The 576716-nt window shown below is 39.4% G+C and overlaps 8 protein-coding genes and 1 long non-coding RNA gene across 21 annotated transcripts; 3 read left to right on the top strand and 6 right to left on the bottom strand.

Moving 5' to 3' along the window:
- Positions 1-18623: 18623 nt before the first annotated feature.
- On the top strand, positions 18624-34125 carry TMEM14A (transmembrane protein 14A). 2 transcript variants are annotated; one of them, XM_044004587.1, is made up of 5 exons: positions 18624-18778; positions 26107-26192; positions 29697-29798; positions 31741-31828; positions 33506-34125. In XM_044004587.1, exons 2-5 carry the CDS (start codon positions 26117-26119, stop codon positions 33543-33545), a joined length of 306 nt encoding a protein of 101 aa, XP_043860522.1. In that variant the 5' UTR covers positions 18624-18778; positions 26107-26116; the 3' UTR covers positions 33546-34125. The 2 variants fall into 2 exon arrangements, with proteins under 2 accessions (XP_043860522.1, XP_043860523.1); XM_044004588.1 differs by lacking the exon at positions 18624-18778 and adding an exon at positions 19904-20012.
- Positions 34126-41539: 7414 nt separating this feature from the next.
- On the bottom strand, positions 41540-56469 carry LOC122752505 (glutathione S-transferase-like). The gene is made up of 6 exons (XM_043999312.1): positions 56273-56469; positions 52343-52394; positions 49314-49446; positions 47793-47934; positions 43422-43553; positions 41540-41853 (listed from the first exon to the last, which is right to left on the bottom strand). Exons 1-6 carry the CDS (start codon positions 56357-56359, stop codon positions 41683-41685), a joined length of 717 nt encoding a protein of 238 aa, XP_043855247.1. The 5' UTR covers positions 56360-56469; the 3' UTR covers positions 41540-41682.
- A 55855-nt stretch (positions 56470-112324) lies between these two features.
- Positions 112325-125262, bottom strand: LOC122725830 (glutathione S-transferase 3-like). Its single transcript, XM_043963156.1, has 6 exons — positions 125094-125262; positions 123100-123151; positions 120210-120342; positions 117240-117381; positions 113831-113961; positions 112325-112489 (listed from the first exon to the last, which is right to left on the bottom strand). Exons 1-5 carry the CDS (start codon positions 125178-125180, stop codon positions 113878-113880), a joined length of 498 nt encoding a protein of 165 aa, XP_043819091.1. The 5' UTR covers positions 125181-125262; the 3' UTR covers positions 112325-112489; positions 113831-113877.
- A 12982-nt stretch (positions 125263-138244) lies between these two features.
- LOC122755498 (glutathione S-transferase A4-like) lies at positions 138245-182467 on the bottom strand. 4 transcript variants are annotated; one of them, XM_044004048.1, is made up of 8 exons: positions 182458-182467; positions 179387-179424; positions 160019-160125; positions 157600-157651; positions 145843-145975; positions 144092-144233; positions 141139-141270; positions 138245-139165 (listed from the first exon to the last, which is right to left on the bottom strand). In XM_044004048.1, exons 3-8 carry the CDS (start codon positions 160103-160105, stop codon positions 139043-139045), a joined length of 669 nt encoding a protein of 222 aa, XP_043859983.1. In that variant the 5' UTR covers positions 160106-160125; positions 179387-179424; positions 182458-182467; the 3' UTR covers positions 138245-139042. The 4 variants fall into 4 exon arrangements, with proteins under 4 accessions (XP_043859983.1, XP_043859982.1, XP_043859984.1 ...); XM_044004047.1 differs by lacking the exon at positions 182458-182467 and adding an exon at positions 177420-177518 and having other exon boundaries at positions 179387-179549; XM_044004049.1 differs by lacking the exons at positions 179387-179424; positions 182458-182467 and adding an exon at positions 177465-177487.
- Positions 182468-193529: 11062 nt separating this feature from the next.
- On the bottom strand, positions 193530-213673 carry LOC122755556 (glutathione S-transferase-like). 2 transcript variants are annotated; one of them, XM_044004155.1, is made up of 7 exons: positions 213548-213673; positions 209359-209463; positions 202834-202885; positions 200049-200178; positions 199309-199450; positions 196117-196248; positions 193530-194372 (listed from the first exon to the last, which is right to left on the bottom strand). In XM_044004155.1, the coding sequence occupies exons 2-7, from the start codon at positions 209443-209445 to the stop codon at positions 194253-194255; spliced, it is 663 nt and encodes a 220-aa protein (XP_043860090.1). In that variant the 5' UTR covers positions 209446-209463; positions 213548-213673; the 3' UTR covers positions 193530-194252. The 2 variants fall into 2 exon arrangements, with proteins under 2 accessions (XP_043860090.1, XP_043860092.1); XM_044004157.1 differs by lacking the exon at positions 202834-202885.
- Positions 213674-216174: 2501 nt separating this feature from the next.
- On the top strand, positions 216175-239574 carry LOC122725340. Its single transcript, XR_006352726.1, has 4 exons — positions 216175-216277; positions 233104-233175; positions 236981-237103; positions 239463-239574. It is a non-coding gene; the product is annotated as an uncharacterized LOC122725340 (long non-coding RNA).
- Positions 227529-325300, bottom strand: CILK1 (ciliogenesis associated kinase 1). Of its 7 annotated transcripts, XM_043962408.1 has the most exons (17): positions 325162-325300; positions 324363-324433; positions 298286-298421; positions 296995-297028; positions 296108-296380; positions 287608-287662; positions 275458-275579; positions 273207-273286; positions 256833-256965; positions 255608-255779; positions 251462-251629; positions 244522-244842; positions 239422-239612; positions 238878-239026; positions 236999-237127; positions 229030-229152; positions 227529-228018 (listed from the first exon to the last, which is right to left on the bottom strand). In XM_043962408.1, the coding sequence occupies exons 5-17, from the start codon at positions 296206-296208 to the stop codon at positions 227864-227866; spliced, it is 1899 nt and encodes a 632-aa protein (XP_043818343.1). In that variant the 5' UTR covers positions 296209-296380; positions 296995-297028; positions 298286-298421; positions 324363-324433; positions 325162-325300; the 3' UTR covers positions 227529-227863. The 7 variants fall into 7 exon arrangements, with proteins under 7 accessions (XP_043818343.1, XP_043818340.1, XP_043818341.1 ...); XM_043962405.1 differs by lacking the exon at positions 298286-298421; XM_043962406.1 differs by lacking the exons at positions 298286-298421; positions 325162-325300 and adding an exon at positions 324828-325072.
- Positions 325301-339478: 14178 nt separating this feature from the next.
- On the top strand, positions 339479-375882 carry FBXO9 (F-box protein 9). 2 transcript variants are annotated; one of them, XR_006356420.1, is made up of 14 exons: positions 339479-340641; positions 345489-345575; positions 346458-346616; positions 347828-347885; positions 359606-359705; positions 365591-365721; positions 366641-366755; positions 368003-368121; positions 368362-368452; positions 369380-369475; positions 369613-369706; positions 373452-373603; positions 374273-374368; positions 375297-375882. XR_006356420.1 is itself a non-coding variant. In XM_044004881.1 (13 exons), exons 1-13 carry the CDS (start codon positions 340639-340641, stop codon positions 375403-375405), a joined length of 1314 nt encoding a protein of 437 aa, XP_043860816.1. In that variant the 5' UTR covers positions 340410-340638; the 3' UTR covers positions 375406-375882. The 2 variants fall into 2 exon arrangements, 1 of the variants encoding a protein (XP_043860816.1); XM_044004881.1 differs by lacking the exon at positions 374273-374368 and having other exon boundaries at positions 340410-340641.
- A 39323-nt stretch (positions 375883-415205) lies between these two features.
- On the bottom strand, positions 415206-441034 carry GCM1 (glial cells missing transcription factor 1). The gene is made up of 5 exons (XM_043999423.1): positions 440954-441034; positions 421299-421551; positions 419768-419880; positions 416888-417025; positions 415206-415949 (listed from the first exon to the last, which is right to left on the bottom strand). Exons 1-5 carry the CDS (start codon positions 441032-441034, stop codon positions 415206-415208), a joined length of 1329 nt encoding a protein of 442 aa, XP_043855358.1.
- Between the last annotated feature and the right edge of the window lie 135682 nt (positions 441035-576716).

Genomic DNA, 576716 nt, shown 5'->3' on the forward strand with positions numbered 1-576716 from the left:
CTTGGCACATAGTAGATACTTAATTCATGCCTGCTGATTGATTGAGATTCTTATTATGATGTCTGAACATGTGGTATTCCTAATTTCCGTTATATAAAATTGGTTTAAAAAATTGTGCGTTTCTGACACAAAGTTTTAAAAAGATGTGATTAAATTCACTTTAGTTATTGATTCACAGAGTGATAGAATGGATAGAAACCTGCAAGTCAGGAAGATTTGTGTTTAATCAACAAGTGTTTATCAAGCAGTTACTATGTGCTAGGCACTGTATTAAGTTCTGGGGATACGGAGAAAAAGCAAAAATAGTCTCTACCCTCAAGGTGCTAATATTCTAATAGGGGAAAAAACACATATATAAGTTGTTCAGTCATTCAGTTGTGTCTAACTCCCCGTGACTCTATGGACCACTGCAGGCTTGTCTATTCTCCACCATCTCTCTAAGTCTGTCTAAGTTCATGTTTATTGTTTCCATGACACTATCTATCCATATCATCCTCTGCCATCCCTTTTTCCTTTTGCCTTCATTCTTTTTTTTGTTTTGTTTTGTTTGTTTTTTGTTTGTTTTTTTTGGTGAGGCAATGGGGTTAAGTGACTTGCCAAGGGTCACACAGCTAGTAAGTATCAAGTGTCTGAGGCGGAATTTGAACTCAGGTCCTCTTGAATCCAGGACCAGTGCTCTATCTACTGCGCCATCTAGCTGATCCAGGATCTTTTTTAATGAGAAATTATATGCAAGATGCTGTTAACATGGACTATGGAATGACTATACTAATCCATCAGAATTACACAATAACTAACAAATTAGAAGGGCTTCTAGAACCCAAAACTTCTTGATAAACCAGTAATCCTTTGTGAGTGAACTCTAGCTGAATTTGGAGATGCCTGTAAAGATCAGAAACCATAAAATCAGCCTTGACCAGCTCAAGGGCAACCTTGAACAGCTTATTGTGTCTACAGAAGTCTTTTCCCTTAACACCCCACTCCCTGCCTGCCCAAAAACCTCTAGAAACCATATTATCTCACTCTTTTTCCACTACCCTTGAGCACCTGAGAAGTCTCTTTCTCTCTCTGCTCCCTTTCAAGTTTTCTGTTGCAAGCTCTTCTCAGACAATAAAAGCTTTTTTTTAAAAGTGAGGCAATTGGGGTTAAGTGACTTGCCCAGGGTCACACAGCTAGTAAATGTCAAGCATCTGAGGCCGGATTTGAACTCAGGTACTCCTGAATCTAGGGCCAGTGCTTTATCCACTGCACCACCTAGCTGCCCAATAAAAGCTTTTCTAATCTGGGATCAGATTTTCATTTAGGGTCCCTCTTTTGGGTCCTGGGGTCTTCCTTTAATGCATACATGGAAGGCTACCTTAGAGGGGAACACATTGACAGCAGAAGGGAACCAGCAAGACCTCTTGCAGCAGGCAGCATGTGAAGCAAATCTTTAAAGAAACCAGGAATTCTAAGAGACAGAGATGAGATGATTGTGTATTACAAGCTTAGAAGCAGTCAGAGGAAAGGTACAATGATGGAAAGTGAAGTAGTATGAGTGAGGATGAACAAACAGGCCAGTGTGGGTGGACCACAGAGGTTGTGGGTAGGGCTCTTTCCCCTGTACCAAACCATCTATTCTTTTATAGCTTCTTTTGTTCTTATCCATGTCCTTCCATAGTTCCTACAAATAAAATCTACCAAATGGGCCTTCTTCTGATTCTTTTAATGTCACATGGGTCCCAATGGTTTATGTGTGCTTCTGTGGCTGTTGCTGATTACCTGAGGCTATTTTCTGGATTTGGAAACTTCTGTGGTGAGTTGAGCCATACATACAATCGCAGTGTTAAAGATAGAGTACAGCCACCTCTTTTTACAAATGAGGAAACTGAGGCTCAGAGAACATACCAAGCAAGGGAGGTTATGAAATTTTTCTGGTAGGTGACATTTTACTTCTCTAACTAATAACTAACCAGTGAAAATAAGCTTCTAGGATTGGGCAGGGGTTCTTAACCTGGGATCTGGGTACTGGGTTTTTAAAAACAGGATAACTCTGTTTCAGTATAACTAGTTTTCTTTGCAATACTATGTATTTTATTTTAGGCATGCAAAAACATTATTTGGAAATGGGGTCCATGGGCTTCATCAGACTTCTAAAGGGGTCCATAACACAGAAACGGTTAAGAGCCCCAGTAGAATTCAGTATATAGAGTCAGTAATTAGAAAACAAAACTGGTTGCTGAATTCGATGATTTCTATTGAAATTTAAGGCCCCCCCCCAAAAAAAAAAACCTACTACAATTCAACTATTTGACACCTTAAACAAGATCCTCCTATAAATCACAGCCTCTTTTTCCTAGAGGTTATCTGATACTAGTGGGATCACACAGAAAGCTACTTTTATTTGCTAATGTGGCCTAGCTCTGTCTGAGTTGTCTCTTTTGATAGAAAAAGTATACATTCTTTAAGAACTGCTCAGACGGGGCAGCTAGGTGGCGCAGTGGATAAAGCACCGGCCCTGGATTCAGGAGTACCTGAGTCCAAATCTGGCCTCAGACACTTAACACTTACTAGCTGTGTGAACCTGGGCAAGTCACTTAACCCCAATTGCCTCACTAAAAAAAAAAAAAAAGAACGGCTCAGACACAAAGCCCCTCCTGATATGATTGGAATAGTCCCACCCAATGAATAGAGAGTGAATTGAAGAGGGCTTTGTCAGTGGGGAGATAAAGTGGGAGCATTTAGGGGAGAAATGGCCAATCCTAATATCCAGAACCTACAAGGATGTCTGTCAGCTTTGGGATGAGGTGAGGAAAATGGTCACTTTCTAAGACTTGACAGAAATATTGTTGATATCATTTGTAATATTGCCTGCCATTCCCCTTAATGATCCTAGTATTTTCAGAGTTCCAGTAATATACTTGCACTTCTACTTTTAAGATGTTTTTGATTAGATTGAGCTGTCCTACCCTGGGACCTTTCCCTGTAAACAAAGCAAGCTTGAGGGGGACCAGTGTCAAAAGTAGCTTCTCATGTCCTTAACCCCTCCTGTTGGGATTTGTGTGATGAAGGGCAAAACAGACAGAATGAAGTGAATTATTTTCCTTACTGGGATTGTGGAGGATGGCTGGCATTTCACCAGCAGGCCTAATGTGACGCTCCCCCTTTTCTCCTGAAAGTATAAGAATCTTCCGTGGATAGCAAATTTGCTCTCCTGTTATCTTGATTAAAGACTCCTTATTCCTCTTCTTGAAAGGAAAATTCTTCATTTGAGCTTTCACCCTGATTAACAAAGCAAAATGCAGGACAAAGAACATTTAAATGATTTTATTATAAGTATGTCAAGGAAGCAACACATTGACAGAGCTAATCTGTGAAGATCAGCAATGGCTTTGAGGTGGGGACAGCTTTTATAGGTAACTTTAAGACAACCCAAATAGGTCCACCTCAGCAAAAACAGGCTAGGCCCTTGAATCTCAATTCCTCTCCAAGGTAGCTAGAATGTGATAATTTGCAGATAGGAATAGGCGACAAAGAACAAGTAATACAAAAGGCTTCATATTTAAAGTCTCCTTCCCTACTACTTTCAACACTCCACTTATGAGTTTGATTTATTTCAGAACTTGACAGGCTCTAGACAAAAGTATCCTCAAATGCCAACCAGTCCAACCTCATTCCTTTTTTCAGATGAAGACATTGAGATTAAGTAATTTAGCAAAGGTCACACAGATAGGACACATCTAAGGTCAGAGTCAAATCCAGGATCTTTGATTCCACAGGCCCTATATCACACTACCTTGCATATGTAGCCCAGAAGAGGAGAAGGTAGGAGTTGAGTCCACTGAGCAGTTAATGTCACAGAGGTTCTGCTCTTTAGCTGAATCTTGTTATTCACTGTGGAGATAATCTCAAAAAGGGTAAATCCCTGATCTGACATCTCATTAATAGAGATATTAATTCTGCTATAAGTAAACTGAAATTGGAACATCTGGCTAGACTACAAGAAGAACTCTAGGGCATAGCAGTACCACATTTACCCAAAGAAAATAATGGGTCACCCTAATGGCCAAGTAAGAAGGCAGGGGAGACAACTAAAAGAAGCCACCAGATGGCATTAGCAGAGTGAAGAAACCACTGAGAACAGTGAAGAGGATTATAATGTTGCTGTTCAGGCATGTCTGAACATTTGGGGTTTTTTGGCAAAGATATTGGAATGTTTTTCCATTTCCTTCTCTAGCTCATTTTTACAAATGAGGCAACCGAGACAAATGGGGTTACATGTCTGAGGCCGGTTTTGAATTTGTGTCATTTGAAATTATATGGGGGGTGCCTATCTCTGTCCCAAGTTTTAGGGAACTTAGCTGAGGTTTCTAATATATTGCTACTTATAAATTAGAGGTTTTAGCATCAGTTTGGGGCATTAAGCATTTATTAAAGCAAAATAAATATTAGTAAAGAGAGGGCACGTGGCTCAGAAAGTTCAGAAAGGAGGGAGAGTAAGGCCACGTGGCTGCTCCTTCTGCAAGGCTAGCCAAGACAGCTCAGCATGGCCACTTCCTCTGAGCTGCCAGGTCAAGAGAGAGTCAGAGAGCATAAACTTCCTGTGGGTCTGGAGGAGAGGCAGCTCTTACACACTGCTTCAAGCTAATTGGCTAGCATCATTCAAATCTATTGGTTTACTGGACTTGAGGGTGGTCTGGAGCAGTATGTGCCAAGGTCAGAGTCCAGAGGACAGACCCTCTGAAGAGAAAGGCTTTCAGGTAGGTGTGGTTTTAATTTCTATTGCCTCTATTCACAGTCCCAGGTCCAACTTGACTGACTCTGGGCTGGTCTTAAAAGATCAGGCAGTTAGGCGCTCGAGTGAGGGAGTCTCTGGGATCCCTCAAACCCATTATTTTCTCACAAACTCAAGTTTTCCTGACTCCAAGGCCAGCACTCTATCCACTGTGTCACCTAGCTGCCCCAGATATTGACTCTATCTATCAATCATCTATCTATCTATCTATCTATCTATCTATCTATCTATCTATCTATCTATCTATCTATCTATCTATCTATCTATCTATCTATCTCCCTTTTAATCCTGCTTTAATTGCAACTAAAATAGAGAGAGTGAAGAATTCAGTAAGACAGAATAGGTTTGGGGGGCAGCTAGATGGCGCAGTGGATAAAGCACTGGCCCTGGATTCAGGAGTACCTGAGTTCAAATCTGACCTCAGACACTTAACACTGACTAGCTGTGTGACCTTGGGCAAGTCTCTTAATCCCAATTGCCTCACCAAAAAAAAAAAAAAAATTAAAAAAAAGAAAGAATAGGTTTGTCTGAGTAGATTCAAATGGCACTGTATTTTGGGACAAACTATAGAAGATGGGAAAATGATCTCTGCTGCTCCAAGTAAGGAATTTTCCTCTCAACTTCAAAGAGTGTGCTTTTGGGCCTTAAAGGTGTCATTTCATTTCAACAAGTGGTTCATTTGTCCTGAAGATTCAAAGACAGCTCAAAATCCTTCTGAGTAGCTTCTTGCTGATACTATAGATGAGCTGTTTGTTGTAATTGCCATTTTCTGTCATTATTCTCTGAGTGCAAGATGGCATATTCCTTTGGTGCCGTGTTTCGAATCACCTAACCCAGCCGCTCAGACATCCCTGCTGAGGATGATCACATTCCTAAGGTACTGCAGGTATTCACCTTTTCCAAGCAGCCCCTTCACTAATGTTCTCAGTTAGACTGGGGATCTGGCTATCCATCCCAGTCGCCATTGGAGACTCCTAACAATGAATATTTAGGATTTCTTTGCTTCAGTTCCCTCATCTGTAAAATGAAGTTAAATAATATCTGGAGTATTCACTTCACATGTCCGCTATGAGGCTCAGATAAGATAGTGTAGACAAAGCACTTTGCCAACCCCAGAACATTATATAAATGAGAGGAATATGATTCTTGCAGCAATGGCTGTAGAAAAGAACACCCATCAAATGGTGGACTTCTTTAACGCAGGGTCAGGAGGAAAGGAGATTGTTTAGAACTTTAAATGTAGCCAAAAAAAATTTTTTTTAATTAAAATACACCCTAGGTTTATGGGGTGAATGTTTTGTGAACTATTATTCTTTCTATCCCATTTTGCTAAAAGCTAATTGAATCTACTGACTGATTATTGATGGGGGACACATTGATGGAGTGCTTGTGAACTATAGTGTTAAAAGTGCAAAAACATAAATTTACCTTCAGGACTTTAGGTAGCAGACATCTTCTGAGGGCTCGACCTGTGAGTGTGAGTACAAGTTGAAGGGGAATCTCAGAAGGGTGGCTACAGATAATATTGGCTGTTATTATATAGAGCTTCAAAGTTAGCCAAGCACTTTACATACATTATCCATCAAACAATATTTGTAAAGTGCTCAGTGCAGAGCCTGACACATAGTAGGTGCTTAAGAAATGCTTATTGCCTTCCCCTTTATCTCATTTGACATTCATAACAACCCCATGAGGTAGGTATTTCAAATATTAGAAGTCCTAGGCTACTTCTGGCCAGTCATATATGACTCAGGGCTGAAGGACTTGGCCATTTGGATATGACAAAGCAATCCCCTTGTTGGCTACCGAAAAAGAAGAGCGAGTAACTTCATCATCCCTAATGTACCATAGTGCTAAACCAGGACACGTGGTTTATCTGGAAGCAGGCCTGCAAGTTCTGTACACGCTCTATTGCATTCTCATTTACAGAGGAGCAAAAAGAGACTTAGGTCAAGTGATTTGTCCTGGGTTACTTGGACCTAGTAAGTAGCTGAGGTGACATTCAACCCAGGTCTTCTTGACTCCAAGTCCAATTCCCTATCTTATGCTATATTATTCATGCAGAGGAGTGACCAAATCGCATTTATACAGTGTTTAAGGTTTGCAAAGCACTTTATAAGTATTATCTTATTTTATCTGTACAACTCTGGGAGTAAAGTACTACTATTATTATTATTCTTCTCATTTCATAGATATAAAAACAGGCAAACAGACTGTAACTTGCTTAGGGGTCACACAGTTAGGATCTGAGACTGGCTTAAAAAAGGAGTCAGACCTCAGTTAATGGATAACTTACAAGTAGGATGCTGGGTTTTTGTACCCACATAAATCAGTACCCATAACCAGAACAGAGGGACCTAGGCAGAGGAGACCTGAAGACTATAACAATGATAAAATGACAAGGGCATAGAAATTCTAATGAAAAATGGAGATATTTTGAAACTAGCCATGGGAATCAGAAAGAGACATGTGCAGAAAAGGCCAAATTTGTCCCCAGATTCACCTTATGACATGTAAACCCCCAAAACACACCTCCACTGAAAAAGGTACCTGCCTCGGAAGTTCGCTTAGGACCCCAGGAACTCCAAATTAGGATAAGCCCTCCCCTGAAACACCCCAAGGTGGAGAATATTAAAATGAGAAGGACAGGCCCTCCCCTGTACCTCCCCAAGGTGGAGATTATTATAATGAGACTGATAATCAATTTATCCATACTATAAATATAACTGTCTTTCCTTTTACTATTCCAGAGAGATACCTTTCCACTATTCTGGTTCTCTCCCTGTGGTCACTCACAGTATTGCAATAAAACTTGGGAAACTGAGTCACTGAGTCTTGTAATTCTTTTGGGATGAATCACGATCAATTTGACCCTAAATTCCATCCCACATCAATATTACATAATTATTATAATATATATTGTTATAAATGCTTATTGATTGGGTAGAATCAATACAAATTCTAAACTGTGTTTACATATTCATGTAAATGTTTATGTATGTGTATACATATACATATGTAGAGAGATAGCTATAGACACCTATCTATGTATATATATATATATATATATAGACATATTTGCAACAAAATTCAACTCTGCCCACCTCATTCCTCCCTGTGTCCCAGAAAACCAAAAGGCAGAAAGAAGCTTGCTCTGAGCTGCATCCCACCACTGTATTGTGGTAGTGCTCTTTGTGCTTCTACAGAGCTCAGTCAGAGAACTGAGGCAACAGAGGTAACTGGGGCAAGGCACCAGCATATGTGTATTGTTCCACTAGTCCATTAGGAAAGGGTACAAATAACCAGCCAGTTCTGTGCCCCTAGAAATCATCTGAGGCAGAAACTGAGGTCAGTGAAATGTGAATTCCCCAGTGAGAGAGGAGGCTAATACAACTCTGAGGTCCAGCCCCCAGGGAAACCATCGTCAAGGAAAAAGGAGTCAGAAATTGTGCAAGAAGGAAAGGATATAAGGAAAAAAGACAAATGACCAAAGATCTCAGCATAATCAGATAAGCCAATAGGGAGGATACTGATAGCAGAAGGGGATATGCCCTCCAAATCAGATAAGTGAGTCCAGATATCTATGAACAAATATTTCAAGACAAAGAAAAATTATTTAACATCTGATGAGTCAGACCTTATAGATTCTCAAAAGCACATGGAACCACAGAAACATTCCTGAATGATTTAAAATAGAAATTAGAATTGTGGAAGCAGATCTTATGTCCCGCACAGCAGAAATTATTGGCATATTAGAAAAACTTCAATCTAACCTGTCTGTAAAGCTCCTTGAAGAAACAAAAGTAAGAACAACTGATTAGGAATGCAAAAGGATGATCTGAAAGAAGAGAAGCAAAAAGCAATAACAGCAAAGGAAAACAAGCAAAACATTGATCTTGAAGACAGGATGTGTAGAGGTCATTTAAGGATTATTGGTGTCCCAGAAGAATAAGACAAGTCAAAAAATCAAAACACCATAATGCAAGAAATAATATAAGAAAACTGTCCAGATTGTCTCCAGAAGACATTATATATGTGTGTGTGTGTATATATATATATATATATATATATATATATATGGTTTTTTTTTTAAACTTAATGATGTAGATTTAATGTCAAAAGACCTATGTCCCTATCTTGGCTCAGCTTCTTGTGGTCTGTGTAACCTTAGGCGAATCATTTAACCTCTCTAGGCCTCAGTTTACTCATCTGTAAAATGAGAGTAGACTAAATAACATCTAAGATCTTTTCTAGCTTTAAATCTATGATTCCACAATTTTATGATGCTATGACATACAATTTTGTAGAAGTATGTCTTATAAACTATTGTCTATGAAACAGTTCAAACTCTTTAGCCAGGCCTTCAAGGCCCTCACTAATTACTATGATTTTACCCTTCGGCCTTATCTCTCAGTATTCTCCACATACTCTATGGTCCAGCCAAATGGAAGTAGTCACTGAACAGGACCTACAATATTTCCCAACTCTGTGCCTCTTCTTATACTGCTCTCCATTTCTCCATCTGGTAGTGTCTTCTCTTCCTAGCTACCTTATCTTTAACTATCTTTATTTAGTTTATATTTATTCTCTATATAAATATGCAGCAGGGTATGGTTAGGGCTTTCTTGACTGCTCCTGGCTGACCATTTATGCTAGCTCAGTGGTTGTATGTGGACAAGAGCCATACACAATGAAAAGGTATGGATGGGTTACAGTCTGTACTGTTGAAAGAAATACTGATCTCAATGGATTATTCATCACAAAGTGTCTCCCTTCAATTTTGTACCACTCCCTGTGCTTACTAATGTTTGTTGAACTGAATTGAACTAGATGATAAGATCCTTAAAGGCATTAACTATGTCTTCCATTTCTTTGTTTTTTAAGAATGTTCATCACAGTCTTGCACATAGTAGGGACCTGATCAATCAATGTCTGTGGATTCATGTATTGATTGACTGTCTACTTGGAACATATATAAGAACCATCCCTCCTCAAGGCAGGGCATATGATTATGGCTGCAAGTTCTGGTATAGAAATAAACATTTTTCTGGAAAATAATATTTTTAAATTTTAATACTTAAAATTGTAACTGTTTTCCCATTTATTACTTAAGTTTTATTTAAGTGGCTCTTTTGTTCTCACTTCTTTCAAAGAACATACCTAAGTTTTGTTACAGTGTTTTGATGGACAGATTACAAGCCTCAGTCCTGCTCATGGGTGTTAAAACAGAGGTCTCAGTGCCACCTGCTGTCTCGTCCAGTGAAAAGAAAGCAAGAAAGTCAACAACCGGCTTCATATATTCTACTGAACTGGAAATTCAATTGGCATTTTGGTTTTACTTTGTTAAAATTAATCTTCTGCTTTGTAATCACTGTGTATTTCTTCTTCTTCTTAATAATTTTTTTTGTCTTCTTTTTGAATTTTCTCATTTAAATTCTGTTTAAGTATGTTATCAGCAATTTGCCTCTGGGTTCAGAACCTTTTGTTTGTGTTTTTCCCTTTGTTCTCCATTGCTTCATCCAAATTCTGTATTTATTAAAGGCACTCATTATATGGAATATTTTTGTTCACTGACTTGAATCTTTCTCCCAAGTTCTAACTTTCAATTACACTCTAGTTTCCTTTGTCCAACTCCACACTGGGCCAGTCTCCATTTGGATGTCTGGTAATCAACTCAAACTCAACAATGACTCAACTAATAAATAAAAAATGTTTGTTGCGTAAAGCATTTGGGTAGGCAAAGAAGGAGTTATATTTGCTTTCAAGACAGTTATGGTATAGTTGAAAGACAAGATATGAACATGTAAAAAAGTGAATAATGCCATAATAGTGAAATCACAGTTCACAGAACCACTGGCCATTTAGTCCAACCCAAAGATAAACAGGAATGCCTTTACAAAAGCTCAATACAGAAATGCAAAAGGTGCCATTTAAATGTATGTGATCAATTGCTAAGAAATAGTACAATGAATTCTATGAGAGTTCAGAAGAGAGTTATCACTGTTGGATAGAGTGATCTGAGAGGATTCCATGGGAAGAAAATACTTTTCTTTTTTTCTTTTTTAAGTTGGGGACTTTTGTTTTTGTATCATAATAATTTTGTATTATATACCTCTTAATCTCTACCCTGCTATATATCTGCTTTAATAAGGCAGCTGGGTGGCCCGCTAGATAGAGCATTAGACTTGGAGTTTTCAAATCTAGCCTCAGACCATTACTAACTGTGTGATCCTGGGCAAGTCATTTAACCTATGTCTGCCTCTGCTTTCTCATCTGAAAAAGGGGATAATAATACAATCTACCTCCCAATGTTATTGTGAGAATAAAATGAATAACATTTATAAAGTGGGTTACAAACTTGAAAGCTCTATGTAAATGCTAGTAGTTATTATATATATATATATATATATATATATATATATATATATATATATATATATATATTTAAGTTCAGGAAAACCAACATATCAGACACATCTGATATGTTCCAATATCGTATACTGATATCCTCCCGCTTCTATAAGGAAAGGAGAGAGATGCATTTTCTCAACTTTTCGTTGGGGCTTAAGTTTGATCATTGTAATTATATAACATTCTATTTCATTTTGTTGTTTTTTCATTTTCTATTTTGGACTCATTTTATATATCATTTTCCTGCTTCTATTTATTTTACTGTGTATCAGTTCATGTATGTCTTGCCATGCTTCTCTGAATTCTTCATACACAATTTGTTTAGCCATTCCTCAAGTGATGGACAACTACTTTGCTTCTAGTTCTTGGCTACGATTAAAAAGTGAAGCCATTTTGAATATTTTGGAGCAAATGGGACCTTTCTGTTTTGACTTCCCTGGGAAATATGACTGTGGAATCTCTAGGCCAAAGGATATATACACCTTTTTTCTTTCCTTAAAGCATAATTCCACATTGCTTTCCAGATTTATTGGATCGATGCAGTCTATGATTCTATGAACTCAGAACTCCACCAATGTGGATTAGTGTGCCTGCAATTCTTTCAACATAGTCATCTTTGCCAATTTGCTGGATATGAAATGAAGGCTCAGATCTGTTTTAATTTGCATTTCACTTACTATTAGTGGTTTAAAGCAGTCTTTCATGTGGTTGTTAATAGTTTGCAATACTTTTGAGAATAATTGGTTTCATATCCTTTGACCACATTTCCACCAGGGAATGTCCCTTGAGGTCTTATATATTTGATTTCCTTTCCTAGATGCCAGATCTTTGTCAGATATATTTGTGGCAAAGGTTTTTCCTATTCAATAGCTTCCCTTTTTACCCTCACTCTATTGATTTTGTTAGGGCAAAAGCTTTTCAACTTCATATAATCAAAATTATCTGATTTATCTTTTGTGATTTCCTCTGTCCTTAGCTTAAGTAAGAATTCTCCCTTTAGCCATTATCCATTGTTGTGAAAAATACCTGAATCTATTTTCCTCCAATTTTTAAAAAATGATATGACACTCTATATTTAAGCTAATTTGTTTTTTAAAGAAATGTGTAGAACATGGAGAGGTAGATATGAGGAAAATAGACTTCTGTCACAACTGCCATCCTAACAAAAAGGAAATGCCTCAGTAAGGATATGTGAGATAAGAAATTGATAGTCAAGTCTTGGAACCTGTTGTGTTTTTTCCCCTCCCTTCTTCCTTCTTTCCTACCTTTCTCTCTTCCTCCTTTTCTCTCTTCTTTCTTTTTTCTTTTTCTTTGTCCTTCTTTCCCTTCTTCCTTCCTACCTTTCTCCCTCCCTCCCTTCCTTCCTTCCCTCTTTCCTTCCTTCCCTTTGTCCTTTCCTTCCTTCCTTTTGTCCTTCCTTCCCTCTTTTCTTCCTTCCTTCCTTCCTTCCTTCCTTCCTTCCTTCCTTCCTTCCTTCCTATACTTTATAGTTATCCAAGGAAATCTTAGGAATATAGGCTACAGGTGAGTTTAGGCAAAGAAAAGTCTTAAGTGATCTAACTTGATTTTGTCTCACACAATGATCAGACTTCACATAATCTCAGAGTTTAAACAGACTGCAGAGGTTAGAGAGACCTGTATGTGATTAAGAAGCACTTCTACAAGAAGACAAATAGTCTCCAGTGAGGAGAGCACCCAGTACCTTCCAAAGCAACCTGCTTCCACTTTGAGACAGATCCAGATGCTAGTTATTCTTTATAGTAAGCCTAAATTTGCTTCTTTGCAATACCTACCTACTGCTTCTATTCCTGTTCAAGTATAACAAATATAATCCTTCTGTATGAGAGCCCTTCATTTACTTGAAAATAGCTATCTTGAGACACTTCTTTTGAACCCTGGAATATACCCTTGGTGATATCACAGCCTCAGATCCTGTGTCATGAGATCCTCAAACCTCTAGACAGACATGACTAGTGGCTCCCTAAGATAACACTATCTCAAGAGACACAGATATTAAACAGAGCCCTGGGCCTGGAGTCAGGAACACATCTTCTTAAATTCAAATCTGGCCTCAGACATTTACTAGCTGAGTGAAACTGGGCAAGTCATTTAACCCTGTTTGCCTCAGTTTCTTCTCCTGTCAAATGAGCTGGAGAAGAAAATGGCAAACCACTCTAGTATTTCTGCCAAAATAATTCCAAACGTGGTCACAAAGAGTCAAACACATCTGAAAATGACTAAACAATAATGACTAGGTATCTCATATGGCCTTAGAAAGCTATAGTCATATCACTGATCAAAAGAATCAGGGATTCTGCACATTCTGGTTATGGTTACATTCAAGAACATGCCCCTGGCTCTTGGGATCTTTCTGTCTGCAGTGTAAGCTCCACACAATGCCTGGAAAGCATATCAAATGTCACATGCTTTTATTTGAATTCAATTCAGCATTTATTAATCCTACTATACTATATACATGCATATATACTATATATAACTATATTATACTATATATGTGTGACTTTACTATTGTAAGGGGCTAAAATTCTAGCTAGTCTGTCTAAAATATCTAATGAGTGGTCACCAATAAATTATAAGCTTTAGCAAGAGTATTTAAGTGTTTAAGTATTTATTAAAGAGTATTAGGATCAGAGAGAAAGGTAAAAATTTAACTATTTCTAAGAGATCCCATCATCCAACCTGCCATGGTGAGGTCAGGAGCAAAAAGGACAATGCTTCCTTCTTCCTCACAGAAGCCTCCTCTGAAACTGGGAACATCCCATCACACAAACACACATCTCCAAGCTAATTGGCTGGTAGCTTTGATAGTACCCACAAGCAAACGTCACTTCCTGCCACCAAGGAAAAGCCACATGGCTTACCCTCAGATGCCTTCTCCTCATGGCGGAGCTTTCCTACAGTAACTCTCCAGCACGTGGTGTCACTCCAATTGTTACACTATAAACAAATATATACTACACACATGCTATATATGTATATATGTGTATGCATATATATACTATATGTTGCAGATAGAAAATGATGAAAGACAATCTCTGTTGTTAGATAATAATCTAGTATTGAAAATGAGCTAGATATGAAAATAAATATGATACAAAATAGTATAAAAAAGAGATATGGACAAAATAATCTTATAAAAAATTGAGGAAGGAAAGACCACTTTTTTGTTTCTTTTTATTTATTTTTGTTTTTTGTTTTGTGGGTCAATGAGGGTTAAGTGACTTGCCCAGGGTCACATAGCTAGTAAGTGTCAAGTGTCTGAGGTTGGATTTGAACTCAGGTCCTCCTGAATCCAGGGCCCGTGCTTTATCCACTGTGCCACCTAGCTGCCCCCAGAAAGACCACATTTTAGAGGAATAAGGGAAGGTTTCATAGAGGAGTTGGCATCTGAGCTAGGCCTAGAGTAGAGAAGGGTATGTATTTCAGTCCTTAGGGACAATCTGCACAAATGACAAGAGACCCTATCAAGATCAAAACATTTTTTCCTTACAATTTGGCCTGTAGAATTAAGGGTGGGGGGACAGTGTGAAAAGGAGGCAAGAAAGTTAGGTCAGAGCCAGATTACAGAGGGTTTTTAAAATGCTAGATTAAGGAGGTTTTTTTTATCTTCTTCTTAAGGCAGCAAGGAGTCACTGAAGGTTTTTAATCAGGGAAGTGACATAATCAGAATTGTGTATTACAAAGATTATTTGAGTGAATAAATGACTACCATTCAATGGCAGAGGCAGAGTGGTTGTTATGGAAAGAACATTGGATTTGGAATAAGACTTAAATGTGAGTGCCATTCATTCCATTACTAGACAAGTCAGTTTCCTCTCTCAGCATGAGTTTTCTCAACTGTATGTAAGGGGCTAAAATTCTAGCTAGTCTGTCTAAAATATCTAATGAGTGGTTGCCAATAAATTATAAGCTTTAGCAAGAATTAGACTTTTAAGCATTTATTAAGGAGAATAGGAATTTGGTGAAGAAAGAAAGGCCTAGATTCATCTATCTATCAAAAGGAGAGCGCATCTTTAGCTCCGCTCTCCACCAGAGTCCTCACGAAAGAGATAGAGAGCGCCAGCCTCGCCCCCTCTTCCTCCCACCAGCAAATGTCACTTCCTGATGCCAAAGAAAAGCCACATGTCTTGCCCTCAGGTGCCTTCTCCTCATGGCAGAGCTTTCCTACAGTAAGTCTCCAGCAAGTGGTATCATTCCAATCGTTACATATATAAGATGGGGGGCTGGGAGGGAGTAAGGGGGCAGGGACAATAATGAGAATCATCATCAGGGCTGTGGTGAAGAAGCATTACATAGATGAGTTGTTAAGAGTTTTAATTCACTGTTGTTGGAACTGATCCAACCATTCTGGAGAGCAATCTGGAATTATGCCCAGAGTTATAAAACTGTGTATACCCTTTGACCCAGCAATACTACTACTAGGTCTTGTTATGGGCCCAGAGCACCCCAGAAGTTTTCTGGAGTACATCAAAGAACCTTCTCCTTGAGAAACTAATCCAAAGGACAGACACACGTAAACAGATAAGTGGAACCAGATCAGACTGAGCTAGCTTCAGGACTTCCACCCTTCATTCTAGTCTCCCTCAACCCTAGGGAGATAAGATTAGGTGTGGCTGCTGCCTTTGTGTCCTGAGGAGGTGGCTTGAGAGATCTGCAGTCACCCCTCACCCAACTCCCCCAGCCACCACCAGTGGGGGATGGTCCTCCCTCACTAAGGGAACTTTCCACAGTCAGATGATCACCCCCATCAATCCTCTATAAAAGTATGTACCTGTCTCCTGCTTGAGGAGATTGGTATCTCAGAGCCACGCTCTGCGCCATGCCTTTCTCCCCATGAGAAATCCAATGATTTCTTTCATGGTTTCCCTTCCCTTTCCTTGCCCTAAATAAACTACTATCTTATTCTAACTGCTTTTGTGTGCAAGAGGGTGTAATTCTTTTTTTTTTCTTTTTTTTTTTTTTTTTTAGTGAGGCAATTGGGGTTAAGTGACTTGCCCAGGGTCACACAGCTAGTGTTAAGTGTCTGAGGTCAGATTTGAACTCAGGTACTCCTGACTCCAGGGGCGGTGCTACACTGCGCCATCTAGCTGCCCCAGGTGTAATTCTTTAAAGAGGAATTCCTAAGGCCCCCAAACCCCTAACCTTATCCCAAACCCCTTACCTCATTTTCCCCATAACAGTCTGTTTCCCAAGATGATTAGGAAAAAAGGAAAAGAACCTATATGTTCTAAAACATTTATAGCAGTTCTCTTTGTGGCAGAAAAGAACTGGAAATTGAGAGGATGGTAATTAGTTGCAGAATGGCTGAACAAGTTGTGGCATATAATTGTGACCAAATTTTACAGCACTCTAAGAAATGATGAGCTTGATGATCTTAGAAAAACATAGATTTGCACATGAAGAAGAGCAAAATGAGCAAAACCAAGAAAATGTTGTATACAGTAACAATACTCTTCTAAGAACAACCCTGAGTGACTTAGTCATTTTGACTATTATAAATATTCAGTCTAACTATAAGTATTAAGGAAGAAGCTATCTGCATCCTGAGAAATGGGGGGAGGGGGGCGGAGAAATAGGTGGTGGGGGTCCTTAGGTATTCCTCTGTAAAGAATTACAATTCTCGCACACAGTCCAATTAGAATAAAATGGTCTTTTATTTGGGCACTTAGACCCAGAGGGAAGTCCAGGACTTAGCCTCAATGGCTTAGAAACATTCTGGAGAACAGAAGGAATCTAGATGCAGATTGAACCATACTATTTCTACATTTTTTGTTTTCCTTTTTTGAGGTTTTTCCCTTTTGCTCTGATTCTTCTCTCATAGCATGACTAATGCAGAAATATGTTTAATGTGATTGTACATATATAACCTATATCAGATTGCTTGCTGTCTTGGGGAGGCGGAGGGAGGAGAGGGAGGGAGAAAAATTTGAAACCAGAAATCTTATAAAAACAAATGTTGTGGGGCAGCTAGGTGGCAGTGGATAAAGCACTGGCCTTGGATTCAGGAGGACCTGAGCTCAAATCCAGCCTCAGACACTTGACACTTAACTAGCTGTGTGACCCTGGGCAAGTCACTTAACCTTCATTGCCCTGCAAAAAGAAAAAACAACACAAAAGCAAAAACAAATGTTGAAATCTATCTCTACATGTAACTAGAAAATAATAAAAGAAAAAAAATTTTAAAAAAGCCAGGGCTTTTATAGAAAACAGATGGGGTGACCACCTGACAATGGAAAGTTCCTTTTGGGGGGTGGGGTGGGAAAAGATTCCTGAGAGTCAGGGGGATTTTCTTTTTTTGGAATTATAGTCCTGACCTATGGAGTTATCTCCATCTCCTGGCTCAGGTAGTAGCCACACCTAACTGACCTTTGTGCTATACAATTTTATCTCCTCTTCTTAGGTGTGTCTGTCCTGATTTCTAGTTGGCCAGTTTAAACTTTAATAGTCCCTTGATGTCCTAAGCCCCATGTCAGAAAGAACTGATAAACAGATGTATAGAATGGGTTTATATACATACATTATCTATATGTGTATATACATACACACATATATGTGTGTGTGTGTATACGTATGTGTGCCTAATGGTGGGGGGGGGGGAGAAAAAAGGGGAAAGTTACATAAGTTTTTTTTTATATATTTAAAAGGAAGAGCAAGTTGCACAAAATAGATTTGCAGTTTCATGCACAATCATCTTTTTTCTATAACATGTTATGGAAATGCTTGTTTTATTTCTTAAGTTCGGAATAAAATAAATTTTTTTTGAAGTTTTGTTGTTTCTTTTAGCTATGCGTCCCAGCCTGGGGGAAGGGTTTAAATCCCCATTTCAATCGCCCTGTGACCTCTCTGATCCTCAGTTTCCCCATCTGCAAATCAAGTGAGCTCAATCAGCTAAAGGCCCTGGATCTAGGGTCCTAGGCCAATAGGAGGGCAGACACCGCAGCATAAAGCTTAGAACCAGGACGTGGGGTTCCCGCAAATTACATTACACAGCATTTCCATACAACCCTCCTGAACTTTTGGCCAGCCCCAGTGCGTCGCCAGCAGGTGGCGCCGCCCCGGACCGCAAGCTCCGAGGCCCGGAGTCGTAAGGCCCGGCCCGGCTGCGGGGCTGAGGGTCCGGTATGGTAGGATGCGCTGGAGCCTGGGAGAGGATCGTGAGCACGCGGCTGCCCGTAGAGACAGAAGGCGGCCCGGGACGTTTCACAAATAGAACCGTGGCCCAGGAGGTTTGGGTGCCCCGCCCCCAACACACACAGACACTGACACCTTGCCCCTGGGGCTCGGCCTGCTCTCGGGCGGGGCAGCCGCGATTGGACCCGAACGCGGGAAGGGAGGAGAGGGAGGAGAGGAGGAGAGGAGGAGAGGAGGAGAGGAGGAGAGGAGGAGAGGAGGAGAGGAGGAGAGGAGGAGAGGAGGAGAGGAGAAGAGGAGGAGAGGAGAAGAGGAGAGGAGGAGAGAGCGAAAACGAGCATGCGCAGAAACCAGGGCGGCGCGTCCAGAGGAGGAGGGGAGAAGGAAGGGAGAAGGAGAGTTCAGGGGGTACTGGAGGCGGGGACGGCTCCTGGGCGCAAGGTAAGCAAGTGACCCACAGGAAACCTGAGCTGGCGACTTTTCTCTTCTCCAGCCCTCTTGCTGTCCGTTTAAGGGGGCCCGTCCCACCTGCCGGCGTGGGACGGGAGGGGAAAACTGACCAGTTCCACTTATTATTCCCTCACCTGGGGATGCAGCCCTTGACCCCCTGTTGATGAACATGGGTGAAGGCTGGGGTGCGCTAAGCACAGAGCAGCGACCCCTCACTTTTCCCCGAGGAGCCAACGAGGCAGTTGACCCTTGCAACGGACCCAGGCTTTGGACCTTCGGACGATCGCCAGGGTCCGCGGGCGCAGCCCGGGAGCTGCTGGACACCCAGTCCGGTGTCCGGGGAGGAGACCCCCGATTTACCCCTTTCTTGCAGCTCTAGCTGCACCCTCCCTTCCGGGAGCAGACCTCCGCAGGCTAATTTCCCTCTGCCAAGTTGTTACACACCCCAAACTGCGTGGGATGGTTGTGGACAGGGTAAAGGGCATTGAGAAAAAAACCAACAACAACAAAACTTCATTCGTTAGTGAATGCGTGTTCTCCGGGGTAAGGGAATACTTTCCAGTTTTAGGGACAGTTTCCCTTCCAATTAATTTCCCCTTCCAATATAAATGCAGGATCGTCTCACTGGAAAGCGCTTGCTGCTGCTTTCTGAGTTACAAAAGCGCCTTTGAGTAACTTGGGGTCATATGTGGCACCGTGATGCACTCCGACCACTTCCTCCTTAAAAGCAGTCTGCTGGGCAGTTCAGGTGCAGCCGGGCGACCCCTGAGCAGAAAGGGGAGGGAGGACCAAAGAAAATGGATGCTTCTCTTTGTGGGGCTAAATAAATAATAGATAAATAAATAAACAGTAAGTTCAGGGGTCTTGACTTCTCAGTATCTCAGAATGGGGCATTCCTGATAATAATAGCGTTTCCAAAGCGATTTTAAGATTTGCAAAATGCTTTATATGCAAGCTTAAAGCTGCATTAAGAATTTGGGGAAGCTGTATTTTTCCATTTGAGCCTCACGACAACTCTGAAGTAGGTGCTATTATTATTCCCATTTTTACAGATGAGGAAACTGAGGCCGAAAGAGGTTAAGTGACTTGCTTGGGGTCATACAACTAGTGAGTGAGAGTCTGATGTAGGATTTTAATTCCATCACTCTAAGCCTGGTAGCTGCCATTCACTTCACTTGAAAGCCAGAGAAGTCAGATCTTGCTGAGCAAGTGAACTGGACTCTGGGTAGGTGGGGTTTTTTTTTTTTACAGCATTTCTTCAAGTTTAGCTCTCAGATCCAGCATTAAAACAGGAACTTACTTAGAGGACTGAACTGGCCATATGAATGTTAATTAAAGATGAGAATGTTGAAGGTTCCTGATTTTAATCCTTCCCAGGCTCCCAGTTAATGTTGACATATCATGCACCTCTCCTGGGTTCAGTTGCTTGAATAATAATGGCCTTGAATATGCTGAGCTTGACAGTTTTGTGGAGGAATGAGAATGTCAGTATAATTGGTAAATTGCTTTCTGTTCCCTGGAGAAAGGTAGTAAATGATGGCAGAAATCATGCCTTAATTATCTGTATATCTCCCTAGCACATAAGGTCAGTGCTTTATATATTGTGGGTGTCTAATAAATGGCTATTATGGAAAGAGCCCTGTGGACCAGGGGTCAAGATTCAATCCTAGTGTCTAATCCTGTTTCTCTACTTACTCATCGTTTGTTCTAAATGATCCCTAATCCAATTTATGATAATAATAATAATAATAATAGCTAACATTTATAATAGTGCTTTAAGGTTTGCAAAGACTTTCTTTATCCCCACCAATGAACTGAAATAAATCTTTCCAACATCATCAGTGACTTAATTTGTCAAACTTGATGGCCTTTTCTTAGTTCTAATTCTAGTTCTAATTCTTGTGGCACTTGACTGCTTTTTTCTGTATTTTCTCTTTTTCTCTTGGCTGTTGTAATACTGCCTTTTCCTGGTTCTTCTTTCTGAAAATCCCTTAGTCTCCTTCATGGTTTTATCTTTTCTCTCTCATAGTACAAATATGAATGTCACCCACAGCTCTCTCCTTGCCCCATTTATTTCTCATCTTTGATGAGACCATCCAATGTGGCTTCAATTATCTTCTTTTTTTTTTTTTTTTATGCGAGGCAATTGGGGTTAAGTGACTTGCCCAGGGTCACACAGCTAGTAAGTGTTATGTGTCTGAGGCCGGATTTGAACTCAGGTACTCCTGATTCCAGGGCCAGTGCTCTATCCTCAATTATCTTCTTAATGCAGATAACTCCCAAATCTCTAACTCTGGGTCCATCCTCTCCCTTGAAGTCTAGTTTTGTATTTCCAATGGTCTGTTGTCTCTCTCCACTTAGATATTAAATGTCAAATATAATTAAATTAGAACTCCTCCTCAGCTTACCAGTTTTTCTCATAGGCACCAGCTTTCTTCTTGTGTCGAAGCTCAGAACGTTATAATTGTCTTTGGTGTTTTTCCTCTCCCTAAATTTTACTAACAAGAGTGGCCTTCCTATAGCAGGTAAAAGTTAAGTCTGAGGGAGAACTTGTAAGCACACCAAGCTTCAACCTTATGGGAGGCCTTTGAAACTTTTTTTTGGTAGAGTTTGATAGCTGGAGATGATGGGGTTTGGATTGTGAACACAATTACCCTTTGCTGAGAGGGTAGTTATGTTGAAGTTGGAAAAGGGGACAAACATTTTTAAAGTTCCTTAAAAGAGCTTCTGTAAAAGGTAGACTGGATTGGTGCCTTCATGCAAGTAGACCATTTCAGAGTTGGAAGAGACTGTGTAATGCAACCCAGAAGTGGGTGCTGTGTAGTTTATATCTATGCCCAGTATTAATGACCCCTTTAATCTCCATTTAGGATCTTATGGGGATAGAGGCAGAAGGAAGGGCAGATGTGGAGAGTGATAAAAGATCCAGAAGCTTTCTAAGTGTTGTAAGACATTTGGAAAAGTTTAGGAGTAAGCATAGGGCAGCTGGGTGGTTCAGTAGATAGAGAGCCAGGCCTGGAGTCAGGAAGACTTATCTTCCTCAGTTCAAATCTGGCCTCAGTCACCCTCTAGCTATGTGACCCTGGGCAAGTCACTTAACCCTATGTGCCTAATTTTCCTCATTTTTATTATTATTTTTAAAAATTTTTATTTATTTATTTAGAATTTTCTCCGTTACATGTAAAAACAAATTTTCACATCGATTAAAAAAAAAAAACTTTGTGTTCCAAATTCTCTTCCTCCCTCCCTCTCCACCCCTTCCTAAGAACTCAAGCAATTCAATATAAGTTATACATGTGCAGTCATGCCAAACATCTCCACCTTAGTCAGGTTGTGCAAGAAAATAGACAAAATAACTTCAGAAAGAGGAACTTAAAAAAATTGCACTTCTGTCTAAATTCAGATACCATCAGTTCTTTCTCTGTAGATGGATTGCTTTTTTCATAAGTCCTTCTGATATCATCCTGCTTATCATTTCTTTCTCAGTTACTATTGCTAACTTACCCTCCATCCTATTCCCTTCCCTTGATATTTACTCTATTTTCTATCTTCTTTCACCCTATCCTCAAAAGTGTTTTGATTCTTATTGCTCCCTCCCCCAATCTGCCCTCCCTTTCTTCACCTCTCCCCCCTTATCCCCTTCCCCTCCCCTCCCACTTTTCTTCAGGGCAAGATATATTACTGTACCCACTTGAGTGTGTATGTTTTTTGTATTTTGTTTTTATGGGGCCATGAGGGTTAAGTGACTTGCCCAAGGTCACACAGCTAGTAAGTGTCAAGTGTCTGAAGCTAGATTTGAACTCAGATACTCCTGAATCCAGGGCCGGTGCTTTATCCACTGCGCCATCTAGCCGCCCCTTGAGTGTGTATGTTATTCCCTCTTTGAGCCAATTCTGATGAGATTAAGGTTCACTCACTCCCCCACTCCTTCCCCATCTTCCCCTCCACTCCATAAGCTTTTTCTTGCTGCTTTTATGTGAGCTACTTTACCCCATTCCACATCTCCCTTTCCCTTTCTCCCAGTGCATTCCTCTCACCCCTTTATTTTAAAGATGTAATCATGGGGCAGCTAGGTGACACAGTGGACAAAATACTATCCCTGGACCCAAGAGAACCTGAGCCCAAATCCAGCCCCAGACATAAGCCACCCCACCCTGACTGCCCCCCCAAAAAAAACATGATAAAAAATAAATGCTTTACAGATGTCATCCCTTCATATTCAATTCACACCTGTGCCCTCTGTCTAAATTTATTTCCGTCATCTGCCCTAATACTGAGAAAGTTCTTATGAGTTAGACATATCATCTCCCATGTAGGAATGTAAATAGTTTAACCTTTTAACATCCCTCATGATTTCTTTTTCCTATTTACCTTTTTATGCTTCTCTAGGGTCTTGTATTTGAAAGTCATATTTTCTATTCAGTTCAAGTCTTTTTATCACAAATGCCTGAAAGTCTTCTTTTTCGTTGAAGTCACATTTTTCCCCCAGAAAGTTTATACTCAGTTTTGCTGGGTAGGTGATTCTTGGTTGTAATCCCAGTTCCTTTGTCCTCCAGAATGTCATATTTCATGCCTTCTGATCCTTTAATGTAGAAGCTGCTAGATCTTGTGTTATCCTGACTGGGGCTCCACAGTACTTGAATAGTTTCTTTCTAGCTGCTTCAATATTTTCTCCTTGACCTGGGAGCTCCGGAATTTGGCTTTATATTCCTGGAAGTTTTCCTTTTAGGATCTCTTTCAGAAGGTGATTGGTGGGCTCTTTCTATTTCTATTTTACCTTCTGTTTCTAGAATATCAGGGCAATTTTCCCTGACAATTTCTTGGAAGATGCTTTCTAAGCTCTTTTTTTGATCAGGTAATCCAATAATTTCAAATTATCTCTCCTGGATCTGTTTTCCAGATCAGCTGTTTTTCCAAGAAGATATTTCACATTGCCCTCTATTTTTTTCATTCATTTGGATTTGCTTTATTCTATCTTAGTTTCTGATAGTCATTAGCTTCTATTTGCTCAGTCCTAATTTTTAAGCAATGATTTTCTTCAGAGAGCTTTTGTACCTATTTTTACATTTGGCCAATTTGGCTTTTCAAGCCGTTGACTTTTTTTTCCATGACCCTCCTTCATCACTCTCATTTCTCTTTCCATTTTTTCCTCTACCCATCTTACTTTATCTTCAAAGTCCTTTTTGAGCATCTTTATGTCCTGAGACCAATTCATATTTTCCTCAGAAGCTTTGAGTGTAGGAGTTTTGATTTTGTTACCTTCTTCTAAGGGTATATTTTGATCTACCTTGTCACCAAAGAAACTTTCAATGGTCTACATGCATCCTTTTCTTTCTGCTCATTATCCTAGCCTATTTCTTGGCTTTTAACTCCTTAAAGTGGGGCACTGCTTCCAGGACACACTGTCCCAAGCTTCAGGGGCTCCCAGGTGGTACTATTTAAGGAGAGGCTCATTCTCAGCTCGCCTGCCCCGTAAGTCAATTTTCCTCATTTTTAAAATGAGCTGGAGAAGGAAATGGCAAACCAGTCTTGTATCTTTGTCAAGAAAACACCAAATGGGATCAAGAAGAGTCAGACACAACTGAAAAATGAGTGAGCAACAACAGGAGTAACCTAAAGAGTTTTAATTTTTTTATTAATATATTTTGGGTTTTTGTTACCTTCATTTCCCAAAATGTTCTTCCTTACCCAGAGAGCCATTCCTTATAACAAAGGATTTTTTAAAAAGGGTTCAGCAAAACTAATCAATGTATTAAACAAGTTTGATATCATGTGTAATGTTCCATATCTATAACTTCCCTTTTTCTGCAAAGATAACAGGAGGCAAGGTAGCATGGAAGAATCATCCCTATATCTCTTTTTGGGAGGATAGATTTGGTTATAATTATACAGCATTCGGTCCTCCCTTCCTTCTTTCTTTCCTTCCCTCCTTTTTCATTTAATTTTGCATTGTTACAGTCATTGTGCATGTGATTTTCTTGGTTTAGCTTATACTTCATTTTGCACCACTTCATCCAATCTAAAAGTTCAAACCCAATTTGTCCCAATCAGGGGAAACTTACTTTCCAGCTCAGTAACACCCCCTATTTACCTGGTCCTGAGATTTCTGGTACCCTCAACTCTGTAGAATAGCCAAGAGGCCTGGATGGAGAAGCAGAACATCAAAGATGACAGACTGTGAGGTGATTGGTTTGTTTGTGGACCAGGATAAAGTAGCTCTTGTGTTAGCCCGTGATGTCCTTCAAAGCCATGCACCACTAGGGCCAAAGCTGTAAAGCACTGGGCAACAGAGAGGAAAAAAAATCCTATTAGGGAAGCAGTCGATTAGCAGAAGTAGTAGCAGAAATGAAAAAACAAAACAAAACAAAACAAAAAACCACTGTGGAGAGTGAGAAGGGAGAGCAGACAGCTGAGGTAGTTGTAGGAGAGGAAATGGAAGAAATGACATTTAGAACAAAGCTATTTGGGGGAACTCGCTCTAGGAGCCAGCAATCTTCCCTGCTTCCATAGGTCCTTAATGGGTATCATTATGTTAGGGCCCCATACAGATTTTGATATTCATAACAATCGCTTGGAGCCATTCAGGAAAAGTTGAAGTGATTCACTGTGGTGTTTCTTCCACCAAAGTCCCCTGATGATACCTCCTTTTGGCACGTAGGTGGCCCTGGGCTCCCAAAGGCTATGTGCCAGTGGAGCACAAGGTTTGGCAAGCCCTACCAAGCTTGAGAGGCCTCAAGTACAGCCCTGGAGACAGACTGTGTGCCCATCTTCTGAGGACCATCCTAGCCAAGTCTGGAGAGGCTCCTCACCCTAAAGTCGGCTACTGGATGATCAGTTTTTTGTTGTTTTTTTCAACCACATTAACTCATGAAGACTTTCTATCAAGACACAGAAGGGCTTACAATCTGCATTGGTAGAGGGAGTGACCACACCAATGAAATCATGGATTCTTGAGGGAAGCTCTGCTTATTAAGGCAGAGGAATGTGGAATTCATTTTGTAGAGCTTTTTTATAAGCAAGAAGTTTTAGGTTCTGGGAATCCTGACTCTTAAATAATTCATTCCTGGACGTTGCCAGAGAAGAGAGGTCTCATTTCGTGTGTTGTAGGAAAGGGAATGAGAAGGAAAGGAAGAGTTGAACTTAAGCATTTGCTTACACTTTTCTTTTTTCAGTAAATAGGCATAAGAGAAATTATTGATTTTATTATTGTGTGTCTTTTTATTTTATTAATCATTTTATGTGTCTGATTCATATTTTCCTGTTTAAAAAAAATCTTTTTAAAGTTTAATCTTATTCAGTCCTCTTTTCTGTTTCCTTAGACGTGTAACCATGAGTATTGACTGGATTGGTTTTGGATATGCTAGCATAGTAGCATTTGGAGGCATTTTGGGATATCATCGCAAAGGTAAATTCTAAATTTTAAATCTAAAGGCAATTTAGGAATCAAAGTTTTGCTAAAATGATATGAGGACCTGTGAACGAGACAAAAAATTTAGAAACTTCTCAGTTTTAATGCCATCTTTAATACTAAACTCCTTTTAAGTTCTCTATTTAGCAGTTATAGATTTGATTTTTTTTCATACTAAGACTGTCAGCTAAGTGTATAAAGTGTATAAAGCTTTTAGCCTGGAGTCAGGAACATCTGAATTCAAATCTGGCTTAGATACTTACTAGCTATGTGACTCTGGGTAAGTCACTTAAGCCCTTTTTTTTTTTTTGGTGGGGCTATGAGGGTTAAACGACTTGCCCAGGGTCACACAGCTAGTAAGTGTCAAGTGTCTGAGGCCAGATTTGAACTCAGGTCCTCCTGAATCCAGGGCTGGTGCTCTATCCACTGTGCCACCTAGCTGCTCCCCCACCCCCCCTAACCTTTTTTGCCTCACTTCCTTTTCTGTAAAATGGGGAAACATTGGAGAATGAAATTGCAAACTACTCCAGTATCTTTGCCAAGAAAATCCTTTGGACAGGTCCAGATAGGAAACTTAATGAGTTAATGTTGGCATAACATATTGATAAGAGAAAGTACTTCAATACCAATTTAGAGATTATCTTGTTGCTAGAGTCCAAAAGAAAGGAAAATTCAACTCACTGGAAAATTTGAGGTGGCAGACACCTAGTAATAGAATCTTATTTTTAATATTATTATATAATTATGGGAAGAATCATTATGGGGTAGTAGAGTTAGAATCTGACCTGAAGTCAGAAGACCAAGGTTCAAATCTAGCCTTTGTCACTTTGTCCAACTTGAGCAAGTTGGAATCTGACTTGGAGTCAGAAAACCAAGGTTCAAATCTAGCCTTTGTCACGTAGACCTTGGGCAAGTTACTAAACTTCTCTGAAGGTCTTGGGTAACTCTAAGACATAATTCCCCCAGTGATCAGATCACAGGCACATAACCAAGCAAGGCAAATTGTCTTGAAGAAATTTATAGGCAAAATGCTTCTTACTTTTCTTATTGCTTCTCACTTTTTTTTTTTTTTGGTGAGGCAATTAGGGTGAAGTGACTTGCCCAGGGTCACACAGCTAGTAAGTGTCAAGTGTCTGAGGCCAGATTTGAACTCAGGCCCTCCTGAATCCAGGGCCGGTGCTCTATCCACTGCGCCACCTAACTGCCCCTCACTCTTTTTTTTAGAAATGAAAATTTAGGTCTTTTTTTTTTTTTCAGGAAGTTTTTACATTTCTGACAATTTGGTAAGTGATAGAGTTTTGAGTTAAGACAAAGTAGCTTGGGCTAGATGTAAAAACTTGCTAATTTTTTGAGATCTCAAAAGACTAAGGCAGAAAAGCCATCTGAATTCTCTAATTTAGGTACTTCTGCCCTGGAGGCTAGGGGAATAGATGAAAACAAATGATCCATTAGGACTCCTTTGTGCCCTGTAGGTTTATGATTAAAGTTCTTTTTTTTCTCCTGTTTTAGGTGTATTTGTTAGAAAAATGAAAAAGCCTATGTGACCCCTATAAATGATTGCACAGACTTGGAAACTTCAGAGATATTAATCTGTTTTGAACTTCAAAGGAATCAAATCCTTTGCCTGGCCTAGTGAATAGAATGCTGAAATTAGAAGGAAGGAAGAATGTGCCAAGCACTTTATAAATATTCTCTCATTTGATCCTCACAACAATCTTGGGATGTAGGTGCTATTATTCTCATTTTACAGTTGAGGAAACAGGTTAATAGGTTAAATGACTTGCCCAAGGTCATACAGCAGTTAAATTTTTTTGAGGCTGGATTTGAACTCAGGTCTTCCTGACTCCAGACCCATGTTGGGTGCCCTTGACTTAGCATCAGGAAGGATTGGATTTGAATCTTGCTTTAGACACATATTAGCTGTTTAACATTGACTTGACCTCTCTGACCTTCAGTTTTTCTCATTCTCCATAAAACCAAGGTGATAATAGCACCTACCTTATCCAGTTATTATGAGGCTCCCATGAGAAATTGTATGTAAAGTGATTTGCAAAACTTAACATCACTAATGAATTTTGTTTGTGCAAATACATTTTTCCCCAGTCAGCAAAGTTTCTAAGTCATCTCAATTGTAGAACAGAAAAGACACTTGAGAGCAGCTAGGTGGCGCCATATTTCTTATAGTGCTGGGCCTGGAGTTCAAATCTGGCCCCAGTCACTTACTAACTGTATGACCCTGGGCAATCACTTAACCTTGTTTGCCTCAGTTTACTCATTTGTAAAATAAGCTGGAGAAGGAACTGACAAACCACTAAGAAAACCCCAAATGGGGTTACCAAGAGTCAGACACAACAACAAAAAGATACCTGAACGTTTAACTCTTTTTTTCTCTTTCAAGTCAGATTATGAGAACCATTTATTGCCGAACTTCTTTCTTTCTTTTCAATTCTTTGTTAACAAATGAGGACTCCCTGGGGAAGGAAGTGGAGTGAGATATATTCATAAATGAAAAGGATGTAAAAACAAAAGCTGTCAATAAACACTTAGCTTTGAATGATCCTAAGTAGACCTTGTCTACTTCTGAGGTTCCTTTCAGCTACTAGCACCCGACCTCCTCCAAATTATGCTGTTTTCTTCATGTAGAGTGTTTTTTACTTATGTGTATAAGTAAGCCCAGGTATAGGCTTCTTTTTGGTTTTTTTGGGGTTTTTTTGCGGGGCAATGAGGGCTAAGTGACTTGCCCAGGGTCACACAGCTAGTAAGTGTCAAGTGTCTGAGGTCAAATTTGAACTCAGGTCCTCCTGAATCCAGGGCCAGTGCTTTATCCACTGCGCCACCTAGCTGCCTCCATGTATATATAGGCTTCTTGAGGGGAGGAAGTACTTTGGCTTTTTTTTTTCCTTTGCCAGAGTCTTAGACATATTGAATTGTTGTTGTTCATCCTTCATTCTCAAAGAGGGCGAAGCCTTGACTTGCTCATGAACTGGATTTAAGTGAGGCAGAGCTGTGCCAAGTTACCAGCCTCACTCCTCCAGAGTTAGCACAGTCCGGTGGCAGGACAAAAGTCAAGATGACTAGGTGTGGCCCAAGAAGCAAGAAGGATGTAATGGACAGAAATGTTAAATGCATACTCACAGATGAATTGTTTTTTAGTGTTAACTTTGAAAGAAAGTTTATTATTCTTCAAATGTTTTAAATCCTCTATAGAAGTCCTAGACTTATGCCTTGGGGTGGTAGGAGAAGGTGACCCCAGTGGTTGTCCTGGAACACAGAGTTTTACCATGCTGAAGAAAGGGCTTGAGCATAGGACTGGAGGCAGATTGTGTGTCTTGTCATCTGAGGTCCACGAGAAAGTACTTTGGAGGGGTTGTGATTTGTCTCCATGGAGAGAGAGGCAACCCACGCCAATATCACTTTGTGAAATAGGTGACACCATCATGTTTCATATTTCTTTGATGTGTGTTTCTCTTGCTGACCCTCTACCCTCTTTTGTTGTTTTAGGAAGCATTGTATCTTTGGTTGCTGGTCTTTTCTTTGGCTTGTTGTCGGGTTATGGAGCCTACCGTGTGTCCCGTGACCCCCGAGATATCAAAGTGTCACTATGTGAGTATTGTCTAGACTGAGAAAAGAGAGTGTTTAAAAAAAATCAAGGACTCTCACTATAGCTCGCAAATCAGGAGAACAGTTCTATGAGACCAGGAGGCAACATGGTACAACTGGGTCCCAATGAGTACAAATAATGAATCTCATGAAACAGTCTCAGGTATTCAAATTTCCACTATTCCAAATTGTAATGATCTAAAATAATGGTCATTGGTTCCAACCCAATGGAAACATGCAGTTTGAATTTGAATAATGTGACTTCATGTGATTTATTGTTTACACTAATTGAGACCTAGCTGAATGGCAGAAAACACAGGCTTTGGGGTCAGAGAACTGGGGTTCAAGTCCCAGTTCTGATGCTTCATAGCTGGGTGATGTTGGGCAAGTGATTTAAACTCTTTGGGTTTCATTTTTTTCATATAAAAAATGAGGGGATTATACCAGATGACCTCTGAGGTCCCTTTCAGCTCTATATCTGTGACCCTAACAAAGGACACTGCATCTTAGTAACTCCAACTCACCTAAGTTCAAGTTCAAGGTGATTACTGGGGTATAAGTGGAAAGCACATTGGATTTGGAATCATCAAGAAGATGTGAGTTTGCATCTTCCCTGTCACTCTGGGCCAGTCACTTAATTTCTCAAGATCTCAGCTTCCTCATTTATAAAATGAAGTTAATGTTATTTGCACCATCTACTGCCTAGGACTGTTGTGAAGACAGCACTTTTGAAAACTTTCAAATGCTGTGGAATATGAGTATTGTTGCCTTGGCTGTTGGGAGGATACCTGGGGAGAAGTCAGCTTTGACCGCTTGTCATTTGAATGGCAGTTTTTTCAGGCATAATTTTTGGATCGTGCTGTGCCTTAAATAATTTGAAAAAGCATGGGTTGATCATTGCTAAGTGTTTTCCTGGCATGCTAACGAGAAGCATGACCACAGGTGAAACAATTATGGGCCTGTATGGCCCAGTTTAATCATGGACATCCTATCAGAGAAGAATTGGGAAACCAAGTGAATTAATATTATTCTCGTGTATCAATTTGATTTTTATAAAAAGCACCTGAAATTGTTCATGAACTGAAACACAGATTTATCTTTTTGGGAAGAGAAGGCAGTAATGACATATTTGCTTCTGGGATGGGGAAAAGAAGGGAGTTGGGGATGAGTATGGTTGGTTTTTTTTTTTTTTAAGAGGGGTTGTCAATGGTGTCACAAGTAAATTAGTGAAAAAAAAAGCTAAAATATCCTTGCAATGAGGTAGTTCTTCTAAAACACACTTTTTACATGCCATGTAAGCAGTTTGCATCCCAAGGTTTCTGTTATTTACAGGCACATTATTTGGCAAATTGTGTTGCTTTTTCTTAGAAGCTATTTTTCAAGTATGCTATTATAATGCCATAAACACTGCATGAAGCCTCCTGTAGATGTGAGTTGCTAAAAGACTGGCCTGCAAAGGGTATAATACTTGGCTCTTGGGCATGTGGAATCCTTTTAATTAGGCAGCTAGGTTATTTATTCTCCAAGCATTGAATTCTCCCAGGTGTTATGACATTATAAAAGTCAGTATTCTTTCCTTCCAGGTTGAAATTATTAATTAGAACTTCTTTTTCATGATATACCATTCTCCTTAAATCCTTAAATCCTTGTAACTTCTTTTTTTTTCGGGGGAGGGAGAGTTAGGTCAAGGTCCCTTTCTTGTGGTCACAAATGTCCCATGAAACTCTTTTAGCTTTTTCCTGTACTACTCCTGTTTAGCTCTTTGAAAATAAGTGTTCTCCTAAGTATTGTGTCTTTGGGGAGTAGAGAAATTCAAAAGTTTGGACAAAAACTAAAACTTGTGTCTTATAGGAGGGTGAGAATTTTGGACAAATGAGATGATGTCCGTATTTTTTCATGTGTATTCATGTTGTAACTTTAGCTCATGGAGTGCTTTGTTTTACAGTCACGACCTTTTTTCTGGCCATGATCATGGGCATGAGGTTCAAGAGATCTAAGAAACTCATGCCAGCAGGGATTGTGGCTGGCCTAAGGTAAGGAAATCTTTCTATCTTTAGTTTACTTTGTAGAGATTCAGAAGGGATAGGGTTTGGGGCACGCAGAAGTTTTAAATTTTTGTAAATAAAGTAATCCAAGGCTGGAATCAGAATGACCTGGATTCCAGTCCCACATTAGCCACATTCTAGCTGTGTGATCCTGGACAAATCACTTAATCTCTCCTTGCCCTAGGCAACTCTGTAAGACTATAGGTTACACACAAGTTGTCTGTGCATTGGAGGGGAAATTTCCATTCTGGGAAATTTATAAGTTACCAAATGTAATTTTCATAACAGCCTAGAAATCTCATCTTGCTTAATTTAGATCTGGCCTCAGATACTTACTAGCTGTGTGGCCTTGGGCAGGTCACTTAACCCTCTTTGCCTCACTTTCAATATCAGTAAATAAGCTGGAGAAGGAATGGCAAACCACTTCAGTATCTTAAAAAAAAAAAAAAAGGATCAGGGGCAGTTAGGTGGTGCAGTGGATAAAGCACCGGCCCTGGATTCAGTAGGACCTGAGTTCAAATCCGGTCTCAGACACTTGACACTTACTAGCTGTGTGACCCTGGGCAAGTCACTTAACCCCCATTGCCCTGCAAAAAAAAAAAATAATAATAATAATAAAATAAGGATCAAATGAGGTCATATATGTAAAAGGCACTTTGCAGACCTAAAGCAACTGATGCATGCCAATTCTTATTATTTGTTGATATGAACATGCATGAACATTTTACAGAATCATAAATGTTATGAATGAAATGAAAATGACCCACAGTTTTCACAAGTGAGGATCAAATTCTATCCTTCTATATTCAGCATCCTAAGAATAATATCTTGGGCCTAATACTTACTTTAGTATTCTAGGCTATAGCTGGCCATTAATAATAAAGATCATAGGCTGACTTTTGTAAGACATATGAGAGAGGCTGCAATGGTGTAGTAAACAGAGGGTCAGCATGGGCCAGTAAGACCTGGGTTCAAGTCCTAGCTCTGACATATGATGGCAGTGTGACCCTAGATAACTTACTTCACTCCTTAGTATCTCAGTCTGCTTCCTAAAACTCTAAGATAAGGGGCCCATTTGTATCTAAACCCAGGAATTTCCTTTCAACAATTAAATTACAGGTCTTGAATTTAAAAAAAAAAAAAAAGGCAGGCAAATATAGCCAGGTATTCTTTCTCTTCACAGTCACAAATGGAAAGAACTTTGCCTTTGGGAGTCAAGTTCCACTTGTGATGATTACTAGCTGTGTGACCTCAGTCAACTCAGTTAACTTTCTTGAGCCTCAGTTTCCTCATCTGTAAAATGAGCCGGAGAAGGAAATGGCAAACCACTCCAGTATCTTTGCCAGGAAAACCCCAGATGGGGTCATGAAGAGTTGGGCATGACTAAAAAACACTCTGCACATACACACATACATACACACGTGTATGTATGTATTTATATATGTATAGGTCCTATATTATTATATAACCCACATGTATAATATAGCATATACTACTCATATATTATGTATAACACAAATATAGCTATCATATCTTATATATCAGGTCTGGCGCCCTATCTATCCACTGTGCGTGCCCCTTAGCGGCCTCCAGACTGACTTTTTTGTCTAAATGCTTTATATCAATTATTTGCCCTTATACTTGATTTCTTTTCTTTTAAAACAGCCTCTTGATGATTCTGAGACTCGTCTTGATGCTCACATGAGAATCCTCAGCTGCCAAGGACATAATTCCCATCCTTCTACTACAGCAGACTAAATATATTCTTTGTACTTGAAAGATAAGTTTCAGCAAGAAATGTCAAGCTTCTGTAAGAAAAAAACAAACAACTAACAAACTGACACATCTCATCTTAGCCTTAGTTTGCAAGCTTTTTGTTTTTTTAACCAAAAAAATTTTTTTGAGTGTTTTCTAGTTGACAAACATCATTTCGTAACGAATCGTGTCTCATTAACCCTCATTTTCTCTTCTTTTATTTACGATAGAAGGTGCAAAACCATTGTCCATAGTTAAAAATTTTAAAAGTCTTTTGTATTTGTTTACTGAAAACTCCAAATACTGATGTCACTGACCAAAAGTTTACATGAAAATAAAACTTGTCTGATAATAGTATGCCTTATGTGTGGTTTAACTAAAATACTAACCGATTGACCTAGTCTTTGTCTTGCAAGCTGCATAGGAAATACTTTTGTTCTGAATTTTAAATTTTATTCTACCCTCTGCACACACTTGATGTAGGAGCAGAGTGTAACTAGTATTCTAATAAAAAGTTCTTCTATTTTAAATCTGTTTCTAATGTCATTATTTTGTGAGATATGTTTTAATTTAATTTATGACAGGAGTTCTGTTAAACAAGAGAAAAAATAACAACTATGCCTTACATACAATAAAGGGCAGCTAGGTGATTCAGTGGCTACAGTGCTGGGCTTGAAGTCAGGAAGATTCATCATCTTGAGTTGAAATCTCACCTCAGACACTTACTAGCTACTTGACCCTGGGTAAATCACTTAATCCCGACTTTCTCAGTCTCCTCATCTGTCAAATGAGATGGAGAAGGAAATGGCAAATTCCTCAGTGTCTTTGATAAATAGAGTCTCAGAGATTCGGCCAAGACTGAAATGACTGAGCAACAACAACACATACAATATAACATTTGATCCCCCTGTGAGAGAGGAATTATCATTTACATTTTACAGAGGAGAAAAATGAGGCTGAGAGGGCCTAAGTAACCAATCTGGTGTCATAGAACTGTCAAGTGTTAGAGACAGAAATTAAACCCCAAAACTTGAAATCTAATGTATTCTCTATCGGGTCATGCTGAATATTTAAGCCAAAAGTTTCCTCCATTTCTTCAGAAGCCTTTTTTTTCTGTGAATTGGTAAAGATGAAGGAAAGTGGCCTTACCTTAGTTTCTATTTTATTTTGGGATATAAAAAATCACCTTAAACCTCAAATGCTTCTTTGTTAGTGTACTTGACCAGGGGTCAGAAGAACTGAGGCCTACTCCTGGTTTGCTACTAACCAGCTGTGTGACCTTTGGGCAGTCATGCATGCTCAGTTTCTCAGTCTCAGTTTCCTGATCTGTAAAGCAAAGAGGGTTAGACTAGGTCATCTTTAAGATCCTTCCCATCTCTGAGATTCTTTGATTCTAAACAAGTCTCTTGGAATCTCCTGTGGAAGAAGAAAAGTTTTTTTGTTTGTTTTAGTATAGATGGTAACTCGACTTTTGAGAGGTCTTTTATTCTGTTGTACATTGCATAGACCTACCAGTGGATAGAGGGCTGTGTGTGTATAGACGCTTTGGGGCTCAGACTGATTTTTTTAAAAATTCATAATAAAGGAATTCTAAATTCCAGCTAAAAGTTAGTGGATGTATTTTTTTTCCCATTCAAGTTCATGAACCCCTTGAATTCTTTCCATAAACTCCCTGGGGGTCTGTGGATGACAGGTTAAGGACCTATGATCTAGGGGACAGCTAGATGGTGCCATGGATAAAGCACTAGCCCTGGATTCAGGAGGACCTGAGTTCAAATCCAGCCTCAGACACTTGAAACTTACTAGCTGTGTGACCCTGGGCAAGTCATTTAACCCTCATTGCCCCTCCCCCCCCCAAGAACCTATGATCTAGAATCTAAAGCAATTTTTAGTTTGCATAAAAAATTTCTGTAAATCTGCATCTTTAGTGATTTTATGGAAGAGAATATTAAATGTTGTTTGGTAAAATTCAATTTAAGCTGACAAAACCCAGGGAGGAATTATATATGCAACATGTTAACAAAGAAGTACAATGTTCTAGTAAAAAGAGTGATGATTTAGAAATCAGAAGTCCTGGGTTCAAATTCCAGTTCTGCCCCTTATTATCTGTGTAACTTAAACTTTTCTGGGGTCTCAGTTTCCCCATCTGAAAAATGAGGGGGTTGGACCAGATGACCTCAAAGTTCTTTTCTAAATCAATATTTGTGAAGTAAATGTGTGTTTTCAACGGCAAAGCGTGAGAGTTGGGAGATATTTTTGTAGTACTGTTTTGAGACGACAAAGACAAATTGGGCTTACAGGGACAAAAGCCCCCAAATTGTGCTTACCCATTTTGTGTTACAGAGTTTTTACACAAAAGGTTCCAGGAGCCCCATTCAATACTGTTAGGCTGTTCCCATACCAGATGACAAATAATACAATGGAAAAACACATTGGATCAGTAGTCACAGAGGGTCCATTTACAACCTGTATAACCTTGTACAAATCATTTAACCTCTCTGGGCCTCAGTTTCCTCATTTGTAAAATAAGAGAGTTGCATTAGATGGCCTTGGAGATCCCCTCATTCTTCTCCCAACCCCATTTTTTGGAGTATATGGGGACTTTTTCTTACCAGTGTTTTCCTTGGGGTAACAAGCATAGTAATAGAATTTCTGGTTCAAAGGGTATGGACATTGTAGTCACTTTATTTGCATAATTCTGAGTTGTTTTCCAAAATGGTTGTACCGTTTCACAACTTGGAGATCCCTTTTAGCTCTGTGGTGCAGTGGATAGAGAGCTGGGCCTGTCCAGCCTCAGCAGTGTGATCCTGAACAAGTCACTTAAACTGTTGGCCCCAGTTTCCTCACCTGGAAAATGGGGCTAATAATAGTACCTGCTTCTCAGGGTTGTTGTAGGGATCAAATGAGATAATATTTGTAAAGCTCTTAGCATAATGCCTGGTACAAGTTGTTGCTATTCAGTCATTTCAGCCGTGTCTGACCCTTCGTGAACCCATTTGGAAATTTCTTGACAAAACTACTGGAATAGTTTGCCATTTCCTTCTCCAGCAGAGTTAAGTGACTTTCTGAGGATCACACAGCTAGTAAGTGTCTGAGGCCAGATTTGAACTCAGGAAGATGAGTGTGCCTGACTTCAGTTCCAGCACTCTATCTACTGTGCTATCCTAGTGACCCATGGTACATAGTAGGCACTATATGAATGTTAGCTGCTATTATTATTATTATTAATCTCTTAATGGACAAGGTTAGTCTATATCTGAGTTGTAAGGTCTGAGATGTTCTCCTTCAGTGTCCCTAGCTCCCCTTTTCTGTTTTCTTGGTGTACCTCTTCCCCACTGAGAGAAATATGTTTCTCAAATAAGAGGGGGCAGAGTTTACATGGGTTGGTGGTGATGAATAAAATTAACTGAATCTCTTTTTGGACATATACTGAATGCTCATTAATTTATTGCCCACTTTGGGGGCTATAGAAGAAGTAGCAGTCATGGTCCCTGGCTCCAAACACAACACACACACACACACACACACACACATCATGGATAATACCAGACAGCATGGTACACACGGTAAGTGACATTAAATTCTTTTTAGAATTTAATGGGTAGAGTGGTTAAAGAGGGCTTTATGGTAGCCTTAGCAGGACCACAAAGAACAGGTAGGATATGCTCAGGTACAGACTGGACAAGGTGACTTACAAGGTCCCTTCCAACTCTGAAATTCTATGATTCCAACATCCAGAGCCCTCATACTGGTAGAGAGGGAGTGGGGTATAGTGGAAAGTGTGCTGGACCTGGGTTTGATTATTGGCTTTGTAGCTTATTACCAGTGTGACCCTGAACCCCAGGTTAAAAGCCCCCGATCTGGGGGGCAGCTAGGTGGCGCAGTGGATAGAACATTGGCCCTGGAGTAAGGAGGACCTGAGTTCAAATGTGGCCTCAGACACTTGACACTTACTAGCTGTGTGACCCTAGGCAAGTCACTTAACCCTCATTGCCCCTCAAAAAAAAAAAGCCCCCATCTGGAAATCGAAATCAGGTAGGCAATCAACAAGCCCTTATTAAGCTCCTACTATGAGCCAAGCACTATGCTAAGCTCTCATGATACAAATAAAGGCAAAACCAAACCAAAACCCAGCCCTTACAGTCTAATGGAAGTGACCGCATGATGATGTGTACAAGATAAATTGGAAATCATCTACAGAAAAAAGGCAGGGGCATTAAGAGGGATCAGGAAAGGTTCCTAGAGAAGTTAAGATTTTAACTGGAACTTTGTGGAGGGAAAGAGTTCGGGCACAGGGACCAGCCAGTGAAAATGCCTGCAGTCAGGAGATGGAGTCTTCTGTGCAAAAGAAAACAGCTTTTGGTTTGCCTAAAAATTTTCCAGACCTTTGCACCTTTATGATTTTATGTTTTTGAGAAGAGAACATTAAAATGGGGCAGCTAGGTGGCACAGTAGATAAAGCACCGGCCCTGGATTTCAGGAGGACCTGACTTCAAATTTGGCCTCAAACACTTAATACTTACTAGCTGTGTGATCCTGGGCAAGTCACTTAACTCTCATTTGCCCAGCCCCCCAAAAAATAATAAAACAAAACAAAAACAAAAACGAGAACATTAAAACTCATTGCTGAAATTCAATTTAAGCTGACAAAAGGTTGGGGGAATTATATAAAACAGCATGAAAACAAGGAGTCAGAGGTCCTGGGTTCAAAACCCAGTTCTGTCATTTACCACTGGTGTGACTTTGGTTAAGCCATTTAAGCCCTTCTGAGCCTCAATTTCTTCTGTAAATGAGGGGGTTCATTTACCTTGATAACCAAAAAGATCCCCTGTAGCTCTACATTTGTGATCGCTATCTGTCTCTTAGGCTTCGGCTACCTATTATCTATGTTTGCTGTTGTTCAGTTATTTCAGTCGTGTCTGATTCTTCGTGCTCCCCGCCTCCCCACCCCCCAATTTGGGGTTTTCTTGGCAAAGATACTGTACCGTTTTGTCATTTTCTTCTCCATTTCATTTTACAGATGAGGAAACTGAAGCAAACAGGGTCAAATGACTTGCCCAGGGTCACACAGTTAGTGTCTGAGGCCAGATTTGAACTCAGGTCTGGAGGTCCAGCACTCTATCCACTTAGCCACCTAGTTGCCCCATCATCTATGCTTAATTTTCTGAATAATTACATATCAATAGGGATAAGTTTAAATCTATGGGCTACCTCCATTCATATTTTAGTCTTTCGTCCCTAATTATTGAAAGGCCTTTTAAAATTATTATTAAAGGAATTCCAGTCAGATTAGAGAGGTGTCATAGTTAGGGAAACTTTCCCACTTCCAGTGAAATCACATTATTCATCAGGCTAGCTATGGAGGTTAACTCCATTTAGGCTTTTTAGGGTACCCAAAAAGGGTGGGGAAAGATGAAATGGGTACTGATTTCTCCCCAGTCAGATCTTTCTAATCTTCTTTGAGGAAGTTTAGAAATCTGCCCAGCTGTAGCTGCTAATGATCAATTATTTCCCAGGAGTCATAGAAGCTAAAAAGGATGTATACCATTTTCTCCACTTTTCTGGCTTCAAATCTATAACCTGGACTGAGCCATGCCTGAAGTCGACTTGACCAGCCGTCTCCTAGACCCTTCTCCAGACTTATCTCCTCCCTTCTAGCTGAGTTTGTGGTCGTTCAGTTATGTCTGACTCTTGGGGTTTTCTTGGCAAAGATAGAGTGGTTTGCCATTTCCTTCTCCAGCTCATTTTACAGATGAGGAAACTGAGGCAAACAGGGTTAAGTGACTTGCCCAGTAAGAATGTGAGGTGGAATTTAATAAATAATAGGCACTTAGTAAATGCTTGTTGATTATGCTCCATGAGGACAGGAACAGGTGCTTGTTCCCTTCTTCCTCCCTTCTCTACCCCCCATCTTACCTAGGCTAGATGTGCATCAGTCCCTCATGAACCTATTTATCGTCGGTGGTTTTCTTTTTTCTTCCTTTATATCACCACCACTTCCCACTTTCTTCATCCACCCCCACTAGAATTCCCCCTCAGAACAAAGTGTACTCAAGTGAAACAAATCAAACATATTGGTTATAGGCAGGGTGGAACAGTAGATAGAGCCTTGGGCCCAGAGTCAGGAATACCAATGTCTAAATTCTGTCTCTGACACTGACTGGCTGTGTGACCCTGGGCAAACCACCTAAGCTCTTTAGCAATTCTATTGGCTTCCCACCCCCACGCCCCCATCATGGACTGAGAACTGCACTGATGGAATGAATCACCACACTGAAGAAATCACAAAACCTTTATATTTTCAGAGATTTGAAACTTAAAGAGAAAAATGAAAATAATTTTTCAAAACTGGCTCTACTGAATTGGCTAACTACAACCTTCCCCTAGAGTTTGAATGAAGAGACCAAATACTTAAGAATCTATGATTCCATTCTCTTTCTCATTCTGTAGGTCAGTGGAATAAGGTTTCATTAACTTGTAGCTTGCCACATCCTGGTCATTGGATTTTTATTTTCTTCAGGAGCACAAAAGGCGTTTGTTGTTGTTGTTGTTGTTGTTGTTTTTGTTGTTGTTTTTCATTGGTTGCCTATTCATGTGGCCAGAAAAACCGAGGGACAATATTACAAAACAATAAAAAATTATTTTCAGAGTCTCCAACATGTAAGGCACTGTGTTTATAGCAGGGGAAATCCAGAGTGTCTTGGGGAAAAAGGAATAGGATATTTTGTTTAATTTAAATTTCTGGTTACCTGAGCGCTAAAAATCCTTTCTGGGTTTTTTTTGTTTTGTTTTGTTTTTGGTGAGGCAAATGGGGTTAAGTGACTTGCCCAGGATCACACAGCTAGTAAGTATCAAGTGTCTGAGGCCGGATTTGAATTCAGTTCCTCCTGAATCCAGGGCTGGTGCTCTATCCACTGCGCCACCTAGCTGCCCCAGTTTTCTTTTAATTGAAAATCTTTCTAAAATATCAACAGATTTTTTTTCCTGCCTAAATCCTGTGGAGTCTAGATAACTGAACATTTCTTCCAAAGAAGGATGCTGAAGAGTATCAGGACAGGTGTAAAAGGTCTTGCATGTAAAAGGAACCTAATGCATCATTTAGTAGGGTTTTTGTGTGTGTGTGTTTCTGTTGTTGTTTGTGGGACAATGAGGGTTAAGTGACTTGCCCAGGGTCACACAGCTAGTATGTGTCAAGTGTCTGAGACTGGACTTGAACTCAGGTCCTCCTGAATCCAGGGCTGGTGCTTTATCCACTGTGCCACCTAGCTGCCCCCATTTAGTAGGTTTTTTTTTTAATTAAAGAAACCTTTAGTATCATCTTATTTTCATATGATTTTCAGTTTTATTCTGTTTTTTTGTTTTGTTTTTGTTTTTGTTTTTTGTTTTTGTGGGGCAATGGGGGTTAAGTGACTTGCCCAGGGTCACACAGCTAGTAAGTATCAAGTGTCTGAGGCCGGATTTGAACCCAGGTATTCCTGAATCCAGGGCCGGTGCTTTATCCACTGCACCACCTAGCTGCCCCCTCAGTTTTATTCTAAAAGTTTCTACTTTCCAGGAAAATGTAGATTAATTGAAGGGGAGATAGAGTAACAGGTGAAAAATGTTGAATTTGGAACCAGGAGGGGCATCTAGGTGGTTCAGTGGGTAAAGCAATGGCCCTGGAGTCAGGAGGACATGAATTCAAATCCACCCTCAGATACTTACTATCTGTGTGACCCTGGGAAAGTCACTTAACCCCAAATGCTTCAAGAAAGAATTTGGAAACAGGAGAACTGAATTTGAATCCTGACTCTACCACCTATTCCCTTGCATGAGTCACTTAACCTCTCTTGTTCCCAATTTCCACATTGGTAAAATGAAGAGGCTAGACTCAGTGGACCTCTCAGCTCTCTTTTGGCTCCAAATATGTTATAGAAATGAAAAAAAAATCCATGATTCTATGACTTCTGAGTAAGATGAAGTTTTATAATAAGCAATGTAAAGATTAGGTTATCAGATTTATAACAAACTGTATAGGGAGGCATCGTATTTGCTAGTTATTGAACCTAGGAATGCTGAAGGAACACGTAGCATTTCTGTGGGCATGACTAAAATTCAGCTACTATGGTAGTTGAGTGTTTTAAAAAGATTCCTTTTTCGAGCTTGAATATCTTCTTAACCTCTTCAAGACCTGCATCATCAAGTGGTGGCTTTCTTGGACTACCAGGCTGAAGAAATTTCTGGATCCTTGGGAGCTTGCTGACTCTAGCTTTAAACTCCTAAAACAAAAAAAGACATCACCTGTAAATGAAGCAATTAGCCTTGCACATTGGAGCAGGGCCCCAGGGGTGCTCTTGCCAAGACCCTTGGAAGCTTTTTCATCTTTCGTAGGGTGGGGTAACTGTGGCAAGCATTTTTGCCCTGTGGGTAGTGATGTTTAAAAGTCCTCTGGGGTAGACTTGGCTCTTCTCAGCCGTGCAATGATCCAAAACAGTTTCAAAGTACTCATCACAGAAAATGTTCTCCACATCCAGAAAAAAGAACTGTGGATCCTGAATGCAGATTGAACCATACTGTTTCTACTTTTTGGCTGGTTTTTTTCTTCTTTGAGGTTTTTCCCTTGTGTTCTCATTCTTCTTTCACAATATGACTAATGTAGAAATATGTTTAATGTGATTGTACATATATAACCCATATCAGATTGCTTTTCATCTTGGGGAGGGGGGAAGGAAGGGAGAGGGGAGAAAAATTTGGAACTAAAAATCCTATGAAAACAAATGTTGAAAACTATCTTTACATGTAACTGGAAAATAATAAAATACTTTTAAAAAGAAAATAAAAGTCCTCAGGAACTCCCTGCTCTGCAAATGTGTAAGACCTGTTTTTCAGTTATATAATATAATATATGAAGAAACAGTCATTTTATCAAAATGTACTAAGGTTTATTTCCTCAATTGCTGGACAGCTTTGAGCTCTGGGCTTGCCATGGGCTTAATGCCTACCATATATTTTTAAAATTTAATTTAATTTTTAATTTTTTCCCCAATTACATGTAAAGATATTTTTTTGAGTTCCAGGTTTTTCTTTCACCCCCCCTTCCCTCCCCCTTCCCAAGACCAGCAAGCAATTTGATATTGGTTATGCATTACAATCATGTTAAACATATTTCCACATTAATCATGTTGTAAGAGAAGAATCAAAACAAAAGGGGAAAAATCCTCAAGAAAGAATAAACAAGAAAAATAACAAAAAAAGCAACAACAAAAGTAAAAATAGTATGCTTCAATCTGCATTCAGACTCCATAGTTCTTTTTCTGAATGTGGAGAGCATTTTCCACCATTAGTCTTTTGTCTTGAATCATTGTATTGCTGAGAAGAGGTAAGTCTATCACAGGTGATCACCACACAATGTTGTTGATACTGTGTACAATGTTCTCTTGGTTCTGCTGTAATGCCTACCAAGTTAAAAGACATTCCATTAAGTTCAGAGAGCTCATAATCAGAAGGGTGGACAACAAATTTTTGTTTTGGGCCACAGCGACTTAGGAGACTAAGGATTTGTGTCCTTGAAGGAAGGGTCCACAGAGGAAATTCTAGATCTTTTAAACAAACATGTATTCATCACTTACTATGTGCTAGGCACTGTTCTAAGCTCTGGAGATACAAAGAAAAAGCGAAAACTATCCCTGGATTCAAAGAGCTTACATTCTAATGGGAAAGGAACATGTACATCAATAGATATATGTAATATATAGTGTATGTGTAATATGCACATATAATATATGTTATATAAACACACATGTGTGTATGCATATGTGTGTGTGCTGAATGCTTTTGATGGAATTACCTGCAATTTAGGGAATGCCAAGAGAACACCAGGCTTGCATTCTTCTACCATTAAGATGAGTTCAAGTAGATGTATATCTGCCCAGCTCAGCTGGTTGCCAACAAGGTAATTTTTCCCATGGTCTTTTAATACCTGTAGAATCAGTGACAAGGAGAGAAGAGAGAGAATTTGTGAGAATATAGCACATATTACTGGAAGACAGTGTATTATTTGAAGACAGGACATTTTCTCTGGCTGTCCCCCATGCCTGGAACACTCTTCTTCCTCTGCTCCAACAGCTGACCTCCCTAATTTCCTCTAAGTCCCAACTAAAAGTCCCATCTTCTACAGGAAGCCCTCCCCAAACCCTCTTAATTCCAGTGCTTTCTCTTTTAATTATTTCCTATTTATCCTATAGGCAGCTAGGTGGAGCAGCAGATAGAGCCAGGTCTGGAATCAGGAAGACCTGAGTTCAAATATAACCACATACTCTTACTATCTATGTGACTCTGAGCAAATCACTTAAACCTGTTTGCCTCAGTTTCCTCATCTGTAAAATGAGCTAGAGAAGGAAATAGTAAACCACTCCAGTATCTCTGCCAAGAAAACCCCAAATAGGGTCATGAAGAGTTGCACATGACTGAACAACAAAATTTATGCTGTACACAGCTTGCTTTGTATGTATTTATTTGCATGGATGTACTTCTTTAGATTGTAAACTCCTTGAGGGCAGGGACCATCTTTTGCCTCTTTTTTTTTTTTAAGTGAGGCAATTGGGGTTAAATGACTTGCCCAGGGTCACACAGCTAGTAAGTGTTAAGTGTCTGAGGCCCGATTTGAACCCAGGTACTCCTGACTACAGGGCCGGTGCTCTATCCACTGCACCACCTAGCTGCCCCTTTTGCTTCTTTTTGTATTCCTAGCACTTAGCACAGTGCCTGGCATATGGTAGGTGTTTAATAAATGTTTATTGACTCACAAGGTAGTACTCACTGTGCATGGTCAATCCATGCTTCAAGGGGTTCTTCCCCAATGGGCCTTGGAATTTTTCCTGAGAAGATCTTAATTTAGGTTTATGATATCCCTATTGTAGGGGAAGGTCTAAATCCCTTGATTACGGTATCTTTTTCAAGCTTGATCAGGTACTTCAGTTCATCTACTCTAAAACCTTTGGACATTAAGGTTTCAGACTGTCTAAGCTGCACAAGGCAGTTAAGTGGTAAAGTGAATAGAAAACTGAAGTCTGAAGTCAAGAAGACCAGAGTTCAAATTCAGCCTTTGACACTAGCTCTGTGAACATGAACAACTCACTTAGCCTCTGTATGCCTCAATTTCTTCAACTGAAAAATGGGGGTAATAATAGTACCTAACTCCCAAGTTTATTGTATCAAATGAAGCACTTAACACAGTGTCTGACACCTGGGTGCCGCTTAATAAATGCTTCCTTCTCTTCCTTCCTTCCTTCCTTCCTTCCTTCCTTCCTTCCTTCCTTCCTTCCTTCCTTCCTTCCTTCCTTCCTTCCTTCCTTCCTTCCTTCCTTCCTTCCTTCCTTCCATCCTTCCTGCTTTAGAGGGAAGCTTAGGAACTGGTGTTCAAGTAATCTCTTCATTCTGATCAAATCAGGAATTACTAAATGAGCAATACTTTCTCACAAATTAAAGAAAACAGGATGTTATCTCTTTCCTCACACCTATTAGTGATCACCTTACATTAACCCAAATCCTTTATAATATTCTTCAATATTTTTATAGTGGCCTGACTGTTATGGTCAGATTCTATTACTAGAATTAAAAATCCTCTTGGAGGATTATCTAAATATCTAAAGTCCCTAACATTTTGTTCAAATTCTGTTTAAAACTGTATGCAGCAAAGCACTAGTACCAATGCAAAAAAAAATGCATACTAATATGTAGCAATGAAAACTAAATAACACACACACACACACAAACAACATACAATATGGCAGGCATTAGCAATAAATTCAGGGTCACATTCAATTCAACAACTGTATAATCAATAATACAGAACTCCAAGCAGAACTTAACAACAGTCACTAACTTTGTAGGCAATAACCCACAGGCAATTACGTTGCATGATACATTTGGAATCCTATAGGAGACACTGAATCAATCATAAAAATGAATCAAGGGGCAGCTAGGTGGCGCAGTGGATAGAGCACCGGCCCTGGAGTCGGGAGTACCCGAGTTCAAATCCGGCCTCAGACACTTAACACTAACTAGCTGTGTGACCCTGGGCAAGTCACTTAACCCCAATTGCCTCAAAAAAAAAAAAAAAAAAAAAAGAATCAAAAGAGAGCAAAACCCTAGAAACCCTGGACTGGAGGGGGGAAAACACTTCCAGTGAAGAAAAGAGGAAGGAAATTGAGTTTTAAAAAATAATAATAATTACTTTTTCTTCTTTTTTTTTTTTTTGCGGGGCAATTGGGGTTAAGTGACTTGCCCAGGGTCACACAGCTAGTAAGTGTCAAGTGTCTGAGGCCGGATTTGAACTCAGGTACTCCTGAATCCAGGGCCAGTGCTCTATCCACTGCACCACCTAGCTGCCCAGTAATTACTTTTTAATTAAATGAAAGACATTTTAGCCAAAAGGAATATTTTTAAGCTCAAGGAAACTCACAAAACTTCAAAAATAAAATTTAGAAATCCCAAGGACAAGCTAAGGTCTTTTCTAGCTATTCCAATCAATGAAACACATGACATCTCCTAAACCCAGTTTACAATATAATCTGATCCCCCCCTTTTATTGGCCATTATCCTTTACCTATGTTAGGAGCCCCATGGGATCCTCTTTTGACCACACCTGTAGGTTGTGTTGACAATCTGTCCTTGCAGAGGTGTAAATTATCAAGACAACAATGTTTCTAAAATCCTTCATTAACACTTTAAAAAAAAAGGACTATACCTCCAAATATTTCTAAATAGATATTCTTCTATAATGGATTCTATGAATTACCTGTCACCACCCATCCAAACTGCCTAACCCATGGATAGATATCTTTTCCACTGTGTCAGAGAACAAGACAATTTGGGTAGTGGCACAACAAACTTCTGTTTTAACCATTGTTTACCAGACCCATAAACACTCATTAAATGTCTCCTCCATGCAAGGCAGTGTGTATGGTGATGGCCAAAACCAATGTAGTCTCTACCGTCCAGGAGCTTGTAACCTACCAGGAGGAGAATACTCAAATGTATACAGACAAGTGTAATGTAAGCTGGGTGTGACACACTGAGGCACAAATGATTCATTTCATGGACCCTCAGGATCACGGGATTTAGTTGTGGAAGGAACCTGGAGACCGTCTGCTTCAACTCATTTATTTTACAGATGAGGAAATGGAGACCCACTGGGGTTCCAGTGATTAGCCTAAGGTACACAACTAGAAGATAGTAGCACTGTTGTTATTTTTTTTCCTATAACATGATGCTGCCTCCTCTGACTTAATAAAACTATGACCTAATACCTTATAGTCTAATAATTTAATAAAGAAATATTGTGGATGAAATGCAGAAGAGGAATATGGCATAGTGAAAAGAGCCCTAAAGGATGAAAGACTTTGATTTTCCTTCCTAGCATTGCCACCTGCTGTGACTTTGGACAGGTCACTGCACTCCCCAAGCTTCCATTTGCTCATCCATAAAGTGGGAGTGTAACTCGCACTGTTCACCTAAGGGGTTGTTAGGAAGAGCAAGTACATTGGGTTTTTTTTTTGTGGGGTAATGAGGGTTAAGTGACTTGCCCAGGGTCACACAGCTAGTAAGTGTCAGGTGTCTGAGGTAGGATTTGAACTCAGGTCCTCCTGAATCCAGGGCTGGTACTTTATCCACTGTTCCACCTAGTTACCCCCAAGATCAAGTAAATTAATGCTTATAAAGTATCTTTCTTATCTAGTTCCAGCTCTTTATGAATTCATAGAATCATAGATTATAGAGCTGAAGTGAACTTAGGGGTTGTTAAGTCCTACTCCCTTATTTTACAGATGAAGAAACTGAGGCCCAGAGAAGACAAGTGACTGGCCTAGGGTCACACAGCTGGAAAGTGTCTGAAGCAGGATTTGGACCTCAGTCTTCCTGACTCTAAGCCCAACAATCTATCTGCTATATGTTGCTGCCTTATTTTGTAAAGTTTAGGAAACTGATGTCCAGGGTAGTTAAATCATCTGCCCATGGTTCCATAAGTTAAAAAAAATGTCAGAGGTGGGATCTGAACTCGGATCCTCTGTCTAAGTGAAGAGCCAGTGGTCTTCCCCTTGTACCATGGGACCTCCAATGTTTTTGCATTGTCACATACTTGTTCAGATTGAAGTCGAGCGGGTGTTTGTAATTTCAGTGAATGTGCATGTGGATCACACACCGCCTCGGTGTTCCATACCTTCTCATACACTGGGAGGAACCTTTTGGTGGCCTTCTCTGTCATGAAGCTAAGATTCTTCTCCTTTTCTTCAGGTGCAGACAATGGCAAGAACATAATTATGTCATACAGCTCTCTCATTCCTTCCACATACATGTCAATGCTGGAAAAGGAAAGAGGCACCGATAAAAAACAGGATTACTAACTTATTGTTATTATTGAGAGACTCCAATCAAAGGTTCTGCAAGCTTTAAAGTTCTTTTTTTACGTGTCATTATTATCAAATACAAGAGCAAATAAAATATTGTATGTGAAAATGCTTTCTTAAAAATATAAAATTTTTTAGTCATCTCTGACTCTTCATGATCCAATTTGGGGTTTTCTGGCCAGGGATACTGGAGTGGTTTGCCATTTCCTTCTTCAGTTCATTTTACAGATGAGGAAACTGAGGCAAACAGGGTTAAGTAACTTGCCCAGGGTCACACAGCTCATAAGTGTCTGAGGCCAGATTTGAACTCAGGAAGAGGACTCCAGATCCAGCACTCTATCCATTGTGCCAGCTAGCTACCCACCCCAGCACATAGTAGGCATTTAATAAATACTTGATCAATTCATCCAATGTGAGTTGCATGGCCTCTCTGTGATGCATTAATAGACATAGAAGCTAATTTTTAAGACATCCTCACTTTCACTGAGTTAAAAGTGAATTTATATATTGTTTTTGAACTCATGCTTTTACATATCATAAAAAATTATTTTTAAATTATGGCTACTGTTTTTTGAGAGCCAAAAGCCAGTATTTGTCCTCTTCTGAACAAGTCATGTATGTACCTGTGAGTAGGCCAGTCCATTACATATAAACTTTAACACATTAGTAGAAAAGTACTCCTAGCATGCCCATAAACTTAACATTGAGTTCTATAAATGTTCCATTAGACTGTAAGCTCTTTGGTACTGTCTTTTGCTTCTTTTTGTATCTTCTGCATTTAGCACAGTGCCTGACACATAGTAGGCATTTAATTGATATTAATTGGTTGATGAGCAGCCAATTTATTCTATATTATTTTATATTATCCTAATATAAATATATAATATAATATATTTATATCATATTAAATTTAATATACTTATATCCTATTATTCTATATTATTTTATAGTCAACACTCTACTAAGCAGTTAGAGATTTAATTTTCTCCTTTGACTGTCTACTACTTTGTTAATATCATCTAATAGATATATCTACATCAGAGTGTCTTGGACTTAAGTCATGTGGGAAAGGAAGTTAAAAATTTTACATATTTACTTTCATAACATGCTGATAAGAACATTCTTGCTTTGTCCATTATGTAAAAGGAGATATTTTCTTAACATAATTTCAGTGAAAAGCAGGGAAAATAACGTTCAAGTTTTGCCTTTGACCTCTACTTGTTGGTGTGACCCTGGGCAAATGATTTATCAGAAGCCATTGTTAAGAAGAAATACCCTTCAATAAAACAGGGTGGCTTCTATGTTTTATTATAAACATGCAATGATTACTGTACAGGGCTTGTTCCTTCAGGTCCTTCCCATATAAGTTGTATTTTGCAGCCATATATCTTAGGATGGCCCGGGTTTGTATTATCGTCATTCCATCCATTTCAACCATGGGCACTTGTTGATACATTAGTTTTCCACCTAAAAAAACACAAAAAAACAAGAGAGAAGTCAATTCACTGGCCCACTCCCCCTCATTGGAGTTTGGTCATAGAATCTAGAGCCAGTTGTGGAGCCAGAAGGGACTTCTGTGGTTATCTGGTTCAACTTTCTCATTTTACAGTAGGGGAAATTGAGGCCCAAGAAGGGTGAGGGACTTTTTCAAGGTCACATGGCTAAGTATTAGAAGCAGGATTTGGATCCATGAGCTCTGGTTTTAGAACCAATGTTCTGAGGCAACTAGTGGATAAAGCACCAGCTCTGGATTCAGGAGGACCTGTGTTCAAATGTGACCTCAGGCACTTGACACTTGGTACCAGTGTGACCCTGGGCAAGTCACTTAACCCTCATTGCCCCGCTAAATAAATAAATTAATGGATGAATAAATAAGTAAACAAATAAATAAAATAATCGAATAAATGAAAACTGTATGTATAAATAAATAAAAATAAAATAGAACCAATGATCTTTCCACTAAATCAAAATGACACTGTTTTCCACAGGGGGAATGAGGGGGTTGTTTTTATTCTAGAGGCACTGCTTCCCAACCTGCAAATGGGGTTGTGCTTGCTGCCAAATAAGGTTGTTCAAAACATTATGAGTGACTGACTTACTCCCTTCCATTTATTCAGTGACCCAGAGGCGCTGCCCTCCTTGTTCCTCAAACAAAAACCTTCACTCTCTAGATTCTGGGTTTTTTGACTGTGTGTCCCCCATGTCTAGAATGCTCTCCATCCTCATCTCTATCTCCCCATCTTTCCTGGCCTCCTTCAAGTCCCAGCCAAAATCCCACCTTCTATAAGAAGCATTTCCCCATCCCCCACCTTACTGCTTGTGTCTTCCCTCTGTGGGTTATCTGCAATTTTTCCTGGATCTATCTTATTTGTTCATAGTCATTTGCTTGTTGTCTTCCCCGTTAGACCCTGAGCTTCTCTGGAGCAAGGGCTATTAGTTTTTGTTTTTTTTCCCCATTGTATCTACTCTTATTTTTATTTTATCTTACTCTGAACTTAAGAAATAAAACAAGCATTTCCATAACATAGAAGAGAAAAAAGGCAAAAACATCTTTTTTTATAATAATCCTTTTTTCTCTTCTATGTTATGGAAATGCTTGATGCAATGCCTGGCACATAGTAGGTGCTTAATAAATGCTTCTTTTGACTGACTGAAAGCTACTGCTACGATGCCATCCATTAACAACAGTAGTTTTGAGAACCTACTATGTGCACTTCAGTGTGCTAGGTACTTTGGGTGGTATGGCTGAATATAGGAAGGATTTCTAAAGATTTATCTGTCATCTCCTCGGGGTAAGGGACCTCCCTGTGTGGGAACTTCCACCACTCACCCAAATGACAACTCTATCTATGGCCTGCTCTATACACTGTCTGCGTAATTTATGATTCTTGCCCTAAAGGATTTTGCCTTCAAATCTTCTCTGCAAACTGTTACCTGCTCCCTCCCACCTCTGGCCTCAAATACAAATGCTTTTTTTTTTGCATCCAAATCCCTTCATGGTCTGGTCCCAGCCCGCCCTTCCCCGCCTCATGGCACAGGACTCTTCTTCGCACACCCTGCCTCCCAGACAAACTGGCTTACTTGCTTTTCTGCACACACAACATCACCCCTCCTGTCTCCTCACCTTTGTATGGGCTGAACTTCCATCCCCTGGAACTCACTCCCTCCTCACCTTTCCCCATCCCTCCAGCGGCTAGCACCCACTTTCTTCTGAAGGTTACTTTACCCCTGAAATTATTTTGTCTTTGAGCCTACTCTATATTTACTTATACACGTAGCTAGCCGGTGAATAGTGCCAGATTTAGAGTCCAAACCTTGCCTCAGACATCTGCTAGCTGTGTAAACCTTGGGCTAGTCACTAAAGCTCTCAACCTACCTGATGACAACACCTACCTCCCAAAGTCGTTGTGAGGATCAACAGAAGTAATATTTGGAAAATACTTTGGAAATATATGAATGGTATGATGATGATGGTGTTTATGCATGATATTTCCCCCTAAAGAATTCATTCAGGGAAGGGACTATGTCATTTTTTCCTCTTTGTATCCCCAGTGCCTTAGTTAGCACCTGGTGCATAGTAATTGCTTCATAAATGTTTGTTGATCAATTGATTGATCCACACTCCCCTCCCCCTCCCCTTTCTTCAGCTCCCACTGCCGTACCCTAGGCCAGGGTCTTATCACCTCCTACCTAGATTCTTTTCAATGTTTCTAACTGGTCTCCATGTCTTTGTCTATTCCAAATAAGACCTTCATATCTAGTCTTCCTGAAACACAGCAATTATCAAGATGCTTCTTTGCCCCCACACAAAAAAAGCCCCTCCAATGACTCCCACTTGTCTACTCTTTTTTTTTTTTTTTTGGTGAGGCAATTGGGGTTAAGTGACTTGCCCAGGGTCACACAGCTAGTAAGTGTTAAGTGTCTGAGTCCGGATTTGAACTCAGGTCCTCCTGAATCCAAGGCCTGTGCACTATCCACTGCGCTACCTAGCTGCCCCTAACTTGTCCACTCTTTCCTCATCTTCAAGCTCCTCCACGACCTGTTCCAACCTAACCTTTCCAGTCTTAAATCCCATCACTTTTCCTTCCACCACCATCCCTTTCCAGAAGGTAAAGGCCCTTTGTTTCAGGAGAAAAAAGCTTTACTCTCCTCCCTGATGTGGTTGTTTTAAAATTCAAACCCTCCCTCTGAGATACAGGGGAGCACACTTGTGTACTGTCCCGTGTAACTCCCCATCCCCCTAACAGTTCTCAAACTTTTTCACAACTATAGAATTGGAGATTTTAGGGCTTCAAGGTTTCTCAGAGACTTTCCGTCGGTCTTCATGGACTAGCACGATTCAACAGCAAGGCTTTGAACTCACACTTAATTAAATTCTGAAGTTCTTCAGCTGTTGTGAAAAGCACTTCTTCATACTAGAAAGGAAAAGGACATAGGAGGGTATCAGAGCAATGAAATCATAAAATGTGGGGGCAGTTAGGTGGTGCAATGGATAAAGCACTGGCTTTGGATTCAGGAGGACCTGAGTTCAAATCTGGCCTCAGACACCTGACACTTACTAGCTGTGTGACCCTGGGTAAGTCACTTAACTCTCATTGCCCAGCAAAAAAAAACCCCAAAACAAAAACAAACAAAAAAATCATAAAATGTTAGTACTGACAGGGACCTTAGAGATTACCTAAGGCAACTAGGTGGTATAATGGATAGAGTACAAGATTGGGAATCACAAAGACCTGAGTTCAAATCCTGATTTAGGTATTTACTAGCTGGGAGACTCTGGGGAAGTAATTTAACTTCTCTGGGTCTCAATTCTCTGATCCGCAAAACTGGGGACCTTGGGCTAAATAATATCTAAGGCCTCTTCCAGCTCTGCATCAATGATTCTGATGCTTTTGTCTAACAGTTCTCAAACTTTTTGGTCCCAGAACCCCATTATATTATTATTATTATTATTATTATTATTATTATTATTATTATTATTATTATTTTGGGGAGGCAATTGGGGTTAAGTGACTTGCCCAGGGTCACACAGCTAGTAAGTGTTAAGTGTCTGATCCAGATTTGAACTCAGGTCCTCCTAACTCCAGAGCTGGTGCTCTATCCACTGTGCCACCTAGCTGCCCCAATTTTATTTAATTTTTTTGGTGAGGCAATTGGCTTTAAATGACTTGCCCAGGGTCACACAGCTTGTAAGTGTCAAGTGTCTGAGGCCAGAATTGAACTCAGGTCCTCCTGACTCCAGGACTGGTACTCTATCCACTGCGCCACCTAGCTGCCCCTATGTTCTTAAATATAATATTATTGAGGACCTACCCCCAAAAGCTTCTGTTTATGTTGGTTCTATCTATCAATATTTGCCATATTAGTAAATAAAATGGATGAATTTTAAATATATTTATTAATTCATGAAAAAAAAAAACCTCGGGGCAGCTGAGTGGTACAGTGGATAGAGCGCCGGCCCTGGAGTCAGGAGTACTTGAGTTCAAGTCCGGCCTCAGATACTTAACACTTACTTGGCTGTGTGACCCTGGGCAAGTCTCTTAACCCCAATTGCCTCACTTAAAAAAACTAAAAAAAAACCCCAAAACCTCATTACATATTACTATGAATAATTTATTTTAATGAAAAATGACTGTTTTCCAAAACAAAAAAATTAGTGAGAAGAGTGGAATTATTTTGCACATTTTTGCAAATCTCTTTAATGTCTAATCTAATAGATGTTAGCTAGATTCTTTCATCTGCTTCTGCATTCAGTCTGTTGTAATATGTTGTTCTGGATGAGAGGTATAGCTAGCTAGCTAGCTAGCTAGCTGGATGGATGGATGGATGGATGGATGGACAGACATAGATATACAAAATCCAGTTCCACACAGATATGTAATTGGAAAAGGAAGGCATATTTTAATGGGTTAATAACATCTTAGTATTATTATCAAAATAGCTTTGATCTCAAGGTCCCCCTGAAAGGATCTTGAGGAACTTCAGATTTTACTCTGAGAACTACTGTTCTAGTCTACCCTCCCTTTCCCCACTTTTTTTTTTTTGAAATTAAAAGATGAGTCTTAGAGAAAGATTACTAGCCTATCATTTCTTAGAGGGTAACAATTTGTAATTTTTTCATTTTTGTTTCTCTCCAGTACTGGGCAGAGTATACTGTATGAGTTGATACAACAGATTTGTGATTCTGGCAATCACGTTATGATTTAACATGTAAATTCTGTTACCTGAAGCACATAGAGGTTGAGACTTTCCCAGGTTCATACAACTAATAAGTACCAGGGGCATGATTTGGCTTCAGGTCTTCATAACTCCAGGCCCAACATTTTGTCACTATAGTCACTACAGGCTACCTTTATCTGCTCTTTGGGAATAGAGAGGAAGGAGTTATCTAGACCTGTAATTTCATAGCTATAGGACAAAAGTATCAAACAGGCTACCTACAAAACCCCCACGTGCATCCCCAATCAGATTAAAATGTAATTGGGGAATGTTTACAAATAAAATTAGTTGCATAGGATTTAGTGCTATTTGAGTATAGCACCACTATTGGAGGGAACTTGCTGAGGAAGCCCTGTCTACCAGGGTAAATCAGTGACTGCTCTGCAACATCTACTCTTAGAGTCAAAAGACCTGGGTTCAAAATCTACCTGTAGGGGGCAGCTAGCTGGCACAGTGAATAGAGCAACAGCCCTGGATTCAGGAGTACCTGAGTTCAAATCCAGCCTCAGACACTTGACACTTGTGACCCTGGGCAAGTCACTTAACCCCAAATGACACCCCTCCCCAAAACCAAATCTACCTGTAGCTTACTGCTTAAATGACCTTGGGCAAGTCACTTAACTTTTCTGTGCCTCAGTTTCCTCATCAATGAAATGTGGGGGGTGGAGAGGCACAAACTAGATGGTCTGAATATCCCTTCCAATTCTATTTCTAATTCCATCATCCTATGACTTACCCAAGGTCACACAGCTAATTTGTGGCCAAGCCATGAGTATAATCTGAGTCTCCTGACTCCCAAACCAGTGTTTTTCACTATGCCACACTGCATAATTAATATCATGACCATTATTAATAACTGCAATTACTTCTTATAGATTGAGACCATCTGTTTATAAGGTAACTAAATGGAGTGGTGCATAGAATAAATGAAATAGTTTTCTTTTCAATCCTGTGACAGAGTGGGGTTCTATGGTCAACAAAACTGAATTCCCTCAGATCCTAGGACACAGGAAGAGCTGGAAGGGACATTGGGGATTATCTCATCCAATCCCCTCATTTGACAGGAGAGGGAACTGAACCCAAGAGGTGAAGTGATTTTCCAATATCAGTTAGGAATGGGGGAAATCATTCATCACCACCTGAAAGATTATTACAATTTTTTCTAGCATATCCACTTAAATTATTAATATTTTAAAATTTAGAAACTTCACGAAGATTTTATGAAGCCTTGTATATAATGAATCTGAATCTTCCCTACTCCCTACGCAAGAAAAAGGAAGCTGACAAAAATGAAGATTGCTAAAATCCCTTTAGAAACTAACACAACTTCTATTCCTTGGTATTTTTTTCAATTTTCCTAAATGTTGGGCTTTTAAATGAACAACACTAAACAATAATAGCCAGGCAGTTAATGAAATAAATAGGCACCAGTATCATTCTTTGTGTTAAAGGATATTAAAGGGGCAACTAGGTAGAGCAGTGGATAAAGCACTAGCCCTCGATTCAGGAGGACCTGAGTTCAAATCAGGCCTCAGACACTTGACACTTAACTAGCCATGTGACTCTGGGAAAGTCACATAACCATCATTGCCCTGCAAATAATAATAAAGTATATTTTTAAAAATTTTAAGGAGCCATTATTGGTATATATCACAGAATATTAAAGCTGGAAGGGTGTTTCAGAGATAATCTAATGCCAGCCCCCCATTTTAGAAGTGATGAAACTGAGATTCAGAGATGCGAGCTAGCTTGCCAAAGGACATAGAGGTAATAAATAGTAGTGCCTCGACTTGAACCTGAGTCTGCTGAATCCAAGTCCAGTGATCTTTCCACTAGGCTCTGATTCTACTTTCAGAAGGACTCCATCAACACTTAACTACCAAAATAAACTTGTCCTTCAAATTCCTCCTATGGCTTAGTTCACTATTTAAAAAAAAAAAAGAAAAGATGGTCACCACAATGATTAGACCCCTTTTTTGGAGGGAGTCATTCAGTGAGCCCATATGACTTCTCCACTAGTAAATATTCACTTAGTCTGAAGAAAGAGAATAAATCTAAGAAATTCAACATCTACCTCCACACCAGCAGCTGCCAGGAGCCAACGCACTGATTCCATTCTGCCTCTTCCATTGAAGTAATAAAGTTTGGGCTTCCCAGCCATGATTTTCAATTCCTGGTTTTCTGAAAAAACAACAGAGAACAATCTGACTATGACTTGAATATCCAAGCCGTCCTTGTGATCTTCACTCCACTGGGAGTATAGGAGAAAAGTTCAAACACCACAAGCCAATGATTCAGAGGGCAGGGAGGGGAGGGAGAAGAGGGAGGAGAATCCTGTGAAGGGCAGGAGTCAGACCTCCCATTTTCTTCCAAAGACAGGCTGAAGGCAGCTGGGCATGGATCTAGTAAACCGATGGAAATGTATTTGGGACTTTGCTGAGTAGTAACTGATCAGCTTAACCTGGTCCACAGAGGACACTGGAAATATAAAGATGGGGGACAGCTAGACCCAAGTCTGGGTATCATGGAGCCATATCATTCCCATTTTAATTCCATATAACTTCCATTTTTACTCCAGGTGTTTATTTGGGGGTGATCCTGGTTATGCAGGATCTATCAAAACCCAGGAACCATAAATCAAATACAAAAGCTTTCGTTTAGGATGAATACCAAAATAAAGCATAAAGTGCTTTGATTTATGTAGTGAGCTCCTTGGAAAGGAAATTCTCTCTACCAATAGCACATCTGTCATTGTCCTGGGGTTTTTAGTCTGAAAGTTGCCTGGGACACAGAGAGGTTAAGCAACTTGCCCAGGGTCACACAGCCAGTAGGAGTCAGAGGCAGAATTAGAACCCAGGTCTTCTGGAGGCTAAAGTGGCTTTTCTATCTATATATAAAACACCTCTTTTCCTCTCCACTGTAGACATCCACACCAAGAAAATATATGTTTTTACCTTGCCATAAGGGGTCGTTTCAAATTGACAAGGGAAATAACCCAATATAATTTCCCATGTATTCCAATGAGAATGGGAATATTAACTATGCGATTCACAAGATCCCAGGGTTATGGCTCAGCTGGAATACTGCTGATGGTTCACTTGCCAGACAATTGTCTATTCCCTGCTGATGTTCTATCTTATTTCTAAAGTTACTGGAGTTTACATCTGGGACTGCAGCTGGGGTTCCTTCTTCTTCAAAAGAAGTATTAACACTCTTTTGTGAGATTGTCCAGCCAACAGGCCTGGGATTAATAGAATTTTTAGCTCTTTTAGCTTAACAATCTTCAACATCCTCCTGCAAAGGAATTTTCCAAGCCTTCCTGATATTTTGGGTGAGGAGAGTAAATTTCTTTTAGTTCCTATTAAGAATTTTGTAGATAAATGTCAAGTGATCCAATAGTAGATTTATTGTAAAACAGATTGTTTTAAATGTTACCTTATGATCTATCCACAACATTGAGCATAGTACCCTGCACACAAGAGAAACAATAAATATTTGTTGAAATGGAAAAAAATTGAACTTTAAATTATATCAAAACTTTAAAAACCTTCAAGGAGACACTTAGGAACATTATGTGATGTGCAAACAAAGCTAGCAACCTCATCCCTGCATTCCTGTCCTTGAACTCAAGACCCTGAACTTCTTGGTTGCTGTTGTTGAGTCATTTCAGCTATGTCTGTTTATCCATTACATAATTTGGATTTTTCTTGGCAGAGATACTAGAATAGTCTGCCATTTCCTTCTCCTGCTTATTTCACAGATGAGGAACTGAGGTAAATAGTGTTAATTGTGCCCAGAGTCACATGACTAATAAATGTCTGAAGTCAGATTTGAACTCAGGTCCTTCTGACTCCAGAGTCCCTAACCCCCTCCCTCCCTCCACCCCTGTACTCTATTCATTTTTACCACATATCTGCCCTCCTATCTTCCTTTACATAACTTAATTATCTATTATTCAATATATTTGATTAAGCAGAAGAGTGGAGACCCAGAGCATTGTCTTTGCCAAAGTCACTCCTGAACAGTAGCCTTAACTCTGAAATTCCCCTATCTTATTGCAATCTATTGTCATTGACTTCTGTTTTTCATATAAAATTTGAGAACTTGTACAGAAAAAGTGAATAAAGGAACCGTATGTAATTTCTTTCTTTCTTTCTTTCTTTCTTTCTTTCTTTCTTTCTTTCTTTCTTTCTTTCTTTCTTTCTTTCTTTCTTTCTTTCTTTCTTTCTTTCTTTCTTTCTTTCTTTCTTTCTTTCTTCTTTTAAAGTGAGGCAATTGGGGTTAAGTGACTTGCCCAGGGTCACACAGCTAGTAAGTGTTAAGTGTCTGAGGCCGGATTTGAACTCAGGTATTTCTGACTCCAGGGCCGGTGCTCTATCCACTGCGCCACCTAGCTGCCCCTCATGTTCATTTTAAGAAATTGTTGTAGAGGTTTTTATACCATATAACGAGGACAAGGGGCAGCTAGGTGGTGCAGTAGATAAAGCACTGGCCCTGGATTCAGGAGGACCTGAGTTCAAATCCAGCCCCAGACACTTGACACTTACTAGCTGTGTGACCCTGGGCAAGTCACTTAGCCCTCATTGCCCCATGCCCAAAAACCAAACAAAAACAACAGCAACAAAAAACAACCAACAAGGACAAGTCTTTGGCATCACAAATAGATACTATCTGTGATGTCAGCACTATTTTCAGCAGTAGAGTTGAACATTTCTAGGAAATTCCTCAGTTCTATTTAGCAATCAAAAACAAAGAGCATCCAACAAAAGACATCAGAAAATCAAAGCAAAGGTTTCATTTGTACAAAAGAGGTTTTTCCAGTGATACTTTTTGGGGGGGGTGGGCAGGGGTAATGATAATTAAGTGACTTGCCCAGGGTAACACAGCTAGTAAGTGTCAAGTGTCTGAGGCCGGCTCCCAAATCCAGGGCCAGTGCTTTCTCCACTGCATCACCTAGCTGCCCCATATTCTTAAAATGGAATTGCCCATTCACTGACATCTAAATTTCCTGAAGAAAGAAGACTGAGTATATGGTATGTGTACATTAAGCCTTATAGACTGACCAACCAAACAATAGCTCTAAGGAAATAAAAGAAAATTAATCCAAAATGTGTTATACACTCAATGTGTTGTGCACTCAATTTCAGCATTTCACTCAGTATAGGAATCCCCTTGTAGCCTCACTGACAAAAAGGTCATTCAACCTTTGAAAACTTCTAGTGTTGGGAAAGTCACTGTTTCAGAAAACAGTCTAATCTATTGTTGGACAGATAAAATTGCTAGAATCTTCTTTCTTACATTGAGTCAAAATTGCCCTCAAAGAACTTCTAGGTATAGTACTGGTTTTGTCCTGTCTACACAGAAATTTTTTTCTTCTCCCACATGATGGATCTTCAAAGATTTGGAGATGACTCTCATGTCCACATGGGGTTTCTTTTCTCCAACAAACATAGTATAGTGACATGATTCAGCCAGTTTCCCAACATAAATAATATATGGTCCATCACAATTGGTATTAGGGATTTGGCCTCATTGATACGGTAGCATGGTTCCGGGGAAAGAATGCTGAATTTGGAGTCAGAGGACCTGGTTCAAACCTTGCCTTTGCCACCCATGTGGGGCAAGTCATTTAACCTCATTGGTTTCAATTTCCTCATTTGATAAAGGAGGGTATTAATTCATATTTATTGGATGCAGAAAATTCAGACAAGAACCCATTGGTCAGGGAGGATTTGGAACAAGTGTTGTTTTGAGTCATATGTGACTGAATATGTAATAGTTTTGTGACCCCATTTGGAGTTTTCCTGGCAAAGATACTGGAGTGGTTTATCATTTCCTTCTCCAGCTCAACTTTACAGATGAGGAAACTGAGACAAACAGGGTTAAGTGACTTGTCGAGGGTCCCACAGCTAGTAAGTGTTTGAGGCCAGATTTGAACTCAAGTATTACTGAGGCCTGTGGTTGTTGAGCAGTCACTGCTTTAAAATCTTTGAAAGATTTTTATTGAAAATGTCCTAGGGGCAGCTAGGTTGCGCAATGGTTAGAGCACTGGCCCTAGATTCAGGAGTACCTGAGTTCAAATCTGGCATCAGATACTTAATACTTACTAGCTGTGTGACCCTGGGCAAGTGACTTAACCCCACAATTGCCTCACCAAAAAAAAAAAAATGTCCTAGAGAAGGGCAATTATCCTGGTTTAAGAAAAAAGGGAAAGTCTGTGAACTATAATAAGCTTATTATAATATAAATAATATAATCAATTATATTCTATATAATTCCATATTACAATATAATATATTGTTTCAACATGATAAAATATATTATTAATGTAATTATACTCCAATGCTGTTGATAGAATTATTATATAATTATAATATAAACAAAGCCAATGAGCTTAACTTCTAATTCTTGATGAAGTTATAGAATATATCATTAAAAGGCTGATTAAAGGGTGAACATTTAAGATAAGGAGTGGCAATAACAGAGATCCAACATGGCTTTATCAAGAAGAGGTCATGCCAGAAATCTTATTTTCTTTTTACTTAAACTGGTACAGCTAGAAAATTCCATACATATAATTTACCTGCTTTTCAACTAAGCATTTGACAAAAGTTTTTCATGCTACCTTTGTGGATGAGCTAGCAATTAATGGATTTGGATCTGGTTAAATGACAGAAAGTGTTGTCATTCGTGATCCAAGTTCAACTTGCAGGAGGTCATGATAGTTATCTTCAAGCACCTGAAAGACTGTCACATCAAAGAGATCTTGAATTTAGTCTCCTTGGCTCCAGAGGACAGAACTTGGAATAACTTTTAGGTTGCTCTGAGAAATTTCAGCTCAGTGTACATAAGAAAATCCTCCTCCTAATCACTCAGGCTCATGATCCCAGGGTCATCCTTGACTTTATTTGCACTCGTCCCACACGTCCAATCCATTGCTGAATCTCATCATTTCTACCTTTGCTACATCTGTTGTATATGCCTCCTCCTCTCTGTTTATGCAACCACAGCCCTAGTTGAGGCCTTCTTCATCTCCTGCCTAAGCGAGTGCCTTCCCTGTGTTGATTATCTTCAGTTTATTTCATATATAACTTCTTTGTGCATAGTTGTTTTTATGTTGTCTCCCCATTACACTGTGAATTCCTTGAGAGCAGGGACTTTGCCTTTCTTTGTTCAGCCCTTTCTGACTCTTCATGGTCCCATTTGGGGTTTCTTGGCAAAGATACTGGAGTAGTTTGCCATTTCCTTCTCTAACTCATTTTATAGATGGAGGAAACTGAGGCAAGCATGGTTGAGTTACTTGACCAAGGTCACACAGCTAGTAAATATCTGAGGCAGGATTTGAACTCCAGTCTCTCTGACTCTAGGCCCAGCACTCTATCTACTGAGCCACCTTGCTGCCCACCTTTCTTTGCAGTGCTTAGGACAATACCTGGCACCTGGTGCTTAATAAATGCTTATTAACTGAGCAACTGAATGACCTTCTAACTGATCTCCTTATCTTCAATCTCTTTGTGTTTCAACCCACACACAGTTATCACAATGAGTTTTCTAAAGTATAAGTCTAACCAGTAAGTATCAGATGCAGAATTTGAATCCAGGTCTTCCTATCTTCAAGGCCCAGACCTCCAACCATTATACTACATTGCCTCTTGCTTATTTTATACTAATCTATTAGAATCCATTATAGTACCATCTGTTCTACAAATTAAACTATCATGCTTAATTTTTGAGATATAGAAAAAATAATTTAATTTAGCTATGGAAATCTATCTGCTATTTTTAAGTTTGAATATTAGTATAATTTAAATAATATTATTACTAGCTTCAAGGGTATGTTGGTAAATATTTAGTAACAACTGCGGAGAGATGTGGCCATGATACACTTTTTATATTTAATCAGCCGTATTAACACTTACCATTATTAATATTATCTCCATTGCTTTCTTAATTCTATACAATCAATAAAACAATAAACCAAACCCTGATTTATAACGTTTGCCAATTTCCAAGGTGCAAACACTCACACTGAAAATTTAACAATTGGCTCTCTCGAAGACTCAGAGCTGGCTGGCTCCAACTCATCCCTGATTTAGATTAGTGGGTTAGTTTGGCAGTTTAGGTGGCACAATAGATAGTGTGATAGGCCTGAAGAGGGAAAGACCCAAGTTCAAATCCAGCCTCAGATATTTACTAGTTCTGTGAGCCTCTATCTGCCTCACTTCATTCATCTGTAAAATGGAGATAATAATATCATTTACCTCCCAGGCTTGTTGTGAGGATTAAATGAGAACATAATTGTAAAGTGCTTAACAGAGTGCCTGGGAAATAGCAGGTGCTTTATGAAGCTTAACTATTATTATTAATCCCATCATTTCTTATTTAACTCAAATTATACTTCCAGACAGTCAGAAAGTGAAGCTATACCTCTTTAAAAATCTTTCAGGTAAGCCATTTAAGGAGAAGAGGCACCTTTCTCAAAAGAGTTGAAATGGAAAGAATGTTAAAGTCAGGACACTTGGCTTTTAGTGTCATTTCCCCCCACTAATTATCTATGTGACTTGATTTCTCATGTACAAAATGGGGGCTTGGACTCTAAGGTTCCTTCCTGCTCTATTAGTCACTTCTCAGGACCTGGTATATAGTAACATAATTTTAGAATTGGAAGGGATCTTAGAAGCCATTGAGTCCAACACCTTCATTATGTGTTTTTGTTTTTGTTTTGTAGGGCAATGAGGGATAAGTGACTTGCCCAGGATCACACAGCTAGTAAGTGTCAAGTATCTGAGGCTGGATTTGAACTCAGGTCCTCCTGAATTCAGGGCTGCTGCTTTATCTACTTTGCCACCTTGCTGCCACTACCTTCATTTTACCAATGGGGAAACTGAGGCTCAGAGAGGGGAAGTAACTTGCCCGGGGTCATGCAGGTACTAAATATCTGAGCTAGGTCTTCCTGACTCCAAGTTCAATGTACTAATCACTTGGCCATGAATAAATGTTTTTTTTGATTGATTGGCAACAGATCTCTATTGCACTATGAAATGCTCTTTGCGTGAACTTTGGCTTGGAGCTGAAGACAATCCATCTTGCAAAACAGTATTTGAACCCAAATTTGTATTTCATCACTGACATTCTAGTTCTATCTGTCAGTGCCTGGTACTTGGCACACAGAGACATAATTTTAGAACTGGAAGGGGCTCTGCTGACTAGCCTAAAATACTTTTCTCCCCCACTTTTAAGATAAGAACTTCTCAGAAAGAATTTGTTCCAGTTTATAGTAACCAGATGTAAACACCACCTTTTTGTGAACATCACTCAATGTGGAGGTATCTTGGTTTTGGATACAACATCTGATCTTGCGCTGAACTGTGTTCTTTTTTCCACGCAATTACTATATTTAAAAGGCAAGACCTAAACCCAAGTCAACCTAGCTTCAAGGCCAGTTTCTTTTATTCTTTCTTGGGAGTTTGATCTTGTTCCAGGTCACTACCACTTGGTAAAATATAATACCAGAGAAGAGTGTGCTGGAGCCAGCTATAACCTGGTATGAGTTTTTATACCTCAGGAATCAGCAGGTGCTAATAATCTGGTCTTGATTCATTGTTTTGTTGATTCTCTAGGCTTAAGAAAGTGTTAATAATTCAGATTAAACTTAAAAGTGTTTGTTTACTGGGGCAGCTAGATGGCGCAGTGGATAGAGCACCGGCCCTGGATTCAGGAGTACCTGAGTTCAAATCCGGCCTCAGACACTTAACACTTACTAGCTGTGTGACTCTGGGCAAGTCACTTAACCCCAATTGCCCCGCAAAAAAAAAAAAAAAATTAACTAAATAAAATAAAAAAAAATAAAAAAAAAGTGTTTGTTTACTGAAGCTGTTAAATATTTACCAACACTCCCCTGTTACCAGATAGTGATAATGTCACATTAAACCTTTGATCACTTCCCATCTCTGATTCCTTATCATGGCATGGAGGTGACACAGGTTTCTTTTATTTTTTCATTTTAAAAAATTTTATTCATTCATTCATTTATGTATTCGTTTATTTATTTATTTATTGGCACAGGTCTCTTGAATACCAATGCCATTGGTGCACAAATTCTGGAAGCTTCCTTAGAACTTGAAAAGTGTGGAGTACTGGTAGAGGGATGGACTTTGTGTTGATTTCCCATATATTGGACTAGCTAAGTTGAAAGTGTTCATCAGTAAGGCTACAGGGTGATGGATTTTTTTTTAGCTGTATCAACTCTCAAGGACCATCAATCAATCAAGATGCATTTACTTAGCATTAAATATGAGTCAGGCACTGTCCTGAGTGCTGGAGAGCCAAAGACAAAGCAAAAAAAAAAAATACTTCCTAATGGAGGAGCAACTTATAAATCAAGTAGACGAATGATAACCTTTGAGAGGATGACACTAGCAGGAGGTAAGACCAGGACAGTGTCCTGGAAGAGATACTGCTTGAACTGAGACTTAAAAGGAAGCCAGGGATTTCAAGAGTCAGAGTTCAGGAGGAAAAACATTCGAAGCTTGGTGAACACCCAGTACAAAGACCTAATGATGGAACATGGAGTGCTGGCTTGGAATATCTACAAGAGATTTGGGGGGGGGGGTTGTTTGTTTGTTTGTTTTAATCATAAAGGTATTTTATTATTTCCAGTTACATGTAAAGATAGTTTTCAACATTTGTTTTCATAAGATTTTTAGTTCCAAATTTTTCTCCATCCTTCCCCTCCCTCCCCCCTCCCCAAGACAGAAAGCAATCCAATATAGGTTGTATATGTACAATCACAGTAAACATTTATGCATTAATCATGTTGTGAAAGAAGAATCAAAACACAAGGGAAAAACCAAAACAACCAAAAAGTAGAAAGAGTATGGTTCAATCTGCATTCAGAAGCCACAGTTCCTTTTTCTGGACATGGAGAATATTTTCCATAGTGAGTTCTTTGGAATTGTCTACAAGAGATTTTGTAGAGAAAAGTTATAAGATATATAAAATTTGGAAATTGATTAGATTTGTAGAGTGAGTGAGAGGAGTCTAGGATGATGCTGAAGCTTTGAACCTATGTGGTTTGAAGGATGGTGGCACCCTTAATGATAATAGGGAAGTTCAGAAATGGGAAAAGTTTAGGGAGGAAAATAATGTGTTCTTTTTTTTTTCTTGACATTTGAGTTTGAGATGTCTACAGTATGTACAGTCTGAATATCTAACAGGCAATTGGTGAAATGGAACTGGAGCTCAGGGAAAAAAAGCAGAAGGGCTGGATAGATGTATAGATAGGGCTGGATAGATAAATAGATATAAAATAATCTTAATTGTATAATTGATTATAATTGTACACATGGGAGTTGATGAGATCACTGAGAATAGAGAGAAAAGAGAAGAGGGCCCAGAACAGAGCCTTGGGGGACACACTTAGCTAGTCGTTGTTAGCCCTTCGTTCTGGAAGAGGACCTTGACTTTGGGTGATGTCATGACTTGTACTGAATTGACTTTAAGTGAGGGGGGGTTGTGCAAAGTCATTAGCCTCACTCTCTCCTCCAGAGCCATCTGGGTCCAGTGGCAAGATATACATCAGGACGACTGGAGATGGCTCTGGATGTTTAAGGCAATTGGGGTTAAGTCACACAGCTAGTAAGTGACTGAAGTGAGATTTGAACTCAGGTCCTCAAAACTTCAGGGCCAGTGCTCTATCCACCTAGCTGTCCCAACCCCACCTCCAGCTAGTGGCCATCACTTGGATGAAGATCCAGTAAAAGAGACTGAGAAGGAGCAGTCTGTTAGGTAGAAGGAGAACCAAGAGATAGCAGAGTCCTGAAAAACCCCAAATAAGAGAGTATCCAAGGGGAGAAGATGGTCAGCAGTGTTAAGTGTCGCAGAGAGGTCAAGAAATATGAAGATCAAGAAAAGGGACAATTGGTCCGGTAATTAAGACAACACTGGTAACTTTGGAAGGAGTAGTTTTGACTGAGTGAAGAGATTAGAAAGCCAGATCAAAGATGGCTTCTGGGGGGGCAGCTAGGTGGAGCAATGGATAGAGCACCAACCCTGGAGTCAGGAGGACCTGAGTTCAAATCCAGCCTCAGACACTTGACACTTACTAGCTGTGGTGACCCTGGGCAAGTCACTTAACCCCAGTTGCCTCACCAAAAAAAAAAAAAAAAAGATGGCTTCTGGGAGAGTGGAGGGGAAGTGGAGGCAATGAGTGTACATTTTTTTTTTCAAGGAACTTAAGCTGCAAAGGGGAGCTGTTTGGGGGTGATAGCTTGTGGATACACAAGAATGGAAGAGACTCAATTTGTTTTTAGACAGCAGAAAAGAAGTCAGTAGATCAGGGCTGATGATTTAAAACAGCGCCAATGATGGTAGGAGCACTCTGAGAAAATGAGAGTAGATGGGATCAAGGGAGCAGGTAGAGGAGATATTGCAATGTGTCTGGAATGGGACATTGAAGGGATAAGGCTAAAGGGAATAGGACAGCTAAGGTTGGGGGCATGAGTGGCTGTTATTCTTTGGCAGTGATAGGTTTATTATGACAAAGAGTAGAAGGTGGTAGTAGTATGCTAATCATTGGGAATGAGCCCATGGACAATAAGAGTGAAGTCGGCAGGTGAGTAGATGAGGTTCAAAGTCTATGATTTGGGTCAGCACAACCCTCAAATGCCCAGCCTTCTGTGTTGCTGTAAATTGGAGCAAACTCAGTAGTGTGGGAGTCCTGGTCTCATTGAGAGATTAGGAAGCCGCATAATGAGGCAAGAGATGGATTGCCCTAGATTACAAACCAGTGGAACACTATGTGGTTGTGTTGTGCCCTTGGGCCATGTTGGGAGCCTATCAAAGAGATCAAGGTGATTTGTCCTATTTGATATTTCTTCCTTACTTCTACCTCATTAGAATAAGGATGGTTTTAAAATTTAAAGTAATTGATTTATAGTTTACTGACCCCTACAAAAGTCAATGAAGGCCCAGGAGGATACAATGAAGCATAACATCCCCCCCTCACAACAGAAAGGTGGGGGACTACTACGAAAGAATAGTATATACATTGTCATACAAGTTTTCTTTATCATCAAACAACAAATTAGGCTGTTGCCACAAAAATAAAAACAAATTAAATGAGCATATAGATAGATAGATAGATAGATAGATAGATAGATAGATAGATAGATAGATAGATAGATAGATAGATATACATACACACACACATACACATACATACATACACACATACACACACAAACATATATATATATAAAATCCTTTAAAATTAAGGCATACAACTAAACCATCTCTCAGGTACCTTCCAGCTCTATGAGTATAATTATCCTTTTCACCTTGTGATTTTCCCCATTTCATTTTCAATATATATATTGGGTTGCTATAAGAAATTAAATAGAATTTTGATGGAGTTTTGTAGAAGCCACAGATGATATGCAAAGGCCCTTGGACTGCACAGAAAAAGTTTAGAACCTCGGAAATGCATAAAATATGTGTAAAATATTGTATAACATCAGCATATTTTATCTTTTAATACCATAATAATTCAGACCTCTCTGTATGAAGGGAGAGCCAAAACATTTTATGAAGATTTTCCAGGGGAGGTGGGGGCTGGGGGGGGGGGGTAAGTGGCCAGAGCCAAGATGGCTGAGAGAAGCCAGGAAGTTGCCTAATTTCTCCCAAGTTTCCCTCAAAAACAACATTAAATCAAGCCTCTAAATGGATTCTGGAACCATAGAACCTACAAAAATGACAGAAACACAACCTTCCAATTTGAGATAATTTAGAAGACTTCGGGAAAGGTCAGTTTCACTTGGGTGAAAGGGGAGCACAGTGCAGCTCAGCACAGCATGGAGGGGGTCTGGACAAGTCAGCAGGAGGCTCTTGGCCACAGAAAAGATCAGCAGCTGAAGCCCCTTGGTCCTGGCTCAGAAGACTGGTGGTATAGCAGGCCAGTTGTGAGACCTGCCAGCCCTGGCTGAGAGGGCAGACTGCCAGCTAGAGAAGCAACCACAGGACAGGGATGACTTGGCCAAGCCATCCTAGTGCAGGGAGGAAGCCCAGGGTAGTGAGGAATCCAAAAGCCACAGAGGCCTCAGAGCAGAAAGCCAGCAACCAGGCCCCTATCCCCCAGCACAAGAAGCTTGCAACAGTGGCCCCTGTGCCCCAGGAACTGACCTCAACTTTATAAGTAAAAACATAGGCTACGACATGAGTAAGAAACAGAAAAGGGCCCTTACCACTGAGAGTTTCTATGGCAACAGGGAAGACAAAAAACACAAATTCAGATGAGGATAATACTGTCAAAATACCTATATGTGAAGCCTCAAAGGGGAAGATGAATTGGTCTTAAGACCAAAAAGCCTTCTTGGAAGAACTCAAAAAGGATCTTAAAAATCAAATGAGGGGCAGCTAGATGGTGCAGTGGATAGAGCACTGGCCCTGGAGTCAGGAGTATCTGAGTTCGAATCCGGCCTCAGACACTTAACACTTACTAGCTGTGTGACCCTGGGCAAGTCACTTAACCCCAATTGCCTCACTAAAAAAAAAAAAATCAAATAAGAGAGGCAGAAGAAAAAATGGGGAAAGAAATGAGAGAAATTAGAGTTATACAAGAAAATTATGAAAAAAGAGTTAACAGCTTGAAAAGGAAGCACAAAAATTGACTGAAGAAGATTTTCCAGATCATGGGGTGCCATGCTCCTAGCCCCCATGATGAGGAAGGGATAGTTGTATATGAGTATGGGCTTTTGTGTTTATCTGTTCTCTTTTTTTAGAAGTATCTCTGTTTCTCTTTGATTCTGAATGTATGTGAGATTTAAAATTGGATACAAGAGCATTAAACTCCCCTTTAACCTTTCCCTTATATATATCTCCCAGACCAGTAAGTGAAAGAAGCCTCTGAGCTTTAGTTAGAGCTTTTATTGTTTGGGAATTACTTAGCCAACAAAACAAGGTGATGTTGATTAGAGGGATAGGAAAGTAGAAATACAAATAAATAGTCTTAGATCTAAGCTTAGTCTATATTCCGTATAGAAGTCACCAAAAACCCAAGGCCACCTCTAAGGTTGAGAACCATGTCAAGCACGTGCTGTTACGGAGGACCAGGCCGAGTCGAACCTGAGTCAGCGTCTGTCTGAGCAAGCCAGCGGGCGAGGAGAGTGAAAAAGAGACATCACTTCTGTTCTCTCCTTGCCTTTAAGCTCGCACCCCGGAAGTGGAGTGCTTAGCAGATGGAAGTGGAGTGCTTAGCAGACGCACGGGCAGTTTGTCATGGTCTCCTCCCTGAAAGGGTGGTCCTTCAAAAAACTGGCATCTTTCACTTATCACTAACCGACTGTTAAAAACTTTCACTTTTTACCACATGTATGTTGCCAGTTATTCTCAGTGAAAAAAAAAGTTTCTATCATGTAAACCTTCCCCCACATCCTCCCACCACCTTAGCCTGACCTGTGGAAGCATGTGCAAAAGCTGATGGCAGGTGGTACAGGGGATAGAGTGCTGGGCCTTGAGTCAGGAAGACCTCACATCCAAATCTGGTCTCAGAAGCTTAATAGCTGTATGACCTTGGGCAAAGCCCTGAATCTTTGTTTGCCTCCATTTTCTCAACTGCAAAATGGAGATAATAACATGTGGTTGTTGTAAGGATCAAATAAGATAATATTTCTAAAAAATTTAGCACAGTGCCCAGTACATGGTAGGCTCTTTTCCCCCTCTCATTATTAAAGCTTTGTTTGCATAGTCTTTCTTTTTCCTTTTCTTTTGTTTCTTTCTCCTTTTTTTGTAACAAATATTTATTTTATTTTTTCCAGTTACATGTAAAGGTAGTTTTCAACATTCATTTTCATAAGATTTAGAGTTCCAAATTTTTCTCCCTCCCTCCCTTTCCTCCCCCCTCCACAAGACAGCAACCAATCTGATATAGGTTATATATGAACGATCCACAAGTACAGACAAGTATTGTCTCTGTTCAATCAATACCAGTTCTTTCTCTAAAGGTGGATAGTATGCTTCATCATTAGCCCTTTGGGATTGTCTTGGATCATTGCATTGCTGAGAGTAGTCAAGTCATTCATAATTGCTCATAGAACAATACTACTGTCACTGTGTACAATGTCCTCCCAGTGCTGCTCACATCACTATACATCAGTTCATATGTCTTTCCAGGTTTTTCTGAAAATCATCCTTCTTGTAATTTCTTATAGCACAATAATATTCCATTACAATCATACACCACCACTTGTTCAGTCATTTCCCAATTGATGGACATTCCTTTGATTTCCAATTCTTAGCCACCACAAAGAGTTGCTATAAATATTTTTTGCATAATTTTTCCCCTTTTCTCTTTTTCACAATTACTATTGTTAACTGTTTCCCTCCATCCTATTCCTTTCCCCATGGTATTTACTCTATTATCTATCTTCTTTCACTCTGTCCCTCCTCAAAGGGCATTTGCTTCTGACTGCTCCTTCCTCCAATCTGCCCTCCCTTCGTTTGCCCCTCCCTCCTTATCCCCTTCCCCACCTATTTTCCTGCAGGGTTAGATAGATTATTCCACCCAATTAAGTGCGTATATTATTCTCTCCTTGAGCCAACTCTGATGAGATTATGGTCTTTGAGCCTATTCTGATGTGTGAAAAATTCATTTACTGCCCTGCTCCTCCACCATCTCTCCCCCCACTCCATAAGCCCTTTCCTGTTTCTTTCATGTAGAATGAAATGGGTGAACCCCATTCTACCTCTCCCCTTCCTTCTCCCCTATTCCTCTCACCCCTCAATTTTACCCTAAAAATGTCATCATGGGCAGCTAGAAGACACAGTAGACAAAACACCCACCCTGGACCCAGGAGGACCCCAGCCCAAATCTGGCCTCAGACACAAGACACTCACCCACTGCATGACCTCAGTCATGTCACCCAACTCCAACCACCCCACAGAGAGATAAACAAAAAATTAATACTTTGCAAATATCATCCCTTCATAATCAATTCTCACCTGTGCCCTCTGTCTAAATTTATTTCTATCATCTGCCCTAATACTAAGAAAGTTCTTTTGAATTAGATGTATCATCTTCCCATGTAGGAATGTAAACAGTTTAACCTTTTAACATCCCTCTTAATTTCTTTTTCCTGTTTGCCTTTTTATGGTTCTCTAGGGTCTTGTATTTGAAAGTCAAATTTTCCATTCAGTTCAGGTCTTTTCATCACAAATACCTGAAAGTCTTCTTTTTCATCTAAGTTCTATTTTTTCCTCTGAAATATTACACTCAGTTTTGCTGGATAGGTGATTCTTGGTTGTAATCCCAATTCCTTTGCCCTCCAGAATGTCATATTCTATGTCCTCTAGTCCTTTAATGTAGAAACTGTTAGATCTTGTGCTAATCTGACTGGGGCTCCATAGTACTTGAATTGTTTCTTTTTGGCAACTTACAATATTATCTCCTTGACCTGGGAGCTCTAGAATTTGGCTATAATATTTCTGGGAGTTTTCCTTTTGAGATCTCTTTCAGGAGGTGATTGGTGGATTCTTTCAATTTCTATTTAATCTTCTGCTTCTAAAATATCAGGGCAATTTTCCGTGACAATTTCCTGGAAGATGATCTCTAAGCTCTTTCCTTGATCATGGTTTTCAGGTATTTCAATAATTTTCAAATTGTCTCTCCTGGATCTATTTTCCAGGTCAGCTGTTTTTCCAGGAGATATTTCACATTGCCCTCTATTTTTATGTATTTATTTGGATTTCTTTTACTGTGTCTTGATTTCTCATAAAGTCATTACCTTCTATTTGTTCAATCCTAATTTTTTAAGCAATGATTTTCTTCAGAGAGCTTTTGTACCTCCTTTTCCATTTGGCCAATTTGGTTTTTCAAGCTGTTGACTTTTTTTTTCATGACCCTCTTGCATCACTTTCATTTCTCTTTCCATTTTTTCCTCTACCTCTCTTACTTTATCTTCAAAGTCCCTTTTGAGCACCTCTATGGCCTGAGACCAATTCATATTTTTCTTGGAAGCTTTGGATGTAGGAGCCCTGACATTGCTATCCTCTTCTGAGGATGCACCTCGATCTTCCTTGTCACTAAAGAACTTTCTATGGTCCTCACCTTCCTCTGTCTGCTCATCTTGCCTGTCTTTTACTTGACTTTTAGCTCCTTAAAGTGGGGCACTGTTTCCAGGCTGCACTGTCCCAAGCTTCAGGGGGTCCCAGGTAGTATGATTTAAGGAGGGCCGGTTCTTGACTCACCTGGCCTGTTCCCTGGTCTGTAGATAACCCCAGGCCAACTTGCTAATTAACTATACAGCAAAACTTTGTGTGCTGTGGTTGTTAGCTGCTACAAGCCAGTGCCCCTCCCCCACCTGGACCACTGCTACTCAAGCCTACTTCCTGGTTCCCAGAAGTGGTGAAAAACCCAAGTTCTGCCTCAGTACCATCAGAGACTCCTGTAATCTCCCCTCTGCCAACTGCTTAGCCCTCTCACCAGACTGTGAGCTTAGTTCCAGATGACACTGATGCTGCAGCTGATTCAGAGGCTCTGGGGGGTCTCTTTTCCTCTCTTGGCCTGCCTGGGACTGGATCTGTGTCTGTGTGACAGTGGGGTTGTGTTCCACTCCTGTCTTGGAACAGCAGCCCCCTCTTCTGACCTTCTAAGGCGTTTTTGGTTGGAAAATTTTCTCAGCACATTCTTTCGTGAGTTTTCTGTTCCAGGAATTGTCCTATGGCATTATATACACACACATACATACATATATACATACATGCATGCATACATTTTAATTTCAACATTTATATTTCTAGTATTTAGTACAGACTGTCACATAGTAGGTACTTAATGTTATTCTTTGTCCGTCATTTTCATAGAAAACCACTGTATTTAAGTGAGGTAGAGCTGCACAAAATCATCAGACCTACTCTCTCTTCCTGAATCAGCCAAGTCCAGTGGAAAGACAAAAGTCAAGATGACTGATGATGGCCCAGTGGATGACCTTGATGTCTTTGATGTCTGGCCAAGCTCTAAGCATGCCACCCTGCCTGCTTCAGCTTTTTTCATGGCCATTGTAACAAATTACTCTCATCCACCCATTCCACAAGAGAAAGTCTTCACATATTTGGGATAGACATGCCCCTAACTAATGGACAGATTTGAGGCTTGGCTGCCAAAACAATTTAAAAGGGTGTGGCTGCTATGCTTGCACAGCTTTTTGGAGCCACAGGTAAGAGTTGGGTGAATCAGGTGGACACCAAAGGTGAATGGACTGCCCTGAAAAGGGCTCAACAGACCATCACACCAGGGGTGCTAGTCTCCTGAACATTCCATATATGCCAGGTACTTAATAAATATGTTTTGACTGATCCAACTCATTAGCATGAATATGAGTTGGAATAAAGTTTCTCAAAATGTATATATAGGCTGCATTTGTATTTCCATCATTTAGTACATACTGGCACATAGTAAGCACTTAATAAATGCATGCTGAATTGAAAACCTTTCCAGTTTGGTAGGACCTGCTAGACATTGAATTCTACTGACAGGGCTTTTGACAGCCCAGGATCACCTCGATGCCACTAAAAGGCATCACAAGAGAACTTAGGTAAAGGAATGCATTGTATTAATGTGATTTATAATTATCTAATATAGTTTGGCAAATAATATAGGATCTTAAAACTAGAAAGAACTTTAGTCAAATCCCTTCATTTTACAGATGAAAATTAAGGTGCATAGAAGTGAGGGAGTTTCCCCCCCAAAATCCCACAAGGCAAAGCTTGAATTAGCACCCAGTGTTTTGGGTGCTAGGTTAGTACCCAGTGACTTCTAGTCCAGTGTTCTTCCTACTATACCACTGCTGGTGAGAGCAGTCTATGAAGGAAAATTTAAAGGAAGTATAGCTGTGTGCAGAACAGGGAGTATATGGTGTTTACTTGGGACTTTTCAAGTTGACTTCAAATTCTGAATATTCTCTCTTTGCATTCTTGACCAGTTTCAGTCTGTGCTATGGAGGCAATAAAGTTGTCTTGTGGTAATTTACTGTCTGTTGAAAATTCTGCTTAAGCTCATGCTCTGGGGACCCACACATTTTAGTGTTTGGACAGGAAAAGGACTCTCCCACCATTTCAACATTATTGATTAGTACCAGTACCTTGTCTCTGGTAGAAGGAGGGAGGATAACACTATGCTAATCTAAGGAGGAAGGTATTTGATTAAAAATGTTTTGCAAACACCAAGAGAAGCTATGAAAGAGAATGTGTGGATCTGTACTAATCCATTTCTAGTCCCAAAACAGAAGAATCCTGGCATTATATAATGGACAGCAAACATACCAGGTTTAGATAGCAGAAACTCCTTACCCTGTAGTCATACCCTATACACAACATAATTCTATTCTAATATGGAAAGGGGATTGGGTTAAGTTTATTTCATTTTTATTATATTTTTCATTACTACTACTATGACTTCTACAACTACTATGACAATGATGACAGCTACCACTACTACTACTACTACTACTATCACTACCACCACCACCACCACCACTACTATCACTACCATTTCTTCCTCCTCCTCCTCCTCCACCACCACCACCACCACCACCACCACTACTACTACTACTACCACTACTACTACTACTACTACTACTACTACTACTACTACTACTACTACCCACTACTACTAGCTGACATTTATTCAGCATTTTAAGGTTTACAAAACTCTTTACATAAATTATCTCATTTGATCCCTACAATAACTCTGAAAGGTAGGTACATTTATTATCCCTATTTTACAGTTGGAAACTGAAGCTGAGAAGGGTTAAGTGGGCAAGTCACTAAACTAATAAATGTCTGAGGTGATATTTTGAACCCAAGATTTCTTGATTCCATGCCCACTGCTCTATCCACTCTGTGGCTTAGTTACCTTTCATAGTCAATTTGTCAATTTTACTGACAAATAATTTTTTTTATTGAGGGAAAAAAGGTCTCTTTGAATAATGACTTGAGGCAAAACATGGTAGAGCTTCTCTTCTTTTTCCCCTCAATCAATGGATGAGGAAGGCATGCAAAAATTCAGCAGGATTACCAAAAAATCCTCCTCAACATGTTAAGTGTGGAACTTCCATTTAAACTTTGGTCACATCAAAAAAGAAAAAGGCATTCAGAAATTGCCATGAGCAGAAAATCTTTCACTACAGTTAAAATTTCATTTTTTAAAAATTAATAAAGTATTTTTTGTTACATGTAAAGATAGTTCTCAACCTTTGTTTATACAAGCTTTACAATTTCAGATTTTTCTCCCTCCCTCCCCCCCCCCCCCCCCTCCCCTAGACAGCAGGTAATCTATTATAGGTTTTATATATATATATATATATATATATATATATATATATATATATGCATATATATATACACACAGACACACATAATAACATTAATCCTATTTCTGCATTAGTCATGTTATAAGAGAAAAAAAATCAGAGCAATGATGGAAAACCTCAAAATAGAAAAAAAAAAAACAGCATCAAAAACAAAAGAAATAGTATGGTTCATTTAGCTTCTATACTCCGCAGTTCTTTTTTTTTTTTTTCCTGGATTTGGATATCCTCTTCCATCACGAGTTCCCTGGAACTCTTCTGTACCATTGCATTGGTGAGAAGAATACAGTCCATCACAGTAGATCAACACTCAATGTTGATGTTACTGTGTACAATGTTCTTCTAGTTCTGCTCATCTCACTCATCATCAGCTCATGCAAGACCCTCCAGGTTTCTCTGAACTCCTCCTGCTCATCGTTTCTTACAGCACAATAGTATTACATTGTGTTCATATACCACAACTTGTCCAGCCATCCCCCAATTGCTGGGCACCCCCTCAACTTCCAATTCCTTGCCACCACATAAAGAGCAGCTATAAATATTTTTGTACATGTGGGTCCCTTTCCCCCCTTCCATGATTTCTTTGGGAAAAAGACCCAAAAGTGGTATTGCTGGGTCAAAGGGTATGCACAGCTTTATCGCCCTTTGGGCATAATTCCAAATTGCTCTCCAGAATGGTTGGATCAGTTCACAGCTCCACCAACAATGGATTAGTGTTCCAATTTTCCCACAGCTTCTCCAACATTTTAAAATTTCATTTTCAAGAGAATAAAGGAACGTGATAGAAGCAAAAATTTAGAACTTCAAGGGACCTCAGAAGTCAAAAAATCAAATTGAATACTCTCATTTCTTGAGGCCTTAGGGAGAGTCACTTGCCCAACATTCCCAAACTAGTAAATAGTAGAATTAGGGTTCAAACCTAGATCCTCTCATTCCAAATCCAATGAGCTTTCTTCTCTCTCCCTTTTTTTTTCCAGAAAAAAAAATGTGAACAGCACACAATGCATTGAGTTTTTTTGGATAAACTCAATTTATGTTTTTTTCTTATTCTTTCTTTTAGTCTCTTCACTCTGGTATTGCCTTGCATTTACACTGCATGTCTTATAAGTACATATTTTATTTACCTCTCTTGTCTCCTCCCATTAGAAAGAGAGTTCCTTGAAACCAGAGATCATATTTTTTACTTTCTTTGTTTTCTGAGTCCTTATCCTTTTGCCTGACACATTGATAAATGCTTTAAAATGTTTGTTGACTGACTGCTAGGTTTTGTTTCTCAGGGGAAAAATTAATTCCCTCAGAAAGTATGAATTAAATAATATTTTCCTCTAAAGGTAACCCCTCATGAACGCTGGTGCTTCTAAAAGAGGAAGTTTTAGGTGCATTCAAAGGTCACCTTGTGAGAGAAATTAACTTGGTGGTATTAGCTGAATCCTCCTTGAAAACATGTTTATGAAGAAAAAATTTGACTTTGTTTTAAAGAAAAATATTAACTTTGTAAGCCTCCCAAATAGCCCTGAAATAAATTAGATTTTGGTACTGAACTAGTATTGGAATATGTATGTTATTTGTTATTTATTTATATGATCATATTTATATTTAATATGTAATACACATAATATTTATAAATCTTTTACATTTGCAACATATAATTATATTTATAAATATAAATATCATAATATTTATATTACTTATATGCTATTTTAATAGGCAACTAGTAGTCATACATTGAAACAAACTGATATTCTTTACCAGAAATGACAGCATGCCTGAAGGGCTGAATGAGTTGTCATATCTCCTACCTATGGACTGCACTATTGACGAGTGGGAAAAGTACCACAGAGCCTAGCATCAATTGTAGGTGATGGTACCTTTGAATGTGTAAAATCATACAACATAAAAAGTACCATCATAAGGCTGGAGATTTTTTTTTGTGAGGCAATTGGGGTTAAGTGACTTGCCCAGGGTCACACAGCTAGTAAGTGTCAAGTGTGTGAGGCCACATTTGAACTCAGGTCCTCCTGAATCCAGGGCCGGTGCTTTATCCACTATGCCACCTAGCTGCCCCAAGGCTGGAGATTTAAAGTGGATAGGGATCTTAGAGGTCATTGAGTCTAACTCTCTCCTTTTCCAGATGGGGAAACTGAAATCAGAGATGTGAAATGACTTGCCCAGTCATGCAACTAGTAAGTGTCTGGGATGGAATTTTTTTTTTTTTTTGGCAAGGCAATTGGGGTTGAGTGACTTGCCTAGGGTCACACAGCTAATAAGTATTAAATGTCTGAGGCTGGATTTGAACTCAGGTCCTCCTGACTCCAGGGCCAATGCTCTATCCACTGCACCACCTAGCTGCCCCGGGATGGAATTTTAACCCAGATCTTCCTGCCTCCAACTCTGGTGCCCTATTCATGCTGCCACTCAAGGTAGAGCATCTTTCTCTGCCAACTTTTGGACTAGGGACTTCTTTGTGTCTTGGGCAATGCAGGAAACTCTTTGGCAAACTCAGATTTTAAAGAAGCAAGCAGGGACAGCTAGGTGGCAAAGTGGATAGAGCACCAGCCCTGGATTCAGAAGGACCTGAGTTCAAATCTGGACTCAGACACTTGACACTTAACTAGCTGTGTGACCCTGGGCAAGTCATTTAACCCCAATTGCCTCATCAAAAAAAATTTTTTTTTTTTAAAGAAGCAAGCAGAGAAGATGAAATGCAAAGGTAGGTGACTGAGGGTAAGTAAGAAAAGCATGTACATTAGTACAGTACATTCTCTTACAAGAATAGTGTTGGAACACAAAAATTCAAAAGGGACCAAGACTGGCAAAAAATGCCAAGGACAACAAAAAAAAAAGGCTTGGGCCCAGTTGGTTTATTATTATTATTAATTCAATCTATAAAGAGGAAAGAGAAGAAGCAAAGAAGGCATAGAACTAATACTCAAGGGAATAAGACAATGAGAAAAAGTAGACCCACTAGCTCTTGGGGATAAGATAAAGAGACACTATCTTCTCAGTCAAGGGGAATGATCTCTGAACCTGAAAGGACAGAACAAAATGACTAATGGAGAGATAAAATCTAAGATATGTAGAGAGATAATAATAAAATATTTAGATGTCCTATAGTGAGTTCAAGTCATTTTTTGGAGCTTCAAATTTTCTCCCTCTCCTCCTCCCTTCCCTAAGACAATAAGCAATTTTACATAGACTTTATACGTGTAATCTTGTAAAACATATTTCCACATTAGTCATGTTGTGGGGGAAAACACACCAAGAGAAAAAAAAGACCACAAAAATTAGGAAAGTGAAAGTAGTATGCTTTGATCTGCATTTATATTCCACCACTTCTTTCTTTGGATGTGGCTAGCATTTTTTATTATGAGTCCTTTGGAAGTGTCTTGGATCATTGTATCACTGAGAAGAGCTAATTCATTCACAGTTGGTCATCACACAATGTTACTCTTACTATGTACAATGTTTCTCCTTGATCTGTTCACTTTGTATAAATTCATGTAAGCCTTTCCAGGTTTTTTTGAAATCTGCCTGCTTATAGCACAAAAGTATTCTATATAATGCATTCTTAAATGTATAAAATTAGCCTTGAAAAAGGAAGCCATAGTCATAGAGAACCAGCAATGGCTTCATCAGGAGTGGGTACTACCAGACTAACCTCATTATCTTTGCACTAGAGCTTATGATTAGGACTGTTTGAAGATAAAAATGAATTTTTTAACCTTCTTTTGGATTCTGGGTGTCCCATACTATGGAAACAGCTAAAGTTGCTTTATCTTTGACACATAACTTCTATTTCAGAGAGGTTTGAGTGGTCATGGGGATTAGAAGAAATGTTCAACCCATCATCTTATTGCTCACAGCACCCAGAACTTGAAGATATCAAGGAAATCATTAAGTAATTATAGTGGCCATTAAGATATAACTAGGGGGGGCACCTAAGTGGTGCAGTGGATAAAGCACCAGCCCTGGATTCAGGAGGACCTGAGTTCAAATCCAGCCTCAGACACTTGACACGAACTAGCTGTGTGACCCTGGTAAGTCACTTAACCCTCATTGCCCTCTCTTCCAAAAAAAAAAAGATATAACTAGGCCAGAATTTGTATATGCACCTGCTGCTCCTGATGGTGGTGTATTCCAGGAACCTTGACCCTTTTGTGCACGTTGTATGCCTATTTGTTTGCACAGTTTACTATGAAATGTTCATCTGACTTTATTGCTGACATTAATATGTTAAGGTATCAGCAATTATATGGGGATTCCTGTGATCCTTTCACATTTGTAAGGTGCCAATAATACCTCAGATACCATACAGTACTGTATTTGGTTTCTCTGGTCTGAAAAGACATGTTTAGCTAGTCCTCTGTTCTGAAAAATAAAAACAATGTGACCACCAGCTCAAAGTCTTTCTCATCTAGATTGTCAAGATAGTGGTCATTCAGTCAATTAATAGTCAGTAAACATATATTGAGCATGTGCTCTGTGCCAGGCACTGAGTGTACCAAGAAAATAAAAAAAAGGCAAAAGATTGTCCCTGCCCTTAAAGAGCTCACAATCTAATACGGGAAAACAACACATAAAAAGAACCTGAAAAGGGTCTGGGGAAGGATGTCCAGCCTAGGGGCATAATGAAGACCTGCAGGAGGGTATGAAAATGATGAGGTGACTGCACCGGGAGATCTTAGATGAAGATCTGGGAGGAGCTCTTCAAGGTCCACCTTCCACCATCTCCGATCAGAAGGAAGGAAGAAGGGAAGAGTTGCAGCGTAAGGGCATACAGAGGAGGTATGAGTTTCACAAGTTCATCTTGCAGTGATAGATGGAAGAGGGCCAAGGAGGCTGCTATCATCAGAGGACTGACTAGGAAGCAAAAGCCGTAATAGAAAATCCAGACTGAGTGCATAGGAGCCATAATACCAAGCCAGGTCAAGGTTTTGGAAACCAAGACATCAGAGGAAGTAGAACAAGGAGGCGTACAACTTTATTTTTATTTTTTAAAAATTTTTATTTTTTCATTTTTTCAGGGCAATGAGGGTTAGGTGACTTGCCCAGGGTCACACAGCTAGTAGGCATCAACTTTAAATCACCAAGATTGGATAAGACTGCCAATCTATATGTCCAAGATGCACATTTTGGCCTGGCTCCACTCCTTTCGGCTGAGTTCACAGAACTATGTACTTTACTGTAGTCTCATCCACAGTTATCTTCATTTTTCCCACAGTTGGAGATGTAAATTAGGACAATTGTACCATACCATTTTAGTGACTACTTTAGGCAAAACATCCTTCTGACTTAAAAAGGGATACAGAGAGGGCAGCTAGGTGGCGCAGTGGATAGAGCACTAGCCCTGGATTCAGGAGGACCTAAGTTCAAATCCGGCCTCAGACACTTGACACTTACTAGCTGTGTGACCCTGGGCAAGTCACTTAACCCCAATTGCCTCACCAAAAAAAAGGGGGGGGAGATACAGAAATAAATAAGATGCAAAAATAAATAAGATTTAAAGGAACTTCACTCTGGAAGAAATGATAAAACACACAAAAATAAGCATGACATTAAGAGATCACTTAAGCAGTGCATAAGAAATAGAAATACAGTGCTATGAGAGTTCAGAAAGAGTGATCAATCAATCACTCAACAAAATTAATTAAATGCTTAGCATGGGCCAGACATTGTGCAAGGCACCAGGGCTTCAAAGACAAAAGCAAAACTGTGTTTGCCTTGCCTTCTGTTGAAAAGAAATCACACACACACACACACACACACACACACACACACACACACACACACACACACACCACAGGATGTTCCAGAAGTCTTAGTAGAATTTTTGTTTAAAACTTCTTCATGAAAACTTTTGGGATACACTATATAAGTATATCAAAATACAAAGTAATTTGGGAGGAGTCACTATCTGCTGAGGGGATCAAAAAAGACCCAGTTTAGGACTTTGAAGAAAATGAGGGATCCTAAGAAGTAGAGACAGAAGGGGGTACATTCCAGGCACTAAGGACAGTCTGTGCAAATATATCAATAGAGGAGATAGTATGTCAATGAGGCACAAAGAGGAGGCTAGTTTGCTGAACTATAGAAGGAGATTACTCAGGGAAGTTCCCTACCACAGTGAAATTTCTGGTCCAATTTAAAAAAAAGTACAGATTCTGGAATCTAAGAGGAAGGACAAACTATCCTAGATCATTATTTCCAGTCCTTTCAGTATCCTATGAGGGATGAAGCAGAGGGACCTTGGCAGCTCTTTATTGGAAAGCACCCACCTCTAATCTCGTAAAATTATTAGTCACCAGGAAAATTCAAAGATTACATTTTTTTTAGACTTTTTTTTTTTTTTAGTGAGGCAATTGGGGTTAAGTGACTTGCCCAGGGTCACACAGCTAGTGTTAAGTGTCTGAGGCCGGATTTGAACTCAGGTACTCCTGACTCCAGGGCCAGTGCTTTATCCACTGCGCCACCTAGCTGCCCCTAAAGATTACATTTGATTCTGGTTTGCAAAAACATTCTAGCATTCAAAATAGTGTCAGCCTAAGTCAGTAGACTTAGACTCATGTAACCTGTGAAGGAAACATCTGGACCAAAATCTAAAGATGTAGTGAAATATTTAAATACATCCTTAAGGTTGATGTTTCTGATAGATTCTAACAAGAGCATTTATCTCACAACAAGCAACAGAATCTAACGCAGTGAGCAAGGCTCTCTGCAATCTAACCAAAATTTACCTTTCCTAACCTCTACACTGCTGACCAAGTTTGGAGTTAGAAACACTGTGTTTGAATCTAGGCTTTGCTGTTTACTATCTTACGTACCTTTTGCCAAATTACTTGACCTCTCATTTAGTAAAAAGAGGGAGTCAGACTAATATATTTACTATAATCTAAATTTATATTAAATTACAATATATAATATATATTTTTGTGTCCAACATTTGTGTCTGACTCTTTGTGACATTATTTGGGGCTTTCTTAGCAAAGATACTGGAATGGTTTGTTATTTCCTTCTCCATATAATATATAAAATTATAATATATGCTAAATTACAACACATATATTATTTGTTATAATGTATACTAAACTATAGCATAATCATATATGCTACACATTATAGTATATTAAATATATAATATGCAATAAATATAGAAATTATAATATATATGAAATAAACTGTTTATTTACTAAATATACCTTTAATATTTACTATATATAAGTACCTATATATGTTGAGGCAGCTAGGTGGTACAGTGGATAGAGCACTGGCCCTGAAGTTGGGAAGACCTGAATTCATATCTGACCTCAGACACTTACTAGCTGTGTGACCCTGGGCGAGTCACTTAACCCCAATTACCTTAAGCATCCAGGGCCATTTCTAGTTATCCTGATATATTTCTTGCCACTGGACCCAGATGGCTCTGAAGGAGAGAATGAGTTTGGTGACCTTGCATAGCCTTCCCTCGTTTAAATACAATTCAGTGCAAGTCATGACATCATCCTGATGTCATGGTCCTTTTCAAGAATAAAGGACAAACAACAACAGCCTATATATGTACATATATGTATAATATAAGGTAATTTGAGGGGTATTTGTAGTTGGGGGATCAGAAAAGGCCTCATGTGGCACTCAATTTGAACTCTGAAGGAAGCTAAGGATCAGAAAGGGTGAAAGAAGGAGGGAATTAAAGGGTAAAGAGGGAGTTCATTCCAGGCATAGGGGACGACCTGTGCAAAGGCACAAAGACAGCAGATAGAATGCCATGCTAATAAGGATTAGCAAATATGCCATTTTTTCCTTCAAAAGTCTTCCTGTAAGGTAGAGTAAATCAGGTGGGACAATGTGCAATTAGAAAGTTAGAATGGAACTAGATTTTGAAGGACTTTGAATGCCTAATAGAGGAGTTTTTGTTTGATCCTAGAAAGAACAGGGACCCACTGGAATTTGTCCAACTAACTTGCCCAAGATCACACAGAGGCAGGATTTGAAAGCAGGTCTTCCCAACTTGAAGGCCAACAATCCCTCCACACAAATAAAAATTCTATTTAATTTTGTACCTTTGTCCACATACCCCATATTCAAAATTCTCCTCTCAATCAAGGAACAGTGATAATTATTTTACACTTTCTTTTAGAGATGGTGATTGGACCTTCCCATGTGGGTTTAAGGAAACAGCATATGTCTGGTCAAAGAAGTTGAACTTCCTGAGTGTAACTAAACTAGACCACTAAAGTCTGAGAAAAGATAACATTAATAAAGAGAAAGGAGGTAATGGCAATAAAGAAATAAACAACCAAAATGCATTTTCACACCAAGCCAGTCCTGAGCTCCCCTCTTCCCAAGTTTTCTGAAGGCAAGGACAAAAACCCTGAAATGATCATGTTGATTGCCCATGCCACTCCTTGCCTTTCAGATTGATGAGTTATGTATGAGTCATGCTTCTCCACTAAGAGAAGATGGCTAGAGGAGGAGATGGCTGGAATTCAGGTTACATAATTTGAGAAGGAAGAAACGAATGAACCAAGAAACCTTAATCTTTTTTTAAGGTAGGACATGGTAAAAGGTTTAACAATGTCAGGCAATCCTCAAACCACGGTCTGTTTAATTGTAGTTTAAAAAAATTTCAATTCTCAAGAGGCTCTGGGCTGTTTGTATTTAGTTAGGTCATGAAGGGGTTTAATGGTCAAAGCCTAGAGTCAGCTGTAGGCAAAACTCAATCATCCTTAAATGGTGCTCTCTCTGACATGTCATCACCCAAGTAATGGACCTCAGGCAGACATAAGTTTTGGGTTTGTTTTTTTTTCCCTAGAAGTTTTTCTTTAGAAGCTTTATGGCCTTAGTAGCTGTTGTTGTTGTTTGCTCTTTGTTCTCAAAGACAGCCAATGACATCCAGAGGGTGATGTCTTGACTTGCAAATAAATTGGATTTAAGTGAGGCAGAGTCATGCAAAGTCAGCACTTCATTCTCTCCTTCAGTCAGTGGAGTCTAGTGGCAAGAAATAGGTCAATACAATTGGCAATGGCCATTGATGCGGTGGGAGACCATGCCCTTTTTAAGCTAAGGTCAGTTTGTCTAAGGCAATACCCATTCAATAATTAAAGGCTAGGTAAGAATTGAAGCAAAATGATGGTCTAGTTTGCATTCACAAAAGTGGCTATATTGGGGACCAAATGCAAAAAATCAATCTTGCCAAGGAGGCTATCTGCATTCTGAATAAGAACAGAATCACCTTGAAAAATATCATTAGGGTCTTTCTTAAGTATCTGTGAAAATAGGGAAGAGAATAGAATCTTGTGACTGCCTCATAAAAGTATATTACAGCCTCTGATATGTGAAAGGGAATAGGCATTGGGTAGAGATAGAAAAGAGAGCAAAACCTAGATCGACGACCATAAAATAATACACATTTGGATAAATGCAAGATAATATGGTGGCTGGGTTTGGGGAGAACTGGGAAGATGGTAAAACTGTGGAATTTATATCCCTTAGGTCTTACACAAATAAATAAGGGCCTCTTCCAGGTTTCATGACAGGTAATATAGAAATATTACAAGGCTTAGTAGTTGGAATAATAATACCTTATTTCATAAGGCCTTATACCTTCCTCTGCTTCTAGGCATAGTGGGTACTGATGAACTAGGACAAAGGAATCATAACTGATACTGCTTTAAAATGTGGCCCTAGGGGCAGCTAGGTGGCGCAGTGGATAGAGCACCGGCCCTGAGTCAGGAGGACCTGAGTTCAAATCTGACCTTAGACACTTAACACTTACTAGCTGTGTGACCCTAGGCAAGTCACTTAATCTTCATTGCCCCACAAAAAAAAAAAATGCACTAAATTATTAACATGCTTGGGACCACAGACAGGGTGAGACTTGTTTAACGGTTGACTCATGTATATTAGAAGTATAGAAGGTGCAGATGGTTGCTTCAGAGCTGCCAAAATGACATATTGATTCTCTATCTGGAGCATGAGGAGAAACTCCATCTGGAGTACAACATAAAATGAGGTCATTTTAAAAAAGGAGAGGATTAACAGGAGGGGGAGAGCTGAGCAAAAAGGCATGCATGCTGGTTGGAAATAGGTCCTAGAGTAATAGAAAGAAGTTCAGTAACCCAGTGGGGAGCTAGCTTGTTAGTAATGCTATTGAGAGGATATCAAGGAAATCTTGGATATGGACAGTAGAGTAGCTAGCACTTGTGTCCACCAGGAAGGGAACTGTAAATTCATCAAGCAGGATGATTTCAGAAAAACCTGGAAAGACTTACATGAACTGATACAAATCGAAGGGAGCAGAACCAAGAGGACATTATACACAGTAACAGCAATAACTGTATGATGAACAAGGGTGAATGACTGAGCTATGAAGTGATTCAATACAGCAATACAGTGATTCAAGACAATCCCAAAGAACTCATGATGAAGCATGTTATCTTCCTCCAGAGAAAGAACTAATGTTGTCTGAATAGAGACTGAAGCATACTATTTTTTCACTTTCTTTTCTTTTCTTTTCCCTTCCTTCCTTCCTTCCTTCCTTTCCTTCTTTCTTTCTTCCTTTTGTTTTCTTGCAAAAATTGACTAATATGGAAATATTTTACATGTTCACACATATATAATCTATATCAGATTGCTTACTGTCTCTCAGAGAGGGGAGGGAAGGGAGGAAGGGATAGAATTTGGCACACAAAACTTTTTTAAAAAACCCAAAAATGTTAACTTTTTTTTCATGTAATTGGGGGAAATAATTTTAAAAAAATATGAAGTCATTTACTGAGTGTTTGACATATGGACCAGCTTGATCAACCTTCAAAAGCTGGGTATTGACAAAACTACTATCCTGTAGGCCGTCCTGGAAGGGAAAGTTTTGGGGAGTGGGAAGCGGCACCTCCTTTTAGAGAATGGTGAGGGAATCCTGTTTCCAAGTGACTTGATTTATTGAAGTAAAAATACATGGGGTGGCAGCTAGGTGGTGCAGTGGATAAAGCACCAGCCCTGAATTTAGGAGGACCTGAGTTCAAATCTGACCTCATATACTTGACACTTACTAGCTGTGTGATCCTGGGTAAGTCACTTAACCCTCCTTGCCCTGCAAAATAAAAAAAAAGTACATGCTACATTTGGGGGGAATAAGTTAATGAATACCATGTGACCTTGTTTCTGGCTCCAATTTGTGTTAGGGTTTTTTCCCCCCTATTTAGTTATTCTGTGGCTCTTGGATCAGATGAGTAGAAGTTTTGGAGTTGAAGAGTCACTTCTTTTTCCTCAGAGGCATCCTTTTTCTTATTCTGCTAAATTGGGTAATAAGTTTATTAAGTACTTGCTTTGTGCTAGGCACTGTATTAAGTGTTGGGTTGGGATACAAAGAAAGAAATAAAATAGTCCCTGTTCTCAAAAACCTCACATTCTAATTGGGGAAATAACATGCAAGCAATTATGTACAAAACAAGATATGTCCAGGACAAATTGGATATGATCTCAGAGGTAAGGGACCAAGATTAAGAAAGTCTGTAAAAGGCTTCTTTTTTTAAAAAAAATTTTTTTCATTATATGTAAAGACAATTTTTTAACATTTATTTTTTGTTTTATGCTCCAGATTTTCTCCCTGCCTCTCTCACCTACCCCTTTCCTGAAATGGTAAACAATTTGATATAGGTTATGCATGTTCAATCACGCAAAACATATTTCCATATTAGTCACATTGTGAAAGAAAATACAAACTAAAAGAAAAAAACACATAAAAAAAGTAAAAAATAATGTTCTTCAATCTGCAATCAGACTCCATCAGTTCTTTCTCTGGATATGGAGAGCATTTTCCATCATGATTCTTTTGGAATTGTCTTGGGGCAGCTAGGTGGCGCAATGGATAAAGCACCGGCCCTGCATTCAAGAGGACCTGAGTTCAAATTCGACCTCAGACACTTGACACTTACTAGCTGCGTGACCCTGGGCAAGTCACTTAATCCTTATTGCCCTGCCCTGTCCCCCCCCCAAAAAAAATGCAATTGTCTTGGATCACTGTACTGCTGAGAATAGCCATGTCTTTCACCTTACAATCTTATTGTTATTGTGTACATTGTTCTCCTGGTTCTTGTCTGTGAAAGACTTCTTCCAGAAGGTAAGATGTTAGCTGGGACTTGAAAGAAGCCACGGAAGTCAGGAGATGGATATTAGGAGTCATGAGGCAGGGCCAGTGAAAATCCATGGAGTCAGGGGATAGAGTGTCTTGTGGGAGGTGCAGCAAGGGTTGCAGAGTGTGTGGAGAGGGAATATTTGAGTGTGAGAATATTCAAAAGTTAGGAAGGGGCTAGATTTTGAGAAATTTAAAAACCAAACAGGATTTTATATTTGATCCTGAAGGTAATAAGGAGCCACTGGAGTTTACTGAATAAGGGTATGGAATAGTCAGACCTTTGATTTAGGAAGATTGCCCATTTGACAGCTGAGTAGACTCAAGTGGAGAGAGACTTGAGACAAGAATCCAGGGTAAGGTGATGAGGGTCTACATCAGAGCATTGGAAGTGACAGAGGAAAGAAGGTATAAGTGAGAAATGTAATGAAGGCAGCTGGCACGGTGGATTGAGTGCTGGCCCTGGAGGCAAGGATCTGAGTTCAAATTCAGTCTCAGACACTTACTAGCTGTGTGACCCTGAACAAATAACAACACTGTTTGCCTCAGTTCTTTCATCTGTAAAATGAGCATGAGAAGGAAATGGCAAACCACTTCAACATCTTTCCCAAGAAAACCCCAAGTGGGGGTCATGAAGACAGACATAACTAATTGACTAAACAACAACAATGAAGGGACAATCGACAGGATTTGGCAACTAACTGGATATGGGGTGGTGGGGAGAAATGGTGAGAAGAAAGTGAGGAGTGACAAGGATGACTAGTCTGCCGCTAATTATTGGAGACAATTAGTCTGCTACCTGATACAGACATTATGTAGCTGCTTCTGAATTTTGAGAGGAGACCTTGGACAAATGGGGCTGCTACCACATCCTCGGCATTGTAAACTGCTTCATCAGTGATAAAGTACCTTTCAAAAATTGTTCTTAGACATCTTAAATTGTATGTTGGTTGTTCATTCTCATTCTGCTTACAGTTATTAATCTTTCCCCAACCTGTTTACTTAGGACTGATCATTGAAATTGCATTGAGCAATTCCTTTTGAGCCTGATCAAGGTTCTAACCTTGTTGAGTTTCAATATTTGACCACCACGCCTCTTCTATTAGTCTTCTGCCTATCTTCATTGGGCAACATGCTATGTAAAACTTGTTTCATAGTTGCCAATATGGGATTATATAAATCCGTGACCATTGTTCATTCTTTCTAATTTCTTTGGTGCTTCCCTTTTTTCTTTTTTCTTTTTTTTTTTTTTGGATTATTTTTTATTTAAATAAAATTATTTTATTATTTTCCAGTTACATGTAGAAATAATTTTCAACATTTGTTTATATAAGATTTCCAATTTCAAATTTTTCTCCCTCCCTCCCCTCCCTCCCCCACCCTCCCCTAGACAGCAGGTTATTATACATAATAATATTATGGTGCTTCCCTAATATTAGAAAATTCTATAACCAAATTCACCTCAGTCCAAGGAATAGGAACTGTGATGAGGTCCCTGTCCACTCCAGGGAGTTGGGTGAAGAGAACCATAGTCACCAAGTCATTCCCTTTTATTATTTCATTTTCTTTTTTGTCTTTTTTTTTTGTGGGGCAATGAAGGTTAAGTGATTTGCCCAGGGTCACACAGCTAATAAGTGTCAAGTGTCTGATGTCAGATTTGAACTCAGGTCCTCCTGAATCCAGAGCTGGTGCTTTATCCACTATGCCACCTATCTGCCCCCATTATTTCATTTTCTTTTGTAAAAATATTATTATTATTATTTCATTTTCAAGGAGAAAATATTTATGATTGTTAATGTGACCTGTACCCAGGGAAAATGTCCAGAAAGAGAGTGAAGTAAAGATTTGGTGACAGGCACTAAAGACATTTTCCTTGTCTCCTTGGGTTCTTTGTAGAGTTGCAAAAGATCCATTCCTGATCCCTTCTCCCCAACTGGCAGAAAAGAAACAGGAGAACCAGACTGGCTAGAAGCACATTTTAATTTTAGCTCTTGGAATTGGATAGATTCATTAAGACTTCTGTTGCAGTCTCATAGCAGTTTCTACATGTTGATCAAAATAGACTTCTGACTCACCCTTTTTCATCTTTGAGCTGCAGGATTCAAGGATATTTCTAAAATGTTCTATTTTACCAAAATTAAAGGATTCTTCTTTTGGAAATTGCTTAGCAAGGTCAGTCCTGGTATAAAAACTCCATCTTATGAATAGGCAATTTCCAGTTGAAGAAATCAAAGCTATCTATTGACACATGAAAAAATGCTCTAGGGGGCAGCTAGGTGGCACAGTGGATAAAGCACCAGCCCTGGATTCAGGAGGACCTGAGTTCAAATCTGGCCTCAGACACTTGACACTTACTAGCTGTGTGACCCTGGGCAAGTCACTTAACCCTCATTGCCCCACAAAAAAAAAATGCTCTAAATCACTACTGATTAGAGAAATGCAAATTGAAACAACTCTGAGGTACCACCTCATACCTATCAGATTGGCTAATTTGATTTTTTTAAAAAAGAAAAATAATAAATGTTGGAGAAGCCATAGAAAAAATTGGAAAACCGATGGAGTTGGTGGAGCTGTGAACTGATCCAACCATTCTAAAGAGCAATTTGGAGCTATGCCCAAAAGGCTATAAAACTATGCATACCCTTTGACCCAGCAATACCACTATTAGGTCTTTATCCCAAAGAGATAATAAAAAAGGGAAAAGGACCCATATGTACAAAATATGTATAGCTGCTCTTTTTGTGGTGGCAAAGAATGGGAAATTGAATGGATGCCCATCAACTGGGGAATGGTTAAATAAGTTGTGGTATATGAATGTAATGGAATACTATTGTGCTGTAAGAAATGATGAGCAGGTGGATTTCAGAAAAACCTGGAAAGACTTACATGAACTGATGCTGAGTGAGATGAGCAGAACCAGGAGAACATTGTATACCATATCAACAACATTTTTTGATAATCGGACTTAACTCTTCTCAGCAATACAATGATCCAAGACAATTCCAAATGACTCATGATGGAAAATGCTCTCCAAATCCAGAAAAAAAGAACTGTGGAATCTGGATGCAGATTGAACATTATTGTTTCTACTTTTTTGTTTTTGTTTTTTCCTTCTTTTTAGGTTTTCCCCTTTGTTCTGATTCTTCTTTCACAATATGACCAATGCAGATATATGTTTAATGTGATTGTACATATATAAACTATATCAGATTGCTTGCTGTCTTGGGGAGTGGGGAAGGAAGGGAGGAAGGAGAAAATTTTGGAACTAGAAATCTTATAAAAACAAATGTTGAAAACTATCTCTACATGTAACTAGAAAATAATAAAATACTTTTATGATAAGAAACAAACAAAAACTCCATCTCTATAAGAATTCTTAAATTTTATATTGATAGTGAGTGAGTATACATGCAAAATGGGAGTCCTTTTTTTCAGAGACAGAGGTATGTCTTGTCTCTCATTTTGGAGATTTCTTTTTTAGTAGGGGAGTCCCTGGATCCAAAAAAAGTGACTAAACTGCACTTGGGAGTCCTTCAACCAAATGTTTAGACATCTCTGGCAAGTAAGAAGCTAAGCTAAACTTCAACCTGAATATGTAGTTTACTACTGTTCCACAACATTGATAGTGGCTCTACTCTAGCTTTTGCAGAAGTTTCTCGGGCTTTTCCGCCTGGACAAAACTCTTATCCTCTTTTAACCTTTACATCTAAATGTAAAACAAGTCCACATTCACTAACAAGCCCAAACTTTTCAAGTGGATCAAGAGCAGGGCATAGTTTAAGCTCCATTGATTGGTGTCACTAGTTCCAGTATTGGTCTGCCAAAATGCTAAGGAGGAGAAGGAAAATATCCCTATCCCTAGATCATGAGGTTGGATCACAATCCATTTCCCTAATCAGATCACAAATATGTTAGTACAGCTGAAATTAGTTTAGTCACAGATTGTGTAGATGACTGAGAGCAAAATATAGTCTTAGCCAGACTAAAATGTGATTGGGAAAGGTTTGATAAAACAAAATACAGTGCGACATAGATCATTTTAATTTGTGGGTTCTTTAAGTGAATATGCTGCTAGAAATAATCCGTTTAACATTTGACACCATTGACTAAGAGTGTTATACAAAGAACTGACATGGTTTAGGGCTCGTTATATGCAATACATAAGGTAGTCACAGATACAAACATGGAAAGAGACATGCACAAATATTTATTGTGCTTAACAGACTTGACCTTTCTCTTTTAAAATGGTCAGATTTTGTGAACCTATATCAGGATCCAGGAAGACTGGTTATATCTATTCTGGGGGGAAAAAAAAAATCTTTTTTTTTTTAAAGAGACCTATTACCTCTTACTTATTCTGTAGTTATTTTGAAAAAGAAAGGTATAGAGGAGCTAATGAATTTCAAAAAGTACTATTCTTACAAGAATCCATTCTTTAGTACATCAAGGAGCTATCATCTCATCCATCTGTGCTGTAGCTGAAAAAAAAATCATTGCCATGCAGCCAATCTAGGGATTAGCCTTTCTGAGTGCTGCTAGACTTATCCTTGGATAATTGGCATGCAGTTCATCCCTGGGACAATATTTGAAGCCTTTTTCATTTGTAAGACCTGTCAGAACTTGATTTCCTCTGCCATGGCCTTGGAAGACCCAAGATAACTTCACACCTCACAGAGGTAGCAGAGGTGGACTTTTGTGGAGATGACCTTGGATTCTTGAAAAATGCATTTCAGTATTAAAAAGATCTTAAGCAATAGAATGCATATTGAAAAAACTGTGAAGTATAGAATCATAGGCCTGAAACATAGTTTCTGTTCATTGTAACATGTTGTTTGGAACATAATAGACTTTACTCAAGCCCTTCATTTTAACTCTGTGTAAATCTTCATGTTTCAAGTGTGTTTCTTTTAAATAACATAGTTATCCCTTCTACATAACAAGGGTTAGGGGTATGGTGCCCCCATGAACTGGAAAATCTGCCTAAATTTTTTTGGCCCTTCCTTCATACCAGAGAAGAAGTCTGAATTTTTTCTTTTTCTTTTTCTTTTATGGGGTGTTTACAGTACCTTATTGTAAAATCTGGGCTAAGTATTTGGTCAATGGCTCTGTGTCATCTGCTGGCCTTCTTGAGTCATCTATTACTTCTGCAAAACTCCCCAAAAAATCTCATTAAAGTTCTTATGCTGACCTGAAATATATCAAAACTCTGATGGAGAAAATCGATGTGGAAGGGATAACTGTATTGCCAAATTCTGCCTTCTAGTCCATGCTGCTATCCTCTTCCATTTTGGTGGGTTAGTTCATCCCATTCACATTCTTAGTTATTATTAATTGTGTTTTCCCTCTTCCAGTTCTCTTGTACTTTTCTCTCTCTTTACTTTCACCTTCCTTTTTACAAATAAGAAAGTAGTAAAAGAGGGGGGAGCTTCTTTTCTTGTCATTTTATCAGTGAAACAATCCATTTTTTCTCTGTTGTAGTTCTCTTCTTACTCTACCCTGATCCAAGGTTTTTACTATTTCTACCTTTCTTTTTAATCCTCCCCCTCATGTCCTTCTTTCCAGTATTTGAGTTTGTTTTTATTATTACCTTTTCCCCTAGAAGCTCACTCCACACCAGGATTTGTCATAATGGAAGTACTTTACTTCAAACGCTGGGGTCTCTGTCTCTCTCAGATTTTCTTTCTGAATGGCCCATTCCTCCCAGAACCTTCAAAATAAGGAAAAGGTTCCGGCATCCATTTCTTCATTCCTCTACAGGATGCACTATTGACTCATCTCTACAGGACTTTTCCTACCACTCTCCCCCTTTCAGCTTCCTTTTATATGTTTATTTTCTCTATTAGAATTAAGCTCTTTGAGAGCAGAAACTTTCTTTCAGCCTATTTTTTTTTCTCTAGGATTTAGCACAGTGCCTGGAGCATTTCTTGTGTTTCTGTCATACCCTCTTCATGACCCCATTTTCTTGGCAAAGATACTAGAGTGGTTTGCCATTTCCTTTTCCAGCTCATTGTATAGATGAGGAAACTTAGGCAAACCAGATTAAGTGACTTAGCCAGGGTCACACAGCTAGGAAGTAGCTGAGGCTAGATTTGACTCACGAAGATGAGTCTTCCTGATTCTAAGCCCAGTGTCCTATCCATTGTGTCATCTAGTGTCTCTGCTTAGAACATAGTGAGCAATAAATAAATGCTTGTTGACTTGACTTGACTATGAAAAGTCCTTAAAGGCTAGTGTCCTAAGATTAGGCTTTGGGGTCTTGAGAACACAATGACAGTTTCCCCTTAATGGATGTTGCAGCTTATGGAATCTATTCATGGAAAAATACTAGCAATAATATATACTATTAATATAATATATAATTATTATAACATAATTAGTCATATAATAGTATAATTATATATAGTAGTTCAACTTTTTATTTTAGTAACATCAGAATAGGCACAGCACATGCAGTCCTAGCATCTAAACTAATCCAGTAAGCAATGACTAAACCTACAGTGACTGGAAGGTGAACCTTTACAACTAGCAAGTTTAAATCCATTCTCACATATGAACTTTGAATCCTTATTTATGAACTGAAAATATTGCTGGCTGATAAAAACTTGCTAAAATGTTACTACTCGATGTGCAAATCACTAAGGATGCCAATTCAACAAAGATAACCACATATTTGAGGATTGCAATGTATCAGACATTCATGGAAGAGGAGGAAAAGGAAACACAATTAAAGAAAACTCATACAACAAACATCTGAGAAACTGGGCACTTCACATCAGAGTGTTAGAAAGGGTTTCATTAATATCTTAAGACATGTATAATCAAATACCTTGGCGTGTTTTGATTTCAAATTGCTGATTTTGTTTTACTAACATCAGAAAGTTATGGCTACACATCCAACGCTGGGTCTGATTTATTTGATTTAAGAGTTTAATATGACCTAACATAAAAAGCTCACACTATCTCAATATAGGTCACACACACACAGTGACATTCAACATTTGAGTGCCAGTGATTTTGTATGGTCTTTTTGGTCAAGTTACTTTAAACTTTTTAAGAATCACTTTTAGGCTTAAAAAATATAAATTCTGTTAAAAGGTTCAATAAATATTACACAGAACTAGCAGCAAAAAGTAGCTGGAAATCTGTCATGGGAAAATAGTTCTCCCCCGCCCCCAAATATCATTCCCATGGTCCCAAATAAATTTAGAATCTAGTCCTTTATTGAATTTAACAATCTCCAATAGACAAATAAGATTGGCAGTTTAAGGACACACACATACAAGACATATAAATGTGTGTATATGTATATATGTACATATACATATAGATAGATAATTCTCTGAATGTGCAATAAAAGAAGCATTTTATAAAAAGTTATGGGCAATTTTTTTTGTTGTTCAGTCATTTTTCAGTCATGTCTGGCTCTTCATGACCCCTTTGGGGGTTTCTTGGCAAAGATACAGGAGTGGTTTGCTATTTCCTTCTCCAGATCATTTTACAGATGAGGAACTGAGGCAAACAGGGTTAAGTGACTTCCCAGTTAGTAAGGGTCTGAGGCCAGATTTGAACTTAGGGAGATGAGTCTTCCTGACTCCATGCCCAGCACTCTACCTACTGTACCACCTAGGTGACAGGCAAAATATACAAGGGACTAAAATTAGACTAAGTAAAATAGATCATAAACAAATGCCCTCAATAGTATTGAGGGCACCTACTTAATAAAAGTTTTAATAAGGCACAATACACTTTAAAATCCATTGCACTTCAGGAGATTTTTTTTTGAGGGACAATGGGGGTTAAGTGACTTGTCCAGGGTCACACAGCCAGTAAGTTTCAAGTGTCTGAGGCCGAACTTGAATTCAGGTCCTCCTGAATCCAGGTCCAGTGCTTTAGGAGATTTTTAATGTCTTCCTATGCTACTCAAAAAAAGATTGAGAGTTTTGATCATGGCACTCTGGCCACAAAGTTAGAGCAGAAATTTCAAGTGGTAGAGGTGTTTTAGTGGTGAACAATACTCATCTTTGGCCAGATTTAGCAGAAACACACTCTAAATACAATGGAAACCTATGCAACTAAAATTGCACAGATAGTGACACCTTGTCGAGTTATATACATATGTGTGTGTGTGCATTTATATCACTCTGTGATCTCAAAGATTTCAGTTTATTGCTCTTCTAAAGCCATTTTACAAAGTTTACAGCAAGCCAGTTTAACATTTCAGGGCAGCTTGAATAGAATAGTGTGAATCTTCATTAAAAATAAAATTTGGGGGGCAGCTAGATGGCGCAGTGGATAGAGCACCGGCTCTGGAGTCAGGAGGCTCTGAGTTCAAATCCGGCCTCAGACACTTAACACTTACTAGCTGTGTGACCCTGGGCAAGTCACTTAACCCCAATTGCCTCACTGAGAAAAAAAAAAGTTTGCTGTATAATTTTTCCTGTTCATGCTCTATTTAAAAAAAAAATACTTATTTTATTCTGAACTTAAGAAATAAGCAAGCATTTCCATAACACAATAGAGTAGAAAACAGATGATTGCACATGAAATTGTAGATCTATTATATACATATTGCTATTCCTTTTAAATAAATAATAAAGTTATCATGTTACTTTTTTTTAACATTAGCATGTATTGTTTTAGACCAAAATCAGCCAGACCCTTAAAGAGGACTGGTCACTGCTGTGGTTAGCCATTCCACCATTTCAAGTTTCATTTATGGATGGTATTTTAAAGGTCTAAATAGATGAATTCTCCTAAAAACAATTTCAAGTTATCATACCTTTAAAATTTTCCTGTAATATTCTGCCCACATTTGGCTAGCTCACATTAATGATCTGCCTAAATATTGAAAGAGGTATTGCTATATTTACTTGTATTAACTTCAAAAACAATGCTTTGAATATGTGCGTGTATTCATACAGCACCTCATCATAACTGGTGGTTGTTGTTCAGTAGTTTTAGTTGTGTCTGATTCTTCGTGACCCTAATTGGGGTTTTCTTGGCTTGAAATGTTTTGCCATTTCCTTCTCCAGCTCATTTTACAGATGAGGAAACTGAAGCAAACAGGGTTATATGACTTGCCCAGGGTCACACAGCTAGTATGTATCTGAGGCCAGATTTGAACTCAGGAAGGTGTCTTCCTGACTCTAGGTCTGGCACTCTAGCCACTGTGCCATCTAACTGTTCCATCATGACTGGAATGGCTTATTAAAGACTATCAGGTAGGTTCTCAGTACCTATCCTGGACAGAGTGAGCAAATCAGAACTTTAACTTAGTACAGTTGCCACATTAGAAACTAATTCCATTGATATGCTTTAAGATGTCTGTTTTTTGGTTTTGGTTTTGGTTTTCCAAACCTGCAAATATCAAAAGCCTTAATGCAGGCCACTGCCTAAGTTTTCCCTTGTAATATTTTTGGATGATTCCTGTTTAAGTTGTATCACACCTGTGTGCCAAGGTTTGATTTTAGACCAAGTTCAGTAAATGGATTTTGTCCAAACAATTGACATCTTGAGCATCACTGAGCCAACAGGATGTCAAAATAAAAGCTGTCTAAACAAATGATCCTCAGTCACAAAATTATAAATGAAGTTTGGGTGAGGGTGGGTGGGAGAAGAGTTAATCCAAACTACAGCAATGAAGTCTTCAAACCACTTTCTGAATAGAACTGCTGATTGCTCCTTTCATTTCTTCTCTAGGGCTTGGGCTTCTTTAAATAAACATTATAATGGAGAATCGAAGCCGGCAATGTACTGAGAGGTTTTTAAAGCTATACAAGGTATAGTCTGGCTAAGTGACATGTGGTTTCCATAGTGCCTGCTTCAGCTACCTTCTTGGCCATTGGAACAAATTGTTCTCAACTGCCCATTCTGCCAAGGGTTCATATGTTTGGAGTAGACATCCCCTTAACTAGAAGGGAGGGGGAGAAGGGGTGAAAGAAAGGAGGGAAAAAGGTACATATGAATATGTTTTATTATCTTAATAAGATAGTTGGTCAATTTAGTATAACTGATTCCATTTCGTTTTAAGCCTCCATTTGTGATTGAGTTGTCTTGAGTTAGTTGGTTTTCTATAAGTTGTATTTTAATGTTAATATATGTACCACTGAGGTATAATGTAATAAACAACATGTGTGTATTCTTTTTTTTTTTAATTGTTTGGTGGGGCAATGAGGGTTAAGTGACTTGCCTAGAGTCACACAGCTAGTAAGTGTCAAGTGTCTGAAGTCGGATTTGAACTCAGGTCCTCCTGAATCCAGGGCTGGTGCTTTATCTACTGTGCCACCTAGCTGCCCCATCATGTGTGTATTCTTTTTTTTTTTTTTAAGTGAGGCAATTGGAGTTAAGTGACTTGCCCAGGGTCACACAGCTAGTAAGTGTCAAGTGTCTGAAGCCAGATTTGAACTCAGGTACTCCTGACTCCAGGGCCGGTGCTCTATCCACTGTGCCATCTAGCTGCCCCCATATGTGTATTCTTAAAGGACAGCTGGTTAGTACAGTGGATAGAGTGCTGTGCCTGGAGTCAGGAAGACTCATCTTTCTGAGTTCAAATCTGGACTCAGATATTTACTGTCCAAGTGACCTTGAACAAGTCACTTAACCATGTTTACCTCAATTTCTTCATCTATAAAATGAGCTGGAGAAGAAAATGGCAAACCACTCTAGTATCTTTGCCATGAAAATCCAAGAGAGATGATTATTTCTCTCTTATATTAATAACTAATTATTGAATTAGGACTAAGGTTTTTCCCCTTCCTATTTCTTCATTCAGAAATCAGTCCCAGTAGGTTATCTAGCCAACCTTTGAAGGGCAGGGCTGATAAGATGAACACACCCAACTGAGAAAACTTAGATCTAATCAAAAAGTAAAGAAATACTAGGGGAAGTGGTGAGTTCTGGCCCATTATTTTAGTCAGACAGGCTTGGGTGACAGTGGATTCCCCTTCTGTTTAGATTGTCCTACACAGAGGGGAGGTCTGGCATAGATAAGTCTCTTTGTCTAAGACAGTGATCAGAGTCATGCCCCCCAGACCCTCATTAGAATAAGCCCCCCTCTCATTATAATATTCATTCCCTCATTACTTGCTAACCAATCAGAGCTGATTTCCACCCTCAAGAATACCTACTCTTCCAAGGGCATATAAGGCCTTGAGTGAGTTTCATGAAGGGTCTTTGGTTTAGGAGAGACATATGACCCATGATCACCCTTTTATTAATTATCCACTAGCAATAATTAATAAAATGATTATTAATTACCCGGAAACTATGTCTCTCAAACTTTTTATATGTTACAACTCCAAATGGGATCACAAAGCTGTTACATATTCAGTCAGACAGGAATAAAATAATTGAATAACAAGTTTATTCTTTTTTTTTTTTTGGCAGGGCAATGAGGGTTAAGTGACTAGCCCAGGGTCACACAGCTAGTAAGTGTCAAGTGTCTGAGGCCAGATTTTAACTCAGGTCCTCCTGAATCCAGGGCCAGTATTTTATCCACTGCACCACCTAGCTGCCCAACAAGTTTACTCTTTAGGAAAGTTTTAAAGTCTCCTATTTCATTGAATGCCCATCTTTTCCCCTGAAAGATATGATTAATTTTGCTGTGTAGTACATTCTTGGTTGTAATTCCAGTTCCTTTGCCTTCTGGAATATCATATTCTAATCCCTCCGGTGCTTTAATATTGAAGCTGCTAGGACCTGGGTAATTCTGATAGTTGTTCCTTGATATTTAAATTGTTTCTTTCTGATTGCTTGCAGTATTTTCTCCTTTACTTGATAATTTTGGAATTTAGCTACAATATTCCTTGGAGTTTTCCTTTTAGGGTCTCTTTCAGGAGATGATCAGTGGATTCTTTCAATGACTATTTTCTCCTCTGATTCTACAATTACAGGACAATTCTCCTTGGTAATTTCCTGGAATGTGGTGTCTAGACTCTTTTTCTGATCATGGCTTTCAGGTAGTCCAGTAAATCTCATATTATCTCTCCCAGATCTATTTTCCAGGTCAGTTGTTTTTCCAATAAGGTATTTCACATTTTCTTCTATTTTTTCATTCTTTTGATTCTGTTTGACTGATTCTTTGTGTCTCACAGAGTCATTAGCTTCCATCTGCCCAATTCTAATTTTTAAGGCATTATTTTCTTTAGTAAGCTTTTGCACCTCTTTTTCCATTTGACCAATTTTTTTTCCCTGTTTGGCTAATTGTATTTTTTAGGGAATTGTTCTCTTCAGTTAATTTTTGTGTTTCCTTCTCCAAGTTGTTGACTTTTTTCATAGTTTCTTGCATAACTCTTATTTCTCTAATTTCTTTTCCCATTTTTTTCTTCTATCTCTCTCATTTGATTTTTAAAATCCTTTTTTATCTCTTCAAGGAAGGCTTTTTGGTCTTAAGACCAATTCATATCCCCCCCTGAGGCTTCACATGTAGGCATTTTGACAGTATTATCCTCATCTGAATTTGTGTTTTTGTCTTCCCTGTTGCCATAGAAACTCTCAGTGGTAAGGGCCCTTTTCTGTTTCTTACTCATGTTGTGGCTTATGTTTTTACTTTTAAAGTAGAGGTCCGCTCCTGGGGCACAGGAGCCACTGTTGCAAGGTTGTTGTGCTGGTGGATAGGGGCCTGGTCACTGCCTTTCTGCTCTGAGGCTTCTGTGGCTTGGTAGGCCTGCTTCTTGTGCTGAGATGGCTTGGCCAAGTTGTGCCTGTCCTGTGGGTGGTTCGCTATCTGACTATCTAACCTCTCAATAGGGGATGGCAGTTCTCCCAACTAGCCTACTGTGCCACCGACCTGCTGATCCAGGACCAAGGGGCCTCAGTTGCTGGTCTTTGCTGTGGCCAAAAGCCTCCAACTGACTTGCCAAGACCCCCTCCACACTGCACTGCACTGAGCTGCGCTGCACTCCCCTTTCTCACAAGTGAGACTGCCCTTTCCTGAAGTCTTCTAAATTATCTCAAGTTGGAAGATTGTGGTTTTCTGTGTTTTTGTTTGTCCTTTAGGTTCAGAATCCATTTAGAGACTTGATTTAATGTTGTTTTTGAGGGAAGTTCAGGAAAGCTCAGGCAACTTCCTGGTTTCTCTCCACCATTATGGCTCCAACAAGTCTATTCTTAAAAATAGATGATAAACATTTGGGAGACCCTTCCTAATCTCCATTGGTCAGGCTACTAATGAGAAAACACCATTCACAACTATATCAGTAATTTTGAAGCAAACTACCAATCAAATTACGTAGTAAACAACTTTAGCCAAATAATGTAGAAAAGCCCACTTGAAATTCCAGTCATTAGCCTATTCCTAAGGAGGGCTGGCTCCTGCCTACTCCAGTCTTGAGACTGAAGCAAATTCAGTGGCTCCAGGGCAGTTTTGATTGTTTGACACTGATTTAGAGACTCACCAAGGAGGGATACATTTCTCCTTTGGCTAGGAAGAAGAGATCTCATCCAAGTCTATTAAAAAAAAAAGGAACCTACGGTTAGCTAGATGGTACAGTAGCTAAGGCACCAGCCCTTAGAATAAGAAGCACATGAGTTAAAATCTGGCCTTGCACACATGACGCTTACTAGCTGTGTGACCCTGGGCAAGTCACTTAACCCTGACTGCCTCAAAAATAGAAAGAAAAAAAAACAACTATAAAATGTGGGTAGTGGTTGTCCTCTGTTTTTAGAAAACATTGTAAGCTTTGATTAATAAAGCTTGATTTCATGCATTGAGAAGTGTAAATATGATTAGTATTCTGTTGCACTATTTAGCATATAGGAAGGAAAAAAATAAGAAAAGGAAAGGAAGCCTGGGATCAGGCCCATGAGTACAGGGTAGAGGTGAGAAGGAAAGTGTAAAAAGAAGGTAGGTCAGTGGGTTAAGGCTCTCAGTTCTCTCTCATCAGCCCCTAGACAGTCTGGAAATAGGAAGCTCAACTGCAGATGTTCATCAAGTAGGGAGAAAATACTACTAAATCATTATGTTCCTAACAACTGAAAGACTGTGAGTGCTTTCTGTACCTTGAGGCCAAGGCCCCTAACCCCAGGAGAGGCTTTGAGTACAAGCAAGACATAATTCCACCCTGAACAAGGATTACAACAGTTATGTAGAAAGAGATTGTAGGGACAGAATTGGGGGATAGAATCCTGCCTTGATCAGACAGATGGGGTGGGAGGTGGGGTAGATTAGGGTCAAGAGAGAGAAAAGACCAAAGTTCAAGTCTGGTTGGCTTAGAACATTAGAACTTGAAAAGAACTTATAGATCTAGATCAGGGCCCTCATTTTCCAAGGTATATAAGCACTAGCCAAGTATATAAGCTTTGATTAAGTACCTACTAAATATGCCAGTCAGGGCAGCTAGGTGGCACAGTGGATAGAGAGCTGGGCCTGATGCCACCTGCTGGAGACTTACTGTAGAAAAGCTCCGCCATGAGGTGAAGGTCTCTGAGGGCAAGGCCATGTGTCTTTTCTGTGGCATCAGGAAGAGACGTTTTGCTTGTAGGAGGAAGAAGGGGGGAGCCTGGCTCTCTGACTTGGGCTCTTTCCTGAGGGACTCTGGTGGAGAAGGGAGCTAGAAATGTACTCTCCCTTTAATAGATAGATGAATCTAGGCCTTTCCTTCTCTCTTTACCAAATTCTTATTCTCCTTAATAAATGCTTAAAAGTCTAACTCTTGCTAAAGCTTATAATTTATTGGCAGCCACTCATTAGATTTTAGACAGACTAGCTAGAATTTTAGCCTTTACAAGACCCTGGGCAAGTCACTTAACCCTGTTTGCCTCACTTTCCTCATTGGAAAAATGAGCTGGAGAAGGAAATAGCAAACTGATCCAGTATCTTTGCCAAGAAAACCCCAAATGGGGTCACAAAGAATCAGACACATGGGGCAGCTAGGTGGCACAGTGGATAGAGCACCAGCCCTGAATTCAGGAAGACCTGAGTTCAAATAGGGCCTCAGCCACTTGACACTTACTAGTTGTATGACCCTGGGCAAGTCACTTAACCCCCATTGCCCCAACCACAAAAAAAATTAATAATAATAATAATAATCAGACACAACAGAAAACAACTGAACAACAGCATGCCACTGTGCTAATCCTGGGGATACAAAAAGGTAAAAAGAGTCCCCTGTTCTCAAGGTGCTCACAATCTAATGGGGGAGGACAACATGAAAATAACTATAAAAACAAGATGAGAGAGAGAAAGATACACAGAAGGATAGAGATAAATATAGATACACACATATATGTATAATTTATGTGTATACACACACACACACACACACACACACACACAGATACATACACACATAGGATAAAATCAGAGATAATCAGCAGAGGGATTTAGCTAGGTACTTGAAGGAAGCCAGGAAATCCAGACAATAGAGATGATGGAGAGAATTCTAGGCATGAGGGATAGTCAGTGGAATGCATGAAGTCAGGGAATAGAGCATCTTATTCAAAGAACAGCTAGGAGGCCAATGCCACTGTATACCAAAGTCTATAAGGGGGCATAGGACTTAAGAAAACTGGAAAAGGCAGGAAACCAGGTTATAAAGAGTTATGAGCACCGTACAGAGGATTTTCTATTTGATCCTAGAGACAATTGGGGGACTGTTTTACCAAATAGTCAAGCCGACTGGCATTTAAGTGCCTACTATGTGCCAGGAAGACTAATTTGGCAGCCAAGTGGAACATGGAGAGGGGACAGACTTGAAGGCAAGGGTGAACAAGCAGGGCTTTTATTTTTTTTTTTTTGGTGAGGCAATTGGGGTTAAGTGACTTGCCCAGGGTCACACAGCAGGAAGTGTTAAGTGTCTGAGGTTGGATTTGAACTCAGGTCCTCCTGAATCCAGGGCCGGTGCTCTATTCCATACACCACCTAGCTGCCCCAACAAGCAGGCTTTTGCAATAGTCCAGGAATGAGGTTATGAGGGTCTACATCAGGGTAGTGAAAGTATTAGAGGAAAAAGAAGGGGGCATATATGAGAAATGCCAAAAAGGTAAAAATTCACAGGACTTGGCAACTGATTGGATATAGGGACTGAGAGAGAGAAGTCAAAGATAACACCTAACAACAAAAAAAAGATCACACCTAGGTTAAGGCTTGGGTAACTAGAAGAAGGATCTCAACGGTAATTGGGAAGTTTGTGAAGTGGGTTAGGGGGTTCAAGGGAACAATGAGGAGTTCATTTTGGGACATGTTGAGTAATGTGTTTGTGGGACATTCATTTTGAGATGTCCAATAGGCATTTGGGGGTTATAAGAGAGGTTAGGGCTAGATAAGTATATGGAGAATCAACAGCATAGAGAAGATAATTTAATCCATGGGAGCTGATGAGATCACCAAATAAAATAGTATAGAGGGAGACTAGAAGAAATAGAAACCTGGGGGTATCTAAGAAACTTAACTTTGGACAGTGTCAGAGGTCGAATTCAAACCCAGGTCCTCTTAATTCAAATCTAGCCTACTGTACCCCATTATTCTGGCTTTTTAAAATGTATTTTCTATTTTTAACTTAACAACCAAAATCAAACAAGAATTATACAGTATTCAAAGAACAAAAAAGAGGGTTGTATAAGAAAATATGAACTATTACACAATTTTTTTCAAAAAAATATGTATTAAATTAAACACAGTAGTGACTCACATATAATCAAGCCTATGGACTTGGTAGGACACTATAAAATGGACTGCTGCAGTGATATGTTTGTTTTTCTTTTCTTTTCTTTTTGTCTTTTAAAAACACTTATTTAAATCAGAAAGGTATATATTTTTGGTCTTTCAGTAACATGTAAAGATAAGTTTTCAACATTTGTTTTTATAAGATTTTGAGTTCCAAATTTTTTCTCCCACCCTCCCTTCCCTCCCCCTTCCCCGAGACAGAAAGCAATTTGATATAGGTTATAGATGTACAATCACACTAAACATATTTCTGCATTAGTCATGCTGCAAAAAAAGAATCAGAATAAAAGAGGGAAACATCAAAAACAAGTGGAGGGGCAGCTAGGTGACGCAGTGGATAGAGCACCGGCCCTGGAGTCAGGAGGACCTGAGTTCAAATCCGGCCTCACACACTTAAACACTTACTAGCTGTGTGACCTTGGGCAAGTCACTTAACCCCAATTGCCTCACTAAAAAAAACAAACAAAAAACAAGTGGAAATAGTATGGATTCGATATGCATCCAGATTCCACAGTTATTTTTTTTCTCTGCATGTGGAGAGCATTTTCCATCATGAGTTCTTTGGAATTGTCTTGGATCATTGTATTGCTGAGGAGAGTTAAGTCTATCACAGTTGATCGATATGTTTGTTTTTCTAAAAGCCTGGGTTCATACAGTCCCACAGATCTGAAGTTACCATTCCAGGTCAGGGAGAACTGAGTTAATCCTGGCTCCATTTTGATTGGATTGGGACATGCTAGTTTGGGGTGTTCTATAGCTAAAAGCTGGTAATCTGAGTGGCCTGGCAATAGCAAAGCAACATCCAGCTATTGCTCCCCAAGGCTGGACTTTCAGAATGACTCAGCACTGAAGTCCTCATTGCACATATGGGTCTTTTGTTCAAATAATCTCCTAAACTGGGAAGGCTGTAATCCTTTCACTATAATCCTTGGCCCTGGCACAGCTGGCCCAATCACATTCATGAAGGAAATCTGAGTGTAGGGTTGGTGTGCTTATGGTCTGGGCACATCAGGTGTATCTATTCTGGTGAATGCATTCCTTACAAATGGGGTTTTGCCCATCTGGAGTGTATCATTATGCAACTCTAGCAGCATAATTATAAGATAAAATAGAATTTCAACTTATTTTTTGATGTCCGTGAGAAACAAACTGAGATCATGATTTTGTGATAAATGGATTGGAGACAGTCCAGGGTCCAGTCAAGCTTGGGTCTACAATTACTTTTTTTTTTTAACAATTACTTTTAAACATACAGAGTTTAATGGGATCACAAAGTTGGAAGGGATCTCAAAAGCCATTTAGTTCAACCCCCTCATTATATAAAGAAACTGAGGCTGGGGAAAGATTTGTGACCTTTTCCAAGGTCATACATGTAGTAAGTGGCAGAGTAGGAATTTGAACCCAGGGACCTTCGTTTCCCCTCCATTTCTCTTTCCACTGCAACATGCTGGTAGTTGAAAAACAAAAAGCACCGTGGAATCTCTTCTTCACTCTACTTTTTAGTTAATTATGTGACTATAATGATGTAGTCTTCCTACCTGTCACCTTCTTACTACCTTTATTTAAAAACAGTCTTCAATATAGATTATTCCCATAACAATAATAGTAATGCTATAAAAGTAGGCAATGTGGTGTAGTGGATAGAGACTGGCCTCAGCTTGAGGAAGAACAGGATTCAAATCCTGCCTTTGACACATACTGGCTGCCTGAGCTGAGCAAATCATTTAACCTCTCAGTTAAATTGCCCCCAGACAAATCCTCTACAGCTATGAATTGCAAAAACAATTGCCAATCAGCCTTAGGTAAAGGGGTTCCTCCATCAGAAGTCCCCCCAATACCAATGAAATCACAGGTCCAAACCAAAAAACATGATCTATTGGGGCAGCTAGGGTGGGCACAGTGGATAGAGCACCAGCCCTGGATTCAGGAGGACCTGAGTTCAAATCTGGCCTCAACGACTTAACACACACTTACTAGCTGTGTGACCCTGGGCAAAGTCACTTACCCCAATTGCCTCACCAAAAAAAAAAAAATGGTCTATGACTCAAGAGTCATTGATGTTTTCTTGGCCACTTTTTTGGGGAGGAAGGGGGAGAAAAGAGAGAATAACAATAAATTTTGCTATCCTTCCTTTTTTAATTATTACAATTACCACCTTTGTTTCCTTAGCACTATTTAAGGTGCCTTGCATGTACGAGTCACTAAATACATTATCTAAAAGCTCAGAGGCCTCTCTCTGCACAGATGGACAATGATGGCAAGGGTGTTCATAACTGAATGCAATCCAACCTCCTCTGCAGGCTACTCATTCCAAGAAGCAAAGTTCTTGTAGCTGTTCTTTCTTAACAGCTGTTAAAGACAATAACTACACTGAACCTCATTCACAGAATCCAAAGTGAACATTCTGATGACCTCCCTGAGCTGAATCTTTAGGAAAAAAAATAATCCTCCACTGTATTCTAGTACTGGCCCATTTCAGCTCAAATTCATTGAATGTCATCAAGATGGCTTTCTTCTACAAAACATTTTTTACATAAAGGGAGAATTAAGTACTTGGAAAGATAGTCCTTGGTGATGGTTTGAATCGCACTAATAGAGTGAAAAGTACAATACTGCCTAAATTAATTTATAGATTTGAGTGTATACCAATCAATTCTACCAAAGGAATGACTTTACAGAACTGGATAAAATGCAATTCATTCAGAGGAACAAAAGGTAAAAAATTCAAGCAAACAGAGATACAACATTCACAAATCTCAAGCCGTATCATAAAGCTGTAGTCATTGTCAACGTGAAAATTAATAAAACAATCAATATAACAAAATTAAGGTCTTTAATCCAGGCGGAGGAGTTGTAACTTGTAATACTGCTGTAGCCAAATGGTGGGACTGAAAAGAGTTTATATAGGGTACAAACAACAAACAGAGCATGTGAAAAGGCTGCCCTTGGTTGATTACCCTTTGTTTCACCTGTTAAATGGGGGGGGGGTTGCTTTTTTTTGTTTGTTATATATACATAAACATATGTATGTATATGTGTGTACATATATACATACATACATATATACATATATGTATATCCAAAATCTCACCTCAGACACTTACTAGCTGTGTGACCCTGGGCAAGTCAACTCCAAGTGCCTTAAACATCCAGGACCATCTCCAGTTGTCCTGATATCTATCTTACTCTGGACCCATATGGCTCAGGAGGAGAGATCAAGGTTGGTGACAATGCACAGCCCTCCCTCACTTAAACCCAATTCAGTGCAAGTCATGATATCACCTTGATATCATGGTCCTCTTCAGAATGAAGGACTAACAAGAACAGCCAACTAACTACTTGGCAATAGCCTAAAGCAAGAGTGTTCATATACCCAGAACAAGTGCTTGAAACATACCCTTGATTAACTTGAGACCATGGTGGAGATCTTAGAATACAGGAAAGCTGGTGATAGGACAACTGGGGAAAGTGAGAAGGAAAGGAGAGTGTGTCAGGTCAGGAGAAGAGCTCACTTATGGTAGTAAGTGGCAGAGTAATAAAGTGTGGGGAATGAAGCAGGAGACATCTCATGTTCCCCTATTTTAACTAATTCTTTCTTGTTAACTAGGTGCCTAAGCTCAATTGTTTCTATAATATCAATGGGTTATAAATTTCAAAATTTCCAACCTTGAACAAAATCACACCACCCCTATCTCTACTACTGATTATAGGTAAAAAAATATAAAAGTTGATCTATCCATTCTAAGAAACTGACTCAAATGTCTATATACTATATTTGTGGGTTGCCTTTATCAGGCATTTGCCATTTTTTTCCTTTTTAAATAGTATTTTATTTTTTCCAATTACATGTAAAGGCAATTTTCCAACATTCATTTTTTGAAAGATTTGAGGTCCATATTTTTCTCCTTTCCTCCCTCCCTGCCCCCAAGACAACAAGCAATCTGATGTAGGTTATACATGTACAATCCATTTAAACATATTTACACATTAGTCATGTTGTGAAAGACAAACAGAACAAAAGGAAAAAAACACCAAAAAAAGAAAGTGAAAATACTATGCTTCAATTTGCATTCAGACCTCTATCAGCTCTTTGTCTGGATGTGGAGAGCATTTTCCATCAGGATTCTTTGGGAATTGTCTTGGATCATCTATTGCTGAGAAAGAGCTAATGCCATCATAGTTAATCATTGTACAGTGTTGTTACTGTGTACAATGTTCTTCGGTTCTGCTCACTTCACTCAGCATCAGTTCATGTAAGTTTTCCCAGGTTTTTCTAAAAGCTGCCCTGGTCTTCATTTCTTATAGCACAATAGTATTTTCATTACATTCATATGCCACCAATTTGTTCAGTCATTCCCCAATTGCTGGCCATCCCTTCAATTTTCCAATTCTTTGCCACCACAAAAAGCTGCTATAAATATATTTGGTACATGTATGTTCTTTCTTCTTTTTTATGATCTTTTTGAGATACAGACCTAGTAGTGGCATTGCTGGATCAAAGAGTATAGGTGTTTACTTTTTTAGGCTTTTGTTCCTAGTTATTGAAAGAAAGACCTTTTTCTGCTAAAGGAATTTCGGGTAACATTAAGCAGATAAGGAGGCATAATATGATGGTCATGAAAACTTTCCCACTGCCCCTGAAATATATGATTTATAAGACTACCTATGACTAAGGTACATGGAAAGGGTAGGGGCAGATGAAATGGGCATTGATCTTAATGTAGGAAAATCACACGTAGCCTCTGACCTTGTCTATCTCAAACAGACCCTGGCCTTGCTCTGTCTAGCTACGCTGCAGGCCTGTAATCTCTGCCTTCTGACCTTGTCTGTCTCAGACAGACTCTGGCCTTGAGGTACCCTAGCTGCAACAACAGCCCCCCACCCTTAACTACTGACATCATTCTTATGTATTCTTGTAATGATGACTAAACCACTAGGTGCCACTATGTACCCTTTGTTTGGTGAATAACAGACCTCCTTTGATAAACTTGCCACTATACCACGCCTACTCTTTTTGTATATAATCAGGTGGGCTACAAGACTTGGCACGCATTGATGAGGCTTGGAAATTCCCTTTGAGCCTGCATGTAATAAACTCTCTCTCCACCTCGAGTACCTGGCTGAGTATTTTCTGTGTCAATCGTGCTGTAACACTCTCCCCCCCAGCTAAATGTTCCACATCCTCCCTGGGGAAGTCTGTAATCTGCCCCAGCTGTAGCTGCTGAGATCCAACTAATTTCCAGGAGCTGGAGGAGGCAAAAGAAGAAATACACCATGGTCTCAACTCTTTCTGGCTTCAAATTTATAATCCAGGTGTAGCTCTTCCTGAAGTCCATGTAATCAGCCCTATCTTTCCCATACCCTTCTCCAGACTCATCACCTCCCTTCTAGCTGGATAGTCTTAGGCAAGTCACTTCCTTTTTCAGGGTATGTTTCCTTGTCTATAAAATGAGGGGGGTTGGGTAGGCGAGCCCTAAGAATCAAGGATTCTGTCACACCTCTGGCTTTAATCTTTTGACCCCATTATTTCATTAACCCAGCACAAACAAAACAAAACAAACAAAACAAAAAACAAACCCAGAACTTAGGGACAATGCAACAAGGCAAAAGAGAAAAGAAAAGAATTTAATTCCTACAGGGTGTAAGGCACTGGTATGAAATATTAAAAAATCCAGGTTGAATGTGCTTTTCACCCCACTCTGAAAAGTCTCTTCCCCCCACCCCACCCCCATTTGGAGTAGCCTCATAAAATCAAAATTGCTTTTTTTGTATCTATTGGGGTTGCATTTAGAGGGGAAAAAAGGTAGAGAATTATACATTCTAGAAAGAAAGAAAGAAAGAAAGAAAGAAAGAAAGAAAGAAAGAAAGAAAGAAAGAAAGAAAGAAAGAAAGAAAGAAAGCTGAGAGAATATTTATATTGGGAACCATCCCCCTCCAGCCATTATGTAAACAGTAATGTGAAGTGAAAGATTAAGTAAAATTAACTGTCACAGAAAAGATGGGGGGTCCTTAGTTATTCCTCTGGAAAGAATTACACTCTTGCACACAGTCCAATTAGGATTAAAAAGGTCTTTTATTTGGCGCTAGAGAAAGTGACCAACTCAAAGACTTAGCCTCAAGGGGAGGAAATGGCTTAGAAATATCTTCTAGAACAGAAGGAAGACAAAAGCTTTTATAGAGTAAAGATGGGGTGACCACCTAAAAAGGGAAAGTTCCTTTTTGGTGTGGGGTGGGGAAAGCTTGGATGCTTGTCATATTCCTGAGAGTCAGGGGATTTTTTTTTGAAATGATGGTCCTGACCTTTGGGGTGATCTCTGTCTCCTAGTTCCAGGGTCAGGTAGTAGCCACACCTAAGTGACTCTCCTGCTATAGAATTTTACCTTCCCTTACATCTAGGCGTGTCTGTCCTGATATCTAGTTGGCCAATCTAAATTTTAATAGTCCCTTTGGTTTTGCTTCTCACTGGAGAAACTTCTCCCAACTTATCCTAAGCCCCCATGTCATTAACTAAACAACTGTTTACCACCCTATCCACCACTATTACACTTATTTGGCCCTACAAGATTGGACTTTAATAAGTAATACTGAAAGGACATAATATACACACAAAAACTAGGTAACCCTCATGAAAACTTAGACTTCCCTTGACCTCTACTTCTAAATATTGGTAAGTTTCTTCTTACCTTGCTTTACAATAAATTCTAACAAAATAGTGCACAGACAATTATTTGTTTGGGAAAATGGTTTTCTCCTGAAACTGTCTCTTGAGTTATAAGTCAATGGCTATTTTAAAGGAGAATTTTCAAAGTTAATCTTGAGTTATTTTCCTTGAGAGATTAAAAGTAATCTTTTTTTTTTAACATGAGTAAAAACCATGATTGAGTAATATATCACAGAGGGAAATGAGGCATTTCTTTCATTGAAATTTCTGGTTAACTGAAAGCTAAACAGCCATTTTTTTTTTATTGAAAATTTCTCTACAATATTATCAGACCTACTTTCCTGCCTAAATCCCATGGAGTGAATATAACTGAATATTTTTTTCTTTTGTTGAGTACTGTTAAGAGCATCAGAAGAGGTGTAAAACATTTGAATCTATACTGAACCTAATGTATCATCTAGTAATTTTTTAAAATAAATTTTATTATTATCCTATTTGGTCATGATGTGTAACTTTCTCCCAACAGTAGGATGCAGAAAATTTGGGATTAATTGTAGCATAATAGAGGAACTAGTGTTAAATTTGGGAATGGGGGAATGTTGGGGAAGGGCACAAGCATTTCTTGAGTGTCTACTACATGCCAAACACTCTGCTAAACACTTTACAAATATTATCTCATTTGATCCTCACAACAACCTTGTGAGGTAAATGCTATTATCATACACATTTTATAGTTGACCTGAGCTTGAATCACTGCTCTACCTCTTAGTGTTTGTGTGATGTTGGAGTAAGTCACTTAACTGCCCTGGGCTTCAATTTCTGCTCTGGTAAAAAATACAGGGATAAAGGGGTGGGGAAAGGGAAGAGATTCATTAACCTTGAAGTCTCTTCTGGCTCTAAATTTAGTTGTTGGTAAATTTGAATAAAAATGAACATCATCTAGGATTCTTCGACCCTAAGTAATGTGGGGGTTCTACTTAAATGAAATTTTATAGTAAATCAATGTAAAGATTAGGTTTTCTGATTTACAGTAAAGGAATAATATGTACTAGGTATTGATACTAGCAAGACTGCAGGAATATATCTTAGTATTTCTGAGGGCATGACTGTGGATACAAGTACAATTAATTGTGCTCTTTAGAACTCTTGTATACAAGCATTTTTTTTTTTTTTAGTGAGGCAATTGGGGTTAAGTGACTTGCCCAGGGTCACACAGCTAGTAAGTGTTAAGTGTCTGAGGCCAGATTTGAACTCAGGTACTCCTGACTCCAGGGCCAGTGCTCTATCCACTGCGACACTAGCTGCCCCTCTTTAGAACTCTTGTAATATTCAGCTCATGTGTTTAAAAACCAAGTTTGAATCAATCTTGAAGAACTCCATTGAAGCTTTTATATTTTCAGGAACTGGTGGTGGCTTTCTTGGACTACCAGGCTGAAGGAATTTCTGGATCCTGGGAGCTTGCTGACTCTAGCTTTAAACTCCTAAAATGAAAAAAATTACATGACTTATAAATGAAGCAATTAGCCTTGCACACTGGAGCAGGGCCCAGGGTTGCTCTTGCCAAGACCCTTGGAAGCTATTTCATCCTGGGGGAGAGCCATGGTGAGCATTTTCAACCTGTGGGCACTGATGTTTGAAAGTTCTTAAGAACTCCCTGTTCTCCAAATGTGTAAGTCCTGCTTTTCAGTTATTTAATATATGAAGAAACAGCCTTCTCTTTTCAAAAATATACATCCCATGTAGGTTTATTCCCCCTTAATTGCTTATATAGATTAGCTCAAAGCTAAATTGGAAGTGGCAACTTGAGCACCAATTAGCCTTCATCCCCAAGAGCATGTGGGTTCATGTTATACTTCTAACACATACTAGCTGTGTGACTCTGAGCAAGTCACTTAACCTCCTATGTCACACACACACCCCCAACAGTGTTCTGTAGCTATAAGCTACAGAGTTAGCATTGATTTTCATGATGAGTTGAGTTTGCCCAATGCAATTTCCCTATACCAATGAATAACAACCTCAAGACCACTCCTGCCTACAATAAAAACAGCTACATAGGAAATCTGAAAGGAAAGCTTTAGCAAAATTGAATAGATTGTAAGCCCCTGAAAGGCAAAGACCATGACACTCATTTTTATATTTCTCTGCCTCTACTCCCAGAGATTAGCACAGTACTTTGTGCATACTAGGTGCTAAATATTGATTTATTAGTGAATAAATTAATAAATTTATCTCATTTAGGGCCTAATTCTAGCATGCCTTCCATTAAAATCATCCTCCGTTTGCTCAAAGTTTTGTGGAGGAGACTAATAATTCTCAAAAGCCCTATTAGTAAAATGAAAGTTTTAGGAGGTCCCACCAAGTGGGAAAGGCTGTGAGCTCTGGACCTGGTCCTGGGCAGCAACTCATGAAGGCCGGCTATGAAGGAGGCTTAGGAAGAAAAATAGAGTTAGAATCAGTAGAGAAAGGACCCACACAAAGGAAATCCAGATCTTTAAGTCAATTAATTAGCAAGTATGTATTAATCATTTATTGTGTTCTAGGTACTACACTAGAACTCTGGAGATACCAAGAAAAAAAAAATGGTCCCTGCTTCCATTTAAAGGTAAAGATAATAATGTAAATCAATGGGTAAGTACAAGATATAAGGTGACTTTTTTTTTTCAGGGAAATGAGGATTAAGTGACTTGCCCAGGGTCACACAGTTAGTGTTAAGCATCTGAGGGCAGATATGAACTCAGGTCCTTCTGAATCCAGGACCAGTGCTTTATCCACTGCACCACCTAGCTGCCCCATATGGTGACCATTTTTGATGGAATTACCTGCAGCTTAGGGAATGCAGAGAGAATTCCAGACTTGAGTTCTTCAGTCAGTAGGATGATTTCAAATAGCTGTACATCTGCCCAGCTGAACTGGTTGCCAACAAGATAATTTTTCCCATGGTCTTTAATGCCTGTAGGACCAGTGACAAGGAGAGAAGGAAAAGAATGTATGGGAATATAGGGCACATTATTTGTATTATAATGGAAAGAGCAAAAATATACAGAAGAAAACACCATGTAGTATGAGATACAGAGCAATTGTATTGCTACCTTGTTAGTTATTTAGGAAACAAGCATTTATCAAGCATGGCATAGATTAGATATAGTGCTAAGTGATGGGCACATAAAGAAAGGCAAAAAAAGGTCCTTCTATCAAGGATCTCAGTCTAATGGAGGAGACAACAGTGAAACCACCACACACAAACAAGCTATCGACACGATAAATTTAGGGTTGTCTCAGGAGAAAGGCATCAAATAAGGGGAGCTGGAAAAAAGGCTGTTTGCAAAAGTCTTTAGCTGGAACACAGAAGAAGCCAGGAGGCAGAGATGAGGGTGGAGAGAGTTTCTGGCATGGGAGGCAACCAGTGAAAATTCCCAAGAGTCAGGGAATGGTGAGTCTCCTGTTCAGAACAGCACGGAGGCCAGTCACTGAATCTCAGAATGGTTGAGGTGGAGGTCAGGAGAAATAAGGTGTGAGAAGATAGGAAAGGTAGGAAGGGGTAAGAGATTTAAAAGTCAAACAGAGAATTTTACATCTGATCCTGGAAGAAATAAGGATCTATGGGAGTTTTTTTGAATAGGAGAGGGACATGGTCAGACTAACACTTAAGGAAGATTATTTTGACAGCTGAGTGTAAGATGAACCGGAATGGAGTGACGACTCAGAGAGACCAACCAACTGGCTACTGTACTTGTCCAGGCATTAAGTACCTTATAAAAGTATACAGTATTACGAAAGAAATTTTTTCTAAACAAAGGATTTGGGTCAAGACTTAGGAAACCTGGATTTCTTTTTTGACTGTAGTACTCACTAGACTAGTACTCACTAGACACTTAGGCCTGAGACACCCCTGTTGTGGGTTAAGGTATAAACCCCTTGGTGTAATATCTTTTTCAAGTTTGATCAGACACTTAAGTTTGTTCACTCACTGCCCATTATATTTTCAGATTCACTCTGCCCATTATACTTTCAGATTTTCTCAGAAGGGTTATCGTGAGGATCAAATGAGATAATATTTGTAACGCTCTTAGCACAATGCCTGGAACATAGTGTCATATAAACGTTAGCTATTATTATTACTAGAATTCAAAATGCTCAGTGAGTTTCTCATGGTGTCACTGCACACCAAATGCTTAAACTCTTGATTTCCATTTGGCTTAAATTCTATTTTAAAATGTATTCAAGGGGCGGCTAGGTGGCACAGTGGATAAAGCACTGGCCCTGGATTCAGGAGTTCCTGAGTTCAAATGTGGCCTCAAACACTTGACACTTGCTAGCTGTGTGACCTTGGGTAAGTCACTTAACCCACATTGCCCTGCAAAAAAAAAAAAAAACCAAGCAAAAAAATGTATTCAAAAAAGCAATAATGCAAATGCAAACAAAAATATATGTAGTTTTGTGTGGTGATGATAAAACCAAGAAGCACAGATACACACACACAAGCAATAACATACAATAAGGCAGATGATAGCAATGAATTCAGGGCCACATTCAATTCAATGACTGTTTAATCAATAACACAGAACTCCAAGCAGTATTATTTAACAGCAGTTGCCTTGTAAGCAATAACCTACAGGCAGTCAGGTTGTATATTTGGAAGCCTACAGGAGGCACTAAGTTGGCCATAAAAGGGAATCTCAGTGGAGGAAAAAACCCAACAAATCCTAGATTGAGGGGAAGATATTTTTCAACTGAAAGAAAATATCCTTAAGCTTAAGGAAAGACACAAAACTTCAAAAATAAAATTTACAAATCCCGAGGACAAGATAAGGTCTCTTCTAGCTATGGCAATCAATGAAACACAAGACATCTCCTAGACCCAAGTTACAGCAGAATGATTCCCTTTTTTGGTCATTCTTCTTTATCCATATTATGAGCCCGGTGGGATCATTGTGGACCACATTCTTAGGTCATATTGACAACCTACTTTTAAGAGTTGTAGGTTATTGAGACAGTGAGGTTTCTAAAATGTTTTGCTAACAAAACACCTTTTTTCCCCACCAATGACCATAACCTCAAATATTTTTAAATAGATTTTCTCCTATGAATAATTCTGTGAATTATCTGTCACCATGAACTGAAACTGACAGACTCATGGATAAATATCCTCTCCACTGTGACAGAGTTCTAGGCAATTTGCATAACAAACACAAAATTTGTGTAACAAGTCTGGTACAACAGATTTTTTCTTTTTCAGACATTATTCAACATTAAATGCTTCTTACCTGCATGGTACCTATGTGGCACAGTGGATAGAGTACCAGGCCTGGACTGAGGAAGACTCATATTCCTGAGTTCAAATCTAGCCTTAGACACTAGCTGTATGACCCTGGGTAGGTCACCTCACTGTGTTTGCCTTAGTTTCTTTATCTATAAAATGAGCTGTAGAGGGAAATGGCGAACCATTCTAGTATCCTTGCCAAGAAAACCCCAAATGGTGTCATGGAGAGTCAGACATGACTGAATGATAATCCATGGCATTGTGTAAGGTAATAGGGATACAAAGGGAAAAAGTAATCTTATTTCTGCCATCCAGGAGCTTGTAAAAAACCATGAGAAGAATATTTCTATGTCCCTAGACAAATGTAATGCACAGTATATGTTCTTCTTTTTTTTAATCCTTTAATCATTCATTCATCTATTCATTTATTTATTTATTCATTCATTAAATTATTTATTTTTTGTTCGTTTATACAGTATATGTTCTTAAAGTACAATGAATAGTTGTGCAAAACATTCACTTCACTGACACACAGAATTATATGTAAGATTTAGTTGTGCAAGGAGCCTGGAGATCACCTAGCCCAACTACCTTATTTTTCAGGTCAACAAAACAAGCTCACTGAGGTTAAAGTGACTTGCCTAAGGTGTATCTTACATTTACCCAAGGTCTTCCTGACTCCAAGCCCAGCATTCTATCCACCATATGTTGCCACCTTACTTTGTGAAGTTTAGGAAACTGGAGTCCATGATAAGTAAGTGATATGCCCATATTTCCACAAGGAATAAGTGTCAGAGGCAGAATCTGAACTCAGATCATCTGTCTGCAGAGCCAATGATCTTTCTTCTGCACCATGGTGCCTCCAATGTTTCTGCATTGTCATGTATTTGCTAAGAATGAAGTAGAGAAGGTACTTATAATTTCAGTGACTCTACAGGCAGATCAGACACTACCTCATTATTCCATACCTTCTCATACACTGGGAAGAATCTTTCAGTGATTCTCTCAATGATGTAGTTGAAATTCTTTTGTTTTTCTTCAGGCAAAGAAAATGGAAAGTACAGAATCATTTCATTCAGATCCCTCATCCCTTCCACATACATGTCAATACTGAAAAAGAAAAAAATGACATAAATGAAAATATGATTACTAGGGGAAATGACTGAAGAAGCATTTAATAATATCTGACATAGAAAAAAGCTTTAAATTTTGCAAAGCACTTTGCCTACATTATTTCATTTGAGCCTTTCAATACTATAAGCTAGGTACTGCTGGTATTATTATCCTCATTTTAAAACTAAAGAAACTGAAGTTCAGACAATGACTTGTCTAGGGTCACACAGCTAGTATGTGTCAGCGGCAAGGTTTGAACCTAGTCTTCCTGTTATCATCATTGTTGTTTAGTCATTTCAGTTGTGTCCAGCTCTTTGGGGTTTTCTTGGCAGAAGTACTGGAGCGGGTTTACCATCCCCTTCTCCAGCATTTTTTTTTTTTTTAGTGAGGCAATTGGGGTTAAGTGACTTGCCCAGGATCACAAGTGTTAAGTGTCTGAGGCCAGATTTGAACAAAGGTACTCCTGACTCCAGGGCTAGTGCTCTATCCACTGTGCCACCTAGCTGCCCCTTCCAGCTTATTTTAAAGATGATGAAACAGGCAAACAGGGTTAAGTGACTTGCCCAGGGTCATTGTTCATATGTGTCTGAGGCCAGATTTGAGCTCAGGAAGATGAGTCTTCCTGACTCCAGGCCCAGCACTCTCTCCACTGTGCCACCTAGCCAGCCTGATTCCAGGTCTAGTATATATCCTAGATTTGTCGCTTGTCATCTGTGTGACCTTGGGTGAGTCACTTAAATTTTCTGTGCCATAGTTTCCCCATCTGTAAAAGGAAGTGTTTGGACTAGAAGACTCCTAAGGTCTCTTCCTGCTCTAAATCTATGATGATGCCATCTATTATTCCACACTTCACTTTATTCCTCCCTAAAAGGCAGGTCCCTCAGTGTCCCACTACCTAAAACCAAAGTGGTTTTTTTTTTTCCCTGAAAAGAATGCTTATTCCCCAGATATGTTAAGAAATACAGACCTCAAAAGATGTAAATTTCAGCACTTGATAAATGTAGAGAACACAATGCCCCAAGAAATATACAGTATTCGAACAAGCCAGGAAATGGTCAACTGGGCAAAGAAAGGCTAAAATTGACTCTACTAATTTAGTGGCAATAATGAAGTGACCTGGAAAGTAGGGACACTTCCTATAGGGGAGTCTCTACAGTTTTGAGGTTCCTTAGGGACTGCCCCAGGCAAAAGGAAGCCTGATTCCCTTCCCCTACCCACTTCCTCCTCATGTAGCTAGGCAGAATCAATGCCTACTGCTTGTTGCAATGGCTACTGGAGAGGGAATGTGTGCTGAGTTTCTGCAACAGGAGGATAGGTGCAAGGCCCAAGCCCATGGATTTCTTTGTATGACCTATGGAATATGAGGGCTCTAAGGTGGGTATTTAGTGAATGTATAGTGTAGACTTATTCATTGAGGAGAAGTAAAGAGCAGGGATCTTTAGCCTTTTATGTGTCATAAGCCACTTTGGTACTCTGGTTAAGCCTATGGACCCTTTCTCAGATTAATGCTTTGAATAGATAAAATAAAATACATAGAATTACAAAGGAAGTCAATTATGTTGAAGTACAGGTATAAAATTAAAGAAAACAACAACAAAAACTTCATGGACTCCAGGTTAAGAACCACTCATTATGGAGCCTTGGAATTAGGTGACCCATGTTCAGGTCCCTGTGTTTGGGTTACATCTCTGACACATACTGGTTGTATGACTCTAGACAAGTCACTAAAAGCAACTCTCTAAGATTCTAAGTCATAGTTGTTGCTGACTTGTATTGTTAGAAGGGATTTCCTTACCCAAATTCCCTCTGCCAATGAAATCATAGGTCAGGCCAAAATTGTAACATTCATGCCACCAGGGACTTGCCCAAAGACCTCTTGGAGAAGCTTTGAATACTTGCTATACCTTGAAGAACAGAGCTACCTACAGGAAAGGAATTAATTTAAAATTGTTGCCTCTCTTGAAACAGATCTATTGATTTCAAGAGCACTCATCACTGGCAATTCAAATTGAATAGGATAATTAACTCCTTTGAACCTCAGTTTCCTCATCTGTAAAATAAGGGGGTTGGACTCTTTCAACTCTACATCTATGATCTGATTATGTTGAACACTTTCTGCTTTTTCTCTAATCCAGAGATTTTTAACCTTCATGAACCCCATCAGCAATCTAGTTAAGCCTATATGTACCCTTTCTCAGAATCATATTTTTAATGCATAAAACAAAATACATAAGATTACAAAGGAAACCAACTAAATTGAAATACAGTTATTGAAATATTTAAATTAGCAAGATCACAAACCCCCAGGATAAGGACTCTTCCCATCTATCATATATATGTTAAGGACAAGATACAAGATTGGCAGCTAGGATCTCCTTTAGAATAGAAAAAAAAAGCTTGATTCAGGGCTTTAAAAACATCAAGCTCTGTTTTAAAGGACCATTTTCACTTGGTTCAGACAACTTTGCTACTCCCCAAATGATAGAGATACCCACTACAAGGCCAACCTCAGTCCAAGAGCATCTCAGAAGGGGAAAGGAAGTTAGAAAATTTTATGTATTCTTAACATGCTGCTAAAAGCATTATTGCTTTTATACAATAAAGAGCATAACTGTTTAAGACAATCCATTGGAAGACAGAGGTTGTAATGAATAAATAACAAGCCTTGGAGTCAGGCTCTCCCAGGTTCAAGTCTTGCCCTTGAACTCTACTGGCCAAATGACCCAGGACAAATCAGTTGCCAATCTCAATTATTAAGAAGAAATTTCCTAAAATGAACAAGGTGGTTTCTATGTTCTATTATTAGCATGCAATGGTTACTGTACAATGCTCTCTCCTTCAGGTCCTTTCCATACAAGTTGTATTTTGCAGCTATGTATTTCAGGATAGCTCTGGATTGTACAATATACATTCCATCCATTTCTACCATTGGCACTTGTTGATACATTAGCTTTCCACCTAAAAACAGAAAGAGAAGTCAAGTCAGTAGCTTATTCCCCTTCACTTTATTTATTTATTTATTTATTTATTTTGGTGAGTCAGTTGAGGTTAAGTGGCTTTCCCAGGGTCACACAGCTAGTAAGTATTAAGTGTCTTAGGCCGGATTTGAACTCAGGTCCTCCTGATTCCAGGGCTGGTGTTTTATCTACTGGGCCACCTAGCTGCCCCACTCCCCTTCACTTTTACATATAACATATTAATACTCTGTTTAATTGTGGTAAATGATAAGTAAACTATATGATGGACATTCTTCAGTTTTTGGAGCAGTTAACAGACAAACCTCAGAATGTTTAACAAGATGGCCATAAGTTTTTCACTATAGGCTCTTTTTTTTTTTTTTTTTTGCATAAGCAGCTATCCTGAAGGCAGGAACTATATTTGTGATTTTACAGAAATAAAGTAGTACCACAGAATACTGTATTTCTGCTTTGAGTAGTTATGATTAAATCTTTAATCAGTTTTTCAATTATATTCTCTCCCTTTTATAAAAAAATTAAGTGGCCATTTATAGATTTGCTGATGTACATTGTGTTTTGTTAGTTTGTTTTTTATACTGACAATGTTTAAACCTATGGATTTAATGACTAAGAAGTAGAAGGAAATCCCTGAAAATAAGTTGGGGACTCATATGAGAGCAAACTATCCCAAAACTTTTGATTTACTAGATGCTTATTATGTTAGTAAATAAAGATTTAATCTGATTATTTTCTGTTTAACTTTTATAAGTAAGATATGTAGAAATGGGTGGTTTTCATTAAGTAAAATTTATTTGCAGAATTTAAAACTAAGTCCTTTTGGTACCATAAGAGGGTAATGCTGTGCTTGTATCAGTAACAGATCGGATTTATTTCTCTAGAGACTTGTTGTAATTATATGACTTACTAACATTTGTCAAAGTATGGGCTTTATTGTCACTTTAAAAACCTATTAGGGGGGGCAGCTAGATGGCGCAGTGGTTAAAGCACCGGCCCTGGACTCAGGAGTACCTGAGTTCAAATCCGGCCTCAGACACTTGACATTTACTAGCTGTGTGACCGTGGGCAAGTCACTTAACCCCCGTTGCCTAAAAAAACAAACAAACAAACAAAAAAAACCTATTAGGGGGCAGCTAGGTGGTGCAGTGGATAAGACACCAGCCCTGGATTCAGGAGGAGTTCAAGTCTGGCCTCAGATGCTTGACACTTACTAGCTGTGTGACCTTGGGCAAGTCACTTAACCTTCATTGCCCCACCCCCTCCAAAAAAAATTATTAAAGAATTACCATAAAACAAAAAAAAATGCATACTCTTTTTTTTTTTTTTGCGGGGCAATGGGGGTTAAGTGACTTGCCCAGGGTCACACAGCTAGTAAGTGTCAAGTGTCTGAGGCCAGATTTGAACTCAGGTCCTCCTGACCCCAGGGCCGGTGCTCTATCCACTGTGCCACCTAGCCACCCCCCCCCTGCCAAATATTGGATTTTAAACCTGAGTTATACCATAATCCTGACTTTGTTACTTGTGACTATATGACCTTGGTAATCTCAATTAACTTCCCTGAGCCTCAGTTTCCTCATTTGTAAAATGTGAAGACTATACTAGATGAATGTGCCTATGACTTTTGCAATAACCTCCCAACAGGAACCTCTTGACCATTCCTTCCAACATACCATAAGAAAGAGATTTTTCTGAAATATAGATTTGATCATGTTCTTGCATGAAAAAGACTGATTGGTCCCTACTGTCTCCTGAATAAATTCCAAACTACCTCCTCCCCCAGTCCCAATCTAGATACCAATGGACTTTTCCAAACTCATTTCTTACTTGTTGTTTAGTCATTTTTTAGTCATGGCCAACTCTTTGTGATCCCTTTTGGGGTTTTCTTGATAAAGATAGTGGAGTGGCTTGCCATTTCCTTCTCCACTCATTTTATAGATGAGGAAACAGACTCAGGGTTAAGTGACTTGCTCAGGGTCACATAGTTAGTGTGTGTCTGAGGCCAGATTTGAACTCAGAAAAGGGAGTCTACCTAACTCTAGGCATGGCACTCTATTGTTCCACCTAGTAAAGTCAAACACATACAGAAAGGGATCCCTGTGGTCTACATATTGACTTAGAAAACCACAAATTAAAGTCATTTGTATTGTATTTTTTATTTATTTTCTTAAATATTTCCCAATTACTTTTTTTTTTTTGGTGAGGCAATTGGGGTTAAGTGACTTGCCCAGGATCACACAGCTAGTAAGTGTCAAGTGTCTGAGGCTGAATTTGAACTCAGGTCCTCCTGACTCCAGGTCCAGTGCTCTATCCACTGCACCACCTAGCTGCCCCCCAATTACATTCTAATCTATTTTCTGCCAGGAATTTGACACCTCTTCACTACACTAACCCATGATTTACTTCCCAAACCCTACCCAGACTTTTGTGCCTTATTCCTGAAATGCTCTTCCCTATTATCTCCTCCTACTATTGACATCCTACCCATCAGGGAAGATCCAACTCCAACACCACTTCCTCCCTATGGTCTTCTATGAAACTTCCTCATATCACACAGTACCTTGTACTCCTCTTATGAACCATTTTAGTGAGGAGGAAATTGAGACTGGAAATTTAGTGACTTGCTCAGGATCACACAGCACAAAGACCACACAGCCAGTGTTTGAGGAAAGATTTGAAGGCAATGGTAGTTAATCTAATCTTCATGGACCAGAACAACTCAACAGCAAGGCTTTGAACTCACCCTTAATTAAATTCTCAAAATCTTCAGGTGTTTCTAAAAATACTTCTTCATACTAGAAAGAAGGACATAGGAGGATATCAGAGCAATGGAATCATAAAATATTAGCATTGGGAGGGAACTTAGAGATCACTATAGGTAACTAGATGGTATAATGGGTAGAGCACAAGAGGAGAAGTCAGAATGACCTGAATTCAAATCCTGACTTAGGTACATATTTATGACATGGATAACCCTGGGCTAGTCATTTAACTTCTCTGGGCTTCAGTTTTCTCATCTGCCAACGTGAGATGTTTGGAATAAACAACCTCCAAGATTACTTCCAGTTCTGAATCTATGATTCTATGATGTTCTCATCCAACATTTCTCAGACTTTTTATTCTCAGAATCCCCTTTTGCATTCTTTTGTTTGTTTGTTTGTTTGTTGGGATTTTTTTTTTGCAGGGCAATGAGGGTTAAGTGACTTGCCCAGGGTCACACAGCTAGTGTCAAGTGTCTGAGGTCAGATTTTAATTCAGGTCCTCCTGAATCCAGGGCTGGTGCTTTATCCACTGTGCCACCTAGCTGCACCCGCCTTTGCATTCTTAATGTAACATTTTTTAGGGGAAGCAATCAGGGTTAAGTGACTTACCCAAGGTCATACAGCCAGTAGCTGTCTGAGGTCAGATTTGAACTCAGGTGTTCCTGACTGCAAGGTCAGCGCTCTACTACCTAGCTGCCTTAATGTAATATTTTTGAGGACCCATCCAAAGAGCTTGTGTTTATGTGGGTTCTATTGATATTTTCAACATTGACATTAAAATAGGTAAATTTTAATATACTTTAATTTAATTCATTTAAAATAACAATAATATCCTATTACAAATTAACCTGTGTGTCCATACAGGGTCCCCTTAAAACCTATGCAGGGCTTTATACCTGCCCTAGGTTGTAGGTACAATAGAAAGAACCTTTCAGTATTTAAAAAGAAGTTTGTTCAAGTTTACAGTAACCACAGTATACATCTGTTCACAACATATAGTATTTTCAATCCTGTGACAGAGTGGGGTCCTATGGTTAACAGAACTGAGATACCTCAGATTCTAGGATGCAGGCAGAGCTAGAAAGGAGATTGGAGATGATCTTGTCTAATGTCATTTGACAGGAGAGGAAAATGAACGCCAGAGAGGTGAAGTGATTTACCAACATCAGTGAGGAAGGAAAAGATCATTCATTACCAACTGAAAAATCTTTATAAAATTTTCTAGCATATCAGTCTAAATTATTAATGTTTAAAAGTTTAGAAACTTCACACAGACTTAAGGAAGGCCTTGTATACAAGAAACCTGAACCTTCCCCAATCCTGAGCAAATTCTTTTTTTTTAAAGTCCACAACAATGAAGATTGCTTAAATCTCTTTAGAAACTAACACAACCTCTGTTCCTTGGTATTTTGCAATTCTCCAAAATGTTGAGCTTTTAAATTAATAACAACACTAAACAATAATAGTCTATTAGTGAAATGAGTCAGAACTAGCATTGTTAAAGCATAGAAAACTTTTTTTAATGAGTCATTACAGTATAGGCAAAGATCACAGAATCATAGAATGTTAAAACTAGAGCTCTCAGAGAAAATCAAATCCACCTCTGCTATTTCACAAATGATGAAAGGGAATCTCAGAGATGCAAGGAAGTTTGCCTAAGGCCATATAGCTAGCTGGTAGTTTCACCAGGACTTAAACAGGCATCTGCTGAATCCAAGTCCAGTGATCTTTCCACTAGGCTCTGATTCTACTTTCAGAAGGACTCCATCAGCATTTAATTACCAAAATAAACTTGTCCTTCAAATTGTTCCTATGGCTTAGTTCACTATTTAAAAAAAAAAAGAAAAGATGGTCACCACAATGATTAGACCCCTTTTTTGGAGGGAGTCATTCAACGAGTCCATATGACTTCTCCACTAGTAAATATTCACTTAGTCTGAAGAAAGAGAATAAATCTAAGAAATTCAACATCTACCTCCACACCAGCAGCTGCCAGGAGCCAGCGCACTGATTCCATTCTGCCTCTTCCATTGAAGTAATAAAGTTTGGGCTTCCCAGCCATGATTTTCAATTCCTGGTTTTCTGAAAAAACAACAGAGAACAATCTGACTACGACCTGGGTATCCAAGCTGTCTTTCACTCCACTGAGAATATAGGAGGAAAGTTCAAACACCACAGGCCAATGATTCAGAGGGCAGGGAGGGGAGGGAGAAGAGGGAGGAGAATCCTGTGAAGGGCAGGAGTCAGACCTCCCATTTTCTCCCAAAGACAGGCTGAAGACAACTGGACATGGATCTAGTAAACCGATGGAAATGTATTTGGGACTTTGCTGAGTAGTAACTGATCAGCTTAACCTGATCCACAGAGGACACTGGAAATATAAAGATGGAACTTCTTTCCTTGTGTAAGGAATGCCTATCAGGATCATTTTTTTTTTTTTTTTTTAGTGAGGCAGTTGGGGTTAAGTGACTTGCCCAGGGTCACACAGCTAGTAAGTGTTAAGTGTCTGAGGCCGGATTTGAACTCAGGTACTCCTGACTCCAGGGCCAGTGCTCTATCCACTTCGCCATCTAGCTGCCCCTAGGATCATTTTTATTTTTATTTTTTGTGGGGCTATGGGGGTTGAGTGACTTGACCAGGGTCATACAGCTAGTAAGTATCAAATGTCTGAGGCCAGATTTGAACTCAGGTCCTCCTCAATCCTGGATGGGTGCTTTATCCACTGCGCCACCTAGCTGCCCCCATACCAAGATCATTTTTATCATAATATCAATGTCATCCAAGTCTGAGTATCATGGAGCCCATATCACTCCCATTTTGATCCCATATAACTTCCATTTTTACTCCAGGTGTTTATTTGGGGGTGATCCTGGTTATACAGATGCTGCAGCTCAAGCCATATGCAGGGAATTTACTAGCAAAACCCAGGAACCATTCATCAAATAGAAAAACTTTCATTTAAGATGAATACCAAAGGGGCAGCTAGATGGCGCAGTGGTTAAAGCACCGGCCCTGGAATCAGGAGGACCTCAGTTCAAATCCGGCCTCAGACACTTGACACTTACTAGCTGTGTGACCCTGGGCAAGTCACTTAACCCCCATTGCCTTAAAAAAAAAAAAGATGAATACCAAAATAAAACATAAAGTGCTTTGATTTATGTAGTAAGCTCCCTGGAGAGGAAATTCTCTCTACCTCTGTCATTGTCCTGGGGTTTTTAGTCTGAAAGTTGCCTGGGACACAAAGAGGTTAAGCAACTTTCCACACAGCCAGTAGGAGTCAGAGGTAGAATTAGAACCCAGGTCTTCCTGAGGCAAAAGCGAATTCTCTATCTATATATAACACCTCTTTTCCTCTCCGCTGTAGAAATCCATGCCAAGAAAATGAATGTTCTTACCTTGGTCTAAAGGTTCATTTCAAATTAACAAGGAAAATAACCCCAGACCTAAAGAGGTACAATTTTACACTGATTTCCATGCTGCCAATGAGAATAGGAACAACTGCAAGCTCCCAGGGTTGTGTCTCAGTAAGAATACCTCTAACAGTTCAATTCTCAGCAATTATCTGTGCCTCTCTGATGCTTTACCCTATTTCTAAAGTTGGAGTTTACATCTGGGGCTGGTACTCCTTCTTCAAAGGAAATGTTAGCACTCTTTTGTAAGAATGTGCAACCAACATTGCTGGAGTTAACACCATTTTCAGCTCTTTTGTTACTCAGGCCTACAGCCAGGCTCAGCCAGTAAACAAAAGGGATCCTCAACCTACTGTCAAAATTTTTTTTTTCCAATAATGTTCAACCTTCTCCTTCAAAGTAATTCTCCTAATCTCTTAGATATTTAAGTTGGGAAGAGTATATTTTTATCATGGTTTTGGCAGATGATATACAGGCCATTTAAAATTTATATTGACATGGGGCGGGGTGGGGGGGGGTGCGGGCAGCTAGGTGGTGCAGTGAATAAAGCATCGGCCCTGACTGCAGGAGGACCTGAGTTCAAATCTGACCTCAGACACTTGACACTTACTAGCTGTGTGACCCTGGGCAAGTCACTTAACCCCCATTGCCTTAAAAAAAAAAAGATGAATACCAAAATAAAACATAAAGTGCTTTGATTTATGTAGTAAGCTCCCTGGAGAGGAAATTCTCTCTACCTCTGTCATTGTCCTGGGGTTTTTAGTCTGAAAGTTGCCTGGGACACAAAGAGGTTAAGCAACTTTCCACACAGCCAGTAGGAGTCAGAGGTAGAATTAGAACCCAGGTCTTCCTGAGGCAAAAGCGAATTCTCTATCTATATATAACACCTCTTTTCCTCTCCGCTGTAGAAATCCATGCCAAGAAAATGAATGTTCTTACCTTGGTCTAAAGGTTCATTTCAAATTAACAAGGGAAATAACCCCAGACCTAAAGAGGTACAATTTTACACTGATTTCCATGCTGCCAATGAGAATAGGAACAACTGCAAGCTCCCAGGGTTGTGTCTCAGTAAGAATACCTCTAACAGTTCAATTCTCAGCAATTATCTGTGCCTCTCTGATGCTTTACCCTATTTCTAAAGTTGGAGTTTATATCTGGGGCTGGTACTCCTTCTTCAAAGGAAATGTTAGCACTCTTTTGTGAGAATGTGCAACCAACATTGCTGGAGTTAACACCATTTTCAGCTCTTTTGTTACTCAGGCCTACAGCCAGGCTCAGCCAGTAAACAAAAGGGATCCTCAACCTACTGTCAAAATTTTTTTTTTCCAATAATGTTCAACCTTCTCCTTCAAAGTAATTCTCCTAATCTCTTAGATATTTAAGTTGGGAAGAGTATATTTTTATCATGGTTTTGGCAGATGATATACAGGCCATTTAAAATTTATATTGACGTGGGGCGGGGTGGGGGGGGGTGCGGGCAGCTAGGTGGTGCAGTGAATAAAGCATCGGCCCTGACTGCAGAAGGACCTGAGTTCAAATCTGACCTCAGACACTTGACACTTACTAGCTGTGTGACCCTGGGCAAGTCACTTAACCCTCATTGCCCCACAAAAAAAGGGGGAAAAATTTATATTGACCCTTTGATAGCCCTCAAGGAGCCACTTAGCAACATAGGAAGGGGGAGGGCAGAGATGGCAACCTCATCCCTCCATTCCTGTCACTGCATCCAAACCCCTGTCTTCCTTTACCTATGACAATTATTTATTAGTCAAAACATTTGATTAAACAGAACATCAGAATCCCAGAGCATTGTACTACCAAAGTCACTTGTATGTATTCCAACCATTAGCCTTAACTCTGACATTCCTTCACCTGATCACAGTCTGTCACATTTTTACCTCTCCCTTTTCCTTGCAACCATGTTCTTCATTCTCACTTTAACCTTCAATCCTTCTACCCTTCTTTTCTTTCTCAGGTCATTACCCTGCACTAGCTACACTCTCCTTTTGCCATATTGACCTCTTGGTCAAGCAGTTCAGCTGTACACTGTCTAGGTCTCTTACTGCACTTAACCTATTGCCATTATAGCCCTGATAAGTTTTAGCCTTGGATTATTCCCACCATCCACTGCCTTCACTCCCACTCACATGCTCCTGAAGAAGCTGTAGAAAGTCATGAAACTATGCTGCCTGGGTCTACTATAAATTTTTGTTACACAATCTCAACTGGGACCTTACTGTATAGCTAGGTAATTTTTTTATATCTCCCCCAATTGATCTGATATCACTCACAGTAGGTTTTGTGGGGTTTGGGGGGGGGCGGGACAATGAGGGTTAAGTGACTTGCCCAGGTTCACACAGCTAGTAAGTGTCAAGTGTCTGAGGCTGGATTTGAACTCAGGTCCTCCTGAATCCAGGGCCAGTGCTTTATGTACTGTGCCACCTAGCTGCCCTACACAGTCAGTTTTTCAAACCTATTCATCATGCCTCAAACATCCCATGGCTCCCCTCCTTCCCTGATCAGCTGAGAATTTTCTCTCATAATTCACTGAAAAAATTGAGGTCACTCAAGGAGAGCTCCCTTTTGTTGCCACCTCCTCATCTCACATCTTTCAGATCCTTTCCACCAATATTTCCTCTACTCCTATATTATATGTAGAGACAGACCTTCTCCTCGAAAGGCAAACCCCGCTACATGCACAAGGGATCTCATTCTATCCTATCTTCTCCTGTAAATTGCCTCTCTCATCTCTACTCCTTCACTAATAATCTTCATTCTCTCTACTGGCCACTTGTCTACTGCCTATAAAACTAAAAAAGCATTTTACATTTTAAAGCTCTTTTTTTTTTTTTTTTTTGGTGAGGCAATTGGGGTTAAGTGACTTGTCCAGGGTCACATAGCTAGTAAGTGTTAAGTGTCTGAGGCTGAATTTGAACTCGGGTCCTCCTGACTCCAGGGTCAGTGCTCTATCCACTGAGCCATCTAGCTCCCCCAAACAAGACACTTCTTTTCTAGACTCTGTACATTTTCTATAGCTCACCCCCATGGCTGGAACACTCTCCATTCTTCACTCCAACTGCTGACCTCCCTGGCTTCCTTCCCTCAACTAAAATCCCATGTTCTATAGGAAGCCTTTCCCAACCTCTCTTAATTCCAGTTCCTTCCCTGTTGATTATTTCCTATTTTTTCCTGAATATAGTTTTTTTTAACTTTTTTTTTCTTTCTTTTTTTTTTTCAGTGAGGCAATTGGGGTTAAGTGACTTGCCCAGGGTCACACAGCTAGTAAGTATTAAGTGTCTGAGGCCGGATTTGAACTCAGGTACTCCTGACTCCAGGGCCGGTGCTCTATCCACTGCGCCACCTAGCTGCCCCTTTTTTTAACTTTAAAAAATTTTTATTTTTAGTTTTGAGTTCTAATTTTTATCCCTCCTTCCCTCCCTCCCCTCCCCACTCCCTGAGGTGGTAAGTAACAGATATAGGTTATTCATGTACGATTATGTAAAACATTACCATATTAGTCATTTTGTATAAGAAAACTTGAATAAAAGAAAAAAAATGAAAGAGAAAAAATAGCATGCTTCAGTCTGTGTTCCATCAATATCAGTTCTTTCTTTGAAGGTATAGCTTACTTTGTATACATTTGTTTCTATGTTGGCTCCCCCATTAGATTTTTTTCTTTTCTTTTCTTTCTTTTTTTGGCAGGGCAATGAGGGTTAAGTGATTTGTACAGGGTCACATAGTTAGTAAGTGTGAAGTGTCTGAGGCTGGATTTGAACTCAGGTCCTCCTGAATTCAGGGTCGGTGCTTTATCCACTGAACCACCTAGCTGCCTTTCCCACTCACCACCTATTAGATTTTAAGTTCTTTGAGGTCCTGGACTGTCTTTTGCCTTTTTTTTTTTATCCCCAGTGCTTAGCACAGTACATGGCACAAAATTTGTACTTAATAAATATTGGTTGATTGACTATTAGGAAAGAATCATAAATATTGTCAGCTTAGATTTCTTTATCATGAAACAATAACTTAAAGTGATACTACATACCAGATATCCTTCAAAGAAGAGTTCAAACAAATGAATATATAGATTTTTTTAAATGAAGGGATCCAGTTATACCATCTCTAAAGTCCCTTCTAGTTTTAACATTCTGAGTCTGATTCTAGTCTTTTGTGTTTAAACTTTCTCTTTTTAGAAATGTGTCCACAGCTTATGCTCCATTGGTTTGTGATTGCATGTATGTCGTTCATTGTTCTCCCTGATAACAAAAAACAAGTTTCTATCAGTTAAAGTCTCCCTCACAAACCCCTTAGTCTCAGTTGTGGAGACGTGCTCTGGCCGATGCATGACAAGTACTTGGTAAATGGACTTTTAAAAATATTGCAAGGAGGGGGCAGCTAGGTGGCACAGTGGATAGAGCACCGGCCCTGGATTCAGGAGTACCTGAGTTCAAATCCGGCCTCAGACACTTAACACTTACTAGCTGTGTGACCCTGGGCAAGTCACTTAACCCCAATTGCCTCACTAAAAAAAAGTATATATATTGCAAGGATTGATAGTTTTCTTGGTGTGAATACTTACTCCATCAATGCATAAATACCTAAACCTATATATTGAGAAGGTTTTAGTGAGCTGCTATGGCTGAAAAAGAGTTATTGCAGAATGGTTAACCTGGTGATGAATCTCTCTGAATTCAGTAAGATTGGTCCTTGGACCAATCCCTTAAACTCCTAGTTCATGCCCTTATCACTTTTTGCCTTAATTGTAATAGCTTTCCAGTTGGACTCCCTATCTCTATAATTCAATGTCCACCCACCTGCCAAATCTATATTCCTGAAATTCAGACACTCCCCTGCTCAAATATTCTAAAAACCCTGTGGAAGACACATAGCCAGCCATATCTGGAAACGGGACTTAATCAGGGTGAGTGGGTATTGGTATAAGGTTCCTCAAAGGTGTAAGGGCTAAAATTCTAGCTATACTGTCTAAAATATCTAATGAGTGGTTGCCAATAAATTATAAGCTTTAGCAAGAGTTAGACTTTTAAGCATTTATTAAGGAGAATAAGAATTTGGTAAAGAGAGAAAGAAAGGCCTAGATTCATCTATCTATTAAAGGGAGAGAGCATTCCTAGCTCCCTTATCCACCAGAGTCCTCTGGAAAGAGAGCGAGTCAGCGCGCCAGCCTCCCCCTTCCTCGTCCCAGAAGCCAACGTTACTTCCTGATGCCAAAGAAAGCCGCATGGTCCTGCCCTCAGAGGTCCTCTCCTCATGTTGGAGCTTTCCTACAGTAAGTCTCCAGCAGGTGGTGTCATTCCAATTGTTACAAAGGTTATATATAAACTATAAATGTAGCCAATATCCAGCTTTTAGTACAAACTGCCTTAATAAATATGTATTGACTGACCCAATTCATCAGTGTGAGTGTGAATGTGAGTGTGAGTTGGGATAAATATTCTCAGAATTTATATACAGGATGCATTTGTATTTCTAGCATTTAGTATAGACTGGCACTGAGTAAGTGTTTAATAAATGCATGCTGAATTGAAAGCCTTTCCAGTTTGGTAGGACCTGCCAGACTTTGAATTCTGCTAACAAAGCTTTTGACAACCCAGAATCACCTCCACACCACCAGGAGACATCACAAGAGAACTTTAGTAAAGAAATGCATTGTATTAATGTTAGCTTTAGTTATTTAACAGGATTTGGCAGAAAATATAAGATGTTAAAGCTGGAAGGAACTTTAGTCCAACCCCTTCAGTTTATATATGAGAATAGGTGTAGATAAGTAAAGGGGTTTTCCCAAATCCCACAAAACAAAGCTCAAATTAAGACCCAGGTCTTACTGACTTCTAGTCCAGTGTTCTTTCCACCACACCGCACTGGAGCAATCTAAGCAGAAAAATTAAAAGGGAGTATAGCTGTGTGCAGAACAGGCAGTTTATGATGTTTACTTGTGACTTTTCAAGTTGACCTTTTGAATTCTGAGTTTTTCTCCTTGCATTCTTGGCCAGTTCCAGTCTGTACCAAGGAGGCAATAAAGTTGTCTTGTGGTAATTTACTTTCTGTTGAAAATTCCACCCAAGCCCAACCCCTGGAGGCAAACCACAGTTCAGAGTTTGGACAGAAAGATGACTCTCCCACCATCACATGATTGATTAGGACTGGTGCCTCTCCACAGAAATATTCTCACCTCTTCAGGCCTTCATGACACTACTCTCATTTGGTTTCCTCTTATGCCACTCCTCAACATCCTTTGCCGCATTATCAACCATTTTTGGTTCTTTCACATGTACCCCAATGCTCTATCCAAAGCCCTCTTCTCCTCTCTCTATACTCTTTCTCTTGGAGACCTTCATCAGATAACATGGTTTCAAATATTGGCAGATCTATCTATCATCTGTCTATCTATCTATTTATCTTTCTATCTATCTGTCTGTCTGTCTGTCTGTCTACATATGTCTACATGTGGCAATACATATCTATCTATTTATCTATATTAATAGATAGATCTTCAGTCCCACATCACCTCTTACCTACTGAGCATTTTCCAACTGGATGCCCCCACAGGTATCTCAAACTCAATATGTACAGAACAAAATAGGTTATTGGCATTTATCTTTTTCTCCAAAATCTACCCATTTTCATAATTCTCTATTTCTGTTGAGGATATCATCAGTCTTCTAAATACGCAGGTTCATAAACTTGGTGTAATCACTTCCCAATGCCACCCACAATCCAATCAATTGCCAAGTCTTATTGCTTCTACCTCCACATCCTATCTCATGTTCATCCCTTTCTCTCTACTCACAGATCACCCCTCTAGGTCAGTCCTTCATCACCTCTCTCACCTGCAATATTCCAATAGCCTCTGAATTAGAATCCCTGTCTCTCAGTGCCTAGACAATTCTCTAAGACCAGTGGTTACAGATACTAACTGATCTGTTTATGTCCTGGAAGAGGAAAGTTTCTTTTTTTGTTTGTTTGTTTGTTTGTTTTGAGGAGGGAAGTTTCACAGTGAGTTCCCTACACCAATGAAAGCTCAAGTCCAATTTGAGAAAGAAAATAGGGGAGTGGAAAAGTACAGATATTGGAATCTAAGGTCTAAGACAAGTTATCCTAGAAGATTATTGACAATTTTTCCAGTTGCCTATTGGGAGATAAGGCAGAGGCACCTAGCAGTGTCCTTTGGTGGAAAGCATCCAAAACTTATCTCAGGCAAAATCATTATGTTAACAGTCAAAGACAAATATTGTATTTGACTCTGGCCTTCAAAAACATTCTAGTGTTCAAAATTGTTGCGTCATTCCAAATCAGCAGGTTTAGACTTGTGTAACCTGGTAGAAGAAACATCTAGACCAAAACCTGAGGATGTGGTAAAATATTGAAGTAACTTCTGAAGGCTAAAGTTTCCAGTAGATACTATCAACAGTATTTGTCTTGAGTCAAGCAGCAGGACTTACAGCAGTGAGCAAAGCCTTTTGAAATCTGACCAAAATTTATCTTTTCTGCCTTATTTTACACTTGCTCTGACCAAGTTTGAAGCCCTATGATTAAGTCCAGGCTCTGCTATTTACTATTTTATTAACAGTCTAAATCATGTAAGCTCTCCTGGCCTCAGTTTCCTCATTAGTAAAGTGAGGGAGTCAGAATAGATCATTGCTAAGGTTCCCTCCAGTTCTGAATCCTATGGTCTTGCGTGGCCCTTCAATAGCTTAATATATATTATAGCCAAGCTGGACTTTTCATTGTTCTCTGTTTTTTTGTTTTTTGTTTTTTTAGTGAGGCAACTGGGGTTAAGTGACTTGCCCAGGGTCACACAGCTAGTAAGTATTAAGTGTCTGAGGCCAGATTTGAACTCAGGTCCTCCTGACTCCAGGGCCGGTGCTCTATCTACTGTGCCACCTAGCTGCCCCCACTGTTCTCTGAATACAACCAGTGTTTTCCCTTCAAGTCTCCTGAAATGCCCTAACCATCCAGCTCCAATTCCTATCTATCCTTCAGGTCCCAACTCAAATACTATCTCTTGCAATCAATCAACTGGTATTTATTAAATTCCATTTAGATTTAGATATTTCCGCACAATTTTCTATTATTCCATAGATCATTTTCCCTTTTAACCTTTAAAAATGTCAACCCATGTGATTCCCCTTATTTTAACAAGTTCAATCTTATGGTTTATGTGTTGCTTAAGGGCACCAAATTTACCAACATGTATATGCATTTGGAAATTCAACCCCTCGGGGCATCCAGGTGGCACAATGGATAGAGCACCAGCCCTGAAGTCAGAAGGACCTGAGTTCAAATATAGCCTCAGACACTTAACACTTACTAGCTGTGTGACCCTGGGTAAGTCACTTAACCTCAATTGCCTCACCCAAAAAAAAAAAAAAGGAAAGGAAATTCAACCCCTTCCAAGGACAGAGGAAATGGGGAAACTGGGTTGTTGTTTTTTTGGAAAATAGCTTTCATAGTACATTCATAGGAATGAGGTAGGGCAAGATTAATATACAAGTTAATATTAATCTTTATAACAGGGCTAACTAATAGAATATAAATCCATCCTATAAATCAAATAAAAGCAACATAATCATCAATACATAGTGGATTAATGAATCCTAACTTAATTTAGCACTTAATTACTCAATTAAGTATTTAATTAATAAGCTAACTTAATTAATCTTAACTCCTGTTCTAATAGTGTTAACTAAATCAAACTTACTTCTATCCTATTTATCTTACTTACAATCACTGATACCCATAAATCACCATAAACTAAATAAATACTGATTAAATTTAATAGGGGTATCAAAATTATTCTAACAGGAAGATGAGTCTTCCAGACTTCAGGCCTGGCACTCTATGTACTGTGCCACTTAGGTGCCCTTATGCTACCTAATTTTTCCTATTTTTCCTAATTATTTTCCTAATTTACTAATTATTTTTTATTTTATTAGGACTATTTTGGGGCAGCTAGGTGGTGCAGTGGATAAAGCACCGGCCCTGGATTTAGGAGTACCTGAGTTCAAATCTGGCCTCAGACACTTCACACATACTAGCTGTGTGACCCTGGGCAAGTCACTTAACCCCCATTGCCCCACGCAAAAAAAAAAAAAAAAGGACTATTTTACTATTTTACTAATTATTCTTGCTAACTAGGTGGTAAGCCCAGTTGTTTCTGTACTACTAAAGAAATCATAGATTTAGAACTAGATGAGATCTTAGAGACCCCATCACTATGCCAGCGAGGAACTGAGGCTTATAAAGGTTATGTCACCTGCCCAAGGTCACATAGTAAGTGACAGAGATGGCCTTCAAACCCACATCCTCTGATTCCAAATACAGTCCTTTCACTGCACCTTCCTAGGCTCTCAACAGCTCTAAATTTAAGTGCCCAATCCCTACTTACTTATCAAGGGTTAGTGAAAATGCCACCTCCTCCAAGAAGTCTTCTCTCATTCCCTCATGGGAAAGCAATCTCTCCTTCCTCTGAGCTCTTCTAGGTATTTCTTTTTTTTTTTTTTTTAGTGAAGCAATTGGGGTTAAGTGACTTGCCCAGGGTCACACAGCTAGTAAGTGTTAAGTGTCTGAGGCCGGATTTGAACTCAGGTACTCCTGAATCCCGGGCCAGTGCTCTATCCACTGTGCCACCTAGCCGCCCCTTAGGTATTTCTATTGTATGGTGTTCGTGTTCTATTTTATTTCCTCCACCAGATCATAAACTCTATGAGGTTTACATGAAGTAGTGGAAGAAAAAAAGAAATAAAATAGTGGATTTAGAGTCTGGAGAGATTTGGTTTTGTGTCCCAGCTTTGACACTTGCAGGCTAGGTAACCTAACTTCTCCCTGTGCCTCAGTTTCCTTATTTGTAAAATGGGAATAACCACACATGCATTACCTACTTAATAGAGTTCTTATGAGACATGGGTTATGTAAACCTTACATATAAATGTGAATTGCCAATATTACTTTGTAAGGACCTCCTTACCTTTCTGTCTCCTGCAGTGCTCAGCCTGTGTCTTATACATAGTAGTCATTCAATAAGATTTTTTTTTGAGACTGCATCTCCCTAACTCACCCAGGCTGAAAGTGCAGTGACCACTCATGGGTCCAATGCCAATACTGGTTGGCACAGAAGCTTCTACCTGCTCCATTTTTTCTGCCCTATGAATCATCATGGCCATTGACTCACCATTTTAGTACCTGACTTAGGGTGGCACTGGGTCAACTTTAGTGCTATAGCAGCTCAGAATCCTGGAACTCCAGTGATTCACCAGCTTCGGTCTACCCAGCAGCAGAGTCTATAGGTGGGAGCCACCACACCTAGGTCAATAAAACACTTGTTGAATGAATTAATCTCTATAATGGTGAGAGTTCCTCAGCTGCCAAAAAATAAGGCTCCTTCCTTCTTCTTGTTCAGTCACATTCAAATCTTCATAACTCCATTTGGGGTTTTGTAGACAAAAATACAGGAATGACTTGCTATTTCCATCTCCAGCTCATTTTACAGATGAGGAAACTGAAGCAAACAGAGTTAAGTGACTTGCCCAGGATCACACAGCTAATAAGTGTCTGAGGCTGAATCTGAACTCAGGTAGATGAGTCTTCCTGATTCTAAGCTCAATGCTCTATCCACTGCACCATCTTAAGTTTTCTCAATGGCATCCTCCAGAAGTCCATAAACTGTGGTCCTCTTCTGGGTCAGGTGTAGTCCCTTTGATTCTCAGATATAGCACCCCCCCACACCCCGTTGCCACTTTTCTATCATTAGTAGTACAAAGAGTCTAAAGTGGATATCTTTCCCACATCACTTGCCATTCCTTCCCCCAGTGGAATGAATCCCAGTTCTGACCTCCGGGCATTGTTTTTTCCAATGACCTCAAAGCATCTGCCTCACATTTGCATAGAGTCTAGGTACCCCTACATGATAAAAGAATGATTAGGACATTCTCCAGAGGCTGTAATCAATAGGAAACTGTGGGTCCATAGAGATCAGTGAGGGGGCAGCTAGTTGGCACAGTGAATAAAGCACTGGCCCTGGATTCAGGAGGACCTGAGTTCAAATCTGGTCTCAAACACTTGACACTTACTGTGTGACCTTGGGCAAGTCACTTAACCCTCATTGCCCTGCTAAAAACAAAACAAAACAAACCCAAAACAACAACAACAAAAAAACCCCCGTAGAGATCAATAAATAACAATGGGAGCCTGGGAGGAGAAAGAGGGAATTTTATGAAAGCTAATAGATTTGAGTCAGGCTTTGGATCAATAAGAGTCCAGGTATGGCTCCGTAGCAGCTTATGTGTGAGTCCTGATGGCGATACCTGACAATTTATGGCTATGTTGGGATGGGCATTCTTGAAGGGTTGGGTTTTTCTCTAGGGCTGAATCTTTGAATTTTGAGGTGAGGGTAGCCTTTAAGGCAGTAGAGGTCCCAGACAATACAGAGAAGCTTTCAGATCTGGTGCCCAACCCACAAACAATCCTCTATCTGGGAAGCAAGCAAACAAGAATCCTAACAGATGCTTTATCTGAACAGCAGAGATCTCAACCCCCCCCCACCCCCTCACACCCCCCACCCCCCCCACCCCCGCCCCAGTAATCTTTGCATGGAAAAAGAGAGCACTTGGGGGAGGTGGCTGATGGGGTCGCTCAGGGAGGTCTCAGGGAGATGGAAAACTTGAAGAGTGATTGAAATTCACTATGCAAGTGAGTGCTTCCATATCATGTTTATTTTAAGTATGTTGTAGAACTTCATTCCAAATTAACAGCTGCTTAAAAAAAAAGAACAACAATATGCCAACATGGCATATATCATCAGACTTCATTGATGTATTGATGAGTTTTCCTAAATTGCTTTATTTTCCTTTCTTTTTTTTCTTCTTTATTTTAAGGGATAGTTCTCTTGGTGGAGAGAGAAAGGGTTTATTAGGAAATAAAGGTAATATAACAACAGCAATAAATTTTTTTAAAAAACACACCATGAGGGGCAGCTAGATGGCGCAGTGGATAGAGCACCGGCCCTGGAGTCAGGAGTACCTGAGTTCAAATCAGGCCTCAGACATTTGACACTTACTAGCTGTGTGACCCTGGGCAAGTCACTTAACCCCAATTGCCTCACTAAAAAAAAAAAAAAAACCACACCATACACCACAAAGATAGTTTTAAATTTAATCAGCTTTGCATTTGATTTCAACTTTTGCCTTTAAGTGGCATCATTAGTTTTATACTCATCTAACATTTTGTTTTTAGCACCTAGAGATGTGCTTCAGCTAATCACTACAATGCTGACTTTGTGCTATTGATAACAATATTGCTAAAATCTCTATACTCTCTACTTTATAGATTCCTTGATATGGAGTTCAAAGGGACCATAAGATCCACCCCTCTTCATTTTACAGATGAGGAAACTGAAGGGCAGGGACAAGTTGTAAGTGTCAGAGAGGCAGAATTTGAACCCGCATCTTCTGACTCATGAGCTGAATCTCTTTCCATTGCCCACTTGGCCCACCCTTGGCCTTTACATCTGGAGAATTGTCTTCACAGTAGCCACATAGTGGTCATCTGGTGGGGGTTTCCTCTGACTACCAGGCTGAAGGAATTTCTTAATTGTAGGAATGTTGCTGATTCTTGTTTTAAATGCCTAATTCAAGGGGAAAAAAAAAACATAATTAGGAGGTGAATTGCAAAACAATACTACTCACAAGGCAGATCAGAAATCTTCCCCAAAAGAGGACTGGCCCCTTGATCCTAGATATTGATAGAAATATTTGACCTATGTAGGTTTTTTTTGGGTTTTTTTTTAGTGAGGCAATTGGGGTTAAGTGACTTGCCCAGGGTCACACAGCTAGTAAAGTGTTAAGTGTCTGAGGCCGGATTTGAACTCAGGTACTCCTGACTCCAGGGCTAGTGCTCTATCCACTGCACCACCTAGCTGCCCCGACCTATATAGATTGAAACCATGTATAAGTAGAAAAAATAAGGAGCTTGTTAATGGAGATTAGTTTATCTGATTCAAAGGAATCACCACTCACAGATGCCAAGAAAAGAACAGGGCACAACAGAGGAGAGCTAAGTTTTGGTGCTGGGGGAGAGGAAGAGGGAAAAGTCGGAGAATAGTCAGTCAACAAGTACTTAGTAATGGGGCAGGTAGGTGGTGCAGTGGATTAAGCACCGGCCCTGGATACAGGAGGACCTGAGTTCAAACCTGGCCTCAGATACATGATACTTACCTAGCTGTGTGACCCTGGGCAAGTCACTTAACCCTCATTTCCCCAAAAGAAAAGAAATCTGCCCTACCCTCAAAGAGCTCACATTCTAATAGGGAAGATAATAGGTAGATAACTATGTACGTACAAGATATATAATAATAATAATCCTTTTTGTTGTTGTCATGTCCTAATCTTCATGACCCCATTTAGAGTTTTCTTGGCAAATATACTGGAGTGCTGTGACATTTCTTTTAGCAGCTTATTTTGCACAGGAGGAAACTGAGGCAGATTGGGTTAAGTGATTTGCCTAGGATTACACAACTAGTAAGTATCTGAGGCCAGATTTGAACCCAGGAAGAAGAGTCTTCCCCACTCCAGGCTCAGCAGTCTATCCACAGCACCACCTAGCTGCCCAATAACAATAGTTAACATTTATATAGGGCCTACTATATACCTGGTTCTTTAAAAATATTGTCTCTATTTTGCAGATGAGAAAACTGGAGGCAAACAGAGGTTAAGTGCCTTACCCAGGGTCACACAGCTAGTAAACACCTGAGATCAAATTTGAACTCAGGTCTTCCTGACTTCAGGTCCAGCTCTCTATCCCCTGTACCATGTAGCCACCCCAATATTCTACTCACAGAAGGTAATCTCAAAGGGAAAGCACTAGGGAGGGGAGGGGAGCTGAAGGGGACCCTTAAAGGCCACCTTCAGAAGGTCAGATTTGATATAAGTATTGGAGAAAGCCAGGGACCAGAGGGTAGCCAAGAAATAGAGTGGGGAAGGGGGATGGGGGGGAAGAAGACTATTCCGGGCCTGGGAGACAGCCAGGAGAAAGGCATAGAGCCTAGAGATAGAATAATATATGGTGGGTACTGCCAAGTAGTCTGCTATAACTGGAGAATAAATAGAATGTGCGGAGGAACAAGTCACTACCATGAAGGGAGCTATGAGATTGGCACCCTTGGCAGCCAATGGATAGCATGGAACACTTGGCAGGATGTAGAAAAGGGAGTGGCTGGGACGACTTTGGTAAGAGCAGCACTAAAGACAATTTTTGTAGAATTTTTTTTTTCAGAGGGTCAGTCCTTGCTTCCATTAAAGAAAAAAACAAGACAACACCCTTGCAAATAGCTAACCAGTCAAGCTAGAGGACCAAAGGACCTTTTCCCTATTCAGAAAACATCTCCAAATTAGAAATGTTAGGCAAGCAAAAGGACAAAAACAGAATAGAAGCATCCAACCGATCTCCTTTAATTTCTTTTGGGTACCGCATAGAGCCCTAGGGATTAACTTGGATACATCACTTCTCTTCCGATCTTTGTTCCTGCTCCTTTCTTTCAAGTGTGTGTGGAGAGATGGGTTTCCTCCCTTCTCCTTCCTCCCACCAAGCTTGACCATCTACCTGTAGCAGGGGGAATTTGGCGAGCACAGTAGCATTTAATTCTTCTGCCATTAAAATCGCTTCCAGCAGTTGTATGTCTGCCCAACTGAATTTGTTGCCAACTAGAAAATCCTGTCCATGGTTTTTCAAAATCTGTAAAGGGGGGGAAAAAAAACAAAAGGATATTGAATAAAAGTAAGTTCTATCTGATCTTGGTGTAGTACACACTAAAATATGCCACCACTTTCTCACTTGGATTATAGTCATTTGTGTACATTGCTTTGGACATTTGGGTAGCAATGAATAAAATGCTGGGCCTGGAGTCAGAAAGACTTATTTTCCTGAGTTCAAATCCAGCTTCAGATACTTACTAGCTTTGTGACCCTGGGTAAGTCACTTAACCCTGTTTAACTCAGTTTCCTCATCTTGTAAAAATGAGCTAGAGAAGGAAATGGTAAAACCACTCCAGCATTTCCTTGCCAGAAAAAACCCAAATGGGGTCACAAAGAATCAGACACAATTAAAAAGACTGAATTGAATTGAACTGTAAATTGCATGTGAGTCTTTGTAGACTGGGAACAGAACTGGATTCTTTGCTTGAGCTGGTTTTTTCATTCCACACTTAGACCAAGGTTTAATCTTCACAAAGTCCCTTCAGATAAGCTGCTTCATAGTCATACTGGGAGGGACCTCAGAAGCTTCCTAAATCCAACTCCTTTATTTAGAAGATAAGGAAATTGGGGCAGCTAGGTGGTGCAGTGGATAGAGCACCGGCCCTGGAGTCAGGAGTACCTGACTTCAAATCCAGCCTCAGACATTTGACAGGTACTACCTGTATGACCCTGGGCAAGTCACTTAACCCCAATTGTATCACCACCATTCCCCCAAAAAAAGAAGATAAGGAAATTGAGGTGGCAAGAATGATTAAGTAATTTATCCAAAGTCACCCAGGTAATAAGTGACAGAAGCAGGATTGGAACCCTAGGTCTCTGACTCCAAATTCCACACTCTCTTTCCACTGTAGTATTGTTGTTCTTTCTTTGTTTTCGAAGAGGACCAGTGACAGCATAGAGAGATCTTTTGACTTGCTGGTGAATTAGATTTAAGTAAGGCAGAGTTGCACAAATCCTCTCTCTTCCTGAGTCACCCAAGTTCAGTGACAGGACAAAAGTCAAGACAACTGGTGATGGCCCAAGATGCAGTACATCACCTTGTAGTCTTCAGTATCTGACCAAACTCTAAGCCCTCCAGAGCACCAGATTCAGTCACTTTCACGGTCATTGGAACAAATTTTTCTCATTCATCCATTCCACCAGGGGAAGTCTTCATATGCTTGGGGTAGACATCCCCACCAACTCACCTATGGGTTTGAGGTCTGTTGGTTACCCTCGACTGTACTGGTCACATATTGAGTTTCTAACTGGCTGACCCTAAAGTGTATGCTCTTGGCCAGGAAGCTCATTCAGCTAAAATCTGTATGGTAATCTTAGCATCCAGAGCAGGCAACATAAAACACTAACTCAAATCCACTTTTTAAGACTGTAATGATTGGAATGACACCACCTACTGGAGACTTACTATAGGAAAGCTCCACCATGAGGAGAATGCCTCAGAGGGCAAAGCCATGAGGCTTTTCCTTGGCGTCAGGAAGTGACATTTGCTCATGGGTGCTGTCTATCAAGGCTACCAGCCAATCAACTTGAGGAGCCTCCCATTTTCTGGGAGGGGACAGGAGGAAGGAAGGAGGGCCTACTTGGAGAGTTCGGTGGCTTTTTGGTTCCTGACTTCACCGTGGTGGGAGAGAGAGAGAGAGAGAGAGAGAGAGAGAGAGAGAGAGAGAGAGAGAGAGAGAGAGAGAGAGAGAGACACTCCAGAGGACTTCATAGGAAAATTGAGGAAAGATAGGAATGCCAGACTGTTGGAATTCTGTTCTCAATCTTTCTCTATCTTTCAATAAACCCTTAAAAACCTAAACTCGTTTTATCAGTGATTTTAGTCAGTTTCCCCCAAAACTGGGGGAACAGATTAGAACCCACATTTAGAATTTTAAATTACATAAGACAAATTCAGCTGGGTGAGGGAGAGGGACTCTAGGATACTATCCTATGGAATGGAGACAGAGACTCTGGGACAATGTGCCTCAGGGAGGAGTAAAGGGTAAGGCCGGACTGGAAAAAGTGAACTGAGAAGGTGTTCTTCTGGTATGCTGATGGAGAAGTGGGGGTAGCTGGAGAGTAGGTTTTTGTTATTGTGTCATTTCAGATATTTCCAACTCTTCATGACCCCATTTGGGGTTTTCTTGGCAAAGATACTGGAATGGTTTGCCCTTTCCTTCTCTAGCTCATTTTACAGATGGAATGGCAACTGAGCAAACTGGGTTAAGTGACTTGTCCAGAGACATACATTTAGCAAGTATCTGAAGCTGGATTTGAATTCAGGTCTTCCTGACTCCAGGCTTGGCACTCTATCCACTGCACCACCTAACTAGCCCTGAAATACAGTGTTACATACTTTTGAACTCCTAAACACAGTCAAATAGTTCTGTCTAAAATATTAAACTTTTTTCTTAGTATTATAACTATTCTTCACCCTCTAAGCTTTTCAATGGCCTTTGGACTTTGGCCATAAAGTTCTGGTCTGATAGAGCCTCCTTGTGAGACAACATACAAATAAATATTTTCTTCTCAGACAACCTTCAATTTAATCCAATCCAATTCAACAAATATTTCTAAGTGCACCCTCTATTCAAAGCTTTGTGCTAGATACAAAGACAGAGACAAAATAATCCTTGGTTCAAGTGCATTCTCCTGAACAGAGATAAGATGGGAAAAATAAGTGCAAATACCAAGTCTACCACACAGATCCAGAGATGGCCTGGGATCTGTCTGGAACAAAGAGTAGGTTCAAGACTAGGAAGAGAAAAGGAAATTTGTCATGTCAGAGAATGTGAAATCCTTGACTCTCAGAGATTTACTTGTTCAAAGACAGAGAAATATCGGCTTTTGGCTCTCTCCAGGGTAAGCTCAGTCTCCTTCTCTTTTTGCTCAGCCGGCTTGAAAGGAAGTATGGCAATCGAAAACATCAGGTCCATTGTGCCATCCGTATACATGTTAATCCTAAAATCAGAACATGTATTTATTACCTTGGGGAAGTCACTTCCCTCTGGGTCTCAATTACCTTGTCTCTAAAATGAAGGAACTAAAGTGGATGGAATCCCAAATTCCCGCCAGCTCTGAATCCTGAGATCCTAAGATTTTTCTGAGATAAATCATATATTAAGCTCCTCTAGATGATTTCATCTCAGTTTCCCTCTGTTTATTTGATCCTTACCTGGGGAACAGATTTTAATAGGGAGGCACAATATGGAATGTGAGAATATGGGGTGTGGCCTGTAGAGTAGAAGAGGGCTGTCACTAAGGCTAGAGAAAAGACCCAGAAAGGAGAAGAGGTAACAATGAAGAAAAATTGTGCCCATTTCTGAATTCTCCTTAGGACCAGTTTCCCAACTGGGAAATTACCAAAAGATATGAACAGACAGTTTTTAAGGAAAGAAATCCAAGTGATCAATAGCCATGTGAAAAAATGCTCCAAAACACAAATAAATCTAAGAAATGCAAATTAGAGCAATTTTTCGTTCACATCTATCAAGACTGACAAAGTTAATAAAAAAAAAAGAAAGAAAGAAAAGAAAGAAAAGGCAAAGGGCAAATATTGGAGGAGCTAATGGAAAATAGACACGGTAATCCTCTGTTGATGGAGCTATGATTGGTTCAACAATTCTGGAAAGCAGTTTGGAACTATGCCCCCAAAGTTACTATATTGTACATAGCCTTTGACCCAGTGATACCACTACTAGGCCTCTACCCAAAGAGATCAAAGAAAGACCCATATTTATATCAGCACTTTTTGTGATGACAAAGATTTGGAAACTAAGGGATTACACATTAATTAGGGAATGACAAAACAAATTATGGTATATGAATGTAATGGAGTACTCTTGTAAAGTAAGTAAAGATGAAAGAAATGGGTTCAGAGAATCCTGGGACAACATATGTGAACTGATTCACAGTGAGGTGAGCAAAACCAGAACAATTATTCAATAATGATAGCATTGTAAAGAAAACAATTTTGAATGACTTCAGAATTCTGATCAATGCATCAACCATGATTCCAGAAGAACAATGTAACGGAGATGTGAAAGTCTAAATATTCAGAATAACCCACATTTGGGGACATGGCCAATATAGGAATTTGTTTTGCTTGACTATGCATATTTGCTAGAAGGGTTTTGTTTTTCTTTTGGGGGTGGAAGATCGGGAGGGAGGAGGGAGGGAAAAAAAATGCTTTTTAATCCAAAAAACAAAATTAATTTAAAAAATTTCCTTAACCTCAGTCTAGTATAACTCTCATTACCTGACTGACCCTCATTCTCTCTCTCTCTTTTTTTTTTTTTGATGAGGCAATTGGGATTAAGTGACTTGCCCAGGGTCACACAGCTAGTAAGTGTTAAGTGTCTGAGGTCAAATTTGAACTCAGGTCCTCCTGACTCCAGGGCCAGTGCTCTCTATCCACTGTACCAACTAGCTGCCCCACCCTTCGTTCTCTTCTAATCAATCTACCCTCAGGTTGGTCTCTTTCCAAAGGTTCTAACATCAAAATAGGGAAACTATTATGGGGAACCTATGTTGTGCCAAAAATCAAGTAAGAACAAAGCTGATACTGTACAATGCTGTTTCTTTCAGGTCCTTCCCATACAAGTTGTATTTAGCAGCCAGGTAGCTAAGAATGGCTCGGGTTTGAGTGAGTTTCATTCCATCAATTTCGACCAAAGGCACTTGCTGAAAGAGGAGAAATCCATCTGTGGGATGAAAAGAGACAGGTTCATTCATTCTCCTTTCAGGACTATAAGAACTCTTAAAGAAATACAAAGCAAAAACAAATGTTTTTTCTGGCCTAAACATCACTAGTTGGGATTTTCCATAGAGTAAGAATCTGCTATAATTCTCTTAAGAAACACAGTTATTTCATCACCTTTCATTACCTGTAACTGGATGAATAAATACTGTAGTTAAAGAATTGTTATGCATGACTAATATGGAAACATGTTTTGTATGACTGTACATCTATAATCTATAACAAATTGCTTGCCTTCTCAATAAGAGGTGAGGGGCTCAAAATTTTTTTAAATGAATGTTAAAATTTGGTTTTACATGTAATTGGGGGGAAAATAAAATTTTAAAAAATAAACATTTCTTTTAAAAACTTCTAAAAAAATGTTGTAAAATTGGGTTTCTATTCATGGTAATTGTTACACCTCATTTAGAACAAGAATAACAACCTGACCAAGGGTAGGAGCCAGAAATCACCAATGTGTCCTCAGCAATGGAGGTTGTGATACTTTTTTCCCCAAAATTTTAATGACTGATTAATTTCTCAAGTAAAAAAAATAAGAGTTCCAGATCTGGAGTTAACTGGCCTAGCCTCTAGTCCTGCTCTGCCACTAACTGGCTGTGTGATCTTGGTCACATCTCTTAACTTGGGGTGTGTGAATTTGTTTTTAAAAATATTTTTTAAATTATGTTTCAATATAATTAGTTTCCTTTATGAATCTAGGTTTTTATTGTATGCATTTAAAAACATAATTCTGGGAAGAGGTCCATAGGCTTCACCAGAGAAGTCCACAAGGTCCATGACACACAAAAATCCCCATTTACAATCCTTGGTTTTCTTGTTGGTTTTCGGTCATTCAGTTATGTCCACCTCTTTGTGACCCCATGGATCATAGCACACCAGACCTCTCTGTCCTCCACTTATCTCTTGAAGTCTGTCCAAGAAGCCCTGGTTGAGACAATCTCTAAAACTGTCTCCAGATCTATCAGTTTATGAATTTGCAGCATGCAGAAAGTATACTGTCAGTCAAAAGGGTTTAAATCTTGCTTCTGATGTTTTATTGCCTGTGTGATCTGAAAAAGTCAATTAACCTCAGTTTCCTCATTTGTAAAATACCAGGGCTAAAACAGCTTCTAGGGTCCCTCCCAGATCTGTCTCTGATGCTGCCATAGCAAATGGATGTTTAAATGAGCGCCCTCTTGTGTCTCTACACAATAATCCCATTTTAGGCCTTTGAAAAGGCATCTTACTTTTAATGTATTGAGTATAATTCCATTTAACATGTTACATTTAAAATCAATATACTTAACAGTGGTCATACTTATATGTCTCATTCCAAATGTCAATTTAATTAAACATTTATGGGGCAGCTAGGTGGCGCAGTGGATAGAGCACCGGCCCTGGAGTCAGGAGTACCTGAGTTCAAATCCGACCTCACACACTTAACACTTACTAGCTATGTGACCCTGGTCAAGTTGCTTAACCCCAATTGCCTCACTAAAACAAACAAACAAACAAACCATTTATTAAATGACTACAATTTGCAAGGTCCTGTTCCAGGCAATGAGGAAACAGAGGGGAAAAAATAAATATTCTCTGATTACTAGGAGCTTAGTAGGAGGTTACAACATACATACAGATAAGTAAACTAAGTGATTAGGAGAAAATGAGGAGCTAGAAAAGGAGATGGTGAAGGCAGGAAGATCAGAGGCGGTGAAAAAGAAGACTTCTTTGGTGGTATCTCTGAATTCATTTCAACAAATGAAGTTCCTACAGGGTGGAAATGTGCCTTATGTTTAGAGGGAAAACCTCATAGGAGGAAAGTCCTGAGTGCAAATCCTGCCCCTGATGCATACTAGTTGTGTGACCTTGGAAAAAGTAACTTAATCTCTCAGCATGTCCCTTTAGAATAGGAATCCTTCATCTTTTTTGCATTGTGGACTCCTTTGGCAGTCTGGAGAAGCTATGAACCCTTTCTCAGAATAATGATTTTTAAATGCATAAAAATAAATACATGGGATTACAAAGGAATCCGTGGATGCTAAGTGGCACACTGGGCTTGGAATTAGGAAGACTCATCTTCATGAGTTCCAATGTAACCTCAGATTCTTACTAGCTGCATGAACCTGGGAAAGTCACTTAACTCTGTTTGCCTCGGTTTCTCTATCTGTAAAATGAGCTGGAGAAGGAAATGGCAAACCAATCTAGACCTTTGCTAAGAAAACCCCAAATGGCATCATGAAGAGTCAGACACAGCTGAAACGATTCAACAATAGCAACAAAACAAATCTTTTTTTTTGTTTTGTTTTGTTTTTTGGGGGGTTTTGGCAGGGCAATGAGGGTTAAATGACTTGCCCAGGGTCACACAGCTAGTAAGTGTCAAGTGTCTGAGGCTGAATTTGAACTCAGGTCCTCCTGAATCCAAGACCAGTGCTTTATCCACTGTGCCATCTAGCTGTCCCAACAAAACAAATCTTAAAAGTATTACATAAGTCTAGGTTTTTGGTGATGTTATCAGGGAGGTAGGGGTGTAAACCTGTCCATAAGCAATTGAAGAAAGAGGCTACCGAGAAAGGAGCAGTATACCTCACACTAACATGTATTTTATAAAGTGCTTTCGAATGCATTATCTCCCTTTGATTAGTCAACCCTATGAGGCAGGTAGCAATTATTATGCTTCAAATGAAGAGAGATCCTGTCTTGCCCAACATAAGACACCAGATACTGATCTGTTGGAAGTCAATCAACCTGCAGGAGGCAAGTAGGTTCAAACAATTGTCACACATTAATCCAATCGTCTATATTTTCATAGGATACAAAGGCTTATGCATAGATTTTCCGGATCAACTGTTTTAACAGAACTGACTCAGCAATTCATTAAGTTTTTCTTCCCCACTGAGCTAGCTGGACTCTTCTAGCTATCGATTATTAAATTGATCAATTATATGTCTGCCTCAGTTTCCTCATCTGTAAGATGAAGATTATAACAGCGCTTACCTCCCAGGCCCATTGTAAGGCACAAATGAAATTTTTTTAAAGTGCTTGGCACATGGTAGGTGTTTAAATGTTTGTTTCCTTCCACTTCCCCCTGCCCCCCTCCCAAGTTTCCTCAACTGTAAAATGAGACTGGATTAGATGACCTCCCAGGTCCTTTGAAGGTTTAGATCCATGATTCTATGAACCTGTACAATCCCAGGCAAGTCACTTCACTCATGTGCACCTCAGTTTCCTCATCTATAAAATGAGAAAGTTGGACTATACAGTCTCAACGGTCCCTTATGGCCCTAGATCTGTGACCCTAAGATCCTATCTACCTGAATGATCTTAGCAAGTCACAATAACCCAGCTGGACCTCAGATGCAATAACTATCTCATTTGATCCTCACAACAACCCTGGGAGGTAGGTGCTATCATTATTCCCATTTTACAGATGAAGAAACTGAGGCCCTTAAGTGAAACTTAAATGACTTTCCCAGGGTCATACAGCTAAGGAAGGTATCTGAAGCAGGATTTGAAATCAGATTTTCCCGACTCCATGCCTGGCTCAGGGGTTAGACCAGATGACCTCTGAGGCTCCATCCCACTCTACAATCTTATGCGTCTATGCACCTATTGCTCACTGAGACTCGCCTTCTTCTGAAGAAACCACGCCTTTGGTACCCGTTTCTCCTTCCATGAACATTTCCTGACACAAAGTGCCAGGAGGATGGGAAACCAAACTTGTCTCATGCTTCCCCTTTCAGAAAGATGCTCCCAGGGGCAGCTAGGTGGCGCAGTGGATAGAGCACTGGCCCTGAAGTCAGGAGGACCTGAGTTCAAATCCAGCTTCAGACACTTAACACTTACTAGCTGTGTGACCCTAGGCAAGTCACTTTAACCCCAATTGCCTCACCAAAAAAAAAAAAAGAAAGAAAGAAAGAAAGATGCTCCCTCTGCTCTCATCACTACAAACCATCTCTTCTTTCAAATTCTCTTTATGCTGTCCAGATCCTTATTCTTATCATCTGTGGGGGTCACTATCCCCACCCTACCCCATCCCCATCCAGATTCAAAGACTGTATCTGATTTGATCTTCTCTCATCTAGTCCCTCCCCGCTTCACACACTCTGGTATCCCAGTTCCACTCCCCATGGTTTGTCTCCAAACAACCTCAATCATAATCGAACCTCAGGATGCCCCCCAGGTGCCAGAATTATTAGTTATTGGCTTCCTATCCATTTATTTTACCAGGTACTGATAGTCGGCCAAGTTGGCAAATACGTGCTCCCAATGCTGTCATGCTCAGGTATAATGGCTTGACCTTTTGGCGTGTACCGGCTTGGTAAGCCTCACCTTCCCAAGGCACAGAGGCTTCACAATCAGACACAGCAACATCTGGCCCTTGACAGAACAGGAGACCAGCACCTCATTCAAGAAGCTCTTGAAATAAAGCAAAGAAAACATCCTGGTACTTGGTGCTCTCACCTGATGATGATGTATAATGTTTCTGTTTCTACAAATACCAAGTCTACTACACAGGTCCAGAGATGGCCTGGGATCAGGCATGAGTTGGGGGCAGGGAAGAATAGGCATGGGAAAGAGTGGGTGAAAAGACATGGTAGGTGAGCTGGCAAACCTCTCTCATCATTCCTATCAGCCCTCCAGTGCTAACCTTGAGATTTCACCAACCCCCAAGCACTGGGGAGCAATCCCCACATTCCTTTTCTCTCATTTCTTTCTCCTGCAGGGATTCCAGGACAGCAAGTTGTGAGAAGTATAGAGAGGCCTGGGCCAGGCAGAAAGAAGACCTTCACTTGGGAGCGGCTATCAGGCGGGAGGCGGGGGGTGGGGAGGAAGAATGGTACTAAATCTTGGTGTTCCTGACATCTGAAGGACTACCAGGGCTTTCAACACCCCAAGGCCAAAGCCCCTACTGCCAAGAGAAGCTTTGAGTACAAAAAAGACATAATTCAATCCTGAACAAGGATGGAGATCAAAATGACTTCATTAGGTAGATGGGGGTTGGAGATGCTATAGAATAGGGTTAGGAGAGAACAAAATACACAAAGAACAGGAAGAGGATTGTATACGAAATCATTAACTTCTATTACATATTTTCTGAAAGGTTTATTAATATTAATAATTGTTCATATTAATATTTATTATAATATTAAATGCAGTAATAACAAATTCGCCCTGTTTGCTTGTGTCCCTTTCTAAATTGTTTTGTGTTTACTTTGGGGTGGGAGAACGACATTTAATTTTTTACTGAATTTTTTTTATTGAGGCTCTTTTCTTTCTTTTAATATTTCTGTTGCTGCATACTGACTCTTCCTCATCTTTTCATATATACAGTTACTTTAGAGGCTCATAAACACAAACAAGCCCATGGATTTGTTAATGAGACATCATAAACAATGGGACACTGCTACAGCAATATGTTTGTTTTTCTGAAAGCCTGGGTCCCTGCAGTCCCACAGATCTGAAGTTACGTACCTTTCCAGGCCAGAGAGAACTGAGTTAATGAGAGCAATGAACTGTAGTACATTTTGGCTGATATTGATTTGATTGATTGTGCAGGTTTGGGATGTCTGATTGCTAAAAGCTGGTAATCTGAGTGGCCTGGCAATAGCAAAGCAACGTCCAGCTATTGCTCCCCAAGGCTGGACTTTCAGAGTGACTCAGCACTGAAGTCCTCGTTGCACATATGGGTCTTTTGTTCAAATAATCTCCTAAACTGGGAAGGCTGTAATCCTTTCACTATAATCTTTGGCCCTGGCACAGCTGGCCCAATCACATTCATGGAAGGAAATCTGAGTGTAGGGTTGGTGTGCTTATGGTCTGGGCACATCAGGGTGTATCTATTCTGGTGAATGCATTCCTTACAAATGGGGTCTGGGCACATCAGGGTGGATCTATTCTGGTGAATGCATTCCTTACAAATGGGGTTTGCCCATCTGGAGTGTGTCACTATGTTATTCTAGCAGCATAATTATAAGATAAAATAGAATTTCAGCTTCTTTTTTGATGTCCGTGAGAAACAAACTGAGATCATGATTTTGTGATAAATGGATTGGAGACAGTCCAGGGTCCAGTCAAGCTTGGGTCTACAATTACTCTTTGTGTATGAGGGTTTAATGAGATCACAGAGTTAGAAGTGATCTCAGGGGCCATTTAGTTCAACCCCCCATTCTACAGATAAGGAAACTGAGGCTGAGAGAGGTTAAATGGCTTTCCCAAGGTCACACAGGTAGTTAGTGGCAGGGTGGGATTTGAACCCAGGTCCCCTGCTTCTCCCTCCATCTCTCTTTCCACTGCAACATGCTTGGTAGTTGGCAAACAGAAAGCACAGCAGAATTTCTTCTTTGCTCTATTTTTCACTCAGTTATGTGAATGATGTAATGATGTAGTCTGCCTACCTGTCATCTGTTACCTTTATAAAAGATGTCCTCAATATAGATTATTCCCATAAAAATTTCTTAATAAAAAAATTAAAATAGGCAATGTATTGTAGTGGATAGAGAGCTGACCTCTGCTTATGTAAGACCCAGGTTCAAGTCCTGCCTTTAACACAAACTGACTGCCTAAACTGGGCAAATCATTTAACCTCTCAGGGCCCCAGGTAATTCTCTAAAGCTATGAATCTGTCAATCTGTCTTAGTAGAGGGGTTCCTTCACCTGGAGTTCCCCATATAGCAATGATATAATAGGTCTAGTCCTTCCCCCCCTCCCTGCCCCCCAAAAATTGGTCCATGACTGAAGAATCGCTGATGTTTTCTTGGATACTTTTTGGGAGGAGGAGAGAATAACAGTAAAGACTGAAGTATTTTCCAATACTTTGTCGTCCTCCTTTCTTTGTTATTATTATGATTATCATCTTTGTCTTCCCAGCACTTTGTAGGGTGCCTTGCATATAGGAGGAACTACATACATTAGCTACAAAGCTCAGAGGTATTGCCCATCTATCTGTACAGATGGGCAGTGATGTCCTCTAGCAAGGACAGTAATCCAACCTCCTCTGAAACTAAGCCTTCCAAGAAGCCAAGTTAGGGCATCTGTTCTTTCTCAACAGCTGCAAAAGACAATGACTAATTAGACCAGCAATTATTCCCATTCATCTCCCAACAAAATTTCTAAGCACCATCCCCAAGATACAGGACAGAATGGAACCCACAAGACTGAGGCTTTGTTTACCTCATGGGGTTACATATCAAGCAGAAAGTCACTTTTTATGTCAAGGTATTTACACATACAAGGTGGCTAAGTGGTGCAATGGATAGAGTGGAGTTAGGAAGACCTGAGTTCAAATATGGCCCCAGACACTTATTAGCTGTGTGATCTTGGGCAGGTCATTTAACCCTATTTGCATCAGTTTCTCCATCTATAAAATGAGCTGGAGAAGGAAATGACAAACCACCCAGGATCTTTGCAAAGAAAATCCCAAATGGGGTTATGAAGAGTCAGACAACTAAAAAATGAGTGAACAACATCAGACAGTGAAAGGCTGAATAAATTGTAGCACATGAATGCAATAGAATAATCTATTGTATCATACACAATGGCAAATATGAGAAATTCACAGAAATTTGAGTAGATTTATATGAACTGATGCAGAGATAACAAAACTACAGGAAAAGAATGCTAAAAGATAACTGAACTCTAAAGCAATGAGCAATCTTGACTCCAGAGGAGAGATGATGAAACATACCTCCTTTCTCCTGTGAGAGGTAGAAAGAGTATAAGATTTGGAATCAGAGGACCTAGGTTTGGATACTATCTCTGTCATTACCTATGTGATCACTTGCCCCCTCTCATCCTCAGCATTCTCACTGGTAATGGATCCCTATCAAAGATCTCAGGATCAAAAGACCAAAGACCAGGGATTGTTTTTAAAGTTAATAATTAAGGTATTCAAGGGGGCAGCTAGGTGGCGCAATGGATAGAGCACCGGCCCTGGATTCAGGAGTACCTGAGTTCAAATCCAGCCTCAGACACTTGACACTAGCTGTGTGACCCTGGGCAAGTCACTTAATGCCCATTGTCCCACAAAAAAAAAAAAAAAGGTTAATAATTAAGGTATTCAAGAAAAAAAGAGTTGACTTGGTTCAATAAACAAGCAGCCTGTGTTGGGATTTCTCTCAATTGCTTATCACCACCTCCAATTAGATAGCCAAAGGAAGGGCTGGCAAAGCTTTTGGGAAAGGGGACGGGTCGATACAAGGAAGAGCCAGAGAGAAGTGGGATGGTGACCACTGGCCTTTTATCTTACACAAAATCCCTTGCTTTAGACACTGAGCTCTTGGGTATAGCTAGAACACTGAATTTCGGGGAGAGGATCTTATGGAAAAGAAAAGAAAACAATATTTAGATAATAATAAGAGCTTTAAGGTTTTCAAAGCATTGTAATATATCTCATCCGATCATCACAATAATCCTGTAAGGTAGGTGCTATTATTGTGAGGAAATTGAGATTAGAGATTAAGCAACCTACAGTCATAGAGAGCTGACTAGGCAAAATTTGAACTCAGGTCCAAGTCCAACATTCCACCCACTGCACCATTGCCTTTTTGGGAAGTGCTTTTTGGACTCACAAATAATTAGGAGCATAAGTATACAAAAGCACCCAGGCATTAGGCCCTATGATGGTCCCATTCTTAAATTATAGACTGTTATCCCCTGAAGAGACCTGATACAGGGGTTGCATGGTCAAAAAATCTGATAAGGATGAAACAACACATACATGTAAATATCTGTACATATTTATAAATTTATACTACATGGAACTATAGGGTGCCACTAAGACTACTTTGAGGAGATAGTGTGGTACAGTGGAAAGAGCCCTGGTCTTCTGCAAGATGCAGAAATGATGAAGGACAAACTTCTCTGGTTTCTCCCTCTCTTACGTCCCAGCAAGTAAGGTTTAAAATCTGCCATCATACTGGAGAATTTAGGTGGTCATTTGCAGGCTGAAGTGTTTATGGCAATGTTCTCCAGATGGTAGGTAGCCTTTGCCTAGCTGTTGCCACTGCACCCTAAGGGCCACTGGGTGTTTCCATATGCCTTACCGATCCACTCTCCTATATGTGATCTCTCTCCCAATTAGAATGTGAGGTCTTTGTGGGAGCAGGGACTCTCTCACTAGATTATTTGTATCTTCAGTGCTTAGCACAGTGCTCAACACATAGTCTGTATTTAATACATGTTTTTCTAGTCCTTTACCTTAGCCTGGACCTAGAAGCTAAACATTTTTCTTGTCATGTTATAGAGACATGAAGAGCAGTAGGAAGGAGAGAGCGAGGGCGAGGGCAAGGGGGAAAGGGAGGGGAGGGAAGGGGAGAACAGGAAGAGGGAAAGGGAAAGGGAAAGAGAGAATTAGAGCAAAAGGGAAAGGGGGGTAAAGAGAGAGACAGGGAGGGCTGGAAAGGCATAGACAGAACAGAGACAGAGAGATACAGAAAGACACAGACTCCCTGATAATTCTTCATTTGGAACCAAAACAAATAGCCAGGAACAAAAGAGCCCCCCAAGTTGAGCTCATACTTGAATCTGGGACTCTGGATATGTACATATATATTTGGAATTAATGTTGTTCATTTAAGGTTTTCTGTTTTGTTTTCTTCCTTTTGAAAAGGAAAACGTCTTCTGTAATATCTGTATAGTGCAGGCTTGCAAGTTCTAAGTCAGTCTCAGAATACTGAGGGAGGGAAGAGGAGAAGAATTACTTCTTCCTAGGTTTCTTGAGGAAAGTTGCAAGTTAAAAAAGTGAGAAAGGACCATGTGACTCACACCTAAAGCCCTAAGCCTAAATCCCAGGCCATGAACCCACTATCCATTCTATAATATCTGGGTCAAGTATATCAGGTATCTCTCAGTGCATTCAGCAACCAAACACAAGAAAAAAATTTCTATGTGTTAACCCTCCAAGCAATCCGTTTTGCCTCATCACCCTAAGGTGTATTCAAAGGACGTACCCCAAGAAAGTTTCCTCTGCCCCCATAGTCAATACTTCATCTTCCACCTCTATGCCTGGAATGCTCTCTTCCTCAAACTCCTCAAGAGAACAGTGATGGGATAAGCCAATTCCCAGGCTGACTTACCCTCAGGATCATCATGCCTTCCTGCAGTAAAACGAGTTGGGACAAATACCTCATGGGGAATAACCATTGATCCTAGGCATGAGATTTACCGAAAGAGTACTGTGTGGGACAATTATGGATTTGAGTCAGATTAAACTCTGAGGATGGAGTATGAAGGATACCTAACCCCGCCCCCCCCCCCAATAGCTAGCCTCTTGCTTTGCCTAAAAGTTAATTGCTTGTGAAATTCTCACTGTCTCCTTTAAGTTTTATTGTTGAGATAATGGACTTGGGACAGTTCTGTAAACTTTGGGGATGGGGTCTGGGAGATATCCAGTCCCCCAGTAAGTTTTATTACTTGTCACAGTTCTACCAATTAGCACTAATTTACTTTACTTTTGCTTAGTTCCCACATGCCAGCTACACCTTAGTTTATGGCCTGTAATAAAAAAACTCCCCTCTCACATGTCAGAATCCCAGTCCTTGTAATGATAAATTGCAGTCAGACAAGGGAGTGATTTCTGCCTCCCTCTTTCTTTGACATTCCTCAGACTTGTACCTCTTCCCCTTTTCCCCTTTGTTCTTGGACATGTCTCCATACATGGATTACGAGCTGGGTACACACCTTGGATGAGACAGGATTGGATGTTAGATTGTGAGCTCATCCACCCTAGGTGTACGTGGGGACAGTCCTTTTCAAGATTACTATAAAAACCTAGAGGATTGGGCATATCTTTGCAAGACTTCAATGTGTAATTGGGTTTTGCCCGTCCTCATGAGGATGTAATAAATCTGTCTCTGCTTGACTTGGTGGTCTCCTCGAGTTATTTGGATAAACTGAAGCAGTTTGTCCCAAACAGTACAAACCCTGAGAGAATTCTATGTTGCCGGTTAGTAGATTCCATCTTTCCCCATCCCTGACCCTCTTGAACATTCTAACCTTAGAGTCAATGCTTTCTGCCAAGGCCTTGAGTCAGGAAGACCTGAGTTCAAATCAGGCCTCAGACACTAGCTGTGTGACCCTGGGCAAGTCACTTAATGTCTATCTACCTCAGTTTCTTCAACTGTAAAGGAAGGGTAATAAGAGCACCTACCTCCCAGCGTGGTTGTAAGAATCAGATGAGAGAATAATTGTAAAGTGCTTAGCACAGTGCCTGGCACAGAGTAAGGGCCATGTAAATGTTAGCTGCTATTATTATTGTTGTTGTTGTTACTGGGCGGGGGGGGGGGGGGGGGGGCAATGAGGCTTAAGTGTCTTGCCCAGGGTCACATAGCTAGTAAGTGTCAAGTGTCTGAGGCTGGATTTGAACTCAGGTCCTCCTGAATCCAGGGCTGGTCCTTTATCCACTGCACCACCTAGCTGCCCCCTATTGTTGTTGTTATTATAACTAAGACCATCATTTGCTGTACTTAATCATTTATGTTTGTGAAGTGAAATATCTTTTCTAAACATTTTAAGTGATTTGAGTTCTATGGTGATATTCTCTAAATATTCCTATTTCAAGCTCCATATATCAGCAAAATAATTTCAGCTTACCCTCCAGCAACTTCAGATATTGTTCTCTTGTTTCCAAAATCACTTCTTCAAACTAAAATAAATAAATAAATAAAGGGGCATTATTTTGTTTCCAAAGTCCTAGATAAAGACAAACTTACAATAGAATGAAGAAGTATATTATAATATTTAAAAACTCGTTTGGGAAACATAGAATCTCAAAATTGGACAGGACTTCAAGTGTTATCTATCTAGTCCAACCCAGACCGATGGTACAGGTATCTTTATGACATACTCCATAAGCGGTCTTTCAGCCTCTGGTTAATGACTTTCAGTGATAAGAAATGCTATACCTCCCAAAGATCTAGGTTAAAATTTCATTTATGACACCTACATGACCTTGGGTAAATCATTAAATCATCCTCACCCTCAGTTTCCTCATTTGTAAAATAAGAGAGTTGGGCTACTTGGCCTATGAGATTCTTTTTAGCTCTATGATACTGAGCCATTTCTCCTCCTTTGAAAAGTATTGCTAGATAGCAGTTCATCTGGCAAAGGTTTCCTGGACTGAAAATTTCAGTCAAAAATGTAATATGGTACTCACCCCCAAAAAAGTTGATTTGATCTTAGGTTGCATTAAGAGAGGCACATCACTCTTAACCTTGACCAAGCTGTATTACAGCCAAATTGGTCTAGTACCATTCTCCATATACAATATTCCATCTTCCACCTTCATGCCTGGAATGGGCCACCTTCCATGAGAAGCCTTTCCTAATTCTTCCTGCTATTAGTACTTCCCCTCCCCCTGCAAAATACTTTGTATATATTTTGAATTTTACTTATCTGCATTCACATTGTGCCCCCCCACACACACTCCCTCCCATCAGAATATAAACTCCTTTAAGATCAAAGTTTATTCTGTTTTTGATTTGGTAGGCCCAGCACCTGTTGACTGCTAGCAATTATAATAGTAAACTAAGGGCAGCTGGGTGGCACAGTGGATAGAGCACTGGCCCTGGATTCAGGAGTACCTGAGTTCAAATCCGGCCTCAGACACTTAACACTTACTGGCTGTGTGACCCTAGGCAAGTCACTTAACCCCAATTGCCTCACTAAAAAAAAAAAAATAGTAAACTAAAAACGATTTTATGTTAATGGATCTGTTAGTGATTATATTGCCAAGTTTAAAAATTAATTGTTGGGAAGCTGGGTGACACTTACTAGCTGTGCGACCCTAGGCAAGTCAGTTAACCCCAATTGCCTCACCAAAAAAAAAAAATTAATTGTTGTTGTTCATCTTTCGTTCTCAAAGAAAACCAATGACATCAGGAGGGGGATGTCTTGACTTGCAAATTAATTGGATTTAAGTGAGGCAGTGCTATGCAAAGTCATCAGCCTCACTCTCTGAGTCATGGGAGTGGAGTTTATGATATTGAATTGAACAAGAACATGGAATTTGAATGAAGAGTCTTTGTGAATTCACATGGGTGAGCTGTTTACAGTTGTCAGCATATATGAACATTTGCAGGAAGTTATCATGCTGTTTCAGTACAAATAAAGGGAGCTAAAGAAAAGGAAACTTCAGAGGGCCATAGTCAACCACCCAGAAAATCCCACCAAGGTGGAGACCTCACTGGGAGCTGAGCAAATGCCAGACTTTCTTTGTACTCGGGCACAAAGTCACTAAATAGATTAAAAAAAAAAAAAAAACCGATGCTGAGAAACAATGAACTCTGACCCACAGAAACTTGGCCAAAAGAAAAAAAAGGGAAAAGCTCCAGTTGACTTCAAATAAAGACACAAGAAAATAAGTTCTTCCATTAGCGGTTTCCATCAAAACCACAAAACTCTAAGGAGTGAATGACAAACAAGAAAATGTGATCACATTGCTTATTTGTTTACAGCCAGATGCCAAGTTGTTTTGACATACACAATCATGCTTTGTTCTCCCTTCTCTATGACACCACCAGAGCCTCCCTCTTCACCTCCCTACAATGTATGCTAACCAACATATATGGACAAATGGACACATTTATGGATGAAAATACAAGCATGTAGCATGTAGGGGGCATGAAGCAACACATCTCTAAAAATTGTAATTCTGTGTCTGTTGCTGATTCACCCTCTTCTCTTCCCTCCTCAGGGGTTTCTCTATGTCTTTGGCAGCTTCTTTTTCCATGATGAGTTGCTAATAAGACAGAGGGCAGGGCATGAGCTTTAGATCTAGGTACATAAATGATCAGGACATGTGGTGGGTACAGTAAGGACTGACTAGAGCAGAGGGAAATTCCAAAGAACCCCACCCTATTTTATTTTATTTTATTTTATTTTGCAAAAGAGGAGCCATTAGAAGCAGGTGTTCCAACAGAACCTCCGGGGGTGGCGGGGAGGGGCTTCTACTTTGTCATGGAATGCTGACTACTAAAAATGACGTCCAAGTTGCACCCTAGAAAGAACAAACCTCAACTCCAGCCGCCGCCAGGAGCCATCTAATGGATTCCATCCGACCTCTTCCATTGAAATAGTGGAGTCTGGGTTTCTCTGCCATGCCTTCAGATTATCAGTTGCCTGGGGAACAAAATAGAGAAATATGTTTTTGTTTTGTTTTGTTTTGGGGCAGGGCAATGAGGGTTAAGTGACTTGCCCAAGGTCACACAGCTAGTTGTTGTCAAGTGTCTGAGGCTGGATTTGAACTCAGGTCCTCCTGAATCCATGACCAGTGCTTTATCCACTGTGCCACCTAGCTGCCCCTGAGAAATACATTTTTAAAACAAAGTAGGAGTTGAATAGAGGGTATTTTTCACCTAGATACTCTGTTGTTTTAAACATCCATTTATGACTGAGTTATGAATGAGTTGTTGTTGTTGTTGTTGTTGTTGTTGTTGTTGTTGTTGTTGTTGAGTCTCTTCAGTCATTCCTGACTCTTCCTGACCCCATTTGGGGTTTTCTGGGCAAAGATACTAGAGTGGTTTGCCATTTCCTTCTCCAGTTCATTTCACAGATGAAGAAACTGAGGCAAACAGGGTGAAGTGACTTGCCTAGGGTCACACAGCTAAGAAGCATCTGAGGTCATATTTGAACTCAGGTCTTCAAACTCCAGGCCTTGTATTCTACCCACTGTACCACCTAGCTTCTCCTGTGGGTGATGCTGTCAGCCAATGTATTAAATTCAACAATAATATATAACAGCAACAATAATTATATAATAATATAATAAATATATAATTACAGAATAATTAAAGTAATCATCATGATAGTTAACATTTAGATAATGCTTGAGATTTTGCAAAGCATTTTACATATTTTGTCTCATTTGACCTCAAAAAGAACTGCAGTTATTTTATCATCATTTTACATGGGAAAAAATTGAGGCTTAGCGAGAGGTTAAATAACTTGCCCACAGTCATACATCTAGGAAGAAGTGTCTGGAGAAGGATTTGAACCTAGGTCTTCCCACTCAAAGGTCAGACTTCTTTCTAAGTCACATTTTCTCTTGTTCAACAAGTATTAAATGCCTATATTGTTGCTGTTTGTCCTTTGCTCTCAAAAAGGACCATGTCATGGGGTGATGTCATGACTAGCCTTAAATTGCATTTTAGTGAGGTTGGGTACACTCGCTCCTTTAGAGCCATCTGGGTCCAGTGGCAAGATACATATCAGGATGACTGGAGATGGAGATAGAGATGGCCCCAAATGTTTAAGGCAATTGGGGTTGTGATTTTTCCAGGGTCACATAACTAGGTGATATTTGAACTCAGGTGCTCTTGACTCTGGGGCCAATGTTCTATCCACCTAGTTGCTCCATCTATGTTGTATATTATCTTAGGAGCAGAGAATATAAACAAAAAAAATTAGTGTAGTTTCTGCCCTCAAGGAAAATGCAATCTAATAGCAGCTAGGTGGTGCTATTCTATTCTATTCTATTCTATTCTATTCTATTCTATTCTATTCCATTCCATTCCATTCCATTCCATTCCATTCCATTCCATTCCATTCCATTCCATTCCATTCCATTCCATTCCATTCTATTCTATTCTATTCTATTCTATTCTATTCTATTCTATTCTATTCTATTCTATTCTATTCTATTCTATTCTATAGTGCCTAGCCTGGAGTCAAGAAGACTCATCTTCCAAAGTTCAAATTTGGCTTCAGACTCTTACCAACTGTGTGACCATGGGTAAGTCATTTAACCATGTTTGCCTCAGTTTCCTCATTTATAAAACCACTCCTACATTTTTTCTGTGAACGTGCCAAATGAGTTTACAAAGAGTCAGACTACTGAAAACAACTGTAGAATAAAGCAGAAAGCAGTGGGGACAAAGGAGAAATCTAGACAAGGTGCTTGAGGAGAATTTGAGGGGGAAAGAGATTCTTTTCAATCACCTATCCATTTATTTATTTATTTGCACACCCACTTATTTATTTGTCAGTTTGTTTATTTGTTGATTTATTCATTCATTTATAACAATTGGAATGACGCCACCTGCTGGAGACTTACTGTAGAAGAGTTCTGCCCATGAAGTGAAGGTCTTTGAGGGCAAGACCAGGAGTCTTTTCTTGACGCGGGCTAGTGGGAGGAAGAAGGAAGAGACTGGCGCTCGCTCTCACTCTCTTTCCTGAGGACTCTGGTGGAGAGCGGAGCTAGAAATGTGCTCTCCCTTTAATAGATAGGAATCTAGGCCTTTCTCTCTCTTTACCAAATTCTTATTCTCCTTAATAAATGCTTAAAAGTCTAACTCTTGCTAAAGCTTATAATTTATTGGTGACCACTCATTAGATATTTTAGACAGTTTAGCTAGAATTTTAACCCTTAACACATTCATTCATTCATCTGTCTGTCCGTCTGTTTATTCCAATTCCCAGATAAATCTTTCTAGAAGATTTTCCAAATGGAAATAATTTGAGCTCTGGCTCTTAAGCACTTTAATAACATTCACTGAAATAGTGACCAGAATTTTTTCATAAAATTGATCCTTTTAAGTCACGAATATTCAGGATATTTCTGTTCCTGAAAGTAACTGCAACATGACCACACAAAAACTGAATTTGCAACAGGTCATTAATTAAAAACAAAATCATCCTGTACACCAAGGGAGCTTATTTTGTTGTTCCTTCTGGAATATATGTTGTTATTGTTACTCCTTTGTTCTTGAAGAGGACCATGACGTTGGGATTATGTCATGACTTTCACTGAAATGGATTTAAGTGAGGGAACACATGTGAAGTAAAAGAAAGAGCAACACTTCTGGTTTTGAGTACAGATTAGCAAAGAGGGGAAAACTGAAAAGGGAGAAACAGTTGAAAAGAAAGTAGAATAGAGGGCAGCTAGGTGGTGCAGTGGATAAATCACTGGCCCTGGATTCAGGAGGACCTGAGTTCAAATCCAGCCTCAGACATTTGACAACTACTAACTGTGTGACCCTGGGCAAGTCAATTAACCCTCATTGCCCCATGCAAAAAAAAAAAAAAGTAGAGTACAGAGTGATCAGGCATTCTTTCTTTCTTTTGTTTGTTTGTTTAGTCCTGCAATTTCTCCCCCCTTCCCCTGGTATGAGTCTGAGTCTCCCTATCTTCTCCAAGATGGAAGTGCAGTGACCACATGAGATTGATACCATTGCTTATCAAACAGAAGCTTTGGCCTGCTCTGTTTCTGGCCTTGTCTGGTTTTCCTCTTCTTAGGCAGCCTGATGGTTCCCCCACTCTTGGTGGCTCACCATATTGGTACTAGACTTGGACTTAGAGCAGGCACCCTATGAACTGTGATAAGTAAAACTAAATGTGTGGTCACCTTAAATTAGAAACTTTTAGCACCATCTTTGGGCATTAAGCATTTATCAAAGCAAAGGAAAGAGAGAACAAAAGTTTAAGAAGAAAGCTATCTAGCCTAGGGTTCAGCCTGGCCTCCTTTTTCTCCTTCCCTTCCACCACCATGAGGTTTCAGCCACGGAAAAAAGACAGAGCCAAGGAGCCAGCCTTACTTCCTATTTCCTGCTTCCCTCCCTTGGAAGAGGCTGTCCTTCAGCACCACCCAAATCCATTGGTTCCCTGGACTTTAGGGTGGTCTCGTTGTTGAGTTCAAAGTCCTCAGCTTCTGAGAATAATACCCTATTTAGGGCTGGCCAGATGTGGTTTCCATTTAATTAACTTTAAGTAGGTTCTCAGTCAGTCTCTCAGTCAGTCTCACTTAGTTCAATCAATTCTAAATCAATCTCCAGGTGGGGCCTTTGGGCATCTGACAAATCCCATTATTTTCTCACAGAACTTAACAACCACTGCAGCTCAAGTGATCCAGTCTCATTCTCCCTAGTAGTAGGGATTACAGGCATGGGCCATCATGCTTAGCTGGTCTACAGTTTTATAAGAAAGAAGGACAAGGACAAGGACAAGGACAAGAACTAGAACAAGGAGGTTATTTAGTTTATTTCAAGTCATGCCCAACTATAATGTGCAAAATTCCACTATAAGGAAAAGGGTTTGATTCCCGCACATCAATCAATCAATTAAAATGTGTCTAAGTGTGAGACTCATAACAGAGAAATATATAGGCCTTAGCATGCTAACCACTTTCTGACAGAGAGGTGATAGACTCATAATAAAGAGTGAGATAAACATTTTTGCATGTAGCAATTTTTTTTGACCATGCATATTTGTTATAAGGATTTTATTCCTTTTTCTTTCCAGTGGGGTGATGACAGGGAGCAGAAGGAAAAGAATATAAATAAATGCTTTTTGGTTGAAAAACCTTAATTTTTTTTAATTGCTAAGCATCTCCTAATCAATTAGAAAAGATGAGTAATTTCATGGAAAAGCTACAACGATTGGTTTGGGGATTTATGCCGAGCTAAAAGACTATGCATTTTGGAATCACAAGGCAAGCCTGTTTTCAAAGATTAGAGAGATGAGTTGGTTGCGGTGGTAAATCACCAAGGCAACAGGCATAGGATTCATTTGTCCAATCTACCTTTCTGTACAAAGTGGAAGGATCCACTGACTTTGTAATTCATGGGGACACTCAACCACAGAGGCTGATAGAGAGAGGAGCAGTAAAGGCTGAGGCAGTAGATCAGGTTAGATTGTAGTACATGTATAGAGTGACATGATATACACCCAAGAGATAAAATGGTATCCAATCAAAATCGATGTTTGATTTCTACTACTTGGTGGAAACAGTATGCTAATGGAGATTGAGTGCAAAGCTGGTCAAAGGGATTTGCTTCCAGAAGGCTCAAACTTGACTGGCTCAGGAAAATCTACTCACGTATGGACTGCAGAAGCAAAGCAAGGGAACACAGAACAAGAAATGCATTCAAAGGCAGGACCTTACCAAAAACAAACAAACAAAAAAAACCTCTTGGGGGCAGCTAGGTGACTTAGTAGATAAAGAACTGGCCCTGGATTCAGAAGGACCTGAGTTCAAATCCGGTCCCAGACACTTGACACTTACTAGTTGTGTGACCCTGGGCAAGTCACTTAACCTTCATTGCCCCGCAAAAAACAAACAAACAAAAAACTCCCCTAAAAACCCAAAAAACAAAAACCTCTTGAGAGATGGAATGATGGACAAAACTGTTCTTGGAAAGATAAGGGACCAAGGGAATGGAGACCATGATGACTCAATGTAAGTACACCATTAGCAAGGCACAACTGGGGGAGGCAGAACTATCCTGGGCTAAAACTGTGGCCTGGATGGATGTGAATAATGCTTACACCTGAGAGAAGCTGGTGTGGAAGTTTATTAGTGTGTATTTCAAGGACTGAGAAAAAGGAAGGAAGTCACTCAACCTCAAAAAATAATAAAAAAGACTTTGTCATCATTTCCTTATGGGTCTGCTGTCCTGGACAGTGCTCTCAATGGACTAGTATATTCCAATTATTTTAGATGACACATTTGGAAAAAACACACCTTTATGTCCTGTGAAATGTCTGGGACTTGGTAGACCAAATGATAGAAACTATATATACTAGTGAAGTTTCCTAAGGAAGTTGTTGGTGTAAGAAAGAAGGTAGATACCTTGGCTCTGGTACACCCAGATCCACCAACGCTTGTTGGAGCATCAACACTATTTGAAACCAATTCCAGCTCATTTCCATACACCTGTTAACTTGTGTGTCTCATGAACACCAAGGTTTTTTAGCAAAACTCTGTCTTTTTGAAGGTCTTGACAAGACTAATGAACACATCTCAGCAGACTCTGAGTAAAAAATGCCACTCATCCCTTGTACAAAGACTGTCTGCATCAGATGGTAAGAAAGTGACATTTCCAGTCAAGAAAACACTGGTCTGTAACCCAATAACCTCACTTTGAACTAAAGAGAATGATAGTTCAGACAGAGGGAGAAATCTGACCCCAGAGGCAAGACCTTTGCTGCCTAGATCTTTGCCTGTAGAAATTCCTAGTGTCCAAATGCAAATTCACAGAAGATAGAAATGTTAATAACCAGCCTTGGCCCTCAACAAGCTTAGAGTTTGGAATTCTGATCTATAGATGTGAGGAGGAGAAGGAGAATGTCAACCAACTCAAATACAGAGACAGAAAGATGAGCAGGTCACAAGAGAGCTAGGCCTATCCAACCTGTGAATAGACTAACTCTTGATGTTACAGGTGAAACTAGAGAAGTGTAGTCAAACTAATGTTTGCCCACATAACATATACCTTGCTTGCAAAGGTGTGGTAGAGTCAGCTCTAGAAGGAGAACCAATTGTTAAATTTTCAGTAACCTCAAAAATGGGCAAATACTACAAATCAGGACTTGGTTTTTTTCATTGTCTAGAAGTAAGAAAGTAATAGAGAAAATGTTAATAAAGCAGATTAAATTTAAAAGTGTCATGTACTTTTTTTTTCAAAGAACTGGTTTTCATTTACAATTACACCTCTGCTACCATGACTGTTTATTAATGTACATGTTAATTACTACATGTTCTGAGTTATGTGTATATTTATTTTGCTTTTTATGATTGTACTACTGTGATTCATGTATTTGGGCAACACCTGTATGTTAGCCATGCATTGCTTTGCTGTTCATTTATTTTTGCATATGCTAATGCTTATGTCTGATTGATATTGTTATTATTAATTTGGTTGGGGGGGTTATTTTTTATTTTTTTTGCTATTTCTATTTATTTGCCTGTGTAGGATGAGGATATGTGTGTTTAATATGTCCTGTATGTCACTTAGACAGTTAGCCATTGAAGGAGCCTGTTAAGCGATGCTTTACTGTGCTGTCTACTACATGTAATGTTTTTTCTTTTTAATATTTTTTATTTATTTCATTAAGTATTTCCCAATTACATGGAAACATTTTTAACATTCATTTCAAAAAATTTCAAGTTCCAAATTCTCTCCCTCTCTTCTGCCCTTCTTGCACTCCTTGAGAAGGCAAGCACTTTGATATCCCTTATACATGTGAAGTCGTGCAAACCATATTTCCATATTAGCCAGGTTATCAAAGAAAACATATACACAAAACAATGAAAATGCAGTTTAAAAAATATGCTTCAATTTGTACTCAGAGTTCATCACTTCTCTCTCTGGAGGTAGATACCATTTTTCATCATGGGTCCTTTGAAATTGTCTTGGATCGTTGTCTAGATCAGAGTAGCTAAGTCTTTCATAGTTGATCATCCTTATAATATTGCTGATACTATGTACAATGTTCTGATTTTTCTCACTTCACTTTACTGCATGTAATGTTAATGTGGATTTGGTATAAAAGGTACCATGGAGGTAATTGCCTGTGATGCTAGAAGTTTTTCTTATTATTTAAAGCATTCATGTTTGATGTTTCTGACATTTATTTGGGGATTTCAGGTATACCTCTATTGATTTTGCAAGAGACTACAAAATTTCTGGCCCTGGAAGGTGAAATGCAATCTGGCTTTTCCATTTCCCTGGTTATTGTCATGGAAACATGGTGATAGAGGTATTTCTCAGTGAGCTCTGCAGACTACACAGAGCTCCCCCCAACCCCACCTAGCAAGTCTGATGGTCTTAGTCCTGACCTTGAAAAGATTTTTGAGAAAAAAGTCAATAAGGTGGTTAGAGCAGGGATACATTTCCCTCGAGATTCCAACCTAAGTCATCTGAGCATGGGAAACAGTGATGGTATAAGCATAGGACTAAAGCAAAGAGAGACCTAAAAAATTTTGGAGAGGCCAGTGAGACAAAAGTCTCAATACCTTTGCTTTCCTCTTTACAGTCACTGACAAGGGAGGTTATCCTTTATCTAAACTAATTCCTGTGGCTTCCTTTCTTAACTTCTACCTTTCACCAGCCACAGAGGAAGAAGCCCAGAAGGAAGAAATGCCAATTTTGTTCTGTATCCATAGAAGCACCAAGCAGCCATATTTTAATTGAATTAGTCCCTGCCTGTTCATTTTGTTGTCTGTGTTATTTAAATGGTTGTTACATACAATTTATGTCCATCAACACAAACTGTTTGCAATTGTTATTAGGTTTGCAAAGAGATAAAGGGAAACAGCATCCCGTTTCTTCAAGGGAAAGATGACTGTTTTCCCCTCAGTGCAAGAGGGTAGAGCAGTGAGAAGCCTAAAAAAAGGAGTGTTTGTTATTTTCATAACCTTATAGAATGCATATGAATCCAAGCACTACCTTAGACAAAGAGAGAATTGGAAAGCTTTGACTGAACAGGCAACAGTTTTATTGAAGCCATGACTGGTAAATTATCTGTACTAGAGATGAAGCACTTCTGGCTTTGATCACTGAGAGTTCATTTTTCTTAACTACCTTTTCCATATTGGTTTGGTTTTGCTTTGGTTTTTGTTTTTGGTTTTTTGGGGGTTTTTTTTCGGGGCAATGAGGGCTAAGTGACTTGACCAGGGTCACAGGGCTAGTAAGTGTCAAGTGTCTGAGACCGGATTTGAACTCAGGTCCTCCTGAATCTAGGGCCAGTGCTTTATCCACAGCACCACCTAACTGCCCCTGCTCCATATTCATTAACTGCAAAAGTCAAGTTATATACTGTTATAGGAAAATTGAATGAGTTTATGCATGAATATCAAACCACCCAAATCCTTTAACTAGATGTGTGAAAGAAATAAGAATCAGGAAGAAAGAAAAGCAGAGGAAAGAAAAGGGATGCCTTCTATAGTCATATTTCTCTACTCTACAACCTAACCTTACCTTTCCTTACCTGGGAAAGAGAAAAAGTATCAGGTCTTTAATAAGTTACTTTTTCATCTTGGGTTAAACCTATTTTGGGGGTGGGGAGGGTGAGGCAATTGGGGTTAAGTGACTTGCCCAGGGTCACACAGCTAGTAAGTGTTAAGTGTCTGAGGCCAAATTTGAACTCAGGCCCTCCTAACTCCAGGGCTGGTGCTCTATCCACTGTGCCACCTAGCTGCCCAAATCAAGATCAAACCTATTTTTAAGGGAAGTCCCAACTCTTCTTCCTTCTTACCTCTCCTTATTATAGCTAAATTATGGGAGGTCCTTTCTAACTCTGAGATAGCCCCTTTCCTTGGGACAACCTCAAATATATTTTTAACTTGGGATGTTTTTTTTAAAAGTAGGCACAAACATACCACTCTACCAATTTTCAGATACGAATTGTCTCTCCCAGATTTCTTCTCTCATCTCCCACAAAAAATCATAAATTCATAGGACTACAGACTACAGACTAGATTGTACCTTAAAGATAATCTCATGCAAAATTTAATAAATCAATCCCTGTTATTAAAAAGCCTCATTTTAATTTCTAAATGATACCACCCTAAGAATTTTGGAGCTAAGATCTTTACCGTGGAAGCTGTCTTCCACCTTAGGACACTACCTTTTCCAAGATGCTCTGGATAAAAGGTTATAAGTTTCTATAAGACAGAGATCATGTCTCACACTTGTTTTGCATTTCCCTTACCTCCTAGCACAATTTTGGACAGAGTTCAGTAGATGCTTCTTTTTCAAAAAATAATTTTTTATTGGTATCTTTTTCCCCATCACCTAGGTTTCCCCTGTACCTTCTCCTCTTCCTTTCCTCCCCTTTCCAGAGAGAATTAACTTATAACAAAGGATTTTTTTTTTAAGTAGAAAAAAAACTTCAGGAAAATCATTCAATGCAACCAAAAAAAATCTGGCATCATATGCTTGACTTCTACAAAGGAACAAGAAAAAATGTCTTCTTATATATATCTTCTTTGGGGCCAAATTTTTTTCTTTATAATTTTTCAACATTCACTTTCTCTTTTTCATTTTCTTTTTTTTCTCAATTACATATAAACAAACGTTTTTTAACATTTAAAAAGTTTTTAATTCCATATTCTCTCCTTCCCTTCCTTCTTTCTCCTCTCCTTGAAAAGGCAAGCAATTTGATATGGATTATGCTTGTGCAGTCATGCAAAACATTTCCATATTAGTCATCAACATTTACTTTCAATTATTGTGTGGTTATTGTTCTTTCCCTGTACCTTGTTCTAGTCATTGTGTATCTAATTTTCCCAGTTCTGCTTACACTGCAAATGTTTCTTAAGCAATAATTCAAAACTAACCCCTTCAAGCCTCCAGCTAACCTCAAACCTTTCTAGTATCCCTTCTTTCTTCCTTGACCTCTATTTAGTTTCAGTGAATAGTGTCCCTTAAGCCTCAGTTAGGGAATGAGGAAGTCCATATTTACTTAAATTCATAGAATTGGGGCAGCTAGGTGGTGCAGTGGATAGAGCACCGGCCCTGGATTCAGGAGGACCTGTCCGGCTTTGGACACTTAACAGTTACTAGCTGTGTGACCCTGGGTAAGTCACTTAACCCCAATTGCCTCACAAAACAAAAATAAATAAATTCGTAGAATTTAGAGTTGGATGGAACTTTAGATTGTTTAGACTAGAGACATAGGTAGGAATCCTGACACTCGGGGCTCGGTGTCACTTTCAAATTGTGGTAATGGAGAAGACTTTGGAGAGTCCCTTAGACGGCAAGGAGATCAAATCAGTCACTACTTAAAGAAATTTAGTCAGGCTAGTCACTGGAATGGCAAAATAGTGAAGCTGGAACTTAAATACTTTAGCCACATAATGAGAAGACAGGACTCTGGGAAAGACCTTGATGTTGGAAAAGACTGAAGGCAAAAGGAAAAGGGGATGACAGAGGATGAGATGGATAGATAGTTTCACAGAAACAACAAACATGAACTTGCACAGACTTAGAGAGATAGTGGAGGATAAAAGTCTGGCATGCTTTGGTCCATGGAGTCACAAAGAGTCAGACACAACTGAACAACTAAACAAACAGCAACAATCCACTACTTATTCCAGGAACGCCCAGCAGCTGGGCTATCGTGCTTCTCAAACCGAATAACGTGCAGAAGAAGCACTTTCCCTATTCCTGAGCAGTCCATCCCCTATCCCAGAAGGGCCCAGGGCTCTGAAGTGCTTCCTTTCCATGAGTGGATAGAAGTTGGGGAATTACTTTCTTTCTTTTTTTTTTTTTAAGTGGGGCAATGAGGGTTAAGTGACTTGCCCAGGGTCACACAGCTAGTAAGTGTCAAGTGCCTGAAGTCGGATTTGAACTCAGGTCCTCCTGAATCCAGGGCCAGTGCCTTATCCACTGTACCACCTAACTGCCCCTGGGGAATTACTTTCAAGCCTACTTCTTGACCCTGGGCAGTCAAGGAGTTTAGCTGCCCTTCTGCCTAGGTGAGATGAGTTTGGCATGGAGGCCTGAGCACCAGCAACATAAGCAAAAGCACACCTATCTGCTCCAGGAGGTGAATCTAAGTTTCTGGTGGGATGCACATTGTCAGAGAATAGTAAGGTCATGGTGACAAGATGGCCTGGAACTGACACAGAGGTCTGGATCTCAGCTAGATAAGAAAAAATAACAGGGGGCAGATAGGTGGCACAGTGGATAGAGCACCAGCCTTGGATTCAGAAGGACCTGAGTTCAAATCCAGCCTCAGACACTTGAACACTTACTAGCTGTGTGATCCTGGGCAAGTCACTTAACCCTCATTGCCTCGCATAAATAAATAAAATAAAAAAAAAAAAAGATAGCAGAGTCAGGATTTGAATCTGGGACTTCTGACTCTAAATACAGTTCTCTTTCCACTACATCATATCCTTTCTACCCCTAAAATTATTCCTCCCTCTGGCTTTTCCATTTCTTTTAGTGGATCTGCTCTTTACCTGATTTGGCCTTTCCCTATTAGAAATTCCCCTTACTTCTCATATCCAATCAGTTACCATGTCCTTTGAAATCCTCTTCTACGATATCTCTGACGTTCTTCCTCTCCTCTCTATTTCCACTCCTACCACAGCACAATTCCTAGAATCATCAGCTTGGATCTAGAAGGAACCTCAAAGACCAGTCCAGCCTCCTGGTGTTATAGATGAGAAAGCTGAGGCCCATCGAAGTTGTGTCTTGCCCAAGATAATACTGCTTGGTAATGGCAAGGCCAGGATTTCAACCCAGAGACTCTAGCTCCAGTCATCACTCTTTCACCCTGCCTCCTCCTAAAATCAAATACAGCTGTCCTTTCCACATTCAGGGGCCCCATCTGGAAAATCCACACAAAATTTTTTGGCCCTCCCTTCATGCCAGAGAAGAAGTATGAATTAGTATGGTATTAAAAGATTAAATATCTTGATATTATACAGTACTATACATATCTCTTATGCATTTCTGAGTTTCTAAACTTTTTCTGTGTTGTCTGCTGGTCTTTGCATGTCTTCTTCAGCGACAAAACTCCCCCCAAATTCCCATTTAATTTCTTATGCCAACCCGAGATATATATCAAAACTAAGATGGGGTAAGTCAAATTGTAGAAGGGATAACTGTACTTAAAAACAGTGAAACCTAATTATTCTCATTGTGAGAGTAGAAAGGTGGCACAAATCAAAACAGCAGGTGCATCAGAAGCAGGCATTGTACCAGTGAGAAACAAACAAAGAAGGAAACAAAAGGAGTTGTGAGGGCTGCCCAGATCTCCAGAAAACAGCAAAGGGATTGGGAGTTCTGACTCTCCCTTTAAACTAAGGTTGAATGGTCCCAACTTTTCAAATCTGGCTTTGTGACACCGGCTTTTTGATAGTTATCAGGTGTGCCTTGATTTAAGTAAATCTGATACCTAGAGATTCTGAGCCACTCCCTCCCCTCCCCCACATGAAAGTAAGCTCTTCGGGGCTCATACACCTGAGAATGGCTTTGTTTGGCTTTTTTATTTTTATTTTTTTAGAATAGAGCAGCTTTACCTGAAACCTGATGTGCTGAGCTCACAGAGAACATAAATGCTATTCACACAATGCCCAAATGGGAGTTAACTGGAAAATAATGAGGGTGAATTGGTTGAGCTTGGATAGTCAGGGTGTGGTGTTCTGGGCAGATGAGAGTGAGGATAGATACCTAAACAATGCAACATGATGGAAAGACACTAGGCTAAGAGTCAGAAAGGCCAGGTTCAAGTCCCCACCCTTCCATTTTCTAACCATGTGACCAAGTCTGCAATTTCTCTGAGCCTCTTAAAAACCAATTACTTGCATGATCTACTTCACTGGGTTATTGAGAGGAAAATGCCTTATGTATTCTAAAGTGTCACATCCAAGCCGTTACAAGAAGAAAAGAGATGATATTTATCACAAAAATATAAGCCATTATAGGAAGAAAAGAGATAACAATAGGATTTATTTTTGGTTAGATATGAACAAATTGGGTCTCTAAGCAAACTTGTTGACCTTCCTCCAGGAGGTGATAAAAATTCACAATTAAAGATGATGAAGTCAAGACAGGAGTAGTGTCTTTGTACAAAAGAGTCAATGGATAATTGTGTGAAACCTATCTGCCTCTGGTAACACAGTACGTGCCAGAGACGAGAGCTAGCTCTGGCTGGTACAGCCAGACTAGTCCCTTTCTTCCCATAGATACTAACTGCCAAAATGACTAAGTCCATTAGTGCAGCCCCTGACAACAAAGGATTTCTACCTGTATGCATTCTTATCTAGCTCATTATCAATGGATTTATTCATAAGATACCTGGGTTCTGCTTACCCTAGGTTGGTGAATTTGAAAAAGGGTCCAGTTTCCTTTGCCTGTCTGAGTATAAAACAATATTAGCCTTTTTAGAGTAGAAGATCTTGTGAAATCCTGATTGTATCTCCACAGTATTTAAATTTTTTTTTATTGTTGTTTGTTGTTTTTTCTCCTTAACCTGGGAGTTTTGAAATTTGGCTTTGACGTTCCTATAAATTGTTCTCTTAAGATCTCTTTCAGGGAATAAACGGTAGATTTTTTTCTACTTCTATTTTACCTTCTTGTTCTAGAACTTCAGGGCAATTTTCCTTAATAATTTCTTATAGTATTGTATCCAAATTCTTTTTTTTTAATCATAACTAACAGGTGGGGTCACTTAGATCTAATCTGACTTTATGGGCAAAGCTGGTTTCCTAGAGCTACCTTTCTACTACTTCTAACTCTCAGAGATCAGAAAGGACTTCTTTGACTACAGTAGCTGATTAGCATAAGTATACTTACAGCTTTCTTGTGTGTATATGCCATTAACATTTTGTATGTTATAGGGTTTGGTTTTTTAAGGTCTTTCAGTAACATAAATAAGGAAGAAAAACAATCTCTTGGAGGTAGGTTCTAGTTACCTAGACTTTTATACATATACACACATACATATATACATTGTGTATGTATATATATGTGTGTGTGTATAGATAGATGTATCTGTATATATATATGCATATACATACACACACACATATATATATGCAAAAGCTAAAGGTCAAAGTGACTAGACCTTGGGGTGTGTGTGTGTGTGTGTGTGTATACATATCCACACACGCATACAAACACACATATATATCACGAGTTGTACCGTTTCCCCTCCTCCTGAATAATTTTTCTCTACATCCTTCATTTTTATATCAAGTTCATTTCTAAATTTAGCCCTCCTACACAGGAAGTTATCCCTTTTAACAAAGAATAAAAGAGGGGGGAAAAGCAGCTCAGGAAAACTGAGCAACCCATCAGCTGAGTCTGAGAGTGTATGCACTGCTCCATACCTAAAGTCTCCCACTTAAAAAATAAAATAAAGTCTCCTACTTGTGCAAAGAAGGGAGGAAGGTGTATTTTCTAATGTCTTCTTCAGGGACAAGCTCGGCCATTATAATTATACCTGTTGTCCCCTTTTTAACAGGAGCTGTCAATATTAGAACTAAACCTCACAATTCATAGTGGTACCTCCTGAAAGCAGGTAGGATCAAGTCACATTGACTGTAATTTGTCAGATAAGTGGGGCATTGGAGATTTTATTTTCTGAATATTTTTTGAATATTGATTCTGTGCTTAGGGATGTTCTAGGTGCTTTGGGGGATTCAGACAACTAGTTTGTAAGGTCCTTGTTCAGGACTTAAATCCAGTTCATTCCCAGCTAGATTCCAACACTGGTTATTCTACTATACCACCCTACTTCTTGTGATAGGTTGGGGTGGTGAAGTATTTGACCTAAGATAAAGTTTTCCAAAGTGTACCCTTCTGGAATCATCCACTAAAGCATTTATTTTTGTATTTGCAAACTTTGAGTCTAACCCCTTGCAAGGATTTGATGGCTGTGGGACTAGTGGGCATTTCACTAGCATTGTGGTTTGAGGTGTTTCAAGCTTTGTTGTTGTTCAGTCATTTTGGTCATATTTTTAGTCATATCCAACTCTTCATGACTTGGGGTTTTCTTGGCAAAGAGACTAGAGTGGTTTGCCATTTCCTCCTCTAGTTCATTTTACAGATGGGGAAACTGAGACAAACAGAATGAAGTGACTTGCCCAGCGTCACACAGCTAGTAAGTGTCTGAGACAGGATTTGAACTCAGGAAAATGAGTCTTCATGACTCCAGCCCTACTGCTCTAGCCACTGTACCACCTAGCTGCCCCATTTAATGTCTTAGTATTATTAACTTATTGATCATTATTTAACATTATTAATTTAATATTATTTTGTATTATTAACTAATTTGTATTATTAATTTATAAATTTATATTATTTTCCTAATGTTACATCCCTGGTAAAACTCCAACTTGATCATAGTGAATGATTTTTTTTATATATTGATGTAGTCTTTTTGTTCAGATTTTACTTTAAATTTTTTTAATCTATTCATTAGTGATATTTATTTTTCTTTGCTTTATAATTCCTTGGTTTAGGACTATATTTGTCTAGTATATAGGAAGTGCTTAATTCAACACTTTTCATTCATTCACTCTTTTTTTTTTTTTAAGACTTAGGTCTCTGCATTTCACTCAGGCTGGAAGTGTGGCTGCTACTGATGAACTCAAATCAATGGGCATGGGAGTTTTGATCGTCTCTGTTTCTTACATATCCCAATTCACCTCTCCTTAGGCAATGTGATCCAGGCCCCCTGCTCTCAAAAGGTCACCATACCGATGCCAGACTTAGCTCAGAAAGGTGTTTGGCATAGCCCAATGCAGCTCAGATAATATTTGTAGAGTGCTTACCACAGGACCTGGCACATAGTATGTACTTAATAAATGTTCATTCTTTCCCTCTCTCCTTCCCTCCCTTCCCCTAGAGTTCAAGAGATCCACCAGTCTCAACCTTCCCTATATTTGGGATTACAGATGTACACCACCACACTCAACTATTCATTCATTCATAACAAGAGGCTGTATATCACACGGTGGTGTGAGGGTAATCTACAGAATGACTGAAGTACTGGGGTGAATGAAGATCCACACAAAGCATGATTTGATATAGTGAATATCATTCTACTATGAAAAGGATACCACTGTAAAGACCCTGCAGACTGCTTAGGATTCTCCAGGCAGCTCTAGATTACTGGGCACCATATTTAGAAGGGAGAATGAGGCAAATGCAACTGTATGTGAGCATTCTGAAGCAATAGACCCTTCCGAATTTCCTAAAGAACTACCCCCAAGAGTAGAAATACATGGGGGCAGCTAGGTGGTGCAGTGGATAAAGCACAGGCCCTGGATTCAGGAGTACCTGAGTTCAAATCCAGCCTCACACACTTGACATTTGCTAGCTGTGTGACCCTGGGCAAGTCACTTAACCCTCATTGCCTCACCAAAACAAAACAAAACAACAAAAAAGCAAATAAAAAGAAATACATGGAAAATAACTGTTAGAATGTAAGCTCCTTGAGGGCAGGGACATGTTTTGCTTTTTATTTGCATCCCCAGTGCTAATCACAGAACCTGGCACATAGTTACAGCTTACTAACTATTTCTTAAATAAATGCTTGCTGGTAAAGCAGCTCTACTTTGGATAGTCAAACCGAACCCTAAAGAAATCGACCTTGACCTCCTTCCTGGTCAAGAGAGAATTTTGTCAGATCTGTCAAAACCACTATAATGGGACATCCCTCTACACAGGCATGTTATCAGGACAGCCCAGGCTCTTGGGCAAACTCTGAAACAGGATCGCAGCTATACTGGGAGTATATCATTAATAGAAAAAGTTGCCATTACTGTCAGGAGATAATAGTTGCTTTAGTAAGAAAAGAGAGAGTTGAACCCTATCTATCATAGGCTACGAAAACATTCCAGGAATTAGAAGGTGCCAAATAGGGAAAACCAACAGTTTGGGACAAACCCAGAGAGCTTTCACATGTAAAAAATGGGAAACTTGTCTACTTGTGGGCATGAATAGCTAAAGGCATTGACTTATCATTTAAGCAGTATGAAAAGTCCTGAGAACCTCATCAAGCTCTTAAATACAACCCAAGAGGAGGGTGAAAACATTTCCATATCTGAGGTCCAGAAGAAAGCGATAAAGCTTATCAAGCTTGCCCAAATGTACATGAGACCTTCGATACTGAACTGCCATTGTGAAAACTATGGCTGCCTGAAAAGCAAGACCAGACTCCCAAAATGCACTTACCCTTGACCTGTATAGGATGTCATAAATATATTGCTATCCACTCACAGAGTGTTCTTTAAGTGTTTCTTCTGTGATGTGTTCTTTTTCAAATTGCCTCAGCTGGAGGGAAATGAACAGAACCAAGAGAACATTGTACACAGAATCAATAACATTGTGTGATGATCAACTGTGATAGACTTAGCTCTTCTCAGCAATACAATGATCCAAGACAAAAGACTCATGGTGGAAAATGCTCTCCACATCCAGAAAAATAACTGTGGAATCTGAATGCAGATTGAAGTATACTATTTTCACTTTTGTTGTTGCTTTTTTGTTATTGTTCTTGTTTATTCTTTCTTGTGTTTTTTTTTCTTTTTGTTCTGATCCTTCTCTTACAGCATGACTAATGTGGAAATACGTTTAACATGATTGTAATGTATAACCTATATCATATTGCTTGCTAGTCTGGGGAGGAGGGAGAAAAATTTGGAGCTCAAAAAAATATCTTTACATGTAATTGAAAAATATATTTAAAATAAAATTAAAAAAAAACAAATTGTCTCAGCTCTAACACCACTTTATTAAGCTTTTCCCATTTCCCCCAACTGTTAGTGCCTCACCCACCCAAAACTTACCTTCTATTAATTCTATATATAGTCATATATGTACAGATTTTCTGCCTTATAGAATGTAAGCTCCTTGGGAGCAGAGGTTGCTTAACTTTTGTCTTTGTATCCCTAGAGGACAATCCATCCTCTGCCTCAAATGGTAAGCCCCAGGGGCAGAGTTCAGGGAATCCCTTTTTTATGTGATGTGATCCACCAACTACATATCATCTTTCTCTGATACCTCATTGTGACATGGAGGTTGTCCTGGACTTTCCAAGACATTTGGGGAGCACTAGTTCAGATGCCTCTTATTTGGGTTCAGACATGGCAAGATCCATATTGGATCTTTTGTCCGTGGACAATCTCAACTAAATCCAATGTATCTCATTACTAGTTTGGCCCCAGGGGGGTGAATTTTTCAATCCCAGAAACTCTTCCAAAACCATTCACCAAGTCTTAGAGGGGCTGCTATCTATGTACAGAGTGAGTTCCCATGTGGAAGGAAAGCACACCTCCTGGAAGTATTTGGTATAGGTATGATTATAAATTCCCACATCTTAAGACAGACCAGAACTTGGACAGCCACATGAACACTGTTCTCCTCAAAATCACAAGGTTGGGAAACTATACCCTTGTTTCAACAATGCTCATAGAATTCCTATTTTGGGAATTTTCCTTTAGGGTCAGTATATGGAAACTCAGAATCAGTTTCATTACTTTATACTCGCACCTCAATTTTTTAAACCCCAGATGGCATAACCCAGCCAAAAATAATGAGTTTATATAAGTAGGCGTGAAAGATTTCTTAACTTATTATTAAGAAAAGAAAAGGGACAGTCTTTTAATCTTATTTAACTTACTGCAGTTTTTATTTACCATGTGTGATCTCCCCAGGCTTCTTGGGAAAGGCAAACTCAGAAAACACAATCTCTCCAATGACTTTGAATTTAGTGGTGTCAGCCTCCTTCACCGCCACCGCCCCCCCCCTCCCCACCACACACACAAACTGCCCACATACCAAACTTAAACCAGGAAAAAATACAACAAACTTTGAGATAGTCTCAAATTGCTAACTTGGATTAAACTCCCCCAAAGTAAACACAGAATAGACCTGCTTATGTAAAACAATTTGCTTTGTGTTTCTTATCCATATCCCTGGACTGTCTCTGAACCAAATGAATAAGTATGTGTGGGTGGGTTATTTTCCCCTTATAGACAAGCATAGAAACAGTCAATTAGCATTTGAGGCATGAAGCCTAGAAACATGAAATTAATCCTGAACATAGCCCATTTGTTGAATTAAGCTGTAAAGATGGATTTTTTAAAATCTGCTCTGTTGACCAAACCTTAAGACCCTTCTATGAAAATACCACCACTAACCTTCTGTTCCTGAGTAGTCTCTCTCTCTCTCTCTCTCTCTGTGCTGTTCTTGACTGAATGAGAGCTTGGGACTTGTAGTTATATTTCAGAAGCCCCACCCTCCTAAAGGAGACTATACAGTATAACGAAGTAACATAGATATTTAGCAGGGCCCCTTTCTAGTTGCATACCTGAGATGTGCTTCCGGCTGTACTTAGTCATAGTGGAAAAAATCCTGGCTCTGAAGTCAGAGGACCTAGGTTCAAATCCTAGCTCTGACATTTATTACCTGTGTGACCTTGAACAAATCCCTTAACCTTCATGGGTCTCCGTTTCTTCATCTGTAAAATGAAAGGCTCAGATTAGATGATCTTTACTTAAATGAACTGATGCTAAGTGAAGTGAGCAGAACCAGGAGAACATTGTACAAAATGTTCTTATAGCTCCAGGTTGATGATTGAATGTAGAGTGAGACTATAACAATAGTCATCATTGCCTTTATACAGTACTTTAAGGAAGGAAACAAACATTTACTTAAATATCTACCATGTGCCAGGCACCATGATTAACACCTTGTAGATATTATTTCATTTGATCCTCACAACAACACTGGAAGATAGATAATATTATTGTCTTCATTTTACAGTGAAGGAAACTGAGGCAAACAGAAGTTGAGTGACTTGCCCAGGGTAACACAGCTAGTAAATGTCTGAAGCTGGATTTGAATTCAGTTCTACCTGACTCTAAGTCCATCATTCTATTCACTCCTTGCCCAACACTTTCCCCACAATGAAGTGAGAAGAAAAAGTATATTCCTGTTTTACAGATGAAAATATTGAGGGTCCCAAGAGCTATTTGACCAGGGTCATATATTTATCGTGACAAATTTATCATGACAAAGCTAGGACTCAAAACAAGATCTTCTACCTTCCATATGACCACCCAAGGGGACACATGGCTGCTGGTTTGGACGCAAAAGTGGTACAATCGGGGGCAGCTAGGTGGCACAGTGGCTAAAACACTGGCCCTGGATTCAGGAGTTCCTGAGTTCAAATCCGGCTTCAGACATTTGACAGGTACTAGCTGTGTGACCCTGGGCAAGTCACTTAACCCTCATTGCCCCGCAAAAAAACCAAAACAAACAAACAAACAAAAAAAAACAGTGGTACAATCTGGAAATATGGTGGCATATGATGGCCACAAAGTAGTGGTCTAACAGAATGTATTCACAATATAGAATCAAGAAACTTGCATTTCAGTCTTAGACCTGCCCTTTAACTAGCTAGATGGTACTTCACCCTGCTGAGCCTCAGTTTCCTTAACTATAAGAAAGTTGGGAGGGTTTCATTTGGTTTTGTTTTTTAACAAATCTATGGTTCCATTGCAACAAAGAAATCCCAGGAAGGAAACTCCTTTTACTGATGCAAATGAGATGAGCACCTGCTCTTTAATTTACAGCCTCAGAAAGTTACCCAGAGCACTGAGAGGTTGTTATCCAGGACCTCCGTCCAATCTGTAGGTGAGGCAGAATTTGAACCCAGGCTTTCTAACTCTACCACATTGCCCCTTTGGAACCATAAACTGTTGACTAAATATCTGCCATCATTGTGAATTTATGGATAACAGAACTCTATTGGATTGTGGTATTGATAAGAATGAGCATGGTTTGTATTAGATCCCTAAATTTTGAAATTGACATGATGTAGAACAAAAATGTCCCTTGGTGTTATAGGATATGGGTCTGACCCTCTGGGAATTCCATTCTCTTGATAAGGGTAGTATAAGAGTATAAGGAAACAAAATCTACGTATACTTCAAAAATTTCTCTTTATGCCATGATTCCTACAGCCTCTCCCTTCGAAGCTTTTTTTTTTTTTTTTTTTGCAAGGCAATGGGGGTTAAGTGACTTGCCCAGGGTCACACAGCTGGTAAGTGTCAAGTGTCTGAGGTCGGATTTGAACTCAGGTACTCCTGAATCCAGGGCCAGTGCTTTATCCACTGCGCCACCTAGCCGCCACCTAGCCGCCCCCCCCCCCCCTTTGAAGCCTGTTCACAGGAGGCCAAATGGGCTGAATGGAATTTCACTTCCTCTCCCTGCCCTTGTTCCCTTTGGTTTATAGCAAGCAAAGAATGGTCCAAAGAGAAAAGCAGACATAAAGGACTGCTTATTATCTTCCCAGAGAGTAATGAACTCAATGCCATAGAAAGACCCCCCCTACTCTGCCACTTTACACTTTGTAATTCTAAGCAAGTCATTGTAGCTCCCTGGGTTTCCTCCCTCAGTTTCCTTATCTGTCAAATCAGGGAGTTGGGCTCTAAACATCCAATGATCCCAATCCCCATGTAAATAGATCTACTCTAATATGGCTGGCTTTTTCTGTTCTTGAGGAGGATTCTTTTTTAAAAATAGAGATCTCGGGGCAGCTAGATGGCGCAGTGGATAGAGCGCCGGCCCTGGAGTCAGGAGTACCTGAGTTCAAACCCGGCCTCAGACACTTGACACTTACTGGCTGTGTGACCCTGGGCAAGTCACTTAACCCCAATTGCCTCACTAAAAAAAAAAAAAAAAAAAAAATAGAGATCTCAGTCTCTGAAACTGATACCTTCACAGTGTAACACTTAGGAGAGAGGTGTGCTGCTAAATGCTTAACAAACAGCTAGGGAATGGGTGGGAAATGTACCAAGGACAGACTTTTAAGCTTAATCTGCATTATTAACATTTTCTCCATCATTTTCTTAAGTCTAGACAATTAACAAAACATTAAATCAAGCCACAATTGGTAGTGTTTACTGATTTCCAAGGTATAAATGCTCATACTGAAAAATTAATGGAGAACTGAGCAGGCAGGAGCTAGCTTAGATATGCTACTGCCTGGGAGTATCCCTCAACTCTCAGGACTGGTTTCCCAGAAGACAATTACACCAAGCCGAGGGTAGGTACTCTGTTGTCATCCTCAAAATTAAAGCTCACAATAGTCCACTGAGGAGAGGCAGTATGGTATGGTGGAAAGAATACTGCCTTTGGCATGAGTGGACCTGTTTTCAAATGCTGCCTCTGTCTGCCTATGTGACCTTAGGCTAGTCACTCAAACCTCTCTGTGCCTCAGTGTCCTCATCTGTAAAATCAGGAGACCTGAACTAGGTAGCTTCCAAGGTCCCTTCACATCTTTGACACACTGATGGGTTATATACTTTAGAGCCTCAAATGGCTGCCTGGGACTGACATTCTCATGTTGAATCAGAGGGATAAAGAGGGGAGGAGACCCTACTAAGGATCTTCCATTGACTGTTGTCTATCTGTTCTGTCTAGTAGCTATGAATGAGAATCCTGTCCCAGCCATAAACTGGTTGTATGAACTTGGTTACATCAATTTAGCTCTTTGGGTCTCAGTTTCTTGATCTGTCAAATGGGGAATAATACTTCTTATACTTCCTGAATCACAGGGTTCTTGAGATGACGCACTATAGAAATTTGAGCTGGTTATTACTAGCAGGCTGAACACTAAGGTCTGAGGCATCCAGGAAAAGACAGTGGGGGTGGTATCCCTTCTCTATTAAGTTTTAGTTTGCACAAATATTTTCAGGGGCATGGAAACTATTTCTGTAGCTCAATTGTTATATAGTTTATGTACACTATCCTGTCCTGAGGACGTGAACATTAAAGAGAGAGAAAGCTTTTCTATGGGTATTTCTTGCCTACAGTACTATTGTATCAGAACTGCTGTTCTATGATTTCCTAACATAATGGGTGATTGTCTGTTGAAGAGTTGATATTATATCTTTTAAGTCCTGACATTTCACTCAGATAAGTCAGGATGAGACATTCCTGTATCCTAGGCAAAGTTCCCTGCTCCCCACTAGATTGTAGGTTTCTTGAAGGCAGGAATTGACATCTTTGTCTGTATACCCTCTATTCCTAATAGAGAGTCTGATACAAAGTAGGTACCTAATAAAGGTTTATGGTTAATTGATTGTTACTTTGTCGTTCAGTCTTTTCTGACTCTTTGTGACCCCATTAGGCATTTTCTTGGCAAAGCTACTGGAGTGGTTTGCCATTTCCTTCTCTAGCTCATTTTACAACTGAGAAAACAGAAGCAAAGAGGGTGAATTGACTTACCCAGGGTCACAAAGCTATTAAGTGTCTAAGGCTAGATCTCAACTCATGTCTTCCTGATTCCAGGTCCAGCATTCTATTCAATGGACCACCTAGCTGATTGTTACTACCCACCCTGTAAGCCATGTGACAACCTCACAAAATAATTACTCACAAGTCATTGAGAATAGAATTTGGGATGGTAAAATGTGTGCATTTCAAAAAATATTTAAATTCATTAGTCATATAAAATGCTCAAAAACATTAAAGATTAGAGAAATGCAGATTAAAACAACCTTGAGATATCATTTTATACCTACCAGATTGGCTAAAATGATGGAAGGGGAAAGTGACAAATGTTGGAGAGCATGTGGAAAAATGGAGACACTAACTCATTGTTAATGAAATTATGAAATGATCTAACCATTTTGGAGAGCAATCTGGAATTATGCCAAAAGAGTTATTAAACTACTTATGCTCTTTGACCTAGCAATTACCACTGCTTGATCTACGTCCAAAGATGATTAAGGAAAAAGGAAAAGATGTTCTAAAATATTTATAGCAGCTCTCTTTGTGGTGGCAAGGTACTGGAAATTGTGGAGATGCCCATGAATTGGAGAAAGGCTGAAACAGGTTGTGGTATATGATTATGATGGAATACTACTGCTCTATAAGAAATAATGAGCTCAATGATTTTAGAAAAACATGGAAAGACTTGCATGAAATAATGAAGAGTGAAATGAACAGAACCAAGAGAACATCGTATACAATATCACCGATATTGTTTTAAGAACAACTTTGAGCAAATTAGTTATTTTGTCTATTATAAATACCCAAATTAATTATAAAGGACATGTGAAAAAAGATGCTATTTGCATCCAGAGAAAGAACTGATAAATAGAAGTATGTATAAAATAATTTTTACAGATATGTGTATGTGTATCTATATAAATATACATAGATACACACATATGTAAAATTATCCTATACAATAACATATGTAAAATAATTTTGTATGTATATTAGTGTATAAGTGTGCATGTATACATAATACAATATATACATATACAGACATATATGTAAAATTATTCTATACATACTTTTATTTATACACACAAACCCACCTATTTGTGTCTAATGGTAGCCATCTCTAAGACAGGAGGCAGGAGGAAAGAAAATAATTTTTGGGGGGGTATATTTGAAAGGAATAGCAAGTTGTGCATATAGTAAATTTGTAGTTTCATGTACAATCATCTTTTTTCTTATACTATGTTATGGAAATGTTTGTTTTATCCCATAATTTTTTCTGTAAAGGGTAGTTAAAAAGACACCTCATTAGAACATTTCCCCACTTCATGTTGTGCCTTTCATTTAAAAATTTTAAAAAATACATCGTACTGATATATTTTGTTTTTCCAAAACCTCCGTTTCCTACTGTATCCTTTTCCCAAAAGTGACTTTCTACTTTTTTCTACCTTCAGTCCCAATTCTACATCTGATGGAGCAAAATCTAGATGTCAATGTGATCAAATAATATTTGTAAAAGCATTGAGTACATAGATGTTTAATAAATAGTTGTTCCTTCCCTCTCAGTTTGGTGTGGTGGGAAAGAGTACTTGCTCTAGAGTCAGAAGTTGTTGCTGTTCAGTAGTGTCTACCTCTTTGTGACCCAATGAACCATAGAATTCCAGGGTCTTCTAGCCTCTATCTCTCAAAGTCTCTCCAAGTTCAAGGCCTACCTAGCCTCATATATTCCTTCCCATTTGGGTTCCTGATTCTATTCATAGGGCTAGCTCTATGGAGCCCTCAAATGGTGATTATGGAGAGTTGCAAGTTGAATTGTAATGTCCACTAAATACTTCAAGAGTTCTCAAATGTTCATAGCTCATAGAATATGAGTGCTAGAAGGCATTTCTGAGGTCATCTTTAACCCCATCACTTTATATATGAGGCAACTGAGGCCCAGAAAGGTCAAACAAGAAGGAAGGAGAAGGAGGAGGAGGAGGAGAAAGAGGAGAACAAGCAAAGTTAGAACTTTACATGCATTATCTTATATGCCTCTCCCCCTTCTAGTAATCCTATGAGTTAGGTTGCCTAGGAATTATCAACACATCAAAGTTCTACTCAGATGTCTCACTGAGGCATGGAGATGAAGCCAGATTATTTTTTTGATCAACGTCATCTGCTTTCTTGAATGCTATGATTTATTCACAGATAACACATAAAGTCATATGACTTTTCCTGAATATACTACCTTGTAAGTCCCATTATTCCTACCAGACATCTTGGGTATGTTCTACCATAAATTTAAGTTATGCTGAAAACAGTTGCTTTTATTTCCATGACTATTCCTCTCTTGAAATTCCCTAGGCTATAAGTATCATCTCAGACATTCCAAACAAGACTCTATTTCAGTCAAAGATTATTGTCAACATTGGGCTGGTTGATTGGTTGGTTGTTGCCCTTTGTTCTCAAAGAGTACCAAAATGACACCACTACATTGGGGTCCAACTATGGTCAATCAGACCAATACAGGCTTGGAAGGCTCTACCACAGGTCAGGCACAAATAGTACATATGAACAATTGGGGTGATGTCTCTAAATTTATGTGTTTCATCTCAGGTTTCTGTTAAGCTACTGTAATTCTTCTTTGCTCATAGAGCTGAACACCTTCTTTGATGTGGTCATGCTATGCTGGGTAGTTGATGAAACCAGATTCTTGAAGGCTATGCTAGTAGAGCCCACAACTTGATGGGCTCTAGCAAGCTGGAAAAGCATCAAGTATGATCACAGAAACATAGCTTCTACTTGTGACCAAGGCCGTACCATCCTAAGATGTGGAACTGTCTCTTACCATACAACCCATCTTTTCTCTTTTATCCCAGCCATGAAAATAGCTGAGATCCATATTATAATGAGATCTAATTTTGCCGCAGAGATTTAGAACTTGAAGGAACCTTATAGAGAATCTATACCAAGCATAAGCTCCTTGAGGGGATGGGGGGGGGCACTATTTCACTTTTGTCTTTATAGCCCCAGCTTTTAGAACAGTGTCTGGCACTTAATAAATGCTTAGTCAGTCAATAAATATTTTTAACTACTAGGGACCAGAATCTGTGGTAAGACTTGGGTTACCAAATTAGGCAAAATTAGGCTCAAAGAGAGTATTTTATCCAATGACCAACAAACTGACTGATATATTCATGAAAGAATTGAACCACATCAATATTCCCACAATAAATGAAACTAGGAGAAAGTTTCAACTAAATGTAAAGATGGCTCAGGAGGAGAATAAAGTTAATGATGAAGACAACCTGCTAATAACTATGTACAAACAAGCCACAGACTGAATAATTTTGAAATAACTAATAAAGGGAACACACAAGTATTAAGAGGAATTGAGAACAATTTATCATAGAAGGTGGGATTTTTTTTTTTTTTTGGCAAGGCAATTGGGGTTAAGTGACTTGCCCAGGGTCACACAGCTAGTAAGTGTCAAGTGTCTGAGGCCAGATTTGAACTCAGGTCCTGTTGACTCTAGGGCCAGTGCTCCATCCATTGTGCTACCTAGCTGTCCCTGGATTTTTTTAATAGTATTTTTTCCCAATTACATGTCAAGACAATTTTTGGCTTCCTTTTTTTTTTTCAGATTTTGAGTTCCAGATTTTTCTCCCTCCTTCCTTCTCCTTCCCTCTTCTGAAAATGGCAGGCAATTTGATATAGATTATACATGTAATATCATGTAAAATATATTTCTATGTAAATCATAGTTGTGAAAGCAGAAACAAATCAAAAGAAAAGAACACAAAAAACCCTAAAGTAAGTGAAAATAGTATGTTTTGATCTTCATTCAGAGTCCATCAGTTCTTTATCTGGATGTGGATAGCATTTTGTGAGTCCTTTGTACTTGTCTTGAATCATTGTGTTGCTGAGAAGGGCTGTCATTCATAGTTGATTATAACACAATGTTGCTGATACTGTACAATATTTCCCTGGTTCCGCTCATTTCACTTTGCATCAGTCCGTACAAGTCTTTCCAGATTTTTCTTAAATCATTTCTTATTGCACAATAGTATTCCATTACATTCATATATCACAGCTTGTTCAGCCATTCCCTATTGACGAAAATCTTCTCAATTTCCAATATTTTATCACCATGAAAAGAGCTGCTATAAATATTTTGCACATGTAGGTCCTTTTCCCTTTTTTGTGATTTCTTTAGGACGCAGATCTAGTAGTGGTATTGCTGGATCAAAGGGTATACAGTTTGGTTGCTCTTTTGGTATAGTTCCAAATTGCTCTTCAGAATGGCTGGATCAGTTCAAAACTCTACCAATAGTGCATTAGTGTCCCAATTTTCTCACATCCTCTCCAACATTTCCTTTTTTGTCATATTAGCCAATATGATAGATGTGAGGTGGTACCTCAGAGTTATTTTAATTTGCATTTCTCTAATCAAAAGTGATTTAAATCAGTTGTTCATTTGCCTATAGATAGCTTTGATTTTTTCATCTGAAAACTGCCTCTTCATATCCTTTGACTATCAATTGGAGAATGGCTTGTATTCTTATAAATTTGGCTCAGTTCTCTATATATTTGAGAAGCAAGGCCCTTATCAGAGACATTTGCTGTAAAGATTGTTTCCCAGCTTTCTGCTTTTCTTCTAATCTTGGTTGCATTGGTTTTGTTTGTATATAAGCTTTTTATTTTAACATAATCAAAATTATCTATTTTACATTTCATAATGTTCTATATCTCTTATTTGGTCATGAATTCTTCTCTTCCCGATAGATCTGATGGGTCAAAATGGGCGTATGATTTAGACATAAAAGGTGACACTATAAGCTAATTAGAAGAGCAAGGAATAGTCTACCCATCAGATCTATCAGGAAGAGAAGAATTATGTTAAAATAAAAAGCTGACTGATGTATTCATGAAAGAACTGGACCATGTCAATACTCTCACAATAAATGAAACTAGAAGAAAGTTGCAATTAAATGGAAAGATGACTTAGGAGGAAAGAAAAAAAAAGTTAAAGACTTTGAACCTAAGCAGATGAATCAAAAGGATAGATAACAATAACAGAGAGGAATGTGGCTTCCACATCAGCTAAACAAGTCTAGATATCTGGGATTAAATATTTCAAGATAAAGCAAAATGAATCAATTTCCAAAGAGGCAGGGGACCCAAGAGAGTACAACACCAAAGTTGTATGATGCTGAGAAAATAAAAATAATTCCATTTTGTAATTCATTCTATTCTGTACCAACATTTGGTGTGTTTACATCGCGTTTCTTTATCTCAGAGTTAAGTTCAAAAGTCCTTAAGTTCAGAAGATCAGTCTTTTTGTAAATCAGGTTATTGTTGTTTGTCCTGTGTTCTCAAAGAGGACCATGACATTCTGTAAATCACTTTTATTTTTATGTCAAGGAGACCTGTCATCTCTCTACCACATTTGTCCTTTCAAGGATACAAGCGGACACAATCAATCAGCTTTTCCTAGCAACAAGGATGTAAGTCTCATCCCTCCCACCAACAGAAACATGCTGTTCTACTTTTATCCACTTTCCCTAAACAATAAGTCCTAAAACTCCACTTTAAGGTCTTTTGTCTTGCTGAGGAGCTAAAGACTTCTTTTACTGGTAACTACTAGCCTTACCAATAAATTGAACATGCTTAGAGCTTTGTTGCGTCCATTTGACTTAATTTCAATCACTACAATCCCAAGTAGTTTAAAAGAGAAATAAGAATTGCAAAAGCAATTTATGGCCTGCTCTGCCTAAATAATCAACAGAATAGAGTGTAAGATCAATTGTGAAGACTAGAGAAGAAAATATTGGAAGATTATGAACTCTTAAGTCAAGAAAAAACATGGGAGGCCCCCCAAAAAATATTCAGGAACGTTGTCATGAGGCCCAATAAGCTTTCACCCTTAAGGCATTTATAACTGAAACAAGCAGGACAATAAATAGATGAAAAGTGGACCTGATATGCCAACATTGCCTTCATGGCTATTGGAACAAATTGTTCTCATCCACCCATGCTGCTGGAGGAAGTCTTCACATGCTTGGGGTAGACATTTCCCTAACTCACCAATGGGTTTTGGGCCTGTGATTTACCCTTAACTTGGTTTAGCCCATCTGCCCAGAAGGTTTGCTACAGCTTCTTGAAGCCACAGGTAAAAGTTGGGTGAAAGGTAGACACCAAAGGTGAATAGGCAGCCCTGGAAAGGGCTAGGCAAGCCCTCACAGCAGAGGTGCTAGTCCTACTGAACACCCCGAAGGCAATTTAAGTAATTCGTTAACTCTCTTCTTTACTGAACATCAAGAACCTAGAAGAATAAAAATTACAAGTAAAATGGAATGAGCATAGGTTCATAGATCCTGAGTTGGAAGGGATATTAGAACTCAACCAGTCCAACCCTCTTATTTTACAGATGAGGAAACTAAGGTTCAGAGAAGTTAGGAGACCAGAGGAATTATCAAAGAATGTGGACAGTATCACATAGGATGAAAGGCATGAATCTCTTGAGCTCTGCATCTTTGTGCCTACACTTAGGAAATCCTATATCCACTGGAGTAGTGAAGCTTATTGTCACAACACATCTTGGAGAACTCTGCATTCCCAAAAATGTTTTCTATTAATTCTTTTTTATTTTTCTTGCAGGGCAATGAGGGTCACACAGCTAGTAAGTGTCAAGTGCCTGAGGCCAGATTTGAACTCAGGTCCTCCTGATTCTAGGGCTGGTGCTTTATCCACTGTGCCACCTAGCTGCCTCCTTCTTTTTATTCTTAATAGAGGTCTAAAGCAGAGGGAATCTCCCACTTGAGGAATCTCCAAGACCCTTCCAGGGGAGCCCTCAAAATCAAAACTATTTTCATAATGTGAGAAAATAATTATTAATAATGGATTTCTTGGAGGACCCAGAGATCAGATTCTCAGTCCTTTCTCTTCCCTCCCTCCCACCCCCACCCCAAAGTCTAGTTCTCCTTGAGAAACTTCATCAAATCTCCTTTGGGACAAACCCAAGGGAACAAAAGGAATGAAGATAGATTCTTTTGTCTAGATTAAGTGAAGGACTGATGGGATTAAACCATATTTAGATAATGGGTTTTGCCTTGAGCAACTGCAGTGAGGGTCTTTTGCATTCTTTTCCTGATATCATCTTAATGTACCACCTTCAAGCCATGTCAATCAATGGAATCAAATAATGCTAACCAATCAGCTTTGATCAATGTATAATGACCCACCTCTATCAAAAGAGGATAAAAAAGTCACAAGGTGGTCTTCTGGGGCATCTTCTTTGTTTCTCTTGGCTCTTGAGGACCACATGGTCTCTGTCTCTCTCTGTCTCTAGTTCTCTTGGGTCTCCTTGAGACCACATGCTGGCTCTCTAAGAGACATAATGGGTCTTTATGGGCTTTTCTCTGGCTTGTGCTAACTGGAATGCTGAACCTCTCTCCCTGCTTGAGACCATGAGAAATTAGGGAGATAAGTGGTCAATCCTTTACTGGAATATAATATTAATAAACTAATAATATCCTTACTCCAAACTGGTATCAATAGCAAGAGTAATGAATTTTCAAAAACAATAATAATGCTAAGATATTATTTGCCTATTAAATACTCCTCTCTTTTCCAACTATGTACCTGTATGAGGCTAGCTTTTCTTCATATACTTCAGCCAAAATAACATTACAACAGAAAGAATGCAAAAGTAGACATGAAGGGGGCGGCTAGGTGGCGCGGTGGATAAAGCACCGGCCCTGGATTCAGGAGTTCCTGAGTTCAAATACGGCCTCAGACACTTGATACTTACTGGCTGTGTGACCCTGGGCAAGTCACTTAACCCCCATTGCCCCGCCAAAAAAAAAAAAAAGTAGATATGAAAATTCAGCTGTCCTATTTAAGCTGTGGCATTAAAAAGACCTGAAAAGATATGTAAAACAAAGCCCCTCTTCTCACTGTTTTTTTGTTTCATAAATAGCAATTTTTATAAAACTGTTATTTACAATAACAGTAATGGATTTGTCATTTTTTTTAATGAAGTAGTATCTTAAAATTTTATCAGCTTTAATTTCTGATATAAATATTGATAGGTATAACCCACATAAACAAAAGCTCTCTGAGATCCTTAGTAATTTGGGGGGGGGGGGCAGTGAGGGTTAAGTGACTTGCCCAGGGTCACACAGTTAGTGTCAAGTGTCAGAGGCCAGATTTGAACTCTGGTCCTCCTGACTCCACTGCCAGTGCTTTATCCACTGTACCACCTAGCTGTCCTCAGTCCTTAATAATTTTTAAGAGAGTAAAGGGGTCTTAAAACCAAAACATTTGAGAACTGCTGGTCTAAATCAGGGCTTCTTAAACTTTTTCCACTCATAACCCCTTTTCGCCTGAAAAATTTTTGTGCAACCCCAGGTATACAGGTATATGAAATAGACATAAAAATCAAACTTTTACTGCCAAATTTTTTGTGACTCCCACATTCAATTACATGACCCCAGTTTAAGAAGCTTTGGTCTACTGGGGCAGCTAGGTGGCACAGTGGATAGAGCACCAGCCCTGGAGTCAGGAGAACCTCAGTTCAAATCCAACCTCAGACACTTGACACTTACTAGCTGTGTGACCCTGGGAAAGTCACTTAACCCCAATTGCCTCACCAAAAAAAAAGAAAAAACAAAAACAAAGAAGCTTTGATACAAATGACTAGGTTTTCAGTGACTTATCGTCCACCCCCATGAGGTTATATGGTCGTAGCTCTGTACCTGGATGGGACCTCAGAACAACCCCCTCATTTTATAGATGATGAAACTATGGAGATTAAGTGACTTGCCCAAGGTCACACAAGTAATGTGAGAGAGAGAATTTGAACCCAGGTCCACCAACACTAGATCCCCTGCTCTTTCCATTATACTGTGCTGATGGTAGAGTAAAAAGCCTAAGATGTAGGGAATCATGTTTCCACTATGTACTGCCCTTTAGCCTGGTGACATGTGCCCTACAGTAGTTCTTGGTGCATTGAATGAGTGAGTTTCGGGATGTCACCAGAGCCTGTAGGGGCAGGAGGAGAAAAATGGAGGTTCACAGGTTAATAGACTAAGAACTAGATAGAACCCTGGGAGTTATCTATCCAACATCCCCCTCCCCATTTTATAAAGAAAGAAACTGAAGATCAGAGATGTTAAATGACTTGCCTAGGCTCGATCATTTTGTAAGTTTCAGAAACCAGCCTCAAGCCTTCCTGACTCCAGACATTGTGTTTTATCCATTATTTCATTCTGCTGGACCAGAATAATCTTTGCTACTCTCCTCCACTAGGTAAGTGGTTATTGGACTGGATGAAAGCAACACATGGGAACAACGTGGGCAGGATGCTTCTACCTCATGATGGTAGAGGTTCCTTTCCTGGTTGACTTCTAGCAAATATGCCTTCCAGGGGCAGCTAGATGGTGTAGTGGATAAAGCACTGGCCCTGGATTCAGGAGGACCTGAGTTCGAATTCAGCTTCAGACACATGACACTTACTAGCTATGTGACCCTGGTCAAGTCACTTAACCCTCATTGCCCCACAAAAAAAAAAAAAAAAAAAAAAAATATATATATATATATATATATATATATATATATATATATATATATATGCCTTCCAGCTTGGGCTCATTTTTTCTCTGACTAGCTCTTTTTTTAAAAAAAAATGGGAATCACGTCCAGTGCCAATGATTGGTCTCTTGTTTTCTTGTAAATTTCGGCCCTGAGAGATAGGTATGGTGGAGACTAACCATATCCCCATCCTGAAACACACACACACCTATACACAGAGCATCTCCACAAGGGGAAAATTCTTCAAAAACTGCTATCTAGATCTTAGACAAATTTTGAAATACTCAAAAGCAGGAGGAAAATTATCAACATAACATTGGGAAGTTCACATGTTCCTAAACCTTACTCTGACCCCCCTTCCCCCCAAAGCAATGCCACCTTCTGAAGGACTTTGTCATTTAACATATCCTTACTAAACCAATAAACACAGACTAGCTGCCCATTTTCAGTTCCAAAGGCAAACCACAGATCTGTGCATAGAAAACCTTTATTTGAGTACATATCCGTTTTCTTTGTCATAATGCGGATGATTGTGACTTAGGTCAATAACATTAACTAACATTTTGCTGTTTGTTAGGCCCCAACAATCAGAGAAACACAACTTTTAATGCTATGTTCAGCACAAAAAGCATGGTGAGGAATTCATTCATTCAGCAAGCACTCAATGTTTTAGGTGCTAGAGCAGTTTAGATAAGGCCTCCCTCCTAAGGTCACTTCTGGAAGGTGAAGGGGCAATATAGCTAGTGGAGGTCTCCCTCAGGTCAGGGAATGGATGGGGAGAGTTAGGCCTAGGACATGTAAAACCCTGAAGCTTAGGGAGTGAACCAAAGGAACCTGAGAGGGCTTAGAGCAAGATAAGGGGGAGAAACCCAGAAGGCCAAGATATTAATGGTCTCATTCACCTAGATCAGTGCTTTAATTGTGGGCTCAAAGTTAAATTTTCAGAAAGGATATCCTAATCCTTTGATTACTCAGAAAAGGAGAGATTTCGGAGAGACTGCCCTTCCCTTGCCCCCTGTCCCCTTCCTGGGTTTGTTGGGCTACTCTGAAATGCTACTTTGGGCGGTAGCTACAACTAGAGAAGGCTCATAGAGGATCAGAACTGGCATGATTGGAGTCTGGCATTAAGGGTCCTACAATCATGGAGTAATCACATCCAGAATCTCTCTCTCCATGAGCAGATTTAATGTTTTACTAATAGAAGATCTTCAAAATCATTTCCACATACTTCGCATCGGGTATAGGCTTTCTCTGGCTGCCAGGGGCCAGGAATTTCTTAATTGTTGGAATATTACTCATCCGAGTTTTGAATGCCTAGGGGGAAAAGTTGAAAGGAAAGTCAATTGATGTAAAAAAATCTCATGACACAAAGTCCAAATGACAATGGGTGATACCCCTTCCCCAAATTCAAGTGTTGAAAGTTAAGATGGTCTTAATAAATAATCAAAACCTACGATTAATTGAGTGAACTAAAATCAGTTAAGTGACTTTCCCAAGATTACACAGGTAATAAATTGTGGAATCAAGATTAAGGCTTGTGACTCAACCCCTCTAAATTCTGGGGCCTTCATTCTATTAATTATTCCCTCTGTTTATTATTTCTTATTTATGCTGTATATAGATTGCTTGGTATATACTTGTTTGCATGTTGCCTTCCTCATGAGATTGCAAACTCTTTGAGGGCAGGATCTGTCTTTTGTCTTTTTTTGTATCCTCAGTGCTTAGCACAGTGCTTGGCATATAGTAAGCACTTAATAAATGTTTATTGCTTGATTATAATTATTTGTCTACTTTTATGGTACACTGTCTACTCTCCTTGGTGCAATGTGAGTCAAATATATGAAAATGTCAGTAAGTGTGAGGAATACAATGCCATCTATGGTTAACAACAAAATTGGCTTCTACAGTTTTCAACTCCATGTTTTGTCTGACCCTAGGACTCCTATTGAGGTTGTTGTCTCTATCAACACAGATTGGCAAGTGTTGGGTAACATAATCTTGGAGAGTTGCCTAAGGCACTGAGAGATTAAGTGAATTTGTCCAGGGAAACCCAGGCAGTTGGTGTCAGATATAAAATTCAAACCCTGGTCCTCTTGATTCCATGACTAGCTGTCAATTAATGACCCCATCTAGCTGCTTCTCAGGTAAACACACCCCTGTTTTGTTCCAACTCCCCCAGGTGCCAAGTAGCAGATAAAATTAAACCAGATGTTTACATTGACAAGAATCCAAGTTGCCCTCTCCCCACAGGAGTCATAACCACAGCAGGGGTAGGGTGTGGGAGTGGCCAGAGCTAATCTGTATACAGACATCAGTTTTTAATTTGAGGCTCTCCAGATTTAGAAAAAGAGAAACTCTCCAATATCTTAAGAATTGACTCTCATATTATCTCCTATGCTTCAACTTATACAGAATAGACTGACAAATTTATCTTTTATGAATGTTCCCTTGGGTCAACCTTCAAGAAAGAAAGTTTGGGTCCATGAGGCAGCTTGGGAGAAAAGTAGAGATAAAACTTCTTTAAGTAAAATAATCTTACCACTTTAAGAACTAGGTATTGGGAATTCAATTCTCAACATTTCTCTATCCTTACTTCAATTTACCCCAACTCCTCATTTTCCTTTATCTTTAAAGACCAAGTGTCCCTATCTCCCCCAGCCTGAAAGTATAGGGGCTACTCATAGGCCAATCACCTGTTCCATTTTTGTGCCCCACCCCAACCACCATGTTAACTCCTAATTTAGAGTGAATCGTCCATCCACATTGCCCACCACAGGACTCCAGAACTCAAGAGATTCAACAGCCTGTCTTTCAGGTAGTTGGGTTTACAAGTCTATGCCACCACACCTAGCCAACACCTCCATTTTCAGATGGGCAGTCTGAAGCCCAGAGGGGCAAGGTCATCATTATCCATAGTCACCTAGCTAGTAAGAGGCAGAATGAATCCAGGCCCTTCTAATTACAATCTTATTGACTAGATTTAAAATTGAAAACCAACTGATCATCAGATATTTAAGGAAGAAGTCCTAGGTCAAATCAAACTTGATGTTTTAATTACCTGGAGTAAAGGAAATCCAGAGAGTGCACTAAGGATTCTCTCTTCCACCATCAAAATAACTTCAAACAGTTGTACATCCGCCAAACTCAGCTGGTTACCCACAAGAAAATTTTGTCCGTGAGTCTTTAAAACCTGAACAGAAGCACAGGAGAATGTTGAGGATGCCTGTCACTTCACAGACAGAAGAGTGATGGACTGACTATAGCAGCAGAGTATATGGGAATGGGTGAGACTGTCCATTGCCTAGCTGAATGGTAAGTTAAGCCAGAATCCCTATACACCATGAAGGACCAAGAAGAGGAAGAAAGATTAACTATCAATTCCAATTCAAAATGAGGTTGTACCATTAAATTCCAGACTTTTTCTCCTCTCAAATGTCCTATGTTTAAAGGGATGGATCCATGTATTATAGGTCCACAGAATCATAGATTTAGAGCTGGTACAACCCTTTCATTTTACAGATGAGGAAGATGGGACCCAAAGTGGTTAAGTGACTTACTCAAGATCACACAGGTTGTGAAAGAGGCAAGATCTGAACCTATATCCTCTGACTATACCTAGTGTTCTTTCCACTGTATAATGCTGCTTCTTTGGAAATCAGTTTATCAAAAAAAAATATTTTTCACAAGAGAAAGAAGATTAGTGTGGAGGGACTTTGGGTGATTTCTAGGGATCCCATTGTTGACCCAATGCTATGTCCATGATGGTTCATTAATCAGGCTTAGGGTAGAAATTTTCTGGTATTCAGAACCAGAGAAAATGAACTGGCTTCAATGTAGGAGGGAATGCCTTCTCCAACCTTACTCCCTACCCTTCCATTTCCATGAAGGTTGGCCAGCTTACAATGCTATGATAAAGGACTTAGGAAGTGGCCAATGGCCAAAGCAGATGGATTCCCCATTACAATGAATCCTTAGTTTTCTATGCCTAATTTACTTACTTTATCTATTATCTATAACTTTTTTTTAATCCTCTATTACACAGCTGATCCCAGGAAGGAAGGAGGTGAAGAGTAGTCACCCAAGGAAGCAACGTGTCTAACAACATCTCCAACCCAATTATAACCATCTGAATTTTTGGTAAGTGTGGTACACTCTGTGACAATGGTGTGCTCCATTTGTACCTTATTATGTTTGATAGTCATTAGGTTACATGCCATTCCTAAAATCAGGAACCACCAGAGGATAGTAAGAATTTTGCCAGATGCAGAGTATAAGGCCTTCTCTACAGCTTACATTTTTCCCATTTCCTTTCTTTGATTTAAAGTATTTGTGTTCCTAATCAGTTCTGATCAAGAAGACCAGATAAAGAGACTGGGAAAGGAAAAGGCAAATAGATAACAGAAAGAACAAAGGAAAAAATAAAAAGTATCTTTCTTCATATCCCAGTTTTCTGTGGAGCTTTAACTAGGGGAAGGCGATCAGAATTTTGACCCAAGGGACCAATATTATTTATTTATTTTAAAAAAAAATTTTTTTTTTTTTCAAGGTACTAAATTTAAAGGGCCATGACAAAACATGCAGTCCTTCAGGAGCACTGAAACAACAGAGTCTAGTGTATCATTAATAAGAATCAGGTAAAACTGGAAAGTACCAGCTGCTATGTTGGCAGGGAAGGGGAAGGGAACAAGCATTCATGAAGCACCTACTATGGACTAGGCATTGTGGGCTAAGGATTTAACAAATGTTAGGGAACTCGATCCTCATTTGATAGTGCGTGTGCCCTCCTAATTCTTGTTCTTCCCTCTCCACCCATACTGGCAACTCTGTTCCAGAGCATCCATTCAACTGAGGGTACATCGTTTGTCCCAGTAGAAAGCTGCTTTGTCACAGGCCTAACTATTAGTCCATCTTTTTTTTTTTTTAGTCCATCATTTTTCCAGCACTCGGTCTTTGTAGGCAAAGTTACTGATGGTGTGGAACAGGGCATCATAAGATTATGGATTTAGAGTAGATGGTGACCTCAGAGGTCATCTGGTCCAATCCCCTTATTTTACAGATGAGGAAACTGAGGTCAGAGACATTAAGCCAGGTAATAAGTGAGTGAGGTAGGAGTATGCTGGCTTTGTAATTGCCTTTCAACTTTCTTGCTATTGCTCCTTTTGGAGAAGATTCACAATGTCAGGCTGTTAGGGAGATCTTAGCAGAGAATTTCTCTTACCAAAAACCTTCTCTGAAACTAATAGTCTCAGATAATTAGAAGCAGCTGGGTAACAGTGGATAGAGCATTAGGTGTGGGGTCAGGAAGACCTGAGTTCAAATTCAGCCTCAGATACTTCCAGGCAGTGTGACCCCAGGCAAGTACTTCATTCTCTGTATATCCGAGTTTCCTCCTCTGTAAAATGGAGATAAGAATAACACCTACCTCTCAAGGTTGTTGTGAGAATTAAAATGAGATAATTGTAAAGTACTTAGCACAGTGTCTAGCCCATAACAGGTACTTATAAACATTGTTGTTCAGTCATGAATGACTCTTTGTGAGCCCATGGGCCATATCATGCCAATATTGGCCCATGGCAAAGATACTGGAATGGTTTGCCATTTCCTTCTCCAGTAGATTAAGGTAAATAAAGGTTAAATGACTTGCACAGGGTCATACAGCTAGTAATTGTCTGAGGATAGATTTGAACTCAGGTCTCCCTGACTCCACACCTAATGCTCTATCCACTGAGCTATCTAGCTGTCTCCACATGAATGTTAACTAACAGTAATAATAATACTAGTAACAGCCTGGGGGTACTGTGAATTTAAGTGACTTGTCTAAAGTCACACAGTCCACATGCATCTGAGCTAGGATTTGAACATAGGTCTTCCTACCTCCAAGGCCATGCTGCCACCTTCTATGCTGCTCTAACTTTCAGTGGCCTGGCATGAGTTCTTAGCAATCTAAAATATGTTCTCCTGAGGTTAGTTTAAAAAACAACATGGGGCAGAGGAAAAATCATTTAGAAAACTTCCCTAGCTCCTGCTCCTCTCTTTTTCTTTTACTGGTTCCATCATTCTAAATGCATCAGATCCTCTGTCATTTACCTTTTTTTTTTTTTTTTAGGGAGGCAATTGGGGTTAAGTGACTTGCCTAGGGTCACACAGCTAGTAAGTGTCAAGTGTCTGAGGCCGAATTTGAACTCAGGTACTCCTGACTCCAGGGCCGGTGCTCTATCCACTGCGCCATCTAGCTGCCCCTGTCATTTACCTTTTCAAAGGCAGGGAAGTATCTCTCTTTGGTGATGTTAGTGATATCAGTGAGTTTTTTCTTCTGCTCTTCTTCTTGCAAGAAAGGATAGACAATGAGTAGTTCCATCAGATCCATTATTCCTTCTGAGTACATGTTAATCCTAAAAAAATTTCAAAATGTATACAGCTCAGTTAATGTTTCCTTGGGTTCCCCCACTAAGCATACTTGAACCGTGGCAGCAGGACTACCTGGAAGCTTGCTCACTCACTAAGGCTAAACCCTTTCAAAGGAAAGGTGCTCTGTGGAGTCAAATAATTCTTTTTTTTTTTAATTACCCCTGAAAAGTCTTGTCACAAATCAGGGATGGTAATTCATTCTCCATTCTCCCAGCCAGTCTCTGCTTCCCATATTCAAAAGAAGAAAAGTAACTAAAGACTTCTCCCAACATGTGTTGGAAGATCCCACTATCGAGGAGCTAGAAGGTTAAAAAAATAAAAGGAAGGCTGGGCTTCTTTGAACCCTAAACCTCTGCATTAAATTTTTGAAGACAAAAAACTCTTGAGAATCAAAAGCTGAGCAGGCAACTGATAGTTAAATTGATCCTGTTGATGCTCCAATCTTGGAGCATTTCTAGATGCTTAAACCAATATCATATAGAAAAATCAAGAGTCTATTTGTGGATGACAAATCTGTGGGACAGGGCCACCTTACTATTTGGCCAAGTCAACCCCCAAGCAAGCAAAGAACCATCACAGTACAGTGCTCTCTCCTTCATATCCTTCCCAAATAGATTGTATTTCTCAGCAATATAGTGGAGAATGGCTCTCGTCTGAACCAGCTTCATCCCGTCGATTTCAACCATTGGCACTTGTTGGAACAGCAGTACACCTGAGGACAAGAAGTATAGGCTTAGAAGTCAAAACGTGAGGCATCTAGCAATTCATACAAACTATAAGACTGGACTGTCATGCCCTGGGGCAGTGAACTGGCAAGAAAATTAAAAGAAGATATGGGCATATAGGAAGTATGAAGATCTTGTGCATGGAACCAATAAATAAAAGAAGTGTTGGTCTTGTCCATGATCTTTTTTAGTTCTTATGGAGAGGAAGAGAGAAACATTTATAGTATTAGTGTGTGGATAGGGAACTTAACAGAAACTGCTAGGCAGCACAGTGAATAAAGCCTTACACCTGGATTTAAGAAGACCCAAGTTCTAATCTGACCTCAGACATTTATTGGCTGTGTCAATTGGAAAGGCAGCCAAATTTCTATAGGTCTTAATTTCCCCCTCTGTAAATGGGGGATAATAGTAGCATCTATATCCCAGGGTTGTTGTGAAGGAAGAATGAGATATTTGTAAAACATTTTGCAAACCTTAAGGTACTATATAAATGCTAGTTATTAATATTTATATTATTATTATTATTAACTGGGTTAATGAAGCTAAAGCCACTGGCTCATTTGACCCTTGGCTAATGTCCAAGGTGCTTGCCAACCATTGTGTTTCACTAAAATCCCACCTTTCATAGGAAGCCTTCCCTGATTGCCATTTAGTCTACTGCCTGTCCCTGCTGATCATTTCCAATTTGCCCTGTATATATCTTATACATACATAGTTGTTCGTATATTCTTGTTTCCATTAGACTGAAAACTCCTTGAGAGCAGAGACCGTCTTTTGCTTTCCTTGGCTTCCTCAAAACTTAACACTATGTTTGGCACATATGTAGTTAGTACTTAATAAATGCTTATTGACTGACTATTTCCTGGTCACTGATCACCACATTTACTTACTCTAAGCTGACCATTTTGCAAAAAGGGAATCAAATGTGGGTAGATAAATACAAATCCATCATCCCCACTAGGTAAACCAAATATATACAAGCATTTTACCAAGGAGAGGTCAACTAAGGCAGCTTCATTTACAAAAGACACACAAAGGATCATGGGATATTAGAGCTGGAAGGGACCCTCAGAGATTAGCTTTCCAGTATTTCTTTTCACTGAACAGGAAACTGAGCCCCAGAATAGTGATGTAACATGTCAAAGGCCATGCATTCAGGGATTTAGTGGCAGAGTGAAGACCAGAATTCAGGTCTCCCAACTCTCAGATGAGTGCTCATTCCCTCATATTCTCCCATTTCTCATGTAGCAAAATATAATGGAATCTGTAGCTTTTAGGGAATGAGTAATAGAGGCATTCTTGGCCCCTAGAAAAGAGGGAGGGGAGGGGACCCCTGGTGTTTGTAAAATTCTTCAGAAATATGCCCTAGGGGGCAGCTAGGTGGCACAGTGGATAGAGCACTGGCCCTGAACTCAGGAGGACCTGAGTTCAAATCCGGCCTCAGACACTTAACACTTACTAGCTGTGTAACCCTGGGCAAATCACTTAACCCCAATTCCCTCACCAAAAACAAAAAACAAACAGAAATATGCCCTAACATCCAAACAGGGTTCCTGGTGATGAGTTATCAATGTTCCCTGTCTCTCCTCAAGTTACACTGTATTTAGATGTTTGAATGCTGAATCACTTAGTAATATGTAAGCTCTGTAAGGGTGAGAAGTATATTTTCATTTTTGACCTGGAATCTGCAGCACCTAGAATAGTGCCTAGCATACAGTAGGTGTTTAACAAATAAATTCATGTCAAATGAATAAATGCACAGGCTCTATTCAAGTTCACTAAAGTAAAAGAGGCATTTCAGTAACTTTATGTCTGCTTGGTATGTGACTTTGAGTTATGTTGTTGTTCAGTCAATTTCCTGTTCTTCATGACCGCATTTGGGGTTTTCTTGGCAAAGATACTGGAGCGGTTTTCCATTTCTTTCTCCAGCTCATTTTAACAGATGAGGAAACTGAGGCAAACAGGGTTAAATGGCTTGTCCAGGGTCACATAGCTAAATATGAACTCAGGTCTTCCTGACTCCAGGCCCAGAACTCTATCCACTGTGTCACCAATGGCCCCACTTTGGGCTATACCTCATTATTAATTTGTGTACTCCATTGGGGACAGACCAGATAGTTCATATTTATATTATCAATCATCTTGTAGTGTAGTTAGAGGCATTTTCCTTTTAAAAACTTGTTCTTGGGGCAGCTAGGTAGCACAGTGGATAGAGTACCGGCCCTGAAGTCAGGAGTACCTGAGTTCAAATCTGGCCTCAAGACACTTGACACTTACTAGCTGTGTGACCCTGGGCAAGTCACTTAACCCCAACTGCCTCACTAAAAAAAAAAAACAAAAACTTGTTCTTCCCATTCCAATTTTATTAAGATGGTATTTTTGATAGCTTCTTTCAGCTTAATATAAACTAAGGCAAGATCATAGATTTGGAGCTAGAAGGGACCTTACAGGTCACCTGATCCATTTTTACAAATGAGGACACTGAGACCCATAAAGGTTAACCGACTTGTTCAAAGTCACACAGGTAGTAAGTGTCAGGCAAGGCAAAGATTCAAAGACAGATACTCCAACTCCAAAGGCATCGTGCTTTCCACGGAATGATGACACCTTCCAGAGTTTCAATTACATTTTTTCATACTTACTTTCTTTTAACTTTTGTAATTGTTCTTTTGTTTCAAAAAATTTTTCTTCAAACTAAAACAAAAGCAGAGGTACAAAAATGATATTAGAAAATTTCATATTCACTTCAGGAGAGTGAACAAAGTTATTTTAAAAATCAATCAATCAGCAAGCACTTAGTAAGACATTGTGTTCAGCCTTGGAGATGCAAAGACAGGCCCAACTTGGCCTAGCTTCCAAACCCTCAAAGAGCTAATGTTCTATCAGGGGAGACAAAATGTATACATAAACATATAAATATATAATGCAGATCAATAAATAATATCTGCGTGTTAATATATACATATATAAAACATGCATATATATATACATACAAAGTGATTTTGAGGTGAAGAATTTGGGGGAAGAGGTGGCATTTGAAATAAGATTTGAAGAAAATTTGGGATTATGCAAAGCAGAAAGGAAAAGCAGTTGAATTCCAGGCATAAGGAACAGCCTGTGCAAAGGAAAAGAACAAGCATTTATTAAATGCCTACTATATACCAGGTGGGGCTTGTTAGCCTTGGCAGGCAACCTACCTAGGGGAAGGAAACCCTGATTTTAAACCTCCGGCTGCCTTGCGGCTATACCCATATATGGGAAAGGCTTTGGGAGTTAACCCCGAGGAAAAATCAGGAGTCGGAGTCCCTTAGGCAGTTGGATGTTGGACATCACATCCCTCTGGCAACTCCCGTGGTGGCATCAGTGCCAAACTGTATTGGCTCTGCCTCTCCTTTGAATCCACCAATGTCGAGGAGAGGAAAAACCTGCTGCATGGGCAACAGCTAGTTTTCCAGTTGATCTGCCCAGGCCTGCGCCCTGGAGAGGACACTCCGGCTACTCCTCATGGGGTAGATACAACACAGGATGAAGCAGCTACTCGTTATAAGTCACTCAGGAGCTGTGGCTCCCGTATCGGACTGCACAGCCACACTGTGGCCTGTGGCTCTTCAAGGCGCTGATCCATGGTCGTCCTCAACTGGTAGAGGCCTACTACTACTACTACTACTACTACTACTACTACTACTACTACTACTACTATATACCAGGCACCATGCTAAACCCTTCACAAATATTATCTCATTTGATCTTCACAAGAACCCTGGGAGTTTTTATACCCATTTGACAGTTGAGAAAACTAAGGCAGAGAGAGATCAAGTGATTTGTCTAGGGTCATGCAGCTAATAGGTATCTGGAAGTGGATTTGAACTCAGGCCTAGTGTTCTATCCACTGCACCATGTTAGCTACCTCTGAAGGGGGCTAGAGGTGGTGTGAGGGAAGAACAAGAAGAGTGGGTTGACTAAACCACAGAGGTAATAAAGGAAATTAATGCATGATAATAGTGGAAAAGTATACATAACTGATCATGAGGAAGGAGAGAAAATGTAAATCTTTGCATCTGAAAGAGTCATTGTAGAGATAATCTTTTGGGGTCCATTTCTTTCTAGAAAGAAGTAGGTAGGGATGGTTTGATGGCTCCTTCCATCCAAACTCTGACCCTGCCACTGTTAGTAGTATGTTTGCTAGGACAGACATAGGTTGAATTACTTGATGCTCTAAACTAGATTAACATTCCAGAAAAGTATTTAAGGAGAGATCAGGCAGTTGCTGTTGGGGTAGGCCTTTTTTTTTTTTTTTAAGACTCCAATGATTCCATCCTTTGAGAGGAAAGGCAACCTTCCCAGGCTAAACTGTTAAATCCATTGGGGTTGAAAGGAGAATGAAATAATAATAAAATAGAAGAGAAATATAGGCTCCAGACCCAATTCAACTTCAATAACAGGAAGGACAGAAGAACATCAAAGGTCTAGGGTTTTTGAGATGATCAAAAGAAGTAAAATATGGGAAATAATTTGAAAACCATAAAGAATTTGGAAGAAGTGTTGTCTGTGTTTAATTCAACTTTGCATTGTGGTTTAAAGGCATCTTATGATAAGAAAGGCACAGGAAAAATATTCTTTGTTATAAGGGATAGCTTGGGGGCAGGGAAGGGAAAGGATAAAGAGGGAAATTTAGACAATATACAAACAAAAGACATCAATAAAAATTTACTTTTTTAAAAAAAGAAAGGTGCAGGGTCTCTCTAGGTTATCCAAGATCTTCTCCAGTGATCTCAGTAAATCTGTTTATGTATGTATCCATACATCAAGCATGGAGCTAGTCAGGAAGACCTAAGTTCAAATCCGGTATCAGATACTTACTGTGTGACCCTGGCAAAGTCACTTCATTCTGTTTGCCTCAGTTTCCTCATCTGTTAAAATGAGTTGGAGAAGGAAATGGCAAACCATTCCAATATCTTTGCCAAGAAAACCCCAAATGGGATAACAAAGAGTTAAACACAACTGAAATGACTGAACAATAACAACAACTACATATGTATGTATGCACAGGTCTTATCTGTCATTTTCTGGTTTAATAAGTTCCATGGACTCCTTATTACATCTAGGATCATGGGGCCATTAGCTCTTCTCACAAAGTGGTCCTTTTGTAACTTTGTAGTCTTCCTGCATATTCCTTCCCCTCTACACACTCTATATTCCAGCCACATTCGCCTATTTGCTGTTCCTTGTATGCAATACTCCATCTCCTGTCTGCCTGTGTATCAACTCTTAGCTCATGCCTAGAATTCTCTTGCTCCTTATCCTCTGCTTCTTAGAATTTTCGGCTTCTTTCAAGACTTCCTTCAGTCTAGCAACCACCTAACACAGGAGGCATTTCATGTCCCCCTGCCCCAGCTCCCGACCGTACTGCCTGCATGCTTCCAATCCTGGTCTGTGTTTAGATCCTTAATGCCTCATGACCTCAAATGAACCTGTTACCCTGGAATTGCAACTGGCACTGGGTAATGGGCAATGAAGTTGCCAAATGACAAGTGATCCTGTGTTCAATGCCTAACACAGAGGTCCCCTGTAATCTCTTTCTGCCACGTGTTCCCCTTACTGTCCTTGTATACTGGGTGCTCCTGGTACCATACCACTGCCACCACCACCACCTCCAAGGTCCATAGCCTGTGCTGTCTGCATCTGGGAGTGCTCTGGCCCAGACCCCATCCTAGTGTCCACAGACCTATCTTCCTATATTCCAAAGCTGCTCTGGGCTGGAAAAATGACTGGTGGGCTTTTTGTTGACCTTTCTAATCGGAATTTGACTTGGCATTTTCTGGGATGATCTTGTAGGAGAGCTTTTGGGGGAAATTTGGCAGTTGTAATTCAACTCCCCCATCTTGGCTCCATGCCCTCAATTCATACTTAAGAACCTAAATGGGCACTAATGAGGACAAGTGTCCAAACTGTCCCCAGGAGAGGCTCATGGGAGGACTGCTGAGGACAAAGACCAATTTCACTGACCTCATCTCTGAAGCTCCATAAACTCTCCATCTGAACATGACCAGAAATCCTGCCCTTGCTTACAGCTGCTGGGGGAACAGTACTGGCTGGGACAGCTAAGTCACAAAAATCAGCTCCATACAGAGATTTTTGTTCTGGGCTGTATAGCATGATGGGAGGTCAGCCAAGTTCCTTGTTGACAGTAATAGACCACAGCATTCTCAGTTTCCACACTGCTGATGATGAGTGTGAAATCTCTCCCATACTCACTGCCACTGAACCCGGAGGGGACCCCCATCCTGTAGGTTAACTGGTAGATCAGGAGCTTGGGGACCAGTGGTGGCTTCTGTTGGTATGAATCAAATTCATCATTAACATCTAAACTGGTATTATAGTTGATGGTGACTTTCTCCTGGAGATCCAGAGAAGAAGGTTATAGACTGTCATCACAACATCCCACTGACATCTACATCTTAAAGAAAATAATCAGACAGCAACTACTTATGAAGTGCTCTCTATGAGCCACACATTTGTGCTAATCACATGGAAAGGAAAAAGATTCCATGACCTCAAACAATAATTCCCCATAGACCCGTCATCAATAAAGTTACATCTCTATGGGTAATAGCTTCAATAAGCTTATAACCTATGTCTAACTTGAGACAAGTCTCCATACCAATGGCACCCACACATATCACAGCCACTAACTGTGGCCCTCCTTCAACCTGCTGGATAGGTTGGTGGAGAAGGGGCTTGTTTTTAGAGTGCTTCCTGGCCAACGGAGGCTAAGAAGAAGGAATACACTGAAAAGATGTAAACAGAAACCAAAACAGAGAAATCAGGGCAAGTGCTGTGGATACAACACAGAGGAAGTTCATTGTGAAGCCTTAATTTATAAAACAGATCATTTGTAAGACTCCACCTCCCCGCTTTGCAGAGATGAGGGACTTTGGCTATGCAGCGAAGCATATAATATTAGACTGAGTTGATGTGCTGGCTTTTTTTGCTGAACTTATTTTTCCCCCTCTATTTTTTTTTTTTTTTTGCTATAAGGAATGGAACTAATACGGTGCATATTATCCACCTCCCAAAGAAAGAACTGATATTGATTGAACACAGACTGAAGCATGCTATTTTCACTTTAATTTTTTTCTTTTATTCAAGTTTTCTTATACAAAATGACTAATATGGTAATGTTTTACATATTTGTACATGTATGGCCTATATCTGATTGCTTACTGCCTCAGAAAGGGGGGAGGAGAGGGAAGGAAGAAGGGATAAAACTTGAAACTACAAACTTTAAATAAAAATGTTTATTTTTTTAAATTCATCCATAAATCATTATTCCATAAGAATTTTAGTCTTCTAGCAAAGTCCTAATCTGATGACTTATGTTGGCATGAAGGTTAACCTGAGTTTCTAAAGGCTGTGTCAGGCTACTTCAAGCTCAGTCAAGTCCCACTAAGCCAGAAAACCTTTGGTTGCACACTCAAAAGCAGACTGAATGTTTGTCATCCAAGGGCCTGCTAGTTAACCTCTGAATGACTCAACCCTGTAAGGCTGGCCACTGAGTGAGGAATTATAACTCACAAAAACGCTTTTTTAAGTTGCAGAGAGTTTCACTGTAACTAATACCACACTTGAGTAAGAGTTGGGGCTATAATACACCCCAGGAAAATCACAGATCGTTAAGGATTATTCCATTATTTTAATAGTAATACAGATCTGTTTTTGTAGGAGCTCTCAACTTAGATTGGCTAACTAGCTTGTGAAATACCCTTTATCATTTACTCTTTTTTTTTTTTTTGGTGAGGCAATTGGGGTTAAGTGATTTGCCCAGGGTCACACAGCTAGTAAGTGTTAAGTGTCTGAGGCTGCATTTGAACTCAGGTCCTCCTGAATCCAGGGCCGGTGCTTTAACCACTGCGCCATCTAGCTGCTCCCCCCCTCATTTACTCTTTAATGCCTAGACAGTGAAAACCTGAGACAAGACCAGAAGAAAGCAAAGTGGACAGTCATCTGGAAAGCAACCCACAAGAGGACACAAGGGACATTTTAAAATATTGCCTTTTTATAAATGTATATATTACTAATGTCAGAAAATTCTGCCTTTTGCAGCATGTAAGTATTGTTTTTTCTGACGAGCCAAAAAATACATATTAGTTACAGTGAAGGCTCAAAACCTCAGTTTCACAGAAAGTCTGATTTTCTTTTCTTTTTTTTTTTTAAATTTCAAAAACTTTAAATAAGTAGCACTTATTTTCTCTTTCTCCTACTTCCCCCCTCCATTGGAAATTTTTTTTCCAAAGGAAAAAGGAAAAGAAAATTCCCTATAACAAATATTCATAGTCAAGCAAAACAAATTCCCACTTTTTTTTTGAAGGGCAGCATGGTCTATTTATTTCAGAGATCTTTGATTTTAAGCAGTCAGTGAAAATGCTCACAAAAGTATCAACATATATTCATAATTCCCCCAAAATGTATGGGATTTATTCAAATCCTTCCCACAGACCACAAATACCTTGTCCTAGGGTCTAAACTAAAAAGCTTTGGGAGTTCAAGAAAAATAAAGTTTAGTTTAGGAAAACTAAAAGTCTTGAGAGCCACTGCTAAATGTTAATTTGTTCCTTGTACATAGGAAAGCTTTCTAAATACTTCAGTGACTGGAAACTGAGGGCCTTCAGCAAGTTATTAACCTTTCTGGGCCTTCATTTTCACATCTATAAGAAGGGATTGGATTGGAGCAGCTAGGTGGCGCAGTGAATAGAGCACCAGCCCTGGAGTCAGGAGGACCTGAGTTCAAATTCAGCCTCAGACACTTAACACTTACTAGCTGTGTGACTCTGGGCAAGTCACTTAACTCCAATTGCCTCACTAAAAAAAAAAAAAAAAGGGATTGGATTAAATGCCCCTCTGAAGTGCCTTTCAGCTCCAGACTGATGATCAAGTATCTCTAAAACTATAAAGAAAAAAACAATTGGAAAGTAAGATTGTGCTAAAAAAAAATCAATTTGCACAAGTCAACTTTTGGGGGAGACATTTCTGGGTTAAAGGGAAGGATTGGGTGTAATAACTAGGGGCATTTAGGCCACAGTTTGTTTCTCCCTAAGATGTCACAGAGTTTTGAGAGCAATGAAATCTCCTTAGAAAGTCCTACCCCCACCCCTCCAAATTAGACAAACCTCCACTCCAGCTGTTGCTAAGAGCCATCTGATGGTTTCCATTCTGCCCCTTCCATTAACGTAGTGGAGGATAGGTTTATTTGCCATTGTGATGTTTCAGGTTTTCTGAAAAAGACCAAAAAAAATTATGTGATACTCAGGTGGGACTGGATTTCACATTCCTAGTACAATTCTATGCATACCATTGGCACTAGAGTAAATATTTGAAATCTTGATCTGATTTGTATAGTATGTGGCATTTATAAGGAGATTGGTTCATTAGAACCAACCAACTGGGTTAGGCAGGGATGTGTCTGTAAAAGACAAGGCACATGCAGTGTTGGTGGAAAGAAAGAAAGACACACATATGATACAGAAAACCATAAGGAGTTGAGTTAATTTATTTCAACAAATATTGACTCAGCTGGCAGTTAGAATACAAAGGTGGTAATAGTAGATAGAGCCTGTAGTCAAAAACACCCGGATTCAAATCCAGTCTCAGATACTAGCTGTGTGATACTGGGCAAATCACTTAACCTCTGGTTGCCTTCATTTCCTCAGCTATAAAATGGGACTAATAACTTATAAATCAGGATTGTTGTGAAGTTATCTCAAATGAGATAATAGTTATAAAGTGCCTAGCACATAATAAGTACTATGTAAATATTAGCTATCATTACTATCCTGGTCTCATTTCTAGTGAGACTGAAATGTACTCGACTTTCCATCATTTTTCAAAAACACGATTTTTTCCCCCACAACCCCTAACCCCAAAGCAAGCCTGACAAATAAATGCCCCATTTCATTTTTTTTTACAATTATTAATTCAGGCAGTCCTCCCCCCTTCCTTTTCCTGTTGCTCCCTCTTCCCTACTTAAGATTATTATGTCCCTGAGAGGAACTTTATGATACCATAACTTAAAATTAACAGAGCAGAGAGAGTCAAACAAATCAACCCCCACCACTCCCTCAACACCCTGCCAGGTCATTCAGAACGGCTAGGTGATGATCAACTCAGAGAGGCCCCATATTCCAAGAAGATACAGAATTCAGATACTTATGGGTTAATTAAGTTTCTGTGGACAACCAAGGCCACTCAGCCTCTTTTTCTAACACTGCTTCTTTTTTTTTTTTTCCTAACACTGCTTCCACTGGGGGAAAAATAATTTTTGGATTGAAATTATCCTCTAAAAAAAAAAGATGTGTTATAGTCTATCAGCACAGCATATGATTATCAGAAGACTAGTTACAAACCAAAAGATTTGTATCCACTTACAAAATACATTTCTTATGTAAATATGGAAGGGTAGAAAGTTAACAAGTTACTGGTGCTCAGTCTTTACCACCACCACCACCACCCCCAAAAAGGGGGAAATTGTGGGGAGTTAAGGTGAACAGAGGGTAAAAGAAAAGAAAATTCATGTGCTCCTAAGCACAAAAGTGGTTTTTAGCTATAGCTGAAAGAATATCTTCAATACTTTAAAAGATTGGCAATTTTTTACCCCCCCATCCCCCAGATTAGTGGACAAAAGACTCCATGAATTGTATCTCCTTATTTTCCTCACCCCCAGTCATCTGATGACCAGCTTTCTGGAGATGAACCTTAGAGGTCTGATAAATTACTATTTAGGCATCCCAAATTAGTTAATCCTTCTGGGACACTGTGAGTTAATTAAGTTTTCATGGACTGGGCAGGCCTAGCCTTACCAACTAACCACTATTTCTAACACTTTCTATGGGAAAAATTTTTTTGGTTTAGAACCATTTTTATCTAAGGAAAAAAAAAAGATAGGGACGGTTAATCCGAACACTCTGATTCTTTAGAAGGAACATCTATCACTTTTATCGGGAAGAAAGAGTTTTCAGAACTCAAAACTTTCAATACATTGTCTTACCGGGAGGGAAGATGTAACACTGATTTCCAATAGTTTCCTAAAGACTATTTTGGCAACTTCGTGTTTTGAACTGTTGTCCAGCCCTCTGGGCCAAGAAAGACCTTCTCCAAAGAAATTGTTATTTATTTCCAGGGTAGGTCAGGACTCCTTCCCAAAGAAAGCTGAATCATCTGTCCCTTTGCAGCCCCAAAGAAGCCAAATTTAATGGCAGCCATTGCTACACCAGTAACACAATTTTTCAAAATCCTTTACAGGTACAGGCCTTTGAGGTCCTACCGTCACACCTATTTTGTTGATGGCAACACCTTGAAATTAAATGACTTGTCCCTGGAGTCAGGAGGACTTCAGTTCATATCCAACCTCAGACACTTAACACTTACTAGCTGTGTGACCCTGGGCAAGTCACTTAACCCCAATTGCCTCGCCAAAAAAGGAAAAAGAAAAAAAAAAGAAATTAAATGACTTGTCAAATAAGTGGACTTAACTAGAACTCGAATCCCTGCTCTCCGACACCTGGCATGGAGCCCTAAACTCCTTATACAAATTTTGGGTCTATTCCACAGCCTCCAATGCTGCTCCAAATCTCTTAAGCCCCTTGTCAATGTTTGTTGAATACACGGAAACTTCCATTTTAGTCATTCCAAGTCCCTACTCCCTTTGCAGCATCATAGTTGGTACTATCCGTTTGGGATCACCTTTCTTGCCAAAATGAGTACCTTCCAAGTGAAATGTAATCTCAAAACCAGGACGGGAAATGGCCAGCTCTTACCAAAGGCGGGGGGGGGGGGGGGGGGGGGGGGGGGGGGGAAGTGATCCAACAAGTGTTCATTTTCCGAAAATATTTTATGAGCCCAGAATAATTTTAAGGCAGTCTACTCCATTGAAAACAAAACAAAATGACCAAAAAACAAATTCTTACACCCAAAATAAGCCTCTAGAGAAGAGACAACACTGAATCCTCATTGGCACAATGCCAAGCGTAGGATAGAACGGGGCTTCTTAAACTTTTCCCACTCACGACCCCTTTTCGCCCGAGAAATTTTTACACGACCCCGGGTATATAGATATAAAAAATAGGTATACATGGCCTTTTACTATTGCCAAATTTTTCACGACCCCCCCACCCACCCACCCATTCAGTTACGCGTCCTCATGTGAGGTTGCGACCCACAGTTTAAGGAGCTAGGGGATAGAGGAACTCGGGACAACGTCCTAGAGCTTTTCTTCATCCTACTGCCCCTTTCGCTACCCCCCACCCCCAACTCTTTATCCCACTTTCCCGTGATTCTGTCACCTTTCCCGTGCCTCCTGCCCCGTTTCCTGCAAAATCCCATGTACTATGTGCCCTGACCCATGCTTCGTGCTCCCTGAGCCCTGTCCCATTCTTGCTTAAAAAAAAAAACAAACATTAAAATTTATTTATTTTGTTACATACTGTCTCCCCTCTCTCCCTCCTACCCCGCGCCCTTTGACGCAGATAAACATGTGTGTGTACGTCTATTTATCAGGTTCCCCCCCACCCCATAGCATCTTCCTTCATAGGTGCTTTGTCGTGGATTTGAGTATTTATAATACTCAGAATAGCTTAGTCGTTCACAGTTACTCTTCGAACAATATTGCTGTCATTGCATGCAATGTTCTCTTGGTCCTGCCCATTTCACGCTTCGTTATTTCACGCCGTCTTTCCATGTTTTTCTAAAAATCAACCAGCTCATCATTTCTCACAGCACAGTACTATTCCATCACAATCACATACTACAACTTGTTTAGCCATTCCTCAGTTGATGGACCTCCCCTCAGTTTCCAGTTTTTTGCCACCACCTTGTCCCAGTCTTCCGGACAGCAGCCCCCTGCATCCTGTCCCTCGTCCCTTGCCCCCATACCTCCTGCCCCCTTCCCAACGCCTTCTGACCCTTGCCTCCTGATTCTTGTTCTCGGTTCCCTGCGTCCAGAGCCCAGTTTCCCATCCCCTTTCTCATGCTCCCCGACCTGTCTCTTATCCCATTACTCCTGCCCCTCTAACACTGTCTCCTGCCCCCAGTCCCATGTCCCTCCTCGTCTTCTGCTCCATGCCACCTGCCCTCTGTCCCTACCCCCTCCTTCCACCCCCGTTCCCGGTCGCATGCTTCCTGCCTCTTCTCTCCTGTCCCAGTCTCAAAGAGAGTGGGAGGAGGTGAAGGTGGAACGTGGGCAAGGGGCCTGCGCTGCGAAGCAGAAACCCTCTAGAGGAAGTACAGCGATCCGAGCACCCGGTTAGCAGCAAAGGGACAGGGAGGGCGAGGCCTGGGAGCGCAATGACTTCTGCACATTCTCACCGTCTGTTGCTGGGGAAGAAGGTCTTTTGAGCAGGTGTCCAAAAGAGGTTTTGGGGAGCAAGCTGGGAAAAGCTGGCTGCTTGACTCACTCCGCGTGAGCTGTACTTAAGAGAAGTAGGCGAGGACTTTTGGGAGAAGTCTACCAATGGTAACTCTGGTGCTTTGCATGCTCCACCCAGCTGCAAGGTATTATGGGGAAGAGGAAAAGAGCCTAATTTTTAAAGCAATTCAACTGTAACCAATATCTTAAGAAGGCTAAGAAAAGAGTATTCTTAAGGAAACGATATGGATACGCCTTTTGATAACCTTGCATTTACTTTGCAAAGAGTCACCCCATGCATAAAGAAAACCCAATTATCAGCTCTATATACTGAACGCTCCCAAGAGGCTGTTGGATGTGAGGGCGATCTGGCTGCGACATCTGTCACCCCATTGATCGCCAGGGTTGATTCGGCTGATCTGGCTGGCTAGGCGGGTGTCCCCTTCCTCCCTCACCGCTCCATGTGCGTCCCTCCCGAAGCTGCGCGCTCGGTCGAAGAGGACGACCTTCCCCGATAGAGGCGGTACCGGTCTTCGGTCAAGGGTATACGAGTAGCTGCGCTCCCCTGCTAGAACAAGCTCCCAAGGTCCATTTGTAGGAGAACGTAGGGTAGTCAAGCTTCCAAGACTCCAGACACATCCAAATGAGGCGCTGCACGTGGCAGTCTGCCTTCCTTTTATTTACCTCAGAATCCAAAAACGGAGAATAATAGAGATGAAAATAAATAAAATATTCCAAAATCAAAAATTCATTTATTCAGGAACAATTGTAATTTCAAAGAATAAAGTCAAAATATTTACCCTATTTACTTCCCAACCATAAACATACATAGACCTTGTAATTCAATCTGCAATGACAGGGTTTTTTTTTTTTTGGGGGGGGGGGTTTTGAAGACAGAAAACATGGAACAAAGACATAGGGAGGCAGAGAGACGGAGAAGGAGGGGGGAGGAGCGGAGAGGGGGAGGTTGGTAGTGGAGAGAGACAGAGACAAAGCAGAGAGAATGAAACCCAGGTAAAAAGAATAAACAGAATTTCTATCATCGCTTCAAATTCTCAATGAAAACAAGAAAAACCTCAAAACAGAAGTTGATTTTGACCACAAGGAGGCAGATCTAAGGTTCTTTCAAAGCTACCCTAAATCTTTCAATAACATTGCTAGGCTCTAAATATTAAGCTCATTTAAGGCAGAGTATTAGAGGCTCGCTCTGTTATCCTATTTCCTTCCCTCTCAAGTTTTTAGTTCTTCCCCCAAAAGGACCCCATGAGTCCTTTTTAAACTTAATATCTACGCTATGTACTTGTACTCATTAGGCTACAGCTAGGATCGCTGTGCGCAGTTTTGAAAGCCACATTTTAAAAGGAATTTTATTTTCTAGAGAGAAGACCGAAGTTATCAAAGATAATGAGTCTCAAAGCCATAACATGAGAAAAGGTTGAATGGACTAGGGTGCTTTAACTCAGAAGGGGAAGATTTAGGGAGAACACGATCATTATTAGCTTTATTTGAAGAATTGTCCTGCAGAAAAGGAAATAAGCCTATAGTCTGTAGTTCTGAAGACTAAATTCCTAACTAATTCTGGACTTCTTTTCTCTGCTTATATCATATGAAGGAGTTTACTCGGGGACAATGAAAGGAAAGCCCCCCCCAAAATGGAAAAATACCTGTATTATCAGCCCGTGTTGAGCTTGTGGAGGGACTTTGTTTATAAAAAGACAGTCTTTGTGTGTGTATACATACTATATAAACAATATGTATGCACATAGACATAGACAATATATACTCTCTGTTTATGTGTATATGGTCAGGGCAGGCAAGGGAAGGTATCAATAAAACATTCATGGTTTCATATACATTCTTTTCCTGTTTTTCTTTGCTTGTGGAAATGTTCATATTTGTCAAGTTCATAATTTTTTTAAAAGGAAAATAATACAAAGATTAGCTTTTGTTTCAGGGGAAAGCTTGGAATTATCAAAAGAAATACAATAGTCCAAATGTAGTGGGGTTAACTCCTCTTTTGTTCAATTTTATTTTGCAATCAGGAAAAAACAACTTGATTTTGTAATAATGGCTCCCCTTTTGTTGATTGCAAAACAGAATAAACAAATCTGCACACAGGGCCTTCTTCCCCCCCTCCCTTTTAATATGCATTGATCAGACAGTCCAAAAGTCTAAAGGTACTAATTTATCATTGGAGAGGAAAATATTTAAACATAATATGCTCACCTTGAGAGTCAAATAAATATTATTAGGGATCCTTTCCTAGAACTTGTATTCAATTTCCTTTTTCTCCTGGTGTCTCATAAAACAACTTATTTAGCAAACATTTATTACATACCCAATCTGTGCAAAACATTGGGCACGGTGCTGGGTATACAAAGATAAATGATGCTTTTAATCTAGTAATGGAATAAGATGTAAACAATGCTAGTATGAGGTATTTTGTGTAAATCATGTAAGAGTATCTTAGTAGATCCCTTCCAGATGGCATCTGGAAGAGGCAATATGATGCAAGGGAAAGACCATGAACTCTGGAGTTGGGAAATCTAGGTTCAAACTCTATTTCTGTTTCTTATTAGTTATCTGACTTTGGGCAAGTCACTTAACTTCTCTCTCTGGCCTTGGTGTAAAATGAGAGGTTTATACTCTACAATCTCCAGGATCTCATCCAAGTCTAAGTCTATGGTCAGGTAAGACTTTGGGGAGAGGTTTGAACAAGGCTTTGTCAAATGAACAGAATTTTGAGAAATAGAGATTAGAGACATGTCTTAAGTCTTTTCTTGGCAGACCTACCCTAGTTCTTTTAAATGATTACTTCTGTGGCATGGGGCTCATATGAATGAGGGCACTGTGCCTAGAGTTAGACCAGAATTCAAATTTGACCTCAGACACTTATTAGTTGTGTGACCCTGGGCAAGTCACTTAACCCTTGCCTTCATAAAACTGGAGAAGGAAATGGCAAACCACTCCAGGGTCCTTGCCAAGAAAATCCCATGGATCCATGAGGTCGTGAACAGTCAGACATGACTGAACAACAACATGGTATATTTTTAAGACTCACTGTACTATTCACATACAGTCCCCCACCCCATTTTTCCCCAAGTATTATAATCTCTTTTAAATTATGCGACTCAAAGGCAAACACATTCTCTAAGACCAGGTGTTATTAAATTGGAGTGTATGGGAAGATTCCAAGACATCTGTGAACTTAGGTGCAGAAAAAAAATTGCATCTTTACTTTCACTAACCTTTAAGTGAAATTCCTTCAATTATTTAAAAATATTATTCTGAGAAGAGGTCTGTCCATAGGCTTCATCAGACTGCCAAAGGGGTCCATCATACCAAAAAAAGGTTAAAAATTCCTACTCTGGCCCAAGGCAAAGATTATTTCCTCCATCACTCTGGGTACTATATTTCTATCAAAGTAGCCAAAGACAGCATTCTTTTTTAGCAGTGCCCCACTCTACTCAAGTAAAAAAATGCAACCTCTAAAACATTCTTTTTCTGTGAATTTGCTCTCTAGTTATATCTCTCTCCCACCTTCTACTCATGCAATTGCCTTTTATGTTATTTAAATTATATTTATAAAATGTATTTATAAATTACATATATAAAATTTATATGTATAAAAGTTACTTAAATTTTATTTAAATATAGGACTTTGTCTATGTTATGTTTCATCTTAGTTTTAGTCCTGTTCTAACCTGTGTGAGGATTTTTGAATCCTAATTTCATTATCTAAGGCATTAGATATCCGGACTAACCTTTTTGCATCTGCAAACTTTAAAAAATGCCCCTGGGGGGCAGCTAGGTGGTGCAGTAGATAGAGAACTGGCCCTGGAGTCAGGAGTACCTGGGTTCAAATCCAGCCTCAGACACTTAATACTTACTAGCTGTGTGGCCCTGGGCAAGTCACTTAACTCCAATTGCCTCACTAAAAAAAAAAATGCCCCTGGGTTCTTGACCCAAGTAAATGATTAACACACAAATATAGATATAGATACATATGTTTGCATATATTTTGATCCTGAGTCCAAGGGTAGACGTTTTGGCAAGCCTTATCCAGTTTGATATCAATCCATTAGCTAACATTCTTTCAACAACAAACTAACTCAATTCAACCTTGATTAAATGGTCTCTATACATGTACATTACTGTTCCTAGGGACGGGGACAGATGCCAGGTTCAGATATGAAATCGTTCCTGCACTCACAGAGTTTAGAGTCTACTAGGGGGATATGACAGGACCATGGATGACTAGAAGATGGTCCATTGGAGAAGTGTAGAGAACAAAGTGCTATGTGAGAGAGGTCTATTGCCACACAAAGCTTAGTTAAAAGAACTGGGAGTGGTTAGCCTAAGAGAAGACAAGGCTCAGGAGTGACATGATACCTGGCTTCAAGTATTTGGAAGATGGAATAGACTTATTTTCCTTGGTCCTAGAGTGCAGCAGGTGGAATAATATTATTATATATGTATGTGTCCAGTCATATCCAGCTCTCTGTGATCCCATGGGTCACAGCACACCAATAGTGTCCATGAGGTTTTCTTGGCAAAGATACTGGAGTGGTTTGCCATTTCCTTCTCCAGTGGATTGAGACAAACAGAGGTTAAGTCACTTGTCATGGGTTGCACATCAGGATTTTAATTCAGGTCTTCCTGACTCCAGGCCCAGCACTTTATCCACTGAGTCATCTAGCTGCCCCTTTACAAATATCTTATTTTATGCTCTTAAAAACCCCGGGAGGTAGGTGCCATAATTATTACTCATTTTACAGATGAGGAAACTGAGGTAGACATAAGTTAAGTATACTGAGACAGCATAGGTTGAGTCTTTCTGGTTCCAGGCCTAGCACCTGGGTTGGGATGGGGGAAGAAGAATTTTAATTTAGAAAACTATCTGAGAAAGTGAGAGGGTAGATTGCTACACACCTTCCAGAAGCAAGATCAGGATTGATTTGATATGGTTCCAGAGCAGAAAAGCTGGAAAAGTAGCAGATATTAGGAAAGAAATGTTTGAGCTAAGATGCAATGCTGAGAGTGAAAGATTTTCCCGGTAATTCCTGTTTTCTCTCTCCTCTCCAACCAGAGGCATGGGAATCAGTAGCAGTGTGCTCTGGCATATTATCAGGAGGTGGGGAGGTGAAAAAGAAAGAGAAGGGGAATTCTTGTTATTTACTTTGTTATACTACTTAGAGGCAGCTGGGTGATGCAGTTGATAGAGTCACAGACCAGGAGTCAGGAAGACTCATCTTCCTGAGTTCAAATCTGCCCTCAGACACTCCTAGCTGGGGTGCAAATCACTTAACCCTGTTTGCCTCAGTTACTTTGTCTGTAAAATGAGCCAGAGAGGAAAATGACAAACTATTCCAGTATCTTTGCCAAGAAAATACCTAAAAAAGGGTCACGAAGATTCGGACTCGACTGAACAATGTTACTGTTATGGTCCTAGCATACCCTAGAAGTTCTCTGGGGTAAATCAAAGAACCTTCTCCTTGAAAAACGAAGCCAAAGGACAGACACACCTAACCAGTCTCCACCACCCCTCGGGGAGATAAGATTAGGTGTGGCTGCTGCCTTTGTGGCATGAGGAGGACAGAGATGGCTTGAGACATGCGAAGCTGCCCCTCACTCAACTTCCCCCAGTCACCACTAGTGGGGTATGGTCCTCCCCCAATTAGGGAACTTTCCACAGCCAGATCATCACCCCATCAGACCACCACCATCTGTCTTCTATAAAAGTATCTGCCTGTCTTCTGCTCTGGGAGATAAGTATCTCAGAGCCATGCCTCTGTGCCATGCCTTCTCCCCATGAGAAGTCCAAGGATTTCTCTCTTGGTTTCCTTTCTCTAGCACCCTAAATAAACTATTATTTTATTCTAATTGGATTTGTGTACAAAAGGGTGTAATTTTTTAAATTTTTTGCAGGGCAATGAGGGTTAAGTGACTTGCCCAGGGTCACACAGCTAGTAAGTGTCAAGTGTCTAAAGTCAAATTTGAACTCAGGTCCTCCTGAATCCAGGGCTAATGCTTTATCCACTGCGCCACCTAGCTGCCCCGTGTGTAATTCTTTAAAGAGGAATTCCTAAGAACCCCTACCCCTATGCTTATCCCAAACCCCAACCCTAATTTCCCCATAACATTACTATTTATATAAATACATTTGTTTTGACTTACTGCAACCTCTAGTTGGTCAGCTAAAAGGGAAATAGTAGAGGCTTGTGAGCTATGGTTTTACAGAAATTGCTTCAGACTCATTCTAGGTATACCTTCCAGGGGGCCAACTCCAAGGAAGAGCCAGACTACACAGAGTAGAATATATAAAAAATGTGCTTCCTGAACCAGATTTTTAAAAGGCTCTTACGTAGATGGAATTGATGCAAAGTCAGGTGAGCAGAACCAGGATAACATTGTACACAGTAACAGTAATATTATAATGATGATCAATTATGAAAAATTTAGCTACTCTTATCGAAACAAATAATCCAAGACAATTGCAAAGGACTCACAGTGAAAAATACAAACCACATCCAGAGAGAGAATTGATGAATTATGAGTGCAGACTGAAGCATACTTTTTTCACTAAATTTATTTTTCTTGCTTTTTATTTTTGCAACAAGGCTAATATGAAAATTTTTTTCATGACTTCACATGTATACTTGATATTATGTTGCTTGCCTTCTCAATGGATGAGGAAAGGGCTGGAGGGAAGGAGAGAATTTGGAACTCATTTTAAAAAAATAAATTCTAAAATAAAGTATATGTAAAATATTTTTTAATCTAGCTGATTAATCTTCCTAAAGTGCAGGTCTCCCATCTCTCACTCTCTCTCTCTCTCTCTCTCTCTCTCTCTCTCTCTCTCTCTCTCTCTCTCTCTCTCTCTCACACACACACACACACAAACACACACATACACACACACACACACACACACACACAGAGTCACCCACTCATATTCGTAAACTTCAATGGCTCCCCAAAGCCTCCAGAATCACTTAGCAAATTGTGTATTTGGCATTCAAAGCCCTTAAAAACCACCTCCCCTCCCCCTTCCAACTTTCTAGCTTCCTTACATCTTACCTTCATGTATTCTGAGATCTAGTGACATTGACCTCTTCCTTGTTCCTCACATAAGACATTCCTTCTCACTCTATCAATTCATAATTCACAGATAAACAAACCAAGGTTCATTTTAGTCATCATTTTTACTGGTTGTCCTTCCAAGCCTAGAATTCTCTCCCTACTTATCTCCATCTCTTGTGTTATAGACAAATAGAGTGGGGGTTTGTGGTAGGGGTTCTTAGGAATTTCTCTTTAAAGAATTACACCCTCTTGCACACAATTCCAATTAGAATAAAATAATAGTTTATTTAGGGTGCTAGAGAAAGGAAACCAAGAGAGAAATCCTTGGACTTCTCATGGGGAGAAGGCATGGCACAAAGGATTGGTGGTGGTCCGAGGCGATCCTTTGACTTTGTAAAGTTTCCCTATTGGGGGAGGACCAATCCACATTGGTAGTGGCTGGGGGAAGTTGGGTGAGGGGCGGCTCTGGATCTCTCAAGCCATCTCTCCCTCTTGCAAAGGCAGCAGCCACACCTAATCTTATCTCTGAGGGATGGGGGGAGACTGGTTAGGTGTGTCTGTCCTTTGGTTTAGTTTCTCTAGGAGAAGGTTCTTTGATTTAAGCCCATAACATCTTGGTTTCTGCTTACTTCAAATCGCAACTAAAATCCCAACTACCAACTACTACTACTACTAGTACTACTAGTACTTAGTAGTACTACTACTTCTTCCTCTTCTTCTTTTTGCAGTTTTATTTATTTCCTAAAATAATAAACATTTTTATAGTTTTGAGTTCCAATTTTTATCCCTTCTCCCCTCCCTCCCCTTTCCCCTCCCTGAGGAGGTAAGCAATCAGATATGGGTTATACATGTGCAATTATGTAAAACATTACCATATTAGTCATTTTATACAAGAAAACTTGAATAAAAGAAAAAAAAGAGTGAAAAATAGCATGCTTCTGTCTGTGTTCCATCAATATCAGTTCTTTCTTTGGAGATGGATAGTATGTTTCATCAATAGTCCTTTGGGATTGTCTTGGATCATTATATTGTGTATAGTTAAGTCATTCACAATTCTTCATCAAATACTATTGCTGTCTCTGTGCACAATGTTCTCTTGGTTCTGCTCACTTCACTATACATCAGTTCATACAAATCTTTCCAAGCCTTTCTGAAATCATCCTGCTTGTCATTTCTTAAAGCTGAGCAAGTCCTTTGATTTCCAATTCTTAGCCACCACAAAAAGAATTGCCATCAACATTTTTGTACAAATAGGTCTTTTTCTCTTTTGGGGGATATTTTTGGGATACAAACCTAACAGTGGTATTGCTGGATCAAAGGGTATGCACAGTTTTATAGCCCTTTAGCCATAGTTCCAAATCACTCTCTAGAATAGTTGGATCTTTTCACAACTCCACCAACAGTGGATCAGTGCCTCTACTTTCCCACATTCCCTCCAACATCTAATATTTTCCATTTTTGTTTCATTTGCCATTCTGATAGGTGTGAGGTGATATCTCAGAATGATGTAGGAGGCAAAAAAGGGTTAATAGAAAAATATAAGACCCAAGCTCTGATACAGATATTAGCTCTAAAAGGGAGTTAGATCCCAGTTAATGGATAACTTAGTATGTTAGGTTCTCATACCCATAGTGATCAACATCCATAACGGACCAGAACAGGTCAGGTCAAAATAACAATAAAGAAAAAAGACAACCTATAGAAATTCTAATGAAAAATGATTCTAATTTGAAACTAGCCGTGGGAATCAGAAAGAGACATGCGCAGAAAAGGCCAAATTTGTCCTCAGATTCACCTTATGACGTGTAAACCCCCAAAACACACCTCCACTGAAAAAGGTACCCGCCTCGGGCTTAGGACCCCCAGGAACTCCAAATTAGGATAAGCCCTCTGTTGTAACACCCCTAGGTGGAGGATATTATAATGAGTAGGACAGGCCCTCCCTTGTACCTCCCCAAGGAGGAGATTATTATAATGAGACTGATAATCAATTTATCCATACTATAAATATAACTGTCTTTCCTTTCCTTATTTGAGAGATACCTTTCCGATATTCTAGTTCTCTCCCTGTGGTCACCCACAGTATTGCAATAAAACTTGGGAAACTGAGTCACTGAGTCTTGTAATTCTTTTGGGATGACTCATAATCAATTTGACCCCAAATTCTAACCCACATCAAAAGTTGTTTTAATTTGCATTTCTCTGACTAATAGTGTTCTAGAGCATTTTTTCATAAGATTATAGATAGCTTTATTTGTCTGAAAACTGCCTGTTCATATCCTTTGACCATTTCTCAATTGGGGAATGACTTGTATTTTTATAAATTTGACTCCATTTTCTATGTAATTGAGAAATGAGACCTTTATCAGAGATATTTATTTAAAAAATTCCCAGTTTTCTGCTTCTCTTATAATCTTAGTTACATTAGTTTTGTTTGTGCAAAAACTTCTTAATTTTATATAATCAAAATGATCTATTTACCATTTTGTTTTGCTCTCTATATCTTCTTTGGTCCTAAATTCTTCCTCTGTCCATAAATAAATCTGACAGATAAATGTAAAATCCCACCTTCTACAAGAAACCTTTACAGATTCCTCTTAATGGTACTACCTGTTTTCTCTCTTGATTGTCCCCAATTTATCTTGTATATATCTTATTTGTCCATAGTTGTTTGAATGTTGTGTCTCCCCCACTGGACTGTGAGCTGCTTGAGAGCAGAGACTGTCTGTTACCTTTTTTTGTATTCCCCCGAGCTTAGCACAGTACCTGGCACATAGCAGGCAGTTACTGTTGACTGAATAAAAAGTCAAATTATAAAGCTCCCATATTGGAGGAAAAACATCTGTGGATTGTTGCAACTTTATTTTGTAAATGTGATGTGAGTCAATGTACTCAGTGTTGAAAACTAAATCTTATGAAAATGTACTCAGTGTCAAAGAGAATATTAAAACGATGGATAAACTTCACAGCAAGAGTACAATTATAGAGGGTAGCTAGGTGGGACAGTGGATAAAGCACCTGTCCTGGATTCAAGAGGACCTGAGTTCAAATGCAGCCTCAGTCAGACACTTGACACTTACTAGCTGTGTGAACCTGGGCAAGTCACTTAACCCTCAGTGCCCACCAAAAAAAAAAAAGAGTAGAATTATAAAATATCAACTTCAACCTTGACTGGTAGAAAGCAAATATAGAAACAAAACCCTCAAACCAACATTTCTTAAAAGCATAACTTTATTTGGGCCAGAAGGATTTTCTTTTCACAAAGTTAGAAGGTGTTTATGGCCATACAACACACTATTTGAACTAGGGTATTGGATTTTGTGGGCTTTCCCCACGAATGACATTTCCCCCTTCTTCTATTCCTTTGTTTCTTTATTTGCATTAAAAATATAATCTCACTCAATAGTTTTGCAAATCATCAGGTAATTAAATGGTATTACTGATTGGATAGCTGAGGTGAGGCTAGGACTCAACCCATCAAATCAGCCTTTTATCTCAAACTGATTAGCACAGGTTGCGCAGGGAAAAATGATAATCTGGAGCAATGTGTCGCTCACCCTTGACTGAGCCTCTACAACATTATCTACAAGAAGGTTCTCACAATAAACTTATACAAAAGTACAGTACGTTGAGTCGAAAAATTTTAACTCATCCTTAAAAACTCAAGAACATCTATTGGACACCCAAGTTGCTACAGTTTGCATCAAAGTATATAAAAGATTTACGTGTTAAAATGTTTTCTCATGAACATATTGCTTTTGGTCACATAGTGAGCAGCTGCCAACAGCCTGCATTCTTTCTTGGAAATGGCACGAAACAATGACTGACTGGTACAATTTCTATGAGGGAAATAGTTTGTTTAGAAAAGATGCACAGTGTGGGCACTCTCCTGACGTGATTTATATTTGAACTTTCAGACAAAGTGAGAATGACAAGTCACACAAAGTAAAAACTACATGTAAAGATAAATCAAGGGTCAGGTGCTTATAAGATAGAAGAGGAGAGAGATGGAATTGGTAATATGAGTAAAGGTTGTCTACACAATTTCCTCAAATAACCCCAGTGTATAAGGGTGGTAGGCTAATGAAAGAGAGCCTATGGCAAAAATAAATCATTCCCAATCTCTGCCCCGCCCCCATATGCCCACCCACGACCACTAATTTATCTTTCCAGTAAATCCAGTTTTTTCCAAATACTGGATTTTCTTAAAGCAGATCGCTGTTTCTAGACATATTTAGACATAGGACAAGAGCTTAATCTGTGGCCATTACCTGATAGCCCGCTGTGCTTTTTCCTTTAAAGTGATTGACTGAGGTATAGTCATAAATCAATACCATCAAGCTCATCCCTCTTTTTAATAGTCTTTTATCATAAATAAATATCGTTAAAACAAAAGCTAAAAATATGTGCAGCTCTTCATTTCTACTGAACAGAAATAGTCATCATTTGCCTCTGCTACACAGAGTTGGAATACACAGTTTGTCCTTTACCCATTTGGCAAACAAAAGAGCACTTTATAAATCTGCAGTGAGATGACGGAGTCACTCTAAATGCTAAATAACCATTGTTTTCCCTTCTAAGCAATAGCTCTCTCCTTCATAGGTGGGTAACTTCATTGGGCTTTGCCATGGAAAGCTATTGGGACTTCTGATGCACACGGCAAAAAAAGAAGAAGGGGTGGGAGTGGGGGGGGAGGGAGAAAACATTTCTTATAGGTTGGTCTTAAGAGAAAATACAAACGTTTTTATAGTCCTGTAATAAGAATTGGCTTTTGGAAAACATGCAAATCCAGTGTGTGGAATTAATGAGATTCAATGAATTCAACATAAATTAGAGCCTGATGGGGTTAAGATATGTATCTTAAGGTAGCTCAGGAGCACTGTTTACAATGTGAAAACAGCTTTCCCCACCAAGTCAGTATATGCTCATCTTCAGGTAAACTGAATTTTTTGTAACAATGTAGGCTAGAAAAGAAATATTCAGTAGCATACTAAAAAAGCCATTGCTGAAAACACATTTCATGTTGCTTTAAGAAATTGACTGGTAAAAAAAAATATTTTTAAAAAAATCGACTGGTTACACAATACAATAAAATGAATGAATGCAGCTGCAAAGTGTGCTTGCATATAGATATCGTTTCCTTTCTTAAATTTTGCTGCTAGATTGCCAGCAATAAACACAACAGTCCAAAGACCAAGCCCCAATCCACCATGTGCTTTAAAAAACTTTTTTTTTTTTTTGCTTCCCTTGGGTTCACTTAAAGGCATAGGGTTGACTGAAAGATGAATGACTTTGCAAATTTTTGAGCCAGGTAACTCTCAGGATATAAAATACTCCCAGTTTTAAATTAGGGACCTTTGAACATCATTAATCATTCTTTTGTGGCAAAACTTGATACAATGAAGCAACAATTTATAAGATGGGACCCTTGGCCTGGGGAGATGTGAAAAGGAGTTGCTTAGGTTTTGAATCTGAGTTCACTTAGTATTAAAATGTTAAATAGGTTCAAATGCATCAGAAAATTTGAACTCACTCTTGTAGACAATTCTTCCAAAGGCAGCATGAAGCTCGCCTTAGAACTGGGAAGAGCTTCATTTGAATTCTGCCCCACTAGCTGAGTGGCTGTGGGCAGGTGACTTAACGTCCAGGAGCCTCAGTCAACTCTGAGACTATAAACTGCAGATAAGTTGTTAGTCCGTATCTGAGTTTCTGCACTGGGAATTCTGTATGAGGATGAAGTCACAGATATGGACCCAAATAGCCATAAATATTTTTGTTTTAATTGGAAATAATTTTCCCTTTTGCCCTTAAGAAAACCCATCAAGGGAGAAGAAGAGTTCTACAGAGAAGGGCCAAGAACAGGTCTTAACCTTTTGTGTTTTCTGCTGACAAACCAGCTTTGTCAGTTTTTTATATTGCTGTAAACATTCCTCTCCCAGGAACAGTCTCTACCAGATAAATACAGTTTATCTTCCCTTTGCTTGAGAGAACTTAAAGGTTAAGTTCAAATGTGACACATTATTGACACTAGCATTACTGTAAACTTGGTTTCCTAGCAAATTAGAGAGAGCCCAAGTCCTTGCTGCTGATCAGACTGCCATGATATACCTGGCAAGGATGGTGCATTACATACTGTCTAGTCCTAAGTAGACCTAGAGATGTGCAATGTTTGTGAAATTCCACTTGGAATGATGGAGGGGGGGCGGGTAACTCCCTCAACAAGGTGAAACACCATTGGCTATGTCTGCAGGCACTCATTCTGGGGCAGTAACATAAACTCAAATGATCTATATTAGCCTTTAGATTAAACAGGCTTTTTTGCTCATCAAAAATTCAATTTTGCATGTGTGTGCACAGTTACTTATGGGACTACCTCTCCCCACAGGTTAATCTGTTTCAAAAAACAAACAGAAAGGGAAACTCGACGGTTTGTAACAGTGACCCCCGCCCCCCAAACCTCACTTTGCAATACCTTAGGGTGTCTCCAATAATTTCAAAAGATGCTAAAAATTTTTCAAAATGAAATTCAAGAAATGCTATAATACTTCTATGAGAGGGGAATCATAGTGCTACAAACTCAAACCAAGGAAAATAGGGCATCTGAAAAAGTTGGGAATCACTTTTACAGTATTAAAACCAAGCCAGTTTGTCAGAGCAGGCTAGATGTGCCTAATGTACCATATTTGCAACTTAACCGAGTCACAAATAGCCACAAGGCGGAGGTGAATGCCCCTGTATCACACAGCCCTAAATTGCACCTATATTGCAATACTGCATTAGTTTCACTGCATTTCTTTATTTGTATAAAATATTACCTGGACACCCCACCCCACCCAACCCCACCAAATAAAAGTCTTTTTTTTTAAAGTCCATTATAAAGGTTCCTGTATAAAATGCCAAAACGTAATCTCCTATATACAAAATGCTGCTGTTTAAGAAAATAATAGGACCTGGTTATAGAACAAAATAATTTTGTACAAAAAAGGTACAACATCTGATTCAAATGAATATTTTTTAAAAAACTAAAAAAAAAAGTAATATTGAAATATCTTGATTGCAGAAGATAACTATAACATGTTGGGGGAGGCCTTTGCTTGTCATTTTTCATGCTTATTGCAGGTGGGAAAGTTTGCTTCACCATAATTATCTGATGAAAAGTTTCCTGCTTTTCAGTGCAAAGTGCTTCATGTCTGTCATCGTCGGGATGCATATTTAGAAACCCAGTCAGTACGTCCATGGACTGGCTGGGCTGCAGGGGGACGAGGCAATAATCCTGGTGTACTTCTGGGTTGGGTATGGAAAAGGGGTCGATTATGATGAGGTCTCACAGACTTCAGGGAAGCATAACCTGCAAAAAATATATAATGATGACCATAAAAAAATGGAATCTGGTTTTATTTGGGCCTCTTTGTACTCAACAACATTTAGTCAGCACTTATAACATGCACAGCATTGTGGGAGGTGCCAGGGGTACACAGACACAACCAAAATGGATCCTAACGTCCAAGAGTTTGCATTCTACTTGGGGGGATGCAACATGAATGCAAATGACTAAATACAAAGTATATGCAGAGTACTTTCAAGAGGGAGAGAAAGGGAGGAAGCAAGCATTTATTAAATGGCTACCATAAGCTAGGCAAGAAATTGATTCAGGCTATTCACTGGAAGGTCAAATGCTGAAGCTTATAATTATATACTTTGGCCACATAGTGAGAAGATAAAAGTCATTAGAAAAAGACCCTGAAAGATTGGGAAAGGTTGAAGGCAAAAGGAAAAGGGGATGGCAGAGGATAAGATGGATAGATAATGTCACAGAAACAGTGAACATGAGCTTGGACAGAATGTGAGAGATAGTAGAGGACAGAAGAGCCTGGCAGAGTTCTGTCCACTGTGCACCAACCTGGCTAAGTGGAGAGGATTAGGAAGGAGCCCTTGAAAGAGGTAGCACTGGAGTTGAGCTTTGAAGGAAATCAAAGATTCCAGGATTCAAATGGGAGGAGGGAGTATATAAATTGCTCATAAAATAATCAATACATCTTTGACATATGTTTGCTCAAAGCAGTGTGTGGACAATTTTCTTTTGTATATGGAAAGGTAGGAAAGATGGTCAGGTCCTATCTTCCAAATATCCATTTCCATGCTGTCCTCTATGAAGTGCCCAACTCTACCGCCCTCCCTGACTGCCTCACACCTTCACTGCCTCTCTTCATCCAGCTTTCAGGGCTGGATGAAGTGCCCAGAAATTCTAGCAGACATCAAGCCTTCTCTATTGGGAAATGAGGCTTCTGGCTAGCTGTTGTGGGATGTATAAATGAACCACTGTGTGCACAATTAATGCATCGTGTCTAACTGAACTTACCAGGAGAAGGATCTGAAATAGGAGCTAGGTGCACCCTCTGTCCAGCAGAACCCACTTCTTTTTTCAGAAACGAAGGGAGATAGCTACCAGTCAGTCGACCAGACCCTGAATAGCCGGAAACAACTGGCAGACAATAAGGGGGAAGAAAGTCCATTAGTGAGGTGCCACATAAACCTCCCTGAGGGCCTCACATTCCATTGGGAGGAAACAACAAGCATACAATAAGTAAATAAAGATGCATATAAAGTAATTACAAGGGAGAGGAGGGAGGGTACTATTATTACTAATAGCTAACAGCGGCAAAGAACTTGCAATGCTGAGCACTTTACAATTACGAGCTCATTTGATCCTTGCAACAATCCTGAGAAGTAAGTGCTATTGTTTTGTTTTGTTGGGTTTTTTTACAGTTGAGGAAACAGGCAAACAAGGGTGAAGTGACTTGACCAGGAGCACACTGCTAGTAAGTGTTTGAATTTGAACTCAGGTCTTCCTGACTCCAGGCCCAGAACTCTATCCACTGTGGCACCTAGCTGCCCCATGGAGCTGGATGGATGTGGAAGGGTCTCATGTAGGAGATGGTGTTTGAGCTAAGCTTTGAAGGAAAATAGGGTTAGGATGGAGGACACTCAAAGCATGGGGCACAGCCTGTACAAAAGCACAGGTGGAAGATGAAATGTGATGTATGAAGGACCAGGAGAACATGGTTTAGAATAATATGTAGAATACAGAGCATGAGAAGGGGTGTACTGTAGAGTCTCATCATATACACATGTAACTTATTCAAATTCAATTACATGTACTCGGAAAAAAAAGAAAAAGAGAAACAACAGTTTTAATAGAGCCAGCAATTGTGAATAGTATTCACTCAGTGAGTGTCTGACAGGAGATACACACATGCCACTTTTTCATTAGTCTCAGTTCCCCCATGTCTCCAGGAGAGTGAAAATCGCCCTTAGTTGAGGGTCCTAGATTTGGTTCTAGAAAGGACCTTAGAGGCCCTTCATTTTACAGTTGAGGAAACTGAGGCACAAAGAGGTCAGGTCTCTGAGTGACTTGCTCCAGGTCACAAAGCTAATGAGTACCTAAGGCAGGATTCAAAGACCAGACTGTTTTCCTAGACACAAGTCCAGCACTCTATCTATCCTCTTCACCATTCTGCCCCCGCACAAAAACAGAAATGCTATGCAGGGGACTGGTTTTGCCTATACCACATTTCTCAGCCTCCTACCCTGAGGCTGCCCCACTTACCACAGAAAAGGGAAGATAGGGGAACTCAGTGGAGTGAGCTGGTGGTGGGACACCAAATGGATAAGTAGCAGTTGGCATTCAGCTCCACTTTATAGCTTGGCCTGACCAATCCATCCCTTAGAGACAAACTTTATCTGGAATTTACCAGCTTGCCAACTTCTCTGATTTCCAGCGTTGCACAGGCTGTTCCACATAGAGACCTCAGGCAGATGTGGATAAAGCCCAGGCCAAATGTGTACCCTCTCCCAGATTTTTAGTGCCAAGGGAAGTTTCGCCAGATCCTGCTGCAACCCCTACACTTTTCAAGTCGTGGGATCTTTTTTTGGAATAGGGAGGTCCTGCCCTCTCCCCACTCACCCACCCCCCATATAAAGCAAAAACAAAACAATTTTTTCTGGGACTCTGCAGGTTTCTCTATCAATATAAGAAAGGTGAAGTCGTGATAGAGGGAAGGGGAGAGGAGGAGAGAAGGATATTCCACAAGATAAAGCCACAAGGGATAATGAATGTTTGGATGAGGGGACCACAGGAGCTTCCCTTAAGGGCAAGCACTGTATTTCTGTATATATTTGTATTCCCAGAACTTAGAAAAATACTTGGCCCACAGTAAGCTAATAAATGCTTCCTGATTTGACTTGACACTGGAAAAATGGATCATAGGACCATAGGACCATAGACTTAAAACTAGAAGGGACAGGGGCAGCTAGGTGGCGCAGTGGATAAAGCACCACCCCTGGATTCAGGAGTACCTGAGTTCAAATCCGGCCTCAGACACTTGACACTTACTAGCCGTGTGACCCTGGGCAAGTCACTTAACCCCCATTGCCCAGCAAAAAAACAAAAACAACAACAACAAAAAACCTAGAAGGGACATAAGAGGACATCAAGTCCAACTACCTCATTTTACAGATGAGGAAACCGAGGCTCAGAGAGGTGAAGCCCAAGGACAGACACTTACTAGGTGTCTGAGGTAGGATTTCAGGTCTTCCTGACTCTAAATCTAACATCACTGAACTGTTGAACATTGAGAGTTACATAACAGGTACAAGGCTCGTCCTTATATCCAGAGTATATAGCTAGACCTTCTGGTTTCTAAGGATTGATGAGGTAGAGAACCACACGTGTCCCCAGGAAAGGGTTTGTCCAGTGATGGCCAGAGGAAGATAAAAGGTGATAAGTGATTGTTGTTGAAGCCCTTCTATGGGATACTTGGGCATTCATCTGCCACCCAGGCATGAACAAGGGAGAGGTCTATTGTCTTCCCTGCATGTGCATCCCGGATGTAATGAGGTTTGTTAAAACTACCACCATCCCCAGGCAATTGGTGGTACAGGCATGAGGGATGCCACCAAAAGTTACCCAAAAGCATTGCTAGAGATTATGGTGTTTCTAAGAAAAACAGACTTTAGAAGCACACATGGTAGTTTTATCTTAAATTCTATAAATGTTTCAGAGGTAAATAGAACTGAGATAATTTCCCACCCTGAAGATTGATAGAGGTAATAGTAAAAAAATTTCAAAGTAAATCTCTTTTTATAGTAAACTTATTATTATTGTCTATCTTAAAACAGAATCCTTATGACTCCCCCAGTTCAGAGACCCTCCCCCTCTGAACCTGTTAACTAACCTCTTTCATCTCAGATCAAGTTGGTGTTAGACACAATAACAACCAAAAAAAGTGCCAGAAAAATGTAAGGAAATCTGAGTTGCACTATGGTCTCAGAAATTTATTAGCTGTGTGATAATAAAGCAAATTTATGTTACCTCTGTTTACTAATCTTTAAAGAGGAAAATAATAATAGTACCCACACCTCCCAGGGTTGTAAGGATCAAACTGATATGATGATTGTAAAGTGCTTAACACAGTGGGAATGTGGCATATGGTAAGCACTATATAAATATTGACTGTTGTTATTAACTATTATTTCTTTAGTTGAATGCATTGCATACTAGATTGTAGATATGATTCGTATAAAATTACAAAGGCAATAAAGATTAATGATTTTCTATGTAGGATAATTTTGAAATGTAATTGGCTGAAATTATATCATCTGGTAATAAGTTTTATTTCATGTTTTAAATACATGATATTGAGTATGTTACTATTATATTTCTAAATTTTCTTATATCATGAAATGTTTAGGGAAACCATTCTATTAGAAATGCTGTTAGAGGGGGGCAGCTAGGTGGTACGGTAGATAAAGCACCAGCCTTGGATTCAGGAGGACCTGACTTCAAATCCGACCTCAGACACTTGACATTTACTAGCTGTGTGACCCTGGGCAAGTCACTTAACCCTCATTGTCCCAAAACAACAACAACAACAAAAAAAGAAAGAAAGAAAGAAAGAAAGAAAGAAAGAAAGAAAGAAAGAAAGAAAGAAAAGAGAAATGCTGTTAGACATTAACTTCCCTTTTAATCTGGATTATGAATTGATCTTTTAAAAGAATGTGATAAAAACAGATATTTGAAAACTGTTCAGTATTTAAGGGAGTATATTTTGTTTTAAGATAGACAATAATAATAAGTTTACTATAAGGAGATTTACTTTGAATTTTTTTTACTATTACCTCTAAAAATTATAAAAATGTATATGATGGTTTAAAGATGTAACTTCAGTATATTAATATGAATTAACTATTAGGTATTTGATGTATGTCTGAAACCCCAGAATGTAGTTAGCTCTAATTTATAAGTAAAGGATAAAAGAAATGTTAACTGTAAGGGAAACATAAGGAAAGATATTTAAGCCCTAAGTTGTAGTTATTAGTAGTTGTTGTTATTTGAGGGATTATAATTTATTATTGTTTTGACTTTTGATTACAGGGATGGTTGTCTGAAGTGTCATGAAGCCAATAACAGAAAATGATGTGTGCTGCAGTCTGAGAATTGCTAAAGGTAAATAGATGTTTGTGCCTGGAAAAATTTGGGGGATGACCTTGGCATGAATCCTCTTCACTCAGTTTCTTCATTGTGCTATTTCCTTTCTGAACAGGAAACTTCCCCACGTAGTTAATCCTGAGTCTTAGCTTTTGATATTCTGTGACAACATGACTGGTTGTTAAATATGACTTGTGCCTAGAATCACACAGATCTGAGAGTTTTTTTCCCTGTAGTGATATATGTCAGGTAAGTCTGTTCCCTTGAGAGGATGAGTCTTGACATTGTTATAACTATGTCTTTCCCTTTCCTTTCTAGCAAATTTCTCTAATAAGGGCAGGGTGAGCAGTAGAAGTCTTGTAAATACAATACTAAATCTACTAATTAATAGGCTGATACTTAAAAATCTCTGAGTTACTAAAATAGGATGCAAGCATGAAAAATCTTACAATTTTAATCTGTATTTGTGGTCAAATTATAATAGAGGGATGATATCCTACAAAATGGGGAATTAGACAAAGTAATGACAAAGATATAATGTAAAAGTTTTCCAATTAAGTGGAATGGTAAACTTTAAAAAAGCAACAAGATTATATTTTTTTTCTCTAAGAAGTATATGCAAATGTATATGATTGGCTTCTTGTATCTTGTATGAAAGTTCAGGTTTTGATTATGTTTTGTAATAAGTTTTCAAAATTAGATTAAGGGTTTTACATATAAAATCGTATTAATGATTATAAAGAAAATGAAACTATTTTTCCATTTTTAAAGTATCTGATAATTTTGTTTTGTTTTACTTTTTGGTTTTTTTGTGGAGCAATGAGGGTTAAGTGACTTGCCCAGGGTCGCATAGCTAGTAAGTGTCAAGTGTCTGAGGCCGAATTTGAACTCAGGTCCTCCTGAATCCAGGGCCTGTGCTTTTTATTCACTGTGCCACGTAGCTACCCCCAGTATCTGATAATTTTAAAAGACAGAAGAGTTCATTTTACAAGTTAGACACTCATGAATTTTTTTTTAAAGATTTTTATATCAGGTACAGGGTGTAAGTAAAGATAAAACAGCAAGTGGTATATAAAAAAAAACAAACCCTGAAATTTTCTGAAGTTTCACAATTACAGAACTAAATTTGAGAGACTGTGCTAAATTGCACTGTCTTATTACTAGCACATTTTAGCAGAATTATTTAGGAACCTCTACAGGTGATTTGGAACTACAGAAGCAGAGAAGAAAAGTCTATTCCAGAATGAACAAGAGAAGATATTCAAGGATCAGATGACTATATGGGACATCTGGGACTCAAAACGTGCTGATTATAAATGGACATTGGCAGTGGGTTACTAGGATACAAGAAGACTTGATGTTAATTTATATTTAAGTTCTCTTGGTTACCTTGGTGACATGTAAACCTACCCTTCTCAAAATTATCCATTATGAGGCCTCTAAGTAGCTTGATCTGTAACATGATTATGAATATGGGAGAAAAAATCTTATAGATTTGCTTTATAGATAAGTGATCCATGGGGGGGGGAGGGGGAGTGGTTTGTCCCCTCCCATATAAATCCAAAGGTGGAAATTGCTGTTATTTGTAGAAAGTAATGCTTGAGCTGAGTCTTCAAGGAAGTGAGGGATTCTCTGAGGAAGAGATGAGAGAGAGTGAAATTCAGGAATGAGAGATGTCTTGAAGTTGGAAAGATTGCTTAGGACTTTAAAAACCACGCAGAAGGGTTTATATTTTATCTTACAAGTAATAGGGAGGGGGCAGCTAGGTGGCACAGTGGATAAAGCACCAGCCCTGGATTCAGGAGTACCTGAGTTCAAATCTGGCCTCAGATACTTGACACTTACTAGCTGTGTGACCCTGGACAAGTCACTTAACTCCCATTGCCCCACAAAAAAAAAAAAAAAAGAAAGAAAATACAGGGGACAGCTAGGTGGCACAGTGGATAAAGCACTGGTGCTGGATTCAGGAGGACCTGAGTTCAAATGCAGCCTCAGACACTTGACACTTACTAGCTGTGTGACCCTGGGCAAGTCACTTAACCCTCATTGCCCCACCAAAAAAAAAAAAAAAAAAGAAGTAATAGGGAGCCCTTGGAATTTACTGAGTATGGAAGGGATGTGATGAGACCTGAGCTTTAGAAATATCACTTGGGCAGTTGTGTAGAGTATGGATTGGAACAGTAAGTCTTAAAAGAATGAGATCAATTAAGATTCCTTTGCAATAGTCTATACAAGACATGATAAAGCAGTCGAACTGAATTAAGGTGGTGGCTGTATGAATCCTGAGAAAGTATCAAATGTAAGAGATGTTATGAAGAAATGTCAAGATTCGGCAATTGATTGGATATGTGTTAAAATTAGGCTAAAAAGCAATGAAAGTGGCCATAACCTTTGACCCAGAGATCCTATTACCAGATAACCTAACCCCATCTCCCCGCAAGGAGGTCAAAGACAGAAACCTCTCACATACTCCAAAAGATTCATGGTAGCACTTAAAGCAACAAAGAACAAGAAAGAAAGTAGGTTCCCCTCAATAGGGAGAAATGCTAAATAAATTGTGGTATATGAATGAAACTGTGCTATAAGAAATGGTGAATGCAAAGAATTTGGAAACTTATATAGAAGACTTAAATAGAAAGATGCAGAGTAAAGTAAGAAGAACCAGGAAAACAACACACTCAGTGACTACATGGAAAGAACAAAAATAACAAAGAAACTGAACAATGTATAATTAGCATGATTGGCCCCAGGGAAGATATTAGAAAATTTACTTCCCAACTTTTTTTTTTTTCCAGAAGGAGGGGCCATAATCAGTCAGACTCAGCTGATATGTTTCTTAGTTTTGCTGAAATATTTTGTTTTTTTTTTTCCTCTTTCTGTTCTTATTCTTTGTTACAAAAATAGCTCACTAGATAGGGGAGGAATATACTTCACAATAAAAGTGATATAAAAACAAAAGAGAGAATTATAAAATGAAAAATAAAAAAATACATTTTAAAAAGAAGATGGTGTCTGAAAACAGGATTTGAATTTCCTGACTGTCACTTAAAATATAGGAATGGCAAACTTTTAGCAGTAATAGAAGATTGTGTTTAAGATAGAAATTCAGTCTTCTGGACCAAGGCTTAAATATTAGAAAGCAAGGCTCTTCAGTCAGAACAGAGTACACCTAACAAATGCTGATCAAAAAAGATATTTGCTCGGATCATGAAGGTATTATACTGGAAAACAGAAGGGAAATGAGAAAACTATTCCTGGATATCTGCCAAGCCAGATTCCACAAGAAAAAAAAAATAGAAGATACCAAGGAGGAATAAGATTGTATTAGTAGAGAACGCCAATAATTCATAGGAGGTGATACCCAAGAAAAGAGCCAGAAATAAAACTCATAGTCTCAAATATTTATACACATATGCATAAAATATGTGGAATACTATGACAAGGTTAACTACGAGTTTCCATTAATGGTAAGCAAATTCAACCTCATAGCTGGATGGCATTCATGACTGAAAAATTTCCCTGTAAGGGTAGACCTTAATCAAAAGGAGGAGTAGAATTTTATATTAAGAAGACATGTTCATGTGAGGAAATGTAGAAAATAAAAGAGGAAGCATGGGAGAGAACATTTGGGTGGGCAATCAACTTAAGGTAGAAAGAGAAGTAATATTATCGTGAGAGTTCCTACAGCCCACCCAAGAGAAGGAGAAAATAATGCTAAGTGCAAAACAGTAAAATGTGAAAGGGCAAAAAGAAGGGCACTGATTGTATTAAGTGCTTCTCATGAATTTGCTAAATCCAGTACAATTTGCTTGTTACTTTTCAGCATTTAATCATTACTCACCTGAATTCATTCTGCTGATTCCTGATACTGACCCCGAAGACTTTCCAGAGAGACTAGAACCAGACCATGAATTAGGTGGAAGAAAATCCTTGCCTGGATTTGGAAGTATACCATTTCTAATTGTTATTCCTAATAGGAAATAATTAAAAAGTATATTGTATATTTAGTCTTACATCAGGGTTCAGAAAAGCAGTAATATAAATCCTTAACAATTACACCTTTCCTATCAAACCAACCATGAAAACTGCCAAGTCTTTTTGATTTTTATCTCCACAATATTTCTTTTGATAAGTGTATATATTTTATACAAACACACACATACACTTTATGGGAAATATGGAAGAATGATATGCAAGATATGCCTATGCATATATCATTATGCATTCGAGCAGTGATCAGATTTGGATTCAGTAAATTTAGACAGAAAGTGAGAGTAAGAGACAGCCTACAATAGAGATAGGTTAAGTGATTTGCCAATGATCAATAGTTGATGTTATTGTTCAGTCATTTTTCAATCATGTCCAACTCTTAGTGACCCCGTTTGGGGTTTTCTTGGCAAAGATACTGGAGTGGTTTGCCATTCCCTTCTCCGGCTCATTTTACAGATGAAGAAATTGAGGCAAACAGGGTTAAGTGACTTGCCCAGGGTCACATAGCTAATAAGTGTCTGAGGCTGGATTTGAACTCAGGAAGATGAGTCTTCTTGACTTCAGGTCTGGCACTCTATCCACCACACCACCCAGCTATCCCTAGCTAATATGTGTCAAAGGCTGCACCTTTGAATATTCTTGGATCCAAGATTGGTCTCCCATGCATATTATCTTTCTCTCTGCCTTTGACTGTCTGCCTGACTCTCTGACTCAATATACTTACACCAAATTGGTAACCACTCAGACAAACCTATATTTGATCCATTTAACAGAAAAGTTTCTTAAGGTCAGTATATTATAATTCTCATGACTAATGTCTATTAGTAAGGCATTGATGTGGGGCAGTGAATAGAGTGCTTGGCCTGGAGTCAGGAAGACTTTCTGAGTCCAATTCTGACCTCAGATATTCACTAGCTGTGTGACCCTAGGCAAGTCACTTAACCCTGCTTGCCTCAGTTTCCTCATTTGTAAAATGAGTTGGAGAAGGAAATGACAAACTACTCCAGTATCTTTGCTAAGTAAATCCCAAATGGGGTCATGAAGAGTCAGGCATGACTGAAAAATGACTGAACAACAAAAATATCTATTACTATTTCCTAGCTGAAATATTCCTCAAGAGGCTGAGAAACAGGCAACTTGTGCTTGTATATTGGGAGACTGTTCTGAAGTTTTTTCTAAACAGACTAGAATATAGCTCTTTCCTTTATTCTGAGAATGTTATTCCAGACAGAGCTCCAGTTCCTCATTAGAAAACTGAATGTCAATAGCTACTTTTACACAGATTTATTTCATGTGTTCCCTTCTCCCCTGTTTCTTAAGCACAGATAGTCATCAACTCTTTTAAAAAACACAGTCCCACACTCTTATCATTATACCTAATCTAATAGCAGGAAAGTGGAAATTGAGTGGGTTTTCTGCTCACTGGATTTTAAAAGACAGGTCACAATGCTACACAAGTGGGTAGTTATGAGAACACTCTACAAGGTATCCATGTTCAAACTTCCCATCTTAGCTCAACTATGTGGCATAGAATGGGTACATGATTCATGGATTTCAACAACTATTCTTCTGGTGTTTTCATTAGTTCTTACATAATCCATTAAAGGTTTGCCTTGCCTTCTAAAGTACCTTTTGTTGGACAAGGAATGTCACTGATTTGTCATCAACCAATCAATCAATAGGCATCTATTAATTGCCTCTAATGTTAAAGGTAAATAATTTCTATTCACCAGGCAAGTATCTAGAGTGCTTCAAGTAATGCTGCTTGGCTACAGATCGCAGTGTTGGAGTGTCTTGTCGCTGATAGGAAGTATGGGTGGGTGCACTGTTGCCGGTACCTATGGGCTCTGAAGGCTTCAGGTCCAAAACACTTTCAAATCTGTAATGAGAGAACACGTTTTATTTTAGCACCAGAGTAAATGATCTTCGGGGAGGTGTGATTCTGTAATGGTCACTCTTTCCACAAGCCCCTGTACCACTCAATAGATGGCCTCAGCCAGCTGCTAGGATGGAACACTCATCCCCTTGTATTGTAGCCCAATGGCTGGCAATGAGCCTCTGAATTTAGTTAGGCTAGTAGGCTGGTCCTTTGCAAAAGAGAAATATCGTCCACTACCAGGCTTTTTCCTGGAAGTCTTTCCAACTAGAGAGAACCTACCAGAGCTTGTGTACCACATGCATAAACTCTGAGAAATGTTAATATAGACATGAAAATATTTAAATGAATATATAAATGATAACATAAATAAGGAAAAATGACCATATAAAACTTGCCTGCAGAGAGTTTCATCACTCTGTCTTTTCTTATTTTTTAGATCAGTCCTGGTGAGGGAAGGGCTGAAGTCAAGGTCATCCAAGTCATCCCAATCATCAGAATCCTTTGTTGACCTGGAAACAGGGCCCCACCTTCTCCTATTCTTTGGTTTAATTTCACCGTTTGGGTGCTCCATGCCAGCCAGAATTTTCTGTAAAAACACACACACACACACACACACACACACACACACAGGAAAAATAGATAACCCTCAGCATTAAAAGCACTCCTCTAGGATTCATTAGTGTTCCCCACCCACCCTCAAATTATTTTTCTTTATTTTATATTTGCTTATCTGAGCAGGTATTTTTTCCCCCTTCCCATTAGAACAATGTAGACTCCTTGGAGACCAGGGCTATTTTGTTCCTAGAACAATAAACCAAGAACAAGGTCTGATACATCGTAGTTGCCTAGTTAATGTCTGTTAATAATAATAAGTAGCACTCAGATAGCTCTTTTAAGTCTTCAAAGCATTTTATATGTATGATCTCGTTTGAGCCACACAACAATGCTGTAAGGTTGGTGCTATTATCTTCATTTTATAGATGAGAAAACTGAGGCTAAAAGAGATCAAGTGAAGTCCACAAGCATTTATTAAGCACCTACTATGTGCAGGGCAATATGCGACTTGGCCAAGGTTACATATCTAAGTGTCTGAGGCAGCATTTGAACTTAACTTCTGACTCAAAGTCTACCATGTAATCCACTGTATAACTGAGCTGCATAGTCACCACTTTATGCATCCTCTTGTCACCAAATCAAGGACACTGGTTGGAAAGGCCTGAAAGCTTATCTAGATCAACATTTTCATTTTACACCTGGGGGAACTTTAGTCCTAGGGAGGTCACACAGATGGTGGATGGTAGGATTTGAACTCAGATTTTTTGACTCCAAATCAAGTATCCTTTCCACTAAGCTATACTACTTCCCTAATAAAAACAGAACTGGGGCTATTGCATATAATTATCATCAGGAAGGGGAATATTTTGGAAGAGAATTCCTGGACTTATTAGCTTGATCTTGGATAATACAGATTATATCATTTCTCTACTATGGAAGACTGTAATTACATAAAAAATTAATTGGTTGAGGGCAGCTAGGTGGCACAGTGGATAAAGCATTGGCCCTGGATTCAGGAGGACCTGAGTTCAAAGCCAGCCTTGGACACTTGACACTTACTAGCTGTGTGACCCTGGGCAAGTCACTTAACCCCCATCGCCCCACCAAAAAAAAAAAAATCATTTGTAAAAATTAATTGGGGGCAGCTAGGTGGCACAGTGGATAGAGTACCGGACCTGGAGTCAGGAGGACCTGAGTTCAAATCCGGCCTCAGACACTTAACAGACCCTGGGCAAGTCACTTAACCACAATTGCCTCACTAAAAAAAAAAAAATAAAAAAAATAAATTAATTGGTAAAAAGTTAGAAATTACTCCATACATCTTTAGGAAGGCTAGTTTCTTATCTTGTCCTTATTTATTTTCAGATCATCATTTATACATACAAATATACATATACAGGGCATACAAATCTGGTGTAGAGACCCCATATGACCATTTTGTCATTTAATCATGAAAGAGAACACACAATATTCTCCCCATGCCCTAGAAAGACATTTCTTAAGATCTATTTGCTCCCAATGTCTTCCTTTATGTTTATTGTTGTTTTTCCAGTTGAGTCCAACTCTGCATGACCTATCTGGGGTTTTCTTGGCAAAGATAATGTAATGGTTTGCCATTTCCTTCCCCAGCTCATTTTACAGATAAGGAAACTGAGACAAAGGGGATTGTTATCTGCCCAGGATCACACTGCTAGTAAGTGTCTGAGGCCAAATTTGATCTCAGAGAGGTGAGTCTTTCTGACTCCAGGCCTGGACTCTTAGTTCCTTACTCCCCTTTGCCTCTGCTGCCCTCCCAGGTTAAGCTCATGACTTTTAAACTCACTACCATGGTGCTAATTCAAGCCTTACTGACATCACCTCCCTCAGCCTCCTTCCCCCTCTGATAGGAGGCCTGCAGGGCAGAGAACCAAACTCCTCCCAATGCCTTCCTTTATAGGAAGCAGAAACTAGACTCAATTCACTCAGTTTTACATCTGACATCCTGCCTGGTTTCAACGCCATGGAACACGATGCTCCCATGCCAGGCACCCCTATGTGACCAACCCCTCCTCCTTCTTGCTTCCTTTTCTATAGTGTCTCCCACTTTAGATTGCAAGCTCCTGGAGGGCTGGGGATGTCTTTCTATTAATTGTACCCCCAGCAGTTAGCACAGTGCCTAGAATATAGTAAGTGCTTAATAAATATTGATTGCTTTGGATTGCTATCTGTTAATTACTCAGAATCAAGTGCTTTTTAGTACAATCTTTTATTTTAACCAAAAGATTCATTTTTCATAGACAATGAAATATCATTTTTATATTGCTCAGAGAACGTAGTATTGATCAGAAATTGATCAGTAGACACCGAAGGACTGGCAGTATTAAAAGTTTCTTCTATCTACTTCATTAGGAAAAAACATCTCAAGTGAAACACTTTTTTTTAAAAAAGTGAAAGTGTTTTCTCTTTTTTTTTTTTTTTGTGTTTTCTCTTTTTAAAAGACATGTTGGGGCAGCTAGGTGGCACAGTAGATAGAGCACCGGCCCTGGGGTCAGGAGGACCTGAGTTCAAATCTGGCCTCAGACACTTGACACTTACTAGCTGTGTGACCCTGGGCGAGTCAGTTAACCCCTGTTGCTCTGCAAAAATAAAAAATAAATTAAAAAAATAATAAAGACATGCTGATGGTCCTTCAAGAAATGTCTTCAAAGACAAAAAGGTTTGCAAAAGTGGGATGAGGGATTAAAAACATCCTTTTTATGCATAAGAAGAATTCATCAGAATACTCCCATCTTTCAACATGCTTATGAGTTATTTGTGGAGTAGCCAAGAAATAAATGTTTACTGTGAAGTGTTTTCTAAATATCCTAATTCTTGTTAATCTCTTTCTTCTGTCTTCATCATAGCATTCTGGGTGTTTTCTGATATTATCTTGTGTTACATTTTCTCTTGTATAATAATAATGATGATGATAGCTAACATTTATATAGCACCTACTATGTGGCAGGCACTGTGCTAAGTGTTTTACAATTATTACCTCATTATTTCATATTATTTGATCCTCACTACAACTTTGGGAAGGGAGGAACCTAGTATGACCCTCATTTTACAGATGAGTAAACTGAGGCAAATTGAGGTGACGAAACTTTCCCAGGATCATACAGCTAGTAAATGTCTGAGGCTGGTTTGAAAGCAGGTCTTTCTGACTCTAGGCCCAGTGCTCTACCTACTGCCCCACCTAGCTGTATTCTCCTCTTGTCTCTTGTTTTCTCAAGCAGATCATAAAGCTCTCTAAAAGCAAGAAGCAAGTCTCCCAGTTCCTTTGTATTCTTTTCAGTGTTGAAAACAGTGCTCAACACATAGTAGGTTCTCAGTAAATAACCTGTATTGAATGAACAATAACTACTATGTATGAGTATTAAAAAATAAAATTACAGAATCAAAATTTTAGAGTTGGAAAGGAACTGTGAGGACCACTTGGGCCTACCCATACCTGGAAAATAAAGCCCTATACATTGTATCCAAGGGCTTGCCCAGTCTTTGTTTGAAGGCTTCCACTGAGGGGAACCCCACTATATCCTAAGTATGTTCACTTTACTTCTGGATAGCCCTCATTGTTTGGACATTCTTTCTTAGCTCAAGATGAAATTTTCCTCTTTGTTCAGTGGAGTTAAATAATTTAGCCACTATCACACAGTTAGTTTGGTGGTACAGCCAATAGACTGGAGGCCTGGAGTCAGGAAGACTCATCTTCCTGAATTCAAATCTGGCCTCAGATTCTTTCTAGCTCTATGACCCTGGGTAAATTTGCCTCAGTTTCCTCATCTGTAAAATGAAGTGGAGAAGGAAATGGCAAAACACTGCAATATCTTTGCCAAGAAAATCCCAAATGGGGTCACAAAGAGTCAGACACAACTGCAAACAACTAAACAACAACTGTTAAGGTCTTCTTCAGGCACTTAATAGCATCATGACATTAAGCAGGTCTCTCAGTCTCTGGGAATGTCTCCATTCTGAGTCTGATTTCCTTATCTATTAAATACCTGTAGGTTTATAGGATTTGTAAGCCTACTTCATAAGGCTGTGGTGATCAAAGGGGATGATGCAAATGAGTGCTTTGCAAACCTTAAGTTTGCAAAACTTAACCATAAGTGCTATCTAAATAAATGGTGGCTCACAATCTCAATCTAATGCCAGCCAATATTCTATTAATACCACATTGCCTCCTCTCATTGTCATTTTAAAAACAAAAGATACTAGCAGTTCCCCAATTATGAAATAACCATTTCATGGATGAATGAATGAATGAAATATGTTAAATCTGCCTTTTTTGCATGTCATAGTGGGTACAGAGGTTTGTATGTTGTCAGTAAACTCTGGGTTCAAATCCTGCCCAGGCACTTAATAGCTGTATGACCCTAGACAAGTTACTTAGCCTCCATTGTCCTTGGTTTCTTCATCTGTTAAATGGCAGGGTTGGCCTCTAAGATCCCTTCCAGTTATAAATTTATAATTCTGTAACTTCCATAACATTGCTCCTAATTCTGTTTTTCAGGAATAAGTATTTTACTACTGGTTTAAAGAATAGCACATACAATAGCAAAGAAAATGCTATCTTTTCTTTAACATTCATTCATTAACCAAAAATGCCAACAATAAGAAGGGGGACAACTAGGTGGTGCAGTGGAAAGAACACTGGGTTTGAAATCAGAAAGACTCATCTTTATGACTTCAAATCTGTCCTCACACACTTACTAGTTGTGTGACCCAGAGCAAGTCACTTCACTCTGTTTGCCTCAGTTTCCTCATCTGTAAAATGAGCTGAAGAAGGCAATGGCAAACCACTCCAGTATCTCTGCCAAGAAAACCCCCCAAAATGGGTCACAAAGAGTCAGACATGACTGAATGACTCAATAACAACAACAAAAGAAGAAATTTTAAAATGTTCACTTGAAGTCCCTTACATTCTGAGGAATCTTGTTGTGAAGGGCTGGGAAAAGCAATGGATTAGGCTGGTCCCCTTGATGCTGGCTCTCAGGACCTGTTGCTGAAGCTTCTGTTTTGTACGGGTATATGTGATGTTGTGGGGGCTGGCTGGGTTGGTGTGGTCGAGAAGAAAGCCGGGGGTGTGGTTTGGCAGGGGGGTTCGCGGGAGGGACAGGTTTAATATGGGGTGGTGGTCCCATCTTCTCCTGAAATTCTTTCTGTGGTTTTCCCATTTCCTGAAGGCTGTGGGGAGTGCTGCCCAGGGGATGTCCAACCTGAAAGTAGGGATATCGAAGTGCCTACAATCAACAAAGGAGACATAATTAGATAAGGGGCCATTCTTCCCAGGACCATGTTCAAAGTTTCTTCCCAAGTTCCTTAGGTGTTACTATATTATGATGAGGATGGTAACAGTAAGAACAACAGCTAGCATTTATATAGCACTTTAAGCCCTGAAAAGTGTTTTACACATATTTTTCATATATGGGCAGCTAGGTGGCACTGGGCCTGGAGTTAGGAAGATCTGAGTTCAAATCCAGCTTTAGACACTTACCAGCTGTGTGACCCTGGGCAAGTCCTTTCACCTGTTTGCCTCAGTTTCCTCATTTGTAAAATGGGGATAATAATAACAAAACCCACCTCCCAGGGTTATTCTGAGGATCAAATGAGCTTAGCACATAATAGAAGCTATGTAAATGTTAGCTATTATTATCATCTCGTTTAATTCTCACAATAATCCCGTGAGGCAGGCGTCAGTAAGAGTGATGGCAACAATAATAAGCATGGCTAGCACTTATAGCACTTTACAATTTTCAAAGTACTTTACACATATTCTTATACTCAATCCTCACAACAAGACTTCAAGGTAAGTTCTGTTATTATTATCTCCATTTTGCAGACGAGAAAATGAGGCAAAAGAGGCTAAGCAATGTGATGAGGGTCAACAAAAACAACAGGCAGACATTTATTTATGTTGTCTAGACCCGAGGTTCATAACCTAGTACCTATCAACTTAAAATATTTTAGATAACTATATTTCAGTATAATAGATTTCCCTTATAATCCTATGTTTTATATTATGCGTTTTATTTGTTTATTTATTTATTATTTTGTGTGTGTGTGTGAGAGGCAATTGGGGTTAAGTGACTTGCCCAGGGTCACACAGCTAGTTAAGTGTCAAATGTCTGAGGCTGGATTTGAACTCAGGTCTTCCTGAATCCAGGGCCGGTGCTCTATCCACTGCGCCACCTAGCTGACCCTATTATGCGTTTTAAAACATTATTCTGAGATGGGGTCCATAGGCTTCACTAGTCTGCCAAAAGGGATTCATGACAAAGAAAGGGTCAAGAACTGCTAGTCTAGATCTATAATTTCATCACTGTGGGAAACTCTTGGTGTGGAATTTCCCTCTGTGACAAAGAGTGGCAATTCATCTATAACTTACAGCCTTTTAAAAAAATAGTAATTTATTTATTTATTTTTAGTGAGGCAATGGGGGTTAAGTGACTTGCCCAGGGTCACACAGCTAGTAAGTGTTAAGTGTCTGAGGCCGGATTTGAACTCAGGTACTCCTGATTCCAGGGCTGGTGCTCTATCCACTGCACCACCTAGCTGCCCCGTAATTTATTTTTAAAACAATTTTAAACATTAATTTTTTAAAGTTTTGAGTTCCAAATTCTCTTCCTCCCCTCTTCCCTTTCCCCTCCTGGAGACAGTAAGCTATTTGATAGAGTATAACTTACAGTTTTGTTTTGTTTTGTTTGCGGGGCAATGGGGGTTAAGTGTCTTGCCCAGGGTCACACAGCTAGTAAGTGTCAAGTGTCTGAGCTGAATTTGAACTCAGATCCTCCTGAATCCAGGGCCAGTGCTTTATCCACTGTGCCACCTATCTGCCCATAACTTACAGTTTTAAGAGAGTTGCATGAGGTGCTGGGAGATAAGTGACTTACCCAGGGATATATAGCTAGTAAATGTCTGAGACAGGATTTGAACTTTGCCAGCTCCTTCACCGATGCTTACAAACTCCTTTAAAGTTGCAAGGTGCTTAATATACATTATTATTTCACCTGAGGCCCAGATGGGTACTACAGCTATTATTACCTCACTCCCCCGCATTTTACAGATGAGGACACTGAGGCTCAGAGAGGTTATGTGACACAAGTCACACAACTATAATCTAGAGGCAGGATTCAAACCAGTGTCTTTCTGACTCTAGGTCCATCACACCTCCCTATATACCATATGAGGCATAAATTATAAAACAGGTTTAGGGGCAGCTAGGTGGTACAGTAGATAAAGCACTGGCCCTGGATTCAGGAGGACCTGAGTTCAAATCCAGCCTCAGACACTGGATACTTACTAGCTGTGTGACCCTGGGCAAGTCACCTAACCCTCATTACCTCCTCCCCCCAAAACAACAACAACCAGGTTTAAAGAAACCAACAATGGCCAGGATTTATTTCAATGTAGTCAATTAAATGTTGCCTTTTCCTCCGTATGATCCAGACCATGAAGGAACCTGTGTTGATACCATCTCCATGGAGTTTTGTCCTTCTAAGATAACTAGAAAGTTCAAGAATAGCAATGTCCTGCTATTTAAGAATCTTGGCTTTTCTACATACTGATTATCAGTATTTTTGATAATGCCAATCATCAACAATTATTGATGTTATGATTGAAAAGCAGACCATATTGAGACTCTAGTTTTAAACTCTAATTCTTGTTTCATTAACGACTTCTTATGTGTTCTTTTTTCTTCTTTTGTTGTGTGTCATAGCTGTCTCTTGAGCCCTCTGAGCCTGTTTCCACATTTTGTGGTAGTGGGGGAAAAAATACAGTCCTCCTGCACAATGAAATGGTTCTAGAACTTTCTAAAGATGTGAACTGCTAAATAAATACCACAGAAAGACTTTTCAGCTCAGGTCCTCCAAGAGATGAGTTATACAGTGACATTATGGTCACTGAGAACCCTTGGGAAATTATTATGCAAAATCAGAATCACGGTACATTGGAAATGGAAGGGCCTTCAGAGGCCACAAAATCAAATCTCTACCTGGATAAAAATCTACAACAAATCTGGCAAGTGCTCACCTCATTTTTGCTCGAATGTCTCTAGGGAGTGGGAACTCACTACCCCTAGAAAACATTCTATTGTTTTTCAGGATTGCTCCGGTTTTTTAGTTTTTCATGATTACCAAGCTGAAATCTCTCTTCTTGTGGCTACCACCCATTGCTCCTAAATTCCACCCTTTCATATCAATCCAGATAACTAATCCCTCCCTCTTTCTCCTTTCTTTTTTTTCTCCTTTCTTCTTTCTTTTTGATCCCTTCAGATACCAAGGGACAGCTACCATACTTCCTCTTCTCCAGGCTAAGCATCAACAGTTACTTCAGTTGTTCCTCATATGGCATGATCTTCACACTGCTGACCATCCTGCTCAGTCTTCTCTGGATGCCCTCTCCAAAACGGTTTCTTCTAGAAAGCCCCATCTTGAAAGGGTCACAGATTTAGCTGAGAGGGATCTTAAGGGCCATCTAGATAGCTTAGGCTGATCTCTCAAGCTCCAGACTTTTACATTAGAATTGCTTTTTAAAATAGACACTGTTCTAAAAGTTACCACCCGTCCCCCATCTTATTAAACATAATATAATTGAACACAATTACCCTTTTCTATTTATGCTGCTTTGCCTCCCCCCCCCCCCTTATCTATTGCAAGGAGGAGAAGCTGATTTCATTTCTCTATCTCACTTACACTGCTTGTTGATGGACAGTCAAAGAGGAATATCTCCTCCCCATGACAAGAATCTGAGATAATATGTCTGGGTTATAACTAACTAAAAAATCCACAGCTTCATTGTTAAAAGGGAACACCCGGGGCGGCTAGGTGGTGCAGTGGATAAAGCACCGGCCCTGGATTCAGGAGTACCTGAGTTCAAGTCCGGCTTCAGACACTTAACACTTACTAGCTGTGTGACCCTGGGCAAGTCACTTAACCCCAATTGCCTCACTAAAAAAAAAAAAAAAATTAAAAAAAAAAAAAAGGGGAACACCCTTCAGACACAACATAACGACACAATTTTCCCTAAGTGGTCGTTAATGATTTACTTTGCACATCAGCATTCTAGGCCCAGCAACATTAAAAATTCTATCTTTATCCTCATGGATAGATGGAAAATCACATATAAGGGCTGCATCAATTTTTCATGAATCTCTCTTGTAAAAATATTTCATGTTTTGAGTAACAACCTGGTAGTACTGAAGGGAAGGAAGAGGGCAAAAAAATATTCCCCAATACAAATGCTACTTCTTTGAGGCAGATATGCCAATTCCCTCAAATTTTGCTATCCTTGAATAAACCCATGGCACAAAAATAAAGACAGAAAAACTTTCTTCGTCCATCTATGTCCTTTTTGAACCATCATTCCCATTATTTAACAAAACCCTTCCAGCTTTCTGTCTTCTGAAAATTTGACGTGAATGCTTTTTAAAAAATAGCCTTACAGCTAGGTGGCGCAGTGGATAGAGCACCGGCCCTGGAGTCGGGAGTACCTGAGTTCAAATCCGGCCTCAGACACTTAACACTTACTAGCTGTGTGACCCTGGGCAAGTCACTTAACCCCAATTGCCTCACTAAAAAAAAAAAAAATAGCCTTATCTGGGGCAGCTAGGTGGCACAGTGGATAAAGCACCAGCCCTGGATTTAGGAGGACCTGAGTTCAAATATGGCCTCAGATACTTAACACTTACTAGCTGTATGACCCTGGGCAAGTCACTTAATCCTCATTGCATAAATAAATAAACAAACAAATAAATGAATAGATAAATGAATAAACAAACAAACAAATAGATGAATGAAATAGCCTTATCTAAGTCACTGATTAAAAAAAAATCATTAGGACGGGCTGACAAGAGAGTCCTGTGGCATATTACTCTAGACTTCCCTTTACAAGGATTCATTAATGAGCATTCTTTGTATAGGGATACTCAGCTAGCTATACACCCATACTATTATCTAGCTCACATTTCTCCAAAGTGTCCAAATATTTTAAAAGACTCTGGCAAAGGCCATGTTGAAATCCAACCAAAAACAAGTTTACTGAAGTCTACTGATTAACCAATCAAGTAATCTTTTTGAAAAGGACAGAGAAGCAGTGTGACAGAGGGGATAGGAAGCCACTAGTGGAGTCAGGAAAACCTGGAGTCCTGTTCCATCTCTGACATATATTGGCTGTGTGATCCTGGGCATGTCACTTCATTACTCTGGGCCTCAGTTTCTTCATCTGTAAAATGAGGGGGTTGGTCTAGATCGCCTCTGGTCTGACTGCCTTGGCCTCTCCATGCCATAGGCAACCTTCTAACCTGTTAACTTGTAGACCCTTATCTTTCCCCCACACCCACCATCATTATTACTGCAAAAGGCACCATCATCCTCCCAATCCCTCAGGCTTGCCAGCCAGATGTTATCCTTAACTTCTCACTATCTCTCACATGCCATATTCAGTTGGTTGCCAAGGTCTATTGATTTCTCCTTTGCAACATCCCTCAAAGACGCCCCCTTTGCTCCTCTGACACAGCCACCATTCTGGGGCAGGCCCTTTATCACTTAACCTATGGATCACTGTTGATGGGTCTAACTTCCTTATCTGTCCCCACTCCAATCTATCCTCCATTCAGTTATCAAAATGATTTTCCTAAAGCGATGATCCAAACATGTCACTCCTCTACTCCATCAACTCTGGTGGCTCCCTATCACCTTCAGGATCAAATACAAAATTCTGTTTGAAATTCAAAGCCCTTCATAATATACTCCCCTCCCCTGCCCCTTTCTAATCTTCTTATATTTTTGTACATTTCCATCCAGTGACAGAGTTAGGGTCCAGCAGCTATCCTAATCAAGGATTATAAAACACAACATGCCAAGAAATCCTGGCTTTCAGAAATGATGAGTTACTTTATAATATTTTCCAAAGACAAAAATAAGATCTTTGAACATTATTATTATTTAATATATGACAATATAATATACCTCTATTTTCTGAGCAATCACAGCTCTTTTACTGTTATACATTAAAAAACTGGGGGTGGGCAGCTAGGTGGCACAGTAGATAGAGCACTGCCCCTGGATTCAGGAGTACCTGAGTTCAAATCTGGCCTCAGACACTTGACACTTACTAGCTGTGTGACCCTGGGCAAGTCACTTAACCCCAATTGCCTCACTGAAAAAAAACAAAAAAAACAAAAAAAAACTGGGGGGCAGCTAGGTTGCACAGTAGATAAAGCACTGGCCCTGGATTCAGGAGGACCTGAGTTAAAATCCAGTTTCAGACACTTGACACTTAACTAGCTGTGTGACCCTGAGCAAGTCACTTAACCTTCATTGCCTCACAAAACAAACAAAACCACACACACATATTAAAAAACCTTTCCTGTAATCACTGTAAACTTGTAAATAATGTTAAATGACATTTCACTTGTAAAAAGATATGGGCTTCAATACAACTTTCATTTCAAGCACCAATCAAAGCAATTCTAATTAGATTTGTAGAAATTGCTTTTCATATTAAAATACAACATTGTGCAATAAGAGATAGAGGGCCAGCCTTGGAGGCAGGAAGCCAAAGGTTCGAGTCCCCATTATGGCATAATAGCTGGGTAAACAATAGAGAACTTGATTAACCCTTCTGTGCCCCAGTTGAATTTAATCACAATCTCAATCAATGTAGATAGTTTTCATACGAGGGAAAGTTCTCTCCTCCCCCCACCCCCACCCTTGCCCCCTCACACCCTCATAATGATGATGGTAATGAAGCTACAGGTCTAGACCAAAAAAATAGTAAAAACAGTAAGAAAAAACTCTCCACATCAATGGTGAAATATGCCGTAAGAAAAGTATTGAGTAATAGAATATGAAAGAAAACCTGACTAGCTGTTGGTCGCTTTTTGGGATCCCATTGCAACATGTCTCTCATGAGCTGAATTGCCTCGCTGCTGGCATTTGGAATCAAGGTCTTCAAATTATTAGGGATGCACTGAGGCCAACGGAAGTTCATGGAACTAGAAAGTTGGTATCCTTCAGGCCAGTCATTCTGAAAGGAAAAAAGAAAATCTTGTTTAGCTGCTGACAAAAAAAGAGAGAGAAATTAAACATCAATAGGAAATAAAAACATAAGGGTTATTGCAGAGCAATGTCCTGATGGATCACACATCCTATATATGCCCACAATTTTAGCTAGAAGCTCCTCTCTAGCCTTGATAGATAGCCTCCAGGGACAACACAAGCACACATGAATGCCAAGATTATATAAGGATATAAACTTTTCATTTCTCAAGGAAGATAACTCCTGAAAATTAATAATGGCTAGTATTTCAGTAGCACTTTAAGGTTTAAGTGCTTTACACATATTATCTCATCTGCGACTGGAAACAGGGTGTGTAATAGAAAGAACACTGGCTCTGGAGGTGTATGGCTCAGGTTCAAGTCTCACTTCTGACCTTTGCTCTCTATGCAACCTTGGGCAAGTCACTTAGCTTCTCCCGGTCAGTTTCCTCATCTGTAAAATGAAGGGGTTGGATTAGGTGGTCTCTGAAGTCTCACCCAGATCTAGATCTATGATCATTTCTCTATTTTTTTGTTTCATTTTAACATAATAGTTATATGATAGAAACTCTTTTGGATGCCCTTCTAGAAAGAATGGGCAGCTAGGTAGCACAGTGGATAGAGTGTCAAGTCTGGAGTCAGAAAGACTCCTCTTCAAGAGTTCAAATATGACTTCAGACACTTACTAGCTGTGTGAGCCTGAGCAAGTCACTCAACCCTGTTTGCCTCTGTTTCCTCATCGGTAAAATGAGGTGGAGAAGGAAATGGCAAACCACTCTATTATCTCTGCCAAGAAAAAAATCCCCAAATGGAGTCATGGTGAGTCAGACTCTACTGAAACGACTGAACAAACTACAAAGCATGTAAACTTCCTAAAAGTAGGTACTCCTTCACTTTGTCTATAAAATCCCTATTCACTAGCAGGGTATCCAGGCATATAATGGGTGCCGGAGTCAATGTCTGTTGAGTGATTGTTACCAAAAGAATAGGACAAGCACCAGTCTTAAAGCCTACTTGGGTTCTAATAATACAATTCAACTAAATTTAAATACAGATTCAATTAAATTCAATAAATATTTATTAAGGGCAGGCATTATGTTAGGAGGATGGAACAAGCCAAAAAAACCCAACCTCTGCACACAAGGAACTACATCTTATAATGGGAGAATATAACATTTATTCATTGATTCAGGGGTTTCTAGGTGGAAGGGCCCCCGAGGGCCATCTGGTGGACATACCCTCCTTTAATAAAGGATGACTCTGAGTCCTAGAGAAGTTAAGTGAGTTACCCAAGGTTACACAAGTAGAAAGTGGTAAAGCTAAGATTTGAACCCGGTGCTTTGACTCCAAACCTAGCCCCACACAAATACCAGGTAATTGGAGGCTCTGGAGAACAGTATCAGTCTTTATTGTGAATAGCTATCATGCACTGGGCAACATGATTTGCCGGGCAGCAAGAGCAAAACCATTTAGAGGACTGTGGTTCTGAAGTATTATTCCATATAAATAATAAGTAAACATCTCTAGAGAAGTAGGACCAGAATGAGAATATAAGCAGGTGACAAAGATTCTCCTGTCCTCCACAGCTCCATAGTTCAGAATTACCCGTCATACTTCTCATTCTTCTATATTTTCTGAGAGCTGCTGCTAGCAGACTGCTGACAGCTTACATCTACTGACATCTCCCTGCTATCTGGGCTAGCTGCAAACAGACCAGTCTTTTGTAAAAAGTTGGTTCAGGGGGCAGCTAGGTGGCACAGTGGATAAAGCACCAGCCTTGGATTCAGGAGGACCTAAGACCTTTGACCTCAGACACTTGACACTTGCTAGCTGTGTGACTCTGGGCAAGTCACTTAACCCCCATTGCCCCACAAAAAATAAAATAAAATAAAAAATAAAATTGATGTCAAAAAGTTGGTTTAGTAATCTAAATATGAATGCTGGACACCCAGACTTCTATACAGCTTTGGTAACCTTTATCACCAATCCTGGGGGCTAAACAGTTGAGCAGAGGAAGCCTATATCTATGGACCAAGGCCTCCTCTCCATCCTCCCAAGTTGGGCTAACCAACCAGGCAGCAGAGGATGGAAGGAGGGAAGGAGCATGGAATGAATGGGACTACTTCCAGAAGAATTTGGAAACACTAGAACCATTTTATATGATTGAATGTAGTTTCTACATGAGAAGAGTCCAGGGAGCTTTCCCCCTCCCCTGATGCAGTTAAAAGTTTCCTGGGTCCCAAACTCAATGCAACCTCCTCAGAGGCAGCCAGAGACTGCTTTTGAACCTTTTTAGATTATTGCTAAGCATATCTTACTACTTGGCAATATCAGGTATAGGCAACAATATGAAAATCATAGCACAGGGCTTGGGAATATCTAGCAATTATTCATTTGCTCTTGTTCATTTATTTAGCAAATACTAACCAAGCATCCACCTTGGTTAAAGTGTCAAGTTAGGCACTTGTGGGAAGAGGATGATACTAAGGAGAAAAATACAGAATTTTATAGTTAAAGACCTTATAGTCTAGTTGGGATGTGAGGTACACACACACACACACACACACACACAGAAAACAACAATGTAAAAATCAAATATTAATGTGAAACAAAAATGTTAGAGTTATCACAAGCAATGTCCTTAAGAATCAAATAAGTTTTACAGAAAATAAGGGCAATGAGAGTTAGGAAGAAAGAAATCAAAATGAACCAGGTTATTATTGAAGGATGGCTTCACGAGGAGTTTGGGCCTTGAATTGGGTCTTAAAAGATGCATAAGGTTCAGATAGATAGAAAAGAGGTAGGAAAGCACTCTGGAAGTATGCAGGATGAATGGGAAAGAAGAAAGATTAAAGAAAGAAGGTAAGGGGAACAACCATTAATAATCACATACTACATGCCAGGCAACTGTGCTAAACGACTTACTGTTATCTTATTTGAGGCTCATAATAGCCCTAGAAGATAAGTGCTATTATTATCCCCATTTTACAGTTGAGGAAACCAAGTCAGACAGAGGTTAAAAGTGATTTGCCTGGGAGCAGGTAGGTGGTACAGTGGATAAGGCACCAGCCTTGGATTCAGGAGGGCCTGAGTTCAAATCTGGCCTCAGACCCTTGACACTTACTAGCTGTGTGACCCTGGGCAAGTCACTTAACCCTGACTGCCTCACTTTACATAGCTAGGAAGTATCTGAGGCTAGATTTGAATTCAGGTCTTCCTGATTCCAGGTCTAGCTCTCTGTCCACTGTGCTACTTGGCTACACCTAAAGTCAAAAAGATGAATCAGGAGATTATTGCAAAAAATATGGCAGAGTGATGAAAGCCTAGATGAACTGGGATGGAAATGGTTATAGAAAAGAAACAACGCTTTTAGGAGACATTATGAAGGAAGGACTATAAGACCTGGTGACTTATTAGGTGTGGAGGTTAGACAAATGGGAGGAGGTATGTTTGATTCCTAGACTTAATTTAAGTCTGAATAAAAAGGAGAACAACAGTACAATTACTGTGTTGGATAAAGAGAAATCAGGAAGAGGACCTGGTTTGTCTATAACGTTTAGTCAAAATTCCCTGAGTTGGAAGTGAGAGCATAGCATTAATGTGGAAATGTGCACTAAATGGTGCCACAGAAGAAAAACAAGTTAGAGGTAGAGATCGGAGTCACCTGGAGAAAGGGGAGAGTTGAGGCAACAATCCTAGGAAGGGATAAGCTCTTTGATGGCTAAGGACTGAAGTGTGGGGAACACTCAAAGGTAAGGGATAGCAGAGGAAGACAAGCAAGTAAAAGAAGCAGGAAAGTGATCAGAGAAATGGAACAGAAACCAGATTAAAGCTCTAGGAGTAAAGGGAGGAGGAAAATTTTAAAAGGATGGGATGGGTAACATTGTTAATGATGCAGAAAGTTAAGACAATGAGGCCCAAGGAAATCATAGCCTTTGGTCTGTGGACTTAGATCCCATCTTATTACCTTTTTTGGTGTTCCCAGCACTTGGCAAATTTTGAATATTGTATCAATTTCACTGGCACCTGGGAAGAGAGGCCGTAGTGTGTAAACTTCTGCCATGATGCATCCCACTGCCCAGACGTCAATAGGAGAGCTGTAGTTGGTAGACCTCAGGAGAACTTCTGGAGCCCGATACCTAGGGTAACAAAAATGGATTGCTATTTATTACTTTCCTTAATTGAAATTTAAATTAAATAATATGATTGATGCCAGCGAAAGAGTTTATAATTTCATTTTTTAATCAGGCTAAGTATGAAATATAGACCTGTCACAGTTTACAACTAGAGATGAATTAATGAAAAAGTACAAGATCCTAATACACTGGAACAAAGTTATTTGCATCATGTGAGATACACCTCGGACTGTGTTGAGCATCAGCATATTAGTACCAACACTAAGGAAAGAGATTTTTCTTATGTGGCTTTGTATAAAACATAGGGTGATACTATGTGTTTTGGGGGAACTATCTAGGGCTCTGTGGGAAAGTGGGACTCACTAGAATGTCAAAGAGTCACTTCAGCAGAAACTCCACATTTAGTTTTCTTCCAGGGTAGCTTATGGGCCACTTCAGTGCTATACATCTCTGTATCTGTTTATGAGATCGGATGAGTCTTTTACATCTTCTGAATTTTCCACGATGTGAAAAAGGCAGTCCCATACCCTATATGTATTTGCAAAGCTGAGTGCTTGTATGGGTAATGAGTAATTCCAAGTAAGTGTAATGAGCCGAAAAGAGAAGCTGACCCTCACAGCTCATAAAACTTAGCTCATGTGAACCCAGAGTCTTGGGAAAGTCCTGGGCTATAGGCTACACTGATACCTCAAGCTATGAGTGATCCCTCAAAATTTCTTTGCATTTATTTAAGAGAGGTCTGCAAAGCATATGATTGGTGTCATAGTCATTCTAGACAAATATCTCTATAGTTCAAGTGCCTTCAGGCAAAAAATGTTTTACCTAAAAAAAATTCTTTATATGTATGGATAAAGCAGGAAAAATGCTCTTCACAGAAAATATACAACATGAACCATGTATTCTGCATAATGTAATAATGTCTATTCAAAGTATTTCTCTTTGTAAAATGGTAATGATGCCACAGCATGAAAACCTTTAATGTTATCCTTGCAGTGATGGATCTTCATTTAAAGAAATATAACTTTATGCATTTGGGAGAGAACAAACAATATTCACCATCTTGTAGACACATAGTCTGTATAAGGTGGTCTTGATCGGATTTCTCTGGCTAATCCAAAGTCAGCTATTTTCACAAGTTCTGGTCCCATGCAAAGGAGGTTTTCAGGTTTTAAGTCTCTATGGAAGAAACCTAAGAAAAGAATAAAACATCAATCCACATGTAATTTATGTTAGTATTTCATATCTGTGTAACTTCTGCATTATGCGTACATATATACTCATATGTGTGTACAGGTGCACACACAGTGTGTATCCATGCATGTCTGTATATGTACACACAGTACATGCACATGTATGCATGAATTATATACATCATACAAACACATGTGTGCATATCCCAAAACTCATACTGCAGTTTGAAGCAAAAGCCTACTGGCAATCATAACTTCATTATATACCGTATATATAAATCAAGAATGTCATCGAATACCGTATGCATTGCCCCGCTGAGGGTGGGGTATTCTTTGGGGTTCTGAAAGAAAACACTTCATTCATTTTCCCTTAAAAGCTGAAATTCAAGTCTCATCCTCATCCTTAGTTTGCAAGGCAGAAAAATGCCTATTTTATATATCTCCACACAGCCTCAGGCTGAAGGAAAAGAATGTGCCCTTCCTCCCCAAGTTAAATCCAACAGGAATGTGAGATTTAAACCTGCTCCTGAGGAAGCCATCTGCCTCCAGGAAGCCGATAGGTCACACCAGGACTGAATATGGCATACCTACTCTGCTCTTCTGGCTACAGCTTAGCTGGTCCTTAAAGAAAGGAGAGTATTTAAGGATATGGGCTATTTTATAATGCTTTTGGTACACTCTGGCGTGGACTTATATAAGAGTTATATAACGTTTCATATTCTTAATTTGCTTTTATTGAAAAGGTAAAGCAATCACTGAGGTAAATCGAGAAGAATCCTAGTTCTGCCTGGGGTGGCCTAAGGCAGGTCCGTTCCGGGCCTCAGTTTCCTCACTTGTAATAATAGCTCAAATCTGCACTGTGCTTTCAGGTTTTGCTAAGCACTGTTTATGCCTATGATCCTCACAACAACTCAGTAACAAAACAGTGCTATCACTACTCCCATTCCACAGATGTGGAAATGAAGGCAAGCTGAGGTCAAGTGACTTGCCCAGGACCACACAGACAGTAAATGTCTAAGGCGGGATTCGAAGTGAGGTTCTGCAGATCGCAAGTCTAGAGTTCTGTCCACTTCTCCAAGCTGTGTTTTGGTATGAATTTAGTCCATTATGGCCACTCTAACAGTCTCTAATAGAGGCAGCTGGGGGCACCAAGTCCTGAGTTCTGGCCCCAGGCTCTCACTAGTTGTGTGACTCTGGGCAAGTTACTTAACCCTTCTGTCTCAGTTCTTCTATCTGTTAAATGGGGATATTAATGGCACCTATTTCCCAGGGTGGCATCAAATGTGAGAATCAAACGAAATATTATTTATAAAGTATTTAGCACAGAGCCTGGCACAGCTTATTCCTATTTTTTGCCTTCTAATGAGCCACCTGTACTTACTATCTATACTTCCTTACCATCCAGTCACTCCTCTACCCCTTCAATCTGTTATCCACTCCTTTGTTGTTATTATTTAGTTGTTTTTCAGACACATCCAATTCTTTGTGACCCCATTTAGGGTTTTCTCAGCAAAGATACTGGAGTGGTTTGCCATTTCCTTCTTCAGCTCATTTTACAGATAAGGAAACTGAGGCAAACAGGGTGAAGTGACTTGCCTGGGGTCACACAGCTATCCATTTACTGACACTCTGGAGTGGTAGGCCTTTTTCCTACTGACCAAATTCAGACAGTAATAGGCTGGGTAATATTTATGAATGGCCTTTTATACATTGCCAAGAAAAATAACTCTGACATGGATGAGAAAGTTTCAGTATGAAAATGTGCCTGGTTCATTACCAACATAACTAAATGAAGGTTAACAACGCCTACCAGAAATTATGAGAGACATATGTTCTAACAATTAGTATAATTGTTCCTAGACCCTTTGTCCTTCAGAATAACCCTGTTTCACGTGATGTCCCTGAAGGCCTGATTGTCCACTCTTCTCTTGGAATTAGCTAAAGAATGTGTAAAATCAAGAGAAGTTAAAGAACAATTCTTGATTGTTTATACTTTTTTTTTTTTTAAGAAACATTATGGTTCAATCTGCATCCATAAACCACAGTTCTTTTTTTCTGGATGTTGAGAACATTTCCAGATTTTTTATATTTCTGAGGGGACTCCCATAGGCCTTCACTCCTCTGTTATGAACCATACTGAAAAAGCAGGATGGACCAGTGATTGCTGGGCTAGGTATCAGGTAAACCTGCATTTGTGACCACACCTCAGGTATTTATTAGCAGGGTAACCCAGGGTAAGCCCCTTAACACCTCTTAGCTTCAGTGTCCTCATCTGTAAAATGGGAAGACTAATGAGAGTATGCACCTCAAAGGACTGTTGTGAGGATCAAATGAGATAACACATAAAGTACCCTGCAAACCTGTAGAGCCCTCTCTATATAAATATGAACTATTATTATCATCATTAGGGTCACCCAATTCCTACCTCTTCTTGGACAAGAATTCAGTCAACAGTCATTTGTTAAACACCTACCATGAACCAGGCACTGTGTACAAAGACAAAGCAAATAGTCCCTCCAGTTTATGGGGGAGACAACATGTACATATATGGTGATAACAAAGCACTAAGAAAACATGTAGAAAGTGACCTTGGAGAGAGTCCCAGGAATTCAAAGATATTTTCTTGTTGAGCCTTTAAACACCATTGTAAGTTAGCATATTGCCTGGCATATAGTAATAGCTTAATAAATGTCTATTGACTAACACCGTGAAAAGGAAATGCTAGATATCCTAATTTAACAGGTAGAGTGACACAATGAAAAATGCATTGAACTTAGATTGGGCAACTCTAGACCTGGGTAGGTTGTTCTAGGGTTAGGGTTGGGGTTACTAGCTATGTAACCTCAATCAAATACCTCAACATCTATACTAAACTATATCATAGGGTTGGTTTTTATTTGCAGGGGAGGGGATGGGGAATGATGAAATGAGGTAACATGGAAAAACATTGTAAATAGTAAGGCAGCTATGCAAATTAGGGCATAACTATTTAAAAATAAGGAAAAAATACAGTAAGATGACACAGAATATTGGGTTATATGTATAATGTTGTTAAATGCAAACATTTTTGCCTTTTAATTCTCTCAGCTAAATTTTAGGCTGAGGCTCTGATTCTTGCTTATCTTAGATTATCATGTCATTTTTCTTGCCCTCAGTCTTCTACTGATGCCTTGTGCTACCGCACATCCAAATTGTCCTCCTCACTACTGATGCCAATCTAGTCCCAGCTAAGGGAACCTACATCAAATTAACGAGCACACAATATCCCACTGCAGATCACCACTTCTGATTATCTATTGTGAGATACTTCCCATCTCCCTTTTGTCATGACCTCTCTTGCACTTCATTCAAGCCCATCCTCCAATCCCGCCCCGAAATGGAGTTCTTCATTGGCTAGAATGAGGGCTCTGGATTCACATAATCTCCTATGTAAGCAATTTTTTTCTCCTTAGAATTCATTTTAGGTCAACCACACATTAGGATGGGGGTGGAGAGGAAGCAATAATTAAAGAACACCATAAAAGTGACTGATGTATGGTAGACTTATGGGCTAAAATAGACATATGTTGAGTATGTATTTGGTCTCAATGTTACACAAATTCCTACAGGGCAGTAATTAATAAGAATTATGATAATGAATCATTGTGGTAAAATGGATAGAAATCCAGTTTCAGTATCAGGAAGAATCAGGTTCAAGTCAAGCCTTTTATGATACTAGCTGCATGACCCTGGACAAGAAACTTAACTTCTCTGTGCCTCAGGCAACTAAATCTTTAATTCTGTAAACTGTCAAAGAGGTGCTGATCTCACTAAGAATTCCTTATATTGGGGGCAGCTAGGTGGCACAATGGATAAAGCACCGGCCCTGGATTCAGTAGGACCTGAGTTCAAAATCTGGCCTCAGACACTTGACACTTAGTAACTGCATGACCCTCGGCAAGTCACTTAACCCTCATTACCCCGCCCCCCCAAAGAATAATCTTTAAATCCCCTTCTAGCATTAACAATCCATGTGATAATAATAATTTGCACAGTGCTTTACAATTCACAAAGCATTTGTATGTACTACCTTACTCACTCTTTCCAACAAACCAATGATGCAGATAGAGTTAATGATCATATATCCACTTTATAAATGAAGAAGCCAAGGCTCAGAGACACCAAGTGACTAACCTGAAGTCACACAGTGAGTAAGTGGCAAATCTAGAATGAACACTCTAGAAATCTGGGCTTCTGTCCAATGTCCTTTCCATTACACAATAGTGTATGTGCTTTTGTCCACCCCCATGCTTATAAATTTTAAAGAGCAGCAACTAGGTCCAAGATCTCTCCCTCAGTCCTATTCCCTGTTAAGGAAGAATTGCTAAATCATTCATGTGTTAATGACTGTAAGTGCAACACAGATGGGATGGATGAACTCTTTGGTTTCCTTTCCCAATGATGACTTGCCCTTTGATGATAGATCTGGAGCCGTAAGGGACCTCAGAAAGGAGCCATCAAATTCAATCCCCTCTTTTGGCAGACAAGGAAATCAAAACACAAACATTTTAAATAACTTGCCCAGCTAGATGAAGAGAAAGAACTGATAAACACACATATGTATAGAATAATTTGACATACGCACATACACACATGCACATACACACATATACACTCGTATTTGTGTCTAATGGTATCTATCTATAAGTTGGGGGAGAGGGAAGAAAAAAAAGAAAAAAGGAATGTACATGATAATTTTATAATATATTTAAATGGAATAGCAAATTGTACATAGTAGATTTACAGTTTCATGTGCAATCATTTTTTTACTATACTATTATGGAAATGCTTGTTTTATCCCATAAATTAAAAACGAACTAACCAAATAAACATTTTAAATGTCAAAGACAGGGTTTGATCTATATGACTTGAAATCCAGGGCTCTCTACTACACCATGCTGCTGTTGTTTTTTGTCCTTCATTTCCAAAGAGGACTAGTGACACCATGGGGTGATGTGCATGAATTTCGAGTCAGAGCTGCACAGTGTTGTCAAGTCTCACCCTCTCTTCCAGAATCATAGAAGGCCAATGGCAGGACCAGAGTCAAGAGGTCAGGCAATGACCCGTGGCCTTGGTGTCTCTGATGTCTGATGAAGTTTACATATTCCACAATGCCTGCTTCAGCGGCCTTCATGGCCACTGGAACAAGTTGTTCTCATCCGCCCATTCTGCCAGAGCCCCAACTCACCACAAGGTCTGAGGCCTGTCAATTACCTTCAACCTAGTTTAGCCCATCTGCTGAGATGGTTTTACAGAGGCATGGCCAATGTACATCCTACAGCTTCTTGGAGTCACAGGTGAGGGATGGGTGACAGGTGAACACCAAAGGTGGGTGAGCAGGGCTGAAAAGGGCTAGGCAGGCCTTAACACCAGAGGTGCTACAATAAAGGGCACATCAACATGACCCTGCTCATAATTACTTTAACTAGGGTCTTGTTTCTTTTTTGCCACTGACATGTTTTATGACCTTTGGGCGAGTGACTTAACCCCTCTTCAGTCTTCAGTTATAAAATCTATAAAATAAGGCAGCTAAGTGTTACAATGAATAGAGCTGCTTACAGCTCCAGGAGGTGAGGGGCAGTTGGATGGCACAGTGGATAGAGGGCCAGTCCTGAAGTCAGGGAGACTCATCTTCTTGAGTTTAAATTTAGCCTCAGATACTCACCAGCTGTGTGACCCTGGGCAAGTCACTTTACCTCATTTGCTGCACTTTCCTCATCTGTAAAATGAACTGGAGAAGGAAAAGGCAAACCACTCCAGCATCTTTGCCAAGAAAATTCCAAATGGGATCATAAAGAGTTGGAAAAGAACAACAACAACCAGGAGGTTAAGTGACTTGCCCCGAGCCTCGTTGTTCAGTCATTTCATGCTACTGTTTCTTGGACCCACAGGTGAGAGTCGAGTGTCAAGTGGACCTCAGAGGCAGATAAGGAGCCCTAAAAAGGGCTCACACCAAAGGTGCTAGTGCTTCTGGAATATCCCCTACACCTCTACATCATGTTACCTCTCGCATAGGCCTGCTTCCATCCTGGGAGAACAGATTCTAGAAAGCCACCCTCATCACTCGCTATCAGCTATTACTGCACAACAAAGCAAAGAGTCTTCCTGCTCTAAAAAGTGCCTGTCAGCTAGAAAATGTTGACCGGCATTAGTTTTCATTTCAGGATGCTGAAAACTAGAAGAATATGCCCTATCATCCTGGCAGGAAGTTAATAGATATAGTTATTCTATTTATGACCAGCAAGCAGAATGCCAGCCCAGAGAGAAGGATTCTCCCCACCTCCCCCCACACCCCCAGTGCCACATCAGGTAGGTGATGATGGTGGGAAAAGATATCCGCTGCAGAGCATATGGAAAAGAGATGTTGGTATTTCTATTTACAGAGCACACCTCACCTCCCTCCCCTTCTTTATGGAGGTGTATTTCCACAACTCTATTGCTCAATTCCCACCCACAATATCCTTGAGAGGAAACTATTCCCACTTTAAAGGGAAAAGAACTAAAGCACAGAAAAGACTTAAAGAGAGAAAATAGACTGAAAACCTTAAAGATCCCCTCATCAGGAAGATTTATCTTCCTGACTTCAGATCTGGCTTCAGACACTCACCAGCTGGGTGACCCTGAGCAAGTCACTTCACCCTATTGGCCTCAGTTTCTCAAATGCAAAACGAGCTGGGGAAGGAAATGGGAAAGCACCAAGAAATCCCCAAATGGGGTCACGAAGAGTCGGACAGGACAAAAAACAACTGACTAACCACAACAGTGCAATCAGCCCATTTTTCAGATGGAGGAAGCTGAGGTCCAAAGAGGTTAGTGAAGTGCCTCAAGGTCACAAGGGTGTGCAGTGCCAGAGCCAGCATCCAAATCATATGCCTCTCTCCACACGTCTTTCTCAAGGTCGCCCAACAAGTCCAGCGGGATAGGAATACCATAAAACAGTATCCCTTAAACCAGGTCATGCTTCCATGAGCAGTACCTTCAGGGCTCAATATAACCCAATCCTTTGGTCTGGCAGGCCGCGGCCATGAGGTCCAATCTACGTATCTAATGCCACTAACAGACACGTGCTCTGACATTTCTCAGTGGCCTTAAAGTAAGGCTAGGTTTTCATTTCCATTGGGGAAAAAAACACATCAGTGACATGAATTTACAACTATGGCAACTGGCTATAGAACATCTCTGCTCTCTCCAAGGAGGCTGTTCACCAGGGGCAGGTTGTACTTTCTCACACTGAGGAAGAGGTAACGAGGAAGCATGAGACCCAGGAGAGCGTGACTCCGTGAGCCGTTCTGATCTTGATTTTTCCACCGAGTGTCAACATAGCAATAAGGGATAAGAGGAATTACTATCAAATTGCATATAGGTTATAGGAAGGCAGCACGGAGCGGTGAAAAGAGGGCTGAATTTAGAGCCAGACCTGAGTTCCAATATGAGCTAACTAACTGACATGACCTTTGATGGTATGGTGGAGTGGCTACAGAGTCGTGGGACCTAAGTTCAAATCCCATTTCTGATGCTTGCTAGCCATGGAACTCTGAGCAGATCATTTCACTTTTGTAGACCTCAGTTTCCCCAGTTGTAAAAATAAAGGTGCTTGAACTAAGTGGTCTTTGAGGTCCCTAAGTCATTTTAGATCTCTAGGCCTTGGTTTACTCATCTATAAAATGAGGGCATTGGATTAAATGACTTCTAGGGTCTCTTACAACTCCAAATCTATGATTTAATTATTTGTGTTGTTGTTCAGTCATGTCTGACTCTTTGTGGCCCCATTTGGGGTTTTCTTGGCAAAGATACTGGAGCAGTTTGCTATTTCTTTCTCTAGCTCATTTTACTGATGAGGAAACTGAGGCAAACAAGGGTAAGTGACTTGCCCAGGGTCACATGGCCAATAAGTGTCTGAGGTCAGATTTGAATCTAGTTTGATGAGCCTTCCTGACTCTAGGCCAGGCACTTTATCCACTGGGCCATGCAGCTGCCCCTTAATGATTCTTACCAAAGACTAAATCAATATGGCCCCATGGAAGCCTTACCAATAGTTTTCAAAAGGTATCAGAACAGCAAAATTCACATCCATCCCATAGAGTGCCAGGCCTGGAGTCAGGAAGGCCTGAATTCAAATCTGGTCTCGGATACTTACTAGCTATATGACCCTGGGAATATTTAATCTTTCTTTGCCTCAGTTTCCTCACCTGTAAAATGGGGATGATTATAACAGGATCAAATGAGATCATATTTGGAAAGTGCCTAGCACATAGTAAGCATGATATACATGCTAGCTAGCAATATTATTTTTTTTATTATATCACTGCCTTTCTACAGGCGTGAAATATTTAACATGTTGTTACTTGGTGTCAATGTCACTTTTGTTAGTTGGTTTTGCTGAACTGCTTTGCTTTGTTATAAGGGAAGTTTCAGTGATTAGTGGGAGGGATATATTTAGAAATGACTTGTGTAAAAAAAACAAAAGTAATCAGTAAAACTTGGAAATGAATAATAAAATGAAATGAATATAGACATTCATACTGACCATGCATTCCTTTAAGTAACTCCTTATAGACACTACTACCAGTTAACATTTTTGGTCTGACGATTTGGAGCTGGAAAGGACCTCAGTGGACATTTAGTACAGATCTTTCATTTTAAAGATGAGAAAACCAAGGTCTAGAGAGGTCATTGAGGTCACACAGACACTCAATGGCAGGGCTGAGAATTTTAGCCCACATCTTTTGAATCCAAATCCAAACACAAATCCAATGCCCTTCCCTCTCTACCTTGTTCATATCTTCCCATTCCCTAATCCCCTTCTTCTAAACTTTTAAAACAAATCACAGAAGCTCCAAATGCACTCATTCCCCATCTTCCAGAGAGATGCTAGGTCAAGAACTGTTTTCCTCAAGTCACCTGTGGCTCGAAAAAACTCTTGTTTACACAAATCAGAACTATCCATCTTGGGCACTTAATCATTAAGTATCTCCTTGGAACATACCAGTATAGTTAGTTTCCCTTGGGAAAACCAGTATGTGGCTTCCTCTGCTCCTGCCCATAGTTTCCTTTTGGAATGTCATACTTAGATCTTTGCTACAAAAAAGATCCTAATATTTCATGAAAGCATTCAGGCTAATAATAACATTTGGAATGCAGGAGAAGCTTTATTTAGCCTAACCAAAAGTTAAAAATATAAAATGTTCACACCTAGGCCCTAAAACAGTCAAGACAACTCTCCTTTCCTCTCTAGTAGGTCTCCACCTTCCAGGGAGAGTTTTCTAAATGTATCCTACACCTATCTTAGGAATGGGACCTCACTGCAAGTAGGAAAACACTTAGAGTCTCTAGAGGGTCAGGGCACTTTGCCTAGAGCAGTTAGGTGGTGCAGTGGGTAGAGCACTGGCCCTGAAGTTGGGAGGAACCGAGTCCAACCCCAATTGCCTTAAATATCCGGGGCCATCTCCAGGTATCCTGATATATATCTTGGCACTTGACCCAGATGGCTCTGGAGAAGAGAGGGAGGTTGGTGACCTTGCCCAGCCCTCACTTAAATCCAATTCACTCTAAGTCATGGCATCACTTTGATGTCATGGTCCTCTGAAAATGAAGGACAAACAACAACTTTGCCTGGACCTGCAGAGTCCACGTAACTCAAAGTATAAAGGAAGGGCAAGATATAGGTTTGTTCCTCCAGATACAGGTTGTATCTCTAGCTGTTCCTTGGCCCCTACATCTTCCCACGTCTTGTAATCAAATGCAACTTCTCATCTGCCACTTGTTCATCAACACACGTGGGTCCTTCTAGACATTGCAGGTCTGCTTGGGTTTCTTTCTGGTCAGAGAATAAAGTCCAGATGGGTCCAACTGGCTCTGCTCTGCTTGATTTCTCAGACCTGGTTCTTTGGATCTCCTTGTCTCTTCTCCTTGTTAAAATTCCAAGTCCAAGCATGTAGTCTTTATGTATGAATTGGTTGCAAATCGAAAATCCTAATACAGTGTCAATGGGGCAACTAAGAATAAGGCAAGAAATCTATACCTGATTAAGAACATCATCAATGCTAGAAAAAATCCTCCTCAAAGGGACAGGAGGGCAAATTAACCTTTTTACATTTTGTATAGGGAATTTCACACCTGGACCCAAAACAATGTCACTGGCATCATCCACTACATTCACCCTCTGGTTAAATTTGTAGCCACTGAAAATTATAACAGGGTGCCTTTAGCTACAATGGCCTGTGGCCCCAATAGTGGTTACCTTCCCAGGGACTTAACAGCGAAAATGAGAATTGTCCTCCTTTCTCAAGACTTTCCCCAGTATCTTCTATCCCTCCAAAGAGTCCACAGCAACATGCAAAGTTCATTTGGAGGCAGCTATGTGGTGCAGCAGACAAGAGCATCCAACTTGGTATCAGAAAAGACCTGAATTCAAATTCTGTCTTACACAATGACTTACTTTGTGACCAGGGACAAGTCACTTGACATTTCTCAGACTCAGTTTCTTCAGCTGTAAAAATAAATGGTACTGGGCAGTGGTGCTGTGCTCGGAGTCAGGAAGACTAATTTTCCTGAGTTCAAATCTGGCCTCAGACCCTTAATAGCTGTGTGATCCTGGGCAAGTCACATAACCTCTTTGCCTCAGTCTCCTCATTTGTAAAATGAACTGGAGAAGGAAATAGCAAACTACTCCAGTAGCTTTGTCAAGAAAACCCCAAAATGGAATCATAAAGAGTTATACATGACAGAAAATGAATGAACAACGAAAATGGTTCTTCCCTACTAGGGTTGTTGTAAGGATCAAATGTTGTAATTTGCAGTGGCCTATAAATGCAAACTTTTTTTTGTTTTTTGTTTTTTTGCGGGGCAATGGGGGTTAAGTGACTTGCCCAGGGTCACACAGCTAGCAAGTGTCAAGTGTCTGAGGCCAGATTTTAACTCAGGTCCTCCTGAATCCAGGGCCGGTGCTTTATCCACTGCGCCACCTAGCCGCCGCCTATAAATGCAAACTTTAAAGTGCTATAGAAATGATAGTTATCATTCTCTTATTAGTAGCTTTGTTAGATTCCATAGGTACCCCCTTAAATCAAAGTCCTTGGTGAGGGTCCAGACCTCTCATAACTGAGTGTCCCTGGGGCTTAAACGTGCTCCCTACATATATTGCACAGAGCTCCTCCAAGCAAGTTTCTGTCAATACTTGGCCACTATTAGTCCTGAAATCCTAAACACAGACAGGAATCCAATTAAGGGTATCTCATTCTTACTCATGTCCATTAGTGTTTGTCGCTTGTGCTTCACAACAACAACAACAAAGGAAAAAAATCCTGGGAAACCAAATTTGTGTCCATTGATCGTGGCATGTGGATATAATTAAGCCCCCATGAGTATTTTTCCCTGTAACAATTAGTTTTCTGGTGCCTATCAGTTTTTGTTTTAGTCTGTTTTTGGCAGAGTGGAATGGAAGAAAGAGCAGTATACTTGAAGTCTGCTACTTACCACCTATGGGCAAATCATGTCACCTCTCTAAGCCTCAGTTTCCTCATTTGTAAAATGAGGAGGTTAGACTACATAGCCCCTAAGGTCCCTTCCAGCTGGAAATATGTGAGTAGAAGTCTTGGTTCCTATTAGCTGAGTGTCAAAATAAGTAAAATTTATGTCCAATAGTTTCCATAGTAATTCTATTTGGTCTACCTGCTTTTTGACATATATGTGTACACATACATACACACACACACATATACACACATTCTCTTATTTTAAAAAAATGGTTATTGATCTTTTATTTTTACATCACCTATATTTCCCACTGTATCTTTCCTCTCATTCCCTCCCAGAGAGCATCCTTTATAATGAAGAATAAAAAAAGAGGAAGAAAAAAGTTCAGAAAAAATAGTTAATAGATCAAAAGTCTAGTTTCATATACATTATTTCATACCCATGGTCCCCAACCTCTGCAAATAAGAGGAAAAGAGGCATCTTCCCATAATTCTTCTTTGGGGCCAAGCTCAGTCATTATAATTTGTTGCATTCAGTTTTACTGTTGCTGTTATTTTTTTTTTAATTTACATAGTTGTAGAATTCTGTATTTTATTGTTCTCCCAATTCTGCCTATTTCATTCATCATCAGGTTATCTGAGATACCCCAGGTTCCTCCTGTATCCATCATATTCATCATTTCTTGCAGTGCAGGAATATTCTATTAAATGTATATACCACACTTGGTTGAGTCATTCCCCAATCAATAAGACATCTACACTGACTTTGTTTCCCAGGGTGTGTTTGATCACACAGTCACATACCTACTTCTCCTTACTATACCACGAAGCAAGGGAGGGCCCAGAGAATTCAAAGAGAACATAACAGGGGTCTTGTAGCAGATCAGGAATGCTGGGAAGGCCAGGGAAGGCCGTCCCTCTCATTTGCACTACCATTTGAAGCAGAATGAATAGACTGTAGGCATGATGAAGAAGAGATTGTGGAATCAGATTTGGTGTGGAGACATGCATGCATTAATACGAATACAGCAATGCAGACGGATGGAAGAATAGCAAAATCTTGTTGTCCGCCTTATGCTCAATCCAAGGGATACATGCAAGAGTCCTACTCAAATTGACTTTCTTCTTCTCCCTTTGTTTTTAAAATAAAAAACAATTCAATTCTGTGATGCTACTCTGCTATAAGAGGAATTCAGAGAAATATCGGAAGAAACGGGCTTCTAGGTGGTGAGCGATGGGCCTGGAATCAGGAAGATCTAAGTTAAAATCCAGCCTCAGAAACTTACTAGCATTGCAATGTAGGGCAAGTCATTTCACTTCTGTTTGCCTCAGTTGCCTCAACTGTAAAACGGGGATAATAAAAGGGTCATTGCAAAGATCAAATGAGTTAATAATGGTAAAGCATTTACTACAGTCCCTGGCACATTAGTAGGAGTTATACAAACTCTGGCCACCATCATCATCATCATCATCACTTCTATCTGACAGTGAAATTAGCAGAGCTAAGGGGGAAAAGTTCCACAATGATACAATAATATAAATGAAAATAACAATAAATTAAATAAAATAATGTTTAATTATATTGACCAATTTTGTCTCCAAAGAAGAAATGAAGAAATGCAGCACCCTCACTTTTTTGGGGGGGAGATGAGGAATGTGGCTAAGGAACATTGTCAGAAGTGTTGTAGAGATTGCTTTTGCTGAATTATTTTTCTTAATTTCCAGGGAAGGTTCAATGGAAATGAGCAAGAAGGGGGTGTTACTCTTGAAATAAGGAAGTAATTATGATGCAAAAACAAAAGGCACAAATAAAACTTTAATAAATAGCGAGAATTCTCATGTAATTACAATCTTTAAAAAAACAAACTTGGCAGATTGCTTTTCCTTGTGATCTCTGCTAATACACAAAGACATGAACCATCTGTGATTTTATCAGGGCAGGGAACTATCCATGTAGGGAACTCCCTCCATCAAGCAGATTGTGAACAGTCTATGTCTTAGTAAATAAGTTGTTGGGAGTTGCCAAAAACTGTACTAAAGCTAAATGACTTGTCCAGGGTCACAAAGCAAGCTAGTTTCAGAAGTAGGACTCAAGTTTGGGTTGTCCTGTCTCCAAGCACAGCATTCTACCTGCAAGGATATGTTGCATCTTTTTTTTTTTCAGACAATGCTAAAAAAAATTATCTGAATTAGAGACATCTGTGTACCAGGACCTAGATGGAAAACTTCCTGTTTGTTTTACACCTGAGACCTTCCATGTGCCTGAAGCCAGCAAAGGATATGAAGAACAAGGTGGATGCTGATCAGCTGACCAAAGGAGGGCTAAAACATTATTGGATACAGATGTGCTAAAATACCTGGATGGCATTTCTTCCTCACCTCTACCTCCCAGAATCCATAGCTTTCTTCAAAGCTTAGATCAAGCACCACGTCCTACATGAGGCTTTTGTTAATGTCCTGAACTACTAATGCCATCTCACACAAAATTACCTTGCATCATGGGGCAGCTAGATGGCGCAGTGGATAGAGCACCGGCCCTGGAGTCAGGAGTACCTGAGTTCAAATCTGGCCTCAGACACTTAACACTTACTAGCTGTGTGACCCTGGGCAAGTCACTTAACCCCAATTGCCTCACTAAAAAAAAAAAAAAATTACCTTGCATTTATCTATATTTGTATTGGTACACGTTGATTTCTCAGACAGAATAAAAGTTCCTTGAGAACACAGACAGTTTCAATTTTGGCTCTGTATCAGCAGCACCTAGAACATTATAGGCACGTACTAAATGTTTCCTGATTGATGCGATGGACTATTACTAGGCTATAAGGAATGATGAATGAGAAAAATTCAGAGAAATGTGGGTAGATTCATATGAAATGATGTGGAATGAAAATAATCAGAATCAGGAGAACAACATGCACAATGAAGGTCCTGTAGAACAAATAATGAAATGTATTTCCCTATTTAGGCCACTAGGTGGCAAAGTAGATAGAGTACAGAGCCTGGAGTCAGAAAGACTCCTTAATTCAAATCTGGCCTCAGACCCAAATTAGCTGTGTGACCCTGGGCAAGTCACTTAACCATGTTTGCCTCAGTTTCCTCATCTGTAAAATGAGCTGGAGAAGGAGATGGCCAGCTACTCCAATATCTTTGCCAAGAAAACCCCAAGTAGGGTCATGAGGAATTAGACACAACTCAACAACAACAATACTAAGGTAGTTTAATGGTGTCAGGTGCAGTCAATATATCAGATGTCTTTTTTCCTTTTATTTTTCTTTGTCCCAAGAAAAGTTTTATTCTGGAGGGGGAATTTGAAATAGCTGTAATGTGAAAACAAGAAACATTAATAAAATGTATTTAAGAAAAGGCAACAAGGAAGAGAGGGGAAGGAGAGTGGAGGTGAAGGGAAGGAGAAGAAGAGAAGGGAAGAAAGGGGAAGCAAAAAGGCAATAAAGGAAGAGAAGGGGAAGAGGATAGGAGAAAGGATGAGGGAAGAAAGGAAGGGAAAGGGAGAGGAAAAAGAAGAGGGAGAGGGAAGACAGGGAGAAAAGGGAAAGGAGAAGGGGAGGGAAAAGAATAAGGAGAGAGGGGGAGAGCGAAAGGATAAGTGGAGAGGATGAGAGAAGAAATAAAGGGAGAAAGAAGAAAGGGATAGGGGAGAAGGAAGAAGGTAAAGGAGAAAGGAAGAGGGGGAGAAAGTGAAAGGGGCAGGAGAAAAGGAAGAGAGAAGAGGGAGAGTAGAGTCTTAAATAGGCTTAATGAAAAGTGGAAGCTTTCTCTGTAAACAAGTTAAAATATGTTCTTGGAATCAATATTTTAATAACATCACATGAGTTTTTTAAAAAATAATGCAGGGAGGCAAATAAGGTCTATTTTTATCATCTTTAGTCAGTAAGTAGGGGAAGGTTTTACTACCTAAGGCAAGAACAGACTGGGGACAATTAAAGATAGAATTGATAATTTTATTTTTTAGATTTATTCTAGTTCTGCTCCCTGCTGCTACTTAACAAACTGCTTGCAGCAAGTATTTCCATTCAGTGCTGATCTGAACATTTCAACCCGATCCCCTCACTGAGTGATAACAATCTGCCTACTGGGCAAGAACTCTGAGCCAAGTGGTGGGTAGAAGTGGAAAAGAGGCAACTCCAAGCTTGAAAAGCTTCCCACTAGGAAAGACTGCCCAGAAGGAAAATGGGTTGCCTCTGGAGAAAGTGGGTCCCCTCTCAATTGAGGTCTTCAAGCAAACTCTGGATGACCATTTCTTAAATTTGTTGTAAATTTGTTTCATTGTGGGTTAGATGAGATGGTCACAAGTTCCCTTTCCATCCTTGAGATTTTGTGATTTGTGGGTGCAAGAAATGCAATGACAATTTTGACTTTAAAATGAAGGGTGAAAAGAATTCCATTTTAGACGGACAAAAATGAAAGGATTCAGTGCTCCAAAACGCACACTTGAGCCTAAAGGACAGTGACTATGGCTTCCTCATAAACACACCATGTAGCCTTTGACTTGTAATAATTCTTGGATGCAGGAAAAACCACAGTGATGTTAAAGGCCATGTAAGCAAACAGGTACATGATAAGTAATTAGTAAGAAATCCGGGAATCAAGAAGGTGACAGCCTCAAAAGTCTATTGATAATGCTTTAGCCATCCAGGACCAGTGCTTTCCACATATGATGCCATGTAATGTCACTTCACTGTAAATAATTGCCTCAGATGACTTACCATGTTTGTGGATGAACGCAAGTCCCTGTAGTATCTGGTACATGATATTCCTAATAGCAGACTCAGGAAACAACTTGTTTCTGGATTAGAGAAAGAAAAATCAAGTTATAAATCTGGATTGACACATAAAAATGTGTTCTTTGTTCCTAAGTTCTTATGATAATAATAGGCAAGGAGTTAAGACAACAGTCATAAAATAGAAAGACACAAGAGGCCTTTCCAATAATATTAGCCAGTAAAAAAAAATGTCCACTGTCACTGCTATTATTTGCTGTAAGTCTAGGAATTCTGGCTATAGCAATAAGACAAGAATAAGAAAATGAAGAAAAAATATGTTATTTTATGCAGATGATATGATGATTTATCTAGAGAACCCCAGAGACTCAACTAAAATTAATTTAAATGATTAACTTTAGTAAAGTAGCAGGATATAAAATAAGTCTACAAAATAATCCTTTTGCAAATTACTAATAAAACCCAACAGAAAGAGATAGAAAAATAAATTCCATTCCAAATTAATACAGAATGCATAAAAAAATCTGGGTTACTTACCACTTACTGACACACTGAATAATTATATGAATACAACTACAAAGAACTTTTTATAGAAATAAAAGAAGGGGCAGCTAGGTGGCACAGTGGATAAAGCACCGGTCCTGGATTCAGGAAGACCTGAGTTCAAATTTGGCCTCAGACACTTGACACTTACTAGCTGTGTGACCCTGGGCAAGTCACTTAACCCCCATTGCCCCACAAAGAAAAAAGAAAGAAATAAAAGAAGACTTAAATAATTTAAATAGGAATTAATTGCTTTTGTTTGGGCCATGCCAGGATAATAAAAATGACAGTAATATCTAAACTACTTTACCAAAGGAATACTTTATGAAATGAAAAAATTATTTTAAAAATCCATCTAGAGGAACAAAAGATGAAGAATCTCAAGAGAAATAATGAAAAATGACTGGAAAGAAGAAAACCTAGAAGTGCCAGATTTCAAACTATACGATAAAATAGTAATCATCAAAACAATTTGATACTAGATAAAAGAAATTAGAAAAGTTATAGGGTTGCCAAAGAATAAAAGAAAAAGAAAAGAGTCATTAAAGCATGTTTTTAAAAATGCTCAGAAAAGACTTAGAAGGCCAGCTTTGAAAGTTACATGTTGTATTTATTGTTTACTTAAAAGGAATAGCAAGCTATTTATATATATATATATATATATATATATATATATATATATATATATATATATATATATATATAAAATAGAGATTCATGGTTTCACATTTTACTTTATATATAGAAAGACTAATTTTATTGGGTGTTTAAAATACTGAAAAATATTGTCCTTATTTTTGTTTTAAGTTCAGAATAAATTAAAATTTCTATATGGAAAATTTTATTGGTGGAATAAATTAGGTATAAAAGATTTATAAGTAATGGGAACATAGGAGCAAAGTGTTCACTAAGCCCAAAGGACACAAATTATTGGAATGAGGACTCACTATTCAACAAAACCAGCCAATAAAATTTTGGAAAGCAATTTGGGAGAAATTGTGGACAGCATCTCTCTTCTTCTAAAACAACTTCTACAACTTACACAATCTAGACATAAGAGGCCACCTCATAATCAAATTAGAAGAGAATGGAAGGAGATAACTTTCACCACTACAGATAGGTGAAGAATTAGGGACACATTAAAAAGTGCCTTGATGGCAGTAAGAGCTATTGTCTCCTAAAATCAGAATCACCCATAGCAGGTGTATTTCTTATTACTATCCTATAGGCATTTTAACAATAAATGAATTGAACAGAATTTGAGGGCACTTTTGAATGTATTTTGTCTCTAAGGAAATAAAGCTGTGCCTGCTCTCTTGGGAATAATGATACATTTGTGTGTTCAGTTGGATTAGATATGAATGTTCTGAATATCCACTAGTGAATGGTCAATTTAAAAGTTTTCAAGTGGACTTCTGTCATGGCATCTTGAGTCTTTTCCAGTATAATCTTGGTCTTATCTCAGCCTTTTAAATAACAGGAAGTTTCAAAAGCCCCAGCCTAAGTAGCTTGGCTATTAAAAGGGGGAAAGAAACATAAGATTTATAGTCTATATAAAGTACTTAGCATAATACCTGGAAAATAGGAGGTATTTAATAAATTTTGAGTGATTGATTATAGCCGAGCAAAAGCAGAAAGAAGGAAAGCATGCTTGTGAGCAATTCCTTTCTAAGACAAATTCCCCAAACTGTACCTTTCTTTCATTAGCTGATAAAGGTTTTCCTTCATGTATTCAAAGATAAAATAAAGATTATCATTTTCCCTGATGACTTCTTTCAATTTCACTACATTGGCATGGTTGAGCTTCTTTAAAGACTGGAAAAAAAAAGAAAAAGGAAAGATTTCAGTTAGAAAAATCAAGTCTTTTACCTTCTACTTATTAATAACATCTAACATTTAGAGGATGCTTTAAAGAGAGCACATCACACATATTACCTCATTTGAACTTTTGAGGTAGATAATACAGATGTTATCCCCATCTTACAAACAAGGAAATTGATGAAATTGGTGGGGGCAGGTGGGAGGGGAGGGCTAAAGCTGGTAGATCACTTGAGCTCAGGAGTTCTAAGCTGCAGTATGGCTGAGGATGTCTTGGTATTGGCACTAAATTGGGCACCAATATCCAAAGCCGACATGAGTGAGTGAGTGAGTGTGTGTGTGTGTGTGTGTGTGTGTGTGTGTGTGTGTGTGTGTGTGTGTGTGTGAAACCATGCTGCTTAAGGAGGGGCAAACATGCCCAGGTCAAAAACCGAATAGATTAAAGCTTCTGTGGATGATCAGTTTGAGGACCGAGCCCCTGACTGGCCACTGTACTTCTAGCCTAGGCAAAACAGGGAGACTCAATCTCAAAATAATAATAATTAAGAAATCTAAGGTTAAGAGAAGTGACTTGCCTGTGGTCACAGAAACCCATAGTCACACACCATAAGTATTGAAATCGGTGCTTCCTGACTTGAGTCCAATATGACTTGTTATCTAACTTAGGGGGGTTTTTTTTAACTTTTTTTGTGTGTCAGGGACACCTTGGACAGTCTGGTGAAGCGTATGGATCTCATCTCAGAATAATGTTTTTAAATGTATAAAATGAAATGAAATAAAATAAAATAAAATACATAGGATTATGAAGCAATTCAGTTATATTAAAATATAGTTATCAAAATGGTTTTTAAAACACGTTTCTGGAACCCAGGTTAAGAACCCTTGCTGTAATCCCATAGTCACAAAAACACTATTTATATCATTTGATTGGTATTATAAATGGAAATTTTATGAAAGAAATGTTTCTTTGAAATCATTAATAACCTTCTATGGAATAAAGATTTTGACAATCCACACTGTGAAGTACTTACTTGGTCCCTACCCATTACAAAGTGCCCATTATTATGTGCCAGACAATGCACCAAGCACCGCATTATGAGCTTACGTGACTGCTTCCAGATGTAGGAATCTGGAAATAACTAGAGAAGAACCAATAAAGAAAGCTGCCTTTTTTTTCCCTCCCAGCTGCAGATATGGCAGCTGCTTCCTGCTGAGATCATTAGCTAAGTGTTTGTATATACTTTGAAGTAGGAATGGCTGGATGAGGCCAAGGCAGATGGCCTGACTCTTAACTCTTCCTCCATCTTCCTACGTGTGTTTTATCCCATGCACTGTGCTGCCCTTTCTCAAGCTGTATGAGCTTCAGGCATGCAGGAAATACCCACAATTTTCAGGGAAGAAGAAAGGAGGGAGGGAGGAAAAGGAAGGAAAACCAAAGGAAGGAAAAAAAGGAGATAAAGAGCGACAAAGAGAGAGCTTTCCTGACTCTAGAGTGCCATGAGAGGAACTGTTTCCCTGAAAAAGCATCAAAGGCAGAAGAGACAGGCAAGAATGAATGAATGGACAAATTAATGAATGAATGAAAATGCATTTATTAAGTACTTACTATGTGCCAAGTGCTATGATAAGTACTGGGAATATAAATAGAAAAAAAAAGTGAGACAGTCCCCAATCTCAAGATGCTGATATTCTAGTCAGAAGAGAAAATATGTAAAAGAAAGTTTGGTTTCAGGATGGATAATAGAAAGACCCCCAAATCCCTGAGGTTTATAGCTAGGGCAGTTGACAAGCTCCAGGGCTCTTTCAGTTGCATCCATAGGTCTGATAATAATGATAGCCAGCACTGATATGGTGCTTTAAGGTTTCCAAAGAGCTTTGATGTGGGTTCCCTCATGTGACCCTCACAACAACTTTGGGGGGTTGGTGTTATGATTATTCCCATTTTACAGATGAGGAGAGTAAGGCCAAAAGAGGTTATGAGATTTGCCCAGGGTCACAAACCAGTATCTAAGGCAGGATTTGAATTCTTGTCTGCCTGACTCCAAGTTCAGTACTTGCCATTTTTATCTCCTTACATGACTCTCATGAGTATCAGGGATCTTGAGAGGCAGGGCAGATGGTAATGCCTGGAGGACTTTGGAGGCAATTGCAGGGCACAGATGGTAGGGCCTCATGATCTTCCATCTCATTGTTAGGGATAGAATTGATAGCGGCAGCTAGGTGGGGCAGTGGATAGAGCACTGGCCATGGATTCAGGAGGACCTGAGTTCAAATAGGGCCTCAGACACTTAACACTTACTAGCTGTGTGACCCTGGGCAAGTCACTTAACCCCAATTGCCTTACCAAAAAAAAATGGGGGGGGGGGAATAGAATTGATGACTGCCATCTAATTGAAACAAGTGTGATCAATTGAGCAGCTAAGACGGGTGCTAACTGGGGAGGGGGTCAAGAGGAGAAGGGGAAGGCACCCCTGTTGGTGGGCTGGTCCAAATGGGTTCTAGAGGAGGTCAAGCAATCAGCAATAGAATAGCCTAGAACACAGTGTATAGTTTTCTGCTTGCTTAGCCATTCTGTCTTTTTTTTTGGGGGGGGGGGCATTGCTTTTCCACCTTTAATATATAATATACAAAAAGGACAACCTCCTTGTAACGTGGACTTCTCTGAGTTGGCCCAGCCCAGCTGGGTCCTGATTTCTTCCCTCATATATGTTGTCAGTTGCTGAAGAGGCTACCCGCTCATGGGGCCTTGCACCCTGATGTTAACTCCCATTCCCCAGGAAGAAAGGGAACACAGCTGGGTGGGGTGCATGGGAAGGGTGTCAGAGGAGCAGGGAGCTCTAAGGCCCAGCTTTCAAACCTGTCCTAGGGGGCCGAGGTGAGCCCAGGCTCACCCTGAAAGTGTGTTTGCTCTTCATGTGCCCCCATTGCCGGGGGCGCCTCAGCCCATGCCATTCTATCTTTAGACCACCTGTATATTTAGTGATAAAGACTAAATCTAATTTTATTTTTATCAGTAGTAGCTCAGCAAAACAGCAACAGGCCAGACACACTACAGTCAGTAAAACACATCAGATAAATTAATTTTCTGTGTCCTTCTGAATCTGATCCTCTTTGAAGAAAGCCAAAAACAAAAGTGACCAAGGCTACCTGGGTAAATCCTTTTAACTCAAAGGACATCTTGTTTCTCATAGAAGAAGATCAACTGTATAAATAACAATGTTATGAAGTCCATCTGATTTTTTTTCATAGGTTATCACAGAATATCATGCTTGAAAGGGATCAGAGAGAATATCTGATTATCCAAACCCCTCATTTTCCAGATTAGGTAATAGAAGTCCAGATGGTAAAATGACTTCCCATGGTTTCCCAGTTAGTGACAGAGCCAGACTGGAACCCAGGACTCTTGATTCTTAGTCTCCAGTGCCTTAGTCTCCATGCCAGCTCTGTCTTTAGGGTTAAGAAAAGGGTGAAATTAAGAAGGTGTTTTTTTGTTTTTTTGTTTTCTTTTCCTGAAGAGGAAAATGCTGAAATAAATCAGACCTGAACACAGAAAGAAGCCCAGTAATGAGGGAGACCAGCAGGGTTCAGCACTTGGGTGGAGGTGGTGCTGGAAAATGAGGCGAAAAAAAGGTGGTTGGGGAACAAGAAAATTTCAAAAAGCAAAACCGCTTTCTTCTGAGGCCTGTTCCCTAAAAGACAAACTCTTGCCAAGGCACTTCCCTGGCAGTTCAGCCTTGTCCGCTAGGCCCAATCTGCCCCTCCCTGCTTGGAATGACATGAACTGGTTGGCTGACTCCCACCTCCTTCTCGGGTTGGGCTCCTTGTGCTTCATGGGTAACGGGCATAAACAATGGCTGACTTGCAGATGGCCACTCGCCCCTTCCCCGTTTCTACTCATTTTTTTCTGCCCATTGGCTTCAAGCAGATCACAGGCAGTAAACCTGCCGTCTCAGAATAGTGAGACAGCCCAGAGGAAAATTAATTCAGAGACAAATGAAGTCATGGACAGAGTTTTTCAAGCAGAGAATTCTAGTCAGGGAGTAGAGTAGCTCCAACTGTTGGCTTGAGAATGAACAGCATAAGCTAATACTGCTTGTTTAAGCTGAAGAGAAGGGTTCTCACAGAACTCTGTTTTTGAGAAGAATTAATGCTTGGGGCCAAGTTATGCCCTATTTTCATCTCCTGTTAAATACACACTCACGTGAACTCATACAACTCCCCTGAATAGTATTTCCAGGAAGGAGGTCTCTCCCCTTGGCAGACTGGAGTATATTGGGCATAGAACACAAAGTAGGAAACTCACATCTGGGCATGGGTCATTTGTTTTCAAATGGGGCTTCTTCTGAAAAAGGACCTTTGTAAAAACAATGGATCCAGTCCAATCTAGCAATTCTGGACTATTCAGATATTAGCTATCATTAATAACAAAAAGCTTTTATCTAGTAAGACACAGACCGAACCCATCAAAAAACATTTATTAAGAGGGGCAGCTAGGTGGCACAGTAGATAAAACACCGGCCCTGGATTCAGGAGGACCTGAGTTCAAATCTGGCCTCAGACACTTGACACTAGCTGTGTGACCCTGTGCAAGTCACTTAACCTTGTTTGCCTCAGTTTCTGCATCTATAAAACGAGCTGGAGAAGGAATGGCACACCATTCTAGTATCTTGGTCAAGAAAACCACAAATAAGGTCACAAAGAGTGAGACAGGACTGAAAATGATTGAACAATGTTCTAGAGTTCACATTAATATTATGCTACTTCCAGTTCAAAATATCTTCTCTGCCTATTTCCTGAGTCCCAGATTCTGCCAGCTCATTCAAATTCTGATTCAGCCATTGCCTTATGCTTGGCTTGTATGGCCGGATGCCTACACATTTGGGCTCTATAACACACCCATTTCTTTTAGTATGTTCTGGTTCTTACTTTGGCTTTACCTTCACACACTATGGACCTCCTTCCAATAGAAACTGGCCCCTTGGCTGCGACCTCTGGCCCGTTAGCACTTTATCTGCTCTGCCCTACTGGGCTGACCTGCTTCTTGCTTCTAGCCCCTTAGTAACGAGTGAAAACCTTACTTAAGTTATAAAAGCTCAGGTAAGGGGTGATGATCTTTAAAGTGGAGGCAACAGACCTGCAACTGAAAATTATGGCTCTTCTTGAGGGCCGAGATCTCAGGATCATAGATTTAAGGATGGAAAGAGTCATAGGGCATCTAGCCCAATCCCCTCCTTTTAAAGACGGTAGCTGAGACTCTAAGCTGAGGTTACACAGTAAATCACAGAGCAGGCCTTCCAACCCCAAATCCAACCCCCCTTTGGCAGACTGGTGAAGTCCATAGGCCCCTTCTCAGAATAACATTTTTAAATGTATAAAATAAAATAGAGAGAATTACAAAGGAAACTATCATATTGAAATAAAGATGTGATTTTTTTTTTCCTCATCTGAGTTCACAGACCCCAGGTTAGGAACCCCTAGATACTATAACAATGGGTGCTACCATTTTAGAAATCTTTGTATCTCCAGAATCTAATAGAGTATGGACCCACCCAACAGGTGCTTGATAAATGTTGAATGATGGTTGCAGAATGAATGAATAGTGCTTAATGCACACTGCCTTAGCTATTTCACAATTACTGAATTGAATTAATGCCACTGTTACTAAAGATATTTACACAAGCAATTTCTCCAAAGCCTCAACTATTTCCTCTTCCTCTACCAAGTTTGTACAAGTATGAAATCCTCTTCCCTATATCCTTCTGGGGACCTATTCTGGTTGCCTTAAGTAGCAATTCAATTCAATAAGCATTTGTTAAATATCTGCTACAAGCAAAGCACTGTGGTGAGCATTGTTGATGCATATGATAAACATGAAATTGCCTGGCTTTAAAGAACATATCATCTATTGGAGGCTCCAATATGTTTACAAATAAATAAGTAAAAGGTAATCTGAGGAGAGGGTGGGTGGGAATCTGGGAAGGGTTCATGGAGGTAGCATCTGAACTGATGCTCTGAGAGGCTGAGTTGAAGAGGGAATATGTTCCAGACACAGAGGTCAGCTCTAGGAAATGAATGAAGGAGGGAGAGGGAACATCAAGTTCAGGGAAGAGCTGAAAAACCAGTATGGCTAGAGTACCCCTAAGACCCTATTCTCCATTCTTCAGAACTTCTCAGCACCATCACTAGGTCTCTTCTCCCTGTCTGTGGTCACAGAAGAAGGGGTTTCCTCTTCCTCCTTATCAAGGTGGATTCCTCCACCTACGTGCTTGATCCTATTCCTTTCCAACATCTTTAGAAGTTACATCCTTTCTTCTCTCCTCCAGGTCTTCAGTCTCTCCCACTCCAATGGGTCCTTCCCATTTTCATTCAAACACACTCAGGTCCTTCATTTAAAAGCAAAAACAAATAAACAACAATAAGAAAACCCTTCTACCCTATACACGGACTATCAACTTTTTTTTTCCTCTTCACTGATAAACATGGAAATGGGAAAAGTTCATTTCACTCAATGCCTCTGCTTCCTCCTTACACAGACTTTCCTCATTTATTTGCAATATGGATTCTCCCTCCACCATTCTAATGAAATCATCCTCTCTACACCACCAACTACCAAATGTTCATGCTCATCTTCACTGAAGTCCCTGGAACCTTTTTGAGTCTTCCTAGTGGATATGCTCCTTCCTTGGCCTCTTAATAGCTCTACTTGCCTGAAGTCTTTTCCCACTCCATTACACCCTTTACAAGTTGGCCAAAGCGATTTTTTAAAAAGCATTGGTCTGCTCCTGTCATTCCCTACTCAGCAAACTCAAGTGTTTACTTATTGCCTCTAGCATTAAAAAGTACACACCTCTGTTTACCCTTTCAAAGCCTTTTAGAACCTGACCCCAATCTACTTTATACATTTTTCCAAGTTCAAGTTCCATCTCTGACCTGGCTATGTGACTCTGGGTGATACACTTAAGTCTCTCAACGCTTTGAGCAAATTATAAAACGATGTTCACATATGAGGTGCTTCATAAATGTTAGTTTATTGATATAAGTTGCAGAAAAGTTACTGACCCGCATTAGTGGAGGGAGTTTCCTTGGAGTTTCCCATGGAAATGAAATTATACATCTAGTCCCTATCCCAATCCTCATCCTTTACTCTAGGTCCAGCCCAAAGGGTTTTCTTGTTTGTCACACATGACGCTTCATCTTCTGTCTCCCTGCCTTTATACTGGTGATCTTCCATGCACTCCCTCCTCACCTCTGCCTCACAGAAGCCCTCATTTCCTTCAAGATAAAGCTCAAGCACTAATTTCTTTCTTTCTTTCTTTCTTTTTTTAGTGAGGCAATTGGGGTTAAGTGACTTGCTCAGGGTCACACAGCTAGTAAGTGTTAAGTGTCTGAGGCCGGATTTGAACTCAGGTACTCCTGACTCCAGGGCCAGTGCTCTATCCACTGCGCCACCTAGCTGCCCCTAAGCACTAATTTCTTGATGCTGGCAACTGCTAGTGCCTTCCCTCCCTAAATTGCTATGTACTTATTCATTCTCATTCTCTCTCTCTCTCTCTCTCTCTCTCTCTCTCTCTCTCTCTCTCTCTCTCTCTCCCTCTCTCCCCCCCCCTCCATTCATCTATCCATACACATACACATATGTGTATGTATAATATCTCCCCTGATGGAATGTTATCTCCTTGAATCCAGGAGCTGTTTCATTTTTGTCTGTTGTCCCCAGCACTTAATAAGTGTTTGGCACATAGTAGGCACTTTAATAAATGCTCTTTGATTAATTGGCTTCAGAGTCCCCACACTCTCCTTGCTTCATCTCTTTTCCCTTCACTTCCTCCACAGTCTTGCTTCCCAGGGCTCTGTCACCAGCTCTCTTCTATATGAACTCTTCCTCTTAACAATCTCATTCCCTCTCACATCTTCAACAACCACCATTAAACAAATGAATCTCAAATCCGTAACTCTAGCCCTGACCTCTTTTATGAGTTCCACCCCACATTCTCAACTGTCTATAGGTCACTTGGATGTCTCTTGGGCATCTCAAGCTCAACAAGTCTAAAACCAAATTCATTATCTCATCCCAAACTGTTCCTTCTTCTGACTTTACTCTGTGATACCACCATACACCCAATATAACATTTTCTTACCCTTGGTATTACCCTTGACACTTTCCTTTCCCCTACTTCTTGCACCCAATCAGTGACAAGGAGCTGTCAAAAGTATCTCAGCAATAATGTTTTTTCTTTGGCAAAAGGGAGGGTTCAATCTGGGGTGGGGCATGGAAACAAATAAAACAATTAAAAAAAAAATACTTCCATGGGGCAGCTAGGTGGCGCAGTTGATAAAGCACTGGCCCTGGATTCAGGAAGACCTGAGTTCAAATCCTGCCTCAGACACTTGATACTTACTAGCTGTGTGACCCTGGGCAAGTCACTTAACCTTCACTTCCCCGCAAGTAAATAAATAAACAAACAAATGAATGAATGAATAGATTAATGAATTAATTTTAAAAAGAAAAAATACTTCCATGCACTAGTAAATTAGAGAACTGCAAATTAAAGCATTCTGAGGTTACACTTCATACCATCAGACTGGAAAAAATGACAAATGGTTGAGAAGCTGCAGAAAAACAGTTCCACTAGTACACTGTTGGCAGAGCTGTTGGTACAACTGGTCCAGTGATTCCAAAAAACAACTGGAAACAGTGCCCCAAGAGTCACTAAACTATGCATACTCCTTGACCCAGCATTACCAACACTAGAATTGGACCCTAAGGAGATCAAAATAAGAGATAAAGGACCCATAATCATGAATACATTTATAGAAGTTCTTCTTGTAGTGGCAATGAACTGGGAACAAAGGGAGTGCCCAGCAACAGGGGAATGGTTAAATAAGCTGTAGTATGTGAATATAATGGAATACTATTTCCAATGAATTGTACTGTAAGAAATGATAAAAAGGAACCATTTCAGAGAAACCTAGGAAGACTTAGAGTGAAGTAAGCAGAACTGGGAGGATAATTTCTACGATCACAGCATTGTAAAGACAACTTTGAAAACTCTAAGAAATTTGATCAGTGCAATGACCAATCATGATTCCACAAGACTGATGATGAAGCTTTCTCTTTTCTCTCTACCTTCTTACAAAGAGGTGAAAGACTCACCTCAGTGGGGCAGAATGGGACACATTTTTTGGAGTCAGTCAATATGGGAATCTGTTTTGCTTGATTATGCACCTTTGCTATAAGGATTTGGTTTTTCTTTGTTTCTTTTGTTTGTTTGTTTTGTTTTTTTGTTTTTGTTTTTGTGAGGCAATTGGGGTTAAGTGACTTGCCCAGGGTCACACAGCTAGTGTTAAATGTCTGAGTCCGGATTTGAACTCAGGTCCTCCTGAATCCAGGGCCGGTGCTCTATCCACTGCGCCACCTAGCTGCCCCCTTTTTCTTTGTTTCTTACAAGTTGGGGTAAGTAGGATGGAAAGACAATAAATGCTTATTAACTAAAACTGAAAATAAAATGAAAAAAATCTCAGTGACATTGCTCATATTTATCCACCCCTTACTATTTCTATTGCCTCAGTTCTACTATAGGCCCTCATCACTACTCACTTGGGCTACCACAAAAGTGTTATAACAGATCTTTCCATCTCTATTCCCTTTTCCCTCCAGTTTATTCTTTATTATTCTATGAGAATAATGTTCTTTTACTCATAGCTCTGGACCATTCTTCTGTTCAAAAATGTTAAATGGTTTTCCTTTGGCCCACTATGACCAACTAAAGTAAGTTGAAAATCCTTTTGCCTTACACTCTAGGCTCTCCACAATTTAGCACCACACAAGCTTTCAAAGCTTGTTTCATTTCATTTCCTTCCATTAACGTTACTGTCTATTCAGTGTGAGCCACTTCCTCTTCCCATTCAATACACTCTACTACACTTTCCTGTCATTGTTTAGGCTGTTCCTACTTCTGAAATGTCTACCCCACTCTCCTTTTCCTGCTGAATTTCTCAAAAGCATGGTAATGGTAATTCCTTATATAGCAATTTGTTTTGTAAATTTCTAATTATCTGAGTTTGTGTCTTATCCCCCATTAGACTAAGTTATAGGAAGGCAATGGTCATGTTTTATCTATAGTTTGTATTTCACTAAGCATGATGTTCTCTATACATTGTAGGCATTGAATGAATGGATGAATCACAGAAATATCCTCACTCTGAGCACTATTCCATGAGCTAGGTAATTGAAGTAAGACCCTCCCACTTTCTAGCTCCTAGAGGTGGCTTCTGTAAACTTCAGGGTGGGAGTCTGGAGGGTATGTGAGGGGCAAACTTTCCAAGGTACAAAGTAGAACATGGTGCATGGAATACTGGGATATTGGTACATTGAGTGAATGGTGGCATCGTGGAGTAAAGTCAGAAGAAGGAGCAGGTTTGGGATGGAAGATAATGAGCCTGGTTTTGGACTTGTTTAGCTTGATTTGTCCAGGAGGCATCCAAGTGGAGAACATGGTGCAGTGAGGAAAGGGATGGGGGCCAGAGAGGGTAAAAAAAGAGAAATGACACAAGGTTTGTTTGCTTCCCTCCCCCTCTCATCTCATGTTTCCTCTTTCTCCTTGCTGCTTCTGACCAGCACTGGCAACTGGGACAGGGTAAAAGCTTCAATTCTAGACCCTCAGCTGTAGGTGGAGGTTGAGGGAGGGAAACAGCATAAAGAGACTTTCTTTTTGTCCTTGCTGCCTCCAATCAACCAGTGCAGGTGTGCATGTTCAGGGGTGGGGAGAGGATTAAAATGTCAAAATAGGAATCCTGTATGTGTTGTTGAGAAATAGCAAATATTTGAGAATTAATTCTGTCGTGCGAAGGAAGTTTCCACAGGCCCATTCTAACAAGGAAGGAGTTCCAGCGAAATTTCCTTTCAGTGAAGAAAAAATAAAATGTCCTTGGGGAATACCTGATTTCCACCTTGGTGAACTTTGTACTGACAATTTTTGATAACATAAGACTTTATCTTCTGGGTTTGATCTACCCCTCCTCCCACTGCTATGCTTTTAAGGAAAGGTTAGAGATATGCATAGAATGTTATGTTAAGGTCATCAAGGTGGAGGTATACTGTAAGCTAAGAAAGCTAAGAAATTGAACTAAAGAGTAATTTTCTTTTTTTTTTTGGTGAGGCAAATGGGGTTAAGTGACTTGCCCAAGGTCACACAGCTCATAAATGTCAAGTCTCTGCAGCCGCATTTGAACTCAGGTCCACCTGACTCCAGGGCTGGTGCTCTATCCACTGTGCCACCTAGCTGCCCCAAAGAGTAATTTTCAATATAAATCATGTAGCTTACATTAATGAGAAGCTATTTGGGCAAGAAAAAAAATGAGTTGCTAACTATTCTGATACAAAAAAGTGGCTGAATCAGGACATTCAATTAGAAAAAAGAAAACTAAAGGAAAGAAAGAGAACAGGAAAGCTATCTGGCTGTAATACCGAATTAAGAAAAGCCCCCCAAATAGGAAATGCTATTACAAAAAGTTTGATACATATTTATCTTGATTGTGGTTATAGGGCATCAATTTGGAGAAGAAAAAAGGTAAATGATTAGAGGAAGAGAGGAAAAACTGAAAAGAGATAATAAGAGTCTAACTGGAAAAAAGAAAAATCATCTTTACTCCTGCCAACAAATTTTCACAAATGTTAATACTGGAACTTAGCTTAAAGACTAGAGCTAGGCACTCCAATAATACAATGAACTGATATACTTGGTTTATTAAAAGCAAAATCTTTATATTGGGGTGAGTCTGTGTGTTCAGGGAGAATTCATTTATTATTGTAGATGATAGTATAATACTTCATAGTCATTATATTTATTAACAGCTTTGTATTGTCAAGGTTGGGGAAAGAGGGAGAGAAGAGGTAGTAATAACAATTAATAAATAGAAAATTGAAATTGTGTTTAAAACTACTAGTCATCTCTAACTCATATAAACAAACTGTTGAAAACTGGGATTAACACAAAAGATTTGCTCATGTATTAAAAAAAAATACCTTAACCTCCCGAAGATTCATGCATTCCTCCCAGGAATAAAACTTTCTTTTCATCCTAAGAAAGAAGAAAGGAACAAATTGTATATTTAATGAGAACAACTATCTATGCTTCATAAAAATCAAGGTTTTCACAAAAATTGCAGTTTTCACTAAAAACTGGACAAAGCTTACTATCCTTCCCAGGTTCTACCTCAATGAAATCTATAAAATGACCTCATCATTCTATATCATTCTAAATTGTGTTGCATCTTAGGGCCTACTAATTAATTCTACTCTATGCCATCAAGTATAGAAGGAGATCTAGTGTAGCACAGTATAATGAAGTGAGCAAGGCAGGAGATCTAGGTCCTAATTTCAGCTCTGTCACTAAGTAGCTCTCCAATTTGGGCAAAACATTTAAACCCCAAGAGCTTCAGCTTCCCCATCTAAAGAGCAATAGCTAGGAGGTGGCAAACATGACTTTGTCCAAGGACACCAATGCCAAAGGAGCACACTACCTTGTGTTTCATTCTATCCACTGGCACTGCACAGGGCCACAGGGGTCCTACCTATCTCCCATCTCAATGCTGTGGCCTACCCCTATACTGTCTGCTTATTCCTAGGAATTGCTGGGGACTGACTGTCTCTATGACTTCATTCAACCAAGGCAAATTGTTCTCCCTCTACCAACTGTATTTTCCCCTGGTGATAGAATTTCCAGTGATGGTTCTGCCCATCTGTCACATGAGGGGGATGACCTCTAAGTTCCCTTCCAGCTCTTAGCAGTAAAAAGTTTAGTAAATCTTTAACAAAATCATATAGTCAACACATATTGATATTCAAAATGCAAAACTTCAGAATAAAAAAAATCATATAGTCAAAATCACCTTAAAACTAATGTTTTCTTCACACCATCTCAATGAATAAGGTCAATGTTACCAGGCTAATATATGGGTTATAGGGGAAAAAGGATGCCCTCAGGGTCACATTCTATAGCATGGATCAAAGGATAGAAGGTAAGACCTACACATTACAGGCAGCTAGGTGGCACAGTGGATAGAGCACCAGGTTTGGAGATGGGAAGACCAGAGTTCAAATCCAGCCTCAGATACTTATTAGCTGGGTGACCCTGGGCAAGTCACTTACCCCTGTTTGCCTCAGTTTCCTCATGGCAAACCACTCCAATACTTTGCCAAGAAAACTTCAAAAGAGTCGGACACAACTGACCGACAACAGCAACAACAGCAACAACAACAAAAGGCAGTAGTCTGATGCAGATGACACTTCTGCCTTTCCCCCAGGAAGATAAGCTGGCTTACCTATACCATTGGAGGCAGTTATCTGATAACTGACACTGGGAGGTAACAGGAAGAGTGGGCCCATTCTCCACAAGTGTCGCTCCCCTGGACAATGGCTCCGGGACTCAGAATAGAAGCAGAGGGGTAAGGGGGAAAGAGGGGCCACTATTTCCAGGACTCTTGTGTTATGCACTTGTTAGATAATTTTATGTCTTGTAGTTAGCTCTCTGTGTGGACATTTAGATTGTCAGCTCTTAGAGGGTAGAGATTATATTTTATCCAAACTTTATACATCTTCCAGCATATACCTCATACTCTGCCCACAGAAAGTATTTAGCAAATGCTTTTTAAATTATATTGTACTGTTGTATTTGTTACATGATAAAAAGGCACTATTTTTGTAAAAAGAAATCAGATGTGGGACTTTCTACTTTATATGAAACTAAGCCTTTTTTCCCCCTTCTCCAATCTCTTAGCTTTCTTATGATCACAGATTTAGAATTGGAAGGCCATAAAATCCAACTCCCATTCCATTTTACAGATGAGGAAATTGAGGCACAGTGAGGTTAAGTTACTTGCCCAAAGTCACAAACTAACCACAATAGATAGAATTTGTATGGCACTTTACAAACATCACCTCGTTTTGTCCTTACAACAACCCTGGGAGGTAGGCTGTTTAATGATCCCCTTTTTACAGAAAAGGAAACTGAGGCAGGCAGGGATCAAATGACTTGACCAGAGTCACCAGGCTAGGAAGCATCTGAGGCTGAATTTCAACTGTGTTCTTCCTGACTCCAGATCCACTGTTCTAGCTAGCTACCTTAATAACGGCGAAGTTTCTGAGATTTGATTTAAACCCAGGCCCTCCAGACTCCAAGCTTATCTTACTAGTTTAATGGACAGTTATATTTCAAAAGCAAAATTGGATCTGGGGGCACAAACCTCTGATTCCTTCATTCTAAATCCTCTGTAGACAAGGAGAAAGGCAGTAGTTACACTACCAAGCCTGATCTCTAAAAACAGAATCTTAGAGCTCCTTTCATTGTTACTTCAAATGAAACAAATAAATACTTGTCAAACACTTTCTGTGTACAAGGAATAGTGATAGACACAATGGAGGATATGAAAACTGCGAACTACTTCAGGGTGTATGTTCACTGTCACTGAAATGCAATAAAAATAATCTACCCAGTAAACGTATAGATAAATGTACCAGTAAATCTACCCTGGGCAACTAGGTGAATAGAGCTCCAGGCCTGAGGTCAGGAAGACTCTTCCAGAGTTCAAATCCAGCCTCAGAAACTTATTAGCTGTGTGACCCTCGGCAAGTCATTTGGCCCTATTTGCCTCAGTTTCCTCATCAGTAAAATGAGCTAGAAAGGAAATGGCAAACCACTCCAGTATCTTTGCCAAGAAAACCCCAAATGGGGTCACAGAGAGTCAGGCATGACTGAAAACTACTTAACAGGAACAACAAACTACCTGTGTGACCTTGGTCACATCACTTATCCACTCCTTGGGCCTTAACTTAAGCCTCATCTGTAAAATGAGGAGATTGGATAAGATGGTCTCTGAGATGACTTCCAACTCTAAATTCTTGATCCTATGAGGATGATAAATGATGATGAGGTTGATAGATATTTCCATAGCCCTTTTATATACCATAGGCATTCTTTCCATTTTGCAGATGAAAAACACTGAGGTCCAAAGAAATTCATGGGGTTGTAAGATCACAGATATGGATCACTGATATAGAAGCCATTAACTTTAACTCCCTCATTTTGGAGACCAGGAAACTGAAGCCCAGGGGATTTGCCCAAGGTCATACAGTTAAATGTCTTTAAACAGGACTTCAACCCAAATGTTCCTTATAGCAAGTCTAGCATCCCAGCCACTGCATTTAAAAATCAAATTTTCTATTTTCCATCCTATAGAGTCAAGTCAGCAATGTTTTCGATCTAAGTCAAACAGGACAGTGATCATGATTCCAATTTTGATTGGAGACCACATTTTAATATAGATTGCTAAGTTGAGCAATGTTTGCTAACTTGACCCTCTAGGATAGAAAATAGAAAATTCAATTTTTATGGGGAGCAGCTAGGTGGCGCAGTGGATAGAGCACTGGCCCTGGATTCAGGAGGACCTGAGTTCAAATTTGACCTCAGACACTTGGCGCTTACTAGCTGTGTGACCCTGGGCAAGTCACTTAACCTTCATTGCCCTACAAAAAAAAAAGGAAAAGGAAAAGGAAAAGAAAAGAAAATTCAATTTTTAGATCCTCACATCTTAGTGTCAGTTTGACAAGATCATATTTTCTTCCTTGGTGGCGTCAGTACTATCATTTAGTTAGAGTATTTAATCATGGCTTATGTGAAATTTAAAAAAGGTTACATTTGCTTTTGGAATGAAATTCAGGCATTATTATACCTGAAGGAAAAATTCTTTTAAGTTAAAAAGAGGAATATCAAAACATGACTAGAAAAATGTTCACAATGTTGAGTGTACTCTAAAAATTGAAGGGCCATCATTATCTCCCTCAGTTTTACATCTCTTTATTTTTTTTTCCTCCTTCCTCAAATCCAAGGGTTCAGCCTTGTATTCAATAAGACTAAGGAATGGAGATATGTACTTAATAATGACAATAATAGCTATCATTTACATAATGTTTTAATGTTTTCAAAACACTTTACAAATATCTTATTTTATGCTCACAACAACCTTAGTAGGTAAATAGTATTATTTTCCCCACTTTACACATGAGGAAACTGAAGCAGACAGAGGTTAAGTGACATATAGCTAGGTAGTATCTGAGCTCAGATAAGGAAAGTGAGGCTCAGAACACAGCCCATAGTCATGTAGGTAGTGACAGAGTCAGGATTTGAACCCAGGTCCTCTGACTCCAAATGACCTTGCTTTTCCCACTGTACCTCCCAAAGTTGGCTCCCACCATCTCTGATCTATGGATCAAGGCAAATGATACAAAAGCAGAAAAGAGGAGGGGAAGATATGGAATGCTTTACTGAAGGATGTTATATTTTGGCCTTTCTCTCCTTCCAATTCCCTACTCTATCTCATTCACTCACTCATTCAATCATTCAACAAACATTTATTAATGTAAAACTAGGGGAAATAATAGTCCTTTAATTTTCTTAGTGATACTCCATCCTCAGAATTCTTCCTGCTGGCATACCAGTTCCTGGGTTTCATTTCAAATTTTGGATTCCCCCCACACACATACACACACACAAGCCATAATTAGACATTGTAACTAAATGACAGTCCTACCTACCAGTAACATACTCCTGTAAAGCTGACAATGAGGTGTGAAGATTTGAAAATCTCATTTTGTATTTTCCATGATACAGGGCTCCTGCTTGTGTATAAGGGCACCACCCTGAACAATGAGGGGGTCTACAAAAAAGTGAATAAGACAAGGTTCTCTGGCCTCTTGGGGCTCCTGAGAGTTCAAAGATCACTGTCCCTTAAAACATGAAATAAAGAAAGTCAAATATCTCAGAGGAGATTGACTCAAAGGGCAATGTCCCTAGGGTGGGGACCACAGAGATAAATATTAACCTCTCTCCTTCCCTCTCTTTTCTTGTATTCCCCATCAGCATTCTCATTATCACCAGCATCAAAAATGACTATTTTCGTTTCTTCTGAGGGCAAGTACAAAAGGGTGCAGTTGGTGGGCCTCAGGTCTGTTTATGAAGATATATTACACTGGTGCTCCAAAAATAGTTACAAAGCACACACTTAAGTAACCAGGGTTCATACCACCCCTCAATGGAACAAAGTCCCAGTATAGTTTCTTCCCTGATGAACCTGAAAGTCTTCTGTGGCCTCTGGAGTAAAGGAGTTTGAGGTCTACTCCAAAACAGCAGCTGGCTCTCATTTTGGATCAGCCAACAGAATTCCTAGTATGTCCAGTCACTAACTGAGAGGAGGGAGAAAGACAACTTACTTCAGTGGGGCCTGTGGAAGCCAAGGACAAGCCAGGTTTTCTCCAATGCTCTGTAACAAGCTAGAGGCCTACATACAGATCTAACTCAGGAGACTCCGTAATCAAAAACTAAACTCAGAGCTGGAATGGACCTGAGTTTAGATTCCATCTCTGATGCCTACTTACCTATGTGACTTTGGGCAAGTCACTCAATTGCCACATGCCTCAGTTTCCCTATCTGAAAAAATGAGAGGGTAGGAAGATATGCCTTTTGAGATCCTTTCAGCTCTAAATCTATGATCCTATAAACATTTTTTCTACTCCTAATCTGCCTTCTATGTTGTGGGGAAGAACAAAAGAATTCCAACAATTTAGCAGGAGTATCTTGCATTTTTACGGTCCTTCCATTTGTCAATCACTTTCATCAACATTATTTCAGTTGAACCTGTGTAACAAGACATTATCTGGGGGTTGTGACTTACCCAAAGTCACACAGCTAAAATGCTAGTTAATGGCAGAGTCAGAACATTTGTCTAAGTCATCTGACTCTTGTATTTAACACAGCACTTTTTGTAATTTACATAGAGTTTTAAGACTGGCAAAGTACATTTTATGTATTGTCTCATTCAAGCCTCCTCACAACAACACTGTGAGGAAGGTAGGCACCAAGGTAATTATTATGCCTGGGTTTCAGAAGAGACTCAAAAACTCATCCATGATCACACATTTAAATAACTGTTAGAGCAGTGATTTTCAAAGTGTGTGTATGTCACAGTATTAGGTGTACCACAGAATTTTGGATATTATTGAAAATAAGGAATTTTATAAATCATTTTATTGAATATACAATTTTTTTGAGGGGCAATGGGGGTTAAGTGACTTGCCCAGGGTCACATGGCTAGTAAGTGTCAAGTGTCTGAGGCGAGATTTGAACTCAGGTCCTCCTGAATCCAGGGCCAGTGCTTTATCCACTGCACCACCTAGCTGCCCTAAATATACAATTTTATTTGTGCAGCTAATATGTGTGGTGTTCAATTGTTTTCAGTTGTGTCTGTCTCTTTGTGATCCCATTTGAGGTTTTCTTGGCAAAGATACTAGTGTGGTTTGACATTTCCTTCTCCAGCTCATTTTACAGATAAGGAAACTGAGGCAAACAGGGTTAAGTGATTTGTCCAGGGTCACACAGCTAATAAGTGTCCGAGACCAGATTTGAATCCAGTTTGATGAGTTTTCCTCACTTCAGGCCTGGCACTGTGTTATCTACCTAGCTACCCTAATATTCATTTTCTTGCAGAAAATTTTTTAAAAGAAGAAGGTAAAAAAGAAATGTATTTGGGGCCAAAAGTCCTGTTGTAAATACCTGCCTCCCATAATAAAAGTAATGTTTTACATCTGCATGAAATTTTTTAAAATAGTGATTTTTAAATTTATCATGCCACATGACCATCATCAATTCTCTTTTTAGAGCAAAATTGTCCAAGATCATTCAAGTGGCTAGTGGCAAAGTTAGGACAGCCTAAGTCTCCTCCTGGCTCCTGGCTCTTTCTACTTTACTATGCTGCCTCAGTTACCTTATCTGTAGAATGGAGATCATACCTGCCCTACAAATGACTACCTTACCATCCTCACAGGGATCAAAGTAGAGTGTGTGGGTTGGAACCCTTTAAGAAATCAGAAGTCACTCAACAACATAAGATATCTTTTAAGTCTAACCCCACAAGCATTCCCAAATCAACTGTCACTTAATATAGAAAGGCACCACTAATGCTGAATCAGAGTGCTAACAGTGAGAGCAGCCTAAAAGAGGAATGCGCTCCCTCACTGTTGGTCTTCAAGCAAAGGCTCCATGACCACTTCTTGATTATGTTATGGAGGAGATTCCTAGTCAAGCACAGATTGGACAAGATGGTCTCTGAGATACTTTCCTTCTCTGACATTCTATGATTCTGTTTCTGTGGTCGAAGAGACACCTCCTATTTATGCTGTAGCCATCTTATATGATTGTTTGCATGGTGTGTCCCCCATTAGCATGTGAGTATCTTGAGAGCAGGGATTTTGTTTTTCCCTTTCTTTGCATCCCTATCCCTTAACACAGTGCCGGGAACATAGTAAATGATTAGTAAATGTTTACTGATCATTGACTGATTAATGTCAAAGATGGGAGAGAAAGAGGTATAGGATTAAATGTATTTTGCATGCCCAGTTGTGGGTTATAAGATTTAGAGCTGGGAAGAACATGGAAGAAAACCACTGAACCCTTATCAGTTTACAGATGAAGAAAAGGAGACCAAGATAGACTTAACTCTTCTCAGCAATACAATGATCCAAGACAATTCCAAAGGACTCATGATGGAAAATGCTCTCTACCTCCAGAAAAAAAGAACTGTGGAATCTGAATGCAGATTGAACCATACTAGTTCTACTTTTTCTTTTCTTTTTTGAGATTTTTCCCTTTTGTTCTGGTTTTTCTCTTACAACATGACTATTGTGGAAATATGTGTAATGTGATTGCACATATATAACCTATATCAGACTGCTTTCTGTCTTGGGGAGGGGGGAGGAAAGGGAGGGAGGGAGAAAAATTTGGAACTCAAAATCTTATAAAAACACACTGGGGGCAGCTAGGTGGCGCAGTGGATAGAGCACCAGCCCTGGAGTCAGGAGGACCTGAGTTCAAATCCAACCTCAGACACTTACAAGCTGTGTGACCCTGGGCAAGTCACTTAACCCCAATTGCCTCACCAAACAGAACAAAACAAAACAAAACAAAACAAAACAAAACAAAAAAACCACACTGCACTTGTATAACTTATATTGAATTGCTTGAGTTCTTAAGGAAGGGTGAGGAGGGAGGGAGGAAGAGAACTTGGAACACAAAATTTTAAAAAATCGATGTGAAAATTTGTTTTTACATGTAACAGGGAAAATTCTAAGTAAATAAAAATGTATTTATTAATAAAAAATGTTTAAAACTATCTTTACATGTAACTGGAAAAAAATAAAATACTATTAAGATTAGAAAAAAAATTTTTTTAAGAAAATAAAAGAAAAGGAGCCTAAGAGGAAGTAAAGGTCTTGCCCCAATTCACATGGCCACTAAGTAGCAGAACCAAGATTCAAACCTAGACCTGATTCCAAATTCAAGTGCTCTTTCCACTATACCATAACATCCTTGGTCAGAAAGTCAGAACTCCCACCCTGCATATATCAGGGTGGGAGCTAGCATTGACCTGGGGAGGGTGGGAGTCCTTGGCATTAGTAGGGAAGGTTTAAAACTTACTTTTTAATGGCAATCAGCTCTCCAGACTCAATACTTCTTCCTAGAAGGACAGAGCCATAGGTTCCATCACCCAGCTGTTTGATCGTCGTATATCTATGCATGGTGTGCCCCTTCTGGTTTTCTGCTCATCTCAATCTTGAGACTGCTCCTTCCTGTCATGGAAGCACTGCTCCTCAGAATGTAGCCAGACTTTTCGGTGACAGCACCAGCACAAGGTATTCGAGATGTGATGGTCTCTCAAATACATAGTTTCAAGGCTCAGTCTTCTGCCTGCTGTGAAAAAGGAAAGATGACGCTGAAGTCTATCACATTTTCAGGGATATAGGTTATGAGTCTTTTTTTTTTTTCAACAGGCAAATAAAGTCCTATTTTTCCATTTCTTACTAGAGATACTAAGATGTGGGGAAATAGTATGCATTTTTTTCACTGACTCAATAATGAATCGGCTCCAATTCAATGTTTTTCTGATGACTAACACATTCTGTGCAGGCCCAGCCTGTCAAATACACTAAGTGAGAATAGCTTTGTGAAAGGGAGCTAAGTTTATCAATGTAAACATACAAGCCCAGAAGGACTAAATTTAAAGTTCTCAGACAAGATTTTGAAAGAAATTACCCACACTGCACAAGCTATTTATGGGTGTATTTACAGGATAATTTTTACTATTAGATACTCACTAGCTAAGCAACAGACTAGAAATTTAAGGACCACAGCTAATCTGTTAGATGGCTCTGGCCAAGTTGTTATAATCTGTAAATTTAGGAGAATAAAGCATATCCCCAAAGTCCTAGTGCTGTTTTAAGCTTTAATAGCTATTTATTTAAGAGTTATTAATACAGAAATGTTTTTCATGACTGTGTATGTATAATGGGTATTGTATTTCTTACCTTCTCAATGGGTGGGGAGGGAGAGAATGTGGAACTGAAAATAAAAATAAAATGAAAAAAGTAATTCAGATAAAAAATAAAATCAACCAATCAAAAAGTTTTAATAAGTGACTAAGGCATGTCATAATAGCTACTAAGACCAAAAATCTTAGTGCAGTTTTAAGCTTTAATAATTATTTAATTGTAAATAATTATAAATTATAAGTATAAATAATAAATAAATAATTGTTTAATAATTATTAAAGCTTAAAACTTCTCTAAGAAAAAGAAAGAATTTAATAAGTACCTACTATGTGCCAGGTACTGCACTAAATGTCTTACATATATTATCTCATTTGATTTTCACAACACCTTAGGAGGTAGATGCTATTATCATCATTTTAGAACTAAGGCAGAAAGAGATTAAGTGATTTGTCCAGGGTCAGCTAGTAAGTATCTGAGTATTGAACTCAGGTCTTCCTGACTCTAGACTCAGAACTCTATCCACAGGGCCACCTAGCTGTCCCCAAAACTTCACGGACCCCCTGTGTAAAAGTCTCCCTAGAGGCAGTGGGCTTTGCCCTTGAAGTCTGAATTTACTAATTTAGGGTGACCTTACAAAAGTCATTTAACATCCATTAGGCTTAGTTCTCTCATTTGGGCATAATAGTACTTACACTACACTACCTACTGTGAGGAATGTATTTTGCAAACTTTAAGTTGTTATAAAAATGTGAGTTATTATGCCTAGAGAGATAGAAACAAGAGTAGTAATAATTCATTAAGATGGGCTGAGATACCATTTTGGAATCTGACATTATACTAGGAAAATTACTGAACTGTATGTATGTGTATGTATGTATATATATATACATATACACACATACATATATGTGTGTGTCTGTGTACACGCACATACAAACACATGCATATATATATATATACACATCTATATGTGTGTATACACAGACACACAGACACACACATACTTTGACCCAGAGATATCTCTACTGGGCTTTTACCCCAATGAGTTCAAAGATAGAGAGATAAGTTCCATATATTTTTTTAAAGCTGTGGCATCACTTTTTTTTTGGTAGTAACAAAGTAGAAGCAAAGAATGGTGAATGACTAAACACATAGTGGTATATGAATAGAATATTATTAGTCTGAGAGAAATTATACCTATGAAGAATTCACAGAAACTTGCAAAGAAGTCTATGTACTAATACCAAGCAAAGTAAGCAGATTCAGGAGAAAAATTCACACAATGACCACAATAATGAAAAGGAAAACAACACTAAAAGACAAGTACTCTGATCCCTTCAAAGAACCAATCTTGACTTCCCTTGACTAAGAGTAAAATGCATCTCCCTCTTCTTAAGAGAGGCTGTAGACTCCAGCAGTAGAGTAAGGTATATGTTCACAGGGAATATGCTGGCAACTGGCTCCTGGGAATATATTAAGACACATTTTTAAGTCTAATCTGCATTATTAATAATTTCTCCATCACTTTCTTTTATCTAGACAATTAACAAAACATGAAATCAAACCCTGATTTGTATCGTTTGCTGATTTCCAAGGTGTAGGTTTACATTACAAATTTAACAAAGAGCTCTATGAGCTGGCTCCCATATACCCCTGCATATATTAGGCAGGGACAATATATTGTTTTGGTTTTCCTTAACTAAACTATATTTGTTTGTAATAGGGAAGGATCCTATGAGGCAAAGTAATTTGGAAAATGAGTAATATATTAAAAAAAGCATCAAAAAAATTTTTTTAATGAGAAGGGAGGGGGCAGCTAGGTGACGCAGTGGATAGAGCACCGGCCCTGGAGTCAGAAGTACCTGAGTTCAAATCTGGCCCCAGACACTTAACACTTACTAGCTGTGTGACCCTGGGCAAGTCACTTAACTGCCTCACTAAAAAAAATAAAAAAAAAAATAATGAGAAGGGAGAGGACTAGAACTGGGTTTTTTGAAACTGTAAACTCCATGAGTGTCTTAGCTAAATTTTGTATACTCTTTGAGACTATAATAAATATTTGTTGAATTATTTAAATGTTGCTAAATAAATAGATGAATCAAAATCAACAGATAAAGCTGGAGCTGGTAACTCACTACCTTAAGGCTTTATGATTTCATCAAGATAAGAAACTCCACCTGTCTATGCAGATTATAATCTATCCATACTTTCTCATTCCGTATGACTTTTGTCCATGTTCTATAAATCCTCAACATGCTAAATGCACCAATTAGATAGAAATTCCATTTTTGCAAAGAAAGATTTAAGGATATACAAAAGACAAGTGAATATGACCATTGAGTAACCAGGATGAGGGGATGAAGTAAAGTATGAGGAAAAATGTACTCTACTTGTGCTTGTGGGTAGTGTTGAGTGTTATATAGGTCCCTGCAAGGATCAACAAAAACAGGCTTGGCCAGATCACAGAGCCTCAGTAACTCTGACAGGGAGTGGTAAAAATAAGGCTATATTAGGCACTTAGATGGTAAAGCATCCAAATTTTATTCTGCATCCTCATGGACAGACTATATAATTGGAAGAACCATAATGTCCTCCTAGAAAAATGTATTGAGTCTAGAGAGCTGGTTGCCATTAAAAAGTTGTCCCACACCTTCTGCACCGATGCCAAAAACTCACCTTCTCCAATGACATCCCAATACTTCTCTAATTCATGCACCTAGACTATGCTTGAGGAAAGCATTTGAATGAGATGCATGCCAACATATCTATGTAAGTGATACACACACACACACACACACACACACACACATACACACACACACACACACACATCAAAATAATAGGTAACTTTTGTAGGAGTTACTTATTGAGCCAGTGAGTTAACAGTCTTAAGAAACTAAGAATAATAATAATAATAACCTGACTAAAGTATGTGACATCATATGCCTAGATTTTTTTTGTCCCTATGCAACTAAGAGTGACCAAGGACTACCATATACTTTCTCACTTATTCTCCAACGAGGGAATCATTAAGAGTTGGACATCTGTGCCCTGTTTCACAATGTTGAAGCAAAGAAGATGAAGTGTTCTTGAGAGACCATTTGGTCCAGCCCTATGCCCTCAAGCAGGTGAATGTCCAAAGAAGGTAGGAGAGACAGTTGCCTAATCTCTTCTTGAAATTCTTCAGGAATCAGGGTCCTTTTGTCCTGGTATGAAAAGAAAAAAAAAAAACACCTTCCATATATCTAACCAAAATCTGCCAGTCTTTAATTTTAAGCTAATTTCATAGTTAGGGACATCTGTTCAGAGGCCTTCTCAAGACAATTTTTTGCTTACTTGAAACCCTTAATCAAATTGCCTTCTCTTTTCTAAGATAAACAGTTTTTCTTCAAAAGACCTGCTTTCCACCCCCATTGGTATCTTTGTCTTATTTGATGGGACTCTGGTTCTCTCACATCTTTTGGAAGTGCCAAAACCAGACACACTACTCTAATTATAGAGTCTGAATAATATACCTCATCATCCCTATTTCAGTTCATCTCAGTATCATATGAGATTTTTACACAATGATCCCACGTGGCTGATTCATATTCAGTCACTTATTAACTTAATTTTTTTTTATCCTTATCTCAGGTCACTTGTTCACCTACCAAACAACAGTAAAGTGGGTCAATATTTTCCTAGCTCATAAATGAAAGAGACCCTTGAGATAAAATTAAAAGTCTTACTGACAGCTTATACCCAATGTCTTTCCTTCATTTAGTACTCAAGTCTGGGTGGAAGAGGGGTAGATAACTAGCCTTTCTCTGTGTAAAATATGTGGGAGTTTTAGTGGTTTACAAGCTCATTAGGAGTCAAGAGTGTGACATGGCAGCCAAAAAAAAACTCCAATGCAATCCCAGCCTGTTATGAAAGGCACAATGTTCAGAATGAGGGAGATGGTGCGCTTTGCCCTGATTAGGCCACAGCTACAGTACTGTGGTTGGTTCTGAGCACCATATTTTAGAAAAGCCATTGGTAAAACAGGAAGGGATGCCATGGCTGGTGGCTAGGATGGTGAAAAGCCTGTAGATGATGGCATGCAGGGATTATTTGATGGGACTAGTAGTGCTTAAACCAATAAAGAGAAGACCCAGGGAAGTGACATATATTGTCTTCTAGTATTTGAAGGGCTGTTACATTGCGGGGTGAGGGGATTAAATTTGTTTTATTAGGCCTCAGAGGGTAAAAGTTATGTGTTATATTGGTTACCTTTGGACGGGAAATCATGCCATATAAGGAAGAAGCTGAAGGAGCTAGAGATGCTTACAATAGAGAAGACTTAGCAATGGGCATGCTAGACTTAGATAAGTATTATTTGAAAGAAAATTAAGTAGAATTAAGACTGTGCCCAGAGAGTGGCGCTAGAACAATGGGAGGCAACTAAAGAAAAGTAGAAAAATTTAACAACCACAACCGGCCAAAAGAGTCATGGGCTTCCTTGGAAGACAGTGAGTTTCCCATTGCTAGAGGAGTTCAAAGAGAAGCTAGATAACCATTTATCAAGGATGTTGTAGAGGGAATTCCTGTTTGTTAGGGGTCAGACTACACTGATGCTGATGACCTTTCCCAGTCTAAAGTTCTGTGACTTTGACTTACTCCTCCTATGTTATGTTCTTCTAAGTCTTAATCTTTTTTGTTCTCAACTTTCTAAGCTCTTAATCTTTTGTGTGTATATGTGAGTCATAGACCCACATGGCAATTTGCTAAAGCCTATGGAACTCGTTGGCACAGAGGATAGAGTGTTAGACCTGGAGTCAAGAAGACCTGAGTTCAAGTGTGTCCTCAGACATTTACTAGTTACTTATTTAGTATGACCCTTGGGCATTGTCTGCCTCAGTTTTCTCTTTGTAAACATGGGGATAATAATAGCACCTACCTCCCAGGGTTGTTGTGAGGATTAAATGAGACAATATTTGTAAAGAGCTTTACAAAATTTAAAGAGATATATAAGTGCTAGCTATGATTAGTTTAAAAATACATAAAATAGGGGCAGCTAGGTGGCACAGTGGATAGAGCACTGTCCCTGGATTCAGGACTACCTGAGTTCAAATCCGGCCTCAGACACTTAACACTTGCTGGCTGTGTGACCCTGGGCAGGTCACTTAACCCTAACTGCCTTACTAAAAAACAAAAAAACAAAAAAAACCATAAAATAAAATGCACAGAATTTCAAAGAGAGCCAATTATACTAAAAGAAAGATATAATTTTATTTTCCCATCCAAGTTCATGGCTAATGAAGTCTCTGCCAAGTTCAGAGTAAATATTCCAAATCTCTTTGTTACTTGTGTAATACTGGGTGGGCCAAAAGTCATGGAGGGGTCTAATGTTTTAATAACTTTTTGAAAATTATTTTTCTTTATTTCTCATATATATGGTACATGATGCTATAGTATTGTAAATTAAAAACAAAAAAATGAATAAGTTGTTAAATATTGAAACCCCCTCATGACTTCATGACTTTTGGCCCACCCTGTGGTAAGTTAGGTATCAAAGAGTTTTGTAATATTTACTCTGAACTTGGTGCAGTTAAAAAATCAGTTTAGAAAAAATGACAAATGCTATACAAAAAGGATGTTTAAATTTATTGCCTCCCCTTTGGTCCACAGACTTCAGGTTAAGAACTAAGTAATTAAGTTCTAAGTAACTGCATAGTGAGATGAATTGCACTAATTACTAGAGTCATTTTAAAAGACAAGAACATCATTTTTCTCTTTCGAAATAACTTCAGAAGCTTTCCTACACTTAATTTAATGAGAAGGCTAGTAACCTCTACCAATTCTTATTGGCCCCACAGCAAATGGACCCAAATGATTTCAACATATTCTGGTTTTCTGGGTATTTTAAATTATTTTGAGTTTGGCTTTCTCTTATCCTTTCATCACTGGGACCCAGTCCAGGAAAGCCTTGGTATCTGACCATTTCTTTAAGGGCTAAAGAAATAAAGCCATTAAAGATTTACCCTTTCACCATTCTTTCTTATTCCTACTTCCTCCATATTCATCAAGGCCAAAATTATCTGTGGCCGGCTCTTCAGCAAAATACAGCTGAAAAATTATTTTGTCAACCTTTTAGGTACTTTGCTAGTTCTATTTTGGGTTTTCCCCCTCCTGTCCTGAAACAATCGTGTTGTTTCTTTCTATTTAGCTTTAATGTTGGTCCAATGTCTAAAAACTCTTTTTTGTTAAGAAAAAATAAAGACAAAAGACAAAAATATCAGCTAGCTAAGACTCCTTTGCCACTTAATGCTTTTTTAACAGGTCTTCCTTATAATGAGTTAAACCAGGTAAAAGAAGTTCTCTTAAAAGTTAACTTTCTTGGGGCAGCTAGGTGGCACAGTGGATAAAGCACTGGCCCTGGATTCAGGAGGACCTGAGTTCAAATCTGACCTCAAATACTTACTTGACACTTACTAGCTGTGTGACCCTGGGCAAGTCACTTAACCCTCATTGTCCTGCAAAAAAAAAAAAAAAAACCCAAAAAACAAAAACAAAAAAATTAACTTTCTTGTATGAACTGAAGTGAGCAGGACCAAGAGAATATTGTGCACAGAGACAGCAATATTGTTTGATGAAAAACTGTGAATGACAACTATTCTCAGCAATACAATGATCCAAAACAATCCCAGAGGACTATTGATAAAACATACTATCCACCTCCATAGAAAGAACTGATACTGACTGAACACAGACTGAAGCACGCTATTTTTCACTTTCTTTCATTTTTTTTCTTTTATTCAAAATTTGCTGTACAAAATTACTAATATGGTAATGTTTTACATGATCACACATGTATAACCCGTGCTTGATTGCTTATTGTCTCATGGATGGGAGGGTGGGTTGGAAGGAGGGATAAAAATTGGAACTCAAAATTATAAATAAAAATGGTTATTATTTTTTTTTAAAGTTAACTTTCTTATCCTGGTTGACTTCTCTCCCAAATGTCCTTAAATTCAACCACTTTGCTTTAAGGTCTTCCCTCTCTTAGTTTCCTCTGGAAATTATTTCTTACTGGCAAGAATCAAATCAAGAGTATTTTACCTTGTTGAGTCTCATAAATCTCTGCTAGGAAGTGGTGCAAAAATATGGAAGAAGTCACGGCTAAGTGAACAAACTAGGGGAAGAAAGCATCTTTCAATCAGCACCGTTTTCTACACAGATTCAGGGAAACTGAAATGAAACAGTTAAATTCAATAATGTGCAGTTGCTCATCATTTTCTGTGGCTGTCCGGATTTGGTGATTCATGCCATAATCTGGGGAAGAAACCACAGATGGAATGAAGTTGCTACCAAGGACAAACAACATTGCACTGGAATAGGAAGAATGGCATTATGCCGAGTGGTCTGTATTTAGAGTCACAGGCCTTGGGTATGAGTCCCAACTCTGACACTAACTGCCAGTGTGACCCAAGGTGAGTTATTCAATACTACTAGACCCCAAATTCCTCAGGTACAAAAGGAGAGGATTGAACTAGATGATCTCAAAATCTAATCTCGTTTTTCTGTGATCCTTTGAACTCGCCAGTCAACAGTATACAAAGGGTATGTGGGTAGGTAAGATCATAGAATCAATCTAACCCCTTCATTTTGCAGTTAAGGAAACTGAGGCAGCAAGAGGTTAACTGACTTGCCCAATGGTATATGACAGTAACTATCAGAGGCAGGATATGAACCCAGGTCCTTGGACTCTAGTGTCAGTGATCTTTCCACTACTAGCTAGGTGAAAAAAATTAGTTTAATTAGAATGTAAATTCCTTGCAATGAGAGATTCTTTTTGTTTTTAAACTTTAGTGTCTAACAAAGCTCCTGGAACGTAGTGTTTAATAAATGCTTGTTAACTGATTGATTGAACAGCACATCTTCAGTTTATTCCAATCAACAGCATCTGGGACAATAAGTGCTCCTGACCCATTGCTTTACTTTTCCTTTGATCTCATTCTTCTCAGTCTATTTTTAGAATGCGTGATGATAGCAAAGCAGGGGCTTTGACTACTCACACATGAATTATGATACTGAACTTAGTTTCTGCCTGAGTTGTGGCAAGGAAATCAAAATATAACAGCTATTGGTAAATACTTTGTACCTCTTTGACATCTATGTAATGGAAGATGCCTACATCTATATCAGAACTACACAAGAAAGTATAAAAAAGATCAATGATATGGAAAAATATGATCCAAATTCATTACATACACAAAAAGAAAAGCAAGCTCTGCACCACAGAAATTCAAAGATACCTGTACAATCCTCTTGTGTTCTACTATTTAAATAAGGAAACTGTTTATTTGGTGTTTAAGTTCAGAGTAAAATAAAAGAAAGAGGGGATGGAAAGAATTTCAAAAGCTGAGACATTTACAGGTATCCTGTATTTTGAATGGCTTATCCAAATGTTGATTTATCCATCTTGTCTCTAACTCTAACCAGGGCTACAAATGTAGTAAAGAATTATACAGGACAAGCTGCATAAAGGGTGTCATCTGAGAGCTGCCTGATCCCCCACCTCAAAAAAAAAGAGCCAATCAAGTGAGGAGACCCAAGGATAACTGATAAATAATCAGGAGCCACACATAGTCAATAGTCAAGTTAACAATAATCAAGTTAATACGTTATTAACCATCTACTATACACCAGGCACTATGCTAAGTGCAGAGGATACAAAGAAAGTCCCAGTTCAAACACTTATTAGGTATGTGATCCTGGGGTAAGTCACTAAGTCTCATTGAGCCTCAGCTTTTTCATCAGTAAAATGGGAATAAGAGCACCTACTTCATAGGTCTGTTGTTAGGATAGAGTAAGATAACAGATTTAGAGCTTTGTAAAGCTTAAAGCTCTATATAACAGTAAGCCGTTATCATTATTCCACCTTAAGGTCACTATGTTTGCTTTTGTCCTATAAGTTAACATCCTCCCACTGAGTCCTTGGTTTATCAAGTGTCACCATATTTCTGGAGCAACATACGGTGAGGGATACATTGGCCAATTGCACAGGGCTTATACTATGTCTCTGTATTTTTTATTTGCTGTTGGGACTGAGCCTATTATTTAATTGGTATGGGGACTCCCATTATGGAAACCCCCTCTACCAATGCCCATCATAAACTCAGGATCTGGGGCAGCTAGGTGGAGCAGTGGATAGAGCACCAGCCCTGGAATCAGGAGTACCTGAGTTCAAATCCGGCCTCAGACGCTTGACACTTACTAGCTGTGTGACCCTGGGCAAGTCATTTAACCCCAATTGCCTCACCAAAAAAAAATAATAATAATAAAATAAAGTAATGAATAAATAAATAAATAAACAAACTCAGGACCTTAGCCATCAGGAACACTGAACAGTTAGGTTAGTTGCTCAGGGTCATGAATTAAGTGTCACAAGAGGACCGTAAAGCCAGGTCTTCCTGGCTTTGCGGTCAGCTTTCTATTTACTAAATAGCTTCATGATTTCTATATTTGAAACAATTTCCTTTCAAGTGGACTTCACTTTCACCTTCAATAAACAAATTCCTACTGAGCACAAGCCACAAGGGAGGTACAGTGCCAGGTTCTATAAAGCATACACATTAGTAGTATAAGGCACAGTTACTATCTGTAGCAACTTAAAAATCTAGTTGGGAAGTTGACATAAATGCAAATAACTACAGTATGTGACAACAGTGGGGAATGTAAAAGGGACTATGGGAAAGGGAGTGTGGGTAATGGAAAAAGCATTGGACTTGGATCCAGGAGAGATTATGTTCATATCCTAACTCTGACATTCTGTAGTTGTGTACAAGTAACTTTATTTCTTTGGCCTCAGGTTTCCCATCAGTAAAAAACAGCTAATAAGAAATATATAAGGGGCAGCTAGGTGGCGCAGTGGATAGAGCACTGGCCCTGGATTCAGGAGTACCTGAGTTCAAATCTGACCTCAGACACTTGACACTTAACTAGCTGTGTGACCCTGGGCAAGTCACTTAACCCCCATTGCCCAGCAAAAAAAAAAAAAAAAGAAATATATAAGCAGAAAAAAGGATAAGCTGGGGCAGCTAGGTGGCGCAGTGGATAGAGCACTGGCCCTGGATTCAGGAGGACCTGAGTTCAAATCCAACCTCAGACACTTAACACTTACTAGCTGTGTGACCCTGGGCAAGTCACTTAACCCCAATTGCTCCACTAAAAAATAAAAAAATTTTTTAAAAAAGGATAAGCTGCCCATTTAGCAAGAGCATAATATAAGCAATAGGCAGCCTTTGAATTCCACTGGTACCCAAGCAACTTTGAAAAGATCCAAAGACTGTTGTATGGACCACCATGCATGACCTACAGGTTGCAGATCACAATCATCCAAGATGTGATAGGCTGCCAGCTGCCTATACTTTAGAGTACTTACATCAGTGAGAACTTAGATGCATTGACATATCAAGTACCTCTCTCATAGGACTGGTGTGAGGAAAGAACTATAGACAGGAGAGCTGTTATTATTAAATGAGTGGCATAGACAATAGGTTCTACAGGCATTCAGAAGAGGGAGAGATTATTTCAATTGTCTGTTGATATCAATGAGAACACAGATGCATTGAAATATCAAGTACCTTAGACAATAGGAGGCACAGTTTAGAGAAGGGAGACATTATTTCAAGTATCCGTTGATATTTAAATATCAATTATCCATTCAACAACTACTTGTTACTATGCCAAGTGTTCTAATAGAGAAAGTTTTTCCCAACATCCTACTGCTCACTGAGACTTTTAAGACACCCTGCATTGCATTTACTTTTTTACAAATTCTATACATGCACTACTATACTAATTTTTATGTGCATTTTAAAGTTTGCATAAAGCAAGGGATTTAAAAGATGAGCTGGAATAAATAGAGTCAACAGGGTTTTGGGATAAGGGAGTAAGATGGTGTGAAATGAACTTTAGGAAAATAACTTTGGCAATTGTGCAGAAGATGGACTGGACAAGGGAAAGGCCTGAGACAGGGAGACCAATGAAAGCATGTTGCAATAGCCCAAGTGGTATCAAGGGTGAGTGGGAAATGAGAGAGAGAAAGGGGAAAATGCTAGAGATGTAACAGAGACAGAAACAAAATCTGGCAAATGATTAAATGTGGATGGTGACAGGCAGTAAGGAGAAGATGAAAGAGGCTGAGAAACTGAGTTCCTTTAAGAATGATCATCATTCCTCAACAGATGTAGGAAATTCAGATGAGGGGTAGTTTTAGAGAAGAAAGATAATACCATCTTCAAGGAAGAGCATGCCTACTAACCCAGTATTACACCCTCTGTCTCATCCAAAATGAAAAGGGTGAAGGGGCTGGCCAGGACTCTTATTCACAGGTCACTGTCCCAAAACCCAGAGCCTATACTCTGAGGCACCTGCCATAGACACAGGGTGATCTGGGGGGTAGAGGGGTAAGTATACTGGGGATGGGGGTGCAGAATTTTCCCGATGACAACTGTACAGCTTTTGCTATGGGTGCTAGTCGGGATAAAACTCCTCTCAAGGGCTGATGGCTACTCAGGAAAGGTTGGGGGTTTGCACAGTAGAGGGAGGGGGAAGAGTTGGGGAATGTTTCAACATTGTACAGTAATATATAAGGGTAAGGGTAGGGGCAGTTGTCTTACAGATGAATCTCATGATTGCTTATGACAAGGAAGATACATTTCCTTCAGGCCTAGACATAGCCCTCACTTTGAAGAGCTTTCCTTACCAAGGGCTCTTTACATCAGTGACTGATCATTTGGGACCAAGAAAGAGTTTATAGCAATACCAGCAATACTTTCCCAAGCTCCATCAATGACATCAAGACGCAGGAATTTCTTGGTGCATATACTGCCAGTGCTACTTGGGAAGTGAACGGGATGTAATGACTCCATCAGCCACCTTGGGAGTCAGCAGTTCCAGACCTGGCAGGACATCTAGATCCCTCTCCAACTCCATGTGTGATCTGGAATAAACTGCTCACCACAACCACTCCATGTTTAGTTTACCAATTTTTCAACTAAGCCAAATTATGTACCTAACAGGGTGCATTGCCAAAATTACTACTGGTAAAATGCTTTAAAATCCTAGGAAAGGTGTTTATAGAAGCGCTCATCATTATCATTCATGCTAAGCCCATTTGTTGGAAACAATGATGGTGAGGGAGAAAATGGCAATGCCCAATCAAGGCTGGCTTAACTTTTCGATTAAGCATCATTAGAAGCAAGCTGAAATTTGAAGCATTTCTGCCAGGTCTAATTTGTCAGCCTCTATGTAAAAATGAATCTCCTGTCATCCCACCATCTGTGGTCTATGCCAGAGGCTTTTAACCTTGAATCTAACTACTTGGTATAAAAAAATGTAGTTTTATCATTGTATTTCAATGTAACCAGCTTCCTTTTTTGTAATTCTGTATATTTTCTTTTATGCATCTAAAAACATTATTCCTAATAGGCTTCAATGGCCAAAGGGGTCCATGACATACAAATTGGCTAAGAACCTTTGATCTATAGGGAATAAAGGTATTACTGGGGAAGAGGTGAAACCTACTTTTTAATAGTAATCAACTCTCTAAACTCAATACTTCTCTCTAGGAGAGCAAAAGTCATATGTTCCAATGAACTTGATAGTCATATGTATGATACAAAGTTGTCTGTCCTTTTTTTCTCTCTATGGGAATTCTGTAAGCAGAGGGAAGACAAAAATCTATAGGGAATGCTGGTACCATGCAACCCATCACCACTGGGGAATAAAGGAGCCCCTGGGATTCATCATCATAAATTCTTAATTTCTTCCCTGTGTTTTCTGTGTTATTTTAGACACGGATCCTAACCTCTCTATACCCCCGATGTCTCATCTATAATCATGGTTTGGACAAGTCACTTGCCCTCCCCCTCTAAACTTCATTTTCATTATTTCCTTGTATTATAATCCCGACCTTTGCTATTCCATATGTAAATATTTTATCCAATTCTGTAAATATCCGTTTGATAATTACACTGATAAGCCATCATCATTTCCCCCTGGTGGTGACGGCCAAGCCATGAGTATTGATTATCTCTGCATTTATTGGGGTTTTCCTTTATTTCTGTGGAAATTGTTTTGTGGTTGTAGTTATGTAAATCTTGTACATTTCTTGGTAGGTTAACTCCCAGATTCCATTTGATGCAGTTTTTATTTATTTTAAATGTTATTTCTTAATTGTCTCAATTTTTTTGTGGATTCCCTAGGTTTCTAAAGCAAGAATTACATTATCATGAAATGGATAATTTGGCTTATTATGTGCTAATGCCTATTCCCTTCATTTCTTTTTCTTGTCTTATTGCAATGGCAGCATTTTTAGTAGTATATCAAACAATAATGGTGGATTATATCAAGCAATAATAATGGATATCCTTGCTTCACTCCTAATCTTACTGGGAAAGCTTTCAGTGGTTTATCCATTGCAAATAATACTAGCCTTTGGTTTCAGATAAATACTTTTGGTTATATGAAGTAAATACTCTCATTCCTATGCTGTTTTTAGTGTTTTAACTCAAAGAGTGCTGTAGGTTATCAATGAATTTTTCTGCATGTTGATATAATCATGTAGTCCTCTTATTAATATTACTTATTATGCCAATTTTTCCATCTTTCAATTTTTGGTATCAATCAATCAACATTAAGTGTCTACTATGTTCCAAGCACTGTGCTATGCACTAAGGATACAAAAAGAGGCAAAAGACAGTCCCTAACCCTCAAGGAGTTTACAATTCAACTTGGTAATAATTAAGAATAATTTAGTTATGTTGTTCAAAATTATCTACCAACGTTGATTTTTTTGTATTATTAGGTGTTACTAATATTAGTGTAAAGTTCATAAGATCACAGATTTAGAGGTGCAGGGGACCTTGGAAATCATATAGTCAAACCATTATCATTTTGCAATTTGGGAAACTGAACCACAGAGACGTTAAATACCTCACCCAAAATAGAACCCAAGTTCTCTGACTCTAAACCTGATGTCCTCAGCTTTATCTTTGCCTGGTTTAGAAATCAAAAACCTATGTGTTTTTTCTTCTTTTTTTTTGAGGTTTTTCCCTTGTGTTCTGACTCTTCTTTCACAATGTAACTAATGCAGAAATATTTTTAATGTGATTGTGTGTATATATACATATATATACATACATATACATATGTGTGTGTATATCTATATCTATATCAGATTGCTTTCTGTCTTGGGGAGGGGGGAGGGAGAAAAATTTGGAACTGAAAATCTTACGAAAACAAATGCTGAAAATTATCTTTACATGTAACTGGAAAATACTTTTATGGTAAAAAATACTAAAAAAAAAAAAGAAATAAAAACCCTAAATCATGAGTTCAGAGAACAGAAGATGAAACACCCATCTGCCAGAAAGGTGATGAACTTAAAATACAGTCTTTATTGAAGACATATATTTTTAGACATGGCCAATGTGGGAATTTTATTTTGCCAGACTATGCATATTTGTTATGAGAGTTGTTTGTTTTTTTTCAATTGTTCAAATGGAGGGAATAGTGGGAGGGAAAGATAATAAATGCTTATAAAAATAAATGAATGAATGATTGAATGTGTAAGAAAATAAATGATTTTTAAAAAATAAAGCAAGAGCATATTTTTCTCATAGAAAGATCATGGTAAAGAGTCTTCATTTCCAAAATTTTAAGAACAGTTTACCTAGCATAGTAATACTTTTTGATCCAGGGATCCTATTCTGAGGATTATATTGTATGGGTAGATAAGAAGAGAAAAAACCTATCTGCAGATAAAAAAATCACACATACTTTATGTGTAATAGCAAAAACTAAAGACAATCTATATGTCCATCAATTAGAGACGTCCTTCAACTGGCTGAACAAACAGCAGTATATTAATGTAATGGTACATTGCTATAACCTTAAAATGTGACAAACATAGAGAATACAAAAGAACACAGAAAAATTTAAATGAAATGATACAGGAAGGAGAACTGTAAGCACAACGTTCATATTGACAAAAAGTACATTACATAACAAGCTAAGTGCCCTCTACGTTAGACACTGGAAATACAAAACAAAAAATGAAACAGTTCCTACTCTCAAAAAAACTTACTTTCTAATAGAGGAAACAAGAATACTTTTAAGTACATATGATGCAAATACAAGGTAGTTAAGGAAAGAGAGTCCTGACAGTGGGAGGACCAGGAAAGGCTTCATGTGAAAAGGTAGTTCTACAAGTCATAAGCATCAGAGACAAGATCTTCTACTTCCAAAGTTAGTGCTGTTCCTACTGTGCCACATAGGTGACAGACACCAGAATAGCTTGTATAAAGAGCTGGCTTCTGAACTACTGTGAAAATCACGGTGTTTTAAAAAAGGACACAGGAAGAGAAAAGATATCAAATGGTCAACTAGGCCATCTTCCTGCCTTGAGGCCGAGCTATACTTAAATTGTAACAGACATATAAGCTTCTGCCCTGCTTGAAGTTAGCTCCAGAAAAGGGAATTCGATGTTAATCAAAACACTCATATCTCATTCTCTTGAATGGGATAAGTCCACTGTTAATTCTTACTGCAATTTGAATCCATTCCCGAATATTGAAACCCCAATGAAAACTGAACTTAGGCTCACTGGCATTGACAAATCATTTTAGCTCATAGATTGACCCTATATATAGCTCATATAAGACCTCTGGGAAAATAAAGTTAGATGGCAGTAATAAACTCCATATAATTCTGCATTTAAAAAACATCTAATAATTGAACATAATACAATTCATTCATGAAATATCTAAGGAGTGCCTACCATGTACAAGTTACTGTGCTAAGCCCCATGAAGGGATTTTTTTGTTGTTGTTTTGTCGATTAGTCATGTCTGACTATTCATGACCCCATTTTAGGGTTTTCTTGGCAAAGATACTGAAGTGGTTTGCCATTTCCTTCTCCAGCTCATTTTGCAGATGAAGAAACTGAGGCGAACAGGGTGAAGTGACTTGCCCAGGGTCACACAGGTATTATGTATCCAAGGCCAGATTTGAGCTCAGGTCCTCCTGACTCCAGGGCTGGCACTCTATCCACTGTACCACCTAGCTGCCTATGGAGGGATACATGAATGAACAAAATATGGTCCCTACCTTCAACAATCTCACATTCTAAAAGAAAAAGATACCTATGCATATATAGGTATCTTTTTCTTTTAGCATTATTATATATGATATAGAATATCAAATTATAGTATTATATATAATTATAAATAAAATCATCATAGAATATATAGTTATATATTCTATTATATAAAATATCCTATGATATATTATATTAAATATAGAATTATAATATATTACATATAATATAGAATTATTATATCTAATTATGTATGCATAAATTATTATAGAATATATGGTTATGTATTATTATATAATTATATAGAAGAATATATGCTATCTAGAATTATTATATATGCTGTCTAGAATTATTATATGTGCTGTCTAGAATATATCATATTGTATATCATATTTTATATTATATATTTTATAGAATTATTATAGTATTATAGCTAATTATATGTATATAATTTACAAATATAATATATAATTAGCTATATAATACAAAACAGAGTATGTTTAGTAACAATGAGAGGTAGAAAGTGCTATGGGAGTAAAGAGGGGCAAGTGATCACTGGATAAGTGGCAGAATGAAGAAGGGAAACAGGGAAGGATTAATGGAAAAGATGACATTTGAGCAGGACTCTGAAATATGGATGGGATTTCAACAGGAATATATCCCATTTCCTCCTTAACAACTTCATTCTTTTTGGGGGGAGGGGGAGGGCAATGGGGGTTAAATGACTTGCCCAGGGTCACACAGCTAGTAAGTGTCAAGTGTCTGAGGCCGAATTTGAACTCAGGTCCTTCTGAATCCAGAGCTGGTGCTTTATCCATTGTGCCACCTAGCTGCCCCTACAACCTCATTCTAATAGTTATCTCCTCTTTCGTGCACCTTCAGTTTCTGCCTATATTATAAAAGTTTTCCCCTGACCCTTCTATCCAATCCAGCTATTGACCTATTTCTTTTCCTTGGAGGGGAAGGATGGGGATTGTCTACATCAGATGTTTCCACTTTTCATTACCTCTCCTCAAACCCTTACAATGTGTCTTTTTACTCTATTGAAACTGTTCTTCCCAATGCCAACAATGATTTCCTAATTGCTAGATCCAGTGACCTTTTCTCAGGCCTCAACTTCCTTGATTTCTCTGCAGCTTTTGACACTACTGATGATTTCCTCCATCTTTACTTTTTAAAATATCACTCTCTTATTTGTCTATCATTATCTTATTTGTCCTTCTCTTGTGGACATTCCTATCCTTGTCCCTCTCTCATTCTCTCTCATGCAGAGTTTTGTTTTTCAACTCTTGTTATTACACTTGTCATGTAATATTGTAGGTTATAATTACCTGTGTTTCTGTCTACAATTCCATGAGAGCATGAACCATGACACCTTAGCTAAACTATGAGCCCTAAGCTTAATGTAGTACTCTTCAGATGTTAGATCCTTAATATATTAGGCCATCTTTTGTCTCAATTCTTGCCTAGCCCTTACTCAATGAATGGGTGTTGACTCAGACAAACTGAAACCTGGGAAATAACCTTGATTAGAAGGGTCAAGGTCATCTCCTGCATCACAGGCCATTGTCACTTGTCTTGACGTTTGTCTTGCCACTGGACTTCAATGACTGGAAGAGAGAGTGATGACTTTGCACAACTCTTCCTCACTTAAATCCAATTCACAAGCAAGTTAAAACATCACCCTTGTGATATTATTGGTCTCCTTTGAAAAGGAAGGATGGGGGCAGCTAGGTGGCGCAGTGGATAAAGCACCGGCCCTGGATTCAGGAGGACCTGAGTTTAAATCTGGCCTCAGACACTTGACACTAGCTGTGTGACCCTGGGCAAGTCACTTAACCCTCATTGCCCTGCCAAAAAAAAAGAAAGAAAAGGAAGAATGAACAACAACTTAATAATAAATGTTGAATGAATTAACAAATGAATAAAAGATTGAATGAGCAGATGGGTAGTCTACTCAAAGAGAATATCATGATCAAACATAACGATGTAAGTAAGTACCAGGACAGTTTGAGATAAGGCAGGAATGAGGTAGAATAGTGAAAACCTGGACACTGAGTTCCCCAGGGAGCATCTCCATGATTATCATCAATCCCTTCCCTCCTCTTGCCATGGCCTAGATCCCTCTTCTAGCTGTGATGCAGGTGTAATCTGCTCCCTCTGGAGATCTAGTCATAGCCTTTTCTCCCTTTTCTTTTCCTTCTTCCTTACCCATGCTCTGAGTGTCTCAAGTTAAAGCCCAAGACCTTCCTTGTGTGAGTTAAAATGTGCCAAATAAGGGTCTATTGCTTTTCAATATTATTGACTGATTTGAGTCTTCTGTGGCAATGTCTATGTCTCTAAGGTGCAATGGACCGTGACAACCTTTGATCTCCTTTCTAGCTTTAAATCTATGAGCCTAAAGAAGGAAGAGTAGATTTAAGAAGGAAATTATTCTATATTAATGATATTTAGCAGAGTATACAATTGCATTTTTTGAGTTATAGTCATCTTGGATGAGGGGAGTTAGGGAAAATGCCGTCTTTTTTTTTTTTTATACAATTGACATTCTTCATGACAGACTTCATCTCTCAGGTAGGATTCTCTGACCTAGGAGTCCCAGTTTTTTATTTCACACACACACACACACACACACACACACACACACACACACACACACTAAAGTAATCCTGTGATCACTGCAGTTGTTCTCAGCACCTCTTCTACCCTGGTTGTATTTTTCTTCATGTACAATAAAAGATAAAACTTAATCAGTTGTCCAGGTTCAAAATCATCAGAAACAAGGATAAGATTAAACTTTTTGTTTCCAAAAGCTGAGCTAACGATATGGAATTTACCCATGTATTTGTCTCCATGGTCCTTTTCACATTTACTTTGGACAAAAAAAAAAAAGTTTGGACTGCTTCTCTATTTTTTCCCATTCTGATTTAGAAGGATAAAGGCAATGTTAAGAAAGCGTGCTCGGGGCAGCTAGGTGGCGCAGTGGATAGAGCACCGGCCCTGGAATCAGGAGGACCTGAGTTCAAATCCAACCTCAGTCACTTAACACTTACTAGCTGTGACCCTGGGCAAGTCACTTAACCCCAATTGCCTCACTAAAAACAAACAAACAAACAAACAAGAAAGCCTGCTCTAAGTCATACAATCATAGGATTATACAGATCTAGGGCTGGAAAAAACCTAATCCCCTTATTTAACTGAGGAGAAAACTGAGTCCCCATCCCAGGGTGTTGAAGTTGACTTGCCCAAGGTCATGCAGGTAGTGTCAGAGGTAGTTTAACTTGCTTTGTCTTTGCCAAGGCAGAAAAGATCAAGTTAAAGCCACAGTCAACTATTTGCCACTGACTTGGGTAAAAAAAAAAAGGAAGAAAGAAAAGAATAAATGTGAATTGAATTGAAGGAGAAAAAAGTTAGTCAGTCTTCCATCTATGATGCCCTACTTTAAAAAAATAGTAATTTAATTTATAAAATAAAACAAGCATAGTAGAATAAAAAAGATGCTTGCATATGAAACTGCAAATCTATTCGGTACAACTTACTATTCCTTTTAAATAAATAATAAAGTTATTATGTAAATTTTTCCCTTTTCTTTCCTTTCCCCCTCCCCTGCAGATGGCTATCTCACTCTTTCCTTATCTTTCCTTCATTCCCTAGGCCACAGAGGAGAAGGCTATTTAGTACTCCTACTACTTAGTACCCACAATGCACCTCAAACCCCATGATGAGGAAACAGTACTAAATTAGGATAGCGATAGCTTCCTGGTCCTTCCCCAGACCAAAGGTCCAAATATCCCAAACCTGAAACTTGAAAAGAAAAGAAATCATATCTATAAACACAAATTTTGCTTACTTATAAGTCATCTCACTCACAAAAAAAATCTTACTTGGCATTTTGCTCTAAATACAAAAGAAGTGAAAAACACTTTCATGAGAGAAATACTAAGAGATTTGGATTCTAATTAACTTTGCCACTGGTTTTAATTGTAACTCTTAGTGACCCAAGAATAATGATGACTACAGAGTATGACAGAGGCCCAGAAATAGGTGATTTCTACCTAATTATAGGATTAAAATATGACAAAGTAGGAAGGTTGAATATGTGTAAAGGTGTGGGATAAAGACCATTTTACATTTTATATTGTGCCCATTTCAGACCCGGAGTGGTTCACACCATGAGAGCTTACATCCAGAATGACCTATTTTAAACAATAAAAGATGTGAAATTGGGAGTAGCCAGTCACTGGCTATATATATACTGCATGGTCCCTTTTGTAGATATGAAGTTCCTCCATCAGTCTGATGGAATTATAAGGCAGTTGTCCAGTGGTTGTCTAAAAAAACAGCCACATCCTTGGTGGTCTTTAAAGCCAGCTAGTTCCATGGACAGAACACTCTTTAAAGACTCTTGTCATAGTAGTCAACTTCAACTATGTAAAGAAGCAGGACCAGGAACCCTAGTAGAGTAACATGCCCTGCAGCTATACAGTGCTCAGGGGATCAGTGTGAGAAAACTACTATGAGAGGAAAGACATTAGGGTCTTGTGTCATATGTATTCCCTACTTATAGGTTTCTCTAGTATTGTATTCTATGTGCATGCCTACTCTTCTATCTCTGTTTTTATGAGAGAGAGCCTCAGGTTTACGGGGGAGTTGTTTTTATAGCTATTGTTCTTACTCTACCACCTTAGTAAATGCCTTTACTTTAAGCTAACAGTTTTAAATAACTGACTTGAAGATAAATGCATCAGTAGGGGCTTAAAAGTTATAGTTTCAGGAGTAAGCACCCACAGCACATCTGAAATCCACATCAGACATCCTCTGTGTGAATACAACTACAGAATTCTGAGTTAGGATGGTTATCCCAGGAGGTATCATCACTTCTATTAGATTCAAAGCCATGTATACATAGTATGTGTAATTCCTCAATTGTTTTAAAATGTTTTACTCTGATTAAAAATTCAGTTGTTTCCCAATAGTTAGCTTGTTATAATAGCTACACTGTCTAATGTATCCTTTTCTCATATTCAGGTTTTCCCTTGCAGGTTTTATGGCATAAGAGGATACTTTTTATAATTTGATTTGACATCTGGCATTTTTAACAAACTTTGATGGGGTAAGTGATGTTAGCTATTGGTTATCAGCATCTCCCAAGTAGGAAATGAGTTTGAACTCTACTCATTTCACAAAGAGATGTACCAGAAGAACTTTGGGACACAATTGTTTTGTCATACAGAATTACTACTACTCACAAAATTGCTTATATTACAATATTCAATAGCATATTAATTAGACTATTCAATATTATAATAGCTTTTCTGTTTTTTTCATTTAATTCTCTATTCCCTTATCTCCTTCCCTTCCCTCCCCCCCCCCATTATTCTGCTTTTCCCCTGGCAGACTTTGGAAACTATTTTGAAGGTTTCTTATAATGTACTTATTAGATGTGACATTGCTTTTATTTTCAAAAAATCAGCATGGTTTCTATGGCAGTGTTCTGAAATATAATTTACTGGACTACGACAGAACAAAATACATAGCTGAACAAAATGGCAATCTGGTCTTCATTCACCTGCTACATTTCACTCAATTATGCAAAGCCAATGAATGCAATGTAGGCAATCCCTGTTTTCTTTAATATATTTCAGAATAATTTTTTAAATGACTGGATGTTCAACAAACTGCCTACTATTGTGAGTTTAGCATACAGAAACACAAAAATTGCTAGGGCTGAGAGGGAATTTCCTTGGTGGAGTTGGGTTTTGATATATGCTTTCTTTAAGATAAGGTAGGACCAATTGAGTAAGAATATTTTATGGATCTCCAAGGCATTAGAAGTTGATATAGATATTTACTTTTTTAATATGGTCAAACAGGCAGCTGGATATTATACAATAATGCTTTCTCTTGTTGGCATTAAGCTCTATAATTGCTTACAGTAACCTTCAGGCCAGTCAGTCACATGTTATCAGGAGTTTAATGTAGGTCATGCCCCACCTTTAGGATGAATGCAGTGTGACTCATATAACATAATGCCACCCAGACCTTTTAACAGAAGTATGTGGCTATCATAAAAATAACTGTTACTAATCAACAAGTATTTATTAAATACAATCAAGTAGACCCAGCATAAGGTTAAACACTGTGGGGAACACAAAAGATTTATAAATCAGTCAATCAGCAAGCATTTATTAAGTGCCTAAAGACATAATCCCTGTCCTTAAGAAGCTTACAATTTATTTTGGAAGACTAAACATGAAAAAAAATAAAAAACATTAATAATCAAGTGGAAGATGGCATGACATTATACATCAATAACTGGTCTCAGACTCAAGAAAGTTCAAGTTCAGATTTCCTTCTCTGATACTTTGTGACCCTGGGCAAGTCACTTCATTTCTCACAGCCCTAAGCAAAACTATAAATTACAGACTAATAAAGATCCATATTGTTAGAGGGAGTTTCCTTATCAGGAATTCTCTATACCAGTGAAATCACAGATTTGGGTAAAACAAAACAAAACACCAAACATACGATTGTGTATATAATCAATCCTATGTGAAGCCAATTATAAAAATAAGCCCACAGGGGGCAGCTAGGTGGCACAGTGGATAGAGCACCAGCCCTGGGGTCAGGAGGACCTGAGTTCAAATCTGGCCTCAGACACACAAAAAAGAAAGAAAGAAAGAAAAATAAGCCCACAATGTTGACAGTGCCATACTGAGTACACTTCACAATTTGTACAAACACAAAAACAATGAACTATCCTGAGAAGAGCACAAGCTTTGGAATCAGAAAACCTGCTCTGATGCACACTGACTGGGCAAGTCATTTAAGTATAGTGTGACTCTGTTTGCTTTTCTGTAAAATGGGGGAGCTGGACTTGGTGGCTTCTAAGGTCCCTTCCAGTTCTAAATCTAAGCTCCAATGACCTCCTAATATATGGGAGAGTTAATAATCTTTATAGGGAAAGGAACTGCCCAAACCAGGGAAAATATGAACCTTTAAAGTCAGAAGATGTACAGCTATATTTCAGAGGCTTACTAAGTAACCAAGTATACTGCACTATAAAACAAAAACAATGCCTCCTTAAGATATAGGCACACCTTTATTTGCCCATTTCCACCCCTCCCCCAAACCACAATCAAGGGCCAGTTCTATAAAATCAAGTTTCTGAAATTCTCTTCATCCCCTTTTCCTGGAACACCTTCTGCTCCTCCAGCCAGTAGGTGAAAGAAGCAAGACACCATGTACAGGTTTACAAAGTAGTATGCACAGAGTTCTCATTGTACCTAGAAGCCTCCCAAGAAACCATTGTAGAACAGGAACCTGGGCACAGAATACTTCCTGTCCCTCCCTGCTCACCACCACCCCCAGCAAAAATGTGAGAGCATCAGTGAACGCTCTATGTCAGAGAAATCTCCAGGCCATACACAATAGAAGGGCTAAGTGAGGGGGTGGGGTGGGGACCAGGGCAGCCTTAAATTTAAAACAGCATTAGCATTCTTGACTAGTTTCAAGTGGGAAAAAAAAGGCAATGGATCTCCAGGAGCTGTGGCACAGCCACAAGCCAATGGAATATAGTAAGCTTTTTGAGGGCATGAACTTTGTTTTTATCTTTGTGTCTCAAGTGCTTAGCATAGTGCCAGGCACATAGTGGCCTATTAATAGATGCTTCTTGACTAAATCAAATTGACTAATTTTTATAGAGTGTTGAGTTCTGTGTTGGGCAAGGGCAATAAGGTATGTACAGGCTGATTCAGACTGGTCCCATGTCCTCAAGGAGTTTATTAACTAGAGCAGGAAACAAGATTAAGACACCTAAGACCACTCGCTAACACCACATACTAGGCAGAATTAAAAGCACTAAGTAATGTGGCAGAGAATATATACTCCATAGTAGTCAGGGAAAGAGATCAAAAAGGAAGGAGATAATCAGCAAAGTTTTCACAGAGAAGGTGGAATTTGAGCTAGACTTTAGAGAATAGGTAAGATCCTAGCTGAGAGGCCAACACTATGTCTACAATTCCATGTTGCTTTTCACTTGATTGCATTGTGTCTAATTTTTTTCCCCTTTAATTTCTTTTTTCAAGGCTGGTCTTCCAAAATAGACTGTAAACCCCTAAGATCATGGATCACATCTATATAAATATTTCACATGATATGGATTGTTGTTGTTTGTCAGGGTAATGTCATGACTTGCAGTGAATTGGATTTAAGTGAGGGAGGGTTGTGCAAAGTCACCAACCTCACTCTCTCCTCCAGAGCCATCTGGGGTGGTGTGGCAAGATAGATATCAGGACAACTGGAGATGGTCCCAGATGTTTAAGGCAATTGGGGTCATGTTTCACTCAGGGGCACACAGCTAAGTAAGTGTCTGAGGTGAGATTTGAACCCAAGTCCTCTGGACTCCAGGGTCAATGCTCTATCCACTGTGCCATCTAGCTGCCCCTATACTGTATGGATAAGCATTGGGGGAGAGAGGGCATTTCGCATGAAGGGAAAATGAGCAAAGATGTGGAGGTTAGAATGAGCACTGACAAAGAGGATACCAACCTGTCTGATTGAGAGGAGGGCATAATGAGGGGTTGGCTGTATACAGTGAGGCTAGATCATGGCATTTTTTGAATGCAAGGCAGGAGTTAACTACTTGACACAATCACTATAATTTGTTTCTGTTATGGAATCAATATAAGTACCTTACAATGAGAAAATGTACTCTACCAATGCAGATAGGCACCTGCTTTACAACTTAGTCTTAGAGCACTGTAGGTGACAGTGAGTGGTTAAGTGACTTGACCAGGGCTACCTAGCCAGCAAATATCAGAGGCAAGTCATACCCTCATCTTCCTAACTCCAAGGCCAATTCTTTATCTACTATACCGTAATATCATCAAGTAGGAAAGTACAAGATATTACATCTGTTGCCTTAGTGCCTTTGCACTAAATGGTTCCTCATATTTAGATACATTCCTTCCTAACCTCTGCATAATGGAAGTCCAAGCTTCCTTCAAAACTGGCCTGAGGGGCCACCATCCATATACTCCTTTCCTGATTCCTGCTACTTAGTTCTCTCTCTCTCTCTCTCTCTCTCAGTTTCAGAAGCCCTGCTCTATAAGACTTGGTGACTGACAGAATATAAGGGGATGAAAGAAAGGGATGAGTCAAAGATGACTCCAAGGTTTTGAGATCCATGCAGTTTCCATCTTTATTAGGCACTGCAGGAAGCAAAACAATTATAGCACCATAAGCTTGAATAGGGCAGCTAGATGGTGCAGTGGATAAAGCACCAGCGCTGGATTCAGGAGTACCTGAGTTCAAATCCGGCCTCAGACACTTGACACTTACTAGCTGTGTGACCCTGGGCAAGTCACTTAACCCTCATTGCCCCACAAAAAAAAAAAAAGAGCTCGAATAGATTAGATATTGACCTAATGTGTTGCTAAATTCTTCCACTTTTCTTTCTTTTTTTTTTTAAATATCCTTTGTTATAAAGGATAGTTCTTTAGGAAGGGGAGAGGGAGGGATACAGGGAAAAATCTAGGCAATACCAATAAAATCTATTTTTAAAAGACTGACTTGGATCAATATAAGACAAAAGGTATGACTGTATTTTCTGAAGTCCATCATTTAGCTAAAATCCTAGCTCACATATTATTTTGGGAAAGTCATTTAGCTTCCTTAGGCCAATGAAAGGTTTGGATTAGACCAGTTTTTCTCACCCTTTTTTGTATCAAGAACCCTTTTCTCTTTTAAAAATTATTGATCCATCAAAAAACAAACAAACAAAAAACAAGGGGCAGTTAGGTGGTGCAGTAGATAGAGCACCAGTCCTGGAGTCAGGAGGACCTGAGTTCAAATCTGACCTCAGACACTTAACACTTACTGGCTGTGTGACCTTGGGCAAGTCACTTAACCCCAATTGCCTCACCCCCCCCAAAATTATTGGTCACTTAAAGATATAGTATATAGTCTATGTATATTGATATTTATAGTATTAGAAATTAAAACTATTTAAAAATATTCAATGCATTTAAGAACTCTAAGAAATTCATTCTATGTTAACATAAATAACATTTTATGAAAAATAACTATTTTTAAAAACAAAAAAATTTAGCAAGAAGAACAGTACTGTTTTACATATTTTTTGCAAATTTCTTTTAATGTCATCAGGCTTAAGAGAAGACAGCTGGATTTTCATACCTGCTCCTGCATTAAATCTGTTTTACTATGTTGTTTTGGTTTAAGGCAGTGAGGTAGCACAGGGGATAGAGCACTAAGCCTGGCATGAGGAAGACTTAAGTTCAAATCTGTCCTCAGACAGAAGTTGTGTGATCTTGGACAAGCCACTTAACCTCTGTCTGCCTAAGTTTCCTCAACAGTATAATGGTGATAATAATAGCAACTACCTCCCAGAGTTGTTGGAAGGATCAAATGAGAAAATTTTTGTAAAGTGCTTATAATAGGCAAATAGAATCTTAGTATTATTATAAAAATAGTTTTAGACCCCACTTTGAAAACTGCTCAAGTAAGATCACCAAGGTTTACTAAGGCTTTAAATCCTACTTTTAAATCCACTCTTCTGTAGGTCTATTCAGCATACTTCCACTGACTTAATGGAGGAAGAGGTAGTGTGATATGGTGGAAAGAGCATTGGCTCTAGAATGAGAGGACCTAGATTTTATAACAAAATAAAGGCAAAAATTCTGAATGAACAGTAAAGAAAATATGAAAGGCTCTGATTCTCCTCTCCCTTAGTACTATAAATACATTTTTTTTTGTCCTGGGGAACGTAGGAGGTGAATTTAAGAAATCGTTTGCCCTCAGGAGGGCTGTGGTATACAGAATTAAAGCCACAATAAAATAAAAATAGAAGCAAAGGCTTTTCTTTAGGCATAGGTTCTCACAAATAAGAAAAGGAGGCATCTCAAACTGAATAGTAAAGTCATTCAGCCAATAAGCATTTTTAAGCACCTACTATATGCCCAGTGCTAAGAGCTGGGGAAACAAATAAAGGCAAAAGACAACTCAAAGTCTAATACATATGGGTGTCAAATAATTCCCAGCATGGTCAGCAGGCAAGGCCACACATGAGTTGTTGTAGGTGATTTAGGCACTAGCTTTGCAAAATTCAAGCATTTCAATGTGATCATCACAATACAATATAGTATCACTGGCTGTCCAGCAATCTAATTCATTGGAAGAGATGAGAATGACGGCTCTATAGGAAACTTCCGGTTAACCACTAGCAAGTGACCAAAATCAAAAATCCCAAACGGACATACCTTTGAGAAATCCAGCCCGGCATGCAGAGCTCAACAACTCAGAGCGGCAGTTGTCCCTCTGCAGAGTCCAGCTTTAGCAAAAGAAGAATGTGACTTAGTTTTAAGTCCGGCTAAACCAACTCCTCCCTAATCTACCCCAGCCACTTAAATTAAAAAAAAAAAGCCCTCATTTAAAAGACTCCGAGTTGAACTTTTAGAATATACATGGTAATATGAAGGCTAGGGCGGCTCCTGAAAACTCCAAGCATAACTGTTTCTTAACGTCCACCCTAGCTAAGGAGGACGGGAATAAAACCACCATCTGCAAAGCCGATAAAAATGGTTGCGACTAAGTATGTGAGGCTCGGTACTTAGACCTCCCCCGCTTTGTGGGGCAATCGGTGGCCTAACCGGGAAAATTCCATGTGCAGTTACTTGGGGCCCCCCTCCCCAAAAAAGGTTGAGATCATGAAAGTGCATCCCCACCGTTTAAGACTGAAACGAAAACATTCATCCAAATCTTCCGGTCTCCCAGGAAACAGAGTTTTGATGCCAGGGGTCATGCGAAGCCAACGCTCCCTTAATATACCTTTCCCTTCCTTTCCACTGGTGCCTAAGCATCTGCACAATCAGATCTACTAGACAGAGCGACAGTCCCCCTCAAAGAACACTTGCAGCCATCCCCAGTCTGGTAAATCCTCTTCTCCAAAGCCGACTGGAGGAGGCTGAGCCCCGGGCAATGGATAAACACAGTCTCGCAGCTCCCGGAGACAACCCTCCCCCTACCCCGCCGTGAAATAACTACCAACGTGGTACCAACCCTGCTAGGAGAGTCCGTGCGGTCCATCCTGGGGACTCTGGGAGGTTCTGAGACTGAATGGGCCTAGGCTGGCCAGCAAGCTCATGGTAAGGATCGCAAGAGAGAGAGCAGCTTTCCACCCACCAGGAGAAAAACAAACAAAAGCCAATGTGGCTTCTAATCAGGGACAACCAGTAGCATTCTCTGGCCAAAGTTACGCTGTAGCTCCCCTTGCTGGTTTTGGGTATTTCTGCACCCTCGTTCATTTTCTGGCATTGTAGCCTCTGGTTTTGCTTTGAAGAGGAGAGGGAGGAACTGGTTAGTGGTTAACCTCGAATAGAGGGGGAGAGATGGTAAAAATAAATACCTTCTTCTTGATCCTCCCAGACTTACACACAGAGACACAGATGTATACACACACACACACACACACACACACACACACACATAGAACATGCACACACATATTCAGCCAATAGTCTTTTTTTTAAGTGCTTTCTATGTAGCAAATACAGTGTTAAGTGCTGGAATACAAATAAAAATAGTGTTTACTCTCAAGGAGCTTACATTGTAATGGGGGAAGTCAGCTTATAAAAGGAAGCTGAAAGGGGGATGGGGGGGGCTCAGAGGGACAAAAGTCAGGAGTGAGAACATGGTAGAGAAAGTCCAGAGTGGAAGAACAAGACCTGGTTGGCCTGAGTAGCCTCCTTAAATGGAGATTTTGGGAGGAGGCAGCCAATCACAAGGAAAGGCACTAGGGGTGTAAATGGGTATATCTTTATTAATATTATATTTATTCTGCATATATTTTTGTGTATACTTGTTTCCCCCATTAGAATATATGTTCCTTGAGGGCAGCTAGGTGGTGCAGTGGATAAAGCACCGGCCCTGGATTCAAGAGGACCTTAGTTCAAATTTGACCTCGGACACATGACACTTACTAGCTATGTGACCCTGGGCAAGTCATTTAACCCTCATTGCCCCTCAAAAATAATAATAATAAAAAAGAATATATGTTCCTTGCACATAGGGATTATTTCTTTGTATCCCCAAGACAGTGCCTGGCACAAAATAGGTCCTTTAATCAATATTTGATTGATTTACTGCCAAACAATACAAAGTATTCTTATTTGTTGATACAAAAAAATGAAACAATCTCTTCTTGCAGGGAGCATATATTCTAATGGGGAGAAACAAGTACATATAAAAATATATACAGAATAAATACATTAATAAATACACTCATATATACCTCCCACTGCTGTACTACATTCTAATGGGGGGAGACAAGACCCTATAATATATGTCCAGCATAACACTTAACCCTCATTGCCCCCCCCAAAAAAATGTGTGTGTGTGTGTGTGTGTGTGTGTGTGTGTCCAGCATAAATGTAAAGTTTCAACTACACACAGTGCTGAGGGTTGAAAGCAGATAAAGTTTTTAATTTCAAAATTCTAACATTTAGCTACAGATTTAGTAGATCTTAAATCAGATAATCTGAGTTAAAATCCTGCCTCTGACTCCTCCTATTTGTGTGACTGACCATGGGCAAGTAACTTCACCTGTCTAGGCCTTGGTTTCCTCTATTCTAGAATGAGGGGATTGGATTAGAAGACCTCTGAAGTCCCTTAGCTCTAGATTAAAAATTTAGGTCTCTCAACTAGAACTCAAAAGTAAAAGCAGAGAACTAACTATATTTGGGGTTTTATTTATATGAACTAGAAGTTGAGAATCCTGATTTATGATGTTTTAGGACTCACTATTTAATAGGGATGTATTATAAATATAACATATATGGTTATAATCATAGCTAACATTTATATAGTGCCTCCTATCTGCCAGGCACTGTACTAAGCATTTAAAATAATATTATCTCCCATCTCTTTAGATCTTCACAACAACCCTAGGAGGTAAGCAATATTATTACCTACCTTTTATAACTGAGGAAACTGAGACAAACAGGTTGGTTAAGTGACTTGCCCAGGGTCACACAGCTAGTAAGTATCTAAGGCTGGATTTTAATATGTGTGTGCATATACAAATATACATACACATAGATACACATATGTTTATGTGTATACATATACATTTATGTATATATACATATTAAATGATTACTAGGTACAGGCATTTAAAATTTAAACATTTCCCTGGATTGTTTTTACAATGTGTAGATTCAAAGTGTGAAAATGAAACTAGACTCAGCTACAACAAAAATAAATTCATGTCTAGTTCCTTAAATGACATACCAGTAGTATAAACTCAGAAAAATAAGTTTGTCGTATGGTAAGGATCGCAAGAGAGAGAGCACATATAACACATATAACCTTAAAGGAGAGTACCTCTGCAGTGCCTGGCCTGGGAAGTTTCAATCACATTAATTCAGTTCAGTTGACATTTGTTAAACATTGTGCAAAGCAGGGAAGCTAGGTCTTTTCGTAGGGATATGTCTAGGAGTAATAGATTGGAAGAAGACCCTTTGCAAAAGTTTGCTTTGGGTCCCCAAATTTAAGAATATGAAATAGCTTAAAATAACCAAATTCTCTCCTCCCCTGTGTTGGTGGTTTTTTTGTTTGTTTGTTGGGTTTTATTCAGTAGGCAGTCTGTATTTTGATTGTAGTATTCCTTCCTGTTTTCTTTATCTATGAATTTAACTTTCCTAATTCACCATCCTTGTAGATGGGAGAATTTCAAAGAACCCCAGAAGCTTAAGTAAGAAGGGATCTTAGAAGCCAAATAAAAACTGAAGCATGAATCCACCTTGCTTTTGCTCACCATTTTTGTCAATCTGCCAATAAACATTTAAGGGTCTACTGTGTGCTAGATACTGTCCTGGATGTACACAAAGAAAGCTCAGGGCATTATTTAGGCCACTAGCATTGGACAGAAAATCAAGAATTATGAGTTACAGTAACTTTAATGAAATCATATTTTTAAAAATTATTAGTTCATTATAGTATTTCTAAAGCTTACCCTTGCCAGGCAAATTAAAAGCTGTATGCCCAGACTAGATTGGCCACAGTGAAATATTTTGACAAGCAGAAAGTTAAATGGACAGGACTGGTTCAGAGGGTTGCTCTGTAGCCCATATCCTGTTGGCAAACAAAACCTTTTTTATTCTAAGACACCCAAGTCATTGTTTCTTTATAAAGTCTCTGGTCCCTCCCCCTTATCATTTTAATTTCAAAACTGAATTTGTGACTTTTTAAAATGGGAAGGGGGGAGGAAAGAATGTTGGTTTCTTCGAGATGTGAGGCACTAAATTATAATTAAATATTCCAATTAAACTTTTGGCCTCTAATAGCTCAAGGGCCCTTTTTACTATGGGGATATTATCAAAGAAGAACCAGACACCTCAACTGACCCCAGAAATATAATGATCTTTCTTTGAAATAAAATTTTTGATCCTACTATCTCTATTCTCTTTGCCTTAATGAAATTTTAAAAAATGCACTATGTCAGTTGACCCAAATTGATCTTTTGAGATATTTTTAAATGCCAATTCCTCTAGGGTTAAAACACAACATTGAGAAGGCTGACGCCAGGGTTTGAATCCACAGGTAGGCCCTAGGTATACAAAACTCAGCATTTGTTATCTGTCTGTCCCCTTCTCAATGTCACCATCTTCCTTTTACAGTCCCCTTCAGCCCCATTTCCCAACTGATATATTTCCTAGCCCTACAAAAATAAAGTAAAATATTTGACATTTAAGCCCTACTTCCAGTTACTAATAGATTGTTTTTTTTCATGGAGCATGAGTTTTCTGCCTGTTCTGAAGTAGTTTCCAAAAGATTTAGCTTCCCAAAGTAAAAGAACATTTGAGTAGTGAAGAGCCTCAAAAGCAGATTTCACCCTAGCAGAAATGAAATAAATGCACTTGGCCTTTAAGAGACAGAGTATGAGCCGCCTCTGTGAGATCCAGCATGCAACGCTAATTTGTAAGACTACAAGTCCCAGCATACGTCACGGTTACCTTATTTAGATAAGAGGGAAGCAGTGCAAGTAGGGCTCTGTAGCAAGATGGGATTTGTAGTCAGATTATGCCTGAAACCATTGATAAAAAGTTGTTCTATTGTTGTGCACAGTAGCAGAAATATTGTTTGATGAAGAACTGTGAATGACTTAACTGTTCTCAGCAATACAATGATCTCAGACAAACGCAAAGGACTAATGATGAAGCATGCTATCTGCCTCCAAAGAAACAACTGATAAGGACTGAAGACAGACTGAAGCATGCTATTTTTCACTTTATTTCTTTCATTTTTTAAATTCAGGTTTTCTTGTACAAAATTACTGATACAGTAATGCTTTACATAATTGCACATGTGTAACCTATATCTGATTGCTTACCACCTCAGGGAGGGGGTGGGGGAGGGAGAGAAGGAAGAATAAAACTTTAAATAAAAATGTTTATTTTTTTAAGTTCTGAATATTTCTTCACCCATTTATGTATCTCTTCCAAGTAGTGGTTGCCCTCATACTCCAGCATCTGTCTGGACTGCTAAAAAGGACAATCCCTTGTTACACATTGTTATGACTGATACCTTCCCTATTAAACTGAGCACATTTACCCAAGAACTGAGTCACCTTAGAATTTCAGAGCCTATACTCCACAATTCCGGTTTTGGAAAAAAACAGCTGAGGAGAGAGTAAGGGAATGTGTTGTGATCATTTGGGGAGTAGATGTGCTAAATATATGCTACTTTCATCCATTTTTCCCCCAGAACACAACAATGTAGTAATATGTCAGCCCTGAATTTTATGTTACAAATCTTATGGGGAAAGAACACTTGCTTAAATGTATAAAAACAGAATCTTTATGGTTTGGGTATCAGAAGAATATGAAATGGAAAACTTGTCAATCCCATGAGGAACCTTACTTCATAACCAGTATTAAAGCTGAAAAAGAATGAGTAATTTCATCTAGAAGGCAGGAATGCTTTTTTTTTTTTGCCAGGCAATGAGTGTTAAGTGTCTTGCCCAGGGTCACACTGCTAGTAGGTGTCAAGTGTCTGAGGTCAGAATTTGAACTCGGGTCCTCCTGAATACAGGGCTGGTACATTATTTACAACACCACCTAGCTGCCCGGAAGGGGCACCTTTTTTACGTCATAGATCACTTTCACAGTCTGGTAAAGTCTACGAATCCCTTCTCAGAAAAACACTGGATTTGTTGTTGTTTTAATCATAATTGAAGGAAATGCTAAGTTTCAGTTAGAGGTTAATGAAAATATGTATTTTTTCCCATCCAAGTTCATGGAACCCCTGAAATCCATCAGAGAAAGGGATTCTTTGTGGGCTCCATGTTAAGAACCCCTGGGTTATAGGGGGGCCAGGCAGAAAGGGGAGAAAGGATAATGGGAAAGATCATTTGTCCTTGGAGATTTCCCAGCTAACAAATGTGATTTTCTTTTCAGGGTTCTTAAGACTACAACCTTTAAAAAAATCAAACAACTGCATTTAAAGATGGGGGTAGGGGAAGAATGTGAAGAAGAGTGAAGGCCACTTTACTGGGAAAGAGAGAGGAAATCCATATATAGAGATTTTCTCCATTTCTCTTGATCCCAATCCATTTTTTCCAACATAATTTCTCTAGTACTCCCCAACACTTGCTTTCTCATTAAGGTCTGAATATCTACTTAGTGGAAAGTCTCTAGTAATGAATAGTAATCTATACCTCAGTAGGAGAGAAAACACCAGTCTACAACACCATCATCCTCTATCCTTTTTTGCTCTTTGTCCAGTTCTGCAGGGTCAGAGCTATGTTTAACTATATTTAGAAAAACAAAGCAGATAAAAAGTATATGTTCCCCAGACCACAATTTCATCAAACTGATCTATCAGAATACCTATATCCATATCTATATTGGTATAACAAATGGACAACGAGATGGAATTATTTGGGGGGACTTGCGATCTGGATGGGGGGTAGCTCATCCAAAGAATTGGAGGCTTATTACTAATTTTTTTTTCCTTTTTGGTGGGGCATTGAGGGTTAAGTGACTTGCCCAGGGTCACACAGCTAGTAAGTATCAAGTGTCTGAGGTCAAATTTGAACTCAGGTCTTCCTGAATCAAGGGCTGACTCTTTATCTACTGCACCACCTAGCTGCCCCCCTTATCGCTAATCTTGTAAAATAAAAAGAGCTTTATTAGGAGAGAGGAATATGGGAATAAATCACTAAGGAGAACAGTCCAACTGGCAAAAGAGAAGAGCAGGTCTTTTGTATCTTTACAAAACAAAGAAAGGGAAGGGCATTATGAAGCACTGAGAAGGAAATGCTACAGGGAGGGGATTTTGGAATAATGGGGCATCAGCAAGATACAGCAGCATCCATCCATATCTTGCATATCATCTTGCAGACCTTGGTATAGCTTATCAGATTACCAGGGTTGTGCTTGGCAATATTCATTCCTGAAGTGGGAGACAGAGCTGCCCCTACCCTAGGGGGAGAATTCAAGGATTACTTGGGGGTTGGGATCTTTAGGTTTCTTGGGGTCCCACTGCACCAAAATTGAAGTAGAAGAGAATCAACTTGGTTTCATTTGAAAAATTACTCAGATCTTTCAGTAATCTGAAAATATTTCCTCCTTCAAAGAAACCTTTTTAACATAGTCTCCTGTTGACACAATATGAATATTAAGCATAGAAAAATCAAGGTTTGGAAGAGTTAAAATCACAACCCAAAGGCCAATGGAAAGATCATGGTGGACATAAGTGGCCTATGACAAACCATGATTTTCATAATAACAGTATTAACATAAATGACATAATTATAAATATGTGTGACATACTTATAAGGCCAGTCACATATCAAGCAATTATAGACCACAGTTTCATGGGCTGACATGTATGTAGTATGCTAGACAATTTACTGAGAACTGACTGATCCCCACCCACTCCCCATTCCCAGGCCAATGAATTGCCTGGGGCTAACCAATCTTTGTCAATTCCAGACTCTTGATTGACTTATGGATCTCCCCCAAACAAACTATCCCCTCCCAAAGATTCCCTACCTCACTCCCTGGACTTTAGGTTATTAAGTAAAAGGGTCCACTTACATTAAGTAGCTTCTATTTAGAATTAACTAGTTTCTATACTTAACTCAAGGGCAGTCTTATACTTCCTTTTGTTCTCTTACCCCATATAAACCCTGTCCTCAGTCCCCATCTTTGGGTATTCCTAGCATTCTTGCTTTTCGATACTCTGAGTTATAACTCCTCTGCCCTAATTAAAGACCTTATTTCTCCTATATTGATTGTTTCATTAATTTTGGGGCTAACAAGTGCTTTGTAGGAGCATACTTGGGCACACGTGAAATACAGAATAGCCTCTCTGGTATATCTTCTAAGGGAGATTGAGAGAATTTAGACAATAATTTCATAGAGTGACAGAACACAGAAGGGATTCGATCCCTCCCTATCTCCACACTATGAAAACACACATTTACCAAATTGCCAAGGGCTACTAAAGAAGAATCAACAAACATTTTTAAAGTGCTAATTATGTGCCAAAACTCTGATTGAGAGTGTGGATTCAGGGACATAATTGAAACCATTTTTTCAAGTTCAGAGACCTTATGCTCTTCAGGGGAGACAAAACATAGATATGACATTGGGAGATACAAATGTGATAGAATGTGATAGAATTGGGAGATACAAATGTGATAGAATGTGATTTTCATCAGAAAGAGCACTAAGAGATATGGAAGAATTAAGAGTGGCTTCATGTGGCATTGGATCTGAGTCTTATAGGAAAGTCGGGATTCTAGGAGGAGTAAGAAGGAAGTGCATGGAGAGGGGGATAGTCTGTGCAAGCCCATGGAGAGAAGAGATGGAGTGCCATGTATGTTGAGGTCTCTTTGGCTGGACATGGAGTGCATGATGGGAGTAATGTGTAATAAAAGCTAGAAAGGTAGATTGTGAAGGGCTTTACATTGCCAATGTTAAAATAAAAACCCCTGTGAACTACTAAAACAGAAGAAACCCCAGGTCTAAAAGGGGGACCTGGAATGAGCCAGAGTATTGACATGGGGCTTAGGACATGTTGAGGAATTAAGACACTATTAAAGTCTAGCTCCCCCTACTAAATATCAGGACTAACATACCTAAGAAGTCAGGGGAGATAAAATTCTATAGCAGCAAAGTCAATTAGGTATGGTTACTACCTGGGGCAGTGCCAGGAGACAGAGATAACTCCAGAAGTCAGGACCACCACCCCTCTCTCAAGCTTTTCCCACCCCAGCCCTAAAAAGGAACTTTTCATTGTCAGGTGTTCATCTCATCTATCCTCTATAAAAGCTTTTGCCTTCTGTTCTGGGAGGAGAATGTTTCTAAGCCATCTTCTTCAACTTCCCTCTAGGTCACTTTCTCTAGAGCATTTTATCCCAATTGGACTATGTGCATGACTTGTAATTCTTTACAGAGGAATACCTAAGGACCACTACCACCTATTTCCCCATGACAGTATGATCACAGTTTATGTAACCTCTGTGTTTTTTTGTTTTGTTCTGTTTTGTTTTTGGCAGGGCAATGAGGGTTAAGTGACTTGCCCAAGGTCACACAGCTAGTAAGTGTCAAGTGTCTGAGGCCGGATTTGAACAGAAGTCCTCCTGAATCCAGGGCCAGTGCTTTATCCACTGCGCCACCTAGCTGCCCCTATCACAGTTTATAAAGATTACAACTGTATTTATTGCCAGAGAAGAAAAGTTAGCAAGCTAGAGCAATGAGACAAAGTTCTTATCTGCTTAAAGAGGAGTAGGAAAAGGTGAGGTAAGTATACATACAAAGTGGGGGTAACAGAGAAGTTATCTATAAATACAATAAATCTGAAAACAGGAGCATTGATGCTCTTTAGATAAGTCAGAAAGCAAGATGTTAGCTTTAATCTCTGGGCTGATCAAGACTGGTTTCAGTAGTTGCAGCCATCTCCAAGTTCAGCTAAAGTTTACTTTGCAAAGGATCACTGGTATGTCAAGAAGCCCTGGCTATCAGAAGTCCTCCTGATTATTGGCTAGTTGTGTTATTACATTGTCTGATTCCCCTGTGAAAAAGGGAAGCTCTAGAATATTTAGTTGGGGACTACAAAGCATTACAGAGCTCATGTCCACACCAAACAGTTTAGATTTGCGTGTTTGTGTGTATATGTGTGTGTGTGTGTGTGTGTGTGTGTGTGTTTGTTAGTGGCTGTTGTTGTCATATGGAATCCAGCTCCATATGACCCCATGGACTTTTGTCTTAGGGGTTTTCTTGACAAAGATACTGGAGTGATTAGCCATTTCTTTCTTCAGTGTATCCGCATTTTACAGATGAGGAAGTGAGGCAAATAGGGGTTAAGTGACTTATCCAGGGTCACACAGCTAGTAAGTGTCTGAGGCTAGATTTGAATTTGTGATGATGGTGGTAGGAGGTGGTTAATAGGGAGCCAATGGAGTTTGTAATGTAGGGAAGTAACATGGTCAGACCTACATTTTAGGAAAATCACTTTGGGAACTGTGTAGAGGATTGATTGAAGTATGGGTGGGACTTGAGTCAGGGAGACCAATTAGGAGGTCTCCAAATGGCTACCTTACCTAGATATATTGTAATAATAATAATAATAATAATAATAATAATAATAATAATACTTTTGTAGCATTTACTATGACAGTATGCGAAATCACAGGTTACATCATAAGCAAATTGGAGAAGCAAGGAAGAAATTATCTTTCAGATTTATGGATATGGGAAGAGTTCATCACCAAACAGGATAGAAAAGATGAGAGAAGATAAAATGGATAATTTTGGTTAAATGAAATTAAAGAATTACAAATCCAATGCAGCTAAAATTAGAAGGTAAACATTTAAATGGGGGGAGAAGGGGAAATCTTTGAGGCACATTTTTCTGATTAAAGTCTAATTTTCAAAATATATTAAGAATTGAATCAGATTTCTAAGACTAAGAGCCATTTTTCTATTGATAAAAAGTCAAAGGATATTAATAGGCAGTTCTAAAGGGAAGAGATCCAAGATATCTATAGTCATATTTTTAAAAAATGCTCCAAATCACTAATAATTAGAAAAATACAAATCAAAGAAGCTTTGATATTCCACCTCACAACCATTAGATTGGCAAAGTTGACAAAAAAGGAAAATGATGAATGTTGAAAGGGATGTGGGAAAACAAACTCATTAATTCTTTGTTGGTAGAGGCATGAATTATTCAGCCATTCTGGAAAGAATTTTAGAACAATGCTCAAAAATTAGTAAGCTGTGTGTGCCCTCTGATACAGTGATATCACTATTAGGTCTATACCCCAAAGAAATCAAAGAAGAAAAATAGCAGCTTTAAAAAAAAAATTGTGTCAAAGAACTGAAAATTAAAGGGGGTCCTCATCAATTGGGAAATGTCTGAACAAGCTGTGGCATATGAATGTAAGGGAATACTGTCAAGCTGAATGAAACAAGTGGGATGTTTTCAGAGAAACCTAGGAAGATTTGTATAAAACCAATGCAGATGGAAGTGAGCAGAACAAGGAAAACTTTATACTATAACACAACATTATAAAAACAACTTTGAAAGACTGAAGAATTCTGATCAATACAATGATCAATCATGATTCCAGAGAACTGATGAAAAATGCTCTGCAACTCTGGACACTGAGTTAATGAACTAAATATGCTGAACACACAGTTTTTGATAAGGCCAGTATGTGAACTCTGTTTTGCTTGACCATTGTGATAAAATAATGGAATTTGGCAGAGCCCCCCAGGGCCCTGCCTGATTGATTTAGTATTGTTTGAATTGGGTGAGAATGAGAAATGGACTAAGTACCTATTTGGGGATGATTAGATATAGACCACACCTGGCCTGCCCTGAGTGCCGTGTTAGTGTACTACTGATGTCACTAGGGGACCACTCTCAGCCATGCAACTTGAAGGACCTCCCTTTTGGGGAAGGGAGAGAAAAAGTAGAAAAATGGAACACTAGATGAGAAAAGCTCTCTTTCCTGTTGGTAAGCTTCCAAGAGCGGACTGGAGAGGGACTGCACAACTGACTCCCATAGAAACAATGGATCCCAGGTGGTGAGTTAACAGAAACAAAGCCAGCTCTTCAAATTAGCTGAGCTGGAAGCAAATTTGGGGATTGAGTCAATCTTTGCTAGAGCCAGGGAGCTTATCCATTTTTCCCTTCCCCTATACCATTTTTCCCTTCCCCTATACCCTTGTCCCTGGCTTTATTAATTTTACCTTTGTTGTAAATTTTATTCCCATTAATAAAACCTAGTTTGTTTGTGGAAAAGAGGCTGTTAATCTCCTTTCTTATTAGCCTGGGAGAAATAACTAAAAAAGGCAGTTTGGAAGAGAGGAAACTTTGGACCTAGAGGTCCCTCATTATTTTCTGAACCCCAATATTACAGTGAGCCACCCAATTAACTCTCCCATAATAAATTTGGCCCTTATACCATGTATGCTTATTATGAAAGTTTTTGTTTCCTTTTTTTTTTCTTCAGCGGGAGAGGAGGTAGTAAAAATTAATTCAAAATAAAATAGCAACAAGAAAAGGCTATTGCAATAGGTTAGGAGAGAGATAATGAGAGCCTGAACTGGGGTGGTGGCTGATAAGTGTAAAGCAGAGGTGTCTAACTTGTGACACACAGGCTGCATGTGTCAGAACCAGATTAAAATTAATTGTGAAATGTTTTAAAAATTCAATAAAAATACAGTACAACATAGAAAATGTTAATTTGAGGTTTTCTAAGTTCAATTATGCAGTCCACAGGTATCCAGTTCTATCTGAGTTTGACACCACTGGTATAGAGAGTAGGATGGATGAAAGAGATGGTGAGAAAATAGACATGACAAGATTTAGCAACGCTTTGGATACGAGGGTTGAGAATGAGAAGTTGGGAATGATATGGATATTATGAACTCAAATGACTAGAAGGATAAAGGTGCCCTTGACAGAAATAAAGAAGTTAACAAGGGGGTAGGTTTGGGATAAAAGATAATGAATTCTTTTTAAAAATATGTTGAGTTCGAGATGCTTATAGAACATCCAGTTTGAAATGTCTCAAAGTTGTTGGTAATGTAGACTGAGTGCAAGAGAACATTTATGCCTGACCATGGTAGATGTGGTAGATGTGGTAGATGTGGTAGTAGTCATCTGCATAGAGAAGATAAGCCCATAAGAATTAATGAGGTCACCAAATGAGTATAGATAGAAAAGAAGGGGGCCAAGGTGACAGGACTAGAACACATCCAAGGTCAGAAGGTATGCTGATGATCCAACAGAGAGGCAAAGGAGAGTAAGAAGGAAAAAATTAGATTGGAAAGAAGATAACCAAGAGGAAGCAATGTTATCAAAACCTAAAAAGGGACCAGTATCATTGAGAAGGTGATCAACAGTGTCAGATGTTGCAGAGAGGTCAAGAGAAGTGTAAGGGGCTAAAATTCTAGCTAGTCTGTCTAAAATATCTAATGAGTGGTCACCAATAAATTATAAGCTTTAGCAAGAGTTAGACTTTTAAGCATTTATTAAGGAGAATAAGAATTTGGTAAAGAGAAAGAGAAAAGCCTAGATTCATCTATCTATCAAAGGGAGAGTGTATTTCTAGCTCTCACCAGTGTCCTGATGAAATAGAGAGCGCCAGCCTCGCCCCTTCTTCCTCATACAAGCAAACGTCACTTCCTGATGCCAAAGAACCAGATGTCTTGCCTTCAGATGCCTTCTCCTCATGGCGGAGCTTTGCTACAGTAAGTCTCCAGCAGGTGGCATCATTCTAATCTTTACAGAAGTGAAGACTTGATTAGACTTGGCAATCAAGAAATCACTGGTAGACAGTAGTTTCAGTTGAATGATGAATTGGGAAGCCAGATTATAGAGCCTGGCAAAAAGTGAGAGGAGAGGAAGGAAAGTCACAAGTATAGATTTCTTTTTCTAGGAATTTGGCTGTAAAAGGAAAAGCAAAGGAAGATGGTAGGGCTCAGTGAAGATTTCTTAAGAAGAATAAATATTTCACATCTAACTTAGGGAATAGTTTGATGCTCCTGTTGAAGAGTTATTCTAAAATAGAATCATAGTGTTGTAAGATTATAGATTCAGAGCTGGAAGGGACCTTAGAAATAATCAAACAACCCCATTTTACAGATAAGGAAACTGAGGCTTAGAGAGGTTCATATAGGTAGGCTGTAGGGGTTGGGTTATTAACACTGGAGTTGAACAATTTAGTTGGTTTCTCACATGGTTACTGTGATGGAGACCTTAAGGCTGACATATGTGGTTGTTTTGGTATTTTTTGGCGGGGCAATGAGGGTTAAATGACTTACCCAAGGTCACACAGCTAGTGTCAAGTGTCTGAAGCCGGATTTGAACTCAGGTCCTCCTGAATCCAGGGCCAGTGCTTTATCCACTGTACCACCTAGCTGCCCCCAAAGCTCACATACTGTTTTAAAATTTTATTTTTGTGTTAGAGTACTTAATAGTCAGGAAGGACCTGGGTTCAAATCTCATTTCTGACACTTAACTAGCTGTGTCACTTCAGGCAAGTCCCTTAATCTTTTGGGGTCTTAAGTCTATCATCTGAAAAAATCAGATACTCGTTTTTCAGTATGGTTGTAAAGCTCAAATGCAATGTTTTACACATTTTACTGTACAGTATAAAACCCAGCATAGGGATTCTGTCCATCAAAACAAGGAATGGTTTAGTAGAGAATAATAAGAGGGTAAGGAATTTGCTCAAGACCACATAGCTAGTGTCAGAGGCTGGATAAAAATTATATACATTCATGTAACCTATAAAGCTTGCAAATATCTTCCCATGTATTATTCATTTGATCCACACAACAAACATATGAGGTGGGTGCTAGTATTATTCCCATTTTAAATATGAGGCAACTACGATCCAATGAAAGGAAGGGTCCAGAGTCTACCATAAGTAAATGAGATGGAATTTGAACCCAGATCTTTTTCACTCCAGGCCCAGTAGTCTATCAACTATGCCAGGCTGCCTCTAAGGGTCTATTTAAATGTGAATTATTGTTATAAGTCGAGATCTCCTTCATGTTGTATTTCAAGTCCATGTCTCAGTTTAGGGTAATCACAGTGACCACTCTGTAAACAGCCTTCCTTTCCAACCTGCCTGAGTGCTAGACCCATAGACTTCCACATTCTACAGGGAGCTTTTCCTAATCCCTCCTTGCCTCGCCAACCAATAAAATCACCTTATATCAAATTTGTATATACCTATACATGTACATGTGATCGCCTCCATCCAACAGGAGATCCATGAAAATGAGGATTATTTGTTGTCTTTGTATTTCCAGCATCTAGCACAGTGCCTGGTATATAGCCGAGGATTAATAAATGATGGTTTATTGCTTGCCCGACAGCCACGTCCTGATCACATGACTGCTTGCCTAACTGAATGCCATATCTACAAACTTTCTGAGTGCTGGAAGGACTGCCAGAACTGCCTGCCTGACCCCTGTACAAAAAGGCTCATGGCCTGTCCTTGTTGGATTCATGGACTGCCTTCTGGACTATGGCTTCTACGTGCCTGAATGCTGGACACCCGAGTGCTAAACGCCCTGCCTCCCTGTATGCTGGGCGGATCGATGCCCTGCCTGCTTCAGGTTGGACGCTATGTCTTCCCTCCCAGCCTTCCTGAGTGTTGGACGCACTGCCTGCCTGTATGCTGGGCGTATCGACTCCCTGCCTGCCTCAGTACCGGTCGCATTGCCTCCCAGCCTGAGTGTTGAAGGCGCTGCCTGCCTGTATGCGAGGCGCACTGATTCCCTACCTGCCTGAGTGTTGCACGTACTGATTCCCTGCCTGCCAGCGTGTTGCACGCATTGCCTCCCTGCCAGCTTGGGTGCGGGGCGCACGGACGCGCTTAGCTTGCCAGGGACGCACGGCTGGACGTCCGCCGGCCCTGGTTGGCTCCTCCAGCCCGCACCTGTTCCTGCGGCTGCCCCTAAACACCCGACCGCGGCTGCCGCCTCGTGGGGGTCGAGCGAGAGGGAGGGGAGGAGGGAGATACTCTCGGGCCGCCCGCACTGGGCATGCTCAGAGAGCCCGGCACAGCTTTCGGCGGCTGTGTAGGCAGCTGGAGAGCAGAGCCGTGACCGCGAGCTGGCCCGACTGAGAGACGCCGCACCTCCCCGGCTAGGCCCCGCCGCGCCTCGGCCGGCCGTGGGCGTCCACCCAGCCAGGTCCCGCAGCCCGGCCGCCCACCCTCCCGCGCCGCCCCCGGCCCGCCCCAGCCCGGCCGGCCGCGCTCTGGCGCCCTGCTCCGGGAAGATGGCTGCCGTCCGCCGGGCCCGCAGTCACTGTCGCTGCCTGGTGCGCTTCTCCGACCGAGAACTCTGCTAAGCCAGGCGGGCCGGAGGAAGAAGAAGAGACCGAGCCGCGACACCGCGCCCCTGGCAGGGAGAGGGGCAGGGCCCGCCCGACGCGGGGAGCCAGCCCCCCGCTGCCGACCCCGCGGCCGCCGCCGCAGCAGCAGCCGCCGCAGCCAGCATGGTAATGTAACCCGAACGTGGCGGGGGGTCAAGGGAGGGGGCCCTCCCTCCTTCCCATGGCCCCCCTCTCCCCCAACTCGGGACCGGTGGGAGGGGGAACCCGCGCTCCGGGTCTGGCCAATGGCAGGAGCTGACTCAATGCATGTTGACTTAATGGGTGTGAGAAAAGTGGGCTGGCTCCCTCCCACCTACTACTCCTAGTCTGTCAGTCAACAAGCATTCTAGGAAGGAAAGAAACAGACATTTATTAAGCGCCTACTATGTGTCGGGCGCTTTACAACTCATTTGATCCTTGCTAACGACCCTGCGAGATAGGCGCTGCTATTATCTCCATTTTTCAGACGAGGAAACTGAGGCAGGCCAGTTAAATGAACTTGCCCGGAGTCACGCAGCTAGCCAATAAGGGGCTGGAGTTGGATTTGAACCAAGATTTGAACTGTTGGCACAGCCCTCCAGCCTCACTACCTTGGCGACCTGTGGATTCCCATCACACCCTTCCCTCATCCCCTCCTAAGTGACTATCCTGAAATTCCAAAGACTTCGGTTTTTCTTGAGGAACATTCAGCCTCCCTCCCCACCACACTTCCCAGTGACAGGTCAGGAATCACCTAAGGAAAGTGAGCCCATGGGAGAATTTTGGAAAGTAATTTTAGAGATAGGAGCATTTTGTTACTTTGGTCTTTTCTTGGAAACCAGATTAAATTTTTAGTTCCCTCTCTAGCTCATGGGCATACTCTGTTGCCTTTTTTGGAGTCGGGGGTTTCAGGGAGCCAACAGCTCCCTGTGGACAGGGCAGGAAGCCCTGGGAACAACACTAGCCTGGGCTGTGGATGGGAAGACTTTGGGTAGGCTGTTCTTGTTGATAGCCTGACCTTGTTGAGTTTTGTGGGAAGGCTTCTTATAGGCAAGAAAGTGTGGTCTGGTGGCATGGGTTGTGACCTTCCATATGGGCCACTTTTTAGCTAGGCTAAACAGCAGGGAACCTGGTAGTCCGGTGAAATTTATGGGCTCCGTTCTCAGAATAATATTTTCATATGCATAAAACAAAATGCATAGAATTACAAAAGAAGCCAATTACGTTGAAATAGTTACTGACTTTTTTTTTTAAACAAGTTGGTAGCTAATTTTATGTTTTAAGTTTATAGTTCTAGCAACCAGGGAATGGTCCCAAACTAAGTGTTGATTGCTAGTTAATAGCTCCTTCCAATTTTGGCCCTCTTTTTTCTATTTCTCCTAATTGTGCAAGGAAAAATACTCTGACTTGCTGTAAATGAATAAAGGGCTCCATTACCATTCTGTGAATGTAAATTATTCCTGATTGTTTCCCATATCATTTAAAATTATTTAAATTCGTTTGCAGATAGTGGGAATTTTATTAGATTACAAAGTTTTCAAAGCAGAATGCCTTCCCCAAGTCTTATCTTTTAGGGAAGGCTGTTGGGAGAATAGATGTATCAAAAGAAAGATAATATGAAAGTTAAATACAGAACTGTCACAAGATACCATCACAGGCCTTTAGGTTCCTTGAGTCGACCCGTCTGATGTTGTACCTACCATTTATACTTCATTTCGAGGTTTTTGGGGAGTGTGTTGAAGGGAATGGAATATAGAAGAATAGAAATTGGAGAGGATGGATGACTATTAGAATTTCTACTAGACTTGATAATGATGCAGGAGGTATTCAGGTCAGGCTTGAAGTTTTCTCTTTGAACCTTTCCAGAGGAAACTGTAGATCCTTCTTGACCTTAATTTGAATGTCTAAATGAAGTTGGGTACCAATGTCTAATAAAAACTTGCTAATTTCTTTCTCCTTATCCCACACTCAATTCTTTCTTTCTTTGAAAACTGAAAATTTTAACTTCTAAGCTTGGGACTTGATTCCTAGGACCAAAGCAAATTTGTTGAGTCCTGATTGTTTTTTTTTTTTAATTCCATAACAATTTACTATTTGAGTGAACACTGTTCCCTTCTTCATGATTATTTGTCTCAAAGCTCCTGAAAGTCTTAGCTCAAGACTTAAATGTTTACTATGTTAGTGAAAGGCTAGTTAAAGTCTGGCCACTGAAGATAAGAAAGAAAGCAAGAAGTCTTCTATAAATAGTTATTTGTAAAGTAATGTTGCAGGTTGAGAATACTACAAAAAAGTAGTGAAAATATGACTGATGCAAAATTATTTTCTTTGCATTTTCTATGCCATTATAAAAAACTCAAATCCAGCTAAAATGTACTAGAACTTTACTGTTTTTAGAACATTACATTAAACTTCAGTTGTGTATTTTTTCCTTGTAACCATAAAAGGAAGATACAAGGCAATTTCCTTGGTTGCCACAATTTTTATGTGACTTAGCACATTTAGTGTTGAGCAAATTCCTTTCCCATTTCTGTAGTAACTAATAACTTAACTTGTAGAGAATCTCCTAAGAGCTCAGTTTTATTGGTAGTTGTGGAAGAAAAGTCTGAGAGATACATTCTGATGTGAAAAAAACTTTGTTGGGCCGTTATTCACCAAAGCAACACCCAAATATTAATTGTTCTTTTTAGAGTTATTCCTGATAATAGCAGTCTGGCTTTACCCCACATTGAGCAAATCTAATATAGGGAAACCTGGATTGAAAAAATAAGCAGTAGTTAGTATTAACAAATTGTCACTTTACACAATAATTTGATATAGTACCATTAAAGAATCAATTTGCCAGTACATTTGAAAAATAATCCAGTTGGTAGAAGTTAGAATCTCACATATTTTTAGGAATATGCTCTTAGGGAAAACAAGCAATCTTTGTAATAATTCATTTATGTAGTGATTTAAGGTTTTGTTTTGTTTTTTTACAAGATGTTTTATTGCAACAATTCTATGTGGTAGACAATTCAAATATTCCCATTTTACAGTCGTAGAAACAAGGCTTAGAGAGCTTATGACTTGCCCATGGGCAATATCTAATAAGCTTTAGAGCCAGGATATGAACATAGGTGTTCTTACTCCCAGGTCCATCTGTCTTTCATACTACACTACCAGATACTTGAATAAAACATTCTAATTTGCTGACTCTCAAACTAAAGTAAATCAAACAAAAAAAATACCCTACTTAATGAACCTGGTCAACTTGGAACTTAGTCTAATTTTTTTTTTAATCTACTGAGAACAAAACAGACATACTATTTTCTGAGTCAAGTTCCTTGGAGTAACTCACAGAAAATTTGTCTAGATGTCAGGAACTTTTTCATTTTCATGAAACACTGCTAGTAATTAAAAAAACTTTTTTTTAGGACTTTGTGCATTCTAGACACTAACTCTTTGAGTTCTGTTTCTCTTTCAGCTGGATTCAAAACCTCATATTCTGGCTACCTGTTATTGTAATTTGTACAGTACACTATAAAGTACTCCCAATTAGGTATGCGTTAAGGAGCCAAATGAAAAAAATCAACTAAAGACATTTCTTTTCATCCTGTTCCTATTTGATCCAGAAACCAAAAGGCATGCTTTCCCTGTTTTTTCCCTTTCTCTTCCCTCCTTCCCTCCCTCCCTACTTTTTGTTACAAGGGTTGGCTTTTCTGTTTAGGGGAAGGAGAAGGAATGTATTTGAAAATTAAAGTTATGTAAAAAGAGACGCTTTCTCAAAATAGGAAAAGTTAGTAGTTCATAGCAGTGTGTAACGAAGGAGTAGGTTTCCCCATTTCTTGTCATTTGACATTCTTTGGGGAAAGATACATTTCTTTTTTTTCTAAATCCTTTGGAAAGTACAAAAACTGAAAAGGGAGTTAAAATAACATTACAAAACCAGATTATAATTAAATACAATTTCTAGATATTAAAGACCTTGGCCACTAGAGAGCCTCAGATGGGAAGTCATGGGAGAAAGGTGAAATTCAGAACAGTCAGTACTTGTTAACAAGTTAACAAGAGTATGGTGGAAGAGGAGGTGGAAACCCTTGCTGAAAATGAGATTGTGGAATTATTAGCGATGCATTAATTCTCAGGATCCTTATTCCTTATGAGCACAATCTAATAATTAACAAGTACTTATTAAGTACCTCCTTTGTCAGGCACTGTGCTGTTGGTGCAAAGACACAAATCAAATAATCCCTTAGTCAAGTTCCTCAAGGACCTTACATTCTATTGGGCTAAACAGAATATATGTTTATAGGGACAGGGATAGAGCATAGACCTGTGATTTCATTGAAGTGGGATCCCAGATTAGGAAGCTTCCTCTACCAATGCAGGGGATAACTCTGCAATTTCTTTTTGTAGAGGATTGCCTAGAGCTTGAGAGATTCTGATTTGCCTAGGGTCACATGGTAGAGGAGGAACTGAAACCCAGTTCTTCTTGCCTTGTGAGGCCATGATAGTTTGTGACATACAAGGTAATTGGGAATGAGGGAGAAGAGGCAGTAGCAGCTGCTGGTAAGATCAGGAAGGTCTTCTTGTCGAATGTGGTGAGAGAACTGATCTTTGAAGGAAAGTAAGGATTCAGAATATACTGTGTGTGCAATAGTAGGAGACCAGTTTGGCTGGAACAGAGAATGTGAAAGGGAGAAATGTATGGTAATTCTGGAAACATAGTAACAATAAGAATTATGATAGTTAACATTTTTATATCAGTTTAAGGTTTGCAAAGTGTTTTTTTTTTTTTACCAAATTTGTTGCCCAGTTTGAAGGTAGGTTGGAGCCCAATTCTGAAGGACTTTAAATGCTAGAGGAGCTTGAACAGAAAGTCACATGTTGATATTTGAAAATGAGTATGTTGTTACAGTTGGACTGGGATTTTTTTTGTGAAATTATTTTCAATAAGTCTGCCCAAACATGCTATGCTCAGATTCTTATTTGAAATGCCTGTGTTTTCCTCTCAGGCAGAAGCTGAAGAAGATGATTGTCGCTCTGATACCAAAAGAGCCGAAGATGATGAAAATACAAGTCCTGAAGAAGCTAACCTGCAGGTATGTCATTTATTCATTGGTTCATGCAGCAAAATTGAGTACCTTTTGTCAAATGCTAAGCACTGAGCAGTTACAAAGATGATTAAGGCACAATATTTGTCAAAGAGTTTATAATTCAATTACCATGCCTTTTTACATTGCACGCTTAATTCTTGTTTCATTGTCTTTGGAAATAATCACAGAATCTTACAGTTCGAAGGAGCTTTGAGATGATCAATTCCAGCTACTTGATTTTATAGGTGACTATTTTGAGGCCTCCATAAATGATATGAAATGACTGATCATAATTCTGAAAATCTGGTGCTCAGATTTTCAGTGAGGTTTCCTTTGTTTTTAATTGCAAATTTAAAAAATTGCATCACAGCTTGTATTATGGATTTTTTCCCCCTGTGGAAGTAAGGGTCGCCATGGTATAGCTTTATGTATATTATTAAAAATTTCAAATCAGGAAAAAAATTTTTATCATCCCAAAGAATTTTTACCAGTGTTTCTGTGTCAGAAAGATGTTGACTGATATATTTGGGTATCAGAAGGCTTCCATTATGTAGTCCTTATTCTGCAAGTTATTTTTACAAATCTTATTACAATTTTGGCTTATCTGTAGTACAATTTCTTTGGAGGATTGCACTCAATTATTTTGGGCCCTGACCAGTGTACTAATTTATTTACATAGTTTCTTTAAAGTTGTTTGAAACTGAAAATTATATAAATTTAGTAATTTGGCAGACATAATTATTGCCTTCTGGTATTGTAATATTAGACTTTAAAATACACATAGGTGCAACAGATTTCTTTAAAATATTACAGTTTCAAAGTTGTGCTGCTCACTTTTTTAAAAAATCTAAAATTATATTAATGATGAATTTAAACACTTTTTCTTAGGCACAACTCCAGATGTTTCGAGCTCAGTGGATGTTTGAACTTGCTCCTGGGGTAGGTTCCAGTGGTTTAGAAACTCGATCATCCAGGGGATCAACAAGAGGGCCTTTAGTAAAGGCCACAGATACCAAAGGAAAGCAAGACCAGGCAAAAGAAGAAAAGGTAGGGACCATGGGCCTTCTCTGTTTCAAGATCCTGACTGTTCAGACTGGTAATGGATAATCGCTTAGGTTTTCTGTGAATTTTGGGTATGTTCAACTAGACAAGCCTCACCTCCCTTGGAGTAAATCAGTTTCTTCAGTAAATGTGAATTTGGAAAGATCTTGTTGACCAAAGTGAAGTCAGTTTATCAATTTGTAACTTCTATGTCAGAATAACTTGATAGTTTATCAGATTAGCACCTTCCCAGGTTGAATTGATTAGTGCCAACATTGTATCCTTTGTTGTGCTCCTTTGTCTTTCCGTGACTACTTTCTTTCCATGGCACTACTTCCTATTTGCTTTTTATCATCGGGTCTTATTTTCAGTATCAAATAGGTCCCTAGGATATCTATTGATCTTGAGAGTATAGGGTATCTGAGAATTCTTAGTGTATTTTTAAAGCTTTAATAGCTTAAAGAATACACTAAGACTTCTGAAATACCTTGTATGAAGGTCCAATAAGCTAGTGCACCCAAGTACATCAATGTTGATTTGAAAAGAAAGAATTCATTTGTCTGTTCAAATATTAACTTGTTTTCCAAGAACATATATTTCATTTCTTTCTTGTGAGGAAGCCAAAACATAAAGTAGATCAAATTTAGGGTAATTTCTTTTCCTCTTTTTGCTCTATTATATCCCTATGAGGGATTGTTTTTTGAAAACCTTTAGCAAGAAATTAGTTCAAATTGTTTCAAATGAAGCAGTGAGGTATGGTGCAGTGGATAAAGCACAGGACTTGGAGTCAGGAAACCCTGAGTTTCAGGCAGCCTCAGATATTTACTATCTATATGACCACAATCAAGTCATGTAAACTTCTGTCTGCCTCAATTTCCTCATCTGTTAAATGGGGATGATAATAATAGTGTTGTTGTAAAGCTCAAATAGCTAAAGCATATGTAAAATGCTTTGCAAACCTTAAAACAACAATAGCTTTAAATGATTGCTATTATTATTGTTATAAAAGAAGCTGGCGTCATTGTCTTGTTATAATTTAAAAATTTTTTTCCATTTCTGTGAATTCTGCCCTTTGTATTGAAATAAATTTCCCTTAATAAAACTATACTTTAAATAATTTGTCAGTGTCATATTGAGTAAAAATTTATGTCTTTGGCTTTGTGGTATTTTTTTAAGTATTTTTTCTTTTTAAGTTAAATTCTTACATGTTTTTACAGGCTAGAGAACTGTTCCTGAAAGCAGTTGAAGAAGAACAAAATGGAGCTCTCTATGAAGGTAAAATGCCCTGTCCAGACGAATACTGTTTAAACACATAATTAAAACATTTCTCACTAGCAACTTTTTGTTTTTAGATGACTTTTGTCATAAGAATAAATTTGGTGAGATACAAAGCAGAGCAGGATTTGAAGTCAGGAAAACTTGGATTCAAGTCATATTTCTGACACATGACCACAGGCAAAGCAGTTAACCTTATGAAGCCTTACAAAGCTCTCTAGAACTCTTTTTTTTTGTTTTTTGGGTTTTTTTTGTGGGACAATGGGGGCTAAGTGACTTGCCCAGGGTCACACAGCTAGTAAGTGTCTAGTGTCTGAGGCCAGATTTGAACTCAGGTACTCTTGAATCCAGGGCTGGTGCTTTATCCACTGCGCCACCTAGCTGTCCCTCTCTAGAACTCTTACAGATAAATTGGAGGAAGGAGTTTCCACACTGGAAGTCTCCTATACCAGTGAAGCCTCAAGTCTAGACGTTCCCTCCCATTTCCTATTTGTTACATTTTATTTTAATTATTTTTTTTGCAGGGCCATGGGGGTTAAGTGACTTGCCCAGGGTCACATAGCTAGTAAGTGTCAAGTGTCTGAGGCTGGATTTGAACTCAGGTATGCCTGAATCCAGGACCAGTGCTTTATCCACTGCTCCACCTAGCTGCCCCTATTTGTTACATTTTTAAAAGCCACTTTCTTTTTTTTTTTTGTATTTTTATTGATATAGTGATTAAAAGTATTAGTGCCAGAACAAATTGATACCGGAACCAAAAAGTTTTGGAAACAGTGAGGGTTTAATGAAGGAACAAAAGGATAAGGCTTATAGAGGTCTCAGGTGGGAGGTAGACTGGGGATGGAACATCTCTTGATTGGATGGGGCTAGTTGCTGGGCCTTTGGGTATGGGATTGGGGGTGTGTCAGAACTATTTATTACCTGTAACAAAGAATAAAAGAGAAGGGGGGAAATGTTCATCAAAAGTAGCCAGTAAGGGGCAGCTAGGTGGCGCAGTGGATAAAGCAGTGGTCATGGATTCAGGAGGACCTGAGTTCAAATCTGGTCTCAGACACTTGACATTTACTAGCTTTGTGACCTTGGGCAAGTCACTTAACCCTCATTGCCCTGGAAAAAAAAAAGTAGCCAGTGTACAAGCCCAGTCTAACAATAAATGTAGTGTTCCACACCATTGTGCCCCATATTTGATCATGATAATTACAATATCTCGTTTTGGTTTTTTGCTTTACATTTACATGGTTGAAGTCACCATGTATATTTTCCTAGTTTTTCTTCTCCTTGGCTTTGATTCTCTGTATTCTGCATATTCGTTGTTTCTTATGGCATAATTATCCACTGCATTTGTGTAACTCAGTTTGTTTAGTCATTCTCTCATATACCTTGTTTCCCATTCTTTGCTACCATAAAAAGTACTACTATATATAATTTGGTGTATGTGGAATTTTTTGTTTTTTGTTTTTTGTCTGACCTCCTTGGGGTATGTATCTAGCAGTGGAATCTCTGAATTAAAGGGTATGCTGATTTTAGCCACTTTGTATAATTACAAATCCATTCCAAAATGGTTGGACCCATTCACAGCTTTAGTAACAGTGCATTACTAGGCTGGTCTTTCCATACCTCTTCCAACATCGACTTCCCATTTTTTTGTCATCTTTTTCAATTTGTTGGTGAGGTGAAATTTCAGGTGTGGGGTTTTTTGTTTGTTTTTTGTATTTTTCTTAGTATTGGTGGCTTGGAGCACTCATTTATATCTATATGGTTGTTAATAGTTTGCAATTCTTCTAGAAATAATTTTTGTTTGTATCTTTTTAGCACTTGTCTATTGAGAAATGGAAAATCCCAGGGGTTTTTTTGGGTTTTTTTGGGTTTTTTTTGGTGAGGCAATTGGGGTTAAGTAACTTGTCCAGAGTCACACAGCTAGTGTCAAGTGTCTTGAGGTTGGATTTGAACTCAGGTCCTCCTGAATCCAGGGCCAGTGCTATATCCATTGCACTACCTAGCTGCCCCTATCCCAGTTTTTTAATGTGGCTTTTTGAAGCTACATTTATTTTAAATAGATTTTAAAACCAGGAAAAGAATACTGAAATTAATAAGCTTCTCAGGGGCTGAAACGGCATATTTTTGTGAGAGGTGGTATAGTAGAAAGAGCAGTAGAACTGTGTTTAAATCCTGGCTCTCACACTTTGTAAATATATAGGCTTTAAAGCAGCAAAGACTCTTAGAGACTGTCTAGTCCAATTATTAACCTTTTTGGGGGGGTCATAGATCCATTTGAAGCAGTCTGGTAAAGCCTATGGATCCCTTCTCAGAATAATCTTTTTTTAAATAATAATAAACATTTTTATTTAAAGTTTTGAATTCCAAATTTTATCCTTCATTCCCTCCCCCCTCCCTGAGGCAGTAAGTAATCAGATATAGGTTATACATATGAAATTATGTAAAACATTATCATATTAGTCATGTTGTATGAGAATGTGAATAAAAGACAAAAAAGAAAGCACAAAATAGCATGCTTCAGTCTGTGTTCAATCAATATCAGTTATTTCTTTAGAGGTAGACAGTAAGCCTCATCATTAGACCTTTGGGATTATTTTGGATCATTTTATTGCTGAGAATAGTTAAGTCACAGTACTTCATCAAACAATATTGCTGTCTCTGCACAGTGTTCTCTTGGTTCTGCTCACTTCACTATTCATCAGCTCATACACGTCTTTACAGGCCTTTCTGTTTGTCATTTCTTATAGCACAATATCTTTTTAAATGTATCACATCAAATCCCTAGGATTACAAAAGAATATAGTCATTAAAGTACTAAGAAAGCAAGTTTATGGGCCCCGGGTAGGAGGTTTTGAGACACGAGTATTGAGTAGGTGAGCTGGGATTTAAACTGAGACACTTTAATTCCATATCTAGTGAGTGCCCTCTTTATAATATCATTATTTTCTTGTCTCTGACATTTAGTAGCCATGTGACCATGCTAAGTCGCATCACCTCTCAGTTCCCTTATGTATAGGAAATGGGAATAATAATAATAACAATAGCCACCACAATTCATAAATTGTAAGGAAGGTGCTTTGTAAAATATAAAGCATCAGAAACTTTCATTGTCATTATTGTGTTTCTTCACACAGGCTTTTCACCATGCCTGTAAGGCATATTCCTCCTCATTTCTGCTTCTCAGCATCCTTATTTTCCTTCAAGGATCACCTCAGGTGCCACTTCCCTTTTTTGGTTTTGGCTTTGTATCTCCAGCACCCTATGCCTTGCACCTTCATAAATAGTTGCTTCAGAAATAATTGTTGAATTTTAATATAATCCTCATTACTAGTACAAGAGGCATCATAATATATGAGATAGAGAGCTGGCTTCTAAGTCAAGAAGACCTGGGGTTCAAGTTTCATCTCCAAATTTACTGACCATGTGACCCTGGGCAAGTCCCTTATCTTCTCAGGAACATAGGCAGCTCTCTGAGATATAAGTTGCATAAAAGGTGAATATTTGCTTCAGTAAAGGAGGTTCTGAACTGGGAGCTCTTCACAGCAATCATGGCTTTGTTCTTTTTTTTTGGTGGGGCAAAGGGGTTTAAGTGATTTGCCCAGGGTCACACAGGTAGTAAGTGTCAAGTGTCTGAGGCTGGATTTGAACTCAGGTCCTCCTGAATCCAGGGCGGGTGCTTTATTCACTGCGCCACCTAGCTGTCATGACTTTGTTCTTTAAAAATATATATATAAATACTGATTGAATTTAGATCCTAAAACTAGTTATTTTATAGTGGGGTGACGACATGCTGTGGATGTACTTACTGAAGAGAAAAAGAGCAGCAACTTCAGTGCATGATAGTGATTCAATATATAATCAATCTTTTCCAAAGAATAGTAAATAGTTTGGGGTTTTTGCTTGCCTGTTTGTTTTTTTGCGTGGGGCAATGAGGGTTAAGTGATTTGCCCAGGGTCACACAGCTAGTGTCAAGTGTCTGAGGCCAGATTTGAACTCAGGTCCTCCTGAATCCAGGGCCGGTGCTTTATCTGCTACACCATGTAGCTGCCCCCTAGTAAATGTTTTTTGACTGACTGACACAAACTAAAATTGTGACACACATCAAACCCAATTTTCATTTTTCACAATAAAATATTGATTAAAAATTTCTAAGTAAAGACTTTAAAACATAATCACAATATTTAAGGAAGTAATAATTATTTAAGACCAAGAGTCCTAATAGATATGTGTTGAAAAAAGTTTTCAAAAGAAATGCAAACTGGGGCAGCTAGATGGCGCAGTGGATAGAGCACCGGCCCTGGATCCAGGAGGACCTGAGTTCAAATACGACCTCAGACACTTAACACTTACTAGCTGTGTGACCCTGGGCAAGTCACTTAACCCCAATTGCCTTACTAAAAACAAAAAAACAAACAAAAAAAAGAAATGCAAACTACCACTGGCCATATAAAAGCAATCTCTAAATCCCTTATAAATAAGAGACACATTTTTAGAATTCTGGGGTTTCACTCAAATCTATAATATGGCCAAGTTTTGTTTTGTTTTGTTTTGAACCCAAAACTAAGTCAGAATTAGAGGGCTTGTATGAAGACACCAATACGTTGTTGGTGAAATTGTTGGTTTGCCTGTTCTGGAAAACAAGTTGGAATTATGTGACAAAAGTAACTAAACTGTACCTTGGAGCTAGTGATTCCACTGTTAGGCATCTACTCCTGGGAGGTCAGAGACAGAAAGAAAATTCCAATATTTACCAGAATATTCATAGTTGTACTTAAAATAATTATTAAAGCCTTTTGTTGTTGTTTTTACATGTCATTTCCCATCCTCCAGACTGAACCTTTTTATGTAGCCAAGAAAAACAATTAACACACATTTATTAAGGGCTCTGTGCCAGGTATTGTGCTTGTGCTGAGAGCCAAGGATTACCTTCGAGGCCCCCCCCCCCAAAAAAAAGGCAAAACAGACCATGGCCTTGAGGAGCTCAAATTCTAATGAGAAGTAACATGCAATCAACAGTGTACTTACAAGATGGATACAGTGTAAACAAGAGGTCAGAGTAAAAGCACCAGCTGTGGGGGAGACCAGGCAGGGCCTCTTGGATAAGGTAGGTAGGATTTGAGCAGAGTCTTGATGGAAGCCAAGAAAACCAGGGGGCAAGGGCAAGACATAGCACTCCAGGCATGAGGGTCTGCCAGGGGAAAGATACAGAGTTAGGAGTGTTGTGGGGAAGAACAGCAAGGAGGCCAGTCACTAGATGGTAGAATTCATGGAGGATTGTAAAAGTGTAAGAAGACTAGAAAGGTAGGAAGGGATCAGGTGATGAAGAGATCTAAAAGCCAAATCCAGAGCTGGTGGAAAGAGGAACATAGGTCTGAGCTTTAGGAAGATGACTTGGGCAGCTGAGAGGAGGGACTGGAGTGGGGAGAAACGAGGCAGGAGGACCAACCAGGAGGCCCTTGCACTAGACCACCAGGCATAAGGTAAAGAGAACCTGGCTCAGGGTGGTGGTTGTAGGAGTGAGAAGGAGACATAGGAGTGAAATATGCCCATAGAAATGATGAGACTTGGCAACAGATTGGATATATGGGGTGTTCAGGTGAGAACTAGAGGATGACCACAAAGGTCTTGTGGAGTGACCACATCCAACCAGAGACAATGATCTGCTTTAGTAGTTCCCCACCTCTCTACCAGGAGGAGGGAAATGTGTTTCAGAATCTGTTTTCCAGGACCATCATTTATTTTTCAGTTACTCAGAGTTTATTTTCATTTATGTATTGTTCTTTTAGTTTTCATAGTTTATTTCACTCTGTATGGGAATGTTTTCCCCATGTTTCTCTGAATTCTTCATATTCTTAATTTCTTATTGTACTGTAATATTCCATTACATTCATATACAACAGTTTTTTCATCTGTTAACCATTTGATGGACACCTATATTATTTCCAGTTCTTTGTTATCATAAAATACCAATAGGAATATTTTTGTGTTTATTTTGTCTCTTACTTCCTTGAGGGGAGCAATGGGGCTCACTGAGTCAGAGGATGAACAGTTGGTTCATCTTTTCATGCACAATTCAAAATTTATAATCCAGAAACATTGAGCCAATTCACAGTTCCACCAACAGTGGATTAGTGTACCTGTCTTGACTATTGACTATTCCCATTTTTATCATCTTTTGTCAATTTACAGGTCATGAGGTACAACTTGAGAGTTGTTTTAATTTGTGTTTCTTTCACTGTTAGTCATCCTAGACTATGTTTTCACATGGTCATTCAGTTTGCCGTTCTTAATTTGAAAACTAGTTTTATGTGTTCAGAGAATTGGAAACAAAGTAGGAGTGAGGCTGGATACTGTGAGAAAATAATGGGTTTGGGGATGCCCAGAGGGGGGCCCCCCCATTAAGATTGATTGTATTGACTTTGCTGATTGACTCACTTGGAGTTAACTTGATTGGGACCATGCCTACCTGAAGGCCTGGCCTTCAGGGGGTGTGTTCTCTGAACTCTGAGCTCAGCATGTTCTGCTCATGGACCACCCTCAGGTCCAGTAAACCAATAGACTTGAATGATGCTAGCCAATTAGCTTTGAGCAGTGTGGGAGGGCTTCCTCTCCTCTGGACCCAGAGGAAGCTTCCCCTCTCAGTTAGGCTCTGGATGAGCTCTTGGAGGAAGACTTGGAGGAAGAAGCAGGCCAGGCTGGGCTCTAGGCTAGATAGGCCTTTTCTTAACTTTCTGAGCCAAGTGTTCTCTCTATACTAATATTTGGTATGCTTTAATAAATGCTTAATGCCCAAAACTGGTGCTAAAGCTTCTAATTTATAAATAACAAATATATTAGAAACCCCAGCTAATTTTCCCTAAACTTGGGACAGAAATAAGGTGACCACATATAATTTTAAATGCCCCATTATGGAATGGCAGAACACACTAGTTTATAAGTGTACTGGCAGATTATTGGGCAGTAAGAATTGAGGAATTTTAGGAATTCAGAGAAATGTGGAAAGATTTGCATGAATTGATGCAGAAAAATAAACAGAACCATAAAGAACAGTATACAAAATGACTACAGTAATTCAAATCGAAAGAATACTAAAAGGAAGTCAGCTTCTGTGTAATTATAATAAACAGTCTTGGACCTAGAGAAGATATGAGAAATAGAACTTAGTGTAGTAGACGGAGCACTGGATTTGAAGTTCATTAGACTTGAGTTTGAATCCTGCCTCAGGACTTCGGTAGGTAATGGGACCCTGGGTAGTTCACTTAACATGTTTGAGCCTCAGTTTCCTCAGCTATAAAATGTTGGAATTGGACTTGATGTCCTCTAAATTTTCTTCCAGTTCTAAATGTGTGATCCCTTAGTAGCTGTGTGACCCTAGGTAAGTGTCATTGTAACTTCTCTGAATCTCAGCTTCCTAATTTATAAAATGAAGGGTTGGATTTAATCACCTACAGCATGCCTTCCAACCCTAAATCTGATTCTTTGATTTCCCTCCTTATAACAGAGAGGTGGGAGATTAAAGGGGCAGAATGTTGCATTTATTGGTAGAATTATCATTGTGTTAGTTGTGAAAGAAAATCAATACTTTAAATTTCATTTTTTAAAAAAACATTTTTATTGATATAATTTTTTTTTGATATCATCAGTTTCTCCCACTGTCCTTTTCCTCCAAAAGGCCATCCCACATTACAAGAAAAAGGAGAGAAAAAAATCAGTAAAACTAATTTATACTATGAAAAAGTCCAAAATATATTAATATATTCAATGTACCATACTCATGTTCTTCTTCTTCTTCTTCTTTTTAGTTTAGTTTAGGTTTTTTTTTTTTTTTTGGTGAGGCCGTTGGGGTTAAGTGACTTTCCCAGGGTCACACAGCTAGTGTCAAGTGTCTGAGGCTGGATTTGAACTCAGGCCCTCCTGAATCCAGGGCCAGTGCTCTATCCACTGTGCCACCAACTGCCCCAATACCCATGTATTTCTGCACCTCTGCAAAGGAGTGGCCTTGTGGCAGAGGTGTTATGAAGATCAAATATGTATTGAGCACTTTGCTAACCATAAAGCTTTTTGGATGCCAGTTATCATTTTACTGTTGTTGTTAACTTAAATAATTATTCTTTATTAAATCACCAGGCCTCCAGTCTGCTGATGATTTCATTCCTTGAGCATTCTACTATACTTCTATTGATCTCAAGCAATATTTATACAGCAATACACAGTTTACACAGTTATTTTTTTGTTGGATTGTTGGGTTTTTTTTGTTTTTCTTACAAAAGGAAGTTCAGTTCTAATACTGAAAAAAACCAAATATTTAACAATTCAAATATTCTTTTTTTTTTTTTTTTTGCGGCAATTGGGGTTAAGTGACTTGCCCAGGGTCACACAGCTAGTAAGTGTTAAGTGACTGAGGCCAGATTTGAACTCAGGTACTCCTGACTCCAGGGCCGGTGCTCTATCCACTGCGCCACCTAGCTGCCCCAACAATTCAAATATTCAACAACCTGGCTGGTGGGTGGGGTGGGATTTTATGCATACACTTTAAAATTAAATTTGTATTATTAGCATTTTTTTTAAGTCTAAACAATCAACACAGTAAATCAAACCCTGAGTTGTAGCATTGCTGATTCCTAAGGGATAAAGGATCATACTGAAAATTTAACAAGGTTACAGCACACCTGCTAATCGGGAGTATCTTCTCATACCTCTTCTTTGGAGCCATTCTTATGCTTTGTAATTTTGCAACTGTACTCTGGCTCTGCCCCCTCTTTCCCTCTCCCATTCCCCCAATTGATTGTCTTCTATTTATAACATTAATCCTGAAATTTTACAGAATAGCTGACACTTTAGTATCATTTGCTTCCATGGTTATTTTTTGTCAGGTAGTTTTTCTTTGTTACAAGGGATGGTTTAATTCTAGGGGGTGAACTATATTTAAAAAAATATAAAACCAAAAGAAATCAGTAAAATTTATTTTAAAATTTGAAAGAAACTGTAAAAACAAAAAATGTGACCATAGCACTTTTGCAAATAGTAGCAAATATATAGTAGGATGAGTAGAAGAAAGATATGCTTTTTTCAGGGATAGTTACAAAAAATCTGTATGTTGAGATGAAGGGTGGAGGGTGGTTTTCTTGAACTCATCCCAACTATTGCTTTTGAAAAGACTTTGATAAGGAAGAACATTCCAGGCATGAGGGACAGCCAGTGAAAATTCTTGGAGTCAGGAGATGGAGCATCTTGTTTGAGGAGGCCAATATCACTGGATCCCAAGAGTACATGGGAGGGTGTAAAGTGTAAGAAAACTGGAAAGGGGCAGAAGGAGTAGGTTATGAAGATCTTTGAAGGCCAAATAGAGGATTTTTTATTTGATCCTGGAGGCAATAGGGAGCCACTGGAGTTTATTGAGTAGAATTGTGATGGTTAGACCTGTGCTTTAGGAAGACCACTTTGGCAGGTGAATGGAAGATGAATTGGAGAGACCAGAAGCAGGTAGATCCACCAGCAGGCTGTCTAAGGAGTTGAGGTCTGAGGTGAGAAGGATCTAGCCAGATTGGTAGATGTAGCAGAGGTGAAAATTGCAAGCTTTGGCAACAGATTGAATATGGGGGGTGACAGGGAAAAGAGTCCAGGGGTATGAACCTGGGACACTGGGAGGGTAATGATTTATCCCCATATAAGTTTTTGAAATGCATTGAATAATTAGGAATAGAAGAATGAGTATTTTAAAAAAGCCCTTCTGACTTCTACTACTCCCAGCAGCAGTCAGCTTGTGGCTGCTTTAATTTATCTCCTTTATGATAGTGAAAAAAGGTACATTACCCTTAGATAATTCTTACCTGACAGTAGTGCTGTCTTTCTGTTGATTATTTCCTTTTTATCCTGTATTATTTCTTGTTTCTACACAGTTGTCTGCATTTTCTCTCATTAGATTTTGAGCTTCTCAGGGCCAACCAGGCACTGACTTTTGGTCTTTCTTTTAATTTCCTGGCTTAGCCCATTGCCTGGCAGAATAAGCATTTAATAAATGTTTATTGACTAACTGACTGACTAGAAGGAATTGCTATTTCAAAGCTCCCAAAAAATCTGAAGTGGGGAAATACACAGGAGAAATTAGTGAAAAGATGGATTTCAAATCCAACAAATATTTACTGGGTGTCTCTTCTAAGTATGTCTATTGTGCTAGATGCATAGGGGTACTCAGTATAAAATAGCCTGGCCTCTACTCCCAAAGAATTTGCAATCTTGTAAGGAAGAACAAAATACTGTAAATATTTTAATAAGTATTACTATAAGTAAATACTTTAGGTTAAAAGTCCACATGATTTACCAGCTTTAGTAAGAAGAGGATATATGTTTATTAAGTTAACTTTATAGTAACCTTGATTACTGGGAACTGCCAGTAAAACAAAAGTAAATCATTCAGAATTGCTACATTCAGAAAAGGGGATTTTTAGTGTACTTAAATCATCAAATTAAACCACCATTAAGGTGGAGCAAATGGGAATGCACTAGGGGAGGGGGAAGGGGAGAGGTAGAATGGGGTGAAATCCTACCTGAAAGAAACAGGAAAGGGTTTATGGAGTGGGCGAAGAGATGGGGACGGAGCAGGGCAGTGAATGAACCTTACATTCAGCAGAATAAGCTCAAAGACCTTAATCTCATCAGAGTTTGCTCAAGGAGGGAATAATACACACACTCAGTAGGGTAGAGTAATCTGTCTAACCCTGCTGGAAAGTAGGAGGGGAAGGGGATAAGGAGGGAGGGGTAAAAGAAGGGAGGGCAGATTGGGGGAGAGGGCAGTCAGAAGCAAATCCCTTTTGAGGAGGGATAGGGAAAGAACATGGATAATAGAGTAAATATGGGAAAGGGAATAGGATGGAGGGAAACAATTAAAAACAGTAACTGACAAAAGAGAAAAGGAAAAAAAATTGTACAAAAAATAATCATAGGAACTTTTTGTGGTAGTAAGAATTGGAAATTGAAGGAATGTCCTTTAATTGGGGAATGACTAAACAAGCTGTGGTATATGATTATAATGGAATATTATTGTGCTATATAAAAAATGACAAGCAGGATGATTTCAGAAAAACCTAGAAAGACTCATATGAATTGATATATAGTGAAGTAAGCAGAACCAGGAGAACATTGTGCACAGTGACAGCATTATAGCTCTATGAGCAATCGTGAATGACTTAACTACTCTCAGCAATACAATGATCCAAGACAATCCCAAAGGACTAATAATGAGAAAGAACTGATATTGATTGAACACAGACTGAAGCATGCTATTTTGTGCTTTCTTTTTTTACTTGTCTTTTTATATAAAATGACTAATATGGTAATGTTTTACATAATTGCACATGTATAACCTACACTGATTGCTTGAAACCTTGGGGAGGGGGGATGGGAGGGAGGACGAAATTGAGGGAGGGATAGAATTTGGAACTCAAAACTTTAAATAAAGAACCAAGGGGGCAGCTAGGTGGCGCAGTGGATAAACCATCCGCCCTGGATTCAAGAGTACCTGAGTTCAAATCTGGCCTCAGACACTTGACACTTGTTAGCTGTGTGACCCTGGGCAAGTCACTTGACCCTCATTGCCCTGCAAAAAGGAAAAAAAAAAAGAAATAAAGAACCAAGGTCCTTTGGGGAAAAAAAAAAAGAAAGAAAAATAAGATGGAGCAAATGACAAAATATGTTTAACTAATTTCATTTTATTTTTCTTTTAGCCATCAAGTTTTATCGTAGGGCTATGCAGCTTGTACCTGATATAGAGTTCAAGATTACTTACACTCGGTCTCCAGATGTTGATGGTGTTGGAAATAGCTAGTGAGTATATAATTAGATCTACTCTATGGCATAATGACTGATAAACTTAATATTTTTGCCCAGTTGGCAAAATATATAATAACAGAAGGGTGGTAATTATGTACTTTCAACCAAATTATGTTTAGATCAACATTTTAGAATTTCTGAAGGAAGAAAGAAAATTTGGTAGTATAACATTGAAATAAAAATTCTAAACAGTTTATTTGACTTTGCCCAAAATTGGTGATTGAGAAATATTTTGTTGTTAAAAACAAGCTATCAAAAAGGATTAAACTGATTAACTTTTAAACTTTTAAAATCCCTTCATTTTAAATAGTACTCAATTTAATTAGGAAAAGATTGAAATATAATTAAACAGCCTTTAACAGTAATTTAATTTAAACTAATACAACCAGTTCACATTCTTCCTTCTACCTGGAATGCCCTTACTCCTGGCTCTACTTGTTCAATTCCTTTCATCCTTCCATCTAGAAGTGAACTTGACCTTTGACCTCCCATAGCATTTTTTTTTTGGTAGTGTAGATTTTATTATTCTTATTGGATCAAAAGATAGAAGAGTATAGAGTCAGATGCTGGAGAGCTGTATAGCAGAACTAAGCTCAGGGGACATTTTAACTCTTACCAATAAGAAAAAGCACAGCCTTAGCTTAGAAGCTAGAATGCTAGATTGGAAGCCATCGGTGGAGTGTACCAGCATGACAAAAGGTACCTGAGTACCACTTTTCATGATTATACTTCATTAGGATCATTTTCTGCCTATTCTTCATCCATTTAATATTCTGTACCTAAAAAGCCCTGGCTCCTCACTGCTGGTGAGTCAAATTCTACCTAAACTTGAAGGCTATCAAAAAAATCCAAAAAACCCCCCCAAAACCTTGAAGGTTACAGATAAAATTCTGAGTCCTCCATTAAACTGTCTTCAAGTATCCCATTCTTGTTGATGATAAAACTATAGCTATAGAATGAGAAGAAATCATTAGATTATATCAAGTTAAAATTATCAATTTTCAGATGGCAATACTGAGATACAAGAATTTTGTGACTTCACCAAGGTCACACAGGAAGTAAACATGTGAGGGAAGATTTGAAACCTGGTCCTCTGACTTTGTAAAAAAACAAAAACAAATACCACTTCTGACTTAAGAGTATTTTACTGAGATAACTTTCTCTCAAGTAGAACTCCCATAGCATTTTGTATTTTCACACTCAATCTTGTATCACAGTTGTGTATGTCTTATCTTTCTTACTAATTTTTAAGCTTCTAGAGGGCAGAGACTATGTATCATTCTTCTTTCAATTCTTTGACATTTGGCACAGTGCCTTTTCCACCTAGGACGTACTCAGTAATTATTTTCATTCTTAGTAAGTATGTAGTACTACTGCAATCCAAAGTCTTAGATATAGGTTCCAAAGGAAATTGAAATATCTTGCTTTAGGATGTCATCAAATCTCAAAGCATCACTATGCTGATTGTATGTGCTAGTGGACACTTCAGGCTGAAAAAATTTTGTACTTGAGCAGAGTGAAATGTACTGTATACAAAATAACAGCAATAGTGGGGGATGATCTGCTGGGAAGCATGTGGTTATTTTCAGCAAGGCAATGATCCAATATAACCATGAAGGACTTATGAAGATTGCAGCCCATCTGCAGAGAAAGAACTGATAGTATCTGAAAACAGATGGAAACACATTTTTAATTTTTTTTTCTTTTCCTCTTTGACAATTCCTTAATCTGAAGTTTTGGTTTTTTTGACTGTTTTCTCTCACAACTAGCTAACATGGGAATTTTTCCATGACTACTCATGTATAACTTATTTTGAATTGCTTGAGTTCTTGTGGGTGGGGGATGGGAATGGAGGGGGGAAGAGAAGTTGGAACACAAAGTTTTAAAAAATTGATGTTAAAATTTTGTTTTTACATATATTTTGGAAAATAAAATTCTATTAAAAAAAAAAGAAAAAAGAAATCACAGGTCAAGACCAAAACTTTTTTTTTTCAGTTTTAATCCATTTTTTTTTTTTATTGGTAGAAATTTTAAAGTACATCATGCCTTAGAACTTATGAGAGATGAGAGGCAGAGTTTTGTAATGGATAGAGTGCTGGGCTTGGAATAAGATGTGGGTTTAAGTTCTGCCTCAGACACTGGTTATGCAACTCTGGGCAAATCACTAACCTTCCCCCTGACTTGGTTCTTAATCTGTAAAATTCGGATAATGATAGCACCTACTTCAAATGCTTATGGTGAGATGTTTTGCTTTAAAAAAAAAAGAAGCTTAAATTTCAAAAGGCATCTTTTACTGGTATTAGAATGAGAGTAAAGAAACTCGAATGTGTGCAAAAAATATTAAGCAAAACATTAAATTGCCAGGTTTAAAATGAGAAATGAATATCAAACTCTAGATTTTAATCAGTGGAATAATTTTCCTCTTTGGACAATATATTGCCCATTACAAGCAGTGAACTTAATTTAAAAATATCTTCACTTGGTAAATCTGTAAAGCAAACCTGTAAAATGAAGGGATCAAACTAGATGTACTTTGAGGTACCTTTTAGCTCTGGATACCATAGTCTGTCCCCCCCATGCCACACCCACCCTACCCTTAGTTTGTAGCTGAAGAGAAGGAAAGACACTTCTACTCAAGTCTTAGCTTTTGAGTTGCCACAAGCTCTTTATATGTTTAGAAACATTTTCCAATATAAATACTAAGTTTCTAGAAACCATCTTAAATACCAAGTTTTAGAAAAACTGTATTTTGCTTAGATCACTTTATAAGCAAATCAGACTATTTACCCACTTGTCCTTTTAATGGTACTGTGTACAGCAGTGGTGTCATGGGGTAGCTAGATGGCGCAGTGGATAAAACACTGGCCCTGGATTCAGGAGAACCTGAGTTCAAATTCGACCTTAGACACTTGACACTTACTAGCTGTGTGACCCTGGGCAAGTCACTTAACCCCAATTGTTTCACCAAAAAAACCCCCACAAACCAAAAACCCAGTGGTGTCAGATTCAAATAGAAACGGGGGGGGGGGGAATGAACGACAATGACACATACTGACTTTGAAAACCACAAATTAACACTATTTGTGTTGTTTTTATTTATTTTGTTAAATATTTTTAAATAATTTTTTTGTTTATTAATCAGTATTTATTGAGTAGCTGCTAATGTCATATGAGCCATACAAAGAAGAATTAAGACACAATTCCTGCCATCATTGAGTTTATACTATAGTAGGGGTGGTAACATGAGTATAGATTTTATAATATAAGGTATAATAGGAAAGGGAAACAATTACATTACAATTCCCCCCACCCCACGGGACAGTGAGGGTTGAGTGACTTGCCCAGGGTCACCCAGCTAGTAAGTATCAAGTGTCTGAGGCTGAATTTGAACTCAGGTCCTCCTGAATCCAGGGCCAGTGCTTTATCCACTGCACCACCTAGCTGCCCCCTTACATTACAATTTTACGTGTGTACATTTTAAAAAAGATGATGACCATATAAATGAAGTCATCTTTCCTCACCTTCAATTGCTTAGCCTGAGGAATTCCTTCCATAATTTTGTTTTCCGTAAAAGCTTTTAAATAAAATCTGTTTCAAAAGTATTCTAACACTTAAAAATGAAGCAAGCATTTTGATCCCATTCTAATAAATTCTTTACTGATCTAGCACCTTGTTTCCTATTCATTTATCCAGTAATATTAGTGGCACAGTGAGAGAAACCATAAAGCTTAACCAAAGTATGAATGCAGTGGTCAAGATAACTGCTAAATTTAGCTACATAAGTGTTGTGAAGAACCTGGAATGTTCACAGTCAATAAAAGTGAGATTATTGGGTTCTACATACAGCCGCGTTTTTTCCTGAAGATGTCTGCCACTGATGCAATAGAGAACCTTCATTTTCCTCTCTTGGGAGTTTGAGGCTCTTTTCTAAGATCTGTTAAAGCTAAAATTCTAGCTAAACTGTCTAAAATATCTAATGAGTGGTCGCCAATAAATTATAAGCTTTAGCAAGAGTTAGACTTTTAAGCATTTATTAAGGAGAATAAGAATTTGGTAAAGAGAGAAGGCCTAGATTCCTATCTGTTAAAGGGAAAGTGCATTTCTAGCTCCCTTCTCCACCAGCGTCCTCAGGAAAAGAGCGAGACAGAGCGCCAGTCTCTTCCTTCTTCCTCCCACTAGCCAACGTCAGTTCCTGACTCCAAAGAAAAGACTCCTGGTCTTGCCCTCAAAGACCTTCACTTCATGGGTGGAACTCTTCTACAGTAAGTTTCCAGCAGGTGGCGTCATTCCAATCGGTACAGATCACTTGTAGAATTGAAAGCTATTTTGGGGAGTAAGCCTAGGTGGGAATTATCAGAATAGTTATTACAATAAGTGACTGGTAGAGACTTTGACTGTCCATCATATGCCCAAGATTTTGGTGAATCCTTTGGCAAAGTTTCCTGTGAAATCTGCTCTTTACACAGAGGTGATGTGCATTGTCTCTTTGGGGATGCACTTTCTGTCAATTTAGGAGATTTTGGAGAATGGACACGAATAAGTTCTTGGGCTTCCTTTTTAAGGGTTCAAATAATATTTTAATCTGACTCTCCAATGCGTTCAACACTTCTGTCAAATATACTCAAAACGTTTCCCAGATGTAAGTGGGGTCAGCTCTCCAACAGTAGCTTTTTAAAAAAAATCTTATATAGGGATATCTGCATCACATTACTTGTGGAAGATAGTTGTACTGAACATAATATAAAAATATTTTTCCTCCATCTTCCCTTTAAAACACTTTCAGTGCTATGAAAAGTATTTAAGATGATCTCTCTTAATGAAAGTTAAGTTCTCTGCTTTTTCTTATAAAATTGTTCAGAAAAAAGCACTTGTTTGCATAATAATTATATTTCATATTTATGTAGCACTTAGGTAAAGTGCCTTCCTCATAAAAATCCTTTAAGGTTGGTAGTGCAATTGTTGTTATCCTGGTTCCTAAACTTAACATGCCTTCCATTATCAAAAAGCCTTCTTAGCTCTCTAATTCTTAGCTTCTTCTGAACCTTTTGTTAAGTCTTTTTATCTTCAAAGCTAACTACATTAGGGAAAGAAGGACAGAATGTTGAAATTAATCTTTCTCTTTCCTAAAGCTCTGAATCACAAGGTTGTTTGTACTGATAGGTGCCTTAAAGGTCCTGCTTAAATTTTCCAGTTGACTCTATTCCTTTACTGAAGGTGGACTAAATTAGGACACATCCGTTAAGAAATTCTTAGAAGGTGAGCTTCCACCTGTGTATTGCATCTGCTCTACTATTCTTTCAAGAAGGATTTGATACATAAACCACATCAACCATATGATGCCACATAGTTATAAAACTTTTAATCTTTGAAGTTACCTTTTGTACTTATCTCATGAAACCTATGTAGTATTTAAAAATAAAACTACATGGGGCAGCTTGGTGGCGGGGGCAGCTAGGTGGCGCAGTGGATAGAGCACCGGCCCTGGAGTCAGGAGTACTTGAGTTCAAATCTGGCCTCAGACACTTAACACTTACTAGCTGTGTGATCCTGGGCAACTCACTTAACCCCAATTGGCTCACCAAAAATAAATAAACAAACAGACAAATAAACAAATTTTAAAAAAAGCTGCACTCCTCATTAAATCCTGATCAACTGTTGGCAAAACACTCCAAACCTCTTGGAATCAGAATGGACATTATTGAATTTCTTTTTTCTAAAGGCCAAGTATAGAACTATAGTTATTTCTTTGCAAATCGGGAAATCTGTCGCACCATTTCCTGTGTTGGGAGAGCTTGGAAAGGGCAATTTTCAATTTAAAAATATACGGATTGAAAGTGTTTATTTATTTCTTCCCTTTTCTCTTCTTCCTTTGCCCCTAGCATTGAGGATAATGATGATGATAGCAAAATGGCAGATTTATTGTCCTACTTCCAGCAGCAACTCACTTTTCAGGAATCCATGCTCAAACTTTGTCAGCCTGATCTCGACACCAGTCAAACGCACATTTCAGGTATGAAATCTTAGATGTTGTAATTTGACAAGAAATACTTGTTACTTAAGATCAGTTATAAGTGTATTAAGCTTATCAAATCTTCAGATTCTTTACTGGCTATATAGCAGTTGTTCTGGCTTGCAGTGTAGGAAAAAAAACTATTTCCTTAATATGTATTTTGACAATTAAAATTTTTTTTCTGGTTTAGGCAGAGAGAAGGTAAAAGTTGGTAAGTTAGGTGGTTGAGTCAAGATTGTATATTGTAATGGAGCTAAGAGACTTAGAAAAAATTCAAAGATTTTATAAGCCAGCAAAACATTTATAGGAATTTGGGGATAGTGTGAATGATTAAAAATGCTTATATTTTATTTACCTGAAGCAAATATGTTAAATTTACCCTGGGAATTTACAGACCCAAAAGACAATTGGAAATTTTCAAGCAAGTGCAAAAGATTTAATAAGACAGTATTTTGTTGCTATCAAGAGCAATATAGATTAGACATGGAGGCAGGTCTGTAATACTTATTCTTGTATTTAAGGAATTCCCTATATCTTCTGTGCTATCAGGCATTATAAGATATTTAGATAGGGGAGTGGCGAAAGTGGTGGTATGAAGAAAGGGTTTTGGATAATATATGAAGATATCTGCTTTCTTTATTGGAGCCTTATTTTCGTTCCAAACTTTAAACAAAAAGTTATTTCTTCCTTGAAGTAGATTGGGATGACAAGAAGCATCTTGCACAGAAATGTGGATTAGGCGAAGGCAAATATACGCAATTTGCTATACACAGAGAATATAATTTATCTATTTTTAGTTAAATAGAAACCACCGATTCATGGGCTTTATATGAAAACAGGAGTAAGATAGTGATAATGGTATATAAGAAAAACCTTTTTTAACAAGATGGCCGTTGTAATGATTGTTTTCTGTCTGCAGTTTTGCCAATGGAAGTCCTAATGTATATTTTCCGATGGGTGGTTTCTAGTGATTTGGATCTTCGGTCATTAGAACAGTTGTCTCTCGTGTGCAGAGGATTCTATATTTGTGCCAGGTATTAACTCTTTGAAATGAATTTAACTCAGTAGCCAAATGACATGGTTGAGGGAAGGCTATATCATTATTAGTTGTACAATTTGATAAAATGGTATACTCAGAACTTTAGCGTGGTTATAGTTTAAAAAGTACTGAATTTCACATTGGAAAACCCAGATTGGAATATTGAATCTATGTAAATCTGTATCTGTATGACTTTGAGCAAGCCTAAGCCTTAGTTTATCATCTATAAAATGGGTGGATTATAAAATGTCAAAGATCTCTTCCAGTTCCAAATCTTATGAACTAACAGTGTTCTGAATAAAGCTATAGTACAGTTTTCTGAAGAGATTTGTGTAACCTAATTATTCAGGAAGCTGAATGTAACTTAATCTGTTTTCATGCAGAATAGTGTGCTACTTTCAGTGGGTAGTTTTCATGCCAGCCAAACTAATTTAGGAAAGAAATCTTTTTGAGAAATCTTATTGCTACCATTATTTTTTATCATTCGGTACAGTCTTAAGTGATACATATAAATTAATTTAGTAAATCTTTGATAAGTAGTGGTTTGCATTTAGATCAGAGCAAACTGTGTGTGTGTGTGTTGGCGTATGGGGATGGGGTTTTATTAACTGTCTTAGTCTTAATATTTTGCTGCCTATTTGTGTCAAGCAAACATTTGGATGTTTTGACACCTGAAACTGGAAGAAATTTTCAGGGGTAAATTTTTGTTTTTTTTAGAATCTTAAGTATTTAGCCTATTTAAAATTTATATAAATTTCTTCATTTTATTATTTATAAAAAATTCTTGATTTCAGTGGATTTCTGTGACATCATTTAACCAGCATTAAGAACTTATTACTATATTGACATTTAATTTTTGAAGAACTTAGCATTCTTGTATTCCTTTAATTTTTTTCTTATAGAGAACAATATTGTAGGGGCACAATTAGAAAGGAGAAATTTTCATTAGAACAGGTTTTTTGTGTGTTATCTTATTGTGTAAAAGCAGTTAAAGCATAGTCCTTAGAGAAACATAATGGCTAAATAAAACTATAAAAGGAGTTTCAAAAATTAACATTTTAAATTATTGACTCCCGTGGCTGCAAGCTGTCATTTCAGTCAAAAAGTAGTAAATTTAAAGTTAGGTAAAGACTTATTTAATCCCTTTGCACTACTATAACTGATATATTTCTCTATGTCTCCAAGTAGTGGGACTTACTCCATTCAGTATAATGAAGTTGGACATGTGCTCTAATTACCTAGGGACCCTGAAATCTGGCGTTTAGCCTGCTTGAAAGTTTGGGGCAGAAGTTGTATTAAACTTGTTCCTTACACCTCCTGGAGAGAGATGTTTTTAGAACGGCCCCGTGTTCGGTTTGATGGTAAGTTAAGCTTTTAGAAGTCAGGAAGTATGGAAAAGTAGCATGAACCTTTATTAAATACCATGTATTTATTTGCTGAAATGGAATTATAACAGTCAGCATATTTAGTAGAAAATGTTTAGAGGACAAAAGTGGGGCTAGAGGGACATAAAGATTTCTCATCTTATACACAGTTGTGGTTTTTAAAGTATTTTTTTCTTTTTATGACCTTGCTTTTAAGAATCTGTTCTTTTTCTATAGGAGTTTATATCAGCAAAACAACATATATACGTCAAGGCGAACAGTCACTTGATGGTTTCTATCGGGCCTGGCACCAAGTGGAATATTACAGGTACAACTGTAGTAAACTGAGTGAGTGAAAAATTATACCTATCCAAGTATGATTCAGATAGGAAAATTGTACTTGTCCAGTGCAAATTCGTTTGGGTCTTTTTTCATCTTAGTTATCTGCTCAGACACAGCATGGCATTCATATACAAAATGTCCCTTCTGTCAGTATTATATTATTCAGAAGCTATACTCTAAGCACTTTAGTTAGAAGTCATATTTCAGTTTTTCTAGTTACACCAAAAGACATTCTGGACATTTACAATTCTCTTTGCTCAACTATTCAATATATGGATATAAACTTACCAGAATCTCTTTTACCATTATTGTACTAATTTACTACCACCACCACTAGTTTACCTGTTCAGATATCTTGTCATTCTTCTTCAATGTCTTATTCTTATAAATTTTTTTTTTTTACTGAGTCAGCAGTAAAACTTTCTTAGTATGGAAATATCTATTCTTAGGTTGACTAGCAGTGCTGCTTGACATGGATCTACCTATCAAAAATAACAACAGCTTTTTCATACTTAATATTCTTTCAGTGAGTGAAGCTCAAAATTTAAGTTTCTTCTTTTAAGAAAGATAAAAATAACTTCAATTTTTTTTTTATCATCAACTCCTAGGGCTGTCAGTCGTCTTTATTTTATGCTATTCAATCAGTTGTATTTAGACTGTGAGATACAAGTTTTATAGACACAGCATGATGTATAGAATTAACCTCAGTGTCCTACAGATTAGTATGTTTTAAATGTTTGGCTTCTTCAGATAGAATAATGCTTACCACCCACCTTGACACTTTCCTATCCCCATAGTACCTGAAGATCTTAACCTAGAAAGCATAGTTTGTTTAGCTTTTCCAGTTTTTATATATCGTAAACTTGTGTCAGTAGTGTTTTGGGGTTCTTTTTTCTCTTTTTCTCAAACACAGATATATGAGATTCTTTCCTGATGGTCAAGTTCTGGTGCTGACGACCCCGGAAGAGCCACAGTCCATTGTTCCCCGTTTACGAACTAAGAATAGCAGGTTTTTATTTGTTGAGTCCTTTCATCCAATCTACATGTTAGAGTTACTTGTTACAGAGTCCATCACTCATTGGTCTCCTTTCTCTTATGGCTTACATATATCTAAAAGATAACTAATGGGTTTTTCTCTTATTTTAGAACTGATGCAATCCTACTTGGTCATTATCGCTTGTCCCAGGACACAGACAATCAAACCAAAGTATTTGCTGTGATAACCAAGAAAAAAGAAGAAGTAAGTGTGTTAGTCTTGTCCTTTCCCAGTTTGTTCTGCGCTCACAGCCACCAAAGTGACTCCCTGAAGAACCTCCTTCAGTATTGCCTTGGACCTGAGACCTCCCTTCACACCAGATTCTTCCTCCACCCCCAACCCCACCAATCCTTTGTATTTACTTTGCTTGTATTGTGTGTAAAACGTATGCCTGCTTCTCCTTGATGGAACAGCTTCTTGAGGGCAGGACTATTTCACTTTTTCTTTCCATCATCAGGTTCTAGTCCAGTGCCTGGTTCAGAGTCAGTGCATAATAAATACTGGCTGATTGATCAGTCACACAAGAAAGAGTCAATTGTTTTCTTTCTTCAATTTAGTATTCATTAGTGCTGTCCCTTAAGAGACAAGAAATTACTGCCTCATTGGTGACAGGAACCATGCCATTAAAAAAAAAATAAGAATACCTCATAATTTGTATCTGAATAGAACTGGTTTTCTAGACTGCTAATTTTTAGGGCTTACTGTGAGTTTGGTAGTTTTAGGGCTAAAGCCAGTTGAGTGTCTGCACTTAGTCCAGTGCTAATGTGGTGGGCCTTTGGGAACCATGCTGCTGAGGGACAAGGGACAAACTGTCCCAGATCAGAAAAACAACAGGGGCAGTTAGGTGGCACAGTGGATAAAGCACCAGCCCTGGATTCAGGAGGACCTGAGTTCAAATTCAGCCTCAGACACTTGACACTTAACTAACTGTGTGACCCTGAGCAAGTCACTTAACCCTCATTGCCCCACCGCCCAAGAAAAGAAAAGAAAAACAACAGTTTAAAGATTCTATATCAGTATTGGAATTAGGTCTGTGACTGGTCCATGTACTTCCAGCCTGGGGGAGAGAGGAAGAGCCAATCTGAAAAAAAACAGAAATAGTAATAATGTGATCCTTTTATCCTGTCACACTACCACCCTCTGTCTCTCCTTCCTTTCATTGTCAAATTCCTAGGAAAAAACTGTCTTGACACATGTTACTTCACTTCCTCTTCTCTCAGTTCTCAACCCTTTTGCCTACCCTCATCATTCATTTGAAGCTGCCCTTTTTTAAGTTACCAAACATTTCTTGGCTCATAAAATCTTCTCATAATCTTCAACTTTCTTGACCTCCCTTTAGCATTCGACCCTCTCCTCCTAGAGAGTCTACTCTGCTTTCATGAGACTGCTCTCTTGGTCTCCTACCTGTCTGACCATTTCTCATTTTTCTTTGTTGATCATCCTTCCATATCGTGCCCCCTAGTTATAGGTATATCACAAAATTCTCTGGTGTGCCATTTTCTCTTCCTTTTGGTGATCTTTATCAGTCCCCATGGGCCCAATTATCTTTGTGCAGAGGAATGCTATGTATGTATGCAAGCATGCATTTATATGTATGTATATTTGTGTGTGTACATGTATATATGTAAGTGTGTATGTATGTGTGCATAATCTCCAGCCCTAGGCTCCTTAGTGCCATCTCTGAATCAACAATTGCTTATTGGACATTATAAAAAGGATGTCCTATGGGCATTTCAAACTCAGTATGTCCAAAACATAACTCGTTATCTTTATTCCCAACCATTTCTTTTTCTTACTTCCCTTTTTCTATTGAAGGTAACACTGTCTTTCCAGTTACACAGTTCTATAACCTTAGATATCCTTGACCTCTCACTGTTGCTTATCCCATATGCTCAATCATTTGCCAAATATTATTGATTTTGCCTCCACGACATCACTTGCATCTGTCCCCTTCTCTCTACTCACATAGTTGTCAACCTTGGTACAGGGCCTTCTCACTTGATGACTGCAATGTCCATAATTGGTCTCCCTACCTTCCAATCCATTCTCCATACATTTGTTAGTGATAGTTCTAAAATATAGGTAAGACCATTTCACTCTGCTTCTCAATAAACTCCAGTGGCTTCCCTAAAGCCTCTCGGCTCAATTACAAACTCCTCTGTCATTTAAAGTCTTTCACAACCTGGCTCAGCCCTCCCTTTCTAGCCTTATGGTACATTACTCCCCTCCACTGATGAGACTTCAGTACAGATGGACCTTGCTGTTCCTCATACCCCAAATTCCCTATTTTGTCTCCGTACTTTTATACAAACTGTGCCTAATGTCTGGGATCCACTCCTTCATCTTTGTCTCTTAATCTCAGCTATCTGGCAAAGCTCAGCTCATGTCATCTGTGTGAGGCCTTTCCTAATGCCTCTCTACCTACTTGTACTTCCTCTGCTAGTGTGTGTGTGTGTGTGTGAGGGTGACAGACAGACAAACAGACTTCCCCTTATAAATGTATGTACCTTTCAGGCAGGGGCTGTTGGATTTTTTCCCCCTTTATATTCCTAGCACTTAAATTCCAAACACATAGGCCCTTATTAAACATTTTTTTGACTTACTGCTTGATTGATTTGTCAAGGATACTTCTAGAGAATAATTTCTCTTCCCATTGAAAACAAGGTAGAAAAAGACCTTTTTATTTTTCTTCTCTTGGAAAAAAGAAAACAGTTTAAACAGGTGTGGTTTCTGGTGTCATGACATTCTTAGGTTTTTATTATCTCGACATTCTGTGAATGTTCACTTTCTGTACATTTCCACCCCTGCCCCCTTCTATATCTCAGGTAGTCATTTATGAGCTGATAGAAATAGTCACTTATTGTCTTTTAAGGGATTAAGTGGTTCCTAAATGCAATTGAGCATGTATGATTTGGTCCTGTAGCCCTATGCATCATGTAGTGAAATGCATAGGACAGGATTTGGTCTGTGTGACCATCTGCTGCTGCCCTCCCTGCCCCACCTTCAGCTGGCAGCTGGTGCTTGGGAAGGTGGCCACAGAGGTAGCAGAGATCGTGGCTGACTATGATTTTGACAGTATTACTCCTAGGGTAGTGTCATAGGAGACACCTGGACATTCTAAAAGTTCTCTTATGAACACTGTAAGGGGATATAAAACCATCTGTTTTTATCCCTAAAAAGAAATACAAATTTATAAATGTTTACATCGTAATGTGTTTTTGTTTGTTTTTTTTTTTTTAGTGAGGCAATTGGGGTTAAGTGACTTGCCCAGGGTCACACAGCTAGTAAGTGTTAAGTGTCTGAGGCTGGATTTGAACTCAGGTACTCCTGACTCCAGGGCCAGTGCTCTATCCACTGCACCACCTAGCTGCCCCTGTAATGTGTTTTTTAAACCCACTTGATGCAGTATTAATTTTGTTTTTAGTGGGTCCTACCATGAAACAATAAACAAACACATCTACCTTATTATTGCAAAAGATAAATTGCTCTTATTTTTCTTTTTCTTTACAAATTTTCACCTTGAAGGGAGATCCAAGTGTGTCTAAGTCCAGCAGTGGATTGAGAGTTGGAAAATCTGGGTATTAGAAACTATGGGGTATAATAGTAGAAGGCTGCCTTGTACCAGGAGCCTGGGGCCCAAGTTCTTTTCATGCTTCTTCCACTGACTGGTTTGCTAAATGTCATTCCCTTCCCTGAGCCTGTTTTCTCAGCTGAAAAACCCCCCAACAAACCCAAGCAAGTAACTGGGGTAATTCTACCCACCTTGTGTATTTCACAGAATTTTTGTGATGAAGTAAATGAGAGGTTAACTAAGAAAGTGCTTTGAAAAGGTGCAAACTGTAGACATATAGGATATTAATGATGTCTTTGTGACTTTGACTTAAAACACATAAAAATAATCATTGGAGTAGAGAAGGTTCTTAGGTCTTATTTACCTTTTCTTTTATAGAAACCAATTGACTACAAATATAGGTATTTTCGTCGAGTCCCTGTGCAAGAAACAGATCAGAGTTTTCATGTTGGTCTCCAGCTCTGTTCCAGTGGCCATCAGAGATTCAACAAGCTTGTCTGGATACATCATTCCTGCCACATTACTTACAAGTAAGCAAATGTCTTGAGTGTAGTAAGGATAGGTATACACAGTAAGGTTTTCATTTCTTCCCCAGGCTATCAGGTTTTGCATTCTTCATGGTAGATGAAATTCCTTGCAGAGTAGAATGATGGCACTCATTTACTGTGTATTGACTATATAAATTATACAAGAAAAAATGTGAATGCTGAACTATTTCCTTCTTTTCTCTTTTGTGCCTTTTAAACTTTGGTTCCCTTAATTCCACTGCCGTTTAGTTTTATTGTTATAGTAAGCAAAGCTTAGTTAGGAACATTATTCTTCTCAGAACATCAAGTAGTGCATTCTCAGACCAGATATAAGTGACTTTTGGGTTATCCACTCTTCTGAACTATGCATGCCCTAACTCCCTTTCATTAGTAGTCAACTGGAAAATATTTATTCAGCATCTACCTTGTCATCATCCCTCCTCTCAAACCCTACTCCTTGTGTCCTCGTAGTCTGGAAGTGATCCTGGGTTCTCAAATGTTACGCTAAGTAAGCACAAGCTGTGCTACCTCCTCCTAAGCTGGAAGGACTTTGAGTACCAGACCATTGACAGACTATGTCTGTCATCTGAGAATCAGCCTAGTAAGTTCAGAGAAACTCATCACCAGAAGGTTGGCCACCAGGTGATCATTTATTATCTTTTTTGGCCACAGCATTTCATGAAGACCATCTACTAAGGCATGCGAGGGGTGGTGATCTTCAACCAGGGAAGGAGTACCCCGCACCAGTGAAACTGCGGACCTTTTGAAGTATGTACCCGTTATTGTGCTACATACTAGCTAGCAAGAGAGATGGTAAAAATATGAGACATAACTGTAGGCTCTGCCCCTCAGCAGGCTTAATTGGGGAGACAGGATGTACCTGTATGAAACATGTAGTGAAAAAATAGTCTTAACATGCAAATGCTGTTAATTGTGTGGCATAAAAGCCAGTTTTTCTTTTTTAAGTTAGAGAAAGGAGAGATTAGTTTGCAGAGATAATCAAATTCTTTTATTTATGTTTGAGAGAACACTGGCATTTGACTTCTAATAAGATAACCTTTTCTTCTTAAAGTGTCTATTTTGAGAGGTAAAAGGTCTGGGTACTATTTATTCACACAGTTCTACCAGCATGGTTTGGGAGCTTTAAAAGATTTTTTTAAAATCATATCACTTTCAGATATATAAATAATATATTTTCTTCACCCATTGGGAAGTTCCTGTAGACATGAGAGACTATTTTCATTCCTTTCCAACCCTGGCCTTGGATGGGGGCACACATAGTTCAAAGCAGTAGATAATCCAGAATGCAGTTTTCCTACTGCTGTAGTCAGCTGAAGGGTCTCGAGCAGCGTAGAACCAAGCTCAGAAGTTAGTTGTACAAAACAGGTGGCAAGCAGCTGTAATTTGGTTCTGACAAACATGAAAGGCAGTCGGTCCCAGAAATAAGACAAATGTAGCCTTGGTGGCTTCCTTTTTTGCTGCTGGTCAGTTGGTTAGTTTCCTTATCTTTTTTTCTCCCTTTAACTATTTTTAAAAGAAAAAAGACTAGATTTGTTGTTTTCCTCCCTTTTACCTTGATACACTGTTGATCATACAAATTCTGAATGACTAAATCCTAAGTACTGTAAGAAATATAAAAGGATTTCAAGAGAATTTAAATTAATTAGAAATTAATATTTTGATCTTCTCTTTCTAGATCAACTGGTGAGACTGCCGTCACAGCTTTTGAAATTGACAAGATGTATACCCCCTTATTCTTTGCCAGAGTGAAGAGTTTTACTGCATTCTCAGAAAAACCTCTTTAAGAGTTTTACATCTTTCCTCTATAACTCTTGCATGGGTCTAAAGTGTAGAGCAAAAGAGCACTTAAGTTATGAATATGTATATATTTGGAACTTATTTTAAATTGTTGAGGTTCTTTTGAGAAAAGTATAAACTGATATTTTTATTTTGGGGTAGTTGATTTGCGAAAGTGTTTTGTTTTGAAATTAAGATTATGAGTTGTCTTAAGCATTTATGTTGTCAGAAACAATATGAACTGTTTTAATCATGTCATTTTTCAAGCAGGTCTATAAGCAGTTATCTTTAAAGCAAAACTTCATCTGCCTGATGACTATAATATTTACTTGAGTCAGGGATGGGCTCTACTGAAAAAGAATTTTGCTGCACATGCAACATATAGCATATGTGCTCTGAAGACTTAAAATGCAAAAAAACCAACAAAGCAAAACGTTGTTCTACATTTGTTTGAAACAAGAGATTCTAAATAAATGTTTCTTTCAAGAAAATGTACCTGGTTTGCCTTTTTTTTTCCTTTTGCGAGGCAATGAAGGTTAAGTGACTTGCCCAGGGTCACACAGCTAGTAAGTGTCAAGTGTCTGAGGCCGGATTTGAACTCAGGTACTCTTGAATCCAGGGCGGATGGTTTATCCACTGCGCCACCTAGCCGCCCCCTGGTTTGCCTTTTTAAAAAGTCATTATATTTACTCCAAAGCACAAAACATTAAGTGAACCAAAGGAAACTTGGAGCCATTTCTTCCATAGGTTAGAATAAACAGCTACACACTACACCCTGACTTTGGCTCACTGCCTCACACAAGCATAACGATTCCAAGGACTTGGCAAGAATGGGGATGGCTCAGTGCGGTTCCATTACTCCTGGAAAAGTAAATCAAAGGGTAGAACCTCCTGGCTGAGTCAGGACTCATCTTCATTCACGTTACCTTTCTTCAAACCTACCCCTCACCTGAATTTCCTTGTCTCTGTTGAAGGATGGTGATCATCCTTCAAGTAAGCCAGTTCCACAGCCTCTGTCATCTTCCACTCCTCATTGTCCCTCTCACCATCCACAGTTAATCACTTGCCAAATCTTTTTGTTTCTATTTGCATAACATCTCTAGCATATTTCCCCTTCTCTCTCTACTCATACAATCACCCTAATTGGTCTCCCTGCCTCAGGTCTCTCCCTTGCCCAGTCTATCCTCCATACAATTGGGGTGGAGAAGGGAGCAGAAATTTATTAGGAACCAACTTTATGCCAGGTGCACTGTGTGCTAAGCCCTTGACAGATCATTCATTTTAATAGTAAGCCATTCTTGTAGAGCTTATCTTCTTTCCATTATACCAACTTGCCTCACATTTACATGAGTGCTTGTTCATTTTCCTGAGGTTGCGGGGGATTTCTAATGTCCATAATTTGGTTGCAGTGTTAGAATGGTGTGGTGGAAAGAGTACTGGATTGGGAGTCAGGAAAGACCCATTCCATTCCCAGCTCTGCTACCTAAATGCCTAGAGCTAGGTACTCAGGTACTCCTGACTCCAGGGCCAGTGCTCTATCCACTGCGCCACCTAGCTCCCCCCCCCCTCAAAAAAAAAAACTTAACAATGGAACTGTCCCAATTTGTCCTTCCTGTCAACAGAAACATGACATGAAGCCCCCTTCTAGTTGTAAATCAAGTAGAGCTGAAAGGAAAATTCTTATGAGATATATGAAAACTTTTTTTTGTGCATAAGATGGACATCTTTTATTTATTTGTACGCCCACATATGAGAAACCTTTCAAATAACTCCATTTCATTGTCTTGGGACATAGGGGTGGAACCAGGACCCATGCCTTCATTGCTATAGGGAATTCCCAGTGAAGGAGAATTCCTTCCACCAGTGAAGGTCACACCTCTGAAATTTAGTCTACTTGGGACACTGAGAGATTAAGCTACTTGCTTAACCAATATGTGTCAGAGAGAGGACTTGAACCCAGGCCTTTGAGGCTTTGGGTCAAGTTCTATGTTCTGTGCCAAACTGCTTCTCAGGAACACAGGAACCTCATGTTGGAAGTTTGGGGAGAGAAGGCAACTTGGCTTTGGATGGGTGCTTTGTATTAGCTTTAAGAAGTGATGTGGTAAAAAAAAAAAAATGATGCGGTCATGGCCCAGAGAGAAGTGAGTAGCCAGGAAGGATTCTGAAGAAGATAGCAGTATGAATTAAATGGACCAGATATTTACAATATGACTTTATTAGTTTTATCTGAAAGGTCAGTTACCCAAACATCTGACATATTCATATGAGCCCACCAATACAAAGTCAAATATATTATCTGTCCTGCCCTTCTTCCCTCTGTCTTGGATAATTGAGAGCTGACAATAAGTAAACTCTGTTAATAGACATTGCCGGTGGATACCAAGTTTGTAAATAAAGCCTTCGTGGTAATTAAGCAAATTTTTTTTTGCTCATTTTCAGTCACCTTAATGCTAAAAACAGTAGCTTTTTTTTTCCTTTAATTCAATTTTATTTTTCCCACATCCATCATTGAGAAAACAAGAAAAACAAAACTCATTTGTTACAAATATGTATAGTCAAGCAAAACATTTCCACATTAGCCATGTTAAAAGGAATGCTTTGATTTGCCCTCTGAGTCTATCTTTTCTTTATCTGAAGTGGATAACATGTTTTATTGTGAATGTTCTGGAGTTGTCCTCAGTTAAGTCATTGAATTAATAAGAGTTCCTGAATCTTTCAAGTTTTGGTGTTGTACAAATCATTCTCCTAGTTCTGCTTGCTTCACTTTGAATCAGTTCATGTCAGTCTTCTCAGTTTCTCCCCTTCTGTCATTTCCTTTTTAAGGAATTGTTTTCTGCAGTCAATCTTTGTGCTTCCTTTTCCAAGCTGCTGATTCTTTTTTCATAGTTTTCTTGTTTTGCTTTCATTTCTCTTCCCATTTTTTCTTCTACCTCTCTCAATTGATTTTTTTTTTTTTTTTTTTAGTGAGGCAATTGGGGTTAAGTGACTTGCCGAGGGTCATGCAGTTACTAAGTGTCAAGTGTCTGAGGCCGGATTTGAACTCAGGTACTCCTGAATCCAGGGCCAGTGCTCTATCCACTGTGCCACCTAGCTGCCCCTCAATTGATTTTTTAAATCCTTTTTGAGCTCTTCCAGGAAGGCTTTTTGTTCTTGAGACCAATTCACCTTCCCTTGTGAGGCTTCACATGTAAGCAATTTGAGGGTATTGTCCTCATCTGAGTTTGTGTTGGCTTCTTCCCTATTGATACAGAAGCTCTCAATGGAGAGGGCTCTTCTTTGCTTCTTACTCATTATCGCAACGTATTTATTTCTTTTTTAAGTTGCGGTCTGCTCTGGGGGCACCAGGGTCCTTGTTTTGGGCTTCTTGTGCAGGGGTGTAGGTGCTGTGTGACCCACTTTTTACTCTGAGGTCTTTATAGTGTGTGCAATTCGCCCCCCTGCACTTCCTGACTGAGCATGCTATATCAGTTTGACTAGTTGCGCCTGTCCTGTTTGTGGCCCTACAGCTGGTACCTTGCCCTCTCGGCTGGTGCAGGTAGGTTTTTCCACTGTCCTACTAGGCCACCAGATTTTTGAGCCAGGTTCCAGGGGCCTCAGTTGTTCGGCTGTGGCCCGCAGATCCTGCTGCTGCTGACTTTCCCCGACCCCCTCAGCGCTGGGCTGCTGCCCTGCGCTGGGCCTCCCCTTTGCCGGAGTCAGACCGACCTTTTCCTGAAGTCTTCTAAATTATCTCTGGTTGGAAGACTGTGTCTTTCTGTCTCTTTGCAGGTCCTGTAGTTTCAGAATCCGTCCAGAGGCTTGATTTAATGTTCTTTTTGAGGGAACAGAAGGAGAGTTCAGGCAGCTTGCTGATTCCTCTCCGTCATCTTGGCTCCGCCTCCCCCCTTCTGTCATTTCTTAAAAATGGTAAAGATAGGTAGTTTTGACAGTTTTCTAATCTGTCTCATAGAAATTTTCTATCATTTGAAGTTTATTTCCAAATGGTTCTGAGAAATCAAGAAAACACACACTTTGAAGCTATGTATGAAATCAATCCCTCTTTTTTCCCCCTCAATCTTTTCCTATTCACATCCTACCAATCTTTCTAGGTAAAGCCCAGCTGAAAATCCCACCTCTACCAATGAAGTCTTTCCTGATCCCCCACTCCCTCCTGTGGTCTCTCAGCATCTGCTCCCATTTCCTTCATTCTAGTTCATGTTTTAATTGTCTACATATTGTATCTTTTATGAGGTAGTATTTTCCTTAAATTTTTTTCTTAATTTGTTAGCCTTTATTTTCTCCCTCTTGCACTTCCTCTTCCCACAATGAAAAAATAAAAGAAAACAAAACCCTTGCAACAAATGTTCATGGTAAAACAAAATCCCACACAATGTCTGAAAAATGTATGTCTCATTCTGCATCTTGAGTCCAACACTTCTCTTGTCAGGAGATGGGTGGCATGTTTCATCATTTGGTCCTATAGAATTGTGGCTGGTCATTGCATCCATTGGAATTCTTAAGTTTGAAGTTGTTTACAATATTGATATGTGCATTATTTTCCTGGTTTTATTCGTTTTATTCTGCATCAGTTCATGCAAGTCTTTCTAGTTTTGGTTTCTAGCTTGTTTTTTGTTGTTGTTTTTTTAAAATTGCCTTTGTGGTTTTTTGGTTTGTTTGTGGTTTTCTGTTGTTGTTGGGTTTTTTTGGAGACTGGGTGTCCTATTTCACCAAGGCTGGAAAGGAATCAATCACTCATGAGTGATGCTTTTGTGTGTGTGTGTGTGTGTGTGTGTGTGTAGGTCAATGAAGGTTAAGTGACTTGCCCAGGGTCAAGTGTCAAGTGTCTGGGGCTGAATTTGAACTCAGGCCCTCCTAAATCCAGGGCCAGTGCTTTATTCACTGAGCCACCTAGCTGCCCCCATGAGTGGTTTGGCTTGGGAACATCAACCTGCTCCATTTTTCTGACCTGAACTAGTTTACATGTCATTAGACCTTCTGCTCCCAGGGGCTCACCATATTGGTGCCAGACTTAGTACGGATACCCATACAACTTTAGCCCTGTTGCCCTTTCAAACTTTCACATTTTGCAAATCCAATGGCAAGGACTACATCCAGCTCTTTCTTATAGTACTCATATACCATAATTTCTTTTTTTTTTTAAAGTGAGGCAATTAGGGTTAAGTGATTTGCCCAGGGTCACACAGCTAGTAAGTGTTAAGTGTCTGAGGCCAGATTTGAACTCAGGTACTCCTGACTCCAGGGCCGGTGCTCTATCCGCTGCGCCACCTAGCTGCCCCATATACCATAATTTCTTAAGCCATTCATGAATTGATGGGCTTCCCCTTTAGTTTCCAGGTGTTTTGCCACTACCAAAAAGAGGTGCTGTCAGTAGTTCTGTATACAAGGTCCAGAGCTTCTGCCTGCCACCCAGCAGAGATGAGGATTTGGATCATAGCAAATGATGCCAGAAGCTGATCTTGATGCTGAGTGAGATGAGCAGAACCAGGAGAACAAGGTACACAGTAACAGCAACTGTGATGAACTAGGCTCTTTTCAGCACTGCAATGATCCAAAACAATTTCAAAGAACTTGTGATGGAAAATGTTCTCCACACCCAGAAAAAAGAACTGTGGATTCTGAATGCAGATTGAACCATACTGTTTCTACTTTTCGGCTGGTTTTTTTTTTCCTTTTTTGAGGTTTTCCCCTTGTGTTCTGATTCTTCTTTCACAATATGACTAATGAAGCAATGTTTGATGTGATTGTACATATATAACATATCAGATTGCTTTCCATTTTGGGGAGAGGGGAGGGAAGGGATGATGGGAGAAAAATTTGGAACTAAAAATCCTATGAAAACAAATGTTAAACTGTCTTTCCATGTAACTGGAAAATAATAAAATACTTTCATGATTTTAAAAAAGAAGCCGATCTTGAACATGTAGTGGCAAGGACACCAAATGGGATTAGGTTGCCCCAAGGATAAGATTATCTAGTGTACATCAACCAATATCCTTTTTTCAGAAAGGACTTGAAGTACAAAGTGTCCCCAACATCTTAATGAAGTTTTAAGCTACAATAAATGATAATGTAAGAGAAGACATCTATTCAGATACTAGAGGAGGTGACAAGAACAGTATTTAGCTTAGGGCAGGTCTTGATTAGTTGTATTATCTGTAAATTGAAATTTAAGTTCTTTGCTTAATGGCTTATGCTTCTATGCTTTGGATTTTAAAGACGCTTGCTAGGAATTATCCTATTAAGGAACAGTTCCTGAGGAGCTACAACCACTGGGGACAGTTTGGCTGTAATGTTACTATCCTTATAGCCCCAAATCCTCAAGGCTTTTTCTAGCTTTAGGGGAACTAGTGGTCAATAAAGAATAAGAACAAGGCAAGTTGGGATATCTGCCACCTCCATCCTCAGACTACCAGTCAATTATTTTTATAGCAAAGTGTTTTGGAAAGTGCTGGGTTTGGAATGAGAGGACTTGGGAACAAATGGTGGCCTCCCTTCTTACTATCTGTAAGACCTTATTCAAGTGATTTAACTTCTCTAGGTCTAAGTTTTCTTTTTAATTTATTTAATTAATCAGTCAATCAATTTATTTATTTATGGTGAGGCAATTGGGGTTAAGTGACTTGCCCAGGGTCACACAGCTAGTGTTAAGTGTCTGAGGTCTGGATTTGAACTCAGGTCCTCCTGACTCCAGAGCCAGTGCTCTATCCACTATACCACCTAGCTGCCCCAGGTCTCAGTTTTCTTATCTTTAAAATTAGATAATTGGACTAGTTGACCTCCAAACTTGCCCCCATCTCTAAATATGATAATATAACTTGTGGAGTTATTGTTTGTTGTTTAGTCATGGCTGACACTTTGTGACCCTATTTAGGGCTTTCTTGGCAAAGATACTGGAATGGTTTGCCATTTTCTTCCGCTTATTTTGTAGATGAGGAAACTGAGGCAAAACAGGGTTAAGCAAGTTGCCCAGGGTCACCCAGCTAGTAAGTGAGGCCAGATTTGAGTCTTCCTGACTCCAGGCTCAGCACTCTGTTCACTGAGCCACCTAGTTACCACACTTGGGGAGTTACTGGATATTAATAAAAATTAACTTAGACATCATTTACAAGTATAGCATCATAGAATATAAGCACTGGACAGGATCTTGGCACTGAATTAGAAACTTTTCATATTGAAAATAAGGAAACAAATCCAGAGAAGGCACAATGACTCGTGCAAGGTTACACAGATTAACATTACTGATAGAGGTAAAATAATAACCCAGGTCTTCTGACTCCCAGTTTCATGAGATTGAAATACTAAATTTTTAGTGGCCAGGTGCCAATGTCTATTGGTTGTGGCTCATATCCCAAGAAAACGTGGGAGAGCTGGAGTTCTTTCCAAAGACCCGTCAGGCTTTTGTTTCCTTGTACAGCATAATGTACACACAGGTAGTTTAAGAGGCCTTGAAAAAAAACCCATTTAAGACCATCAGAGCTTGGACGACTACTGGGTGGTTGCCACTAGGTGTCACTATAAACACAGGAATATTTTCATCACTGAGGCAATGTGGCAATGGATTAATCATTTAAAAATTTTTTCTTTCTTTTTAAACATAAAAACATCAGCAAACCTAAACATTTTCATACACAAAGAAGAATAGGAAAAAAGGTTTGTATGTTCATGCTTTTTCTTTTTTTTTCTTTTTTTTTTTGCGGGGCAATGGGGGTTAAGTGACTTGCCCAGGGTTACACAGTTAGTGTCAGGGTCTGAGGCTGGATTTGAACTCAGGTACTCCTGAATCTAGGGCTGGTGCTTTATCTACTGTGCAGCCTAGCTGCCCCCCCACCATGCTTTTTCTTGAATAAGAAAATGAAAGGCAAGAAATCCAAGAAATATTAACCTTTGATTCTATAAATTCTAAGATATGATGGAAATGGTGTTACCCCTTCTCCTTCCTTACACTCACTCAATATTTATTCATTCATTCAACAAATTATACATATACATATAAACACACACAATATATGTGTATATATATAGATGTGTGTCTATGTATGTATGTGTGTGTGTGTACACACACACACACACACACACACACACACACACATCTATCTATATATATATGTGATTTTTTTGTGGGGCAATGAAGGTTAAGTGACTTACCCAGGGTCACACGACTAGTAAGTGTCAAGTGTCTGCGGCCAGATTTGAACCCAGGTCTTCCTGAATCCAGGGCTGGTGCTTTATCCACTGCGCCACCTAGCTACCCCCCATTCGACAAATATTAAGAAGATACAATGTGGGCAGCTAGGTGGCACAGTGGATAGAGCACCAACTCTGGAGTCAGGAGGACCTGAGTTCAAATCTGGCCTCAGACACTTAACACGTAACTAGCTGTGTGACCCTGGGCACACTTAACCCCAAGTGCCTTACCAAAAAAAAAAAAAAAAGAAGAAGAAGAAGAAGATACAATGTAAAATTGATATAGTTTCAGAGATATAGAGCAGGAAAGGTTCTCGAAGCCATCTAGTCCAGGGCTTTTTAAACTTTTTCTACTGGCAACCCCTTTTCGCCCAAGACATTTTTATGTGACCCTGGGCATATAGACGTATAAAATAGGTATACAAATCAAACATTTACTGCCAGATGTTTTTGCAGTCCCTATATGGGGTCACCATCTACAGTTTAAGAAGCTTTGATCTGATTCAACCGCTTTATTTTACAGGTGAGGAAGTTGGGCTGTTGTGGGTGAAGTGACTTTCCTAAAGTCATTCATGAAATAAACAGCAGAAGCAAGGTTTGAGTTTGGATTCTTCAACTCTAGAGCACAGTGTTCATTCCATTCTACCACCATGACCCTCTCATGATACCTGATAAAGGCATAATATCTGACCTCAGGGAACTTACAGTCTAGTAGGGAAGATGGGATGTGCACAAATAATTATAATATAAAATTACCATTATGATAAGGGAAAGGGACTGAATCTGTGATTTCGTCGCAATAGGGAAATCCATAAAACAATATTGATATAGGTAAACATCTTCTCTATAACTCAGAGTTCTAGAGGGTAGGATAGGGCAAAGCTTCTTAAACTGTGTGTCTCTACCCCATATGGGGTCAAGTAACTGAATGAGGAGGTTGAGAAAAATTTAGCAACAGAAAAAGGTTATGTTTACCTATTTTATATACCTATTTACCCAGGGTCGAGGAAAAATTTCTTGATTCAAAAGGGGTCTCCCATGGGAGAAGTTTAAGAAGCCCTGGGGTAAAGGAATTGAAAGGTTAAAGGACTTGCCCAGGGTCCCATAGGCAGTTTGTGTCAGAGGTGGGACTTGAACTCATTGTCTTCCTCACTCTGGGGCCAACTCTTTATCCATTATGCCATGCTGCCTCTCATTATTAATTATTATTAACTGTAATACAAAATGCATATCAAGTGCATAAGAGAGGTGCAAGCAAAATGCTTTATAGGTAAGATGAAGGAGAAACCACTCCTAGCAGGGAGATCAAGGAAAACTTCATGAAGAAGGCAGTGTGGCCCTTGAAGAATGAATGGTTAATAATGACAAGAATGACACTTCAAAGATTCATTTCATATGTAGGGATTTAAGATCTGCAAAGGGCTTTATATACATTCTCATTTCATAAGCTTGGAATTGGAAGAGACCTCAAAGTTTATCTAAAACAAGCTGATATGTTACAGATTAGGGAACTAAGGTGATTTCATTTCCACAAAACCCCGTGAGATAGGTACTAAAGGTTTTTTTTTTAATCTTCACTTTATAGGTGAGGAAATTGAGGCCCAGAGAAATTAAGGTATTTGCCCATGATCACGTGAGCAGATCAGAGACAAGAGATGGAGAAGAGGACATAGAAATTCCAGGCACAGGGAATGAATGATGTAAGTAAAAACCCAGGCAAGAAAGACTAAGATATTAGAATACTTGGGGTATGGTAAAGGGGTGGGGGGTAAATAGTGTGAGTAAAGACTGGAAACCTAAATTGGAATTAGTTTGAAAAGGATTTTGAATTTATTATTTTATTCTATTTTGCAGGTCAATTGGGGTTAAGTGACTTACCCAGGGTCACACAGCTAGTAAGTGTCAAGTGTCTGAGGTCAGATTTGAACTCGGGTCCTCGAATCCAGGGCCTGTGCTTTATCCACTGCATCACCTAGATGCCCCTTTATTTTATTTTTAGTTCCAAATTCTCTCCCTCTCCTTTCCTCCTTCCCCACCTATTGAGAAGGTAAAAATAACCCAAAACCCCAAAGCCCATTACAAGTATGTATAGTCATATGAAACAAATTCCTGCATTAGCCAAGTCAAAAGAAAGAAAGAAGGGGGAAAATATGTTTTAATCTGTATTCTAAGTCCGTTAGCTCTCTATCTGGAGGCACAGAATGTTTTATCATGAGTCCTTTGGAATTGTGGCTGGTCGTTGCATTGATCATGGTTTGATCATGGTTTCTAAGTCTTTCAGTGTTCATTTTAGACTTTATTTAGTAGGCAAGGAAAGCCACTGAAGGTTTTCTGTGTGTAGATTTTTGTTTTTGTTTTTCCCCTAAAGTAAGTGATATAATCAGAGTTGTGCATTAGTAAACTTTATCTGATAGTATGTAAGATGAATGTGAGGAGTGAGAAACTAGAAGTAGTAGATGCTTGATAAATTCTTATTGAGTGACTGATTGATTGATTGATTGATGGTGGTGTGATAAGTAAGGATGTTTAAGGAACAAGTGGGAATCTCAGACTCTCTAAGACTTCTAGAGACCTGCTAGAAGGCGATATAGTAGAAAGAATATCGGAATGAGCCAGAAAACCTTCATATCCAGAGTCTGATGCTTAAAAGCTATGTAACCATGGTCAACTCTCATAACTTCTGAATCTCAACTTCCTCGTCTCTGAATTGGTGATGATAATATGATATATTATATATGTGTATATATACATATATATATATACACATACACACATGTATAAAATAATGCTCTTCCTACCTTACTCAGCTGTGAAGAATAAGTGTTCTAAGCAGAATGGAAATGGTTGCAACTAATGACAGCTAGCACTTGCATAGGTTTTAAGTCTTACAAAGCTTATTGTATTGTTAATCTAGGCTTCCAGTTGGAAAGCCAAGACATCACCCTCCTGATGTTACCGTTCCTCTCCAAGAACGAAAGACAAACAACAAAAATTTTGTAATCTAGGCTAGAAACAATGAGGTCCTGACCTTGCCTGTGCTTCTTGAAGAGAGGGACAGTTTCATTTCTGTATTTTTATGACTGTACTTAGCACAGTGTTTGATAAATGTTTAATTAATTGATGGTAGTGTGGCCAATTGGTAGTTAGGTGGCACAGTGCATATAGTGCTGGGCCTGGTGTCAGGTAGACTCATCTTACTGAGTTCAAATCTGACTTTATTATTATTAGCTGTATCACCCTAGGCAGGTCACATCACCCTGTTTACCTCAGTTCCTTGTCTGTGAAATGAGCTGGAGAAGGAAATGATAAACCACTCCAGTATCTTTGTCAAGAAAACCCCAAATGGGGTCATGAAGAATCAGATACTACTGAAATGACTGACCAACAGTGTGACCAATAAGGATGGTTAAGTAATAGCCTTTCTAGCCCTTCTCAATGTAGGATTCTTGTTGCTATCTTTTCTAGAAATTCTATATAGTTAATAGGATCACTGAAGTCACTAGAAACCTTTTAGCAATGAGTATCATCGCAGTGTTCAAATTTAGCTCTCTCTAGAATGTCTCAGTTACTTTGCAAAATTATTATCTTTTGCTTTGAAATGAAGTATAGGTGAGGAATGAGGGGTCGGAATGTCCTCATTCCTGGGATAGGTAAGTCATATGATTTTTATAATTTCTGTCTCTAGGTACTTCTGCTTCCCCAGTTCATTTAGTCTTGCAACTAATGAAGAAATGATAACCTACTATTTGTTAAATTCATTCAGGACTTCCAAATCATATCTTCCTTCCCCAGGTAAGTGAGAAACACTAGGGGGAGAATTTCAAAAGCAGAGGCCCTCTAGAGCACCACCCCGATATGAAAAGAAATCCCCTCTAAAACATACTCAACCAATGGTCATCTGGACTTTGCTCAGAGAACTCCTATGGGGAAGAGTCATTTCCCCCCCCCCACCTCCCCAGGGAGCCTATTTCCTCTTGAGATAGTTTAACTGTTTAGGAGAGGTAGAATGGTTTGATAGAAAATAGAGTCAGCCATGGAGTCAGGAAGACCTGAATTTAAATCCTGCTTCAGACACTTAGTGGCTGTGTGATCCTGGGTAAGTCTCCTTACTACTGTCTTCCTCGGTTTCCTCCTTTGTAAAACTGGGATAATAAAAGCACCTACCTCCCATCTTGATGATGTAATGAGATATTTGTGAAGCACTTTGCAAACTTTGAATCACTCTGTAAATGCTCACTCAAGCTAATTATAAGAGACCTTAGTCAAGTCACTTAACCTCTTAGTGGCCCAGACAACTCTCCAAGACCATAAGTCATAGAGAAAGTGCAGATCTGAATTGGTAGAGGGAGTTTCCTCACTGGGAATTCTCCATATCAATGAAATCATGGACTAAATCTTAGGAAGTTTTTCTTTACCTCGCAGTTAAAACTTGTATTTCTGTGATTTCTTCCTATTACTCTGAGGCCAAGCAGAATGTATCTTCCCCTTGGCAGCCCATGATCAATAAAGAACATCGATCCAGAATTGCAAAAGAAACTAGATGATACTACCACAAATGTGCTGATGCTTTGACATTGCAGTTGGAACACTAGATAGAAGTCCAGGCTTTTCCCCTGACCAGCTGGCTTTTCTGCACAGATTAACTTCTTAGTGATGGAAACTTTAGCCAGCCATAGTTTGTTCAGGCTCAAGGGAGCAAGGAAATTGAAAGTTGCCACATTAGGTATTTCATGATGCCCTAGAAGCCAATTTTATACAGAGTAACTTAGAGTGAAGGTTAAGTACTGTTTTCTCTAGCTATTTTCCCCTGGTCCTAATCATAGGGAAGGAAATTATGAAGGGGTACAGAAATAGGGGAATGAGGTTTGGAATGTTTTCCTTTTGAACAGTATATGATATCTAAGAGAATTGGAGGGGAGTTTTACTTTAACACAGTCCAGTAGGGATGGAAGGAAAAGGAAGGCATGGTGTCCAAGCGGTGGAGTCAGAGGATACTGTTCAAATCCTTGCTTTGCTGATTACTGCCTGTGTACTACTCTTGTATGCAAAAGAACGTATGTAAAGGAAGCATTATATAAATGTAAATTATTATTATTATTATTTTTTTTGGTGAGGCAATTGGGGTTAAGTGACTTGCCTAGGGTCACACAGCTAGTAAGTGTCAAGTGTCTGAGGTCAGATTTGAACTCAGGTCCTCCTGATTCCAGGGCTGGTGCTCTATCCACTGTGGCACCTAGCTGCTCCTAAATTATTCTTTTTTAAAAGTTTTTACTTCAAAATGAGTGGTTTTATTTGGAGTTTGTGGTTCCATATTGGCATAGTTCCTCCAGATTTGTGGAGGAAGGGAAGGGAAGGGAAGGGGAGGAAAGGCAAAGCAAGGCAAGGTAAAAGAAAGGAACAGAAGGAGAGGGATGGGAAGGGAAGGCAAAGGAGGCAAATCTTACTCTTTTAGAGCAGAGGGACCAAATGTGTTGCTACCAGGCCAAAACACTCCAGAGTGTAACTTGAACCAGATTCAAATGTAATTGTAATTTATTAACAAAATTAAAAAAAAATACAATAGAGCATAGACAATGTTAATATGTGGTTTTGTAAGTCAATGTGCAGTCTGTAGGGATCCTTCGGTGCAGTTTAGTGGCCCCCATATCTGAGTTTGCCGCCACTGCTCTGAAGATTCAAACTGGTCAAACATAAAGAGCTAACTAGGAACAGCAGCATCAGGTAGAAGTGGATTGGATTACCTGAAAGAACTCAATTGACAAAGAACATAGAAAGGAAGGGAGAGTATGGAAAACAAATGAACACATAAGTCAGTCTCCCGCTGGTAACCTGGGAGGAACAGTCCCATAGAGGTTTTATTTGGAGGAGTACAATAAGGGCCTAGAGATGCCATGAGAGTTACAAAACACTTGGTATCAGATGTGAAGAGAAGAAAAGGGCTCCTATTTAAAAGTTTGAAGGACTCTGTGAGCTTAAAGTAGTTTTCTCAAAATAGCCACTGAAATTTACATAGTACCTCAAAAGTTATAAAATGAGTTCTCCTCAAAAAACTTAGTGAGCACAACCTAATATGGAAATATGTTTTGTATGATTGCACATGTGTAACATATCAAATTGCTTACCATATCCACCTCCAGAGAGAGAATTAATAAAACTCTGATTGAAGATTGAAGCATGTTTTTTTTTTGTTTTGTTTTGTTTTGTTTTTGTGGGGCAATGAGGCTTAAGTGATTTGCCCAAGGTCACACAGATAGTGTCAAGTGTCTGATGCCAGATTTGAACTCAGGTCCTCCTGACTCCAGGGCCGGTGCTTTATCCACTACGCCACCTAGCTGCCCTAAAATTGCTTACCATATCAAGGAGAGGGGAGGTAAGAGAGGGAGGGAGAAAATTTGGAGCTAAAATTTTAAAAAATGAATGTCAAAAATTGTCTTTACATGTAATTGGGGAAAAAATATTATTTTTTTAAAAACCACCTTAGTGAGGTGGGTCATAAAGCATTCTTTTTCCATTTTATAAATGAGGGCCTTAGAGGCTAAAGTGACTTGCCTTGCCCATAGAGATACAGCCAGAACCAAATCTCAACTTCCAAATCCAGAATCTGATATACCATCCAGCCTCTCATCGTGGTTTGAGAATGGTCAGTTTAAACAAGGCTACCTCTCCTGGACAATGACACTGTTAACCTAGCCATATAGAAGCAGTATGGGGTAGTGAATGTAATATTGGAAACAGAGTATTGCTCAATCAATCAACGAAGACAAAAATGAAATGGTCTGTGCCCTCAAATTGCTTATATTCTATGACCTGAGTTCAAATCCAGCCTCTGACAATTATTAGCTATGTGACACCGGGCAAATGATTTAATTTCTCTGGGCCTCAGTTTCTTTAGTCGTAAAATGGCTATAATATTACCTGTAGCACCTAGGTGGTACAGTGGACAGAGTGCCAGGCCTGGAGTCAGGAAGACTCATCTTCCTGAGTTCAAATCTGACCTCAGGTGCTTACTAGCTCTGTGACACTGGGCGAGTCACTTTACCCTGTTTGCCTCAGTTTCCTCAGATGTAAAATGAGCTGGAGTAGGAAATGGCAAACCACTCCAGTATTTCTGCCAAGAGAACCCCAAATGGGGTCATGAAGAATTGAACATGGGGCAGCTAGGTGGCGCAGTGGATAAAGCACCGGCCCTGGTTTCAGGAGTACCTGAGTTCAAATCCGGCCTCAGACACTTGACACTTACTAGCTGTGTGACCCTGGGCAAGTCACTTAACCCCCATTGCCCTGCCAAAAAAAAAAAAAAAAAGAATTGAACATAAGCAAAACAACTGAACAACAACAGCAATGCCTACCTATACAGGGTTGCTGCCATCCTCCTAGATACAATAATACATGTAAGGTGCTTTGCCAACCTTAAAACACTATACAGATACATTTATTATTTTTGTTTGTTTGTTTGTTTTGTTTTTCCTTTTTTTTTTTTTTTTTAGTGAGGCAGTTGGGGTTAAGTGACTTGCCCAGGGTCACACTGTTTTGTTTTTGCAAGGCAATGAGGGTTAAGTGACTTGTCCAAAGTCACACAGCTATAAGTGTCAAGCGTCTGAGACCGGATTTGAACTCAGTTCCTCCTGAATCCAGGGCCATTGCTTTATCTACTGTGCCACCTAGCTGGCCCAGATACATTTATTATTAAGGAACTGTCTGACTATCCCTAAACGTGCGCACACATAGGTTTATATTTTATAGTAGAGGCAAAAATGCAAAGTATCCCTGAATCTAAATTCCTCTTGTGAATCTCAAATGGCTTTGACCTTGATGACATGTCTGAAAAGGCTTCAGATTCTGGGGAATTTGGTCTAAAGGCAAAGGGTGGGAAGAATATCTTGATTCTTCTCTAATGATAGAGGACAGAAGGTACCTTCTAGAAGATCCGTGGAGACTATTAATAGCATATCTCTCACCTTTCACCTCTCACTTCACCTCCCCCCTTACTGTCCAGGTATCTCACTCCCATTCTTCACCCCAAACAGTAGCCGTACAAGAATTAGAGGCATCCACATCGGCAGCAAGATGGGCCCTTTTCTGATTCCTGTTAGAAAAAAAAATCCCAGAGAACCTGAATAACAGGTGGAAATATGAAGAGCAGAAGATTTTGTGTTGGAAAGAAACATACTCAGGAACAGGTTTTTCTTCTTCCTTCTCTCAGAACTATCATTAAGACAGGCTTTTAGCAGGCAGCTGGGTCAACCACCAGAGTGTATTTTACTTACACTTTCAGGGGAGGAAAATGGTTCTGTCAAAACAGGGACAGCAATACTTGTGCTTGCCTGGTTGACAGGGTTGCCCTTTGTGTACCTTAAAGCCCTCCCCAGAATGGGGATTGTTGGTATTTTTGTTCTTCATTGCCAGGGCATATTTCCTTAATCCTTTTCTCTGACCCATTCATCCTCTCTGGACCTGGGATTCCTCTTCTGGTCCTGGTTTTATGGACAGCTTTTGTTTCTTTGATTGCATTAAGTTGTCCTAACACATCTAAAATCATTGCTGAGGAGTAATGTGGACTTTTAGCTATAGGGCCTGGTCCAGAGGTCCTAGATCACAGGATAGTAGCCCTTCTGAGAGCAGGAAGGGACCTCAGAGGTCAGTTAGTCCAGAACCATCATTTTATTTATTTATTTTACTTTTTTTTTTTTTTGGCAGAACCATCATTTTATAGATGAGGAAATAAGCCCAGAAAGATGAAATGAAATTTTTTGTTCAAGGTCATATGGGTAGTAAGTGGCAAATCTCATATTCAAACCTTTGTTGTCTGACTCCAGACTCTTTTTTCTATATCCCACTGCTGGCTCCTTCTGGTCTTTTTTTTTTTTTTAATATCCAAGGCTGCCATTTATTATCCAAGGCTGCCCTTAACACATCTCAGGGTTTGGGTTTTCCTCATTCCCCTTTGCTGAATTTTGATGAGGATGTGGAGTATCATTCGATGGCAGGCATTATCCAGGGTGGACAGAGGCAGGGAGATGGTGTGTTGGTAGGGGGAGGTACAGGATGGACAGAAGTTTGGACCAGCAAGTCAGTCAGTCAATAAACATTTATTAAGCACCTACTATGAGTCAGTCATGTTGCTAAGTATTGAGGATGCAAAGAAAGGTAAAAGATACTTTCCACTCTCAAGGAGTTCACAATCTAATCCATGAGAGAGTGCAGTAACACAAGGGGCTGCTAGGTGGCGAAGTGGATAGAGTGCCAGGCCTGGAGTCCCGGAAGACTCAAATTCCTGAGTTCAAATCCGGTCTCACACACTTACACTCCCCATTCTTCAATTTCTTCATCTGTAAAATGAGGAAAAGACTAGGTGGCCTGTAAGTTTTCTTCCAACTCTATTTCTAGAATCTGATGGTGGGATGGATGAGAATTACATTTACCAGACCTAATTTGTATAAGGGGCAGCTTGGTGGCATGGTGCACAGAGCACCAGCCCTGGAGTCAGGAGGACCTGAGTTTACATTTAGCCTCAGATACTTAATAACTGTGTGACTCTGAGCAAGTCACTTAATCCCCTTTGCCTCAGTTCCTCTTCTATAAAATAAACTGGAGAAGGAAATGGCAAACCATTCCAATATCTTTGCCAAGAAAACCTCAAATGGGGTCATGCAGAGTCAAACACATTTGAAAAATGACCCCAAAACAACAACAACAACGATTTGCATAAAGTTTCTCAAGATCTACGGAAAAGGGAAACAAATTGTTTCAAAATCCAATTAGGGGATAAAGCACTGGCCCTGGATTCAGGAGGACCTGAGTTCAAATCCGGCCTCAGACACTTGACACTTGCTAGCTGTGTGACCCTGGGCAAGTCACTTAACCCTCATTGCCCTGCAAAAAAAAAAATAGAAATTTGTTTGTTTTGGCAAGGCAATGAGGGGTTAAGTGACTTGCCCAGGGTCACACAGCTAGTAAGTGTCAAGTGTCTGAGGCCGGATTTGAACTCAGATACTACTGAATCCAAGGCTGGTTTTTTAATCCACTGCGCCACCTAGCTGCCCCCAGAAAATTATTTTTTTAAAATCCAATTAGGGTTTGCTTGTAGATAATTTCTTTATACCTTAACCTTGACTAACACTAACTAGCTCTGTAACTCTCTTCAGGTCTCAACATCCTTGTCTATCAAAAGAGGTGGCTGGACTATCCTTTCCATATTTTATTTTCTATATTATTCTGTGAGAGAAACAAGGAAAAGTAGTATGATGAAGTAGAAAGTGTAGGGGGCGGCTAGATAGCACAGTGGATAAAGCACCAGCTCTGGATTCAGAAGTACCTGAGTTCAAATCCAGCCTCAGACACTTGACTCTTACTAGCTGTGTGACCCTGGGCAAGTCACTTAACCCCCATTGCCCCGCAAAAAAAAAAAAAAAAAAAGAGTAGTGGCTATGGCCTCAGGACAGAGGTTCAAATATTAGCTCTGCTTTAAATAGGTGGGTGACTTTTTTGGGGGGGGAGGTGGGGCAATGAGGGTTAAATGACTTGTCCAGGGTCACACAGCTAGTACCTGTCAAGTGTCTGAGGCTGGATTTGAAATCAGGTCCTCCTGAATCCAAAACCAGTGCTTTATCCACTGCGCCACCTAGCTGCCCCTATGGGTAACTTTCTTTTTTTTTTTTTTTGCGGGGCAATAGGGGTTAAGTGACTTGCCCAGGGTCACACAGCTAGTCAAGTGTCTGAGGCCAGATTTGAACTCAGGTCCTGCTGAATCCAGGGCCGATGCTTTATCCACTGAGCCACCTAGCTGGTGCCCCCCCCCCCCCCCCCGTAGGTAACTTTTGACAAATAGCTCAATGGACATTAGAGTACAGCATTTGGAGTCAGAGGACCTGAGTTTAAGTTCTGGCTTTGCCTCTTACCTCTTGTGTGACCTTGGACAAATTACTTATTCTCTCTAAGCCTCAGTTTCCTCATCTGTCAAATCAGGATGTTGGACTGGAGAACCTCTATGTTTTTTTACAGGTCTAGATCAAGATTCCTTCCTGAGCTGTCCTTATCTATTAATGGTGGGGATTGGACTAGATGTTACCTACAACATTTTTTGTTATAATTCCACATTTCCAGCTCTATGTATCATCTAGAGACATGCTGAAACCAGCTTCAACTAGCTTAAGAGAGCTGATTGTTAAATTTTCAGTGTGACCATTTATACCTTAGAAACAGGCAAACAGTATAAAAAGATAAACACGAGTGGTAATTATTGTTATTACAAATGACTATATAAGGATAAACTGCCTTCATTCAAATGTAGGGAGATGATACATGTATCCCCTCAGATCTCTATCATTCCCAGTGGTCATGTTGTTCAGTCATTTTTCAGTCATGTCCATCTCTTCATGACCCCAAGATACTGGCATGTTTTGCTATTTCCTTCTCCAGTTCATTTTACAGTTGAGGAAACTGAGGCAAACAGGGTGAAGTGACTTGCCCAGGGTCATACAACTAAGTAACTGTCCGAAACCAGATTCGAACTCATGAAGATGAGTCCACCTGATTCCAAGCCTAGTGTTCTATCCACTGTGGCACTTAGCTGCCACCAGGGATTCACAATCCAATTACACAAAGCCTAGGAGTGGTTCTGTTGTGTCTTGATGACCTTAAGAAAAGATTGGGAAGAGAAGAGGAGAGGAGAGGAGAGGAATTTGGGGAAATAAGATTAGGGGAAATTATTTTACTTAGAGTGTTTAAGTAGACATTTATACAAATAAAGAGAAGGGAAAGGGGGGAAGGGGGAGGCAAGATTAATAGATAATACTTAAACCTCACTTTTACCTGAACTGGTCAAAAGAAAACCAAATACACACACACACTCACACTCACATACACTCTGGGTTAGGTACAAAAAAAAACATTTTACTCAACAGAGAAATAGGAGGAAAAGGGGAAAAGAGGGAAGAGGAGAAAGAATTAGAGAAAGTACTGATTAAAGGAGGGAATAGTCCTAATCAAAACAAACTAAGAATGTACAAAACTATAATTCTTTTTTGAGGTGATAAAGAATGGGGAATCTGAGGGGGGTGCCCATCAATTGGGCAAAGGGTGAACAGGTTATGGTATATAATTGTGATAGAATATTATGATGCAGAATACTTATTAGCATAATAGCCACCCAGGATTCCAGAGGACTTATGATGAAACCCACTACTCATCTCCTAATTGAACGGTGAAGGGCTGAGTATAGAATGAGACCAATTTTTATTTGGATATAACCATTGTGGAAAGTTTTTTTTATTAATTATACATGTTTTTTAATAGGTTTAGCTTTTCTTGTATTCTCAGTTGGAGGAGAGTAAGAAGGCAGATTCTGGCTGATTAAAACAAAATTTTAAAATATTAATTAGAATAAAATTAATAATTTGATTTAATTTTAAAATTAAATTAGAAAAATGCTTCAAATCAGGGCTTGATTTATTGTTTTGTTTATTGTCTAGGCTTAAGAAAGTGATGGAGAAAATGTTAATCGTGCACATTTAACTTCAAAGTGTGTTATGTGTCAATTGTTTTTTCTCCTTAGAGAGCTGGTTGTTAAACATTTGCCAGCATTCTTCTGGGGTCATCTCCTCTAGTGGCAAAGGAACTCTGAGGGGCACTTGTTTCAGTGAATGCTACCAATTTAGAACTTTAGCTGTATCTGCCCATTCCTCAAGATCCCCTGGGTCCCAAGCCCCTTTCTTCCCCTTAACCTCTCACTGACCCTTTCTCCTCAACACAACTACTCTAAGCATTTGTCTACAATGCTGACCAGGTGAGCTCCTACTCTTCTGTCTCCCTCTACCTACCACCTTAAGTGGCCAGGAGTACATTTTTTCTCTTTACCCATTGATCTCTTCCTTTGCCCCATTTTCACAAATAGAAAGAAGCTAGGAATATAGACCATGAGATAATACTACAGCTTTTAGGATATGTTGGCTGTCGTGGGTCCTCAAAATCTAACCCCTACCCCTCTTCCTTCCACCATAAATTGGTGACGATTGTCTGAGCTCTAGGGTTGCCATTAAGTACAAAGATTGAATCTCTAATAGGGGAACTCTATTAACAAACTTATGGGAGAAGTTTTTCAGGGGATTGGAGGTAGAGGCATTCATGGTCTCCTGAAATCCCAAATGACCCAATTTATTTGCTCCTAAAGCTTTCCCTGGTTATACTAATAGCGCCAAAATGACATCTAATTCCATTTAGGAAAAGTTAGTCCTTCATTATTCCAAAACTCTACCCATCTCTCCTAAACCTAGTCGGCTGTCTTGCAATAATTAGGGGGCTTAGTAGTTGTTTTTGAGTATCTGTGTAGGCATTTGTATCTCCTACTTTTGGTCACTACAATTCCAATAGCTCTGAATACTGCCTCCATTCAGCTCTGTCAGTGAGGCTTCTAGTGGAACCTCTGGATCTTTCTAACTGGGTGGGAGACAGGGCAGCCATTCCCCCCCACCCCAGGTGGAAGAGAGAAGGTGGAGGTGAGGGGGTAAGAGACAGACAGAGACAGACAGAGAAACAGAGAGAGACAAAAATAAAGGCTCAGAGGGAGACAGAGGCCCAGAGAGAGACAAAGAGATGCAAAGACAGAGAGACAGAAAGATAGATAGAGAAAGAGCAACAGAAATACAGAGAGAGACAGAGAAACACACAGAGAGACAAAGACAGGGGCCCAGAGGGAGACAGAGAGACCGACACAGAGAAAGATAGAGGCAGACAGAGACAGAGAGACATACGCAGATTGCCACCTTGTATACACACTGAGTTCAAACTCAGCAACTTCTGAGTTGTCAGTTCTGGCTCATACAGTATCAGTCCCTCAGTCACGTATGGCCAGAAACAGAATCCCCCTAAGTTTCCACATTGTCACTCGTCCTGGGACCAGGTAGGGAATACCTATATATGTTTCAAGGGCTGTTTCTCCACCCTTGGCCAATCCACCCCACATTGCATTAGGAAAAAAGTAGAATGTGCTGTGTGGAGAGTTAATGGATCTACTCTCACTTGAAGTCTTCAAACCAAGCCAGGATAGGCTGGGTGGTGGGAGGGCAAGGCAGGAATTCTTGTTCAGGGATGGGTTGAGGTAGACAGTGTCTAATGTCCCTTCTGACCCTGGGATTCTTTGATTTTGCCTTTGGTGACCTGGGACTGAGACCCTTGTTGGATCAATGAAAACGCACTAATTTCCACAGTTCCAAGATGTGCCCTACTGCTAGAAGGTATTTCCATCTTTATCCATTGGAAGAACAAATCTTTTTCATCTATTTTGTTGGGATAGAGGATTGAGCACTGGACCTGAGTTTGAATCCTGCCTCCAAAGGTTTACTTAGCTATGTGACCATGGGCAAGTCACTTAATCTCATTTTCCTCATCTGTAAAATGGGGTTAATGATAGTACTTACCTTACAGGGTTGTTTATGAGGATCAAATGAAATCATATATGTAAAGCACTTTATTATAAACCTTGATGTGTTATATAAACCAATTATTGTTATTTCCACCAAGGTACATACCTAACTGTTTTATGTGCAGTGATTTCTGTGAGTAAAGGAATGTATCAGTACTACATGGAAGCCCAGAATTGCTCTAGGGCTTCATGCTAATTGAAAAATTAGGATTCAGTTAATTGTAATTATGCTCCTTGAAGGTATTTTGGGAAGAAACACTTTTCACTCGAGCACTTCCTTGTAAAAAGCTAGTCAAAGCAGGCATGAAACATCCTATGTGTGGGTGATTAACAGAGATCTAATCTTAAATTAGCCTCAGTGGCTTGTTTTAGTGGCCAGTGTCTTCAGGAGTTTGTATGAGGCCTCCCACATTAGCACTTTCACCTCTTGGGAATTTAAAATAAAAGAAATTAAGTAAGTAATCCCTTGTATTCAATGATATATTTTTTGATTCTGAGCTAAACCAAAGAAAATGAATGTTTCTATCTACAAATTAGAATGGGAAAAATTATCTATGAAACTTCAAATCTCTTATTATGCACAGCTTGTTTTTCCTTTTAATAGCTAATAAATTCAACATGTAACTTTCAAAGCTGTCTCGGACTTATCCAGTGTATGGATGAGGATACGGGCCTAATTAAATTACAGGGGCCTGAACAATGTCTTTTCTTTTTTCCTTTTAATGGTTTATTGATGCTTTGTAAAGGGGTGTGTGTGTTGTTTTTTGTTTATTTTTGTTAAAAAAACAAACAAAGGATTATCATGTCCCAATTCCTCCCTCCTTTGAAAGAAGGAACCTCTTAATCAAAATATCAACCATATCTGATGACATATTCAGTTTTCTGCACCTGTAGTTCACCACCTTTCTAGTGAGAGAAGCCACTTTGTTTCTCCCACTAGAATTTGGAAGTGGTTATTTATACTTTTCAATTTTTTTTTTCCTAAACCTAAAAGCATTCTATGTCTTTAGAAGTAAACACATTTGTGGAAAGCAATTTTATGCTGTTGTAAAACACTTTTGCCAGGTTCAGATCATTCATATGATAATTATAACTGACATTCATGTTTCACTTTAACTTTCGCATACTTCAGACACTATTAACTCCTTTGCTCCAAAGAATGACCAACCGTGTTGAGGTAAGCACAGGCATCATCTTCACTTTGGAGATGAAGAAACTGAGGCACTGAAAGGTATCAGAAGTGGGAGAGTACTCAAGGCTTTCTGAACATTAGAGCCAGCAAGGATCTTACAGGTCATTTAGACCAAACTTCTCATTTTGCAGGTAAGGAAGATGGAGCCCAGATTTGCACCAAGTCAGTGACAGAGTCAGAACTCAAACCAGGGCCATTTGGCTCCCAGTCCTTTGATCTTTCTGCTATGCCACTAGGATAATCATTATCATTTGAAATGTTACAAGGACAGACAGAAAAAATAGCACAGCTATATTTTTCAAATGCTGCATCTTGTTGCTAAAGCTAAAATGAGATTCACCATTCCTGTCTTTGTTGATGCAACTTTTGGCATGAAACAGTTGCTGCTGGGTTGTTTCCCACTGAAAACCTGTCTAGTTTGGAGAATGGAAAATAGTTATATATGCGCATGTAGAAATTGGGCAATGATTCACATACATATGTACGCTCTGAGTGCTGTGGTTTATTGATACACTTGTTTTGATCTGAAAGGTATTTAGTGAGAGGGAGGCACCTGGGCATAGTCAAGAGAGAGCCAGCCTTGGAGACAAGAAGAAAGACCTGGATTCAAATACTTGTCTTTGATACTGATGTTGTTCAGTTGTTTCAGTCATGTCTGACTCTTCATGACTCCATTTGGGGTTTTCTTGCTTTTGTTTTTGTTTTTTGCAGGGCAATGGGGGTTAAGTGACTTGCCCAGGGTCACACAGCTAGTAAGTGTCAAGTGTCTGAGGCCAGATTTGAACTCAGGTCCTCCTGAATCCAGGGCCGGTGCTCTATCCACTGTGCCACCTAGCTGTCCCTGGGGTTTTCTTGATAAAGAGACTGTAGTGGTTTGCTATTTTCTTCTCCAGCTCATTTTACAGATGAGGAAACTAAGGCAAACAAGATGAAGTGACTTGCTCAGGGTCACACAGCTACTAAGTGTCTGAGGCCACATTTGAACTCAGATCTCCTTGATTCCACCACCTACCTGCCCTATCTCTGTTACACACTAGCTATAAGACCATAGGTCACACACTTAACCTTTCAGTATCCAAGTGTCTTAATGTACTTTGAAGTGTGGGATCCCAAAGTTCACTAAAAGGAAGGATGGAGCACCACAAGACCTAGGAGTTAGCAGAGAGAAAGTAAGGCACCAGTTTTATTGGGAAATATTCACAATAAGAAGGGCAGTTCAGTGGGTCAGGAAGCTACTGAAGTCTTTACACTCAGTAACTTAGATATTGAAGACTGATGAACATAGATAGAGGCAGTTTCTACACAAGGAGTTCCCTATATAATGAAATCATAACACCGGGCGGCAGCTAGGTGGCACAGTGGATATAGCACTGGCCCTGGATTCAGAAGGACCTGAGTTCAAATCCGGCCTCAGACATGTGACACTTACTAGCTGTGTGACCCTGGGCAAGTCACTTAACCTTCATTGCCCTGCCCCCCCCCCAAAAAAAAGACCAGCCCAAAGGTAATTAGTTGAAAAATGAATGACTGACTGAAAAGATTGTTTGTTTGTTTGGTTTTTTTTGCGGGGCGATGGGGGTTAAGTGACTTGCCCAGGGTCACACAGCTAGTAAGTGTCAAGTGTCTGAGGCCGGATTTGAACTCAGGTACTCCGGAATCCAGGACCGGTGCTTTATCCACTGTGCTATCTAGCCGCCCCCAACCCAATGAATAAATAAGTGAATGAATGAATGAAGCCCAAGACTGCTTAAGTTATTGACAAATAAATAGGGTAGATAATCACTTCTACAATCCTGGTCTAGAAAATATAGTGAGTGCCTGAAGTGGATGCTTCATAATTTTATGAGATTCAGTTTGGGTTGACTTCCTTTTTCTTTTTTTTTTCTTTTTTTCTTTTCTTTTTTTTTTTTTGGCGGGGCAATGGGGGTTAAGTGACTTGCCCAGGGTCACACAGCTAGTAAGTGTCAAGTGTCTGAGGCCGGATTTGAACTCAGGTACTCCTGAATCCAGGGCTGGTGCTTTATCTGACTTCCTTTTTCTAAGAGCTCTCCTTTGGTGTGATTGACCAATCAACAATCATTTATTAAGCTTTTACTATGTACCATGTGGCACAGTGGATAGAGTGCCAGGTCTGGAGTCATGAAGACTCATCTTCATCAGTTCAAACCTGGCCTCAGACACTTCCTAGCTGTGTGACCCTGGGCAAGTCACTTCACTCTGTCTCAGTTTCCTCATCTGTAAAATGAACTGGAGAAGGAAATGACAAACCACTGTAGTCTCTTTGCCAAGAAAACCCCAAATGGGGGTCACAAAATGTCCAGCATGACTGAAACAACTGAACAAACAATGGACCAGACACTGCCTGTGATAAAAGCTAGGGATACAAAGAAAAAGCAAAAAGAATACCTGCCTTCAAAGGGCTTACATTTAACAGATTATGGGGCAGGTTTTCCTTTTTTTTTTTTTTTTTTTTTTAGTGTGTCATCCCGATGAAAAAAGATGTTTTCTAGAGAGTTCTAATTGGATAGCCTCTTCTTCTGAAGCATCCAAATATATTCTGAAGGCTTCTGCCCAGCTGCCTGGCAAAACAGCTGGGCCTGGTGATTTTGACTGTTGTCAAACTTGGTGTAGTCAAGTGAGTCTACACCTTCCTTTTCTGTCACATTAGACAGAGGAGCTGGACTTTGCAAAGTGTTCTGGATTTGGAGTTAGAGTACCAGAGTTCAAATTTTGGCTTTACTGGGTACTACCTGTGTTGTTGTTCAGTCATCAGTTGTGTCTGACTCTTAGTGACCTTGTGGACCATACTGTCCATGGGATTTTCTTGGTAAAGATACTGGATACTGGGGGCAGCTAGATGGCGCAGTGGTTAAAGCACCGGCCCAGGATTCAGGAGTACCTGAGTTCAAATCTGGCCTCGGACACTTGACACTTACTAGCTTGTGTGACCATGGGCAAGTCACTTAACCCCCATTGCCTAAAAAAAAAAAAAAGATACTGGATACTTGCCATTTCCTTCTCCAATGGTTGAAGAAAAACAGAAGTTAAGTGACTCACCCAGGATCATACAGCTGGTAAGTATCTGAGGCTGGATTTGAACTCAGGTTTTCCTGACTCCCGGCCCAGCACTCTATCCAATGAGCCATGTAGCTGCCCTACTACCTATGTGACCTCTGGCAAATTGCTGAATCTCTGAGTGTCAGTTTCCTGATCTTTAAAATAAGGGAGTTTTACTAAATTACTTCTGAGATCCTTAAACCTGTGATCCTATGAATATCTCATAGGATTCCTTAGGTAGTATAAATAGACTGAACTTCAGTGATGTTGCTGGAGATGCCTTCCAAGTCTTGATGTGATGAGATCAGTGGACAAATTCTCCTATCAAAGGTCCTTGCTTGTCACTCTCATAGATGATAGGGCCACCAGGAAAAGGTCATGCCTTACTCATATACACATACACACATTTTAATATATGTACACATGTATAAATATACGCATATGTACTACATACAAGTGTAGTATATACATATACATGTATGCATATGTATGTGATGTGTGGGGGGAGGCTAGATGGATAGAGTCCCAAGCCTAGAGTGAGGAAGACTCCTTTTCATGAGTTCAAATCTAGCCTCAGACACTTACTAGCTGTGTGATCCTGGGCAAGTTACTTCACCCTGTTTGCCTTAGTTTCCTTATGTGTAAAATGAGCTGGAGAAGGAAATGGCAAGCCATTCTTGCATCTTTGTCAAGAAAACCCCAAATAGGGTCACAAAGAGTCAGACACAACTTAAACAACTGAATGATAAAAATTTTATTATTTATTAACTATTCATAATAACACTACATTAATAGTATATAGGCTTGTGGAGACAAGAGAGAAGGGCCTTGTGTTCTCCCTCTCTTGGTTGTAAATGATCTTTCCTTTCTTTCTTTTTTTTTTTCAGGGCACTGAGGGTTAAGTGACTTGCCCAGGGCCACACAGCTAGTGTCAAGTGTCTGAGGCTGGATTTGAACTCAGGTCCTCCTGAATCCAAGGCCAGTGCTTTATCCACTCCGCCACCTAGCTGCTCCTTTCTCCCTCTCTTGGAATGAGAGATTCCATCTTAAAACTAGTCTTCATTTCAATGTAAAATGAGCAGTCACATCCACCTCTCCATGTTTATGTGTGCTGCTCTTCCTGTTTCCCTGTTCTGCCAGTCATAGAACAAAACAAAGTGGCCTTCTTCTCCTCTTTCTGACTAATAATAATAAATAATAATAACAACTACTAACATTTATAAAGCACTTACTATATAAAGCCAAGCACTGTGGTAAGTACTTTATAATTATTATCCCACTTGGTTCATACAACAACCCTGGTAGGTAGGTGCTATCCATTTTATGGATGAGGAAATAGAGGCAAATAGAGATGAAGTGACTTGCCCAGGGTCACATAATGAGAAACTGTCTGGGGTTGAATTTGAACTCAGGGCTTCCTGGCTTAAAGGCCTCCAGGCCTACCTCCAAACTGACAGACTTCCATTATTTGCTTCAAACACTTTACAGATGGGTAGGAGATTGTTTGTATTCAGAGTTCTCTTTGTGGACAAAGGAAAGCTGTCAATTAATGGCTCTATCCCTGTCATGGTTTGTAATAGCAATAGAGCTTCTTTATCTGATCTGTATTCCAAATTTGTGGACCATGACAGGTTTAAAGGTGTTCTCTCATTTGACCTTCACAATCACCCCCGGAGGGAAGCATCATGATCATATGTTCACAGATTTGTCAAACCTGGAAGGGATCGTAGTGATCACCCAGGCCAACCCCCCCCCCCTTATTTTACAGGTGGAGTCAATGAGGCTCGGAGGAGTCATGTGATAGTATAAGTGAGTGTGCTCCCTCAGGGCAGGGGTGCTAACGTTACTCCTGCTGACCACCAACACGAATTGCTCAATCCTCTAGCTTTACTCAATCCTCATCCTTGCTTCCAGCAAGGCCTGACCTGGTCTCTCAAGACATCACTTTTTTTGTGAGATTGGGGCCAGAGATGTTGAGCTTCATTAATAGCCTTTGGCAAAGTTATGTAGCCCCATGCTGGGAATTTTTTTTCTCTCCAGAAAAAACAAACAAACAAAAAACCCCACATACTTTTAGTTACATATCTCATCTTTGCCAGGGTGATCAGACAGACCAGGGAAACCCAAGGCCAGGGCCAGCAGTAGATTCAAAGGGTTGTTTTGCTTACAATACAATTACCCAGTGATGCAGACAATGCCAGGCTTTGATGTGGGGGTAACTGGTTTTTGAGAAATGTGAAGAATTTGGAAAGAAGCTATCATTTACAGGTGCCCTTTTGACCTTCTATGGTACAAACCTGCTTCCTCGGCCAGGTTTAAACATTATGGTAGCTGGGGAAAGGATGTGCTAGAACCGGAGTCAGAGGTTCAATTCCTTTCTCTGCCCCTACACCGTAACCTTAGGCAAATCACAACCTCCCTGGGCCTCAGTTTCCTTATCTACAAAATCAAAGTGTTGGATTAGAAGGGACTCAGAGGTACCTTTTTGCCTCAGTAATCTATGATCTAAGAGTTCTTTGTTGTTGTGTGTTCAGTTAACTCTTCGTGATCCCATGTACATATCCATAGGGTTTTCTTGACAAAGATACTGGAGTACTTTGCCATTTCCTTCTTCCATGGATTAAGGCAAACAGAGCAAGTGACTTGCCTAGGGTCACACAGCTAGGAAGTGTCTGAAGTCATATTTGAACTCACGTCTTCCTTACTCCAGGTCCAGCACTCTATACACTGAGCCATGTAGTTGAAGTGAAGAGTTTTTTATTTCAATCTAATTTGTTGCATGCTTTGTTATATGGTAGGTAGAGAATGTATGGTGGATCTATAAAAAGCACTAAATTCCTAGTTAAAAGCCCAAGGTTCAAGTCCCATCTCTGATATTTACTGGGTTGATAAACCACTTAAGGGATGGAGCCAAGATGGTGGAGGACAATGACTCCTTGGAGCTCTCCCCCAGATCCCTCCAAATCCCTTTAAATAATGCCATAAGACAATTCCTGGAGCAGCAGAACCCACAAAAGGACAGGGTGACATCATTTTCCAGCCAAAGACAGCTTAGAAGGTCAGCAGGAAAGGTCTGTTGTACTGGGGTGAGAGTGGAGTGCAGATCCAGGCCACATAGCACAGACCTAGCCCCAGCCCCAGAGAATCAGGCCTCTAGACCCTTGGAATCAGTTGAGGTAGCAGCTACTTCTGGAACTCAGCTTGAGGACCAATGAGGGGGTTGAGTGGTTAGCCAGGGGGAGATTGCAGGGGTCTCTGTTGGTGCTGAGGTGGAACTCTGTTGTGTTGCCCATGCTTGGAACCTTAAATATGTATATGTATATATGTATGTATGTATGTATGTATGTATGTATGTATGTATATATATATATATATACACAAACACGCATACACATACACACACACACACACACATATATATATATATATATATATATATATATATATATATATATATAGAGAGAGAGAGAGAGAGAGAGAGAGAGAGAATAAGAATCAGCAAAGGGAGAAAAATGGAAGTACTTGGAATGCAAGTGACAGAATTTATTATCAATATGAGAAAGCATGGCCTCTACAATGACAGGGAACAAGGAGAAGGGGCCAAACACTTTTACAACTGTAGAAGCAGGGTCCTTTTAGACAGAACTGCAGGTTCTCTTTATCTAAGGATAGCAAAAAGTTGATCCAACAGTGAATGAAACCATCTGCTTTACCATATCCTTGAATAAGGGTTGGGGACTTTCTCATATCAGGCCACCAAGTGGTTGGGGGTGGGGGTGGGGATTTTCTTTCCTCTCCCCCCAACTTCTTCCTTATGTGACCTGTTAACAACTCACTTAACTTTTCTTGACCCTTTGTCCTGTCCTCACCTATAAAATGAGGAAGTTGAAGAAGCTGACCTCTAAGGTCCCTTTCAGCTCTACATCTGGTCATCCTACTCTTGCAGAGTTGTTAAGAAGAAAGCACTTTGGGTAACCAAAAAGGACTCTATCACTATGAGCTATTATCCAGTGGTAGAGAAATTTTCTTGGGGCCTTTCATAGTCCTTGATTTCTCCCACATATTTCAGCTAAGGAAAATGTGGCCTTAACAATATCACCCTTCAGTTGGGAAACAGATATTTCTTCTTTCCCTTTTAAAAGAAGTACAGTTATTCCTTCCATATCACAATGGTTAGGGGTATGGTGCCCCTTCAATCTGGAAAATCCTGTAAAATTTTTTCACTCTTCCTTCATGGTGGAGAAGGTCTGAATTATTATGGCATTAAAAATAAACTATGTTGATTTTACATAATACTATACATATATTTTGTGCATTTCTGAGTTTCTAAACTTTTTCTGTGTTATTACCTGGCCTTAATGTGTTGTCTGTGGCTTCTGCAAAACTCCAAAAAAATTCCCAAATTTCTGGAGGCACACCTTGCCTGGGGCTGGATCTGTGCCACATGTTGCGCTCCTCTCTCAGTCCAGTTCTACAGACCTTCCCTGTTGCCCTTTTAAGAAGTCTTTGGCTGGAAAATGGTTTTCCTATGGTTTTTTTTTGGTGGGTTCTGCTGCTCTAATAATTGTCTTATGGCATTATTTTGATGGTATGTGAACAGTTTGCATTGGGAGCTTCAAGGGTCACAGCCTTTTCTCCACCATCTTGGCTCTGCCTATCCAACCCTCCTATTTAATTTCTTATGCTGATGTGTTGCCTATCAAAACTGTGATGGGGAAAGTCTCACTGTGGAGGGGATAACTGTATAGTGGAGAAGCAAAGTGGTTTGTGTGTTGAGGAGTTAGGTTGGAATCTTCTCACAGGTTGGGACAAAGTATGATAGAGTTAGAAATGTAAGCAACCTCAGAAGACATCAAGTTCCATCATTGCAGTTCATAGCTGAGGAAATGGAGGACCAAAACAGTTAAATGATTTGTCCAAGGTCATACAGGGAGTATATGTGAAAGGACTCATATTTTTGAGGAGGTCGGGATCCTCTAAACTAGCATGGGTCAGAATTGGTTCAGTGGCTGAAGCCTAGGACCCCGGTTTCCCTTTGTGGTCAGAACTTCATGGTTGATTTCCTATATGACCATGAGCAAATCCCTGGGCCTTAATTTTTCTACAGAGATTGTGGATAGTATTTACATCTGGAGTCCATTTTCCTTAATAGAGATATTTTCAAAAAGTTGAATTGAATCGAAATGTAGCTCACTTAATCTAATGACATAATCACCTAAGTAGATTAATAGGCTTTGTTCTTGCCATTATTTACACATTGGATTATCCATCTTCCACCTCCATGCATTTGCACTGGTTATCCCCCATGCCAAGAATGCTCTCTCTCCTCCTCTCTGCCTCATAGAATATCTGTTTTCTTTAAAACTCAGCTCATTTCAACTCAAACTCACCTTTTAATTAAACTTTTCCTTGTTCCCCAGTGCCCTCTATCCTCAACCCCACCCCACTCAAAAAAACTTGAGTTTATTTTTTCTATCTTTAAAATTAATTTTATTTATTTTTGGTCCATCTTAAATTCTGAACTATCTCCCTCTCTCCCTTCCCACCCCATACTAGTGTGAGGGCCAAAATTTGATATACGGAGTGTCATTTGGGTGACTCGCCTTAATATTAGGGTCCCAGAAATATGAGGGACCTTTTAGGTTTACCCTCTCCTCTGAACTGCCCTTTTTAGATATTTCTCCCAGGCCAATAAGAAAGGAGCCTCTAAGCTTTAGTTCACAAAAGTATCAGATTTTATTACTTGGGAATTAATTAAACAACAAAGGTGAAACTAATAAAAATCAAAGATAAGGAAATAGGAAAATAGAAATACAGATGAATGCTCTTAACTCTAAACTTAACCTATGCAACCCCAGACTGTTTCCAATTAAGCCAGTTCAAAGGAATTTAGGGTTTTCTGTAATTAACTCACCGAACCTGAAAGTCTACAGTTGCTCCCGCCGCCAGAGACAGCTAACACGCCACCGCAAGGGGAGACGCCATATAGAGAGACCCAAGAGCAAGCTCGCATTCCGGAAACAGCCTAGTGTTCCGGAAGCAGCCTTCTGCCTCCCTTCAGGGAGCATTCAATCTTTCCTTCCCCAAAAGGGAAGGTCCTTCAAAAGCTGCCGATGGAGAGTTCTCCTTCTGACCTCAGTAGCATACGTAACCTCAGGGTGGGCCAGGTGTGGCCCCTCCTAGATGAGTTGGCTAAAACTGCAATGTTAATCTTTACCACAAATAATTTTTACCACGCTAGAGAAGGTCCCCATTTGACCCAGATTTATAAATATATGTTAAGCCACACTATGCATACTTTTATTTATCAGTTCTTCCTCTGAAGGTGGATAGCATCTTCCTTCATAGGTCCTTTGTAGTTGCTTTGAGTATTTTTAATACTCAAAATAACCTGGTCGCTCATAATTATTTTTTTGAACAATATCGTTATTGTATACAATGTTCTCTTAGTTCTGACCATTTCGCTTTTCATTATTTTATACAAGTCTTTTTTAAAAAAATCAACCAGCTCATCATTTTTTATTAGCACAGCCATGAGTTTATTTTGTCTCCACTTATATGTATACTTGTAGTCTTCCATGAAAGTATGTAAACACAAGGACTGTTTCATATTTATCTTTGTATACTAGTGCCTAGCACTTGGTAATAAAGATTTGTTGATTGACTGATTGGTTATAACCTTAAAATCTCAGTGGAATGCTACAGAATGATGAACACCCAATCTTGGTCTTTTAATCTTTAAGGATGAATGATTTTTCTCAATGTGGGAATGATGTACCACCTTAAAGAGCTCACAGTCTAGTCTGGGAAATAAGATGTATACAAATAACTTGAATACAAATTAGAATATAACAGACTTGGGGGGGGGTGCAGCTAGGTGGCACAGTGGATAAAGCACTGGCCCTGGATTCAGGAGGACCTGAATTCAAATCCAGCCTCAGACACTTGACACTTACTAGCTGTGTGACCCTGGGCAAGTTACTTAACCCTCATTGCCTTTCAAAAAAAAAAAAAAGAATATAACATACTGGCATAAGAGGTTTGAGGAACTTCTAGTTAAAAAGATTAGAGGAGTCTTTTTATGGGACCTTCCATAAAGAATAAGGGTAGAGAACCTCTTCAAGGAACAGAAAGGGTAAATGCTCTGAGGTAGGAGAGGAGGCAGCTAGGTGGTGCAGTGTATCGAGCATTGGGCTCAGAATCAGGAAGACTCATCTTCATGAGTTCAAATACAGCCTCAGACACTTACTAGTGGCGTGATCCTTTGCAAGTCACATAACCCTGTTTGCCTCTCATCTCTAAAATGAGCTGGAAAAGAAATAAATGGCAAGTCACTCAAGTATCTCTGCCAAGAAAACATCAAATTGGGTCACAAAGAGTTGGACATGACTGAAATAACTGAACCAAAAGGAGAGGGAAGAAAAAGATTAGGGAATGACAGGAAGTCCAATGTGTATGATACAATAGGAAGGTGAAATAAGGCCCAAAGAATGAGTTGTAGCCAGAGTGTTGATGACCTTTCATAGAGAAGGATGCTGGAGCCACCTCAAACTGACTAGCTAGATTATTAAATTTTCACTTTGGAAATCAGCAAAAGCTACAAATCAAGAGTTGAAGTATTGCTTTGTTGATTGTCAGACAAGAAGAATAAGAAGAATAATGAACTTATAAAGTACTTGTGAGAGTGACTCCCTTGCTTAATAACCTCCAGCAGTTCCCTATTACCTTTAGGATCAAATATATGTTCTTCTGTTTGGCATTTAAAACCCTTCACAATTAGGCTCTAATCCACATTTCTAGCCTTATTATATATTTCACCCCCTTCACACACTCTATGATCCAGCCTAATTGTCTTACTTGCTACTCTGCACACATGACATTTTGTCTCCCATCTCAATGACTGCACAGATTGTCCATTATGGTTGGAATGTACTCTTTTACTTCCCCTTAGACCCTCTAGTTTCCTTCAAAGCTCATCTCAAAGACCACCTCCAACATGAAGTCTTTCCTGATCCCCCCAACCACTAGTGTCTCCCCCTAAAAAGGTACTTTGTATTTATTTCATATAGTATATACCTATATAGGTACCTCTTATCTTTCTTTATGGTATGTGAGCTCCTGAAGGGCAGACACAATTTCATTTTTGTATTGGTTCATAGAAAGAGCTTAATAAAGGCTTTTTGACAGATCATAAGAACTTTGCTAGGTTTTTTGTTTTGGTTTTTTTTTGTTTGTTTGTTTGGTTTTTTTGCGGAGCAATGGGGGTTAAGTGACTTGCCCAGGGTCACACAGCTAGTAAGTGTCAAATGTCTGAGGCTGGATTTGAACTCAGGTCCTCCTGAATCCAGGGCCAGTGCTTTATCCACTGCACCACCTAGCCACACCCTAGAACTTTGCTAATTTTTGTTTTGTTTTGTTTTTGTTTGTTTGTTTTTTTGGTGAGGCAATTGGGGTTAAGTGACTTGCCCAGGGTCACACAGCTAGTAAGTGTCAAGTGTCTGAGGCGGGATTTGAACTCAGGTCCTCCTGACTCCAGGGCTGGTGCTCTATCCACTGCGCCACCTAGCTGCCCCTGAACTTTGCTAATTTTTAAGCCAGAAAAAGACCATAGAACTAGTTCCCACGTGGCTTCATTCTGTAACTTCAAGTCAAGACTTTTGCCATGTCATTGGACATTGATGACTTTGGAAGAGAGAACAAGGCTGAAGACTTCTCCAAGCTCTACCTCACGTCAAGACATCACCCTGTGCTGTCACTGGTTCTTTTCTAAATGAAGGATGAACAACAAAAATATTTCAAGTCATAATTAATAGTCCTAATGGTTTGTAAATCTCTCTGAATCTAAAAAAATATTTCTGACAGGAATGATCTGGATATTTACAATCTTCTAGTGCTTTGTATGGGGCAGCTAGGTGGCTCAGTAAATAGAGTGCCAGACCTAGAGTCAGGAAGACCTGACTTAAAATTCGACTTCAGATACTTATTAGCTATGTAACACTGTTCAAGTCACTTAACATTGTTTCCCTCAGTTTCCTCATTTGTAAAATGAGGTGGAGAAGGAAATGGCAAACCACTCCAGTATCTTTGCTAAGAAAACTACAAATGGAGTCATGAAGAGTTGGACACAATTGAAATGACTCAACAACAACAAAGCGTTTTGTATATAGTAAGTGCTTAATAAATACTTGTTAAATTGAGTCACTACATATATGCCACAAGGCTGATACTAGCCATGTATATATAGTCATAGTTGTAGAGCTAGAAGTGACCTTAAAGTTTATCTAATCCTACCCCTTCATTTAACTAAGTCCCATAGAGGTTAAGTGACTTGTCTAAGGTCTTATAGGTGGCTAAGTGACTAAGCCAGGATTTAAAATTAGACTTTCTAGAACTTTGCCACTGTATCATCTATCTACCTATTTACACATGTATGTATTGGTGCTCTTTCAATTACTTCTGCTTGATGTTTAGATTTTTCTTCTTTAAACTCCTTGGAACTTGGTACTATGTCTTCTTAAAGTAACCTGGACACAGTCATGCCCACTATTTATTGTTTTTAAAAAAGATTTCATGTTCTAGTAGTTTCTTGAAGACAGAGACCTTTTATTTATTTTTTATCTTTGTAACACCAACTCCTAGAAAACTGTCTGGAGTATATTGTTCTTGTTAAGTAGTTTTCAGTCATATCTGACTCTTTGTGACCCCACTTGGAGTTTTCCTGGCAAAGATTCAGATTGGTGTGTCATTTCCTTCTCCAGCTCATTTTACAGATGACAAAACTGAGGCAAATGGGGTTAAGTGCTTTGTCCAGGGTCACACGGCTAGTGTCTGAGGCCTTATTTGAACTCAGGTCCTCCTAACTCTAGGTCATCCACTGAGTCACATAGCTGCCTTATCTGGAGTATAGTAGGTGCTTAATAAATGTTTATTCAACTGAATTTATATTATATCTATGTAATGTTTATATTATGTTTTATATATTTATATCCTTTCCTGATAGAATGAATATAATGAACTCTCAGATCTAGATACTAATTCTAACCAGTTATGTTCATTAACCATCAAAATCACCTTGGAAATGATAACCAAGGGGGAAAAAGGATTTATTAGGTCCAACTAGCTCCAGCTTTTCACTATTCCTATGTCGCAGTTTTCCTTACAGTCACCATTTGGGGCTTTTGCCTCTAATTTGTGTCTTCATTCAAAATGTACGTATTTCTAAAATTCATAACTTCCACTGGGCTGAGAAATCTCAAAGGAGCTTGGATCTAGGGCCTGTCTAAACCTTCTCCTCATTTGTCAGGTCTCCCCTTCCCCAACTTTCTAGACTGAGGACCTGGCCTCATAATTCAATGAGAAGACTGCTACTGGAAGAGAGTTAATGTCATATTATTCAGAGAACTTCCCCCATTATCTGCTCCTTAACTCCTATATAAAATGAAGAGGTGGTCCTTCTCCCTATCAAAGCTAACCTCTCTACCACACACCCTTGATCCTACCCTCCCATTTCCATTGGATCACTGCCCTCATCATTCTCTCCTCTCTCTCATCTCTCCTCTTTCTCCCTCTCTCCCTCCCTCTCTCTCTCTCTTTCTCTCTCTCATACACACACACACACACACACACACACACACACACACACACACACACACCCCTTCAATTTCTCCCTACCTACTTGTTCCTTCCTTGCTGCCTACAAACATTCCCAAGTCATCTCCCTCATCTTAAAACACTCTCACTTGATCCAACCATCTCATATGGCTATCAACTTATATCATTCCCCCCCCTCCCCTTCTCATTTAAACTCCTCAAGAAAGCCATCTACACTAGGTGCTTGTACTTTTTCATCCCTCACTCAATCCAAAATCCTCTGTAATCTGGCTTCTGGCCTCATTATTCAATTGAAATTGCTATTTCCACTGTTATCAATGATCTCTTAATTGCCAAATTTCTTAGCCTTTTCTCAGTTCTCTTCCTCCTTAAGCTTTCTGTAGCATTTGACACTAGTGATCATCTTCTCTAGGTTTTTGTGATATTATTCTCCCCTGGTTCATCTCCCACTTAGCTGACCACTTTCCACTCGCTTTTTTCTAGATGTTTATCCATGTCATGATTGTTCCCCAAGACTCTGTCCTGGCTCCTCTTGTCCTCCTTCTAGACTATCTTACTTGTTGATCTCATCAGCTCTCTTTATGCATAAAGATTTATAGATTTCCCAAATCTATATATCCAAGCCCAGTCTCTTTCCTGAGAGTCAGTCCTGAATTATCAGCTGCCTTTCAAACCCCTAGAACTGATGTTCCATAGGAACCACAAACTCAACACATCCAAACCAGAACTCATTATTTTGACCCCATCAAACCTTCCCTCTTCTGAACTTTCCTGTTATTGTCTAGAGTGTCACTATCTATCCTTGTAATCACCCAGACTCTCAAATTCAATGTCATCTTCAACTCCAGAAATCAAATATCTTGCTAATTTTTTCTATCTTCCCAATATCTCTCCTATCTGTCCCCTTCTCTCTACTCATATAGCCACTACCCTAGTCAGAATCTCATCAGTTTCCCTTTTTAGAATGTAAGCTCCCTGATACCAAGGACTGCTTTTACCTTTCTTTGTATAGCCACACTCAACCAACTGCCTGGCAGATAGAAAATGCTTAATAAATACTTGTTGACTGTCTTGGTGTATTGACTGTCTTTTTTTTGGGGGGGAGGGGGTTCTTTTTATCCTCACTACTCAGAGCCCAACAGTGACCAACATGTAACAAGCCTTTGAAAAAGTCCTGACTGTGATAGTTTAACAAAATTATTATTATTATATAATTATGATCATATGTCATTGTATCCATTCTATCAATGTGTGCTTTGATGTGCTTATGATATTACGATATGGTTTACAATTATACTTATAATTTTGTTAAAATTATAATTTAAAAAAACACCTACTGACACCAATGTGGCTTCCAAATTCACAGAACAAAAAGCACTCAGGTACTTGGCAAGAAATTATTTGGGCCTTATTGAATTGAATGGAATTTAATTCATACAGCTATTATGAGCTCTATTCAACAGATGGGGAAACCAAGGCTGGGAAAGATGAAGGAATTTGATGCCCAGGATCACACAATTAGTAAGTGTCTGAGGCAGGAGTCAAGCCCAAGTCTTTTTAATTCCAAGTATAGTACTTTCTCTTCTACACCATATATAGGTAAATGTCAATGTGTAGGAAAGTGAGATTCAAAATATGTATGACCACAGTGATAAGCTAAGGAATCAACTTCATTAGGCTATGTTCTTTGATGTCCTGTTTCCATCAATGAGTTGGAATCCAGTTTCTTTATTTAATACTATACTTTTGGAGTCTATTTAGTATTTTTTAGCTCAGTGTGAAACAAAATTCTGTTTAACAAATCTCTAGGACAAGCAAGGACAAACAACAATATTTTATTATCTAAATGTAGGATAAGATACTGTTTTCAAAGTTTTGCATAATATAAAATCTCTACTCCCTGCCCCATCTGTTCCTTCATTCTCTCCCCCATGCCTCTTTCAAGCAGCCATTGACAGAAATGCTGAGTAATGGTGTTGGGTCTGAAGTACTGAATGTGTCAAGGACAAGGAGAAGTAATCAGATATGAGGAGCTAACAGGTGGATGTTACAAGTCTTGGTGTACAAAAAACAAAACAAAGCAAAACAGAGGGCATTTAACTCCTAGAACTGAGTTTAGGCCAACCTGGTAGATTCTGTTTCCCACTGGGGATGAGATATGCCTAAAAGAATATTGGAGGAAAGTAAGAACTGTCCATAGTTTCCTTTCTTAGCACAAATTATCTGTTTTTAGTTCTGTTCCCCAGAAATATCTGTTGAAGTTTCCCAAAGCAAGTTTTTGTTTGGTTATATTTTGGTGGGAGGTTTGGGGATAGGGAGGAGACAAGTGGAATCAGTCTCTGGCATCATCTTAAAGGATAGATGTTTAGACACGTTTCATTGTTGTCATGATCCAAATTCATGAATTTCACTTCTTCATCAAAGTCCCATTTGCCCCCTTTAGCTGGAAGTGAGTACTGGTGGTGGGGGGTGTAGCTGAGGAGAAAAGGGTCTTCCTGAGGGAAGTGGTACCTAGCAGTGGGGAAATAGCCATTAAAATCCATGTGCAGCTTCTCTTCATATAGGTCGCTACCAGACAGGGCTGAGGTAGGCCTGAATGGGTGGTAGCTAGCTTTGACAACTGACATCTCACTGGGCAGCTGCTGATTGCTGGCTTCCATGCAGCTCAGTGTTGGGGAGAGGTCACAAGGCCAACTGGTCAAAGGAAAAGGATAGCCAGGATAGTAACTGTCATGATGGGGAGGTCCCCCCAGACCTGTATTCCTATTCCAGTTCTGAAAATCTCCATAATCCGAGTAGACTGCAGGGAGAGATGGTTGAAGCAATTCTCCACTGGTGCAAATCCGACTCGCCGTCAGTTTGCATTTCTCATAGAATTTAGTGGGACCAGAGTCCTCCAAGGGCTCTACAAGCTGAGGGGCTCTTCCAAAATAATAACTCTTGGTCAGTGAAAGGCAATTATTCATTGACTTCTTCTGGGGCATGTTATCTATTAAATGCCCATTCAAACTGCTGGGCAATTGGAAGCCTTCCTGGTAAGACCAACTTAAAGGTAAACTTTCTTGACTTTGGGTTTCAGCGGGTAGGGACTAAAATGGAAAAGAAACAGCCATGTTAATAAGTTATGGAGATTTATATAACCCACCCCAAACAATGAGGAGTTACTCTGTACAAATAAGCAAACTGGCTCAGGATTATTTCTTTTTTTTTTTTTTTTTTTAGTGAGGCAATTAGGGTTAAGTGACTTGCCCAAGGTCACACAGCTAGTAAGCGTTAAGTGTCTGAGGCCGCATTTGAACTCAGGTCCTCCTGACTTCAGGGCCCATGCTTTATCCACTGTGCCACCTAGCTGGCCCACAGGATTATTTCTTATTGTTCTCATTCCTTGTGTGCTTAGGTCGTGAGCTATGCAAAAAAAAAAAAAAATGCTAATGATATGCCTAGTCAAGGGTTGGGATGTGAAGCAGAGGTTTGGGATGTTTCCGTTTCTATATGAAACTGTCCTCGTTCAGAACCAGCCAGATTCATAGATCATTAGAGTTAGAAGGAAATGTTGAGTGGTATTGGGGATGTGGTAGAAGAAAGCCTGGATCTGGTGTCAAAGACCCTAAATTTAATAATAATGAGGAGGATGCCAATGCCGATGCCAACAATGATGACAGCAATAGCATTTATGTAATGTTTTAAGGTTTGATCATCATCATCAAAATAATTGCTAACATTTATATAATGCTCACTATGTACCAGGCACTGTGCTAAACACTTTATAAATATCTCATTTGATCCTCACAACAACCCTAGGAGGTGGGTGCTATTTATAGGTTTATGAAGAGCTTTATATATGTTATCTCCTTTGATCAGCTTCCATTATTTGCACCCCCTGTGACCTTGGATGATAGAGTGTCAAGTTTGTTTTGCTACACAGATAAAACCTCAGAGGAATATTTCTGTGTATGGAAAGATGGAGGTTTGGGGCAAAGGGTTATGGTTGAAGGGGACAACTTGCTAACAAGGAGGAAGAAATTACCTTTGTCCCTGGGGTCTTCTTCAGCTTTGGAGAGGCAGTGGAAGAGGAAGAAGATGCCATGTTGGATTTCTGCATTGACCGTCTTGCTTCTGCCTCTAGTTTTGTTTCTGGTCTTGGATGGTCGTGTGCCCCTTTTGACTTAAAGAAAATGGTAAAGTCAGAGGGAAAGACCTTGGGTGTCCATGTTATATGAAAATCAGTTAAAGGAATGGGGGATATTTAGCCTGGAAAAAAGGAGACTCAAGGGATGTCTTGAAGTATCTGAAGGGTTGTTGCATGGATGGAGGAGGGATTAGACCGTTTCTATTCGATCCCATGGAACAGAACTGAGTAATAGATAGAAACTGCAAAGGCACAAATTTAGTCTTGATATCAGGAAAGACTTCCTAACAATTAGAATTGTTCCAAGGTGGGATTAACCGGTGGGTTCTCCCTACTTGGAGGTCTCCTAGCAAAGGCTGGATGGCCAGTTTTCAGGTATGTGATGGCAGGGATTCCCACTCTCAAATTCAGAGGTTCTGTGATAGTGATATCAATAACTGGTTTCCAGAAAAGGGAATTTTAAATCTTAGGTGCATGGTGTCTTCTTCAAGAGATCACAGATTGGTCATCAATTGGCTTTAGGATTGGAAATAGATAGAATCAGTGCCAGGGTTGGGTAAATGTGCATCATGGAGAGAGAGTGAGGGGGTTCAGAAAGCCAAATGAGGGGGTAGCTAGGTGGAGCAGTGGATAAAGCACAGGCTCTGGATTCAGGAGGACCTGAGTTCAAATCCAGCCTCAGATACTTGACACTTACTAGCTGTGTGACCCTGGGCAAGTCACTTAACTCTCATGGCCACACCAAAAACAAACAAACAAAAATAGAGAGGAGGACCAGAAGGCCAAATGAGCTGTCCTTTTCCTACAGTGTGTGAAGCTTCCATATGCTCAAAGTTTCCAATTCATGTAACCTGCCTATATGACTGGTTGGCACACCAAAGAGAGAAGGTTTTATGACTGCAGGATTTTGGATATTTCCCTCTTCCATACATTATCCTCACAAGCTAGAATTCATGTATAATTCCTTATGGAATAAAAAAATAATCAATTCAGTTTCTGAAAGGCATTGTGGCAGTGGTTAAAACCCTGCACTTGGCATAAGGATATCCAGAGTTCAAATCATATCTTCAATACTTGTTAGCAATGTGACCATGGACAAGTCTCTTACCCTCTCTGAGCCTCAGTTTCCTCATTTGTAAAATGAGGAGTAATGAGGCAATATATCTTAAAACTCTTTGCAGAGGGGGACAGCTAGGTGGCACAGTGGATAAAGCACTGGCCCTGGGTTCAGGAGGACCTGAGTTCAAATCTGGCCTCAGATACTTGACACTTACTAGCTGTGTGACCCTATGCAAGTCACTTAACCCTCACTGCCCCGCCAAAAAACTCCCCAAAACAAAAAAAACCCACGTTGTTGTCATGTCTGACTCTTCATGACCCCATTTTGGGGTTTTCTTGGCAGAAATACTGAAGTGGTTTGCCATTTCCTTATCTAGCTCATTTTATAGATGAAGAAACTGAGGCAAACAGGGTGAAGTGACTTGCCCAGGGTCACAGAGCTAGCAATTGTCTGAGGCCAGATTTGAACTTCGGTCTTCTTGACTCCAGGACTGGCCCTCTATCCACTATACCACCTAGCTGCCCTACATAAATGTTAAATATCATTATCTACCAATCCCAAGACAAAAATCAGATCCTTCCTCCTTTTTATCCCTCTGAGAAGAACCAAACAGCCCTTCTCTCTGAGGCATCCAATAGTCTTCTGTTGGTTCTCCTGAATCTTTTCAGTAAACTCACTTCTAAATCTAATTATTGCTTAGTCATTTCAAAGCTGATTGCTGATTGGTGACTCATCTACAGTTTTAAGTCTTAAAGACTTTCCTGGGGGCATAAAGAGGCACTCAGTCAATATATATCACAGAGAAGACTTGAGACTAGGACCTCCTGCAGAGCTGAGGGATGGGGGGACAGTGGGATAAACCCCTTCAGATTTCTTTAGCACATTACATGACAAAGGGTCTGAAGAATATGCTTATGTTTTTCCTAACTACCTCACTGGGCTGTTGTAAGGAACAAGTTTTAGAAATCTCATAGCAATATAGAACGGCAAACTTGTATTATTACTATGCAGATTAAACATCAGAAGAGTATTTCTGTATGATCCAGACTAGGCTGGCTTGCTATTGCCTCTCACCACAAGAATAATGTCTTATATTGATAGAGCCCTTTACATTTTTATAAACTTTTAAATATATATGTATATATAGAAAATATATATTATATTATACTGTATTATGTTGTTGTGTTGTTTTATATTATGTATATTATATATTACTATATCTTATTTGAGCCATGCAACAACCTGTGAGGTTAAAAAGGAAAGGATTATTGTGTCCACTTGACAGACAAGAAAACGGAGGGGATCCAGAGAATTAAGTGGCCTGCCCAAGGTCACACCGTTAGGAAATGACAGAACCCAGGCATTTTATTTTTATTTTTATTTTTTGGTGGGGCAATGAGGTTTAAGTGACTTGCCCAGGGTCACACAGCTAGTAAGTGTCAAGTGTCTGAGGTCAGATTTGAACTCAGGTCCTACCGAATCTAAGGCTGATGCTTTATACACTGCGCCACCTAGCTGCCCCAAACCCAGGCATTTGAAACCCAGGTTTTATGGTGCCAAGCCTGACTTATGTTCCATTATTCCACAGTTGCCATCCCCAACAGTACCTTAATTGTGTTTATTTAACAATCTAATTAAAACTCCCTGCTTTTAAAAAAATGTGTTGGTATTAAATTCCCTGGCCTGATCATGGTAGTTGTGTTTATTTTTAACCGGACCTGAAAAAAGATGAACCGTCCATCGTGCCTCCAGAAGTTGGTGACTGGGAAGCCCCCATGGCCACGGCAGGGAATGAGTTTCAAAGGCCCGTTACAGTTAGGACATCGCTTTCCTGCAAAAAGAAAAGTGAGGTGACTAAGCAGGGTGAAGCCAGGCTTGTGTACATCTGGTTCTGAGTCAGGTTTGTGCCCCTCCCTGTACTTCACTTTTCTACCCCAAAAGGCTGGAAATGTTTCAAAATGTTCTTAGATATCTAAAAGCCTCTGCCCCAGGGGTTGGCGATCCCTTGCTTACACTTTGATTATGTCATAGCCACACAGGAACTTCGATTTAGAGCTAGAAGGGGTTGACTCAGAGGTCAATTAGTTTTTACTTTCCTTTATTTTATTTACAGTTGTGGAAACTGAAGCTCAGAGGGACTTAAGTGATTTGCCCAAGGAGAGTAATATTTGAGTACTATTAACAGTAGTAAGTAGTAAGTTATAGCTGGGAACTTAGGTCCTCTGAGTCCAAATTCATTGAACTTTTTATTGTCTCTCATGAATGAGATTGAAATTATATGTAAGAAGCTACTTAGCTGTTATAATTTCAGAGGGTACCTAAGCATTCCCAAATACTTTCCCGCTTGCTCCCTGATTCTTGAAATTCTCTTAATAGAGAACAAAGCCTTTCATTCCACAATTAAAGATGTGTCTTAGAATTCAAATACCCCAAGAGAAGTAATACAGAGACTAAAAGCCACAGTGAGCTATAAGTGTTCTTGTGCCCTTTTTTGAGAGCAGATTTTAAGAGGGATCCAGCATGAGGACACTTGACTTGTTAGGAGGACAGTGCACCTTAGGGTTGGATGGAGCTAGGAACAGGGAGTCTTAGGGCTTCAACTTCCCTTTTCTTCATAATTTTGCCTATGGTGAGGCCTTTGCTGCCAATAGCCATGGCTGGTCAATGAGGTTGTTAAGAAGGTTTAATGCAATATGGCTGCCTTTGGGAAATAGGCATTAAAAATAAGTACAAAAACTCCTCTAACCCAAGAGGGTCCAGAATCATAGGATACAAGATCCAGAGAGATCTTGGAGATTGTTTAGGCCAAGGGTTCTTTTTTGTTTTTGTTTTTGTTTTTGCAGGGCAATGAGGGTTAAGTGACTTGCCCAGGGTCACACAGCTAGTAATTGTCAAGTGTCTGAGGTCAGATTTGAACTCAGGTTCTCCTGAATCCAGGGCTGGTGCTTTATCCACTGTGCCACCTAGCTGACCCCTAAAATAATGAGTTTAGACTACGTGACCTATACGGTTCCTTCCAGCTCAGAATCTATATATTCCTATGTTTTTGGACATGGAGGGCCTTTCAGTAGCCCATTAATCTCACCATTAATTCATGTATAGAGGAAAGGTCCCCTTTGGTTATTAAAAAAACATTTGGCGGTGAAGGCCCCAAAGATGGCATTCCTGCAAGGCTCCAAAATGGGTCAAGATGTAGTATTTGAACCAATGCCAGCTAGGGTGTGAGCGTGGGCAGGCCCCTGGACTCACTCTGTTGCTTCTGCCGGGCTTTGTCGCAGATGGCTGGTCTTAGATAGATTTTCTTCCCCTCCTCAGCAGAACAGTCCTGGCTACAAACGACCACTCCCAGGCAGGACTTCTTCAGGATGCGGGAGTTGTGATTGTTGGTGTTGCGCATAGCCCAGCTGCTCAAGTGCCTCTGCGCGTTCCTATCCTCTGAACTGTAGATGTGCTTCACGTAGGAATCTGGCCATTCCTGAAACCAGTCGGTTGTTTTCACATCCTGATAAGAACTCCAAGAATGTTAGTTAAAATAAAAGAAAACACACACACACACACACACACACACACACACACACACGCACACGCACACGCACACGCGCGCGCACACACACACACACACAACTAGAAAACAGAATCATCCATCACAGAAGGGACAGTGAGTCTGAAGCTTATGTTATTTTACTCAGGAATGGAGGGGTGAGATGGAGGAGACATTCTATGAATTAAGGACCATGAACCTATTTTAAAATAGAAAGGAATCTTTCCTTCCTTCCTCCCTCTCCCCCCACCTTGTGACTCTTCTATTTTGATCCTGTGAGTTGTAATAGCTGCTAGGACAGGATCACATCCACAAAATCTCAGAGTGGGTGGGTTCCTCAGACCACCTCATCTAACCTGTCTCTAAATAGGACTCCCCTCATCACCCCACCACCATGTCCCTGACAGACGAAGAGGAAGCCCATCTTCTCCTGGGGGAGCCCATTCCTTTTTAGGTTGCTCTGATTTTTAGGAAGTTTTTCTTTCCATGGAGATAAAATTTGCCTCCATGCAAGTTCCACTCCCTGTTCCTGGTTCTGTACTCTGAGGCTAAGCAGCACAAATGTAATCACTCTTCCACATGACAGTCCTTCAATTATCGGAAGACATCTCTCATGTCATGCAGTCTTTCTTCTATTTCTCTTGGGTAAATACTCCCAGTTTGTTCAAATGCTCCTCATATGGAGTGGCCTCCCATCCCCTCAACATCCTTAGTCACTTTCCTCTCTTCTCTGTGCTGACCACTTGGCCTTAATTAGGGAGGCAAAAACTCAGTGAGTTTACTTAGAAGAGGAGCCTCTGAGAGCCTTGAGCTCCCTTCCATTCTTCCAAAGACAGTTTCTTCCTTTCCTCCTGCTCTTCCAACATCACCACACTCAAAAACAGCAGAGATCAGAAGGGAAACTATGGCACAATTCATGAAAAACCAAGGCACAATGTAAAGGGGTTAGGGTTTGGATTTAGAAGACCTAATTTTGGGGTCCTGGCTCTGCCAACCTTCCCAGCTGTATGACCTCATCTTCCTCATCTCTAAGATGAGAGGGTAGGCTCCATGATCTCCAAAAGCCCCTTTCTGTTCTAATGTTTTGGAAATTCTGTGTAAGGTGCTAGACTGATTTTGACTGTAAATAGCTATTTACGCAAGGCTGGCAGCAATTCTTTGCCAATGAACACCTATTTTTCTAGAGGTGTTGCCTTTTAAAGTGAAGCGGAAATGGGTCACTTAACCTTTCTGTTCCCACTCCCATTCTAACCCTACCCCTCCCCACACACACACACTCCCTACTTAGGCCTTTCCCCAGCGTCCTATTTGGTAGGGATGCTTCTTCACGACTGGTGCATATTCATCTCTGTATTGCCTTGCACAGTGCTTCACACATAGTAGGGCCTCAATAAATGTTTTCTGAATTTCACAGGTGCTCAACTGAGACAATCTGGCCCATTCTGCATAGTGAGAAGCTGTCAGATGCCCCCCAGCTGGCAACCCTAGGCTGTGCCTACACTATACCAAGTATCTTGAGTGTTTGGCAATGTACAGACAAAACACACAGATGGTTGACTAGATTTCTCATTTTTTCATTAAAAAAAAAAAAGTAAGAATGAAGAAAATCTTGCTCAAGAATTTTGCTTTTCCACAAGGCAAGTCTGGTCTCCATTTGATCATCCCCTTGGGTCTGAGCATGAGAAGCATGAGACTGAGGAAAAATCTTCTCTCTAAAGTCCCTGGGATGTACTGGAAGAGGGAGAGACCCATGTCCTCCCTGGCAGTCCAAGCTAGGAGTTGAGGGAATCTAAATGAGAGAGAAAAGGCAGCATCCAGAAACCAATATGGTCTACTACTAAAGCAAATTCTGGGGCTTGATGGTAGGGAAAAAAAGAGTCAGGGTCAAAGTGTGTGTTGGAGGACAGCGCTAGAGGGTGACAAAAAGTTTTCTAGGGTTTATGCTCTAGCTGTGATTAGAATTCACATTCCACTGTTTTTAGTGGAAGCTTCAGATCACTATTTTTTTTTTTTTGAGGTAATTGAGGTTAGGTGACTTGCCCAGGGTCACACAGCTAGTAAGTGTCAAGTGTCTGAGGTCAGATTTGAACTCAGGTACTCCTGACTCCAGGGCTGGTGCTCTATCTACTGCGCCACCTAGCTGCCCCTTCAGATCACCTTTTGCATTAAAAGCCTATATCCATTTGGTTAGCACCATTCACTGTCAGACAGGAAATGAGTAAAATCACAGGACCAGCACCAGATGAGGAACTGTCGAATCTCAGAGCTAAATCAGGCCTCCGAGACCATCTCTTCAGACTCAGACTTAACAACAACAACAACAATCTAAAGGTTGAGGGGGCCAAATGTAAGATGTGAGGTTTTCGGAATTGCAAAGCTATGAGTGGGGAGAAATTTTGAGCTGAAAGTGGAAATTGAAGGAAGGTTCCTAAATATATGAGCCGGCAGGAGGATGATATAAAGTATATTGCTGGGAAGTTGCAAAAAATCAAATCAAAACACAGCTTGGAGCTTTTGGAGAGCCTGCATCATGAGAAAGAGAGGAGAACCCAGGTGAAACTGATAAAAATGAGATTCTTGGGATAAGAGGAAGTGGTCCTTGTCTGAGGAATGTCCATTACCATCTCATGTTTTGTTTTGTCTTTTTTTTTTTTAAATTCACAGCAAGAATGAAAATTTCCACTTCCTAAGCCTGGACAATGGAGAAAAGGCTGGGAAGGAAATTTTTGTGAGCAGTCAAGGGGATTACATCTGAGTTGGGGTTCAGGGAATGGACAAGAAAGGCAGTTTCAACTTGTAGCTGAATGATTGTACCTGGAGTTTAGGCAGAGAAGGATGTTGAGCTTTGTAAAATGAGAGAGAGGGATACTTATGCTTAGGTGTAGAAAGGGCAATTAGGTTAGTGAGGTGGTGCAGTGGATAGAGTCAGGAAGACTGATCTTCATGAGTTTAATTCTGGCCTCAGATAACTTATTAGCTGTGTGGCCCTAGGTGGGTCACTTAACCCTGTTTGCCTCAGTTTCCTCATCTGTAAAATTACCTGGAAAAGGAAATGGCAAACCCTTCCAGTATCTTTGCCAACAAAACCCCAAATGGGAACACAAAGAGTCAAACACAACCAGAAAAACAACTAAACAAAGAAAGGGCAGGGAATAGGGAGATGAGTATGGAAAATGGCAGTTAGAAGAACCCTCCTTTCTGTTATTTAATATCTTTGTTGCCTTGGACACATTATAGTTGTAGGATTCATTTCCTCATCTGTAAAATGAGGTTTAAACTAGATGACTTCTGAAGTCCTTTTTGACTCAAAATCAGAGACAGGGAGGAAGGATAGCATAGTGGGAAGAGAATCAGATTTGGATCAGAGCAACTGGGTTTGAATCCCAGCTCTGACATTTACTTGATATCTGACCTTGGGTCAGTCACTTAGGTCTCTTTGGAGCTTCAGTTTCCTCATTTGTAAAATAAAGGGGCCCTAAGGATACCTTCCAGATTGAAAAGAGACAGCTAACTAGGAGAGATTAGAATAGATCATTAACAGCCAGCAAGTTAATTGTGTGGTGTCAGACTGTGTCTCTGTAATTTATATAAACTACATATAAATATCCCGTACCATGAGATTATTTAGCACTACAATTAAAAAAAAATAAACTCCTGGGGCAGCTAGGTGGTGCAGTGGATAGAGCACCGGCCCTGGAGTCAGGAGTACCTGAGTTCAAATCTGGCCTCAGACACTTAACACTTACTAGCTGTGTGACCCTGGGCAAGTCACTTAACCCCAATTGCCTCACTAAAAACAAAAAAACAAAACAAAACAAACAAAAAAAATAACTCCTTTAGAACAGCTGCCTTTTCATTAGAATAGCAGACACAATGGAGGAGGGGTACTCTGAGGAAAGAGAAAGATAAAAAGACCATGAGTTAAAAGACTCAAATGTTTAGAAGAAAAATTCCCTTTATTCCCTCTGGGTGGCAGCAATGGAAAGTTACCAGAGAGAGTGGCAGTGAAAACTGGGCTGAGGAAGTCTTGTGAGGAGAAACTTCCTAACAGAGAGAGAAAGTCATCCCAAAGTAGACTGGGATACCTCTAGAGAAAGTGAATTCCCTATCCCTGAAAGTCATCCAGCCAAGGTTGCCTAGTTTCATGTTGGGGTATGGTAGAGGGGAATTAGAGCTTTCAGTCCAGTGAGGTGCCTTCCAGCTCTAAGTCTGTGATTCAGGGACTGCAGTGGCGCATGGATAGCATGCCAGGCCTGGAGTTAGAAAGACTGATCTTCATGAGTTCAATCTCAGCTTAGATACTTACTAGCTGTTGACAAATTGCTTAACCCTGTTTGCCTCAGTTGCTTCATCTGTAAAATGAGCTGGAGAAAGAAATGGCAAATCACTACAATATCTTTGCCAAGAAAACTCTAAATGGGGTCACAAAGAGCTGGACACAACTGAAAAATAACTGAACAAATTCAGTTTAGGCTTTCATCCAACTCATTATTGTTTAATATCTTTTATTTCCTGCCTTTGACCTGTCCTGGCTGTGTTACCCTGGATAAGTCATTTAATCTTTGAAGGTTCTAGGAAACTCTCTAAGACTATACATTCTTTAGAAAATTCTGGCCCTTTTTTTTTTTTTAAGTGAGGCAATTGGGGTTAAGTGACTTGCCCATGGTCACACAGCTAGTAAGTGTTAAGTGTCTGAGGCCGGATTTGAACTCAGGTACTCCTGACTCCAGGGCCGGTGCTCCATCCACTGTGCCACCTAGCCGCCCCAAATTCTGGCCTTTTTCATCTAGGAGTTTCTTCATCTGGGAGCACCCCATATCAATCAGGTCTAGTACCTATCTGTGTGCCCCCAAGCAGCTGGGCAACAAATACAGTGCATTGCCTAAGTATATCATGGAGGTACCATGATACAGGAGGAAATGGTTAATTCTAGAGTCAAGGGAACTAGATTAACAATCTGCCTCTGACCTTGGGTAAATCCCTTAACTTCTCTCAGACTGAGTTTCCTCATCTATAAAATAACGGGGTTCGACTAGGTGGCACCTGAAGGTCTCTTTCAGCTCTCAATCTATGGTGCACTGGAAAGAATACTAGGTTTTGAGTCAAAAGATCTGGGTTTGAATTCCAATTGTGACACTGTGTGACCTTGGGCAAGTATCCTTGCTTCTCAACACCTTAGTGTTTTTATTAGAAAATTAAGTGTTTGGACTCAGTGACCTTTGCAGTTCCTTTCAGCTCTGGATCTATGATACTACAAGGAATCAAGGAAGAAATTGTTAATCCCACTCTCTTCCAAAGAAGAGCAAATTGCTTGTGAGTACACCTCATAAGACAGAACCAAGATGTCAGAGAAAAGGCAGTAACTCACCAGAGCTCTTTCCCAAACCTCTATAAAAAACTTTGAATAATGCCTCAAAACAAATTCTGGAGCAGCAAAACTCATAAAGGGATAGGGTGAAACAATTTCCCAGCCCAAGATAACTTTAGAAGGTTTTTTTTTAAGGTCTGTTGCACCAGGGAAATACAGCCCATACTTTTCCTTCTCATTTTCTTTTATTCCCCTTCCTTTCAATCTTTCCCCCCATCTAAAATCCAAATTGGATCTCAGTTTTCTCTGAGACAGAAATTCTAAGCCTTCATAAGACAGGTAAGAAACCTTCATTCATTTTATTTTTAGAAATAACAATGCAGATTAAAAATATAAAAGAAGACAGTTTTCCCCTAATCATTAGAATAAGATGCTAAAAGTCACTAAATACATTAAAATTACCTAGGGAAAGATGATTACCATACAGATATTAGGATGGGTAATTAAATACTGTAGAGTCAGAAAAGAGAAGGTTAGAGAAAAGAGGGGAGACCAAAGAATAATGATTAATGGGTTGACAGCTCTGTAGAAGGGGTCTCTTAGCAGAGTGCCCCAGACACCTGTCCTTTTTGCAGGGCAATGAGGGTTAAGTGACTCACCCAGAGTCACACAGCTAGTAAGTGTCAAGTGTCTGAGGCCAGATTTGAACTCAGGTACTCCTGAATCCAGGGCCAGTGCTTTATCCACTGCGCTACCTAGCTGCCCCCCCACCTGTCCTAGTTCTTAATTTGTTCAACATTGCTATCAGAGACTTTGAGCACAATACATGTATCAGATCTATAGATTACACAAAATGTGGAGAGAAAGTTAATATGCTGCTAACAGAATCAAGAATCCACAAAGACCTTGAAGATCACAAGGACAGAGGTTGTCACTTTTTTTTTTTTTTTTACTGAGGCTATTGGGGTTAAGTGACTTGCCCAGGGTCACACAGCTAGTAAGTGTTAAGTGTCTGAGGCCAGCTTTGAACTCAGGTCCTCCTGACTCCAGGGCCGGTGCTCTATCCACTGCGCCACCTAGCTGCCCCCAAGGTTGTCACTTTTTATCCTTGTATCCCCAGTGCTTAGAATGCTGCCTTGCTAGATGCTTAATCAATGTTTGTTGGGGGTCTGGAGGAGAAGGGGGAAGAAATCCTAACAAGTCAGGATAAAGTGCTGAATCGATTAAGCTGAAATTTAATTTGAAATAAAAGTAAAGTCCTATACCTATGTTTGCACAAATAAAAGTTGAAAGAAAAGTGAGTAGATAGAGAGCATTTAATGTGAAAAAAAAGACTGGGATTTTAGAGAACTGCAAATTAAGTAGATGTTAATAATGTGATGAAGCGGTAAAAAATATGTCAATGCAATCTCTGTCTCTATCTCTGTTCCATCTCTGTTTCTCTCCGTCTAGACCTGTTATTTCACCATGAAGGGAAATCCTGTTGAGAAAACTTAATAGAACCAGATGGCGATGGGAGTTTTCTTCAATTCTATGATTCTATGAAACTTCCTCCACCTATATAGATCTGCAATTTATAATCTTAGATGGGAGGAGGCAAAAGGAGGGAATAAGTCTCTATTACACACCAGACATTGTACTAAATTCAGTCCTTAGAGCAGGGGTTATTAACCTGTATTAGTGTTTCAAGGACCCCTTTGGCAGTCTGATGAAGCCTGTGAATCCCTTCTCAGAACAATATTAAAAAACACACACACAATTGAAGAAAATGCTAAATTTCAATTAGATTCTGGCGGAAAATCTAGTAATTTCCCACATGCACCCCTCTCCTAATTCAAGTCCATGGACACTCTGGAATCTTTCCACAGACCCCTTAAGGAGGGAACCAAAAGGTAGACCCCCTGTCTTAGGTGGCACATGCTTGTAATCCTTGCTACAGGGAGGCAAAGACTTGAGCTCTGGAGTTCTGAATATCAGTGAGCTAAGCCAATCACATGTCTTCACTAAGTCCAGCATTGACATGGTGAACCCCTGGAAGGGGCACGAAGGGGTGTGCCACCAGATTGCCTAGAGGCACCTAGGTGGTACAGTGGATAGTGTGATGGACCTGGAGTCAAGAATATCTGAGTTCAAATCCAGACTCAGCTACTTACTAGCTATGTGATCCCAGGCAAGTTACTTAACTTCTGTTTGCCTCAGTTTCCTCATCTGTGAAATTGAAGTCACGGCTCTATAATTGACCTCCAGATAACTTTATCCATCTGATTATATATTGTTGAAAGTGAGACATATTTGGAATTTGGAAACCTGGAGATTTTCCCTTTTAAACAATAAACTTCTTAACTGAGAAGAAAAACAAAGTTACCTATAACTCCAGTTAGGAATTAAAAGAAACAAAGAATCTTTTTTTAAAAAAATTACTTTAGTTTGTAGAGATTGACAGAATAAGGAAAGAGAATGAATATTCTCTTTTTTCTTAACTGATGTCTTAAAGTTTGCTTTCTTTTTTAACCAGAGCAGTGGTTTTATCAGGTGAGGTAAGTAAGCGTTTATTATGAACCTAATACATGCCAGGCACTGAGCTCAATTCTGTGGATAAAAAAAAGAAAAGAAAAGAAAAAGAAAAGAAAAAAAAGGCCAAAAAAAAAAAAAAAGAAAAAGAAAACAAAAAATTCCGTTCTTGACCTCAGGGAGTCCAGTCTAATGAAGAGCTCACAGTCTAATAATTATAGTCTAATTAAAGAAAGGAGAGAGTTACAGGTAAGGAAACTCACTCTGCATTTTCTGATCTTGAAAGAGGGAGATAATAATCTTTCAAAATAAACTTTCAAAAGCCCTATTTAAAATAAATCTGATTTATAAAAATCCTAGTAATATAAAGAAATAACATATTGTAGCAAGACATTATTTGTTTGCCAAAGAGATTCACAGTAGGATCGTTTGTAATTCTCACAGTGCACTTCAAGTATTCAATTAACTAAAATTCCCAACAAATTTTCAGGAACATATCTATTCTATAAATTGAGGTTTACTGGTACCGTACTAATGCACAGACCCCTACACCATTAGGTTTATCTAGTCTGATTCCCTCAATTTAGAGATGAGGAAACTGGAATCCAGAGAAATAAGGTGATTTGCCCTGCAAACACTACTGTTTTTGTAGGACCTTGCCAACAGATTTTTTTTTTTTAAATAAAGGATGGAATTTCCTTTAGTCCACAACTGATTTTTCATGCTTTCTGCTAAGGCCAAAAACACAGTGAAACCGTTTTTTGTTTTGTTTTGTTTGCTAATTTCATCTTCAAGCCATCTCTGGCAGGACTGTGGCTGCAAACATTTGATTTCCCAATATCAATTTAGGGGAGACACTGACAGATGTATCCTGGTACTGCTCCACCCAGGCAGGGCCTGTGTCCCTCACAGGTAGTATGTCCATAGAAAATGGGTGGGGAGAAATAGAGAAAGGAGGGGTTGAAGAAGCCTCTGATTTTGCTCAGCTAGAACCAATTCAGACTAAGCCAGACTGCTTACTGCCCTTTCCCTATTGCCTACCTCACTGCCTTCTTCACCCCAGCCCTGAGGAACAAAGGACCCTAAGTGGGATTGGGAAGTAAGTGGAGAGGTTCCAAGGCCTTTTATCGCTCTACAACTTCCTTCACTCCCCCAACCCTAAGTGCATATATATCAATCAAGTCTTGAGGCCTTTGATTATAGACATGATCATGAGAGGACCTTGGGAGGTCAAGTGATTTGCCCTGGGAAACCCTACATAATTACATAATCATAACAATGCCTCAAATGACTCAAGTTCTTCATGGTTTACCATGTACTTTCCTCACAACCACTCTGTGTGTGTTATCATTGTCCCTACTTTATAGATGGGCAAATTGAGGCAAAGAAAGCCGAGTGTCTTGCCCAATATGTTATAACTATTCTAAGCATTGGATCTGTGATTCAAAGAGATCTGGACTAAGATTTAGAAGAAACAGGTTTAAATCTCCTCTTGCTAGGTATATGATGGTGATCCTATTTCTTCGTTTATAGAATAGAGGATAATATTTTTTACTACCTATGTCAAAGAGTTACTTTGAGAAAAACTTTGCAAAAGGTTATTTTATTTTATTTTATTTTATTGCTGAGGCAATTGGGGTTAAATGACTTGCCCAAGGTCACACAGCTAGTTAAGTGTCAAGTATCTGAGGCCAGATTTGACCTCAGGTCCTCCTGAATCCAGGGTTGGTGCTTTATCCACTGTGCCACCTAGCTGCCCGCTAAAGGGTTATACAAATATGAATAGTTATTAGGTCTGGGGGGAGTTTTTTTAATGTGGGTTTTGTTTTGTTTCAGGGTTTTTTTTGGTGTTTGGGGAGGTTTTTTTGGTTTTGACTTATGATTTTATTGTAGGGTACTCCTAGTAAGAAAATTCCCTCTCCCAGTATAGATTAGTATTTTCTTTACAATTTATGACCTCAGTAAGTTGCCTGGGTTAATGAGAAGTTTAGTGCCTTGCCATATAGACAACATATGTTGGAGGTAAGACAAATTCAGATCTGTCCTGACTTTGAGGCTGGCTAGCTATCCATTTCATCATATTGCTTCTCTGGTCATTATCATTTTTTGTAATTCTTTGACTCAAGGGGGCCTCCTTGGAATTTTCCATCTCCTTCTTTGGAGGGGGGGAATCCTTCATCCATAGCCGCCTACTTTAAATAGAAATGCTGATGTTGACATTGGGCAGCTTTCCTTTCTCTTCTCACTTCCAGGAAAATGATGGGCAAAGGGTGAAGAGTCATCAGAGTCTCTCAGTCATCAGGATGTAAACTTGTCATTGTCTTTAAATCACATAACAGTTTACTGAGTATCCAGAGTATGGTTTCACATGGGAGGTTGATTAGGCCTCATTTTTCTTACTGGCCTCTTTTCACTCAAGAGGGGCTAATTTTAGTAAAAATCTATTTCAGTGCTTTCGCCATTTTGGCAACATTCCCTTCAGATGTGGAATATAAGTACCAAAATTATGACTAGGACATTACTCACTGAGGATGTTGTAGGTACAAATTAGACTAGATGTCCTCTGAGGTCCCTCCTAATTCTGAATTCCTGTGATGAGATTCCTGGGGTTGGGGGGTGGGGGGAGATGGGGCAGATTCAACTCTCTCCACCAGTTTAGTCAATGAATTAATGGATAAGCCTTCTGGAGGAGGCCCAAGACTAGGGAGCGTAAGTAACTCACCTACAATCCTAAGGCCACAGAGGTCAGATATGAACCTAGGTCTTCCAAATCCAAGCCCAGTCCTCTCTCCTCCAGACAACACTTCCTTTTATAGGTAGTACAATCATTATTTGCCTTGTTTTTCAAACTCTTCAGTTTTCAGTTTAGTCTCTCTCTGGAGACACTGAGTTCAAACTTAGCCAATCATGTCACAAAGACCCTGCTCAGACCTTGGAATGCTGTTAGTTAATGGTTCTCCTTGTCTCTGTGGTCGGGGTTTAATTTGAAAACTGCCTAGTGGTTAGGAACAAAATGTTTCAGGCTGTTGGTTTATGAATATGTGCTCCCTGCTTTGTTACTGAGAGTCTGCACAATGGTGACAACAACCTTTCTGTTTAAAGCAGGTCGCTGTGGGTGTGGATGGAATTGTTTTTTTGTTTTTTAAACTCTGCTGAAAAAGACAAGTAAGGATAAGGAAAGACAGGGAGAAAAAAGGGGGAGAGAGTAGAGAAGGAAGGAGAAAGATAAAGGCAGCAATAGAGACAGAAACAGAGAGAGACAGAAACAGGATAGAGAAAGAAAGAGAGGGAGAAAAAGATAGATATTGAGACAAAGAGAGAGAGGTGGGAAGAAACAGAGACACAGAGAAAGACAGAGAAGAAAAGAGAGACAACAGAGACAGATACTAAGGCAGAAAGAATGAGAGGAAAAAGAGGAGAGAGAGAGGCAGGGGGAGAGGGAAAATGATGGAGGGAGGCTGAGAGGAGAAAGAGAAGAAAAATTTTTCTTTCCAGTTTTTCACCTTGGAGAATGAAATTTGGTCAGGGCTTCAAAGTCACTCCACCAAGTACCACACTCAAAGGTTATTGGATCTAAAAATGTGCAACAACCTGCCTAATTGAAGGCCTGTTTGTAATTTGAGTAAGAGAAAAACCAAACATGAGAGATTTGCCACTTAAGGCTGGGCAAACCATGAAGCAATTGCATTTGAACTTTGTCCATGCAAAAGTATTTTAAAGAGACTAGAAATGGAAAGCAAAATAGACACATTAAATTGGCTCAGGGAATAGGAGACGTTTCGTACAAAATAGACTTGAAAAAGTAAATGGACTGGGGCTTTGTGGGAGCTCCCTGGAGGTAAGCAGCAGAGAACTAGCCTTCCAAAAGACCTTGGCAGGTTGGACAGTAGGTCAGAAACAACCAGGCTCCTTCAAAGCTGGAAGGAAGTTCAGAATTCACCTAATTCAGTTCCCACATTTTGCAGATGAGAAAAGTGAGGCCAAGAGAGGGTTAGTGACTTGCCTCATAAAATCACCCAGGGAGTAATTAGCAGAGCCAAACCTTGGAATCAAGGTCCTCTGACTCCAAACCCAACACTCAGATCACTGAACCTTATTGGATTTAATAGAAACACATATGACTCGTTGCCAGGGGGAGAAAAATAATTTTTTTTCGGGGCAATGGGAGTTAAGTGACTTGCCCAAGGTCACACAGCTAGTAAGTGTCAAGTGTCTGAGGCCGGATTTGAACTCAGGAACTCCTGAATCCAGGGCCGGTGCTTTATCCACTGTGCCACCTGGCCGCCCCAGAAAAATAAATTATTAAAAAGAACAAACTTCTTCAGAATGTATGCTCTTCAAAGGCAGGGATTGTATCACTCATCCTATTTGTACCCTCAGAACCTAGCATGGCGCTGGGAACTTCATAATTGCTTATATTGATAGACTGTTGATTGTGTTTAACTGAGGTAGAACAAAGCCACAATTTTAACATGAGTATGTAAAGATGTTGAGGGCCGTTAGGTGGTGCAGTGGATAGAGTACCAGGCCTAGAGAAAGAAAGACTCATCTTCCTGAGTTCAAATCTGGCCTCAGACATTTACTAGCTGTGTGACCCTGGACAAGTCACTTCACCCTGTTTGCCTCAATTTCATCATCTATAAAATAAGCTGGAGAAGGAATTGGCAAACCACTTCAGTAACTTTGCCAAGAAAATCCCAAATGGGATCATGAAGAGTCAGATGTGACTGAAACATATGCTCATAAAAGATAAAAATCTTACAGGGCTGTGATACTTGTCACATCTTATTAATTTGTGCCTGGCCTTGTTGTTAGGTCTAGTGCAGCACCCAACCTAAACTTGTTTGAGGGATGTTATCACGCTCTGCCTTGGAAAGTTACATTTCTTATTTGTACTCATTGCTCTGATAAACTCAAGAGCGTTTAGCTCTTTCTTAGGATTTCAGCACTTTTCCTATAAACAGCAAAGTATTTGTTTTCAAACTCAAATTTTCTTTTGGAAGGAAACTTTAAAATTTTGCAAATTTGTATATATGAGAAAACTTTCAAGTTTTGCATACTCATGTTGGAACATAAATTCAAGTGCATTTTTTGAACATTGAATGATATTCTTAAGGACAAGTCTCACATTTGATCACTCTTGTGACATTCCAGGTGTTTTATCCTTCAAATCTCTGCCTCTCTGTTTCTCTCTCTGTCTCTTTTGTTCTCTCTCTGCAGTTTCGCTTTATTTATTTATTTATTTATTCATTCATTCTTTCATTCATTTATTTATTTCATTTATTCATTCATTTATTATTTATTTATGTGGCGTGATGAGGGTTAAGTGACTTGCCCAGGGTCACACAGCTAGTAAATGTCAAGTGCCAAGAAAACCCCAAATGGGGTCACAAAGAGTCTGATGTGACTTAAAAATTATTGAACAACAACAATAGTTCCTTCTGTATTTAAATCTATGATCCTATAATCCAGTAATAATTTACATTTCTATAATATTTCAAAGTTTAAAAAGTGTTGTCGTCACAGCAACCTGTGAAATATATAGTCCAATGATCACTTTACTTACTTTATTAGATAAGGAAAAGGAGACTCAGAGAGGTTACCTGTTTTGCCCAGATAAACTTACATGGATTATTGAGTTTCACAATTCTTTTTTTTTTTTTTTGAGGGGCAATGAGGGTTAAGTGACAGCTATTAAGTGTCATGTGTCTGAGGGCGGATTTGAACTCAGGTCCTCCTGACTCCAGGGCTAGTTCCAGGGCTAGTGCTTTATCTACTATACCACCTAGCTGCCCTTGGGAATCACAATTCTTTTTTTTTTTTTTGGGTGAGGCAATTGGGGTTAAGTGACTTGTCCAGGGTCACACAGCTAGTAAGTGTTTAGTAAGTGTTAAGTGTCTGAGGATGGATTTGAACTCAGGGCCTCCTGAATCCAGGGCCAGTGCTCTATCCACTGTGCCACCTAGCTTCCCTTGGATCACAATTCTTAATGCTGGAAAGGACTTCAGAGACCATCTAGTCCAACCTTTGTATTTTACACTTTTGGAGGTGACTTGGCCAAGGTCACAAAGATAATAAGTGTCACAGGCAGGATTTGAAGCCTCATTCCCAAGCCAGTGTGCTTTGTACTCTACTACATGGCATCTTCTTCCTTCCATTAAGAGCTATTCTCCTATTTGGGGCAGCTAGGTGGTGCAGTGGATAGAGCACTGGCCCTGAAGTTGGGAGGACCTGAGTTCAAACATCACCTCAGACACACTTACTACCTGTGTGACCCTGGGCAAGTCATTTAACCCCAACTGCCTTAAACATTTAGGGCCATCTCCAGTCATGCTGATCTATAACTTGCCACTGGACCCAGATGCCTCTGGAGGAAAGAGTGAGGCCGGTCACTTTGCACATTCCTCTTTCACTTGAATCCAATTAACTTCAAGTCCTTATATCACCCTGATGTCAAGGTCCTCTGAGAATGAAGGACAAACATTAACAACATTCTCCTATTCAGGCTAGTCTGAGAACAAGGCTTTTTAACGTTTTTTTTTGTTGTTGTTGTTTGTTTGTTTGTTTGTTTGTTTTTTGCAGGGCAATGAGGGTTAAGTGACTTGCCCAGGGTCATACAGCTAGTAAGTGTCAAGTGTCTGAGGCCAGATTTGAACTCAGGTCCTCCTGAATCCAGGGCTGGTGCTTTACCAATGCGCCATCTAGCTGCCCCCTTTTTTTCATGATGGATCCCTTAGCAGTCTGGTGAGGCAATATCTCTTGCATTACCTTTTTTTTTTTTTTTTTTTGGTGAGGCAATTGGGGTTAAGTGACTTGCCCAGGGTCACACAGCTAGTAAGTGTGAAGTGTCTGAGGTCGGATTTGAACTCAGGTCCTCCTGACTACAAGCCTGGTCTTCTATCCACTGCACCACCTAGCTGCCCCATGCATTACTTTTTTTTGTTTTGTTTTGTTTTGCAGGGCAATGGGGGTTAAGTGACTTGCCCAGGGTCACACAGCTAGTAAGTGTCAAGTGTCTGAGGCCTGATTTGAACTCAGGAACTCCTGAATCCAGGGCCGGTGCTTTATCCACTGCGCCACCTAGCTGCCCCCCATGCATTACTTTTTAATACATAATTTTAAATGCAAAACTCAGTAGTTTTAAATTCATAAAATAAAATGCATGCGATTACAAAGGAAACCAATTATGTTGAAATGTTGTTGTTCAGTCATTTCAGTCATTTCCCTCTCTTTGTGACTTCATTTCGGGTTTCCTTGGCAGAGATGCTGGAGTGGTTTGCCATTTCCTTCTCTAGTTCATTATACAGATGAGGAAATTGAGGCAAAGAAGGTTAAATGACTGGCTGGGCTCACCCACCTATACCTAAGTCCATATCTGAACTCTGGTCTTCCTGACTCCAGGCCCAGCACTCTATCAACTGTATCCCCTGGCTGCTCTATGTTGAAATATAGTTATTAAAGTTTTTAAAAAGGTGAATGGCCCCCAGGTTAAGAACTCTCACTCTAGATTAAGTCTTATCAGCCACTAGATCGACTATATGACTTCTGATTTTTTTTCCCATGACATTCTATGTCATCAGAATCTCATTCTTGTCCTCCTGGACAAACTTGTTCCCATTAAAACTGTATTGAGTCAAAAAAAAAAAAGAAAAGGCAGCAAGATGAATGTAATAGAAGCTCACAGTTTCACCTGTAATTCTCTTGTCCTGTTCTACTTTGTGTACTTTTCATGTTGTTCATTCAATTCATAATTGAAAAAGAAAAGAAAAAGCTTCATAGATCAAGGAGATTAGTAAAATTATGTATGTTTTCTACTGTGGAGTGGTAGAAATGGCCCCAAGCCCCAAGTTCAAAGACTTGGGTTAGAATTTTCCTCTTAGGTATGAGCTTGAGAAGGTCAAGTCACATTAACCACCCTGAGCCTCAGTTTCTTAATCTCTAGTAAGTAACCCTTTCTGCTAATTACAGTACAGGGTTGTTGTGAGGAGAAAAAGACCCTTACGAATTGTGAAACTCTCTAGGAATGTGGTTACCCTGAAACCTCACCTGAGGAAATATCACCATCTAATCCAACCTAAGAAAAATGACTTGATACTTACTTGAGGCAAAACCAAGAGTTAAAAAGTTGATTCTTCTAAAAGTAAGAGGGAAGTCAAAGTTACTCCATAGTTTAGGAATACATAACATGCTTTATGTTATGTGTAAAAATTCCAGAGATGTGGAGGCCTTCTCTGAATACTAACAATGGATATACATACACATACTATAGATAGTGGAAGCCTAGACCTATCTATCTACATATATAGATATGTGTCTGTATATATAGATATACATATGTATTTGTAAATATATATATATACATATACATACATATATTAGGGTAACCAGTTGGCACAGATGATAGAGTACCAGGCTTAGAATCAGGAAGACATATTCATAAGTTCAAATGTAGCCTCAGACACTTACTAGCTGTGTGACCCTAGGCAAGTCACTTAACCCTGTTTGCCTCAGTTTCCTCATCTGTAAAATGAGCTGGAGAAGGAATGGCAAACCACTTCAGTATCTTTGCCAGGAAAACCTGAAATGGGATATTTATCCATAGATAGTCAGACATGACTGAAAAAACTGAACAACACAAAATATTTACAATCTGCACTCAGTAATTGCGTAATAAGCATTTGTTGAATTGAATTGAGTTGAGTTGTGTGTAAATGAAACACCAACAACTGCTATAATAATCATCCTGTTAGCTATATAAAAAGGTAAATATAAATCCCACAAATATAGAAAATTACTGTACTTGCTTGGAGAAAAACTGAGCTGAGGATTTGTTGAATAGCCTTCAACCAAATGAAACTTTCACATGAAAAGAAGTGATCTCTTGTTCTCTATTATTCCTGATGTGTTAATAAGAAGATATGATTTTAAATGACAGTAGAAGAGATTGATGTTGGATGTGAAGATAAAAGAATGGCCTTACAGCAAAAATATTCTATTTATCATATATATTCATACATGTATATGTACATGAGTGGATATGTGGATATACACACTGGATAAGGAAATGGCAAAGCACTCCAGTGTCTTTGCCAAGAAAATCCCAAATGGGGTTATGAAAAGTTGGACACAATTGAAATGACTAAACAACAACATATATTGTGTATATAATGTATGTTGTATATATTATATAGCATATAAATATCATGTGCTTATATTGTATACATTATATGTATATATCGATATATATATATGTATACCATATACACAATATACATATATTCTTGCATGTATGGTATATTGTATACATAATATATATGGGTTTTTGGGGTGAGGCAATTGGGGTCAAGTAACTTGCCCAGGGTCACACAGCTAGTAAGTGTCTGAGGTCGGATTTGAACTCAGGTCCTCCTGAATCCAGGGCCAGTGCTCTATCCACTGTGCCACCTAGCTGCCCCTATATATGCATATTTTTAAATACACAATATGTGTATGTATAATTTCACCAATATAGGGACTTCTCAGAGAGAAATTTCCTCTACCTATGCAGACCAGCACCTATTCTTCAATGAATAGTGTGAGAAGATTGTCCTAGGGCACAGGGAGATGCCCAGGATTCCAGAGCCATCAGTATTTGTCAAAGGTAGGATTTCAACCCAAGTAGCCCTAACTTTGAAGCTAGCTTTCTAACCACTGCACCATGCCACTTGTTGCTAATTAATAATAAAATATCAACTTAACTTATTTGTGCAGTCCCCCCTTATGGCTAGATGACTATATTTGGACTAGCAGGGACCTCAGAGGGCATAGAGTCCAACCCCCTCATTTGACAGACAAACAAAAATATCAAGACAGACTTGGCTTTAGGAATTTGGACTTGAACCCAGAGCTTCCTGACTTTAAGGTCAGCCCTCTGCCCACTGTGCAATGCTGTCCCCCTCCCCCTGCTCCTACCCCCTGCCCCAAGACATGCTATTTTATATATGTCCAAGAAATCGTTACTTCTCCAAATGTACACTTGTATAGTGTTTTCTCCCTCATCCTGCATCATCTTACCTCCACAAACACAAAGCACTGATAATATCTGATATTTTCATAGAGCTGCAAAGTTTACAAACATTTCATTTGATACTTATAGCCACCTACTAGAGAAACAATGTGGATAAAGGGCCAGCCTTAGAGCTGGGAAGACATGGGTTCAAATGCTACTTTTGTTGCATCTTGGTTCTGTCTCCCTGAGCAAGTAACTTAATTTCTTTCAATGCCCCAGGCAACTTTCTAAGGCTATAAATTGTAGAAGTGCCCTCATCTCACTGGGAGGTAGGTGCTTATACCAGGGAAATGGGGGGTGGATAGGGAGAGGAAATAACCCTTTAAGGCATACACTATTGGGGAATACAATGACTGTCCCCATTTTACAGATAAGGAAAGTGGAAGCTCAGAGACCAAAGTCACAAAGTGACTTCCCCACGGTCACACAGCTAGTGTTCAGGGTGAGATTTAAACCCAGGTCTCTACTGACTCGTAAGTACTATGGTCTTTTCACTATACTACAATGACTTCTACTACTCAGTCAGTCTAAACATTTATTAAGCACTTCCTATGTGCCAGGGGGGCAGCTAGGTGGATAGAGTGGATAGAGTGCTGGGTTTGGAGTTAGGAAGTCCTCATTTTCCTGAGTTCAAATCTGACTTCAGACACTTACAGCTGGATGACCCTGGGCAAGTCACTTAACTCTGTTTGCCTCAGTTTCCTTATATGGAAAATGAGCTGAAGAAGGAAATGGCACATCATTCCTGTAATCTTTGCCAAGAAAACTCCAAATGGGATCACAGAGAGTCAGACTTGACCGAAAAACTACTAAACAACAAAAATGTTCCAGACACTATGCCAAGGTCTGGGGATACAAAAAAGGGCAAAAGATAGGCCCTGCTCTCAAGGCGCTAATAATCTACTGGGGGAGAAAATAAATATACAAATGTGTACAAACGAGCTATGTACAGTATAAATAAGAAATAATTTTTTTGGGGGGGCAGGGCAATTGGGGTTAAGTGACTTGCCCAGGGTCACACAGCTAGGAAGTGTTAAGTGTCTGAGGCCGGATTTGAACTCAGGTTCTCCTGAATCCAAGGCCGGTGCTCTATCCACTGCGCCACCTAGCTGCCCCTAAATAAGAAATAATTAAAAGAGAGAAGGTACTAACAATATTTATCTCTCTGACCAATTATCAGCAGGCACACTTCTAATTGACTCTGTTATGGAAAGGAAATGGTGTCCTTTGTCTTCAACCAAAGATTAATTGGAGAATCTGGTGGGCCAGAACCAAAGAGTCAGTTGGGTATTTTCTCCTCTAAGTTCGGCTATCTAAGGTCAGTCAAAGTATCCAGGATAAAAAGCCTAAGCTGGGACCTTTCTGGCTTTCTATCAGTTCTTACCAGGCTAATGGTCCAGATAAGAGAATCAAGCTCCACCCAAGAGTCTGAAAGGATCTCAGTTTCAAGTAGATTCTTAGAAACCAGCTTCCTAGAAAATGGTTTTAGTACATACCTGTGGCAGTTTCATGTCATTGATGTCCCAACTCATTGTTTCTCTGTTCTGAGAAACAAACTCCTCACGCTCCATAGTCATGTCCCCCACAACTTCAAGCCTGCTCAGATCTTTTCTGAAATATTGAAAGGATTTCTCTGCCTGAGCTTCAGATGAGGGCTAGCTCTCTCCACTCTCAAGCAGTTTGGACCAGGAGGCTGTTTCCTGACACTACAAGAAAAAAAAAAAAAGATAGTGAGGCTAACCATTAAAGATAAAAATCAGTGTTCATCTGCCAGAAAAACTTGTTCCATCAAAAGTTTTGAAAGTTCTAACAAACTCATGGCCAAAGCAATGGAAAATACTTAATGACCGAAAGTAATCTCACAGGGAGAAGGAAAAAAAACACCACAAAACAAAACCTTGATTATCATTAGCTTAACCATCCATTCTAGTACCCTGTTGGATTTTACTTTTATTCTTGATTTGAGAGCTGGAGAGAAAGGGGAGCTCAGTAAGATCCACTGGCACTTTTTGCTTACTATAGGACAGAACTTTTCCATAAATTGACCTGCTTTACAAAGTAGAATATAAGCTCTTTGAAGGCAAGGCCTATTTTTTTTCATTGTTGTTTTTTTATTCTCAATACCTAACATTCTGCCTTCCATACAGAAGGTGTTAAATAAATGCTTGTTAAATGTGGAATGGAATGTGGTTAGAACACATGGATTTAAAAACAGAAAGTCCTGAGTTCAAATTTGGCCTGAGACCCAGGGCAAGTCACTTAACTCTGTGTGCTTCAGTTTCCTCAAATGTAAAATAGTGATAATTGCATCACCTAACTCCTGTATCTTTGCCCCAGATGGGATCACAAGAGTCAGCCATGACATCAACAAGTGAACAACAGCAGTAACAACAAAAAAATCTTAGGTTGTTTAGAGGATCAAATGAGATAATATTTGTAAAGCACTTATATAGTACCTGGCATATAGTAGGTGCCATATAAATACTTATTTTCTCCCTTCCTCTCAGGCCCATGTGTAAGGTAAAACTGACCAAACTAAATATTCCAGAAATATATATATTTTTCTCTCTCTCCTTCTTTCTTTCTTCTATTATCATTTTCTTAAAGGCAAACAAAGCCACTCCCCCCCTCAAAATATAGACATTCTCTAAATCTGACTCTCCTAATCTGATTTCAGATTGATTTTTTTTTTTAGTGAGGCAATTGGGGTTAAGTGACTTGCCCACAGTCATACAGCTAGTAAGTGTTAAATGTCTGAGGCCAGATTTGAACTCAGGTACTCCTGACTCCAGGGCCAGTGCTCTATCCACTGCGCCACCTAGCTGCCTCTCAGATTGATTTTTTTTTTTAAATTTTACTTTTTGTCGGGCAATGAGGGTTAAGTGACCTGCCCAGGGTCACACAGCTAGTAAGTGTCAATTGTCTGAGTCTGGACTTGAACTCAGGTCCTCCTGAATCCAGGGCCAGTGCTTTATCCACTGTGCCACCTAGCTGCCCCTTCAGATTGATTTTTTTTTTTTTTTTTTTTTTTAGTGAGGCAATTGGGGTTAAGTGACTTGCCCAGGGTCACACAGCTAGTAAGTGTTAAGTGTCTGAGGCCGGATTTGAACTCAGGTACTCCTGACTCCAGGTCCGGTGCTTTATCTGCTGCGCCACCTAGCTGCCCCCCAGATTGATTTTTAAAAAGACATTAGAAAGTTTTACGCAAACAAAAAGCAAAGCTTTTTGAAAATAAAGTATACTGGCTGGTAAGGCAGGATCATCAATTCATAAAGAGGCAGGTCAGCTGGTTCAACCCTTTCATTTTATAGAAGAGGAAGTCAACCCTAGAGAAGTGGATCAGAGATTTAAAGCTGCAAGAGCTGTTAGAGATGGGTTAGTCCCTCATTTTACATCATTAAGTTATACAGGTGCAGGAAAGGTAGATCCAGCAGTAGCCATGAAGTCCCCTGAAGCCATACCCAGCATTCTTACTAGTCTTCCAGAAGGATTCCTAATTCTCTTCGCTCTGAGATGAGAGGGTCAAGCTAGAGGAACTTTAAGGCCCCTATAAGACATAATCATGGGCTCAGCTAGGCAGTGCCAAAAGCACTGGATTTGGAAAGAAGGCAGCGGAGGAGAGGAAGGGGAGCATTTATTAAGTACTTAATGTATGTTAGGAGGTCTGGGTTTCATTTTGCAGCTCTTTTTACTTTGTGACTTTGGGCAAGTTACTTTTCCAATCTGGGATTCAGTTTTCCCATCTGTTAAAAAAAAAGTGTGTTGGGCTAAATTAATTTTAATGTCCCTTTCTGGTTCTAAATCTACAATCCTAAAATACTTCTCAATGGGATTTAAAGACAATTTAAAGACAATGAAATGTGTAAAGCACTGAGATCCATTGATTAAAAGATACACATCTGTGACTTGGACGCCAAGTTTGAAAATCTATTTCACATGTATAGAAAAGACAGCTTGTTTTAACAAACAAATGAAGATCCATGGGCAGTTAGACAACATGCAAAACCTATTTAAAGCAAACAAACTGCCCTACTCAGGGCAGAAATAATGTCTTTGAGCTTTTCACATGAATTGCCACAAAATGGTAACCCTCTCTCTGCTATTGTTTAGGAAGTCATCACCACATCTGGGCAAGAGACAAGCCATTGAGGGAGGGGGGATTATGTGTAAAGAAATAATTTGAATATAGAGAAGTGAAGATAAATAGCAATTGTAGAAGACACATATCACCAATGTAGCCCCTTTGGTACACTCACACTTTCAACTCCAGTGCATCTGTACTTGATGAGACCAGCCTAAAATGTGAAGAGCAACAGTTGGTAAATGGAATTGAGTCAACTAAAACTTTTGCTTGAAGAAGATTAAAAACCATTTCTGTAATTCAGAAAGACGATGCTGGAGCTGCAGAAACACGGATATTTTAAGGAGAGGGAGGAAGGAATACAATATCCTATTCTGGAAAAGTCAAATGTTCTTTTCCTGATAGGGGATGTAGCCTTAATTCTAAAACTTCCCAATACTTCTCTGAAACTAAGGATAAGTACAATAAAGAATGGATTATATCATAGCATTGGAGAGAGAATAAAGAGTAAGAAGCCTCGTAATGCGCAGAAATTCAATGGATTACAATCCCTGAATTCTCAAAAGTTTCATTTTGAGTTACCTGGGATGTAAAAGTTTACTCAATTCAAAAAAATCCCTTCTGCAGAGTAATCCAAAATAAAATATCCCACATATTGGGTAACTATTTGAGTCCCTGATAATCTGTTTTCCTCTGGATTTCTGACTGGTTTGGGCTGCCTTACCTTTTTGACTCCTTAGGCGATGCAGACAATAGTGTGTTATCAATCCCAAAAAATCATTTCTAGTTCAGGTCACAGCAAGCTTTGGCTACTTTCTGAGTAGTGGCTGTACTCTATTCCAGGTCAGGGTACAGTATGCTAATGAGATCTGGCATCTAGCCAATCAAAATCCAGATGCACTGAGGCCGACATAGGTAAGGCAAATTTGTGAGCTAATGTATGAGCCCTCAAGTCCTTTACAGAATGCCAGCAACAAGATGGGTATTGTACTGAGTTGTCCAATATTTACCCGATTCCTGTTTAGAGTGTGTTTCGATGAACTTTAGTAAAGGAATGAAGGAGTCTTATATGGACAGATTGATGAGTGTTTCTGAAATTTAAAAGGTCAGATGCATAGTAGACTCACTGTTCAAAGCATAGTCTAGGTTTCATATTCTTTTCTTTCTTCTCTTCCTTCACATTTCTCACCCTATCTTTCACCTCCTGCCCCTCCCTCCCTCCTCTTTTTCCAATCTCTCTTTTTCTCCATTTATGTTTCTCTCTGTGTCTCTTTATATCTCTGCCTCTATCCCTGTCTCAGTTTCTCTGCCTGTCTCAGTCTCTCTTTGTCTCTTTGCATATCTCTCTCCCCTCTCTGAACCAGGGAGCACCAATATCCTTACTCCTCTGCTCTCAACAGTGATCTTACATCTGTGTTGTATGTTTAGAACCTTAGAAACAATGCATTTTCCCTCCAGAAGCTCTCAGCCACTGGCAATACTTTTAGCCTTCTAGGTAGTCTGTTTAGGAGGTCTTTAAGAGAGAATAACAACAACGTTGAGCAAAAATTCTCCCTCAGGTTTTTAACCCATGATTGAATTCCTTAGCTTAGTTTCTAAGGCCCTCTAAAATTTGGTCTGATTTTATCAACCATATTCCCATGCCCCTAGTCCCCCATCCCCACACACAAACCCTCCTTTTGAGTCAATCCATTCCTCTTTCAAATCCTGGAGTAAAAGTAGCAGCAGCAACTCATCTTGATATGTCACTCTAAGATTTCCAAAGCCCTTTCTTCACCACCATCTTGTGAATCAGACCATAGAAATAGGGTCATTTCCATTTCATAAACGAGGAAACAAGACTGAAAGAGATTGCATGACTTAGCCGATGTCTCATAGCTAGTAAGGGGCAGAACCAGAATTCCAACCCAGGTCACCTGAGAAGATGCTTAGATGGTGAAAAGGTAAGATGGAGAAAGAAGAGGAAGGGAAAGAAGTGGCAGGAGATGGATTTCTACAAAAGACTTCTCAGCTGAACCCCAACTTCTGTCTTTAGCAGAAATCTGTTAGACATTGAGATGAACTGAACAAATAAGCAAACAGTGTTATTCCCACCTTCCTTCTTCCCTTTTAACGAGGGAAGATTTTACTATAGATGAGATTTTCTTAGGAGCCCACAGTATGGCAAACAAAGTTTGCTGTGGGTTTTTTCCAGTCATTTTTCAGTCATATCTGAACCCCATTTGGAGTTTTCTTGACAAAAATACTGGAGTGGTTTGTCATTTCCTTTTCCAGCTCTTTCTACAGATGAGGAAACTGAGGCAGACAGGGTTAAGTGGCTTTCCCAGGGTCACACACTGGTTTCTGAGGTGAGACCTGGCTCTGGGCCCATCACTCTATCCACTGTGCCATTTGGCTGTGATAGTTACCATATAATGTATATAGTCAAGTCATGATGAGTATGGTTGCCAGAATATCAACACTGGATGAGGGATGGGAAGTGTTAGCTACCACCATAAACAAGACTGCAGAGACATGTTGAGTCATATAAAAGAGGAATGGTCACTCTGTGGCATTTTTCTCCCTTGATCTAACTCAGACCTCCCAGACTGATTACTTGGACAATCGATCATTCCATTCATCTCATCCCCTTGGGTTTAAGTACTTTCTATACTCCCTAATATTAACCTGGCCCTACCATTTAATCAATAGGACATAAGACACAAAGTCCTTTTAAGATAGATGCTTTTTTGGTATCCTGTATCCTTTCAGCAGTCAGGTGAAGTTCATAGACCCCTTCTCTGGATAATATTTGTGAAAAATGAAAAAAAAATGCTAACATTTAGAGGTTAGTGAAAATAAAGATGTAATATTTCTCATCTGAGGGGTCATAACCTGTTGGGGATTCACGAACCCTAGGTTAAGAACTCCTGTCTTAAGTAACTGGGCTGTGGCTGAATTGTTTGATCTACTCCAAAACTCCAGCGGGGTCTCCACATACTACAGAACATCCACAGATCCCTGAGGACCTAGCAAAAGACACATTTTCGATGCTGAAGGCAACACTTGGAGTCAACAGCCATGGCCCATACAGTACCTAGAGTGGGCCCTCCCCGTTCCCCAATTTTCAGATCTGTATTATCTCCTTCCTATCTCTCTCCCTCCTCCCTCTCATTGAGAAAGCAAGAAAAAACAAAACCCCTTTTACAAACACATATAGTCAAAGCAAAACAAAACAAATTCCCACATTGACCATGACAAAAAAAAAAAAAAAAACCACCACCGCCACTAACAACAACAAAAGTCTCAATCTGTGCTCTGAGTCCATCACCCTTCTATCAGGAGGCAGGTTGAATATTTGATCTTGGGTCCTCTGGAAGTATGGCTGGCCATTGTGTCAATCAGCATTCCTAAGTCATTTCTGGACTATTACAATAGCCTGAAATAAATATCCCCACCTCACATCTCTCCCTGTTTCAGTCTATTCTCCACTCTGCCGTCAAATGGAGTTTCCTAAAGGGTAGGTCTGGCAATGCCATCCTTCTAGCTTATAAATTCCGGTGATTTCCTATTACTCCAGGATCAAATGTGAAATCTTCTTTTTAGCTTTTAAGGCCCTTCATGAACTGACACCTTCCTACCTTTCCAGTCTTCTTACACCTTAGCCTCTTGGGTATTCCTGCTGTCCAGTGATACTGACCTTGCTCTTCTTCACTCAAGAAAACCCAACTACCAACTCTGTACTCTTTCATTGGCTGGAATTCCTCTTCCTTCTCATTATCTCCTTCTCCTGGATCCCTGCTGACTTCAAGTCCCATGTAATGGTCCACCTTCTACAAGAAGGCTACCCAGATGCCCTTAATGCTAGCACCTTCCCTTTATGACTCATATCTTGCTCGTACATACTGTGGTTTACACGCTGTGACTTCCATGGGAGGCAGCTTGGTGGTGCAGTAGATAGAGTGCAGGGCCTAGAGTCTTTGTGAGCTCAAATCTGACTTCAGACATTTACTAGCTGTGTGACCCTGGGCAGGTCATCAACCCTGTTTGCCTCAGTTTCCTCATCTGTAAAATGAGCTGGAGGAAATGGCAAACCACTCCAGTATCTCTGCCAAGAAAACCCCAAATGGGGTCACAAAGAGTCAGACAGAACTGAAACGACTGAACACCAACAAACTTCCATTAGACAGAGAGCTCCTTGAAGAGCAGGGACTGGTTTGTTTGGGGGTTTTGTTTGCTTGTTTGTTTGCCTTTCTTTGTATCTCAGTCTTTAACATAGTACCATGTTGCTCAGTCATTCATCCATGTCCAACTCTTCTTGATCCCATTTGGGCTTTTCTTTTCAAAAAAAAAATTTTTTTTTTTTCCTTTTGTGGTACAATGAGGGTTAAGTGACTTGCCCAGGATCACACAGCTAATAAGCGTCTAGTATCTGAGGCTGGATTTGAACTCAGGTCCTCCTGAATCCAGGGCCGGTGCTTTATCCAACTGTGCCACCTAGCTGCCCCCCCCCCCCAAATTTGGGGTTTTCTTGGCAAAGATACAGGAATGTTTTGTCATTTCCTTCTCCATTAGATTGAGGCAAACAGAGGTTAAGTGACTTGCCCAGGGTCACACAGCTAGTGAGTGTTTGAGGTCAAGTTTGAACTCAGGTCTTTCCGACTCTAGGCCCTATACTGTACCCCTGCGCCACCTAGCGGCCTCTACCTGGAAGTACCTGGAATATAACAGACACTTAAAATGTTTGTTGATTTGACTTAATCCAATCTACTTTGGAGTTACAGTTATGCCATTCCCACAGAATAGACAAAATTCCACAATGTGATAAAGAATACAGAGCTCAAGGTAAAAGTTTAACAGTTTGCTTCATCAAACAGAACAATAGTCACTTAACTTTCTGCGTATCCTTAAAGAATAATTTTTTTTTCTAAAGCTACTCAACCCCTCTTTGATTACTGCCTTTAAGAGTTCTCTATTGGGGCAGCTAGGTGGTGCAGTGGATAGAGCACCAGCCCTGGAGTGAGGAGTACCTGAGTTCAAATCCGGCCTCAGACACTTAACACTTACTAGCTGTGTGACCCTGGGCAAGTCACTTAACCCTAATTGCCTCACTAAAACAAAACAAAAACCAAACCAAAACAGTTCTCTATTAGTCGGTCCATACAAGCCTTATTTTCATTAAATGAAGTAATCAAAGACAACGCTTCTTCCTCTCAGGTGGATCTTTTCCCTAATCTCTTTGAGGCTTGGGGAAAGAATAAATTACAATCAGGTAGATCAATTAGGAGCCCCATGCCCTTGTCCAGTCACTGTCCTCATAGAAATGAAGGAGACAACACGCAAATTCCTTCCTGGGCTTTTTGGAGAGAAGGAATCTAGCAGAGTGTTGTTTCAGAATTGATAGGGGTTTTTTGTTGTTTTTTTGTTTTTCTGGAATTGATAGTTAAAGAAATACTGATAAGGTTTCTTTTTCTAAATACTCTTATGGGCTTCAGAGTAGGATTATTTTTAAATGCTTTCTTTTTTTCTTTTTTTTTTTTTTGGCAGGGCAATGAGGGTTAAGTGACTTGTCCAGGGTCACACAGCTAGTAAGAATGTCAAGTGTCTGAGGCCAGATTTGAACTCAGGTCCCTCTGAATCCAGGGCCAGTGCTTTATCCACTGCACCACCTAGCTGCCCCTAAATGCTCTCTTCCTACTTTCTATCTTTTTTTTCTTTTTTCTTTTTTGTGGGGCAATGAGGGTTAAGTGACTGGCTGCCCAGGGTCACACAGCTAGTAAGTGTCAAGTGTCTGAGGCCAGATTTGAACTCAGGTCCTTCTGAATCCAGGGCCCATGCTTTATCCACTGCACCACCTAGCTGCCCCTCCCCCATGCTTTTTTTTTTTTTTTAGTGAGGCAATTGGGGTTAAGTGACTTGCCCAGGGTCACACAGCTAGTAAGTATTAAGTGTCTGAAGCCGGATTTGAACTCAGGTACTCCTGACTCCAGGGCTGGTGCTCTATCCACTGTGCCACCTAGCTGCCCCCCAATGCTTTCTTTTTTTGGGTTTTTTTTTTTTTGCAGGGCAATGGGGGTTAAGTGACTTGCCCAGGGTCACACAGCTAGTAAGTGTCAAGTGTCTGAGGCCGGATTTGAACTCAGGTACTCCTGAATCCAGGGCCGGTGCTCTATCCACTGCGCCACCTAGCTGCCCCCCCCCAACGCTTTCTTAATATTCAAAAAGAGGGAGCCAGTTAAAAAGCACTTTACAAGTGTATGCTATTTGACAAGAACATAGGGAGCTTTGTCTGCTTCTACATTTTTCTCTAAATCCATGTTCCCATGAACTTACGATTCTGGACCAGATAGAGAAAAATAGCCCATAAATCCTCCGTTGTTCTGATAGTAGCTGAAGTCTTAATAATAATTGACATTTATGTAACTTTTTGAAGCTTGGAGGGTGGCAGAGTAGAAAATCAAAGCTCAGAGTCAGAAATAGCTGGGTTCTGGTCCTTCTGACTTATACTGACTGTGTAACTTAACCTCTCAGTGCTTCTAGGCAAATTCTCTTAAGACTAAACTGTAGATCAGGGTCTAACCTGTATTGGTAGAAGAAATTTCCTTGTGGAGGAATTCCCTATGCCAATGAAACTGAAGATCTAGACCAAAAAAAAAAATGTGAGTTTGTAAAATATGTTACCACTTAATCTCATTTGAGTCTCCCAACATCCCAGTAAGGTAGGTATTATATTATTCACATCCTTTTTCTTTTTTTCTTTTTCTTTTCTTTTTTTTTTTTTTTGCGGGGCAATTGGGGTTAAGTGACTTGCCTGGGGTCACACAGCTAGTAAGTGTTAAGTGTCTGAGGCCAGATTTGAATTCAGGTCCTCCTGAATCCAGGGCCAGTGCTCTATCCACTGCGCCACCTAGCTAACCCTAACATCCCCTTTTATAGTTGACAAAACTGAGGCTTATCCATGGTCACGTAGTCAAAGTCAGGATTAGAACTCAGGTCTTCCTGATTTCCAAGTCCAGCACTCCATCCACTTCATGCCTTCTTTTGTTCTGGATTAGTGGTCCAAGATATTTACTTGATGCAGAGTTAGCACAAACTTTCAAATTGTAAAACAAAAACAAAAACAAAACCTCCATATTTGGAAAGTGCAATAAAGTGAAGTATGACTATAGTTATTAATTTTACTGGTATATAATTAGGCAGAATAGTTTCTTCTTCATCTCTTGCGTCTAGTCCTGTTTATTAAAGAAAAATGGGGAGATAAAACTCTACCACAGTTATAAAACCTTGTGTGCCATCACCCACCAGGGCCAGTATCCCAATCCTGACATCCAGGCCTGATGGGCCAGTTGACAAGGATGTCAATGGTTACTAAAATGAATCTGTAGAAGATGTTTTACCTGGTCTGGATATGAAGAGGCAAAGACTAGAAGACTCGGTAAAGTTTATTTTACTTATAACTTTTTGTTGTACAATGCCCAGTCAATGTTTCAGAGATTTATGTATGGTTTTTTTTTTCATAAAAGTATTTTATTCTTTTCCAGTTACAGGTAGAGATAGTTTTCAACGTTTGTTTTTATAAGATTTCTAGTTTCAAATTTTTTTCCCTCCCCTCCCTCCCCCCTCCCCAAGGCAGCAAGCGATCCGATATAGGTTATATATGTATGATCACATTAAACATATTTCTGCATTAGTAATGCTGTAAAAGAAGAATCAGAACAAAAGGGAAAAACCTCAAAAGAAAGAAAAACAAAACAAGTAGAAATAGTATGGTTCAATCTGCATCTAGATTCCACAGTTCTTTTTTCTGGATTTGGAGAGCATTTTCCATCATGAGTCCTTTGGAACTATCTTGGTCCATTGTATTGCTGAAAAGAGTCAAGTCTATCAGAGTTGATCAACACACATTGTTGTTGATACTGTGTGCAATGTTCTCCTGGTTCTGATTTATGTATGTTTTAAGACCTGTTTGTTCATGGGACAATTGTAAATGTCAAGTGATAACCATCCTCATCTATTCCTGGGATTCTACCTCATGTTAATTAATTAAAATGAATGCAAGTTGTCCTCCAGGGTCAATGGCAGCATTAGCTATCTGTCAAGTTGAAGAGATGACAATTTGATAGGGAAGAGAGAATTCTTAGGACACATAGTAAGTCAGTGGGGAGTTCATTTGGATTCATGAAAAACACAAGTCGTGCCTTGCCTCCATGAAAGATCCACAGAGGTTTTTTGGAGGTATTACTACCACTTTACTCTCTAGGTTCTCTATCTTACCAATACTTCTTGTCAATTGACTGCAGTACCCTAAAGCTTTCCAGTGGACATGAGAGAGTGAAATGCATTTGGCACCCTGAAGAATTGGTTCTCCTCAACTTCTCTTTCAATGTACTGAAATCTGCATGGAATTAGTGATCTATCATTATCAAATGTCACCCCTGACCACCATGAGGGTCTTTGAAGTGATTATAATTGCTAACATTTACATAATAATCACTATATGTCAGGCACTATGCTAAGCACTTTAGAAATATTATCTCATTTGATTCTCACAACAACAGTAGAAGGTAGGTGCTCTTATTATTATTCTTAGTTTACAAATAAGCAAGCTGAAGCAGAGATTAAATGACTTGCCCATGATCACACAGCCATAAAATGCCTGAGGCTAGATTTTAACTCAAGTCTTCCTAATTTTAGGCCCAATGCTCTATTCATATTTGTTGTGCCATCAAGCTTCGTCACATGTTCGAGGATGATAATGGCTGCTAAGGAGAGAACAAGTGTCACTTTCCACTGCTTAATCTAGGAGCTCAATCTTGTCCAGAAACTTTCTGATGCTTTGTTATTATGGTTGTCCTCTGCCTCTGAAGTTTCCATACTGGTTCTCTGCTGAGCTGATGCTGCCATCTGCTGGAGCTACCACCTGCTCTGGCAGGGAATGGGGAGGAAGATGGCAGACAGGGGAATGTTATTGCTATTTTGTGAGATCGAGCTGGGTTGACACATCTTGGAGCAATCAACACATGTTCAGCTCAATAGTTAGAAAGACCAACATCGTATTTAAATGACCCCTTCAGATGGTGGTCAAGAATTTGCCTACCTGCTCGGCTCTCTTACTAAAAGAGCACTCCCTCAAGTATTGAGTAAGGTCCCCAGATAAATCAGAACAAATAAATTCCTTTCATCTTTTCCCCATTCTATAATACAGTCTGTGTGCCCCTAGCACAGTCTGTAACTTCTGGTGATTCTGTGGCCAGAAATAAAAATCTATACCACTTTTCACATGCCCTTTCGACTTCTATCCTGCCCCTTCCCAGTCCATAGAAACTGACTGGAAGCTTAGTTAAATCTCAGTGAAGCTTCATCCTGGATTCTTACTCTTCCTTAGCTCACACCCAATCAGTTGCCGATGTCCTGATATTTTCAATTTCCATAATATCCTTGGCTTTTGTTCCCATCTCTCTCTTTTGGTGGGGGGGAGGGGCAATGTGAGTTAAGTGACTTGCCCAGGGTCACACAGCTAGTAAGTGTTAAGCGTCTGAGCTGGATTTGAACTCAGGTCCTCCTGAATCCAGGGCCAGTGCTTTATCCACTGCTCCTCCTAGCTGCCCCCCATATCTCTATATAGCTTGTAGCAGGCCTCCTAATTGGTCTCTTCTCAAGTCTCCCTCCATTCAAACCTGTCCTTCACATAGATGCCTAAACTTCAGTCTGACCTTGCAAAAGCCTTATTCCCACATCTTGAATAGCTTTCTTTCTGGGATAAAATCTAAACTCCACCATTTAACTGTTAAAGCCCTTTATAACCTGCCCCAATCTATCTTTCTCACTGTACATCACTCTCCCTTCCATACTGTCATCCAATCTGGCCTTCTATTCTCACATGTCACTCCATCAGTTTGCGCTGGCTGTTTCCCCAGCCTAGAATGCTCTGCCTCCTTTTCCTCCTCCACTTCACCCCTCTCTTCCTTATATACATAAAGCCTTTCTTGATTTCCTTACTCCCATACAGTTAATGCCTTCTCTCCTTAATTGCCTTGAATTTATTATCTTTGCATTTATTCTGTATCTCCTTATATATGTGCTTGTTTCCCCATTAGAATGTGAGCTCCTTGAGAGTATGGATTATCTCAGTCTTTGTACTTGTTTCCCTTATGCATAGCACAGTGCCTGGGACATAGTAGGCACTTAATACATGCTTGTTGATTGATTCGTAACATTCAGTAAGAAGGGACAGAGCTTTGTACACTCAGGTCCCATTAGTGTGTGTAATGAAACCCTCTAAGTGGTCCCATGATTTGAATTCATGCTGTATATTTTCATTGGGCAGGAACCAATGACCTTATTTTACATAAATTTAACATCCCATAGTGCTAATTCAAATACACATGAGTACTTTGCTGGAATTCCTTATTCACACTAACCCAGACCCAGTTGTATTTATTTCCGCCACCATTCTGTTCCAGACCCTTATTGTTCTCATTTACCAGCATCCAGGTCACTTTTTCCATTCCAAATGCATTTAGAATTTGAGTCACAGTCTTCCTCTCCATTGCAAATCCTCCCTTTATCCTTGAATAGCCTAATTTTCCAGATCAACAATCTCTTCAACTCTCATAACCTTTATCTTTACTCCACCCCCACAGACAAATGGTACCTTAGACCTCACTAACATCTAAACCAGTTCCAGCCTCATGGTGGGCAACACCATCTTCTCAGTCACTCAGGCTTGCAACCTAGTAGTGATCCTGGATTCCTCACTATCTTTCTCTTTTTGTTGTTGTTGTTGTTTTTGGCTGGGCAGTGAGGGTTAAGTGACTTGCCCAGGGTCACACAACTAGTAAGTGTCAAGTGTCTGAGGCTGGATTTGAACTCAGGGTCTCCTGAATCCAGGGCCCATACTTTATCCACTGCGCCACCTAGCTGCCCCCCCTCACTATCTCTTTATGCACTATATTCAATCTGTTGCCAAGGCCTGTCCATTTTACCCTTGCAATATCTCTTAAACATCGCCACCCCCCTTTTCTGACACTGCTACCACTCTAGTGCAAGCCCTCATCACCTCATACCTGGATCATTGCAATAACTTGCTGGTGGGTCTGTATGCCTCCAATATCCCCCCACTCCAATCCATCCTCCATTCAGCTCCTAAAGTGATTTTCCTAAAGTGCAGGTCAGATCATGTCACACACACACACCTTACTCAATAAACCCCAGTTGCTCCCTATTATATCTGGGATCAAATACAAAATGTTCAGTCTGTCATTCATAACCTACCTTCTACATTTCCAGTCTTCTTACACCTTACTCTTCAATATGTACTCTTTGAGCTGGTGACACTGGCCTCCTGGTGATTCCATGAACAAGACCTTCCAGCTCTTGGCTCCAGGCATTTTCTCTAACTGTCCCCCATGCCTGCAAAGCTCTCCCCTCTCTGCTCAACAGCTGACCTCCTTGACTTCCTTCCAGGTCCAACTTTCATCCCATCTTCTTCAGGAAGCTTTCCCCAACTCCTTTTACTTCAAGTTCCTTCCCTCTGTTATCTCCTATTTATCCTATATATCTAGCATGCTTTGTATATATTTGTTTGCATGTTGTCTTCCCCATTAAATTGTAAGCTTTTTGAGGGCAGGGACTTTTTGCCTCTTTTTGTATCCCATATGCTTAGCACAGTTTAGTACCTGGCAGATAGTTACAGCTTGTAAATATTTATTTGTTGATTGATTGATCATCTTAAGCTTTGAAATTCTCCTCTCGGATCATAATCTACACCCCCCCCCTTCCTTTCGTCTCACTCTTCCCTCTTCCTCATCCTCACCGCAATCTCCAGCGCATCTATTTCTCTCTACTCTTTTTCTTCTCTTCAGCATCCTGAGGTTGTGAGGTTCCTGGAACTACTGTGCATCCTGCTCATATGCAAAGCTAGAGGAGACCTCTGAAAAATGTTTGCTTTCTCTATTTTAAGATATGAGAGGCAACTTGGTGATGTGGCTACGCAATTGACCTCCTATCCAGGAAGGATTAGGTTCAGGGCTTGCCTTTAACACGCACTGGCTTTGTATCCCTGGCCATTGGTGTCGAATTAAAATAGAAATGGGTTGTTGATCTGCAGGTAAAGATTCTTGGGGCTGTATGTTAGCTTAGCTTTAAAATGTAATAATTGTGTTTGTTCTATTATATTTATTGATTTTGTTAAATATTCCCCAATCATATTTTAATCTGGTTCAACCACACTTGGGAGTGTTGCCCAGTGAGTATTTGCCAACTCTAGGCCAGTAACACAGCCCTGAAGTGGGGACAGGATTAAAATGTAATTAAGAAATCTGACAAAATAAATAAAAATACAAAACTATATAGATAGTATTAATATGTGATTTTCTAGGTCAATATTCAGCCCACAGAGATTCTTATGTATGGTTTTGTTGTTGTTATTGTTGTTGTTTGAGTCCTATATGACTCTTGTGACTCCATTTAAGGTTTCCTTGCCAAGATAATGGAGGAGTTTGTTATTTCCTTCTCTAGCTCATTTCACAGATGAGAAAACTGAGGCAAACAGGTTTAAATGACTTGCTCAGGGTCAAATAGCTGGGAAATGTCTGAAGCTGATTTGAACTCAGGTCTTCTTGACTTTAGGCTGGGCATTCTATCCATTATGTCATATTGGTCCCATTTCCATTTGAGTTTGACATCATTGCCCAAGGCAACTCTTTTATGTTGTGTTTTTTTTGGGGGGGAAGAGGGGTAGTGGAAAGGTTACTGTCTAAGTTTATATATTAGAAAGAAGATGTTGACTGAGAATTTCCTTGCAGCAGGGCTCTCTACTAGTGAAATCATGGGTTCATTCCCTATCCCTATTTAGGTATAGATAGATGTCTAGATAGGTATGTATATGCATAAATTATTGATCTATTATATTATTAGAGACATTAGTATGGAAATAACTTGAAAGAATAGTTGAATTCTCCCTCGTGTGGGAACAACAACAGACATTTCTTTTCTTTTGTTTTTTTTGAGTTAATCATTTATATTGGTCAAAAATCTTGGGCTAAATAGTTTCTGCTAAATATTTATTTTGAGTTTTTTTTCAAAACTGATAAAGCATAACATTATAGGTTGTGAAGTAGTATTGTAGAGATGTTAAAGGTCATTGGATACAATCCCCTCATCTTACTGATGAGCAACAGACATTTCTATAATGCTTTATGCTTACAAAGAACTTTTTCACACATTCTCTTTCAGGTCAAGTCAACAAGTATTGATTAAGTATTTACTATATTTCAGGCAGGGCAGCTAGGTGGGGCAATGGATAGAGTGCTGGCCCTGGAGTCAGAAAGACTCATCTTCAAATCTGGCCTCAGACGCTTCCTAGTTGTGTGACCCTGGGCAAGTCACTTAACCCTTTTTTGTCTCAGTTTTCTCATCTGTTAAATGAGCTGGAGAAGTAAATGGCAAATCACCATAGAATCTTTGCAAAGAAAACCTCAAATGGTGTCATGAAAAGTCAAACACATTATTATCCCTATTTTGCAGATGAGGAACTGGAGGAGACAAAGGTTAAGTGACTTGTCCAAGGGTCATATAGGTAGTGTCTGAGGTCAGATTTGTACTCAGGTCTCCCTGATGCCCGGGGCTGGCACACCTACCCCCTGACCACCTAGCTGCCCTAATCTAGTCTTGGCTTCTCCCCTCTCTGGGCTTCTGATCAAAATTGTCTCTATTCTTCTATGTGTACTTAAGGGGGTGGGGGGTATAGGTAGGGGAGATCCTATGGAGCATTCATGGGCATGGGCTTGTTTCTGTTGGACCAGCACTCCCCCCTGCCCCCTTACTAAAGGTGTCAGGACTCAGAATCAGAGTCATTCTCATGGATGTTCCATAGGATGGCCCTTTGTACACCTGGAATGAACTCTCCCTCCACCATCCATGCACCCACCCCCTCCATACACAAGTAATTCTCTGCCTAATGAAATCCTTTTCTCCCTTAAAGGCCCAGCTTCACTGCTACCTCTTCCATTGTAGCTTCCCTGCTTCCCCTCTAGGTAGAACTGGTCCTTCCCTTCTTGAATCTCTCAGGCAATTTTGCTCCCCCTCCCCTATGTATCTTTCTCTAACTAACTATTTGGGTACATGCTTTACTCCTCCAGGACAGAAGTACTTAAAAGTGTTTTGTGTCATGGACCCTTTTGACAGTCTGGTGAAGCCTAGGTTATCCTTTTTGGAAGAAAATGCTAAATTTCAGTTACAGGCAAGTGAAAATAAAGATGGAATTTTTTTACTCATCCAGGTTCACCAGTCCTCTGAAATCTATCCATGGATTTCTTGAGGGAACTTCATATGAAGATCCCATAATATAGTAGATTTTGAAGTCCTTGGGGGCATTTAGCATCTTTCTATCCCCAAACCTTGCAGGACACCTAACACAGGGTAAGTACTTAACCAATATTGGATGAATGGAATTATCCTGGGTTATCTTATCTTATACTATCTGTGAGGCAGATAATGTTATGATTCCTATTTTACAAATGAGGAATTGAGCTCAGAGGAAACTTAAGAGAGATAAAATGATTTGCCCAATATCACAAGGCCAAATGGCAACACCAAAACTTGAACTCAGGGTCTTCTGATTCTAATTCCAATGTTCTTTTACGTAATGATGGGGGGTTTTTTTTTGGGGGGGTAGTATAGTGGTGTGGGGATAGTGAGCATGGTTACTTACCTGTTTCTATTTTCCCCTTATACCCCAACTATTGACTCATTGCCTAGGTAGGTTTCCTGGTATAAACAATCCTCTGCCCTGTAAAGTTGTCTCAAAGAATGTGTAATTTCTTTCTATCTTTTTAAGCTCCAAGTCCCCAGTCATATTCAGTGCTCTGGCAAAACCCCTTTGTGCTAGATCTACCTCTCTTTCTTCTCTGGTGATGTTTTCCCTTCATTACCTCCTTCCAATGGGTTATCTAGGTGGCACTGGCCCTGAAGTTGGGAGAACCTGAGTTCAAATCTCTCCTCCAACATATTCTACTAGCTGTGGCGATCCCTGGGCAAGTCACTTAACCCCAGTTGCCTTAAAACATCTATCCTATTGATCTATCAACAGACTGACTGACCTATCTACCTATATCTATCTATCTATCTATCTATCTATCTATCTATCTATCTATCTATCTATCTATCTATCTATCTATCTATCTATCTATCATCTATCTTTCTATCTAATCTATCTAATCTATCTAATCTATCTATCTAATCAATCTATCTTATCTATCTATCTAATCTATCTATCTATCTATCTATCTATCTATCTATCTATCTATCTATCTATCTATCTATCTCTATCTTGCCACTGGACCCAGATGGCTCTGGAGGAGAGAATGAGGTTGGTGACCTTGTACAGCCCCTCCTCAACTTAAATCCAGTTCACTGCTAGTCATGACATCACATGTTCAAAACAAAGGGACAAACAACAACGTCTATCAACAGCATTTCCAATAAGTACTCTCAGATTAGCAAATGTTTATATTTAACACTATTTATAAAGACAAAGTAAATATTGAAAACAAAAAAAAGGCAGCACTTTTCCCCACACTCAGTGGGAAGAGCTTCAAACACCCATGAGGAAGCTCAAGGGGAAAAAGGAGATTCAGAAGTACTTCCTTAGACTGTGTGAGTGGATAGATTGGGGCATTCAGCAGGACTTCTCAGAAGTTGTCACAATGGATCAGCCCACACATTCTCGATTTCCGCCCACTTCTGGCACCTTCCCCTGCCTTCTCTTTCTCCCTCTCAGCTCTGTGTGTTTCTTGCTACCTCCTCTTTTCTAGTTCCATTTATCTTTGCTGCAAGAGAAATTATAGCTCTTGATGCAAGAGCTGAGTCCATCTTCTTTTTTTGTTTTGTTTTGTTTTGTTTTTTGGTTTTTTGGTTTTTTTGCAGGGCAATGAGGGTTAAGTGACTTGCCCAGGGTCACACGGTTAGTAAGTGTCAAGTGTCTGAGGCTGGATTTGAACTCAGGTACTCCTGAATCCAGGGCTGGTGCTTTAACCACTGCGACATCTAGCTGCCCCCTGAAGTCAATCTTTCCTCATAATGATAGATGTTATTCGGTCCCATGCAAAGAGGCCCCCAAAACTAGAAAAGGGAAATTTTTTTCATGAACAAGCTAAAAGCAGCTCAGATATACTTAAAGCCATTTATAAATAATATCAACAGTGCTGATTATTTTTATTTCAATGCATGGTAGAGAAACTGAAGCAGAGAGTGCTTTAAGTGATATGTTCTATGATGTTATTTATATACTGCATTAGGAGGCAAGAGTTCTCGGGGGGGGGGGGGTTCCAATTGCCCACCACGCTGCCTGAATAGCTTTGGACGAATTTTCATGTCTCTGGGCTTCAGGTATTTCTTCAATAATAGCTAACCTCTGGAGGGTGAGTGGTTGAATCAGATACACTCCTGAGGTTCTTTCCAGCTCTGAAACAAAGGACTTAATGGCTTACCAGAGGTCCTCCATTGTCAATGGGAGGGCCAGGAATAGAATTCAAGAGCCTATGACTCTCTTGAACCTCTTTCATTACGGTATTTCTCCTTCTCTTAGCTTGCTACTTTAAATACATCATCAAAGCCTCCCTCCACCCTGCCCACTCCAACCAGCTGCCCTTTTCCTGTAAGACCTTAACATTTCCTCCAGAAAACTCAAGCCTCGGGGACTGAAAATTAATATATGGAAATTCAATTCGATTCCATTAAACAAATGCCACAAGTATTTACTGGATTCTTACACTGAACTCAGCCGATGTTTAAGAAGTCTGACGGTGGATGCAGACCATGGCTTGTCTGGGTTTGAAGTTTTACAATGTGCTTGTGAGGCTTTGAAAGTTCATTCTTGTGAAAGTTTCTCCAGAAGATTTTTTTTTTTTTTTTGCAGAGCAATGGGGGTTAAGTGACTTGCTCAGGGTCACACAGCTAGTAAGTGTCAAATGTCTGAGGCTGGATTTGAACTCAGGTACTCCTGAATCCAGGGCTGGTGCTTTATCCATTGCGCCACCTAGCTGCCCCCAGAAGATTTTTAAAAGCCAGAATTGGTGTAGCTAAAGGATTGGTGGGTTTGGGATTAGAGGATTTGAATTAGAGTCCTAGCTCTGCTACTTACTAACTGTGTCCTTAGGCAAGTCATTTAACTTCCCTGGGCCTCAGTTTCTTCATCTGTAAATTGGGAAACTAGAGTACCACAGTAGATTGAATGCTTACCTGGAGTCAGGAAGATCTGACTTCAAATCCAGTCCCAGACATTTACCACCTGTTTGTCCCTGGGCAAATCCCAGTAGATAGATCAATGGTCCTAGAATCAGGAAGACTCCTCTTCCTAAATTCAGATCTGGTCTCAGACACTTACTAACTGTGTGACCCTAAGCAAGTCATATAACATTGTTTTCCTCAGTTTCCTCATCTGAAAAAATGAGCCAGAGAAGGAAATGGCAAACCACTTCAGTGTCATTGCCAAGAAAACCCCAAATGAGATCAAGAAGAATCAGACACAACTGAAATGACTGAACAAGAACAAGAAAAATGGGGATAGTGATAGCACTTACCTCTTAGGATTGTTGTGAAGATAAAATGGATAATATTTGTAACATGCTTGGCACATAATAAGTGCTTAAATGATTATTTCCTTCCCAAAATGAAGAGGTTGGACTTAGATGGCCTCTAAATTCCCTTCCAGCTTTAAGTATATGATTTTGTGTTATGAAACTTTTCTCCACCTAAAGTAGTGGGGCACACAATACAGATATCTGGAGTGGGAGACCACCCTACCTGGAGACAGTAGGGCTGGATGGACACAACACATTTTGCCAATTCACAAGTTTATCTGCATAAGGATCCTAATATATATACACACACACACATATATATACACACACACATATATATATATACACACACATATATATACACACATATATACACACACACACACACATATATATATATAAATATATACACATATATATAGACACACACGCAATGAATATATAGCACAACTCTAGAAACTGATATTAAACTGGAGGCAAGAATCAGGTTGGATGAGAAGGCATGGGGGCTGACAGGGCTTGACTCCTCATCAGTACAGGAAGTACCCAATTTGATGAGATCAGAGATACACGGGGAGGGGGGGGGGGCGGGGTGCCAAAGCTAGATAAACTATCTACAGCATTACCCTGGTGAAATGAAGTTATTTTGTTATGACTTGTTCTTTTTTTTTTTTATGACTTGTTCTTAAAGAGAGCTTTTTTTTTTGTCAGGGCAATGAGGGTTAAGTGATTTGCCCAGAGTCACACAGCTAGTAAGTGTCAAGTCTCTGAGGCCAGATTTGAACTCAGGTCCTCCTGAATCCAGGGCCAGTGCATTATCCACTGTGCCATCTAGGTGCCCCCTTGTCATGTTCTTGATGAAGTCATGCCCAGTCTTTGAGATCATTATATTCTTTTTTTAAATGTTTAAATGTTTACTAATCTGTCATATTTTTTAGGGGCAGATAGGTTGCATAGTGGATAGAACACTGGGACTTGAGTCAGAAAGACTCATCTTCATGAGTTCAAATCTGGCCTCAGATATTTACTAGCTGTGTGACCCCAGGCAAGTCACTTGACCCTGTTTGTCTCAGTTTCCTCATCTATAAAATGAACTGGAAAAGGAAATGTCAAACCACTACAGTATCTTTGTCAAGAAAACTCCAAAAGAGGATACAAAGTGTTGGACATGACTGGACAATAACAAGTACTTATTGACTGCCTTATCTACTAAGTAATAGGTTGCAATCTGTGTAGATGGAGGAAGTTCCCACACTAGAAGTTCTCAGTCCTGCAGAAATCCCAACTCTTTCCATTGTTGTTCTTTATTAAAGGATACAACTTTTTTTTTTTTTACTCTTTTTTGGCCGGGCAATGGGGGTTAAGTGACTTGCCCAGGGTCACACAGCTAGTAAATGTCAAGTGTCTGAGGCTGGATTTGAACTCAGGTACTCCTGAATCCAGGGCCCATGCTTTATCCACTGTGCCACCTAGCTGCCCCAAGGATACAACTTTTGAAATTGGGTCTTATATATGCAAAAAAAAGTGCTGCCTCGAGTTCAAATTGTTGTTAAATCAGGTGAAGTTTATTTTCAGCGTGGACTTATTATCCCCTTCACACTGCTTTCCTCCTTTCTTTTTAGTCCCTCTTAATCTCTTCCCTCTTCCCCTTCAATAATACCCCCAAGTTCCACTTTCCCTCTCTAAGGTTGTGGGAAGTCAAGAGTTAACCGCCAACCTTAAGAATTAGCAGAGTCGGGGCAGCTAGGTGGTGCAGTGGATAGAGCACCAGCCCTGGAGTCAGGAGAACCTGAGTTCAAATCCGGCCTCAGACACTTAACACTTACTAGCTGTGTGACCCCGGGGCAAGTCACTTAACCCCAATTGCCTCACTAAAAAACAAACAAACAAAAAAATAATTAGCAGACTCTCTGGGAATCAATAATTAAACATGTATTGACCATTTACTATACATGCAAGATACTTCCATAGGCACTTGTGTGTATTTGGAGAAGGGGTGGGGAAGTAAAGACATAAATAAGACACAGTTCCTGACTTTAGGAAGCTAAGTAATAGTAATAATAACCACAATAACCCCTCACATTTACATAGTGCTATAAAGTTTTAGAAATACTGGGGGGGAGGGGTGCAGCTAGGTGGCACAGTGGATAGAGCACCAGCCCTGGATTCAGGAGAACCTGAGTTCAAATCTGGCCTCAGACACTTAACACTTACTAGCTGTGTGACTCTGGGCAAGTCACTTAACCCCAATTGCCTCACCAAAAAAACAAAGGAACAAAAAAAAAAAAAAAAAAAACAAGAAAAGAAAAGAAATACTGGGGGCAGCTAGGTGGCGTAGTGGATAAAGCACCAGCCCCTGGATTCAGGAAGACATGAGTTCAAATTTGGCCTCAGACACTTGACACTTTCTAGCTGTGTGACCCTGGGAAAGTCACTTACCCCTTGTTGCCCTACAAAAAAAAAAAGAGAGAGAGAGAAAAGAAAAAGAAAGAAAAGAAAAGAAAAACTTTATCATCTCACTTGATACTTAAAACAGCCCTATGAAAAAGGTGGTGAAAGAATTATTGTTCCCATTTTATAGATGAGCAAACAAAGGCTCAGGGAACAGAAGGGATTTTGACCAAGGTCAAAAATGACAGAAGGGGACTCCACTGGCGTCTTCTGGCTCTAAATAAAACATGATAAAGGAAACTGAGAATTAAAGACAAACAAACAAATATAGAATTTGGGTCAACGTTTTCAGTAGGTGCCCAGCTAGGAAGCTCTGTGTCCCTCAAATCCAGTTCAATTCAACACACATTTTAAAGTACCTGATATGTGCAAACCACCAGAGTCAGGAAAAAATACAAGAACAAAAAAATCCCTCAGGAATATTGAAGTGATAGGCCAGGCCACATCTGAGCATTAGGTTCAGTTTGGGGCACCACAGTTCAAGGACACGGATAAGCTGGGGGCATCCAGAGGAGGGTGGGCGGCTCCCTCCCTGACCTCTGCTGCCATCAGGGATTCCTTTCTTTTGGGTCTCAAAGGCTTTTTTGTGTCCCAAAGTTTAAGAGCTATGGATAGAGAACAAAACCCTGCTGGGCCTGGGACACAGAGACCCGTCTCTGAAGGTGAGGGAAGACCATGAAGAGACCCTAAAGAAGGGGGCAGGAGGGCCCCCAGGGCACACTGTAACCACTTCACCACCTTGCTCATCCTGTTTCCACTCATAGGAAGAAGAGAGCAGGCTGGGCATTGGGTGTGCTGGAGCCAGGGTCAGCTGTTGCAGCATCCTGCTGGTAGATGGCAGCAAAGTGCCACCCGCCGGTCACTGCTCCTCGGCCGGGCTCAGGCCCATTGGCATCCCTGTAGGAGCCGGTCAGCAAGAAGCCTCCCAGCCCAACGTGAGAGTCACCAATCACGGTGGTCCGGCTCCTTCATTCATTTAAAGATGGCACCAATGAAGTATTCAATACAACACTTCCTTTTCTGCAGAGTAACCTAGGCCTCCGAAGCAGCAGTTAATGCGATAAAGCAGCTGTAAGGTCATGGTGTGGTGGAAATAAAGATGTTGTTACAACGGACATACAATGGGGGAGAAAGTTCTTCCTGCAGAGACTTACGTGTAGAGGAAAGACAAGTCCAGTCCAAAATGAGGTATATATGTGTGCATGTATATGTATGTGTATATGCATGCACACATACATGTATGTGTGGATATATGTTTTAGGCATGTGTATATGCACATGCAGTCTACATATGCCTATTTGAATAAATGTAGTTACATTAATAAGTATATATGTAGCACACAGAGATTATGCCATGTATCACTAAGCAGTTATACAAACCAAAGCCAGGGAGAGAGGAATCCAGTCACTACATACACAGACACATACCCATGTGTACACAATGAATATGTGTGTATAGAGTATACATACATGTATATATAAACAATACATGTATATACAATGCAATGCATGTACATACACAATACACATGCTTATATGCTCACATATACATACACATGTGCCTGTGTGTGTGTGCAGTACAGTTCTTAGCTATACACAGATGTATATACATATTCACATACATAGATGCATGCAAACACATATAATTGCATATATGGATGATACACATAATAGATGTATGCATATAAAATATACAACATATATGTATATGCATATAAATACATATATAAATGAGTATTACATCTGTGTACATATTTGTGTTTATATATACATATGTATACTTGTATAATATCTACATTAATGTATAGATATGTATACACACATCTATATGTATACATGTACATACATCTATACATACATATACACCATAATGTGGTTAGCTATGAGATAAATTATAATAATTTATAATAATTTATATTCCAGACCTTTTTTATATTCTACTCAGAAATAGAATGTTATTCAAACTGAAATATAGTATGGTATAGCAGATAGAGTATTGGTCTGAAGAGGAATTAATAAGATGAGTTAAAATTCTGCTTTAGACACTAGCTATGTGACCACAAGTAAGTCACTTAATAGCTATGTGACTCAGTTTCCTTATCTGTAAAATGAGGAAGATTGGACTAGGTGACCTTTGAGGTCCCTTCCAGCTCCAGTTCTGTGATCCTAATAGAATATTTCTGTTTGGAAGTATAAGATTTTATGGGGGGGCCACTAGGTGGCACAATGGAGAAAGCACAGGCCCTGGATTCAGGAGGACCTGAGTTCAAATACGACCTCATACATGTGACACTTACTAGCTGTGTGAACCTGGGCAAATCACTTAACCCTCATTGCCACCCCCCCCCCCCAAAAAAGTAATTATAAGATTTTACACAAGGCTGGTAATAGTTTTGGCAAATTCTGCCCTGGTGGAGTATCATATGAAGTGTCCCCTTCTCACACTGATAAGTTCCTTCCCTAGGCCTCCATTTTGGGGATGGGTCCATGCCAGTCATGCCTCATTCTCCTCCCAACTGTTTTTCTGACTCTTCAGACTTTGCCACCCTGCCTCTAATGGGTACCTTCCCTATTTCCTTCCCTATACTTTTTGTTAGCTCCTTTTTGTGTGCTACCTCTTCTTTAGAATGTAAGCATCTTGAAGGCAAGAACTATATATATATTTTTTGCTTCTATTTCCAGCTCTCAGAACAGCACCTAGCAAATAAAAATTCCTTAATAAGTGCTTGTTGATGGCTTTCCTTATATGTGCCAAGCACTGTACTAAGTGGAGGGGTTACAAATAAAGCAAGCGAGACAGCCCTGCCCTCCAGGAGTTTATGTTCTAAGAGATGGGGGAGAAGAAAATACCTAAGGGGAGCTGGAAAGAGAGCATGATGAGGTTTGGATCTGGTGGCTCTTCCTGAGCAAGATCAGAGCCCACCATGGTTCCAGGGTAGGAACCCAAGCATCCTTTGGGGTTGGATGATGGCTGGGGTGGGGACAAGCAGGGTTTGACCAAGGTCATACAGCCCTTGCTTTGCAAAACTGATATCAATTGGTTAGGCATTTTGAGTGTTTTCTCCCCCAAGAATGAAGATAGATTTGCATTGGTCTCTTGATTAGTCAGTGCATAAAAGTAGAAAGAACCACAAAGGTTGGGATCAGTTGCCTCAACTGGACTGAATCCTGCCTCTTTCATTATGTGATTTTGGGTAATCAATTAATCTCTCTGGGCTTCAGTTACCTTGAGAAAACTGGACTAAGAGCCACTAAGAACTACTGCAGTTCTAAATCTAAGATCTCACTACTAGACAGGAATATGGAGAGGCTAACAAACAGTTAACCGGTGGTGGAGGTAGTATTTGAATCCAGACTCTTATGATTCCATATGTATTGATCTATGACTAACAGCACACTTACAGACATGTGTATTGTGAGATTTAAAATTGGATATTAGATCATAAATCTCCCCTACTTAACCCTTCCCTTAATTTATCTCCCAGACTAGTAAATGGAAGAAGCTTCTGGTTTTCTAGATAGAGCCTTTATTGTATATAAGGTGTTGTTGATTAGAAGGATAGGCTTAATCAGCAGTCAATCACTCTCACTTGATTTAATCAGTCTTGATTAATCTCCAGGTGGGTCTTTGAGTATCTGCTAAATCCCATTATTTCATCACATTCCCCCCTTTGTTTCTTCTAGGAACAGGTGTTCCTTGATGAAACCTTACACACTGCTTCAAGGTTATTGGTTGGCATCATCCAAATCCATTGTCTTTGAAGGTGTTCTCAAGTTGAGTTCATAGTCTAGTTTCTGAGAATTATACCTTCTTAAGGGATAGCCAGGTATGATCACAATCCAATTAACTTGATACAATCCAATTAACTTGAAGTAGGCTTAATCAGCAGTCAATCACTCTCACTTGATTTAATCAGTCTTGATTAATCTCCAGGTGGGTCTTTGAGTATCTGCTAAATCCCATTATTTCATCACAGTATGCACACAAACACGGAGTGGGGGTGTGTGAAGCTGAAGAAAAAAAGATAATTGGCCCACATAGGGATCAAGCTCTGCATTCTACACCATATCAATTGACATCATTTTAACACCTCCCTTTAAAAACAACAGCAAACCTTTTGAGGTGGAAGTCAAGATCTAAGACGTCTAATTTATGTTGGAGAAATATCAGTGAGCTGGGACAGAGGACATTGCTGAATGGATTGTGTTCACATAGGAACCACTGGGAATTTTTTAGTCGGGCATGGAAGGGTGTTACTCAATTCCATAGGATTATGAAATTGGCCTACCATCACCTGGGAAACTACCGTGGCTCCCTATAGCCCTTGTCAGAAAAGTTCCTATGTCCCTACATGTAAAGCACATTCAGAAATCTAGTTGGCAGGATTCATTTAATAGACACATTGAAGCAGTCAGGTTTGGGGGAAAAAGGCAGAGGAAAAAAAGCTTTTTTTTTTCAGTCAGTAGGAAAGTAAGTAAAGTTGGTGACATGGTAGACTTGCCATTAGGAAGAACCGAGTTCAAATTCTGTTTCAGATGCTTACTAGCCAGGTGACCCTCTGTGAGAGTACCTTAACTAGTCTCAGTTTCCTCATCTGTAAATGGTGCTAATAATAGCACAAGGTTGTTGTAAAGATAAACTATGTAAAGAGTTTTGCAGACCTTAAAATACTCTATGAATGCTAACTCATTATTCGACAAGGCTTGCAGTCAGCAAGACCTGAATTCAAATCCTGCATTAGACACTAGCTCTGTGACCATGGGCAAGCCACAAGGACTTTTTTGTGAGCCCCAAATGAGAGGTGAAATGTAAAGAGCTTTGTAAACTTTAGAGTGGTTTATATGTATGGGTTGCTACTCTGCCTCTTTTTATTATTAATGATAACAAGATTACCCCCTGAGAATCCAGGTCTACCGCAGTCTCTGGTTTAGGAGGAATGCAGACAGGATAGCAGAAAGAAAATGGGCCTGCACAGGGCAGCAGAGATAGCGTAAGAGGGTGGATGTGGTCCCAGATGCACTAGCAGGAAGCCATGGGCAGGGTGGTGTACATATTGACTTACCCTCTTGGAGGTGGTGTCTGAGGTTAGAACATAGGATTTAGTACATTCTGTAGCCTCTTGGGGCTAGATGCTCAGAGGCGGTTCCAAAAACATTTGCTAGCAAAGCTTTTGCCCATCTATCTCTTTTTATGCAAAGCAAAGTTCTGTGGAGAGGTGGGCAGCTGGCAGAGGAGGGTGCTTTTTTGCTGAGTAGCTCCGAAGACCTCAGACAAAAAGATATTAAAAAACAAACAAATTCTCAAAAGTGATGTAATTGTATACCCCTTAATGATTCTCTTCTCCCCAGTAAGGATCCCATCTCTTTCATCTTTGATCACTCCTTTGAGACCCCTTCACACCATAGCTAAGAGAAGGGATTCATTATTTAAGGATATAAGAGAGTAGATTATAACCAGAACTGTTCTGTTTATTCTGACTCTGTGACTGCACTTAGGGTTTTCTTGGCAAAGATAGTGGAGGGGTTTGCTATTTCCTCTCCAGCTCATTTTACAGATGAGGAAACTGGGGTGCACGGGGTGAAGTGACTTGCTTAGGGTCACACAGATAGTAAGTGTCTGAGGCCACATTTGAACTCAGGCCTTCTTTACTCTCTTATCCTGTTCTCTATCTCCTCAGCCTCCTAGCTCCCCTAGAGGACACCTTAGGACACCTACTCCAACCTCCTTTAAAGATGAGAAAACTGACATCCCAGAGAGATAGTGACTTAGTCAAGGTCAATCAAGGAATCAATCAATAAACATTTATTTATTAAGTGCCTACTATATGCCAAGCACTGTGCTAAGTGCTGGGGCTACAAAAAGAGATAAAGAGATAGTCCCTCCTCTCAAGGAGTTTACAATCTAATCAAGGAGACAGCATGCAAACAAATAATAATAAAGCAAGCTATCAACAGGATCAGTAGGAACTGTAATGAACTTGAACCCTGGGTCATCAATCAGAGATCTAAAGCTAAGGTAAAACCCAAAAGGAGTTGAGTGATTTGCTGAAAGTTGAAACAGGCAGGGAACATCAGAAGTGAAATTTCTTTTTTCTTTTCCTTTTTTAAAATTTTTAATGATGTTTGTTTTTACATTTACAGGATCGCTCCCACTTCGTGAGAGGCCTTCTGAACAAAGTAAAACTGTGAAGTAAAAATGATGATGGTGATGGTGATGGTGATAGCTAACATTTATATGGGACTTCCTTTGTGCCATGGGACAGCTAGGTGGCGCAGTTGGATAGAGCCCCAGGTTTGGAATCAGGAAGACTCATCTTCATGAGTTGAATCAAGCCTCTGAAACCTCTCTAAGGGCAAGTCACTTAACCCTGTTTGCCTCAGCTTGCTCATTCTGTCAAATGAACTACAAAAGGAAATGGCAAATCACTGCAGTAATCTGCCAAGAAAACCCCCAAAATGGGTCATGAAGAGTAGGATATGACAAACCAGCTCAACAACAAAACAGTGTGTGCTAAGCACTTCACAAATACTATCTCATTTGATAGAGTGACCTTATGTAGAAGTGTGTGCAAAATTCCACATCTGTGGCATACTTCCAGATATGTGGCACAGTAGATAGAGTGCTGGACCTAGAGTCAGGAAATCTCATCTTTCTGAATTCAAATCTCACACTATAGTTTGCTGTGACCCTGGATTTTCCTTTAAAATTTTTTGAAACTTATTTATTTTTTCTTTCTTCTTTTTAATCAAATTAATTCATTTTTATGAGTGGTTATTTCTCTTTTTATTAGCTAAAAGTATTTGGGAATAAAAAAAGTATTTAGAGATATAAATTTCCTCCTAATGACTGCTTTGGATGTACTTAATATTTTTGGAATATTACCTCATTGTTGTTATCTTTAAGGAAATTTTCTATTATTTCTGTGATTCTTTTTTTACCCAACAGCTCTTCAGGATTATTTAGTTCTTCCAGTTGATTTTCAATATTTTTCCCCATGGGTTTTTTATTTGATATAATTTATTACCATTATAGTCAGTAAATGATGTGTATAATATTTCTGTTTTCCTGCATTTTAGAGGGAGGTTTCCATGTCCTAAGACATGATCAATTTTTGTAAAAGTATCATGCACAGAAATATGTAACTCCTTTCTACTTCTATTTAATAATAGGCCAGAGGTCTAGCATATTGTAATTTTTCTAAAATTCTATTCTGTCCTTAACTTATTTTTATTTTTGTTAGATTTATTGAGGTCTTATACAAGAAAGTTGATACCTTTGTTATTATAGTTTTTATTGTCTATTTTTCTTTCTAATTAGTTTAGTTTTTCCTTAAGTTTTTTAAAAAGCTATGCCATTGGGTGAATTTATGTAAGTATTAAAATCAATTCATTTCTATGTGCCTTTAAGCAAAATGTAGTTTCCTTCTCTTATCTCTTTTAAATATTCTCTCTCTCTCTCTCTCTCTCTCTCTCTCTCTCTCTCTCTCTTTCTGCTATTGCGTTGTCATCATTGCTACCCCTGGGTTTTTTGTGTGTGTTCAGCTCAGGTATGATAGACTTTGCTTAAACTCCTTATTTTAACTCTACCTGTATCTTTGTTTCAAGTATGTTTATTGTAAACAGCATATTGTTGGATTTTACTTCTGAACATTTATGCTAACCTCTTCTGTTTTATAGGTGAGTTCATTCTATTCACTTTTACAGTTATAATTTCTAATTATTTACTTCCATTCTATTATACTGTTTTTTCTTTGTATTACTCTCTACTTCAAATTATTACCATTCCCCAGCCTTTCCCTTTAATTTTCTTATCACTATCCCCTCCCCAAATTTAAGGTTTCTTTTGCTTATGACTAATTCCTCCATGAATCCATTCTCACCCTTTCCCCTTTTCCTCTTCTTAGTTTTTTCTCTGTTGAGTTGATCCTATTTTCTATACCAAACTCTGTGTATATGAACTGCCTTCTTTTAACTGTTTTAGATGAAAAGGAAGTTCCCATTACCACCCACTCCTGCCATATTTGCATATGATTCAATTTTCATAACTCAATTGTGTCAACAACTTTTTCTCTCATTTTCCTTTTATGTAGCCTCTCCTCCCTCCTTTTCTTTTTTTATGTATTTCAAAACATAACAAAACTATTTGCAAGTCTTCTGCCTCAATTGACTAAATCTGTGATGCCTTGTGACATTAGGATTTTGAAAGGACCCTTAAAAAAAACCCTCTCCATTAGAATATAAGCCAGTTTTTCATGACTTCACATGTATAATGGATATCATATTGTTTGCCTTCTCAATGGGTGCGCAAGGAATGCCTTCCTCCAAGGAGGAAGAGAATTTGGAACTCAAAATATAAGAATTTAATTTTAAAAATTTTTTCTTCAAAAGAATACAAATAGCTCATCCTTATAAAGTCCTTCTGATTGTTTCACTTCTATTTATCTTTTATAATTTATCTTTTCATTTCTTTCTTTACTCCCATATTTATATTTTAAAGTTTCTTCTTAGCGCCAGTCTCTTCATTGGGAAATTTTGAAAATTCTCTATTTCATTGAAAATCAATTTTTTTAGAGAGGAAAAAAAAGTCAGCACAACTGATTGACACATAGAAGACAGTCCAAAACATGTTAAAGTATAACAACTGCAGATCTCCCACCTCCATGAAGGGGTAGGTTGGAAGGCATCTTCTCCTATCTTCTTCATTCAACTCCACTTGATCTTTATAATTTTGTTATGTTTACTTTTGAGTTTTTGATGTATTATTTTTTTCCATTTATATTGTTTTAGTTACTTGTGTAGTGTTTGCTTGGCTCTGCTTGCTTCACTCTGCATCAATTCAGATAGATCTTTCCATGCTTCTCTTTATTCATCACATGTATAATTTCTTACAGCACAATAGTATTCCATTACATTCATGTTCTTTGTTTAGTCATTCTCTAATTGATGGGCATTACTTTGTTTCCAATTTTTAGCTATTAGAACAAAGATGCTGCTATAAATATTTTCAAGTATATGGGTTTTTTTTTCTTATAATGACTTCCCTGGGGTATAAGCTCAGTAATAAGGTCTGTATGGTCAAAGGATAATAGACAATTTAGTAATTTTATTTGCATAATTGCAAAACGCTTATACCATTTCACAGCTCTACCAACAATGTATTAGTATCTCTATCTCTCACAAAAGTTCCTCCAACACTTGACTGTTGCCATTTTTCATTATTTTTTTCTATTTGCAGGGTGTGATGGTAAAAACTCAGGGTTGTTTTGATTTGCATTTTTTCTTATTATTAGTGCTTTGGAGCATTTTTTTCTGTGGTTGTGAATACCTTTGAAATTATTCTTTTGAGAATTGTTTGCTTAGGGGCAGCTAGTGGCGCAGTGGATAGAGCATTGGCCTTGGATTCAGGAGGACCTGAGTTCAAATCCAGCCTCAGATACTTGACCACTTACTAGCTGTGTGACCTGGGTAAGTCACTTCACCCCAATTGCCTCACCAAAAAAAGAAAAAAGAGAACTGTTTGCTCATATCCTTTGACCATTTACCTATTGGGGAATGGTTACTAGTTTTATAAATATACACATAACTACATACATAAGTTTTTTTTTTTTTCATATATCCTGGATACCAAACTCTTATCAGTAGAAAGTGATACACAGTTTTTTTTTCTCCATTCAGTCACTTTCTTTTCTATCCTAGATGCATTAATGTTGCCTGTGCAGATGATTTTTCAGTTTTCAATAATAAAATTATCTATTTTATCTTTTATAACTGCCTCTATCTCTTGTTTGGTTAAGAATACTCTTCTTACCCGTAGCTGTGAGAGGTATAAGACCCTGTTTCTCCTCTAAATTTTTTATGGTATGAACCTTTAATATTAATGTCACATATGCATTTAAGCATATATTGTGGTATATGGTGTAAGGTGTTGGTTCTAAGCCTATTTTCTGCCAACCTGTTTTCCTGTTTCCCAGAAATTTGTTTTCAGAATAAGAAAAATTTCTCTAATGGTAACTTCTATTTTCCACTTTATCAAACACTAGGGTTATTGAGTTCCCATTGTTTTTTGACTCGTTCGTGTCTAAGTCTGTTCCAGAAATGTCTTTTTAACAATACCACATGGTTTGATGACTGCTACCTTTATAATAAAGTTTGAGTCTGAATGTACCATTTCCCCTTCATACTTCTTTTCATCATTTCCCTTGATAGTCAAGATATTCTGTTTCTCTCATATGTTTTGTTATTGCTCTATCAAGGCTCTGTAAAGTATCCCTTTGGGTAATTTGATTCATATAGCATTAAAAGTATAAATTGACTTTTGTAATATTGTCATTTTGATTATATTAGCATAGCCAAGCTATGAGCACTGAATATTCCTCCAGCTACTTAGGTTATTCTTTATTTCTTTAAGGTGTACTTTGTAATTGAATCTATACAATCTTTTGTATGCTTTGAGAGGTTGATCCCCAGATATTTTATGCATTGTGAGGTTATTTAGATTGGAATTTCCCTTTATATTCTTGCTTTTTCTATTTTGTTACTATTACAGAGAAATGCTGTTGATTTTTGAGGATTTAATAGCCTGCAACTTTTCTGAAGCTATTGTCTCAATTAGTATATTTGCTGATTCTTCAGGGTTTTCCACATAAACTATAATATCATCAGCAAATGGATAGCTTTATCTCCTCTTTACTTGTCTTTAATTCCTTTAATTTTTTTTCTCTTCTGATAATGCTATTTGTAGCATTTTCAGAACTATATAAAAAATAGTGGGATAGTGGGTATCCTTCCTTTATTCCTATTTTTATTGGAATATATTCTAGTTTATCTCCATAGCATATGATCCTTGCTTTTGGTTTTAATACATGCTCATTATGATATAAAAAAGGTTCCTCTATGCCTATACTTTATAGGATTTTTTTTTTAGCACAAAAGAGCATTATACTTTGTTAAAGGCTTTTTCTGCATCTATTAAGATGTTGGATGTTTTGGTTTTTAATGTAATTAATTTTATTGTTTTCCTAATATGTAAACATCGCTGTATCATTGATATAAATCCTACTTGATAGTAATAAATTATTTCTTGTGATAATGCAAGATATGCATAGGTGATGCATATTTTACTGAAGCCCCATTATTCCCAAATCCCCTCCCTGTTGTTTGCATTTCCCTCCTAGTTGCTTTATAATTCCCTCCCCTTTGTTTGTTTTTGTTTTTTTGTTTTTGGTGGGGCAATGAGGGTAAAGTGACTTGCCCAGGTTCACACAGCTAGTAAGTGTCACATGTATGAGGCTGGATTTGAACTCAGGTCCTCCTGAATCCAGGGCCTGTGCTTTATCCACTGTGCCGCCTAGATGTCCCCAAGGTAGAATCTTTAATCTTATATTTCTCTACTTATTAGTGACTTGGAAAATTTATAAATGTTCATAGCTTAGATTATTTCATGTGAAAACTACCTGTTTAATATCCTTTGACCATTTATCAATTGGGGAATGGTTCTGATTCTTATAAATTTCAGTCAATTTCCTTATTTTCTTTTGGAAATGAGACCTTTGATCAGAGAAACTTGATGCAAAGATTTTTTTTTCCCTAGTTAACTGTTTCCCTTATAATTTTAAACTGTATTACTTTGTGCAAAAATTTTAATTTTATTCAATTTTTATGTGATCTTCTCTATCCCTATTTGGACAGGAACTATTCTCCCTATCCATAACTCTGAAAGATAATTTCTTTCTTGTTCCTTTACTTTGTTTGTGATTAGACCCTTTATATATGTCAATTATCCATTGGCTTTTACCTTAGTATTCTGAGTAATGAAATATTGATCTTAACCCTTATTTTTAATAGACTGCTTTCCATTCTCCCAGAAGTGAGCCTTTAGGCAATACCTAGGGGTCTTGAGTATATTGAACACTATACTATTGTGTTATTTTTCTTGTATAGGTTATATGTCTAATCTATTCCATTCAATAGACCTTCCTATTTCTTTCTTTCTTTCTTCCTTTCTTTCTTTCTTTTTGAGGCAATTGGGGTTAAGTGACTTGCCCAGGGTCACAACAGATAGTAAGTGTCAAATGTCTGAGATTGAATTTGAACTCAGGTCCTCCTGACTCCAGGGGCCGGTGCTCTATCCCACTGCGCCACCTAGCTGCCCCTGACCCTCCCTATTTCTTAACCAGTATCAAATCATTTTGATGATTAGTACTTTGATGTACAGTTTGAGATCTGATATTTCTATTCCCCCTTTTCCTTCCCACTTTTTCCCATGAGATTCTTGACGTTTTCTGGTTCCTTGTCATTGACCTATTCTTCCAGATGAAAATTCACTATTATATTTTGAGCTCTATAACAACAATCATTTGGTAGTTTGGTATGGTAATTCCCCACTTTCTTCACTGTTTGGAAATATTGCAACTAGGATTAGAAATATAGACATATTCTAAGGGTCCCAACAAGGAGACATTGGTGCTTTTTGAAGCATACTTCTCAGGGGAGGACCTGTCTTCTTCCTGTAACCCTTTTCTTCCATAACTATAGTGGACGTACAAGAGATTATTTGGGGAGTAGAGTTGAGTTGTATTAATGGCTCTGTGATCCTTCTGGGATAGCTAGGTGGTGTAGGGCATAGAGTACGGGTCCCTGGAGTCAGGAAGACTGAGTTAAAATCTGATACTGGGGGCAGCTAGGTGGTGCAGTGGATAGAGCACTGGCCCTGGGATTCAGGAGGACCTGAGTTCAAATCAGCTCAGACCCTTGACATATAGCAGCTGTGTGACCCTGAGCAAGTCACGTAACCCCAATTGCCTCACCAAAAAACAAAACAAAAACAAAAAATCTGATACTAGCTAGTTGTGTGACCCTGGGCCAATCACTTAACCCCTATTTGCCTCAGTTCCTCGTTTATAAAATCGTTGACACACTGGACAAGGAAATGGCAAACTGCTCCAGCAGTCTTTGCCAAGAAAACCCCACGGACTTTGGCCACATAGAATGGGATAAGGCTGAACCGACTGATCAACAACACAATCCTTTTAATAGGAAGATTCCATGAGACAATGGAATGAGACAAGGCAGGGTAAGAGTCAGCAATGACCTCAGAGAAGAAAGAAGGCTAGAATAAAGATACTTACTAAGGGTATGCTAAGAACAAGACTTCTCAGGCAAGAATACCCCTTAGGAGAGCAAGGAGAGAAAGCAGAAAGAGGCAGTGAGTTCAGGTGACAATTACATAGCCTCAGGGACCTCATTAATTCTTTCAGAGGATGCTTGCTAAGCTAATGTCACAACCTGTCTCTCTGATCTAGAAAAGGAACATATCCAAAATCATGTCCTCCCTGGGGATCATATTGAGACACGACTAAGTAGGTTATTTCCTTAAGAAGCTAAATGCTAGCATTGGAGAAAGAATTCAAAAGAGTGTGTCCTAGGTCTGGAGGTGGCCATTGATGGGCTGGGTCAGCATATACTGTATAGCAGTTCTAAATTGGTTACAGTATGGGTTTCACGGCATTTGTCCCCACAATTGGCAATCTACAGCAAAAGATAATGGGTTTTTTCCTATCTCCCAATGACATTCTATATTTACACCTACTAGGTGCCCAAAGAGAGCCAGTGTAGTGGATAAAAATTCAGCCTTGAAATCAGGAAGACTTGGGGTGCAAATCTTGCCACTGACATACACACACTAGCTGTGTGACCAAGGGCAAAATCACTCAAACTCTCACAGCCCCCAGACAACTCTCTCAGATTATATGTTCCAGTTGTGTTGAAGAGTGAAGGATTTTTCCTCACTAGGTAGTCCTCTACATGAATCAAATAACAAGGTCAGGATGAAAAAATATGTTTCTAGGCAGCTAACACTAGCCTGCATCAGAAAATACATGAGGCTTTTCTGTTTACCCTTCTGAGCCCCTAGACCAATTATCAGTTTTTAAATAATAATAAACCTAAACACCTTCCTGGGGACATATTAGAACAGGAATATTTTGCTGAACTATGACTCCCTGGTGTGAAATATAAGACTTGTATATAATTCAAATTTGCTTGGGAAATCTAAATAAGTTCATTTCGTAATGACCACCAATGGTCTCTAATCAGGGGCAGAACTTAATCGACAAGCTAGGAGTTAGCTTTGGGAGTTAGAAGTGTATTATGAATTTGCTAACTAGTCTCTCCAAGGGCCCCAGGATAATAATGCTAGATGAAATGAGCGGGCTAATGTTGTACAACCCTGGTATTTTCTATACCCAGGAAATCGGGGGTCTCTAAAGGAAATGCTGCCAGTGTGGAAATCTGAGAGGAAGAGACAGCCAGTTCTAGAAGGATACTGGCTGGCAAAGGGAAGGAAATCCTATTCTTGTCTAACGACATGTTTCTGCATGTTATTCCTTCCGGGCTCACAGATGTTGCTAGTGGCTGATTCCCTCTTTATTTGTCTATTTATTTAACTTGATTGATAAAACCATGTTTGTTATTTAAAATCCACAGGACTTTAAGTCTCAGTGCAGGAATGATCAAGGTCAGAGTAAGTGTTTTCACTTTGGTTTTTAGCCACATGAACTGAACCTACATGAGAGGAAATCCTAAGGCCTTGGAGCTAGAGAGGACCTGCAATCCCCTCCTCGTACAGATGAGGAAACTGAGACTCTGGGAAGGGCAGTGATTTAGCCAAAGCCAAACTATGAGTTACTGGCAGAACTGGGACTAGAAAACAGTTCTACCACCTCCTGAGAAGCGCCTATGCACTGAACAAAAAAAAAAAAAACAGATGACCTGGCTTCAAATCCTGGCTCTGCTACATATGACCTAGTTGATTCTGGGCCAGTCGCTTAATCTTTCAGGACCTCAGTTTCCTCATCCGTAAAATAGAGATAATACTACTATAACAGAACTTACAGTCCATACCTCACAAGACAACTTTGAAAATAACTTTTTTTTGTTGTTGTTGTTGTTTTCAAGGCAATTGGGGTTAAGTGTTTTGCTCAAGGTCACACAGCTAGTAAGTATTAAGTGTCTGAGGTCGGATATGAACTCACGTCCTCCTAACTTCAGGGCCGGTGCCCTATCCACTGCACCACCTAGCTGCCCCAAAAGCATATTTTAATTTTTTTTTTTTTGCAGGGCAATGAGGGTTAAGTGACTTGCCCAGGGTCACACAGCTAGTAAAGTGTCAAGTGTGAGGCTGGATTTGAACTCAGGTCCTCCTGAATCCAAGGCTGGTACTTTATCCACTGTGCCACCTAGATGCCCCTGAAAAGAACGTTTTTAAGAATTTACATGGCTATGATTATTTTCTAGGGTGTCTCAAAAAGCATAAGGTAGTTTTTAGCCTTAGTAGCTTAAAACTTAAAAGGTTCTAACTTGTGTCTCAGCATGGATACTAACTAGGTATTTCTTCATTCTCAGAGGAGGAAGGGCTCTCAAAAGAACATTTGATCTAGCCCTTTGGCAGAGGCAACTGGAATCCAGAAAGTTGGCCCATTATTTGCTAAAATTGGTTTATTCTGCTTCTCTATATCATTATGTAATCATTTATTTGCAATCTCAAATAAACAAAGCATCTCCCCAAAGGGAAATTGAATGACTTTCCTAAAACCATGCAGACAGTAAGAAAAAAAAAAAGTACAAGAACACAGAACTGGCTGAGGCAATTGTGATAAGACTAATAGTTACCAGTGTTTCCTTAACCCAGCTTCTTCCCTCCTTTCTTCCCTTCCACAACAGGAGGAAGCCCAATTCCTTCTCCTTCCCTAACCCTTAGGGATTGAATTTCCCTAAAAATAAGACAAAGCTGTCCCTCCTCCTGGGCAAACTTCCTGATCATCTAAAAGCATTAAAAGTCACAGTCATGGCCCCTTGGACTTGGTGGATTTCTTTCTTTCTTTCTTTTTTGGTGAAGCAATTGGGGTTAAGTGACTTGTCCAGGGTCACACAGCTAGTAAATGTCAAGTGTCTGAGGCCAGATTAGAACTCAGGTCCTCCTGATTCAGGGCCAGTGCTCTATCCACTGCACCACCTAGCTGCCCCGACTTGGTGGATTTCTGAAGACCATGCAAGTCACCATGCCCTTCATCCTATCTTACCCTGATGATCAGACACATTTCCATAAGTCCAGGGAAGCTGAGTGCCCTGTATCCTTGTTTCATACCCTTGCTGCGTCAGGACAAATTAAATCTGCTCTTGTTAACTGTTCAATGACTTGTGAGTGCTTCCTTTTGTCCCAACATTGAACCTGAACTGAGGATGCTGACATTAGTGCCTCCTGAAATATCAACTGAGCTCCCCGATTCTTATTTCTCTCAACAGTAAAATGAGAATATTGGAGTGGATCTGAGCTGTCAAATATAGGGCCTAACACTCCCAGTGCAGCCACAACCAGATGAAAATGTAATTAGGAATATTTAACAAATTAAATAAAAATATAATAGATCCCAGATAATATTACATTTTAAAACCAAGTTAATATATAACCCACAGGGATCCTTATGTATGGATTAGTGGGCTCCCATTCAATTTGAGTTTTATTCCACGGGACTACATGTTTTGAAGGTCTCTTCAAATTCTAAATTATGAAGCTATAACTTTCTGTTTCTTAGTACAGGCTCTTTCCCACTGATCTGTAGTCTGTTGGCTTCTTTCTCTAGTTCTTGCTTTATTGTAGGGGTTATTAACCTAGGGTCTGTGAACTTAAAAAAAATTTGGGGGGGGGGGATAACTATTTCAATATAATGGACAGCTAGGTGGCACAATGGATTGAATACCAGGCCTAGAGTCAGGAAGACTCATCTTCCTGAGTTCAAATCTGCCTCAGACACTTAATAGCAGTGATGATCTTGGGCAAGTCACTTCACCCTGGTTGCTTGAGTTTCCCATCTATCAAATGAGTTAGAGAAGAAAAATGGCAAACCACTCCAGGATCTTTGCTAGAAAAAGACCCAAATGGAGTCAGAAAGAATAGGACATGACTAAAAAACAACAATAAAATTTCAATATAATTCGTTTCTTTTATAATCTTATATATTTTATTCTATGTACATAAAAACAATATTCTGAGAGGGGGTCCATAGTCTTCAGTATACTGCCAAAGGAGTCTATGATACAGAAAAGATTAAGAAACTGTGCTTTATTGGAAGTTCGGATACTGGATTAGTTTGCCATATTCTTCTCTAGCTCATTTTACAGATGAGGAAACTGAGGCAAACAGGGTTAAATGACTTGTCCCAGGGTCACAACGGCTAGTAATTGATTGGAGGAGAATTGTAGGAAATAGTGAATGTTCAGGATGGAACAGCTAGTGTCTGTTTTGCTAGCAGATAAGTAAACCACTGCTTGCTCATTTACACCTCTTTTTTTTCCCACTGTGTTCCTCTATCTTTTTTGGGGGGGGGGCAGGGCAATGAGGGTTAAGTGACTTGCACAAGGTCACACAGGTAGTAGGTATAAAGTGTCTGAAGCCAGATTTGTTTTTTGTTTTGTTTTTTTGTTTTTTGTTTTTAGTAAGGCAATTGGGGTTAAGTGACTTGCCCAGGGTCACACAGCTAGTAAGTGTTAAGTGTCTGACGTCGAATTTGAACTCGGGTCCTCCTGAATCCAGGGCCAGTGCTCTATCCACTGTGCCACCTAGCTGCCCCTCCTTCCTCTTTCTTTGTCTCTATCCCACATTACCTCTTTCCCTTCCTCTCCCATTTCTTTCTCACTTCCTTTTTTCCCTTTCTCCCTTTCCCTCCCGTTTCTGTTTCTGTTGGTGTCAGTTTATTTCTATCTTCCTCTTTGTTTCTCTGTCTTTGCCTAACTTCATTGAACACTGTGGTAGTCAAATAAAGGAGAAATTCATCCTTTTTTTTTACTCAGCATGAACTATAACCATAGGAAGTTAGAGCTAGAAGGGACCTTAGAGAACTTTCATGTTACACATGAAGAGTCTGAGGCCCAGAAAGGGGAAATGAGATGGCCCTTAATGTTATACACAGCTACTTAGAGACAGAGCCAGGCTAAAACCCAGACCTCCTAATTTCCAATGCAGACCTGGGTGAAGTAAATGGTTAGTCACAGATTTCACTGAAGAATTGAATTATACAAAATGTAAAATGGAATATTTCAAAACCAAATGACCATTGGTGGTTTTAACATCATTTCTGTGTAATTAGTTCCATAATAATTTCCTTCTTGGAGAAAAACCAGTTAAACAATTAAGAAGGAATTCTGTAGAAGGACAATGTGTAATAAATGGGTTTTTTTGTTGTTCAGTTGTGTCCAACTCCTCATGCCCAGTGCCTTATCCACTGCACCCCCTTGCTGCTCTAATGGGCAGCCTACAACAGCCCCATGATATTCTCTGGTTTGGTCTCTCATTGCTACCAGTAGCCAGAGCATCACTCTGCAATAATGGGCTATGCATGCTTAAATCTCTTGCAAAGGTGGCTTGTAAGTAGAGAGACAGGCCTGGAGAGAGGAAGACCTGAGTTCAACTCCAGTCTCAGACACTTACTAGGCATGTGATCCTGGGTAAGTCACTTAATCCTGTTTGCCTCAGTTTCCTCAACTGAAAAATGAGCTGGAGAGGAAATGGAAAACCATTTTAGTGTCTTTGCCAAGAAAACCCCAAATGAGGTCATGAAGAGTTGAATATAACCGAAAATAATTGAACATAAGTAAAGACCATTAAGTTTTAATTCAATTTCTGTCAAAATTTCAGAACTTAATATTAAAAGATGGATTGTTATTGTTGAGTCATTTCAGTCATGTCTGACTCTTTGTGACCCCATTTGGGTTTTCTTGGCAAAGATACTGGAGTGCTTTCCCATTTCCTTCCCCAGGTCATTTTACAGATGAGGAAACTGAGGCAAAAAAGGTTTAAATGACTTTCCCAGGGTCACAGAGCTAGTAAGTATCTGAGGCTGGATTTGAACTCATGAAGATGAGTCTTCATCACTCAAGGCCTAGTGCTCTATCAACTATGCAACCTATCTGTCCCCCCCCCAAAAAAAAGATGGATTAATAAACATTTAGAAAAGAATGTAGGGGGCAGTTAGGTGGTGCAGTAGATAAAGCAACGGCCCTGGATTCAGGAGGACCTGAGTTCAAATCTGGCCTCAGACACTTGACACTTACTAGCTGTGTGGCCTTGGGCGAGTCACTTAGCTCTCATTGTCCTGCAAAAGAAGAAGAAGAAGAAGAAGAAGAAGAAGAAGAAGAAGAAGAAGAAGAAGAAGAAGAAGAAGAAGAAGAAGAAGAAGAAGAATGTAGTGATCTCAAAGAATGGGCATGACTTCATCAAGAACAAGTCATGACAAAATAACTTCATTTCACCAGGGTGATGCTATAGACATAGTTTATCTAGATTTTAGCAAAGCGTCTGTGTCACTCATATTAATATTACTGATAGGGAGAAATGTCTAGTACAGTAAAACTCAAATAGAAATGGGGGCCATTAAACCATAAATAAGGATCCTATGGGCTACATATTGACTTAGAAAACCACATATTAGCATCATCTATGTTCTAGTGTATTCTAATTTATTTTGTTAAATATTTCCCAATTGTCCTTAAATGTGATCCAGGCCACACTCCTGAGTGTTTTTGACACCTTTAGTCTAGGCAACAGAACAGGGAGGTAGATTTTGAACTGGATAAATGTTCTGACCCAAAAAATAGTCATTAATAGGTCTTAGAAAGAAGGTCTCAGTGGATAAAGCACCAGTGCTGGATTAAGGAGGACCTGAGTTCAAATCTGGCCTTAGACACTTGACACTTACTAGCTGTGTGACCCTGAGCAAGTCCCTTAACCCTCATTGCCCCGCAAAAAAAAAAAAAAAAAGGTCTCATGATGTAGGGGGATAGAATGTTGGGTTTGCAGTCAGAGCACTTAAATTCAGTTGCTGCCTAGGTAACCTTGAGGAAGTCACAGCCTCTGTGGGCCTAATTTTTCTCATCTGAAAAACAATGAAGTCAAACTCTGAATCTACAATCCCATGATTCTTCAGTGGAATGCCCCAGGGTTCTGTGCCTTGCCCTGTAAAGTTTAATATTTTTTATCTATGACTTACATTAAGGCACAGATAGCAAGCTTGTCAAATTTGCAGATGATACCTCATTTGAAGTAGGTTCCTTCAGCTTGAACAAGAGTCAAATCATATGTCAAAGTCCAGAGCAGAGATGTTCTTTATGAAGAAGGGAATGGGCACAGTGCCCCTGTGGTCACCCAGAAATGGTACCTCAATGTTAGATCTGTTTTTTTTTAAAAAAAGATAGGGGTGGGTGCGGCTAAGTAGCGCAGTGCATAAAGAACTGGTCCTGGATTCAGGAGGACCTGAGTTCAAATTTGTCCTCAGACACTTGACACTTATTAGCTTTGTGACCCTGGGCAAGTCACTTAACCCTCATTGCCCTGCAAAAAAAAAAAAAAAGATAGGGGCAAGATGTTAATTCATTTTCATTCCATAGTGAGAGACAGTGTGGTATAAGGGGAGAGGCATTAACTGAGATGTTTCCTAGCTAGCAGGCATGCCCAGAGCTGCATGCCCTTCATCTATAAAATGACAAGGCTGAATTAGAAGATCTCTAAGCCCCTTTTCCAACACTATGACCAGTGACCCCTAATTATTCTATGAAACTGCTTTCCAATAGGAAAAGTAGTAGAAATAGTAGAAAAGAAATAGGAAAAAAATAGTTGAAAAGGAAGTAGAGGGGGCAACTAGGTGGCATAGTGGATAAAGCACGGGCCCTGGATTCAGGAGTACCTGAGTTCAAACCCGGCCTCGGATACTTGACACTTACTAGCTGTGTGACCCGGGGCAAGTCACTTAACCCTCATTGCTCCGCAAAAAAAAAAAAAAGGAAGTAGAGAATATAAGCCTTAGGAAAATAAAGATAAAACAGATTAATTTTTAAATGACATTTAACATTTAAATTTTTTTTATTGGTACAATTGTTCTATATCTGGAGAAGAAAATGGCAGACCACTCCAGAGTTTCTACCAGCAAAACCTCCAATGGGCATAATGGAAAAAACAACTGAACAACAACAAATTGTTTTATATCACATTTATTTCCAAATATATCCCTCCTCTACCCAGCAAGCCAACCCATAAAACCAACATTTAAAAAGATAGAGAACATAAAAGCAGTTCAATGAAATTAACAGGCACATTAATACAAGTCCATTTTGAATTGCAGACATTGGAAAGTTGGATCAGAAGTGAAAGGACAGCCTAGGGAAGAAAGGTCTGGTTACTGCTGTTGGGGTAGGACAAATGTACAGGAGATAGCAAGTTAAACAACTGAAAATGACTAGAAAAGGGTAGCACAGTCCTGTGAAAATAGTGTCAACAATTCTAAAGCTCAGAATGAGCTGAGGCTGGCAAGGAAAACTAAAGGAAAAAAAGGTGTTGTTTTTGTTTTGTTCTTTTAAAGCCATATTGGAACCAGCCACAATTCCACAAGACTCATGATAAAAGCTCCCCACCTCCAGATAAAGAAGTGAAGGACTCAGAGTATGAGTTGAGGCTTTTGATCATTTTTTTACAGACATGCTTAATGAGGGAATTTGTTTTGCTTGACTATACTTATTCATAACAGGTATTGGTTTCCTTGGTTTCTCAATGTGGGTAGACAGGAAGGAAGGGGACGGGGGGAATCAAGATCTGAAAATATAATGAAAGTGAATTTTTTAAAAAAAGGATATTGGGAGAAAAAGTAGAATCAAAAGCGTGATAATAGGACTTTTGTTTAGGGCAGATGAGATGATCAAAACTAAGCAGAGAGAAGGATGAGTTGCTCAATCATCATTTTGTTTGTCATCTCTTCGAAGCAAAAGAAATCTTTACACTTGAAATGACAGAACAAAAAATGACTGACAAAGACTTGATGTCCGAGATAATAAGAACATTGTAAGAAGGAACCTAGCTGACTCAGATGAACAATGTGTTCAAGTCCTAAAGGAACTGGAAGAATGTGATTGTTGAGCCACTGTCAGGGACATTTGAAAGATCATATGCCTATGATGCCCCACAAAAGATGTCCCACAAGATTGGAGAAGGACAAATGTTCTGATTTTCAAAAAGAAAAAGAGAATAATCATCATGAGTTATGGGTCAATGAATTTGACTTCAATTTCTACGAATATTCTTTGTTGTTCAGTCGTTTCAATTTTGTTTGATTCTTCTTGACCTCATTTGAAGTTTTCTTGGCAAGGATACTGGAGTGGCTTGCCATTTCCTTCTCTAGCTCATTTTATAGACGAGAAAACAGAGGCAAACAGGGTTAAGTGATTTACTTGGGGGTCATACAGCTAGTGTCTGAGGTCAGATCTGAACTCAGGAAGATGAGTCTTTCTAACTCCAGACTCAACACTCTGTCCACTGCACCACATAGCTGCTCAGGAACATTCTAGATGCGATCATTATAGAAATAGTTGGCAAACATCTAGAAAGAGAAATGGTGATTACAAAGAGCTTTTTTGGGGAGGAGTCATAGAACCTGGATTTAGTGCCCATGTGACTTTGAGCAAGTCACATAAACTTCTCTGGACCTCAGTTTGTTCATTTATAAAATGAGGAGATTAAACTTTTTTGTAGGGTCTAAAGACCCTTTCATCTTTAAATCCTATGATGATAATCCTTTCCCTCAAAAAGCTTACAATCTAATAGAATAAGACATGTATGCAAATAGGTAGAAGGTGATAATAACATCATGGCTCAAGAGCTGGTAGGGATTTCAGAAGCTACCTGCTCCAAATTCCTCATTTTACATACGAGGAAACTAGGGTCCAAAGAAGTTAAATGATTTGCCTAAGGTCACACAGGTAGTAAGCAATAGAAGTGGGATTTGAACCCTGGTCCTTTATCTCCAGAACAAGCAATGAAATTAAAATTGAGATCCTCAAACTCTTGAGCCACTGTTCTTGATATTTTACAATGAAAGAAAGGAAAGATTCATACAAGGTGTTCTAAGAAAAGTTGAGAACCAGAGATCACCTTCAGCTGGGAGAATTAGAATGATTCTTAGAAGTAACATCAAATCCGACCTCAAGAGAAGGGAAGGATTTCAACAAGTGGAAGAAACCCTTCCTAGACATGGTAGATGTCTTGTGCAAATGCACAGAGTTGTGAGTAGGCAGGGTAGAGCAGAGTAGGGCAGGACAGGATGAGATCTGTGGATAGTAAATAGTCCAGTTTGGCCATGACATAAAACACAAAAGAAGGAATAGAGGGAGATAAGGCAGATAAGGTTGTTTGACACTTTTCTATTTTATGTTATAGATAAAAGGGAGCCGCTGAAAGGTTTCGAGCTGAGTAGTGATGTCATCAGGGCAGCTAGGTGGCACAGTGGATAGAGCACCAACCCTGGAGTCAGGAAGACCTGAGTTCAAATGTGGCATCAGACACTCACTAGCTCTGTGATCCTGGGCAAACCCTGATTACTTCAGTTTCCCCATTTGTAAAATGAGCTGGAGAAAGAAATAGCAAACCACTCTAATATCTTTGTCAAGAATACCCCAAATAGCACTGGCTCTGGATTCAGGTAGACCTGAGTTCAAATCCAGCCTCAGACACTTGACACTTACCAGCTGTGTGACCCTAGGCGAGTCACTTAACCCTCATTGCCCTGGAAAAAGAAAGAATACCCCAGATGGGGTCATGAAGAGTCAAACATGACTAAAATGACTCAATGGCAGTCATATCATCAGATATATATATTTACATATCAGATATTAATATATTTATATATACACATACAATAACCATCCTGTATACATACATCTTACATAGGGATTTACATTTTGTCTCCTCCATTAGAATGTGAATTCCTTGAGGGCAGGGATTATGTTTTTGCCTTTTTCTTTTTAAGCTTTATTAATGTTTTGTTTTTACCTTACAAACATTTACACATTGCTCCCATTTAATGAGAGGTCTCAGAACAAAGTAAAACAATTAAGTAAAACTAATGATATGTTAACTTTCTCTGAAAGTGTATGTTGCATTTCACATCTGTATCTGTAGCACCCCCTACCTCAAACTCACTATAAAAAACAACCAACAGAAAATCTATTTTCCCTCCCTCACTCCCCAACCCATTGGGAAAAAAAAGAAAAAAGAAAAACAAATTCCTTCTCTTCTTCCCTTCTCTTTCCTAGTCATGTATATATATGTATGTATGTATATATGAATATATGTGTATATATACATATATATATAATATATATCTCTCTGCAATAAGTTTTTTTTCTTTTCTTCTCAGTGGGTGGGGGAAAGAGGAGTAGGGAGGGAGAGAATTGGAAACTGAAAATAAAATAATCTTTTTCCTCATATCTCACAAGCTAATTCTCATTACATTCATATACCACAACTTGTCTAAGCCATTACTTAGCCGATGGACTTCACTTTAGTTTCCAGGTTTTTTGCCACCACTAAAAGAACTGCTATAAATATTTTCAGACAAAAAGAAACTTTTCCTCTATCTTGTAATTTTTTGTGTATAATTCCTAATTGCTTTCCAGCATGGTTTTCTACCTATTATACACAGTGCATCAAAGTGCCTGTTTTCCCATAGTCCCTCCAACATTTATCATTTTCCGTTTTTGTCATCTTTGCCACTCTGACGGGTGTGAAATGTAATCTCTGAATAGCTTTCATTTGCATTTCTCCAATTAGTAGAGATTTGGATAATTTTTCATGTGGTTATAAATAGCCTGGGTTTCTTCCCTGGAGAACTGCCTGTTCATATCCTTAGACAATGTGTCAATTAGGAAATTGGCTTTTTTCTTACAAATCTGAATCAGTACTTTATATATAGTTATATATGTGTGTGTATACACACATATACATACATACACATATGTGTATATACATACATACATATATAGCTTGGAAATAGGCTCTTCATAAAAGAAACTTGAGGCAAAAATTCCCCCCCACCACTTAGTTGTATCCTTTTTCATCTTAGCTTTAAAAAAATTTTTTATGCAAAAGCTTTAAAATTGTACATAATCAAAATTCTTGATTTTATCTTCTGTGATCCTATCTATTTTTAGTTTGGTCATGAATTTTTCCCCTACCCATAAATCAGATAGGTAACTTTTTTCCATGTTTCTCTAATTTGTTTATGATGTAACATTTTATATCTTGGGCACATTCTTATTTGAAGCTTATCTTTGTATGGGGTGTGAGGTATCAGTGTAAATCTAATTTTTTCTGAACTGCTGTCTACTTCCCATCAGTTTTTGTTAAAGAGTGAGAGTCCTTATTCCCATAGCTGGAGTCTTTGTATTTATACAATGGTAGTAGATACATTTTTTTTTTCTGGATGTTGTGTACCTAATCTGTTCCACTGACTGAGCTCTCTACTTTTTAACCAATACTAAGTTATTTTAAAATAATTATTGTTTTTTTAGTGTAGAGATCTAGCACTGCTAGTTCTCTTTTGTTCCCACTTGTTTTCATTATTTCTCTTGAAGTTCTTGACCTTTATTTCCTCCATGTAGTTTCTGTTATCATTTTTTTCGTATTTCTATAAAGTCATCCCTTAGTAGTGTTATTGGTATGGCATTGGTATGGTAAATTAATTCAGGTACTATTGTTATTTTTATTATATAGGATCATCCTAGCCATGAGCAATTAATATTTTTCAAATTATTTAGGTCTGTGTTTTTTCCTGTAAATAGTTTTGTAATATTTGTATAGTTCTTTTAGGTATCTTGGAAGGTAAACTTCCAAGTATTTTCTATATTCCATAGTAATTTTTTTTGTTTTTTTGTTTTTTTGTTTTTGCAGGCAATGGGGGTTAAGTGACTTGCCCAGGGTCACACAGCTAGTAAGTGTCAAGTGTCTGAGGCCGGATTTGAACTCAGGTACTCCTGAATTCAGGGCCGGTGCTTTAACCATCTAGCTGCCCCTATTCCATAGTAATTTTAAATGGAATTTCTCTTTCTTTCTGCTGGGTCTTATTGATATAAAAATGTTTGTGACTTTTGTGGATTTATTTTATGTTTAGTATGTTTGCTAAATTAACATTTTAGTCAACTCTTTAGGGTTCTTTAAGTACAATATCATATTATCTACAAAAAGCAATAATTTTGTTTCTTTTTTACCTAGGATACTCCTTTAATGTCTTTTTTCCCCTCGTAGTATAGCCAGCATTTCTAGCACCATTTAAAAAAAGAAAGAAAGAAAATAGTGACAATGGACATCCTTATATTACCTCTGATCTTATTGGAAAGCATTCTAAAATATCTCTATTACAAAAAAAATTAGGAATATACTTTTTATCATTTTAAGAAAAGCTCTATTCCCATGTTTTCTGGTGTTTTTAACACAAATTAATGCTGCATTTTGTCAAAATCTTTTGTATGTATTAATATAATCATGTGACTTTTAAATTTGTTATTAATATTATTGAATTGATAGATATTCTAATATTAACCCAACCCTGTTTTCCTGTATAAATCTAGCTTTTATATAGTGTATAATCTTTGTGATAAATAATTCCAAATTCATTGGTCTGTTCTTTCTCTTTTTTGTTAATAGAAGTGTTTAGAGATAGAAATTTTTCTCTAAAGATTGTTTTAGCTGCATCTCACAGTTTTTGCAATGTTGTCTCATTATTGTCATTATCTTTGATGAAATTATGTATCATTTCAGTGATTTATTTTTTGACCAAAACAATTCCTTAAGATTAAGTTATTTAATGTCAAGTTGATATTTAATACTTTTTCAGTAGTTCTTTATTTAATGTAATTTTTGTTGCATTGTGATCAATAAAGGATGTGTATAATATTTTTGCTTTTGCTTTTTTCACATCTGTTTTAAAAATTATCAATTTTTATTAAAGTTTCATTTATGGGTGAGAAATATATATATACACTCCTTTTTGGAGGGGGGCAATGGGGGTTAAGTGACTTGCCCAGGGTCACACAGCTAGTAAGTGTCAAGTGTCTGAGGCCGGATTTGAACTCAGGAACTCCTGAATCCAAGGCCAGTGCTTTATCCACTGCACCACCTAACTGACCCCCTATATTCCTTTTAAAATTTCTATTTGGTAATAATCAGAAGTCTATCACATCTAATTTTTCTAAAATTTTATTCATCTTCTTAACTTCTTGTTTCTTTTTGTTAAATTTATCTAGGACTGATAAGGTAAATTTAAAAGTAAGCTCCTTGGGCAGCTAGGTGGCACAGTGGATAAACCACCAGCCCTGGATTCAGGAGGACCTGAGTTCAAATCTGACCTCAGACACTTGACACTTACTAGCTGTGTGACCCTGGGCAAGTCACTTAACCCTCATTGCCTCACCAAAAAAACCAAATAATTAAATCTATTTTTGCTGTTGCCTTGTATGAAATTATAATTGTTAACACTGACTTTTTGCATCATCCAAGGCATAACAGATTTTGTTCCAGCCCTTTATTTTTAGCTCTGTGTGAATGTTTTTCTTAAATAACCTATTTTTGGATTTTGCTGTTTAATTCATTACAAAAACCTGTTCTTTTTAATAGGTGAATTCATTCCATTCACATTCATAGTCATGAAAGGCAATTATTTCCCTCCATTCTATTCTCTTTTGCTTTTTCATCTTTGTACTCTTCTTTCCTTGTCTATTTAAAATTATTACCCTTTCCCCCTTTTAACCTTCTCTTCACTATCCCCTCTCCAAACTTAATTTTTTTTTTTTGCTTATAACTACTCCCTCCCTGAATCTACTCTCCCTCTCATGTTCCACTTTACCCTTTTCCTGTTTTCATCGTACCCCTATTAAACTGAATGTATTTCTGTTTTTGTTTTTTGTTTTGTTTTGTTTTGTTTTTGGTGAGGCAATGGGGTGGGGGTTGCCCAGGGTCACGCAGCTAGTAAAGTGTCAAGTATCTGAGGCCAGATTTTGAACTTAGGTCCTCCTGACTTCAGGGCCAGTGCTCTATCCACTGTGCCACCTAGCTGCCCCTAAACTGAATATTTCTACACCAAATTCTGTGTGTATATGTATATGTTTGATCCTCTTTTGATCAGTTTAGATGAAAGTGAAGTTCAAGTGATGTGAGGTCCCTCCATTCCTTCCATATTTGCATATAGCTCTACTTTCACAATCTAATTGTGTGTTAACAAGTTCCCCCATCATTTCTCCCATTTCCTCTTGATATATCATTTCCTCTCCATACCCTCTTCTTTTTTTCCCCAAAACATATCAAAATTCTTTATGTCTTCTGCTTCAATTGAAATCTTTATGACCCCTTATGATATTAGGAATTTGAAAGAACTGTTTTTACACCCCCTTTTCCATTAGAATATAAACAGTTCATACTTATCAAGTCCCTTATTATTGTTGATTTTATTTTATTTTTCTCTTGATTTCCATATTCATACTTCAAAGTTCCTTTTCAGATCCAGTCCTTTTTTCATCAAGAATATTTGAAAATCCTTTATTTTATTGAAGGTAATTTTCTTTCTTCATAGGATTATACTTAGTTTTACTTGGTAAGTTATTCTTAGTTGTATACCTTTGTTTTTTGCTTTTTGAATATGTCATTCCAAATTCTCTGCTTCATTAAAGTGATAACTGTTAAGTCTTCTATGATACTGATTGTGGTTCCTCAGAATTTGAATTCTTTCTTTTCTGGCTGCTTGTAGTATTTTTTTCTTTTGTCTACAAGCTCTAGATTTTGGCAATGACTTTCTTGAGAATTTTTATTTGGGGGTTTCTTTCAGGAGATGATTGGTGGATTCTTCTATTTTTACCTTATTCTCTTATTCTAATATGTATGGACAATTTTCTTTAACAACTTCTTATAATATGATATCATATCCAGGTTCCTTTTTTGGTCAAGGATTTCAAGTAATCTTATGATATATTTTTCCTTCATCTATTTTCTAGATCATTTGTGTTTAAAATGTATAATCTTATATATACATATGTATATATACATACATATACATATATATGCATATATGTATATATATACATATATACACACACATATATATATATATATATCCTACATCAGATTGCCTGCTGTCTAGGGGAGGAGGAAGGGAGGGGAGGGAGGGAGAAAAATTTGAAATTGGAAAGCTTGTATAAACAAAAGTTGAGAACTATCTTTACATGTAATGGGAAAAAAATAAAATACTTTATTAATTTTTAAAAAATAAAAAATAAAATAAACAGTAAAATGTATAATCTTACATTTTCCTCTATTTTTCTCATTCTTTTTATTTTGTTTTGAAGAATTTTGGATGTCTCCTAGTGTCGTAAATTTACATTTGATCCATTAGGATTTTTAGGTAATTTGTTACTAGTGTGAAGTTTTGTACCTTTTGTTAAGCTACTGATTATTTTTTCTAATTCTTTCTTTCATCCTGCTCACTTCTGTTATTATACATTTTTAGTGTCATATTATTTCTTTTTTTGTTTGTTTTTTGGTTTTGGTCATATTATTTCTTTGAAGATTTCCAATTGTTCTTGCAGACAAATTTTTTTTTTCTTGGAAATTTTGATCATGTCTTTTTTTTTTTTTTAGTGAGGCAATTGGGTTAAGTGACTTGCCCAGGGTCACACAGCTAGTAAGTGTTAAGTGTCTGAGGCCAGATTTGAACCCAGGTACTCCTGACTCCAGGGCCGGTGCTCTATCCACTGCACCACCTAGCTGCCCGATCATAAGTCTTTTTTAATTCTTCTCTTCTGATTTTGTGCCTTGGTTATCCCTGTCATCATAAAAGTCATTTATCTATCTATCTATCTATCTATCTATCTATCTATCTATCTATCTATCTATCTATCTATCTATCTGTCTGTCTGTCTGTCTGTCTGTCTGTCTGTCTGTCTGTCTGTCTGTCTATCTATCTATCTATCATCTACTTATTGCTGCTAAAGCCTTAGGAATTGAGTTTTATAACTCCCCCACTCTGGGGGACAAATCAAATTAAACACTTTTCCTTTTCTTTAGGAATTTTCCTTTACTATGGACACTAAAGTTCTCTCCTCTGAGTAGTCTTAGTTAAAGCCTTTTCCTTTGGGTGAGGAGAGAGAGGAAGAAGTCTACTCTTTAATTCTCAGTTAAATCAGAGCATGCATGTCTTTGGCAGGATATACCTAGCTGAGGCTTTTTCTTCCTTGAGGGGAAGGAGAGAAGAGGTTAAAGTTCCTTTTTTCCATAGTCTTATTTATTTATTTGTTTTATTTTGTTTTGTTTTTTTGGGGGGAGGTTTGGGGGTTTTTCGTGAGGCAATTGGGGTTAAATGACTTGCCCAGGGTCACACAGCTAGTAAGTGTCAAGTGTCTGAGGCCGTATTTGAACTCAGGTCCTCCTGATTCCAGGGCCGGTGCTCTATCCACTGCGCCACCTAGCTGCCCCTCCATAGTCTTTTTTAAAAGAGTTTTTTCCTTCACACTGAGATTTTTTTCTTTATTGCACAGTTGTTTGTTTATTTAAAACACACACACACGGGGCAGCTAGGTGGCACAGTGGATAGAGCACCAGCCCTGGATTCCGGAGGACCTGAGTTCAAATCCGACCTCAGACACTTGACACTTACTAGCTGTGTGACCCTGGGCAAGTCACTTAACTCCAATTGCCTCACCAAAACACACACACACACACACACACACACACACACACACACACACACACACACACACACCCCTTAGCTCTGAAGTTTGTCAATTTCATTTTAGTCCCCTCAAAAGATTTTTTCCTGATAAGGCAGTTGAGGTTTTTAGGGCAAAATCTTCCACTTTCACTTTTTCTCTCCTAATCTGAGTATTTCTAACTGCTAAAGTTAGAAATCATCCTTAAGAGGTTCTGGATCACATTTACTACTTTTCTAAGGGGTATGTTGTTTGTTAACCAAGCTGTTTAATAGTGGGATAGAACTGAACTGTACTTTTTCTTTCTACCCACCATCTTGGTAACTAATTTTGCCTTTATTTGTATCTCCTGTGACTAGTGTGTAGTACATAGCAAGTCCTTGATATATGTTTGTTGACTGACTGACTGACTGACTTCAGGTCTAAATCAATAGAACCAAGAAATGTCTACAGATCTTGAAGTCCCAAGGGGTGGATCATTAAGTTATAGGGTTAGAAGATTATAGTACAGATTTCTAATTATAAAAGGAAGCATAGTGCATTGAAAAGAGCATTGATTGGTTATAAGGAAACTGTTTTCTAATCTTGGCTCTGCCACTAATTTACAGTGTGACCTTAGAGCAAGTCACTCCCCCTATCTGAACTTCAGTTTTCTGATCTGCAAAATGAAGAGGTTGAACTCAGCCTTACCTCTTCGTGTCTGGAAACATTTGCAAAAAAACTGGGAGGATAGACTTTGGGGGCCCCTCATATAACTCCCAAGGGATGGCTAGGAGATTATCTTTCCATGTTAATGTGGAACTCCTTGATAGCCCTCTTTCTTTTGATGTGGTCAAGGGCCTAATTCTCCCCCAGCCTTCCATTCACAGCTTGTTCTGTTCTTCAAGGTTAAGAGTTGACAGATAACAAAGCATGCCTCTAGGTAACTAGAGAGACCTCTTTGTCATCACTGACGCATGACTTAATAGCTAAGAAACTTAGTAAAAGACTTAATTTCCTCTAATAGGTACAATGTGTCTATAAGCAGTAAACCTCTATTCTCCTTATTATATTTAACCTGAAAAAGAGAAGATTTAAAGGGGACACAATAACTGTCTTCAAATGTCTAAAAGGCTGACATGTCAAGAGTGATTACACTTGTACTGATTGGTCCCACAGGGCAAAAGTAGGATAAATAGATGGAATTTGCAGAGGTGCAGATTTGGATTGTAAATCAGGAAAAAGTTCCTAACAATTAGAGATGTTGAAAAATGTAATGATCCAACTCAGAGGTCAGTGGATTTCTACTTGTTAGAGATCTCCAAGAAAAGGTTGGATGGCCACTAAACTTGTCAAGTGTTAGCCAATTAATTAATGAGTATTTATGAAGCCCTTGCTACATGCTAGGCTGTTAGACTTGATAGCTTCAGAATTCATTTCCATTACTGTGATTCTATGCAAAGATCATCTCTGAGGTCTCTTCTAGCTCTGCTATCATATGAGTCTAATTCAACCAGATATACTAGTAGTAGTAGTAGTAGTAGTAAAAACTAACATTTATATGGTGCTTACTATGTGCCAGGCACTGTGCTAAGCACCTTACAAATACTGTTTCATTTAATCCTCATGACAACCCTAGGAGATACATGCTGTTATTATCCTCATTTTGTCATTGAGGAAACTGGGGCAAACAGGTTTACATGAATTGTCCAGGGTCACACGGCTAGTAATCTGGGCCAAATTTGAACTGAGGTCTTCCTGTCTCTAGGTCTGGTGCTCTATCCATTATACTATCTAGCTGTCTGATTGTTTAAATATGTCTTTATTTGTATGAAAACTGTTTTGTAATTGTGTTCTATAGTCCCTAGGTTTGTCTTGGCAAGTGAACTCCCAAATATTTTATATTGTCTGTGGTTATTTTAAATAGAATTTCTCTTTTTATCTCTTGCTATTGGGTTTTGTTGGTAATATAGAGAAATGCGAATGATTTTGTGAATTTATTTTATATGCTACAACTTTGCTAAAGTTATTAAATGTTTCAACTAGTTTTTTGATTGATTCTCTAAGGTTCTCTAAATAAAGCATCATGTCATCTGCAAAGGGTGATAGATTTGTTTCCTCATTGCCTATTTTAATTCCTTTGATTTCTTTTTCTTGTCTTATTACACTAGCTAGCATTCCTAACACTATATTAAATAAAAATGTTAATGATGAACATCCTTGCTTCACCCCTAATCTTATTGGGAAGGCTTCTAGCTTATCAAAATTGAGAGAAATGAAGCAATGTTATATCAGAAAAATGCTGTTATCTCAGAAAAATAGGAATTAGGAGAGAGGATGGGTAAGAAAGAAAGATTATAAAAGAGAGCTTCAAGGCCAGTTTTTTGGTATGCCAAAGGTTAGGCTATATCAGTACTGTGTTTGCTTAATTAGTTTATACATATTAACTGAAGCACCCCCAGGAATGGAGATGGCTCATTTTAATGTACATGCAATGTATATAACAGGAGGGGGATATGTTAAGGGGAAATATGTAGAGACATTTTGTGAAGATTATGCACTTCCTAGTACCCAGCCAATGGAGACCAGAAGGGAGGGAACTTTGTGTTAGGATTAGGGATAGAAGAGAGCTTGCCTCAGCAAAAGAGGGTGCCACTCCTTTGCAGTGTGTGTCTTTTCTTTCAAGAATACAATAAAGCCTTCCTATATTCACCAAAAGGGGAGTCTTGAATTTTATTTCTAACAAAATGGGAACAGTACTTTAACATTTACTTAAAAGGGCTATTGTGAAAATAATGTATGTGATGCCCTTTGCAAACCTTAACATCCTAATAAAATCATGGATTTAAAGTTGGAAAGGATCTTCAGATCCTTATGGTCTGACCGTCTTATTTTATAGGTGAGGAAAATGAGGCCCAGGGAGGCTAAGTGACTTGTCCAAGGTATCAAAATTGGTAAGTATAAGAAATGGGAGTAGATGCTAGTTAATACTATTATAATCTCTGGGCAACTTTGCTAATTCTCATTCATATTAACAGGCCAGGTGTTTTGGGGTGGCTGACTGCTTCTTCCCTCTGACTTTTAGGGGCAATTCGGAGGCCTTGAATTTCTAGTACTGTTACTCATAAGCTCCCAATAGTGTATTTTCTATTTATTATCAACCAACTTTATCAAAGGTATTTACCAAGATGGTATAGTAAGAACTAAAGGTTCAAAATATTCTCCCTAAAGTTTGGGATATATTCCCTTTGCACACACAATATCCCTGGAGAAAGTGGGATCAAAATAAAAGTACAGTGGTACTAAGGAGCATGTGGCAATGAGAACCCCCCAACCCCTGGCTCTGGACAACCGTTCCTTCCTGTTCTCTGAATGAAGTTTGCCATGAGGCATGGTGTCAGTGATGGACAAGTCACTCTCTTGTGTTACTCTTTGATGGGTACAATGTCTATATTAGGCTAACTTGCTACCTAGCTAGGCTGCCCAGCTACCATGATACAATCTTTCCAAACCTTACAGTGTTGAAAAGATTATCATGTAGGCATATCATTCTCATAGCTGTTTCCTAGTCACCTCCAAACTCCTTTGGCTACCGCTGCCACTCTGGTGGGCTCTGCTACCAAATCCAATGGCAAGCAGGAGCTCTGGATCCCCAGAGCTCATAAGGTCATTGCTTCAACATTTCTATCTTGGAATAGTCATTCACCTAAGATCAGAAAAGATTGAACACAAAGTCAGAGGTGGCCATGTTCTCTAAGCCTCCATGGATGAGTAGGAGCCAGGGGAGCTGCCCCTCCCTTTCTCTGTTCTTCAGGGCATCAGCCCGGAGGCTTGGATAATAGAGGTGTAACATCTCCTTTTCTCAAGAGACACTCTGTGTTCCTTTGGTATGTGTCCCTGCTTCCAGCTGTATGTGATATCTCCTACCGGTCCAGCGTATCCAATAAAATGGTCAATGAGTATGGGGTGGGGGAGAAGGAGAAGGAAATGTAATGCTTTCTCTTGGCTCACCCCCCACCACTTGTGGTATACTCTGGTACAGGCATAGGTTCTATCTCCTCAAGGCACTGATGAACCTTGGACTCAGTGGAATCTTCCACTGTTTAACTGGCCCATTGTTGAATGCAATTTACTATTTGGCTAACTGTTCTTTTAAAATATAGTCTAATTAATATGTTTTTGTATTATTTCTAATGTATAATTGATATCACATTTCTTGCCTTCTCAATGATTTAAGGGAGGGTTAGGAGGGAAGGAGAGAATTCAGAACTCACATTTTTTTAAAAGAATGCTAAAAAATATATATTTTTTTAAACTTGAAAAAAATTTAGCCTAAGAGTTGTGACTTGATCTTCTCAACTAGTCATGGGATGTGTTCTATGTGGTGTCATCTGCTTTTCATCCAAAGGCAAAAGTTCTGTGTTCCTTTCAAATTGACTAAGGGGTTGCAGACACATTGTAAAGAGGTTATATTATAAGAGGTTATATTATAAGAAAAGCCCTTAAAACCACTTTTACCATGATGAATTGTTTAATTAGGAAGGGAGACAGAACCCTTTTCTTACATTATTATTTCCTCTTGTGATAGAAAAACAAATTAAAAATAATAGCCAGAGGTGATTGAAAGGTAGACTCTCCCAGGTTGGTGAAATGTCTCTTAGAAATGAATGTTTTGGGGGGCAGCTAGGTGGTGCAGTGGATAGAGCACCGGCCCTGGAGTCAGGAGTACCTGAGTTCAAATCCGGCCTCAGACACTTAACACTTACTAGCTGTGTGACCCTGGGCAAGTCACTTAACCCCAATTGCCTCACTTAAAAAAAAAAAAGAAATGAATGTTTTGGGGGTGCTAAGAAGACAGTGGTATGAGTTTTGTGTGACCATGTACTATAGTCCTGGGGCCCTCTGTCCAGGCCCCACCATGGTCATCCTTGTCACCTTGAAGAAGCTCTAGAAATAAATATTTGTGGAGTCTAGAGAGACAGTGAAGGTTCTAATGAAGAATGAGGAAAGAAAAGGTGTGATGCCTTCTTTGTGACTAGGCAGAAACATATTTGTGTAGGAATGACTATCAGTGACAATGTTCCCATCTGAGACTGTCAAATTTATGAGCAGAACTTCACGGTTAAATGGTGATTAAGGCCAAAGCCAGACTTGACACTTCATAGCCCCTGAAGCCCTGGGCATCTGCCATTGCTAATATCCAAGTGCTGTTCCCCACCTTCTTATCAATTCCCATCATTGGTACCATGCCCCTATTCTCCCCAGCTTCCCAGTGAGGAGAAGCCCATGAAGGAGTAGGCTAGTTGACATTCCTGGAGGCTGAGCCTGAGCTAAACTCTCACCTCCCTTCTTCTGAACTCTCAATGAATACAGACTAGGAGACCATTAACTCTTTTTTCCATCCATGTCACACTATTGATACCTATTGACCTTGTAGTCCCTGAAAACCCTTAGATTTTTCATGGGAACTGAATTGTTTAAATATGACTCTGATTCTGTCCTTGTAAAGATGATTTTTTAAAGTATACAACTTTACATTAATCTTTATTAAGTTTAATCTTTTTTAAAAAGGAGTGGGTATGGGGCAGCTAGGTGGCATAGTTAATAGAGCACTGGCCCTGAATTCAGGAGGACCTGAGTTCAAATCCAGCCTCAGACACTTGACACTTACTAGCTGTGTGACCCTGGACAAATCACTTAACCCCAATTGCCTCACCAAAAAAAAAAACAAACCAAAAAGGAAAAAAAAAGGAGTGGGTGTTTTCTATAACTACAATCTTTTGGGGGAGATAGATGAGGGGAGCACATCTTTTATTTCATTGGTATATGGGGTGCTCAAGGAAGACTAGCACCTCTGGTGTGAAGGCTTGCCAACCCTTTTCAGGGTTTCTCATTCATTTTTGGTATCTACCTGTCACTCAACTCTCTATTAGCTTCAAGAAACTGTAACATGCATAGGGGCCACACCCTGGTAAACTAGATTGAGGATAAGTGACAGGTCTCAAACCCATCAATGAGTTAGGTGGACTGTCTACCCTAAACACATAAAGACTTTCCTTGGCAGAATGGTTGGATGAGAACAATTTGTTCCAAGGGTCATGAAGGCAGCTGAAGCAGGTGCTCTATACTTAGAGCTTGGTAAGATAATAAAGCCCCTAAGGTCATCCACTGTTTCCCAGGTCATTGCCAGTTGTCCTGACTTTTGTCTTTCCACTAGACTTAGATGACTCTGGAAGAGACAGTGAGGCTGATGACTTTATGCAACTCTGCCTAACTTTAATCCCATTGACAAGCAAATCCCTCTCTGGAAATGAAGGACAAACAATGAGTAAGGAACTTTTTTTTTTTTTGCAGGGCAATGAGGGTTAAGTGACTTGCCCAGGGTCACACAGCTTAGTGTCAAGTGTCTGAGGCTGGCTTTCAACTCAGGTCCTCCTGAATCCAGGGCTGGTGCTGAAGAAACTTCCTCTATAGCAATAAATATTGTGTTCAACTCAGCAACTTTCAGTATTGCAGAATTGCTAGGGAATTGAGTCTGAAAAGTCAAATGACTTGTCTAGAGTAATATAGCCAGTCTATGTCTGAGTTGGCACATGAGCCCACACTTCCTGATTTTGAGGTTGGCTCTCACTGCCCTATGACACTCTGTCTCTAGAAGTGGGCAGATGGATCTCCTCATGTTTCACAAAAGCTAATGTAGTGGGGAGTGGTTGGTTTTTCCTCTAGCTCCGTAGAATTCATCACAGAAAGTAACAAAGGAGATGAGGAGTCAATGTGTTAAAACAAAGTACAAAGATATACCTATACTCTCTTCTTTTTTTTTTTCAGTGAGGCAATTGGGGTTAAGTGACTTGCCCAGGGTCACACAGCTAGTAAGTGTTAAGTGTCTGAGGCCAGATTTGAACTCACATCCTCCTGAATCCAGGGCTGGTACTCTATCCACTGCACCATCTAGCTGCCCCTCCATACTCTCCTAAAAGTTTTCCTGGGGGCAGCTAGATGGTGCAGTGGATAGAGTACCAGCCCTGGATTCAGGAGGATGTGAGTTCAAATCTGGCCTCAGACACTTAACACTTACTAGTTGTGTGACCCTGGGCAAGTCACTTAAACCTCATTGCCCTGCAAAAAAGAAAAAGAAAGAAAGTTTCCCTGATGAAAATTGAAAAGCAATTGGTCATTGGCAAGCTGAACATCAGTCCCAGTATTTTTTCAAAAAAATTAAGCCAGCTAGCCCTGGAAACATTTGAATTAGGAAGCTGCTTGTGGCTACTGTGCCTTTACCAGAGGTCATTGGAGAGGTTGGGGGAGGGGAATTAGAGAATTTTTGCTTTCTGCCCCTCTATCAGTCATGGCATCTTGTAGCATAACTACTGACCCTGTAGAAGATACATAGATATAGAGAGTTGGGAGCTGAAATAGCTTCAAGTAGTGAAGAGTAGGGAAAAGATTTGACTATGGACTCAAGAGACAACTTGCCCTGGAAGTTCAGGCTTGAGATGAGGAGAAAAGTAGACCTAGAGAGCTCAGCTGAGCAACCTTCCCAGAAAACAATCTACCCAGAGAGGAGCAATAAGGCAATACAAGAAGAGAAAGAATATGGGGGCCCTGCAGTGCTTTAGGCTTTGGCCATTTGGTTCTCAACATGTGTACCTCACTACCATTGAACTCTTAAGTTTGTACACTCTGTTCCATTGACAATGTATAGTGTATATGTTTGTGGGATAGTATCCCCCAGGTTTAAGTTGTGTAGCTACCATTCTTGCTATGTGATCTTAGTAAATGCCTTTGCTTTGAGTTAATTGTGTCTACTGGCTTACTATTAAAGGTAATCACACAGGTTGGGGCTTGTTAGGATATAGTCCTGAAAACCCTTGAACTTGGAGAGATTAGCCACTCCCTCTGAGGACTCAATCCAACAGTGCAAGGACAAGATGGGAGGAGAGGAAAGCCCCAGAGAGGAGGGAGGGGAGGGACTCTCAATTAGTTTACAATAATAATTGGGGATTTCACAACTGTCCCTCCCCCTCCTCTCTTTCCATTTAAAGCATTTAGTATCACTAAGGGAGAGAAAGGTTAGGTATGAATTACACTGATTAGGAAGAGATCCTGTTCCCTTTTTAACTAACTAGAGTTGGCAGCATCAAGAATGGTAAAGGTCAGAAAAACTGTTAAAGAAATGTTGAATTTACACTTTGGGTTGTGCCCTGCCACAACTCATCAGCTCTTCTGTATCCTCAGTTCTCTCTCCTGAGTAGCTGACTGTCATTTTAGGGGCTGAGACAGAACTGAAAATGGGAACATTAGCTCCAGAGGACAAAGGAGTAGAGCTAACAAGCTTTCCAATTTAGCTTCCTGCAGACGACTTCATTTTTGGAAGAGAATAGCATTTATTTTTAGATTTCCTTTGATCACATCTACTTTTCATACTGCCCGGTGAATGACTAAGTCCTGGTCACCCCCTCACAGATTAGCCAATCTGCCCACAGCATGTTACTAATATTACTAAATCCTAGGATGATAGATTTAGGCCTGCAAAGGACCTTGGAGGTCAGTAAGCCCAACCCTCTGGTTTTAGAAATGAGGAAATTGAGGCCTCAGAGAGGTTAGATCTTGCCCAGGGTCACATAGCTAGTGGTTTTGAGGTAGGATTCAAACCCAGGACTTCCTGACTCCTACTCCAGTGCTCTTTCCACTACACCAAGCTGGCCATAAGGCAATGCATTCATGACCCAATTGGAGACCATCCTTTTCTTTCTTTTCTTTCTTTTTTTTTTTTTGTGAGGCAATTGGGGTTAAGTGACTTGCCCAAGGTCACACAGCTAGTAAGTGTCAAGTGTCTGAGGCCGGATTTGAACTCAGGTCCTCCTGACTCTAGGGCCAGTGCTCTATCCACTGCGCCACCTAGCTGCCCCTAGAGACCATCCTTTTCAAAAGGTCTGGGCACTGCAAATTATTTGCTCTTAGCAGCCTCAAGTATAAAGGTTTGTTTAGAAGGCAACTGTTTTGTCTTTTGAGTCAAGTCCAACAAGCTCTGCCTTTATCTCCCTCCACTTTCAAATAGATACTAACAATTAGCACTTTGTGGCATTTTAAAAGTGTGAGAGACGTAATTTCTGGGTAATTTAATAATTTTATTAATAAGGCCAGCATGTTTATTAATAAAAGGTTGGTCATTTGGCTGCCTCTCTCTCTCTCTTAGAACAAAGATCCCTCATGGTGATAGGCTCATAGTCTATATAGCCTTCAAAGAGTAGGTGTTCCTGAGGGTGGCAATCAACTCTGATTGGTTAACAATTAATGAGAGACTGAATATTACAATGAGAGGGTGGGCTATATTACAACGAGGGTCTTGGGGTATGTGACTTGGATCATCCAAATATCAGACAGAGACTTATCAGTATCAATATCACCTGTCTGACAAAATCCCAGACTTGTCTGAACAAATACAATGCATCCATTTGCCCAAACTTAAAATTTCTTTTACTATCTGATTAGCCTGGGTAAATTTTTGTCTAAGATTGTCCACACTGGTTGATTTCTTGGATGAGGAAATAGAAAAGAGGGGAAAATCTTGGTTCTGATTCAATAATTAGTTATTAATAGAAGAGAGAAATAATAATTTCCCACAAGTTTAAACCATACAGGAACCAAATAAAGCAGCCTCATACTTCTGCATTTTGGGGGTTCACTTCAAACTTCTTTTGGCTTCTACCAAGCACATAGATGAAGTTGCTACTTGTTCATCATTCAGAAAAATGACATCAAAGTAGGATTTCATTTCTTTGGGGTCAGTCTTATTATAGTAACTTCTACGGTAATTACATTAAAACACTATCCCCATCCCCAACATACAGAGAAATAATGTGATTAACTTTTTCCTTGCATGAATTTATTAGATATCTTTATCAGAATAGGGTAGGCCTTCCACTAAAGCAAATCTAAATTTGTTTCTGGCTTAGTAAATAAAGCCTAAGGAATTCATTGAGGTATATAGAAATAAAACGACTGACCCAGGGTTATGGGACCAGTAAAATACTAGAGGCTAGATTTGAACCCAGGCCTTTTTGATTACAGCATTCTAACCACTATCTCACACTGTCTCTATTTCTTTGATATTTTTTTAAAAGTTATTAGCTAATATTCTGGTCAATATAATTATCTAAGACAATTTCAAAGGACTTATGATGAAAAATGCTATCTTCCTCCAGAGAAAGAACTGATGGAGTCCTAATACATGTTGAAACATACTTTTCTTACTTTATTTTTCTTGCTTTTTTGGTGCAAATTGGCTAATAAGGAAATAAGTTTTACTTGATTTCACATGTATGATTGATATCACATTTCTTACTTCACAATGAGTGGGGGGATAGAGAAAATTCAGAACTCACATTTAAAAAAAAGAATGTTAAAATAATTTTTAAAAATAACATTTATTAGTTTAATCTTTTGTGAGAAATTACAAACTAAACATTTTCCTAACCAAAATGGATGTCAGTTAAGATTTTAATCTTTATCCTTCCCTCCTTCCTTCCTCCCTCCCACCAACTTTTCAGCTTTTCTTTCTGACCTCCCTATAAAACAAGGATAATTAAATTTGCTTTAGTTACCTTATAGGGTTTTTGTTGGGAAAAGTGTTTTGCAAAACTTAAGACATTATATAAATGTGAGTATTATTGTTATTGGTACTGTAGAAACAGTCCTAACTCTGGACTCACTTTCCTGATCTGTAAAGTGAGGGAAGAGGGGGTCGGTCAGAGGCACTTTTCAGCATACATCTATAATTCTAGGATCTATGTCAATGGCTCCACCATCCTTCTCACCATCTAGATTTGAAAATCTGGAGTTTTTAAAGACTCTTGTTTCTCTTTCTCCCTCTATGACAAATCAGTCCTGTCAATCCTGACTGCATAATAGTTCTTGTATTCATCCTTTCCATTCTCACTTGCCATTACCCTATCTAATGCTTCAATTAATTACCTCTTGCCTGGACCATTACAGTACCCTCTTAAGAGGTCTCCAATCTACACATTGCAACCACTACACACTTTTGTACATACTTCATTATGTCATTCCCTTTCTCAAAATCTTCAGTGACTGTTTTGTACTGAATAAAGTACATGTTCCTTAGCTTGGCATTCCAAGGACCCCACAGCCCAACTCCACTATACCTCTCAGATTTGTCTAACATTGCTTTCTCCCTCTCATATTTTTTAAGTTCTAGCTAAACAATACTACTTGTGGCACCTAGACACAGTCTTTTTCTATACTTTTGTCTATATATTACCTGTGCCTGGATAATAATAATAATACTGCTAATAAGTACAAAATAATAATAATAATTAGAGGGTCATCTAGGTGGTGCAGTGGATAGAGTACCAGACCTGGATTCAGGAGTACCTGAGTTCAAATCCAGCCTCAGACACTTAACAATTGCTAGCTGTGTGACCCTGGGCAAGTCACTTAACCCCAGTTGCCTCACCAAAAAAATAAAACTAAAAAAAAAACTAAAAAAAAATAGTTAGCATTTTTATAGCACTTTGACTAGCAAGGAGCTTTACATATGCTATCTCATTTGATCCTTACAACAATCTTGAGAGGTACGTGCTATTATTATTCCCACTTTAGAAATAAAGAAATTGAGACCCAGAAGTGTTAAGTGACTTGCCCAGGGTCATACAACTAGTGATTATCCAAGGCAAAATTTGAACTCAGGACTTCCTGAATCAAGCCCAACAATCTGTTCCTTGTGCCATTTAGCTACTGAAAAAAAACCTTCCCTAGTGTACTCACAAAACTGCCAGTATCCTATTCATCCTTCAAGATCTGGTTCAAATACCATTTCTTCCATGAAGCTTTTCCAAATTCCTCTTGCTACTTATGGTATCAAACTGATCTCATAACACTTTTTATTATTCTATGTACTCTAATTGGTATTATAGTAAATTGTAGATTGTAAACTGTATAAGGGAAAGGGACAAGTCAGATTTATCTTGGTGCCCACCATCTAGCATAGTACATTGCAAAATAATTAATTCAGAGTGATTCAAAAAGAATCACTTTCAAAAATGTATTCCCTTGTTAACTAGATGATTATATATTATATTTTTGTAAAGGAACAATCTGGAAAAAATTGAGAAATTTAATAATAACTCTCTAATATAGTGCATACAGATGTTAATATAAAGCTTAGTGAATAAGTAATACATTTTAAAGTCTTTCTTTTAAAATTGCCCTGAATATTAAAAAATGTCAATTAAATAAAAAAAAGAGGGTACAACTATTCATTGTGGTTTCTATTTCCCCCAATATTTCTATTGGGGGAATAGGGTGAGGGCAGAATGAACATTGGATTAAGAGACAAAGACATGGATAAAACACCAGCCCTGCATTCAGGAGGACCTGAGTTCAAATCTGGCCTCAGATACTTGACACTTACTAGCTGTGTGATCCTGGACAAGTCACTTAACCCTCATTGCCCTGCAAAAAAAAAGTTCCCATCCCATCTTTTAGGGACAACTAGGTGGCACGGTGGATAGAGCACCAGCCCTGCATTCAGGAGGACCTGAGTTCAAATCTGGCTTCAGACACTTAACACTTACTAGCTGTGTAACCCTGGGCAAGTCACTTAAAATAAATAGAAAGATAGATAAATAGATAAATAAATAAGTAAGTAAATAAATGAGTGAATGAATGAATGAATGAACAAATAAACAAACGAATGAATGAATGAATAAATAAAATAAAAGAGACAAAGACAATGGGTTCAAATCCTACCTCTGGAATGTCTAGCTATAAAACTTTGGACAAGTTGCTTAAGCTTAGAACTTCAGGAGATAGTGGAGGAATGAAGGGCCTGGTTGTGCTGTGGTCTACAGGATCACAGAGTCAGACATGAATGAACAAAGACAAGTCACTTAACCTCTCTGGGTCTCAGTTTACTCATCTGTAAAATGAGGGGGTTGGATTAGATGGCCTCTGAGGTCTCTTAACTCTAAATCTATGATTCCTATTTTCATAATTTTATATCTAAAATATCAAATGATGCAACAGTTAATAAATATTATTTTTAAATGGGATGACAAAAGATTCCTTCCCTATTTTCACTAATAGAGTGAAGAAAGTAATATGAGATCAAAGACAAAATAATAATAAACTTTTTTTTTAAGTTTCGAGTTCCAAATTCTATCCTGCCCTCATTTCCCCCCTCCCTGAGGCGGTAAGCATTCAGATGTAGGCTATACATGTGCAATTATGTAAGACAAAAGGCAAAATAAATAAATAGTTCACAGCAGTACTTTTTGAATTAACAGACTTCTCCTCCCCTCTCAAAACTGGAAGCAAAGTAGGTTTCCATCAACTAGGAAATGTCCAAACAAATTATAGTATATGAATGCAAATGAATGGCATTGAACCATTAGAAGTGACAGAGAACATGCAATTCAGGAAAGAATGGGAAGACTTACATGAACTGAAGCAGAGCTAAGTAAGCAAAACCAGCAGAACATTATACATAATGATTATAATAACATAAAGGAAAACAACTCTGGGGCGGCCAAATTCAAACTGATTGCAATGGTCAACCTTGTTAGCAGATAGCGGATGATAAAACACATTTCTCTCTTAGTAGAGAGGTGGGGGACTGTAGGTGCAGAATATTGTATACATTGGCAGAGACGGTTCTTTTGTAGCTCTATTTTGCTTAATTGTTTTTGTTTATTACAAAGGAGGGATTCTGGACTGAACCCAATTCTAGAGGATTCAGAATGAAACATGCTACCCACTGCACTCAGAGTGGAGATTAAGACAGTGACCAATGTGGGAATTTGTTTTGCTTAACATGCTGTGCATAGTTTAATACTATTTAGTGCTATGCATGTTTGTTATACAGTCTTTTTTATTTTTATTTTATTTTTATTTTTTTAAGTGAGGCAATTGGGCTTAAGTGACTTGCCCAGGGTCACACAGCTAGTAAGTGTTAAGTGTCTGAGGCCAGATTTGAACTCAGGTACTCCTGACTCCAGGGCTGATGCTCTATCCACTGTGCTACCTAGCTGCCCTTACATAGTCTTTTTAAAATTTCTGTTTTAATGGGAGGAGGAGAAAGTAAGAAGAGGAAAAGGTAGATTTTTTTTATTGTAAAAAATTAATTTAAAAAACAAATGCAGGCTCATTGGAGTATATCAGGAAATAATTTGTGTAAAAAGCAAAAGACATTAATAAAACATAAACATTAAAACCATGGAATATCTTAAAAATTACATGGTGTTCATTGGTCTTCAAGGGGCAAAAAAAGTATTTGTGTGTGTATGTGTGCATGTGTGTGTAAATATGTGTAATATAGGTATTGGATAGAGCATTGGACTTGGGGAAAAAAAACACACTAGAGTTTGAATGACACCTTAAACACTTGCCCTGGGCAAGTCATGTAATGTCTCAGAGCCTCAGTTTCCTCCTCTGTAAAATGAGATTTGATGACCCCCTAAAGGTAAGGCTCTTCCAGCTCTAAACTGATGATCCCATTAACCTATATTTACACATAAGTTTTCTCTTTTAAGGCCACTTAAAGAGAGGTATTAATTAGATTCTGTCTTCACTTGACCCTTAATCAAAGAAAGGCTTATTTATTTATTATTTATCATGAAGGCTTAACACAGGTACCATCTCTTAGACCAGGCCTTTCCTGATCCTGCTTAGATGTTAGAGCTTCCACCCTTTCCCCTCTCCCCCCACTAGGATTGCTTTGTATTTACATTATATACATTATATATGTAGGCATGTGTATGTTTATATATAATGTGTATATGTACGTCCTGTGTAGTGTATAGATAAATATCCTATCTATATATCTCTATCTCTTATCCATTTATATATCCATCCATCCATCCATCCAACCATCAATCCAACTAGCTGGCTAACTATCTATCTAACTATAAAATAACAGTATCTAACCTGGCTCCCACTGCCTGAAAGACGGATATATTACTTTTCATCCCTTCCCTAGAGTTCTCTGTACCTTTAAGGGATTTTTTTTGGTGGGATATCTAGGCTCTCTACTGTTGACCCCCTCCACCCCCCACTGATGGTGAGCCTGTAATTATAGAGGTTCCTTGCACCTAAATTCCTTTTAATCATTTAACAGACAGATTAGCTTTTATGAAGGAATCTTTATGTTTACTTCAAAGAAACATCAAGACCAAATATACAACCATCTCCTCCCCTCAAAACCTGGGAGTCATAAGGGGATCAAGTTACCAGTTTAGTTCAATTCCTGTATAGCACAGTCCCAACTTCCAAGTCCAAATCCCCCCAAGGTTTGGTGTTCCCAGGCCCTCTGGATTATCAGGGTTTCCTTGCTGGACTGGCTGGTTGCATATCTGTTCTAGAATCCTGCCGCCAAGGTTGCCAGGACTTGTACTCCCAGATCTGATGCAGATTCAACTGCCTGTAACTAGAACTGAAAAGAACACAGAGAACAAATCAAAAACAACACCCTGACCCCATTTCTTGGGGCCACAGAGTAAAAGACAGTGACAGGAGGGTAGCCATCAATCACACCCTACCCCTACTCCCTGAAGGGAGTTCATGGCTCCCTTGATACGGGTGAATGTGACCTCCACGTTCTATAGATGCCACAGTGGTTAAACAGAGAGTAGCCCAGGTTGGCAGTCTTGTTCCTGCTACATAGCCAATCAAAAGTCCCTCCCATCTACATGGTAGGGGAATAAAGGATGTCTTCCCCAGAAGCAGGGTGGCTCTATGCTGGATGATCTAAGCATGCCCAGAAAAGTCTCTGTTACAAGTATATATCTGCTGTTTGTTCTGTATATGTTGTTTCTACCCAGTAGGAGTTAAGTTCCCTGAGGTAATTTTTTTTATTGTGTTCCTAGCAACTAGCATAGTGCCTGGCACTTCACAAATGTTTGTTGAATTGAATTACATGTCCCTAGAGCGAGAATTTTAGCATAGAACCTGGCAGATGTAGGTCCTCAAATATTTGTTGAGGGAATAAAGAAATTAATCTCAAATAAATTTTCATTTTTCCCCCCTAATGTGAGTGCCAGTACTAAACGGCCAAGCAAAACAATGAATTGTCTTAATGTTTTGGATTAGAAATAAGTGAATATAAATAGCTCAGAAAATATAAGGAATGAGGAAAAACTTACTTTCAAACTCATAAACAGACTATTCCAATAGCCTCCTGGCTGGTCAGCCTACCACCCTCAGTCTCTCCCTGTTCCAGTCCAGCCACCACTTGGCTGTCAAAGTCATCTTCCTAAAGCACAGATCTGACCAGGCCACCCCACCTTTCCCCCTCATTCAAGAAACTCTAATGGCTCTATCACCTCCATTATCAAATATAAAATCTTCTGGTGTTCAAAGACTTTCACAACCTGACCTTACTCACCTTTCCAGTGTTCTTAACACTTTATTCCCCGGTCTCTTCCCTCACCTACTCTTCCAGCTGGTGAACCTGGTCTCTCTTCCTTGAATAAGACATCCCATCTCTCAGCTCTGGGAATTTTTACTAGCTGGATCTCCATGCCTGGAAGGATCCCCCTCCTCATATCCACATTCTGGCTTCCCTGGTTTCCTTCAAGTCACAACTTAAGTTTCATCTTCTGTGAGAAGTCATTCCCAGTCCTTCTTAATCATGGAAACCTTCCCTCTGAGATCATCTCCAGTTTGTCCTCTGGAGAGCTTGTTTGTACATTGAGTAGATAACTGCATGCTGCATGCTGTCTCCCTCTTTAGACTGTGGAGGACAGTTTTTGTGTTTTATGTGTGTGTGTGTGTGTGTATGTGTGTGTGTGTGTGTGTGTGTGTGTTTGGGTGAGGCAACTGGGGTTAAGTGATTTTCCCAGGGTTACACAGCTAGTAAGTGTCAAGTGTCTGAGGCCAGATTTGAACTCAGGTCCTCCTAACTCTAGGGCTGGTGCTCTATCCATTGCACCACCTAGCTGCTCCCTGAAAGGCAGTTTTTTTACTTTTCTTTGGATCCCCCGTGCTTGGCACAGTGCCTGGCACATAGTAGATGCTAGCTGACTGATTTAAGTTGATATTAAAAACATGCAAAGGCCAGGCTTTTCCTTATCTCTTATGAGTGAGGAGAAAATTCTGTGACAGTATAATAAGATGGACTGATGGTTCAGGCCTTATTTCATTCACATGCCTTCTTTCCTAGGTGCACGGCAGGTCTATATGAAAGATAAAACTAGAATGATTTTTTTTTTGCGGGGCAATGAGGGTTAAGTGACTTGCCCAGGGTCACACAGCTGGTAAGTGTCAAGTGTTTGAGGCCAGATTTGAACTCAGGTCCTCCTGAATCCAGAGCCAGTGCTTTATCCACTGCACCACCTGGCTGCCCCCTAGAATGGTTTTTAATCTCACTTCCAGTACACATCAGTTTGCTCACTTGTATCCCCAGTGTCTAGAATTCTCTCCTAATCTCTTTGGTGTTGAGCAGACATCAATCAATCAACATTTACAAAGCATCTTCTATGTGCCAAATACCATGCTACGCTCTGGGGGTGCAAAGATCCGAAGCAAAGTTCTTGCCTCCCGGGAGTTTACATTGTATCAGTACAAATGTAAGTAAACACAATCTCTGCTTTCACCTGGATAAAAGTTGAAGGGTCAGAGAAACATAGATTTAGGGCTGGAAGGAGCCTTAGAGGCCACTGGGATTAACTCTCTCATTTTATAGATGAGGAAACTGAGGCCAAGAAAGATTTAAAGTTCTACGTAAGGTTGGTGAATGACAGATGCAGGTTTTGAACCCAGGTCTTCTCACTACAGCTAGGTGGCACAGTAGATAGAGTGCCTGACCTGGATTTAGGAGTCCCTGACTTCAAATCTGGCCTCAGACACTTACTAACTGTGTGACCCTAGGCAAGTCACTTCATCCTGCTTGCCTCAGTTTCCTCATCTGTAAAATGAGCTGGAGAAGGAAATGGCAAACCACTATAGAATCTTTTCCAAGAAAACCCCAAATGCACTCATGGAGAGTCGGATACAACTAAAATGACTCAACTACAACTCCAAAAAACCCTTTACTCCAAAGTTGGCAGTCTTTCCATGGAACTATTTTGCCATGCAGAGCCTTATAGACTTTTCACTCCCCTGTTCTATTCCTTCCTTCCTTCCTTCCTTTTTTTTTTTTTTTTTTTTTGGTGAGGCAGTTGGGGTTAAGTAACTTGCCCAGGGTCACACAACTAGTAAGTGTTAAGTGTCTAAGGCTGGATTTGAACTCAGGTCCTCCTGAATCCAGGGCCGGTTCTCTATCCACTGCACCACCTAGTTGCCCCTCCTTCATTCATTCTTCAGGCCAAACTTCATGGTTTCATGGTATAGGAACCAAGGCAAATTGGCAACTTCTCTGCAACTTATTGTCTTAGAAGAGTTAGTTGCCCAGGGTACAGAGAAGAAAAAAGACACTCCACATCACACTGCTGGCACACATCAGAGGGAGGACTCATGACTAAAAAATCCAGGTCGTTCTGACTTGCTGTCTACCTACTGCACAAGCCTGCCTCTTTGCTTCCTGCTGTCTTAAAAACCCTCCCTAGATCCAGTCAGCTTCAGGTTTGTATTCATTAAGTGCAATCCAAACTCTCTCACACATTAAAAGTCTTTGACCAAAGGAAAGATTATTGATGACATAAAGACATCTCTAGCTATGTTCCATGAGCTTCCATTCCATTTCAGTCTCTCTTGTCACTGGAGAGCCAAGAAGAAAAACACAGAGTGCTGGAATAGTTCCTCTCCACCACAGAATCCATCACCAGCTACCAGGTCACACCTATCTATGTCAAGTGCAGACAAAGTCAGATTCCTGAGTCAGCTGGAGAAGAGAGAATAATTATTTTGGAGGAAAAAATAAGTTCATTTTAGGAAGCTTATTATGTTCACTTTGAAAAAAATGAGCCTTGTGAACTTTTGAACTGGTGAAAGACTGATTTCTGCCATCACTCCAAAGGGACCTGCTCTAAATAATCTCTCTCTCTCTCTCTCTCTCTCTCTCTCTCTCTCTCTCTCTCTCTCTCTCTCTCCTTTCCTTTCTTCCTTCTCTTCTTTTCTTGTTTTCCTTTCCTTTCCTTTTTCCTTCTCTCTCTCTCTCTCTCTCTCTCTCTCTCTCTCTCTCTCTCTCTCTCTCTCTCTCTCTCTCTCTCTCTCTCTCTCTTTCTCTCTCTTTCTCCATTAGAGGCTAAAGTCTTGGCCTCTTTGAGATCTGGGCACCTAATAAAAAAAGAATGGCTAACATTTATATAGGACTTACTATGTGCCAGACACCATGCTAAGTGCTTTATAATTATTAGCTCATTTGATCTTAACAACAGCCATGGGAGGTAGGTGCTATTATAAGGCCTATTTTTCAGATGAGAAAACTGAGGCAAACAAGGGTTAAGTGATTTGCCCAAGGTCACACAGCTAATAAGTGTCTGAGGCCAGGTTTAGTTAATTAAAATTAATTCATTTAATTAAACTAATTAAAAATTATCCAGCATGAAGTGACTGACTAGATAACTGGAGGAAAATATTCCATCTAAAAATGTCTCAGTACCAAGCATAACTAGATTTCTCACAGCAAGTTCCACTTACAACATCTTCTTTAAAGTTTGGCAAGGATGGGGCTCAAGATCAGGGTAAAGCATAGGATTCCTTTAGTTTTTTCCAAAGCCAAAGGCTTCTTGGCTAAAAGTATTTGCAAGCATGGAACTGTTTCTTCTCCTCCTTCCTCCCCCAAGAGTCAAAATTCCAGAGCTGGAAGGGACTTCAGAGATCATCTAGCTTCAATTAATCATCAATCAACAAACATTTATTAATCACCTTTATGTGCCAGGCACTATGCCAAGCTGAGGATACAAAAAAGGTAAAAGATAGCCCCTGGCATCAAGGAGCTTACAATTCCACTAATATAGAAATACCCTCTAAAACATCCTTTATGAGTACACCCTCATTATTTTAATTTTTACAAAATTTCAACTAGCAGGCATTCATTTTTCTTCCCTCCCAATCTTCCCACACACACACGCACACAATTTAAAAGAAAAGAAAAAAGAAAAAGAAAAGAAAAGAAAAACCATTGGGGTTTTTTTTGTTTGTTTTGTTTTTGTTTGGGGTTTTTTGTGGGGCAATGGGGGTTGTGACTTGCCCAGGGTCACACAGCTAGTAAGTGTCAAGTGTCTGAGGTCGGATTTGAACTCAGGTACTCCTGAATCCAGGGTCAGCGCTTTATCCACTGTGCCACCTAGCTGCCCTGTATATTTGTTACAATGGTTTTTCTTGGGGTAGCTAGGTGGCACAGTGGATAAAGCGCTGACCCTGGATTTAGGAGTACCTGAGTTCAAATCCGACCTCAGACACTTGACACTTACTAGCTGTGTGACCCTGGGCAAGTCACAACCCCCATTGCCCCACAAAAAAAAAAAATTAACAAATATGCAAAGTCAAGCAAAACAAATCTCCACCTTTGCCATGTCCAAAGAATGGGCATGCATCCTGCATCCTGAGCTCATCACCACACTTGGTAGCTCTTTATCATCACTCTTCTGGAATTGTGATTAATTATTTCATTGATCAGAATTCTTAAGTCTTTCAAAGTTGTTAAGTCTTTACAGTGTTATTGTTAGTGTGAAAATCATCCTCCTGGTTGTGCTAACTTTATTCTGCATTATTCAAAGAAATCTTCCCAGGTTTATCTGAACCATCTCCTCTATCCACCTCTAACCACCTCCATCCTTTCTAAGGCAGTCTGTTCCATTTTGAGATAATGTTGTTAGAAAATTCTTCCTTGGATCAACCCAAGTTGTTCAACCTTTTTTCAAAGAACATAGCCTATACCTTTGTAGCTTGGGAGCAGATAGAAAATTCTTCTCATTCATGCCCAGATTAATTCAATTAAACACACATTAGACATTGACTGTTTTTCCATTTCTGGAACGCTCTTCCTCCTCACTTAGAATCTCTAGCTAGCTTCAAGACTCATTTTCAAGCACCACCTTCAGCATGAGACCATTCCTAGTTCCCATCCCATCCTCCAGTTTCTGGTACCTTTTTCTCTAATGTTATTTTGTATCTACTTTTAAAAAAATTTTCAATGAACAAAAAAACCCACCAATTTTTTCACTGTCTTCCTGCTCCATAATCATTTTTAAAACGAGAAAAACAAAACCATTGTAACTAATGTGCATGGTGAAGCAAAACCAATTCTCACACTGGATATATCCAAATAATATATTTCCTATTTTTTCCACTTAACCCACCATCTCTCCATCAGGAAGTGACATCCTCATACATCCGCCTGGGACATTAGACTCAAGGTCGGTCATTGTGTCAGCATTCTTGAAGGCTTTCAAAATTGTCTATTTTTACAATATGGTTGTTATTGTATAAATGATTCTCGCTCTACTTACTTCCCTTTGGCATCAGTTTATACAATTCTTCCCAAGTTGCACTGAATTTGTCCCTTTAATCATTTCCTGCGGCATGATAGTATCCCATTAAATTCATATATCATAATTTATTCAGCCATTCCCCAATTGATAGGACACGCCCTTAGTTTCCAATTCTTTGGTACTACAAAAAGTTGCTATAAATATTTTTGTCCCTATGGCTTTGTATCTATTTTATATGTATTGTGTACATACTGTAATGATTGGAATGACGCCACCTGCTGGACACTCACTGTAGGAAAGCTCCACCATGAGGAGAAGGCCTGCCTGAGGGCAAGACATGCAGCTCTTTGGTGTCAGGAAGTGATGTTTGCTTGTAGGAGGAAGAGGGGGCCAGGCTGGCACTCTCGCTCTCTTTCGTGAGGACTCTGGTGGAGGTAGAAATGCACTCTCCCTTTGATAGATAGATGAATCTAGGCCTTTCTCTCTTCACCAAATTCTTATTCTCCTTAATAAATGCTTAAAAGTCTAACTTTTGCTAAAGCTTATAATTTATTGGTGACCACTCAGATATTTTAGACAGACTAGCTAGAATTTTAGTCCCTTACAATACCTATATAGACTGAAAAAAATTGGAGGGCAGGAAGTGTTTTTGCTGTTTCTCTGTATCTCCAACATTTAGTGTAGAGCCTTAAATATATGGTAAATTCTTAATAAATATTTTGTTGATTGCTTGATATTAATACCCTATCATGTAGAAGGAACTGTGCTGGCTGTGGGGAGATAAATACAAAAAATAAAAGAAAATTCATGGCTTCTACCTTGGCCAAGTCCATGAGCCTCATTTTTGTCACCTGTAAAATAAAGGACCAGACTTGATGATCTCTAATTTTTTTTTCAGCTCTAAATCTAAGATTTTAAGCAGAATCCAAATCAACCTTTTAAAAAAAATTATCTATTTTAAATATTCTTTTCTTTTAAAATTTTAAGTTTCAGATTCTTTCCCACCTTCTTACCCCTACCCCACCCATTGAGAAGGCAAACAATATATCAATTATGCATATGAAATCATGCAAAACATATTTCTATGTTAGCCATGTTGCAAAACAAAGCAAAAAAAATAAATAAACAAGAAAGTTATACTTCAATTTGCATTGAGTCCATAAGTTCTCTCTCTTGAAGTGGATAGGATTTTGTCATCATGAGTCCTTTAAACTTGTCTTGGATCACTGCATTGATCAAAGTAGCCAAGTTTTTCCCACTTAATCATCATTACAACATTGCTGTTACTGTGCACAATATGTCCCAGTTTTTCTTACTTCATTTTGCATTAATTCATACAGATCTTACCTTGATTTTCTGAAAATAATCCCTTCATCATTTCTTATGGCACAATGGTACTCAGTCATAATCATATGCCACAACTTGTTCAGACATTCCCCAACTGATGGACATCCCCTCAATTTCCAATTCTTTACCACCACAAAAAGAGATGTTATAAATATTTTTTTACATATAGGTCCTTTTCCTTTTCCTTTAATCTCTTTGGGGTATAGAACCAGAAGTGGTATTGCTTAGTCAAAGGGTATGCATACTTTTATAGCCCTTTGGGCATAGTTACAAATGGTTCTTCAGAATGGTTAGACCAGTTCACTACTTCATCAACAATTCATTAACATATTTATTTTCCCTTTCGCCAGCATTTGTCATTTCTGATGGGTGTCTTTCTGTTTCAACTGTAATCGTGTACACAACATATCAGTGGATTCTGATTTCTAATCCATTCTGCTATCATCTTCTATTTTATAGGTGAGTTTATCCCATTCACATTCATAGTTATGATTACTAACTGGTTTCCCTGTCTATCCTATATTCTTCTGTTTATCCTTCTCTCTCTCTTTTTATCCTTGCCCTACACAAAAGTCTATTTTGCTTCTGACCACTGCCTCCCTTAATCCAGTCACCCTTTTATCAACCCTATCCCTTTCTATCATCCTTTTCTCCTCCTATTCCCCTTTCTGGTAAGATAGATAGATATACCCAAATAAGTGTATGTATGCATATGCATATACATATGTATGTATGTATCATATATGTATGTATGTGTGTATGCATTTCTTCCCTCTTTGAACCAATTCCAATGAGAATGAGATTCAAGCATTATCCCAACCCCATTTTCCCTTCACTATAAATGTTCTTCTTTGTGTGCCCTTTTTATGTGAGATAATTTTCCCTGTTCTACCTCTCACTTTCCCCTTTTCCCAGTGCATTCCTCTTTCTCATCCCTACATTTTTTGTTTTGGAGATCATCCCAACATAATAAACTCACACCTGTGTTCTTTGTCTATGTAGACTTCTTGTAACTGCCATACTAATGATAAAGTTCTTAGGAGTTACATGTATTACTAAAATGACCAGCCCATGCTAAGCAAGAAGCTGATTCCTCCTCAAAACCCCCTGCCCCAATAAGCCACCTCTCTACCTCAAGTCTTCATCAGTTCTTGCCTGGGATACTGCAATAGCCTCCTAATTAGTCTGCCTGCCTCAAGTCTCTATCCTACACACAGATGCCAAAATGACTTTCCTAAGGGGCAGATCTTACCAAGGCCACTCCTACCCTCTTACTCATTAAATTCCAGTGTCTTCCCTCTTACCTCTAGGATCAACTGTAAACTCATTTTAACTACATTAGAGACAGCTAAGTGACACAGTGCATAGAGCGCTAGACCTGGGGTCAGGAAAATCTGGGTTCAAGACTGGCCTCAGACACTCGCTAGCTGCATGACCCGGGACAAGTCACCTCATCCTGTTCACCTCAGGTTCCTCCTCTGTAAAATGAGATAGAGAAGGAAATGGCAAATCACTCCAGTATCTTGGCCAAGCAAACCTCAGATGGAGTCATGAAGAGTCAGATACAACTGAAACAAGTGAACAACAACAACAATACACATGTTGGCTTCCCAATTAGGAGAGGAAGAACCATTTTTCCTTTTTATTCATATCTCTAGCATTAAGCACAGTCCTGGGACATGATAAGAACTTAATAAGTACTTGTAGATTGATTGATATGCCCTTAGAGAAATGAATTCCCAAAGTTACTTGTGTTCATTATGAAATAGGGCTTCTTTTGCAAATCCGGCCTCATACACTTGATACTTACTAGCTGTGTGACCTTGGGCAAATCACTTAACCCTCATTGTCCTGGCTCCCCCCCCAAAAGGGGGGTCATGAGTGGGAAAAGTTTAAGAAGCCCTGCTCTATTTCATTAAATATCCTTTTTTTTTTCTTTTGAAGGATTATACTCAGTTTTGCTAGGTAGGTTATTTGGGTTTGTAATCCTAGCTCCTTTAACTTCTGGAGTATCATATTCCAAGCCCTCCACTCATTTAATGTAGAAGTTGCTAAATTTTGTGACCCTGACAGTGACTCCACAAGATTTCAATGGTTTCTTTCTGGCTATTTGCAATATTTTCCCCTTGACCTGGGAACTTTGGAATTGGGAGATAATATTCCTGGAAGTTTTCACTTTGGAATCTCTTTCAGGAGGTGATCAATGGATTCTTTCAATTTCTATTTTACCCTCTGGATCTAAGATATCAGGGAAGTTTTCCTCTATAATTTCTTGAAAGATGATGTCTAGACTCTTTTTAAAAATTTTGACTTTCTGACATTCCAATAATTCTTTGGTTTTTTTTTTGTTTGTTTGTTTTGTTTTGTTTGTTTGTTTGTTTGTTTTTGCAGGGCAATGAGGGTTAAATGACTTGCCCAGGGTCACACAGCTAGTAAGTATCAAGTGTCTGAGGCCAGATTTGAACTCAGGTACTCCTGAATCTAGGGCTGGTGCTTTATCCACTGCACCACCTAGCTGCCCCCATTCCAATAATTCCTTTTTTTCTTTCTTTTTTTTTTTAATGGGGCAATGGGGGTTAAGTGACTTGCCCAGGGTCACACAGCTAGTAAGTGTCAAGTGTCTGAGGCCGGATTTGAACTCAGGTACTCCTGAATCCAGGGCCGGTGCTTTATCCATTGTGCCACCTAGCCGCCCCCCAATAATTCTTAATTCATTTCTCCTCAATCTATTTTTCAGGTCAGTTTTTTTTTTTTTGAGTGAGATAGTTGATATTTTCTTCTACGTTTTCATTCTTTTGACTTTGTTCTATTGTTTCTTGAAGTCCTATGGAATTATTAGCTTTCACTTGTCTAATTCTAATTTTTAAGGAATTATTTTCTTCAACAAGGTTTTGTACCCTTTTTTCCATTTGACCTATTCTGCTTTTTAAGGAGTTCTTTTCTTTAGTGAATTTTTGTACCTATTTTATCGTTTGGCAAATTCTGTTTTTTAAGGTCTTGTTTTCTTTAGTATTTTTTAGTGCCTATTTACCAAGCTGTTAATTTTTTTGTATCACTCTCATTTTCCCCCCAATTTTTCTTTGAGGTCCTGCTTGTAGATGTTTTCATATTGTTATCTTCTTCTAATATTATATCTTGGTCTTCCCTACCACCATGATACCTTTTTATACTCAAGTTCTTTTTTTGTTGTTTGCTCATTTTCCAGCCTATTTCTTGACTCTGAACTTTATGTTAAAGTTGGGCTCTGCTCACCTGGTGGGAGGGAAACACTATCCCAAGTTTCAGGCTCTTTCATGCTGTTGTTTTCAGAACTATTTCTGGGGGGTCTGCAAGTTTTTGGTACGTCCAAGTTCCCATTATCCCAGAAGAGGTGTGGTCATGGCTCTCCTGGTCTGTGATCTTGTCCTAACCCTAGAAAGACTCCTGCTCTACTGCAGCTGCATGTTCTAGGACTCTTCTTCATCCTGAAACTGCAACCAGGTCTCCTGCTGTCCTGCAGCCACAAATGCTAACAATCTTCTCTGCCCTGGAACTGTGACCAAGAATTGCTTATGGGCAAAAGAGTTGACAATCAGTGCCATCAAAGGGTCCCCAGTAATCTTTCTGACTAGCTGTCTGACTCCTTTACCATCTCTGGGCTGAGAGCTCCAGAAGTTGCTGCTGTCACAGTCACTTTCAGTCCCATCAATCTTTCTTTAAAAAAAAAAATCTAGGGAAAGTTGCACAAAAGGTCCCCTTGTATCATTTTGGAGGGATGTGTGTAGTGAAGACCTGAGGACACCTCTAAGGTACCACAGAAGGGAATAAGAACTGCACAGCCACGCCATGTAAGAGCACATCTGTGACGTGGCCACCCAGGGGAGGAAGTCACCATATGGTAAATTTCTATTAGACCTAATTATTCTGCCTAACTGAAAGACAGAATGGAGTACTGCAAAGAGATCCAGCCTCAGAGTCAATCTGACTTGGATTCCAATGCCACCCCTGACACATAGTAGTTCTGTGACCTTGGGCAACTCATTTAACCCTTTCATTTCTTTAGATAACTCTCCTATAAATTGCAGAGCATTAATTAGGGGAGTTTCTTTCCTGGAATCTCCTTAAGGCAATGAAACAGAGGCCTGGATCCTCTCCCCTCCCCCTGTCCTACCCCAAACTACAACAAACTATTCTTACTAACTAGGACTGAAAGTGCTGTATTCTTTACATTTTAAAATCCCAACTTCTACAGGAAACTTTCTCTAACCTCTCTTAATTCTAGTGCCTTCCCTCTGTTAATTATTTCTTACCTTTCTTGTAAATAGCTTTCTTTGTATATATTTGTTTGCATGTTGTCTCCCCCTTTCAACTGTAAGCTCCTTGAGGATATGGACTGTCCGTGGATTCTTTTAGTATCCCCAAGGCTTAACACAGTGCCTGGCATATAGCAAACAATTAATACATGTTTATTCAATGATTGTTTGATTTTTATCACCCTGGGTCAAAATGGTAATTGACCTGACCTAGTTATATTTCTGTTGCTATGACTCATCAAATTAGTACTATGATTGTTCAGGTTACTTAGACCAAAACTTCAGGAAGAAAATGCCTTAAGTGGCATTGATAAAGCTCTCTCTTCAGGACACACACACACAGGTGGAAAGAGGGAGGGAATAGAAGGGAGTAAGGGGGAGACAGACAAACAGAAAGGCAGAGAGATGGGAGGAGAGACAGGGAGAGAGACAGAGACAAAGAGACTGAGAGACAAAGATGGAGGGAGAGGGGGAAGAGAGAGAAAGAGACAAAGAGAGAGAGAGAGACAGAGTGGGGAGGGAGGGAAAAAGAGAAAGATACAGAGAGACAGACAGAGAGACAAAGAAGGGGAAAGGAGGAAGAGAGAGACAAGAGACAGAGAGACTGAGAGACAGAAAGAGACAGATGGGGGAGAAGGGAGAGAGACAGAGACAAAAAGAGGGGGAAAGAAACAGAGACAGAGAGCCATGACAAATGTCCCTATTCAACATTTACACGATGTGTCAAGTCAAAGGAACTCTGAGTCAATGATTCACCCTCCTCTCCCTCTTTGACCTGGTTTGGACTCAGATATACCTTCTTCTTTCTTCTCTTCCTTCCTCCCGTTCCTAGACCCCCAAAACTTCTGTGTCTACTCTTCTTTCTCCCAGAAGCATCTGATTGCTTGCCTGTTCTTAATCAGAGGGAGAGCCTCATAGGGAACCAAAGATAGAAGTACTGGGGAAGGGGACAGGAACCAGGAAGCATAGAGAAGAGATCAGGATGGGAGGACATAGGGTGAGGTGACAGCCTCAGTTTTCTCATCTGTCCCTTTGTCATGGGATGCAGAGCACCCCAGAAGTTCTCTGGGGCACATCAAGGAACTTTCTCCTTGAGAAACTAAACCAGAGGACAGATAAGCCTAGAGAGATAAGCTGAACCAAATCAGACTGAGCTAGCTTGGGATTCCTACCCTTCATTCTGGTCTCCCTTACCCTCGGGAGATAAATTTGAGTGTGGCTGCGGCCTTTGTGTTCTGAAGAGGGATCCGTAGCCACCCCTCACCCAATTCCCCCAGCTACCACCAGTGGGGGATGGTCCTCTCTCACTAAAGGAACTTTTCACGGGCAGATGGTCCACCCCCATCAGTCCGCTATAAAAGTACCTTCCAGTCTCCTGTTCGGGGAGACTTGGTACCTCTGAGCCATGTGCTTTATGCCAATCTCCCCATGAAAGTCCAAGGATTTCTTTCAAGGTTTCCCTTCCCCCACCTTTCCCTTCCCTTGGCCCTAAATAAACTACCACCTTATTCTAACTACTTTTTTGTGCAAGAGGGTGTAATTCTTTAAAGAGGAATTCCTAAGAACCCCAACCCCTAACCCAACCTGTACCCCATTTCCCCCCATATCACCTTCTAGCTCTGACATGCTGTGTGTGCGCGCGTGCATACATGCTCATGCATAAGAACATATGCTTTTGCTCACATAATGATACTACAATTGACAACATCTTCTCATCTTCTGAGTTAATTGGCCACTGGCTATTGGTCTTTTATTTTGTTTTGTTTTGTTTTGTGAGGCAATCAGGGTGAAGTGACTTGCCCAAGGTCACACAGCTAGTGTCATGTGTCTGAGGCTGGATTTGAACTCAGGTCCTCCTGAATCCAGGGCTGGTGCTTTATCCACTGTGCCACCTAGCTGCCCCTGGCTATTGGTCTTTGACGGCTATGCCCCAGCTATGATTTCCTCCAGGTCTTCTTAGATTTCAATGAATCAATCAATAAGTATTTATGAAGTTCCTGCCCATGTACTGGGTAGTGGGGTTACGAAGACAAAAAAAAAAAGATAATAAATCAGTCCTTGACCTCAAGGGACTGACATTCTGTTGAAGGTGATGATATAAACACACATAAGCAAATACAAAATATAGGCAAAGTGAACACTCGATAATTTCAGGGGTTGGGGGAAGCATAAGAGAATCAGGGAAGGCTTCATGGAGAAGGTAAGGTGTTCCAAGGTACCTCTTCATGGAAAATGTGGGTTTTGTTGGCTTCCTGTTTACAAGCGTTGACTTTGCTTCACTTCCCCTTGGGGCCAGAGGTAATACCAGGGTGGTGTAGAACTCATTTGCTTCAGTAAACTTGTGGTTAGCAGGCTTCATAAAATTTTTGATCCTTATCAATTTAGTTTATGTCCCTCTTGAAGAAAGACAAGGAACAATAGTCACTGATAAATGATGTGCACATATTATTTGTGTACCATGATACCTCTTGCTTGTTGGAGCTTTATTCTTATTATGTTCTAAATTCAGGTCTCCTAACACAGTCACCACATAACCTGAAAAGGGGGGGGGGGAGGAAAAGGGAACAAGCATTTATTAAGTGCCTATTGTATGCTAAGCACTGTGCTATTTGCTTTACAATAATATTTTATTTGGGAAATTAAAAATTCTGAATGCTTTTGTCTTTACACAGCTTAGGGTTCTTGTCCTGGCTCTCCTCTCATCTAGATCTATGTGACCTGGGCAAATCTTTTAATAGTCTATCCCTGCTTAAGCAGGGCTGTCTCCCACAGGGAAGATGGTGGCAATATCTGGGAGCTATCCATAGCTGAAGCATGTTGGATAAACGAAGGTATTATTGGTCTCGTGTGGTAAAATGAAAAGAGAACTGCTTGTGGAGTCAGAAAACCTGAGTTCAAATCTCTCCTATGCTACTTCCTACCTTTATGATTTGGGGGAAGTTATTAAACCTCAGTGGGCCTTATTTTCCTCATTCCTGTATAACAGGGAGCTTTCCAATTAAAATAATTTTTTTAAATGACCTCTGCCAATGCAGATCAGCCACTCTTCTTATTTTATTTTATTTTATTTTATTTTATTGCAGGGCAATGGGAGTTAAGTCACTTTCCCAGGGTCACATAGCTAGTAAGTGTCAAGTATCTGAGGCCGGATTTGAACTCAGGTCCTCCTGAATCCAGGACTGATGCTTTATCCACTGTGCCACCTAGCTGTCCCTGAAAATAAATTTTTAAAAATTAATGGGGGGGCAGCTAGATGGCACAGTGGGTAAAGCATTGGCCCTGGATTCAGGAGTACCTGAGTTCAAATCTGGCCTCAGACACTTAACACTTACTAGCTGTGTGACCCTGGGCAAGTCACTTAACCCCCATTGCCTCACTTAAAAAAAAATTAATGGGGGGCAGCTAGGTGGTACAGTGGCTCTAGATTCAGGAGGACCTGAGTTCAAATCCAGCCTCAGAGACTTGACACTTACTAGCTGTGTGACCCTGGGAAAATCACTTAACCCCCATTGCCCCACAAAATAATAATATTAATAATGGGAAGATAATAACTGCCACTGGTAATTGATATTTGGGAGAATGCACTGAATGGGGGATCTCAAGCCCATAGCAGTAGAATACCCCCTAGCTTATCAGGGGTACCCCTGGAACATGGCGGAAGATGTAGCCGGGCACCCAACTTACAAGTGTGGATGTATGTTGGTTAGAGTAAATCTAGACTCTTGTTACATGTGAAATGATTGGGGTTGGGGGTAGGGGAGGAAAAAGTAGACCAGCTGATCTCTGAAACCCCCTTCTAGATCTAGAGAAATGATTTCATGTTTAGGCTTTAAAGATCTAGGTACATTCACTTTGTTTATGCTGGAACTTTTTTCTCAGGCTCAGACCTTGAGCCCCTTGTGTCTTTTAACTCCCAACTTGTGTTTCTTGCCTTCCCCTTGGATCTCCAACTTGTGGCTTACCTACTTTTCCTAGACCCAGCTCATCTTCTTGAGTGTCCTCCACCATGAGGAGAGAGTCATCCCTTTAGGATGGAAGTAGCTTGGTGATGAAAGTCCTTTATTGTAGCTACTCAGGTGATATTGTGGAGCATTTGGAGTTGCTAGAGTCACAGAGACTCTAGTCAGGCACAGAACTCAGAGGACCAAACACAAAGATGAAGTCAGACCAGAGATTAGACAACTGAAATTTCTAAGTGAATACTTGGTGTTTCTTGAATAATCCTGTGTGTCTGGCTACTGGGATCTCTCCTTGAGGGATATGGTTCATTTTCAAGAACTGACCCAGAAGAACCAGGTACTGCTATAGCCCTTAGAAAACCCTTTAATTCATTTTCTTCTGGGGTAGGGGTTGCATGATGGGGGTGGGGAGAGCTCATAATTTCACCAATGAGGAAACTCCTACTCCCAATGAAAATCTGTACCTGCTCTGCCACTTAATCTGAGAGTCGTCATTGGAGAGTCATTTGTTTTCATTCTTTCAATAAACATTTACTGAATAGCTACTATGACTAGTGTACTATGCTAGTTGCTAAAGGAAAGTATAAATGCAGTGCTTGTCCCCACTAAGCTGTGAGATTTAAAATTGGATACAAGAGCATTAAACTCCCCTTTAACCTTTCCCTTATGTACATATATATATATATATATATATATATATATATATATATATATATATATATATATATATCCCAGACCAGTAAGTGAAAGAAGCCTCTGAGCTTTAGTTAGAGCTTTTATTGTTTGGGAATTAATTAGCCAACAAAACAAGGTGATGTTGATGTTGATTAGAGAGATAGGAAAGTAGAAATACAAATAAATAGTCTTAGATCTAAGCTTAGTCTATATTCCGTATAGAACTCACCAAAAACCCAATGCCACCTCTGAGGCTGAGAACCACATCAAGCATGTGCTGTTATGGAGGACCAGGCCTATCACCAAGGACCTGAGTCAGCGTCTGTGTGCCAGCAAGCCAGCCAGGAGAGAGTGAGCGAAAAAGAGAGATCACTTCCATTCTCTCCTTGCCTTTAAGCTTGCACCCCGGAAGTGGGGTGCTTAGCAGATGGAAGTGGAGTGCTTAGCAGACGCACGGGCAGTTCGTCATGGTCTCCTCCCCAAAAGGGCGGTCCTTCAAAAACTGGCGTCTTTCAGTTATCCTAACCAACTGTTAAAAGCTTTCACTTTTTACCACAAAGCTTACAGTCAATTAAGTTTTTTTTAAGTTAGAAAACAAATATACAACTTGAAATGGATTCAAAGCAAATAGTGCTATAAACAGATTAAAAACAGAGAGCTAAACAAAGCTTTAAATAGCAAGAAACAAGAGAAGAAATATTTTCTGGTATAGGACCAGCAGTGAAAAAAATAGCATCTGATACATGCATAATACACCCATTTTGCAATAAAGTATTGCCTGTTGTAACGATTGGAATGATGCCACCTGCTGGAGAGCTACTGTAGGAAAGCTCTGCCATGAGGAGAAGGAATCTGAGGGCAAGACCATGCTGCTTTTCTTTGGCATCAGGAAGTGACATTTGCTTGTGGGAGGAAGAAGGGGTGAGGCTGGCTCTCTCAAGCTCTTTCACCAGGACCCTCGTGGAGAGCAGAGCAGGAGAACTGTAGTTCCCCAAGATAGATAGATGAATCTAGGCCTTTCTCTCTCTCTTCACCAAATTCTTATTCTCCTTAATAAATGCTTGAAAGTCTAAACTCTTGCTAAAGCTTATAATTTATTGACAACCACTCATTAGATATTTTAGACAGACTACCTAGAATTTAAGCCCCTTACACTGTCCATAGTCCATGAGGAGTTATAACTCTACACTTTAACAACAACATGCTGACAGATCTTAAAATTTCAAAAGGAAAAAAAGAAGGAAGGAAGGAAGGCAAATGAGAAAAACATTTTAAAGAAAAGTAGGAAGTTAACAGGTAAAGGGGGCATGAGTAGGGGTGGGGCAGGGCAGGCAGATATTACCAGCATAGGGAAAAGTTTAGTATAAACACAGAAGCAGATGAGTATACATTGTATATGGGGGCAGCAAGTAATCAGGTGTGGCTGGATCATTAGACTAGAAAAAGGACAGTATTGTATAATGGAAAGACTTCTGCTTTATCTATCTATCTATCTATCTATTTATTCATTCAGTCATTTGTTCATTCATTCATTCATTCATTCATTCGAAATCAGAGGACCTGGGTTGAAATCCCAGTTTTGCCTCTCACTACCTGAACAACCTTGTACAATCAATCAATCAATAAACTTTTATTAAGCACCTATTTTGTGCCAAGCAATGTGATGGGCACACTTAACTTCTCTGAGTCCTGGTTTCCTTGTCTGTAAATTGAAAGCACTGGACTAGATGACATCTAAGATCTCTTCTACTTCTAAATCTATGATCCTAGATCAGGTGGCACCAGATTGTGAAAAGCCTTGAATTCTGGGGGGCAGCTAGGTGGTACAGTGGATAGAGCACCAGCCCTGGATTCAGGAGGGCCTGAGTTCAAATCCAGCCTCAGACACTTAACACTTACTAGCTGTGTGACCCTGGGAAAGTCACCTAACCCCAACTGCCTCATCAAAAAAGAAAGAAAGAAGGAAGAAAAGAAAGAAAGAAGGAAGGAAGGAAGGAAGGAAGGAAGGAATGAAGGAAAGAAAGAAAGAAAGAAAGAAAGAAAGAAAGAAAGAAAGAAAGAAAGAAAGAAAGAAAGAAAGAAAGAAAGAAAGAAAGAAAGAAATGTCTACTCTGCCTGGTTAGCAAAGACAATTTATTGATTTTGTTTTATCAGAGACATGATAGGACCAAGTCTTTGCATAAGAAAGGTTATTATTCTATCAGTGGCATAAAGGATGGAGTGGTAGGGGAGACAGTAGAGGGTGGAAGATCTGTTAAGGGGCTTTTGGACCAGTCCAAGTGTGCAGTAGCCTGTACCAAGATGGTATCAGTAGGAGTAGAAAAGACAGCCCAGATGAGAGGAATGCTGTTGAGGTGGAAGGCCTGGTAACTGATTAGATATTAGAGGTGACATTGAGGAAAGAGTCAAAGATAATTTCATATTTTAAGGTTTGCAAAAGGGTTTTCTATGCATTCTCTTATTTGATCTTCCCAATAACCCTATGAAGTAAATTATTATACCCATTTTATAGATCAGGAAACATGAGTCTCAGAGATGATAAATGAATTGTCCATTGTCACAAACCCAGTAAATGTCAGAAGTGAGATTCAAACCCAGGTCTTTTGACTTAAGGCTTTTTGCATTTATATCAGTTAGCTTCTCTAAACATAGCAAAGTGGGTAAGAATATAGTGTACGGGATAAGTGATTTTTTTGCAAAGGGGAATAATGATATTGGAAGGAGCAGCAGATTCAAGGCTAAAGATAATAAGTTTAATTTGGGACACCATGAGCTAAAAATGCCAGGATTCCAAATGGAGATATCTTATCCAAATGGAGATATTTTGTGTGTTGTTTAGTTATTTTTCAGTCATGTCCAGTTCTTTGTGATCCCTTTTGAGTTTCTTGGCAAGGATATTTGGTTTGCTATTTCCTTCTCTAGACCATTTTATAGATGAGAAAACTGAGGCAAACAGGGTTAAGTGACTTGCCCAGGGTCACACAGCTAGCAAGTGTCTGAGGCCAGATTTGAACTCAGGAAGACGAGTCTTCCTGACTCCAGGCCAAGCATTCTATCTACTGCCTCACCTAACTGCGCCAGATATCTTATAGACAGTTGGAAATGTGCTTACTGGCACTCCAAAAACTGGTCACGACTAGAAATATAAATTTGGGAGTCTTTTCCAAAGAGGTGGTGGTTGAAATCATAGGATTTAAAGACATCACACAAGGAGGAAGTATAAAGGCGGAAGAAAAGAAGCCAAGGCCAGGCATTTGGAGGATTGCCCACCTTAAGGATTTAGGAAGGTGGGGGTAGGCAGTGTGATAAAGGGGAACACTGACTCAGAGGACCTGGGTTCAAATCCTACTTCTTATGCTTACAGCCCATATGACCTTGGGCAAATCATTTAATTAGATCTTGGTTTCCTTATTTATAAAATGAGGGTGTTGGATAAAATGACCTTTAAAGTCTTTTCCATATCAAGACCTATGATCTTATAAGGACCAGGTATAGAGATAGAACTGGAGCAGTTAGTAGGGTAGAATTAAGACCAGCAGTGTGAAATCACAGGAGGAGAGAGTGATCAGTAGGAGTGATCTGTACCCCAAATTCTTAATGTGGGAATTTCCCCATGCATGAGCTGTAGCAGAAGATGCCAAGAGGAATGAAGACTGGGGGACAGGGGGAGTGGCAGGAAGGACCTGGAGTTCCGCCATTAGGACAGTGTAACATCTTGGGATTTCCCCTAGAAGAGTTTCAGCAGATTCATGGAGAAAGATGCCAGACCATAACGGCTTAGGGAGAGAGTGAGAGGTGAGAAAATGGAGGCATTTTAAGTAAACAGATTTTTCAAGATGTTTAGCAATGAAGCATTGAGATAGACAGGATGATAACTGGATGGGGTACAAAGGTCCAGGGGAAGGTCTTTTTCTTTCTTTTTTTCCCAAGGAATGGGGAAATGAACATCTTTGTAAGCAGATGGCCAGGAGTCACAGATACCCAAAGCTTCAAGGGAGAGAGAAGATGGACTGCTGGAGTATGATCTTGGAGAATCACAGGGTCACAGAATCTGAGAATTGGACAGAATGTCAGTGGTCATCTAGTGCAACCTAGACACACAAGGAACCTCTTCAACAGATAACATAGTAACAAGTGCTTTCCCAGTTTCTACTTGCAGACTGCTAAGGAGAGGGAACTGAGCACCACCCAAGGCAATCCATTCCACCTTCAGATCGCTCTAATTGTGCAAAGTAGTTTTTTTCCTGACGTCAAAAAGACGTCAAAACCCTAAATTTGCCTTTGTGCAACTTCTACCCATTGTTCCTGGTCCTGATCACTGTGGTCAGATGGAACAAGTCTACTTCCTCCTTCATCTTTCAAGTACTTGAAGAAAGTCATCATGTCCCCCAGATTGGTCTCTTTTTTTTTTTTTCCAGGCTAAACATGCCTGATTCCTTCAAATTATTCTTATAAACCCAAGGTTGTTCGTCATCCTGTTTGCTCTACTCTGGGTGTTCTCCAGATTATCAATGTCCTTAAACTGGGACACCCAGAACTGATTACAATCCTTCACATGAGGTCTGATGAGGGCAGAGCACAATTTTTGAAAACTATGCCCCTCTAAATGAAACCTAAAAGATTAAATTAACCTTTTTTCCTATTGCCATCTCACACTGCTGACTCATCTTGAGCTTTCAGTCCCTTAAAACCCTTAGATCTTATTCAGAACAATTGCTATCCATCCATAACTCCTGTATCTTATGCTTGTGATGTTGATTTTTTGCATACAGGTATATACATTTATCTTTACAGAATTTTATCTTATTTGATTTTGCCCAATGACTCAGCCTATAAAGATAAAATGAGATAATATTTGTTAAAAGCTCTTAGCATAGTGCCTGCCACGTGGGGGATGGTACTTATTCCCTTTTCTTCTTTTTTGGATCCTGACTATTGGTCAGTATGATAGTTATTCCTCAAAGATTTTTTTCATTTTTAAATATGATGACCGTGCTATCTATATCTTTATGCAAACAATTGATATTAATTTTATTTATTTATTGCAGGACAATGAGTGTTAAGTGACTTTCCCAGGGTCACACAGCTAGTAAGTGTCAAGTGTCTGAGGCTGAATTTGAACTCAGGTCCTCCTAAATCCAGAGCCAGTGCTTTATCCACTGAGCAACCTAGCTGCCCCCCTTGATATTAATTTTTATTATTATTATTATTATTATTATTGCAGGACAGTGAGGGTTAAGTGACTTGCCCAATGTCACACAACTATTGTCAAGTGTCTAAGGTTGGATTTGAACTCAGGTTCTTCTGAATCCAGGGCAATGATTTATCCACTGAGCCACCTAGCTGCCCCCTTGATATTGATTTTAAACAGCACTAGGAGATGATATCATGGATTCGGGTAGAAAATTAACCTCAGTGAAGAATACAAATGCCTCTTGTTGTTGTTTGTCCTTCATTCGTGAAGAGGACCATGATATCCGGAGATGATGTCATGACTTACAGTGAGTTGGATTTTTAAGTGAGGGAGAGCTGTGCAAAGTCACCAGCTCTCACTCTCTCCTCCAGAGCCATCTGGGTCCAGTGGCATCAAGACAACTGGAGATGGCCCTGGGTGCTTGAGGTAACTGGGGTTAAGTGACTTGCCCAGGGTCACCTAGCTAGTAAGTGTCAAGTGTCTGAGGCCAGATTTGAACTAGGGTCCTCCTTACTCCATGGCCTGTGCTCTATCCACTGTGCCACCTAGCTGCCCAAATGCACCTTCTCTGATTAGAGAGACAGAAAAAAGACCAGTCATGATCCTGAAGAATTCTGAGAAATAGGATAGGGAGAAGAGAGAGTTCATGTTGTTCAGTTAATTTTATAAGAAAATTAGGAGGTGAATTTTCTACAGGTTAATTTGAAATGTCAGAGGAATAACCAGCTACATCAGCCTGGGCCTGGGCAGTTGGAGAGATGGCTCTGGAGTTGGGCCTGAATATATAGATTAAAGATCTGTTTGTGTACAAGAAGGGGTTCAGACTGTTGAGGCTTCTGTAATTCTTGCCAATGAGGATTGAGAGGAGAAAAGAAAATGTTTTAGAATAATCACTGTGGGAAATATGACAGGGAGTTGATCAATATAGATTACAGTGGTTCTTGAGCAACAATAAGGACTCAGATAAAATGATGTAGTATTCATTTATTTGTAGTGGCAGAACCAGTTTGGTTTTGAAATTGTTTTTCTCTGCTTTGCTGGAGCAGGAGAAAAGATAACAGATGGCCAAGATCACCCAGGGATAAGAATTTCATATCAGGAATGGAAGGTCGGAAGGAGTCAAGTATCACAGGATCACAGATTGTACCTTAGTGATCATTTTGTCTAACCCCTCTTTTTTTTTTTTTTTTTTTTTAGTAAGGCAATTGGGGTTAAGTGACTTGCCCAGGGTCACGTGTCTGAGGCCAGATTTGAACTCAGGTACTCCTGAATCCAGGGCTGGTGTTCTATCCACTGCGCCATCTAGCTGCCCGCTTTTTTTTTTTTTTTTTTTAGTGAGGCAATTGGGGTTAAGTGACTTGCCCAGGGTCACACAGCCAGTAAGTGTTAAGTGTCTGAGGCCAGATTTGAACTCAGGTACTCCTGACTCCAGGGCCGGTGCTCTATCTACTGCGCCACCTAGCTGCCCCTAGCTGCCCGCTTCTAACCCCTCTTTTTACAAAAGAATTATGGCCAAGGGCATTAAAATGACTTGCCTGTGGTCACAGGTCAGATTCAGCATTTGAACTTGGGGCCTCTGACTCCTAGTCTGTGTGGAGGGAGAATGAGATTAAAGTGAGGAAGTGGAGATAATGTTGGCTAAAATGTTTGAGGATGGAAAGGAGCTTGCTGACAATAGAGTGGAGACTTTAAAAGGAAGTTTTGGAGACTAAACATAGGCTGACCTATAACTAAGGTGAGGTGAGTGGGGCCATGGCCTAGGGCACTAAAATTCAGAGGGTGCTGACAGTGCTTATAGAAATTCAGCAAGTCAGAAACAGTTGAGCTTAGTGCCTGGCTAGCAAAAATAATGGGTAAAATAGAAAGTTATCAGGTGGCCCTAATTTTTATCTTGTGGTTGCCATAGCTCAGATACATTCTTCCCTGGCCTGATACCTGGTCAATCCCTGCTTACGTTGGTAGCATTTGTATACATTTTGTGCTATTTGTCCCAGATGAAAACATTGTTAGTTGCAGATCTGATTGTAGATCCAAACCCGTGATATATGTGGTTTTGTTGTTGTTGTCCAGTTGTTTCAATCATGTGCAACTCTTTGTGTGATCCCATTTGGACTTTTCCTGAAAAAGATACTGGATTGGTTTGCCATTTCCTTCTTCAGATTATTTTACAGATGAGGAACTGATGCAAACAGGGTGAAGTGACTTTCCCAGGGTCACACAGCTAGTAAGTGTCTGAGACTGGATTTGAATTCAGAAAGATGAGTCTTTCTGATGCCAGGCCTGGTGCTCTTTCTACTGTGCCACCTAGCTACCCTTTTATGTATGTGATAAGGTGGAAAGAATTTCTTGTCAAGGAAATTTTAGACTTTCAAAGGCACTAGAGCTGTTATCTCTAGCTTTTGTTGTTGTTGTTGTTAGGGTGGAAATGATATGGAGCAGAGAAGTGAACCTGGGAACTAGCCTACCATCTTTGTGCTCAGAAATTGGTGGGTACTCTAAACTAGTTTTACTTCATCGAGCTTCAGATCCCGTACCTCAGATGGTCCTTGATGAATGGCCAGACAAGAAGGGAGGCTTTGGAATTAGAAAACTCAAACATCAGCTCGTTGCTGAACACAGCTGAAGGTTATTTTGGGAAACAAGGAGGGTGGGGTTAGCACCATGCACCCAAACTTCAGAGGCTATAGGTACAAAGGAATGTGAGAAAGAATTCAAACTCTTGGCTAAATACAGACTTTATTGGATACCTGGTTTGAATCATTAGGGTGAAGTAGAAAGACTCCTAAACTTGAGATCATGGGACTTGAGTTCAAATCCTGGATTTGACACTTATTTATTTGTGTGATGTTGAGCAAGTTGCTTAATTTTCTCTCTAAAGAGAGGGAGTTGGATCTGATGGCCTCCAGATCTGATCGATCAACCTCTATGATGATCCTATGATCTTTGAGTTAGAGCCTGACCTCATACTATTTCTTTCTTTTACCTTGGGACTCGTGAGAGTCCAAAATGGACTTACTCTTCCAGGAATGTCCCACTGCTTACTGACTTAACAGCTGCCACTTTTGCCTTTGGACCCTTTCCAGTAGAAACTACCTCTGCAGTAGGCTACTGGTTTGTCTCTCTGCTTCAGGTCTTCCCCACTCCAGTTCATTCTCTACTCATTTATTAAATCAGTCTTTATTTTTTTTAAATTTTAATAGTATTTTTTCCAATTACATTGTAAAGACAATTTTCAACATTCAGTTTTTGAAAGATTTTGAGTTCTAAATTTCCCCCCCCCCTCCCTCCCTTCCCTTCCCTCTTCCCAAGATGGCAAGCAATCTGATATAGCTTATACATGTACGATCATGTAAAATATATTTCCACATTAGTCATGTTGTGAAAGAAGAAACAGAATAAATGGAAAAATGCACACATGCAAAAAAAGTCTGCATTCAGATTCCATCAGTTCTTTCTTTGGAAGTAGACAGCATCAAATCAGTCTTAAAGCTCAGGTCTGGATGTCACCCCCGTCCCCATATCATAAATTTCAGTGTCTCCTTATCACATACAAGATCAGATATAAAATTTTCTGCTTGGTATTCAAAGCCTTTCATATCCTTCTATTTTCTAGTCTTCTTACCCCTTATTCCCCTTCCTGTACTTGGACATTCTTTGATACTGGCTTCCTTGCTTTCCTTCAAACATTTTCTGACTGGGCAAAAATTCCTTGGAAGCAAGATTGGATTATAATCAGTCGTGCCAAGTTAGTTACATTATCACAAACCAAAACAAAAGGCTTCAGAGGGATGAGTGTAGGACTCTGATATATTCTGAGGGAATAAAAACAAACTACATAGGTACAATATGGATAATAATGCCAGGTCATATAAATATAATCAGAATTGCTAAATGAAGTGATTATTGTTATTATAACTCAATTTTGTTTGTTCATTTGTTTCATATCTCTTTGTGACTCCATTTGGGGTTTTCTTGGCAAGGATACTGGAGCAGTTTGTTATTTCCTTCTCTGGCTCATTTTACACATGAGGAAACAGAGGCAAATGTGGTTAAGTGACTTATTTGCCCAGGGTCACACAGTTAGGGTCTGGGGCTAAATGTGAACTCAGGTCTTCTTCATGACTCTCATTCCAGCACTCTATCCACTGAGGCACCGAACTGCCCATAAATATTAATAATCACTATTTTAACTGGACATGATTTCATTGATAAAGAAACTCACTTCACTGACAATTCAGCAACTTTTTGGCAGCTCAGAGTTTTAAGAGAGTTGCTTGGGGCAGTGAGAGGTTAATTGATTTGCCTATGATCAAGAAGCTAGTATGTGTGAGAAGCAGGGCTTGAATCAAAGTCTTCCTGGCTTTGAGGTCAACTCTCTATCCACCCTAGGGTGTTGCCTCTATATTATAGATATAATGTAATATGGCATATAACATAAAGTAACATGACAGATAATATTTAAATTCAGTACTGTTCAACTCTTCATGACCTCTTTTTGGGGTTTTCTTGGCAAAGACACTGGAGTGGTTTGCCATTTCCTTCTCTAGCTTATTTGACAGATGAGCAAACTGAGGTAAACAGGGTTACGTGTCCAGTGTCACAGGACAGATTTGAATGCAGGAAGATGAGTTTTCCTGACTCCAAGCCCCCCTTTATATAACATTATATGATAACTTAAAAATATGTAACAAATAACATTATGTGATAATAAAATATACAATAAATATAAAACAATATGGTAGTTCCTCTGTACTCACTCTCCCAACTCCTACTCCCAGGTGGGGCAGCTAGGTGGTACAGTGGATAGAGCACCAGCCCTTAAGTTGGGGAGATCTGAATTCAAATCTCACCTCAGACACTAGCTGTGCAACCCTGAGCAAGTCACTTAATCGCAATTGCCTTAAACATCTGGGGCCATCTCCAGTTGTCCTGACATATATCTTGCCACTGGACTCAGATTGCTCTGGAGGAGAAAGTGAGATGGGTGACCTTGCACAGTCCTCCCTCACTTAAATCCAGTTCAGTGCAAGTCATGACATCACCCCTATATCATGGTCCTCCTTCCAGAACTAAGATCAAACAACAAGGGGCAGCTAGTTGGCGCAGTGGATAGAGCACCAGCCCTGGAGTCAGGAGGACCTGAGTTCAAATCCAGCCTCAAAACTTAACACTTACTAGCTGTGTGACCCTAGGCAAGTCACTTAACCCCAACTGCCTCACAAAAAAAAAAAAAAGAGTAACCCTGAGGGTTTGGGGTTATAAAGTATTGTCATTTTTAAGCCCCCATCCAGTGTGCTCCCCAGCTAGGCTTAATTAGCTTTTACAACAGGAATTTACTCATGATAAAAACCAGTTGGGGGAAAAAAAAACGGAAAAAAAAAACAGTTGGTATGAAAACATTCCTCTAGAAGTCTGGGACACATTTCCCCTCACATACACAAGATCCCTGGAGAGAGAGAATAGACTCTTTAGGCTTCTTGATCACACACAAGGTCCCTGGAGAAAAATGGGTTCTTCAACATAGAGAACAGATGTGTTTAATCAAGTAAGTCACAACTCCTGTTTTCTGGACATCCTATTTTACCTTTTATGTGTTCCTCTATTAAGAGTTCCTTTTTGGGGTAGATTGCTCTCTAATGGGCTCCAAGCATTGATGGCCTTATAGAATCCAGTGGCTACCTTTAGTGTGTCCCATATCTCCTAATGCAGGTGCTACCATCAGCCAATGATATTCTGAGGACTCTGCTACAGATACCAATGGGAAGTCCAGGTCAACCGGCCTTATGATGTTCACAAGGTCATTCCCTGGATAGGGAAGGGGAGAAAACAGAGGTTCTTTCTTCTCCCCTTTCCCTTACCCCAGAAGTTCCCTCTCAAGGGTTTATCTGGACCTGCTCTACCAGTAGGCTGACCTATTGGGAAAAATTGAAGGCAAAAGAAAAAGCAATAGCAGAGGATGAGATGGACTGTAGTAATGGCTAAAATATAACATCCTTAACCCCAGTGTAGATATTTTGAAATGGAAATATTGTGTATACTAAAGTTAATTGTTGAAGCTACATCCTTAAATAAGTTCTCCCTGGTGTTAATAAGTATTAAAATTCTGGTGCTAACCCCACCTTCCCGGTAAACAGGAATTTTCACTAACCCTTTAATTAAACTTTCAGTGGGAAATAAGTTTCAGAACAGTAAAAAAAACAAACAAAACTGCTAAGAACCATAAAAACTATTTGGTACTGGCTAAGAAGCACAGTAATGGATCAGTGGAATAGGTTAGGCACATAAAACACAGCAGTAAACAAATATAGCAATCTACTGTTTGACAAACCCAAAGCCTCCAGCTTCTGGGATAAGAACTCACTATTTGACAAAAACTGCAGGCAGAAACTGGCATAGACCAACACCAAAATAAGATAAAAATGGGTACATGATTTAGACATAAAGGGTGATATCATAGGCAAATTAGAAGAGGAAGGAATAGTTTACCTGTCAGATCTATGGAGAGAGGAATAATTTATGACCAAAGAAGAGATAAAGAACATTATGAAATGCAAAATGGATCATTTTGATTACATTAAATTTAAAATGTTTTGCACACAAAAAAAAACCCATTGCAACCAAGATTAGAAGGAAAGCAGAAAGCTAGGAAATAATTTTATAGCCAGTGTTTCTGATAAAGGCCTCTTTTCTCAAATATATAGAGAACTGAATAAAATATATAAGAATACAAGTCATTCCCCAATTGAGAAATGGTCAAAGCATATGAACAGGCAGCTTTCAGATGAAGAAATTACAGCTACCCATGGCAATATGAAAAAATGTTCTCAATCTCTATTGATTAAAGAAATGTAAATTAAAACTACTCTGATGGGGCAGCTAGGTGGTGCAGTGGATAAAGCACTGGTCCTGGATTCAGGAGGAGCTGAGTTCAAATCTGGCCTCAGACACTTGACACTTACTAGCTGTGTGACTCTGGGCAAGTCACTTAACCCTCATTGCCCCACAAAAAAATTTTAAAAAAGAAAAGAAATTTGAGGCAGCTAGATGGTGCAGTGGATAGAGCACCGGCCCTGGATTCAAGAGTGCCTGAGTGCAAATCTGGCCTCAGACACTTAACACTTACTAGCTGTGTGACCCTGGGCAAGTCACTTAACCCCAATTGCCTCACTAAAACAAAACAACAACAACAACAACAAAAAACTACTCTGAGGTACTACTTCACACCTATCAAATTGGCTAATATGAGAAAAAAAGGAAAATTATAAATGTCAGAGAAGATGTGAGAAAATTGGAACACTAATGCATTGTTGGCAAAGTTGTGAACTGATCCAACAATTCTGGAGAGCAATTTGGAATTATGCTCAAAGGGCTATACAACTGTGTATACTCTTTGACCAAGCAATACCACTACTAGGTCTATAACCCAAAGAGATTATCAAAAAGGAAAAAGGACCCATATGCACAAAAATATGTATAGCAGCTCTTTTTGTGGTGGAAAAGAATTGTAAATTGAGGGGATGCCTAACAATTGAGAGATGGCATACATGTATATATTGATATAATATGTATGAATTATTATATATGAATGTAATGTAATACTATTGTGCAGAAATGGTGAGCAGGCAGATTTCATAAAAATCAGGAAAGATTTACATGAACTGATGCTGAGTGAAGTGAGCGGAACCAGGAGAAGAACATTGTAGACAATAATAGCAACATTGTGCAATGATAATCTGTGATAGACTTAGCTCTTCTCAGCAATGCTATGACAATTCCAAAAGACTCATGATGGAAAATGCTCTCCATATCCAGAAAAAGAACTGTGGAGTCTGAATGCAGATCGAAGCATACTACTTTCATTTTGTTGTTGTTGTTTTTTTGTTTCTTCTTTTTTGTGGTTTTCCCTTTTGTTCTGATTCTTCTTTTACAACATGTCTAATATGGAAATATATTTAACATGATTGCACTGTATAACCTATATCAGATTGTATGCTGTCTTAGGGAGGGCAGAGGGAAGGGAAGGAGGGAGGGGAAAAAAATGGAACTCAAAATCTTACAAAAATGAATAAAGAGAACTATCTTTACATGTAATTGGAAAAATAAGATAAAATACTATTAAAAGGAGGAAAAAAGAAAAACTGCTAAGAGTTTCAGTCATGCCTTATGCTTTGGATAAAACAGCAAGCCACCTTAGATTTTAGCATTATAATAGGTCTATCCATTTCATCCTCTGCTATCCCCTTTTCTTTTTGCCTTTGACTCTTCCCACCATTAGGGTCTTCTCCAAAGCATCTCTTCTTCTCATAATGTGGCCAAAGTGTTTAAGCCTTAGCTTCAGTACTTGACCTTCCAGTGAACAACCCAAATTAATTTCTTTAAGTATTGACTCCTTGTTGTCTAAGGCACTCTCAAAAGTCTTCTCTAGCACCACAATCTGAAAGCATAAATTCTGCAGCACTTGGCTTTCTTTGTAGTCCACTTCTCACAACCATATACTGCTACTGGAAAACTGAAACTTTGACTATATGGACCTTTGTTGGTAAGGCGATTTTTTTTTTAATATGCTGTCCAGATTTGTCATAGCTTTCCTTCCAAGCAGCAAACATCTTTTAATTTCATGGCTGCAGTTACTATCTACAATGATCTTTGAGCCCAAGAATATAAAACCTGATACTGCTTCCATCTCTTCTTTCTCTATCTGCCAGAAAGTGATGGGACCAGTTGCCAAGTTGTTAGTGGTTTTTTTTTTTTTTAATGTTAAGCTTCTGGAATTTGGCTATAATATTCCTGGAAGTTTTCATTTTCGGATCTCTTTCAGGAGGTGATCAGTGGATTCTTTCCATTTCTATTTTACCTTCTGCTACTAGAATATCAGGACAATTTTCCCTGACTGTTTCTTGGAGGATGATGTCTAAGCTCTTTTTTTACTGTGGTTTTCATAATGTTAAGCTTCAAGCCAGCTTTTCCACTCTCCTCTTTGACCCTCATCCAGAGGCTTCTTAATTCCTCTTTACACTCTGCCATCAAAGGGGTATTGTCTGCATATCTGAAATTATTGATGTCTCTCCTGGTAACTTTAATTCTAGCTTTTGACTCATGGCAGCCTGGCATTTCACATGATGTACTCTATGTAGAAATTAAATAAATGAGATGACAATATACAGCCTGGTTTTACTCCTTTGCTAATTTTAAATCAATCCATTGTTCCATGTTCTGTTTTAACTGTTACTTGTTGTCCTGCAGACAGGTTCTGGAGGAGACAAGTAAAGATCTGGTCCTCCCATCTCTTTGAGGACTTGACTCATTTTGTTGTGATTCACAAAGTCAAAGGCCTCAGTGTAATCAATGAAGCAGAAGTAGATGGTTTTTTCTGGGACTCCTTTGCTTTCTCCAGAATCTAGTAAATGTTGGCAGTTTGGTCTCACAGATGTTTTTTAATGGGGGGGGGGGGCAATCATATATTGGCTCATACTTATTGTGGGTTTTTCCTCAAAACCTGTAATTTATTTTTTTGGACAACTCATTGGCGGAAATTTCTTCTACCAAAGCAGATCAGCAACTGTTTGGCAACTATTTTGTACATGTTTGCATTTATTTACTTTATATTTATGCTGAATATATTTCTATATGTAGCTGTCTTCCCCATTAGAATGTGTGCTCCTTGAGAGTGGGGATTGTTTCATTCTTTTCACAGTGCCAGCAAGCATTTGATGTAATACTTGTTGATTGATTTTTTCCCCGTTTCTACCATTATTCATCAATTTATCCCTGCAGAAACACTCCTTTGTAAGAGAAATACAATTCTCTTTTTCTTTCTCTGTCCCTCCCTCCCTCCCTTCCTCCCTCCCTCCCTCCCTTCCTTCCTTCCTTCCTTCCTTCCTTCCTTCCTTCCTTCCTTCCTTCCTTCCTTCCTTCCTTCCTTCCTTCCTTCCTTCCTTCCTTCCTTCCCTTCCCTCCCTCCCTCCTTCCCTTCCTTCCTTCCTTCCTTCCTTCCTTTGCTCCCTCCCTCCTTCCTTCCTTCTTTCTTCTTTTTTTCCCTCTCTCTTTCAACTTTCTCTTGAGGAATTAACATTTTTCTGCTGGAATCAGTCATATAACCTTAGAAATTATTTAATGCAACAGCTTAATTTTCCATAGAAAACCGAGGCCCAGAAGGATTAAGGGACTTGTCCAAGGTAGTAAGTGGCAAAGGAGGGATGGAAATAAAAATCTCAGTGCTCCATTTATTTAGATGACTGATGAGGTGTCTGAGGGGCAGAAAGACAGAACCAATACCTCTTCAAGGACTTTTGCTTGTATTTTCCTATTGACTTTATTGATGGGGAAATTGAATCACAGGTGATTAAGTTACTTTGCCCAAAGTCATGTAGCTAAGCTGTGACAGAGTTGGAGCTTGAAATGCAGACTCAGTCACAGTCCCAGGCTGGTGTAACCAGGTCATGATGCTTTAGAAGAGAAATAATGAGCAGTTTGCAGTTTTCTCCATTTCTCCAATCTCCCCTCCCTGCTTCACCTCTCCAGTTCCTACCCCCTCCACTTCCACCTTCTCAAAAGAAGCTAAATATTATTTGAAGCAGGAAACATAACAAGAGACAGGGGACAAAATTCTTCCTTGTAAGGCAATATTTTAATCATAATACAACCTAAAAGCTTGCCTACATTCCCCTACCCCCTCCTCCCTTCCACTCCTCATGTAGACATAGCTTGTTTCAAAGATGAATCAGTTGGCTGTGTGACCCTAGGCAAGTCACTTAACCCTAATTGCCTCACCAAAAAAAAAAAGATGAATCAGAAAGCAAGGGACAGTGTCTGATATAAGGGAAGGATGTCAGTCAAGTTTGTTGGGATGTTTTTATTCTTCATATGAAAAAAACTCATTGGTCCAAGAGATATATCTCTCTCTGTCTTTATTTGTATCTATCATCTTTGTCATTTATCTATAGCTATTGTCTATCTTATCCTGTCTGTCTGTCTGTCTGTATCTAGCATAGACTAAACAATAAATGCTTGTTGACTGTCTTACTAGGCTTCAGAGCTAGGAAGAGCTGGGTTCAAATTCCTCCTCTGACATACTGGCTGTGTGATATCCTAAGCAAGTCACCTAACTTTTCAATGCTTTAAGAAACTCTCATAGACTATGGAATGAAGAGAAACTATCCATCTGTGTTACTAGAGGGAGATGCTTACCAGTAGCTTTGTATGTCAGTGAAATCACTGGTCTGGCCCAAATACAAACAAATAGATTTAAAAGGTGCTAACTGAATTTACCTAAATTTTATTTCATAAAATCATAATTCGGAAAGTAAGTGCCACTTTCCTTCATTTGGTCCTTTCCTTCAGGGGCCAGAGTGTACTGTCTTTTATCTGTTGGCCAATTCATTTGCTTATGCATCTCACCCTTGTGATTTAATGCTTTTCACTCATGGCTCCCTAAGAATACTTTGCAAAAAGTCAAGCTCAGTTTATATGTATGAATACCAAGATTTGGCTAGGGAAAGGAGTTTGAGATCTCACAGATCTATTTAGAATTCTGGATTTGTCTTCCCACTTTTTTTTTTTTCCTGAGCACAAGATGTATCTATTGGCTTAAGTTAGCATTAGCATCTAAGTTTAAAGTGAGTCATCTCCTAAGACTGGGGGGAATGGCCCAGAATGAACCCTTCCCTGAGTCAGGGGGACACTTAACACTCAGACCCTGAGTTTGTTTGGAAGACCTTCTGAAATATAAATTGCTTCTGCTTGGGACGAGTTGGTCCTATCTAACCCTTGGCTGGGGCTCTGGAATGGCTTTTTAACCTGGGATCCATGAACTTGCTTTTTAAGATATTTTGATAAATGGTTCTCAATATAATCAGTTTCTTCTGAAATCTTATATATTTTATTTTATCTATTTACAAAAACATTATTTTTAGAAGGGATCCATAGACATTACCAAGCTGCCAAAGGGTTCCATGAAACAAAAATGGTTAAGAACTCCTGCTTTGAGATTGTCAGGGAGAAAAGGCAGGGAAGCATCCTACTAGAAGAGAAAGGAGGAGGAGGACCCCAGAGATTTTATTGTTCAGTCGTTTTTCAGTCATGTCTGATTTTCTGTGTTCCCATTTGGGGATTTTCTTGGCAAAGATACTGGAACAGTTTGCCATTTCCTTCTCCAGCTCATTTTACAGATGGGAAAACTGAGGCAAACAGGATGAAGTGACTAGCCCAGGGTCACACAGCTAGGAAGTATCTGAGGCCAGATTTAAACTCAGGAAAATTAGTCTTCTTGATCCAGCACTGTTACTCTTTCTGCTGTGACACAAAGCTGTGCAGAGATATCCACCTAAAATGGAAAAGGAGGCTAATTAGGCCACAATGTTTGGGTTGGGCTGACATTGAAAGGATCTAAAAGAAGGTGAAATAGGTAATAACTGGGGTGGGATGGAAGAGGGAATAAATGAAGAAAAAACAATACCACAAAAGTATTTCATCACAATCATATACCGCAAATGAAATGAGAAATGAGCAGAACCAGGAGAATATATATGGTAACAGCAATATTGTTTTAGGAATCACTTTCTCAGGGCAGCTAGGTGGTACAGTGGATAAAACACCGGCTCTGGATTCAGAAGGACCTGAGTTCAAATGCAACCTCAGACACTTGACACTTACTAGCTGTGTGACTCTGGGCAAGTCACTTAACCCTCATTGCCCTGCAAAAAATAAATTAATTTTTAAAAAAAGATTTAAAAAAAAAGAATGACTTGGGGAGCAGTGGGTGGGGGGATAGCTGAGTAGAGCAGTGGATAAAGCACTGGCCCTGGATTCAGGAGGACCTGAGTTCAAATCTGGATTCAGACACTTGACATAGCTGTGTGACCCTGGGCAAGTCACTTAACCCTCATTGCCCTGCAAAAAAAAAAAAAGAAAGAAAGAAAAGGAAAAGAAAAGAAAAGAATGACTTTGAGTGAATAAGTTTTTTTTTTTTAACTATTATAAATACCCAAATTAGCTGTAAAGGACATATGAAGAAAGATACTATCTACATCCTGAGAAAGAGCTGATAAATAGAAATATGTATAGCAGAATTTCACATATCTATTTATATAAACATATATATATACATACATACATACATACTCACACATACCTATTTGTGTCTAATGCTAGCCTTTTCTGGGGGGAGGAGGGAAGAAAAAAGGGAAAAAAAGAAATTTACATGAAATTAATAAATTTATAAAAATTAAAATTACATGCAAGTGACTAGCCCAGGGTCACATAGCTAGGAAGTATCTGAGGCCAGATTTCACCACTAGAGTAAAAAATGTAGGTAATTCCCTCTTCCATCCCACCCCAGTTAGAAGATTTGCAGTTTCTGGGGCAGCTAGGTGGCGCAGTGGATAGAGCACCGGCCCTGGAGTCAGGAGTACCTGAGTTCAAATCTGGCCTCAGACACTTAACACTTACTAGCTGTGTGACCCTGGGCAAGTCACTTAACCCCAATTGCCTCACTAAAAAAAAAAAAAAAAACAACAAAGAAGATTTGCAGTTTCATATTCAATCGTCTTTTTTTATTATGCTATGTTATGGAGATGCTTGTTTTATTCCATAAATTAAAAAGAAAATAAATTTTTTAAAAAGAAAAAAAGATTATAGAATAGGATTATCCACGTATGGTTGGGAGCTCAGAGCCCCTAATTTTACAGATGAGGAAACTGAGACTTAAGGAAATGAAGTGACATGTGGAAGGTCATCTAGGTAGGAGGAACATCAGGGGCAGGATTTTAATTCACGCTCCACAACAGTGCTCTTTTCACTATACTGACAGTTATAAAAAAGCAGGTTGAAAGGCTTGTTAAATGCTTTTCCTCAAAATGGCATCTGAGATTGGGTAGTAAGTATAATCATCCCTATCTTCGAGAGGAGGAAACTGAGGATCTAAAAGGTTAAGTAATTTGCCAGTGATAACACAGTTAAACAGTGTCTAAAAGAGGATTGGGATGGGAGTTGCTTCATTCCAGGTACAACAATGCCACAATAAGCCCTGGGTCTTAATATATTCATGTGAGCAACCAGGATTAACTGATTGACTTTTATAAAACTGAAAATTTCCCCTTTTGTTATTTTAATCTCCTATGTTTAACCTCCTATAGTACAGAACAACAAACCCTTAAAAAAAAAGTCTGAGGAAGACCATGTACTATTTTCTGGAACAATTGTCCAAGAATGTGTCCTTCCCTAAGGCTAGCTGGGAATGAGGAATTTAGAAAACAAAGGAAAAGTGGTATCAGCTTAAACTGGAACGGGATGTAAATGAAGCTGGAGTCGACCAAAAAAAAAAAAATGAGGTTGTGGGGTGTAGGATCACCAACCACCACCCTCGCACCAGAAACAAAGATATACATTTATTTGAGAGGAAGAAAAGTGAAGCTAGAAGCTTTCATGAGCAATCTGGCTAATGAATACAAGTCACATTTCAGTAACTTGAATGTTTCATCATTCACCAACAAATTGCCTTCCCAGTTTGGCAAGTGCCCAGAGTTTGTCATGAAATCTTAAGTAGTCTTCATGCCAAATCAGATATCAGATCTCCTTGACCTTGGACAAATACCTTATTCTCTTTGCCTCCATTTTCTCAGTAGTGGTGGTGGTGGTAGTAGTAGTAGTAAGAGACAGCTTTAATATTTGCAAAGCACTACACATGTATTAATTCATTTGATCCTCATAATAGACCTGTGAGGTAGGTGCCCCAATGAAGCTTATCTAGTCTGTTTCACAAAGAGGGCTTTGGGAGTCACTAACAAAAGATATATGATGGTACTGTGACATATAATAATTTACATATCATTTAAGGTTTATAAAGGTGGTGCAGCTAGGTGGTGCAGTAGAAAGGGTTCTGGGACTAGAGTCAGGAAGACTCATCTTCCTGTGTTCAAATCCAGCCTCAGACACTTACTAGCTTTGTGACCTTGATCAGGCAAGTCACTTAACCCTGTTTACGTCAGTTTCCTCATCTGTAAAAATGACCTGGAGAAGGAAATGGCAAACCACTCCAATCTCTTTGCCAAGAAAACTCCAGATGGGGTCACAAAGAGTTGGACACTACTTGAAGAACAAAAACATGCATTAGCTTTAGTCATTCATAACAACAACAGTGGGAGATATGTAGAGTAAATAAGTTTTATAGACAAGGAAATTGACGCCAAGAAACTTGACCAAGAGAAGTCAAGTAACTTGACCAAGGACACACAGGTATGCAACTCTTCTTACCAGTGGGGTAGGAAGCCATGATAAAAACTGCTCACTTTTATGTAACAGTTTTAAGGTTTGCAAATGAATTTACACATATAATCTTATTTAATCCTTACAACAACTACGTGAGGTAGAGACTTTTATTATTCTCTTTTATTATAGAAGAAGATTATTATATTATAACCCTTTTATTATAGAAGAGGAAAATGAGGCTTAAAAATATTGTTTCTTGCTCTACAAAATGTGGGCAACCACTCTGCTGACTTCCAATCTCACATCTGCAGTTGCCATTCAGACATCCCCAACTGGATGTCCACTAGACATCTTTTTTTTTTTTTTTTAGTGAGGCAATTGGGGTTAAGTGACTTGCCCAGGGTCACACAGCTAGTAAGTGTTAAGTGTCTGAAGCCGGATTTGAACTCAAGTACTCCTGACTCCAGGGCCGGTGCTCTACCCAGGCTCACAAGCTAGGTATCATTGTCCACTCATTGCTATCCCCCACCCCCCCCACCCCCCCAACTTTCAACATGTTACCAAGGTCTATCAATTTCACCTTTACAACATCTCTCTAATATGTCTCTTCTCTCCTCTGATACTACCACCACCCTGTTGCAAGACCTCATCAGTTCATGATTGGATTATTGCAATAGTTGTCTGGTTAGTCTGCCTATCATGAGTCTCCCCAACTCAGATCCATCCTTCATTCAGTTGACAAAGTGATTTTCCTAAAATACAGGTCCAATCATGCCACTCCCATAATCAAATTTCAGCATCTCCCTCTCATCTCCAGGATCAAATAAAAAATCCTCTTGGCTCTCAAAGCCCTTCATAACCTACCTCCCCCCACCTGTCATTGTTCTTATACCTTATACCATTTCCCCCTCCACCCACATACTCTTCAGTCTGACCTCCTTGGAATTCCAGGAATACAACATTTCATCTCTCCACTGCAGACATTTTCACTGACTCATCCTTGGAAGGTTCTCCCTCAGTTTCCTGGCTTCCTTCAAGTCCCAGCTAAAACCTCACTTTCTATAGGAAGCTTTTCCTCATCCCTCTTAATTCTAGTGTTTTAATCTCTAATTTATCCTGTATGTGTCTTGTTGGTACATAATTGCTTGCTTATTGTCTCTCCCATTAGAACAATGTGAACTCTCTAAGAACAAGGACTTTTGCCTATCTTTGTAACCCCAGGCTTTAGAACAGTGCCTGCCCCATAGAAGGTTCTTAATACCATTATCTCTTCTACATGTTGACTTTTACCATCATGGTTTTGCTATAGTGCAGGTCAGCACAAGAAATTAAATGGGAATTTTGGGGGGAGTTTTGTGGAAGCTGCAGACAACACACAAAGGGCAGCAGATGACACAGAAAAGGTTTAGAAACTCAGAAATGCATAAAGTATATGTATAGGATTGTATATCTTTTAATACCATAATAATTCAGACTTTTCTGGTATGAAGGGAGGGCCAAAAATTTTTTTGTGGCTTTTCCAGATCACACCCCCTTTATGTGGAAGGGATAACTATAAATGATTGCTACGTGGCTTGATGAAGTTCATGCAGCTAATATATAAGGTAGGATTTTAACTCAGATCTTCTCAACACTCAAGTCCAAGCTTTATCATCTATGCTGCACAGCTTCCCTAGCTCTCCCAGAGATGAGATGAGAAATGAAGGACAAAGTGGTAAGGGATTAAATATGGATTTTGAATAAGAAACTAGAAAGTGCCCCAGGGTAATCCAAAGAAGAACCAAGCAATGAATTAATATTTGCAGGACTTGGCATAAATCAATGTTGAAATTTGTCCTGAGGTGGCTTCTGAGAGCCACGTTTACAAACCTCTAATCTTCTATGGCAATCTTCACCACTAGAGTACTTATGGCCTTTGGCCTCAACCTCTTTATATCCTTCTTGAAACCTGCTCTTACTCTACAAATACAGGAAAAAGAAAGAACTGTGGAATATGGATGTGGATTGAACCATACTATTTCTTTTGTTTTGGGTGCTTTTGCTCTGATTCTTCTCTTATTGTTTGTTTGTTTTGTGAGGCAATTGGGGTTAAGTGACTTGCCCAGGGTCACACAGCCAGTAAGTGTTAAGTGTCTGAGGCCAGATTTGAACTCAGGTGCTCCTGACTCCAGGGCCAGTGCTCTATCCACTGCACCACCTAGCTGCCCCATGATTCTTCTCTTATAACATGACTAATGCAGAAATATGCTTAATGTTATTGTACATATATAACCTATATTGCATTACCTGCTGTCTTGGGGAGGGGGGGAGGGAGGGGAGAGAGGGGAGGGAGAAAAATTTGAAATTAGAAATCTTATAAAAACAAATGTTGAAAACTATCTCTACATGTAACTAGAAAATAATAAAATACTTTTATAATAATAATTTTTTTTAAAAGACTTGGAAAAAATAAAAGAAACCTGCTCTTAGACAAAAACCTCATAGAGTCACACAAAGATTTAAATGACTGAAAAGACTTGGTGTATTTATACTTGGGGATTATTTGTTAATGCTTTTAAAATCTAGCACATTAATCCCTAATTGTGAATTTTAGGCATCATAAAGTTGGGAAGGGAAGGCAATTTGGCTGTCAGGAATAGTTTCCCAGATCCCTAAAATAATTTAAAGTAGATGGTTACCTACTCTTCCTGGGTATAAAGTGAAGACATCCTTGCCCCTAGGGTTTAATCTTAATCACTTCTAGAAACCAATTCCAATTTAAGAAAACCCCAGAATACTAAGAAAATGTTTCTGGTACAGTCAACTTCTAGCTGACTTAAGTGTGATATGTCTGAAAAAGGAAAGGGAGCATTCATGTTATTTTCTTTTGTTTTTTGCGGGGCAGTGAGGGTTAAGTGACTTGCCCAGAGAGTCACACAGCTAGGAAGTGTCAAGTGTCTGAGGTTGCATTTGAACTCAGGTCCTCCTGAATCCAGGGCCAGTGCTTTATCCACTGCACCACCTAGCTGCCCCCATTCATGTTATTTTCAAGGCTAGGATAGCTGGCTAGAAATTCTGAGACTGAATTTGTAGGTCATAGCATAAGTACCTTATTCCTCATCGATGAAGAGAAAAAATCAGTACTACCTACAAAATAAAAATTTCCCTTAAAAGTTGATGATAAAATAGATTTCTGTAAATCAAATGGCACCTTCCTATTAATTCACATTATTAAACACAAGCACTAAGACTAAATAAAGAGGCAGTTAGGTGGATAGAACACCAGGCCTGGGGTCAGGAAAACCCGAGTTTAAATCCAGCTTCAGCCGCTTACTGGCTGTGTGTTTCTGGACAAGTCACTTAACTGTGTTTGTCTCAGTTTCCTCATCTGTAAAATGAGCTTGAGAAGGAAATGGCAAAACCACTCTGGTATCTTTGCCAAGAAAACCCCAAAATGGGGTCACAAAGAGTCAGACACGAATGAAATTGACCAAACAACAGTTTAAAAAAAGACTAAATAAAAGTCACAAGTATTGTAATAACTTGAAAAAGTGCAGTCTCATTATTCACAAAAGAAAAGTCAAGTGAATGGAGGAATTTTATTGTAAAAGGCCAGTGTTCTCCAAACTTTTGATGGCTACCTCGATCAGTAAGAAATTCTTGAGCAAGTGCCCCTAATTTCTTTCCAGGCTCAGCTCCAGTGATACCTTCTACATAAAGCCTTTCCTGATCCTCCAAAGTGCTAGTGCCAACCCTTCCCCACCCCACCAAATTATCTTGTACTTATCATATGCACCAACAAGCATTGTGGCATAGGGGAAGGAGAATTAGGTTCAGAGCCATTAAGACTAAATTCAAGTTTCTCATACATGAGTGTGGAAGCATATTAGAAACGTTGTTAGTTTGATTAAATATATTAAGATGTAACATTTTCCCCAGCCTACAGACCTTTCCAGACTTTTCCCTTTAAGAAAAGTGATAGAGGAGCAGCTAGGTGGTGCAGTAGATAGAGCACTGGCACTAGAGTCAGGAGTACCTGAGCTCAAATCCAGCCTCAGACACTTAACACTTACTAGCTGTGTGACCCTGGGCAAGTCACTTAAGCCCAATTGCCTCACTAAAAAAGAAAAGAAAAGAAAAGCGATAAAACAAAAGCTTTTTCTTTTTCTTTTTTTTTTTGAGGGAAATGGATTTAGGTTGATAACCAAACAACTCTGATTTAGATAAAATAGTTGCCTCCCAAATTCAGCAGAAGTAATTCCTGCTGTGACTCATCAAGGGGCAGAACTCTCTCTTGCATTCAAGGTCAATATATTAATAAGAGAAGAAACCTTTTCCATCCTTGAGGGGAGTGGTCCAGTAAGGAACTGAATAGAGACTATTGTTCTGAAATGTGGACCCCAGACTATATTTTTTAAATATTGAGATTTTTCTTCATCATGTTCCCTTTAAAGGTTACCTCAAATAGTCTTGGGGTAGAGAAAAACAAGTTGGATTATGGGAGAACTATAGCAGTTCAGAGACTTCTCTGTCTGTCTGTCTGTCTGTCTGTCTGTCTGTCTGTCTGTCTGTATGTCTCTCTCTCTCTCTCTCTCTCACACACACACATACACACACACACAGCTAGAAATGCTTGGATGCTATTGTTAAAATAAACAAAATTATTTTTGGCAGACCTATGCCTAAAATGCTGAGTATGGTAGTAACATTTTTTTTCTTAAATAGTAGCTATGTAACCCAGAACAAGTGAGCTGACCTCTTGTTTTTCTAGGGAACTCTCTAAGACCGTAAGTTACAGAAGTACCACTTTGTATTAGGAGAGAGTGTTTCTTTATCTGTGAGTGAAATTACACTTGGTAAGGTTTAATAGCTTAAAACTGTGGGGCATATGAATGTAACAGAATACTATTGGACGTATGAAATAATCAGAGGGATAGTTTAGGAAAAACTTGGGAAGATGGATCTGTATGAACTGATGCAGAGTGAGATGAGCAGACACTCCCAAACTTCAGTGCCCTGTACCTGACTCAGATATGATTTACTCTTCTCATAGAGTATAAACTTCCCAAGAGCAGGATGCTCAGTTGCTTATGCAGTGTCTGAAACATATTTAATAAATGCTTGTTGGGTGGCTTGATGGGTTATATGATTTTAACTTATTAAGGATTAAATGAATAAAGGGCAGCTATGTGTCACAGTGGATAGAATGCTAGACCTGGAGTCAGGAAGACCTGAGTTCAAATTTGACCTCAGATACTAGCTATGGGACCCTGAGCATGTCACTTAACCCTATTTTCTTCAGTTTCATCTGTAAAATAGCTGGAGAAGGAAATAGCAAACCACTTCAGTATCTCTGCCAAGAAAACCCCAAATGGGGTCATGAAGAGTCAGACAGGACTGAAAAAGACTGAACAACAAAACAACAAATGAATGATTTGAGAACTCTCAAAAGCAGAAGAGAGGAACTGAAGACATTGGGCAACTGAGGGGTAGGGGTAAAAATGGTTGTTGTTTAGGGGCAGGTAGGTGGTGCAGTGGATAAAGCACCAGCCCTGGATTCAGGAGTATCTGAGTTCAAATCTGGCCTCAGACAATTGACCCTTACCAGCTGTGTGACCCTGGGCAAGTCACTTAACCCCCATGCCCCCCCCAAAATAAAAAAATTTTAAAAGGTTGTTGTTTGTCCTTCAGTCTCGAAGAGAACGATGTTGAGACTTGCAGTGAATTGGATTTAAGGGAGGGAGGGCTGTTGCAAGGTCACTAACCTCACTGTCTCCTCCAGAGCCATCTGGGTTCAGTGGCAAGATATTCGTTAGGATGACTGGAGCTGCCCAGGGGGAAAGAAGAGGGAAAGAGAGTCCAGGGGTGTGAAAGTAAAATTTCACAAAATTTGTCTTGATTAGGGCCCTTTATATTAATGAAGCTTTCCGAGTAAGCCAGTAATCCATCCCATCAGTTATATTTTCTATAAAGAGACAGCAGCCGGTCTCCTGTGGGAGATAGTCTGAGAACAGGCTTGGAGTTACTCAGACCTCCAGATGGCATGGTGATCAAAATATTTAGCAACAACGCTTACTCTCTTGTTTTGGAAGATGCCAGATTTGAAATATTGCCACAGACCTTGGTAGGCGACCCAATTGATAAAAATTTTCTGTTTTCTCTGTACTTCTAGGCCAAAAGCGTGGTTTAGTCGAGCATGGGAGGTGCTTTCTTGTGTCCAACCATAGTTCTCCCTAAGCAGCAATTCGCCTTTCTCAACTGGCCTTGACCTTCCAGGGCAAGATGGATGCCTCATGCCAAAGATAGGAGATATGGTCATTGTAGGGGAAGTGGGGAGGAGGTCGATAGGGTTGCATTTCCAAAGGCTCATCCTCTCTCCATTTGACAGATAACCTTCAATGATGCTTCCCCCTACTCCTATATTGTCCTTCCCTTGTCCCTGCCCCGATTCCTCTTATCTAAACATTAATGGAATGAATCATTCATGTAACATAGTTTTGTTATTATTATTTGCCAAGGGCAGAGTGTGAGATAATTCAAGAAGAGAGTGGCAGACGCTTCATTGTCAGTGGATTTCTCAGAACTGGAGGTCAGTGTGTGGTAGCATGGAAAAAGTACCTTCTCTGGAGGCAGAGGACACAGGTTCAAATTCTGCCTCTGAAAAAGGGACCTGCCTACCTATGTGACTTTGGGCATATCACTTAATCCCCCTCAAAATTTATTACAACTAAAAATTAGAAAATGAGACGTTGAAAATCTCATAAATTATTTAATCTCGTATCGTGGACTGACATCTTTTCATAGATTATAGAATTCAATGGGGGGTGGCAGCTAGGTGGTGCAGTGGCACAGGCCCTGGATTCAGGAGGACCTGAGTTCAAATACAATCTCAGACACTTGACACTCACTAGCTGTGTGACCCTGGGCAAGTCACTTAACCCTCATTGCCCTGCAAAAATAAAAATAAAATAAGAATTCAATGTGGGGAAAAGGGAAAGGAGGAGATTGAGGAATGGAAGGAAAAGTTGCTGAAAATCTCTGCCTTGGGGGCAGCTAGGTGGTGCAGTGGATAAAGCATGGGCCCTAGATTCAAGAGGTCCTGAGTTCAAATCCGACCTCAGACACTTGACACTTACTAGCTGTGTGACCTTGGGCAAGTCGCTTAACCCTCATTGCCCCCACCAAAAAAAAGAAAATCTCTGCCTTTTCACTTCCTTGTTTTAAGGCCTCAGACCATATCAGCCTGGATTGGGGGCAGGCTCTCTTGGTAAGTAAGTCACAGCTTGTATCTCTATCACTAAGCTCCTGTGACATTCAGACAAGATCAGGGAGCTAGCAGATGTAGTATGATGCCTCTCTAATAGGGAACAGAAGCCATCCCAGGGAGGGAGCAGATACATTTATCACTGCCTTGTCTCCATCCCGTGAGCTTCTCCGGAGGAGAGACATCAAAGCTGGCTGACTAAGGATTAATTGTTAATGACTAACCTCTGTCCTAGAGATGATCAAACACACTTCCTCTTAGTAAAGAAGTAATGATCCCAGGTGAGGACTATTGTCCGGGATGTTACATGTGTTCTCTCCCGGCAGTCCATTTTGCTTAATTTGGGGTTACTACGTTTATTTTCTTGTTACGAGGTGGGTATAAGGAGGAGCAGGGTGGGCATGATCATGTTGGAAGCATAAGACTTCAATAAAACTTTTTGTTGTTATTGTTAAGGAATATCATGACAAAATGTCTAGGGAAAACGAAGGACTATATTGGGTGGGAAAATGTAACCATAATGTTCCCATCCTGCAAAAGGAATGGAATCACAAGCTAGAAGGTCATGACCTAAAAAAAGTAAAATGGGTCCCCTTATCAAGGGATAAGGGTTAGAAAAAGAACAAGATATCTAAGTATAGGGAAGACAACTTCCTAGGCTAATAATAAAAACTCAAATACAATGAAGTTAAAAAAGAAAAAGGGAGGGAAAGGAAAGGAGAAATGTGGTAAGCGGCAGCTAGGTGGCACAGTGGATAGAACACTGGCCATGGAGTCAGGAGGACCTAACTTCAAATCCAGCCTCAGACACTTACTACCTGTGTGACCCTGGGCAAGTCACTTAACCCCAACTCCCTCCAAGAAAAGGAAGGAAGGAAGGAAGGAAGGTGGTAAAATGGAAAGAACACTGAATTTGGAATCCTAGCTATCTATGTGACTTTGGGCAGGTCATTTATCTCAGTTTCTTAATCTGTGACCATGTTCCCTAATAGTCACCCTTGGAAACAGGATAGACTTTAGTTAAAGGCCTGCCTCTGACACATACTGCCCATGTAATCCTGGGCAAATCACTTTAAACTCTCAGTCCCACAGCCTTCTAAGACTATAAATTGTGGAGAAGATGCTGAAACCTTAAATCACAAAAGTTTTCTCTTTCAGGAGTTCCTTGTACCAAAGAAATCATAGATCTACAGTTATCCTTTCCATATCAAAGAAGTTAGGGGTCAGCAATCCGGAAAATCTGTGTAAAAATGTTTGGCCCTGGGGGCGGCTAGGTGGTGCAGTGGATAAGCACTGGCCCTGGATTCAGGAGTACCTGAGTTCAAATCCGGCCTCAGACACTTGACAATTACTAGCTGTGTGACCCTGGGCAAGTCACTTAACCCCCATTGCCCAGCCAAAAAACAAACAAACAAAAAATGTTTGGCCCTCCCTTCATGCCAGAGAAGATCTTAATTATTATGGCATTAAAAGATAAAATGTATTGATATCATATAATATTATACATATATTTTATGCATTTCTGAGTTTCTAAACTTTTTTTCTTGTCTGCTGGCCTTCCGGTGTCATCTGCAGCTTTCACAAAACTCCCCCCAAATTCCCATTTAATTTCTTGTGCTGACTTGAAATGTATCAGACAGTCCCTCCTCCGCCCCCATGGGGAAAGTCGCATGTAGAAGGGATTAACTGTGTCCCTTTCCCTACCTCTATGCTATTCTTAAGTGGTAAAATAAGAGGGATGGAGTAGATGACCTCTAAGATCCCTTCTAGCTCTGAGTAGAAGATTGTATTAGAGTTGGGGAAGGGATGGAAAAGGGAACATAATAGGAAAGAGAAGGGAATTTGGGAGGAAAAGAGGGGAAAAATTTAAATCACCTAGACTAGTCACTAGCACTGTAAATCTTCAGATTATTGGAGTTGGCTTCTATTATATTGCTGTGTTTGTCCTTCATTCTCCAAGAGGATCATGGGTGATGCCATGACTTGCACTCTCTCCTCCAGAGCTATCAGGGTCCAGTGGCAAGATATATATCAGGATGACTAGAGACGGCCTGGAATGTTTTAAGGCAATTAGAGTTAAGTGACTTGCCTAGGGTCACATAGATAGTGAGTGCCTGAGGTGAGATTTGAACTCAGGTACTCTTGACTCCAGGGGTAGTGCTCTATCCACTGTGAAACCTAGCTGCCCTCATTATTATCAGTAAAGACTCATTTTAGGAGAAGTATCCATTTTGAAATAGATCTGGTTCTTTGCACTTGGTACAAAAATAGTCCCATTCAGATTAAATTATGCTCCCTGTTTTTGTTTCTCCTCTGTTCCAATTGAAATGGAGTTTAAGGAGTAGCTAGGTGGCACAGTGGATAAAGCACCAGCCCTGGATTCCGGAGTACCTGAGTTCAAATCTGGCCTCACATGCTTGACACTTACTAGCTGTGTGACCCTGGGCAAGTCACTTAACCCCAATTGCCTCACCCCCCACCCCAAAAAAAGAAAAGAAATGACAAGCTCAGTGATCTTAGAAAAACATGGAAGGACTTGCACAAAGTAATGAAGAATGAAATGAGCAGACACAAGAGAACCGTTGTGTATAGTAACAGCAATGTTGTTTTAAAAACAACTTTGAATGAATAAGTCATTTTGCTTATAATAAATATCCAAATTAACTACAAAGGACATATTAAGGAAGAAGCTATCTGCATCTAGAGAAAGAAATGATAAATAGAAGTAAAAAATATATGTGTGTTACATGTATGTGAATTTTACACACATACATGCACACATGTTTGTATTTAATGGTAGCCATCTCTAAGGCAGGGGGCAGGAGAGGGAAAAAATTTAGATGATAACTATTATATATTTAAAAGGAATACTAAGTTGTGCATAGTAGGACTGCAGTTTCATTTGCAATCATCTTTTTTTAAATTATACTATGTTATTGTGGGGGAAAAAAACATCCTCTTAATAATTCTTAGGAACTCAACAGGGATGTGACAAAAGCTTTTTATTTCCTTCTCATGAGGAGGCACTCTAGTGTGCAGCTAGTGGGTGCCCAGAAAGGGGGCTCACAGGCCCTGTTTTATACCCTAGTCCCTAAAGGGGAATGGACCCTCACCTTTTTCATCACTGGCCTAATTACTCAAGGGTTACAATCTACATGCAAAAAGTAACTAATCAGAATGCAGTATTCCCATCCCTCTTCCTCAAATGGGCATAACTCAGGAGTGGACCTTATTCTTCCTTATATGGATACAACTCTGGGCAGACCTTGTTGAGAACAGGGCTCCTTGAACCACGTGATTTTGTTAGTCTGGGGAGAGGAGGGGATCTGAGACACTTGTCCTACAAGCAGGTCAGGAGGAGTATGACTAATTGTTATATTCACATTGAGAGGAGACAACTACCCATTTTCTCACAGTTATGGAAATGCATGTTTTATTCCACAAATTAAAAAATAAATAAATAAAACTAAAAAAAAAAAGGTCTAACAAAAACAAAAAAACCTTACTGCAAGGCCTTTATGCCTCTCCAGCTTGATAAAATGTCCCAGACCTTGAACACTCTCCCCTTTCCCCCATAACCTTCAAAAACTGTCATCTCCATACAGCAAGGTAGAAGTTTAGTAGAGGTATTTGACAATGAGCCCTCCCCCTCCTCCCCCCCTCCCATTTAACAAACTAACTAAATTTAACAGCACCAACTAAATTCCAGGCACCAGCTAGGTATAAAACATTTAAAAACAAGAATGAAAACATCCCTGCCCTCAGGGTCTACTTTAATTCTTTTCCTCAAAGAGACTTAAAAAAAAAAAAACGATAACAAAGAATATTATCTTGTAGTGAAATCAACTGAGTTCTGAGTTCTATTTCTAAGATGGAGGGAAGCCAATGAATGATTCTTCGGTGTTACTCAGTAGAAGTTATAATATTTCTAGCAGAATGGTACAATGGGAAAAAAACCCGACAGATCCCATTTCTGATGCTGACTAGCTGTGTGACCTTGGGCATGTCATTTAAACTCCCTTGGCCTTAGTTCTATAAATGAGGGGGTTGGACTAGATGGTCTGTGATGTTTTTCCCCCAGTATAGATCTTCCATCCTATGAATACAGTGAGATACTGGATAGAAAAGACAAGAGCAGGTGGGGTTTGGGGAGAAGAGGGAGTGGGAAGAAGGCCCTTGGCTGACCTGACTTTCTTGTCCTCCTTTCTTTTCTCCTTTATTACAGATGTTGGCAGTAAAGTGACCTGCCATGTAAATTTTAAAATGTAAGGGCAGCTAGGTGGCACGGTAGATAGGGCTTTGGGCCTGGAGTCAAGAAGACCCGAGTTCAAATCCAGCCTCAGACACTTACTAGTTGTGTGACCCTGGGCAGGTCACTTAACCCTGTTTGCCTCAGTTTCCTCATCTGTAAAATGAACTAAAAAGGAAATAGAAGAAAGTCACTCCAGTATCTTTGCCAAGAAAACCTCAAAGGGGGTAATGAAGAGTTAGACATGACTGAAATAACTGAACTGAACAAATTGTAAATCGGGCCCCAACATAAACCAGCTTCCATCCTCTGGAGTTACCTTAAAGGCAAGGCCTCCCTCATCCATCTATGTTTGGGGAGAGGACAAACTTCATCCCTGAAGTCCTGGGATCCTCATATATGACCAAAATGCTAATAAGTATTGTAACAATTGGGTTGATGCCACCTGCTGGAGACTTACTGTAGAAAAGCTCCACCGAGAGGTGAAGGTCTCTGAGGACAAGACTATGCGTCTTTTCTTTGGCGTCAGGAAGTGACTTTGCATGTGGGAGGAAGAAGGGGGAGCCCGGCGCTCTGACTCATGCTCTTTTGTGTGGATTCTGGGGGAGAGCTGAGCTTGGAATGCTCTCTCCCTTTAATAAATAGATGAATCTAGGCCTTTCTCTCTCTCTTTACCAAATTCTTATTCTCCTTAATAAATGCTTAAACGTCTAACTCTTGCTAAAGCTTACAATTTATTGGCGACCGCTCATTGGATATTTTAGACAGTATAGCTAGAATTTTAGCCTTTACAGAATGTCACAGTTGCGACCTTTGATGTCCTTCTCAATGATAGGCAAAGCTAGGGGGAGACCCTTTTTGGATCTTTGGAGTTGGGAAGTAGAGAGCTGGAGGGCCAGATGGTTTTGTACTTGTTAGTAGTGAGGCTAGGAGGGAGGGAGCTGGTCCAGAGATGTTGTCAAAGTATGCAATCTGGAGAGACAACATCTGGAATGTTGCAATATTTTAGGAAGAGCAATAACAAGTTTTAGAGCATGCAGATAAGAAGAGCTAGCTAGAAAGGCCAAGGACCTTGAGATCATGCATAGTGTGGTCCATCATGCACTGCATTGCAATGCATGGCATTGGTGTTGGGGCAACATTTTAGGGAGAATATTGATAAGCTAAAAAAGGTCCAGATAAAATCAGCCAGAATGGCCAAGGATGACATCATACCATGATTAATTATAATAGAATATTTAACCAGGAGAAAACTTTGAGGGTGGGGCAAAGAAAGATAACAGTCTTTAAGTGTTTAATGGATTGTACTATGGAAAAAGGGTCAGATTTGCTCTCCTTGGGCCACAGGGCAGAACTAGGAGCCATGGATTGCAGAGATAAACTTAGGCTTGATGCTAGAAAACTTTTTTTTTTAAACAGTAAATGGGAATTTTTTTAATAGTAAGAGATATTCAGAAGTGGAATGAGCTGTCTTTTTTTTTCTTTTTCCTTTTTGCAGGACAATGAGGGTTAAGTGACTTGCCCACGGTTACACAGCTAGTAAGTGTCAAGTGTCTGAGGCTGGATTTGAACTCAGGTACTCCTGAATCCAGGGCCAGTGTTTTATCCATTGAGCCACCTAGCTGCCCCATGGGCTGTCTTTTGAGGCTGTGAGTACTTCATTACCAGACATCTTCAAGCAAAGGCTGGATGACAACTGGTCAGGTATGTGGTAGAGGAGATCCTGGTTTAGGTATATAGGTTGGACTAGATGCCCTCAGAGGTCTCAACCACATCTGGTATTCTGTGCTTCCATCTTCTGATTACAAATCCAGTCCTCTTTTCATTGTACCATACTATATGTCCCCATCACTGCCTATTAAAAATATGTCTTTCCTTTAAGGCCAAGGTGAAATGCCATCTTCTATTCTCCATGAAGTCTTTTCTGATAATACTAGCTGTAGTACTTGCCTTTGAAGTCACTTTATTTTTTTTTTTGCAGGGCAATGGGGGTTAAGTGACTTGCCCAGGGTCACACAGTTAGTAAGTGTCAAGTGTCTGAGGCTAGATTTGAACTCAGGTACTCCTGACTCCAGGACCAGTGCTTTATCCACTGAAGTCACTTTAAAAAAAAATCTAGGGCAGCTAGGTGGCGCAGTGGATAGAGCACCGGCCCTGGAGTCAGGAGTACCTGAGTTCAAGTCCGGCCTCAGACACTTAACACTTACTAGCTGTGTGACCCTGGGCAAGTCACTTAACCCCAATTGCCTCATTAAAAAAAAAAAATCTAGCTAAGCAGCTGGGTAGTGCAGTGGATAGAGCTCTAGGCCTGGAGTCAGAAGGATCTGAGTTCAGATCCAGCCTCTGACATGTACGTAGCTGTGTGACCCTTGGCAAATCACTTAACCTTGCTTGCATCAGGTTCCTCATCTGCAAAATGAGCTGGAGAAGGAAATGGCAAACCACTCCAGTATCCTTGCCAAAAAACCCCCAAATAGGGTCATAAAGAGTCTGACATGACTGAAATAACAACAACAAAGAAATCTCCCTAACAATTATTTTTGAAAGACTGGGTTCTTTTCTTTATCTCACTGAGGTCACCACCAGGGCTCATAGGCCCAGCTTCTGGCCTGATTTACATGGAAGCTTTGACCAGGCCCATTTCTCACATGGGCCAGTTCACATTTAGTCAACTACTGGGTCCCCCACTCCTTCCACCATGTTACTGCAGAACTTAGCCTGGATACCTGGTTGGCTTATCCTACTGCAGCTTAGAACATCTGGTCTCAAAAGATACTCCCAGGGGACAGCTAGGTGGTGCAGTGGATAAAGCGCCCACCCTGGATTCAGGAGTACCTGAGTTCAAATCTGGCCTCAGACACTTGACACTTACTAGCTGTGTGACCCTGGGCAACTCACTTAACCCCCATTGCCCCACCAAAAAAAAAAAAAAAGATACTCCCCAGCACCAGGAATTATAGCCCAGCCTCCTCTGAACTTTTATAGCACCATTTTTGGATACCTCTCACCTGATATTTATCTTATATTAGCTGGTATTATTCTTATATGTGTGCACATCTTGTTTCTGTTGTTAGACTATGAGCTCCCTAAGGTCAAGAATATCATTTTATCATGCCCAGGACCCAAAGTATGTCCACACAAAGGGGTCAGGATATGGATAATAATCGAACTAAGGACATTGAGAAGGAATGGTCAAAGTGGTAGGAGGGGAACCAAGAAAGAGCAATGTCATAGATGCTAAGATAGGAGAGAGGATCTTGCTAATGTTCTTCTTAAAATGTGGTGCCCAAGAACTGCACATGATACTACCTACATACTAAGATACAACACATTTTAGATAGAGAATCATCTTTCTTTTTCAGGTTACCATGCCTCAATTATGGCAACTAGGTGTCTCAGTGGATAGAGTACTTTGCCTGGAATCCTGAATTTAAATCTGACCTCCAGACACTTATTAGCTGGATGACCCTGGGCAAGTCACTTAACCCTGTTTGCCTCAATTTCCTCATCTGAAAAATGAGCTGGAGAAGGAAATGGCAAACCTCTCCATTATCTTTGCCAAAACAACAACAACAATGAAATGGAGTCACAGAGTTGGACATGACTGAAACAACTAAATAACAACAACAAAGATCGTGGTTTATAGGGTTTTTTGTCTTCCTCTATTGTGTTGTGAGGATTAAATGAGATAATATCTATAAAGTGCCTAGCATAGTAAATGCTAATTGTTTTTGCTGTTATCCTCACAACAATCTTGGAAGGCAAGTGCTAATAAATATCCATTTTATAGGTATAGAAACCGAAGTGATGGAGGAGGCAAAAAAGGGTTAATAGACAACTTAGGATCTGAACTCTAAGACCTGAGCTCTAAAAGGGGCTAATAGATAACCTATCAATGACTTGGGTTTTTATCAATAGTACCTAAAAGAGTTAATAGAGAAACTAAGGTTTGTGTTCTTATCCACAGGACTGTAACCAAGGTTCAAGTCCCTATCAACCACACCATCAATAGAGACAGTAACTAGGGACCATTAACCATTAATAGCCATTAATATTCCTAGATGACAGGACACCTAGATACCAGATTTTAAGTAAAGAGATATCAAAAACACAGAGATCCTCTGGGTCTGACAGGTTTAAGCATGTCTTTTAGGAACATGCGTAGAAAGGACCAAATGTGTCCTTAGGTTCACTTTATGATGCGTAAACCCCAAAAACACACCCCTAGGGAAAAGGTAACCACCTAGGATGATGTCTTAGGACCCCAGGAAGTCCAAATTAGGATAAGACCTCCCATGAACCTCCCACAAGGAGGAGATTAAGATAATGAGGAGATAAACTACTTTTTCTTACTATAAATATAACCATTTCCCTCTCCCTATTGGAGACACCTATCTCCTTTGTGTGATTCTCCCTGTGGCCTCACAGTATTTTAATAAAACTTGGGAACTGAGTCACTGAGTCTTTTAATTCTTTGGGATGCCTCACGATCAATTTGATTAATTTAGTCCATCCCTATATCATTTCTGGTGCCTGATATATGAGGAATGACTTGCCCAGGATCACAAAACTAGTAAGTGTCTGAGGCTGGATTTAAATTCAAGTCTTCTGTCTGGGGCCTGTGCTCTAGCCACTTAATCACCCAGCTGCCAAAATAAAATAATTTTTTTGAGATAATCAGTTAAGTGACTTGCTCAGGGTCACACAAGCTATTAAGTGTCAGAAGCCAGATTTGAACTCAGGTCCTCCTGACTTCAGGGCTGGCATTCTATCTGCCCCAAGTAATTTTTTTTTTAAATGTACCTCCAACCACTTTGCTTAACAATGTGCCATATATCATATTTCTCTCCAAAATCTTGTAAGGTATCCTCATTTTGCAGATGAGGAAACTGAAATCCAGAGGGATGAAATGATTTGTCCAAGAACACTGGGCTAGTAAAGGATAGAGCAGAGATTTGAATCCAAGTCTTCTGACTGCCAGTCTGATGCTCTTGCCACTCCCTGTTCTAATAGATGCTCAATAAATATTTGTTAAATGGACAGTTTTCATTAGCCTTAATTTAATAATAACAAAAGTAATAGATAGCACTTCAGTGTTTTGTTTGCAAAGGGTTTTACATATACTATCTCACTTAATAACCTAATAATAGGTTTTCCTATTTCCAATTCCAGAATAAACTCATCACCAGGAAACTCATCATCATAGGAGTTGCTTCAGCTTTGGCACTCATACCTGAATCAGTAGGCTCATTAGCCTCTGCCCTTCTACTGGAAGGCTAGAGGGACGAGCATAAAACTTCTCCCATATCCTCCCTATTAAAGAAGGTTCATAAATCCAGCGAACTCTTCATTTCCAAAAAACTGCACTGACTGGTTTCGACTCCACTGTCATCATGCCCTCAAGGTGTGTACTTTTCCCCTTTACCTCTTTAGAGCTTTCTTTTGTGTGTAGTCTTCCTCTATTAGATTGTAAGCTCCCTGAGGGCAGAATTTTTTTTTTCTTATTTTTATCCCCAATGCTTAGCATAGTATCAGGCAAATAGTAGAATCTTAATAAATGTTCATTGTATTCTATTATTTTATTCTCACTTCTTTATAAAGTCATGAAACACCACCATAATATCATTTGATTACCCATACATGCTATTTTTAGCATTACTCCAATTGAACTGTCCATTGCAATGCTGTTTCATCTAATATTATGTGTTCCTAGCACCCATTGAGGACCTTTATGTTCTGAATGAATGCTCATTTTTTTTTTTTTAGTGAGGCAATTGGGGTTAAGTGACTTGCCCAGGGTCACACAGCTAGTAAGTGTTAAGTGTTGGAGGCTAGATTTGAACTCAGGTCCTCCTGACTCTAGGGCCGGTGCTCTATTCACTGTGCCACCTAGCCGCCCCTGCTATTATTCTTAAAAGCTGTTATTCATCATTCCCGTACTATACATGAAGAGTCTACGGTGCTGGAAGGTGATGAAGTCCAATAAAACCTAACCTGGGAGCCTTCTTGTTAAACTTCATTTGCCCCGGTATTCTAAAAATAATAATTTTCCTAGTGCTGCCCTTCACCTTAAATCATTTTAGTTTTCACTTTGAAGTCAGCATGTTATAGCATAGCAATGTTGATAAATTAAGCAAAGAGGAGAATGGGAAGCTCATTAATTTTTGAACAATGTTGGTTTGGAATTGACTCTTCACTGTGATGTGCTTTTTTCAGCAGAGCTGGGCTGAGGAGTAGGTAGGGTAGGAAGTTGCCAAAGGTGCAACATGGCAGCAGGGTGGAGCTGTAGGTGAGGACAATAATTTTTAACATTACCCTTATTTGTATTCATTCATTCATTCATTCACTCATTCGTTCATTTATTTAGTTGTTTGTTTTTGTTTAGGACTGTGACTTTGTGTAACAGGGGATCTGAAACTCCCTTTACCAATATTAAATATTGGTAATTATTGGTAATTAAGAATTAATTATCTCCTGTAGAAAGTAGGATATTAGCTGGCACTTGAAGGAAGCCAGGGAATCCAGGAGACAGAGCATTCCAGGCATGGGGGACAGCCAGGGGAAATGCCCAGAGCCTGGAGATGAAGGGTCTTGTGTGAGCAGCAGCAACAGTGGATCATAGTGTGAGATTTAAGAAGACTAGGAAGCAGTTAGGAGCAGTTAGGTGGCTCAGTAGATAAAGCACTGGCCCTGGATTCAGGAGGACCTGAGTTCAAATCCAGCCTCAGACACTTGACATTTACTAGCTGTGTGACCCCGGGCAAGTCATTTAACCCTCATTGCTCCAGAAAAAAAAAAAAAGACTAGGAAGGTACAGAGAAGTCCAGGTTACCTAAGGCTTTAAATGCCCTACAGAGGATTTTATTTTTTGATAGATATACACATATATATTAAATATGTATACACACATCTGTAAAGTTTTAATAGCTAAAATGGAACTAAGACTTTTGGGACATAATATACACATATACATACATATATGTATGCATGTATATATACAAACATATCCCTGTTGTTGTTGTTCGGTCATTTCGGTTGTGTCCAATATTTTGTGAACCCATTGGGGGTTCTCTTGGCAAAGATACTGGAGTGGTTTACCACTTCCTTCCCAGCTCATTTTATAGGTGAGGAAACTGAGGCAAACAGGGTTAAATGACTTACCCAAGGTCACACAGCTAATAAGTATCTGAAGTCAAATTTGAACTCAGGAAGATGAGTCTTCCTGTCTCCAGGCTCTATCCACTGTACCATCTAGCTGCTCCCATATGCAAACATATATGTGTGTATGTATCTACACATACATACGTGCATGAGTATAAACATACATATGCACACACATTTATATACACATACTACATATTACATACTGGTTTTATGTCTGACTCCTAGGGCATGTTAGAGACCTTGAAGTTATTTTTAGTCTTCTGTTCTAATTTAGATCAGGACCACATTTCAACCACTCCAGACCTAATCAATCTATCCTATTTTTAAAAATAAAGTGAAATCGATACGAACTGTGGAAATCAAGAAGTAGCCTATTAAAAATCTATTTCCTTACCTCCATCTTCAAAGCAAAGGGCTAATCTTGATCCAGTGAAAATTCTGTTGTGGCAGAGAAAATATTAATGAGGAGGTACACAATTTATAGTAAAAAACCCCACAACCTCACACTTTTATAGTCTTTTAAAATTTGTGGAACATTTTATAGCCAATAACCTCAGGAGATACTGGTAGTTATTATTCCCATTTGACAGATGTGGACATTGAGATTCAAGTTAAAAGACTGACCCTGGCCAGGTCACAGAGCAAATAAACCTTAGAATCAGAATTTGAACTCAGATGTCCTTAATTTCGATCCAGGGATCTTACCACTAAATACTGTTAAGGGTTAAAATTCTAGCTAGTCTGTCTAAAATATCTAATGAGTGGTCGCCAATAAATTATAAGCTTTAGCAAGAGTTAGACTTTTAAGCATTTATTAAGGAGAATAAGAATTTGGTAAAGAGAGAGAGAAAGGCCTAGATTCCTATCTATTAAAGGGAGAGCACATTTCTAGCTCCGCTCTCCGCCAGAGTCCAGCGGAAAGAGAGCGAGACTGAGCGCCAGTCTCTTCCTTCCTCCTCCCACTAGCCCGCGTCACTTCCTGACTCCTGGTCTTGCCCTCAAAGACCTTCCCTTCATGGGCAGAACTCCTCTACAGTAAGTATCCAGCAGGTGGCGTTATTCCAATCGTTACAGTCCCCCCTGTTGTTCCTCAAGAAACAAAATGTTTCCTTGACGGAACAGTAAAAACAATATGATAACTATTGCTAACTAATAATATGTGAACAACAATATAGAAAAGGAAGAGAGGAAAGTTTTGTCCAGAGGGGCGATTTTTTTTTTGTCCTCATGAACCGACGCTTTGACATTAGTCTTGCAAAGGGAGGGCCTCTGCAGAGAATACATGTTACAGATGGTGTATATTATAACAGAAAGAGAAAAAAACCAACAAAAAGAACAAATCAAAACTGTTCATTTAAAGTCTCTGAAAGTCTTTTCTCAGATGTCCTCTAGGTGTAGTCGTGGAATGGAAGTCTTTTCAGGGGTTGATGTGTGGATGCTGGTAATCAGCCAGGAAAATTTCCTACAAAATTGAGCTTAACACAACTTTAAAATAGCTTTGTCAATAATCAAATCAAACAATGAAAGTTCTCAAAAACATGTCTAAGGGAATTCAGAATCTTAGTTGTTACACATGAAACATATAATAAAACAAAAATTGAACCATTCTTTAAAGTTATAATATTACTATAGTCCCCCCCTTATGGAGGGTAATTGAGAAGACAATTGCTGCGATATTAATTATTAAAAATAATTTTTTATCTTTGTTTCATCACTTTTTGCATCATCTGCCTAATTATCCTCATGCCATTATGAGAAATTAAAAAATCTAATATAATTGGTAACAGGTGTCAAGGCCAAATTCAACACTGTATTTATCATGACACCTGAGATAATTATGGGGGTTACCATAAAAGAACAGAGAAATGATGGGATATGAGCATTCCCACACTTGAGCGATATGTACTGCCCATACAGTATGCCAGGCTTAAAATAGGTGGATGGAATATATGTCCATGCCACCAAACATATTGGAAGAAACTGAGTCAGACTTAATCAGATGCATGGGATTGAGATGTCCATGGCATCAGGCATATAGGAGGGAGCATAGAAGCCAGGTGTAGAAGTGAGATGGGTGGGATGAATACTTCCAGCCATCTGTACAATATTGTGGGGAAAAAGAGAATAAAATATTAAACCAAGAGAATCCAACCTCAACATTTGTCAAAAGCCGTTCCCTCGGCCATACCTTGACTTCATGCATGTCTCCCCTCATGTGACAGTTCAGTGTCTGCTCTTGCATGTATTCCTCTTGTGATTGGATGGCATCTTGGCCAACTGGCATCTGATAACTCAGAATAAAGGCAATTAATTGTCTTAAATGATAAGTTCCCATAATCCAAGTCTCATATGGATTTAAAATTGAGGATAATAAATGATTGCAAAAAATGTGAATACATCTTGACTCAAAATATAATATATAATTATGCAACAATTTCAAATAATACCCTTTTTTTTACTTAGTATACAATTACTTTTGTGAAAAATCAGAACATACTTAAATACAAGTTAAAGCACAACAGAATCTCAAAGAACTTTTTTTTTTTGAAAAAAGAAAACTTTTACAAATGTTCCCCTCTTTTTTTTTTTTTTTTTTTTTTTGGAATATGCTTATCAAAAATAATACTTCTAGAATCAATTTACACTTGCCATGGCAACCAATTTGCCAGGGAAATGCTTTAAAGAGTTTGATCAAATAATCAGTTGAGAAAAAATAACAAAAACAAACAACTCAGAATATGGGAGCACAATACTCCTAGAATTAACATTGTATTATGAAATCAAAACCATCTTGCCATGTTTCAAAATTAGATAGACAAATGAATAGAAGAAAATACAAATGGAACAATAAAAGACAGTGAAATTCAAACTAAGGAAATCTAAATGAATATGAACTTAATATCAATAAGAGTATTATAAAATATAAACTTGATCACATGACTATAAAAAGCTTTTACAAATATTCTCCTTGTTTTAAAAACTAAGTATAAGACACAATCTCAAAAGCATGAAAATCTCTATGAAAATAAACCCATACCATTAATTTCAAAATGTATATATAATAGCATAGAAATCCTATGTAACCTCTGAACTGACATTAATACTCTGAGTGAATTCAGAACACTTTTGATTCCGATATCTAAAATCCCCAACACTCGTATCAATACCTTGCTGCTTACTTCTACATTTCTCTAAAATATATACCCTTCCATGGCAAAAGAAGCAGAGTCTTGAACTATGTTGATGGTTGTCATTCTTATTCAGTTTAAGTTTTTCTTCTTTAACCCCTTTATATTGTCTGTCAGTCTTTTCACCATACAAATGCTTTATAAGATTACTAATTAAAGACAAAAGCAGGTTAGCAAAATTATGAACAAAACAAGCATATCTGGAATTTAAAGAGTTTTCTAAGATTGTCTCAAAAGCACAGCCAGGCCGGGGAAGGGCTGAGCCTGAAGCTGCAAATGCAGGTAGAAAAAGTTGAGCATGCGCATCAGATCTCTGGACTTCCCAGGCAGGGGAAGCAATGGGCTTGGCCATAGGAGGAGTAGAGGGTGGGGTCTGGAGAGGAGGGGAGGGACCAGCGCAATTTGAATCAGACTTGATTTTGAACTCAGGCCTGGATTCCTCTTCCCCCACTTTGCCTCCAGGTGCTAGGGATTAAAAGCTTCTAGAGGGTGGGTCATTGCCTCCAGGCATGCAAAATTAAAGCAACAATTACTGTTAGAACTGGGAAAAGCTGCGGGAATCTCTTCAGGTTTCTCTGAAAAAGCATGGTTGGGAGAGGGAGAGATATTTCCTTGTGTGAGTAAGTTGCTGGCTCTTCTAACAAAAATAAAAAGAAAAATAGAAAATCCACAAAAACAAAGCATTAACATGATCTTATCTCCCATTTGTCTGGTTTAAACAGACTAAAATCAAAAATAGGGTAATTAGGGAGTTTAAAAGGTCCATTCGAAAAAATTTAAAGGAAAAACACAGCCAGTACACCAGTACTTAGCAGTTAAAGGGAGAGGGAGGGGAAATTTCTTACCCAACCAGCAGATCAGAAGAAGACTGAGGGTTAGTTTTCCTCTTCGTGGTCAGCCATCTGTTAAGGGTTAAAATTCTAGCTAGTCTGTCTAAAATATCTAATGAGTGGTCGCCAATAAATTATAAGCTTTAGCAAGAGTTAGACTTTTAAGCATTTATTAAGGAGAATAAGAATTTGGTAAAGAGAGAGAGAAAGGCCTAGATTCCTATCTATTAAAGGGAGAGCACATTTCTAGCTCCGCTCTCCGCCAGAGTCCAGCGGAAAGAGAGCGAGACTGAGCGCCAGTCTCTTCCTTCCTCCTCCCACTAGCCCGCGTCACTTCCTGACTCCTGGTCTTGCCCTCAAAGACCTTCCCTTCATGGGCAGAACTCCTCTACAGTAAGTATCCAGCAGGTGGCGTTATTCCAATCGTTACAATACCACACTCACAACTTGGTCATGATCCCCTTTAGAACAGCCAGCTTGCCTCTTTCCAAGCACTGGCATTAGGTACATTCTTTTTTTTTTTTTTTTTAACTCAAAACAAACACTTGAATTTTCCCCCAAGGGTGCTACTATTTGTGCATCAGCTTTTTCAAGATGTCTCTAAAGGAGGGGATGCTTTCAGATGCTCTGTGATAATTGAAATAAGTAAGAAAAGGTGTAAAAAATGAGGTGATCACTTACTAGTTGTGTGACCTTGGGCAAGTCACTTAACCCTCATTGGCCCATGCAAAAAAAAAAAAAAAAGAAAGAAAAAGAAAAATGAGGTGACACATAGAGGTGCTTTTTGTGGTTAGCAAAGGACCGAAGAACACATTTGGAAAAGTAGTCAAAGCCAGAAGATATCAATCCAATGAATATTTTGAAAAGTTTGTTTAAATCCAAGGCTTAGCATTAACGTCTGGCTCACAGTAAGCATGTAATAAATGCTTGCTGATGACAAATAAGCACATTTATATGCTAAAACATGTCAGTATGCAGCATACATCATTTAGCTTTGGGAGAATATCCCTTAAAGAGAATGGCTAAAATAAGCAAATTAAGGCTATTTCCAGTGCTGGGTGTAATCACAGAACTCCAAAAGCTAAAAGGGACCTTACAAAAAACACACCAAAACCTAAAAGATCAAGCAGAGGGTTAAAGGCGAGAGATAATTAATTTTTAGTTTAAGTAAGACCTTGAGATTGGATAACTGTTAGGATTTATTTGTGAACCGTCATATAAAAATCCTGGGGTGAGGCTAGTCTCCAGCTGCCAAGTTTAAAAGATGTATAGATTTGAGCCTGTTTGAGTTCGTTAAAGAAGGTCTCTATTGCTAACAGTTGATAACAACTATAACAAACCGCAGTTTAAACAAGTGGTGATAACAACTGACAATAGAAGTTTCAACATAACCTGTAGTTAATGACTTCACTAACCCTTGTTTCCTGTTAACTGAATCCAGTTGGATCTTAGAGGTGACATATAAATATATGAAGGCATATTTATATGCAAAAAGATTTTGTATTTTTGTGTATATGTGTGAATATACACATACTCAATAAGTAGGTATACACATATATATTATGCATTATATACATATATATGGAGAAAGGAAAAAGAAGAAAGAGAGGAAAAGAAGGAAGGAAAGAAAGAAGGAAAAGAGAAAGGAAGAAAAAGAGAGAAAGAAGAAAGAAAGGAAGGAGATAAGGAGATAAGAAAGGAGAAAAAGGAGGAAAGAAAAGAAAGAAGGAAAAGTAAAGAGAAGGAAAGAAAGAAAAAGAAGGAATAAGAAAGGGGGAATGCAAGGAGAGAGAGAAGGAAAGGGATAGAGAGCACATGCACATAAAATATTCTATGTTAGAAACAATTTGTAAATATTTTACCTGTTTCATGGCCTAAACTTCATAGTTTCTAAAGGGAAGTGTTTCTAAATTAATAATAATAATAAGCATTTATGTGCTTTACAAATTTGTTGTTCAGTTGTTTTAGTCATGTCTGACTCTGTGACAGCATTTGAGGTTTTCTTGGCAAAGATACTGGAGTGGTTTGCCTTTTTCTTCTCCAGCTCATTTTACAGATGAGGAAACTGAGGCAAACAGGGTTAAGTGACTTGCCCAGAGTCACATAGCTAGTAAATGTCTGAGGTCAAATCTGAACTCAAATCAGCCCAGCATTCAATCCACTGACCACCTAATTGCCTGCTTTACAAATACTATCTCATTTGATCCTTACAAAAGCCCTGGTAGGTAGAGGCTATTGTTATCCTCATATAGATAAGGAAAGGGAGACAGAGATTAAGTGACTCTCCCAGAATCACCAGCTAGTATCTGAATCTGGATTTGAACTCAGGTCCTCCTGCCTTCAAGTCCACCACTCTATCCATTATTCCATCTAGCAATTATGGGCTTATATGTGACCTATAATAGTGATTATGCAGCATGACATAGTGGAGAGAGAGAGAGAGAGAGAGAGAGAGAGAGAGAGAGAGAGAGAGAGAGAGCGCGAGAGAGCACAAGCTCACTGGCTTGGGAATTAGGACCACCTAGTTTGGTTAAAGTCCCACGCTTGAGACATATTGGCGGAAAGTGACTAACTTTTTGGTACCCCAGGCAACTATCAAAGACCACAGAAGACAGAACAAAAGCCCTTCTACATTTGTAGAGGCACTCCAAGTTGCAGAGAAGATGACCTGAATTGGTAGAGGAATTTCTGAAAAGAAGTACTCTCCACACCAAGTAAACCACAGGTCCAGTTAAAAAAAAAAAAGAAAGAAAGAAAAGAAAAAGCATTCTACTCAGTAGTTGAGAAGAAACTAAAAGCGTGGCTTAAATCTCACTTCTGATATAGCTATGTGATTGTAGATGAATCACTTAACCACTTAACCTCTGAGGCTTCCTGTTCTTATCTCTAAAACTGGGTTAATAATAAACAACCTCTTAGGGACCAGGCAACATTCTAAGACTATAATTTGTAGAGCAGGTGCCAATCTGCATTGCTAGAGGGAGTTTCTTAAACCAATGAAATCATGGTTCTTTTCCCTTGCTGTTGTTGTTGTGCAGAATTGAACCTGTGGACCATACTATCAATGGAGTTTTGTTGGTGAAGGTACTGGGAAGTGGTTTCCCATTTCCTTCTCCAGTGGATTAAGGCAAAGAGAGGTTAAGTGACTTGCCCAGGGTCATACAGCCAATAAGTATCTGAGGTTAGATTTGAACTCAGGTCTTCCTGACTCCAGGCCCAGCACTCTATCCACTGAGCCATTTAGCTGCCTGTCTTATCCCTAAACTATTAACTATTCTGCATGTATGTAGTTGTGAAAGTAAAATGTTATAATGATGATAATGTTAGCATTGACTCTTTGTGACCCCTTTTGGGGTTTTCTTGGCAGAAATACTGGAGTGTTTTGCCATTTCCTTCTTCAGCTCATTTTACAGATGAGGAAACTGAAGGAAACAGGGTTGAAGTGACTTGCTTAGGGTCACACAGTTAGTAATTGTCTGAGGCTGGATTTGAACTCAAGAAGATGAGTCTTCCTGACTCAGGACCAGTGCTCTATCCACTTCACAACCTAGATGCCCTGTAGCATTTACATAGTGCTTTAAAATTAACAAAGTGCTTTACAAATGTCATCTCATTTTATCATAACCACTGCTCTGGGAGGTAGGTGATATCATTATCCTTATTTTACAAATGAAGAAACTGAGGCTCAAGTCAGAGTCACACAGCTAGTGTCTGAGGGTGGATTTGAACTTGAGTCTTCTTAACTCCAACGCTCTCCACTCTATCACCTAGCTGCCATATGACTACGAAGATTAATAAAGAGGCTTTAAAGATTTCTTCAGGGAGCCTGCAACTAATAAAGCACACACCATTTCAGGTACTACCCAGTTTTTCAAGGAAGTTGTAATGTGGACATTTGCTTAGAGATCATATCTTTGACCTAGTCATTTGCCCTTGGCTGGAATAGTTCTGGGCTTGGAAACTAGCTTCTTGATATTTGCTGTATGCTTGGCAATGAAAGGGTCTGACTTTTGGCCTTGGCCCATTTGGTAGACTTGACCCAAATTTATCAGGTCCTAGGGCCAGTGTATTGTATAAGACCCTGAAGAGCTTGAACTGGGACCTCTGGGCCAGCAGTACACACCATAAATGCCTCTTGCCAAGAGTTTGTGCTATGTCTCTGAGGTTCTCCATGTAGAGGGGTCTTCACCACTGAGGCTGTTAAGAGTACACTAGCTGCTTGTGAGCAGGGATTGTTTCATTCTTTTTATTCGTCCTCCCAGTGCCTGACACCTAGTAAGCACTTAATACTTGTTGATTGATAGAACTAGGCACCTATTTTTATTTTTTTTGGTAAGGCAATTGGGGTTAAGTAACTTGCCCAGGGTCACACAGCTAGTAAGTGTTAAGTGTCTGAGGCCGGATTTGAACTCAGGTACTCCTGAATCCAGGGCCTGGTGCTCTATCCACTGTGCCACCTAGCCACCCCTTAGGTACCTATTTTAAAAAAAATTATCTATTTTTAAAATAGGTATCTATTTTAATAAACTCCAGGGCTCTCCATTACTTCTGAGATTAAATATAAAATTCTGTATGGCTTTGAAAGCATTTCATAACCTGGCTCTTTCTTACCTTTCCAGTCTTTTATACCTTATTCACCCCCACACTTTGTAATCCAGTGATTACCAGCCTCCTTTCGGTTCCTTGGTATGAAGATGCCTTTTCACTGGCTATTCTGTTCACTGGCCTGGAATTTTCTCCCTCCTCATCCTTGCCTGTTGGTTTGTTTTTAGTCCCTGAGGAAATCCCACTTTCTTTCAGAAGCCTTTCCCGTCCCCCCTTAATGTTAATCTTTTTTTTAGCGTTTATTACCTCCAATTTATTATACATATTATATATAAATATCATACACATTTTATATCATATGATATACAATATACATTATGTATGATACATATATGTAGAGAGAGACAGAGTGAGACAGTGAGACAGAAAGGAACAGAAGGAGAGGGAGAGAGAGAGCAGAGGGAGTAGTTTGTATTTTTTCCTTTCTATGTATTCCCTAGAACTTAGCACAATACTTGGTATATTAGTAGGCATGTAATAGTAGACATGGTAAGTATTCTCGCTGACTGAGTGGAGGGTTGTCAATCTGAAATAGGAAAGTCATCTTAGGGAAATGGCATACCTCAAAATTTGAAGGCTCTATGCCTTTGACAGAATGGGTGCTTGTCCTTGGGAAGGACTGAATGCATTAGCTGCTGCTATTCTTGTATGCAATAATTTGTCAATTTTAAGACAGCAAATGAAATCAATCTGGGATAGTTACATGGTATAATTAAGAATGGTGCAAAACCTAATATCATTCATCAGTTAATAGAACTAAAGCTGGAAAGGAGCTTAGAGGCCATCTATCAATCCATACCAACAAAATACAGGGACTTTGTTAAATCCCTCATTTTACAGATGAACAAAATGAAGCCCAGGGAGGTTACAGTGATCTGTCCAATGTCACACAGATGGTAAACATTAGGTGGGATGAGAGTCCAGGTCCCCTGAGTCCAGCCAGAGCTAATGCTCCTTCGGCTGTATTCTCTCTTTTTTTAAATTTTTATTTATTTTTGTTTTTTTTTTTTGTTTTTTTTTAGTGAGGCAATTGGGGTTAAGTGACTTGCCCAGGGTCACACAGCTAGTTAAGTATTAAGTGTCTGAGGCCAGATTTGAACTCAGGTACTCCTGACTCCAGGGCCGGTGCTCTATCCACTGCGCCATCTAGCTGCCCCTGGCTGTATTCTCTCTTATTCCAAAATAAGGTAGGTGACTAGTAAGATAATGAGATAAGAGATAGATGAATGGATAAGACTAGAAAGAGATCTCTATGGATAGATTGGAAGAGATGGACAGAAAAATGAAATGCTTATTATGTGCTAGGCATTGTGCTAAGTTCTGAGTACATAGATACTAGCTAGAGCAAGGAGTTTGCTTTCTATTACAAGTTTATAGTCTTTTTTTTTTTTTTTTTGGTGAGGCAGTGAGGGTGTCACACAGCTAGTGTCAGGTGTCTGAGGCAGGATTTGAGCTCAGGTCCTTCTGAATCCAGGGTCAGTGCTTTATCCACTGCACCACCTAACTGCCCCCAACAATTCTTAACAGAAAGGGGAAGTGGAAAAGGTGAGGAGTATACAGTTCTCATGGTCAGGAAGGAATATAAAGGCCTGGATCTGGGCAAGATAGGGCAAAATTTCACCTATTGGAGCCTCTCAATCCAGGTTCCAAAGGGTGGATTTGGAGATGCCAGAAAGGGAACCTGTAGTGTGGTGCAGAGGTGGCTAGCAAATAAATGTTCCCTCAACAAAGGACATGCAAAAGATCATCTCAGAGGGAAAACTCTGGTAAAAAAAAAAAAATGGAGTATATAAGACTACTGTAACGTTCTTTCTAAGGAGTCTCCAGAAAGCTTACATGAAAAATGGAAAAGAAATGGGAGAAGAGAATTTACTCCAGAAAATGCTCTGATAAATGTTAGGTAACAGGTTCCACTGATATTGGAAATGTTCCACTCTTCATTATTTATTTCAAGGTTTTTCTTTCTTTCTTTCTAACAGAATGGGGGAAGGAAAAAAAATAGATTGTTAAACTAAAAAAAGAAAGAAAGAAAAAAAATTACAGGACTCATTGTGCTTTGATATCCAGAGTGTATTCACCTTGATTCTCTACAATGCCACTGGAGCAAACAATCATATTCCCTTTACCATTCTGCAGTCCAGCCCAACTAACTGGCCTTCCTTCTGTTCCTCACGTATATTTCATGTCCTGTCTCCCAAGTTGTTTCGGTGACCATTTCCCATGCCTAGAATGCACTCCTTCCTTACCTGTGCCTCACAGAATCCTTATTTTCTTTCTTTTTTTTTTTTAAATTTTGTTTTGTTTTTTTCTTATTTTCTTTCAAGATGCAGCTCAATCAGAAGCCTTTCCCAATCCCCTCAACTGCCAGGCCTCTCCAATACTTTATGTTTAACTACTTCATTTGTATTATTTATTCTGCATAAATTTCTCTATGTGCTTATTTCTCCCTTTAGACTCGAAGTTCATTGTGAGTAGAGATTGTTTTATTCTTTATATATACACCTGTATCCTCAGCCCTTAGGACAGTGCATGGCACATAATGGGCACTTAATACTTTTTTGGGGGGCGGGGCAATGAGGGTTAATGACTTGCCCAGGATCACACAGCCAGTAAGTGTCAAGTATTTGAGGTCAAATTTAAACTCAGGTCCTCCTGAATCCAGAGCTGGTGCTTTATCCACTGCACTACCGAGCTGCCCCCAATACTTATTTTTTGATTGAATGAATCCTTCAGCACATTCCAGATTCTTGGCTACAACTGCAAATCACATTCCCAAAGGCCTCCAAGGCTTCATGCAGCTTGCACGACTATGAGTTTTCCAGACATTTCAGGTGTTATGCTTTCAGGACCAGACCAAGAATAGGACCATAGGACTTCAGGGGATGTTGAATAACCATAGAATACTCATGTAATTTAGGTGGTGCAGTGGGATAGGATAGGGCACTGGGCCAAGAGTCAGGAAGATCAGAGCTCAAATCCAGCCTTATACACTGAGCTCTGTGACCCTGGGCAAATCATTTAACCTGTTTGACTCAAGTTTTTTTATTTGTAAAATAGACCCCTATTTATAATAATAGCACCTACCTCCCTGGGTGGTTGTGTGGATCAAATGTGTTAACAGAAAAGCACTTAGCATAGTTATCTGGGACATATTAAGTACTATGTAAATGTTAGCAATTATGATACATCAAGAGTTGGGAAAAGCATTCTACAGACTGTTCTGTCCTATTTAATACAGGAAGGCCAGATGTACAGATCCCCATCTTACCTGAGCAT

The sequence above is a fragment of the Dromiciops gliroides genome, chromosome 4 (assembly GCF_019393635.1).
Source record: "Dromiciops gliroides isolate mDroGli1 chromosome 4, mDroGli1.pri, whole genome shotgun sequence".
Classification (NCBI taxonomy): Eukaryota; Metazoa; Chordata; class Mammalia; order Microbiotheria; family Microbiotheriidae; genus Dromiciops; species Dromiciops gliroides.

Coding starts and splice junctions, on each gene's coding strand:
- TMEM14A (XM_044004587.1), top strand. CDS start 26,117: ATGAGTATTGACTGGATTGGTTTTGGATATGCTAGCATAGTAGCATTT. Junction 26,193..29,696: donor TTTGGGATATCATCGCAAAG/GTAAATTCTAAA, acceptor TTGTTGTTTTAG/GAAGCATTGTATCTTTGGTT. Junction 31,829..33,505: donor GGGATTGTGGCTGGCCTAAG/GTAAGGAAATCT, acceptor CTTTTAAAACAG/CCTCTTGATGATTCTGAGAC.
- LOC122752505 (XM_043999312.1), bottom strand. CDS start 56,359: ATGGCTGGGAAGCCCAAACTTTATTACTTCAATGGAAGAGGCAGAATG. Junction 52,395..56,272: donor TGGCAGCTGCTGGTGTGGAG/GTAGATGTTGAA, acceptor TTTCCTTTCTAG/TATGAAGAAGTGCTTTTCAC. Junction 49,447..52,342: donor ACTTCAGAATTTAATTAAGT/GTGAGTTCAAAG, acceptor GTGTTTTTTTAG/GTGGAAAACTAATGTATCAA.
- LOC122725830 (XM_043963156.1), bottom strand. CDS start 125,180: ATGGCTGGGAAGCCCAAACTTTATTACTTCAATGGAAGAGGCAGAATG. Junction 123,152..125,093: donor TGGCAGCTGCTGGTGTGGAG/GTAGATGTTGAA, acceptor CCTTCTTTCTAG/TATGAAGAAGTATTTTTAGA. Junction 113,962..117,239: donor TCTTCCCAGTGTATGAGAAG/GTATGGAATAAT, acceptor CTGGTCCTACAG/GCATTAAAGACCATGGGAAA.
- LOC122755498 (XM_044004048.1), bottom strand. CDS start 160,105: ATGGCAGAGAAACCCAGACTCCACTATTTCAATGGAAGAGGTCGGATG. Junction 144,234..145,842: donor GACCTGAAAGAAACAGCATT/GTACAGTATCAG, acceptor TTCTGATTTTAG/GATTAACATGTATACGGATG. Junction 141,271..144,091: donor ATTTCTCTGTCTTTGAACAA/GTAAATCTCTGA, acceptor CCCCCTTTACAG/ATTTTGAAAAACCATGGACA.
- LOC122755556 (XM_044004155.1), bottom strand. CDS start 209,445: ATGGCAAATAAACCTATCCTCCACTACGTTAATGGAAGGGGCAGAATG. Junction 202,886..209,358: donor TAGCAACAGCTGGAGTGGAG/GTTTGTCTAATT, acceptor CTTTTGTTTTAG/TTTGAAGAAAAATTTTTTGA. Junction 200,179..202,833: donor ATTACAAAAGTTAAAAGAAA/GTAAGTATGAAA, acceptor TCTTGTCCTCAG/GTGTACTGCTGTTCCAACAA.
- CILK1 (XM_043962407.1), bottom strand. CDS start 296,208: ATGCATAGATATACGACGATCAAACAGCTGGGTGATGGAACCTATGGC. Junction 287,663..296,107: donor GAGCTGATTGCCATTAAAAA/GTAAGTTTTAAA, acceptor CTTCTTTCTTAG/GATGAAAAGAAAGTTTTATT. Junction 273,287..275,457: donor TATCAGCTAATGAAAGAAAG/GTACAGTTTGGG, acceptor TCTCTAATCCAG/AAACAAGTTGTTTCCTGAGT.
- FBXO9 (XM_044004881.1), top strand. Junction 345,576..346,457: donor CTGAAGAAGCTAACCTGCAG/GTATGTCATTTA, acceptor ACTTTTTCTTAG/GCACAACTCCAGATGTTTCG. Junction 365,722..366,640: donor CAGTCAAACGCACATTTCAG/GTATGAAATCTT, acceptor TTCTGTCTGCAG/TTTTGCCAATGGAAGTCCTA.
- GCM1 (XM_043999423.1), bottom strand. CDS start 441,034: ATGACTATGGAGCGTGAGGAGTTTGTTTCTCAGAACAGAGAAACAATG. Junction 421,552..440,953: donor ATGACATGAAACTGCCACAG/GTATGTACTAAA, acceptor AGTTCTTATCAG/GATGTGAAAACAACCGACTG. Junction 415,950..416,887: donor AGAAGACCCCAGGGACAAAG/GTAATTTCTTCC, acceptor TTTCCATTTTAG/TCCCTACCCGCTGAAACCCA.